The sequence below is a fragment of the Colletotrichum spaethianum genome (genome assembly GCF_022836535.1).
Source record: "Colletotrichum spaethianum MAFF 239500 DNA, contig01, whole genome shotgun sequence".
NCBI lineage: Eukaryota > Fungi > Ascomycota > Sordariomycetes > Glomerellales > Glomerellaceae > Colletotrichum > Colletotrichum spaethianum.
In genome coordinates this window covers 2,782,411-3,303,556 of record NW_026054771.1, presented here as the reverse complement: position 1 = coordinate 3,303,556, position 521,146 = coordinate 2,782,411, and the positions used below count along the sequence as shown (strand labels likewise).

Here is a 521,146-nt window from a genome sequence, read left to right as displayed (position 1 = left end):
AGAGAGATACCTAACCCTAACCCTAACCCTAACCCTAACCCTAACCCTAACCCTAACCCTAACCCTAACCCTAACCCTAACCCTAACCCTAACCCTAACCCTAACCCTAACCCTAACCCTAACCCTAACCCTAACCCTAACCCTGTAGGTCGGGTAAATCGGAGAACTCCATACGAACTGGGTCGTGACAGATCTTCAGTATGGTCAGCAGTGGCATCATGAATGGGGATAACTGTGGTTGTACTGCTTAGAGTGATCTGCTGGGCCTGCAGGAGATCTATATAAACGAGTGGCATCTATCCCTTGTAGGGCAATCCTGGTCCGACTATGCCTTTTGGCGAGTATTGAATGTACCGGGTCGGTTTTACTAAAGCGAGGGTACCATAAATACATTCCTGCACGAGGCCGGTTACGCGTCGGACGTCGTTACACGCAGAGTAACTTCTGTATGGCAACAGTGACGAAGACATAAGTATGAGCTCTGCAGGCTCTTCTTGTTGTTTGCGAAAGAACATGGCGAGAGCACGTAACAGATCAGGAGTCGCAGATATGAATGGCGTAGGGATTCGATTATCTTAAAAAAACGTGGTTCTTGATGAGTGCGCTTATTAAGGAGATTGAAAGATTCTCCAATGCTGGGGCTGGGTACATTCGCGAATGGTGGATGCTACCCAACTCTTTTGACGAATTTGACCAAGTTACTCTGTAAACAATCCGGTCTTTGAATGAGTTTGTCCTCGCTATCTGGTGGCTAGTGGGATATCTCAGTCAGATAGTCGGCTTATGCATGAATTTGAACTCACAGCGTTCTTATAATTGCCTCTAATGCCAGCAAAGTCGACTTGGCTATGTTGCGTCTCGTCATCTAAACACAGATCTCCGAACGCGTCGATAAGAAGTAAACTATCGCTTCTGCGTCTCTGTGGCAGATCTGGACAAGACATTGCGTTGAAACAAGCTCTGCCGCCAGAAGTTGACAGGATAACAGCAGTACCGAGCATGAGCAGAAGGGGTGGCCAATTTTGTAACAGCACAACTCCCTCAGCCAGATGGTTGTACGTCACAAGGGCATATAAGCAGTGTTGACAGCAGGGCTTGCACGCGTGCAAGCACTGACGGATCTTTTGGGTCAATTGGGTCAATTGGTTAGGCCGTAGAGTCAAAGGGTCCTTGCGACCGACGTCACTGTCAGCGTCTGTTACAAAAATACACCTTTTTAACAATATATAACTTACTATAACTTTAGCTTTAGCCTTCTAGATAGCTACTACCTTAGCTTATATAACAGTTATATACCTTTTTAGACTTAGCGTGTCCATTAATAATACAGAATAGGCTATTAATAACTGGAAGAATGACCTGTGTTTAAATGAAAAAGGGTTTTAGAATAGAGCTAAAGTCACTTACTACAGTTAACAAGTTGTATCGCTTTGTTATAGTAATCCTTATCTTATACCTTTTATAATAAGCCTTAGTAATAGTTATGTTATATGCTCTACGCTAGAAATGAAAGGCTAGTATGATTGCGATAAATGTAATTAAGGACTTTTGTTAGAATGTAGTGATTATTATATTAACGTACACGCATAGCGAGTCGCCCATCATAGCAAGTCACTTACCTTCCTCTACCCTTCTACCCTTTTTATAAGTTAATTAAACTACACTAAGAATTAAGAAGTAAAATTCTTATAATTCTTATATATAAATCTCTTTATAACTTTATAACTAAAAGTCCTATAAATATATAGTTATTTTTTCTAGATTCTTCTTGAAAAATAACCTATAAAAGTATATATTACTATATATAACTATACTAATACAAACTACTGTAAACTAATGCAGTCTACTGCATATAAACGCATATACTTCTAAGCATTACATATGTCGGCGCTTATGCTTATCTACAGGCATATACGGGCATATATATACATATACAAGAAACTATAAGTACCTCTCGGCGCTTAGATATACGCTTAGATATACACTTAGATACTATACGTATCTAAGGGACTTTCTATATAACTAAGAGATATCCCCTCTACTTAGACAGTTTTTAAGAACAATGAAGTATAACGATACCTTAACGTTTAATATATATATACCTTTTCTGTCTACCTTTATTCTTCTCTACTTTTCCTTGTAACTATTATAAATAACCCCTGTTATTCTTACTACTACAATATACAAAATCAATTAAAACTACTTATTACCCTTTTTTTTATTATTATCCTAAACTACTTTATAGGTTTATATATTATATCTAGACTTTCTATAATTACTATATTATTATACACATAGTTTAACACCTTTTATATAACCCTTCTTCTAAGGGTTATTCTCTCCTTTAGTATTAACACCACCTTTTTCTACTTATAGTACCTCTACTTCAGTAGTATTAAGTAACCCTCTAAGATATAGTTAGGTCTTGTTTGTTTTCTAGTACTTACTTAATACCTTTATTTTTATATAAAGCTTATAGTTCTTAGCCTTAATAATAATAAGCTTATAAGTTAACTTATTAATACTTTTAGCTTAAAAGTTAATTACTTTATATATTAGTATTAATAAGTTACTTTAATATACTTAGATCTTCTTTTTAAGGGAAATAGTACTTTATATACCTTTTAGTACTATAATTAGTGTTTTTATATCCTAGGAGCCTTAGCTATTTAGCTATAAGGTTAAAAGTATTAGTGTTTTTAGCTTAAAATTTAACTAAGAAATAACTACTTTAGGGTTAAAAGGTATAAGGCCTACTTATCTAAAACTAGCTTATATATTATTTTTATTTATTAAAGTAAAAAATATTACTTTAAAAGTAAAAAGAAAGTTATTTTTAGTAATATATAAAATCTATATTTATATTATTTTCTTAATTTTTTTATTATATAAGTACTTTAATAAGCTAAAGTACTTAATATTAAAAGGCTAAAGCTTATTTAATAAATAAGGAAATATATAAAAAGTAATAATACTTTATTTCTTATAGTATTTATTAAGGTTAATTAATTTATAGCTATTATAACTATTAAGGATTAAAAAGTAATAAGAGCCTTTTATATAAGTCCTTATATATTAATTAAAGTACTATAGCTAATCTAGGCTAATATTATTTATTATTGATTTATTTTTATTTAAATAAATACACTATATAACTAAGAATTAGCTATTAATATACTAAGAAAAAAGGTAATATTTGCTTTTTATAATAACGTATAAAGGTATTACTTAGCTATTTATATATATACTTTAAATAATAGAAACCTATTTTTAATTACTAGGCTACTTTATATAAGGCCTTTTTTTATAGTTAAATGTTATAATAATATTTATATATAATAGTATTTTTATTAAGAACTTAATCTTATTAAAATTATAAATATTATTATTAAATATTTTATACTTTATAATTATATTTTATATAAATATAAATTAGCTTTATATAATTATTAAATCTTTAGCTAAGGCCTTTTAATAGTTAATTTAATATTAAAATCATATTTTTAATTTAAAAACACGTTATATAAAGTTCTTTGCTTATTAAGGTCTTACATACGTCTTATTATATACGTTTAGGAGTTAGTTAGCTATTTCTTATATATCTTCTTATTATAAAAAAAACCTTTAATTAATTAGGTTAATAACTCATCTAAGAATCACCTCCTCTTTAATTATAGTTATCTTTATTAAACTTAGTTGTCTTTTGCCTTATATAACGCGTCTAGTGCGTTAGTTATATAGCGTTATTTAAGGGACCTTAAAGGTAAAAGTAGTTATTTATATAGACATTTTTAGGTCTTTTTTAAAAGCCTAAATATCAAGGGTAATACGACTTTTAATTAAGGTGGATTGTATGTTTATACGTAAAGGAAACTTAGTGTAAAGGTAAAAAAAATAGAAAGTAGAAATAGTAGGCGACTCACTATGATGGGCGACTCGCTATGCGTGTACGTTAGTGCCAACTACATAAAACGTATATATATAACGAGCGATACACCTAAATGTGATTTAGAATAACTATATATAAGCATTAAACTATTAGCTGACTTCCGTTTACATATAAATGCAAGTCCCTAGAATTTTCTAACTCCTAACCCAACATAATGTAGTTATATAATAGTATTAGGGGAGAGGATCGAGCGAATAACGTAGTGCCTAGACTAGACAGAGACCTTCTCATAATTAGTGCTTCAGAAATCAACTTTGTGTTCATCCCACTTTCAGCCTACTTAAGTGATTACCTAGTGGCTAATTAATTATCTAAGTCTTAACAGTACGACTAGTCATCATACATTTCAGCACTAGTATCACCTGCTCAGCGACCCTACTTATTATCCACAGCGTCAGACCTCAGCTACTATAAGTATAATCACCACTGTCAGGAAGTTGACCGTAACACGTAGTCTCATTAACATGCGGAGGCAGGTTGAGGAGCAGCCCAAGACTTTGCCGGGCATCCGAATAATTGACTTTTCCATTGAGCACAGCCACCTTGGCTCGGAGGCGTGATACCCATGGTGACTTGGATTGTACATTCAGCAGGCGTCCAATCCCAGGCTTGTCCGCTCATGAACTCAAGATACTGAGTATGCCATCCCTTCGAACTCCAGCTATAGAGACTTATCTTTTTAAGTATATTGGCTAAGATCACAAGGACTTACTCTCCGAAACAACAATACTCCTCAGCACGCTTCGTCCTGCCTTTATGCTCCCTGGTATGGTCCAAGCTGTCAGGCATTGGGGTTGCGTTGCGTATCTTAACAGCAAGTAGTAGAAAAGATGGGAGAAGAATGTATATCGCATTGTAACGGTTGTTTTGAAGAGAAATTTAAATTTGTAAATTTTGAATTCTCGATATTTATAGTTGATAGTGACAAATGATTGCTTTATAATAGCAGGAGAAATGTACATACTAAGAATATAGCAGAATATGTTACTTAGACAGATAAAAGCTTATAATATTAGTAGGTACTACCTTTCTAAGAGATAATCCGGCATTTCTTACCCGATTATATTAAAGTTATAGAGTATAAAGTATTAGGTGTAAATCTTAAATAATAAATCCATCGTATTCAATGACTTAATAGACACTCTTATGGAAAGGTCTTTGTGTAAAGCAATAGGCTAACGGGGTCGTTAAGGCGCAATCCGATGCCGCTAGGGCCATAGACGCCCGCTAATCTATTCAGAGTTTGATTGTAACATCGGGTGGAGCTATGTATGAAAGCATTCTGATTATTTGTGGCACAGCAATTTCCATCGGTCTCCGCGGAGTTTAAACTTTTGCAAAAACCCATCTCAAGCCAATAAATACACAAAAACATTTTCATATAAATATAGCACTTCTTCATCATCCTAAGTATCTTACAAACTAGCTAATTGTCTTTATCTAAGTTCACTTCTACGAAAAATAAGTAAAACTTCCTTGAGTAGACTAGCACAGCATGTTTTATGTCATCATTACTAATTTTGCGTTAGATATGCCGTTTAGAAACGTCTGGGTTCCCGTTATTATCACTGCTGTCTGCGGTATCACATGCGCTGCAGTCGACCCGGTCCCCTGCCCCGTACTTAGCGCTGGCCGTGGTAACAGCCCTTTGCCATGTGCATCCTATCAGGTTCCAACGCAACTTGGTCAAACCAAAGAGATTGAGAACATTATCCGCGTGACGATGGATAATATGGATTCGCCTACGTACCTTTTTCAAAACCTCGCGAACTATCCTATCAATTATGAAGTTCAATTCTGGAGCCCTATTGGAAGCAATTACTGGGCTGCAGTCAGGTTGCCAGCTGGAGAAACTTGTACTCAGGGATTTCCAGGACACCTGGAGAATATTAAGCTCACATGTTAAGACATAGGAGTATGTGTTCTATATATAGCTGACGTATTCCCGGGCAAACTGTAACAGAACGCTGCCAGTGACGCTCTGTGGCAAGGACTTTCAGACTCCGCGACCATGACCAATTGACCCAAAAGACCCAAAAGATCCGTCAGTTCTTGCACGCGTACAAGCCCTGCTGTCAACACTACTTATATGCCCTTGTGACGTACAACCATCTGGCTAAGGGAGTTGTGCTATTACACAAACAGTCCACGCAACCACAATTAACTTACATGATGAGGTTACGCAATGCACCTTTGAGACGTAGATTTGAAGATTAAAGAAACTATTATCCAAATCCTATATAGATAAACTCACAAGTTACGCCGAGATAATAGCTACAACCAAAAACTCAAGATTGAAGAAAATGTAAAGAATGTTATGTTTTACAGAGGCAGCCTAGGCGTTATCCCCTGACAATTGGGACCTAATTAAAGGCCGATTTGGCGGGGGGCGCTCGGACCAGGCAGGGATTTTTGGGACAGGATTGTCTAGGATAAGGCTGTTATAGCGATTAGTTAGTTTTGAAAAAATACCCCCAGGGTTCCTAACCTTATCCTTATAAGCACGATAAGCTATAGTTTTACTTGTTAAAAGACTCTATGCTTACAAACACGACAAGCTATAGTTGTTAGATAGAAGATATCGATTCGATGCAATACACCTGGGGTTCATTGATCAAAGAGTGGTTGTTGTGCTTGATCAAGGGATTCTCCCTATCCCGGTTGAAGCGGGGTTCTGTCTTGTATCTACCCGTTCTTCTCGGTTTTTGCATATTACATAAATGCAGATACGCAAGTTTCGACCGCATTTATCCGGACACAGGTGACAATCTAACAATAGTATTACTTATTAAAAGACCTTATAACTAAAAAAAGTAAAGATACTAAAGATAAGGGTAGTTAGTGCTGAACAGGAGATAATGATGCAGGTGCATCATTACCGAAGCTTTTGCTTTGTGCCCCAGTGGTTGCCCTGACTGCTCGTAACACTCGGTCTAAGTGCGTGTAAATGATGACTCAGGTTTCATTTCGGTGAAATCCCTGACATCATTGCTGTAAGCAGTACATCATTTGAGTTATGCAGGACTATGGCTGCAACCAGTGTAACCTGCTGGGTTAGGCCTGACAATATTTATTGGCTTTGGACAACCTCCTACGCTGGTCATATCCACCCATACGTGCTCTTTCGCGCAGGCCATCTACATGGCCCTATCATTTAATAACGTCCACCGATATTGATAAACCCCGACCCTTCCTACCAATGCTTATCTTGATCTTATTACACAAATAGCTGTTTTCCGCCCTCTAACCGTGCAACTCCAGCTGGGCACTGGAGAAACTTGATGCGACCTCGTAAGATTGTTTGGTTGTAGGCGCTGCCGGGTTTAGGAAGCCAATAGTGCTTACACGTTAGGCACAAGGCACAACAATGGTCGTCCAAGCCGGGATAGAGTCCTTGTTGTGGATTACGGTTGGGTTTAACGCGACCAGATGCTCAGAGGTAGTATGGAAGTCCGCTGCGATAGAGTCCAGTTCGTCACCCTCAATAATCCAGTACCAACCCATGCCCCGGTGCTTAGGGTCATGTCGGCAACCACGAGTGGCCTCAGAAACACCGACAAGGGCTACAAGAGCCAAGATAGCGAATGATTGCATTATAAAAGAATTTGTAATTGCTGAGGATATGGAATTGGCAACTCGGAAAGCAACAAATTGCAGTTGATGATTAAAACGATTGAATGTAACAGAGCAGTTACTCTACTCCAAGCGTGGGAGAACCAGGTATTTAAGCTATGTCGGTATTTGATCGTCACTCGTACTGCGTTCGTCTATACGAATACGACTGGATCAAATGTTGTGCTACTCATGTACTTGTATAATCCGATCACGATTTGCGCTGCAATACGAACATTTAATTAATTTAAGTTTACAGGAGATTTATACAGGATTGTTTTCGGCTGCTTCAGCATAGTAGAGGTGGATGTCTGATTGGATATTGAGCATGGACTCCCCGGGTGTAACGGCCCAAGGCGAATTTATTTGCAACTGGCTATGGTGACTACTACGAGTATCCCCAGACGATGACTGACTGAGTTTATTACGCCCTGGCTAAGCCATAAAGGGCTCTAACGTCTATATATCTTACATGCTTCCCTTGTTGAGTTTTTACCCTAGTCTCAAAATAAGCCCTGTGTATGAAATCCACTTCCGTCTGCGTCATCTTTGATTATGCCTTCTGATGATTGCACTTTCTTGTGAGGTTAGTAGCAGGCCATCTTGGAGCACTTCCTCCAAGTGTTCAGGTCCCTATCTTCGGCGGCTGAAGCAAGCCCTGCTGTCGGTAATACGAGGGTGTGTATAGGGTTAGTTAGTGGTTAGTGTTAGTGCTATGATATTGTGCTATTATTGTCTTATGTTTAGGTAATCTGTATATCGAGTCGTCCCGTTGCTATAGTAAACTTCACTGTTTCCCTTATGACGTCCACGCATAGCAACCAGTCGTCAGGGTCTAATGTGGCCTTTCCGCCTAAGTAAAATGACAGGTTACCTCTGTGCGTATCAGTCTGTTGGATTATTAGTGCGCGTTATGTCGTCTATTAGGTGCAACAGAAGAGAAAATGCTTAACCGTCTCTATTGCTTGTCTGCATACATATTGATCTGAGGCGGCTGCCCTGATCTGGTACAGGTACCAGTTAAGCCTTGCCATCCCTGTCCACAACTAGGCCAGCGTGCTGGCCTGCTTCCATGAAAATGAATCGCATAGTTGCTGTGTGTGTTTTCTTGGCAGAGCCGAGTCGACTCTCTTTGAGAACTTTCTGACCCACTCTGGTATTCCGGGGTTCGTCTCCTGTACCCTCTGTAACGCGTTCCTAAGCGTGGTTGAGAAAGCTCTGGCTGGCTTTGTCGGAACATTAGCTGTCCGGCCGCCGGCCAGATGACTCGTGTGCCCGGAAGGCTACATACCGGCCTCTGACGGCCGTGGCAATAGCCTCCCTTTTTATTCCACACACTAAGCAATATCATCAGTAGACCAATATAACGAGTCTTCGTTACTTCACACCGCCGTATATACGGATACCTGGTATAGTTACCAACAGGCTTCTTCCTAGGTGTTTTCCCTTGTTAGGTACTCTCTTTTGCCGCTACCTTGGCCTCCTTGACGAGCTTCGACTTTACCCCAGCTGGGAGCCAGAATAGTGACACTCTGTTGCCTCTGTTTTGTAGGACACTGATAGCCTCGTACATACGACGGATCTCTTGCTGGCCTGATTGCTGTCGGGGTCTGCTTACTGCTAGCACGGCGGCTTTGCTGCTAAGCTATCGCGACCTTTGCGGCCTAGCCTGTCTTAGTCGCTGCGCTTGCCTTGTCTCCATCGTCTTCAACCACCGTCTGCACTCGGTTTTCCCATGGTGACAGCGAAAACGCATTGATGGTCTCCAGTCTGTCCAGGGGTAAGTCACAGTAGGCTATAGCTATTATTTAGAAAGGCAAGATATGCCTCTTAAAGGTATTAACTCTAATATATCATAGTAAATAATTATTTAGTAATATCTAGAGATATACCTAGAATTTAATAGCTTTTCTTTTAAATTATTCTTAGGCTAATTATATATTTACTTTTATTTTAATAATTACTATAGCTACTAAGTTAAAAGTTCTTAGAACTACTTAAGCCCTAATCCTTTATACCTTATTAATAACCTTTATCTAAGCTATATTATATATATATATCTAAACAATTAATACATAGTCTATTATAAAGGCTACTATTACTATAAAAAGCTATTTTACTATTAATAGTAATAAGCCCTTAAGTTATTTAAGCTTTAATATAGCTTTAAGGCCCTTTAATACTACTTTTATTATATATTACTTAAAGTAAAGCTTAGTGTTTATAATTATACCTAAAATCTTTACTTAGTCTTTAGGCTAAATAATATTTCCCTTAATACTAAAAAAGAACTAGTCCTTTAGTTAACGCTAGTTTTATATAAAGTATATAATAGTTATCTTATTTATCTTAAAGGTTACTCTGCTTTATTATTCTTAGTTAAGGGCTTAGTTAATAATAGCCTAGACCCTTTGTTAGTTTACCTCTTATGACAGTCTAGTAACCTATACTATATAGTTATCTATAAATACTAGTACACCTCTATTTTTGTTAATTTGGTACTAGACCAAGTTGGCGTTAAAGAACAGAATCAGAATAGGGGACAGTAGTAAACCCTGAGGTAAGCCTGCTTAGGGCAGAGAGTAAACCTCTGAGTCCTAGCTGTTAACCTGAATGCTTACAGAACCAGCGCCTGCTCTGCCGATTACTGCTTCCAAGCCCTAAAGTAACTTGTGGGCAGGAGCCCGTATGTTTCGACAGCGTGTAATATCCTCTTAACTATTACCGATTCTAGTATTTTCTTTAGTATTAATAATAGCAAGATTAATTACTAGGCCTTTGTAATAATATAGTTGTCCTTATTTGGTTTCTTTAGCGGAATAATCTTTGTATGTCTCTACTGCTTAAGTAGTTCTCCCTTGTTCATTAAGGCTTAGAACAGAGTAAGAACCTAATGCTTTACTATAAGCTATGTCTACTTCTATATAGCTACTAGTAACCCGTCTTCTCTAAGTACCTTCCACGATTTTACTATAAATAGCGGTCTCTCTACTTCTTTTAATATAATCTTAGAAAAAAGCATAAGCAGTTATTATAAATACTGCCCTTTATTATTAATCTTATTTAGAAATAAAAAGAAAAACGTAGTTAATAGTTCTTTTATTTATTCCTTAGTCTCTTTTATCTTTAAACTATTTACTTTAATAAGTAAAGAGATCTTATTAAATAAAATATTTTTATTAGTACTTAGATACTTAGTTACCTTTTAAATATTTATATTATTAGCTAAAAACTTATATTAATAGTTCTTTTTCTATTATTAAATTACGTTATAGTACTACTTTGCTACTACTTATATTTACTCCTTAAGATCTGGTAGACAGTGGCTAGCCTGTCTCTCTGCCCTCACTCAGTTCCTCCAGAATATATAGATCTGGTGTAGCTGAGTAAGGTCCTTTGTTTATTACCTCTTTATATACCTAGACGGCTTAGCTATAAGCGTTAACGCCTCTACTACTTCTACTACTACTAACATAAGCCTGTCTATCTACTGCTATATAGTACCTCTTAAAAGAGTATATTATAGTGTAGTTTTAATCTTAGTATTAATTGCTTTTTATAAAGCGTTCTTAAATAAAAGTTAAGCCTTATTGTTAATTTTTAACGTTATAGTTTTAAATATTATTTTAATTACTTAATAGTTTAAGCTATAGTTCGTTTTATATACTGTGTGTTATATTATTATTTGTATTAACTCCTTTAACGCAATAGATAGATTAATAGTTATTACTGCATTATTTTTCTACCATGTCTTTATCCCTCTTAGTAAAAGGCTACTAAGAGAGAAGTCACTTATTAACACAACCACCCTGTTAACGAGCCACCCCCACATCCGAGCCACCATCGGCACCACCATCACTACCACTATCACCACTTATTTCACTCCCTCTTCCACCTACCCAGATACAACTTTCGGCTTCACTAGATAATTCAGATGCGCTAAATTTATCTAGACTATCTGTATCGCCGATATCCGTATTTTATGCCTGCTAGATATAGGCTATTGTTGCGAAGGTGCTATTAGGAGATATTAGGACCTTTTTCCTTTTGCCTTTGTGCTAGTTATCTAGACAGGCCTATAGATCGCTGGCTTGTTGCTTTATAATTACTAGTCTAGATACCTACTTATTATATCCCTTTTGTAGCTTTTTAGATAGGTAACAAATAGTATAGGTATCTAGGGTATTTTTACCTAGCTAGTTAAATAGATGTAACTAATGCTGTAGATTAGTAGAGTAATAAGAGGTTAACTATAGGATAGCAGATACTGCCTTATCCTATTGCTAGCTATTGCTTTGCTAGCTAGCTAGCTAGCTAGATAATGCTTTTGATACTAGGGAGTTAGATAAAGGACGCTACATAGATACTAGCTATAACTTAGCCTATTTTTAGCTAGACTTTACGTTCTGGGTTGTTATTGCTGCTTTATGTATATTAAAATAATAGTCTAGAAATGCCTTTTTACTAACAATAGTTAAGTTACTTATCTAGTTACCTAGACTTTTAACCCTTTTTTAATATATTTACTTTAATAGGCTAAAGACTAATATATCTAGAGGCTAGAGGATAATAGAGGAATATAGTAGTAAAAATAGTAGATAGATGTAATACTAGAAGTATTACTATATAAAGTCTATTATTATATAGCTGTAATAGCTATCTAGAATTAGTAGCTTAGCCTTGTTTAGCTAGCTAGGTATAGTCCCTAAGATAAAGACCTTCTTTAGCTACTTAAAGGTAGTCTAGTTATTCGTTTAGCTATTATTTGATACTATAAAATGCTAGCTAGTATATTTAAATAAGTTAAATAATAGGAACTACTAACGTATATACATAGTAAGTAGCTTATTATAGTAAGTAGCCTACTTTCTCCTTTCTCTTTAAACTTTAACTTTATATTAATATCCTTTTATATATAATAATAAGTTCTTCTTTAAATAAAAGTTATATTATCTTTGTAATTAAAGCTATTAAAAAAGACCTAAAACTATCTATATAAAAAGCAGCCTTTATCTATAACGTCCTAAGAACAATACTTTAATACTAACACACTAGATAATTACTACACTATAAGACTTATATGAAATTAATAAAGATAACTAAGCTAAAAGAAATAGTGATTCTTAAACAGGTTATTAACCTAATTGATTAAGGATTTCTACTACAACTTAATAATATATAAGATATAGCTAATTACCTCTTTAATAAACGTAATATAACGCATATTAGACCTTAATAAGTAGAGAACTTTGTATAACGCTAACTATAACTAAAGATATGTTTTTAACATAAGATTAATTATTAAAAGGTATTAGCTAAGGATTCTATAATTATATAGGCTTAGTTTACTTTTATATAAAATATAATTATAAAGTATAAAATTTATAATAATGATATCTATAATTTTAATAAGATAAGCTTTTTAATAGGAATACTGTTATATATAAAAGTTATTATAACCTTTAATTACTATAAAAAGCCTTATATAAAGTAGCTTAGTAATTATAAATAAGTTTCTATTATTTAAGGTATATATGTAGATAGCTAGGTGTTACCTCTGTACGTTATTATTAAGAGTAAATATTATCTTTTCTTATAGTATACTAATAGCTAATTTCTACTTTAATAGTATATTTACTTTAGTAAAAATAAATGAACTATAAACAAGATTAGCTTAGATTAGTTATAGTATTTTAAAAAGTATATAAAGTCTTATATAAAGGGTATTAAGCGGCTTTTAATCCTTAATAGCTATAATAGCTATAAGTTTACTAAGTTTAATAATTATTATAAGAAATATAATATTATTACTTTTTATATACTTTTTTCTTTATTATATAAGCTTTAGCTTTTTAATATTAGTTATTTTAGTTTATTAAAGGTATTATATAATAAAGAAATTAAGAAAATAATATAAATATAAATTATATATAACGTATATACATAGTAAGCTACGCATCATAGTGAGCTGCGCACATCCACTACCTTTCTATCTTTTATATAAGTTAATTCAACTACAATGTACAAAATCAATTAAAACTACTTATTACCCTCTTCTTTATCACTATCCTAAACTACTTCACAAGTTCATGCATTATGTCCAGGCTTTCCACAATTACTATATTGTTGTGCGCGTGGTTTAACATTTTCCGTATAACCCTCCTTCTAAGGGTTATTCTCTCCTCTAGCATTAACACCACCTTTTTCTACTTATAGTACCTCTACTTTAGCAGTATTAAGTGACCCTCTAAAACGTAGTCAGGTCTTTTTTACCCTCCAGCGCTTACTTAGTACCTTTATCCCCATACAAAACTTACAGTTCTTAGCCTTAATAATAGTAAGCCTATAGGCTAACTTACTAATACCTCTAGCCTAGAAGTCAATTACTTTATATATTGGTGTTAGTGAGCTACCTTGATGTGCTTAGATCTTCTTTTTAAGGGAGGAAGCACTTTATATGCCCTCTAGTGCTATAGTTAGTGTCTTTATGTCCTAGGAGCCTTAGCTGCTTAGCTATAAGGTTAAGGGTGTTAGCGTCTTTGGCTTAAAATCTAACCAAGAAATAACTACTTTAGGGTTAAAAGGTATAAGGCCTATTTATCTAAAACTAGATTATATGTTATTTTTGCTTATTAAGGTAAAGAATACTGCTTTAAAGGCAGGAAAGAAGTTATCCTTAGTAATATATAAAATCTATATTTATATTATCTTCTTAATTTCCTTGCTATATAAGTACTTTAATAGGCTAAAGTACCTAATATTAAGAGGCTAAAGCTTATGTAATAAGTAAGGAGGTATATAAAGAGTAATAATACTTTATTTTTTATAGTATTTATTAAACTTAGTTAATTTATAGCTATTATAACTATTAAGGATTAAAAGGTAATAAGAACTTTTTATATAGGACTTTATGTACTAATTAAAGTGCTTTAGCTAATCTAAGCTAATATTATTTATTGTTTATTTATTTTTACTTAAATAAATACGTTATATAGCTAAGAATTAGTTATTAGTGTACTAAGAGAAGAGGTAATATTTACCTTTTATGATAACGTATAGAGGTATTACTTAGCTATCTATATATACACCCTGAATAATAAAAACCTATTTCTGATTACTAAGCTGCTTATATAAGGCCTTCCCTTATAGTTAGACGTTATAATAACCTTTATGTATAACAATATTCTTATTAAGAACTTAGTCTTATTAAAATTATAAATATTATTAAGTATTTTATACTTTATAATTATGTTTTATATAAGTATAAACTAGCCTTATATAATCATAAGATCCTTAGCTAAGGCCCTCTAATAGTTAATTTAACATTAAAATCGCATTTTTAATTAAAGGACGCGTTATACAAAGTTCTCTGCCTATCAGGGTCCTGTACGCGTCCTGTTGCGCGCATTTAGGAGTTAGTTGGCCATTTCTTATACGTCTTCTTATTGCAGAGGGAACCCTTAATCAATTAGGTTAATAACTCGTTCAAGAATCACCTTCTCTTTAGTTATAGTTATCTTTATTAATTTTAGTTACGTCTTAGCTTATGAAAGTACACTAACGCGTTACGTACATGTTACGACCCAACAAGCATAACATAACCAGGGTCGCCCCACGGGCGCCTAGCGGTTATGAGACAAGGTTATATGCGGGATGGCATGGGAACACGTCAATCCCCTCTTGGAATGGAAGAACTAAGGAAGGTTACGTGAAGATAAGAAGGACTAACAACAGATAAGCAGTCCATGACCCAGGACTGACATACCAAGGATTAGTCCTTATCAAGGACCGACTTCAGGAGATTGGTCCTAATAGGGCAATAATAGGATATAAGGACAATTATTCCAACTAGACTAGATACCTTCTATAGCTCTTCAGCAAGCAACTTTGTGATTTACTCTCTTATAAGTAACTCTTAGATTATCCTTTTATTATGAAGCTATAAAGCTATCTATGCCTAGATGTGCTTGACTAATTACTAGACACTAATAGACCAGTAAGATTACTAATAAGACTTACTTTACTATTACTGAGTATTGACCTTAGCTGCTTATTAGCAGAAAACACTACTGTTAGATATCTGACTGTAATACTTTGCTTGTTCCTGTTTAGTAAGTTAACCTTGATACTTACTAAACAGTAACAATGTCCTTTAAAGCTACCCTGACTTTATCTTCCAGTAGATCCAAGGGAAAGGCGGTTGTATCCCTTAAACCTATGAGCTTAGACCAGGAAATGAAGGGCACTAAGTCCTCTAGCGACAAGGACAATAATGCTGAAATGGCTAAACAACTCAAAAAGGCCTACAAGGACATCACAGACATGCAACAAATATTTAACAATAATGTGGCACTTCTTAACTAACTTCAGGCTGAGGTCTAGTAAACCAATAACCTCAGGAAAGAAGTTTATACTTTTTAAGCTGCTACCAACATTATCTTAACCCTAGTGGATGGACAGGAGAAACTCAAGCTCAACTCCCTCACCACCTACAACGGGACCCCTAGAACGCTTAAAGGATTCTTGATACAAGTCAGGACCTACCAGACGTTTTACTCTGGTAACTTCTGTATAGAAACAGAGAAAATCATCTATATAGACACCTTCTTCAGAGGACAAGTCCTTTCTTGGTTCAAGCCCTACCTAGAAGACTACCTAGATAACAAGACGCTAGAACACTATAACCTAGAAACCTAGTAAATCTTCAGAAGCTTTGTAGGATTTAAGTATACTTTAAAATTATTGTTCTAGGACCTAGACGAGAAACAATAAGCTGAATGAGACTTAGCAAATCTTAAACAAACCAAGTTAGCTACCAACTATGCTGCAGAGTTCTAAAGAATCTGCGCACAACTTGATTACACCAACAACACCAAGATCTTCATATTCTACCAAGGACTTAAGGAAGAAGTAAAAGACAAGCTATCTAAGCTTGACCAACCAAACAACTTCCTGTAATACATGGAAATTGCAGTCAGAATCGATACTAGACTATATAAATAGCGAAAAGAAAAAGGAGAAATATGCTGCCCTTAGCTAAATACTAGCAGAAAGTATGTGCCATAGGGACCTAGGAACTCACAGCCTAACTTATACTGGCAAAACAACTAACAGCACAGTAAGCCAAGCACCTCTTATGGGTAACATAGTAGACCTATGGACGTTGGTGCTATAACTAGGAAGCCTTACTAGAATTACTAGGATCTAAAGGACTTTAAATGCTATAATTATAAGAAGCCTAGCCACATAGCCAGAGACTACAAGTAACCTAAATGACTTCAGAACTGACCTATACTTAAAGGTACTAAGAAAGCTAATGTAATAAAAAAGGAAATTCCCTACAAATAAAGAAACTAGACCGTCTACTTTAATAATAACTACTTGGTTTATTAAGAACGAAAAGAACAAGTGGGATGGTACTTATAATAGCCTAAACACAGAACTATGGTAATCTCTTGATAAACCTAGAAAGAAGGCTACCTAGAACAAACCACGGTTTAGTAACTGGAGCAACAAAACTAACAGCTGATTACCAAGCTTATTCAAGCCAAGGAAGCTACATAAAGCAAGGAAGACAACCCCTGTATACCTAACACATTGAAAGTTATTGAGGAATGACTTTAACTACATATATAAGCCTAAGGGAACTTCCAGAAACAATGGGTACTTAAGAAGGACTTTGAGAACGCTCTTAAGGAGGAAAGGAGCATCAAACCTAAGAAGCCTACTAAGATAGTAGCTATAGGACAGAAGCAACTATGATGACCTAGATTTCCTCCTCTAAGACTTAGGTTCAGGGAACCTACACCCTAGGAGTTAATTGAAGTACTTAGTGAGAAAATAAGCTCTGAAGAAGAACATAAGGAATTGCTTGATGAGTTTGAACTCTTAAGTAAGCTTGAGAGAAAGGCTGCTAAGTAACTTAAAGATCTCAGAAGATTAAGCTAAACTTCTACATAATCAACATCCTACTAGGATATTAAAAAAAAAACTAGAACAATTATATTTACATTATTTTTAGAAGAAGAAGAATCCTCTAACGAATTAGACCCTGGACAAGAAGCCTTCTATAAAAGGGAAGCACAGCTCTATAAGGCTAACCAAAGCCTAACTTATTATGACCCAGATAAACCAATAGCCACACAAGCAAGTGTCGACTTTAGTGACAACCTAATAGTTAAAAAGGCTTGGCCTACTAAGAATGACTACCCTGAGTACTGACTACAGTACAAAAAGGATAAGGATAATCAAGAAGTCTGGTTCTATGGAACAGACGATACCGGAATTAACGGAAAACCAGTAGTATCTGTCCTAGAGAAACCTGTATTCAGAGACCACAAGTACCTCGACTAAAAACACGCATACTACACTGAAGTATTCTGGGCCAATTGTATCTATGATGAATACTAGTTCTACCTCCAGGACAAGGAACTTAACGACTTCTTTCCCTGGCAAAGAAAGCAGTAACTGATCCCTATAATCTACCTCTATCACTAACTTGGCACATGGATAGTTAAGGAATTCAAAGCGAGCTGGTTATACATATAGCCTAGTCTGGAACACCCGGTTCTATACTATAACAAACTGACTAAATACTGGTCTAAATGCATGCATAACGAATGTATAATGTATTATGTGGGAAAGGCAAAGGCCTAGAGAACCTAAACTAGGGAATAAACCCCCCTGAAGTAAAACTGGTGGACACAAAGGGAAAATTAAACCATTAATACTACTCAAAAAACTAGGGACACTAACTATACTGGGATAGTAGGCAGTAATACTAAGGAAGTCCTTATATTTAGCCATAACAATAGACACCTTATACCTTATTCTGAGCGTTTATATTGAAGGATAGCCTACTCAAGTTGTGATTGACAGTGGAGCATAAGCAAACCTGATGTTACCACGACTGGTGAATTAACAAGGAATCACATAGAGATTCAAGGAGAATCTCTATACCTTATAAAACGTAAAAGGAGAAACAGTTGAGTACAGTGGAGACACTATTGACAGAGAAACTATGCAACTCTCTATAGTTACCCATAACTATCAAAAACATCTGATCTTTGATATAGCACAAATAGGAAACATAGATATTATCCTTGGAATCCTATAGTTATGACAACATAACTTAAGCATAAATTGGAAAACAGGCTAACTTTAATGGAGAGATTTGACTGTAAGGTAGTGTTATAAGCCATAACCCCTGAGTGAATCAAAGTGACATAGATATATTGTATACGTTAAAAGAATTGAGCCTACAAAGGATAAACAATTTGAATAATTTATTAATAATTAACAAGAAAAGGAACGCCTCTCTCTAATCCCAGAATAATACTGTAAGTACATTAAACTTTTTGCTAAAGAATTGGAGACTGGCTTGCCTGAACACAGCTTATATGATCACGAGATCCTGCTTAAAGAAGAAGTATACCTGAAGTTTCATAAAATCTATGGACTTAATAAAATAGAATATAAGGTATTTAATAAATACCTTGAAGAAAACCTATGCAAAGGTTATATCCAACCATTAATATCCTCTATAGAATATCTAATATTGTTTATACCAAAAAAGAATAACAAACTATGACTTTGTATAGATTACTGACAACTTAACGATATTATAATTAAGAACTATTACCTATTACCTCTTATCTTAGAATTATAAGACTAGCTGTACTATACAAAATGGTTCACAGCTATCAACCTTAAAGGAGCCTACAACCTGATCAGGATGAAGGAAGGCAAGGAATAAAAGACGTGTTTCTGCACCAGGAAAAGCAACTTTGAGTACCTAGTCATGCCTTTCAGACTCACCAATACACCCACCACCTTCCAGACAATAATCAACCATGTCCTGAGGGAGTTTCTAGATGTGTTTATTATTGTCTACCTAGACAATATACTCATCTATTCTTGTACCCTTAAGGAACATAAGGAACATGTTCACATTGTACTTTAATGACTATAAGAAGCTAAATTACTAGTTGAACCTGAAAAGAGCATATTCTATAGTTAATAAGTTAACTTCTTAGGATTTACTATTATACTAGGAGAAATCTGAATAGAAAATGGGAAAATCGTAGCTGTTAAGGACTAGCTTTGACCTTAAAATGTCAAGGATATCTAATCCTTTTTAAGATTCATTAACTTTTATTGACAATTCCTTAAAGGATATTCCAGCAAAATTAACCCCCTTATCAAGCTCACCAGAAAAGACATACCCTTTAAATGGACCAAAGAACAAGAAAAAGCCTTTAAAGAAGTCAAGTAACAAGTTTGTTCTGAACCAGTTCTGATCATTCTAGACCCAAGAAGACCTTTTGAACTAGAAACTGATGCTTTAGATTATGCTATCAGTGGACAACTCGGCTAATGTAACAACAAAAGAAAACTATACCCTTGCGCTTTCTTCTCTCAAAAGCTTAGCAGAGCCAAGCTTAATTACCAAATCTATAACAAGGAACTCATAGTAATTATTAAAGCTTTCTAAGAATAAAAACCTTAGTTATCCAGAACCAAACATGAAGTCAAGGTCTACACTGACTATAAGAACCTCACTTACTTTACTACCTCTAAAGTCCTTAACAAACAACAGATCAGATGGTCTGAATTCCTGTCAGAATTTAACTTTAGGATTATTTACGTTAAAGGATCCAAAAACGGGAGAGCTGATGCCTTAAGCTAAAGACCAGACCATAAAACCCTGGTACTAGAAGAAACTCAAGTCATCTTTAAAAAGGATGGTAATAGTGACCTTATTCTGGCACAAAAACTCATTATGATTAGCACCCATGTTAATACCAGCGTGACTAGTAAAATAACACCTGAACAGATCATAGAAATTCATAGTGCTAGGGCCCACAGACACTAAGGAGTTACTAAGACATTTAAACGAATTCGATAACATTATAACATACGAGTCACTTAAGTAGAAGTGGCTTTAGCAATCAAGGATTACAATATGTGCAAGAAAAGCAAGAACAGTCCACATAAACCATACAAATAATTACAACTACTGCCAATACCACCTAAAGCATAGCATTCAATCTCTCTAGACTTTATAGTCAAACTCCTGAAGTCAAGAGAACTACTTATGAAAACCTACTATGATAGCATATTGGTTATTGTTAATTGACTCACAAAATACATATACTTCATCTTATACTTAGAATCAAGCATGGTAGAAGACCTAGTGTACATGTTTTTAAAATATATCGTTAGTAACCACAGATTGCCCAAGGAAATCATATCCAATAAAGATAAACTGTTTATATCCAAGTTTTGGAAATCCTTGATTTCGTAACTAGGAGCTGATCACAAGCTATTGACCGCTTTTCACCCACAAACTAATGGACAAATTGAACAAATTAACCAGATATTGGAACAGTATCTATGATGTTATGTTAACTATAACTAAGATAATTGGGTACTACTACTACTAATGGCCTAATTTGCCTACAACAGTGCTATAGGAGAAAGCACCCTGAACTCTCTATTCTACCTGAATTACAGATTTAAGCCTATAGTATACAGAGAACCTTGACAAGGACCATGAGTACTGAAGGCTGTGGTAGATTACAACAAATTACGAGAAATCTAAGAAAACGCTACTAAAGACCTCGAATTTGTTAGGATATGAATAAAGAAATATGTTAACACATCAAGGGTTAAGGGACTAACCTTTGAAGAGGGAGATAGTGTGTATCTTCTATGATGTAATATTAAAATGAAATAACTAAGTGATAAATTGGACTATAAAAAACTTGGACCTTTTAAAATCATTCAGAAAATCTTAGACGTTAACTTTAAACTTAACTTACTAGACATAATGAAGATCTATCTAGTTTTTTATATTGCACTGCTTGAACTAGTACCACGAGGATCAAACATTAATGACTACATTATTGTAGAACTAAACGAACTAGAATATGAAGTTGAACGAATTATTGACGAATAAGAAGAAAATGGAGAAGTATAATATCTTATTAAATGGAAAGGGTATGGATATAAGGACAACTTATGAGAACCAATTAAGAACCTCCAGCACTCCTAACAGCTGCTTCAGGACTATTACAACTCATGGACACTTTGGAACCAGACGCCTGCACTAACGGCCCCAAGTCTAAGAACTTATTACTAAGCCTATACAAGAACCAGTCCACGTTATTAGGCACCTGCATGAACTATAACTCCTTTACCATTCCCTATTCATAAGCATCTAATGCCAACTCCAGGGCATCAAACTTATTGATTTCTTATATACTACAACAAAAAGTTTCGGCTTAACGCTTACAAACAAGTTTCCAAGTTTTCCAAATCCTAGACAAGCAGCCAGCTACAGTAGCTATCAAAGACTGTAATTGAGCGAGCTCCTCGTGAAGCCTCAAAAGCTCTTCACTTACCACCTCCTCTTTCTTATCCTACTCTTTTTGCTAAGTATTTAATTTTTGTACTATAAATAAAGGTTAGATAGAAAAGACTACACTTAATCAAGGGATACTCACGAGTAGAAGCCACTAAAACACTATCACAAGGCTTCTTAGCCTTGATACAGCTTTGACAGCAAGAAGAGCCTTTGCCGAAACGACAAGTGGTCTTTGCACGAAAACAACGAGTACAAGGCATATCAGCAACAATGGAATGAGCTTCAATAAACTCCAGAAGCGCAAAACGCTTACGATCTTTTATCTCTATCTTCTGAGATTTTGCCTTCAGTTTTGATTTTTTTATATGACTTAACATAGTGTCAGTATTATGAATAAATAAGGAAGCAAGTTTGATAACTCCTTAACCTGGGAGGGATGACCTACTTATGAGGTCTTGAGGGCAAGACCTTTGGAGAAGAGACCTGATGTTATGACTTAATAAGCATAACATAACCAGGGTTGCCCTATGGGCACCTAGCGGTTATAAGACAAGGTTATATACAGGATAGCACGGGAACACATTAATCCCCTCTCAGAACAGAAGAACTAAGGAAAGTTATGTAAAAATAAGAAGGACTAACAACAGATAAGCGGTCCATGACCCAGGACCAACATACCAAGGATCAGTCCTTATCAAGGACTGACTTCAGGAGATTAGTCCTAATAGGGTAATAATAGGATATAAGGACAATTATTCTAACTAGACTAGATACCTTCTATAGCTCTTCAGCAAGCAACTTTGTGATTCATTCTTTTATAAGTGACTCTTAGATTATCCTTCTGTTGTGAAGCTATAAAGCTATCTACGCCTAGACGTGCCTGACTGATCACCAGACACCAACAGACCAGCAAGATTACCAACAAGACTTACCTTACTGTTACCAAGTATCGACCTCAGCTGCCTATTAGCAGAAAACACCACTGTTAGATATCTGACCGTAACAGTACAAAGGGTTAATTTAGGAACCTTAAAGGTGAAGGCAGCTCTTTATATAGACATTTTTAGGTCTTTTTAGATAGCTTAGAGGGTAAAGATAATATGGTTTTCTTTAGAAGAAGAAGTTATGTTTATACGTAGAGGAAAGTAGGTGTAAAGGTTTAAGAGGTAAAAAGGCAGTGGACGTGTACAGCTCACTATGATGCGTAGCTCACTATGTATGTACGTTATAAAAGTTAACTTTTAACTAAATATAGTTAATTTTAATAGTATTTTTACCTTAACTAAATATTTCTAGCTACTATATTCTATATTATATCTTTAACCCTCTTAATAAAAAGTTAAACATTAAAGCTAATATACTTAATAAGTATCTTTATTTAGTTATAGTAAACTAATAATAAGACTTAGGTTTATCTTATTATATACTAGTAAAAAATACTTATTTTCTAGTTTCTTAGTAGCTTTAGTTAGCCGTTTAACTTAGGCTATAAAGTATTAAATATCTATATAATCTCTAATATCCTCTAAAATATAACAAAGCTTTCTAAGTTTCTATTTTACTATTTCCTATAAAATCTTAAATTATTTTATAAGTAAGTCTACTTATAAATCTAATCTATTATCTAAGTCCTATAATTCTTTCTAGTTATCTTTATCTAAATCTCTAATATACTATTTATTAGCTACTCCTTTTAAATAAATATATAAGTTTAAAGGTATAGTTCTTATATGAGTAGTAAATATATAAGTATATCTATAAAATAAATTAATAAATTCATAAACGTTAATCTATACTATTTTTATTTCTTTTAAATAGTTATTCTTATTATTCTTAAAAGATTTTAGTAAGTTAAATTATTTAATATCTTTTATTTTAAATTAAAAGCTTAATTAATGTTTATATATCCTAGAATTAATTAGCTCTTTTATTTTATTTAGTTTAGATAAGTAAATAAGGTTTTTATTTAATAGATTTAGTAGGTTTTTATTTTAGTTTTTATTATTATTTCTCTAAAAGGGTTAAAAAACTTTTTCTCTTTATCTATAATATAATTACTTTTTATATAAAAGTTATTAGTATATAGACCTTTCTTATTTTATTACCTTTAATAAGCTATTATTAAAAGGATTTATTTTAAGGTAAAGATTATAGCCTTTTATTAGTTTTTTTTATAAAAAAATAAATCTTTTAGTTTTATTTTTCTTTAACATAAACTTTACTAATAAGGTTTATAGAAGTAAAGTTAACTTATTTAATAATAATAAAACTATTTAAAAAAATAAGGTTTTTATTCTAAAGTCTTTATTTATTAATTTTTTTAGAAAATACTTTTTTAAAGAATATTAATAAAGGATTCTTAGTATACTAGAAGTAAAAACTAATATAACTTACTAAAAGATAAAAATAAAGCTAAAGTTATTTCTATAGTTAATAAATATTATAGTAGATTTTATAGATATATTTAAATTTTATTTAAGTATTTAAATTTAGTTATAAGCTAAGTCTAAATAGGTTTTTTAAATCTTTAAAAATAAGTTATTTAAGTTAATAGATATACTATTAATAAAAAAAGATATAAATACTAAGCTTATAGTAATTATTAAGTAATCTAAAAAAATATATATTTAGTTAATAAAAGTATTTATTTATATACTTTTAAATAATATAAATATATAATTATTAATTAAGCTATTTAATATAAATTTACTAGTAATAGAATTTAATCTAAAGTTAATAGTAATAATAATAATATAAATATATTTATTTATAATCTAATAATAATAAGTATTTTACTTAATTTAGTATAAGTACTAAAACTAATAAAATTTAAAAAAAAGCTTAAACCTTTATTCTATTATCTTTTTTTTATTTACTAAAACTCCTATAAAAACTTAAACTTTTATCTTTTCTTTTTATAATTATTATAAAACATTAAAAAAAGCTTAAACCTTTACTTTATTATCTTTTTTTATTAGCCTAAGTACTATAAAAATAGCTATCCTTGAATAAAAAATAGTTATACTACTATTTATTATACTTTAATATAATTAAAATAAGTATAAAAATTAATAATTTTTATTTTACTTAGCTAACTAAGAATTTAAAATAAAATACTAAGAGGTTCTTATTTAAAGCTATTTAAAGCATAAAGAAATCACTAGGAATTTACTAAGGATTTCCTAGTAGATTCCCTGTAGTTATAAAAGTAGGTCCTACTAGGAATTCATAGTAAATTCCTAGCAAATACACCGCCACTACGTAGGTAAACCCGCTGCCACAGCGTAGTAGATCCACCGTGATTTCCCAGGGATTTCCTAAGGCCATCTCTACCTGTACAAGGAAACCTTTCTCCGTGGATTCACCGCCTCCGCTCACAACTATTACGTAACACTTTTAATAGTTATTAAGCTATATAAACTTAAGTCTTTATAAAATATACTTTTTACTAGTATTAAGTTTAACGTAGCTAATCTAGCTAGGTTATCCTTTTTGCTTAAGGCGTTATTTATATAGTTAGTTATTAATCTTAATAGCTTTTTTAACGTATTTGTAAAATTTATTAAGTTTATTATCTCTAAATAGCTTATCTTTTACTTTATCCTTAAGTCCTTAGTAGAATTTATCTATAAGGGCTTTTTTGTTCTACTTTAGTTTAAACGTAATTTATTAGAATTTAGTTATATACTTATTAATAAACCTCTTTTAAGTTAAGGCTACAAGTTTTGTTTAGCTACTTATTCTTTATTTAGGTTTTTAAAAGTTTCCTTAAAACGTTTCTTAAAGTAATTAAAGTTTTTAAAGATTTTTTTAGTTTTATTATCTTAGCTATTCTTACTATTTTCTAAGTAATCTTATATAACAGGTTTAAACTATACTAAGGCATCTTTCTTTAAGAATAAGGCTATATAATAAACTTTATTAGCTTTTACAATAAAAAAGTTACTATAAAACCTAAAGTATACTTAGGTCTTAATAAAATATTCTTAAAAAGTTCTTAGTGTTCTATTAAATAGGTCTAGGTTAAAGTACTTAGCTTATTAGACCTAAACTAGTTATAAAGCTAAGAGTTAAGCGAAAAGCTGACCGTTCTTAGCCCTTAACTAAGCTAATATCTTAAATAACTGGTAGTTAGTTAGTAGTAATACCGTTATAGCGGCCCTAGGTATTAGAGTAGTAGGTATAGCTAAGGGTCACAGAGTTATAGTAGTGTTGTTAGTTAATATGTTGCTAGTGTTATACTATTAAGTAAGTATTAAGGTTAACTTACTAAACAAAAGTAATTAAAGTGTTATAGTTAAATATCTAATAATAGTATTATCTACTAATAGATAGCTAAGGTTAATACTTAATAACAGTAAGTAAAGTCTTGTTAGTAGTTTGTGGTTCTATAGTGAATAGTGATTAGTTATGTATATTAAGGTATAAGTAGCTTATATAGCTTTATAATAGAAGGATAATCTAAGAGTTACTTTGTAACAGCACAACTCCCTTAGCCAGATGGTTGTACGTCACAAGGGCATATAAGCAGTGTTAATAGCAGGCCTTGCACGCGTGCAAGCACTAACGGATCTTTTAGATCAGTTAGCCCAATTGGTCCTTGTCCAGAGCGTCACTGTCAGCGCTCTATTACATACTTATAGTAAAATAAATTACAAAGTTAATTACTAAAGAGCTATGGAAGTCTGTCTTGGAGCTAGTCTAAGCTATTCTATATATAAGTCAGTCTTATCCTTCTAATACGCCTATAATTAGTCTCTGTTAGTAGTGAGCGCTTATCATTGATCATAAGCGCTCATTACCAAGGATAAGCGCTTGCTACTAAGCAGTAGCGCTTATTACCTTATCTTATCTACACGTGACTTATCCTATAGTTCTTCCGTTCCGGGTAATCTGACGTGTTCCCCACGTGTTCTGCATATATCCTGTCTTGTAACCGCCGGGCGCTCAGTAGGTCAGCCCTGGTTATGTTATGCTTCTTGTTGGGTCGTAACACGAGGTAGGCTTATTCCGTATTATACGCCACAGTAAGCAAAGCCTGTTAAGCAGCGGCCGCGTCGTTAGCACTAGGTGTACTTGTCTTACAAGGCAGCAGCGACCCTGGCGTGGTAGACCAGACTACCCAGTAGTCCTGTGCACTATTCTATGACTAGCTCCTGAGTAAAACACTACTATAGATCTAGTCCTGTTACTAGCCGTCTACCTTCCGCAAGTCCTTAATGCTATATACCTTAAAGAAGTAGCAGTAAACTAGGTTATTACTTACTATCTAATAGCTACAAGCATAGTAAGCATAGCTACAAGTAACCGTTAATGCTTTATACAACAGGAGGCTATCAAGACAAAAAGCAATATCGTTTAGGTCCTTAAGCCGCAAAGACTTTACTAATACACTTAGCTTATAGTATTATAGCTTAAGCATATCATATTGCTTAGCTAAATAGCAGCTTATATACTCCCTAAATAGCTTTAATATATAACTATAAGGCTAGTAAATAAGAACTAGTTTAGGCTTATTTAAGTAAAGTTATAAGGCTTTAAGGCGTTAACGTTACTTATCTATTAAGCTATATAATATTATAGGCTAAAATAAAGAAAGAGATAAGAGAGCTATATAGTTATATAAAAGTAATATATAATTAATTTTTTTAGTTAAAAACATTAGACTAAAAACAGCTTGCTATAGCAAAAGTCACTAACCTACTTTCCTTTATAAGGTAATATATAGTTAAAAAAAGAAGGTTTTAGAACGCGTCAAGATTTCATTTAAAGATAAATAGAAACACTAAAGCAGTAAGTAGGGTATATCTAATATGATTGGCTAATTAAAGGCCTAAAGAGCACATCAAGATTTCCTAGTCAAGCAAAAGGGTATGAAGTAGGACAACGAATAGATTCGGCCAATAGTTGTACACGGACAGCCGTATCTTAACGTGTTCCCACGGAGAATGCTTGAGTAGTAGGGGGGAGAGGGGGGTTAGGCTTTCACGGCCGTGAAAGGCGGGTAGTAAGGCATCGTCGTGGGTCGTGGGCGTGGGCGCCTTTCATGGCCGTGAAAGGTGGGCCGGCCCTGCCCGCGTATGCGTCTGTGCGTGGGAGAGGGAAAAGTGGGCCTGGTCCGCGGGGTGGGCCCCAGTTGCGCGCGCGACTGTCCCTTCTAGCCTTTGAAGCTTTTAAGCTCAGGTTAACAGCAATGGCTTTAATTGCCTGTTAGATACGTAATTCTCTTTCCTTATCAAATTTAACCGTGGCTGTAGCCAAAGGTTATATGGAAGAAAATGGTGATGATTAGATTTACGTATAGGTGGCCAGTACCTGCTGGCGCAGGTAGAGGTATCCGAAACCCAAGTCAGGGGGTGTGGGGCACGGGTATCGATTTGTCGACCATCCATAAATTGGCAGAGCAGTTGCTAGCGGCAAAGAGCCTCGGCTCGCTTCGATTCATTAGGCATAAGAGACTTGAGTTCTCAAACCTTAACCCAGGTCCCATTTCTATTCCAGGCTTGAATCCCTGCCTCCTGTGACATATATCTTGCGGCCGCTTGCGCACACCCAGCGGGCCGTCGGCCCATCAGTGATCGGTACGGACGGACTTTTGAAACTCGGCCATGTGATCCCCCTCCAACTGATCATAAACTGACATGCATGGAGAACTAGTATATGAGGTAGTACGTTAGAGTCGCAAGGTCTAAAAACTACGATGCCGTGTTACAGATGGAGTCCGCGGGTTTTTGCATCGAACTTTGAGAATCGGCAATCCTGTTACACCGCATCCCCGTAGACAAGGACACCGGTCACGACAATGAGTTAGGCTTGGCTCACGAAAGAAAAAATCCGAGTGCGTTACGATGGAATAGGTCTGACCTGGAATGTGCGATGAAACGTGATTCTACTACCAAACCTACATGTCAGTGATCACGGTCATAACAGGGGAATCAGCTGACATCAATGACGACAACAAGACCTGTGCCAGACGGGATCGGTAGCATACACAGGGATTGTAATAGACGCGCCATTAGGTCCATTGGAGTCAGACAACGTTGGCTGGGGCGGTCGGCTTGCAACTTCTCACCGCACTAGACTGAATAGTAATCAACCGAGGCGTGCCGATACACAATAAAAGTTGCGTTACTGGGTTTCTAGAGAACATATAAGCCGTCTGATCTTGAGCCTCTGTAAGCCATTCAGACTCATCTCTACTTTCACTTTGATAAGAGGAATCCCGTCTTTCGATAGACAACTTTTGAAACAAAGATCTCAGAGCATACGCCAGAAACCCTCGCATTTTCCAAGGCAAAACCAAGAAGATGGAAGCTAAATCGGACCAATCTACATTCAAGGTCATCATAGCCGGCGGCAGCATAGCTGGTCTTACTCTGGCCCTTATGCTGGAGCGTATTGGCGTCGACTTTGTCGTTCTGGAGGCTTACAAGGAAATTGCCCCACAAGCTGGTGCCAGCATCGCCTTGCTTCCCAACGGCATTCGTGTTCTCGATCAGCTCGGATGTTGGGATGATATTTACGCAATCTCGGAAAAGGGAGTGAACAAACTCGCTGTCCGCCACAGCGATATGTCACCAATCCTAACCGTTGACCATCTGGAGCATAGATTAACCCAAAGGTTACCGCTGCAAGCTTTTGATTCCGAAATCTCTGCTGACATGTTTTGTTTTTGTTAGATACGGATATCCTTCAGTGTTTCTCGACAGGAAAATGGTCATTGAAGTGCTGTACAACCATATCGCAGACAAATCAAAGATTATGATCAGTCAAAAAGTGAACAGTATCGAGTCATCCTCGGAGGGCGTAAAAGTCATCACAAAACACGGCGACGAGTTCAACGGAGACATTGTTGTTGGCTGCGATGGTGTGCACAGTACTGTGAGAAAGGAAATCGCCCGGCTGGAGGGATCTTCTCAAGAGGACCGTAAGTCAAGCAGCCCAGCCTGGGTTGCAGTATTGCTCACGTAATAGCAGAGCTGGAAGCAACTTACTGCTGTGTCTGGGGCATCGCCACAGATGTCCCGCATGTTCCAAAGGGTCTTTTGGCCAATACATATGGTGATAACTATTCGTACCTCTGCGCCGATGGTCCTGCAAACCGCTTCTACTGTGCCCTCATCATGCGCATGAAGGAAAAGTGTATCGGCGATGCCATCCCCAATTTCACACCGGACGATTGTGCAACGATGGTCAAGCTGCACGAAAATGACACCGTTATCCCCGGAGTCAAGTTTGGTGACGTTTATAGCCGGATGGTTGCGACCATCTGTACGCCACTGGCTGAGACGGTCTTTAAGCGGTGGTATAGTGGAAGATTGATGCTAGTGGGGGATGCAGCACATAAGGTACGGCATAAAAAAACAGAATGCACTTCTCGATTGGTCTAACGAATGCTAGTTTGAACCTCTATCGGGTCAGGGCGGCAACAATGCCATAGAGACGGCGGCCGCCTTGACCAACGCGCTAAATAGAGCGCTTGGGAAAAGTCCCAACAGAAAGCTCAGCATTGAGCAGATCAGAGAGGTTTTCGAATCGACTCAACAAGTGAGAAAGCCACGAACCTCCCGTCTGATCAAGGCGTCCCACGACCAGCAAAACATCGAAGCAAATCAAGCGTCAATTAAGACAGCGATTACCGCCCAAGTCATGAAGTTGCTCGATATAGATGCAGTACTAGCACAAATCGACGGCGTGACCTTAGATGCTGTATCATTGAACATGCTGCCGATGCCTTGCCGGCCCCGACTAGTCCCTTTTCATGACGAGCGTCATCGCCAGCCAGTCAACCGTGGATGGCTGACGGTTGCCTTGGTGGCAATTTTCATCGGGATCGCATATGTCGGGGAAAGCTTGCTTTGGAGAGCAGGGATTGAGAACGGAACCTTCGCCCTGATGGAGAAGGCTTACCGTGACGGCCGTCATTACAACTGCGACCCAGCCTTACAGACCTTCACCGGCCTCAGAGCTTTTGACGAGTTCTTCGGACCGATCGTGGCCTTCTTCTACCCGGCAACGACTTCGCCTTCGACATCACCCGCATCTCTGACCATGTACTACCTCCTCATGATGCTCTTCGCATTGGAGCCACTGGTTCTCGTGGAGGGGTATCGCAGGCGCAACAGGCTGAGCTTGGTCGCCGGCGCTAGCTGTTTCATCTTGGCAGCCGTCATTTTGGGCGCCGGTATGGTCTTTCCTATATTCTTCGCGGTTCAGTGCCTATCAAGCCACTCCTGGTCGCATTTCATCCCGACGACGAGGGAAATCCCGAAGCATGTCGCGGATCACCTCTTTCTCGGTGTCTTATTAGGTTTCGCTGTCCAGCACTGGCAATATTTCTGGTTGATGACATAGAAGTGAAGCAAAAAGCTATCCTTGTTTTTCAATTCACGCCGTTGTGTATCATCGGAACCGTAAGACTGCGTGCCCAACTTGGCGGAACAGGAATTCGGAAGTCAGGTGGTGGCGAAGACGAATTGACGCCGAAGAACGAGGACAACGGCGATCTACCAGGCCTCAGGAGGCTATACACGCGAATGTTCGGCATATGTGCATCTCTTCACTTTGTGATAGTTGGGGCCATGCTAATGAGCGGCGACTCGCTCTCTTCATTCTTCTTTTTTAGGAATATCTACTACCCTGTCGAGGGCCTCACCAGAGGTGTCGAGCTCTTTATTCGGGCCGACATCGCCGTTCTCAGTCTTTCCATGGTCATCTGGGGCGCTGTATCAATTTTCGACCTCTACCGAACGGGTCTCAGCAATTTTGAGCCTGTCCAAGGAGTTGCATGGTTTTTGGTCGGCAGCGTTGTCGTTGGTCCTGGGGCTGCGTTGCATGGCTTGTGGACATGGCGGGAGCACCTGATGGCAAAGAAGACGTTCGGCCACGTCAGTAAGGCCTAAATACCGCCGGATTAATACGTTTGTTTAAGCTGTCATTTTAACGTATCCTTAGTCAGTAAAGTTCAACACTCTTTAACCTGTTTAAGTAACTAGTTATTTTGCTTAACTATTATGTCTAATAAGCAGCATTAGTGTTGTAACATCCCAGCGGCTGTTACTTCTACAACTCTTTGATAGTAAATAGAACTAACACTAGGCTATTTAACTTTTGTTTCCTATTCTATCTTAATAAGTATAAAAGAAATAACTACAGCAGGCATGTTTTATTTATCCATGGTCTCTCGTCTTTCCTATGTATTTTTCTGTTGTGCTTTCGTTACATTACTACGCTGCTATAAGACAAAATTATCGTATTTTTACTGTTAATAAGCAACCTTGTGTTAAGTTAAACGAATCGTATAACGTATATGCATAGTGTCACAGGGACAATTCTGCCGGGTCAGATGTGCCTAGGAAGGCGTAGACCTCCTGCCCATATAAGCAATGTTGACAGCAGCGCTTGCAAGCGTGCAAGCACTAGCAGACCTTTTGGGCATGTGGCTCAACGGGTTATTGTCAGGCGTAGTCACTGTAAGCCCGTCTGTTACACATAGCAAGCCGATCAACATAGCGAGCAGATCACTTTTCACTACCCTCCTTCTATTTTTATAAGTTAATTAAGCCATATCGTACAAAATCAAATAGTTAGTAATCTATAAGTAAATATAACTTATAAGATAAAGCTAATAATAAGCTAAGTTATATTTACCTAGGTCTAAGCTACCTTTACTTTAATATAACTAGTAAAGCTAGATTAGCTATAAAAAAAACCAGTAAGTATCTATATATCTACTAAACACCTAATCTTAACCTTAAAATCCTTTAATCTATATATAACCTTAAGTAACCTTATATAACTAATAATAAAGCTAAATAAGCTATAAAAAAGCCGCTGAGAACCTATATATTAGCTAGATAGCTAGTCCTAATCTTAAAGTCTATTTAATTAATAGATAATACTAGTAGTTAACTAAATAAGTATAGTAAAATAAAGAAATAACTAACTAGTAGTAATATATATATAAACAAAAAAACCTTTAACCTAGCTTCTGTTTATATAAAAACAGAAATTTAGTAATAAATACTTAGCCTAAATACTATAATAGTCTAAGCTTATAGGTTTACATATAAATAAAAGAAAAAAGGAAAAAGAAACGTCTAGATTAGATTAGACATATACAAAAGTAATCTAAGCTTACACGTTTACAAATAAACAGAAAAAAAAAAGAGGAAGAGGAACGCTAACTAAAAAAAACCTAAATACTTAACCTAACATAACCTATATAATAAGTAAGAGGTCTACGCTTTCCTAGGCACATTTAACCTAGTAGAATTATCCTTATAACATTTTACTTATAAAAATATCAACTAATTATACTCGAGCTAAAAAACAATTAGCTATACCTTTATCTTTAGCGTCTCTACTTCTTTTTCGCAGGCTCTTTTAACTAGCTATACTATAGCTTGTCGTGTTTATAAAGATAAGAAAAGAGAGAGAAGCAGGTATTCTAATAGACTATAGTAGTAAGCTATACATACTAAATTTGAGTCTATTCTCTTGCCTAGCTATCTAAATAAAGGCTTCCCTTTCCAGTACACTACATGTTATAAACCAGTACTTACGAATGTTAATTTACATAGAAGAGGTCTTTTTTGCCACAGCGTATAGACCTTCATCTCGTTCCAGTTCAAAGACTCGTCGCTTAGTTTGATATCGAAATGTAATAAGACAGTTGATAGTAGCTGTATAAAGTCAGTGTTTTTCGTTAAATGATATTACTTGACGCTTTTCAGAACAAAGCTAGCAAAATACTACAGTCTGGATGTCACTTACTAGCCGTATTTCATGCATCGCAAGATCCTGAAACATATGGAATTAGTAGTAGCGCTTATGTCAGGCATTTCGAGTACATACCTTGCCAATACAGTTCATTGGTCCCATGAGGAACGGCTTAGACATTTCCAAACGATCATTCTTGAATTCTTTGTCTCTTAGCCATCGTTCCGGATGAAACTCAAGAGCTTGCTTGAAGTACTGCTCTTGGGTGTGGAGAGATAGATAGTGAATCCCAACCGTTGTGCCTTCTGGAATCCACTGTCCGCAGATTTGTGCACCTCCTTTTGGTATTGTTCGAGGTAATGCAATTGGCAGCGGTGGGTGCAGGCGCAGCTTTCAAAGGGTCAATAACGTTATTGTCCAAATCAATGAGTAGCATGGTAAGAGATAGACTTACTCCTTCTTGGATCACAGCTTGCAAATACTTTAGGCTTGCCAAAGCCTCCAGTGACATAGCGTCAGATGTCGTAAATGTCGAACGGATCTCTTTCGTCAATTCTTTCAAGCATTGTGGGTTCCGTAGAAGGTAAAATGTGATTGCAGACAGTGCTGACGCGATAGTTTCTGTCCCTGCCGTCATGAACAGGAAAGCATTGGCGTATTGCTCTTCCATTGTCAAACTCTCAGGGTCCTCGTTCTTTTCGAGAATTCTAGACCACAAGTCGGGATGCTTAGGCGTGCGCTGGAGTCGTCGGTCGACACGCTCAGCGCAGTATGCCCAGTTCTCAAGCTGCTTTTTCTGTACCGTTGGGTTGTATCTGAGAAAAGTGTCGGCTAGCAGTCTTGTAACTCGGCTGTGAGTTTTGACCCCCAGCAAGAATGTGGAAGCTTTCACCGAGCCGAAGATCGACTCGACCCATGGAGAACATTCACCCTCTTCAAGCATCTTCAGATCTTCGTTGAAGGTCAAGTCACCCATAATATCGAAGGTTGTGCAGTTGTAAAACTTTGAAATATCGATCTGATCGACCACACTTGCCTTGTTGGCCAACTTGACTTTGAATTTCTTAGCCCATCCCAGAAAAATGGGTTGTTGATCCATGAGCGCCGTGTTGCTGAAAGAACGTGCAAGTACTTTCCGCTGCCGGGTATGATTCGCATGATCACGAGTTATTATGAGATTTCTTGCCTCAGCGAATCCGAATATCTTTGAATAGAATAGTGACTCTTTAACGATTCCACCTTCTTTTGTAGCGTTAAAGCCATGAATATCTTTCCAGACCCCGTCTCCTCCAGCAAATGAAAGTAAGTTTGGTCCAACTCTCACAATTGAACCATACTTTCTATGAAGGGCTGGACGATCAATGTTGTCGTTTCCGCTAATTATGGTATGGATTTCGAATATGTTGGAGAACGCGCGAAGCTTCGGTCCGGGAAACTTGCTCAATGGACCGAAATAGACGCTGTGGATTGTGGCAACAGCTTTGTATACAACATATAGAAACAAAAATACAAGTGCAGTGTCGGAAAGATGGCGACTGACAAGAATTTGTGCCAAGAAAGAGTCAGACATATTACCGTAACGAATAGTCGATGCAAAGATTGATCTTCTCTTTGTGATGTTGATATCTGTTTGTTTTGAGGTTATGTCATTTTAGTTGACCCCCAGGCAGTTCAAATAAATTCTTACTCTGAGGGCTAAAACATTTACAGACAGTTGTGCTGTTAAAACCTTTTCTAGAAAACTCCCGATAACCTTTCACATGTAGGAATGAATTACAAATCCATCTCAGGATAGCATTGAGCAAGGTTAGTTTGAGTAGAACCTTTGCCAGTTAGCATTTATCAGCTATCCAGCAACCGGGCCGCTCTTAAAGTTTTAGCCAGAAGATTTAGGTTGTAACTCTTCAACTCTATCACTAGTCTTCGTTCCATGCTGGATTTGCCACAAATTCCCAGTGATAAACTCTAACTTTGCTAAGTACCATTGTAAATAGTCGAGTCATCTTGGGTTCTTTTCCAGGTTTGATGGTCAGGCAGGGGGCCACGTAGGCGAAGTAGAGTTTAAACCAGCATCAACCCCAAGTCCTCGAAGAAGCAGTTCAGTTCCATGCAGCACTCTAGAGAGCCTCCTTGGAAACTCGAATCAAGATATCCATTCTACTCTTGGTTGATACATGTAAATAAAGAGTTTTTCGATTTTCCCGTTGTCTTCAGCTTGAGCTTGGTTTTAGTCGGACTGTCGTCATCTCAGTCGCCTACGTGAGTTTCAGCCAAATACCTGTGTACATAAGCTTCCGCATTCAAGCAGGTATACGTCAGCCGTTAAAAGGCTCGTGCTATAGAGATGTCTCAACAGAAAGGGTTAGGCCAAGTGTCATGGATTAAAAACGTGTTGGAACTTGTTGTAAAGGAAAAAGGCTTAGCATGACATGTAGTGCGATACTAGAGGGCTTCAAAGTCCTAAATACACATCAAGCCTCCTTCAAATATTGTGTAATTCAATGCTCTCTGATCGCCACAAAGCAATGAATACGCAAGTTTGCTTAGTTTTTCAACTACAATGAAGAAATGGATGCCGTCCGCATTATTCTTACAGCGGCAAAAGCTAGCTAAACGAAACTTGTGTGATCCTCAGCTTGAAGTCCAATGTACCTAGCTGCTACTACAGAATCATAAATAATGAAATATAGCAATCTCCAAAACTGAATCATTACATTTTTCACGAGCAATGTAAGATTCGTAACTTACAGCGTCGGTTTATTGGTGTCCTAAGTCAAGGGAGTCTTGCACTTGACCTATAGGTTAATATTTGATATAGAGTAATCGAAAGAGAATGAGATATAGTTAGTAAGTTAAGTCACCTCCTTCTAGGCACCCTACTCTTGTAGGCACCTGATTAACACTAAAACTGCTCTTTTTCACTATAGCTTTATCTTATTCAGCCTACTTATTAAAAATCTAAGAAAATCATAGCTTATGAAAAATAACTTATATTTATAACTATAGATAGTTACTGTACTTATTTCTTATATTATCTTAATCTAAAACCAAAGCTTAAACCTAAAAGCTTAGAACTGTTAATCTTTATATATATTTTACTAGTATTCACTAATAATTAAAAGCTTTAAATAAAACAATACTATAAGTATATATTTATTATAATAATAAACTTGTATAGCGAGTCGCCTATTATAGTAAGTTGCTTATTGCCTTATTATACCTTTAAGGGTACTCTTTTAAATATTTTTTAAAAATCTAATTTTTATATAAGATAAATACAACTTATAAAGGCCTACTAATAAGAGTTACAAGCTAATAAAAAGTCTGTTTGAAACTGTTGTTATACCTTAGCCCTTTGTTTTACTTAACCTTTCTTATTAAAGTAAACGATAAGGTTTCTAAGGGTTAAGGTATAACAATAATTTCTAATATACTTTCTATTACTTTATAAGTCTTATTTACACCTATGTATAGAGTTATATCTATTTTAGATAAGAATTGGATTTTTTAAAAATAGTTAAAAAAGTGTCCTTAAAGGTATAATAAGGTGGTAAGCAACTTACTATGATAGGTAACTAGCTATACAAGTACGTTATAAGTACTTTATATAAGCTATATCTTAGTGGTATGTTAACGTATATGTATAGTGAGTTATCTATTAGTTAGTATATTAATACTAAAGTGTTATTCTTAAAATAAAAGTAGCTTTTTATATAAATAGTTCTAGGTCTTTTTTAATAGCTTTAAGTGTAAAAAGGATATAACTTTTATTTAAAAAAGAACTTATAGTTATGTGTAACAGCACAACTCCCCTAGCCCGATGGTTGTACGTCACAAGGGCATATAAGCAGTGTTGACAGCAGGGCTTGCACGCGTGCAAGCACTGACGGATCTTTTGGGTCAATTGGGTCAATTGGTTAGGCCATAGAGTCAAAGGGTCCTTGCGACCGACGTCACTGTCAGCGTCTGTTACATTATGTATAAAGAAAAGTAGATATAAAGAGAAAAAGTATAAAAAAAGAAAGAAATAGGCTACTTGTTAAAGTAGGCCACTTAATATATATATAATATATAAACTTTTAGCTTTACAAGACCTATTCTTTTAAAGTTAACTATAGTAGTTTTAAAACTGTTAATAGAATACTAGTATACTAGTAATATACTTATCTTAATGCTATTACTAAGTACTAAAACTACTTAGGTTCCTAAAAACCTATACATAGTTTAATTCTAGTAATCTTATATAGTTAAGACATATTCTTATTAGATTTTTAATTAGTAAGCTGACTAAGATAACGCTATAGTGAAAAAGAGTAGTTTTAGTGTAAAAGAGGTGCTTACAAGGGTGGGGTGCCTAGAAGGGAGTGACTTGACTTACGTTGTGAATTAAAAAAATTCCCTACGAACTTCAAAGAATTTTAATAATTGAAAAATCTTCCCCAGAATCCTCATTTTCTTTCTAAGCATTAACAATCTTAAGCCTTTCATCCACCTTCTTAACTAGAATGTCCCACTGCGCAAGAATCCGCTCTCTAGGATTATGCATTATTAACAAGACAATATCAGCACGGTTAGTGAACCATTCGCTATCTTCGCCGTAAAAATCTAGGGCAATCATATCTTTGATCAGGATTCGAGAGTTTTGTCCATAACCCCAATTATCATCCTCAGAACATTGGCCGCCACAGAGTTTTAGAGGTCATGTAACACGCGCCGCACAAAATAAACATCAACTCCTTTCACGTGCTGTAGATGGAAGGCATTATGCACCTGCCACTTAATTAGTAATCTAGCCTCCTTCTAGTTTGATTTTTCAAGAGAGAGGCTCCTTATAGTCTTATACGACGGACTTACACAGTTTAGGTACTGTTAATTAGTGTACACTTATCTGGTTTTTCTATGCCCACGGGAGTATCCTTTTTGTTTTTTTGTGAGAACTAACACACTGATTATACCTATAAGAGGACCCTAAGAGCTTCTGATTTGCTTAACGCGCTACAACTAAGCCTACTTAGGCTAGATTTGACCTAAGTAGGACAAGCTGAATTGTAACTAGCTAAAGGCATCTTGCGTAGCTATAGGGGGGGTTGTGGTTGTTCACTGCACCGTATCGCTCTCTATAAACATCACAACGGTAAGATATGCTCCCGAAGCGGGGTTACCCTAGTATGTTCAAAAGTCTACGCTGGTGATGAGAAGTACCCTACAATAGGATGAGATAGAAGAGCGAGACGTTATGGTCTCGGTCGGATTCAAAGTATCTAGACTCCGAGCTAGTGGCATACTCTCGAGCAATGACTCCCAGTGATTAGAGCCTAGCAACTGCCGCTTAAGATAAGTTGCAGGGATGCGACTAACGGCTTTCAAAGCGAGAAAGTCCGTTTTGCAAGTTTTGTCAATCTTGTTAATAAGCTTGAAGAAGAATGATAGACAGAAAAACAGGCTATTTTGACTTCTTAGCTCAAAAAGTCTATTGGTTGACTATGCGATGCCCCTCACGTCTGTTTCAGTGTGGAAAGAAAAAACCTACTGACGAACTTAATAAGTGAACCATCCTTGGATACAAATCACCGGCTTGGGTAATAGAGTTTGAATCTGGTTTTATAGGGTGACACAGCGGAAATGTCGGCAGAGCCAATGGTCGTTGCGTTAGATAGCGAGCATGATTCTGCAGCTGCTGTGTGCGGTATATGACTTGAAAGTGTCCGATATTCTAATGCTGGAAGTTAACAAGTTTAATAAGAATACTTGATTAGTAACCTAGCTTTAAAGTAATAGAGATTCATAAGTACTCTTTCTATTGAACGTCGACTATAGGTAGTAGCAAAGGCTAGTCATTATTGGGGTTGCGTTTTAAAACCGTGAGCATTTATCAAGTGATATTAAAAACACCATCAACAGTTATTAGATTGTTCAGCAGTTGGAATAAGCAAACGATTTCCATTCTGCACACAGTCTCTAACTACTAATATTTGGGTCTTGGTTTATCAAATCCTTCACTCTGTCCATAAATTTTCCACAATAGCTCTTTTCGGCTTTCATATACTTCTTCCCGCCTCTTCCAAACCCCCAGCCAATGGTGATCCATTCTTCTGGATCATAATCGGGTGCATTCTGAAGAAATGTTTGCAGTCTATCATCCACTTTCGGAAGATTCTCTCGTGACAATTTGGTGGCATAGAATCCTGCTCTTCCAAACTCACCCGATTCAAAGCTTAGCGTAGCAGCGAAAGCAAAACTTCCGTCCTTTGCGCAAGAAAACTTAGCAATCTCTTCAACTTCTTCCTCTTCCAGTGGCAGACAACCAGTCAGCCCAAGCAGTCTATCGGCTTGCTTTTTGGAAAGTGGTCCTGGAGCACGCCAATAAATATTGACTGTTTTGGAATGCCAGTCAACAGCAAGAGTTCTCACTCTGTCCAATCCGTTTTCTTTGAATGTCCCCACGTGACGGCGAATCGAATTTGGAACAAAGTCAACATCAAGAACCTCTTCCATTTGCCGTGTTTGACCCAGGAATATCCACGTCTTTGTAAGTCCCTTTGCGGTGTCAAAATCACAGGCCAATTTTACTTCGCCGTTGAATAGTGCAGACCACGATTCCACCAAACCGGCCATGGGACTGGGCTTAATGAACTCTGCCTGAATGGCGATAGCGACGGGATCAGTTGGTGCGCCTCGAAGATAACGATAGTTAAGCGAGAAATCCTTGTTGGTAGCTCGCCATCCCACAGGAGCGTTCTTGAAATGGGTGTTATACGCTCCGAGTACAGTTTTTGTTGTTTCTGCAGAGAACGGGGCGTTAAGAACATTGCAAAACTCTTCGACATCTTTTAGAAATTGAGGCGGAGAAAAGATGGTCTGATCCATTGTAGTTGGCACATTGTTGTAACCAGTTTCTTTTAGAAATTGGGGCGCTGGGAAGTTGGTTTGGTTTATCATCGCCATGGCGAGTTCAAAAACTTGAAGATCACGTGTTGAGATTCGGAAACGAATAATCAGCTATAAACAGTTGATCAAAACATGATGATTGGAAGGGTTGCTGATGTGTGACTGAAGAGAAAATATAAAGACTCCTAGGTAATGTAGCCATCAAATGAAGCATTGGATTTTCTCCAAGAGATTTGAAAGTTCTGGTTGAAGGATGCTAAGTCACCTAAAGTTGGATCGCACATATAGATACCGCGCCCTCCGCATGTGTACGTGGTGAGTTTGTTAGAATCGAACTACCAAAGTAAAATGTGGGATTCCTCGAGTCAGTGAATGCTTTGTTTGATTCCTGGTTTCGGATTCGATGGCCTACGTCCCTGTTCATTCTAGGCCTCCCCGCCTATTGGAACGGGGTTAAGGCTTAGAGGTACAAAAGTAAAATGATCATGTTGACTGCGCCTGGAGGGTGACGTGACCTAGGCTGTCGATGATGGTGAGTTTCTGCTGACTAGGATAGTTGATCAGACTAACTCTCATACCAACCTGTTATATGAATGATAGTCATCTGATTGTTGTTTCTCTAGGCATGCCTAAGCGGCTAACCCTCTTCCACTATCGATACCTTTTCCTTGCAGCCTTTTTTTTTTCCGTGTTGGAGCTGAAAGTGGTAGTGGCGAACAGTGTTCTGTATCAACTTTAATCTTTGGCAATGCATGATAATCAAGTTTCAAAAGGAACAAGCCGCTTGCTGCCATACGCGCCATTTGGACTGAATCTAGAGCTCAGAAATGGAACTTTTATGCTTCACATAATTGCCAAGTGGGGACATAAGAGGGAGTACATTTGATTGCCACCCAGATCACAATATAACCCTACTGGTTGCACCCTCTAAAGGGGTTACATGTCGGTAGCTGGAGTAATAGCACAGCTAAATCCTGTATAAGGGTGATCAAAGCTAACACCGCGAGTCTATCGGTTAATGAGTTTCCTTAAAAGCTTTTATCTGTATCTATAGCTTATATCCTAAACCCACTCTTAGGCCTTAAGCAATCTTGAGAACAAAGCGCATTGCCCTATTAAAAATTGTATTGTAACGTAGCCAATGCAGGTAATTCTCTTACTAAAGCGCTGTCGGTCATCTTTATCCGCACCAACCGGCCCAAAACAAGGATGCAAACAAGACACTATGGATGATGAGATGTCCTGGTGGGCCACCTGCCATCCCCTCTTCTGGCCGGTAAGCACCTCTACGCTTTTTAACCCTCGTCCAAGCCCTTCTGATAGGGAAGAGGTGATAGACGGCCATAGAACAGGCTACCATAGCGCTGGTATCGTCGAATGTATCATAACCACTCCGAATGAGAGAAAGTAGGCACAGTACATCGGTGGCGAGGAGCATGCCTGCGTAGCTATGGCATATCAAAACCGCCTCATCAGTTGCTTCCGGATCTTGTAATTGCTTTCGTGGCTGGAGAAAGAAGGACAAGCATGCCATGGACTCAAAGAAAAGGTGTCCAAGGATTGCCAAGTTGCCTGCGCGCATTTTCTTCTCTTAGAGCAGGGGGGAGAAAGTTGTGTAAACCTTGGATTTTTCCGGGAGGATGAAGAAGCTTTGAGCCAGTCGTTCTTGTGGTCAGTACTCTACACTGTTTTGCTGATGTGAGCCTTGGCGAATTTATACCCTCATTTTCATTGCATTGCCTTGATGGAAGGTAGTCCAACAACTGTAGTTTCGAAGTGGGGTATGTTGACACATTTGACGGATTTCATCAAAACCCGTACACTTCTACCCAACGTCCCAGTTAGCTACGTGAATTGCAAACTATAAATATCTCTTCGAGAAGACTTAGGCTTTTTGATGTGTGTTACGCCAACCTTGAGAAGACAAAGAAGCTGCGTACTTGTTGCAGCATTTCGACCGTTAGTGCAGACACCAGCATAGATGAAGTAAGTTAATTGCTCGGAAGCTTGTTATTTTCAACTTTGCGTTAGCATTCAACATCAACGTGACTCGCGAATGGTTACTAAGCAAATGTACATGATTGCGTTTGTTTAGTTCGCCCATTTTACTTCTGCCCATCATAAAACTATCATGCGATCCGAATTCCATCAAAGCTTCAGCAACACCCCTTGTCTCGGTGGTTAATTATCAGGGCCATGGCACATGTTGGATAACTTGCTTTCATGAAACTTTGGTGTAAGCAATCAGCACATCCTTGTGGGTTGAAATCCTGGTTGTGAGGGAGTCATCCTGAATGAGTCGTAACGCCAAACTTTATGGTATTTGCTACCTGAATGATTATAAATATGCCGAGAAAAATCATACCTATCTTCGGTTCTGTTTGTAGCTGAGGCAGTGTCCACCGCCGAACGGCCTTTACGCTTTGCAGCATCAAGTTTGTATCTTGAGTAGAGTTGCCGGCATCACGCCTCGCACAACGTAAAATCCACAACGCAACGTCGTCCAAACTTTGAGCTTTGTATCCAGAACTTTACAGCTGTCCCCCCACGCAAACAAACAGGCCCGACACCTCGCCAGAGGAACTCTATATTGTGCTGCGCACTAAGAATTCCCACATCGTAACCAAAAACTCTACACAGATCACCTGAATTTGATATTGAGAAGTCCAAACATGGGGAGTCTTGCGGAAAACATCGGAAAATCCCTCAGCAAGCTCCAGGTTGTTGAATTGCATCCATACTTCGGCGCTGAGATCTCGGGAGTTGACGTGTCGAAACCTATACCAAACGATGTCTTCGAGGACATTCTTGCATTATCCGCGAAGGTGAGCCTGAAATTTCCACTTTGCCCTTTTTAAAGACAAACATGAAACAATGCCAGTCATTAGTTCATTTGCTATGGAGAACATGGCTCACCAAAAATAGTATGGCGTCCTTGTCTTCCGTGCTACCGATCTAGATGACTCCAGTCATATCAAGCTCGCTCGTCGCTTTGGGCCCATCTTAAACATGAGTCAGGTGCTTGCAGGTCAAAAAACACGGCTCGGTACTTATGAGCTTGCCGACCTGAGTAATGTCGACATAGAGACTGGAGAACCTGTGGCAGTCAAAGGACCCAATGACCGCATCGCTTCATTCTTACATGCTGATCTTGCCTACAGCCAGCAGCGTGCATCATGGAGCCTCCTAAGAGCCTATGAGATCCCGCCACTAGGTTACGGCGGCGACACAATTTTTGCCGACACTAGAAAAGCGTTTGAAGACTTGAACGAAATTGAGCTGGGCTTGAAAGAGAAGCTGCTGTCAAAAAACTATGTTGGTGCTCACTCCTGGCAGCATTCCCAGAAAACGAGCAACCCGGACATATTCAAAGACTTAGACCCCTCGGCCTACCCTATGGCTAAGCATCCTCTAGTTGAGCTCCATAAGCCGTCCAACAGAATGAACTTATACATAGGAGTGTATTTGCACCATATCGAGGGTGCGACCGATCAGGAGGACGAGATTGTGGGGCTCCAGCACACGCTCCTGCAGCACGCCACTAAATCGAAATATCAGCTCAACGTGGAATGGCGTAACCCAGGAGATTTGGTTATATGGGATAATAGGCACGTCAAAACTGTCGAAGGAGGGGTTCTTGATAATAATTACGTTACTGATTTCTTCGGCAGAACGGTCATGCACAAGGCCGGCCCTAGAATTCACGCTGGAAAGTTCAAGAGGGATTTAAGACGTGCAACTGTACTGGAAGTTTGAGTCCAATCATCAGGGCAGGTGATGCATTTAGGTTTTTGTATCAACGGTGGATGGGGATGATAAGCCTTTGACGGTGACATCTTCCGCATTCACCGAATGGGCAGGGTAACCTTTCTTGGGTGCGTTTACGCTCGCTACTTATGTCAAATGGTGAGAGAAGCATAAATTTCAATTGCCCACAAATGTCTCGGCAGTTCAAAAGTGAATTAACTTGTTGCATTATAAACTATGATAGTGTTTGAGATTACTGCAATGTTTAAGGTCAAAGAGGATCCCTAAAAATTGATTGAATGAGTATGGGGGTGTATCCGTCTATGTATATAGCGGGTGACTGGTACTTGGATACAAACATAAACCTAATATTGCTCAGGCTGAGGCTTATGACTTAGTCGCCTAGTGCGACGTTGTTGCAACGAACGTGGTACAGAGAAAAAGAGCCAGGAGAAACAGAAAGATCTTCATCAGCCTTTCCGGGCGGGATTCCTACGTTTGGTTTGATGCGATTGGGTACATAAAAGCTCCGCAGCTTTCATTAAGTAGGGCCCTTTTATGGGAAACTGTCTTCGGTCGGAGGGCTCAGGTCCGGAAGAAAGTAAAGCGTGTACGAATCCCAATGCGCACATCTTCGACGCTCTATTCTGAAGAAGGAAGGAGGGACCCGTTTGGTGACTTGATGACGCGTGCACTTTCGTCGTGTATAGTCAGTGGAGGCGACAACCAGACTGTTTTGTTTTTAGGGTTCGATATAAAAGAAAGCCTTTAACTATGGCAGCACCCCCCAAAGTACTGTTTCTGCAGCTGGAATGGAACTGGCAACCATAGAAGAAGCGCCTTGCTAAATGTAAATAACTACGTAATTCAGGCGGAGGCGGAAACTCTTCCTAGCTACATCCCACGACTCTGATACAAGCCATTCTTTTAACGATTATCTGAGGCCGCGTGGAATCAATCGTTTTACCTCTAACATTGTTAGCTTCCCCTAGCCATCTGAAAGCCAAACATTGTTTCTACGTCCGAGACTAAGGACTTTACAGCTCTGTGGTCAGCTATTCTTTGGGTAGTTAGTGAACGACGACTTGCTAGAAGGGTTGAAGAGCTATACTTAAGAACCACCTAATGTACTACTCAAGCCAGAAGAGGTGGTTATCTCCAAAGTTGGTAGAGCGCACAAACACACTATTGCCCGAACAGAAGAGATGATCATGCTTCTAGTCGTAAGGCCGATGGAGTAGGCAACAATCAACTGGTACATATGCGTTTCCAATCCTGCTTAATGCGACGCTTGCTATCACTTGCTACAAATTTAGCTGATGCATGTCATTTTACGAATTGCGTCCATTCAATCAACTGCTCTCAGAAGCCTTAATCGCCGAATGAGGTGTGGGTCAATCCGAGGGTTCTAAACGTTGACCCTCTTAGGGGTACTTTAAGTTATGGTAACATTCACTCATGCAACCCTAAGTACTTAAGCTGCTAGTAGTAAAGCAGGCATTTTCTCCGCACAAAGTAATTGGGAATGGCTACACTAGGCATAAGCTTCACGGCAGATCGGTATTCGAGTAGAAAACGCAACGTTTGTAGAAGATTCGTTTAGGCTCAACTATGTTAATTATTTGCTTGAAACCTCTTGTTCGTGCACTTTTCTTTCGATGACAGTTCTCTCTTGGTGTAATTGGAGAAGAAACAAACAGGTCACAGCATGTTGGGACCCCAAATCGCACGGGACGCAACTGTGCCCAAAATCGCAATTACCTGCAATCAGTATGGAATTACATAAGTAGCAAGTTAATCTTTGGCAATGTGCATGATTGTTTACGTTCAAGCGGTGATAAATTACTGGCTCTAAGTTCTCTGAAGGTCGCAATCTGGTTTTTTCATTTGTTTGAAAAAAAAACAATCAACTATCGTTTCACGTGGCATTCAAAACTGTTGGGCCTTTACTAGTCGGTTCGGCAGCGCCTCAGAAAAGCCATCTCACTGGCCAGACCTGGTCCAAAACTGGTTGCAACTACATGCTCACTTCCAGTCCCCATATTCCTTAGCAAGTCAAGCACACAGATCGCCGTGGGGCTTCCAGTATTTCCTCTGGTTCTGTAAATTTGTCGAGTAGCCCGAAGCTGTTTTTCTGTCAAAGCCATGCTGTCCTTGACGTTGTTGATGACCGCTTCTCCGCCAGGATGCAGAGCCCAGTCGAAGTCGGAGATCTCGAGTGTAGGAAGACCAACTTTTTCACGATATGAAGGTAACAGTCTATTCCACAGAGGCCGCACCGCCTTCTTGGCGAGGTCCGGTACTTGTTTAGAGATGATGCTCGTGAAGCCGGTTGTTTTCACCATTGCGCCCATGTGGTGTATGGTGTCTGGTACGGTCATGCGCTCCCATTCGAGTAGCTGAAACTTGGCCTGATCAGGATCATCCAACCCGTACTCGTTACATAAAACAAAGGCGGATGCCGCGTCGCCGAAGATGGCACCTGCGATGTCCATATTCTCGATGTCAGACGACGCCTCGGCTTCAGCGTATTGATGCCTCATATACATGGTGCAGATCTCGGATGCAAAACAGAGAACACGAGCGGGCCTCTTTCGGGCTGCCGCAGCCATGCTGATGTTAGCGGCCACACGCATCAAGGCTACACTACCTGCGCAGCCGACACCATTCAGGAACATATTCTCAACATGATAACCCAACCCGAGCCTGCGGGCCACTAGATAATCGTATCCAGGCAGGCTGAGGCAGCCGACTGTGACTCCTATAACGTGCGTGATGTCTTCTGCGTTGCCGCCCCAGTCACGCAAAGCTTTTCGGCAGGCCTGTACGGTCAAATCAACACCAACTTGGCGGAATCGCGCATCAAGCTGATCAATGGTTGGGACCTCGGCTTGGCAGCCGAACCCAGTCTCAAAATCCATTGAAGAGGCACGCGTCTCAATTCCACTGTTCATCGTGAGCTTGAGCAACCTTGCGAGTCTAGTTCGCCAGGCACCCAGTTAGCCTTGGCCATGTCTTAAAAGTAAGAGGGAGGATTCAATTACACTGGCTTTTCAACATCATGATATCTCTGGGCCCAGTCGACAAACTTTTGAGGCGGGATCAAGTATGGAGGATATTGCGAGCCAATGCCGGTGATCCAAAGATCAGGGACTGGTGAGACAGAGCACTCCGTATTAGAGTGTCCATGTTGCGTGTGACTGTTCACAGCGCAGCCGTTCTGAGCATGGCCGTTCAAAGTGTGAGTGTTCTCAATGTGGCCGCCATTCAGAATGCGGCCATTCAAGGCGTTCCTATTGAGCGCGTTTTTGTTCATGATGATAGAAAAATGTTATATGTTTGGTAAAGCGTAAGCCACAAGAAAAATGAATGCCAACTTCACAGAAGATACCGTGGTAGAAATAACACCAAAGTCGTTCCCGAATAACCTTTGATACCAATATAAATTGTGTAAATAAGTCCATCTCAGTTAAGGGTAAACTGACCAACAAACGCATAAGAGATAACACATATTCAGCAAGGATTATTATGTGATTAAGCAACAGAAAAATAAGGTTGTAAAACGTCCCACCCAAAAATTCCGATTTACCAAAGTTTTTTTTTTGAGTTCTTACGGAATTGAGGTGGTACTGGTTTTGCGCTTGAGCTCCCGGCCCGGTGCTAAGGTAGTTCGCCGGGGGATGTTATGATGTAAAGTATGATTAGAGAAAGTTTCCGGATGGAACAATAAATGATGTGTTTAAAGAATTTCTAGAAGTAAACTAATGAGTCATTGTAAAGTTGCAATGCAAGCTCTAGTCTTCACCGACTGAATACCGAAACACTAGTTCCAAACCATCTCCGAGCAAAGCTTGTCACTTCGAGCGTCGAGTTTATCTATGGATGTTGGTGCCCCACGAGTCGTGAGAGAGAAGTCGAGGAGGTAAATGGATTCCCTCATGGTAAAGCGGCACTCTTCACTCCACATTCAAAACTGCCTTCATATTTCAGGAATCATACAGACAGCAAAATTGAGCCGGTATCAGCAAGTCTTAGTCATAGACCCTGTTACCTCAAATTGCCAGCGAATTGCCAAAGCCAGCGAAGCCAATAGAAATGTTGTCAGAGTTGCCAAAGTATTATGGTGGAGAGTCGATTCCAAGTGCCACAGGCAACGATGACAGCGACGCCACTACCAACCACGTCAATGGCTATGGCATCGAAGGCAACGAGTTCAGTAGCCAGCTGGACACTCCGAGTGAACAAAACACGGCCTCTATCGAGCCGGTTGCCATCTGCGGGATGGGTATGCGTCTGCCTGGAGGCGTTACCGACCCTGACGCCTTCTGGGACATGCTTGTGAATAAACGCGACGGACGTTGTTCAGTACCCAAAGACCGCTACAATGTCCAGGCGTGGTACGCACCGGACAAAAAGAGACATGTGCCTAGCGAGTATGGCTATTTTCTCGACAGCAACATCAACCTCAAAAACGTGGACGCTTCCTTCTGGTCTATGACTAAGAAAGAATTGGAGAACTTGGACCCACAGCAACGGTTAGCCCTCGAGGTGGTGTATGAAACCTTCCAGAGCGCGGGCCAGAAGCCGTCGGAGCTCCGGGGAAGGAAGATTGGCGTCTGGGTTGGCAGCTTTGGTGGAGACCGGGCTGAGCTGGATGCCCGCGATCCACAAACCGTTCATCCCTACAATCTACTCAATGGCTTCGACTTCATGCCTGCAGATCGGATTCACTACGAATTTGGATTGATGGGGCCGAGTGTTACTGTTCGGACAGCGTGCAGCTCCTCGCTATTGGGACTACATCAAGCTTGCCATGCCCTGTTTCATGGCGACTGCGAAGCAGCTATAGTGGCGGGTACCAGTATTATATGCTCCCCCACTCTAACCGTTACAATGAACGAACACAACGTTCTATCACCATCGGGAACATGCAAAACATTTGATGCTGAGGCAGACGGTTTTGTGCGCGGAGAAGCCGTGGTAGCTGTATACGTCAAGAGACTCCGTGATGCGGTTCGCGACGGGGATCCAATCCGTTCGGTGGTCCTTTCCACAGCCAGTAACTCTAGCGGGAAGTCTTCCACCATGACGGCTCCGAATCCAGTAGCTCAGGAAGATTTGATCCGGAGAGCTCACGAGCTAGCTGGTATCAATGACTATTCCAAAACAGCAATGATGGAATGTCACGGTACAGGGACGCCTGTGGGCGACCCTATTGAGGCCAACGCGGTGGGCCGCGTCTTCGAAAACCACGGAGGCATCTATATTGGCTCTGTGAAGACCAATATTGGGCACGTTGAAGGCGCAGCTGGCCTTGCGAGTGTTTTAAAGATGACGCTTGCTCTCGAGAACGACACAATTCCTCCAAATGTCAACTTCCAATCCCCCAACCCCAAGATTCTATTTGATCGCTTCAAGCTCAAAGTTCCTACAGAGCCCACTCCTTGGCCCGAAGGGAGAGATAAAGTCATTGGCGTCGGCTCATATGGAGTAGGCGGATCTAATGCCTACGCACTTCTTTCCTCAGCTGGTCACCTTGGTATTCGAGGCAGAGACACGGGGAGAAATACAAATCTGCCTGTCGCGTCAATCTCTGGTGCAGAGTCTCCTAAGCTTCTTCTTTTCTCCGCCAAGCATCCCCAGGCGCTCGAGAAGATGGTAAACCGCCATCAGGCCTACTGCTTAGCCCACCCTGGCCGACTGGGCAGCATGGCGTATACACTAGCTATGAAACGGGAGACACTAGGCCACCGTGCTTGTTGCGTAGCCAATGGCATTGATGACTGGGAAACTCTCAAGTCGACTCGTCACGGTCTGGATGAGACGGCCCAGCTGGTCTTCATCTTCACTGGGCAGGGCGCACAGTGGGCTCAGATGGGGAAGTCTCTGATACAGGACATCTCCTCGTTCGAGAAGTCAATAGCGGTCATGGATAACATACTACAGGAGCTACCAGATGCTCCGGATTGGAAGTTGAAAGGTACGTCGAAGGGATCCATTGTCGGCTAGCCGTCGTTGGCCAAATCAACAACCAAACTGACATACCTAATTAAATAGACCAGATCCTAGCACCAAAGAAGGTTTCTATGATCAACGACGCACAAATCTCGCAGGCTTGCTGCACAGCTCTCCAAGTGGCTCTCGTCGATATTCTGGAAACATACAATATCAAGCCGAGGGCGGTGCTAGGTCATTCCTCAGGCGAAATCTCGGCGGCATACGCTAGCGGAGCAATCACCCAGCGCGAGGCTATCATCATCGCGTACTATCGTGGAAAGGTCTTGGGGGCTGTAGAAGGCTCTGTCGGCGGCATGGCCGCTATCGGTCTGGGAAAGGCGCAAGTCACACCATACCTTCGACCCGGCGTGCTTGTTGGATGCGAAAACAGTCCCAACAGCATTACACTCACCGGAGACAAGAACGCGCTCGACTTAGTCGTTCAGGATATAAAGAAAGCTTACCCAGAAGTGCTTGCCAGGGCCCTGCAGGTAGACAGGGCCTATCACTCCCATCACATGCAAAGCGTGGCTTTACGATACCTTGAGCTTCTCCGGCCATACGTGAAGCCCCGTGACCCAAGAACACTGTTCATATCAAGCGTTGGGAACAACGTTATCTCTAAGGGAGCTGATCTTGGTCCTGCTTACTGGGTTCAAAATTTGGTGTCGCCTGTCCTTTTCAGTGGAGCTGTAAGTACGACAATACAAGCACTGAAATCGGAAAAGGTCTTCCTTGAGATTGGCCCGCACTCTGCACTAGCGGGTCCCATTCGTCAGATCATGGGGGCTGAGAAAATCAACGCCGAGTACATCAATGTCCTCACCCGCGGCCGGGATTCGCACCAGGAGCTACTCCGTGCTGTTGGTGAGCTGTGGCTGCATGACCAGCCTGTGGCCTTGAACCGCGTCATCAAGAAGGGGGAAGTACTTACAGACCTCCCACTATATCCTTGGCACTACGAAGAACCGCTATGGCACGAGTCTAGACTCTCCGAAGAGTACCGTTTTCGTAGATTCCGGCACCATGAACTCCTTGGCAGTAGGATTTCGGAGAGTACAAGCGCTAATCCTGCTTGGCGAAACGTGTTACGTCTCGAGGATGTGCCTTGGATCGCAGAACACGAGATTGAGGGCAGCATCATTGTTCCAGGTGTCTCATACTTATTAATGGCTGGTGAGGCTGTTCGACAGCTCACGGACGAAGTCAGCTTCACCTGCAAGCAAGTAAATTTCAATGCTGCGATGCTCATGAACTATGAGAGCCAGACAGAAGTTATTACTCAGCTTACTAGGATTGGCCTAACCGACTCGGTAGACTCAGATTGGTACGATTTCACTATCTCGACCCACCGCGATGGGAGTTGGGTGAAGCATGCATCTGGAAAAGTCCGTGGCGGCGGCGAAGGGGTAGACAGCAGCGTGGAAATGCCCGGCGCTGGGGTCAGTCGCAGCAACTTTGCAAGGGTGTGCTCTTCCGTTTCCTGGTATCGCAAGTTTAGATCTCTCGGTCTAGAGTATGGTCCCCGCTTTAGTGGCATGGACGTCACTGCCGACCCCTTGACGCCGAAGGTCGAGGCGACCATGAAACTTGTCCTACTTTCGGGAGAGGAAAGGTACTACTCTATACACCCAGGAGTCTTGGATCGTCTCGTACAAAGCTTGTACATAGCCGCTGCACACGGCCTGACGAGAAATTGCAATACGCTAGCCCTCGTTGGTTATGTTGACGAGTTCACCTTGACCCCTCCCCCAGCGCGAGCCGAAGAGTTAAGCTTGCTGGCCGAGGTTACGGAACAGAGACCTGGGTCGTTTTTCGGCAGTGTTTCTGCATCCGTCGATGGTCGAAACGCAGTCGTGAGCTCCAAGGGCTGGCAACTGTCTAGGATCAGCGAGTTCAGTGAGAAAAATACGAATCTGAACCCCCACGGAGCTGCCCAGCTAGAGTGGCGCGAAGACATTGAATTCATCGATCCCGCATCTGTCATCTTCCCAGCCATAAACGCCGACAAAGCAGAGCTATATCGGCTTCTGGATCGGTATAATGTGCTGTCTATGGCGCGCACCCTCGACAACGTACGCTGTTCTCCTGAACCATGTCGACATCACCTTAGCAAATATCGAAAATGGCTTGAGCACGCGGTCAGTGGTTTCGCCTCTGGGTCACTCAAGTGCCCCGGCGTCCCGGACGCTGCCAAACTCGTCACCATGACCGCAGAGTCGCGGGATGAGCTGCTTTCATCCCTCTTCAATCAGCTACAAGGAACCAAGGTTCATGCCCCAGCAACCGCTATCAAGCGTGTTAGCTCCAGCTGCGAAGGTGTCTTTAATGGTGATACCAATGAGCTTGAGCTCCTCCTAGCGGATGGCGTCTTGCAACATGTATACGACTGCCTGCTTTTGGACACAGATTCATCGGCATTCTTGTCATTGATCGGACATAAGAAGCCGAATCTTCGAGTGCTAGAAATCGGGGCTGGAACTGGGGGCGCAACCGCCAGTACCCTTCGAAGCTTGACATCAGAACATGGGAAGAGATTCTACCAGTCTTACACATACACAGACATATCTCCTGGCTTCTTCGCTGATGCGAGGGAGAGATTCAAGGACTATTCAGGACTGCAGTTCGCTTTGCTTGACATCAGCAAAGATCCTCTAGAACAAGGTTTCAAGGCCGCATCCTATGACCTCGTCATTGCGTGGAACGTGATACACGCTACGCCTAAGCTGAGTGAGTCATTGAAAAACATAAGAAAGTTGATACACCCTCAGGGATGGCTCCTTCTGCAAGAGATCGCTCCCGTGACGCCGTGGATCAATCACTGTTTCGGAGTCATACCAGGCTGGTGGCTCGGTGAGGCAGATGGCCGCGTCTCCGCACCCCACGTCAGCTGGGAACGCTGGAAAAAGGAGCTTTCGGAGTCTGGATTTGTTGATACAACAAATTCTTTCGACAGCTACACAAACAACAATATCGTTTCTCGACCAGCGTCCAGCCTATACCGTCCAAAACGGGTAACGCTCCTGAAACACGCTGGTCAAGAAGTCCAATACATCCGTGCTAGTCTACAGGCGGCTGCATATAAGGTCGACGAATATGTCCTGGAGGACTTGACGGCAAGGCTAGCTCCAGGCCAAGACGTCATCTCAACTCTGGACATGTCATATCCCTTCCTTTCTAGTTTATCTGAGGAAAGTTACGTTCATCTTCAACGGTTTATCAAAGCCGCCTGCAATGAACAATGTGGTATCCTCTGGATCACAGGCCCATGCCAAGTCGGCGAAACAATCAAGCCAGAGTATGCGCCGATACTAGGCCTCGCCCGCGCCCTACGAACGGAGCTAGGGCTCGATCTTGCTACCTTCGAAATGGACAGCTTATCCATGACGAGAGCGGCCGAAATCATCCAGAAAGTGTACGGCGAGTTTGAGAAGCGTATCTCGGATGAGGCCGACGCAAATCCCGAGTTCGAGTGGGCGTATGTAGAAGGAAAGGTCTTTGTCGGTCGCTATCACTACATGAAAGTCGCGCAAGAATCTCAAGTGCTGCCGGAAAGCATGACTGTGCGCAAGTTGGAGCAGCGGAAGCCGGGCTTCACCGACACACTCTGCTGGAAGCCGCTCCCTGCTACAGCACTTCAGAAAGGAGAAGTTAGGGTCGATGTAAAGGCTATCGGAATGAACTACAAGGATGTACTCATTGCGCAAGGTGTCATAACTGACATGGCCGCCATCGACGCCGGATTCGGCCTGGAATGTTCTGGCGTGGTCTCAGAAGCAGGGCCGGGTGTCGATAAGGTGAAGGCGGGCGATCGAGTCGCCGTTATATCGAGCGGTTCTTTCACGAACAACAAAATTGTGTCGCAAGATTTGTGCTGCAAGATACCGAACAGGATGAGCTTTGAGGAGGCTGCTGGCATCCCCGTTGCTTACTGCACCGCGTTCCATTCGATATTCAACTTGGGCAAGGCCAGCAAAGGAATGGTAGGTGATATACCCCCAATCACTTTCGGTCGATGAACAACGAGAGAAGCCTCTTCTAGTCAATAGCTAAAATTTCCTTGTTTAAAGAGTATCCTCATACACTCAGCGACTGGAGGGTTGGGTATGGCGGCGCTCCAACTCGCCCAGACACTGGAAGCCGATGTGAGTTAATCACCTATTATCTTGGCTATGCCGTGAGTGAGAGACGTGGAAAACGGAGCTGATGGATTTGGAGCAGATCTATTGTACTGTCGGTAACCAAAGCAAGAGAGATTTCCTCGTCAAAGAATGCAAAATTCCTCCGGAGCATATCTTCAACTCCCGCGACTCATCCTTCTTAGCGAAGATCATGGCAGTTACACAAGGGCGTGGTGTTGACCTCGTTCTCAACCAGCTTTCGGGAGAGCTGCTCCATGCGTCTTGGCAGTGCGTAGCAGAATTCGGTACATTCGTCGAACTCGGCCGCAGGGACTTCCTTGGACATGCGAAGCTGGCAATGGAACGATTCGAATCGAATCGGACCTTTGTTGGTGTCGACTTGACGCACGTGTGGGTCCGGAAGCCGCGAATCATTGGGGCTATCCTGGAACGGGTGGTTCACTTATGGACTCAGGGTCATGTCAAGCCTTGGATAGCTTCCACCTTCTCAGCCGCTCAGATTTCTCAGCCTTTTCGACTAATGCAGAAGAGTCAACATATAGGCAAACTCGTTGTCACAATGCCGGAAGACGCTAGTCTACAAGCGCTCCCTTCTGAGCCCATCTACAAGACGCTTAAGCTGCGGCATGATCGGTCATATCTCTTTACTGGTGGTCTCGGCTCCCTGGGTATTGGTATAGCTACATGGCTTGTCGAAAAGGGGGCTAGTGAGATCATATTCTTGTCGCGCTCTGCAGGCTCTTTGCAAAAACATGACCGGTTCGCCAAGGAGCTTGCGGCATTGGGGTGCAAGGCGACGATTGTGTCCGGTGACGTTGCCAAGTACGACGATGTTGCGAGGGCTATTGATACAGCCATGATGCCAGTAGGAGGCGTGTTACACGCTGCCATGGTTCTTCGGGATAGCAGCTTCCTCACTATGAGTTGGGCCGATTGGCTCATGGCATCACAACCCAAGATCGACGGAACCAGGAACATCCATGAGGCGCTATTGAGGCAGCAGCCCGAAGTCAAGGTTGACTTCTTCTTCTTCTTCAGCTCTACTGCCACCACAGGTGGTTGGTGGGGACAGGCTAATTATCATGCCGGTAACGCGTACATGGAGTCTTTCGCTGCTTACAGGCGCCACCTAGGATTGGCTGCTAGTGTGCTAAACGTCGGTTTCATCAGCGATGTCGGTTACGTAGCTGATCGGCCTGGGGCGACCGACTCCGCTAAGGCGACAGGCCAATGGTTCAACACGGAAGTTGAGCTTCTAGATTGTATCGAACGCTTGTTGATGGAACTGTCAACTGGCACCGAAACCCCAACGCCTTCTTTCCGGGTACAAACGTGTCTACTGGCCATGGGAATGAGGTCTACTATACCGTTAACTTCGAAAAGCTGCCGTGTTCCCTGGAAGAAGGATCGCCGTATGCTGGCCTTGCGCAGCCTAGAGTCAGATGACTCTGAGGGACCCTCGGGCTCAGATTTGATGTCCAACGAGGAGCTCAACAGCGCGATTCGGGAGCTCAGGTCTAACATTGTCTCACTTCAGTCAGACGAGACGACGGCGTTCCTAGCTACGCATATCGGAAAAACGCTCTGTAGATTCCTGCTAAAACCAGACACAGACATCGACCTTCATGCTCGACTCGCAGATATTGGGATGGACTCGTTGGTAAGCATAGAGGTAAGGGCTTGGATTAGGCAGTGGATGGGTGTAGACTTGGCCACGCTTGAGATCACAAGTTCGGAAAATTTATGGAAGCTTGCTGTTGCAGTACAACAGAGAATGATTTTCAAGTACAACTCTAAGACATAAGTTTTGGAACTGTAGAGGCATATCTTACTAGGGTATCTGTTTTAAAGTCTTAGAGAACTCAATATCTTTTGTTTAGATGATGTAGGAGAGAGTTTTTATTTGGAGTTCTCTTCCGCAGAAACTACCGCACCCTTGCCGCTTCAATGAACTCTCAAGTGAGTCTGTTAGAGTTGCAACCTTTCTCATGTTCTCTTTTACATCTTCTGATCTCCATAGCAAGGTGTTTCATCTTCTAATAACGCTCAACCTGTATACTGGCATTCTCGCCTTCCTGAAAGCTCGATACACATCAAAAATGTTACTTGAGCAAGAAAATGTGACCGGGAACGTGTGGGTTGGCGACAGCATCAGAATCAAACGACCGTCTGGGGAGTAGACCAGTCACTGCGCCTGGCAGAATGGAAAACACGCCGTGGACCGAGATGAAGGCATTTTGCATCAGTCTAGGGTCGTTGAGGAATCAAATCGAAGGGTTGCTCTGTCTTCAGGTTCCAAAAATTGATAACATGCAAGCAAAAACATTCACATAACCCTTCGCTTTATTACAATAGAGTCCGAAAGGGATATTTATTATACAAACCGAGCAGTTGCATCTCAGCTAACTGGACTTCGGACCAATTCCCTACTCTAAGCACGACAATAGTAATTAATAACAATATTTCTGATGCAATTAATAGCCTTCATAAACCATAAATAGCAGGTGAAAGAGCACTAATTTCTGAAACAATAAGAAATCAAGATCTTGTCAGGGCTGATAAGCGCAAGGATGTGTAGTAGAATTCTGCGACTTGAGGTGCGGTCCATCAGCGGCCTTATCTACGCAAGCCAAGGTGTTAACCCTAACTCTTATTGTAGACATCACGTCTATTCCCTGCGAAGACAGCAAGATGAGCGTGCGGGAGTAGAGTCTCGATGTCCGTCGCTCTCTGTGCTGGGGAGGGGCAATGTGAGTTTTACGGATAGACTTGGCCCTGTAGTATTTCAACGACAAGCCAAACCTGAGTCTGTCGTTTGTTGCTTTCTCTGGCTCATCAGTGTCCTTAAAAAGCAAGCTTTCGGCCTTTGAATGCAGTGCTGGGGGGTTTGCATTGGGACACGCTCCCCCGTACGCAAAGAGACAATGGTTTTGCGACGCTAATTCTTACCTAAGGCGTGCCAGCGCCCCAGTTTCTTTTCTTTCGTTGCCACTGCTATGGTCAGCATTCTCCTCACGAACCGACATCGTCAATCGACATCAGGGAATTGAACGCTGTATATCGGCGTGTGTGATATCTGAACGCCACGCACGATACAGAGAGTATGCCTAGCCCTTTGAATTTTCAACGTGAAGGAAAGCCCCTCGAGCAAGAGCAGACAAGCTCAATAACCATGCTGTTAACTCCGATGTTTATGTGCCATATAGGTTACCTATGCTTCATATACAAGGGGAATTTATGCGTAACAGGGATAAAAATATTTCTAGCACAAACCTTGTTCATCTTCTATGCGTAAGCCATACTCTTGCATATTAATGTGAAATTAGCAGTTCAAGTTTGCTGAATGTTTCAGGCATCCGCAAAGGAAAAGCAAATAAAGACTAGGTCAATGAGCCATCCAGAGGCAGAGACCGCAGAGTTTTGACGCCGTAAGGTCAAGGCCGACCTCAATTGTTTCAGCATTCCATCATGATGGTCGAAGCAGCGCTACTGCCTGGCGCCACCCACGGCTGCCTAACACTTGATCCACTGATAACGGAAAGCATACTACTACAAGTCAACGATATCAAGCGCTCGCCTACCAGCTTTTATATAAAGGCAACAAGGATGCGACTTCTTATCGGGTTTTCCCCTACTCAAGCCAGGCCCGACCTCCCTCACCCATTATGCCGTCCGATACAGGGTTACAAACTGCTTCCGCATATTCTGATAATGCGAGTAGCAGTCATGAAAGCAATGCAGAACACTCCAAAAATAACGAGCTTCTTGACAGCCTCAGACGCATCCTAGCGGACCAAAGCCATCTCTTCGCGTGCGGGGGTGATATTCCCATTCGTGAGCTCAAGGTACCAGCTGAAGCTTCTGGTCACTTTGAGCTGCCGTTACTTGCCAGTGAGCGAAAAGAGTCGGATCCCATTACGATCCGGTGGGACCTGAATGGAACTGCAGACAGCTGTGCCAAAAGCAGTCTGCCACCAGCCCAAGGAGCGGAGACCGGGCTGGATCGGCTCCTTCAGCAGTGTCGGCCTGCCACCTTCGGTCGTGGTGGTCAAGACATCTATGACGAGATCTATCGCAAAGCTGTCCAAATAGACCCAGCTACATTTTGTACCACATTTGACCCCTACTCGGCGGGAATTATTGACGCCGTAAGTCAGGTACTACTGCCAACCGTCTCCGATTCAACTATGCAGCGAAGCGTACGTGCCGAGCTGTACAAACTCAATGTAAGTCGGAACTCCCTTAGCTTCAGTCCTATACAGGCTTATTGTTAACAGCTTGGATGAAGGTATATTCCGGACCTTCAGGAAGATTCAAGCCGCACGTTGACACGCCACGTTCCTCGTCTCACTTTTGGGTCCCTCGTGATTTGCCTCCCTATAAAGCACCAGGGCGGCCATCTAAAAGTCCGCCACAAGGGGCAGGAGATGACATTTGACTGGAGTGCCAACAGAGAAAACACGACTGATCACGCTAAAATTCGCTGGGCGGCTTTTTACAGCGATTGCGAGCATGAGGTCCTCGAGGTCATCAGCGGCCATCGGCTTACCTTAACATACAACCTATATGCCGTCCGCGGTGCCGGGCGCCTGACCGGTGTATCTCCGACTTTGAACCCAGCCTATCTGCCCCTGTGTCAGGCCCTGAAAGGGATACTGTCTCAAGATCCCTTCAATGGCCGAGGTAAGAACCGATCACCCAACTAGCAAGAATGCTCTTTACTAACCCAGACACCGTTAGGCGGTAAAATGGGCTTCTGGTGCTCGCATGCCTACGCCTACAATCACACTATGGAGACGCCCCTCCCAGCCACATTGAAGGGTGTTGATGCGGTACTTTGGGAAAGCTTTCAAACCCTGAACCTTGATCCTAAAATCGCACCGGTCATCAGAATGAGCGAAGACACCCGAGAGATGTTCTCCGAATGGTACGACGATCCTGAGCGCCATATATACCCTTGGTCCATACGTCTCCGGGACAAGCTACCGTCTACGATGCCATCCGAATTTATCATCGGATACAAGTTCGGCGTCCATATCGATCGGGAATACCAGACAGAATCAATCGAGGAGTATCACGACGCCTATCAGCGATGGGGTTCCTACAGTCGCGAACCAGTTCACTGGCTTACGAAACCGATAGAGTCTGAATTGCAATTAGTGTACACCGCAGTGAGCCAATGTACAGGCCCTCTCCCCCTAGGATATTCAGCTAAGTGATGCAACAGTATGGCAACCAAGCGATCGCGGAAGCCATGTACTCCTACTGTGCAATTCTCGTGGATGTTCCTCCGTATAAATAGGAGGGCAGAGTTACTGAAGATATTAGAGGCAACTTAGGTCTGCTTACACTATGAAAAGGGTATGGTTTAATACTAAAGGAAATAAGTAAATCTAAAAATTATAACGCGAAATAGTTTTAATGTGTTTCACGTTACTGAAGTTAATATAAAGATTAACAGCGTATATGAGTTTACTCGGGTAGTAGATTTAACATTAATAGGGGACTTGTAAGAAGTTATAACAGGTCTATATTTAAGCAAAGATGTAGAGAATTCTTATTATTTCCTTTTATATAGAAACATAGATAACCTTAAATAGGGTTATGTTTCTATGTAGATAGAAGATATATTATAGACTTTTATTTACATATTAACGTAAAAATAAGTAAATATATAGGTTCAAATTCTAAAGAAATATAATCCTAGTGTTGAATGGATTCTCTCTTCCTGAGAGAACCCGTTTGTACGATCGTACTCGGGTTAAAAGTTAGGGTGGACCAAAGATATATTTTCCGTGATTATCTTCCTAACTACAAGACTTGGCTTTCGTACACGAGATATATGATCTCGTACGTCCCTGAGTCAGTTCGGCATGAATATACTTTTGATCCCCTCAATGGATAACCGAGAGCCGAATATCCAGTCTGTGCCCTCTGCCATGATGTGTGTCCCTGAGTCATGCGTGTCGTACAACCAGCTGGTGCTGTTATTCCAACACCTAGAAGGTTTTTAGTTCTATATGTTATAGCTGTTTACCTTACCTACTAAGGTTACATAAATTTAAGCTGCAATGCCGCGCAGGTTACAAGCCCAGCTGCTGTTGTCAAAGACTGATAGACTGAGGATAAAAGGCAAGGGCCTGTTTTCGGTGGTGAAAGCTATGCCGATGGTGAATTGGATTTACCCTCCTAAGGCTGCATTGGCGGCAGAATAATGGAGAATACAGATGCCCCAGCTGCTCGCGACCGTCTGTTTGGGGGCCAGGCTGAAGAGTGCAAGACAGTAAGTCAAGTCAACCGAAGCGTGGGAATTCGGAGGAGACATAACAGAAACTCAAACGGGGCAAGCTACCTTATGCGCCGGGGGATCTATTGGGTGGGTTGATGCCGATGATCTCTCGTACAGCCAGATGCTTGAATCAGTCCCTGATGACCTCAGTAGATGCCCTATTATTAACACGTCTAGAATCAATAGGGCGACTTCTCTGGACCTTGACTGATGGATTTCTAAATCAAGGTCAACAATGATAAATCTATTAAAACTACTCAGAACCCTCTTCCTCAGACATCTCTTTGGTAAACTGACATGTTCGTGCATTGTGCCCAGTGTTTTCGCAGACACCACATCGCCGTTGACCCGTTTCGCTCCTTGATCTGCGACCACTACCCCGACGTGAATCCTCTTCAATCTGAGTTGTTGCCTATCACTGTGATTGAATGTCTTCTCCCTGAACTAAGTAAGACTTTCTCCTTGTCTGAGACGAGTTTTCTTAGCCATCCGACGTCGACTAAGTAGGCTGTTTTCTTCTCGAAGCATCTTGACCTCGGATCTCAAAAGAGCGATCAAATGCAAAACCCCTACTGTTGCTTTAGTAAACTGGTCGATAACATTATTTGTAGGTGTCAGCGAGCTATCCTGGTGACGGGAAATTTGATCTTTAATAAAGGTTGACTGCGAAGTTGCTTCTGTTGGGCTGTTTGGTGTCCTGGAAACCCAAGAGTGTGGTGTTATTGGAAGTGATCCTGAAGGTGTTGCATTGTGTAACTTGACTTCCAGCTTTGATAATACACTCCCTGGATTCAGAGGGACAAGCCGTGTCTCTTTAAAGCCTCCTTAGATGTTTCTTCTTAAGCTCTTGCGTGAAAGCTCTGTGAGATGCAGGGAGAAAGTCCGCCTTCGTAATATAGGTATCACCCTGTCGCATCTTATCCTCAATTTCTCGGCCATACACCGTTTTCAGAGGCCCAAAGAGGATTAAAATAACCTGCTTAGTCGACATTAGAGAGCTAAGAAAACACATCTGCAGCATCAAGGAAGTCTCACTGTAGCTAGTACGGAGGAAATGCAGTTACAGAGGGACGCAACTGCACAGATTCAGGAAGAACGCGTCACCGTAGAAGTATTTGCGAACTAAGGATTAAATCAGGTTAACGACGGTGTGGCATTTATTGGAACACTAGACATAATGCGTGACCGTGCCAGCTTGATAAAGAAACGACTGAGGAAGAGGATTCTAAGTAGTCTTAATTTATTTACTTTTACGAACGTTGAACCTACCCTGGGGTGTTAGCCAGAGCCGCGCAAAGCTAAAACCCCCCTCTTCACGGAGAGGGTAAAAAAAGGGGGTCGCATTTACATAAACTTCAATAACTTTTTAAATTTAAGCCTAAAAAACAATAAGAGATACTTAACTTAACGTACTTGCATAGCGAGTCGCCAGTCATAGCAAGTCGCCACTCTCCTTATCGCCAGAAAAAAGCCCCTTTTTAAACTGTTTATTAAAAATTGAATTTTAGCTTAAAAAGAGTCTAGCTTTATGCTTTAAGCTACGATAAGATTTAACTTAAGAAAGAATATTAAAGAAATTTTCATCTAGCCCTAACCCCTATATCTCTTATCTAGGCCTCTAGATAAGAGGATTACTAAAGATCAAAGTTTTTGTACGGAAATCCCTGTGGATCAAAGCAAAACAAACAGTAAGACTATCAGCGTCAACTAAGATCCCACAGTAACCACATAACTCCCTATGGTTACCTATAACCGTTAAGAACAACTGGTCTTCGATATAGCGCAACTAGGACACTTAGACGTGATCCTCGTAATCCAATGGTTACGAAAACACCACTGTCGGATATCTGACCGTAACAGTGTAATCGTCCTTTTTGGCCCGCCTCTAATCAGTCACATACATATCCACTTCTAAATAACTCTCTGGAAGCATATGGCGCATGATTCCCTATCGACTAATCTTTCTAAAAGGCGGGGATCTCCCAGCTGTCGACCCAGTACGAGAGATGCATCTCGCAAATCTTGTCATCTCTCAGCTTATACAAGCAAAAAAACCGCCATGCTCTAGCCTCTCCTTTTCTGAATTTATGAAAGAAGTTATCCGGGCTGTCATCATGGGCAATAAACGCCGCATCAAGTTCCGACATGATGATGTTGCCCTCTTGAAGTACATGCAAGGGCCGAAGCTCTTCTTTCACATTCTTATGGCCCCCCGCTAGAAGGGCCATCACCTTGTCTCGACCCTCCAGCGTAGCCAACGAGCTTTTGAGAATGAGATCTTCGGTAAAAAAGGCTGCTTTGGCTCCCTCGTCAGAGCTGTTATAGGCAGCGAGATAGTCGGAGTACTTCATCTTTCGTAAGAGTAATTAAAATGTCTAGACAAGTATGATTAGTTAGATACATTAACTGTGGGATCTTAGTTGACGCTGATAGTCTTACTGTTTGTTTTGCTTTGATCCACAGGGATTTCCGTACAAAAACTTTAAATGATATTAAACAACTATTTGATACGGAGTAAACTTCTTATATATGAAGTTGGGATGGATTATAGGCTTTACTTCGAATCAGGTAAGAGACCCCCTCTTGACATGACCCCTCCCCCACTTACTTCGTGGCCCCTCCCCCACTTCCTTCGTGGCCCCTCCTCCACTTACTTCGTGGCCCCTCCCCCACTTGCGTCATGGCCTTTTCCCCACTTGCATCATAGACCCCCAGACAGTCAGTATTGCCCCCGTTTGTGAAATTTTGTAGACACGAAGAGGGCACTGAGCTGACGAAGGTACGTTACTGAGCGATGATTAGCCTTAAATTCTCTAGTGAATTTTCATTCATCACAGCTGTCATTCTAATTGTTGCATTAGTTATCTCCTTGTGTCTAAGTGACTTTCCTCAGCTCTCCTATTCCAGGTCGGATATCATGTGGCCATAAGAGGTTCCATACGTCTGCCTTGTCATCCAAAACATCCTTTCCTGTACCTCATGTCCTAAACGCAGTGATTATGAAATAAATAGTACAGTGATGACGGAAAGCTATTTCTGCTGTGTTACGCTGGTTGTGGCTCAGCCATCAACTCCAGGTTTTGTTTCCGCGAGGCCTCTGGTAAGATGCTAAACACTGCAGTCTTAGCTAACGAAACAATTGTATATCTTGAACTCATATTGCCTGAAAATCATTCTTGAATAAATAGATGACTATTACCTGGTAGCGGTCAGCACTCGCTAGTACTAATGTACTTAGAGATTAACTATGGTAGGTTATGACATGTAGCCATGAGGGCCACAACAGCGATAAATGAGAAGGAACACGTCCTTGTTCCCAAACCACCTTTATGTCCGCAATATGAACTTCCATATATGTAAGCCCTTAGACATGGAATCAAGCTAGGTTCAATGCCAAGCCAAGCAGCAACCAACAAAACGACTTCAGTATGACTTGGTCTAATTCCTACACATTTATTGGAACTAGCGTTAATAACAAAACAAACATTTGTCCTGCAGAACCGTAAATATTGTTTACTTGAATCCCATCAAGTCCTTCACCGGAAGTTCACTCGCATCAACCCAGTTGCCATGTAAACCCTGACGCAACCTGAGAGGTAAATTCACTACGGCAACGGGTCCGTCAGAGAACTTGGCCGTGTCAACCACTACCAAATCACTGACCATCTTGTCCATCCTGTTGACCAGACCAACCAGATAACCGTCGCCCTCCTCTGCGTCTTTGCTTCTGGGAATAAACACAGGCTCCTGCACGAGACTGCTTGAGCCCACACTGCAAAGCTCTGCCTTCCCAGTCTTGGTATCAACCTTGGCCAGCCCGTTGAGACCGGCCATACCAACAAGCGACTTTGCATTCGCTTCCATCTCTAAGTCGGGGATCATGGTAGCGCAGTAGACCCACTTAACGTCTGTCGACACAAAGCGGTCGTCAATGCGAGGAAACTCGCAAAGCTGGTCAAAGATTACGGTAGGGTCGGCCAATTGGGGCAGCTCTGATGATTCGGGAGCAGATACCGCGATGGTAAAACGGGCGAGGCTGACCTTGATATTTTCCGGGTTGAAGTCAGTCGGTTGGTTCCGCGAAGGGAAGAAGCCCAAGGCATTTCCGTAGCAGAGAACTGTATCGAGCCTAATAGACACATCGCCATTGGGACCAGTAACCTGCGTGGCATTGGCAGTATGTGTGCCGAAAGCGTTTTTCCACTTGAACCAGTGGACCTTTTTAGGATCAGCGCCTCGACGGGGGATGACACCGAAGACCATGGGAAGGTTGTAGTCGTAGATCCAATGCGTCTCATGTGCTTCTAGTCTCTCCATCTCACACACCATGGGAATTTGCATGAGAATCAAGTAGTCGTCTGTAATGGCGGCGTCGTGGATAAAGCCGCAGTAGGGAGCATTGAACCAGCACTCCTCGGTCTTCTTGCCATCGGACCCAAGAGCAAAGTAGCAGCAATCAGTAGTAGCGTTGCCTTTCGCTTCATAACCCCAGCAGACTAATTCGCCGGTCTTCGGGTCCAGCTTGGGGTGTGCCGTGAAGCTTCTAGATTTGACTTGGCCCTCGAAATCATAATAGCCCTTCGTTGCTAAACTGTTCGGATCCATAGCGTATGGAAGAGAGCTCTCCTTCAGGGCAAGGAGCTGGCCGTTGAAGTAAACAACATTTGTGTTGGCCGTGCTCTCGATGGCTGCCTTGGCGCAAGGATGGTTGGTGAAAGGGTTGCGGTATACGCCCCATAAACATGTTCGAGCAGCACGTTCCATCTGGAGGCGTTCTGTCTGCACATATGACTGCTGATAATCAACGTGACCATTATGGATGCGGAAGGCTGACACGTTGCCATCCCCGTCAAAGGGGATGAAGTGTGAACCGTTTTTGTAGTATGCTGGAGATAGAAACGGGTCTGGCATGACGCGAAAGAAGGTCCCGCTGATTGACTTTGGAATTTCTCCATGGACCACGAGGTCGCGCACCTGTCCTTCGTAACGGCATGGTGCCTCGAAGCCGGACAGGAAGGGACTTTCAGGGAAAGGGACTGCCATATTGAGTTAAACGAGAAAATTGAACGAGGCGTAGTTTCAGTGTGAGGGTCAACAAACGTGTTAGGATGCTAGCAGCAAAGTAAGACTTGACTACGACAATTGGTTTGAGGAGAGCTGTCCATGGTCGGTTATTTCTGAATAAATATCATAGGTTGGTTGGGCTTAATTTTGAGAGAAGGGCACCACTGTTGATGCGAGTATCAGGGCACCCGTCGACCGAGGAATAGAGGGGAGGATGTGGGGGGTGGGGGGATCACCGTTTGTGTATGTGGAGCGCCACTTTGTAGTAAGGTGCCTGCTTAAACCAGCCCAAGTGGCCTCTGACCCTGTTGGGCCCCTCAATATCGCATGAAAGGTCACTCTATGAATACAGATTAGAGAGCTCTCATATCATCAGTAGTTTTCCTGTCGCCAGGGTATTTGATTGCTTGACGCAGATATTGAAGTACTTTGAAACAAATGCAATGGGCTATTCCCGCGACAACAAAAAAAATCACCGCTCCCACAAATCGAGCAACAATATGGACATCGAACGCGATACTGACCAGATGTACAATCTCCAACCAGTTAAGTAATCACACACATTAAAAGGCGAATGCAATCCGATATCTCATCAAGTTGACACAGGTGACCTTCATCTACCGCCAATACAATGAGACGAGCAAACTCCTCAGCCCCAACTACAAGCAGCACAGCTATGAGGCGTGGGACGGTCCGAAGTCGATTATTGAATTCGCCTGTTACTTTTATAGGAAGTTCGAAAAAACCAGGGAATTATATCAAGTTGGAACCACAAATGAAGCGAATCCTGGTTGACGGAGATTAACTCGTCATTCATGCCCATCTACTTCAATAGAGCCAAGACCGAGGTATGAACATATAGGTACAACGACGGGCAGTTCCTTGAACATTGGGATCTTTTGAATCAAGTCCCAGGGCACTTCCAGAACCCGAATGTGGTCTTCTAGGGTGCTTAATAAATCCTACTGGCATTGTGTTTCGCTACGACTTGGGCCGAAGCGCTTGGCTGAGCTTACTTGACAGACAGGAGAATATATTACTATACGGCTCAGTTACAAATAGCATCTCACAGATTGTGACGCTTCAAGAGATACCCTTGATTTGGCGCGATGCAATTGCGCCTGATATTTTCAACGTGTGGATGTGTTGCCGCTCTGAACAGGTACATGCCTCCTCGACGCAATGTGAGAACGCCTCACAGAGGCGCCCCAATCAGTGTAGCCCTCCATATCATAACAGCCAGTATTAGCAGTTTCAAAAGATAAAAAATATCAGGTTGAAACTATGCAGCCACTACTACGTTCACAATTCCATCGTTATTAGCAACCCAAGGTATAACACTAGAAATCTAGCGCACAAGACGCAAGGCCCAGCTTATAGGGTTGGCACGGTTGTAGGATGTTAGTAAGGTGCTAATGGAAAACGTATCAAGCTTAACAGCGAGAAGAGTGCTCTGATACTAGATACAAAACCACCCTAAGCATCGGCTGGACGCATGTCCCTCGAGAATAATACTTCCGGTCTTAAAATATGTCTTTTCTGCTCGTCAAAAGCCCAAGCTAACTTCTCGTGGCTCATCGCCTCACTCCATACTTGAAGACAAGATTCACTGAGCAACATATCAGCATTGTCTGAGACTGCAGTGTCTGATTCTTGCAAGACCTCCCTGACTGCATCAATAGCCTCCAGCTCATCCTTGCTTAATGTGGCTTGGGGCTCTGCAGATAAGACGACCTCCAAAGTACGAAGCCAATAAGCGAGAACAATAATGCAGTGGATTCCAAGCCGGCTCAAGCACGGATTCAGATTAAGGCATCCCGTTTGCGCTAGAAAAGTGACTCCATGAGAAATAGGCCCACGAAGAAAGTTGAGGGCATGTTGCATCGCCCCAGACATGCGAGCACTCCGCGGCACCTCCTTGGCCAGTCGGTCGACATATTCGTCACCTTGATCTGACACCATGGACTGCGAAATTTCTACAACATGTACATCGGCATACAGATGCACCATGGTAACATTCCACATGGCAATGGCAGCCTCAGCCATGGCGACATTGTCGATGCCACTAGTGCGCTGATTGTCGACAATCACCCGGGTCGCACTAAGCCATTTGTTCATCGCAGCCTCACACGAGGTAATAAGAGGCATAAAAACCTCTGATAAGGATCCGGCGGCGACCGAGGCAATTTGCTGGACATGCGCAAACAGTGCGCACATCAAGGTCGCTAGTCCAAAGAAACCGATAGTCGTTGGCATGGGCTGTGTGCCCCAGAGAGTCCGATACGCGTCCATAAAAACAGGTGGCGCTGGCGTTGACGTTATAAGAGCGCTCCACTTGCTTGAATCCTCGCATACCCAGAGAGACTCCTGATATGGGAGCTCCAAGGTACAGTCCTGGAACAATGGGGTCTTTGCTGTAATGGATGACGACGCATTCACCAGGGTTAAAAACCAGTATGAGAACCACGCCGTTCTAGCAATTATTAGTTACTCAACCACACAGGGATTCTAGCCTCCAGCAAGCAGAAATCAGACAAACCTCTTGAAACCCTCGATCTCCACCCAGCAATGCCAGTCTTTGCAACGGGAGGATTGCGTTTCGTGGGGAGCACAACTCAACGCCTTCAACAAGATCTCGTAAGCGATTCGCCTTGTCAAGTGTTATTTTTGGCATGGGGTTTCAGTAACTCACATTCAGGAGATTACGACGAATAGCAGAACATTGAGTATGCATCCCAGGTCGGTTAGACCAGCTGTCAAATATGGCCAGCAGCAAGTCGGCTTGCATCCTCTGAGTAGCTGGCATTACGGAAGAGTAAGTTGCCAGCGACTCAGACGCCGCTTCGTATAGTTTGATGGCGTGGTCTTGGTTGTATGAATAAATGGCACCGATGGCAGCCATGGACAGGAGAAGAACGTGGTGGCAATGGGAGATACGAAACGTGGCTGTGTGAAGGAGAGCTAAGTGAGGATGGAAGAGCATGAAGTAGGACTGAATCCATCTCCGAAAGGCATTCCTGGGGGGTGTCAGACCGGGCCTATTCAGGCATGACAGAATGATGCTGCCTTGGGTCGTCTGCATCCAGTCACCATCCAGCTCGAGAATTGGGACAATCCTCGACTGATTCCTGGTAAGCCACACTAATTTCTCGACAAGTCTGGAACTGCTCGTGTCGAGAGGTTGATGAAGCAGGCTCAAACTAAGGTTGGCTGAGTATTGTCCTCCATAGTTGGGGGATGGCGACGTCACTAGCTCGAAAGCATTCCGGTCCTGCCCCGAGCATTCTTGCATCAACGTGACGAACTGCTGTGTGGGGAGGTCGAGATCAGGTAGTGGTGTGGAAAATAGGAAAGAAAAAGGTCCCCGGCTCGACTCCGTACAGACGGACATTCCAGATTCTTGAACGAGTCCCGCGACGTCGAATTCGCCTGAGGTGGTTGGAAGGGGGTCAAAGAACACAATTGCATCATCGGGTAATGTCCATCCTTGATCATCGTCGCTATCTAAAGGGTACCCAGGCTGTTTGTTGCCGAAATCAGTGCAGGAGCTGCTGACCTGTTCGTTGGACTTCTGTTTCTGGTCATCCAGGAGCACTGGTCTGGCTCCACTGTCACGGCCACCTGCGGTACGGGTTGTAGAACTCGGCGGCGAGTTCGACTGCGCGTTGGTAGTGTGTAAGAGTCTCTCGTGTCGTACGAGAACATCCTTGCGTCGGAAGGATCTCTGGCAGTAGTTGCAATCGTATTCTCGAAGTGGACGGTGAGCCTGTTCGTGCCGGGTTTTGTGCTCTTTTCTGGTGAAACGGGCAGGGCAGGAATGACAGATGAACGGACGGTCGATATTGTCCATCATGGAAATTAGGACCTTTCTTCGAAAATACAAAACCAAACAACAAACAGCAGATTCAACGGCCGCGACGGCACGATAATTGAGCCAGAGAAATGAATACCCATTGATTGAAAAAGTATAGGTATGATGTTGTCTGGAAAGATGCTGTAGTAAGGGATAGAGAAGTAGTGCGGACTCGCGGCGAGGGGAAGGCTGACGAAACCGCACCCATGTCGTCAATGCGGCAATCCTAATCCCCGCCCACACCCACTAATGACATCGATTCTGACAAGGTACACCCGCAGACACAGCATTGGTAGGTCAGTGACTGGATTACCTTGTATGCTTTCGGCCAATCAGATACTAGATACCCTCAGAGATAGTCCTTCACTCGTTTGCCGTTCCCAACTACCACATTTTTTTTAACTTTACTGTGTACCGCGACCAGTGTCCCACCCATCTCGGCCGGGCCGGCCCCAGCACAATTATTGCGATCAACGTAGGACCGAAGCCCTTGTTCAGATTCCTCACTCGACCATGCAGCCATAACGGAAGTTTCGTGACCAATAATGTGCGTAATGTGTAAAAAAATATCGTGACAGGACAACGAGACAGGACAACTTAAACTCAAATGTTGCACAACAGTTGATAAAGATATCAAGTGGATGTCTCGAGTCCGCCAATAGGACAGTGGAGTCCTAGCCCGGATTGTGAAAGACACCGCAAGGATGCTTATTGACGCGAACGCTCTGCACGGGTGAGAAGCACCTCCTTTTCGAATACGGCACGGGCCAAAATTTAGGAACAAGTTTTTATACTTAGCAGTCATGGTTAGCTACGATGAGTGAAGAGGGGCGCCACATCGCGAACTCCGCTCCTTATTTATCTTTCCCCACATGATGAGCGCCAAAAGCAGTGCATAAATAGTGCAACAGCATGCATCAAAATGGCGCTAGTTACCACACCTCGCTCACAACTTTCCAAAGTTCATGCGTCTGAATGAACAAACCCCGAATACTATCATTGCCCACCACACCACCCACACAGTCCTTGACCAGTAAGGCATAAACGACTGACGCTTTCGAGGCTGGCCACCCTGCCACAACCGCCAAAATGCCACAATATCTCTGGATTGATACTCTCAAAAACGGCTGGACCGTACAAGATGTTGTGGTCCACAACCCTGGTTTTCCAAAACAGGAGTTTACTACCGTGGCGGCGCTGGATAAGGTCTTTTCTTCTATACAATTCCCTTACATCCGGCATGACGCTCCTCCAACTCATAGTCCTGATCATGATACTAGGGCAGAAGCCAGACTTGATACTTAACCTGCTCCTCCGTTCAGACCTGAGAGGAGCAATGCTCTTCTTTATTGCTCCCGACAACGCCGCAGCGAAGAGAACTGTAGAGGAGATTCCCGTGATCAAGGTAAGCCGCCCTTACACGATAGTCAATTCTGCCCTTTCCAATCTTCGCAGACAAATTGAACCACGCTGGAGCCGAAAATAACAAAGTGCCAGCTAGGATATGGTGAATACAAACTTATAAAATATAGGAATTTCGTTTCAGTCCAACAACTCTTCGGCCAGGGGGGTAAATACATTGGCAATCCCATTGTACACCGGAAGCCCCTTCACCTTGCCGCTGGGCCTTCGGTCTCATTTTGGCTCATTATTGAAACCTCTAGCCTGGAAGATATTGCCTACGTCTGGCGAATGAAGAAGGGTGGCGTTGCAAGGACGGTATATGACATGGTCGAACCTTCAAATGGCTTACTTCTCGATATCTTTGCTGAGGATGATGTCCACGCTCAAGACATCGTAAAGGAAATTCCAACCATAAGAAGAGGTGGAGCCGAAGGAAAGTGGTCGATTCTTAGCGGATTTCCAGCGGCTCTTTATGATGATCTTTTCTAGGCCGTTATTGACTGAGGAAGGATATACGGGACTTTGCTACTACTATAGAGCACTTTCTCAATTAATCATAACAAAAGAAAAGTATCCATATTGTAAATTACATTTCGATTCACTACTATACCTCTTTCACATGTTTTCTTTTGATCTAGTTTACAGCGCACTTACTCCTCTACGAGCCTTATTGTCATTTACGTTACAATTGCCACCCACTAGATCAAACAATAAATCGCGTCGTTGAATCTCTGAAGATGGCAAATTTGTAAACCTTATTTTCGCTCAATTAAAACCATTGAAGACTTAAAGACTAGGTCATCCCAAACACTATAGGACGTGTGAAACATCTATCTATACTCACAACACTGGCACATACGAAGCAATGGTATAAAGCTAAAAGTGCTAAGTCTAAGTCCGCGGTTATCTCTAGAGTATCAATTGGGCCATCGAGTTGACTCTAAGAAGAACCCTCCTGTTATGTCTATCTTTTCGGGTTGCAACGCCGTGAATACGTAGATGCCAAAGCGAAAGGCATTGCTCAAGCCCTCAGTCCGAAGTACATACAGTCGCCTGCAATGCTAGTCACTCAGCTGGGACGAATCTGGTCAACCAAATAGCTCACTTTCGATATCATGTAATACTTCCGACCTCTCATGGCGGGATAATGCCAGAAGCCAGGATCACAATAGCAGACAACAACAACAACAACAACAACAACAACAAAAACAACAACGACTACAACAAGGACAATTCAATCAATTAAACACATAAAGATATAAGCAATATCGGTACCTTGACATAAATTTGTGTTTAAGTCTAGGTGAGTAAATGTGTCGGCTTGTCGTTAAAGAATTCACCCAGATCAAGCTTCCTGTTGGATTTTCAGTAGATTTCCTACGGCCTCAACTAGGAAAGATAGATACATACACTTGAACACATCTGACTCCACATTAGCACTAGCAAGTCCCGGTTGTTCTCATTCCGAGACCCGTCGGTATCATCATGAAAGAGCAATATGAGAAAAGCCTATGAATGCAGCCGAACCAGCGGCACCATTCGGCACCGTTTAGCTTAATTTATACCCCACCGCTAGCATTATGCTGTCAGCAACTCTTCCCTTTGCAGAATAGGACGCTTACTCCATAAGTGCCATTCTGTGTCTTCACGGCTCATAGTGGATAGAGCACATGTGCATCGAACAGTTAGTAAAGGCTTCGGAGGCTTGACTTCGAGCACGATGATGGTAAGGCTGATTGATTGGGATCTTGGTCTATCCAATCATGTTTCCAATTAGCTATTCTGCACCTTGATATGTTGCAAGCTAGGAAGACGATCCATTGTCGTTGTATAATCTGCATCCCTGATGCCTGGTCAGCGATATATCAGGCTACTGGCTACACCACCCTTCAATATGACTGTAGGTCGTGTGTGCACAGCCCCTACCCGGCTGAGATTCCCTGGCTGCGCCGCAGGCAAGAATACAGTCAAGACCCCTCACGAGTGAATGCGCTAGTAAGGCCCTATGGTACTACTATTGTTATACTGGGGAAGGCAAGAAAGGAGAGAGACGCTATCGTTGTAACCATACTAGGTAACATGTCATATTGCCGCCAAGAACGCCGTGAGCCTCCTTGGGGATGATTTTCCGGGTTTACATCGATTGCGCCGCGGAACTGTCTTCACTGGGCCACTCAACCCGCGGCGTTCCGAGTCGGGGGAAGGGGGTTGCGGTCAATAGGAGAAGCCTAGGGAACGGGTTAAGATTTCGTAAACAAACGGAGTGGGGCGTTTAGGGATCTCAGCCAACGGAGCCCCGGAAACGCGTCGAGATTTCCCAGGCGGGCCGGGTAAGATGAGGTGGGGCGGGAGAGGGGTACACCCAATGGTTGTACACGGATGGGCGTATCTCGACGCATTCCGTGACGGTATAGTAGAGTAAGTCGTAGCTCGTTCTGAATACGTGTGTGAACGAAGACATTACAGTTGTATAACCAAAGAGGGTTAAAATCCGAAGTTATCCGATGATCTCACGAACATAGCCCCAGATTTACACAAGCTTGCCCAATCAAATGCCGTTTGTATACGACGGAACTCGTATAGAGCGTGTTGGCGAAGTCCACCTGGTATATCGCAGATCGATTACACTAACTGGTGTCGGCAATGTGTCCTGGGTTATGAGCCAATGGATAACGCCTGAATTATCATGCCCGATACTTGAGTCAATTTGACTTGATTTCCTACATCGTCTTCCAGCGATCTTCTTTAATGCCATCCGCCGGTGAGTGAAGACTGAAGGCAACATGCGACTTTATCAATGCCGTCATGGAGCGAATTAGATTTCCGCCGCCTGCCTGGCATCATACGAAATACCCACATCCGGCGCTCTACACTCCAGTAAAGTGAATATCCATTCAATTGTTGAGAAACAATGGAGGAGAGGAGGCGAAGATTATACTACGTATGTTAAGTATTTGATTTAGTTTTCGGAACGCGTATCCGGACTCTAGTTACTATGGTGTGATGGGTAAGTCTTTTACCCACAACAGGTAGTTCTTGGCTTTGACCCCACAGCCAGCGAGGAATCACAACCCAACTGGCTGGACAGTCACCTAAGTGTGCGAAGTACCAGTGCTTAGATCTGCCTGCTTACAAGCCACAAGATACCTGACAGGGGTAAAAAACTTTGGCCTGGAACCATAGTAGATCGATTCGTGCCCCTTAGCCTACAAAAAAGTGGGCTATCGGTCCTTGGCAAACCGAAGCCTCGAGACGCAGACTTCCTTCTCAATGGCCAGGGCCGTTTCCTTGTGGGCCTTGCAGCGGATGCTGTCCGTTAGGTACACTAGTTAACCCACCCACCCCACAAGAGAGCCACCCCCACATCCGAGCCATCCGAAATTGCTGCATCGTCAAGAACATCCCTTTTTTCAAACTATCGCAACAATTGCTATTTGTCGCCAAACAACGCCATCTTTTTGGGATACCTTCTCTATTACACCATGAAGCAATATACTGAGTTTGAGCTCCAACGAGCCCTTGTAGACGTAGCAGATGGCTGCCCTATCCGCCAGGCTGCTCGTAACTGGGGTATACTATACCAGACCCTTCAGTATCGGCTGCACGGCAGGCAAAGCAGAAATACTGCGTGGGTTGATTATCAGCGATTATCGCAGTCACAGGAGGCTAATCTGGCTACTTATATATCTACCCAAGCTGCCCTAGGCAGTGCCCTTACCTATCAGCAAGTGAAGGGCCTGGCAGAGCGTATGATAGGCGATACCTAGCGACCTCTGGGGAAGAGATGGATAGCTTGATTCCTGCGGCGATACCCATTAATCAGGACCCAAAGATGCCGATTGATCGATTCTAGGCGATATAGAGCCTATACTGTAGATGCTATCCAAGAATGGTTCAGTTATCTAGATCTGCTAGCAATCAAGGGTATTTATCCATCTAACCGATGGAATATGGATGAGACTGGCATCATGGAAGGCAAAGGAAGCAATGGGCTGGTGTTAGGCTCTGCGGCATCGCGATATATCTAGAAAAAACAGCCTGGATCTAGGGCATGGATATTACTGATTGAGTGTGTGTCTGCTGCTGGGACCTCTTTACTTCTCCTTGTTATATATAAGGGCAAGTCAGTCCAGGCTTAGTGGTTCTTATCATCTAACCTATCTAGATATGCTGGCTGGCACTTTATAGCATTAGATAATGGCTGGACGAATGACCAGACTACCCTTGAGTGGCTGAAGAAGGTCTTCATCCCAGGGACTATGCCTAGCTAGCCAGACGAGGCTAGGCTACTGATTCTAGACGGCTATCATAGCTATATAACAACAGACTTTATGTGGCAATGCTTCCAGCATCATATCTATCTACTGTTTTTACTGCCGCATTCCTCTGCTGTCCTCCAGCCTCTAGATGTATCAGTCTTTGGCCTATTAAAGCAGGTATATTGGAAAGGGGTTAGAAGTCTAGGTGACTGGATAAGTGACTTAACTGTTGTTGGCAAAAAGGCATTTCTAGACTGTTATTTTGATGCGCGTAAAGCAGCAATAACAACCCAGAATATAAAGTCTGGCTGGAAATGGGCTAGGTTATGGCTAGTATCTATATGGTGCCCTCTATCTAACTCCCTAGTATTAAAAGTATTATCTAGCCAGCTAGCCAGCTAGCAAAGCAGTAGCCAGTAATGGGATGAGGCAGTATCTGCTATCCCATGGTTAACCCCTCGTTACTCTGCTGATCTGCGGCATCAGTTACATCTATTCAACTAGCTGGGCAAGGATGCCCTAGATACCTATACTATCCGTCACCTATCTAGAAAGCTGCAAAAGGGATATGATGAGCAGGCATCTAGACTAGTAATTGTAGAGCAACAAGCCAGCGATCTGTAGGCCTGTCTAGATAACTAGCATAAGGGCAAGAGGAAAAAGGTCCCAACATCTCCTAACAGCACCTTTGCGACAATAGCCCATATCCAGCGGGCGCAAAATACGGATATCGGCGATACAGATATTCTAGATGAATCCAGCGCATCTGAATTATCTAGTGAAGCCGAAAGTTGCATCTGGGTGGGTGGAAGAGGGAGTGAAATAAGTGGTGATAGTGGTAGTGATGGTGGTGCCGATGGTGGCTCGGATGTGGGGGTGGCTCGTTAACAGGGTGGTTGTGTTAATGAAGGCCCGAAGCGAAGGGAGTGAAGGAACCCTAAACCAGGAATGACTCAGTATTGCGAAGCAGTTTCGTTCACCCAGGCGGGTCGGGTCGTGATTAATATATTGACCTGATGCTAGTGATGCAACCTGCCCAAGCGGCAGGAAGAAAGCGAAACATGCATTCTCAATACGAGGATCGCAATTCCTTGGTATTCCGAAAGCGATGGGGTGTTGAGGGAATCTTGAAAGGTATATAATCCATAACAATTCTCCTCTAATACAAATTATCAATTCTTCGAGACACTGCACCATGTCAGCCTAATCGCACATCTTGGTTTGCTATCTTTCAACTCGTTTCCCAGAAGTTCTATGCAATGAAAAGTCATTTTATTGGACCAGTCCAGCTTGCACTGGTCCATGTCGCGGCTGTTGCAAACGGCCTTTCCAGCCCAGCAGCATACTCGAGTACCTATAGTACATTTCTGAACCCTGCTGCTAGAGACCGCCCACGTTTCCGATATTGGCTACCCGATGCCAGTGTAGATACCGAGGTTCTTAAGCATGATATCAAGTCAGCTGGGTCAATTGGTGCTGGAGGCGTCGAGTTACTGCCATACTACAACTATGGCGGCGGACTGGGTGGCCCACCACCTGGGCTCTCATGGTCAGAGTACGGTTTTGGTACCCCGGCCTTCATCAAAGTCTTCAACGCAGCTCTCGATGCACACCAGGAGAATGGACTTGCGATGGACTTTTGTCTCGGGCCGAGTGAGGGTCAGGGGGTTCCCGCCTCCCCAGATAACAAAGGTCTCCAGTGGGACTTAGTAAGTATTGATGCCCTTTTACTGCAAGACACCCCCTCTATGACCACGTCTTTCATTACCATTTACCATGGAGCCAACATCTCTGCTCATAGATAACATCTACCTCGTTCGTTCCTACAGACGGACAGTTCAACCAGACGATTCCCGGCTGGAATACTGGACAGTTGGTAGCTGTAGTATCAGCTCTGATTGTATCGTCGAAAGACGCCACTCTTGTTGGAGAAGGCTTTAGCGGCCCCGTTAATGTCACATATGAACAGATTGTCCTAGACCATACCAGCTTGGAGGACGTTACAGGCCTGGTTTCCCCATCATCGGGAGCCCTTACCATCAAGTTGCCTCCTGCTGCCGGGGACACTCGATATACAATATTCGCATTCTATCAAAAGCTATCAGGACACAAAAACCTTAAGTTCGAGTCCAACGCTTCGTCTACGATCTGGGATAACGGATCTTACACAGTGGACCATTTTAGTGGCCATGGTGCTAAGGTGACAATAGACTTTTGGGAAAAACACATCTTAGACGACCAAACAACGGCCAAGCTCAAAGAAGTTGGAAACTATGGCAAGTGACCTGGATGACTATTGTCAAAGGTTTATGGCTAACGAGACAACAGGCTGGGAAGACAGTCTTGAGCTAACGTCCAATGTTTCCTGGTCACCTACCCTTCCAGCAAGATTCAGCAAGAAATTCGGCTATAGTTTGAAATCGTTTCTTCCCCTTATCATTTTTGGCAACAATAACTTGGTCCTTCAAGGTGACGCACCGGGGAGACTTCAAGTTTTGCTTGACCGGCAGGAAAAGGGCCAAGGATTTGTCAACGACTACCGAGCCGCGTTAGCGGATGGTTATCAGGAATACCTCAAAACCCTACAAGATTGGCTTAAGGGTGCTCTCGGCCTGCAACTCTCAACACAGACATCATACAACCTGCCGATGGATATGCTTGCTTCGGTTCCTTTCGTTGATGCTCCTGAATCTGAGAGCTTACAGGCTCGTAACAAGGTTGATTCGTACAGGAACTTTGCCGGACCCGCCTACTTGACCGGAAAGAAAATCATATCGAACGAATTAGGAGCAGTGTTTGCCAGAGGTTTCAACCTTGCCATTCCAGAGCTGCTGCAAATGGCTAACCGTGGCTTTTCCGGGGGCCTTAATCAGTTTGTGATCCACGGACAATCATATACTGGAAACTATCCTGCTACGACCTGGCCTGGGAATGCGCCTTTCAGATACGTGGTCTCGGATCTTTGGAACAGCAAGCGCCCCGACTGGGACAATGGGCTGTCTCATGCTCTTGATTACATGGCGAGACTTCAATATATCCAGCGTCAGGGAATTCCGCGTACCGATGTGGTCATTTACAACAAGCATTCCGCCACAGACGGGTACTTGCCGATCGTCTACGCTGCAGACGATCTGACAAAAGGAGGTGGGTGAAAGACAAACTTTCACTTTGTTTAACTGCTTTTTCGTTGCTATCATAAGAAGGTGTTCTCAGCTGATCTCCGGTATGATAGGCTGGTCTTACAATTACCTTTCGCCCGATAATTTCAACCAGCCAGAGGCTTTTGTCGACAACGGACTTCTTGCCCCCAATGGCCCTGCATACAAGGCTATGGTGCTCTTAGCAACGCAGAATGTGACCCTTCAAGGGGTCGAGAAGCTGCAGCATTTTGCCCAGCAGGGCTTGCCGATCATCATAGCCGGGGGTATACCAGGATACTATCCAACCAGCAACTCGTCCGCCAAAGCCGTTGTGGAGTCTCGTATCTCGAAACTCCTCTTGTCAAAAAATGTATACCAGGTGCCTGAAGGCGGCGTCGCCGATAAACTTATTTCTCTGGGGCTGCGGCCAAATGTTGGCACCAAGACGAATGAGACATGGCATGCAACTTGGCGAGAAGATCTCGATAACGGCATTGACTATCTCTACGTCTTCTGCGATGGCCCTTCGTCGTCTGGAGAGTTGACAGTCAAGTCAACCAAAACGATTTACGACTTCGACACTTGGACCGGAATGCGCTCACCGCTCCTGAATTACAGAGTAGACGGCGACTATAGTGTTATTCCCATCAGTCTCACAGCTAACCAGACACTGGTTCTCGCATTTACAAACAAGCAGTTTGAGGGGATCGACTTGCCAGGCATCCATGCCACAGAGCTACCGCGGAGTGTGCTTGGTTATGTCAATAACGGCTCTAGCATTTGTCTGCAAGTTATCGCAGGTTCCGGAAGTTGGGCTAAATTCTCATCTGGCAAAGAGATAATCCTCAACAGTACAGCACCCGAGGCATTTGAGTTGCAAAATTGGGACCTCGTTGCAGAGCATTGGGCGGCTCCTGAAGACATGCAACAGGCGCATGTGGTCGCTTTGAAGAGGAATACCACACAATCGGTCGATAAGCTGGTTTCATGGACCGAGATAGAAGGCTTACAGAACATGTCGGGAGTTGGATATTATGTGACGAGCTTCACATGGTCAAAGCCTCTACAAAGCTCCATAGGGGCGTATATCAAGTTCCCGGCAGCTTTGAACGCAATCATCTTACACGTCAACGGCCAGCGTACACCGCCCCTAGATTACACTAATCCCATTGCAGACATCTCAACTTATCTTGTTGAAGGGCGGAACGAAATCACAGCTTCGGTGCCTAGTACGATGTGGAACTACATACGAAGTATTTGGAATAATTTAGAAAACGGTGGCCTTCAGCCGCTGTTGCCAGTGTTGCTGCCTAGAACAGCGAACGGTCTTGTTGGAACAGTACAGGTCATTCCATTTGAAAAGATTTGTATTTCATAATGTTTTTGTTAGTCGAACGGCATAGATATTACCTGAACAACCAGCTTCATACGCAGCTCCACATCCCACGAAGCTATTCTCACTAAAAGTGCTCTTGTTTGTCACGCTATAACAGTAGAGGGACCTGACCCCCCAGGTAACATCAGGTTAAAGCTAGCAAGCCGTGGAAATCAAACGTTCAGGCAAAGGAAAGGGCAAGGCGTACACTAGCCATGTTAAGAGAGGAAAAGAATGTTACGACCCAACAAGTTACTAACGATAACGCCCCACCCAGACAGGGCAAAGCACAGGTGTCAAAGGACAATAGAACAGCCCACCTACAGGCACTATGGCGCAGTGCGGCACAGCCACGAGGGACAGCCACAGGGTTATAAATTTCAAGATACTATCTTGGGGTGCAAGGCCCTTTTAACCAGCAAAAAGCTAGAGATTAGCAGGCTGAGAATCAGCATTTGTTCAATATAAGACCTACGTTTTGCAATTATACTATTCCTGACTACAGTTCTTTTACAACAGGCAGCACGGTATTTGTATAGATAGCATATAAGGACAGACAGATAACTCCCTGGAAAAAGAAGAACTATAGTATAGGTCACGTACAGATAAAATAAGGTAAATACTATATAAGACCTACTAATTAATTAATAGATATAATGTATATACATAGCGAGCGGATTGACATAGTAAGCGGATCATTTTCTTATTGTATATAAAATTAGGGTTTGTCTTTTATTTTTTTAAAATCTAACTTAAGTCTAAAATATCTATAAATTTACATTTTATTACTAAAAAGAGTTATATACTTGTAAAAAGTTTCAAAATAGTTCTAACCTTAACCTTAACTTTTATACTTACTTAAGATCTTATTATAACCTACTAATAAGAGGTTTAGATTTAAGGTTAGAGTTATAATTATTCTGAGATTTTTTATTAGGTATATATAAAGTTATAGATATTTTAGATCCAAATTGGATCCTTTAAAAAAAAGCTTACTTTATATATAGTAAGGAAGTAATCTACTTACTATATTAATCTACTTACTTTATATATTAGAAAGGGGTAAGGTTTTACGTTTTGTTTTTCCTTTTATTAGCCTACAAATATATTCTTAGGCCTAATTAGACTTCTAAGTATAAAAAAGGACTCTAGTTATATATTATTATAAAAGTTAAGCAAATAAATAAATAAATAAGCTTAATATCTTTAAATAAGTACTTAAATAAATATAAATAAATTCTTTACTTTAATATTAAGATAAGATAACGTACACGTATAGCGAGTTACCTATCATAGCGAGTTACTTATCTTCTTCTACCCTTCTACCATTTTTATAAGTTAATTAAACTATAACATATAAAATCAATTAAAACTACTTATTACCTTTTTCTTTATTACTATTCTAAACTATTTTATAGGTTTATACGTTATATCTAGACTTTTTATAATTATTATATTATTATATATAGTTTAATACTTTTTGTATAACTCTCCTTTTAAGGGTTATTTTCTCTTTTAGTATTAATATTTTTGTATTTATTTATAGTACTTTTGCTTTAGTAGTATTAAGTAACCCTCTAAGACGTAGTTAGGTCTTTTTTGCTTTTTAGCATTTACTTAATACTTTTATTTTTATATAAAGCTTATAGTTCTTAGCTTTAATAATAATAAGCTTATAAGCTAATTTACTAATACCTTTAGCTTAGAAGTTAATTACTTTATATATTAGTATTAGTAAGTTATTTTGTTATACTTAGATCTTTTTTTTAAAGGAAGTAGTACTTTATATGCTTTTTAGTGTTATAGTTGGTGTTTTTATATCCTAGGAGCCTTAGCTGTTTAGTTATAAGGTTAAGAGTGTTAGTGTTTTTGACTTAAAATTTAACTAAGAAATAACTATTTTAGGGTTAAAAGGTATAAGGCTTATTTATCTAAAACTAGTTTATATATTATTTTTACTTATTAAAGTAAAAAATATTACTTTAAAAGGAAAAGAAAAATTATTTTTAGTAATATATAAAATTTATATTTATATTATTTTTTTTATTTTTTTATTATATAAGTATTTTAATAAGTTAAAATACTTAATATTAAAAAGCTAAAGCTTATATAATAAATAAGAAAATAGATAAAAAGTAATAATATTTTATTTTTATAATATTTATTAAAGTTAATTAATTTATAGCTATTATAACTATTAAGGATTAAGAGGTAATAAAAGCCTTTTATATAAGTCTTTATATACTAATTAAAGTATTATAGCTAATTTAAGCTAATATTATTTATTATTTATTTATTCTTATTTAAATAAATATATTATATAGCTGAGAATTAGCTATTAGTATACTAAAAGAAAAGATAATATTTTTTTTTTAATAATATATAAAGGTATTACGTAGCTATTTATACATATACCTTAAATAATAGAAACCTATTTCTAATTACTAGTCTACTTTATATAAGGCCTTTTTTTATAGTTAAATGTTATAATAACCTTTATATATAACTAATAGTATTTTTATTAAAAACCTAGTCTTATTAAAATTATAGATATTATTATAAAGTATTTTATATTTTATGATTATATTTTATATAAGTATAAATTAGCTTTATACAATTATTAGATTTTTAGTTAAGGCCTTTTAATTGTTAATTTAATATTAAGATTATATTTTTAATTTAAAAATATATTATATAAAGTTCTTTACTTATTAAGGTCTTATATACGTCTTATTATATATATTTAAGAGTTAATTAGTTATTTTGTTAAAATAATAGCACTAGCTAGTTATATAATATACACGACTCAGAGACACACATTATAGCAGAGGGTATAGACTGGATATTTGGCTCTTGGTTATCTATTAATGGAATTAAAAGTATATTTATACTAAATTAATTTAGGAATATATAAGATTATATATCTTGTATATGAAAGCTAAGTCTTATAGTTAAAAAGATAATTATAGAAAATATATTTTTAGTTTATTTTAACTTTTAATTTAAGTATAATTATATAAATAGGTTCTCTTAAGAAAAAAGAATTTATTTAATACTAATTAGTAGTTACTTAGTAATTTATATGATTGTTTTATGTAATTATAGATTAGTAAAAGTAAAAAGATAAGACTTAGGCTTTATAGCTAGGCTATTAGGTAGTCTTATACTTTATGTAAAGTAAGAAATCCTTAGGGATATTTAAAGGGTTATACTAAAAAGTCTTCTATGCTAAGAAGCCTTAATCTTACTTATTATTACTTATTAAGCTAAACTAGGTAAATAGGATAAAGATAACTTTTGCTTTATTATTATATAAGACAAATTTTTATTATTACTTATTAAGCTAAACTAAACAAGAATCTTTATTATACTATATATAGAGTATAAAGTATATACTATAGTACTAAATAAACTAATTTTAATATTATATAATATAAAACGACTACTAAATATAATATAGCTTCTTAAAAGGATCTAAAAGATAATTATTAAAGCTAATATAATAATATTAATAAATACTTATTAATATATAAAGAAATAAGTATAAGGAGTAAAGTCTTACTATATATATAAAAAAAGACTATGAATCCTAGACGCTAAGGAAATCTAATTAATATTATATAGGTACTATTTAAAGAAGAGATAACTATATATATTACATATATTAACATAGAAATGCTTTATTTTAAGTAATAAAAGGAAAACTTAATAATATTATTATATAAAGATTTTAATAAATAGTCTACCTTTTAATAAAAAAAGGTTTATTATGCGTTTAAGGTAAAGTTTATATAACTTATTAAGCTAAAGGGATTTTAATTACTGCTAATTAGAAATATAAATTAATTGCTAGTTAAATTTATTAAGGAGATTAAGAGGAAGTTTAATAAGTAAAAAGAATAGCTTTTTATTTATATAGTATTTATACTAAGTTATATAATTATAATAACTTAAATACTTATTTAAAACCTTAAATTAACTTTACCTTAGAATATAGCTAAACTAATAATAGAGCTAATTAAGCCCTTATATAATACATAAACAACTTAAACATTAATTGTATAAAAGTAATTATAATTAGCTTTAAGAAATATATCTCTAAGAACAAGATTTATATAAGAGGTTAAGAGTTTTTTATAAATCTAAGGTTATATAATACCTTTATATTAAAGAGATAACATTTATAATTTATTATTAAAACAAATAATTTAGAATAGATTATATAAGTTAACTATAATCTTAATATTCTAGAAGAAATAGAGAAAAGATAAGAATTATATAACGTATATATATAATAAGTTACTCATTATAGTAAGTTACCTACTTTCACTTACCCTCTAGCTATTTATATAAGTTAATTAAGTAGTATTATATAAAATTAATTAAAACTACTTATTATCCTCTTTTTTAAAGGTCTCTTATATTACCTAACATATTTATACATTATGTTTAGTCTTTCTATAATTACTATATCGCTAACTATGTAATTTACCCCTCTCTATATAAGCCCCCTCTTAACACATATTTTTACCTTTAGCATTAATAACCCTTTTTTTACCTAAATTGCCTTAGCTTTAGCTATATTAAGTAACCCTCTAAGATATAGTTAGGTTTTTTTAGCCCTTTAGCGTTTACTTAATACCTTATTTATTATATAAAGCCTATAGTTCTTAGCCTTAAGAAAAGCTAATTAATATATTAACTTAGTAATACTTTTAGTTTATAAGTTAATTACTTTATATAAATATATTAATAAACTATATTAATAACCATAAATCTTTTTCTTAAGTAATATAAAGCTTTATATAGTGTTAACGTACATGCATAGTGAGTCGGCCATCATAGTGAGTCGGCCACTTCCTTATCGTATATAAAACCCCTAGTTTTCAACTATTTTTTAAAAATCTATTTTAAGCTTAAAATAGACTAGGTTTTAACTATTAGTATTCGATAAGAGTTATATTATAAGAAATAATACTATAGAAATTCCTACCTTAGTTATTATACTACCTTATGTAAGCTAGCTTATCTAGCTTCTAGATAAGAGATCTAGGTATAAGGTATTATAAGGCTAGAGTAATAATTTCTATAGTATTATTTCTTATAATATAACTCTTATCGAATACTAATAGTTAAAACCTAGTCTATTTTAAGCTTAAAATAGATTTTTAAAAAATAGTTGAAAACTAGGGGTTTTATATACGATAAGGAAGTGGCCGACTCACTATGATGGCCGACTCACTATGCATGTACGTTATATGTTATAGTTAATGTCTTTAGGTCCTAGGAGCCTTAGCTGCTTAGGTATAAATTAGATAGTGTTAATGTCTTTAGCTTAAAATCTAGGCAAAAAATAACTACTTTTAAGTTAAAAGGTATAAAGCTAGCTTATTTAAAACTAGCTTATATATTTTCTTTACTTATTAAAGTAAAAAAGGCTACCTTAAAGGTAAAGAAAAAGTTATTTTTAGTAATATATATAATTTATATTTATATTATTTTCTTAATTTCTTTATTATATAACGCTTTTAATAGACTAAAATAGCTAATATTAAGAGGTTAAAGCTTATATAATAAATAAGAAGGTATATAAAAAGTAATAATATTATATTCTTTATAGTAATTATTAAACTTAGTAGACTTATAGCTATTATAGCTATTAAAGATTAAAAGCTACTTAATACCTTTTATATAAGACTTTATATACTTTTTAAAATACTATAGCTAATCTAAGATAATCTTATTTATAGTTTATTTATTTTTACTAAAGTAAATATACTATTAAAATAAAAATTAGCTATTAGTATACTAAAAAAAAAGGTAATATTTACTTTTAATAATAATATACAAAGATAATACCTAGCTATTTATATATACGCTTTTAATCTTAGAAACCTATTTATAATTACTAGGCTACTTTATATAAAACTTTCCTTTATAGTTAGAAGTTATAATAACTTTTATATATAATAATATTCTTATTAAGAAGCCTATTTTATTAAAATTATAAATATTATTATTATAGATTCTATACTTTATAATTATACTTTATATAAAAGTAAACTAGGCCTATATAATTATAAAATCCTTAGCTAATACCTTCTAATAATTAATTCTATATTAAAAACACGTCTTTAGTTATAGTTAGCGTTATACAAAGTTCTTTACCTATTAAGGTCTAATATACGTTATATTATATTTATTAAAAGAATAATTAGCTATATCTTATATATTATTAAGTTATAGTAGAAATCCTTAATTAATTAAATTAATAACTTATTTAAAAATCACTATTTCTTTTAGCTTAGTTATTTTTATTGATTTTAATTACGTTTCTTGTTATAGTAGTTATTTAATGTATTAGTTGTAAAATATTATTCTTAGAACGTTATAGATAAAAGTAGCCTTCTATATAAATAATTTTAGGTCTTTTTTAATAGCTTAGAGTATAAAAAGAATATAGCTTTTATTTAAAGTAAAACTTATTGTTATATATAGAGTAAAGCTAAGAGGAAAAAGAAAAGTATAAAAGAAAAAGAAAGTAGGTAACTTACTATAATAAGCAACTCACTATACATATATATTAGGTAAGCTATATAATATTTTGTATAATAAGGTAAAAGTCTTTATTAGTTTTTATTAACGCCTTAGGATTACTAAAGACTAATATTATATAGTATTTCTTAATATCTTAGCTAATTATATAAAAGAGTTTTATTTCTATTATATTAGACTAATAAAAAGATAAGATAAGATATATAATATATTAGAAATATACTTTAATATTAATCTTAATTATACTCTTTATTAGACAAATTAGATAAGTCTATTCTTTATATAAGTTAAACAAGATAATCTAGATAAGAATCTAATAGACGTATTAGAAATAACGTATATACATAGCAAGTAGCCTAACATAGCAAGTAGCTTATCTTTACCTACCCTCTAGCTATTTATATAAGTTAATTAAGTAGTATTATATAAAATTAATTAAAAACTACTTATTATCCTCTTCTTTAGAGGTCTTTTATACTACCTAATATATTCGTATATTATGTCTAGTCTTTCTGTAATTGCTATATCGCTAACCGCATAATTTACCCTCCTCTATATAAGCCCTCTCTTAACACGTATTTTTGCCTTTAGCATTAATAACCCTCTTCTCTACCTGGATTACCTCTGCTTTAGCTACATTAAAAGACCCTCTAAGACATAGTTAGGTTTTTTTAGCCCTTTAACGCTTACTTAATATCTTATTTATTATATAAAGTCTATAGTACTTAGCTTTAATAAGAGCTAATTTATATATTAATTTACTAATATTTTTGGTTTATAAGTTAATTACTTTATATAAATAGGTTAATAAGCTATATTAATAACTAGTAATCTTTTTTTTAAGTAATATAGAGCTTTATATAGCGTTATATACTATAGTTAATGTCTTTAGGTCCTAGGAGCCCTAGTTATTTAGGTATAAGTTAAATAGTGTTAATGTTTTTAGCTTAAAATCTAAGTAAGAAATAACTACTTTTAAGTTAAAAGGGATAAGGCTAGCTTATTTAAAGTTAGCTTATATGTTTTTTTTATTTATTAAAGTAAAAAAAGTTGCTTTAAAAATAAAAAAGAAGTTATTTTTAGTAATATATATAATCTATATTTGTTAAAATAACAGCACCAGCTGGTTATACAATACACACGACTTAGGGACACACATTATGGCAGAGGGCACAGACTAGATATTTAGCCCTCAGTTATCTATTAAGGGGATCAAAAGTATATTCATACTAAACTAACTTAGGGACATACAAGATTATATATCTTATATATAAAAGCTAAGTCTTATAGTTAAAAAGATAATTATAGAAAATATATCTTTAGTTTATTTTAACTTTAACTTAAGTATAATTATATAAATAGGTTTTTTTAAGAAAAGAGAATCTATTTAATATTAATTAGTAGTTACTTAGTAATCTGTGTAATTACTTTATGTAATTATAGATTAGTAAAAGTAAAGAAATAAGACTTAGGCTTTATGGCTAGGCTACTAGGTAGTCTTGTACTTTATATAAGACAAGAAATCTTTAGGGATATCTAAGAGGTTATACTAGAAAGTCTCTTGTACTAAGAAGCTTTAATTTTACTTATTGTTGCTTATTAAGCTAAACTGGGTAAATAGGATAAAGACGACTTTTGCTTTACTATTATATAAGATAGATTCTTGTTGTTATCTATTAAGCTAAACTAAACAAGAATCTTTATTATACTATATATAGAATATAAAGTGTATACTATAGTACTAAATAAAACTAATTTTAATATTATATAATATAAAATAACTATTAAATATAATATAGCTTTTTAAGAGGATCTAAAAGATAATTATTAAAGCTAATATAATAATATTAATAGATACCTACTAATATATAAAGAAATAAGTGTAAGAAGTAAAATCCTATTATATATATAGAAGAAGACTATGAATCCTAGACGCTAAGGAAATCCAGTTAATATTATATAGGTATTATCTAAAAAAGAGATAACTATATATATTACGTATATTAATATAGAAATACTTTATTTTAAGTAATTAAAGAAAAACTTAATAATATTATTATATAAAGATTTTAATAAATAGTTTACTTTCTAATAAAAAAAGGTCTATTATACGTTTAAGGTAGAGTTTATATAACTTATTAAGCTAAAGGGATTCTGATTACTATTAATAAGAAATATGAATTAATAGCTAGTTAAATTTATTAAGGATATTAGGAGGAAGTTTAATAAGTAAGAAAAATAGCTTTCTACTTATATAATACTTATACTAAGTTATATAATTATAATAACTTAAACACCTATTTAAAACCCTAAATTAACTTTACCTTAAAACATAGCTAAACTAATAATAGAGCTAATTAAGCCCTTGTATAATATATAGATAACTTAAATATTAATTATATAAGAGCAGTTATAATTAGCTTTAAGAAACATACCTCCTAGAACAAGATTTACACAAGAAGTTAAGAGTTTTCTATAAATCCAAGGTCATATAACACCTTTATATTAAAAAAACAACATCTATAACCTACTACTAAGACAAATAGTCTAAAATAGATTATATAAGCTAACTATAATCTTAATCTTCTAAAAGAGATAAAGAAAAGATAAGAATTATATAGGTAAGCTATATAATATCCTATATAACAAAGTAAAGGTCTTTATTAGTTTTTGTTAATACCTTAAGATTACTAAAGACTAATACTATATAGTATTTCCTAATATCTTAGCTAATTATATAAAAGAGTTTTATCTTTATCACATTAGACTAACAAAGAGATAAGACAAGATATATAATATATTAAAAATATACTTTAATATTAACATTAACTATACTCTCTATTAAACAAATTAAACAAGTCTATCCTTTACATAAGTTAAACAAGACAATCTAGATAAGAATCTAATAAACGTATTAGAGATACTCTTAGACAAGATACCTCTTATATAACAGGCACTTAGCCCAGGTTTTCAAGGGAAGATTATGCTTTATATATAAGTCACCTAAGCGTATAGAGGTATACTAGAGCTAAAAACTGCTCTAAGTAATCTTAAAGTATATTATATATATAAGTAATTCTTTTCTAGCCTAAGAGTATTACTATAAGTCGCTTTAAATAGAAAATCTATATTATATAATATTAACTTTATAGATAGAAGATACTCTAATAACAAGAGTTACCTATAACTATTATATAATAGACTATTAAATAACAAAGGATCTTTTTAATAACCTTAAAAAAGTCAACTTTTATTATAACCTAAGTTTAATTATATAATATCTAAGAAAAGATGTTTTATATATAAAAAGGAAAGTTATTAGTCTATAAATCATTTAGATAAAGAATATAATTATATAAAAGACTAATACCTTTAGGTATATAGTATACTTAAATAAGAACTATAAAAAGACTTTACCTTATACCTTCTTAACTTTAAAAAAGAAAACCTAGTAAATAAATTATATAATAAAAAGAGAGAATTTATAGGAAATAAAGAGATATTAGCTTTCTTAATATCTTCTTTATTCTTTTATTATATAACAGGAGAAAATATCTTTTTATTACTAAAGACGTTAAAGGCTTATTAATTCTTGTTATATAATCCTTATATCTTATTATACTAAGAGGAACTATAAGATATAAAAGCAGTAAAGTTCTTTACTGTAAAGAAACCTTAAGTCCTTATATACCTATAAGAGAACCCTTGTATAGTAATATTCTAAGGACCAGGATTAGTAAATATATAATTTAAGGCAAGTAACTTAATTATATTAGTTAACACTATAGAAATAGAGAATTAGCTTAGAAAGGTTATATATTATATCCTTAATACTTCTACTTTATTCCTGTTTTTATTATATAATATAAATAAGTTAAGTATATATTTTAATAACATTAATAATATAATTATATAGCAAGATAAAAAACCTATCCTAGTTATATAGAAATAGGGTTACTTATTCTTTAACCTTAGTTATATAGAGGCTAGTATATTCTTTATAGAAAAATAACTTTAAAGGCTTTATAGATAATTTAGATATCCTTATATAGACTATCTTTATTACCTTTTAAAGAAGGCTAGGTATTATAATATTAATATTAATATTCTAGAAAAAGTCTAGAAGTTTTGTTATTATTGTTAATTATATGACTTAGTACTAAAGAGGTTTAAGTTTATACTTAAAGATAAAAGCTACTTTAACTATAAGATAGTTATAGATGTTGTATAACTAAGAGACAAGAACGCTTTACACGTTATTAACATAGAGACAAGCTTCTAAGGAGTTACCTTTTTAAAGTCCTTATCTATATAAGATATATAGAATATACTTTGTAAGTGCTAGATTAGTATATACGTTAGTTTACCAGACTATATTATATATAACCTAGGTATAAACTTTATATTAGTAGAATTTAAGAACTATATTAATATTATAGGTATATTATATAAAGAAATGCTAGTAGAAGCTTACTAAGTAATAAGTAAAATAAAAAGAGTATATACTCTTTTGAGGTATATATATAATATCTTATATACTAAGCTTAGGTATAACATGGATAAGGAAACCATTTTCTAGATAGCTATAAAGGTATTAAATGACATAGCTAGTCTGTATAGTATTATACTTATACTACTTATTTTTAGGATATATCTAAGGATTAATAAAGATTTACCTTTATTACTTAAAATTACCTAAAAAGTAAAAGTAATCTAAAAAACAATAAAAATGCTTTAGAGTATTTATATAGAAATAGAGATTAATTATGTAATTAATACTAGAAATAGCCTTAACCTTTAGAATATACTATTACTACTAATCCAGAGTAAGGTTCTAGTATAGAGAAAAAACAAGGGATAGACTGGACTATATAAAGTCCAGGCTATAGAAGGTTATATAGTAATAGTTAAGATAGTTAATAGTCCTATATAGTTTTATGTAATATATATTAAACTATACTATTAAAATATAATATAATTAGATTTAGATATTGTATAACTTATTCCTTAAAAACAGTTAAATAAAAGAGGAAAACTAAAAAAAAGCTAGAAAAGGGCTATATAATAATCACTATATACTAATTAGGTATTTCTATCTTAAAAAGAAAAAGACTATAAGGAGTTAATAGAAAAGTTATAGCTTAATAATATAATTATAATACTAGGTGCTTTATATAAAGAGTTAAACTAAATAAAGATAAATAACCTTATTAACTAAAAAGTCTTTACTTTTATACTATATAATCTAAAAGAGTATAATTACTTTTATATTTATAAGATATAAATAATATAAGAAATTAAGAACTTATTATTTAAGCTATATAAGAAGTTAAGACTTATTATATAAAAGTATAAGAACTAAGAGAAAGAAGAACTCTTAACCTAGGTATTTATTATCTAATAAATAAGCTAAAGGCTTATATTTATAATTAGACCTACCCTTATACAAGACTATAAATACAAAAGGGAACTCAAAGACATAACCTAAGTATATATATAATTAGATAATTATCTAACCAAGACGATTATTATATAACTACCTAAGGAGTTAAAAGATAAATACCCTAAGAATACACTTCTTTATATCTTGAAATTATTATATAGCTTAGCAAAGTTAGGCCTATACTAGTACAAAACCTATTCTAAGTATTATAAAAAAAATCTAAAGATAATAAAGTTAATATATAATCTATGCTTACTATATATAATAAAAGAACCAGATACCTTTAGGATTATAACTATATAGATAAATAATACACTTAGCTTTATTATATTTGCTTTTTCTTAAAGAAAAGAAGAAGAGCTAAGAAGAAAAGGACTTTATATAAAACTAAAGACTACCTTATTGCCTAATAGTAAAATTAACTTTAATAAAGAAAAGATCTAATTACATAATAACTATATTACTTTTACTTAAAAAAGCTAAGTAAAATACCTAAAACTTATTAATCTTGATGCGTATAATACATATTAGTAGTATATTTCTTAAAAGGCAAAAGGAGTAAACCTTATATCTATCTATTAACCAGAGGCATTATATAACCTATTAACTACAGCCTAAACTAAAGAACCTAATAAAAAGGATATTAAAGCTTTAAATATATAACTTTAGTAGTAAATCAATAACTTTACATAAGGTCTTATATATATTCCTCTTAATCTTTATTATATAAAAATATATATCTTTATAAATAGATTATTTATAAATAACTTAGATCTATTATTATAACTTAGATTTGTTATTATACTAGCTAAAAAAATAGCTTATATAACAATAGACTTCTAGATTAAAGGAAATATTATATACTAGAGTTTAATAAAGTATAAAAGAGTTATATAAAGTATACTTATAAGTAAGTTATATAAGATAACTATAAGATTTAATAGTAAGATATCCCTTAGTATAATACTTACTAAGATCCTTTATATATTATAACTCCTAAGGATTCTAGTTATTATCTATTTAGACTTATAATCTCTATATAAGTACCTTATATAACTAAGTATAATAAATAAAAAGAGGCTTATAATTAATATTATAAGTCTATATAAGTTATATAAAAAGAAAAAGATCTTAGAAATAAGATAAATTAATAGAAAAAATAACTTTATTAACGCTTTTACTAAGAAATCACTAAACTTAGTACTTAGACAATTAATTATAATAAATATATTAAGGATTTAAATTAAGGTATATATTAAAAGATTAGAAAAAAACACTTAATAATTAATTTATATAACTTTACTGCTATATATTATTAATTATCTAAAAACAAAGTATAACCTTAAAAAGGTATCTAATATACTTAACTACTACTAATTCTAATTTTAATATTAGATTATACTTTTATTATATTTATAACCTTCTTAAATTACTATATTATATAATTTATTTAATTATTATATAAGATTTTAAGGAAGAAAAGTTATATAATTACTCCTTATTAATAACTATAAGGCTAGTAGAAGTACTAAGGAAGTAACTGCCCTTACTGATATTCTTACTAAGCTTATTGCTAGGCGTATAAGGCTCACAAGTATTAGTAACGTTAAGAGCCTTATAGTTATTAAGGTTACTATTATTATTATCGTTATTATTATTGCCTAGGTTATTAGACAAATTAACATCTTAACCGCAATAGATGCAGTAAGCACCATATAACTGCTAGACGCACTTAGCATAGGCGCTACCTTAAAAGGTGAGAATGTGGGTGTATTAGCGGAAGCGCAGAGAGTTAATAGTTACGCATTTATTACTACAAGTAATAGCTATATAACTATAAGACTAAACCAAGACTATAAGGAAGTAGTTTTAGTAGTAGATGATGCTAGTAATAAACTGCTGGATAGAAGTATTGCTAGTGATGTAGATCTTGATATTGCGCGATAGTATGTTAATGATGAGATGCTCCTTATCTTGTAGTTAAGGTTAATATATAAAGACAAGGTAAAAACAAAAGTAATATATGTTAATAGCTAGAGCTAATAAAAGAGCGTAATTGTTAGCGTTACTAGTTAGAAGACAAAGCTAATAACTACTAGACGTATTAGTATATATACTAATGTTACTAAAGATTAAATTACTAGAGGTAATAAGAAATATAATAGATTAATTATATAAAGTACTATTAATAAATTAATAAAAGGAAATATATAAAAAGAAATCTTATATATAAGTAGTTATTATTAAAGTTAATTAAGGAAAAAGGGGAAGATTATTGTTAATTAATTATATAGGAAAACGACGTATATAAAAAGTAAAAAAGAAAAAAAAAAAGGAAAAAAAAAATAAGTAAAAAAGGTTTTAAATACCTAAAGTTATTATATAAAGGAAGGAAGGTATGTTAATAGTAGGAGTAGAAGTAAAGTTAATGAGAAAAGAAAGAACTTTATTAATATATAACTTACTTACTTAACTAGGTAAAAAAGAAATAAATAGTTACTTAGAGTTTTAATATTAGTGATTTATTATATAACGTAAGTGGCTTAACCTATAGGGTTATATAATAAGGTTATTAATATTATAATTAGTATAACCTAATAGGACACTATAAGGAGTTATGTAGTTATAAAAGAAAAAGTTATAAGTGTTAGAATAATAGTATTAGCTGGTTATATAATATGTATGACTTAGGGACATAAATTATAGTAAAGGGTATAGACTAGATATTTGGCCCTTAGTTATCTATTAAGGGGATTAAAAGTATATTTATACTAAACTAACTTAAGGATATATAAGATTATATATCTTGTGTATAAAAGCTAAGTCTTGTAGTTAGGAAAATAATTACAGAAAATATATCTTTGGTTTATCTTAACTTTAACCTAAGTATGATTATATAAACGGGTTCTCTTAGGAAGAGAGAATCTATTTAATAATATTTATATTATTTTTCTAATTTCTTAATTATATAACGCTTTTAGTAAACTAAAATAGTTAATATTAAGAGGTTAAAGCTTATATAATAAATAAAGAGGTATATAAAGAGTAATAATATTATGTTCCTTATAATAATTATTAAACTTAGTAAACTTATAGCTATTATAGCTATTAAGGATTAAAAGCTATTTAATATCTTTTATATAAGACTTTATATACTTTTTAAAATACTATAACTAATCTAAGCTAATCTTATTTATAGTTTATTTATTTTTACTAAGGTAAATATATTATTAAAGTAAAAATTAGCTATTAATATACTATAAGAAGAGGTAATATTTGCCTTTAATAATGACGTATAAAGGTAGTACTTAGCTATCTGTATATATGCTTTAAATAATAGAAACCTATTTATAATTACTAAGCTACTTTATATAAGGTCTTCTTTTATAGTTAAAAGTTATAATAACTTTTATATATAATAGTATTCCTATTAAGAAGCTTATTTTATTAAAATTATAAATATTATTATTATAAATTCTATACTTTATAACTATATTTTATATAAAAGTAAACTAAGCCTATATAATTACAAGATCCTTAGCTAATACCCTTTAATAGTTAATTTTATATTAAAAACGCGTCTTTAGTTATAGTTAGCATTATATAAAGTTCTTTGCCTATTAGGGTCTAATACATATTATATTACGTTTATTAAGAAGGTAATTAGCTATATCTTATATATCGTTAAGTTATAATAGAAATCCTTAATTAATTAGGTTAATAACTTATTTAAGAATCACTATTTCTTTTAGCTTAGTTATCTTTATTGATTTTATATACGTCTTATAGTATAGTAATTATTTAGTATATTAGTATTAAAGTGTTATTCTTAAAACGTTATAAATAAAAGCTGTTTCTTATATAGATAGTTTTAGGTCTTTTTTAATAGCTTTAATTATAAAAATAATATAATTTCATTTAAAGAAGAACTTATTATTGTATATAGAGGAATATTAATATAAAGTTAAAGTTTAAGGAGAAAAGAGAAAGTAGGCTACTTACTATAATAAGCTACTTACTATATATATACGTTACTCTTAGACAAAATATTCTTTATATAATAAGTACTTAGCCTAGGTTTTTAAGAGAAGATTATGCTTTATATGTAAGTTACCTAAGCATATAGAGGTATACTAGAGCTAAAAACTGCTTTAAGTAATCTTAAAGCATATTATATATATAAGTAATTCTTTTCTAGCCTAAGAGTATTACTATAAGTTACTTTAGACAAGAAGTCTATATTATATAATATTAACTTTATAAATAAAAGATACTCTAATAACAAGAGTTACTTATAATTATTATATAATAGACTATTAAATAATAAAGGATCTTCTTAATAACCTTAGAAAAGTTAACCTTTATTATAACCTAGGTTTAATTATATAATATCTAAAAGAAAATGTTTTATATATAAAAAGGAAAGTTATTAGTTTATAAATTATTTAAATAAAGAACATAATTATATAAAAGACTAATACTTTTAGGTATATAATATACTTAAATAAGAACTATAAAGAAATTTTGCTTTATATCTTCTTAACTTTAAAAAAAAACCTAATAAACAGATTATATAATAAGGAAAAAGAATTTATAAGAAATGAAAAAACATTAGTTTTCTTAATACCTTTTTTATTTTTCTATTATATAATAAAATAAAATATCTTTTTATTACTAAAAACATTAAAGGCCTATTAATTCTTATTATATAACCCTTATATTTTATTATATTAAAAAGAACTATAAAATACAAGAGTAACAAAGTTCTTTACTATAAAAAAACCTTAAGTCCTTATATACCTATAAAAGAACCCTTATACAGCAGTATTATAAGAACCAGGATCAGTAAACATATAATTTAAAGCAAATAACTTAATTACATTAATTAATATTATAGAAACAAAGAATTAGCTTAGAAAGGTTATATATTATATCCTTAATACTTCTACTCTATTCCTGTTTTCATTATATAATATAGACAGGTTAAGTATATATTTTAACAACGTTAACAATATAATTATATAATAAAATAAAAAACTTATCCTAGTTATATAAAAATAAAGTTACTTATTCTTTAACTTTAGTTATATAAAGACTAGTATATTCTTTATAAAAGAATAACTTTAAAGGCTTTATAAACAATTTAAATATTTTTATATAAATTATTTTTATTACCTCTTAAAAAAAGCTAAGTATTATAATATTAATATTAATATTCTAAAAAAGGTTTAGAAGTTTATTATTATTATTAATTATATAACTTAACACTAAAAAAGTTTAAGTTTACACTTAAAAACAAAAGCTACTTTAACTATAAGATAATTATAAATATTATACAACTAAGAAATAAGAACACCTTATATGTTATTAATATAAAAATAAGCTTCTAAAGAGCTACTTTCCTAAAGTCCTTATCTATATAAGATATATAGAATACACTTTATAAGTACTAGATCAGTATATACGTTGGTTCACCAGACTATATTATACATAACCTAAGTATAAACTTTATATTAGTAGAATTTAAGAACTATATTAATATTATAAGTATATTATATAAAGAAATACTAGTAAAAGCCTACTAGGTAATAGATAAGATAAAAGAGCTTATATTCTTTTAAGGTATATATATAATATCTTATATACTAAGCTTAGACATAATATAAACAAAGAAACTATCCTTTAGATAACTATAAAGACATTAAACAACATAGCTAGTCTATATAACGTATATGCATAGCGAGTCGCCCATCATAGCGAGCCGCCCACCTTTCACTACCCTCCAGCCATTTGTGTAAGTCAATTAAGCCACATCGTACGAAATCAATTGAAACTACTCATCAGCCTCTTCTTCAGAGGTCTCCCAAACTACCTGACATGTTCGTACATTATGTCCAGTCTTTCCGCAGTTACCACATCGCCGCCCGCGCGATTCACCCCCCTCCGTACGAGCACCCTCTTGACGCATGTTTTCGCCTCCAGCATCAACAACCCCCTTTTCTACCCGTATTGCCTCAGCTTCAGCTGTATTAAGTGACCCTCCAAGACGTAGTTGGGTTTTCTTAGCTCTCCGGCGCTTACTTAGTATCTCATTTGCCGTACGAAGCCCGCGGCACTCGGCTTCAACAAGAGCTAGTTTGTGTGCTAACTTGCTAATACCTTTAGCTTGCAAATCAACAACCTCGTACAAATGAGTTGGTGAGCTATCTTGATGACTAGTGATTCTTTTCTTAAGTGAAGCAGAGCTTCGTACGGCGTCATGTGCTGTGGTTGGTGTCTTTGGGTCCCAGGAGCCCTGGCTGCTTGGGCATGAGTTGGATGGTGTTGGCGTCTTTGGCTTGAAATCCAGGCGGGAAAGAACTGCTTCTGGGTCGAATGGTACAAGGCCAGCCTGTCTAAAACCAGCTTGTACGTTTTCTTTGCTTATTGAAGTAAAAAAGGCTGCCTTGAAGGCAGGAAAGAAATCATCCTTAGTAATGTGCGTAATCTGCATCCGCATCATCTTCTCGATTTCCTTGCCATATGAAGCCTTCAGCGGACTAAAACAGCCAACATCAAGAGGCTGAAGCTCGTGCGATGAATGCGGAGGCATGCAAAGAGCAATAATGCCGTGTTCCTTGCAGTAATCGTCAAACTTGGTGGATTTGTGGCTGTTGTGGCCATCAAGGATTAGGAGCCGTTTAACACCCTTCGTGCGAGACTTTGTGCACTTTTCAAAATGTTTTAGCCAATCTAGGCCAATCTCATTTGTAGTCCATCCATTTTCGCTAGGGTGGACGCGCCATTCGGGTGGGAATTGGCCATTGGTATACCATGAGAGTAGGTGATATTTGCCCTTAACAATGACGTATGGAGGCAGCGCCCAGCCATCTGCACATACGCCCTGAATGACAGAAACCCATTCGCGATTGCCAGGCTGCTTCGTACGAGGCCTTCCACGGCGGTCAGAGGTTGTAATAACCTTTGCGTGCGACAGCATTCCCATCAAGAAGCCCGTCTCATCAAAATTGTAGACATCGTCATCGTGTATTCCGTACTTCGCGATTGTGTTTCGTACGAGGGCAAACCAGGCCTGCACAATTGCAGGATCTTCAGCCAATGCCCTCTGATAGTCGATTCTACGTCGAAAACGCGTCTTTAGTTGTGGTTGGCGTCGTACGAAGTTCTCTGCCCATCGCGGTCCGACACGCGTCGCGTCACGTTCGTCAAGGAGACAATCGGCCATATCTCGTACGTCGTCAAGTCGCGGTGGAAATCCTCGATCGATCAGGTCAATAACTCGTTCAAGAATCACAGTTTCTTCCACCTGAGTCATCTTCATTGAATTCGTACGAGTTTCGCGTCGTGGTAGAAGTCCAGCGCGTCGGTCGCGAAGTGTAGTTCTCGGGACCTTATAGATAGAAGCTGCTTTTCGAACGGATAGTTTTGGGTCCTTTTTAATAGCTTCAATTGCAAGGATAATGCGACTTTCATTTGAAGAGGAACTCATGGTCGTACGTAGAGGAAGGTTGTTGTGAAGGTGAAGAGTGTAGAATTAAGGAAAAGTGGGCGGCTCGCTATGATGGGCGACTCGCTATGCATATACGTTAGTATTATATTTATACTACTTATCTTTAAGATATATCTAAGGATTAATAAGGACTTACTTCTATTACCTAAAATTACTTAAAAAGTAAAAGTAATCTAAAAAGTAATAAAAATACTTTAAAGTATTTATATAAAAATAGAGATTAATTATATAATTAATACTAAAAATAGCTTTAACCTTTAAAATATATTATTACTATTAATCTAAAGTAACGTTCTAGTATAAAGGGAAAATAAGGGATAGACTAGACTATATAAAGTCTAGGCTATAAAAGGCTATATAGTAATAGTTAAAATAGTTAATAGTCTTATATAGTTTTATATAATATATATTAAATTATACTATTAAGACTTAATATAATTAAATTTAAATATTATATAACCTATTTCTTAGAAATAGCTAAATAAAAGAAAAAGACTAAAGAAAGGCTAGAGAAGAGCTATATAATAATTACTACATACTAATTAAATATTTCTATCTTAAAGAGAAAAAGACTATAAAAAGTTAATAGAAAAGTTATAGCTTAATAATATAATTATAACACTAAGTACTTTATATAAAGAGTTAAACTAAATAAAAATAAATAACCTTATTAATTAAAAGGTTTTTACTTTTATATTATATAATTTAAAAAGGTATAATTATGTTTATATTTATAAGATATAAATAATATAAAAGATTAAGAACTTATTATTTAAGCTGTATAAGAAGTTAAAACTTATTATATAAAGGTATAAAGACTAAGAAAAAAAGGAACTCTTAACCTAAGTACCTACTATTTAACAGATAAGCTAAAGGCTTATATTTATAATTAGACCTACCCTTATATAAGACTACAAATACAAAAAGGAACTTAGAGATATAACTTAGGTGTTAGAATAACAGCACTAGCTGGTTATATAACATGCACGACTTAAGGACACACATTATAGCAGAGGGTATAGACTAGATATTTAGCTCTTAGTTAACCATTAAGGGGATCAAAAGTATATTTATACTAAACTAACTTAGGGATATATAAGATTATATATTTTATATATAAAAGCTAAGTTTTATAGTTAAGAAGATAAGTATAGAAAATATATTTTTAGTTTACCTTAACTTTAACCTAAGTATAATTATATAAATAGGTTCTCTTAGGAAAAAAGAATCTATTTAATACTAATTAGTAGTTACTTAGTAATTTATGTAATTACTTTATGTAATTATAGATTAGTAAAAGTAAAGAAATAAGACTTAGGCTTTATGGTTAGGCTACTAGGTAGTCTTATACTTTATGTAAGGTAAGAAATCCTTAGGGATATTTAAGAGGTTATACTAGAAAGTCTTTTGTACTAAGAAGCCTTAATTCTACTTATTATTACTTATTAAGCTAAATTAGGTAAATAAAATAAAGATAACTTTTGCTTTATTATTATATAAGACAAATTCTTATTATTACTTATTAAGCTAAATTAAATAAAAATCTTTATTATACTATATATAAAGTATAAAGTATATACTATAGTACTAAATAAACTAATTTTAATGTTATATAATATAAAATAACTACTAAATATAATATAGCTTCCTAAAAGGATCTAAAAGATAATTATTAAAGCTAATATAATAATATTAATAAATACTTACTAATATATATAAAAATAAGTATAAGAAATAAAGTCTTACTATATATATAGAAAAAGACTATAAATCCTAGACGCTAAGAAAATCTAGTTAATATTATATAAGTATTATCTAAAGAAGAGATAACTATATATATTACATATATTAATATAGAAATACTTTATTTTAAGTAATTAAAAGAAAACCTAATAATATTATTATATAAAGATTTTAATAAATAGTTTATCTTTTAATAAAAAAAGGTCTATTATATATTTAAAGTAAAGTTTATATAACTTATTAAACTAAAAGAATTCTAATTACTATTAATAAGAAATATAAATTAATAGCTAGTTAAATTTATTAAAGAGATTAAAAAGAAGTTTAATAAGCAAAAAGAATAGCTTTCTACTTATATAATACTTACACTAAGTTATATAATTATAATAACTTAAATACTTATTTAAAACCTTAAATTAACTTTACCTTAGAATATAGCTAAACTAATAATAGAGCTAATTAAGCCCTTATATAATACATAAACAACTTAAACATTAATTGTATAAAAGTAATTATAATTAGCTTTAAGAAATATATCTCTAAGAACAAGATTTATATAAGAGGTTAAGAGTTTTCTATAAATCCAAGGTTATATAATACCTTTATATTAAAAAGATAACATCTATAACTTACTACTAAGACATATAATCTAGAATAGATTATATAAGCTAACTATAATTTTAATCTTCTAAAAAAGATAAAGAAAAAATAGGAATTATATAAGTAAACTATATAATATCTTATACAATAAGACAAAAATCTTTATTAGTTTTTATTAATGCCTTAAGATTACTAAAGACTAATACTATATAGTATTTCCTAATATCTTAGCTAATTATATAGAAAAGTTTTATCTTTATTACATTAGACTAATAAGGAGATAAGACAAGATATATAATATATTAGAAATATACTTTAACACTAATATTAACTATACTCTCTATTAAATAGATTAAATAAGTTTATCCTTTATATAAGTTAAATAAAATAATCTAAATAAGAATCTAATAAACGTATTAGAAATACTCTTAGATAAAATACCCCTTATATAGTAAGTACTTAGCCTAGGTTTTCAGGGAAAGATTATGCTTTATACATAAGTTACCTAAGTATATAAAGGTACACTAAAGCTAGAAACTGCTCTAAGTAATCTTAAAGCATATTATATATATAAACAATTCTTTTCTAGTCTAAGAGTATTACTATAAGTTACTTTAAACAAAAAGTCTATATTATATAATATTAACTTTATAAATAAAAAGTACTTTAATAATAAGAGTTACTTATAACTATTATATAATAGACTATTAGAAAATAGAGGATCTTCTTAATAACCTTAGAAAAAGTAACCTTTATTATAATCTAGGTTTAATTATATAATATCTAAGAAAAGATATTTTGTATATAAAAAGGAGAGTTATTAATCTATAAATTATTTAAATAAAAAACATAATTATATAAAAGACTAATACCTTTAAGCATATAGTATACTTAAATAAGAACTATAAAAAGATTTTACTTTATACTTTTTTAACTTTAAAAAAGAAAACCTAGTAAATAAATTATATAATAAAAAGAGAAAATTTATAAGAGATAAAGAGATATTAGCTTTCCTAGTGTTTTCTTTATTCTTTTATTATATAACAAAAAAGGATATCTTTTTATTACTAAAGACATTAAAGGCCTATTAATTCTTATTATATAATCCTTATATTTTATTATATTAAAGAGAACTATAAGATATAAGAGTAGTAAAGTTCTTTATTATAAGGAAACCTTAAGTCCTTATATACTTATAAGAGAACCCTTATATAGTTATATCCTAGGAACTAAGATTAGTAAACGTACAATTTAAGGCAAATAACTTAATTATATTAGTTAGTACTATAAAAATAAAGAATTAGCTTAGAAAGGTTATATATTATATCCTTAATGCTTTTACTTTATTCCTGTTTTTATTATATAATATAAATAGGTTAAGTATATATTTTAATAACGTTAATAACGTAATTATATAGTAAGATAAAAAACTTATCTTAGTTATACAAAAATAAGGTTACTTATTCTTTAACTTTAGTTATATAAAGGCTAGTATATTCTTTATAGAAAAACAACTCTAAAGGCTTTATAGATAATTTAGATATCCTTATATAAACCATCTTTACTACCTCTTAAAAAAAACTAAGTATTATAACATTAATATTAATATTCTAAAAAAAGTCTAGAAGTTTTATTACTATTATTAATTATATAACTTAGCACTAAAGAGGTTTAAGTTTATACTTAAAAATAAAAGCTACTTTAACTATAAAATAGTTATAAATATTATATAACTAAAAGATAAGAACACCTTATATGTTATTAACATAAAGATAAGCTTTTAAGGAGCTATCTTCTTAAAGTCCTTATTTACACAAAATATATAAAATATATTCTATAAGTACTAGATTAGCATATACATTAGTCTACTAAACTATATTATATATAACCTAGGTATAAACTTTATATTAATAGAATTTAAGAACTATACTAATATTATAAGTATATTATATAAGGAAATACTAGTAAAAGCCTACTAGGTAATAAGTAAAATAAAAAGAGTTTATACTCCTTTAAGGCATATATATAATATCTTGTATATTAAGCTTAAGTATAACATAAATAAAGAAACTATTCTTTAAATAACTATAAAGGCATTAAATAATATAGCTAGTCTATATAGTATTATATTTATATTACTTATCTTTAAGATATATTTAAGGATTAATAAGGACTTACCTCTACTACCAAAAATTACCTAAAAGGCAAAAGTAATCTAAAAAGCAATAAAAATACTTTAAAGTATTTTTATAAAAGTAAAGATTAATTATATAATTAACACTAGAAATAACTTTAACCTTTAAAGTATACTATTACTACTAATCTAAAGTAAAGTTCTAGTATAAAAAGAAAATAAAAGATAAACTAGACTATATAAAGTCTAGGCTATAAAAAGCTATATAGTAATAATTAAGATAACGTATATATATAGTAAGTAGCTTATTATAGTAAGTAGTTTACTTTCTTCTTTCTCCTTAAACTTTAACTTTATATTAATATTCTTATTAGAATAATAACACTAGCTAGTTATATAATATATATAACTTAAAGACACATATTATAGTAGAGGGTATAAACTAGATATTTAGCTCTTAGTTATTTATTAAAAGGATTAAAAGTATATTTATACTAAACTAACTTAGAGATATATAAGATTATGTATTTTATATATAAAAGCTAAGTTTTATAGTTAAGAAGATAATTACAGAAAATATATTTTTGGTTTACCTTAACTTTAACTTAAGTATAATTATATAAACGGGTTCTCTTAGAAAGAAAGAATTTATTTAATATTAATTAGTGGTTACTTAGTAATCTATATAATTACTTTATATAATTATAAACTAGTAAGAGTAAAGAAACAAGACTTAGGCTTTATAGTTAAGCTACTAGGTAGTCTTATACTTTATATAAAGCAAGAAATCCTTAGGGATACTTAAAAGGTTATACTAGAAAGTCGCTTATACTAAGAAGCTTTAATTCTACTTATTATTACTTATTAAGCTAAACTAGGTAAATAAAATAAAGATAACTTTTATATTATTATTATATAAGATAAATTCCTGTTATTACCTATTAAGCTAAACTAGACAAGAATCTTTATTATACTATATATAAAGTATAAAGTATATACTATAGTACTAAATAAACCAATTTTAACGTTATATAATACAAAATAACTACTAAATACAACATAGCTTTTTAAGAGGATCTAAAAGATAATTATTAAAGCTAATATAATAATATTAATAGATATTTATTAATATATAAAGAAATAAGTATAAAAAGTAAAGTCTTATTATATATATAAAAAGAAACTGTAAATCCTAGATGCTAAGGAAATCTAGTTAATATTTTATAAGTATTATCTAAAGAAGAAATAACTATATATATTACATATATTAACATAGAAATGCTTTATTTTAAATAATTAAAAAGAAACCTAATAATATTACTATATAAAGATTTTAATAAATAGTTTACTTTCTAATAAGAAAAGGTCTATTATACGTTTAAAGTAGAGTTTATATAACTTATTAAGCTAAAAGGATTTTAATTACTACTAATCAAAAATATAAATTAATAATTAGTTAAATTTATTAAAGAGATTAAGAGAAAGTTTAATAAGCAAAAAGAATAGCTTTCTACTTATATAATACTTACACTAAGTTATATAATTATAATAACTTAAACACCTATTTAAAACCCTGAATTAACTTTACTTTAAAACATAGCTAAACTAATAATAGAGCTAATTAAACCCTTATATAATACATAGATAACTTAAATATTAATTATATAAGAGTAGTTATAATTAGCTTTAAAAAATATACCTTTTAGAACAAGATTTACATAAGAGGTTAAGAGTTTCCTATAAATTTAAGGTTATATAATACCTTTATATTAAAGAGATAATATTTATAACCTATTACTAAGATAAATAGTTTAGAATAGATTATGTAAATTAACTATAATTTTAATCTTTTAAAAGAGATAAAAAAAGATAGGAATTATATAGGTAAGCTATATAATATTTTATATAATAAAGTAAAAGTCTTTATTAGTTTTTGTTAATACTTTAGGATTACTAAAGACTAATACTATATAGTATTTGTTAATATCTTAGCTAATTATATAGAAGAGTTTTATCTTTATTATATTAGACTAATGAGAAGATAAAATAAGATATATAATATTATTAGAATAACAGTACTAGCTGGTTGTATAACATGCATAACTTAGGGATACATATTATAGTAGAGGGCACAGACTAGATATTTGGCTCTTAGTTATCTATTAAGGGAATTAAAAGTATATTTATACTAAATTAACTTAAGGACATATAAGATTATATATCTTGTATATAAAAACTAAGTCTTATAGTTAAAAAGATAATTATAGAAAGATATATCTTTAGTTTACCTTAAATTTAACCTAAGTATAATTATATAAATAGGTTCTCTTAGGAAAAAAGAATTTATTTAATACTAATTAGTAGTTACTTAGTAATTTGTATAATTACTTTATATAATTATAAATTAGTAAAAGTAAAGAAATAAGATTTAGGCTTTATGGCTAGGCTACCAGGTAGTCTTGTACTTTGTACAAGGTAAGAAATCCTTAGGGATACTTAAAGGGTTATACTAGAAAGTCTTTTATATTAAGAAGCCTTAATTTTACTTATTATTATCTACTAAGCTAAACTAAGTAAATAAAATAAAGATAACTTTTACTTTACTATTATATAAGATAAATTCCTATTATTACCTACTAAGCTAAACCAGATAAGAATCTTTATTATACTATATATAGAGTATAAAGTATATACTATAACACTAAATAAACTAATTTTAATATTATATAATATAAAACAACTACTAAACATAATATAGCTTTCTAAGAGGATCTAAAAGATAATTATTAAAGCTAATATAATAATATTAATAGATACCTGCTAATATACAAAGAAATAAGTATAAAAAGTGAAGTCTTATTATATATATAGAAGAAGACTATAAATCTTAGATACTAGGAAAATCTAGTTAATATTACATAAGCACTATCTAAAGAAGAGATAACTATATATATTATGTATATTAATATAGAAATACTTTATCTTAAGTAATTAAAAAAAAACCTAATAATATTATTATATAAAGATTTTAATAAATAGTTTACTTTCTAATAAGAAAAGGTCTATTATACGTTTAAGGTAAAGTTTATATAACTTATTAAGCTAAAAGGATTCTAATTACTACTAATAAGAAATATAAATTAATAGTTACTTAAATTTATTAAGGAGATTAAGAAGAAGTTTAATAAGCAAAAAGAATAGCTTTTTACTTGTATAACACTTACACTAAGTTATACAATTATAATAACTTAAATACTTATTTAAAACCTTAAATTAACTTTACCTTAAAACATAGCTGAACTAACAATAGAGCTAATTAAACCTTTATATAATATATAGATAACTTAAATATTAATTATATAAGAGTAGTTATAATCAGCTTTAGGAAATATACCTCTTAGAACAAGATTTACATAAAAGGTTAAGAGTTTTCTATAAATCCAGGGTTATATAATACCTTTATATCAAAAAGACAACATTTATAACTTACTACTAAGACAAATAGTCTAGAATAGATTATATAAGTTAACTATAATTTTAATCTTTTAAAAAGAATAAAGAAAAGACAGGAATTATATAAGTAAGCTATATAATATCTTATATAACAAGGCAAAAGTCTTTATTAGTTTTTGTTAACGCCTTAAGATCACTAAAGACTAATATTATATAGTATTTCCTAATATCTTAGTTAATTATATAAAAAAGTTTTATTTTTATCATATTAAACTAATAAGAAGATAAGATAAAATATATAATATATTAGAAATATACTTTAATACTAATATTAACTATATTCTCTATTAGATAGATTAAATAAGTCTATTCTTTATATAAGTTAAACAAGATAATTTAGATAAGAATCTAATAGATATATTAGAGATACTCTTAGATAAAATACTCCTTATATAATAGGTACTTAGCCTAGGTTTTTAAAGGAAGATTATGCTTTATATACAAGTTACTTAAGCGTATAGAGGTATACTAAAGCTAAAAACTACTCTAAGTAATCTTAAAGCATATTATATATATAAGCAATTCTTTTTTAACTTAAGAGCATTACTATAAGTTACTTTAGACAAGAAATCTATATTATATAACATTAACCTTATAAATAAAAGATACTCTGATAATAAGAGTTACCTATAACTATTATATAATAAACTATTAAATAACAAAGGATCTTCTTAATAACCTTAGAAAAGTTAACCTTTATTATAACTTAGGTTTAATTATATAATATCTAAAAAGAGATATTTTATATATAAAAAAAAAAGTTATTAATTTATAAATTATTTAAATAAAAAATATAATTATATAAAAGACTAATACTTTTAGGTATATAGTATACTTAAATAAGATCTATAGAAAGATTTTACTTTATATTTTCTTGACTTTAAAAGAGTAAACCTAGTAGATAAATTATGTAATAAGGAGAGAGAATTTATAGGAGATAAAGAGATATTAGCTTTTCTAATATCTTCTTTATTCTTCTATTATATAACAAAAAAGGATATCTTTTTGTTACTAAAGACATTAAAGGCTTATTAATTCTTATTATATAATTCTTATATCTTATTATACTAAGGAGAACTATAGGATATAAGAGTAGCGAAGTTCTCTACTATAAGGAAACTTTAAGTCCTTATATATCTATAAGAGAACCCTTATATAGTAATATCCTAGGGACTAGGATTAGTAAACGTATAATTTAAGGTAAATAACTTAATTATATTAGTTAGTACTATAAAAATAAAGAATTAGCTTAGAAAGGTTATATATTATATCCTTAATGCTTCTACTCTGTTCCTGTTTTCATTATATAATATAAACAGGTTAGGTATATATTTTAATAACGTTAATAATATAATTATATAGTAAAATAAAAAACCTATTTTAGTTATATAGAAATAAAGTTACTTATTCTTTAACCTTAGTTATATAAAGGCTAGTATATTCTTTATAGAAGAATAACTTTAAAGGCTTTATAGATAATTTAGATATCCTTATATAAATTATTTTTATTACCTCTTAAAGAAGACTAGGTATTATAATATTAATATTAATATTCTAGAAAAAGTCTAGAAGTTTTATTATTATTATTAATTATATAACTTAGCACTAAAGAAATTTAAGTTTATACTTAAAGACAAAAACTACTTTAACTATAAAATAGTTATAGATATTATATAACTAAGAAACAAGAACGCCTTACACGTTATTAACACAGAAACAAGCTTCTAAGAAGCCACCTTCCTAAAGTCCTTATTTATACAAAATACATAGAATACACTTTATAAGTACTAGATCAGTATATACGTTAGTTTACTAGACTATATTATATATAACCTAAGTATAAACTTTATATTAATAGAATTTAAGAACTATACTAATATTATAAGCATATTATACAAAGAAATGCTAATAGAAGCCTACTAGGTAATAAACAAGATAAAAAGAGCTTACGCTCCTCTAAGGCATATATATAATATCTTATATACTAAGCTTAAGCATAACATAAACAAAGAAACCATTCTCTAGATAGCTATAAAGGTATTAAATAACATAGCTAGTCTATATAGCATTATACTTACACTACTTATCTTTAGGATACATCTAAGGATTAATAAAGACTTACCTCTATTACCTAAAATCACTTAAAAAGTAAAAGTAATTTAAAAAGCAATAAAAATACTTTAAAGTATTTATATAAAAGTAAAAATTAATTATATAATTAACACTAGAAATAGCCTTAACCTCTAAAGTATACTATTACTACTAATCTAAAGTAAGGTTCTAGTATAAAGAAAAAACAAGGGATAGACTAGACTATATAAAGTCTAGGCTATAAAAGGCTATACAGTAACAATTAAAATAATTAATAATCCTACACAGTTTTATATAATATATATTAAACTATACTATTAAAACATAATATAGTTAGATTTAGATATTATATAACTTATCCCTTAAAAACAGCTAAAAAAAAAAAAAAGACTAAAAAAAGGCTAAAAAAGGGCTATATAATAATTACTATATACTAATTAGGTATTTTTATCTTAGAAAAAAAAAACTATAAAGAGTTAATAGAAAAGCTATAGCTTAATAATGTAATTATAACACTAAATACTTTATATAAAGAGTTAAACTAAACAGAGATAAATAACCTTATTAACTAAAAAGTTTTTACTTTTATACTATATAACCTAAAAAAGCATAATTACCTCTATATTTATAAAACATAGATAATGTAAAAGATTAAGAACTTATTATCTAAGCTATATAAGAAGTCAAGACTTATTATATAAGGGTATAAAGACTAAGAGAAAAAAGAACTCTTAACCTAGGCATCTACTATCTAATAGATAAGCTAAAGGCTTATACTTATAATTGGACCTACTTTTGTGTAAGACTATAAATATAAAAGGGAACTTAGAGACATAACTTAGGCATATACATAGTCAGACAATTATCTAACTAGAACAATTATTACATAACTACCTAAGGAGTTAAAAGACAAATACTTTAAGAATACACTTCTTTATATCTTGAAACCACTATATAGCCTAGCAAAGTTAGGCCTATACTAGTACAAAACTTATTCTGAGTATTACAAGAAAGATCTGAAGATGACAGAGTTAATGTATAATCTATGCTTACTGTATATAATAGAAGGACCAGATACCTTTAGGATTACAGCTATACAGATAGATAATACACTTAGCTTTACTATATCTACTTTCTCTTAGAGAGAAAAAGAAGAGCTAAGAAGAAAAAGACTTTATATAAAACTAAAGACTACTTTATTACCTAATAATAAAATTAACTTTAATAAGGGAAAGATTTAATTATATAATAACTATATTACTTTTACTTAAAAAAGCTAAATAAAGTACTTGAAACTTGTTAATCTTAATATATATAATATATATTAATAGTATATTTCCTAAAGGGCAAAAGGAGTATATTTTATATCTATTTATTAACTAAAGGCATTATATAACCTATTAACTATAGCTTAAACTAAGGAACCTAATAAGAAGAATATTAAAGCTTTAAATATATAACTTTAGTAGTAAATTAATAACTTTATATAAGGTCTTATATATATTCCTCTTGATTTTTGTTATATAAAAATATATATTTTTATAGATAAATTATTTATAAATAACTTAAATTTATTATTATAACTTAGATTTATTATTATATTAACTAAAGAAATAGCTTATATAATAGTAGACTTTTAGATTAAAAGAAATATTATATACTAAAGTTTAATAAAGTATAAGAGAATTATATAAAGTATATTTATAAATAAATTATATAAGATAACTACAGGATTTGATAGTAAAATATCCCTTACTATAATACTTACTAAGATCCTTTATATATTATAACTCTTAAAGATTCTAGTTATTATCTATTTAGACTTATAATCTCTATATAAGTACCTTATATAATTAAGCATAATAGATAAAAAGAGGCTTATAATTAATATTATAAGTCTATATAAGTTATATAAAAAGAAAAAGATCTTAGAAGTAAGATAAATTAATAGCAAAAATAACCCTATTAATGCCTTTACTAAGAAATCGCTAAACTTAATACTTAGATAATTAATTATAATAAACATATTAAGGATTCAAATTAAGGTATATATTAAAAGATTAAGAGAAAACACTTAATAATTAATTTATATAACTTTACTACTATATATTACTAATTATCTAAAAATAAAGTATAACCTTAAAAAGGTATTTAATATACTTAACCACTACTAATACCAATCTTAATATTAAATTATACCTCTACTATATCTATAACCTTCCTAAATTATTATATTATATAATTTATCTAATTATTATATAAGATTTTAAAGAAAAGAAGTTGTGTAATTACTTTTTGTTAATAACTATAGGGCTAGTAGAAGTACTAAGAAAGCGACTACCTTTACTAATATTCTTACTAAGCTTATTGTTAGGCGTATAAGGCTTATAAGTATTAGTGACGTTAAAAGCCTTATAGTTACTAAGGCTACTATTATTATTATTATTATTATTGTCCAGGTTATTAAATAAATTAATATCTTAACTACAGTAAATGTAGTAAACGCTATGCAACTGCTAGATGTACTTAGCACAGGTGCTACCTTGAAAGGTGAGAATGTAGGTGTACTAGTAGAAGCGCAAGGAGTTAGTAGTTACGCATTTATTGCCATAAGCAATAGCTACATAACTATAAGACTAAACTAAGACTACAAGGAAGTAGCCTTAGTAACAGATAATACTAGTAATAAACTGCTAGATAGAAGTGTTACTAGTAATGTAGATCTTAATATTATATAATAGTATATTAATAATAAGATGCTCCTTATTCTATAGTTAAGGTTAATATATAAAGATAAGGTAAAGATAAAAGTAATATATATTAATAGCTAAAGCTAATAAAAAAGTATAATTATTAGCGTTACTAGTTAAAAAACAAAGCTAATAACTACTAAATATATTAGTATATATATTAATATTACTAAAGATTAAACTACTAAAAGTAATAAAAGATATAATAGATTAATTATATAAGGTATTATTAATAAATTAGTAAAAGAAAATATATAAAAAGAAATCTTATATATAAGTAGTTATTATTAGAATTAATTAAAAAAAAAAAGGAAAATTATTATTAATTAATTATATAAAAAAATAATATATATAAAGGGTAAAAAAAAAAAGAAAAGAGAAAAAAAGAATAAATAAAAAGGGTTTTAAATACCTAAAGTTACTATATAAAGGAAAGAAAGTATATTAATAGTAGAAGTAGAAGTGAAGTTAATAAGGAAAGAAGGAACTTTATTAATATATAACTTACCTATTTAACTAGATAAGAAGAGAATAGATAGTTATTTAGAGTTTTAATATTAGTAATTTATTATATAATATAAGTGGCTTAACTTATAGGATTATATAATAAGGTTATTAATATTATAATTAGTATAACTTAATTAGATATTATAAAAAGTTATATAGTTATAAAAGAAAAAGTTATAAGTATTAGAATAATAATACTAGCTAGTTATATAATATATATAACTTAGGGATATATATTATAGTAGAGGATATAGACTAGATATTTAGCTCTTAGTTATCTATTAAGGGAATTAAAAGTATATTTATATTAAACTAACTTAAGGATATATAAGATTATATATCTTATATATAAAAGTTAAGTCTTATAGTTAGAAGGATAATTATAGAAAATATATTTTTGGTTTACCTTAACTTTAACCTAAGTATAATTATACAAATAGGTTCTCTTAGGAAGAGAGAATGTATTTAATAATTCTTTTATATATAATAATAAGTTCTTCTTTAAACAAAAATCATATTATTCTTATAATTAAAGCTATTAAAAAAGACCTAAAACTATCTATATAAAAAGTAGCCTTTATTTATAATGTCCTAAGAACAACACTTTAACACTAATATACTTAAATAATTACTATACTATAAGACTTATATAAAATCAATAAAGATAACTAAGCTAAAAGAAACAGTAATTCTTAAATAAGTTATTAACCTAATTAATTAAAGATTTCTACTATAACTTAATAATATATAATATATAGCTAATTACCTCTTTAATAAACGTAACTCAATATATATTAGACCTTAATAAGTAAAGAACTTTGTATAACGTTAATTATAACTAAAGACGTATTTTTAATATAAAATTAACTATTAAAAGGTATTAGCTAAAAATCCTATAATTATATAGGCCTAGTTTACCCTTATATAGAATATAATTACAAAATATAAAATCTATAATAATAATATTTATAATTTTAATAAGATAAGCTTCTTAATAAGAATATTATTATACATAAAGATTATTATAACCTCTAATCGCTATAAAAGGCCTTATATAAAGTAGCCTAGTAATTATAAATAAGTTTTTATTATTTAAGGTATATATATAGATAGCTAAGTATTACCTTTATATATTATCATTAAAAGTAAATATTACTTCTTCTTATAATATACTAATAGCTAATTCTTACCTTAATAATATATCTACTTTAATAAAAATAAATAAACTATAAATAAGATTAGCCTAGATTAACTATAGTATTTTAAAAAATATATAAAGTCTTATATAAAAAGTATTAAGTAGCTCTTAATTCTTAATAGCTATAATAGTTATAAGTCTACTAAGTTTAATAATTATTATAAAAAATATAATATTATTACTCTTTATATATCTTTTTATTTATTATATAAGCTTTAACTTCTTAATATTAACTATTTTAGTCTATTAAAAGCATTATATAATAAAAAAATAAAAAAATAATATAAATATAAATTATATATATTACTAAGAACAACTTCTTTTTTACTTTTAAAGTAACTTTTTTTACTTTAATAAGTAAAAAGAATATATAAGTTAGCTTTAAATAAGCTAGCCTTATCTCTTTTAACCTAAAAGTAGTTATTTCTTACTTAGATTTTAAGCTAAAAACATTAACACTATCTAATTTATACCTAAATAACTAAGGCTTCTAGGACCTAAAGACACTAACTATAACATATAACGCTATATAAAGCTTTATATTACTTAAAAAAAAGATTACTAGTTATTAATATAATTTATTAACTTATTTATATAAAATAATTAACTTATAAGCTAAAAGTATTAGTAAATTAGTATATAAACTAGCTCTTATTAAAGCTAAATACTATAGGCTTTATATAACAAATAAGATACTAAGTAAACGTTAAAGGGCTAAAAAAACCTAACTATGTCTTAAAAGGTCCTTTAATATAGCTAAAGCAAAAACAATCCAGGTAAAGAAGAGGGTTATTAATACTAGAGGCAAAAATACGTATTAAGAGGGGGCTTATATAGAGAGAAGTAAATTATATAGTTAGTAATATAGTAATTATAGAAAGACTAGATATAATATATAAATATATTAGGTAGTATAAGAGACTTCTAAAAAAGAGGATAATAAGTAGTTTTAATTAATTTTATATAATACTACTTAATTAACTTATATAAATAGCTAAAGAGTAAGTAAAAGTAAGCTACTTACTATAATAAGCTACTTACTATATATATACGTTAGTTAATAGTCTTATATAGTTTTATATAATATATATTAAACTATACTATTAAGATATAATATAATTAGATTTAAATATTATATAACTTATTCCTTAAATATAGCTAAATAAGAGAAAGAGACTAAGGAAAAGCTAAAAAAGAGCTATATAATAATTACTATATACTAATTAAGTATTTCTGTCTTAAAAAAAAAAGACTATAAAAAGTTAATAGAAAAGTTATAGTTTAATAATATAATTATAATACTAGGTACTTTATATAAAGAGTTAAACTAAACAGAAATAAATAACCTTATTAACTAAAGAGTCTTTACCTTTATACTATATAATCTAAAAGAGTATAACTACTTTTATATTTATAAAATATAGATAGTATAAGAGATTAAGAACTTATTATTTAAGCTATATAAAAAGTTAAGACTTATTACATAAAGGTATAAAGATTAAAAGAAAAAAAAACTCTTAACCTAAGTACTTATTATATAACAGATAAGCTAAAGGCTTATACTTATAATTAGACCTACCCTTATACAAGACTATAAATACAAAAAAGAACTTAGAGACATAACCTAAGTATATATATAATTAAATAATTATTTAACTAAGATGATTATTATATAACTACCTAAGGAATTAAAAGGTAAATACCTTAAGAATATATTTCTTTATATCTTAAAACCACTATATAACCTAGTAAAGTTAGGCTTATACTAGTATAAAACCTATTCTAAGCATTATAAGAAAAATCTAAAGATAATAAAGTTAATATATAATCTATACTTATTATATATAATAAAAAGACTAGATACCTTTAAGATTATAGCTATATAAATAAATAATACATTTAGCTTTACTATACTTACTTTCTCCTAGAAAAAAAAAAGAACTAAGAAAAAAAAGACTTTATATAAAACTAAAGACCACCTTATTACCTAATAGTGAAATTAACTTTCATAAGAAAAAGATTTAATTATATAATAACTATATTACTTTTACTTAAAAAGGCTAAGTAAAATACCTAAAACTTATTAATCTTAATATGTATAATGTATATTAGCAGTATATTTCCTAAAGGGCAAAAGGAGTATACTATATATCTATTTATTAACTAAAGGCATTATATAATCTATTAACTATAGCTTAAACTAAAAAGCCTAATAAAAAGGATATTAAAGCTTTAAATATATAACTTTAGTAGTAAACTAATAACTCTGTATAAAGTCTTATATATATCCCTTTTAATCTCTATTATATAAAAATATATATTTTTATAGATAGATTATTTATAAATAACTTAGATCTATTATTATAACTTAAATTTATTATTATATTAGCTAAAAAAATAGCTTATATAATAATAGACTTCTAAATCAAAAAGAATATTATATACTAAAGTTTAATAAAGTATAAGAGAGTTATATAAAGCGTATTTATAAGCAAGTTATATAAAATAACTATAAGATTTGATAATAAAATATCCCTTAGTATAACACTTACTAAGATCCTTTATATATTATAACTTCTAAGGATTCTAGTTATTATCTATTTAGACTTATAATCTCTATATAAGTACTTTATATAACTAAGTATAATAAATAAAAAGAGACTTATAATTAATATTATAAGTTTATATAAGTTATATAAAAAAAAAGAGATTTTAAAAGTAAGATAAATTAATAGGAAAAATAACCTTACTAATGTCTTTACTAAGAAATCGCTAAACTTAGTACTTAGATAATTAATTATAATAAATATATTAAGGATTTAAATTAAGGTATATATTAAAAGATTAAAAGAAAACACTTAATAATTAATTTATATAACTTTACTACTATATATAACTAACTAACGTACATACATAGTGAGTCGGCTATCATAGTAAGTCGGCTACTTCCTTATCGTATATAAAACCCCTAGTTTTCAACTATTTTTTAAAAATCTATTTTAAGCTTAAAATAGACTAGGTTTTAACTATTAGTATTCGATAAGAGTTATATTATAAGAAATAATACTATAGAAATTATTACTCTAGCCTTATAATACCTTATACCTAGATCTCTTATCTAGAAGCTAGATAAGCTAGCTTACATAAGGTAGTATAATAACTAAGGTAGGAATTTCTATAGTATTATTTCTTATAATATAACTCTTATTAAATACTAATAGTTAAAACCTAGTCTATTTTAAGCTTAAAATAGATTTTTAAAAAATAGTTGAAAACTAGGGGTTTTATATACGATAAGGAAGTAGCCGACTCACTATAATAGCCGACTCACTATACATATACGTTATCTAAAAATAAAATATAACCTTAAAAAGGTATTTAATATACTTAACTACTACTAATACTAATTTTAATATTAAATTATACCTCTACTATATCTATAATCTTCTTAAATTACTATATTATATAATTTATTTAATTATTATATAAGATTTTAAGAAAAAGAAGTTATATAATTACTTCTTATTAATAACTATAAGGCTAGTAAAAGTACTAAGGAAAGAACTAGTACTTTATATATTATTTAATACTATAGTTAGTGTCTTAAGGTTCTAAGAGTCTTAGCTATTTAGCTATAAGCTAGATAGTATTAACGTTTTTAGCTTAAAGTCTAAGCAGAAAATAACTACTTTAAGGTTAAAAGGTATAAGGCCTACTTATTAAAAACTAGCTTATGTATTATTTTTACTTATTAAAGTAAAACATATTACTTTAAAGGTAACAAAAAAGTTATTTTTTATAATATATAAAATCTATAATATACATGTATAGCAAGTAGCCTATTATAGCAAGTAGCTTACCTCTACTTACCCTCTAGCTATTTATATAAGTTAATTAAGTAGTATTATATAAAATTAATTAAAACTACTTATTATCTTCTTTTTTAGAGGTCTTTTATACTACTTAATATATTTATACGTTATATCTAGTCTTTCTATAATTGCTATATTACTAACTATATAATTCATTTCCCTCTATATAAGCCCCCTCTTAAGGCGTATTTTTGCCTCTAGTATTAATAATCCCCTTCTCTACCTAGATTACCTTTGCTTTAGCTGTATTAAGGGACCTTCTAAGACGTAGTTAGGTTTTTTTAGCCCTTTAACGTTTACTTAGTATCTTATTTATTATATAAAGCCTATAGTATTTAGCTTTAATAAGAGCTAGTTTATATATTAATTTACTAATACTTTTAGCTTATAAGTTAATTATTTTATATAAATAGGTTAATAAGTTATATTAATAATTAGTAATTTTTTTTTAAGTAATATAGAGCTTTATATAGCGTTATATATTATAGTTAGTGTCTTTAGGTCTTAAGAGCCTTAGCTACTTAGGTGTGAGTTAGATAGTGTTAGCGTTTTTGGCTTAAAATCTAGGCAAGAAATAACTACTTTTAGGTTAAAAGGGATAAAGCTAGTTTATTTAAAACCAGCTTATATGTTTTTTTTTTTTATTAAAGTAAAAAAGGTTACTTTAAAAGTAAAAAAAAAGTTATTTTTAGTAATATATATAATTTATATTTATATTATTCTTTTAATTTTTTTGTTATATAACGCTTTTAGTAGATTAAAATAGCTAATATTAAGAGGCTAAAGCTTATATAATAAATAAGGAGATATATAAAGAGTAATAATATTATATTTCTTATAGTAATTATTAAACTTAGTAGACTTATAGCTATTATAGCTATTAAGGATTAAGAGCTGCTTAATATCTTTTATATAAGACTTTATATACTTTTTAAAATACTATAGCTAATCTAAGCTAATTTTATTTATAGTTTATTTATTTTTACTAAAGTAAATATATTATTAAGGTAAGAATTAGCTATTAGTATACTATGAGAAGAGGTAATATTTGCTTTTGACGATAATGTATAAAGGTAATGCCTAGCTATTTATATATATGCCTTAAATAATAGAAACCTATTTGTAATTACTAGGCTACTTTGTATAAGGCCTTTTATAGTAATTAAAGGTTATAATAACTTTTGTGTGTAATAGTATTCTTATTAAGAAGCTTATTTTATTAAAATTATAGATATTATTATTGTAGATTTTATATTTTGTGATTGTGTTTTATATAAGGGTAAACTAGGCCTATATAATTATAGGATCCTTAGCTAATACCTTTTAATAGTTAATTTTATGTTAAAAACACGTCTTTAGTTGTAGTTAATATTATATAAAGTTCTTTATTTATTAAGGTCTAATATACATTATATTATATTTATTAAAGAGGTAATTAGCTATATCTTATATATTATTAAGTTATAGTAGAAATCCTTGATTAATTAGGTTAATAACTCGTTTAAGAATTACTATTTCTTTTAGCTTAGTTATCTTTATTAATTTTAATTATGTTTCTTGTTATAGTAGTTATTTAATGTATTAATTATAAAGTATTATTCTTAGGACGTTATAGATAAAAGTAGCTTTTTATATAGATAATTTTAGGTCTTTTTTAACAGCTTAAAATATAAAGAGAAGATAGCTTTTATTTAAAGTAAAACTTATAATTATATATAGAGTAAAGCTAAGAGGAAAAGGGAAGGTATAGAAGAAAAAGGAAGTAGGTAACTTACTATAATAAGCGACTTACTATATATATACGTTAGTTAAGTACTATAGCTTTTATAGCTTTATTATCTAGCTTTTTTATCTTAGAATCCTTATTCTTATAGTAATATATAGATCTAAAAGTTACTATATTATTAATATTAGGCTTTATATTATTACTTATTTTATAAAGGGTCTTATAGTTAAGAGCTTTTATACAAGGTTATATTATATAGATCTACTACTATTAAAGCAGCTTCTCCTTATAAATATAAAAGCAAATTTACTTATAAAAGTATAGCTTTTATTTTAGTAGTTATAGTCCTTATCACTCTTTCTATTATACTATTAAACTTGTAAGTCTAAGGTACTTTTATATTATAATTTATCCCTTTAATTATATAAGTATAATTTATAATATTATTATTAAATTCTAAACCGCTATCTATATTAAAGTCTTTTATCTTATTCTTATTTATATTATTCTTATTTATATATTCTACAACAGTAGTATTAACTTCTTTTACTTTTTTAGTTCTAAGTAGTTTTATAGATATAAGTCTAGACTTTCTTTCTAAGAAGATAATAAACCATTAATATTTATTATAAGTAAAAGGTATTATAGGTCTATAATGATTAAAAAAGACTTTTTCTATATATTTGTAATTCTTATTATAGTTATTAGAATACTTATTAACTTTAGTAGTAAAGTTTACTTTTATATAAGTATTACAAGTATAGTCTTCTTCTATTATATTATTAGTTATATTTATATTATCTTTAAGTTATATTAAGACTTTTTTATTTATGTGTCTTAGTTTATTATACTACTTTTTATAGTTATTAATCTCTTTATTATATATAACCTTCTTATATTTATAAGGTTTTCTTCTTATATTTATAGTATTTATATATTCTTTATAGTTATTAAGATCTTTTTTATTTAAAACCTGTATATTTAAGTAGTATAAACTGTCTTTTATATTTCTTTTATAAAAGGTTTTTTTATTATTTATATTTATTAAAGATACCTTTGTATCCTAGAAAAAGGAAACTATCTTAAGTCTTCTTAGTCTATTTTAACTTAGAAGATTAATACCTTTTTTAAGTATATAATAAAAGTCTTTAAGGATATATATATTATTATTATTAGAAAAAGAAATTACTATATCTCTTTATAAAAAGATTTTCTTTCTTTCTATATTTCCCTAATTAATATACCTATTTATATAAGTAGTCTTTATAAATAAGGATTTATTACTTATAATATTAATAGTAACAGTAATATCTAAGTAGAACATAATATATTTATTTTTTCTAGTTATATATATAAGTTATTTATATTATTACCTATTTTATTATTAGTTATAGTTATTATAAAAAAGGTTATATAACTTATATCTTTAAAATCTAAGTCTATTTTACTCCCTTCCTCTTATTAAGGGTTATCTATAACTATATTATTTACAACTATAATATACGTATTTTCTGCGTCTAATTTATCTAATTCTTTAGAATCTTCTTCCTCTATTATAGCCTTTTTAGCTATTAAGGCCTTTTAGGCCTTATAAAGCTTATTTCTCTTTATATTAGTCCTTTATTACCTTTAAGACTTTTTCCTTAGTATTATCCTTATTTTTCTAGCCTTTAAAGGCCTTAATAGAATATAAGAAGTTATAGTCTTTAACTATATAGTTTTTTAACTTATAGTATATATAATAAACACCCTTCGTCTTTTTCTAAGGCTTTTTAATTCTTTTTTTAAAGGTAAAAATAGTATATAATACTATAAAAGAACCTTTTCTTTTTGCTTTATCTATAAGATTTACAAAAAAGGATTCTATAGTATAAGAATTTATATCCTTTCTAAAAGCTTAGGTTACATTAATTATAAAACCTTTATAACTATTATCTAGACTATTTAATACCTAAGCTATAATAACTTATTTTAGTAAAGCTATATCTTTAAAAGATAAGTTATTTATAAGCTCTTTTACCTTATTAAAATATTCTTCTATAAATCTAAAGGATTCTAAGGAGATATTAAAGAACTCTTTATAAGTAAAATATTTATCAATAAAACCAGTAGGTTTATATAGATCCTTTAGTTTCTTCTAGGCCTTATTTCTTGTTATAAAGTCTTTTATAACCCTTAAAAGAGAATCCTTATAAAATAGCTTTATAAAAGCTAATACTTTTATATTACTCTTTTATTAAAAAGGTATAGTTAAAGGGGTTATAAGACTAGAGTTAATATTTTTACTAATAAGTAAAGCCTTAAATCTAGTTACCTAAACATTATAGTTAAAGCTACTAAAAAAGCGTAATATATAGATTTTTTCTATTATAGGTTAATTCTAGCTAGTTAAAGGGAGATATTAGTATTCTAATAGTACTATTAAATTCGTCTTGAAAAATAGGCCTTAAAAGTAGTTAGGTTATTATAATGTTGTTATTAATAGTATAGTATTATATAGTTACCTTAGGTTAAAGATATATATAAGCCTTTATTTAAAGAAGCTTTTACTAAACAACAAAGTAGTTAGTCTAGTAGTTTAGCTATCCTCTAGATTAACTAATTAAATTAGTAACTTAATTAGAGCTCTTAGGTTTAATTCTAGCTTAAGGTATATAGTCTTTATTAGATATAGACTAGAAATAACCTTTAACTAGTAAGATAAGATTAAATTATGATTTACCTAGAGCTATAGTAGCATAAAATATAGCGATAAGTGTAGTACTTGCCTAGTAAGTCAGTCCTTCTATTCTGTTAAATATAGACTACTAGGCGTAAAGTATAGCTGCCTTAAAGCTATATTCCTTAAAATTCCCTTAGCTAATATAGTACGTCTTCTAGTAAGGTTGAATTTTTGTTATATAAAATAAAGGTATAAGTATAAAGAAAGATAAAAATTATAAGAGTTACCTTCTCTACTAAGCTAAGCTTATAACTATTAAGAATAACAAAAGGTTATTTAAAAATAGTTACAAGAAAAAATAAAGAAGAATAAAGGTAAACAGAAAAGGTATATATATATTAACTATTAAGGTATTATTATACTTTATTATCCTTAAAAACTATTTAAGTAAAAAGAATATCTCTTAGTTATAACCTATCTGTATAGCGAGTTACTACTTATAGCAAGTCGTTACCTTTCCCTTCTTTCTACCTCTTTAACCTTTACACTAACTTTCCTCTACATATAAATATACAATCCTCCTTAACTAAAAGTTATATTATCCTTGCTATTTAAGCTATTAAATAAGACCTAAAAATGTCTATAAAAAAGCAGTATTTATCTTTAAGGTCCCTTAAATAATACTACGCAACTAATATACTAGACGCGTTATATAAGCTAAAAGACAACCAAATTTAATAAAGATAACTATAATAAAAGAAAACGTAATTCTTAAATAAGTTATTAACTTAATTAATTAAAGGTTTCTTTTATAACAAGAAGACATATAAGATATAGCTAATTAACTTCTTTTTAAATATAATATAACATATATTAGACCCTGATAAGTAAAGAACTTTATATAACAATAACCCTAATTAAAAATACGATTTTAATGTTAAATTAACTATTAAAGTGTTTTAGCTAAGGATTTTATAATTATATAAGGCTAGTTTATATTTAACGTACTCGTATAGCGAGTAGGCTAACATAGCGAGTAGGCTACTTTTCTAACTTTCTACCTCTTTAACCTTTACACCAACTTTCCTCTACGTATAAACATGCTATTCTTCTTAATTAAAAGTTATATTATCCTTACTATTTAAGCTATTAAAAAAGACCTAAAGATATCTATATAAAAAATAGCCTGAACCTTTAAGGTCCCTTAAATATTAATCTAAAACTAATACACTAGACGCGTTATATAACCTAAAAGATAACTAAATTTAATAAAAATAACTATAATAAAAAAAAAAGTGATTCTTAAATAAGTTATTAACTTAATCGATTAAAGGTTCTTTTTATAATAAAAAGACATATAAGAAATAGCTAACTAACTCCTAAATATATATAACAAGACGTATATAAGACCCTAATAAGTAGAGAACTTTATATAATATATCCTTAAATTAAAAATGTAATTTTAATATTAAATTAACTATTAAAAGGCCTTAGCTAAAAATCTTATAATTATATAAGGCTAGTTTATACTTATATAAAACATAATTATAAAGTATAAAATACTTAATAATAATATCTATAATTTTAATAAGACTAGGTTCTTAATAAAAATACTATTACATATAAAAGTTATTATAACGTCTAACTGTAAAAGAAGGCCTTATATAAAGCAGCCTAGTAATTAGGAATAGGTTTTTGTTATTCAGGGTGTGTATATAGATAGCTAAGCGTTACCTCTATATATTATTATAAAAGGTAAATATTACCTCTTCTCTTAGTACACTAATAACTAATTCTTAGCTATATAGTATATCTATCTAAATAAAAATAAATAAATAATAAATAATATTAGCCTAAATTAGCTAAAACACTTTAATTAATATATATAAACTTATATAAAAAGCTTTTATTACCTCTTAATCCTTAATAGTTATAATAGTTATAAATTAATTAACTTTAATAAATACTATAAAAAATAAAGTATTATTACTTTTTATATATCTCCTTATTTATTATATAAGCTTTAGCCTCTTAATATTAAATACTTTAATATATTAAAATATTTATATAGTAAAAAAATTAAGAAGATAATATAAATATAAATTTTATATATTACTAAAGATAACTTCTTTCTTACCTTTAAAGCAATATTCTTTACCTTAATAAGAGAAGATAATATATAAGCTAGTTTTAAATAAGTAAACCTTATACCTTTTAACCTTAAAATAGTTATTTCTTAGTTAAACTTTAAGCTAAAGACACTAATACTCTTAACCTTATAGCTAAATAGCTAAGGCTCCTAGGACATAAAAACACTAACTATAACACTAAAAGGCATATAAAGTACTTCTTTCCTTAAAAAAAAGATCTAGGCATATTAAGGTAGCTTACTAACACTAATAAATAAAGTAATTAACTTCTAGGCTAAAGGTATTAGTAAGTTAGCCTATAAGCTTACTATTATTAAAGCTAAGAACTATAAGCTTTATATAAAAATAAAGATACTAAGTAAATGCTAGAGGGCAAAAAAGACTAGACTATATCTTAAAGGGTTACTTAATACTATTAAAGTAGAGGTACTATAAGTAGAAAAGGGTAGTATTAATACTAGAGGATAGAATAACCCTTAGAAAGAGGGTTGTACAGAAGGTGCTGAACCATGCGCGTAATGATGTAGTAATTGCAGAAAGCCTAGATATAATGTATGAACCTGTAAAGTAGTTTAGGACAGTAATAAGGAAGAGGATAAGGAGTAGTTTTAATTGATTTTGTATATTATAGTTTAATTAACTTATATAAAAGGTAAAAGGGTAAAGGAAGGTAGCTTACTTGTTATGTTGGTCTACTTGCTATACAAGTACGTTATATAAAATATAATTATAAAATATAAGATATAAGATTATAATATTTATAATTTTAATAAAACTAGCTTCTTAATAAGAATATTATTATATTTAAAGGTTATTATAACTTTTAACTATAAAGGAAGACCTTGTATAAAGTAGCCTAGTAATTAGAAATAGGTTTCTGTTATTTAAGGTATATATATAGATAACTAAACGCTACTTTTATATGTTATTATAAAAAGTAAATATTATCTTTTTTCTTAGTATACTAATAGCTAATTCTTAGTTATGTAGTATATTTATTTAAATAAAAATAAATAAATAATAAATAATATTAGCTTAAATTAATTAAAGTACTTTAATTAATATATAAGGACTTATATAAAAGGTTTTTATTAGCTCTTAATCCTTAATAACTATAATAGCTATAAATTAACTAACTTTAATAAATATTATAAAAAATAAAATATTATTACTTTTTATATATTTCTTTATTTATTATATAAGCTTTAGCCTCTTAATATTAAGTATTTTAGCTTATTAAAGTACTTATATAATAAAGAAATTAAGAAAATAATATAAATATAGATTTTATATATTATAAAAAATAACTCTTTTTTTACTTTTAAAGTAGTATTTTTTGTTTTAATAAAAAAAAATAATATATAAGCTAGTTTTTAATAAGTAAACCTTATACCTTTTAACCCTAAAGTAGTTATTTTTTACTTAGACTTTAAGCTAAAAACGTTAATACTATTTAGCTTATAGCTAAATAGCTAAGACTTTTAAGACCTTAAAATACTAACTATAATACTAAATAGTATATAAAGTACTAGTTCTTTTAAAAAAAGGATCTAGTAGTATTAAGGTAACTTATTAATAGTAATATATAAGATTATTAACTTTTAAGCTAAAGGTATTAGTAAGTTAATATCTAAGCTTACTTTTACTAAGGCTAAGAAGAAAAAGTATTATATAGTAGTAAAGATACTAAGTAAGTGCTAGAGAGCTAAAAAGACCTAACTACGTCTTAAAGGGTTACTTAATACTGTTAAAGTAGAGGTACTATAAGTAGAAAAGGGTAGTATTAATACTAAAGGAGAGAATAACCCCTAGAAGAAGGGTTGTATAGAAGGTGCTAAACTATGTACGCGATGATATGGCAATTGCAGAAAGCCTGGACATAATGTACGAACATATAAAGTAGTTTGGGATAATAATAAGAAAGAAGGCAATAAGTAGTTTTAATTAATTTTGTACGTTATAGCTAAATTAACTTATATAAAAGGTAGAAGAGTAAAGGAAAGGTGATAACTTGCTATAAGTAGCGACTTGCTATATAGATACATTATAAAAAGTCCCTTAGATACATATAGTATCTAAGCGTATATCTAAACGTATATCTAAACACTAAAAGATACTTATATGTTTCTTATATATATATATATATATATACTTATATATACCTATAGATAAGTATAAGCGCTAACATATATAATACTTAGAAGTATATACGTTTATATACAGTAAACTACATTAGTTTACAGTAATTTATATTAGTATAGTTATATATAGTAATATATACTTTTATAGGTTATTTTTCAAGAAGAATCTAGAAAAAATAACTATATATTTATAGGACTTTTAGTTATAGAGTTATAAAGAGATTTATATATAAGAAGAATAAGAATTTTACTTCTTAATTCTTAGTAAGTTAATTAAGAAAAAAGAAGAAGATTATTATTAATTAATTATATAAGAAAATAACGTATATAAAAGATAAAGAAGAAAAGAAAAAAAAACAAATAAAAAGGGTTTTAAATACTTAAGGTTATTATAAAAAAGAAAAAAAGTATATTAATAGTAAAAGCAAAAGTAAAGTTAACAAAGAAAAAAAAAACTTTACTAATATATGATTTATTTACTTAACTAAATAAAAAGGAAATAGATAATTACTTAGAGTTTTAATATTAGTAATTTATTATATAATATAAGTAGCTTAACCTATAAGGTTATATAATAAAGTTATTAATATTATAATTAGTGTAACTTAATTAGATACTATAAGGAGTTATATAGTTACAAAAGAAAAAGTTATAAGTATTAAAATAATAGTACTAACTAGTTATATAACACATATAACTTAGAAATATATATTATAGTAAAGGGCATAAACTAGATATTTAGCTCTTAATTATCTATTAAAAGGATTAAAAGTATATTTATACTGAACTAACTTAAGGATATATAAGATTATATGTTTTATATATAAAAGCTAAGTCTTATAGTTAAGAAAATAATCATAGAAAATATATCTTTAGTTTACCCTAACTTTTAACCTAAGTATAATCATACAAACAGGTTCTCTTAGAAAGAGAGAATCTATTTAACATATTTTTTATATATTTTTTTGTTATAAAAGGAACCTTTAATTAATTAAGTTAATAACTTATCTAAGAATTTTTTTTTTTAGTTATAGTTATCTTTATTAAATTTAGTTATTTTTTGTTTTATATAATATGTTTAGCGTATTAGTTATATAGCGTTATTTAAGGGACTTTAAAGGTAAAAGTAGTTGTTTATATAGACATTTTTAGGTCTTTTTTAAGAGCCTAGATAGTAAAAATAATACGACTTTTAATTAAGGTGGATTATATGTTTGTACGTAGAGGAAACTTAGTGTAAAGGTAAAAGAGGTAGAAAGTAGAAATAGTAGGCAACTTGCTATGATAAGCGACTTACTATGCGTGTATATTATATAATAAGTAACTATTACTCTATTTCCTTAGGCTTAACTAGACTTCTTAGGTCTAAGAGGGTATCCTTTTCCTCTAGAGATTATAATATATATATACATACTGCTTAGCAACAAGAGCAAATCTGAACAGACTATAAGACGTAAAGGATATACCTTTTCTAGTTCGCTCATAGCCATGGTCAGGCCAAGGAGGACCTAGAAAAAGTAGTATCTCACGGTCTAGGCGTTGGGGTAGTCACTTAGGGTAATCGGTCACTCCAGGTGCACTCGTGACGATACTAGGACCTCGGTGTTTAGTGCGGTTTGTGTGCTAACTACCCACTTGCTGGCTTCTTTTAATCCCACACAGTTTCACTATTACTAAGTATAAACCTTAGCTATCTATTAGCAGAAAACACTATTATCGGATATCTTATTGTAACAATATATTAAGTAGTTTAGGATAGCTAATACTAAAAATAGGATGATAAGTGGTTTTAATTAGTTTTATATAATATAGTTAGCTTAATTAACTTATAACTTATATAAATAGTAAAAGGGTAAAGAAAAGTGTCCAACTTACTATGTTGTCTGACTCACTATGCATGTACGTTAACATAGACAAGTCAATCGCCTACATCTTTAGACATTACGTCTTTCCTTATGTTACTTTACTTTTCAGGTAACCTAGACACTAGCATGAGGAAAACTTACTTATCATGAGTCTCGATCAATATGTATATAGACCTCTATTCAAGAAGATGAGTTTCTAATTTGCTCGGAAGGGTTGTTTTTCACAAAAGGATGCTGGAGACTCCTCTACGTTGGTCGAATAATCTTGGCTGCCAATGCTGCCTCTGTCTTTGGTCCTTGAACCCTCTTCGCCTTCGTCTAGCGCTTAGTTCTACAGGTTTTGAAGCTTACTCGCGTGTCCTGCTCTCCCATGATTGAGGGATGAAGTTTGAAACATTTATGCATTAACGATTGGCAATTCACAAAAGTCAAGAGTTATGCAGAAGTTTCATCGCTACAAAATCCCTAAGAGTTTAAAATGTTTTATCAATCAAGATAAAAGATGTCACATATGGACAGCCCAACGGAGTAAAGTCCCCAACAACCGTGTGGCTGGACAAACTCATTGGCTCCAGCCTCCTCCATAACCGTCCAGGTCTCAGCTCCAGTGCTAAACTAACATGACTAACCATCTTGACAAGGTTAGATTTGGAACTATCTATTTGACAAATCTATGCTTATATACGGACGCCATTGATAATCACGCCATCTTGCGACTTTCCAAACAGTTTTCAACCCGTAAATCTTTTAGACTTTGTAGTATAACCTGAAACTCTGAGTCGAAAGTCCGAGCCTGTTGTATTATACTTACCACGCGTCTACGACGACTCCAGAGAAAGTAACTGGTGAAGTTGCCGCTTGCACCATACAAGCGGTCGATAGGTAGCTCTCAGATATTAGAAAGCTTTTCGTCCCAGAAGATAACAAGTGTTACAAGATTGGTGAAATAAATTATCTATCGGCGCCCTACGTTATCCAGTCTTGATCAGCGAGAGACACCAAACTCTTTGTTCTCAGCCTAATTACTTTCATGCCTTGTTCTCAAAAGAGGGTATACTATCGTTACACTATGGGCTTGCCACCGCGTGTTGAGAACAAGCGACAGGTATCGGTGTGAACGAATGGGTAATCATGATTCAGGCTCTTACTGGTTATGACAGTACGCGAAGGACAATCCCAAAACGGTAGACAAATCTTAGTGTCGGCATTTCTGGTTAGGGAGAGACAACGGAAATGAACCACGCGATATCGAATCCACATGGGTATACAAGACTGCCCGAGTGTCCAAGTTCGACTGATAAATACATGCTAGGAGTAAACAATCTCGTTATTGAAACCTTTCCACTAGCTATCCATCTTCATCTGGATGAGCCTCGAAGTTGGTGGAGGAAATTTAGCAACGTATTCAGACCCCAAGTATTCCAAGTATTCCAAGGAAATAGGGTTAAAAATTCCCAACCCATGGGGGCCCATGGGGACCCAGATGAATGGGTTGGGTGAATGTGTCAACCCATGAAATGGGTTTTTTGGGTTTTGGGTATTCGGGTTTGTTAATTATTTGGGTATAGGTATAAAAAATCCCTATACCCAAATAATAAGATAAGAATAGGTTTATAGGTTAAGACTATTTGCTGTGTTTTTTGCCTATTACGTGACGGATACCCATAATACCCATATCCAGAAAACAGAAATCCCTATCTAGGTATAACCCAAAAACCCATACCCATAATCTTGAAAAAGACCCATAACCCATTTCAACCCATAACCCATATGGGCCCCAAAAGAATCCCCATGGGTCAAATGGGTTAGAACCCAAATGGGTACCCATGGGGATTTTTAACCCTACAAGTAAATCAAGTTATTATGTCATTCCTTATGATTTCCAGCTTAAGAAAATCCAAACTCGTTAAAAAAGAATTCCGTCATGCATTGATGTACAACATTCCCAAGCCTCCGTTCGCGGCCCTCCATTCCAATCACGGCCTCAGTAGCCCGATCCGACAATGCCCACAGCCTCCGGAGGCCCTACGGCGCCCTCCACACGTTGGTTTTTACCGACGCCAGGACGATCCTTTGCCCACTCCGCAAGGCCTTCCTTGGTCATGCCGGTATACTTCAGCAAATCTTCCTCCAAGATCTCAGCTCTCTTCTTGCTTTAAAGCCGCTAAAAGAGTAATTTCTTCTTCTCCTTCTGCTCGACTACAATTTGCGTTGAATCGGTTTTGTCGTGTCTAATGAGAGACGTTTGGCTTTCGTTCTTGAAAACTTGGTTGGACATGCTTATTGATCCGCTGCAAGGAACTGCCTCGGAGGTTTGATTGTAGTGGCGCGACGGACAGATTAGTGGAGGAGGCACAGTACTGAGCCAGGAAGAACACTCTCTGTCTTCACTCTCTGTCTTGGAAGGGTCGGCAGTTGAAATGGTCCAGTTGGTGAAGCGGCCAACTTGTGATGGACTGAGACTAAGAGTAGTACAGGATATTGTGTTTTCGTCTCGAGATGTTCACGACATGCCACACGAATCTCTTATAGAAAATTGGAAGCGCCGCCAGCCCGTATCAGGCATGAATGCAATGTTGTGGCTGTGCCGACCAACGTGAACACAGACTCCAGTTTATTACGGCACAGCAAGTATGAGGAGTCATTTGACTGGGGTTTCCAACCAAAGTCCTTCCTGTCTAGGAATCATTGGTGGCTGCGTCGGTTGGCTGCAACAAATGGGGCTCTTCTGATTGGTTCAATCCGGTTTAACATTCATTTGTGGAGCCACAGAGTGGGACAACTCTCACACGTGAGCGCCTCGGACAACGCAATGTCGTCCAAGCCTAATCGGCTCCGGCACGGCGACGCCGAGGAAGCTGGTCTGGGGACATCTCCCCGTAGACTATCATTCGAGTTTCTCAATGGCATTGTTGGCACGAACCAACTGGATATGCCAAGGTAACTGGCGAGATGTAAACGTCAAGTCAGCACAAACAGTATCATGCTTCGCATTGGCTATAGTACAGTAATGCTGTGGTCAAGACCAGAAGGCGCGGCCTCATCGGCCTTCGAAATGTCTACAGTAAAATGCGGTGCTCGAACTCCCGTCGCTCGCTCTCTAGTACTAGCGGGCCACCACTTGGACCGCTGGCGTCCAGGCTCAACGTTACTCGCTGCAAGTCAGCCACTACCCGTACCGTCTCGCCGATGTTTTGGTAGTCGATTTCGTGGTGCCCGGCCGTCTCCTCATTGTCTTCCTTTTTTACCTCACGAATTTCAACGTTGGGGTACGGCAGCCTCCCTTCGCGCAGGGGAACGATGAGGACGGGCACGTGCAGCTCGGACTCTCCAAACTTTGCATCCGACTTGCCGACGCCTAAACTCCTAAAGTTTCCACGCTTTCGGCCGCCAATGAGCCATGTATCGCCAGGGCCGGTGAGATCGTAACTGAATTCATAGTCCTTGTTGATGCCCTTGCCATCGCTCACAGCCGTGTCCCAGATCCTAGTCCATTGCAGCCGGAGATTGGCAGAAAGCAGTTGATTGACGGCAACTGTTGAGCCAGCAAGTTGCTCCTCGGGGGGTGGAAGCTGGATGTCGATTGAATGGAAGACAGGAATGGAGGGTACATCGACAGGGATGAGAATCGAGCGGCTCGCCGATACAATCTCCTTTGTGGCCAATCTAGGATGCGCCGACTGCCAGTCCCGGAGGAATTGCTCCAGCGCCGCGGAGGCATCCTCACCGCTTCCAGGGATTGTACCCAGGCCTTTAAAAAGAGAGCGGGAGAAGAGAGCCGAAATAAATGACGTCGGAACCTCTCCCAGCAGAGCGGCGCGTTCTAGATCATAAGCCGATAAACTGGACTGTACCTCGGTAACAACCCGGCTGATCAGCAGGCCTGAAAACGGTGCTATCGGCAATGGCTGGATAGCTTCTGAAAGGGATTTCTCAACAAGGGCAACGATTTCGTCTAGTAGGACACTGTAGTGAAGCTTGAGATAGAGCGTCCGCTGCGTCTTGGGCGTGGTGGGGCCTGAAGTTTTGCGGGTGATTTTGTAGAGCAAGCTAGCAGGCTGTCTCGGGAACACCATGACCGACTTGTTCGCTGGAGCCGCAAAATGGGCGGCAAAGACCTCTGAGTCGATGAGCTCTGTCTTGAACAATCTCAGTGGACTTAAGGAGGCGGTCGAGACGCTGAACCGGGAAAACAGTGCCTTGTGTTTGAAAACGTCCTGTACGTTGACACCCAAGGCGAGCGCAACAGGAACAGAGAAAACACTGGAGTAGTGATAAGTGCCGTCTTCTGTCGTGTATGTCATTTCAACTCTGGCCGATATGTAAGGGACGTCTTGCTCGATAGTATACGGAAAGCGCATTTTCATGATGGACGATGCATCGATGTTACCGAAGCGAAACAGACCTGCTTCCAAGGGCTTTGCATACTCGTATGCCTGTCCAAGAAATTCTGCTTTAGTGGAAATGATCCTCAGACCGCCAGTCAACGGCTTCACAGAGAGCTCGCAAGATTTGATGAGATTCCAGCCCGTGGAGAGCTCTAGGTCGACCGAGTTATTCTTGTCGAGCTGGATGTTTCTGGCTGCCGTGAGACGGCAGCTCAAACCACCTGCTGGGCGGTAGAGTTCTAGATCGGGCAAGCGGAAGATTTGCGCTGTCTTGCTTGGTGTCTGGTTGACATCTCGTTCCCAGTGCAGATCAACCTTGTTACATATCAGATCTGCGCGGTCGATTCTATAGTGCCCAGATACGTTTGTCTGTTGCTAGTCAGTCATATGTGCTTCACTTCGTTACGCAGAAGCCACCTACCGTGCTAGTGAGGCGTAATTTGTTGACACCGGGCTTCAGAATGTTTGATTCTAAGGTGTGCAGCCAAACCTCCTTTGCGCCTTCTGATGTGGCTCTAGACAGGCGAATGGCGGCTTTTTCCAAGCTCAAGTCGTCCATGAGCAGACTGCGCAGTTTAATGGTGAGAGAGAAGCAGTCCTTTCCATCGTGGTACTCGGGAGACCCAACCACTTCAACCTGGGTGAAGAGATGACCTAAAGGAACTCTCACTTCATTGGAAAGTGTTTTGGCCACACTCAGCACATCGTCGAGAAAACCAGCAATAGCGCTTTTCTCTGGATACTGAACCTCCAAACGAGCTCCCAACGACAGCGCCCTTTTGCGCTGCAGCTTTTCATTCTCTGCGGCGGCTGCTTTCGTCAAAAGCTTTAGTCCTACACGGACGAACTCATCCTTTCGTTGAAGCTCCTTGAGACAACGAGAATACATGACAAGCATTGATAGTTCCAGCAGACTCCAGCTGTTCTCTCCAAAAAACGGCGTGGTCATGTAGAAAAATGATGCCGCAGGCCCATACTCGCCCAGGTGGTATTTCAATACGGCCAGGTCGGCCATGCTGGTCTTGACAGCGTGAGTATGGTTTGCAACGGTGTAATGGCGCAAGGCCTTGTCGGTGAGAGTCTCATAAAGACGGTAGAAGTCGTCCCGATTGTCAAGGGCGGCGTGCAGTAGGCCGTTTTCGATGCCGGCCAATCCTATGCAGAGTGACCCTGAGTCGTCTGGATCCGGCTTCGTCTCATCATCGTCTTCAAGGTTGACGTCTTCGAAGTCATTGCCATCCATCTCCCCAAACACTGGCGCAGAGGTCCATCCAATGTCCCAGCCACGCTTCTTTCCGCTGCCCTGCAAAACGTTTCTGGAGAGGGCATATAGCTCGGCACGACGCGCAGCGAGTTCTTCTAAGCCAGCCTTAAGGAAGTGAGCGTTTGATGGTGCTGTCTCTTCACCACTGGATGCTGGTGCACCGGGGAAGATGCCAGGGCTGGGCGGCTGTCTCGTGTTTGAGTTTGTTCCCACACGCAACGAAGAGCTTCGAGCCGGATGCATCATCGTCTTGAGCTCCGGGATCGATGACTTTGGTTCATGACTGTCGGCAGGAGTGAGGGTGGATGGCGGAATAGGAAGTGCCTTTGTGGAAGTTTGGGCAAGGATCTGTTGGGCAACCGAGAATGCGAAGGATGCGACAAGGTTGTCAATAGCCTCGGCCAGAACGGGGTTGAGGATGGGAGAGTCCTCTTCTGTGAGCTTGTTCTTCAGTGCCGCCAAGATGTCTGCCCTCATTACTTGCGAAACAGCAGGGACGAATTCCAATGTCCTGCGGCAGATCTCGGCTAGCATTGAGAGGTTCTCAGCCTCTTCTGTCTGCTTAGGAGGCGGAGCTCGTGGAGCAACACCATGAAGCACTGACTCTTGTTGCTCCCTAAGCTTTGCCAGGAGCTCCTCTCTAGTGGACCAGGCGTTGCCCAGGCGAAGCAACAGAGATATCTGTCTTGCGAAGATGTAACAGCGGAAGTCATAGACCGAAACGTTGTTGGCAACGATCATCTCGCGATACGGCTTCTTCGTAGAACTGATGGGGATGTCGTCAAATTTATTGTTTTGAGGGGCTTCAGTCGCCTGAAGGTCAACAGGCTGCTCATCTTCCATAGATCCATCTTCGGCGCCCAATTCGGCGATGGCGGCTTCAGCACGCTTCACTAAGTCCTCGGTATGACTGAGTAGTGATCCACCGTGCGTCTGAGGGTCCCCTGATGTGGCTTGTTCCTGAATGACTGTGTCGAGACCAACGCTGAGCTCGTCATAGCCGACGAGAGCATCTTCGACCAAGCCTACGCTCTCAAAGCCACGCGCCAGCCCCTCCTTTAGAATGAAAAAGGTACAGAAGTTCCAGCCTGGGAGAACGCGCTGGGCGTCTTTCTCCTTGATGTCCTCTTCGTACTGAGACACCCTCATGTCAAAGGACGACAGAATCAGCTCCTTGAATTTGCCAATCAAATCCTCCCAGGCATTTTCGGCATCCTGCCGCGACTCGGTGTAGCCGGTGGGGGTGGCAGGCACCACCCGAGGAAGAACGTCATAAGGCACATCGTTGATGCCGATCCGGATCTGGGCAACACGGTCAATCGCGCCCTTGCTGGAACTGTTGAAGTCAGAGCGGAGCTTCTCCAGGAGCGTCGAGGAGCCAGAACCCCATCTTGATGTCCTCGATTTTTCGGCAGCATCGGGCCCCTTGCCACTGACTCTGGGCTGGTTTGCTGCAAAGGTATTAGGTATCACAACGTGAACGATGAGGAACTCAAAGGCGTCATGGTTTTCTTGCGTGTTCAGCTTCCGCGTCGACTGCGAGGGCGGTGTGTTCTTTTTGATCCACTCTCGAATTTCGGCTCTCGTCTGAGACTTGTACGTGTCACTATCGTCGCATCGAACCAGCAGGACCTTGAGGTAGGGTGTCCGTCTCAGGCCTGGAATCTGATGGCGTCGTTCCTTGCTGGGCTGTCGCGCCGCTACTGTCGGCGTGTCGGTAGTATCCGATGATGCGCTATTGCCTCCAATTGACTGTGTCTGAAAGCCATCGTCCCTGGTGCTAGCACTGACAGAGCGGCTTAGTGAGGGGGAAGCGGTTGGCGAGGCTGGGGCAGCGGGCTCTCCGCCAGCGGGTGTGAGCTCAACGTGGAGAGTATCGATGGATCGCAGAGGGCCGGCATGCGACTGCCAATGCAGGTTTCGAAGGGGTAGTCGGGGGACGAGGCCTGGGGCCACGAGCTTGTAGACGTCGTGGGGATCGAAGTACTCGACTGCGAAGCGCATGCTTTGGTTAGTTGACTCTACACGTGCAAACGGAAGACACGTTGCAGCTGGCGGTCAGAAGACAAACGTACCGGTGACTTTGGAGGTTGAAAAAGGCCGCTCCATCTTTGACCGGCTCCTCCAATTTGGGTGTTAGATTACATGGTCCTTCGCAGCGTCATTTCATAAATTGCAGAGGGTGGGTGCTCGCGGTGGCTGTTGCAAGGTGTCTAGGTGTACGATTCGGTGAGGTTCAAGCTTCGGGTGGAGCACGTCGGTGCCCGTCGCATTCCCAGCGCGAATGGAGACGGGTACCAAATGCGCCGGCCGGCGGCAGCCGGAACCACGATAACCCCTGTCACTTCCAGTGCTTCTGCTGAAGAGCTCTCTGTCCTCCGATGGTTCACCGAAGGCGGTGTATGTCCACCTGCCTGATTGATTGGCTCCAGATGACACCGACTTGCACCACTGTTGCTGCGCGCCAATGGAGGGGCACGGCAGAATTTTTTGGGTTCTCGGAATTAGTTGCCCCTCGTCTGCAACATTTCACGGTTTGTGTTGGATTTGCGCCTAATTCTCACTAGAATACTCTGTTCTCTGATACCCTCGTGCTCTCTACACTATCATTTTCTTTCACTCTCACTGTTCTTCTCTCTGAATATCGTACATAATGTCTGGACTTCAGGCTGTCAAGTACACTCGGGGCCGTCTCGAGGTCTTGGACCAACTCAGACTCCCCCACGAGTTTCACTATGATGAGGTTTCCACTAGCGAAGAGGCCTTCGACTGCATCAAGTCTATGAGGGTTCGTGGCGCACCTGCCATCGCCATCGTAGCTGCCCTCGCCCACGCTGTCGAACTGCACAACGGAAGTTGCACGGCCTCTTCTTCTCGGGACACTGTCTCTTACATCGACTCGCGCTTGGATTACTTGAAGGAGAGCAGACCGACCGCCGTCGACCTGACCAATGCCATCAACCAACTGAAAGCCTGCATCAGAGACGCCCCCAAGATGAACCCAAGTCCATCGTCACCGCCTACATCAAGGAGGCTGAGAACATCCTCCAAAAGGACCTCCAGACCAACCTGTCCATCGGCGACCACGGAGCTCAATGGCTGAAGGAGGTTGCTGGCGCATCACCTGACTCCAAGATTTCCGTCCTCACCCACTGCAACACCGGCTCGCTGGCGACATCTGGCCACGGAACCGCTCTCGGCATTATCAGAACCCTCTGGTCCAACAACCTCCTCCAGCACGCCTACTGCACCGAGACGCGGCCGTACAACCAGGGCAGCAGACTGACGGCTTTTGAACTCGTCTACGAGAAGATCCCCAGCACCCTTGTGACAGACTCCATGGCGGCCGCGCTCTTCAACCTGCAAAAGGAGAAGATGAACATTGCCGCCGTCATCGTCGGCGCCGACCGCGTCGTTCGCAACGGTGACACCGCCAACAAGATTGGAACGTACCAGCTGGCTGTTCTCGCCAAACATCACGGTGTCAAGTTTATTGTTGCGGCTCCCACCACCAGCATCGATCTTGAGACTGAAACTGGAGCTGGCATCAAGATCGAGGAGCGCAAGAGCGAGGAGCTGACGCAGATTTCCGGCGCTGTCGTTCAGCCCAATGGTACCGTCGACGTTGCGCAGACCGCTCGCGTTGCGACGGCCGACCAGCGCATCAATGTCTGGAACCCTGCTTTCGATGTGACGCCGCACAACCTGATCGATGCTGTTGTCACGGAGAAGGGCGCCGTCGTCAAGAACGCCGAGGGACACTTTGACTTCCGTCACATTATGCCTGAGAGGTGGGCCAAGGTAGTTGGGCAGTAGCAGATTATTCCCGTCATTCAGAACTGGACAGCCTTGTGTGCTTCAGTTGCGGCCTGAGAGTGGTATATGATTAGATGATCTATAGAGGATACGGCGTAATGACAACGGACTACCGAGACCACACTGGGTATCCAGCTCAAGCGGAGTCTTTAAGGGCATGCAAGATCAACTTTTGATAACCTCCCACGGCCTCCTCGAGGTCGGCGACCGTGATGTTCTCGTCGCGACCATGAGCAACTAAGATGGTGCCTGGCCCGTAGAGGTAGCGAGTGTGTGAGCCCTTGAGATTGGGGATGTCGGTGCCATAGTTGGCCACGATTGTCTCAAAGCCTACGTAGTCATGTCAGCTCAAACGCCTGCTTCGGGCAGACGAAATCTTGCTCACCATCAACATCACAGTTGGCTTCCACAACGCCGTATCCGTGGGTGCACGTCATCTCCAGGGACTCGGAATCAGTCTCATCGAGAATTTTCTGGATTCTGTCCTTGACGATGTTGCCGCCGTCCTTTTCGGGGCCGATGGCAACACGGACTGCAATCCTCGCCAAGGCGGCCGCAGGAATGACATTCTGAGCAACACCACCGTTGAACTGACCGACGTTCACGGTGGTGTTACCCCACTTGTCGGTGCTCCCAAGATCGGTTGTGATGATTTTGGCCAGAGCCTTGATCATGATCTCGTTGGCCGATTTGCCCAGCCAAGGGTACCCAGAGTGGCCAGCAACCCCCTTTGCCGTGATATCACAGAAGACGCCGCCCTTGTGACCACAAGCCAATTTGCCCTCAGTCGGTTCTCCGAAAATGACGGCATCGAAGTGCACAGGCGGGTCAGCTTCCTGCAGTGAATCGGAAAAGAAGCGCATTCCATCGCCCGTGTCCTCCTCGCCGATGACGAACAAGAGCATCACATCGTCAGGGTCGACCTTGTCGGCACTGAACAAGTCCTCGAGGGCGATGATTTGAGCAGCAACGCTGGCCTTTGCATCTACGCTTCCTCTGCCACTGATGCGGGTGTCGGGAGTAATGTTCTCGTCAGAGATGCCATACGGAATGTGCGGCGGCACAACATCATAATGGGATGAGATGACAACACGGGGCTCGGGCTGGCGTTGATTTGTCTTCCAGGCCAGCACGTTGAAGCGCGGAGTCTCGTTCGAGTTGTTGTTGCGTGGGGGCAGAAATTGAAGAGAGGAGACATAGCCGCGGCTGGTCAGGTAGTCGACCAAGAATTTTCCCGCAGCACTCTCATTGCCCGAGATGGAGGGGATCTCAATGAGCGAGCGGTGCAGTGACAGGAGGTCATCGCGCCAGGAAGGTGCGGAGGAGGAAGGGGACGAGGAGCCCGGGACGGCGGCCGAGCCGTGAGGGGTCAGCGGGGGGGAATCGGCGCCGAGGGGTTGCTGGATACGGGAGGTGGCTGCGAAGGGCAGCAAAGAGCCCAAGGCCAGAAACTGAGAGATGTGCATGGTGCGGGCGAATTCGAGCTCATGTGACCGCCGAGAGACGTCAATTGAAAAGCTTGAACACACTCAATTGGTGAGATGACACGCCTCGAGTGATGGCGGGAGGGTTAGCCGCAGCTTGGCTTTATTTGCAAACGGAGCGGTGTCGGAAGAAGAAAGTGGACTTGAGCGCCTTGCATGGAACGAGGATCTAGGTAGAGGACTGCCAGCCAGATAAGCACTGCGAATGAGGTCATTTCTTCCCAAGCTCCCGCCATTGGTGCCAGCCACGTGCACGGATGCAGCATCAGCCACCCCCATACTCCCGCATGTTCGTGAGGTGATCCAAGCTTCCTTTTCCTCATGGTGTACAGTAGCTGAGAGCTGCCGGTGGGGGGAAACCTTCACAAAGCGTTTCAGACAGATGAACTGTGGCTCGCTTCTTTTTGCTACCGAACGTTTGATAACCTTGGGTGCAGCTCTCGATTCTGGACGACCGCCGATAGGTCTAGAGTGCTAGGACGTTTTTCGAGAAAAACTTGAGCACACTGATGATGTCTGTGTTTTATGCTCACGACGAAATACCGACACCGATCTGGAGATCAACTCGGTCCGGCACACGTCCAAATGGTGGCATCTCACCAGGTAGACGAAAAAGCTATACGCTAACAGTATCACCTGGCATCGGCATCTTGGTTGTAACAAGGTGCAGGTCGGGTTTCTGACCTTCCCAAAATAACGACTAAAGGTCGCTCGTCCATCCCGTGTAACGAAGCCACCTCACGGAGACCTGATCTGTAACTCGATCGTCGTGATATTCCAGGTTCTGTCTGTGAACGGTCAACTGCTGTGCTTGCTCGTCTCGTACCACCCTAGGAACACACAGACAAAACATACCCGGGGAGATAGCTCGATAGTCAAAGGGCATTCAGCTCAGACGGCCCGAGGCACTGCGAGGTCCAGCTGGCACAGCGCCCAAAGTTTGTTCGACGTCGCGTTTGCTAGAAGCCTCAAGCAATGCAGCAAACATGCAACCGAAGAATTCCGGGCGGCTTCAGTGGGTTCACGGTGCTGCGCCCGCCCATTCTTTCTCCCCAGACCTGCTGATCTTGGGGCGAGACGTCAAGCTGGAGGGCTGGAATCCGTGGCGGGTCTAGGCTATTGCGCTCACTGAAATCCCACTGGCTCCACCCGACCGCTGCTTCTTGCCCGTCTGGGATTGGGGCGCTGCATTGAGGTACCTCCCGAGGTACCTGGCCCCTTCTCTCTCTTTTGGCGTGTCTGTCCCTCGCCTCGCCTCGCCTCGCTTGACCAGGACTGTTTGTGAATTCAGCAACATCCCCAGCCATCGCTCCCTACAACCCTGGGAGCTTTCTCGACTTGCATCAAACAACAGCTTCAATCGCGACACCGCAGCCTTCGTTACGACTCTCGACGACCTGCATCCGACCCTCGATCGAACATACTTACCGTTGACGACCTAGATGCAGCTGGTACCCCTTGCGCGCCGCTGTGGGCTTCCCAGACGTTTATCCTAAACCTCTTCACGCCTTCCCGCCCACTCCGGATCCGAACCCGTCTTCGAGTTGCCGTGTGTCTTGCTCGAGTTCACCCACACCGCCGGGCTTCGCTTCGGTCGGCCTTGACGTGCTAGTCATCGCCTTGCGAAGGGATGCAGGCGAATAGAGGGAATGCCGAGGCCCTGGGTCGCAAGGCCAAGGTGCGTCACCACAACCACCCCCTCGTGTACTTTTGCGACGCAGTGCTTGACTACCCGTTTGTCTGGGTAGCCAATTGTCCTGCGCCATGGTCCACCAGAACATCTCTCTGATTCTAACACTGTGGTAGCTTGCTCGCTCGTACCAGGAGCTTCTCGAGTAAGTCACACCATCTCCGTCTTCCCTCCGATCCTCGACTTGAGCTGATCCTTTCTTCCTATAGTGAGTTTTCCAACAAAGATCTCAGCTCTGTCGGCAACTACACCCTCGGCCGTCTCATTGGAAAAGGATCCTTCGGCAAAGTCTACCTTGCCACCCACAAGCTTACCAATGGTTCCAAGGTACGTAGGCCCGCTAGCATCGATCGATGTTGTGTCATCGACCGACTACTTACATGCACTGGCGCAGGTTGTCCTCAAGTCCGCGAACAAGGGCGATTCGAACCTCGCGCGCGAAATCCACCACCACCGACAATTTGTCCATCCCCACATCGCACGGTTGTACGAGGTCATAGTCACGGAGAACCTGGTGTGGCTGGTACTTGAATATTGCGCTGGTAAGCTATGCTCTACCTTCGTTGCATGAGCGCGGCTGATAATGGCTCCATAGGTGATGAGCTCTATAACTACCTCCTCGAACACGGCCCTCTGCCTGTGCACAAAGTCCAAAAGATCTTTGCCCAGCTCGTCGGCGCCGTCGCATACGTACATCAACAGTCATGTGTCCACCGCGACTTGAAACTCGAGAATATCCTCTTCGACAAGCACGAGAATGTCAAATTGGTGGATTTTGGCTTCACGAGAGAATACGAGGGCAAGTCCAACTATCTGCAGACGTTTTGTGGCACGATTTGCTACTCCGCACCTGAAATGCTCAAGGGTGAAAAATACGCTGGCGAAAAGGTCGACGTCTGGAGCTTGGGCGTCATTCTATACGCCTTGCTATGCGGAGAGCTGCCATTCGACGATGACGATGACAACGTCACGCGGACGAGGATTCTCAACGAAGAACCGAAATTTCCCGATCACCTTCCCCTCGCCGCCATTCCATTAATCAAATCTCTCCTCTCCAAACGGCCTCTGCTTCGACCCTCGTTGCCCGACATTCTCACAAATCCATTCCTCGCTGAACACGCACCGGCACAACAGGCGATCCTGAAACTGCAAAGACCAGCCCCGTTTTCGACGCATTTGGAAAAGGAGACACTTCAGCGAATGCGGAGCGCAGGTGTCGATATCGACTCAGTCATAGAAAGTGTTCTGGCTCAACGGTGCGATGCTTTGGCTGGCTGGTGGACGCTCCTCATCGAAAAGGAGCAACGAAAAGTGCGGAGGAGGGAGAGAAAGCGCCGCGAACGCGAGGCCGAGAATAGGAGCCTGCGTCGCCTGTCTGCCGCGTCCAGCAGACTCGAGCGGATTGCGCCAGTGTTGCAGGAGGTCGACGAGGACGGCGGACTGACAAATCGCTTCATCAGGCTCGAAGATGCTCCGATAACCCCGAGGGCAAGAGGACGGTCAGAGAGGAGGAGCGCTCACTACTCGGATTTTGGAGATTTGCCAGGGCTGCCAGAACACAGCAAGGAGAGTGGAAGCCCGAACGCGGAGGAACCGCCACCTCCAATCGACAAGGACTCTATCCGGTCTGCCAGTACGTCCAGACATCGTCGCCCGGTTCCGCCCCCTAAGGAGGGCGTAATCCGCAGCGCAAGATCGCGGGGTTCGACCCTTCACCTAGTGACCACCTCGGAAGCTTTGGCGGCTAACCGAACGCCAGAGCGACCCCCCGAACAGCAACAGAAAGTGCGAAAGAAGCCGTCCCAGGCTATCATTGCTCACTGGAAGCACTGGACGCACTGGTTCTTTGAGAACACTCGTAGGGGCAGACACGCAACTAAAAGAGGCAACCACTCAACACCCAACTTGGTCGAGAAGAACGGCAGCGTCGCGGGCAACAGTAGCAAGCACTCAAAGGACACTAGTCCTCGGCCGCAGACGAGCAAGTATCCAACGACGGACAACGCCGTACAGCAGGCCAAGGCCGGCTTACCTCGCGGAGTGGTCGCCAATGGCCACCTAAACAAAGCTCTGCCCGGTCATGGAGGCTCTGGCGGATTCAGCAGCCCTGCTTCAGGAGCAGGCTCAACGCCGTCGCACAGGCCGTCTCGGATAGCGACATCCTATAAGCGGCAGTCGCTGTCACCGTCTCCAATGACCCCTCGAACAACAATGCGGCGCTCCTCGGCAGGACTGAGGGGCCGCAAATCAACTTCTTCGTCAGTTTCTTCAATTCGCTCGATGCCCCATCATCATCACTCTCACTCCAAGGCTTCCTCGACAAGCTCGAACGGCTCGGTGTCGACATCAATGTCCAAAAACACTCTTCAGCGCGGACAGTCACCTCACCATTCCGTAAAGGTTCTCCCCGCCACCCCGACAGCTACGGCATTTCCGTCCAACATTCGCCTTGTTCGGGGACCCGGGCCCCCAGCCCCTCTTGCTTTGTTCAATGAGGGCATGCCCCCACCACCGGTATCAAGAGTGCAGGCTCCGGGCTCACCGAATCCTTTTGCACAAGGAGGGGGGATTCAATTCGCCAAGCGAAAGCGGAACATCTTCAAGGGGCCGATGCTAGCCTTTGCCAGCGGTGGCGGCGGTGGTGGAGGCAGCGTCGCACGAAGCACAGGGTCCGGCCATGCGCGGAGTGCAAGTGCTTCTGGTGTTGGGCGTCGGTCTGGCGAGGTGACCATACAAGAAGAGGAGGAAGGTGAAGAAGCAGAAGAAGAGATTGAGGAGGTCGATGCTTTCAGTCCTGTTATTGGAGGGCCGGGTGAGCGCATCGAAGAGCAGATTATTGAAGATGGCGAGACAGAGGCCGCGGGAGACCAAGCTAAAGCAGACGCGGACGCCGACAACGACGCTGCTCCCGTCACGCCCAAGGCCACGGCCCCACCAGCTCAAGCATGATTGCCAACCTGAGTCCAATACCGTTCTGACGGCATCGCGGAGGATTGCCAGTTTTATTTTTTTCTTTGGTTTCTTAAGATGAGCTGTACAACACCAGTTCCATCATCCACGTTCGATAAATCGAGCCGAGACACAAGCTCTCATAGTTATTTTTTTTTCTCTATATTCCACCTTCGGCGTCATCATGTACCATACTTAGAGGATACCTTGTACTAAAGGGAAGGCGCTGCTGCTTTTGCAATTGAAAGAGATATCCAGTCGATGCTGGCCACTGTTACCGCCGTTTGCAAACGTCGTGAAGTGGATTATCTGTCCACTCCCACTCCATGATCAAAAACTCAAGAATGCCGCTAGTAAGCGCATTCTGCCTAGTTCTACCTTCCCGTGTAAGTCGAGTTCGGTTATTGCTATCCTGCCTCGGTTGCATGCCTGAGCCCCTCTCGCGCGGCCACAATCTTATCGACGGTTTCCTGGGTCGCACACACGGACGCATCGAACGGCTTGAGGGCTGAGTCGCCCATGATGGCAAGCGCGGCCAAACCCAGAAAACCGTGGTAGATGTCCGGCGGGCCGCCGGGGTACTTGGAGAAGCCGCCGATGAGATGCTGCGTCTTGCTCATGATGAAACGGCGCGAGGGCTCGGCGTCGATGAGGTCGACATGACCCAGCATCTAAAGGCATTGTCAGTAAAACGGTGGTACTCCATAGCAACAGCTCGAGCCGCACCTGTAATGTCCCTCCCACCCACCAACAATAGCACGTATCCGCCACCTTATTACACCTCCCGTTGAATCCCACAAAACGCAGATTTGGGTCCAGAGAAAGCTCGTTAAGGGATTCGGGCAGCGCAAAGTTGGCGGTGTCGGGGTCGTCCGAGTCGTCCTCCTTGTCGAGATACTCGAACTGGCGGTAGACAAGGAACTTAACCAGTAACGAAACGTCGGGAACGCCCTGCCTAAGAATCTCGCTGCAGTGAGGTGTTGCATCCTGCTCGGATGGTCGATCAAGGAGGACGAGCGCGCTTACCGCGCACCACGCGTAGCCGGCTGGTGGCCCCTTTACTCAGGTTTCATTCTTCAGCATACGGTTTTGGAAGGCAAGGACATACCGTGGGATTCGTTCTGGTGGGAGCTCTGCGCGAGTCCGCCGTCGTAGGTCTGGCCCTGGCGGATGTGCCTGACCAGCGCATCGACGTCAATGTCCTCGACCCAATCCGCGTCCCCCTCTTTCGCATCGCCCCTCAGCGCCCACCGTATGGTGGCAGCCAGGAAGCACAGCCGCATGTCGTTGCCACCTTTTATGCTCCCGTCGTCCAGGACGAGCTCTCCGAAGCTCCCATCCGGCCGCTGTAATCGCTTCAACCACCGCAACGTCGCGATCCTGTCCACGCCCGCGAACGCATTCCTCGCCGCCTCCGGCCCGTCCGCAACGATGGCCAAGATCAACAGCGCAAAGTACGTCGACGCCAAGTTTGCCGAGCTCGAGTTCCTTGTCCGGGGCATGCCCTTTTCAAAGTCCCAATCTGCGTATAGCTCGGCCGGCAGAGCGTGGTTCGGCGAGCCGCAGAACCCGCCGCCGGGGTGGTAGAGTCCCAGGACGAAGTTGCGCGCGGCGGCCCGGTCGGCTGGCGTGAGGAGGTGCGGGTCCTCTTTGGAGGGCTCAGACGGGGAGAGAATGTCGAGGGCGGCGAGGATGAAGAAGCTCAGAGCGATGCGCGTGCTGTCGGAGGAAGTGTACTGGTGCGGGAGGAAAGTCTTGTGGCAGCGCTGCCAGTACTTTACGTGGCGCGCCTTCTCGAGCGGCATTGTGGTGTCGGCCGCCATCCTTGCCGCAATTCAGTTCGGTATTGCAGACCCGGGGAGAGTGGTGGGATCGACGGTGTCGAAGTGTGTAGGCTACAAGAGAGACCCTCCCAGCCGTTAGAAAGGCTTCATTCCAGGAAGGGATACGATCAGACAAAGGAACCCCACCCCCACTCAAGCTGTCCCTTGGCCGAACTCAGCTAAGGGAGCTACCATTGCGCTAGCAGGGAAGGGAACCACCGAAAGACCGCTGAAGCCTTGCATTGGTGAGCGAAACGAGACGAATGAGAAGCTCCGCTTCGATAAGGCTCGTAGCTGCAGGATTAGCTCACACCATCGGCTTCCCGATAAGACATGTGTCGGTTTTACTGTCCATTCCATTCTTTTCTGCGGAAACCGACTGCGACTTTCCCCCCCTGAGGACCAGATCACTACCGTCTTGCCGCAACTTCTTTTCTCGACTATCGCCGGACAGGCCCAGAAACCGGCATCATGGCGATCATCTCAGCGAAAACGATTATAACCTCGCTCTCCCTATTTCACATCACCCTCGCCTACTTCTTCATCACGAGCCCGGCCACCATCGCCGACCAGGCTCTGGTGTACGTCCTGGGCGAGTCCATGGGCATGGTAAGTCGCCGAGTTCTCGCCGCCGCGCATGGCATTTCCAGAGTCTAACATATGTGGTTTTCTTAGCCCTATGCGCGAAGCTTCGAGAACAAGTCACCCGCCCTCGCCTTCCTCGCCGCCGTCCTCGCCATGTTGGGCTTCAGCGACCTCGTCACCCTGAGCATGCCCGAGGAGGTATGGCTCATCTACCATTGGGGAACCCAGGGTAAGCTTTCCGTCTTTCTTGCCGCACCCCAAAAGACCCGGGCTCCAGCTAAAACCTCCAAACCTCAGCTCCCGTCCGCCTCTTCCTGTCCATGACCTTCCTCATCTACACGTTCCTCTTCGGCCCCTCATCGCCCCTCTATGGCAGCTCAACCCGCGGGGGCAACCGCTTTGCCCACCCCTCGGCACAGGTCAACAACCCGCGCTACACGCCCTCAACCTGGGGTGGCGATGGCCTCAAGAACCGCGTGTTTCTGACCTTTGCCTTCCTCGAGATGATCTGCTGGTTCTGGGTGTGGATGACGCTGCGCGAGGAGCAGGAGCAGTTCCAGAAGAAGCAGAGAAAGAGGAGGGATAGCCAGTAAAGGGGACGCACAACAGTGATGTGCAGGGGGTTTCAGTATTCTGCGTTGTCGGTCTGATGTCGCAGGTATGTCTTGTCCACTGATGGGATGACTTGCTGGAAAATAGGAAGGTTCGGGCCGCCTGTGTGGCCCGGCTTGCATCATGCGGAGTTGTCGGACGAATGGTATCATGGAAGGGATATACCCGGCGCATTCGTGATTCAATCAAAGTTGTATGGGTTACACGAGATTCTCTGTTTTGGGTTCCTTGGCATGGGGTGGAGGACTATCACGCTCAAGTTGCAACACCCGGGATATGGCAGCACTCATGAAATGAAATGAGACACATCTATTCCCATCGCACCAGCTCCCAACCCTTTACGTTTGTCCGCCAGCTGTCGGTGACCCTCTGCGACCAAACGCTCACATGGTTCCCTGCCACGTCGCGGATCTGCTCCGCCAGCTTGTCCTCTAAGTCCGCCTCGAATGTCCAGGAGCCCAGTTTGGCACTCAGACTGTCGCTTTCCTTCTTCAAGAGGAGAACCCGCGCCTTTCCTTCGGCCAGGGCGGTGCCCGCGGCAGCCTCGAGAGCCTTGACTTGCGTCATAAAGTCCTTGGGCACATTGCTCTGTCCAGAGCGGTCTCTCTCCTTCTCCCGCTCGTTGAACGCCACAATGTGGGATGCAGCCAGTTTCACAGCCGCGGCAGCATCACGAAGAACGGACAGACCGTGCAGCGAGCTCAGCATCAGCAGTGCCTTGGAACTCTCCGCATCAGCCGGCGTCGACAGGGACTGGGCTCGAAGAACTTCGAGGCCAGACTTGATGCCCGAAACGATGTTCGATAGGAGTTCCGGGGATGGCGGACTTCTACTGGCCGCGACGGCGAGGGGCACCAAATTGGTAAGTAAGGAGATAATGTCGTAATACATCTCCTCTTGTTGGGTAAGGTTATTTCCGCGAGTGTGCAGGTATTTGTTCAGGGAGTTACTGAGCCGCTGGAGGGACTCCAAGACAAAGACCTGCTCCGCTGCCGTCGTTTGAGCAACGTTGGTCACCTTGTAAGAAGATGCAGGCTTGAAAGAGAGGATGTCGAAGAATCTCTCTGCGGCGAGGGCTAAGTGAGAACGGAGGTTCTAGTTTCTTCAATTAGTCTGTGGCAAATTTTGTGTGAATGAACCACATACCGATGGATCAGGGCCAAGTCGCAGCACATCGTAAATGGGCCGGCTTGTCGCCGCCTCCAGGTTGGGAACAGATCCGTAATCGATAACCTCGTTCAGTACGGAGATGTCGGTGATTTCCTCTGGCAGTCCTCGTTAGGTGGTCCACGACATTGAAAGCCTCCAAGTAACTCACCAATCGCGGGCTCGTCGAAGATCGACTCGTTACGGATACCAAGAGCTCGGGCAGCTCTAGCTTCCTCGACGTAGCCCATGACCAACGTACAACTCGATCTCAGATGCTCGATATAACTCGGGATGTCGAGAATGGCAGTGTAGCTCTCGGCCTCGAAGGCATCGGCTAGCCTTCTAGGCATTCTCAGCTTGAGCGACGTATTGTAGTGTGCCTTCAGGCCTTGCATCAGGCCCTTCTCAGGTCTATTCGGCGGAAGGACAAGCGCAGGGGCGATGCTTGACAGACGATCGAAGAAATAGGGGCCTAGCGAATCAATGATGGTACGCTTCACGTCTGCTGTGTCCCACACCTCACGAGCTCTGGATGCGCAGCCAAGCACGAGATAGATGCGCACCAAAACTAGGGTCAATCTTGTGTGCTTCGGGGTTTTAGTGAGTTGGTTCTCAATGAGAAGGGCAGCCTGGAGTAGGCGATCAGTTCGGCTGCTCTTTATCGATGAGGTGGTAGGGTTGCCAGTGCCGCATTGGTGAACGCCGCTCAGCCTTATGCAGCACGTTGCTGCGAGAATTGCGAGTTCCGGTACACAGTCGAGGGAGGAGCTGGTTTTAGAAGAGTTAATAAGAGTAGAATAGAGAGTCAATGTGGACTCCAATAATTTCTGCAAGCAGGTCGTGCAGACAGGTGTCTTGTTGACAGCTGCACATATGATGCATTTCCAGTCGTTTGGCTTTTTGGGGTCTTCGTTTGAGACGCGTACGATAGTCTTCGACGTAGACAGACCAAGGTACTGCAGTTTGAAAGCTAACGCCTTCACAGACGATGACCTAGCAGCGTCCTTTGACTCTTCTGCCAGCCGGGTGACGTATTCATAAGCAAGTTCCTTGATTTCGTGTGGTGGAAGGCGCTCGACGAAGCCTTTGACATCATCGAAACAAGCGGGTGACTCGCACTCGATGTCGATGTATCCGCAAAGCTCCTCGAACGTGGTTGATTTGGCCTCGGATCCTGCGAGCTGCGAAAATTGGAAGGCAGCCTCAACCTTGGCCAGGCGGACGTTTCGCTTGTAAATCGAGCGGACGTTTTCTTGTGCAAAAAACCGGTTGATAAGTTCGAAAACCTCGGTTGAAGCCCTGCGACAAATCAGACATGATCAATTCAAACAGACACCTCTCCACTTACTCTTGGGCCTCTCCTGTTCGGCCAGCAGCATTGAGGAACTTCTTCCAAACAGCCCAGTCGCATGCGAGGAGACTCAGCTGGCCCTTCTCGTCCTTCGCCGAAAGGCATTCTCTGCAGAGTTCGTAAACCGTTTTCCAGTTTCCTTTTCTCTCAAGTACATCGATGGTTTGCAGGAAGAGATCCTTGCGGCCAGCCTTGAACTGATAGACGGGGTTGAGAGTTGGACCCTTGAGAGCAGCTTCCCACTCCGCGTCGGAGCCATGGGCTTCGAGAATGCGGTAGAAGAGAAGAATCTCTTCCTCCGTCTTGATCGCTCGATCGGCCACATCGCCATTTTTTTCGGTGCCGGTCTGAGACCAAGTCAGCCACCTAGCCATTCCGCTTTGTGGCACGTCTCTTACCTGCTCAGTCAACTGGGCAGCGCGCTGCATCTGCTTCAATGACAACATGCCGTAGAGCTGCTTCTTGCCAGCGGGACACTGGTCGCTGGTCTGCAACTAAATCAGCCACTTTCTTTCGTAAGTTGGCAGCTCAAGAGACTCACCGCAAGCAGATGCGTAATGGCGATGTTCCAGAACATGAAGCTTCTTTCTTGGGGAAACGACCTATCAAGTACAGCCGCAATCTATGTACACATATTAACAGCTGCGACCACCTCCCATGAGAGAGAGAGAGAGAGAGACTTACCTGCTGTGCGCTAATCAGGTCCCAGTGCAACAGACAAGACTCAAGACATCTTGTTCCGCCGTTCTTATCCTTGGGGTTCGCCTTCACATAGCGCAACTTCAGGGGTCCAAAGGTCTCAGCAAAGTCTTGGTCCTCCATGAAACCCTCAGACGCCCACTCTAGTAGTTCGAGAGTATCAGCATCTCTCACAGCGGACGGGTCCTTGGCCAGCTTCTGAATTGCAATAAGAGGCGATGCCTTCTCCAAGGGTGACTCCAGGTGGCTCTCTGCGCATATTTTCACGGCCTGGGTGGTGTTTAGTTTGACTGAGTGAACTTGAGCGGTGAGATGAAACAACAAACCTCAAAGTAGGGGTCATTGAAGGTCCGAAACCGCTTTTCGGCAAGACGGATAACGTTTGCCCATTGCCGGTCGTTAAAGGCCGACTGCAGCTGCAGATCGGTGCCGCTCCTCAGCTGAGGCCGGTTCCAGGACATGGTGATGCTTCTGATCGGATGGCGGGGCAGAATTAGCTTTGGAGGGGCACTGCGCTGTAAGGTACAGCAGCACCGAGAGCTGTCAGACGTCTAGGGATGGGCACTTGGGTGGCTGATTGGCCCACGGGTAAACCCCTTCTCCGAGGCCCGTGGGTCCACTTTCCTGTATTGAGGTCCGATGCCAACGGCTGTCCCTCCCGCCTTGGACCCCCCGCCGCCGATCCGACCTAATTGAACGTCGCCGAACGTAAAGATCACGGCCGTCGGGAAGGATGAGAAGCAAACCGGTAGCGCTCGAATTGCAGGATTGTGCTACCCTAGAATGCGATATTCCCAAGACCGAATGCTTACACATGGCCCAGCGGTGTCTTGGTAGCCTCTCAATGGGCTTCCAGTCAACCCTAGAGATCCAATAGAAGAGAGGTGGCCCTCTTTTGACATGACCGAAATTACTCATACAGATAATAACTCCTTCCCATTTATACAGCATATTACATAGTGTACACCGTCCCTACTTCTCGCTCCAAGTTTCCTGCAATGGCTTCAAATCGGTTCGGTCCGTGTCGGAATCGTCGCGATGGTCGCCTGCACAGGTACGGAGTTTGGTTTGTTACCACCACCCGCCATTTTTCTTTCTCTCTTCTTTTCTCTTGTCGAACTTTTGCAAGGTCAGCGTTTGGGATCGATGGACGACGGGGTGTATAGATACGAACCCAAGCTTTCTTGCAATCCCTATACGCTCTGAGAGGACATCAGTATCATAGGACTACCAGTTGTTTATCGTCCCAGGGGTTCGGCGCATGGACAGAACACGAAATGGTATCCTTACTGGAAATAGTCACCGCACATGGTTTTGTCGCCACCGTTTCGGTGCAGGCACTTGATGCTCTTCTGGGCGAGCTCTTGGCATGGATCGAAGTACTCGCTCTTCGCTTTGCTATTGCCCCGTTTCAATTGACTTTCCCCTTGTATATGTCGTACAGAGGCCCCCGCCTACCTTTCGAACTTAGCCTTGCTCTCGGCGTAGGAATCGTCGACCTTTTGCGGTGCGCCGGTTGTAGGCTCTGGCGGGTTGCCGGTGGACATTGCGGGGATCAGAGGGGGTTTGACGATGGACAGAGGTCGGTAATAAACTTGGGTTGGATCCGTCAAGTCAATTGCGGAGAGATTGCGACGGGCGCGCTTCGCTGCTGCTTGTTCAAAATGCAACAATCGACGCAGTGACGTGACGACGCGAAGATCGCTGTAACTGGACTTTGCGATAAGATAAGAGCTCAGTCTGCTTGCTGCCTTGACCTTCAGGTTGAACTCTTCAGGCGTCCAGTCCCCAAACATTTGGCCCCCTACCAGTTCTCCCCCGCACTCGCCAAGCCGAAAAATACAGATGCAGTGCAGCGTAAGCAGCAGAACTCGTTCGGCCAGCACAGGGCAATGCGCAGTGAGCAGTGGGTACGAAACACCCTTATGATCCGCTCCTATGATTGATGAATACCGGCTACACGGCCTGGAGTTATCGCGCAAAACAAACGCAAACCGAAACGGTGGGATTCCGGCAACTTGTGCCGTCCATAGCTGATTTTACCGCCGGAATCAGGTTTGTTCTCAATAAAGTTGTAAGGTTCTTGCAAACCTTATATCGAGGTTAACGGCGACATATTGGACAACTCTTGCCAATATGGGCGGTGTTTATTTCGACTTCGTCCATCTTCCATGTTTTGACTTCCATTGGTTGCTTGCTTCCTTGCTTGCTCACAATACTTCAGTTACATCTCTATTGCAATTTTTGCTCAAAGGCCGTCTCATGTTCATCTTTTAATCGCGTCTACATTGAGCGGGCCCCTTTTCTTCGCTGTTTTCAGATTGGAGACCCCTGGCTAAACATGCTCTCCCGCCGCAAACAGCAGGTGTGCCTGAACCTATTTACTTGGCACATCATGTCGATGCCAAGAACTGCCATGTGGAGGACAACTGTAGAAGAGACACACTGTTGTGTTTTGAGGACCCAGCGCTCGCGAATCTCGTACTCGCACCGACCCGACGACTTAGAAGTGCTGTCATCAACCCCTCGTGTCTCACACTGGCCACACATCAAACCTCAACCGCGGGTTCCTTGGTCACCTTATCGGCCACAGCGTGTCGACGAACGACCTGCCATCTCCTGTCAGAGAGTGCCCACAGACACGGGTGATGGGTCGCGCTTATATGAATTGCAGACGAAACACAATGGCAACCTATCGTGGTTTTTTTCGCTCTTCCGAGCGGCTCGCCGCTCTTCGGAGTCCGCGGATGAGACTCGGTCTGCAGTTATGCAGCCAGGTGCCTGCAGATCAACAATACAGGCACACGTCATGCAACCGCAATCACATCTCAATTCTTTTCAACTCTCACCGCGAAGAAAGAGAAGTGGATAAGAAGAAATTTACTGGCCAAATGCACCGAGTCCTGTCGCCCGCCATTTAATAAACCTGTGTCGCCGGAATCCTGCCTAGTAGGCATCGTCACCAACGCCTCTGCGGATCTGCCAGGTTCTGGTGAAATGAGTTTGCCATGCTGGCAGCCGACCCGTTAACCGATGCTAAAATGGGGGTTTTTTTTCCTCTCGCTCCACCACCCTAGCAAGGGCCGGTTGCACGAGCCTGAAGCCGGGCCCCTTTTGTTTTGCAGAGGTTGCTCATCAGTTCAAAAGGCACTTCCACAGTTCAGAGTTGCTCCCTACCAATGTAAATACTGAGCTTAGAATACGGGCGAGCAGCACTGGGATCGTAGGGACAAATCTGCCCCTAGGTCAATGGGGCGGTCAGACCTTTTCAACGGCCAGTCCACGTCACAGCCAGACAGGGTCGCAATGACCGGTAGTGCAGAATCCCAGAGTCACAGAGTCAGCCGCACCATTTATTTGGGTGGTATTGGCAGTCTTGGCCAGTTTTTGGCAAAGACCACAATATGAATGCAACCAAAACGAAGATCATGCAACACAAGATCGTTGGCCGATACCGTCACCATCTCCACGTACCCGCATCTTTCTCTCCTATGGACATCAACAAATCAGCCCACCCGGCTTCGTCGGACTCGATGTCTAGCTACCGAGAGAACGATTATGCAGAAGACATGGAAGAAAGGCGGGACCAAGGGGCTAAATTCCTCGTTCATCTCGTGTCAGCTCGGATCAATAGAGGCTCCCGCCCAACTTTCCAGGATCGATCTCTGATGATTGATTCGAATCCTCGGGTCCAACATACTTACCACGCACTCATTTCGATTGTCTCTCTCACCGTCTCTCATTTTCCTTATTTTCTATCGGGGCCCTGCACATAAAACGTCTCTTTGCGCCTGCGAAGTTTCCGATGCGGCCGCCACCGCTCAGGCTGCATGTCCCACATTGCATGTGTTTTGGGAGGCACAGTTGCAACTTGTGGGCAATATTTGCTCATTAACACTGTCTTCTCGAAGCATCAGCTCGCCAGTCACTGGGTTCGGTGATAGAAATTAGCCATCCTTGGGCCTAGGCCTGTCAGGCACTATTGATTTGGTTCGTGATCTGATTTGGGTCCTCAGGTGCAGGCCTGGCTGTCTTATGACGGCCGATGCTAGCGTTACCGTCTTGCATCAACGACCTGAAACTGTGCGATAAACCTCTTTTTCCTTCTTCGTCCTCTCCAGGATGCCGCCTCCTTGATTACAAAGTTGGCAAGTCTACTGGCCAGTAGCGAGCCACAAACGAGGCCTGCTCTAATTGTTCGACCATGTTTCTCAAGCAGATTCTTAATCAGCTTAGACTTGGCCTCGCTAACATTATCCCTGTTAGACTGGGAGGGGGGGTGTGGCCACCCGACATGGTCGTTAACTCGTCTCAACCCCAGGAACCAAGGTCCAAGAAGCATTGTTCTAGCTAACTACCCGCGCCGCTGCAGGGGGGCTCGCCGGGATCCACTATCACCCTGTTTGCATGTTTCACATCTCCATTCTCACTTTAATCGCAACGGCTTCATTAATTGCACCCATCCTCGGTTGCCGCCGAACGACAAGGATCTGACGTGAGCTAACTCGTTCCCACAAGTAGGCCACCTAACAGACCCATCAGCCTCATCTCTTCTTGCAGCGTTCCTGCAGTTCTTGGCAGGAGGGAAGGATGAGACGAAAGTCTCCATCGCAGACGACATTAAACTAGGGCGACCCCCTGTCCTCCACGGGTCCACATCAACAGTTTGTATTGCGGATTGCTGCGCAAGTATGAATAGAGTTACTGGATAAGATGCTTCTCAGGGGAGCCAGGGGCCCTGGCTTGCTGGGTAACTGACGGAATCGCCAGCTCTAGCCGCGCGATGAGGGACGAGATGCAGTCCGAGATTGGCTGCCTACCTCGACTTAGTGCGGTGAGAATGGGTCAGGCCCGGAGATGGGCATAGACGATTCGAGATGGAGGCGAGAGAGGGCCCCTCAGGCGGGTATGGTCTAGAAGGTATTGTGGGCGAGGAGAGCGGTCGACTAGGTACACATGCTATAAAGCCTCTTTATCCCACAAGTCAATACCTCTTTCTCTTCTCCCCCTTCCCCATCATCACATCGGTGTCATTCTTTCCCTGTACTCAAAGTCTCTCTCTTGTTGGCTGTGCCATACACTCCTTTACGAACTAGACGTTCGCCCACGCTCACTAAGCACAACCTTCATCGCTTCACTTCTGAACCAAACAACTCTCTTACCCGAACCCCATCACAACCGTCAAGATGCGTTTCGCTTTCACCGCCGCTGCTCTCTCCACTCTCGTCGGCTACTCTGCCGCCCACACTCTGGTTCTTAACCTCGCCCAGCCTGGCGACGCTCCCAAGAGCGATGGTCGTTCCACTGGCACCGGCGCCACGCAGTACATCCGCAGCCCCCCTTCCAACTCTCCCGTAAAGGACCTCAAGAGCGCCGACATCGTCTGCAACGTCAACGGTGGCAAGGCTGCGAAGGACTTCAAGCCTCTTGCCGCAGGTGACAGCTTCACTGTCGAATGGTACCACAACTCCCCTGGTGACGATATCATCGACCTTTCCCACAAGGGTCCCTTGATCACCTACATTGCCCCTTACACTGAGACCGACGGCACTGGCGCCATCTGGACCAAGATTGCCGAGAAAGGCTACGAGAACGGCAAGTGGGCTGTTGAGACTCTTGTTGCCAACAAGGGTGTGTCTGAGCCCATCACGCTTCCCGCGTCCCTGAAGGCGGGCAAGTACATCATCCGCCAGGAGATCATTGCTCTCCACGAGTCCGACACCACCTACGACGTCAACCCCGCCCGTGGCGCTCAGTTCTACCCCGAATGCATCCAGGTCGAGGTTACTGGTACCGGCTCCGATGTTCCTCCCCAGAACTTCGACTTCAACACCGGCTACACTTACGCCGACCCCGGTATCCACTACAACCTGTACAGCGCCGACGCCTCCACCTACAAGATTCCCGGCCCTGAGGTCTGGACTGGCGGTGCCGGCTCCGGCTCTGCCCCTGCCCCCACCACCACTGCTGCCCCTGTTGCTTCCACCGGAGCTGCTAAGCCTACTACCCTGGCCACCTCTGTCGCCTCTGCTGCCCCCGTTGCCAGCTCTAGCTCTGCTGCTGCCCCCGTTGCTACTCCCACCAAGGCTCCCAGCGCCGGCTGCAAGCGTCGCCGCTCCCACAAGGCTCGCCGCTCTGCTCACTAAGCGTTAAAGGCGCAGTTGCTGTGAGGAAGGAGGAGGGTTCTGAGGCTATGCGGTCATTGTTGGTCTATCAATTATGATGGTCTTACGAATCGAAGATGAGAGTTGTTTTCTTACCATAGACACCAGATGTGCATTCCAGGCTTACTGCGTCTTGCCCGGTGCACCGTTCTAGAGACTCGAGTTTCAACTTGAACTCGGTTTCGATTTCTGCATTCCTGTACATAGTACTTTGGTTAGCATTAAGCCTGCATATACCCTGCTTTCAGTTTCTTCCACTCTGTGACTTCAACCCCTCGCGCCCTATGAGTTCGACTGTGTTTGCGAGTGGTAACTTCAACGCTGCGTAGGTTCTCCGTATTTTCCGTAACCGGTTTGCTTCAATTTTTTTTTTTCAAGCCAGCGTCTGCTCTATTACCTGTTATACGCGGCACTGGGCATCGACCGATGTTTGCTGAAGCCATCGAATATACCATTGTATGTATTTCGGTTGTTTGCCTGCCATCTAATATTAGCAATCAATAGCTGTCACAGGTTGACATTCAAATTCTCATCGGAGCACAGGACGAAGCTGCAACAAGATGCAGGTTGTAATCTGGAATGAGACTGAGTCACAATTGCATTAAGGCGGTGTACTATCTAGTTCTTGCGCAGAACCCACATTGTTTGCTCTACTGTCGTGAGCATAGGTTATAGGACGAGATAGTGGCGCAGGTGGCCCGAGCCAGGCACTTCTCACACGATTCGTGCAACTCGGTAACCTGTATAAGAGATGACTTCTCGTCTCGTAGACAGTTTCTAAAATACCCACTTTTCTACCTCTAAAATACAGATCGAGTACTGTACCACATCTGCTTATCAACGATTCGATACGTTGTTGCGCTGATCCAGGTTCGTTCCACATGTCCGAATGTAACATAAAGCCCACTAAGACTCAGATCGTCCAATCAATGTTTGTGTGGGAAGCGGAAGTCCGATGTAAATTCTGAGTGATGTAGCTGAATTGTTGTTACCGAATATTGTTCGGCGGGAAGCTTGTACGAGAACACCAATTTTCATGCCTGTGGTTCTTAATTGATGTTATCCTGATAACGTGCAACTTCAGTGCCCAGCATTTCTAGATTCGACTTGAAAATGGCGTCGCGAATAGTTGAAACGTGTTCATGACTTGTCGGCTATGGTAACCGTATCTTCACTCCAGTAGGCCTTTCTAGCATCCGATTACACATGCAAGACTATCGTCCTCTCTCCGCCAATGCTGATCTAGCTCGCCAAGGAATTGACCAGACTGTTTACTTCTGGACTTTACGGTAAACTCCGGCGAATGGGTAAACAATTGGAACAAAACCACATCTACTACAAAGCCATTGCCAGGCCCTCCTTGGTTCCTTCCCTAGTTCGTACATCAACATATGGACTTACGTTGATTGTGGCTCTCCAGTGGCGTACTTCTGTTTACCGTTCTTTTTCGCCACATGCGTTGACATGCTCCATCAGGGCTGAATATGACGATCAAAGAAACGCCTCGTGGATATTTACTCAACCAACTTATTAGCCGCCGCCGCCGCCACCACCACCTTGTATTCTTGATCACACAAAGGCCACCAGTGAAAGTTCCTGACCTCGTCGAATGCCCCCGGCACCCAACCTCAAACGCAAAGTTTCATGTCCATCAATTCTTGTACGGATAACGGTCAGTCAATAATAAGCCTCGTCCACGTGTAGTCCGTGCCTGGCACCCGTGTGCTAACTAGATGAGCGCCTCATGTTTGGAGTTGGCGGTGGCTATCAGGGCTAGAAGGAGGCCAAACCGGTCGGCAGGTTCTAGACAAATATCCATTTGCAGCCTTATGAATCCTCCAGCGAGGACCATCGAGAGGGCTGAAGGTTTCTTCAAGGAATTCATTTGATCACCTCGGCGGCAGTACGTTGACATGCGTTGTCGAGGACTCAAGATCCAACCTGCACCGGGGCTAGTCTGTCATTCTTAACCCGTAGATACTCGACCGATAGAGAAGCTCGTTGTCTTACTACAATTCATTCCAGCTTATTAGTCGGAGGGTCAATCCTCAATTGGCCCTTACTAGCGTGTCAGAGACCACTTCCTCCCGCATGTTCCGCTCGTTCAGTGCAGGATTGCAGCTCGGCTGGAGTCTGACGCTCGAATCACGGTCCCATTGAAGACCGAAGCTTTCCGACCTTGCATGAAGAAACGTGCTTTTCCGGGCGCAGAAAAACGGACGAATGTACGTCAGAAATTCACATGCAAAGAGCTTTGGGCTAAACTTTGGACGAAAATACCTTGTTAAGGTCTAGCGTCATTCTGCTTTCTAGCTCGCCTGAGGCTCACCAGAACCCTGAATCCAAGCGGAGGAAGGACGAGCAAAGAATAGGACTGTCAGTGCGCTAATCTCTTTCAGGGCTGCAGAGCAAAGTTTGTTGCTCGGTGCATCGTTCGTCCCAAGATTCCAGCAAAATTCGTTTAGCCGCAGCGGGATCGACCCGGCTCTGGAACCCGGGCTGCCGGGGTGATCAATGCTTTTTGAGATCTGCCAGAATTCGAGGCGAGAATCGATGGGCCTGCTGCAACGTACACGGGGATTTTCTGATTGGGATTGTTGGGGAGCATTCGTACTATCAGTTTTCATGTGAGACATTGCCAATAAGCTTCCTAGGAAACGACGACTGATCAACCTCAAGCTTGCAATCCTTGTTGCCTCCTCGATGGCATCGAAGTAAACAAACCAAGCCGAAAGAACCCAAACAAACTTCCCAATCCAATTTCTTACTCTGGGCTTGAATGGTGCACAGTCTAGATGGTCAAGGCACGGGGCGAATTTAGTCGCGGAATGCGCCACCAAACAAGCGCTCTGCGCCGGTGTCTGCAACAAGATTGCCTGAGCGTCAAGAGGAATGATAAGGGAGGGTGAGAACCAGCTTATGCGACGAGACATCAATAACAACAACGCAACGAAGATTAAAAGATCTATGATTGCATGTGAATCGTCACAAGTTCGCCCCTCGTACTCTGATTGAACCCCCCGATTGTTCTTCGTTCCAAGCTTCAAGGCTCCATTTTCCCTCTTCGCACTTCTCTATATCCTCCCAACACCCACCTAGGTTTTGATTTCTTACGAAGGTCTGATCCCGATGCCGTTCATAGCACCGAAAAGATCTCCAACCTCCTCGCCCGTCATGCCTTGGCTTTCAAGGTCACCCTCGTACCAGTCGCCCATCAACTCTCCGCGCACATCACCAAGGTCGAGCACATGCGGGCCTATCAAGACATGTGGCCCCTCGGTGACATACATCCCGCCACTCATTGATGGTGCTTGCGGAACTGTCCCCCTCGCGCAGAAGCCGGCGTTGCCAATGCTCCACGAAGACCTGCAGGAAATGTGGCAGATGATGCCGGGCCTGATGTCATCACTGAGAACCCACGTCGCCAACCACCGCCAACACCTCTCTAAGAGTCACCTAAAGGATATCATTGTCCAGCTCAGCTTGGCCATTGTCGAAGTTGGAATCATCACACTTGCTATTCCACTATTCGCCGTGCTGCCGGGGATTTTGTTCGCCGCTTGGTTAGGAACCTCAATGAGCATGGTCCTCGGCCTGAGCTGGTTGATGAATGGGAATGAAATCATGATCAGCTGCGACGAGTTCGGCAACAGTACTACAGATATCGACGACGACAACGAGAGGTGGATCTTCATTGGTGGCATCGGCACAAGGTGAGTTCTCTTGTCTTCTCTGGGTTCAATGTCAGCCCAAAAATCAAATCACTTACATCCATCTAGTTCGCTCCACCTAACACAATGCACAATTCCTCGTCTCGCCCGCCTCTTTGGACGCTCTTTCAGCGGCATCCAGATGGCCACCTACGGCCTCCCCTTCGACATGCTCCTTCTCGCTATCCAACGTTGCTTTCCCTTCGAAACACAAGCCTCACGCGCCCTATACACTGAGCTTCGCTCAGCCCTCCTGGATGGCGCTGTGCACCGCGTCGCCGTTCTTGCCCACAACAATGGATCTCTGCCCGTTGCTCACGTACTTGCCCGCCTCTGCTCCGACATCCAGCCGGAAAGGCTCACCAAACTTGAGATTTACACGTTCGGCGCCACCGCTTCAGAGTTTGTTGTGCCTGTTGGTGAGAGTAGCCGCAAGCCGACCCGCTTTGACGACGGCTCTGCTGCCGTTGTCGAAGAGCGCGGTCCTCATATCGAACACTTCGCCTACGCAAACGACCCCTTCGCGCAGATGGGAGTCCTACGTTCCGTCCACAAAAAGCTTGAAGGCCGCTTCTGCGGCGGTGTCTTTGTCATCCACAACCAGGTTCCCCAACCCTCAGGTCAGTGGGTGCCCGATCAACGCCCGGTGATGCTCCTGACCGACTACCTCTCGGCACTGTTCCCGGACCCTACATCTCCGCATGCCCCCAGCAGCATCCTCGACTCCGTTATGATGATCGACCGAGACATCGCCGAGAAGCGCGAGCTGGCTGCCATGGCGAACTACGCGCAGACCCGGCGATCTCGCAAGGACAACCGTCGTCTCAGCTGGACCGGCCTGGGAGCAACGGTTGGCGGCAAGAGCGGCGTCATGGACGGCGTCATGGGACTCGAAATGGCGAGGCGCGGGTGCCGGGACTGCGATGGCCATCGTGGTCGTGAGGTCAGTTGGCTTACCAACTACGTGCAAACTGGTTGGGTTGTGGAGAAAGAGTCGCACATCGTCGACGCCATGGGCATCGGAGGCAAATTCTGGTGACTTCTTCCTCACACTGACTGATCCTGATTCGAAATGTTTACTACACTGTTGGATTATAGTTTTTACAAAAGGGGGTTGGGTGTGATCAAATCGGAGGACGACGGAAATGTACGGGATATAGAGGACTGTATTTTCTCATCAGCATTCGGCGCCGGGGTTCTTGGTTAGGACACTGAAAGAATCATGATGTAACGAATCGATGTGTTATGGGATAGATGGACAGGGATGCGATATCTCACCCTCTTCATGATCCGCTTGGGAAAATGCGGAAAAGGATTGGCGCTTATGAATAGGCATATAGATGAACTCAGTACTAGTTAGATTAATCAGACACGTATATCTCCCCAGTAATACGTCTTAATGTCCAAGCCGAGAAAGTCGTCATCGTATACGCCGGCAACCTCGTCCTCCGCCGCACCGGCACATACCAGCAAGGGCATGAAGTGCTCACCGCCATGAGGAGGGTGCATGTCGTAACTGTGGGAAAACTTTCGCCAACCAGACAGCGCCTTTACGCGATCATCGCGCTTCTCCTTCTTCACAGCATCCGTCAGGTCCTTATTCCACTCGCCGACCTGCTTGGCGAGCTTCTTGGCCGCTACGGGATCTCCCATGAATAGGGACCGCATCTTGCCCATATTGTGGAGCGAGGCGAAACCGGAGCCGAGAATGGCGACGTTGGAATCCCGCAGCGCCGAAAGGGCGCGTCCCATGCGGAAGTGTTCTTCAGGGTCCTCGGAGGCGAGGACGGAAAGCTGGATTACAGGAACGTTGGCGGCGGGATTAACAAGGAGAAGTGGAACAAAGACGCCATGGTCCCAGCCTAGCTTGCGCGTTAGCCTCGAAACGAAGTTTGCGTTTTCACTTGTTGCGGTTAAACGCTCGGCTGCTGTGTTTCATCAGACATACCACGTCTTGAGTCCAGCACTGGAGAAAGGCCCTCCTTCTCGAGAGCCTGCTTCAACTCTTGTGCGATGCTTGGTGAGCCGGGGGCGGGGTATTTAAGTGAGTACGCCTCCCGTGGGAATCCACCGTAGTCATAGTATAGGTCATGACGCTCCCCTGATGAAATGGTCGGTCTGCCTTCGGACCAATGTGCTGTTACAACCACAATCGCTCTGGGAGCTTCTGGTGTGTTAAGCTTGAGGATCTTGGGCACGCGGTTCTTCAGTGATGCGGTAATGGAAGCGTGGCCAGGATCTCCTAGGATGGGCATGGGCCTTGATGCTATAAGTCAACGCCCAAAGTCGTTGGAGCTGGGGTACTGCATACCTCCGCCGTGGGAAACACAGATAACTGCACCACGTGTCATGGTGGGCGCTGTTGTTCTCAGGTTTCGGGAACGTGCCAAGATAGATCTAGGAAAATTCAAGGTTCGAAGCAAGGTGAATGAGCCCAAGGTGGTTTTCGTTGCTGTCATTCGATGTTGTTCGGCTGCCTACCATTGAGCCTTCAGGGCTGGGCTTCGGTAGCGGGTGGCAGTGGGCCTCATATACAACAAACTAGCTGCACGGTTCAGTTCAGTTGGCTCCGCGTCGGTTCATTTTCATTGGTTGTCTGAAATGCACGGGATCTTCGCCGCCCAGGATCAGATTGGTAATACCCGCGCGGGATCACATCGTTAAGTCAGCCACTGTACAACCAGTAGCAAGTCGAGGTAATGGGGCTGAGTCAAACTTCCTCCATAATCATACGCAATAGACCGATCCCGTGGAGGATCAGTTGCAATACGGTCAGGCGTCAAAGCATCGATCATGTTTTTGGACCTGGAGCGTCTGCGCGCGCGCGGTTCGGAATCTAGCTCGTAATGGATTATGGGTCCTTCGGGTTACAGCCCAGACCGAGCGATGCCAGCCTCATCCCCGCCAACCAGCTACACAAATACAGAAACCGTTTCACGGCCGCTGCCAACTGCGCGGACTCTTCCTCCGATCTCAAGGGGGCTGCCCTCGTATACAACAAAGTGGCGAGCGTTCCTGGACTGCGACTCTTCAATGCCAAGGATCTTGTAAACGTTGGTCGAAACCAAGTCCAACGCCTTCTTCTCGCTTAGCCGACCATTTCCGTTCTTCTGTGCAATGCCAGCAAGAAGTCCCAGATCACGGATAAGCCAGTCCTCCTCCAATCCGATGGCTGTCACAACCCCAGCGTCGAGGAGAGTGTCAACGGCGGTGCCGTTCGTAAGAGGAGCGCCGGTCAACGAACGCCTCTGGTCCCAGGTGTTCGAGTACGACTGAAACGGTGCAAGGACCACACCGACACCAGCGGCAGCCAGCTCGGAAGCAACGAGATGAGACTCCGCGCCTCCAATGATGGCAACACGAAGCTTAGGAGATTCTGTAGAGTGGCTCTTCGCAGCAAGAGCCTCCTCTACAGTCGCCTTGACTCGCAGCGCAGCCACAATGGTATCAGCACTGTGAACCGTCAGGACTAAGGGAAGCTCCCCGTTGACAACCTTCTTGAGGTAGGCCGCTTCTGAGTACGGGTCCGAACCGGTGTCGTTGTTTGCAACTGCCTCCAAGAGGCTGTGTCGGAGTGCTCCAATAGCGCTAGAGATGGAGGGGTTATCGCCTCTTTTGGCAGCCAGGGTTAGCGTACGATGCACTGCAACATCTTCACTCCATACAGCCCCCTTTTCAAGAGCATGCAAAGCATCAGTGTTGAAACCAACACTAGTACCAGAGTGTGTCAAACCCCCAGTGAACTTAGGCGCCGAGATGCCCTTGGTGACACCGTACCGCTTGGCCACATGCAGCTTCTTGTTGTCCAGGACAAGCCCGTCAAGACCGCGGCTGAACCCAGTGGGATTGCGGCCGTTATCCGTGTCTGCCTCGTTATCAATCTCGTTGAGGCCAATAAGCGACCCGAAGGCAGTGAAAGACTCGGTAATGTGACCGTTCGTCAGGTTAATGACCTTCTTGGACGCAGACTTGGCGGCCGCGACTTCTTCAGCGCAGGCACCAATACACTTTATAGCACCGTTGTCGAAGACAACGTTGACAGTCTCATCACCCGCCAAGTGAACATCCTCGCCGGAAAGCCAGACGTTAGACACACCAGTAAAAACCACTTCCTCCAGATCTGTAGTCTCCTCTGTGGTATTTGCTAGCTTCGGGTCTGGAGAGATAGGACCGGTAAGGGGCTTCTTAAGCTCAACGGGGTCAGAGAACTGGGCAGTTCCGTCAATCCAGACTTGCACGGGCGCAGCACCGACGCTCAAAGGATCACTGTCCCAGACGGCAATGTCGGCATCGAACCCGGGCTTGATCTTGCCGATGCGCTGACCAAGACCCAGCAATTCAGCAGGCGCAGATGTCACACTAGACAGGGCAGCATGGTAAGGAAGACCATATCTATAAGCCTTGGCAGCCTCGAACAAGACATGTTGGGCGTTGAGAACTGGGTTGTCGCTGACATAGACAGGAGTGAGGCCGTTCTCCCAGAGGATCTTGCCAGCGTACTCAGAGCCGACATAGGATTCGGCCTTGTAGTACATGTTGTCAGCAAACAATGCAGAGGCAGGTGGACGGCCTCCCCAAACACGCTTCAGAATCTACATTTCACGTTAGTTGTCAATGCAGCAGAGTCGAGTAGCCTCGGAGCCTACCTCTGGAACCAAAAAGGTCTGGTGAGCGTGGTGGAACGCCCGCACAGAGAACTTGAACTCGTTGGTGTGGTCGACGAATGCCTCCAAATCTGGAATCGTGTAACAGTGGGTGTTGATGTGCACTTGACCGCGCAACGCAGCGCTGAGACTCTCCCACTTCAGATCCTGCGGCAAATACGAGGTCTGGCTTTCAATGCCAAACTTGTCCGCAGCGTCGCACCAGTCGTCCTGGTCTCGCACAAGCTTCGCTGCTTGCTCGAACGCATGGCGAAACTCCCAACTCTCGCCAAGACGAGAGTAAGGGCCGTGGCTGCCAACCTTTCCATAAATACGCTTTGGGTTCTCTCCACATGCCATCTTCATGTAGCGCCAGTTGCGGTCTGGGTCGGCCAACATGTCTTCCGCCGAGAATTCGGTGCGGCCGTCAGCCTTGCCAACGGCATGCTTGATAACAAAGGCTTCGCCTCCCATGTTGTTGCCTGAGCCCGGCAAGATCAGGGATGTAGTGACACCGCCGGACTTGATGACCTGAATCTGTGGGTCGAGCGGGTTGAGGCCGTCTATCGAGCGGACGTACGGGGTGATATCATCAGAAAGCTCGTTGACATCTTCGCTGCCGTTGAGCTCAGGCAGAGCACCAACGCCAGCGTGGGAGTGCATGTCGACGATGCCGCTGGTCAGCTGGCGGCCCTTAGCATCCCAGATTTGGGTGTTCTTAGGAAGAGAGTCGAGCGAGATGTCGGCCTCGACCTTTTGGATGAGGCCGTAGTCGACGAGAACGTCGGCGGTGATCCACGAGTATCCTTTGCCAGCACGCGCATCTTCCGGGGAAGTTCCCTCGGCAGCCTCGCCAACCCAGATCGTTGCGTTTCGAATGAGCGTCGGACGCTGGCCGTCAACATAGCGGGCGTTCTTTTCACGACCAAGACCAATTGGATCTTGCGGCTTGTGTCGCAGCTTGGAGCAAGTTGCCAGATCCTGTTGCAGGCGGTCCACGGATAAATCGCTAGACGGCTGGCGAGTGGGCAGAAGCGATAGCTGCTTCCATTGAGCGAAAGCGATGAATGCAAGACATCCGACGATCAGCTTCATGCTGCGGCTGGGGCGCAACCACCGCTTGTGATGGTGTGCCGAGCGGCGTGGGCCCGAAGGCGACGGCGACGCGACGGCTGCGGCGCTGTACGGCGGCAAAAGGCCGCTCTTCTCCGACTCCATCTTAACAACGGTTTGGTGCTGGTCGAATGGATTGGAGACGAGAAGCTAAGAATGAAGGTTTTAGGAAAATGGTTTTAAATCAAGGCATGGAACCCAAACCCCGAAGGATGAGGTCTCTTGGCCGAGCCCTTTGCCCAATGAAGAAGGTGGCAGATGGCCCGGATGGATTATTGGCCGACGTTTCAAAGCTAAAGTGCAACCATCGCCGTCCGATTGTGAGCTTTGGGCTATTTGGAGGGGCACACACGCTGTGATCGGTTCCCTTCGGTTGCGGTTTCGGCGTTGTAACTGGTCAATGACATGGATGATGGTGAGAGCGTGGAGTCGAATGAGGAGCTCACCCTTGCCAAAGCTTGCGTGATTACGTAGCTTTGATGATAAGCTCTTGCTTAGTCAACACCTTGAGCTCAAACCTGATGAGTCAGCTTCTCAAGAAATGCATCTTATCTGTGGTAGTCTTTGGTCTGGTCTGTCTCCGACTGCGGGGTATGTTGGTTTCGTGACCGGGAGACGTGACCTTCGCTTCTACATCGTGAAGTTCCAGATACTTCGTTCAGTTCTGCGAATTCGGCAGACGTCATCATCGACACCATAGACGGCTGGCTACGCGATGAAACATAGGCAGCACTGTATGCTTACAGCAGGTGCACTTTCACATAGCCAAACAGACCATCATATAACCTTTCTAGACCTGGCGTACCTACTTCTCTCGACAGGCATCACAATTAACTTATGTCTTTGTCTCGTCATCAATGTAGGGCATTTGTATCGTCTTGCGCAACTGGGCCAATGTCTAACGTCCAGTCTGAAGCAAGAAACACCCTGTACTAAAACTAAACAAGTGAATGAAGGTGGCACGACAAAGTCAAGGCCATACAATGAGCATTCACCATTACGTATGAACCGTTCAGAAATCTGACACTAGATCTTCACGTCGCCCCGTCACGAGACGAAGCTAAGGTCATCCCTGCTGTTGGCCAGCGCGGCGTGCGGGGAAAGCCTCTTCTTCGAGGACAATGTCTAGGCTTGCTCCGTGTGATAACCTACCGCGTGTATACATCTGCCGTATGGAACGCGGGATACGCTATTTACGCTGAACGTATTTCTATGCGGGTAGATCAGAACTGAACTTAATGCACTTCCGCGTGGGTCTCTGTTCAATGCCCGATTACAGTGTACCTTATCGGTTGATGGATCAATCGATAAAACCATTCGCTGGTGCTCTCATTCTATTGCCCAAAAGAGGAATCATCACTCATGGTGCATCCTCTAGGTTCTGATTGGGAACCAAATACCTGGCGGGAGCCCGACGTGGGAGCCGACCGGCTGGGCCGATAACGGTCAGGCTTGAGTGGCAGACTTATATCAGGGACCCTCGCTTTATTTGAGGTCAGAGATCAGCTTGACTCATGCTGTAGACTGACCTTCACCCAAAGCGTTTCACTTCATCTCATCTCTTGAATCTTTTCCGAGAACGCAAACCAATACTGCATTCAAGAAGATGTATCTTGTCGCGGCTTTAGCCGTAGCCCTTGTGCTATTTTCCGCATGGAGATGGAGGTGGCGATACGCCCTAACGGTTGGTTACTCACCTTACCAAGCTACATTATTCGTCTGATGCGTGTTACAGACACAGTCTGTACAGAAAACTGCCAGAGAGAAGTCAGAGATGGCTGTGATCGAGCCACGGACGGGGTTTGATTGGCGACAGAACGACCCGACCAAGCACCGGCCCTTCAAGCCGGTCTATCATATAACGATGGGTAGGTTTTGGAGGTCTAATGACTCTTCATACATTGAGACTTACAGAACCCATTGTAGCCATTCAATCCAGCCCACCTGAAGACCTTATCATTATCGACAACAATTACCTGGACCGGGTCACGAACCGCCGGCAGATTTTGAAGGAGAATACCTCAAAGGTTGCTGGCGCGGTACCGGAAGGCATTCCGGCTCTTCACGAAGCTTGGGCTTATCTGCTCACTGAGTATCTGCCAATGCGTTACCCGACCATGTTCTCTCTTTCCGAGGACCGAACCATCTTCCAGAACCACGTCACCAACATCTCCCTACCCACAACGCCACCGGAAGATCCCGTCACCGCGCTTCAGGCCCTCGGAGAGACTGTGGAGGACGATATTTTCCTGCTGGTTGAGACTCCTGAAGGCCATCGTGCGGTCGCATTCGTTTGCTGCCATCCGGCTGGATTCGATCCCTCTGATAAGCTAGGGAAGCTAATGAAGGAAATACACACACCAGTGCCCTCGTATGACAAGATAGGGGCAAGTATGGAACGATTCTTCAGTCGACTGCAGGTGGGGAAGAGCGTTAAAAGGATGAACGTGAGTTTACGTCGTGTTCCGATGTCCACATGGGCGAAAAAGATGTTGATAGGCGATGCAGTGGTCTATTTCAACCCATGATAAACTCTTCAGCCCGAGCGATTTGCACATCTACGACGGTGACAAGACGACAGAAGACGAGGATGTCGATATTAGCAAGGTAAGTGTCTGGACTGCGACTTGCTACTATGTCTTCGCGAACCATTACTTACATGTCGTAGGCTCGCTTGCGCCAAGAGCTACAGACCTTGACAAGACTTCCCAAGACTGACGCGATTCTGTTCTCCTTCAAGACATATCTTACACCGATAGAAGAAGTCAAGAAGGAAGGGCTCGGGCTGCAGCTGGCGGACGCCATAGATGGACTGAAGAATGGCAATGCGCCTGGCATGTGGGTTTACAAGGGAGCTTCGCGTTGGGGGAAGAGCGTTTGCAACTACCTTCGGTCATAACCAACAACGAAGGGGTGCTAGATGGGTAGCTGCACAGCAGATTGGCGCATTGCACTTAGAGAAGGCATCGACTGGCTGCTGCTGCTGGTTGTTAGTTGAAGATGCTACATTGCCTCCTCCTTTCATTGGCGTGACGTCTCTGCATCGGATCCGATCTGGGAGCTGCGGCGAATTTTAAAAACACCGGATTCTCGGGTCCGACTGTGCTTGTCTCGGCGGGCGATCTCCCGCCTCAGTCCTGGAGCGATAACCAAAGACATATCAGAATCTCGGCTATAGCAACTCACATCATATAGAACGATACCACGGCCGCCACGTCTTCGCCCGCACCACTCGGCATTGGCAGCCATTGACAACTTAACAGCGGGGTGGTTTCCCAATCGCTTATAGTTGTGATTTCGGGAACGAACGCGCGCCGTGACGGTCGACGCCCAGGAAGGGTGTTCCCGGCCGTGCCGAAAAGGGGCATTTGCATGGTTTGGGAGACAGACCCGATGGGGACTAGCGACCCCACCCCGAGCCCCGTGTGAATTTCCCAGCTGCTAAAAGCTTCGCCCGGGCACGTTGTCTCCTTCGGCTCTGTCAGATTTGATGGCCCCCCTGCATTTTCATCCATACAAGATACAAACGAGATGTGGACTCGCAGTTCATTAACATCAAGCGCCTACCAGGCGCCCTGTTCATCTCTCCTTTGCTCTGTTGGTCCGCTCTCGCGCCCCAGTTTTCCGTTATCCCACTTTCTCTGCCCTTCGACGAATCGAGTCCAGGCCCGAGTCTCGGTTCCTTCGACTTTACCCGGCGCTTCCCACTGCACTGTGCTTTTCCTTGCCGCTGCAATTTTGGATCCTACAGCCCGCATATGTACATAGTACCAATATGGCGTGGCCTCATCAGCCATGGTCTCACCTGAAGCCAGGGACGTCTCCGCAATATAACGCTCACGGCCCCGTCTCACGAAAAGAGACTCTGCAGATGGCAGGCCTCTGCTGAACCGCTGAACCGGGAAACCTTGCCGTGAAACAGAGTGTCTTGTGTAGGCCCATCTCCCCCAAAGCAGCCTTTTACTCTATCCCTCGCAGCTAGGCCTGCGGGGACATCTCCTTTTTTCCAGGAACCACGGATCGAGAATGAAATCCATGTGTCGTTCGTCCCACGTTCTCAAGGATTCTACATAAGGAGACCGAATCGCCAGGCGTGTGCCTACTGCTTCCCTCCTCTTGGTTTTGAGCTTAGTTACATTCCTTCATCGTACACTGAACTTCCTGAAGCAAGGCCAAGGCATCGATTGCTGCAACCTGCGTCCTCTCTTTCTCTTTTCAAGAACTTTCATTCGTTCCCACCCTTGAATTCAAGCTTTCTCCAAGCCGCCCGGTCGGTTTTAGGCACACGCTCACTTACACCAAAAAGTACACCACAAGTCTTACACACCACAACCAACCAAACCCCGGAAAAATGAAGTTCACCTGGAGCATCGCCAGCGCGGCTCTGCTGGCCACCCGCGCCCAGTGCGAGATCCTCTGGGACGGTCGTTTCAATGATATGACTTCGTCCACCGACCTGGACAAGTGGTCCTTCAGCAGCCCCGTCGGCTCCTACCAGTACTACATCCACGGCTCCGGCAAGACGACCGAGTACGTCAACCTGTCCGAGGATTTCAAGAACCCGGCCGATACGGCTTCCAAGCAGGGTGCCAAGATCTCTCTGACCAGCACCGCCTTCTGGAACGGCCAGAACATGCGCCGCACCGAGCTGATTCCCCAGACGTCGGCCGCCATCAACAAGGGCAAGGTTTACTACCACTTCTCCCTGAAGCGTAGCGACACCAACGCCCCCTCCCTCAACAAGGAGCACCAGATCGCCTTCTTTGAGAGCCACTTCGTCGAGATGAAGTCGGGCTGGCAGAGCGGCGCCACCGGCACCGAGGACCCCCTCCTCCGCTGGGTCGTTGGCGGCAAGACCGAGTGGAGCGTCAACTGGGACGCTGACGTCTGGCACAACGTTGCGTACGAGATTGACTTTGACGCCGGCTCTGTCGGTTTCTGGCACTCCACCGGCTCCGCGGCTCTGACCCAGGTCGTCGCCCCCGTCACCGCCTCCACCTCCAGCAACGGTGCCGACTGGCACGTCGGTGTTCTTGAGCTCCCTAGAGACGGCTACCCCGATGAGAACGAGGACTTCTACTTCTCTGGCGTCTACATCGAGAGCGGCGAGCTCACTACCTCCGTTGGCTCCGGCTCTGCCGACTCTGGCTCCTCCGCCCCCGTCTCCTCTGCTGCCCCCGCTGCCACCTCGGCCGCCGCCTCTTCTGCTCCCGCTGCCGCCGCCCCCACCTCCACCGCCGCCCCTACAACGACGGCCGCTCCCGCCACCAGCGCTGCCCCCACCTCTGCCGCCCCTGTCTCGTCCGCTGCCCCTGTTGTCTCCGAGGAGCCCTCCGCTCCCGCTGCCACCACCAGCTCTGCCCCTGCTGCCAGCGCCAGCGCCAAGCCCGCTTGCCGTCGCCGCCGCCGCCGCAACCACCAGAAGCGCAACTAAGCGACCTGGTCGGCAATGAACTGGATGTGAGCGCCGGGCTATTTTGAAGCCATATTGGAGCTCGGACCTCAATAGAAAGAGGACCATTTCTGTTGTACATATCTTTTTGGACATGACTAGTCACTGTGGTTGTCGGATTTAGCTTTGAGAATATATTCTTCAGTGTACGAACCAAGCGTCCCGTTTCCATCTAGTGAAGTTGATGAAGCCAGTGAACCATAAACCTATAGTCTTTGGCCTCGGCCAAAGTTGTCAGACAGTTCACGATGGGCTAGCCACGTGAATAGTTGTAAATATAGAAATAATGTTTGGTATCAAACAACGCTGTCTATGTAGTCCCAAAATGGCCCCCCTTCCGATCAAAGGTACTTATCCACCTGTTCTTCCGTCCACTTCCAAAAGTCTTCGCCAAGTCCAGTTCCGCCCTCTTCGCGGGACTTGGAGCCCTGTACAAGGTCTTCCCTGATGGCGTAAAAGCGACCCCAAGGAACGACTGTGGTGTGAGCAGTTAGCGACAATGGACTCCAGGCCGGTAGCAGAACTCAGCTCACCCCAGTCACCCGTCTTCTCGATTGTCACCTCGGGAGAGAGCGCTGCGAAGAGCTCGGTGTATGCGCCGTAAATGGCGGGGTAGGTGGTTGCTTTCCTGAACAATGTCGGGATCAGGGCCGTGATGTGACGGTCCAGCTCCGATGAGAGGTTTCCGGGGTTCAGAGCCTGGATATGTAAGTGTCATTCGGAGCAACCGGGGCTTCACGTTAGGCGTACCAAACTGATGACACCGTCGGCCTTGTGCCGCTTAGCAAATTCTGTGGAGTGGAAGTAGTTACCAGCCTTGCTGATTCCATACTTGAACTCCTTGATCCTGTCCCTCTTGGAGTAGTCAAGATTGTCAATTTCAATGGGAGGGTAAGGCGATAGAAGCTCAGCAGCAGAGCTCGAAACCCAGACAACGCGAACACTGTCCTTGGGTGCCGTCTTGGCCGTTTCCACCAACGTGGGCGTGAGCAACTTGGTGAAGAGGAAGGGGCCGACGCAATTCGTTCCCAGCTGCAGCTCGTAGCCCTGAGCGGTCTTGCTCCCCTGGGGTGGCATCATGACGCCGGCATTGTTGACAAGGAGGTGAAGTTGAGACTCTTTGGCCAGGAAAGCCTCGGCCGCAGGCTTGATGGTGGTGAGGTCAGCCAGGTCCAGAGTCAGGATGTCCAGCTTTCCAGTTGAGCTGGGCAGGGCTTCCTTGATGGCGGCGATGGCAGCGCGGCCCTTCTCTTCCGAGCGGGAGGTGATGTAGACACTGGCATTTTTCGAGTAGAGAATCTGCGCGACTTCTTTGCCAACCCCAGTGTTTGCTCCCGTCACGATGCAGACCTGTGAGGTGTGAGCAACGTGTAGTTGAGTCAAAGGGGCCAAGGTATGATCAACTGACCCTTCCGGAGAGATCGGGGATCTCCTTCTCGGTGAACTGCGGCCGCGGAGGAAAGGCCTGCGTGAAGATGCTGAAAGGGTTGAGCATCTTGATGTTATCCCTTGAAACCAAGGTTGGAGGTAGGTAGTTAAACGTAGGTTCAACGATATACTCGGATAGAGTGATGAGAGGTGGATGAGATGGAAGACGTAAAAGAAGCCGACGTCATTAATACACCAGCTAGAAGTATCTGCAGATAACAAACCGACAACCTGATGAAGATCACACTGTTGTGGCCAACGGGGACTTCATTGGCCCGAAGCTAACGAAAAAATAGTGGAGTGCCGTGGCGTTTTTGGCAGACAATGAGCAAACTTACCGGTTATGGATCGGGGTGCGAGCTCTTCACCGAGATCCGCGCCAAATGATTGGGTGAGTCCAGCGAAGACATGTTCCCAGACGAATGGTAAAGGTGCTGACAGCTGATGACACCCGAGTCGGCAACTCTTTTTTTGTTCAAAGTGGGCCACGCAACAATCACATCCTCTTTCTTCTTCACTACCGGTACCCTTCATCCCATCATAAGGTACCCTGTCAATATGACCATGATGCCTCCGTTTTCCCAGTTTACCAGTTCAATCTCATGCCTAACCGAATCGTATAGCATAGCCCCCTTCTCCAGGGACATCCCCCAGGTCGGGCTGGGGAGGTTTTGCAGAATGCATGCAGCCGCTGCATCTAGCTTAGTAATGTACGAAGGGCAAACATGTAGGCTGATGCCGGCCCCGTTGCACGTGCAAGCGCGATCAAAGAATCACGTTAGAAAACTGAGACCCAATGAGCCAAGATTGCGTGAAACCTCTCCAGACCTCGTCCCCAACTCCCCCAACCGACTGTGGCTTCCCCGGCCGTGCAAGTCGGGCCACGTGATGTTTGTCAGCCGACCGGTGTGGGGGCTGGTCCAAGGAACATCAGCCGGGAGTCAATTCGGTGTTCTGGTTGGCTCGGAGGCTTGGCCTGGACTGGAACGGAAGCACGAGCCAACGTCTAATGCAAGACCGATAATCCACTTCTTTTTCTGTCGGCCTTTCCCTTCCAGCCTCCAGCCACAAATACACACACTAGCCGCTCCTGGGCTCTCCATTCGTCAGTTTTGTTGCTAAGGCAAGGTAGAACGGACCGTCCGCTAGGTACCTCCAGACTGACAACAACCCAAACATCACAAAGTGTGAGCCTCACATTTGCCTGGACCACTCGATCGCACCACCCCCCTCTGACCTTGACCTCCAATCTGTCGTATCCGGCCGTGTCTGGAAACGAAGTCCGTCCTCGGTTCCGACATCACCTCGACCTCTACAGAATCCAGACCTGCGCAATTCAGCACCTTCAGGTCCCATCATCGCCCTCATCTCTGTGTCTCCCGCCTTGGCATCCGCGCCCCACCTGAGATCGTCCTTCGGTCCTCTTTCAGCCTTGCGTGGGTGCGTGTGCGTCGGCACGATTGATGCACTTCCGCCACAATACGACCAGAGGCGTGGATCGCGGTGTCGCAGCTCTACTCTGGACTTCTCTCCCGACTTTTACGCCCATCGCACTTTCGTTCTGATCGCTGCAAGAGACATGCTCTGATTCGAGGCCAAATAAACTCCACCCGACTCTTCTCGCCGTTCCCTCTTTCTCTCCACGTCGTGCCACCGACCTGCAAGCCCCGTCCACCTCAGCTTCGAACCCTCCGATCGACAACACCTCGACCGACCGTGCACTCGTGCTATCGGGCGAGCTGGAATAATCTCTGAGGCATCATCAACTCTTGGTCTATGAGTATACCATAACCACCGCCGTCATGTCTCTTCCTCGTACGCTCCTGCCTTCTGGGCTTGGCTGCCCGCATCTTCCACTGCTAACTCTGCCTGCGCAGTAAGCTCAGAGGAGGAAAACAACTACACCTCCATCATCGATGGCATCCTTGCGACTGCAGACTTGACCACCATCACCCGGAAGAAGATCCGTTTGGGACTAGAGAAGGCTCTTGGCGGCAAGGACTTGAGTGATCAAAAAGTACGATTCCCTCCTTCCCTTGCGGCGAATCGTCGGCACGCGGCTTCGTCCGCTGTCGTTTGATTGACAGCGACAAGAACGTAAGCCCATGCTGACTGAACTTGGTTTAGAATGCCATCAAGGCACTGATCGAGGAGCGTTTCGATGCCATCTCCGGATCGGGAGACGCCGCCCCCACTGCCGACTCGTATTCCGCAAGTCCCGCCCCGAAGAGAGAAGCGAACGGTCACGATGACGACGAGGCAGACGGCGAGATCGAGGTGTCAATTGCGCCTGTCAGAAAGAGGCAGAAGCGCGAGGACTCGTCGGAGGACGCGGATGCCAAACTCGCTGCCGAGCTGCAGGCGCAGGAGAACAGAATGGCCAGAGGACGGACAACGCGCGGCGGCAATGGCGCGACCAGCAAAGTAACCAAGAAGAAGAAGGCACCGCGGAAGAAGAGTGACAAGAAGATTGACGATAGCGACGTTGAGGACAGCGGGGAGCCGCCGAAGCGCAAGGCCGGCGGGGGTTTCCAGAAACCATTCAACTTGAGCGAGCCGCTGGCAGAGCTGCTCGGTGAGCCTCAGGTACGTCCTCGCCGCCGTCGAATTTCCCCCCCGCCTGCGGAGTTGAGGTTGTTTGCTAACCCCGCCAAGTTATCTCGCCCACAGGTCGTCAAGAAGCTCTGGCAGCACATCAAGGGGAACGACCTCCAGGACCCCGACAACAAACGGCAGATTCGTTGCGACGACAAAATGCACGCCATTTTCAAGCAATCTAAGGTGGATATGTTTCAGATGAACAAGATGATTGGCGCCCATCTCTACCCGGTCGAGGAGCAGTAGATGACATACTCAAGAAGGTCCAAGTTTGGCGCGGACAAACGGAGCGAATTAGGCAATGGCGTCTTTCTGGTTTGGGACGGGCAATCAGCAAACTTTCTGGGGATTTGTTTGGGCATCCAGGGACAGTACAGTAAATGGACGGGACGGATCGCGACATGGGGGCGGTTCGCGAGGACACCAGTAGACGTGGATGAGTTTGTGGTCAGCATGGCATCTTCACATATCCGGTCATGCTGGCCAGGGCATTGCCGCCATTGAGACTGCAGGCTTGGCCCAAAGGACGAAAGACCAGGCTAGCTTGGCCTTTGGAAGAGGCCGGCACTAGTCTTTATTTAAACGCACTCGATTAGCCATCATGTCGCTCCACGAATTCCCAATGTCGCGATTCCAGTGACATGTGTTTGTTGTTGTGCAAGCTGGGTTGAAGCCAGGAAGCGCAGCGCCGCCCGTTTTGAATCCTCCCATGTCGGGAGCTTCTAGAAACAATCTGAAGATGACAAAAAATGACCCACGTTGCATACATTTGATTTTCTACGGACGGCTTCCCGCCGTAAAAGCCGGGAATGTAGGTAGGAAAGTGTATTTGACTACACAGCCGCACTCAGCTCACTAGCAAAGCCATAGCGCAGGTACCGTACGCCTTGCGGCGTACCAAGCAACAGGGACTGTCCGGTGACTCTTCGAAGCTCTGCTCGCCACCATAGCCAACTCAATGGGCTATGTAAGCATGGGCCGCAACTGAAGCTTAGGTAGCACCTAGTGGTGGTGGTGGTGGTAGCAGGGGGGTAAATGACGCACACCGAGAGACGGAGAAACCCCGGCACCTGTCTGTTCCCCCGAACAGCGAGGAGCAGATACAGGTGCAGGGGACTTTTTTGCTGGACCCCGCCATGAATTCCTTCGCACCCACCAATGCCAGAGCCAGTCCAGCCCACCCGCGGTTCTCTAGGGAGCCACACATAACCATTAATTTCGACCTCTCTTGGTCTTGGCCGCGATCGATTAAAACCACCGGGCTGCCTTCCTGCACCTGGCTTTTCCATATCCCAAACCCACGTGCTGCTTCTGCAAAGACAAGACGAACGATCATTCGATTTACAGCTTCCAACTGCAGATATCCCCTGTACCAAAATCCCTGTCGTCAAGCTCAAGATCAATTTCACGCATCGAAGCATCGTCACAACGAGACGCCCAGCCCGCTTCGACCGAACTGTTCCGCCAACTGGACAAGCGCACCTCTCGACTCCTAGCCCCACCTTCTGAGCGAGAGACGACTGCCCCGATGGCTGACACACAGCCTGCGAGCGACTCGAACCCCAACAGGGGCAATCGCAACCGTGGTAGAGGTCGCGGAGGAGGAGGAGGTGGTGGAGGTGGTGGTGGTGGTGGTGGTGGAGGAGGCGGTAACTCTGGAACCCGCGGGAGAGGCAGAGGAGGACGTGGCAGAGGCGGTAGCACCGCTGGTGCCGCGCCTCAACCAAACGCCTCGAGCGCACCTCAACCGGCGCACATCAAGCCGGACAATAAGGTGCTCGCCCGTACCGCTGCCGAGGACGATGACACGGCTAGCAGCGACGGCGAGGTGTGCTTCATCTGCGCCGAGCCGATCAAGTTCCACTCCATTGCGCCTTGCAACCACAAGACCTGCCACATCTGCGGTTTGCGCATGAGGGCTTTGTACAAGACCAAGGACTGCCCCCATTGCCGAGTAAGTCATCGCCCCTCTCACGTATGGTTATGCGCATGAGCTGACACGGGCCAGACGCCTTCTCCCTTTGTTGTATTCACCGAAGATGCGAACAAGCGATATGAAGACTACACAGACGCCGACATTACGAGTTTCGACAACAATATTGGCATCCGATACACCAACGAAGAAATCGTCGGCGATACTGTTGTCCTGCTTCGCTACAACTGCCCGGCAGAAGATTGCGTCTTCGCGGGTCTGGGCTGGCCAGATCTCCACAGGCATGTCCGCTCAACGCACCACATGAAGATGTGCGATCTCTGCACGAGGAACAAGAAGGTGTTTACGCACGAGCATGAGCTCTTCGCCGACAAGGAGCTCGAGAAGCACATGAGACACGGCGACGACAGACCAGGTGCGATTGACCAGACCGGTTTCAGGGGTCACCCTCTGTGCGGTTTCTGCGGATCCCGCTTCTACGACGACGACAAGCTCTTCGACCATTGCCGCGAGAAGCACGAGAGGTGCTTTATCTGCGACCGGAGAGATTCGCGCCACCCCCACTACTTTGTCAACTACAATGCCTTGGAGAAGCACTTTGAGAAGGACCATTTCCCCTGTCTCGACAAGGAATGTCTGGAGAAGAAGTTTGTTGTGTTCGAGTCGGAGATGGACCTCAAGGCCCACCAGCTCGCAGAACATGCCAACTCCTTGTCCAAGGATGTACGGAGAGACGCGAGAGTGGTCAACATGTCCGGGTTCGACTACAGATCACCGTACGAGAACGAGAGACGAGGAGGCGGCGGAGGTGGTGGCGGTAGAGACGGCGGCGGCCCCTCTGGTGGACGTCAAGGGCGTGGACGTGGCCGCGACCCCAATGCCGAACCCATCCCGCAGAGCTCTGCGCAACCACTCCGTCGCGATGAGATTGCTTTCCAGAGACAGATGGCAATCCACTCGGCGCAATCTGTGTCCAACCGCACCTTTGGCGGTTCTCTTTCTACGCCCTCGGCGCCAACACCTTCCAGCTCATCACGTCGGGGTAATGCCACACCGTCAGGATCATCGCGCCAAGCGGCCGCAGCCGCACCAAGTGCCGCGCCTGCGCCTGCTCTGCCGACTGCTGAGCTTGAGCAGCTCAGCGTCACCGATATCGCATCGTTGCCCCCCCAGGAGCGGGCGATGATGCTGCGCCACCAAGGGGTTATCGAGCGCGCTTCGAACCTCCTTGGCCACGACCAGACCAAGATGACCGCGTTCCGCGAGTACATTTCAAATTTTAGAAAAGGAAAACTCACCGCTCCTCAGCTGGTAGACGCCTTCTTCTCGCTCTTCGCCGACACGTCGTCTAACGCCTTGGGCACGCTGGTCCGCGAAGTTGCCGACTTGTTCGAGGACAAGACCAAGGTCACAGCTCTGCACAAGGCCTGGCAGGACTGGAGAGCCATCAACGAGGACTACCCCTCTCTGCCTGGCTTGGGCGGCATGCACGGCGCCACCACCGCCTCGAGCGGCTGGGCCAGCGCAGCGTCTCCCTCCCCCACCGCTCCCGCCGCCGCGCCCAACCAGAAGCACTCGAACCGTGTTCTGCGCCTCAAGAACAGCACTCGCGCTGGCGCCGCTGGACCCAAGCCGGTGACGCCATCCGCTTCAAGCAACTGGGTTGCATCGTCGTCTGCCGGGCGACCCCCAGCATCATCAGCATTCCCAGCCCTCCCTGCCGCGTCCTCGTCATCATCATCTTCGAGCGCGGCCCGGCCGTCCTGGATTGGACCGAATAACCCCTCCTCCTCCAACAACATCAGGTCATCCGGCCCGGCGGGCCCGTCACGCACGGTTCCCGGCGGCCGCCCACCGCCGTCGTCTGCATTCCCCGCCCTGCCCCCTGCCCAGAAGCCTCTCACCACGATCTTCGGCTACGGGTCGGGCAGGGGGGTGCGGCGCGACCTCGGAGGCGCAGCCAGCAACTTCAGCTGGGGATCGGCGCCCGGGAGCGGCGCGGCGAGCGAGAACGCTTCGGAGAAGGAGGACGAAGAGGCTGGGCAGAGCACTGGCGGCAAGAAGAAGAAGGGCAAGAAGGTGCTTGTCCAGTGGGGTTAATGCAGCGGTGTCGGCGCCGACGGGCGTGGAGGATCGCGGCCTTTGCGAGGAAGAAGAGTCGCTTCAGGAGTTGGTAATACGTGGCCCCGGAGTTTTGGAGGAAAGGGGGGGCGGGGAGGAAAAAGAACAAAAAGACGGAAAAGGCAGCAACTGAGCACAAGAGTAGACCAGACAACAAGAAAAAAGCATAGGGTTGAGGGAATACAGCCAACGCGAGAGACGCGCATGGCCGGCCTCGAGGGGGCATGGCAAATTGTCTACCAGTAGAACGAGGACCCGGATGGGCTGACCCAAGCTGCTGCTGCTGCTGCTGCTGTGACATGTTTGCGTGAGCGGATGGGCCATGACCCCACATACGACCCGACGGGCTGGGCGCGTCGATCACGAACATGAAAGAATGGAGAATGCTAGTCCGAGGCGGGGAGGAGGGGGCAACACACGGTAAAGGCAGGCGCTGGTGGAGGCAGCAAAGACGGATGTACATTCATCACAATGCTAGCAGCGTCGTCCTCAAGGTACATAGTGCGCGCTGTAAAGAACAAGGCCCAACGCAAAATTTTCTACACAACTCGAGAGGCATATCAAGCGATGCCAGTCAAAACCCAAAGTCCGCTCAAATAATCATTTTTGTATGAACATTCAAAAAGAAAAAAAGAAAAAAAAAACCCCTACAGACCTGCCGGCTCATAGTACTCCCGGAAACGATCAGTGCTGTCCCATTCCACTGTCCAAACCACGTTCCAACAATCCAGCAACAGCCGAGGAAACCTCACTGTCCAGAACGCGAGGTAACCGTCGGGTAAGGGGCCTACTGTCCGCTTCAGCGTGTCGGGCATGTCCTCGTAATGGTTCTTCTTGTTCCGTAGCGCTCTCAATAAATCGAGAAGCTTCGAGCCCGTGTACTTACGCTGCTTGCCCAGAGAGTCCACAAACTCGCGGGGCAGCAGGCGAAGGAAGTCACCCTTGGTGATGGCCGGCGCGTGCTTCTCCAGGTACTGAAGATGGTCGCTAGGGGGGTCTCTCGGCTCCTTCTCGAAGTGGTCCGAGACGTCACACAGGAAGGCAAGGCGCTTCTTGGCAGGCCAGAAGAAGGGATGGGCCATGACATCGCGGGCCGAGGGACGCTCCTTGGGGTTCGCGTTCAACATGAGGCCGATGAGATGCTTGGCCTCGTAGGCGAAGTCGCCGAGCGCGTCCAACGGTGTCAAGTTATAGTTGCCCTTGCGGATGTTCACCTCTCTCATGTAGCGATCGCCACAGTCGAAGGGGTGCAAGCCATTGGTCAGAACATAGAAGAAGACCAATCCCAAACTGAAGATGTCGATGGAGCGAGTTGCACGACGGTTCGACATCATGTCAGAACCGACGAGAATGGAGCCAGAGCCGCTGTTGATGCTGACATCCATGGCGGAATCTCTGGCGTCATCGTCAAGCAGCAGCTCAGGGGCTCGCCAGCCAGACGTTCCGGCGGCACGCCCAGTGGTCGCGCCGAAGGACGACTGGCCACCCTCCAGCTTCTTGCAAAGGCCAAAATCGGAAACGAGAAGGCGTGGCCGACCATCTTTGCCCATATTGATCAAGATGTTCTGGGGCTTCAAGTCGCGGTGAACAATACGAAGGTTGTGCAAATGGTGGATACCGTTGGTGATCTGGTACAGGACACCAGGTAGATCCATCTTGCCTGCTTGGGCCAGTTTGGAGAAGTGGTGAGGCTTCTCGACAACATCGGCCAGAGAGGCTGCACACCGCTCAAGGGCAATGTACAAGAAGCCATCTCGGACTTGCTGAGCGTAGTAACGGATGACTGGGTGGTGTTAGCGGGCACATCAGCAGGTGCAGTGATTTTTTCGGCTTACCATTGGGATGGTCGTCGCTCTCCCGAAGCAACTTTGTCTCCTGAGACGCAATATCATAGAACTGAATAAGCATGCGCTTCACAGCGACCTCGCGCCCATCAAACTTGCCAGCGAAGACCAGAGTGCCGTTGCTGCCAGTGCCAAGTTGGTGTTCCGTGTCTACCTCAATGTTGCCCATTCTGATAATGGGTCCCGTCACAGCTTGCATGTCGTTCGCGACGGTCATAACATCAGGCTCCAGACGAGTCGCCTGGCCACCGAGCTTCTTGGCTTTGTTGACGGCATCTTCGACAGATGCGGGCGGCTCATCGTCTCGAGACTGAGACATTTCTTCCCTCTTCTTGCCCTTGCGATGCTTCGTGCCTCCGCGACGACCACGGTGCGCAGGCTTCTTCTTCTTGACCTCGGGTGTCCCAGGCTCCGGGGGGTCGCGGACGACTCCTTGTCGAGAGGAGCAGCGGGCTGGGCGACGGTGGGTGCCTTATCGCCATCCTTTTCCGAAGAGCTCGCTAGCGCCTCTGCAGTAGCATCGGGTACTGGCTTGCTGTCGGTCGCAGTCACCTCAGGGTTGGGCAAGGCATCAGGTTGAGCGGGTGCGGAAGAAGGAACATGATGATCATGGACTGTAGGCTCAGGAGTGGCATCAGCCGCCATGTCCTCCGTGTCCGAGACAGCTTCGTAGCGCATGTTCCACTTTGTTGTCTTCGCCTTGTACCATCGGCGCAGGTCCTTCTGATAGAAGAACAGAACAGAGACAATGAGAACAATCAGGACAGGGTTGGAGAAGAAGTCAATGACACTGTTGGAAACATGGTGTGGAATCGACTTGACTTTCTTCACGATCGTCGGCGTCTCGACAGCATCCTCCGGGACCGGAGTTGGCAGCACCGAGTCGTTCTCAGGGTCCAGGATAGCATCAGACGTCTCGGCCCGCCCAGGAAGACTGGGAGGCTGGTAGATCTTTTCCCTGGTGACGCCGTCCATGTAGTGGGTGCCGATCATGGCCCTGATTCTTTGCGTCTCGTTCATCTTCTCCCATGGGGGAGCCAGCTGAAGCCAGTCTGGTGAGGAAGTCTTGGCTATAGGCGCATCGAGAATGAGGGGGTAAGAACGCCCCGACAAGGCGTACCAATTGCCCGTCTCAGTCTGGTTGACAAAAATGCGTTGGCTTCTGATGCGAGCTGTGCCATCGTCTCTGGCAGGCGGAACGGGCTGTGGCAGTACAATCAGGTCCGGGTTGACCACGGGCTCCAGTCCAATGGGCCTGCAAACGTCGAAGACCTTGACCACAGGAGACGCAAATTGTGCCTTGCAGAAGACTGGGAGGTCCCCCTTCTTGGTCTTGCCGTAATCAAAGCCGTATATCCTGCCATCGTGGGTAGAGGTATGGTAGCGGGCGTCGATGGACTGATGATGTTGGTTGAGAAGGTCGTAGTCGTTGGTGTTGGGAGTCCAATCGAAAAACTTGAGCGTAGCTATGGGACGGCCATCTCTGCGAGCGATGCCGACCTCGTACTCGGTGCGACCCAGCGTGATTGTGCCAATGGAGCTGCACTCTTCATTGTTCTGGTCGTACAATGCGTTGGGGCGCAAACAGCTCTCGGCTTCGTTGACGTGGGAGCCACCCGATCCGAACCACTTGAGCACACGGCCAGTGGCAGCATCGAGCGTGATCATGGTTGTCTTCTTGGTGCCGGTGTACACAATGGGAGGGTTTTCGAGCGCCGAGGCGCCCTCGTCAACCATCTGTTTCATGGTCAGGCCGGTGGACAGGAGCCTGGGCTCGCTAGAGCCAGGGACCCAGTAGTAGATATCTCCGTCGCGGTTGGGCTCGATGGCCCAGACGTAGTGGTCGATGAAATTGTAGTCGTCGTCGAGGTCGGAAGCGTTGAGACGGTAGTGTTTCGTCTCCACCATTGACTGGTCAACCTCGAGATGCCAGCGTTCTGTGGCGGTGCCGCGGTCGCTGGCGTAGAGGTGCCCATCGACGGTCGCCATAAGAACGAAGTCTTCTACTTCCCAGTCCTTCAGACTCCGCGCATGGTGCTGCGTAGAGATCCCATCGCCTCCGACGCGGGAGGCGATGGGTCGATGTCCAGAAGGAGGTGCTCGCACGGACTGAGCCGGAGCCAAAGTTGCGACGGCGCTCGCATCGTTAGGAATAATGATATTGTCGGGGTTAGACCGACGATCGTGTTGTTGTTGTTTTTGTTGTTTGTTGGGTTGGGGTTGCTTCGAGGTTACGGAGCTTCGGCGCCTCGGAGACTCGACAGCATTGTCGGCCTTGATGTTGGTAGCAGCCCAGTTGCGGGCGGCAGCGTCCGGGTGGACATCACGGATAGCTTCGTGATGGCTGCTGCCGGCGGCGGGTTGCTGCTGGTGGACTCTGGGGATTTGAGCGATGGGCTCGAAGGGTTTTCGTTGTTGTTGGGCGTCGGCCAGGGGGAGGCATGAGATGACGAGGACGGCGAGGGCGAGGAGGTAGGTCCGCTGACGAGCGACGTGCCTCCCTTCGCCTGGAGGCCGTCGCAGCATGGTAGGTGTGTTATAATAGGGGAGGGATTTACATCAACGCTTCCCGGGGAGAATCGTGGAGCAGGCGAGACATGGAAGCAGTTGTGGACGTCGTCGTGGTCGCGATGCTGCAGGTCGTAGTTGTGGTCGTCGTCGTGATGGTGGTTGGACGGCGGGAATCGACCATGTGAATGTGGGTTGGGCTAGCGAACCAAATCGGAGCCCACAGATGCAACGGTGGTGTACCTGTACACAGCGTGGATGGACCAGCTGTGGAGGTGAACGGAGGAGGTGTGGTTGTGGATGAGCTGTGATGCACCGAAGAAAAGGCGGTGATGGCTGAAGGTCGGGGAGGATGGAAAAGATGGAGATGGAGAACGGGGAAGAGGTGGTTCGTCGGGAGGAGGGAGAGCAAAAAGGCAAGTGGTGGTTTTTTGGATGCTCTCCTCCTCGCTCTCTTATTTTGACCCTGTCAGCTTTTGGGTTTTTTTTCTTCTCGGCTGAAGCACAAGCCCAGTGGCAGCCAACGCAGTCAGCCAGTCAGCCAACCCAGTGCCAATGCCAGTGCCAGTGGTCAAATGTCAGTCGTGCCCAGTGCAATGCAACGCGCGCGACACACAAACACGCACACACAAACACACGCCCGCCACACACACACACACACACACACACACACATACGCAACAATGCCCGCCAGACGGCTTGTGGAAGGCAAGGGGAAGCAGGCTACGGGGATGGGGGGGTGGTTCGGGGTCGTACAGTGCAAGTGTGCAAAAGGGGTGATGGAGACAGAGAGCGCCCACGGCGTCGTCGTACGTGGTCGTGGTGGTGTACCTGGGGGCCTCGTACCACTGCGGCCGGCCGGCATCACCATTTTTACCTCAAAAGAGAGGCCACGCCATTGGGGGGCGTTTGGGAGGGCTGTTGAAGGGCCAGGAGGTACATAGTAACACAGCTGGGGCAGGCAGAAACCACCCGCAGTGAATGCAAAGTGCCTAGGTATACAGTGCCGCTCCCTAGACACTGAACCTCGATCACTGTGTCGCCCCACCATTCCCGTCAAGCGAGCCCCACCAGCTGTTGTCGGGTCGGCCACTCACAGCTCACGGCTGCTCCCCCAGTTTCGAAAGGGAGGAGAACAAACGGGACCACGACCTCTTGGATGTGATGTACATCCCATCCCGTCTTCCTGTCCACCGACACGTCGTCGTCCTTGTCCTCCGGTTGGGACAGGACCGCCCTTGGGAACCTCAAACTGTGGCAAACTAAAATCGCGGGGTTTGGCCAGAGCAGGCAGGCCGCACCAGCACCGGCACCACCAGCACCACCGCCGGCATGATCTCCCAAATTCCTTGGCCATGGGAAAAGCGGGATTATTGGAGCCCACGTCTCCGCGCGAGGAATGTTTGGTTTTGTGCCCGGAGCATCATCGTTCCAGCTTTCTTCGACGACGACGACGACGACGACGACGACGACGTCTCTCCCGTACCTACCATCTACCGGGGCACAAGCGAACAAGCGAAATATTCTCAGACGGATTCTCAGGGTCTTTGGGCACATTAGGGCTCCGCGTCCCGAACCCTTGAACCACTTCGAGCCAGCCCCCCTAGCCGCGCGCGCCGAGTCCGAATCGACATGCCCATTGCCCCGACTTGCCTAGTGGCCGGTGTCGTAATGTCGCAGTCGCACCGGTGCCTTCCCAAGGTTTGCCGGATAATAGTGCGAGTGCTATGAGGTCGGCACAGTGCAGTGGGGGGGGCCTTGAGCTTCTGCGACGGCGGCGGGTCACGCCCTGTGCGTGTGGCTGGGCTTGAGATTCTTGAAGACGACGATCCACAAGCCCCCGGCTAGACTGCAACCCCGACGACCTCGACCTCGATGTCGAAACCTCGTCCTCGTCCTCGCTCGAGCCTCGACCAGCCGCGGGAGCTAGCAGCCAGCAGCAGCAGCAAGCATCTGCTGCTCACAGCCCTCCTGCAGAACTTGGCTGCCCGAGGTGGGCTGTGGATTCCTCACCATTACCCGTGGTTGGCCCTCGAATCAGAGACCTCTCTCCACCTTCGTCCAAGGAGACCCTCGAGCAACGGATGTTTGGCCGAGTCTGTCGGTGCGGGCAGCCCGTCGTCGTCGACGGGATCGCTGATCAGGCAGATCTTGCGTCTCAGACACAGTGTCCTCAGCCGAGGGGGCCGCTCTCAGGCAACCTATTTGGCTACTGTCGCCATCTGACGATGCTGCCGGGTGTTCCTGCAGCTTAGTCGTCACTGGTCGGAAGAATGAGAGATTTGGGAGGTGCGGGAAGCAATAAGCAACCAGCAAGCAGGTTTGGTGCCGCGGGGAGGTTGCCCGATCGCCGTCTGTCACACTGTGTCATCTGTCTTAGTCATCGCATGGCGGGTACCTATTCGAGTGCACTGCCGCTTCTTTTCTCCTCCACTGTCCTGCGCGGGCACATGGCCAGATGCAGGACCAGAGCAAGCAAAGGTACCATGCCCCACTGGTTAACTCGCCACCCCTGGTACTTGTCCGTCACTCACTGGAGTCATCTCATCCCAGTCCGCCGCCATCGACCTCATCCTGACACTCAACCCGGCATGGCGGGACTCTTGACTTGATCCCCTCACACAACAATGGCCCGATCATCCTTTCCATCGGCATGCGATCTCTTGGGAATCGGTCGAACTGCTCAACTGGTCTCGTCGGTCAACACTTCTCAGCTCCGCGGTACGACTACACTATGCAGATCAACCAATTCAGCCTTTGCATCTTGCATTTCGTCTGGAACCTAACAAGTGACAGGCCGCGACATCCCAGACATCCCGCTATCCCTCACGTCTTGGCTTCCCTACCAACGTACGGCCCAGCGACCTGTCGGCTTCTCCCTTTTGTGACATGCTCGTCCCATATCCCTTACTTCGGAGCTTTTCCTGGCGAGCATTCCAATGCCGCCCGCAGCCTGAACGGCAAAGAGGGAAGGAAAAAAAAAAACTCTACTTTTCCCTCGCCGGTCTGCAAACTCTCACGGAACATTCCAGCAAACTTTGCTTCTTTCGAGGTTCAGGCGCCCGCGCGTCTGATGGGGGCACGGACGAGATGCAGCCCACGACTCGGCATACTTTTCGTCCTGCAGTACTAGCTCGTATCATGCCGTGTACGACCCCCACGGCGAGAGCCTCACCAGTTTGCTACAAATTGCGATGAGATGTAAACTAGATTCGACTTGGCGGGAACGAGCGTGATACCCGACGCCGGCCACCAGTCGTCTACGCATCTCGCAATGTCCACTCCAGAGCTCTCGTCTGCCGGTTCTCCGCCCATGGACCCGATTGCGAGGTTCGCGGAACGAACGGTCCACGACCCCCGGCGGGGCTCAACTGTCTGCGAAATCGATCTGGGGTTCAGGCCATCCTCTGGCTCCGGCGTCCCTCCCATGTCCAATGTCCAATGTCCCGCCGGAGCCAGCAAGCCCAGGATTGATACGATGTTATTTCTGAACCCTCGCACCAACGGCTCCCAACTCCCCTTCCAACCTCACATGAAAATTCGAACCTCCGCCCAGGCGGTCGGTAATTTGGCCCCTTCCGTGATATCAAATTAGTACGAGATTGTGACTCACTTTGTCTTCTCAAAGTAAGCATTGCTTCCCACGAGAGGGGCTTTTTCTCATGCTGCGCCATCTCGGCGGGCGGGCGTCGTCGACGTCTATCCCCCAGGCCGTTCGGTAGCAATATCCGAGTTGGACCACCCCCTTGGAGATTGCGGCTGATGACAGGCACGGGAGGAGCTTTCCCACGCGCATCAGTCGTCGGCCGCATATCTCATACTGCACATCACTTGTCTCTGTCGCTCTGCAGGTGCACCCCTTGCTCACAAACGGTCTCGGTTCCGCTCAGGATTGGCCATGTGTTGGACTTATCTACGCCTGTGACAGAATCTCAGTTCTTGCGTTCGGGCGGCGCGCCACTTCTGCACGGGTTCGTGTTCTGATTCCCATTTCGACTCTGACACTCGGCTTCATGTGACCCAATGTCCAGTAGACCCACCCAGACGTCAGGAACCCTTCGAAATCTCAGCAGCATAGTTGGACCAAGTATCCAAAACCTCTGGTAAATCGTTATATCGTTTCTATGGATGGATGCCATGAATGGCATATCTAAATGCGCCCCCGTGCCCCAAAAACTCCGGCGTCATTAAGTCTTAGTGGTTGTGATAGGCCGGCGCCTATACACGGAGCATCATAGACTCCTGGCGTAGTCGGCCCCCCTATTATTGAATATGAACAGTGTAACTCGTTGCTCTCGCTTTTGTGCCTTTCACAATTCCTTTCTCAGTCTGCGACAGTCACCGGGACTGTTCTCTAGCAGGTCTTGCCAACGTTGACGGCTGGAGACGAGTTAGCAACCGACACCTCAATGGAAGACGAGGACTGAGTAAGCTTACCATTGGCGAATAGGCAGTAAGTATCTGCGTGGTTCTGGTTCTGGGCTGCGACGAGCGTCTTCATCGCATCGTAGCCGTAGACTCCGTAGTCGAGAGTTCCCTTCATCTGGATCAGGTGGGTCATCTCGTGAAGGCTGTACGACTTGTTAGCTGGACTCTTGGAGCGGCATCTTGGTGTTCTGGGAGATCTTACGTTGTGCTGGCCTGATCCTGTGCGTGGCAGTTGGTGGAGAGAGGCGGTAGCGCGGTGAAGTAGAGAGGGCAGTTGACCATGTAGTTAAGCGCGGGGACCGTGTAGGCCAGGACGCCGGGCGAGCACGACTTGTACATGTCGCTGCAGTACTGCATGGAGACGCCCCGGCTGCGGCTGTTGCACTCTTTCGCGACCTTATTGAAGACGTCGGTGACGTTGGTCTTAACGGCCTGCGAGGCATCCTTGAAGTACTCCTTCATCCTCGCGTCGTCCTTGGTGGCGTTGGCCGCTTGGCGGGCGAGCCTCGCGCAGGTGATGAGCGCTGTGTTGACCGTCTTGTTCTGGTCACCCTTGCAGTCGGCCTGGACGAGGGTGCGCTTGATGGACTGGTGGAAGGCCATGCGGGTGAGGGCCGCCTTCTTGGCGTCAACGTCCTTGACCGTGAGCGTGTTGCTGTTGATGGGGATGGAGCCGATGATCTCGGTCGTGCCCTCCTTGGCGTAGGGGATGCCGCCGCTGACCGCGAGCTGCAGGACGCCAGCGTCGCCGAGGTCGTGCATCTCTCCAAAGTCGAACTTGATCTCAACGGTCTGGCCGCGCCGGATCGTCTGGAAGGAGGCATCCGTCTGGAGGTTCTGCGGGGCAATACGCAGCCGCACACCGTCAAAGGGCAGTTGGGTGTCTGTTTGTCGGGGGTCAGCACCGCTAGCACACGATTGGAAGGAAAGGGGGGAAACTCACTGTTGGCGTAAACGGACACCTTTTCAACGGCGGCCTTGTCCAAGATGGTACCGGGAACGAAGCACTTGATGGCCGATTTGCCCGAGTTGGTCAGGGCGATCTTGACCAGCGTGTTGCCGGCGCCGCGGATAAGCTTGGCCTGGAGCGGTTCGTCCTTCGTTTCGGCCCTGCTAAAGATGTCGAGAGGGCTAGCGCTCACGAGGGAGGCGAGGAGGGTGAGACCGGTGAAGAACTTCATCTTGACTTGCGGATCGGCGACTGTAGGGTTTGTCGAAGAAAAGGAAGCTGAGATGTTGCTGTTTGAGAGTGGTGATCCGAAACGAAAGCTATCGAGAGGGTGCGATTGGACTTGGCTTTATATCGGATGAGACTCCAACAGATGCTACCGTTCAGCGATTGATGCCAATTCCCTTGGCGTAGATCCTCGCACCCCGATCCGGTCGGAGAGAAGATGGAGGCATCGGGAACCAAGCCACGCAGAGAGGGTAGTCTGGAAGAGCGGCAGTAGCAAAGAACGTCCAGCGGCTAGATTGAATTCAAAGAAAATGTTTCGGCCAACCCCAAGGTCTGGGCTAATACCGGATGGCGAGAGGCGCTTGCCATTGTCGGGCCAAAGAATTCGACAGAAGGTGACCGCTGTGATCAACAGGGGAAAGTCTAGAGGGGCTGGGTGCAGGGTACATTCAAGACGACGGTAATGAAGAGCAACGATAGGTAGATCGTACGAGATACGAGGTACAAGGGCCGAATTCCTCGAATTCATATGGGCGTCCAGCCTTTGGCTGTTTGACGGAATAGCTACAACTCCAGGAAAAGGGAAGGCCCTCTCTGACCACAAGCCACGAACAACAGATGCGGACGATTGATTGACCGCGAAAAAAAATCGTCCGACGCCACAGGACCCAGACCCTACCTTATTCTCTGGCTGCGGCTGCCGTCGGCAGGATGCCATCCGTTGTGTACGTCAAGGACACGGCACCGTACACCGGACGCGTGGAGGCTCCAAGCCTAGCTGGTGGGAACAGCCACGTCGAGACCATGGAGTGCAAGTGCCGACGCCCGAGACGCAAGATGATCTGTGGGTCCAGCGCTGGTCCCGGAGCTGGCTCTGGGCGCCGAGCACTGCAAAAGAGCCATTCCAACGCAAACGGCTTCTGGAGTCGCGGGGATAAAGAGAGCGGAAGGGACGTCTGGGCCCGTAGCCTGTTCCGCTGCGCTAAGGATAGCAAGTCTTTGATGCAAATCACCTTGGGACAAGGATTTAGAGTGAGACAGGCGCAGTGAGAGCTTACCTTAAGCGGCTGCGAGACACGGGCTGGCTGTTGTAAGTAAGACAGAGAGCCTCCGTATCCATAGGGACAGCGCTGCGACGAACAGTACCGGCCTTCTCGTGGATCCCGGGTTGCTGGCGAAGCAGGTGAGACTAGCAGTGATTTATTGGGGGTCTAGAAACGTTATTCGCGCTTCGGGGTTCGATATGACGTCGGCAGCAGGACGGATGCAGCACGAAATGCGGTCTCGGCCCCCCGGGCGGGAAAACGCACGGAGCCTCCGCCGAGCGGAGTGGGCCCACCGAACCAGTGGGGATCTCGGCGCCGATCTTCCGGACCCTTTTCTCCCACCCACCACTCATAGCTCCCAGGTGCAATTGATTGGCGACCTTCCTTTTTGGTCCGTGGACTATGGTTCCTCAATGCACCACAGCTCGCCGTCGCATCAGCTACGTCTCCATAGTGGCCATTTAGCGGCGCCTCATTTCTGCCGTCGCGCAGCCAATTTCAAGCCAGCTTTGAGGAGGGGGCGGGGCGGGGCATGGTGCGTCTTTCTTCAATGCAAAGTGCGGGGACTCCCGTTGTTCGGCCGAGTTATTCAGAAGCTCATCATAAAGAGTTTAGCTGACGATAGGATCAGTGTTGTTGGGTAGGCTCACACCGCTCTGCCAAGCTTTGCCGATGGACTCTGATCTTTCGTGAATCGTGTCGCAGCTTTCCATCGGTGCGCCTCACGATTCGCCCTTGCGCCGCCGACAGCTTCAAGAGGATTCAACTCCGAAGCCTACACCCGTAGCTTTGATCCCAAAGGGACGGAACCATTCTCGCGTGGCTCGTGCCAAAAACCATTCCTAACCCACGGCTGTAATTGCTCGTTCCAGGACTAGTGCGCAATATCCCTTGACTCTTCGCTCCACCTACTTTCTACGTTGATACAGAATATCCTTACGAAACAGAAGCGACGAAAGGGACGCTTCCTTCCACAACGTGGGGAGACCGCATTCACTGGACTGACGTCATCCGGAATCTTCCATGCCACTTGCCGCCTTGGGAAGCTGTTCCGTCCGGCGCATTTACTGCCTGCTGCCAATTTGTCTGACTTGAGCTGCCCCTCAGCGCCGCCTCGTTTCCCCTCCACGCAAACGCTTCAGACCGACCTGAATAGTTCCTTGATCCGTTCTCTCACCGTCTCCCCAACACCATCTTCAACAAAAAGCCCCATGAGCAGCCTGCAAGCCCGCAACTTCTTCCGCCCCATCATCTTCGTCGTTGTCACCATCCTCGTCCTCGTATTTTGGAACCGCAACGGCGCTCCTCGAGACACCATGGCCGAACAAGAGAACCAGCCCACCGGCGCCGCCCTAGCCAACCTCGCCGTCCGCATCCGTCAAACGTCTACCTCCCCTCCTACCCTGGCACTCTCGGTCACGAACAATCACGACGCCCCGCTCACGATTCTCCGGTGGAAAACTCCCCTCGATCCGCTGGCCATCCAGGTCGGACTCGTCTCCATCACGCCTGGGGCAAGAGTGAGCCGCTCGAGCTACCCACCATCGAGCTGCGACGGGTTATGCCGCCGCCACCGGATGATCTCATCACCCTCCAGCCGGGCGAGCGCAGGGAGCAGCAGGTGGTCCTCAAGGAGCCCATCGTGCCGCTCGACCAGCTCGGCAAGACGGCGCGCGTGGCGGTCAAGGGCAAGTGGCAAACTGTGTGGCCCACGACGGCGGACAAGCTAAGCAAGGAGACTATTGAGAAGTTGCAGTTCGGCGATGGTGTTCTAACGGGTGAATTCGAGAGCGAGGCGGCTGATGTTGTTCTTCGGTGAACGGGGGAGATCAGCTAATCTTCATTTTGGTACCTCAATGCCTCGTTACACCAACATGCCTACACATGTTCCCAAGTTTGATGCTCGACTGTCTTTGCCAGTTGACCCGAAATAACTCACAGCGAATCACCTGCCTAGACCAGTCTGACACGCGTGAACTGCATGAAAAACGTGCTTTGGAAACGTGGCCACGGCGTGGTCGTCGCGGAAACTGACCATCCAGCAGGATGTGATGGTGCCCGAATCACATAGTTCTGGACCGGTCCTCAGACTGCGGGAAGCGTCAAAAATCGTATGTCATGGACGAATGCGCCGTCATCCAAAGTCGCCAGGCCATCGAGGCCTCTCTCTCGTCAGGGCCCTTTGTCCTCGACTAGGCTTCCACGGGTGTGCTGGAAAAGCTTCAGTGTCGAAATTAAATCCATTACCCTGGTTTCTGGGATACTTGGTCATGGTCTCTGGCCAACGCCAAAATGTCTTGCGTGCTGATTTCCGTGAATCATGGAGGTGAGCCAAGTGGAGGTATCAGATTGTTGGTTCTACCATCTCCAAGGTACTAACAACTACCAATATCAATCACGTCCGTGAGCACGTAACTTTCCTGGGTAGCCTATTTACACTAGCCCACAAACCGATCCCAATCACACGGAAGCCAATGTCAACACATCCGCCACTCACACGCCGTTCCCTCGCGCTGGTCCACGGCCTATCTCGGCGACTAACACCCAAAAGTGTATGGGGTCTCCTCGCCACAGTGCCACAAGCTCACGTCGGTCCAAATCTGGCCATTTCCTCGTGCGGGCCACGTTCTCGCCGCGTGAGGAGCGCGCTCCATTGAAAGGGACCCTCTTTATGATTTGCTGTGAGGTTGTAAGATACGAGAAATCCGCTTCCGCATGCAGAATCCCATCACACCTGCGTACTTGGGCTAGGAAAACTAGCTAGTCTGGCCCGGAGACTAAATTCCAGCCGGGCGGGCCCTTGGAAAGTGGCGAGCTCTCCCGAAGTGACATGGCTCACAGGCCTTTTTTCCCCCTTCCAATGCACGCCCATTCCTCGACTGGAATGCCAGAAAATTGTTGTCTCGAACCACCTTGTATTCCGCATCCATCTTTTTCAACCCACGGTTTCCACGTTCACAGTGCTACGAGGTCAAGCAAAAGATCCCGGAAGTCGGTGAAAACGGGGAGAGGCGCTCCTTGCGAGCCCACGCCTTCAACTGCCGCGCCTGAGACATCTCGGAGACCGCAGTCGAGAACCGCTGTGACGTATTTGCTGATGTTCGGACTCTCGCGTGGCTCACTTGAGAGCACCAAGTCCGCGATCGTTTCGGGACGCTGTAAGATGAACGGTGTGCCAATGTGCCGGACAAGTCCTCAGAAGGCGTTCGCTTCAGAATTGGGGAGACATGTCGGGCTCATGTGCCGACTACTGGAATTCACGTGGCACCGAGAGTCCTGTCGTTCTCCATTCTTCGAGGCAGCGAGGAGTTCCAGCCCTGAACGGACGACTCGGAGACTTCGCATCTGCCTGTTGTGTCCAGTAAGCCACAGAGCACCAGCACCTTATCTACCCTTGCTGCAATAGCTGCAAGTGTCTCTGACCGCGAATACTGACGGAAACCACCCTCTACCCTTTTGTAAAGGAGACAGCCGCTCTTGGTCGCCGATACTTCCACAGGACGAGAAAACAAGAACATGAAGCCGGTAACTGCTTGCATGGCTCAAACACGACTGTCGAAGGCTGCCTAGAGAACAACGCCCTCCTCCACCGGTTCCCTGCTTGGACAAGTTCGATCCCTACCTAACCAAGCTCTGTGTTGCTAACAGACATGTTTGGCCTAGGGCTCCAAATCGAGAGACTTGCAGCCTATTCCTAGATTCCTTCTAATCGCAAGGCGTAAGGGAGTCTCCTAGATGTGCCCAAACGACTCAGCTAGGGTTTGCCATGTGCGCTGTGTCGACTTCCAAACTCCGACAATCGTCGTTTGTGACTCTATCGAGTGAAGCAGCCCTCTTTGGCTTGTGTACGATTGTGGTACAGCAAACAGCATTGCTTGGGCAAACGATCAGAGAGCCCTTTTTCCTTCAAATATTTGCGGATCTGATCAACTTGAAGTATTAAAGGATTGCAACTTGAGTTACTTCTCGTGTATGCACTCACTAACCACTTTCCTCCGTCAAGAATCAAAGGCCGCCAGCCCTTCACAACGACATCAGCGACTATTCCAATGTTGCCATGGCCATCATCTTAGCTTGATACGCCGGTATTGGCGAAACGTCAAAGCCGTGCCGAACTGATTGGAGAGGCAGCCGCAGCAATGCCCACCGCAAACAAGTCCACAACCTGGTCTGGAATATGTGTCCCCAGCGAAGACTCATTTTCTAATAGCCCGTTGGTACAATCATTATTGTTGTGGCTAAAGGTCGCTCACTCCTTTACCTAGGTATCAACAAGCGCGTGATGAAGCCCATCTCGAGGCCACAGAGCTCCTCAGCTTAAGTGGAAACCACCGCATCGCGACGTCAAGAGGTAGACCGTCATTGACCTCTAGTTTTGGCATCAAAAACAGCACAAAACGCCGTGAATACTCGCACGCAGAACTTCGTAGGTGCAGCCACGGTCACAACAAGCACAAAGCACCGGCCGGCCCCGGAACCAACATCCGCAATCCGGAGCCCTCTTTTCGGACCCCAGGCGCCCCCCGGGACCGGGGGCCGGGGCCGGGGACCCACGAATGCTAGAAAGTCGTCTCGGTTAGCAAAAACCCACGGGCCAGGTTCACAACACTAACTCTCTGTACCGGCGCCCCTGACCTGCCCCGTTCCTCCCGTGCATTTTTACCATCAGATGGCTGCCGATTGGTCTGTCAAGGTCGCGTGGGCGCACCCCGCAATCGACCTTTCCTTCTCTCATTCTCCACGATCTAGATCATTTGGGCTGAACCTGCGATCCTTCAGCTCGCGTGCCGCCTTTCTACTGCTTGGTTTCTTTCCCAAATCCAGAGGGGCTCAAGTCTCATTGTAACAGTGGGAAGCAATTTCTTGCTTAATAGCTGCATTGGCCACATTGAGCACACATCCCGCCTTGGCAATTTGTCGCGTCGGCTTTTGGCAAATTGTATCTGAGGCCGGAATACCCGGAACGTACCGTTCTAAGCTTTCTCTTGTGTCTATGGATTTTCTATCCATTTGGTACTCGTATAAAAATGCTAACGCCTTGCCAGTGTTCAAACCAACGCTCCTAACCGTTTTCAGGCCATGTTGGACGACCAGATCCTGTACTTGCCTCGCCAGTACCACGGCGTCAACAAGGGGCCGCGCATTAACGATATAACCACCAGGTCCAGGGCCCGGAGGACTCGACAGTCGTGTGATTGTCTGAATCCTGCACCGATACATGCAAAGAGGGCCATCTCAGAGCACCGGCCTTGAAACTACGCGACCATTTTCCCCCTTCATCTTAGCACCACATTCTAGGACACCTCGCCCTTGATGGGAGGAGTGCCGAGACCGTTGTGGTTGCGGAAGAACAAAACACCCTTGCCCTCGCCCTGAGCCTCGGAGCTGGGCTCAACCCACTGGCACATACGCGCAGACTTGTACAGGGCCTTGATGAAGCCAACGGGGCCATCCTGAACGTCGGCGCGGTAGTGCTTGCCCATGACAGGCTTGATAGCCTCGGAAGCCTCGTCGGCGTTGTAAAAGGGGATGGTGCTGATGTAGTGGTGGAGGACGTGAGTCTCGATGATACCGTGCAAGAGGTGACGGCCAATGAAGCCCATTTCACGGTCGATTGTGGCGGCAGCTCCACGAACGAAGTTCCACTGGTCGGCAGTGTAGTGAGGCAGAGTAGGGTCGGTGTGCTGAAGGAAGGTAATGGCAACTACGAAAGGTCAGTACAAGTCTTGTTATAAGTTTCGTCTGATGGAACTTACCGAGCCAGTGGTTAACCCAGAGGTAGGGGATGAAGTACCAGACCAAAAGGTTGGACCAGCCGAACTTGTTTCCGAGGAGGGTCAGGATGCTCATGGTGATGCCAACGCCAATGTCGGACATGATAATGAGCTTGGCGTCCTTGGCCTCGAAGATGGGGCTGCTGGGGTCGAAGTGGTTGACACCGCCGCCAAAGCCGTTTTGCTTGCCCTTGCCACGGCCCTCGCGTTGGCGCTCGTGGAAGTTGTGACCGGTGACGTTGGTCATGAGGTAGTTGGGCCAGCCAACCAGCTGTTGGGCAATGAGCATCAACAAGGTGTAGATGGGCGTCTCCTCGGTCAGCTCGCCGACCTCGTGGGCCAAGCGGCCAGCGCGGGTGGCGTGCTGCTCGCGAGTGCGGGGGACGAAAACCATGTCACGCTCCATGTGACCAGTGGCCTTGTGGTGCTTGCTGTGGGAGATTTGCCAGCTGAAGTACGGGACCAAGAGAGCCGAGTGAAGGACCCAACCAACGGTGTGGTTCAGCGTCTTAGAGGGCGAGAAGGCTTGGTGACCGCACTCGTGGGCGATGACCCAAAGACCGGTGCCGAAAAGACCCTGAAGAACGGTGTAGACGGCCCAGAGACCAGCGCGGGCAGCCTTGGACGGCACATACTCGGGGGTAACAAAGTTGTACCAGATGGCGAAGGTGGTGGCAAGGCAGACAATGTCCCGAGCGATGTAGCCGAATCCCCTCAGAGCAGAACGCTCAAAGCAGTGCTTGGGGATGGCGTCGTGGATGTCCTTGATGGTGAAATCGGGAGGGGTGAACTCGTTGCCGTACGTGTCGTACAGCTTTCCGTAGTTGGCCTTCTTGGCAGCTACATCAGAGCCCATGGAGGACAACGAGGTTGACGAAGCCGAAGGACGAGGAGAGTCCATGGGCGAGGCGACGGCAGTCGAGGGCACCGAAGCGTCGGTCTCAGTGGTGGTGGAAGTTACGGTCCGGCGCAGGACGGGGTTCTGAGCCGCCGGCGTCGATGAGGTTGTGGAAGCCATGGCTGGTGTGTGTGTGTGTGTGTGTGTGGCTTTGGCTTAGAGAAGGAGAAGGACAAGTCGTTGTGGGTGGTGGTGGCCTCGGGGTTGGGAAACGACACTCAGAGGAACAACGGACAAGTTCCAATGATGGCCCTTGGAGGAAGACTGAAAGGGATACCAATTGGGTCGCGGGGAAGCAAGACGAAGACGTGAAGAAGAGGAAGGGAGGGGCTATTAAATGAAGCACAGGGGAAAAAGGGACGACGGTCGGTACCGGGTCGTGGCGGAGGCGAATAGACAAAATAGTTAGCAAGCGATGGGCCGGACGGGACCCGTTGTCAAATGTCTCTGCACGGGGCCTAGCTGGTGGTGGTGCTCGAGGGTATCCGTACAACTAGGTGGCCGGCCAGGTACCGTAACGGATGGTGAGTGGTGTGAGGCAAGCCCTGTGACAAGTGGTGTGTAGGTAAAGCCAGGTGTGGTGCCCGGTATCTTGTGAGGCGAATATGTGGTGCTGGTACTCGGTGGTCGGTCTTGGCTAGATGGTGGTGCTTCGTGCTCGGTGGTGGTTGATGGAAGTATGCTGTTGTTCGGTTCCCACGTCTCCGTTTTTGTTGGGGACGAACTGCAGAGAGGAACGATTGTTGCTTGTGCCTCTCTGGCCACGCGGGGGTTTTTTTGCAGGGCACGGTGCAAGGGGAGAGAGAAGAGGACAGGCAAGACCAGGGACGGGAGGGATGAAGTGCGTGGCAGGGGTGTGTGTAGGCAAAAAAAAAAAGAAAAAAAAAAGGGTTGCTTGCTTGCTGTTGGATTTTTCTGCTGGGCCTGCTGTTGATTGAGTTACCCACCGAGGAGAAGAGGATTGAGGAGGCGATAAATGGAGGTACAAGAATGCAACGTCCAATTCCTATGTGCACCGAAGGTATCTTTTTTCCCCCTACGGGATGATGCCCCCCCGGTGTTTTCTCGAGACTTGCGAGCCAGACGGAAGGGACTCCCGGAGCTGGAAGCTGGACGATGGATCACGTACTGGGGTCCTGTTCACACTTCAGGAGAAACCAGCAGACGGGGTTTGATAACGGCAAATGCCATTGAATACCCATCCACGACCACAGGCAGAGAGCATGAGCTGTCGCGCCTAGCAAATCTCCTGTTATCCTCGGCCCATGCTGATAACGTTTCGAATAGGCTTTCCTCGGGCGATTCCTATCCCAGCATAGCATATTGCGGCCAATGTTCCCACCTATCTTCACAAGCCAAAAGGATGCGGGTTTTACCGTTTTGATGGACAGCATGGAGATGCCGAAAATGGACGGGGTCTTGGACTAAGGATGTTTGGAGAAGGCGGCATTGCAGGAGAGGGTACATTTGAAAAAAGATCGGCTGAAAAAGAATTTTTGGGACGAGGTCGGCGGTCTGAAGGGTCTCGGAACGGTACGTATCGGGGCCTAGTCCGTAGAGAATGTACCATGTAAGGCGAGGAAGGAGGTCGCGACTGAAAGTCCATGTACGGATACATTGCCCAAGGTTCCTCCCGCTCGACTTCCACACCTGTCCCTGCCTCAACTGGATGTACCTGCACATGTACAAATTGCCCTACAACTGCAACTGCACCCGCAGCTGCACCTTCCATCTGGCTGCCCTTGGACTTGTTCTCGTCGGGGTTCCTGTCTCTGCATGACCGCACAGACACGGGCAAGGCGACCTGATTTCATTGTGCCAACTCTGAGGCCTGGCAGGCACCGGGGCGGGATCTTGGGATCTTCTATCCGCTCTGAGAGACGTCTTGGTCAGTCTAGATCCTCGCTAGATCTCCTCTGTGGCCAATGTTTGCATTCACGACCGAGTTCTAGGATAAGAAGCCCCTTGAGCCCCTACAGTAGTGGGAGGCAAATCAGCAGCGGCGTGGTAGGCTGGGAGGGCAACATCGACCACTGCAACGCGAGACAGGCACAGGCACAAGCACACCGCAGGGAAGGATCACCTGGGATGAGGGGGGTTTTTGTCCAGCGGGAAGGCAAAAACGGTCTCGCTTCCCTGGGTCGGATTCCTCTGCTCAAGTAGACATACCTCTGGACTGTGCTCGCCTTGACGGCATCCGAGGTATAGCTACCGAGGCTTCCGCGAATGATTCATTGTTGGGTCGCTGGCCCGTACGTACTCTTGCTGGATCAGCTTACCACAGCATCGTTTGCCTGCTCGCCAACGACACCCGGCTCATGCTCTAATGCACCCTTACCTGCGCAAAATGCGGGCCACTCTGGGCATGTCATGTTGCAACTCACCGCCTTTCGATTCCGGTCTGCTGCTGGGCTTAAACCTGTCAACAGCCTGTAACTTTGTTGGTCTGGCGGGTGGCATCATCTGATTTGCCCATCACCCAAACCATTCCGGATCTCCTCGTTGACAGCCTCCCGGGACCGGCCATTGGAGGCATTGGTGAACCTCCCGCTCTTGCAACGGAGGGCCGCCGATCCTGAGATAACCCGTCAGCCGCGGCCTGAATGGGGCATATCTTTACGCAAGACACCGCATGTGCACCAACACCAGCCCGTCAGAGTTGGAGCTGGGCAGCATCCAAGACATTTTCGTCCAAGTCCAAGTTGATTTGCCATCCCACCTGCACCAGGCGTCTTCCCGCTCCCGTGGTCGCTGCCGTGTCGCACCTGCGGCTGCTGACGTCTTGTCTTGAAGCAGCAACAAGAGCCTCTGGCTGCCGATTGGCTTTGTTTTGCGTAGTGGTACGGTACAGCCGCAGGTGGTCATCCGTCCCCCCCCCCCCAGACGTCGAAGGCTTGTCTGGCTGGCACAAACCGGCGTTCGTCTGTGCATGTGAAAATGGCGCTTGTTCGGGGCGAAATTCAGATCAGGCATGCTCTCCAGGCGCAGACGGCGGTGCGGCTGCGTGGTGGAAAACCGAGTCAGATCGACACTCAGACCACTGTACCACTACTATTGTCGGTCGATACCAGCTCGGGCTTCAATGGCGACAGCACAGCTCCGTCCTTGGACATCTTCGTCGTTCCGCCGACTTTCTCCGAAGGCCTCGCGATCAGGAGACATCGCTTCATTGTGGTATGCCTCTGGGGCGAGGATCGATATATGTACACGGCAGAGACTACGCCCATGCCGCAACCGACCAGGGCCAAAGTGTTGGGTTTTCCCATCGTGTTGACAGGATTCAGGATCTTTGAGGGACAGGATCGATACACCTCCGAGGTAGGTACGACGACAATACGTACCCATGTTCCCCACACTCGCCAGAGGGGCCTACAGGGGTGAAGAGGGAAATGCCATGGGACGTACCGATACACGTGAAGAGGTGGCTCTCGTCTGTTTGAACCCCACGAACGGAGCAACAGAAAGGGGACAAGGCACGGCAGAATGGAGCCTTGCAATTGGACGGCAGCTTACCCCAGCCAATCGGGAGCAGAGCATACCGCTGACATGGCTAGCCAATCACGGGCCCGCATCTGGGGAAGGGGGTTGAATCTTGAATTGACGCCCGTAGTCAACGACGTCGCCGCCAAACTGTCAAAAGGATGCTTTCTCCCGTCGGCAAACGCAACTCCTGAATCGCATTGCGTCCAAGTTTCCCATGCTGATGGCCGACAATGCCAATACACAGCACACTCAGCGCAAGAGGCGGCAAATGTTGGATCGACTCGGGCAAAACCGCGAGACACTGGATGAAACGGCTATGGCAAAGAGCCCGGGTCGAGTCGCGCGCAGAGACCCTGAAACAAGACGAGGTGGGAACGCTGTTTTCTGGAAGCATTGTGGCATTCCAGGGCCCCCGTTTTTGCTTGCCTCGCTTCTGCGAAGTGGTGATCGTTCACACGTTCACACTCCCTTTTCCCCTTCTTTCCTGCTGCCCTTGAAATTTTCTGTTGGGGGTGACAATTTTGTTGAGATGGTTGCTGGCCAGGGCCGGCCTTGTCGCGACGGCAGAGCTTCATTGGTACGTACTGCACCCCACCATCCCCCACTTGCCCACTCAGATGGATGCAAGGCCTGGTCTGTGCCATCGCGTCTTCATTGCGATTGTGGTGTTTGACTTGCTAGGGGTACGTACCTCGCGAAGCGCAGGAAAGGGGACGCTTCTTCACGACGGATATCTTGCCTAAAATAACCCGCCTCTCACTCATCAATGCTGGTCAGTGAATATTCTGTGGATTAGGAAACAATGCGCGCCCATTGACCTCCCACCTAGTCCAGCAATTTGTCTCCCCGTGGAGTCTTTGCACGATAGGACCTCAACGCTGAGCCCATCGAGATCCTCCAGGTCCAATCCCAACGCACTCAATCACTCCGTGGCAGGGGTTTGCTGAAAAGCTCACTGCTGTCAAAGTCACTTCTGCTGTTGCTTACACCTAATTTGCAATTGTCACATGATAATTGCTCAATACCGGTGGCTTCGTCCACAGCGGAGACATCGCCCATCATGTGGGAATCAAAACTCAGCGCGACAGACCTGGGACGACGACGTGTCCCTGAAATGCTGGATGCCCCACGACCAAAAGCCATGTTCATCATGATGGCAATCCTGCAAATTGTGTCAACCTCGCGTCATGGTGTCGTCTGGTCCGCTGTTCATCCTACTGCTCCCGAGGCTGGTCCCCCTTTCCACGGTCGAGAGGAACAGTCTCACATGTGATGAGGGTGCGTCGACGAGGGGGACGAGAGGCGGTCGTGACAGGCACGGCAATCTGCCTCAGGGTCGCAACGCCTCCGTCACGCCTTGCTAGCAGCGACTCTGGTTGGCTTCCCAAGAAATCAGGAGACAGGCAGCATTGGCAGCTTGCTGATACCTCCCCATCTCGGGCAAGTCTCCTGCGAGTCAAAGCACCAAACAGGACTCAGTTCGTTAATCACCAGACCGGCGGCTGAAGGCGGAACGCATTCGTTTGCCCCGCGTTGGTCTTGGGGAACTGGCTGGCGGCCAGGTCACCTGCCCTAACCTATTGCGAGGCGCCTCGAGTTCGTTATTCCTGGCCTAGTCCACCGACGTCTCCTGGACGAAAAGGGGGGATTGCAGCAGTACCAACCACGCGCTGCCAGCCCACGGTTGGCCTACGCCTTGCTGGGCTTGCGGCAGACGGCAACGATAAGTGACCGTCACTGATCCAGCAGTATCATATGTGAATGGGCTGGAATGGGAATAACTAGCATTTCCCAATTTGCATGACAAGGAACGGTGACGACGGTGACGGCCTCGGTGTGTCATTGGAAAAGAGAGAACTGTTGAGATCCAAACCAAAAGACGAGTCTCCCCAAGCCGTCACCCAGAACGCAAGAGGCGGAGTTCTCATCATCCGCATGGGGATCCAACAAACGTGTTGTGAGTTTTCTTACAAGACGCCACTGGTAGGATCGTGGTCTTGTCTCGACTCCAATACGCCCCCTTATTCACCGCCGGGAAAACAGCAACCCAGGGACAGATCCAGATTTCCTGATCGCCAACTGCGCATGGTCCCAGGTGTTTCCCATCAAATGCCACCTGGCTATGCCCACTGTATATGACCGCTAGTGTCCTGCAGCAACTGCATTCAAGCTTATGTTACGGTAGGTAATAATGTCATTGGATCTCCGAGGACCATCCTCTTGGTTATCTACATTAACGAGTGTGGGTTCCATGGCATGTGACATGGCATGTTCGAGTTTCCTGCTATCGTACCGATCAAGCTGGCATGTGTCTTCTGTCTTTTGCATGAGAGTCGACAATGTCCACAAGGCAGATATCGTTGTAATTGCGAGCGGGACGCACGTCTAGACTTCCTGCCATGCCACAACCGCGCATCCACGTCACAAACCTTCAATTCCATTGAGAACGGAATCAAGCCCTGCCCGAGGCAAGTGATTTTCGGACAAGCCTTTCCACCTCGTCCCTCCCAGCTTGCGCGGGGAAATAGGGTGAATCATTTCCCCTCCCGCCACAGTTGCCAACCAAACTCGGCCGCGTTTCGATAAATTGTCACTGGATTCCATACCCCCCACGACAACTGAGACACCCAACAACCCCGACCCCGCGTCTCATCAAGTTCCTTCGTCCTAACGCCTGGCGTGCCGAAAGGAGACCCGGGCTGGCTGATATTTTGCTCGGCCGGTCGGTCGGTGTTCGCGTTGGGCGGCGGGCCGAGGGAGCATCTGTTTGGACGAAACGGTGGAAACGCTCCCTGACGGACGGAGGAGGAGGGGAGGGAGCGGCGCCAGTCGGTCGGCATTCCTGGGTATCACCGTTTTGCTGCTGACTGGGCCGGAGTTCCCGTCTGTGTTTGCCGTGACCTCTTTCGAAGCTGGCGGTGCCCTTCGCCCCCTCCCAAATATGCTTTTGCTCGCACCAGCTGTGCTACGTGACTGCTTCACACCTCATGCTACTCTATCTCGGGGCTGAGAACAGAGCCAGAGGTGTAAGTGAGGATACGGCGGCGACTATTGTGAGCACGATGCCGTAGCAGAGCCCATCATAGACGCAGGTCGAGCCATAGCCCGTGTCTTCGGACACAATCCAGGAGCGAGACGTAAGCACAAGAGGCAAATGCCATTCATGTCGTGATCAATTCATACGGCAATAACCCAAGTTGCCACAGCGAGTCTATGGAGTCGTCACCGCCAACGCCGATACCATGCCATGCCAAAAACACACAAGATCATCCAAGATAAACATCCAATCTCCCACCTCCAGAGAAGCCCAGCAGGGGAAAAAAAGGGGGTATATCAAGCCACCGCGAACCCGAGCTCCTCCCTCGCATCGTCCACGACCCGCCCCCATTCCAGCAACAGCCTAAACATGTACACCCTCATGTCCTCCCTCCGCAGCGCCCTCGCCGCCCACGCGCGCCCCTCCTCGGCAATCTCCCGCGCCCTCCGCTTCCCCTCGTCCTCGGCGCCAAAGTACCGCAGCAAGCCCCTCAGCTCGTGCAGCCGCGCGTCGACGGGGACGTAGTGCCGCCACGCGTGCACCCGCTCGCCGAACCACGTCCGGAACAGCCCGGCGCGGTAGACGAGGCTGCGGCTTCGCAGGAAGGGGATGAAGCGCCCGCTGAACCCGGCGCCGTCAAGATCCATCAGGTGCGCGTATCTCCAGTGCTCACTAAAGGCGACGGCGTTCTTGGGGGACGAGTCCGCGCCGATGCCCCAGAACGTGTCTCTTTGGCTCTCGCAGTCCTCCTCGTGGCATTTCGAAAAGCTGCCCACGAAGCCCACGTCAAAGTCGGGCTCGTCTCTTGGCTTCGCAAAGGCCGACTGCTCGTCCTGTTGGATCCGGGAGACGGTCTGGATCGCGTTCGCAGCCTGGACGAACCGGGCCCTGAGGAACCCTTGCCACGACCCCCTTGCCGCGTAGCCGTCCGACGACGACCCCCTCCAGAACATGGTGTTCTTCTTCCTATCCCATTCGACGTCCTCGCCCTGGTGGTACGCCGCCTTATCGTCGTAGTTCCACGGCGACGGGACGAGGATGTCCGCGAACCCGGACGTCCTGCTCTGGCTGAACACGGGGAACGGCTCCTTGGTGAAGATGGCCGGCGCGGGGGACATGAGGAACCCGTGCAGGTATGCCAGATCCGGCTGGTGACAGAGGTCCGTGGCCGCGGTCCAGTTGGAGACGACGGGGTTCTCGAGGCTCTCGAAGACGCGGACGCCGTGCGGGATGAGACAGTCGCGGCAGGCTTCCCTGCGGCTCCACCACCGCGTGTTCCGGGCGGGGGAGTCGGGCGGGCAGGACGGGGCGATGAAGTCGTAGTAGATCTGGTCCCGGATGCGGTCTAGAAAGTATGGCGACCTCTCGAGAGGTTCAAAGGTATCGTCGTCGCTCCAGACCGGCGGCTTGGTGCCATCGAACGGCTTGAGGTCGTTGCTGCCCAGTGACCTCGTTCTTGACTTCGCGGCTGTACTCTGCAGCTGCCGCATCTCCTCGAACGGGATGGTGACGCGGGACTCGTCGTTTAGGTTGATGGCGAAATCCATGTCGGGCAAGTGCTCGGCAAACCCCTCAATCATGTCCTGCATCGAGTGCATCATCCACATGTGCGATCCCGGTGTCCCAGGCGCAACCTCAACCTTACCACGGCGGATCCGGAGTCCTCCCATCCCGAGCCACGGGACCTCCAGCACGTGTCTTGTCCGCTGCCGCAGCACTTCCGGCGCGACGCCCCAGAAAGGTAACAAGTCGTCGTTGATCTGCGTGAAATCGTCGATGATGGGCGAGCCGTTGGCCACGGCGTACTCAAACCACTTGTCAAAGTTGGGCGGCGGCGCAAGGCCATACCGGCGACGGTACTCACCTACGGCACCCTCGAGGGTTGTGCTCTGGTTCGCCCGGGCGACCCAGGCGTCGGATTCGGCGCTGGCGATGGACAGCAGGTCCGGGAAGGAGAGGGCGTTGGAGGAGTTGAAGTCTGGATAGAAGACGAGGTAGGTCCCGCAGAGGAAGCCGACAAGGATCACATACCATCCCGTGAGGAACCGCATCAGGCGTGGATCCCCTGCCGATGCGCCGGGTGCGCCGGTGAGGTCCTTTTCGTAGCGCAGTAAGAGACCGACGCCGGCTATCGTGAGGCCGCCGGCGATCATGTAGGGCAGGGAGTCGTCCACCGGCGTGGCGGTCTGCAACATGCGGAAGAGCTGATGGGCGTATACTCCCGAGGCCGTAACAATCATCGCCAGCGTGCTGGGGTGTATGTCGCTCATGACGTAGAACGCCGAGATGATGGCGAGCGCGGCCGCGGTGCTGTCCATCAAAAGATCCTTGGCGACAACGGTTTGTAGCTCAAAGGCCCATCGTACGTTCCGGGGGTGGTAGAATGAGAAAGTGGCAAGTACAGCCAGTACGCCAGCAGAGCCCAGGAACAGCCGTGACGCGAAAGCCCAAGCCTGCGGCGCATCATCCACCGCATCTTGACGCCGTCTTGAAAGACAGACGACCAGCAGCGCATCCAAAATGACGGTCAGCACCTGTGCGAGTGGGATCTGTCTTTCCCATCGGAGGAAACCCGACGGGCAGATTGCGCCGGCAGATTGTGTCGAGAGTGCGAGAGTGGCCCTTGCGGCGCAGGCCCAGAGGATTGCGAGGACGACGTAGCGCGCGGATCCTGCATTGCAGCAGCATCGGCGGGACCGTAGTTGTTCGTGGTTGTATTGCTGTAGTTGGATCGTGGTGGGAGATGCCGTCGTGTATAGAGTAACGAGAGCTGGTAAGAACGTCTGCATGCACCACGTTAGTCTTCCAAAGACCCGTGTACCTGGGCCATGCCGGATTCTCGTGTACGTACCATGAAACTCTCCCACGAACAGTGAATTGTGCGAATCGTGCGCCAGAAGAGAAGCGAGCGCAGCACAATGACGCATCCCAGAAGGAAGGAGGGCGAAGACAGGAGTTGGCGGACTCTCCCGACGTCGATGCCTGCTTGGAGGCGTCTTTGCCAGTCATGTTTTGAGGTTGAAAAGGTTGCGAGTTGGTATCCCTGGCCGCTGCTGGTTGAACCTTTCCATGGCGATAGCTGTCTGCAACCAATTGCGATGAGGATGCCGGACTCGAGGAGCGTTAGGATAGAGAAGTGTATCGGTCGTTCTGTTCAGTGTCAGTTATCTTCTCCAACACATGCAACTGAGAGTTGCACGTAATACGATAGTATATGGTGTCTTACCAAAGGCGGCGCTGTTGTTGAATCGCGAGGATACCCAGGCGGTGCAGGCAACCAGCAAGAAGCTGTGAGCGAGCCAATTGTTAGTAAAGGTTGTAGCATAGCAGCTGGGTCAGGTTCGGCATGATCAAGATGACTGGTTCGTAGGGTCTCATAATGGTTGGCCAAATGATAATCAGATGCAAAGGCGTAGGTCCCAAGACCTTCTTACAATGTGTCTAAGACCGCCTTGAAGAAGCCAGGACTGAGGGTGTTCACTCACCATGCCGCCAAGACGCCATGTCTCTTCAGCAGGGCCGCCATCGACCTCGACAACTCGCACCGGCTTGGCGCGCAAAGGGACGGAGGAACAGATGCGGAACGGTACGAAACGAAACCGCGAGCTGGCAACAGGAAGGTCGAAGGAAGAAAAAGAAGGAAGAAACCAATGTTGGAAAATCCAGGGCTTCACAAGACTATCGCACCCACACTAGACCATAGTTTGGAACTCTTCACCTTCCACTTGGAGAGCTGCACGAAAGCGGACGGCAGGGGAGTAACGCTAGCCAGAAGAGACTTGGAGGTACGAAAACAACAAGTCGAAGCTGACTAGACTAGGGAAAGACAAGGGGGAGGGGGCATAAAGAAGACGTGAAAGAAGGTCACCAACAGCTCGACAGTTGCTAGCGTACGACCGGCACACACATGGCGTTGGCTGTTGGTGCAGCGGACCTCTTCCTTGGTTCCAGTCAAAGCCCAGCAAACAAGCACACACGACTTGCAAGCCCCCCGGTGGCAGGTTTGGAGAAGAGAGCCAGCATTGCGGTTTGTGCCTCTCCCTACTTTACCTATGACTAAAGTGAGGGACAATGATGCACTGTCGGTGGTCGAGTAGCATTCTACCGTCATTGTGCCGTACTACCGGTCCACATATATTCGTACGCTGCCATGGTCCTTGCTTTGTTCGTGGGACGCATCTGCCTAGGCGTGGCTAGGCCAGGCCAATCCTCCCCCCCTTCCCCGGTTAACAAAAATCGCTGATATCCCCGTGCTCAACATTGGTGCTGGCAAACGGGGCCAATACGGTTCGCTACCCTCGGACAGCCGGGGGCTGTTTGCTGTTCCGGGAAGACAACACGAGAAAAAAGAGAGGTAGGGAAAGAGGTGGACTGTCGTCATAGGTCAGCTTTTGCGACGACGGCAGGACGAGCCTTTGTGGGCCATGGAATCCGGGGCCGCCCCTGATGGTGCTGCTCCAAGGGCGTACGGTTGGCACTGTGGCATTGTGGCACTCTTCCAAGGCAGCGGAGGTGTGGAAAGGGGAGGATGCTCTGAGCGTGTGGCTTTGCTGCTGCGACGTGTACCGGCCGGCGGACGTCTGTGTTTGTGCCTGGAATTAATTATGTAGATAGTAGTGTACCTAGCGGCGGCTGTGTTTGTGTGGAGAAGAAAGCGTCGATGCAATGCGAAAACCGACTCATGGACAATGCCTGCCGCCCGGGATCCAGTCCACCCAGACATTCCGATCTGCTGACCTCGGTGGACCCGACTTGTTTTGGGATTGGCACATCACCAAAGACGCGGACGAAGAAGATGGGACGAATGATGACGATGTGTTGAGACGAACGACGTTGATGTGAGTGTCGGCAGATGAGGTTTGCGCGCGTGTTGTGGCACAGACGAGGCGCCAAGCCAAATTCAAATTCGACTTTACCGTTGTCGCGCGGAGAAGGCACCCCCCAGCTGGGCGTCGCTGTGTCGCGTCGATCATCTCTACCGGGGAATAATAGTCTTGGCGGCAACCAGCCAGGCCCCTTTGTCTTTATTTTTGTACTACCTAACACCATCTTCCCTTGTGAGCCTCCTTTTTCTATTATTTATGCACAGCGGTTGGTAGGGCGGATAGCCTCATTTGGTCCCCGGCTGCAGCCTTCAATTTGGTAAATTGCCCGCCCGGTTCACACCAAACACCGTGAGCGACCAGAGCGTTGGGCGAGACATGTCAACATAGTCATCCAGCCAACACACAAGTCATGAGAAAATTTATCAAACTGTCAAGCTGTCCAACGCGTGCAGAGCGATGCGTTGTGAGACTCATTCATGACACTGCCATTGATTCATCCAGCCCAAGATTGATCCCCTTATCTATGGTATTGACTTTTGTCTTTCACTTTTGACCGTCAACGTAAGAACATGACTTTTCTTCTTCTTCTTGGCCTCCCAATCCTGCCGGGAACTCCTCCTGTGCTGCCGTCATTGCTGTGTCTCGAATCAAGCACGCTCCCGTCTTCTGGGGGCGGCACGAATGATGTCGTCTACACGGAGAAGGAGCTGCTCAAAGTTAGTCATCCGTCCCAGAAACCAAGACCAAGGATGTTGAAGCCTGAACGTACCTCTGCTGCCTCGCTGGCAGACGAAACAACCGCCCTCTTCAACTTATAGCTCTCCACGACGCCCAGATCCCGCATGTCCGTGATGCCACCGCCGGGCGTCAGGAGGTCCAAACCGTAGTTCGTCATGCCGTCGTAAATGGCCTTTCTCAGACGCGCGACGAGCTCGCCAGAATCGAGACCGGCGTTGTCGGCCAGGATCGTGGGCAGCTGGCGCAGCGCAATCGCAAAGCTGCTGACGGCCATCTGCTTCTTGCCCTCCACGCGGGTGGCGGCACCCTCAACGGCCTTAGCCATGACCATCTCGGCACATCCACCACCTAAAGTCGTCCAAGGCTCCTTCACCGTCTGTGAGAGAACGGCCAGGGCGTCATGCAGACTGCGCTCCGCCTCGTCCAAGAGCTGATCCGTGGCACCGCGCAGCACAATCGTGCAGGCCTCGCCAGCAGCAACACCAGAGAACTTGATCAGGGTGTCCTCGCCGATGATGACCTCCTCGATCACGTCGCACTGTCCCAGCTTGACCTGGTCGGGGTGGTCAAAGGTCGAGGCGATCTCGCCGCCCGTCACCAGAGCGAGTCTCTCGATGCCATCAAAGTCGGCGTGCTCGATGGACATGATGCCCGCGTCCGTGAAGAGCTGCTCGGGCCAGTTGTAGATGAGTTGTCTGTTGATGAAGCAGTTGATGCCGTGCGCCTTGATCTTCTCCACCTTGGCCTTCATCTTCTCCTTCTCCGCCTTCTCGAGGTCGGCCAGCTTGCTGGTCGTTCCCACCTTGACGCGGGCGCCAAAGATCTTGATCTTATCCGTGTCCATCGAGGTGTTGGCCACCAGGATCTTGGCCTTCTCCAGACGCTTGGGCTGGTTGACACCAATCTTCTTGTCCAGGATGAAACCCTCATCGAGGTACGAGTCGCTCAGCTTGCCACCGGCCTTCTTGATGATCTGGATATGGCTCAGGTCGGAGGAGTTCTTGAGACGCAGGACGGCATCGCAGGCGAGCTTGGAGAAGTGGTCACGGTCCTGGGCCAGGACCTTGGAGCTGAGGGTTGTGCGGGCGATGGCCTGCAGGTCTTTCCTGAAAGCCTCGGGGGTGTTGCTGCGGTCGACGGCGGACTCCTTGAGGGCCTTGAGCGCGGCCTGGCTCGCTATCCGGTAACCCTCGATGATGGTCTGGGGGTGGATCTTCTTGTCGACAAGCTTCTCAGCTTCACGGAGGAGCTCCGCCGCAAGGACAGCAACCGATGTGGTGCCGTCACCGACCTCGTCGTCCTGAACCTTGGAAATGTTGACCAGAACCTTGGCGGCCGCGTTGTCGAGGGCGATGGACTTCAGGATGGTGGCGCCGTCGTTCGTGACCATGATCTCGCCGGTTGACCTGGACGTTTGTCAGCTACAGCTATGACAGTGGATCGAAGTGGGATGAAGTATCGGGAGGCGGGGGGTTCAACATACGCAGACTGCAGAATCTTGTCCATACCCTTGGGACCGAGGGTGCTCTTGACGAGGTCGCCGACAGCAATGGCGCCGACGAAGGCGGAGAGACGGGCATTCTCTCCCTTCTCCTCCGTGGTTCCGTCCTCAAAGATTTGTGTCGGGCTGAAGGACGACTGGAGGGGCACACAGGGTTAGTGACAAACACCAAACAGACGGGGGGAGAGCATCTCTGTTCAAGACGAACCATGGTGAATGTGATGTTATTCAGACACTCTGTTTCGAGATCGAGACGGTGACTGAAATCGGGTGTGTGTGGGGGGAAAGCAAAGGTTGTCTGGGTTGTACGGATTCCTCAGCCTTGGGGAAGCTTCACCGAGAAAATCGTCGTCGAAAATTTGGGGGGGTTCAGCCTGGTGAAGTGGGGTGCTGCTGGGCAGGAGCTTCCAGGCAGTCTGATTAGCGAAGCAGAGCTGCTGTGGTGATTCCAGAGGCGTCCATCCTCCACTGTAGCGGTTGCATGTGGCCAGTGCACGCCGCCCGGGGCATCGAAGTGGCAGACAGAAGGCACTGAGGGAGCTTTCTAAGGCGGTGAATGAAGGCGCTCGAGCTTCCCCCCGCCGCCGCTAGACCGTCCCTGGCAGAATCCTGTGCCACGTGATCCGCGAGAGGTCAGGTAGCGAGGGGTTTTGTCGCGGCTCCGGAGGCGGAACAATGCAATGTTCCAGCCCACACGAATGTCAGTTCGACGACCGAAAACTTTCCAAATCGACGCCCAAATTGTGCGCGCGATAGTCGTTTGGTCCCCTCCCACCCCCGGTTATCTTTCCCCCCCTAACGAGGCGCATTTCCAGTTGTCGAGACAGTCACTGGCCACCTACATCTTCGGAGCTTTCGCGTATTTTTGCACCGATTCTGTCCTCTAAAAAGGTCCTGCATCCAGAGCCAGCCAAAGAGCCGCTCCGCAGCCCGGAAACCCTCATCAAAAACCGAAAAAATCGCGGGGCACTTTTCACCCAAAGAAAGCCACCCGGACCCCACACCTCGAGGCACCTCTTTTTTTTCCCACCACAGAAGGGCCATCGCAACGCAGTTCTCACCGAGAGACACGCACCCCCTCCCACCCCTACCCAAAAAAATCACGAAACAACCCGCCAACGCACTTCGACTGTTCACCTGACCAGCCGTCGCAATCATGGCGCCTTCTTTCGACCATCTGCGCGAGGCAGATCTCGACGATGAGGAGTACGACGAGGAGGAGATCGACATCTCCGACCTGCGCGAGAAGTACGAGGTTCAGCTGGAGCAAGGATACGATACCTTCGTGGTCATCGATGGCCTCCCCGAAGTCAACGAGGAGCAGAAGCCCAAGCTGGTCAAGTTCTTGCTGAAGAAGTTGAACTCGGTTGGAAAGACAAGGGAGGATCTGATTTACATGCCCATGGGCGAGAATGGGAAGTCGCTGAGGTACGTTTGGCTGAGTGGATCCAGCCCTGGACCCCGACCTTCACCCGGATCTTGATTGAGACCGGTTCATGGTCGCGCAAGAAAGGAGGAAGAAGAAAGAAAAATTGGTGATACTGACTGATGGCAGATTCGCCTTCGTCGAGTACTCGTCCCCCGCCGAGGCTGCCGCCGCTGTTCGCGGACTCGACCAGGTCCCTCTCGACAAGAAGCACACCCTCCGCGTCAACAAGCTCACCGATGTCGACCGCTACGGCCGCGAAGGCAAGGTCCAGGAGGAGTACACGCCGCCCTACATTGAGGAGTTCACCGAGAAGGAGCACCTGAGATCATTCATGAAGGACCCCAGCGGCCGTGGCAGAGACCAGTTCGCCATGTACCGTGGCGACACCGTCGGCGTTTTCTGGAACAACGAGAAGGACGTGCCCGAGAACATTGTCGACCGCCAAAATTGGACAGACAGCTTCATCCGGTGGTCGCCGCAAGGAACCTACCTCACCTCGGTCCACGCCCAGGGTGTTCAGATTTGGGGCGGTGCCTCGTGGTCACGGCAGAAGCGTTTCCCCCACCCCTTCGTCACCTTCTGCGACTGGTCTCCCTCCGAGAAGTACCTGGTGACATGGTCTGCCCGCCCCATCTCTATCCCCGACGAAGGCCACCCAGCCTTGTCCGTCGACGACGATGGCAAGAACTATGTCATCTGGAGCGTCGAGTCCGGCAAGCCCATCCGTTCCTTCGCCAACCTCGACATGGCTGGCATGGACGAGGTCAAGCAGCGCAAGCTTCTGTGGCCCGCCTTCAAGTGGTCCGCCGACGACAACTACGTTGCTCGCCTCAACTATCAGACCGGTATCTCCGTCTATGAGCTGCCCCGCATGAACCTCCTCGACAAGACCTCCATCAAGATTGAGGGCATCATGGAGTTCGACTGGGCCCCGCTACCCCGCAAAGAGACGGCATCAAGACGTACGAGCAGCTCCTCACCTACTGGACTCCTGAAATCGGCAGCAACCCCGCCAAGGTCGGTCTTATGAGCATCCCCAGCAAGGAGGTTGTCCGTCAACTGCCCCTGTTCAGCGTCTCCGACGCCAAGCTCCACTGGCAGTCCGATGCCTCGTACCTCTGCGTCAAGGTCGACCGTCACTCCAAGTCCAAGAAGTCCCAGGCCACGACGCTCGAGATCTTCCGCATCAAGGAGAAGGGCGTCCCCGTCGAGGTCGTCGACACCATCAAGGACACCGTCATCAACTTCGCTTGGGAGCCCAAGGGCGACCGTTTCGTCATCATCACGACGACCGAGCCCGCCGGCGCCGTCGCCGTCGCACCCAAGACCTCCGTCTCCTTCTTCTGCCCCGAGAAGGCCAAGGGCAACACCATCGGCAACTTCAAGCACCTCCGCACCCTGGAAAAGAAGAACAGTAACGCCATCTACTGGTCCCCACGCGGCCGCTTCGTCGTCATCGCCACCGTCCACAACCAGCAGAGCTCCGATCTCGACTTCTTCGATCTCGATTTTGAGGGCGAGAAGCCCGAGTCCGACAAGGACCTGACGGCCAACCTCCAGCTCATGAACACTGGCGACCACTACGGCGTCACCGACATCGAGTGGGACCCCTCAGGACGCTTCGTCGCCACCTGGGCCTCTGCCTGGAAGCACTCTGTACGTTGACCCTGGCACAAACAAATTTTATTGAACCGATGCTAACCCACACCTACAGATGGAGAACGGATACCACATCTACGACTTCAAGGGCGAGGCGCTGCGCGAGGAGCCCGTCGAAAAGTTTAAGCAGTGGGCCTGGCGCCCGCGCCCCCCTACGCTGCTTTCCAAGGAGGAGCAGAAGCAGATCCGCAAGAACCTGCGCGAGTACAGCCGCGTCTTCGAGCAGGAGGACATGGACCGCGGAGCGTCCGCCGACCGCGAGGTCGTCGAGGCCCGCCGCCGCCAGCTCGCCGAGTGGGTTGCGTGGCGCGAGGACATCGAGGCCGAGGTCGCCGAGGAGCGCAAGGAGCTCGGCCTGCCCCAGGACATTGTCGCCTACCTCCTCTCCAAGAAGACGACGACCAGCGACGGCGAGGAGCAGGTCATTGAGGAGATTGTCGAGGAGGTCCTCGAGGAGACGGAGGAGGTTGTCAACTAAAGGTAGACGGCAGTCATGTGTGTGTGTAGATGAAGATGAAGAAGAAGCAGCAGCAGCAGCAGCAGTATAAGCAGCCAAGGTTCCTGGAAAGAAAAACGTAGACGACGGGTGGGAGTGACAAAAAGTATCCAGGGGACCCGCTACAAGCCCTTTCCCAGTTCACATTGTTTGTTCATTGGGGGGCGATCGGGCGAGGTTGGGCATTTCGCAGGAGGGTTAATTCATGGATTTGAAGACACGATCTGCTTGTCCCATGTGCATCGACGTGTTGTGTCCAGCGAGTATCGCATATTGGCGGGTGTTCTCTTCTTCTTTTTCTCTTCGTCGCTACAGAGTCCTCCAAGGAAAACCTGCTTTTGATCAACTAGGCGCTGGAAAGTAACTAGTAACGGAGTATCTGATGGAACGCCACGTGAGCCACGGTTGGGTAGATGTTTGCACAAAGTGGATTCTTCTACAATACGACTATGCTACGAATGGGATATCGAATAAAAGTGATCAACACCTTTTGGGTGTGCGAACCCCGCCCGGTTCGTAAGGATAATAAGAATGGAAAGATGCGGGTCGCAAGCGACGGCAGAAATGTCGAGTCGGAAACGAACCCCTCTTTGTTTCGTCGACGATGACACAGGAGATCTATACAGGTATGTCCTTAATCCAGGACGTCTATCGTCCCGGAAAACAAAAATTTGGTTCATCCACGGGATGCCGGGCAGGCCATGTTCCGCATGGGCAAGATCCTCGGCGTCCAGCGTCTGCGTATCTACACTCCGACACACTTTTGTAGAGTGTCTCGCGTCCCTGAGATGCCCGCGCACTGCGAAACATCCAGGTGGACGGGGAAAAAAGAAAAGAAAAACGGTTTCAACCGTAACAATCAAGAGCCAACCAGAACAGGAAGAGAAAAAAAATGCTACAAAACCAGCTCCCGAAAATGTCCATCGCGCCACAGACGCCGGTGCTCTTTATACACGCCCATCGATCAATAGCTCGAAGCTGTCGACCAGGAATGGGCTTGGCTAAATTTTCCCCCGTGTATGTGTGATTCCCTCCGATGGAAGGGCCGGTATCACGCCGGCCCAAGGAGATTAGATATAAACAGTTAGGATCATGTCGTATGTTCCGAATGCCGAAGTATTCATCAAGCGTAAAAGGTGGTGTTGAGGTGAGGACCATTGGGGAAGAATTAGGCTTTACCCGCTTCCCGAACAGCTCGCATCCAGCGGTCTTCGGCGCCGTCATCTCCAACGACAGCCTTGCGGCCATCCTTATTGGTGCCGCCTTCAATCATCTTCTTGGCCTCTCCGGGGGACTTGACGCCCAAGAGCGCCATCTCATTTCGCATGAGCGTGGCGACGGCCGCTCGCACCATCACCGCATCGCCCTCAAAGACGTACACATCCCACAACCGGGCTGCTTCGTCCATGGCGAGGTGAGTTGTGCCAAGTCCCATGAAGAAGTTGCCTAAGTAGAAATCCGCATCGCCTTCGGAAATGTCCTTCGTGAGGTGCTCGTGGAGCCGAGGAGACTTTACGCTCAGAGTTTGCATGACAAGGTTGTAGGCCGAAGCTTTCGCGCCGGGGTCTTCGGAGTAGAAGCTCAGAGGCAATGGTCGATTGAGGACATTGGCGAGAGCAATAAAGGTTGCTGCTGACGAGGGAAGGTTGAGCAGCAACAGAGCGGCAAGGGTCTGCAAATTCGTCAGCATGTTTGGGTTCGAACTAGGGGTTCGTTTTACTTGGGAATTGACTTACGTTGCACCCCTTGACGTAGCCGATGTCGCTCCGGTACAGCGCATAGGCAAACAAGACGTCAACGAGAGTCTGATGCAGAGGCCCGCCAACCTGGAAGATCCGCAAATCCTGCCAGGTGTGTTCGGCTACGTCTTTGCGGATGGCTGAGAGCCAAGCTGCTCTCTGGATGTCCTCAGAATCGCCCTTGCCAGCATTGACTCTTTCCTCGAGCTGTTGAGCTCGGCCGAGGGCGGCATTGTATGACTTCTCAGATAGGCCCAATTCATTGCCGATGGCCCTCGCCCAGACCGTACCTCTGCTGCGGGGCGCAATTCCCTTCCACCACAGCTCGCGAGTGCGACGCTCTCGGACGGCATCAGTCCATCTGGGGATGATATCATCGTCCCAAATCCGCATGAGATTGTCGGCCGTAGTGTCGCGAGTTGACTTCTTGGCCTGGCGCGAATCCTCACGACGGCGGTCCGCCTCGGCGCTGCGAGCCATCATTTTCTTGTACTCTCGCAAATGGCGCTTCTCCTCTGCGGGATCCTTGGGCGGAAGCCATGAGGGTCGTGTGCGGCTAAGAACAGCCTCCTTTTCCTTGGAGATTGGAAGTGGGTCTATCATGATGTTGGTCTGGTGCCGAATCGGAGGGAGCTCAGGCAACGCAGACTTGACCCGAGGTTTCTGACTGTGTTGCTCAAGGGACTTCCCATTCCACGTGTGACGTCCTGTGGGATTGGCATTTTCTGCCGCCTTCTCACGAATATAATCCGAGTGTTCCTCAAGCTTTTCTGTCAACTCTTTGGCGTCTGCGTTGAGCTCGGCCAGTGCGAGGTTCCAACTTCTCGCGCGGTTCTTGAGCGGCTCAGGCGCACCATGCTCTCCAATGGATGATAGAGCAGTGTCCGACTTCCAGGACGGAGAACGTAGCCATCCCGAGTCAACAGGGACTGGGGGTGTCCCATTGCCAACGCTACGAACTCGTTCCTTTGGTGGTCTGTTGGGTGATGCCCCTGACGAAGTCGGCCGGCTAGGTGTGCGCTCCTGTCGAGGCCGGGGAGAGATGGGGACGTTGTCGAGAATGAGGCCATCCGGGATGTCGTCAGTGTCGTCCTCGTCACACTCCTTCTCCAGCTCCAAGGCCGTTTTCCTGTCTTGTGTTGACTGCCAGCTTCCCCGGCGGGGCTTCAGGGGTACGTTGGGATCTCTCGGGAGCAACGAAAAGTTCGGGCTGGGGCTGCGGTTCTTGCGGGGAAAGTGAAGAGAAGTCGCGGAGTGGCTCGCAAAGCCTCGAGGGTTCACCGGGTTTACTGGACTTCGACGGGGGTCGGGAAGGCGGCCAGCGCTTGGGCTTCGTCGATTAAGGACGTGGCCATCGGTCTTCAGGTTCAGGAAGGGAGGTCGCGAAGAGGATCGGGATTTCGAACGTGCGTTGGGAGTGAGAGTGAGGTCCGCGGAAACACTCGTGCTCCTAGGTTTGGCAAGGTCTCGTGCCATCGGCGGAGAGCGAGAGTGCGGCGGCTTCCATGATACGGGGCGAAAGTCATTGGAATACGATCTTGAGAAGGGCTGTGAAGGCTTGGCGGGGTGTGGTTCGCGGATGCGTTGTGTGTCGTAATGGGAGGCATCGTCTTCAAGACCGATCTCTTCAAAGTGACTAACGTCGTCCAGGACGCTATTGTCGTCGGAATGGAAGGATTTGAACGAAGAGGATTTTGACGACTTGGAAGATGTCATGCCTGGCGGCGAACCTGGACTGGGACCCGAGAGATCAACGTCTTGATGCCCGTATATCATCATTGCATCGTCGGGTGTTGAAGGAAACAAAAGGGAAGAACTAAGGAAGGGAGGGCGAGATAGAGGCAGAGAAAACAACAAAAAGCTTGTTTGACGGCAGCAAAGGTCGATATTGTCGTGGCCAGGCCTTGGGAGGACGGGGCAACAGTCCAGAATAGGGTGAAGGTGTGGAGAGTCGCGGTGGTTTGGCCGGGGCTTGGGTGCGTGGAGCAAGGAAAAGGATTAAGAACGGGGGCCTAGGCTATGCTGTAATGACTTGCTGGGTTGACGGTTGTTGCGGGCTGGTTTCCTAAGGCGCAGTTATGCGTAGCGGGCAGATCCCTGGCAAATTCTTGGTCGGTGCTTGGTCGTCTTGTCTTATTTTTCCCGGCGAGGGATGGATGATGAGACGAGACGAAAAGGCAGACCGAGAGACGTCTGTGGGTAGGAGGCCCCTTGATGCTCAGTGTGTGGGAAGCCTGGGTGAACTGTTTTGAAATAGCTGGGATGCGCGAACAGCGGGGTGGCCAGTCCTCAAGGTCACACGCTGTGGTCGGGTCGAACGGTGACAGAGGCAGACGTCAGGTTGTCGAAAAGATGGGACGAGAGAGGGTCGCAGATGGCGAGAGCATATAGCGAGCGACGATGTTGGCTTGGCTCTGTTGTAGATCCGTCTTGGACTTTGGATGGGTATGGGGGGGACAGCGACTTTGTCCGGAAGGAATGTGTTTGTTGCAGTTGCAAGCGAGAATGTACAGAAAACAGCGACTACGAATGTGTCCGTGAGCAGCGAGAGGCTAGGTTAGGTATGGATGGATACGGCGTAACGGATTGTTGGTGAGGTAGCGAGCGACGGTATGTAATAGTGCGTGATAGACCCGGTAACAATGCAGAAGCGTCGTCGATTGACAGAGCGAGTCTATCCTGTCCGAGACGGAACAGGGCTGGAGGGGTGGGTTAAACGAATGGACACCAAGGAGGCAAGATGAATAGCGAGCGATTAGGGGGGTCGAGGAGGACGACAACGACGTCGGCGACGGCGAGGCAGGAGAAGGATGCGGAAGATGACAGGAGATGAGAAGGGTGAAGATGCAAATGGCAATTGGTAGAGCCGAAATGATGGCAGATTGGGCAGAGCTAACCAAGCAACAGTAAATGAGGGACAAATCAGCGATGAGTTACAACAGGCAAGATCAACACACAGCAAGGACAGGGAAGGCAGAGGACGAGACAGGACGAACAACGTTCCGGCGGTGTCGTCGAAAAAACCAGGGCAAAAACGGGGCAAAGGGGGAGGGAAAACAGGATCCGATCGGGATGTGCCAGTGGATTGGAGAATGAAGGAGACGGACGGGAGGGGAGAGGAGAAGGAGGAGACTGGACTGGGAGGAGAGACGCGGACGACGTGGAGAAGAATTTTCCCTCTCTGATTGGGGGCGGAGATGTCGGCGGTACTTTAGAGCAGGTATCTTTTTTATTTCTCTTCCTATTTTGTCTGTAGTGCATTTTGCACCTTTGGTCTGTTGCGCTAGCAGGTGAGGAGGGGAAAGGGAAGGAGGAAAAAAGACGCAGAGCACAATCATAATTTGATATGGACCGTCGCACTGTTGACGACGACGCTGACGCTCAAGACCAAAATGACAGGTGCTTTCCTGATTATGATCGCAATTCCCTATGCAGGCGGCAGATTAGACGTATGCAGGCTGCGCGGCGGTGGGTGTGTTGGTCTGTTGGTGTGGTGTCGTGCGGCGTGGTGGATGGGTGGTGAGGCGTGATGGAGGTGGTCCCAGTGACAGCGACAGGCTCTCTGGCTGCAGAAACTCGAGCGAAACAAGGCACTAGCAGCACCGACAAACAGGCACACCCGCAGGAGCAGGATTCCGGGAAAGGGGAGGTTAATCCTAGACGGCCAGCCAGTCAGAGGCCGCTGCGGCAACGGGGTGGTAATGTGCCTGATCCACTCGGACATTGTCGAAAATCACCCCAGCACTTGCAGCTCTCGTGCTCAGGGTTGTTCTCCTCTTCCCGACTGAGACGCCGCTCCCACTGTCCGTCGGCAGGAGGAAGAGACAGACAGAGAAAGAGAGAGAGAAACGGATACATACATAGAACAGAGGTAGAGGGAGGGGAAATAAAGGAGTCGCGGCCAGCCGGGTCGAGACCGCCGAAACCGCCCACAGCCGCAGATGCAATCTTCGCTTAGGTACAAGATCGCAAGTACCGCCCACCCACGCCCCACCACGATAATCTGGCCCGGCTCCACCACTATCAATCCCGCCGGCGGTGCATTGATTGCCTCAGCGTCGTGAGCGGAGTGGTGGTTCCTGCCAGCTCAGCTGAGCTGAGATGAGCAGCCCCCCCCCGGCATCGAACCAGGCACGGATTTACTATCACCCGCTCGAATGACTGCCACACCCGGGCCCACCGGATGTCCGGTCCACAGTCCGCTCATCTCCCCGTCTCCAAATGTCATTTCCCCTTCAGCTGCGACTTCCTTGGGATGTTCATGCACTCTGCAACTTTACCTCACCTGTCTGCTTACATAAACACCCTCTGTCGCACATCCTCAGACGACGGTCGAGCACCCACGCGATGAATTGGAGACGCACATGGATTGAAACGCTCCGGCCGTTTCTGATTGTTTATCGCAATGGAAGCCTTTGCAAATCAGTGACTATCATAGCACATCATCAACTAACCTTAACAACCACATGATGCAACAAATGCTTAAACCTACATCCCCGTTGACGACACCGCCACATCCCGTCTCGTCTCGTCTCGTGTCGTCCCGTCGTAGCTTGCATGTGCTTTTGAGGTCATACCTACGATGCGTTGAGGTGGTGTGCCGTGTTGTTCCGCGGCTTTTGCGTCCCGGCTCATCGCGTGTGGTGCCAAGGTGTATTTTTGGCAGCCGCCATCGTGACCTCAACTCAGTAAGCGCCTGTCATGACAAGTCTTGTTCGTTCGAACAACCCCTCCCTCAGCATATGGTTCAGTCTCATAAACCAGTGTCAGTTTCTTCGTCGGCAGCAGTGACCAGCGATACTACTGGCTCAACGTCACCCACCTAATTGCAGCAGCTTCATCTCATCTCGAGCATTCGAGGTGTCGAGTCATCAATCGCACTTCCCATGTCGTCAACCCCGAACTCAAGCACGGTCCATCCACATGCTGCGAACCAACACAGCATGCGTCATCGCAATGGCTAAACTCGCTGCCGTTGCTTGCGTACTGACGCCCCTCATCTCAGGTTACAATGTCTTCAGAGGCCGTCATGCCGTCAGAGACGATTTGCTCGGCAGCTCCTTCGAGACGGCGTCGGTAAGCGCTAGCTCCCCGCTCGAACCGCCGGACAGACGCCGCCGTTGGAGGGCACTACTGACGCCAGCTCCGCTTAGTGCTTCGGCATCGCCGCTAAGCTAAATATACTGTTGTCAACCCTCCCCTATCTGGTCAAAGTGCACTGGGTTGTCAACTCCTTGGGCTGAGAGTGGCAGGGAGTGGCTCGAGACGCCTGTTGAAGCCGACGGCGCGGGTTGCGTCTTCAACAAGCCCGCCCGCCCGCTGCATATGCCAGCTGCACTGCATGATAGTGATGTGTCCAGCACGCTACAGCGAATGAGCAACATGGAGTGTCGGTCGGCCACCGAAACTCGCATTGGTCGGGGCTGCGCCTGTCCTTGGGGCCTTCGATTGGGCTCCTTCCTGCGCTTTGGACAATGCGCCAGAATTCTTCGTCTACGTCCTGGCTAACATCTTCGATGTCGTGGCGCCCACGCTCATCGGTCGCGTTGGCTTGTTTCGCGTCGGGGGTTCCAAGAGCCAATGGCCACATCTGAAGGCTGGTTTACTGACACTACCGGTCGTCTGCCACCTCATCGCAGCATCAGTCCTGGCGTCCAACGCAACTTCACTGGCCACGTGCCTTGACCAGTTTCCTGAATTGCCAGTGAAAGCAGTTATCGGACGCTCCTTTCTCGCCGTCGCGTGGCGTGGGCTTGCTGCCGAGATGATAGCATCAGTCGCCGGCATTGTGCGCGCACTTCGGATGCGGCTCCCCTCGCTCGGTGACAATGGCCCAGAGTCTAAGACAGTGAGACATGAAATTCCAGTCAAATTTCGGAAGCGAGCCGATCAAGATTGATTGACCCGTCAACTACGCAGATGGAGCCCCTATTCCGTGTAACGTTGTTTAATATCTGAATTCCACATATTTCACCAGGTCAACTTGCCCGCCAGTCGTACGAAAAGCGGCCCCGAGCTGGCTGTTGTCTCACTGCGCTCAAGAATTAGTCCAGGGGATCTGAGTCAAACTTCCAAGTTGAAGAATTCTGTTCCTGTCTGACTTACACCTAGTTCAGGGCACCAGAGACCCTTGACCATGATGACGATCTGCAGGACAATGGACGGGGCTTCAAATCAAGCTCCTCCGCCACTGAGCTTGATCAAACCAAAGTCTTACACAATTCGAACCCATGTCCAAGGTTCATGTTGCTAGCGACTCAAGGGGAGGAGGGGAATCTTTTCCTACTGTTTCGCACGCCGGCAAAACAGTTTCTCTGTCACGACGAGTGTGGCTGAGGCTTGGCGTCGCAGTCACGGGTTATGGCGTGCGCAGCCTCAATATCGACATGTGTTACCGGTGATGGAACCCCACGCCATTTTCAGACGACGTTCGAGATGGGATCACTGGGAGATCTGCGCACCCGGACCTTGTGCTGTAACTCAATCCCGCGGATTGAAGTGGTCAAGTTCCGTAGTATCACTGAAACTTGGTTGAAGGGAAGGTGCTAGATTGAATTCAACCGCGTCGTCGGGTTTCACGTTAGAGCCGCTCGAGATGCTCGCCACATCGTGGGAGCACAGCCTGCGCGCGAATGTGGCGCGTGCCGCGGACGTCTTGAGATACAACTGGCATCTGGGTGTCACAGCTTTTGGAGGCCCTCCGGTGCACTTCAAAATTGTATGAGCCATCTCTCCTGTGTCGTCGAAGTATTGGTTACTTACAAGTGGGCTATGTTAGTTTCACGACTGCTTCGTCAAACGGCTGCGATGGATTGATGAGGAGATGGTATGGATTCCTTCCAAACCCCTCCTAAAGTGAGGCTCTTCACAGCCATGAAGCTCACACTCTCGTCTAGTTCCAGGAGCTCTTCAGTATCTCTCAGGCCCTCTCGGGGCCTGCGAGCACGAAGATGCTGTACTGCATCAACCTCATCCAAAATGGCCTCCTCGGCGCCATCCTTGCCTTCTTTATCTGGAGGTGGGCAGCCCCTGAATGACCTTGTCCCCTTCCCCCCAGATCCAACATCCCTCCCTCTCGTCCCCCGCTAATGCCGCCTCCGCAGTCTCCCTGGCGCCCTGGGAATGTACGGCCTCTCGGTCGGTGTCTCGGCGATCGGCTCCTCCCTCCCGCGCGCCGTCTACGCCCTCCTTTCGGGTCTCAACGCTGCCACCGTCGGCATCATCGCCCTCGCAGCTGTGGAACTCTCAGACAAGGCCATCACCGACAAGCTCACCCGCACCGTCGTCTTCCTGTCCGCGGCCGCGGGCATGATGTACAACGCGCTGTGGTACTTCCCCGTGTTGATGTGCGCCGCGGGGTGCGCCGCCGTCGTGCACGACTACCGCTGGGTCCACAAGCCCGCGCGGAGGGCCGCGGGGATGGTGAGGGCTCTGCTGGGGAAGCGAAGGGAGAGGTCTTCCGGGGAGAACGATGACATTGATCGCGGGGTCGAGCTGCAGGCTACTACGACGACGGCCACGAACCAAGGTAAAGCTCTCGGGTCCGTGGGGGCCTCTTCTGCCGCCGCCTTGCGGCCTTCGTCGGCGGAACAGCGAGGTATCGCTTCAACCTACTCTGTACCGCGCTCAGAGGCCCCATCGCGGGAGGACGAAGTCCGCCATTCTTTGGCCGAATCCGAGCCCCGCGTCATCCCCAAGGGGTTCCGCCTCAACTTCTCCTGGAAAGCCGGCATGGCCGTGATTTTTACCTTCTTCGCCACCTTTGTCGGCGTGATGATCGCCCGCGGCGTGGTGAAAGACCTGCCCATCTTGTACAACCTATTCTCGAATCTCTACCTCGCCGGGACCATCATCTTCGGCGGCGGGCCGGTGGTGATCCCGCTGCTGCGGGAGTACATCGTCGCCGAAGGGTGGGTGTCCCCTAGAGATTTCCTCATTGGCCTGGCCATTGCGCAGTCATTCCCGGGTCCCAACTTCAACTTTGCTGTGTTCCTTGGTGGTCTGACGGCGATCAACGCAGGCCACTCGGCCGCAGTTGGCGCCCTCCTCGCTTACATTGGGATCTTCACCCCCGGCATCGTTCTTGTTCATGGCACGATGGGTGTATGGGGCGCACTGAGGAGCAGGCCGTGGGTGAAGGCTGCTGTTCGGGGAGTCAATGCGGCGGCCGTGGGACTGATTTACACTGCCGTGTATCGGATCTGGCAGGTCGGATATCTCGACGAGGGCTTCCAGTCTGGCAGGAGTCTGGGCGATGACCCGTGGTGGGTTGTTGCAACAGCCACCGCGTATGTAGGAGGCAGATACTACGGTGTCGCAGCGCCGTTTGCTATCCTTTTGGGCGCTGCGATGGGTCTGATTCGATATGGAGTTGTGTCCGGACGAGAGTGATTCCGGAATGTGCAGTGTCTCCCGTTTCCGGAAGACAGATGGCTTTCTGTTTCACAATGCTGATGATATTCAGTATGGCATAAAAAGCAGACTCCTACCACTATGTGAGGAACTTTCCCTTCGTCATATACGTATAGCAATTTACCAACGAAATGGAAGTGAGCAAACATCTGCAGCACTATCTGGCCACGTAATGTATTTCTCTTGGCATACACAATATCCTCGCCTTCTGTGAAGTTCACAAATCCATATAAGTGGACAGGCATATCCATTGTTGAACTTTCCATGCGTTGAAGAGTGAATGTATAAGACGTGAGACCGTTAAGAAGGTCCATTCAGGTCAACAAAGTAGCGTGATCGTTGATCCAGACATTTGAGTAAAGATAAAGGGTGTGTCTTTTTCAGTTTCACTACAAAGCCATATGGACTGTTTGTTTGCCTTGAAATAAATGTCTCAGGCTTCCTGCACATCTTGAAAGGGAGAAGTGGTGCGTTGGTGTGACATGGCAAGCTCAGCGACAACGTCTGACTATCTGCCTTCTTGGGCTGAGCGCTGTTCAACGTTTGGAGATCGTGCGCCTCAGTCTGATGGTCAACTTCTTTTTGTGTGGTTCCTCAAATGTACAAACAAAAGATCTCTGGTATTTTCCCCTGGCTTGAGCGTATCTCAGTACTACTGTCTGCTATTCCACACTGGTTGTGGATGGCTTGATTATATCACATGTTAACTTGGATCACTACAATATCAGCAGTTACCAAAGTGAGTGGGCGAGAGCAGTCTTGTAGGATATCAAAAAGTCTGAGTGACGTAGACACCTTCCAGACGAACAAGTGACGGGGATCATCAAACACGAGCTCGATCATAGTGATGCTATTTTGAAATCCTTTACTGTCAATCGCGTCGTCATCATAGAATACCTGACTGGAAAACATTGACCAAATGTCAGAAGCAACCAATAGAACTAGAGGCTAAACATATAGGCATATGAAAGCATATAATGTACCATCCATGGTAACTGCACAAGCATCAGAAAGGACCAAGACGGTTCAAGAACCATGGCACGAGAAATGACAAATTTCGCCAAATATCACGCCCTCGCCTCCCGCCAACGGCCGCTGATCGTTCGAGACAAGTAGCTCAGTTTGGGACAAACATCACTCATGTTCATCATGCACCTGTCAAGCATTGTATGATGACATACCAAGCCTGTCTTAGATAAGGATGTGGGGGTTTCGCCTCCTCGACGTTGGACGTAGACGTCGCCGTCCCAAGCTCGCGGGCCCCCGAGCGGGCGGGCTAACGCATATGCGCTGCCATCGACATGCGCCGTGTCGTTGATATCCTTGAACCACGGCTGCCACTGAGGCGAGGACGAAGATTGCAGATCGGGGTGACTGCATGCATACACGCACAGTAGGAGGCAACGAAGGAGCGGCGTCCATGGTCTCAACGGACGAATCGGGGAATCGTAGTCCTGGAAGCGAGGCCGCTAGCCGTGCGTCGATTTGCTGTCGGATGAACGCGGTTTGGACGGACCTGAATCGTAGTATCCGCCCCTGATCGAGCTCTTCTAGAAAGAGCTCTGGCGTGGGCATCAGACCATCTCAACTTCTCTTTCGGGGACCATGAAGCAGGCACTCTTATCACGGACACACCGAACCGAAATAATGGGCCTATCAAAGCTCGAAGAACGTAAGCGGGACAAGGACTTAGGGACACATAGCAGTCATATAGACTGACTTGAGCGGTACCACATGAGTACCGCCTGGACGGATTCCAACTCTCATTCCTCACGGTCTCCAGCCCTGGCCTACGTCCGCTAGTGACACGGGTTTAGCTGAGGTGTTGAGCAGGCGACACAGCCCCGCGAGGCACACACCTAGTTCAAAGGTGTCTGCGGGTGTGTAGATTCTCGTACCCCGCAAACTCGTTGCAGTGATACATGAACCTGGAGGTTCTTCGACGGCAGGTAATGGCTTTGCTTCCTGAACCGAGTCGAACCATCGACACCACAGACATGGTAGTTACCATATCTGAGTCCATCGAGATTTGGTCTGGGCGTGGTGCGAGAGAGCCAAGAAAGCTCGGGAGGGCACCGCAAGAAACCCGGGACGAACGAGCGTGCTGGCCAATGCTCACGATACCGCCAGAGTCCACGTCCAATCACGCCTCCGCTGTCTTCAGAGGCGACACTGAATGTCTGGCCCAATACAGATCTTCCAAAGTGCCACGCCACAGGTGCAGCTGGAGGCCTGTGCGATGCAGGCCCCGGGGTAGCCCGCCTTAGCTGCCGAAAAAAGTAGTATGCTCCGTCTGCTGAGCAGAATGGCGCGTGACTACTCCTAGAGAATCAGAATATTGGGATAAACAAACAAGCCTGGTCAGATACCGACCTTCTTTTCGAGATGCTCTGCCCAGCAGACGCACCTCGGCTCTGTAAAGGCGCTGAACGACCGGCAACAAGCAACGCCATCGTCTACCTGCAATGTCACATTGGATAATCTCTGTGGCAATGTGAATGCTAATCGCAAGAAGCAGCCAAGCAGAACCTTTAAAACTCCGTCTCGAGTGGCGAGGAATTGGTCCCTTCAAGCATCGTTGCCGGAGGGGACATGATCTTCGGAGGGGTCCTGATGACTGGGACCGAGCCCTCGAATTGAGGGGATCTGTGTGCACTTCACCACAGGTGGCCAAGCATCCTTCCGTCATCTTCAAGGTCCCCGTTCCAGACTCAGAAGGCTCATCGTCAACGGACCCATGCGAAGGGCTCGGTCTGTGGGGCGCGTGAATTACGTTGGTTGTCTGGCAGCATTAGTGATATGGCTGACAGGGTTGGACTGCGTGACCTATCTCAAGGGGGAAGCTCGAAGAACAGCATGCGTAGGATTAAGACCAGCGGAATCTACTGCGAGGTTGTCGTCGTCGCTGCCAGCGAGGGTTGGGTCGCAACCTGGCAATGTTGCGGACGCGGACTAGGATACGGTAACTTTGGCGAAGGGCAACTCGCTCACCCAGGCGTCTTGGTTGCTTGGCGTGATGTTGTGATAAGTCCAGGATGGTTGACGAATGATAAGGCACCCGCACCACACAGCCGGCTACCAGCTGAACTCTCCCCTCCTTGGTCATGTTCCAGAAGACCTTCCTCTTTCTGTGACAATGCTAAGGAACGCCACCTGCAGCTGGACAAGGCGGGACGTGTCAGCCACCCGGAGACATCGATCGATAGTATAATCATGAGGCGTTTCTTGTCGCACGTTGACACCAAGGCTTGGTGATGTTGGCGGCGGGCGTTGTGCTTGGTAGGTTGGGAAAGGCGGGAATGGCGCTTGAGAGGGTGCCGTGCGGAGGAAAGAGAGTTTTGGGCAAGGTGGACAGAGATAGCAGAAGCGCCAAGAAAGCAAGAGCGCGGAGAAAGATTGACTGCGTGGGCTGGGACAAGCTCAGTCGCAGACGTTGGCTGGGTCCCAAGAAAATTCCAAGAGAAAACCAAGAAAAGCCAAGAGAGTGGCCACGCCGACTTTATATAGCGCGGACGATATCCTCCTGCCTGAATGGGAGTTGGAGAGCAAGTTGGATATCTTGCAACGTACCGAGATGATTCGACTAGTGCTGGGCGGGATCCTGGCCACTGCCGACACCCGCCCATTATCAAGGTGCGAAGAGAGAGGAGGGGTTGAAGCAGGGGTTCGTCAACGGCTGCTAGATGAGAACCCACCGAGAGCGAGATAGATGTTCCATCTGAAGGGCGGCATAAGCCTGCCGCACAACTAAACCGGATGAGAGGGGATTCGGAAGAGCCTATCGCGTAATGGCAAATGAATCCAACAGTTCGTCCCCCGCTGCTGCATGTGTCCTGTTGTTGCCAGGATGACCCTCCTTGACGCCATACTCAGCTTGCAAAAGTTCCAGGCATAGCACCAGGCTGAAAATAAATGAATGGAAGATGGTGTGCTTGATGAAGTAGTTGAAGCTGATGAGAGAGCGTTGGTCCGCAGAGGTCAGTCGACAGTGGGAGGGACATGTACCTAGGTCTGTCAGTCGAGGAAGGAGAAAACTGGCTGGCAAAGAAGGCCTGCCAGCTGGTAGACGTGGCACATGTTAGGGGGGGTAGTTCTGTTCATATGCTAAATGGTCCGTGTTGGCGCCAATTTAACCTTAATCCCTCCATGCACAATGGCACGTGATTCATTCGCTTCATTGTTGGGTGCCTAGTTGATGTTTGGTTATCCTTTGTCCCCCTCTGCTCTCCTATGTACTATTGTGGTACCCTCATCACGATGATTTCCGTCCTCACAAGTTGTCTTTGCGACTTTTCCCCCCACATTGTTGCGACAACGAGGTTATCCCTATGGACCCCCCTTGTCCCACACAGCGCCAACTAGCTAGATACAATGCTCCAAATGCACATGCAAGGAGAACAAAGGCGTTTTGCGGGCCTTTTGTAAAGCTGGGCGCTTCCGCGTCTAACTTGGACTCGACGTCAACATATACACGCCAACCACTTGATTCCGCATCTGACGGCTTTATCCCTGCTCTGTTTCCGCATCGAGCTTTTGTGTTTGCTGCAGTCTTCGTACTCACAGATAAACGTGTACTGTGACGCTCCCATACATCTTGGTTCTCCATTCTTTAACGCAAGTGGCTCCTTAAGATAGAAGGCACGCAGTACGGCTACCTTGCCGAGCATGACACTGTCATAGTGCTTGCCTCGTTTTCGGAGACAAGGATGCGGGCCACCACCTGGCTTCTTTTATAAGTCCCCCAAGCGTGTGGAAACTTACGGGGATAGCTTACAATCACTCTCCAGTCGACGGTATATTAGCTTTCAGCGAGAAACCTAGCTCACAATGCAATTCCATGCTAAGGAATTCAACCTCGCTCCCAGCATCGAAGCCGATGACAACACCATAATCTTTCTTCATCTGCCCTGCTTGTTTCTAGCAGACCAACAAATCATGTCTCGGCCCAGTGGCTGTCAACTCGTATGGCGGATGCAGAGGGCGCGGGAGACTGGAGCCAGCCAGCATTGTACCCGCGATGTCTCTGGCTTACCAGCAATGTCCCTTCCCCACGTAATTCGATTGTGCATGGCAACATAGCAAGGATGTTATCGCGCTATCCTAGCTTGTGGTGCGTTTGGGGTCCTGACATGCCTGATTCCCCGCCTCTCTTCTTTGCTGTCGACGCTGCCTGATAGTTGGTCAATGTCTCGTCGTCCCAAGAGCCAGCCCCCCCCCCCCCCCCCCCCCCCCCCCCCCCCCCCCCCCCCCCCCCCCCCCCTGCATCCCCTGCATCCCGGGCATGGCCGCACGGCGCCGAGACCTCATGGTCGCCGTGTCTCGACTGGCGATGGATGCCCCGGTCGTACGGACCAATCCCCGCCCGCTTGCATATCTTCTGTCCACCCCTTGATATCGGCTGCATACCTGACCGAGAAGGTCGATCCTCTCGAGCAGAGAGCCAAGATGTCGCCCAGCCGACCTAGACTGGGAATGCGTCCGAACATCACTCATGAACACCTTGCCACTTGCCGACCAGTTCGCACCACCCAAAAGTGGCAGCCCATCGTGTGTGATGTGAGAGAGAGGTACCCGGCTGCCATCTGGGCGCCGGCAATGTGGCACCGCTGATAAGCGACCTTGCCGTCCTCCACGTTGTTTCCAAAAGGTTTAATTATCGCCTTGTCCCACAGGCCCAAATGGTTTCTCATTCCGTGGTCCTCAGCTCTCTACTCAAGTCCCATACGACGTCGTCGTCTAGAGCGTAATGGCGAACGAGAAGAACGATGCGCCAGTCACCCCCCTTGAGGTGGGGAGGACCCAAGGCGTCTTGACTGACGAGAAAGTCGCTCCTGTAAGTGCCTCGAGATTCTGCGGAAGAGCAGCGATGCTATTGGAGTGCAGTCTAACAGCCGTAAAGAACGCCCACGCACACGAGCTTCATCGTTTCGACTCAGAGGAACAGGTCTTCGAATCGTAAGTCAAGAACTGGATGTGGATAGTCACCATTCAAAAAGTCCTAACCAGGTTCCAAGGCATCTCAACGTTACCGAGGATGATCTTATTGAGGCCAAAGCCATCGCCGCTACCCTCTCGGTGGAGGGAGTGCGCAAGGTCAGACAGGCTGTCTCTGAAACCTTGCGATATGTGTTACTGACCTATGACATAGATGATGGAGAACGTTCTCAGAATCCACGACCGCGACCCCAACTTTCCTCACAGTGTTCTCATGAAGGTTCACGAGTTCCTTGGTGAGTAGTTACAAATGCATGGTGACGACCGATCCCAGACTAAGACGATTATGGCAGACAATGAAGACGTGTTTGAGAACCCTGAGAAGCACGAGCAACTCATCTGGGAGATGAAGCTGGAGGCTGCTCTGATCACAAACAACAGCCCGTATGCCGAAGTCCGAGCTGTTGTCGACAACAAGGATGACCCAAATCTCCCATGCGGAACTATCAGAGCGTGGACGATCGGTGTCTTCTTTTCGGTCTTCCTAGCCTTCATCAATCAAGTAAGTGGCTGAAACGCTGCCATAGATTCAGCGAAACGCCTTTGGCTGGCATAACCTTTACCTTGGTACTAATCTTGGGATTAGCTTTTCAGTATTCGTCAGCCACTCATCAGTATCGAGTCCAACGTTGCTCAGCTGCTGGCTTTCCCCATCGGTAAGGCCTGGGAGAAGGTGATGCCGAATGTGGTCTTCACCGTCTTTGGTTACAAGCTACCGCTCAACCCCGGACGTTTCAACAAGAAGGAGCACATGCTCATCGCCATCATGGCCAACACGGCCAAGAGTTTGCCGTACACTCAATACATCGTTTGGACACAGGTGCTTCCCCAGTACTTCAACCAGCCGTATGCAAAGAGCTTCGCCTACCAAATCCTTATCGCCCTGTCCACCAACTTCATCGGATACGGTCTAGCTGGTGCGTCATGGAAAAACACTATCTGAGTTCGAGTTTCCACGCTAACAATGGCAGGCTTGACCCGAAGGTTCATCGTGTATCCCTCCTACTGTGTCTGGCCGGCGTCGCTCGTTACCATCGCTCTCAACTCGGCCCTTCACAACGAGAGCAACATTGCAGTGCCTGGCCCCTTCAAGAAGCTTTACGCAATGACTCGCTACAAATTCTTCCTGTGGTCTTTCGGTGCCATGTTCATCTACTTCTGGTTCCCGAACTACATCTTCGAAGTTCTCACCTTTTTCAGTTGGATGACCTGGATTTCCCCCAACAATCATAACCTGGAGATTCTGACAGGATTCCGTAACGGCCTGGGCATGTTCAACTTCTGGCCCACTTTCGACTGGAATGTCATGTTGTTTGACAGCGTTGACCCCTTGGTAAGCTGAACCGACCCCTGATGTTTGGACATGATCAGAAACACCCGTGTATTTGCCAGGCAATGCTGACCGTTAGCTAGATGGTTCCGGCTTTCTCCACCTTCAACCGAACTCTCGGCATGTGGCTGCTCGGATTCATCATCATGGGCATCTACTACACGAATGCCTGGAACACTGCCTACCTCCCAATCAACTCTAACCGTGTTTATGACCACTTTGGCAAGCTCTACAACGTCTCGCGTGCCCTCGACGACCGCGGCATGTACGACCACGAGAAGTACATGGACTACTCGGCTGCCTACCTTGGTGCTGCCAACACTTTAGTATACGGTTCCTTCTTCGCCATGTACGCGGCTGCTGTCACCCACGTTGCCATCTTTCACCGCTACGAAATCATGATGGGTTTCAAGAACATGTGGGCCAGCATCCGCCGCAAGAAGACCGCCCCGGAGGAGGGAGACGATGGCGAGTACAAGGACGTCCACAACCGTCTCATGGCTGCCTACCCTGAAGGTGAGAACCGAATCCACACACTGGTTGATGGCAGCACACTGACTCTATGTAGTCTCTGAATGGTGGTACCTTGGCACTCTCATTGTTGCTGCCGGTTTCGGTTTCGCCGGTGTCGCCGCCTGGCCCACTTACACCACCCCTGGTGTCGTCCCGTACGGTGTCTTCTTGGCCGTCATCTTTGTCATTCCCATCGGAATTATCAAGGCTATGACTGGTGTCGAGGTTACGCTTAACGTTTTGGCCGAGTTCATTGGTGGTATGTGGGTGCAGGGTAACGCATTGGCCATGAACTTCTTCAAGTCCTTCGGGTGAGTCTACCGTATAATCGGCACACGCTTCTTTCGTACTGACCATATCAACACAGCTATGTTACTTGTGCCCACGCCGTTCACTTCGCAAATGATCTGAAGGTTGCCCACTACTTGAAGATTCCTCCCCGTCAGACCTTCGCTTGTCAAATGCTTGCCACCCTCATCTCAACCTTCGTCTGCACTGGTGTCATGAACTTTCAGATCAACATACCCGACGTTTGCACCACTAACGCACCCATGCGTTTCTTCTGCCCTGGACCCAACACCTTCTTCACCGCCGCCGTCCTCTGGGGTACCATCGGTCCCATCAAGGTCTTCGGCCACCAGGGCCAGTACAACTACCTCCTGCTTGGCTTCCCCATTGGCATCATTCTGCCTGTCGCCTTCTACTACCTCATCAAACAGTTCCCCAAGAACCGATACCTCCGCCAGTTCCACCCCGTCGCCCTGTTCTACGGAGGTGTCAACTGGGCTCCCTACAGCTTCTCGTACGCCTGGCCCGCCGTCCCCATTGCCTGGCTATCCTGGATCTACGTGCGCAACCGCTACTTGGCCTTCTGGTCCAAGTACAACTTTGTACTTTCCGCCTCCTTCTCCGCCGGTATTGCCATTGCTGGTATTCTGATGCTTTTCACCGTACAATGGCTCGGTGCCGAGGTCAATTGGTGGGGCACTAGTCAGATCTCCGCTGGCTGCGAGGGCAAAGCTTGTACTCTGAAGTCTCTGGCCGACGGCGAGCGGTTCTACCCCTGGTGGAACCCGTCTCAGGTCCCAGCCCCCTAAGCTGCTTCATCGCTGCTTGTCTCACTGGGCTCTCCTGCTTTGGTTGGACACAGAATGATGCGGACTGGACTTAGGGGTTGGTCTACGGCTTGCCTGTTGGTTTAACGCTATTATTCTTACACACTACTTTTATTTTTTGCGAATTTGGATAAATAGATGAGAGAGATGGAAAAGCCTATTGGCTGATCTGTAGTTCTGAGTTGTTGATATCCCCTCATGTTTGACGCGGAGGGTCACACCTTTGAGGACGACATAATTATACAATCATTATGCCTGACTTTGGACTTTTCTTTGTGTTCCGTCAGTGAAGCACTGGTCAACAATCCTCCCCAATTCTAGATGACTGCGTTGTAGTATCAACTTTCACACTTCAGAATAAGTCAGGCAGGTACTCGAACGTACAAACTTCTCATAGGACTATTGCTCTAATCCCAGTCTTGCACTATCTGAAGCGAAAACCCTCCTTCCCAATCAAATTCTTATGAAGGGGATCGGAAAGCCTGTACATGTAACAGGAGGTCACATAGGACCTGAGAGAGAAGTCACGTTTGCACTAGTTGAAAAAGCATTCATGGGATTGTTTCGTTGAATTGTGAGATGACGAGCCGCCTAGATGGCCGTCACGATCGGTGACGATTAATAATAATAAATCCCTCCAGAGTGGTTCGAGTGGAAGCATGCCATGTTACGTCCAATGTTTGCTTTGGGGTAATGATAGAAACCCATTGCGTGACACTTGCATCCACAAAAAGAAGACCAGTTAAGTCACATAAGAGGCAACAGGCCTCATCGCACTATGCACCGCAGAGTTTTAGCGCACCTTGTCATTGAACTCGAAATGACACCATCACCTTCCTACAGCAGATGGGCCTTAGTGCCGCCGCCGAATCGTCGAGTTGCGACCTTGCATCCGCAGCGCGTGCAAGTGTGACGAACATTCTTGAATGGTCGTGTAGCGTAAGGGATAATCACGCCAACACCAGTCGTGAAGAAGAACAAACCAGCCATCCAGCTGAAGTAAATAGTCAGCAGATTGCCAAATTGTAGCAAACATAGAGCATTGCTTACTGCGTTCCCTTTCCGACCATATGCTTAGTGTAGGTCGGGGAGACTCTCCTGCATGCCGGGCATTCAATCAAGGCCGGCCATCTATCCAAGAGGGGAATAGGAATGACGTTTGGATTGAGACCTCCTACAAGGACCTGTCCATGGTGGTTTGGCTGAGCCACATGACACTGGCTGGCATTGCAGCCACCAACACTCTGGCAGACGTAGAGGCAGGGGTATGCATAACTTGATATTGTGGAAGAGGAGATCGGATGGCTTGGTCTTCGTGGGTCTGGCTGTATTCCATTCTTCCTAAGGACTGTTAGAAGCATGAAATGGAGTTAAGGGATTCGAAGGTGCCTACCGAAGTAACTTTTGTTCATGCTTGAATCCCAATGAAATGAACGCAAAGTTGTCCAATGTCACAGAGGGATGTCTGCTTTCTTCTCTCTGGTAGAAGGTCAGGACAGCTATGGGAACAGTGAGCTCAAATAAAGGAAATCATCGTCCGACGTGACATAATAGCCAATCAGAAACCATAGTAATTATGCTGTGTTCTCGTCATAGAACATAGTGGCTTGCCCGATTCAAATACATAGCGGTGTTAAAGCACTGGTAACAAGGTTCTCGACCTTCTTCTTATCGACCAATCAAATTTCGAGGAGGATACCGCTCTCATGCATACTAGAAATCCCCTCGAAAAATGTTTTCCCTCTTGTGGTGTCTCGATTTCCCTTTCCGGTTGTGTAATCCTTTAAGAGAGGGGGGGTTAGTGCTCCAAATGCTGCTGCCTAGCCGGCTTAAAAATAGCAGCAGAACCTCGTGTTCCTTACGCGTTTTAGTCCTCGGCATGCAGGTGCAGGCGGATTGGGATCGGGTTATTGCACAAGCGTGCTGGGAGTACAGTTGAGAAACCAAGCTCCTCTGGGATACGAACATCTGTGCGCGATGGCTGATTAGCGGAGGCCTTCCGGATCTGACTAAAGGAGCCTTGTGACGGCATTAGTTTGGCATATGACACAAATGCCAGTTCGCTCTCGATGGATACTTTTTGAAGAAGGATAGCTCTGATCAGAGTGCAATAAGGACCAAAGATCGGCATGTGTATATTGGCGGTGTTGAGTGACGTTGTTTAAACCAGAGCTTTTTGCCATAGCTGCCTGAGCCATTAACATCGAGAGCTTACGATGAATGAAGGCCAGTGGAAGATTCAAACCCTTGATTATGTGCCATAGAGTCTCTTGAGAAGAAATCTACCATTAGATTAGGCCCCTTGACGATTTACTTCATCCTTTGAAAGCTAACGCGGCAACTGGTCGCAGCAGCTCACCCACTGCAGTAGGGCACAGACTTCAAGTTCGTACCATCCGTACCATCGAAGAGTACATGATAATATGCAGCCACGACATCGTGTCCAGTTGAGCTAGCCCAGAATAAATTTCACAATAATCATTGGCACTCAGCTTGCCACGCTATCTTGTAGTCAATCTTGCTATATTGCATCTAACACCCGTTCAAGTCATTCGATTTTGTAAACCATGCCCCGTGCTTGATTCTCACTTGGCCTGCTGGTGAGATCATTGGGGGATATCTTGAGGAGCAATGTGCAGTTGAAGATATTGGTTCTGGGTATGTCATAGTGGTGACACAGATGATCCGATTTGCAGTACTCACGTTGAAGGCGGTTGACACTCTCAGGTCACTTTACCATCTGGAACTGCATATCTGGTGGCAGAAAACGATGACGTCTGTTGTTCTTCGGTATATTCATAATCGTCAACCGTTGGCCCGGAGAACCGCTTATTTACCAACCTCTCTCAAAGCCTGGAAACCAACCTGCATTGTCAAGTTCAAGCCCTTTCCTTCACCCAGGATTTTGCACAAGGTAGGTAAGCTATGCAATAGTACCAGAAGTGAATCGAAAAGGTACGATCAATTCAACTTGATTTGTAAAGTGATAGTATCTCTGGGACAACATTTTTTCGAAAAAAAAACTTCCCCCAGAAGAACGCCGTTCGGCTTAGCATTGTTATCTTTGCCACCCGGGAAATTGTAGTGCCAGATTTAATAGAGCAACCAACTTCTACGTGGAATTCTTCCCGTAGAATGGATCGCTTCCGTCGTGGAAGATTCCTTCCACCATTATTCGTGCCCTTCTGATTTACATAAGTCATTCCAAATATCTTCTGTTAGGCTATTGTCCTTGAAGTTCTCTTTCTTGAGGAGGCGAGGTCTCCTCTTCGTCGTGTCCGCCTCCAGTGCGCCGTAGACAATGTCCTTGACGCCACCCCGGCCCGGAACCCTGACTAGTGGCTCCAGTGACTTCTTTGGTTGCGCTTGTAACTCCAGCAGCTGTTGAAGATAAGGGTAAATCAAACTGTGCTTCCATCAATCCTCTAGTCTCTCCTCCTTCAGGTCATTACGATGCGTATTATGGTGCACCATAACAGGCACCAAGGTACTTCTAAGGTCCGTGTACATCGTGAGCTCATTCCAGCCCAGGTGGGTGTTAATACTCATCAAACTCCACCAGATTAAGTGACAATGCCTCAACCTTCCCTCGAGGACTATCCCTAGGCTCAGTCCAGGTAGACCCAATGTCTCCTTATAACGATTATCCCATGGACTGCGGAAAAGAGCCCAAAGCCCATGCTTCAATTTCTCCATTTCTGCTCCACCCCTCAATTGATACAGATGTTGTGTCTGGAGAATAGCCTGTATGTGTGCTAGAGAGATTAATTATACCTCTGTTGCAGCTAAGTATAGGGAATAAAGGTACCAGAATTTCTAGAAAAGTTTTTGGATAGATGAATGACTTCATACGTTTTTATTGAATTAATTACCCGCAGCAGGGATGTCTGACGTTTTCCCGCAGGCGACGGGATAAGAATATTTGTTTGTGATGGAGCTGTTATCAAACACCGCAAAGCTCCAGATAGTTGCTGTCAGCCTCAAGACCAATTCGCTGTTGGGTCATTGCCAGCTTGGCCTTGACCAAAGCCAAAGCCGTAAGTCTCCGGTCGTAAAGGTTGGGATCCAAGAGGGCTGCCAGGTTTGCCACTTTCAAAAGGAGTGCCGAGAAGTTGAGCGAGTCTCAGTATGAGATGTTGGTCTCGGTTCGGCAAATTGCCCATCAGTCCTTGGACAAGATACATGGGATGAGTTGCGGCGCCAAGTAGCGACTGCAAGACCTAGGTATCAAACTGTTAGCGGTGACTATGGAATTGAATCACAACTGGTGCCTTACCTGCGCGTCTTTACTAAGACCGAAACTCGGAATCAGTGACATACTGCCGCCGCTGTTACCAACCAGGTTCTGGGCACGCATCACGTTTTGGGCATCGTCCACGGCATATTGCACTGTTCTTTGAAAAAATGCACATGCAGTCAAGACGCGCTTCAGATCGCAGCCTTCCGACTTTTCAAATTTCTGGAGGAAATGGGCAAAAGTTCTTGTCGTCGCCAGGTCGCCGCGGGCACCAGAAGAGCCTGGGTTCTCGAGTACACCTGTTAACAGAGTCATGATAGCGCACAGAGGGTAACACAGTATTCGCCTGTCAATATCAGTCAACTATCTGAAAGGGAAGGTTTCGCGCAAGACTAACCATAGATCTGCATATTGTGGCGTGGAAATAGTTCGAAACAATCCCATGGTTGCATGCGCCGCCACTCGACATCGCTTCTGCGAAAAGGAAAGTTGAATGTAGGGCAACTCGAATCCAGCTGGTGTTCCCATGAGGACGGCCACGGTTGCATATTGGCCATGACGTCTTGCAGCCCAGTGGACCATGATTGTGCATCTGTAAAATGCCAAGTGCAGATTTAGAATGTCTGGAGCCATATCCCGACTTGCTGTTGGTGACTCGTAAGATGGCTGGAGTTCTGTGGGCAGACTTGACTTCCACTCTTCAAGGAGAGCATCAAGGTCGATGATGGCTTTAACTAGATCGTCATCTGTAAGACGAAGACCTTTTGCTGTGTACAGTCGTCTCCGAACAGAAGACTCCACCATGGCGAGCTTCGCTCTCAGGTTGAGTACGTCGATGTCTTCTCCCCAACTGCTTGGCAACTCTGTCTCAATGTCGTCATCGTCTTGTATTGAGTCCAGTCCATGATTCAGACCAATCTCTTTGTCGAGGATATACGCAGCCCAAAAAACCCGACTTCGCGCTTCCACATCCTGTGCGCACATGGACGTCATGGTGCAAGGCTGTCTATGCAGCCCGATGTTCTGCGACAACCTCACCGCCGCGGATGACAGTAAAGCCGCCGTTCTCGTGCACGTGGTTCCCTGCATGAAGATTGCCATGGCGACTATAGCTTGCACTGATAATAAGTTGTTCCCCTTGACCATCAACTCCGTCAGAACAGAGAAAGCGTTTTTGAAGAAAGGCCACGCAAGTTGGCAGACCTCCTGAAATGCGCTGTTGATGGTCTTCCACCGGGTCCCAACAGAGATAACAGCGTTCATATACGCCCAGCCCGATGTGCTGTTGAAAGTGTCATCGGCCTCCGGCAATTTCTCAAAATGGCGGACAAAATAGTGAAAGTTGAGAAGGGGATAGTTGCTGATTACGTCGTCATATAGAGGCATCAGAATCGTGATAGCCTCTTCCCTTTCAAGACGAGGGGTGAACACTTGTCTATTGAATGTGGAACAGTAAGAAGCAGAGTTGACCTCTCTCATACGGCTTGAAATAACGGAAAATACGGGCATTTTGCCAGAGAACTGTTTTGGTGGTTCGGGGATATCTCGTGGCTGGGGTACAGGCGTCTGGCTACCCCGTTGATCTGACTGTTCGCTGCATTCATGGGGCAAACAAGGGGCTGATGACCCTGGCTCATCGATCATTGGATAGTCTGTTGGTTTGTGGGTGAAGGAGGCTTGTTGAGCGTTGGTCCTGGGTTTCAGTGCTACGCTTGTGGCAGGCTGCATAGAAGGCCCGGCGAACACAGACACGGACGCAGCATCAGTTTCTGAAGGAGATACTCGAGTTGGCGGTGCATCCGGCCTTGGAAGTCCGGCCTGGTTGAAAACTGCCTCCATCTTTGAAAGTCGTTCTTCAAGGGCTTGAATATACATTTTGCTGCGATGAAGTTAACCTGGGGGAACGAATAAATTGCACGTCATGCAGGACATGCAGTATAGAGAAAAGTGCATACCTTCGGCCTGGACCACGCCGCCTCTGCACCTGCTGGTACACGCACTCATTGCTGCGGTTGACACAAGGAGTACACGATGGAAGCTTTCCATCACACTTAATCTTTTTAGATTGACATCTCAAACAAGCCTACGGTGCGTTTGTATCAGTCTCTAAGCTGTTGTGTGATCTGTGGATATGGGGTTTGAACTCACCTTAGCAATGCGCGATGCTTTATCCCGGGTCTGTCCGCTTTGAACGGACTCTGTATCCATGGTGCTCATGATGCGTGTGCGTGTGTATGCGGAGAACCCGAAACGAGTGCTCCGGACCGGTCAGTCTATCTTTTCCAACTGTTTCGGAGAGGTAACCGGACAACGAGAGACCCACTCACGGCCGGCGTCCCGGGTTGCCAACAATGATTCGGCCCCGAATAGCAGCCGGAAGCCCACGTTTGGAAAGTGAGCTGAACAATGAACCAAAAAAAAAAAAACCTCTCGGAATCAAATGTGGTCACCAAGAAGACTCTCTCTAAGGGGATAGAAAGTGAAGAGGAAGTAGTTTCATGATTGGCCCAGTCACGTAATTTCCGGATACAAATTGCATCCGTGCCAAGCATTAGGTAAGTTTGGTGGCGTCCTCTGACCAGGAACTTCCCGTGTGCAATCTATCCCACGTGGGACAGTGCGCTTTTGGCCATAGCGTATTTTTACTTGTGGGTCGTCGCTAAGTAGGCGGATGTATTTTAAAGCCGAGAGGTCCTGTCTCTGATTCACTCAACTATTTCGTCGCGTGGACATGAAATTCAGAGAAACTGTCGAAGAATAACTCTATCTTCCTTGTTATCTCTGCCATTTCTGTTAGTGCCTTCATCATTCTTGTTTTCTCCAATAGTCCCTATGTCGTCTTTTCTAGTCTCTCTGGATAATTAGTGGGACGATGGGCGGCAACAAAAAAAGGTGAAATAACAACCTGTACCCGCCCTGCCTTGCCGGTAGCGTGCTTGTCAACAAACCGATTTGTTTCCGCCGTATGGTGTCTAAAGCTACAAAAGGAAGGGGAAACAATATCCGCCTCAATCGAGATTAGGTGACGAGAATCAAAGCCCGCTTGCGAACCACTCTGTCATCGGACTCTACTCACCCCGCAACACCGATTAGTTTGAATATATAAATGTAGTAATCGCGACGAGAAAGATAATGGACTTGCTTGTTTTATTTCCTTCCAGACCATGCACTTAGGTTTTCAGTCAATCGATCACATCACTTCAAACCTTAACTATCACTCACATATTACTCCATTGCTCTCCTGATAATTTTCCTCAAAATGGCTGTAATTGCAGTTGCAGGAGGTACAGGAAACGTGGGCCGGACTTTGGTTGAGGCCATCGTTGCCACTGGCAAACACAATGTCAAGATCCTCGCTAGAAAGGTGAGCCATGAGCAACACTGGAAAGACGGAACGATCCACGATGAACTAACTTGATGCAAGGCAAACCCAGACTTGGAGAAGAAACTTGGAGCTCCCATTATCGTTGTTGACTATGCCAATGTTGAGGCCACGACTAAGATTCTTGAAGACAACGACATACACACAGTCATCTCCGCCATTACCATGCTGCCCCCACCAGGTGAAGTTCCTCAAGAATTTGAACTGATCCGCGCCGCCGATGCATCAAAGACAACTAAGCGAATTATCTCGAGCGGCTGGGGTGTGCCCCACACTGAGCAGTGAGTCTCTAACCAACTGTTAAGGCAGCAAACCTGTATTGACAGCGACTTCAGACAAGTCAATCAACTAGGCTCTGTTCCTCATAAGCTTCGTGCCGAGGCCCTGTTGAAGCAAACCAAGAACCTTGAGTACACTGTTGTTCACAACGGCTTTTTCTTGGACTACTGGGGGCGCCGGCTGTCCCGTCCAACATGAGTCCTCTCACACTTGTCGTCGACATCCCTAACAATGCTGCGACCATCCCTGGCTCTGGCAACACCCCTATCGCTTTCACCCACACAGCGGACGTGGGCAGGTTTGTGGCGGCAGCTTTAGACCTTGAGAAATGGGAGACCGAGACATTTGTTGTTGGGGACAAGGTGACCTGGAATGAATTTCTACAACATGCGGAGGCTGCTAAAGGTACGTACACACCGTCTGGCAGGGTTGTTGTGTCTGCGGCTAATCATATCATATAATAGGCACGAAGTTTGATGTCACCTATGACAGCATCGACAAGTTGAAGACTGGCCAGGTGACGGAGCTCCCCGGCCATGTTCCTGTGTATCCATTTTTCCCCAAAGAAGCCTTGCAGGGAATGATTTCTATCTTCGGCCTATGGTTTAATGATGGAACCTTTGATATCCCTCCATCAGGCACAAAGACACTCAACGAAGTATTTCCGGAAATCAAGGCTTGGACTGTCAAGGATATCCTCAACGCCGCTTGGAAAAAGGGTTGATTATAAACATAGAAAGAGGTCACAACTATAGCTAGCATAGAGAATGGTCTCATATAGCAACATGACTTTGCGTACGGGCTGACAGAAACAGTGAAAGTGTAAGTTGCCTAAAGATAACAAGAGACAAGTTGAAGTTAGTGTGAGTATAAGAGAGCATGAGTTACATAATATATGCATTCTTCGGAATCAATGCAGCGGATTCTTCTCTCAGTACCGAATATAACAAATGCTAAAGGGTTGAGGACAGAGATCTGTATTAAGGCTCTCGTAGCGAAACCGTTTAGTGAGATCCCCCGTTCTTCGTCTTTTCAAGCTCCCTTCAGTGCTTGTGGAACATTCAACGATGTGCTTCACATCTTCACCCTTGGGATCCCGATCCACACAGAGTCACAAGTAGCCAGATTTACCCCACTTGAATCTTTGATTATCGCCCTGAGATGCAATCTCTTTCCACGAATCTCTTTGATTTGCCCGACTCCCAGCACGACCCCTGGCGTAGTAATCGGCTTGAGATATTTGATGTCCATCGACGAGGTCACCGTGTTCATCTTGAAGACTGGATCATCTCTGTCTGTGTCCATATTTATTTGAATCAGGACACCTAGTACCTCGTCGATGAGCACTGCAATCATGCCGCCGTGCGCGATGCCGGGATAGCCATCGGTTCCTTGTGAGAGCGCGAAAAGGGTTGAAAGTTCAGTGATGACAGCTTTTCCTGAGCTCTCGGGATAGAAGCTGATACATGCTGGTATACCCTCCGAATGGTTGAGTGTCTTGCCGAAGAATCTGTCGTGCGGATTGGTGTTCTCCGGGTCGCGCGATTGCGGAGTGAAGGTCGTGATCCTGGGCCTTGTGAGGAGAGCGCGACACCATGGAAGCGCCTCGAGTTCGCTCGCTGTCTGCGGCAAGCGGCCTGCACTTGACATGTCGCTTGTATCGATAGTCATCATTACACCTTAGTTTTGGCGCTCCATGTGATGAGCGGTCGTGGGTGCTATCGATGATGAGTTGATGGTTGCAGGTGTGGATTGCGACGTCGGGCAAGCGGGTTGAACCTCGGCACAAATGCCTAAGCGCTCTTCTTCATTGGACGGTCCACGTGAAAGCGGGAAAACTTGCGGTCTAGCTCTTAGGTCATCTGTCTACAATACTATTTTTCTGCGCGTGTAAAAACTTAGGAGCAACAATTTGTTGTAGGAAATGGACAATACCATTGCGATTATTTCACACGATAGTGTAAACACGCAACGTTTGGGTGTGTGTATGTTCCAGATTAGAAATGCTTCCCACTTGCTGCCGGTCGGCTAGCAGGGATGAGGCCCGTGCAAGCACTAGAACGCCTCCTTGGTCAATCCACTGAGTCAAACATCGTGTCACAGATAATCGCGTAGCCCATTTTACTTCGCGGTTCCATTCTTGCAAGAAACAATGTAATCTACGTCCCAGAATGGGGTCCTAGTACGCTAGCGTGATAGGTCAAGCAATATCATTTCAGACTGTCGGAGCGGAAACTATAGCCAAGGTAACCTCATAACATGGCCGGTCTGCTCTGAAGACTAGAAGCTGATACTTAGTTACGAATTTCATACGAAATTGCCAAGCGGGGGAAACAGGACAAAGTATTGATTTTGACCCATGGAATGCGAATGCATGGGGAATTGAAGAGAAAAAAAACCCCTACCACTGTTTCCAGGAGGGGAATACCTGGCCTCATGTCTCTCTCCAGATGCGCTTCTGAAGCAAATGAAACCGCCTGGAAGGGCGGCTCTGGACACAAAGTCTAATTCGACCTGAACAACGTTAGTCTCCGGGTTGCATCCGTAGACTGGTTGGAAAAAGGCTTTGGGGTCTCCGCGCTCTGTCATGAACATCTTGGTGGTGTTGTCGTCTGCAGTGTACTAAAGCCCTGTATTAGCGATTAAACATGTTTGAATTCGAAAACTATCTACCTCGCCATTGATGACTGCATGAATGATGCCCTGGGAGATGACACCATTCACAAGAGTCAAGTCGAACGCGGAGTCCCCAGCTGGGCTGAGATAGAGATGCTGGTCGCCACCGCCTGCCGACCAAAGGTTAATGTAGCGGTTATGGATGATGGGAATAGCAGCATTCTGTATTTTGATGCCAAATCCTTCGGGGATGTTGTTGGAAAGGGGTTCAATTGGGGGAATACACGCCGACACTGCGGCGGCCGTCGATAGAGCAGTACCAACAATCGAGGTGAGCATTGTATCGTATCTCTCTAATGTGGCTAAAACCTCCAGAACCAGAGACCCTACATCGCTGAACAGCTTTCAGCAATAAGCAATCTTATAATATATAGGCTTTGCAACTTGTCATGCCAGAAAGCTGCAGTCAGTGCCAAGACATAGACGAATACGAGATACTGCAATACTGTTGCATCGTGCCGCTGACAGGCTACCCGACGTATGTTCAATATGTTTCATGGCGAGAAATATTGCTGCAGCCAACAGGCGCACAAAAGGTCTGAATGGTTCCATCGCTGACGCAGGGTGGTGCTGACATCTGCACGGCGGTGCTGCCCTGGCTACTCAGCCCTGTTATTCCTACTTCCAAGACCCAGGGGCATATATGTCTTGCCAAGTCAGGTAGTAGTTCGCTGCGAGTAAGATCAGACCAGGTACATAACTGCAGGCACTATATCCGGCCCGGTCACGCAGGTGCAATTCTGGCCGTGTCAATATCCGTAAGTTCGTCCATTGAATAAACGCTGTCGAAAAAAATCAAGCATCCAGAGTCTGCTGTGCTGGCCGAGTCACAGTGGAATGAAACTGTGATGTCGAAATTGCTCTAGATAGTTCTTGTGAACTTTGTCTGCTTTTCGGGTCGATCTATCTTGTCAGTCATAATTATCGGCTTCATATAGAGCGTGCTTCATCGTCTATCGACCATGACCTGTCCTAGATAAAAATGGATGGAGCAGCGTGGTGATGTCAGTAGGCAATAGAACAATCAAAAACAGATCTTTGTATCTGCATCCAGAGATCTTTTATTTCGATTAACTTGATAACTTGCAATTGTGTGACAAATTAATGAAGGGCGAAGTATTGTGAGGATGAAAGAACGAGAAGTTTCATCAACTCCATGAGACCGCCTCGGAAAAGGACTAGGATTCTTCAAGCTGCTCTTGATTTGCCTCTACTACTTATGTAGCCACAACAAAGAAGACATGAGTTAAGCTGGGATGCAAGGTGGGCTCTGAGAATTGATCAAAAACTTGCCTTACATTTGTCAGGTCTCGAACAATGGCGAAAACCATCGGATTTGGACATTGAAGCAAATCCACCTCACCGTACATTTCCGGTGGCCAACTTCACACTTGATTTCTCAAGGACTGACACCACCTTCCAATGTCCAACAGGGTGGCAATCTTTGCGATAATTGATTAGCTGCCTGTGCCGAAATGCAATATGTAGCTGTACATCTTCTTGATCTGCTTCCCTTCCGCCTCAGGGGTTTTGCTCTCCTCCTGCAGTCACTGCTGGAGCCGGTGGATATGCATGCCCCCTTCTCTGAATCACCGGCTGGTGGTGGATGGCTTACGCGCTGCATCTGACAATTTTACCGACCTTCACAAACATGTCCGGGCCCTTACTTAGGCACGATGTGCTACAACATACGGAAGACCTTCCTCACGTAAGGGATAAAGGTGCACCAGCTTCCAGGTTCTCGGTCCAAGTCATCAGAATCATCCCGGAACTGCTGAAGCCGCTATTATTCGCAGGAGTAACCAGCTCTTCTCTGAACCGCACCAGTATTGTGAGAATCCTCGAAGAGTGACAAACACGAACAGCCAGGCTGACGGCCGTCGTCTCGACCCAGCGAACGTTATGCCCACGACCAAGTTTGCACGATGGCTTGGCCATGAACACGGGCGGGCCTCGCGCACCGAGAGTAGCTTTCCATAGATGACATTTGCATTATTTATATCCTTTGGTCGCTAGGCAATCTTGCATTGATGAGGTTCTTGAGGATGAGATCCCGCCTCTGTTCGCCCTCGTGTTACAAAACGGCATTCTACGTCGTTTGAGTCTGCTTGCTTCTTCGGCTGCACAAAGTCCGATCTCGCAGGAAAATCAAGGTGTGCCCTCCTGGCACCCATAGTCTGGAAAGAAAAAAAATCAAATTTTATTTTTTCATGTGGATCATTTAACAGGCTTAAGATGAACGGATAAGTTTTTCGGTATGTGCTGATACCAGATTCAATATTCTGTAATTTATTCTTTTCAGACGCTAAAAACGTCGCCGAAAATCATTTTCGCTCGCTAATTCTAGATATTTTCGGGGGTGGCCTGCAAAACCCCAACCGCACTCATTACTTCATAAAATACAATTAGGCAGAGTCGTCAGTGGCCTTCTCAACGTAGTCGGCCTTCTGGCTTGGCTTGTCGCTCTCGAACTCCTGGGGCATAGCGATGGGTCGGTTCTTTGCGAACTTGACCGTCGCGAACACGGAAGGGGACTCCTTGAAAAGCAGCTCGATTTCCTCCAAGTTGCGACCCATGGTCTCAGGGAAGAGGAAGTAGACGCTGACGGGAATGCAAGCCGAGATGACGGCGTAGACGATGTAGTATTGCCAGCCAATGGTGTTAAGGGCAACAGGGGTAACCATGACAACAATGAAGTTCCTGAAAGGCAAGTTAGATGATGGCCATTGAACTGAGATGATCCAGGAATGCGACTTACCAGAGCCAGTGGTTGGCGGTAGAGATGGAAGACATGGCCATGCGGAGGCGAATGGGTGCGATCTCAGTGCAGTACAAAAAGTTGGCGCCCAAGAAACCAATGGGGACAAAGGTGTTGAACAGGTAGATGAAGCAGCCGGCCGCGATCTGAGCCGCCTGGTTATCCTTGGGGAAAGACGTTGTGATGGCCAGGCAGGTCATGCAAGCACACATGCCGAAGCCACTGAAGATAAAGACGGCGCGGCGGCCGAATCGGTCAATGGCGAAGAAGGCCAAGAAGGACGAGAGGAACTTCCAGGTCAGGGCGCCACCCGCCAGGGCCTTGGACGCCTCAGGCTCCATGCCAAGGTTCTGCTGGAACAAGATGGGTGCGTAGACGGAAACAAGGTTGCTTCCAGACATCTGCTGGTAGAACTGGAGCAGGATGCAGAGTCCAAAGCGGTAGGCCAGCTTGTCATCGCCCATCTTGAGCATGTCGGTGAGCTTGGCAGCGTTCTGGGTGGTCTCCTCGAGTGAATGCTCAATGCCAGCAACTTCGGCCATGACCTCCATGGAATCCTCAGGCAGGCCTCTGAATGCGGAAATGATGCTGCGAGCCTGGTCCGTACGACCCTTCATGACGAGCCAGCGAGGCGACTCGGGGAGCAAGTAGATGCTGCCCATCATGATGAGAGAGAAAGCGATGGCAATGGCGATGGGAGGGCGCCATGTGACAGGACCAGTCTTGAACTCCCAGAAGCCCAAGTTAATCCAGCTCTCCAAGACGTAACCAACACAGGTGAAGAGACCAGTGAGGACGACCTGGCGACCACGGTTGCTAGCTCCGGATGTCTCACTCTGCCAGACGGGCACAATGGAGCTGAGTTGTCCAATACCAAAACCGACGATAACACGACCAACAATGAGCTGTGCCAGCTGGAAGGAAGCACACTCGAGGACCTCGCCAATGAGGGTGCAGACACCGGCGAAGAAGATAACATTACGACGACCAAAAGCGTTGCCGGCCCAGGAGCAGAAAAGGGAACCGAAAAGAGCACCAATGGTGAAGGTGGCGACAACGAAGCCCTGCAGCGTCGAGTTGGCGTTCTTAGTGGCGCCAGTGGTGTTGACCGTGTCGATCTCTGGGAAAGTCTTGACCCAATCCTCCGAGGTGAGCAGACCACCGAGGCCGGCCTGGTTGTATCCGAAGAGGATGAAGGCTGGGCAAACCACGAGGGCGATCTGAAGAATGCTCAGGGCATTGCCCGTAAGGCCAAAGTAGAGTTTCGAGCCCATGGTCGAAGACTGGTGTTTGCAAGCACAGAGGTTGCCCGAAGTCTTCCGGTGGAAAAGAAGTTCAACCTAGGTGTGTAAGGGAAGATAAACGGACAGTCGGCGAGGATGGAATACAGAGAGGTAGAAATAAGTGCTCGAGGAGAAGCGAGGCGACCTCGCTCTTAAGAGATTTCGTCGACCGCCCGCCTTCATCTTGTTATTATAACCCTTGTGGGGAGATGTGTGCGGAGACCCCGCGGGATTCTGGCCGCAAAGCCAGATTCATAATGCAGAGCTGCTTACATCCCCGTTCCGTCAGAGTCGCCTGTGTGGAGAAGGAAAAGATGGAGAAAAGTATGAAAGAAGAATCCCCTGGAGGGGCTCGACTGACCATCGGCGGGCCTGTGTCGTCAACGCCGAACGCGCGCCGTTGTGCGTGACCGGGAGAGTCGGCCAGGGCTCACGTCGGAAGTCGACCGAACCTGCCACACCTGTCCCGTTTTCTCAACAGCGATAACTTCATCAGGTCTACCCCGTGGAGCGCTCAGACTGTCTAGCGATCCACCCATTTGACGCCTTTCCTCAAGGCCACCCTCCGGGGTCCCGCCCTGCTGTTTAAATCCCTCTCGTTGTCATACAGAGCTGCGGAGCCCTCATACCCAGGCGGCCGAGGGAGGGGCGGAATGACCATCAAAGTTCATCGTACGAGGCTAGATGCAGGCCGTGAGACGGCCCGGATGCGATGGATGATTCGGTGAGAGAAAAATAGCCACCCAAGTCCCACTGAGATGCAACTCACACTGCTGTTGAAGTGTCGTTGAACGATTGCAGGTCGTCAACCATGCACAGAACCGACGCCATGCAATGCGGCGAAAAACAAGCACAATAGCCAAGCCGGCAGCATGCGATGCCAAGGCCCCAACATAGGTCAAGAGGTGACCGAGGAGTTCGCTAACAGTGGGTGTACGACCCGTGCAAACCCCCACGTCACGAATTCCCGCTGACTCGTGGCGATGGCCCTTCAGCCACGGGAATGACGGCGTAACATAGTGAGAGAGATGTTATTTCGTACAGCAATGCGCAACTAGCACCTGCATAATAGTTGGACCCTTCCTACCTTCGATTTCTTCTAGAAAAGGGGATGGCCGAAAGCATATAAGTCTCAGGTCGGCCCTGGGTTCTCCAGCTTGCTGGGCGACCCTGGCGGGATTCGCGACAAATACGAAGAGCCTACCGGCATCGGCTTGCCTTTCGCGGCTGGCATTCCCACCCTGCGGGCGGATGACCTTTAGTTGCGGCACTTGGGATTGGGTGTTGCCTGCATCCGCGAGTCGGTGATCCACCCGCGCCTCGGACGTTTGCCGAATCCACCTTTTGCACACAATCCATCGAGCAACCAGTTTATGCCCACGTTGCTCAACAGAAGCAAGTCAAGTGCACAAAAATTTGAAACGTTGAAACCTAAGGATCCTGAGCACATTGATGTGACTGTAAAGGGTGAGTCAACTGTCGGCAATGGCTCCACCCTTTTCGGCGACGTCTCTAGAGCAGTAGCCGGGGGGGGGAAACTGTCGGAAAATGCGCGGCGTGCCCAGAAAGTTTCATTCTCCCAGCTTCACCAAGGTCATGGCCATGACAGAACCTACTCCAGCTTTACCCCAGACGACGCCGTTTCGAGATGTTTCTTGTTCACGGTGACAAGCCTGCAGTGCGCCAGAACGCGGGGGACGAACCCTGGTCTGTGATGCCCAGATCAGCTTAAAACCACAATTTCGGACGGCGGTATTGGGCCATCCAGTCTTCTAGCGCGACTCACCTTCCGTCTAGTTTTCGTGATGTCCACTTGTCGACGGCGAGCAACAGCAAATTGATGGCCCCAAAGACAGGAATCCCCGCGGGGTAATCGCCCTCCCACAATGTAAGCGGGTGAGAGATCGGGTGAGAGATGACTCCGGAGGCCGTGAACGCGTCCCTGTACATCAAGAATCCCTGAAAACATGTTGCGTATGCCCATATCCACCGGGTCCAGGTGAAGTTGTTCAGGAGTTTGATGGAGGCCCGATGTCACTGCGCGTCACCATGCACGTACCCCAGCGTGGAGGCGAGCACCCGCTGCAGTGCAGTTCCCTGAAACGTGGTCCTGATAAACGGAATATTTCCTTCGTGAACGTAATCAGTCAGTTGGAAACTACCCGCTGCCATGGTGTTACAAAGGCAAAGGTCGATCATGTTGGGATTTGGAGACTCGCCGGTGAGAGTAAGGTGGTAGTAGTACCAAAATAGCTCGACCGTGCCAACGACGACATGGAATATGACAGGAACCCAATGTAGCTTTGCATACTTGGCATGTTTCGGAGTCGTTGTCTTGACCCAGCTTGGCGCGAGGAAGCGTAGGTACGTGCTCAAGATTCAAAATATCTCGAGAAGACGTGATGCTTTGCGTAAAACAGTTATAAGGTTTCTCAGTTGTCGTTGATGCTTGCCAAACTCATTGTGGATCGAGGTCCGAATCCCTGCAGGTTTGCTGTCATATAGTTGGACGCTGTGGAAGGTTTGAAGGCAGCACGAAAGAAACTCGGAATCTTGACCCGAGGGGTTGGCGTGGGGTTTCAGAAAGTTGCAGGGTCTGCACTGTGTATAGAGAAACCAGGGAAGAGAAAAATTGGGTGCTGCATAGACGGCACCTTTATATCTCTTGGGTTTCTATCCTTGTTTGTGTTGGGATGGTTTATATTCGGCACAAAGGGGTCGTTTGCTTCAAAGTCAAGCACCCATCAGCCGTCTTGCAAAACGCACGATTTGATTTATCCGCGAAGGATGGAGTGTAGTGCTGAATCAGCCTGTGCCACAGCCACAACACCCAGTGCGACAACAAATGCCTAATAGGGAAGATTCATGCTCATTCGGTCAAGAAACGTAGTTGCAATTTTCTTGAACTAGCATGCGTCATCTACTCATCCTGGTCACCTGGCGCGTGCACCTGGAACGGCCTATGTCAAGATTGGGGTCAATAGGGAAACGGGAGGGCAGTGTCGTCGAAGCGGCACAATCATGATTCCTTGGTTTTGACAGTTGCGCCCTGCAACGCGCTTGGCATCTACGGCCGCATTAAACGCGCCGCCATGCTGTCCTCCGTCTTATACAACTCGGGCCATAAGGAACATGGTCAACGTTGGTGAGAAAGTGATGTGTATCGTGGTATAGTAGTAAGACTTTTTGGGCGTGGAGTCGTGTCAATTTCACAGATCTGATGATTCCGATTCGAATAAATACATAACTCGATTGAAACACCATAGTCTGCCAGCGGCATACAGTATTTGCCATGGAAGAAACCCATAGGCTGCAGGAATCCATAGTTAAGTCTTCATTGGTACGAAAGTATTTGTGACGTGTTTGTTGAACCAAGAGTCGTTGGTACGCAAGTCACCGTCTCCATGACGCGTTAATAATTCTGAGAAGACACTATCAGGAGCGTGTTACTGTGCTCATTGCAATTGCCGTACGATCGGCGGGTACCAGTTCCCAGTCTTTCCAACATTTGATAGTAAGGTCTAAGGATGTGCCGAGACAATCCTTACCAGGCATCCACTTCACAGCACCTATAGCGCTGAGGTGGTAAACACCAATCAATGATGGGACCGAATATTATCTCTGTTTGCCCTTGCAGTGTGTGATGTTGAGATCCCAGTTGTCATTGGGCTGCAAATCCGAGCAAAATGCAGTCAGACTTTGGTAAAAACGTGATGATTTCTTGGACCGTAACCCGTAACGACACGACGTCGAAGGCTATACTCAAACTGTGATGATTTAGCGAGAGATAAGAACTAATGTTGTCACCTGCCAATTGGGGCGAGTCAAGATACGAAAACTGGATCGTAGTATCTCTCATCGTCGCTCATCAGGCTTTCATAAGCGTTCTTGGCTATTGTTCATATCACAGACGACCATACCCACTGGAACATTTGAGACCCCGGCTAACTCAGCAGACGAAACGGTGCCCGGCTGCGATTTCGCCTCTGCGCCGCCGTACGGTCCTCCGCCCGTAATAGCTTAAATCCGTCCACCCGCCTAGACGAAATCGGCCTTCTCTAACGCCCCCAGCATCTGCCTTCCTGGACTCTTCGACCTTGCCGTCGTTGACACGTTTTGGGCCGCCGTTCGTTCTCGTCATTATGCTTGATATCTTACGAGGTGTGATTGGGCGTGAAGGGGGACTCGCCTATTGGGCCGCCGGGCCTCCAAGTCCCTTCTTTTCTCGCTTTTCAAGTCTGCCGTATTCTACGTCCTCTGGCGCCCTTCTAAATACAATTAATCGCTTTTGAAATTCACCTCGCCCCTCTTACTTCTTCAAACTCACTTGTCTGGGGGCGCACGCGCAGCCCTTTCGCTCCTGCATCGTCTTCGCCATGGCGGATCTATCATCTGATTTTGACGAGGCCTTCGTCTAAAATTCTGTTTTGAAAACGAATAAGACGACTTATACAATATGTTCTGTGAGGAGTTCTATGTGCTCCATGAGGAAGTTGAGCTCTTCCCGGAGGACTTGGAGTCCAGATGACAGGCTTTTTGGGAGATACAGGCGGCCTGCCTGCAAAATCTACTTCCAGGTGGGAGGAAGCTAAGAAAGTACAATCTGCACAAGATGAAGCATGGCAAGCTTGGGCGAAGTGAGTGATCTCTAAACGGGCAGATTTAACCTTATTATGTGAGAACGAAGAGAAGCACTGACGCTTTATACCTGGTAGATATGTAAATAAGGACGTCGGACAGGACGCGGAGCAAGCCATCAATGACTTCTGTTACGGCCCCAAGCTTGCCGATAATAGCATCTGCCAGTCATTCATCAAAAGCCACGCCAGGAGATCTGCTAGGTCTTGTTGACTCTAGGAAAACAAAAAATCAATAGCGTTCGGCTTGTGAAATCGGCGAACAGTGTCCTGGATCTCTGGGATGATCTAGGCGGTGCAGCTGAACAGGGAGTTTTGCAGAGGAAATTCTGGGAAGATTTCACCAATACAGTACGGAAGGCTCATGTATCACAAGAAGGATAAGTCCGCAAATAAGCCAGCGAGCAAGCCTTGCTTGTAATCAACCAATAATACAATCACATACAACTTACTCCACTTCTGTCATTCCAGGCTTATGACCGCCATCGCCTCTAGCGCGTATATATCCTCTCGCCTCTTCCTCGCCATCTTCAAACGCTCCTTCCACTCCTCTTCCGTGTTTGGGCATCCATTCCCCGTCTCAGGGTCCCACGACATCTGTTCCCCAGACCCAAAGCCGCCCTGGCGAAAAACGTCTGTCCCCCAGAGACCAGAAACCCAAAATTTCGTATCCCTTAGTAGCAATGGCGTCTGGCAACCCCAGTTATCGCCTTCCCACAGCGCAGTCTCAGCAATAAGGATCTCCTCCTGTAAGGTAAGAAGCCACTCGTGAATAGCACACACAGCCTCGCCAAGGGTAATATAGGGCTTCTATTGCGCTCCAATAGACAGCTTCGGCTCCTTAGTCATAAACAAGTACGGCTGACGGTCGCAATTTGTATCGCAGCAGTAGAACTTAGTACTACCTGCGCGCTTAGCCTCCTCAACCTTAGCCCAATTAAAGTCGTGCAGCTCTGTCATCCTGTCGCTTACTACAAGGAAGTCGTCAAAGATGCCAACAGCTGCTGCAATGTGAAAAATGAGTGGGTAGGTGGCAGGCAGCGTGGCTACAGGGCGGAATGTCTTGAAGCCGTCCAGATTCTCGGTCACAAACGGTTGCCGGTTCTCGAACACCTCGCCCGGGGCAGCTGTGCTATCGAGAACGGTAATGTCGCTACGGGGTCCAAGATAGGCCAGACTAGAAGCAGGGCTTCGGGGAATTCGTAGATGGCGGAGAACTGGACTTTGTTCCAGAAGCCTTCGGATTGCTCGTCAGTCCGGGGCAGCACTGTGCGTTCGGTAATGTCTAGTGGCGAGTAGACGATGTCGAAACGGGCCTGTCTTGGTGGAAGACATGGTATGGTGCAAGTCCTGTCAACTGTAACGTCTCTGAAATACGGCCGATGGGGGTTGGGGGGGGGGGGGGGGGGGGGGGGGGGGGGGGGGGGGCGCAAAAAGGAGCTCATAAGGTGAATTCTCTAGAGGGAGGGCCGGCAACTGAGAAATCCTCATGCACCTTGCTACACCTCGGGTACCAACGAATCGTCCATAGCGGATGAGCAATCGCGGTTAATTAAATGGCAATGGCTCATACTGGATTTGGACGCATCCATGGGTGTCGACTTGCTATTAACCCCACTCTCAGATTTATGGATATTCTAATTACTGGACTTTCACAACCAACTGCTGCACCCAGATCCACACCACCGTATGCATGGTCCCGTTGAGGAACTGAAACTCAGTAGAATCGGTGTCGTCACCAGATAGTAGCTCCTCCACGGGGATGTTGTTAGCCCAGTTCATGAAATCGAAGATGCCGAAATCCATCTTCGCCGTGATCGTCTTGTCCACCCTTTCGACGCCGCCGTCGTTGATGAGTACGCGTGCAGCAGGCTCCGAGAAGCTGCCGTTAGACAGCCGCAGGAAGAACAGACCCGCCTTGCTCGCCCTGGCGAGCGGTGAGCCTGGAGCGCATATGAGTCGGCTGGTCTTTTTCCAGGGATGAGTGGAAGAACTCCCACTGCTCGGAGATGTCTTTAGAGAAGGACGTGCTGCTCTGGCAGGCATAGTGGGGCCGACCTTTGCCCGCTTCCTTTGAGCGTGTGGTTTCAAAGTCGGAACATGATGAGACCATGTCCAAGTAGACTTATTTAAGAGTCGCCAGGCCGAAGACGCATGAGAGGTGCTCCATGAGCCAAGCATGGCAAAAGAACTCATCCCCGTGCCAGCCTCCAAGTAGAACGGAAAGCTTTTCTTTAATGAACGAAAGCAAGGGTATATTAAATTGAAGATAGTCAAAGTGGCCTACGTTTTATATACTAATAGGCTAGTCTAAATGAATTGGTTTTGTTTGCTTCTGATTGTAACATCTCCCAGCCGGCTGCTGTTCTTAGCACCTAGTGCAACACCAGCAATGCCAAATATGTGATCGATGTAGACAATTACGTTGTATTTGCTTTTAGAGTTGACGATCGCTCGCTCGCTCGCTTTGAATGATGAACCAATGCAATGAAAGTATGCCCCCCCTTTCACCCCCGCCCCTGCCCTGCAACAACTAAGTCCATGATCCACGACGAGCCAACCTGTCTCAGGGTATCTCCGAAGGTATATACCATCCCCAACTAAGCCCTTATGACTTGTTACATTTACGCTCTCTGCTTACCAGGCCGCTTTGGCAATAATGCCAGTAGGCCATCTCCGCACCGCAAACTTTCTCGCCTCGTCGATTAGAAGAATGCCAAGGCCAAAGGTCATGGGCAAGAACCAGTACTCAACCGGCACCGGGGCCGTACCAAGCGTCGTCTGGAACTCGGGGACGTAAAGCCAGAAAATCGCCATTAGAAGAGCGAACACGATGGCGGGGAACAGGTACAGGTTCTGCGTCCGCTTGTTGCCGATGGGCGGGTGCTGGAAGAGCGACAGGCGACGGGTGCGAATGGCCATGAGGTTGAACCACTGCATGACGACGAGGTTGACAAAGTAGATGGAGCTCGCGATGTTGAGCTTCTGCTGGTAATACTCTTTATCGATGCTCGAGGGGAGGTTTCCAAAGGAGAACCATATGTCGGAGAACTTGATGCCGTTGCGCTCAAGGTACCAGTACGACATGGCGAACGAGGACAGAGTCTCGAGCACGCCAACGAGGCCGTAGGATTGGACAACGAGCTGCCAGTCGACGAGGCGGTCCTTGCCAGGCACGCGGGGCTTGCGGAGCAGGACGTCCGCCTCCGGGGCCTCGTAGGCCATGGCAATAGCGGCGGCAGCGTCGGTGAAGAGACAAATGATGATCATGAGGAAACTGCTCAGAATCTGAGGGATGCCAAACAGGACGTTTGTCATGACGGGCCAGAACTCGGAGAAACTTCCGGCGGGCAGAAGGTAAGCGACGGTCTTCTTCAGGTTGTCGAACATCATGCGTCCGTAGCGCAGCGCCTCGACGACACTGGAAAAGGAATCGAGGAGAACCATATCCGCAGCCTCGATGGCGATGTCACTTCCCGAGCCTAGGGCGATGCCGACATCCGCAGCGCGCAGAGAGGGAGCGTCGTTGACGCCGTCACCAGTCATTCCCACAATCTGGTGGCGCGCCTGTAGCTCGCGGACGATACGAAGCTTCTGCTCGGGCGTCGTGCGTGCGAAGACAATCTCTTGATACTGCGCCAGTTGATCCCATTGCTCTTCGTTGAGGGTCATCAGCTCAGGACCGGAGAGGACGAGGGCCTGGCGTGGGGAGGACTCGAGATCGTCCATGACGGGTTTTATTGATGGGTCGACATTTGTTATGCGTTGAAGGGCCGAGATATCGTCGATCTGAGAGCGGGGGACGCTGATTATGTTGCATTCAGCTGCGATGGCCTGAGCCGTGAGAGCAAAGTCGCCAGTGACCTGTGTTTCGTGAGTATTGAGGGACTTCGTTCTAAGGAGGAACACTGAACTCACCATGAAGATTCGAATGCCCGCACCACGGAGGGTGTTCATGACCTCAGGGATCTCGGGGCGGGGCGGATCGACAATACCAACAATACCGACGAGAGTGAGGCCGGCCTTGGCTTGGTTGTTGATTTCCATCTCGTAAGAGCTGTCGGACGGGGTTCCCTTAAGAGCGGATCTCGAAATGGCCTTGCGAGCGAGCAGCAGGACGCGACGGCCTTGAGCTGACCATTCATCCTTGATCTGCTCGATGGAAGCACGCGTCGAAGGGTCCAAGGCAGTGGTGTATCCGGAGGGGTTGACGTAGTTGCTGAGTCTGGGCATAAGAACGTCGGGGGCGCCCTTGATGGTCAGCAGACTGCAACCCGTGTTAGCCTCTCTCACTTTCCAAAAAAGACGGTTTCTTGAAGATTCACTTACACATCACCTGGTTGGAATACCGATGCAGTGTCAGAGGGCAGAGCGAACGACAAGCCATCGGGGTGGGACAGGCCAAGAACGCGGATCATGTACTTGTTCTTGCTGTTGAAGGCAAGCTCGTACTTTGTCTGCCAGCAGCGACGCAGCTCGGCAACCTGGCCCAGACTCTCAGAGAAACGCAGGATGGCCTGGTCTGTAGCATCACCGTGAATGACACGCTCGTGGAGGGGCAGGCGCATGGTGGCGGCATCAAACTGGCCGGCGTTGCAAAGACCTGCGATAGCACGGAGCTGCTCCAGGGAGTTGTTGTTCGGAGCGTTGTGTTTGTTCAGTGTAAGTGCATCCCGGGCACCCTCGGCCGTCATCGTCATGGTGCCGATGGCGCACTCAGTAACAACCATTTTGTTCTTGGTAACTGTTAGTATAGGCTCTTGATATTTGGGTAAGAGAGGCTGTGCTATTGCTTACTTGAGTCAAAGTTCCGGTCTTATCGGAACAAATGATGGACACGGACCCAAGAGTCTCAACGGTCTTGAGCGACTTGCACAGAATCTTGTTCTTCCGCATCATGTTTGCGCTGATGGTCATGCTGGCCGTCAAAGCAACAGGCAGACCCTCAGGGATGAAGGCTACGGCAACAGAGACACAGGAGATGATCAAGTTCGGAACGTTAATCCAGTCGGGGTACTGCTTCCTCAACCAGGTGCCCCTATGCAGCAGATACCGTTAGCCAAAGACTTTTCCTCAACCCAGAGTTGTGGAGACGGAAACGTACCAGACAATCAAAACGATGACAATCATAAGGAACATGATGGAGCAGATGATGAGCACAAAGTGCAGGACCTCACGCTCGAGAGTGGTCAGCCCCTTTTTGGGCTCATTGGTCAGCTTGGCGATGCGGCCAAAGATGGTGTTGTCGCCGGTGGCCACCACCAACCCCGTGCAAGTGCCAGAGACGCAGTGAGTGCCTTGGAGACCGATGCATCGGGTCTCGAGGTAGTTGTTATCAGTCGAGTCGACCGAAGCAGGCAGCGGAACCGACTCTCCTGTTTGTTTGTACTTTGTTAGCCACGTTTATATTCCCACGGACAAAAAGGTGCCCAAGGAATCAACACCGCAAAAACAAGAAGGAGGAGGGGAAAAAAGGGGGTCCAACTCACCTGTCAAAATGGACCTGTCAAATTTGGCGTCGGAAGAGACCTTGAGAAAACGCACATCAGCAGGCAACTTGTTCCCCGACTTGACAATGAGAATGTCTCCGGGGACAATCTGGTCAGCCGGGAGCTCGACCTGGTGGCCGTCACGGATGACCATGCAGTTCTCGGGAAGCATCGTCTTGATGGAGTTCATCACACGCGAAGAGGACCAGTCCTGCCACATGTTGAAGGCGGCCTGGATGAAGAAGACGGCCAGCAGCACAATGGCCAGCGCCAGGTTGGCCACGGCGGGCGGGCTGCCGAGGGGCTTCCACGCGATGAAGACGAGGATCGAGGCCACCAGCAGGACGGTTCCGAATCCCTTGAAGAAGTATCCGAGGATGCGCTTTGTGTGGTTTGTCGGCGCGGGCGAGGGCGCGTTCCTACCGTAGTGCGCCATGCGGCGCTGGACCTGGTCCGGGGAGAGGCCGTCGGCGAGGGAGGACGACTGGCGTCTGAGGATCTCATCGACGGAGAGGACATGCCATTCAAGTTCCGAAAGCTCTAGAAGCCACGAAGGCAGCGTTAGTTTGCAACTCACTTTTGTCGACGCGGCCTCTGCGGTTGGGGGAGTTTTGCGTCTTTTACGAACCTGTGGCGACATTCTTGGCCTTCTTGACGGCTTCTGTTTTTGTCTTGTACTCTTCTATCTCGATGGACCTGTTTGGAAGGAACCATCAGCACAAAGAAGCAGACGGCGATGTTTTGTCGGGCTAGGTAAGGGGCTGCACTTACACCGTGCGGTACTGGATGGGCAGCTCGGCAGCGGCATCAATGGAATTGCGCCTCGACCGGATCGAGTGAATGGACATGGACGTGTTGGACCGGGCATGATGCAGAGCAGGCCCCGTGCTGGACCGATGGGCTTTCCTGCCGGCCTCCTCGTCGGCGTCCCAGCGGATGCGTTCAGCGGCGGCCTGGCCGTGCTGCTTCTCAGAGTCGTCCATGACTGGTCTTTCTCAAGAATGTTTGGAGAGCAAATCCCGCAAAAGCAGTCAGGAACGAGGTGAAAGGATGGCTCGTCAGGACAATCAAGAGTGCCGTGCGTGCGAGTGAGGGCAGGAGGCCTCACGAGGAGGAGGGGAGCAGGCAGAGAAACCGGGAAGTGAGAAGTGAGAGAGTCTGAGAGTCAACCTGCACTACAACGTCGCGCAACGCATTCAGGGTCTTATATACAAAATGCGAGACAAGGCCACGAGACGTCAGATGAGATCTGGTTTCGGGAAGGCCAGAAAGGGTGAACCGTCTTAACGGGCCATCTATCACGGGTCTTGGCAAATTTCTCTCTGCCAATGTTTACGAGAGACATACAACAGACACGCAACACAGACACAGACACTGGTTACACACGCCCAGCCGTACGGGAACCATCATGCCGGAAATTGCGGCCTCCGCATAATCCCATCACATGGCATGGGATGGGAGTCGACGCTTTGCTTGACTTGGGGATGGTGTCAAGTAAGAGAAACTGAAGGAACCTGTTTTTTTTGGGGGGGGGGGGGGGGGGGGGGGGTGTGGTGCTCGGCAGGCGGCAAGGAGACAAAGCAGCGCGGCTTTTTTTGTGCTCCCTCACTTCTAAGTTTGAGGGGGAATGGATGAATTGGGAAGGGCGTAGAGGGAAGAAGATGGGGATGGGGGTGCAGGTTGAGCTTCAGGCGAGCATCATCGACAGGTCAGGCAGGCAACAAGGCATGAGACGGCGACGACGGCATCAGCAGCAACAATAGACGAAAGGCGACGACGACGTGCGAAGAAGGATGGAGGTCGGCTGGGCATTGTATCTACGGAGCCAAGAGGCGGTGAAATGGCACTGCGAGTCCAACGTGCCGAAATACTGTGGCAGACGAAACTCGCACCTCTGTTTTTTAGTCGAGGAGGCTAAGCCAGGCTGGGCAAAAGCAGATCGGACTGTTTTGAAATTGCAAGCAGGCCAAAGGGAAATTTCTGGCAAGGCCCAGGGCAAAGAGAGGAGGAGAGTGAGAGAGTCAGAGGGGGGGCGAAGAGAGCGTGTCGCAGAAAACAACGTTGGGTGCGGCCGCACGAAGGAGGCTGGCTGGCTCGGTTGCGCGCGATGGGGGGCGTTTGGGAAGAAAAAAGACGAGAGTAATGGACATGCTATTGCAAAGGGCAAGCAAAGGGCAAAGTATTGAGGGGGATAAATCGCTCATAGAAAGCGAGGGCGGCCTTGATGGGGAATTACACGCCGGTGAAGTCGAGAGAGTTGGATATCCAAGTATCTCTTGGCGGCGAGGAGGCTCTCCTGGTGACTTGGCCAGTGACAACCAATCAAGGTTTTGGCGCATCCTGCCCCGTGCTGCGGCCCCTAGGCTCGATACCCGTCCCTCGGCGGCCTAGGTACGGCGTGGCATGGCATGGGACGGGCATGGGGATGGGGGGGGGGTGATGTGAAATGTGAATGTGGAGATGGGTGGTGCAGAGCCACTTGCGGAAGTTCAGGTTGCCCAGTTGGTTGGTCCTTGTGAGAAGTATATGAGTGACGAAGATGAAAGTCTCCCATAAGCGTCCAAGTCGTGTTTCCTGCTGCTCCCCCCCATCCAACACGCACACAGAGTGAGTGAGTGAGTGAGTGAGTGAGTGAGTGAGAGAGAGCTCCCCTAACCCTCCCTCGTCCACGCCCCTCCCTTCCTTCGTTCCTCTCGCACCGCAGCCGTCTCCCATTACCACTCACACGTCTCCCTCCTATCCAGCCCTGCACCGGTCTCCTGCATCCCATGCGTCCGTCTACTGGCTGACCCATCGATCCATCGATCCATCCAAGGACCTTTTTTCAAACCCTAGCTCGGCCCCAGGATCAAGCTCTAAGCTCCCAAGCTTCAAGCTCCAGCCTGTAAGGAGCCTGGAGAAAACCAGACAAGATGACGGGTTGGGGATTTCTTGACTCTTCCCCCCTCCCCCTCCCCCTCCCCCTCCCCGTCCGTCTGCGCCGCCCGCCTGCCGCCGTCTTAGACGCACGAAGGGGGCGCTAGGTGGTGTGTTGACTCGCAGATTGTACGGCGGCACGACACTGCAGCCACGCGCCGTAGAGAAACAAAGATGCCCGAGGGCTCTCTGTCTGGCCTAACTGATGGCTGGCACTGCCACAACCCGGGTCTCTGTCGCTGGCTCCCAGTCAGTCCACCTCCCCTTCAATAACCATTTTCCTCTGCTGCCGCCGGAGACATTCACCGCTGCAATGTGGAGAGAGGAGCATATCTCGGTTTGCTACAAGCAGCTAGCGGGGGCCGTCCGGGATTCCCACATCAAGACCGCTGCGTGCCCTTCACAGCTGCCCTGGCTTCTTGCTTCACCACCACCATTCACTGCTGTAAGCGCTGCAGCATCTGCATCTGCATCTGCCGCAAGAGGAGCTGGGGGAGAAGAGCAGAGAGGCCGCGCGAGTCGCATACCGAATCCCACAGCCATGCCCATGTCCGCGTTCAGTCACTCTCTATCCTATCCTATCCTCTCTCTCTTTCTCCCCTTGCCTGGAACGGACTCAACCCGCTGCCTGCCCTTCTACAGAGTACCAATCGGAGAGATACTCGCTCTCGTCGTCGTTGCTGTTGCCATGCGCCTTTTTCTCGCGCAACTGTTGTTTACCGAGTATAGCCAATATGACCCTTGAACCCATCCGACCCCCGCCTCGAAACTACTAACTGTATTTCGCTCAGATTTTCCTTTGTGCGACTCCACAGCCACCGGCACCATATCTTCCCCCCCAAAAAACCTTCACCAGGCGGTCGGCGGTTCCCCCTCCAATGCATACTCACAGGCCGTTTCTCCAACCTCGAAGAAAACAGTCAGCCAGGTCCAGACGCGGCCTCCGCCAGTGTTGTCTCATGATGACTCCAAGACTCAAAAGTTGTCCTTTTGTTCGCCAGCGCCTCGTCAGCGAAAAAAAAAAGCCGTCCCGCTTTGTACAATAGTCGGCTCGCTCCTGCTCACACCTGGGCCCGTCTCGTGCTCCCCTTTTGGCATCGTGCTTGGCTCGATGTATACTACCTGTCTACCTAAGGGAAAGTATCGTGACGTGCATTCGACGCATCAGAATATCCCTCTCTCACTCTCTTACTCACTCTGCCCTCCCTCTACATAGGCCGCACCCCAAAACTTGTACGTACTTACACTGCCACCTGCCCCCTCTCTCTGCTCGGTGATGCTTTTAGTCATTCCGAAGAAAAATCAACATACAAACGGGCTCTGCGCATGTCTGGTCCAAAAGTGGTCTACTTCGCCTAGCGATCTGCGAATTCAATCCCAAATCACCGCAATCCAATGCCGGCCTAGGCTGGCTGTCCCCTTACCCGTCGGGGGCGTCAGGGCTGTGCCATACAACTGAACGGGCAGTCAGAGCCGAGTTGGGCCAGCGGATGAGTGAGTGAGCGAGTGAGTGAGCGAGTGAGTGAGAAAGAGAGTCAGGGCCGGCGCCGAACAAAGGAGAGAACGAAGTCCTCGCCTCCCCCACCCGGCTGCTCACTATGCGCTGTTAATCGACATGTCTGATGTTGGCAGCTCACTCCCTCCCTCATCCTCGAAAACGAGCGCAGAAAGGGGGGAAAAAAGGCTGGGCTAGTGCCGATCCCATCACGCGCCCAGAAGGCCCAGCAGGCGGCCTCCAGGCTCACCATGGCCCATCCTGGCTTCGCGCTCACCTTCACTGTTCATGTCCTCAAGTCCACCTCCCGTTGAACCTTCCCCCCCTTGCTCCCACTCTTCTCCACGATTGCCCTGGTCCCTTACGGCAAGCCGATGCACGCACGCACGCCTAGTATAAAAAATACCGCGGCACCTACCTGTTTTCTGAGCCCCCCGGCCAAGCTAAGAGGAATAAAGGCAGAGAGAGAGAGGCAGAGAGCTGCAGAGAAACCTGCTGGGTAGGGGTTCAATCCCCCTCCATATGGGAAACGCGCAATATGTGTCTTTCAAGGATATCGGTACCGTAAGATGACAGGACGTAGACGCAGACGACAGGCTGAAGCGAAGGGGAACACCCCCGCCGCATGCTCGCGTGAGTGAGGGGATGGACCCGACAGGCAGGACAGACAATGCCCAGAAGAAACCAGCCCCGAAAAGGGTACTACTACCATAGTTTTTACCCAGAAACCAGAACCCCAAGACGGACGAGAGACTCTTTGCTCTGCCACCACTGGATCCCCCCCCCCCGGGCGCACACTCTCGCACCACTCAGAGGAGGAGGATGTTGTTTTTGGCACTGCTGATTTGCACACGGCGCTGCATTGTACACTGGCAGCTGCACCACGCGCGGACGTGTGCAGTTACGACACCTCACTGCGTGCTTACATACATAAATACATACCATACACGACCCAAGCCAACCCCCCGGAGCGAGACCCGACGGAGGGCGCAGCCAGACGCAGCCAACGAGTGGCCAGCAAGACACCGCAGAAAATCGGCACCGTACTGGACTGGCCTGGACTGGCTTGTCATCCCCTCGGCCTAGTTGGTCTGTCCATTTTTGGTGTTTCTTTCTTCTCTTCTTACCTACTAGAAACGGCGGGGGCGCAAAGCACTCCAGTAAAGCACTGCGCTCGCCCACACCGCAGAAACGCCCGCACGCACAACCCGTAGTTTCTTTGATGACTTGATTCTGGTTGATGCTTTGATGACTGATATGGAGTAGCACTACTTTTTCTGGTCCCGAGGCCTGGAGAACATTGACAGGAGACATTGACGAAGCCTCTTGTTCCGCGCCACGGGCCACCGCTTCTAAATCTGTCCGTTGGTCAATGCTGCGTGTTATGCCGCGTGCTCGTCGTCGTCTTCGCATGGGCATGGAATCCATTGCAATTCGAGTTCCAGACCAGTCTCCAAGCAAACCAAGCATATAGCACCGGCATCCAGCACCCAGGCGCAGACACGCAGCCACATGCGCACACACGCACCACGCAACACTCGTGTGCATCCCCAATTCACCCCCAATCCCTAACCCATACTTACTCCCCATCCCATCCCGTGCTGTCCTCCTCGCCCTCGCCCTCGCCCTCGAATCGAGCCTAAAAAGTCAAAATCCTTCCCCTTGTGTTTCCTCGGTGGCGCATCTCGCGGTGCCATTTATCCGATGCGCCCCCCAGATGAATGGGATGGCAGCATCGTGCACCGGTCGAATCCCCCTCCATCTACCCATCTCCTCATTCCGTTTTCCCTCGTGCTTGTCTCCCCGGCTTACTGTTTGAGTTTTTTGTCGTAGAAACACTTACCCATTTTTATTTTATTATTTTATTTTCAGTTGCTTGCCGCTGCCGGACTCATCCCCCTCAAATGCGACTGCTGCAGCAGCTGCTACTGGCCCGCCTCCTCACCAGTTGAATGACGTCGTTGGTCAGAGGGCCGACTCCGCTGCCGCTGCGAGCTGCGTTGCTGCGCCTCACTCGAAGCTCGAATCGAAACCCCGACTTTCTGTGGTGCTTGGTCGCCATTTCGCTTTCCGGACTAAAATTTCGCCCTCCCACGACTCGACGGGCTCCCGCCTTTTCACTGCTGTAATAGTGCTGTCCGCCACTGCCACCCGTTGTCTGTCGTCCGTCCATCGATTTGTCGATTGTCGTCTGGCCGCCCACCCCAGCAGTCCCTCCACCCTCCCCCCCCCCCCCCCCCCCTCCCTCTCTGTGCGACACTCACCCGGCGTATTTTTCTGAGTGTATGTGCAGTGCACAACCTTTCCCGTCCTCTGCACACATTGCTCGCAATACCAACAATGGCTATCGGATTGCTCAGCATCCCGAGGGAGATTCGCGACCTGATACTCGACGAGGTCGTTTTCTTGCCCGATCGTCCACCACCTCTCAATCCCTCAGTCAGCCAGGACCGCAAGAGGCGCGAGTACAAGGGCAAAGGTTTTTTCGATGGGCACGACATTTGGGTCGAGAAACAGATCCGCGCTCCGCCTTCAGGCTCCCCCAACAACGCAATCCTCCTCGTCAATCACCAACTGCACTACGAGGCGAAGAAGCTGCTTGCGTCAAAAGGAACTCATTGCCGACTCGATGTCATGTATGTCAAAGAGTGTGGCTTGTGGCCGACTTGGCTCGCTGTGCCAAGATCGACCCGCCATGCAGACAGTGTCCACGTCCAATTCCGCATTTTCGATCCCCCCCCCGACGTCAATCCCGACTGGAAAAACGAGGAACAGTTCCGTGGCGGCGATGGCGGTCCGCCCTTCATCGTCTGGAACTTTTACGCCATGCTCTCCGGGTACCTGCGATACGGCCCGACCGCATTCAGCAGTGTCGTCGCCGACCCGTCAAACTTCACTATCAAGAAGTTGGTGCTGGACGTTCTCCCGCCGCCGCCTGAAGAGAAGCACGACCGTCTCGTGTCCGGCGGTGCGCGGCGGCCGCCGGCACATGACATGTTTGAAAGATTTACCACCATGGTTATGGACGCAGAGAAGCGCGAGCGCAGAGGGATCACTTGGCCCTGTCCGCCAGAAGGCAAGGAGAGCCTTATACCAGCCGAGAAGCTTGCTTTCTTCATGTGCTGCCAGATTGGCGGTCTCCTATCCATGTACAGGGACTGGGCCGACTTCGGCGCCGTCCTCTATGAAGGTATTGGGAGCATCGAGATCCGCGTCAACGGCGAGCCACGACGCTACTTCGACCTGGACGACATGCTCGACAGGTTACCCATACAGCCGATCGCGGCCTGGAACGAAAAAGAACAGCAAAAGAGACAGAAACGCTTCGACGACTGGAAAGCCCAGGCGACGGCAACAAGACGAGGCTGGAAAAAATGAACAAAAGGAAACTTGGATGATGACATGAATAAATTTTTGGCTTTGGCTTGGCCGTACTGGCCATGAGGGGGCAGACCTCTCTTTTGCATTGGGCAGCGATACCACCGGATAGATGGCTTTTCTTGGAACGGGGGGTTTCTTTCCAACGGAGCATGGTGCATGGTGCATGGTGCGGTACATCCAATTCGGAGGCGGTCGGTCTCGGGGCCGGATATGTTCGGTACGGTACCGGAGGCCGGAGCCGATCCAGAGATAATCGGGCTTTTTTTTTTCTCTTTCTTGAATTGTCTTTAGCGAGATAGGCCTTCCACCGCGGTCCGGAGCCGGGCAATATCAGAATGGCTTGCTTTGCAGCATCCACCCACGACTATCTGTTTCCACAGTCCTCGAGACTCAGCGTTAGCAACCACCTGGGAGAGCTGCGCTTCCCACGACGTAGCAGGGTGGTTTGATCCCTCGGGGAGTTCCCATTTCTGAGTCGTCGTGTTGTAAACTTCACCGTTGGTGCCATCCGGGTAGAGGACTAGGGCCGGGGCCTCGGCGATGGCGCCGACCTCGATGAGCTCCTGGACAGCCAACTCGTAGCTCTTGACCAGGGACTCCAATTTCCAAACCTTGGTGCAGTTGATGCCGATGCCCCATGGACGACTTGTGGCAATCTCGGGGCTGAGCATGGCCACCACAGCCTGCTTGATGGATGAACCGTCCGGCAGGCACTCGTCCTCGCGCGGGAAGAGGGAGGCGATCCAGAACGGGATGGGATCCTGGGTCGCAAGGACGCCACTCTTGTCGAGGGCTTGCCTCACAGCCTTGATCTCATCGGCACGGGGGATGGTCTCAACGGCGACATAGCTAATGGAAGGGGCGAAGGCACCAGCGTCCTTGAACAGCTGCAGGCGTTCCAGATGCCAGTCGCGCAGCTTCTCGAGCGAGTCGTGCTCGGCGTCATAGGCACCGCTGTACTCTTGTCCGGGAATCATGCAGGCGCCATAGGGACCGATGCTGAGAGCCGTCTTACTGCCTTGAGCGCGTCCGGCTTCATGAGAAATGCGGATGGCGTCCTGGATAAAGTTACCGATTGTGGCCCGGTCGATACCATTGGGATACTTGGCAGTGCGGGTGTTGGCGAAGCCATGTATGGACAGCTGGTAGGTGGCAGTGAGAATAATATCGACGGGCACGTGGCCGAAGTCTCTTTGACAGGCAAGCAAGGTATCCTGGCCGTCAACAAGAAGATGAGTAGACCAGAGAGGCGTGGTGGCAGACTCGAACTTGACACCGTACTTGTCCTCGAGCGAGGTGCCGAGGCCTCCATCGAGAATAAGGACGCCGGGGTGCTGCTCCTCGGTGGCGGCGCCCATTTTTGTTAATGTAGTAGCAATACGAAAACCCAGGTAAGAGGAAGGCCGAGTGAAATGCGCAAGAAAGGTTCGGACCGGTAAGGGATTTCTGATAAGGCCAGGCTTCCCAACCCAGAATAGAATTTGAGTTCTGGCAGGACGGGGAGATACGGCCAATATGAGATGAGTTGAGAGACGGACGCGCGGCGGGCGTTGGAAGTCTTGGGAGGGGGGAGAGGAAAGTCTTGGGTCTTTGTCGGGTCTTGGGAGGAGAATTGGTCTTGGGTCCTTTTTTTTGGGGGGGGGGGGGGATGGAGAGAGGGAGGGAGGGAGAGGGCGAGGAGCTCGGGAGCGGAGGAAGAAGCGAGGCCAGACAAAAGCAGCAGCGGCAGCGACGCAGCACAACCAGTTACCGGCGAGCCTTGGTCCGCTTGGAGGGAAGGGACGGGGAGGGGGTTCCACCCTGGTGGAAAAATTTGGGAAAGCATTACGACGACTTCCCTGATGACTAAGGAAACACGCCCGTTTTCCATCTGCCAAGAAACAAGCGGCATCAGCTTCCGTTTGTCTGCATCAATGCACCTTCCTCCTCCCCAAGCCCCCCTTCCTTCCCGTGTCTTCCAATCCAGCGTCCAACGAGCCAAAGAACCTGCGAGAAGGCGATGCCTACGTCACGGGGCGAGGAAACAGGCCACACCTCCGACGGGGAAGGAGGGACGCACCCGTTGATGGGAGTTTGTTTGGAAGGTGAGACCTGCCGCTGTATCGTGAGCATCGATCGCATGGGAGGAGAGAGCGAGTGCTTGCTCTGCCAGGCTGGGCTGATGGGTTCCCTCCCTCCCAACCGCGCCTGCCGGTGCCAAGACGGAATGCGACCTGCTCGGATGAGCATACCCGTATCCCCAATTTCACCTCTGACACAACAAGAACGGGTCAGTCAAGAACAGTGCAGTAGGTGCCCTTTAGAGAGAGGGAGATGGAGGAAGGTTTCATTCGCTTAGCTGTGAGTGAGTGCCTTCAGAGAGATGCTCAAAATGAGATGCTCAACATGAGATGCTCAACATGAGATGCTGTCTAATAGCACAGCGCGCCGAAGTTAAGCTTCCGTCATCCCATAATGATCTGGGGTAACATGATGTACGAGGTGCAGAACATGCATATTCCACATTCCAATTGCACTCGGGACGCATTCCTGCTGCCTCATGCTCGCTCGTAATCTCACCAAGGGATTTCTCCAACGTGGCAATCAATGTTCTTCGCGGGGTGCGCTTTCTCCTCTCGAGGATTCTCATGCCACTCCATCTCTGAGAAAGAATAGTGGACGAGATGCGTTATTTCAGCTAACCAAGCAGATACGAGGGGTCGGGGAGGCCCATTGGTGCTTCGAGAAGACCGGTGGCTCGCGCGGAGCAAGACCCAGTCTCCCTCTTCCCTCGAGCACGCAAGACTGAGTCATTCGAGCCCATTCTTTATGGGCCCCATTCGTGCAAAGTCCAAACAATGTCTCGACTGTCGTCGTCGTCGTCGAGTTCCGAACGAGAGCTTGTTGAACAGCTCACTTAGGTATGGTTGCTTTAGCTCCCGCTCCTGTCGTGGCAGGGGTCCTCCGTGCCCTCCCTCCCCCGGCCAGCTTCCGAGCGGAATGGGACGGGGCTGCGTTTTGGGCTGATGCAACGTCGTTTAACTCTAATTGGCGACGAACTCAAGGACCCCGCCGCCGTCCCGCCGTCGTCATCCCGCAAACGTCGGTCCGCCGTGTAAAGGATCGGCCGATGCCGAGCTCTTTACAGGCAACGCCCGTGGGATTGGCGAGGGACGAGGACACCCGTGAACGACAGAATGGCTGTTTTCAACTCGCAAAGTTTCTCAGCATAGAGAAAGCTGGTCGGAATTACCCGAACGCAACACCCTCGCTGCAAATCCTTGACTTTGGAACATCCACGGCGCTGAGCTGGAGTATGCCGCAGGAACATCACCGTCCCGGGAACAATCAGCCCGGCATCCCGGAATGCGGGTAATCCATCGGCACAAGGCGGGGCCATGCCAAGAACCCCGGGCCCCTCCACCGAGCCCGGCGCTAGTGTGTGAATGACGGAGCTTGCCTGAACTTGTCAACGGAAGGGCGCGATAGGCGTTTGTGGGTCCGATGGGAACCCGTTTTCTCCCTCCCATCGCTGTCGAGTCACTTGCCGTCGACACACATGACCAAAAAAGGGGAAAAAAGGAAAATAACTGTATTGAATTGCCTTGGGTCCTGAGACCGAATACCAGAAAGACGCAGCTGAACCAAACGACGATCACGACATGGCCACAACAACGACGACAATGGCCACCGCCTCGGCCTCGACGTCCGGCATCGAGCTCCATCCCCTCCCGGCCTCAGTCTCCCTCAAACAATACCCCATTCCACCAACCCAGCCCGCCGAAGACGGCGATCCGATCCTCCGCGCCTCGCGCGAGGCCGACTCAGCCATGCCCGAGGGTGGCTACGGCTGGGTTGTCGTCACGGGCTGCTTCATCGTCGCCTGGTGGATCATCGGCACCTCGTACTCGTGGGGCGTGATCCAGAGCGCTCTCATCGACGACGGCCTCGCGACTCCCGCCGTGCTCTCCTTTGTGGGCTCCCTCGCTGTTGCGCTGATTTCGGCGCTGGCCATCGTCAACTCGCGTGTTATGAGGCGCATTGGCCCGCGCAAAACAGGATTGCTGGGGATCGCGCTGCTGGGCTTGAGTGAGCTGCTCAGCAGCTTCGCGGTGAAGAACGTGGGTGCCATGTTTGCGACGAGCGGCGTCATCATGGGGCTGGGCATGAGGTGAGTCCAAGCCACAACCTTGTGATGCAAGATCTTTGCGCTGACAGCACTCATCTAGCTTGTGTTTCTCGGTGAGTCTCGACCGTTAATCCTATGCTGTCGTTTCCAGCGCACAACCAACTGACAAAGGTAGATCATCTCCGTGATTCCAGCACAGTACTTTAGCCGCAAGCGCGGCCTGGCCAACGGCATCGTATTCGCCGGTGGCGGTCTCGGCGGCGCAGTCAATAGCTTTGCCTTGGACGCCCTCCTCAACCGCCTGGGCTCAGCGTGGACGTACCGCGTCCTTGCCCTCGTCACCCTGGCCACCGGTCTCCCCGCCGCCTGGCTCATCAAAGAGCGTGTTCCCGTCCGAAGCTCAGGGTTTGTTGAATGGTACGTCACGCAGTCATACCAAGCTCTCGTCCCCAAGCGTACAGCAACTCACCAGCCAACAGGCGTCTCTTCAAATCCTTCACCTTCCTCGTCATCTTCCTCGCCGGCGCCGTCGGCACATTCCCCCTCTTCGTCCCGCCCTTCTTCCTGCCCCTCTATTCCAAGTCCATTGGCTTGTCGTCCTCGACGGGCGCCGGCCTGGTCGCGGGCTTCAACTTCTCCTCGGCCGTCGGCCGCATCTGCTGCGGTGCCCTCTGCGACACCTTCGGCGCGCTCAACGTGCTCTGCGTCTCACTGGCGCTGACGGCCGTCAGCATGCTGGCCATCTGGCCCGCGTCGACGACGCTGGCGCCCATGATTGTCTTCGTCATCGTCAACGGCATCTCCAACGGCGGCTTCTTCTCGACCATGCCCACAGTGGTAGGGAACGTGTTCGGGTCTGCGAGGGTGTCGGTCGCGATGAGCATGATTGTCACCGGCTGGGCTGGGGGTTATCTCATGGTGAGTTTTGTTCCGCCTCAAGACAGGCCTAGAGAAGCTAATGGGATGGCTAGGGCTCCCCGATTGCTGGCTACCTCCTCGAGGCATACGGAGGCGCGGAGAATGGCCTCCAGGCATACCGCCCTGCCATGTTCTACGCTGGGTCGTTGTCACTGGCGGCAGCAGGGCTGGTCGCACTGGTCAGGTTCCGGATAAACCACAGCATCCTGGCGAGGATTTGAGACAGCGGTTATACGCGGATTACCAAAGGCGAGGACTGGTCGATCATTAGAAGGCACGCCGGAGCACAAAAGGAGTTCATGTTCTCGAGTACTGCAAGCTGCATACCCGACAAGCAAGACAATCCCCCTTCGAAAGTACGAATCGGATGAATAGTGTTGTAAACACCGGAGACCGGCCGACGGGCTTGCGAGGCAAGGGACAATCCATGATATAGCACCGAGCCCGAGCCCGAGGGATTCCTTCCAGACTCACGGTGTCATACCACAATTCGGCAGGCAACAGTGAATTTTAATGGCGTCTCAACCTAAACTTTGTACCCTGCACTTATCCCCCGCATGATCCACTCTACCATGCAGAGACACATCAATCGGAGCGGCTGCTGCCTACTCGGTAGACTTGGCGTCCCGACCCCCGAGTGATTCAACCCACAGCCCCCCGGCCTTTCAACTCGGGGACGCAAAGCCGCAAGCTCATTCAAATGCCACTGCCTCCATGCTAAACCACCCGGAACACACAATCCCGCGCCTCAAGCCCCTTGTTGTCGATCAGGGTCCCATCTGAGTCACGCCGCAGCGTCATTCAGACCTAAAGCCAAACGGCCGCTTGCGGCGACCCCCTCGTTCCTCTTCCCCATGCACGTGCCGTCGCGCCTCCTTCGCGCCTCGTCTCCCTGACGGAACTTTCCTTTACTGCTGACCGACGCGCGACGACAATCTTGAGCTGGACGCCGTGTCGTGTACAAAATACCCCCGCTAGTCCCTCTCCCTTTGAACCCCTCATCACATCGAGCTCGCCAGAGAATCAGCTCAAACTCAGCAACTCGCCTGCCTACCTTGCCATATACCAAGAAAAAAAACCACCAACATGTCCATCGACCACGTCGGCCTCTTCGTCCCCGCCTCCATCTACAAGGAGACGGTCGACTGGTACCTCACCGCGCTGGCCCCCGTCGGCTTTAAAAAGTTTGTCGAGCCCAATGAGTACGCCTGCGGCCTCGGCGTCCAGCGCCCCGACTTCTGGATCGCCTGCCACAGCGTCGACAAGGCCAACATCCCGCTCCACTTGGGCTTCAAGGCCGAGAGTAAGTCCTGCGTCTCCAGGCCCCGGCCGGCGTTGACGGAGACGGGCACATGCTGACACGGGGGGGCGGCGTGACGCAGACCGCAAGGCAGTCGACGAGTTCCACAAGGCCGCCATCGCGGCCGGGGCCAAGGACAACGGCGCGCCGGGGCTGCGGCCGCAGTATCACCCCAACTACTACGGCGCCTTCGTCATTGACCCCTCGGGGAACAACGTCGAGGTGGTCTGCCACATGCCCGAGGTTACCGAGTAGGCGGGTGGGGAAGCGTTGCCGCCATCCATCTTTATGGGCGCCAAAATAGGCGCGCAAGTCCAATTCGGACAGGGTCAGGAGTTGTTGGGGTTGTAGAGAAGCAAAAGCTGATGGGGTCATCTTATGAGAGACTAGCCTTAGGGCTAACTTCTATATTAGCCTTATCTTATACCTATAAGCTTATTTCTTTCTCTAATAAACTAGATTTAGCTAAGAAACTAGCTGATTTTCCTTGACCTAGAAAGAGTGAAGCCTTCACGATACCTCGTTGTAATAACGTACCCCAGAAACATGGGCCCCTTTTGGCCTGGTTCGTGCGACGCTAAAAGTGGTGTGCTCGAGTTATAATACCGTAACTCGCCGCTTGTTGCATGAGCACTGCATTCTTAACCCACCCAAAGGCCCCCTTCTGGCAGCTCTGGCAACACGCCGGGTGGATGGACATTGGGCGAGACTCATTCGGGTCCGTCGATAACCATTCCATCCACCCATCACGTACGCACTCCAAGCTGGCATAGCTGACATGCAAACCAACAACGCCCTCGGCCGCTGGCTGTGCCTAACCGGGATCCGTAGATTTCAGCAACCCCCACCCAAAGCGTCCGAATACTTGTCAGCCGTACGTTACTACTGTCACTGGTCGCATCGCTCTCGTACAAACAAATCGTCCATAGAGTTGAAATCACGTATTCGGGACATATCATTATGCTCGCCATCTATGTCAATCTCGGAACACCATACGCCTCGTCCCAATCATGCATGCGCAAAAGTCTAGAACGTAACGCAACGTGTAACTTAATCCAGACCCAGCCCACCTCAAATATACCTGCGTTCCTTTCTCTTCTTGCTGATAGTCGTTCCGTAGATGCGCGCAAAAGGCCCTGAGTACAGCGTGCCCGACACATGGATGAGGTCGCCCTTCCCATGCGCCGAATCCGCCACATGCTGCACTGCTATATTCTCCCAGGCATCAAACCCCCCAGTGAACCCGACACATCTATCCGGGTATCAAGTCCTTGTAAAACCATACCAGCTCCTCGTGCGTCCCCGGTGCAATGCTCCTCTGGCGCTATACTGTATATCGATCGAAGACAGGCTCACGTCGTCCGCCGCATGAGTACGTACGTTACTTCGAGACTTCTTCGGTACCGCGCCGTTCGAAACTTGTCCAATATTCCTCTTACGGTCATGAACGCAAAGCGAGACCAACGTGTTCTAACCGATGCTGCTCGGATCCAATGCTAGTATCGATGGCTCCGGTAGACCGTCCCCCAAGCTTGATGTATATCAGGGTATCAATCTTGTAATATTGCAAAAAGAAAATGTGGTTTAGGAATCGCCGCCGACAGCAGGACGTGATCGCTGTGCCACCACTTCCCGTGCGTAAAACTCCACCAACATGGTGCCGTAAGCCTCTAGGTCCTCAACGGGGACTGCAAGCCGGAAGTCATTCAAAAGGAGAAACTGCAATTCGAGATGGTTCAGTTCCGCCAATGGAAGTCCGCCGACCTGAAGGTCTGGTTAGCGCCTGTTACTTCTGCCGAGGAGGGAGCAGCATCAACGTACCTTAGCGTATCTGGAATTAGTATAGAAGACATCTGAGAAGAATTTACTCGCGCAGGTCACTCCCGCGATAATCAGTCGGTGGATGTTGAAGCTGTCAACCACGAAGTACGTCGCGGGAGCGCCCGGAGGTGTGGGCTGAGGCACGATGCTCCCAGTGCTCTCGGTAGGCTTGGTACTCTTCTCGTCCATATCGTCGTCGTCCGCGAGGTCCGAGTCACTCTCGTCGTCGTCGTCTCGCATATCCACATCGGCCGACTGCGTTTTGGGTGTTGGCTGTGAAGTGGAAACTCTCCGTGCCTCCTCATGCTTGACAACCATTTCGTTGACACGTTCCGTCATGCGGTCAAAGTAGACCAACAAGCTCAGAAAGACTTCGTACGTGGTGGGACAGTACTTGTGGATTCGGGACAGGTAGCTGAGAATGGTGATGGCAGGGATGTTCTTGCCGTGGAACGCCAGCACCGACGTGCTCAAAGGGCTCATCTGCGAGCCGTTTCCTGACTCGTTGTTCTGGCTCGCCTGCTGCTGGTGCGCGACGTTGCGTTGCATAGCATCGTGCTGCAAATCGTTGGTGGTTGTGATCTTGGTGAGTAGAGCAGCGACCATCTCGATGATGTCGCCAATGGGCATGGCACTAATCTCGTACTTCATCGCCTGCAGAGGCGGGTCGTTGAGTATCCCAGGACCGTTGCCAGATAGAAGGTCTGCCTTGGCGAGGCTCTGGATATGGGCTAAATCGCGCACGTGAATCGTCTGGCCCTTAGGCTGCTGGCGTGGGGACAAGGTATCGGAGAGGGGGTATGAGATTGGGACGCCGGTCGCGCCGTTGCCGTCGGACGCAGGTGACGGTTGCTGCTGCTGCTGGCTCAACGCCGAAGGGGCCTCCGTGGCCAAAGCGGAAACAGCATGGCCGGTGTCACGAGAGTCAGTTGCCATGTATGCGGGGCTATCGGCATGCTGAGGCCTCGCTCGGGTAGGGGACGAAGATGAAGGAGGCGAGGGGAAGCGAGACGCTCCTCCGCTAGGCGACGCTTGCTTCTCGGTAGAGTCCCAGTCGGATCGCTTTTGGCGCGTAGGCGTAGTACTGGTAGGATGCTGGTATCTAGGGCTTGCAGAGGAGTGATGTGCGGGCACGTCTCTTGATCGACTGGCAGATCGATAACGGGAATCGTGCGAATGCTGGTGTGGAATGCCGGACGAGGCAATCATAGTGTGGAAATGGGAGGGATCAGAGACGAAGTCACCGATCACAGCTGCCATAGCATCGTATTATGCCCAAAGTAAAAGAATGACCGTATTACAATTATGAGGGTTGGAAGCGGCAACTGCGGGAAACAAAGGTTCAGTTAGCAAATGTCCAAGTCGAGTTTTGCAAGTCGTGGGCGAAAGGAAGCGGCGGGTCCAAGATGGGAAAACATGGGGGAAGACGACTGTGTGCCGCACGTTGATGTCGGCAAGCCAGGTTGTTACGTGACGACCCTGAGACCTAGAGGCTTTCGCAGCAGCGACGAAGCCTGCCACGATTGCGCGAGCGAGACTCGTCTGACTAGGTTGCTTGTCCAATGCCCATCTCCTGAGGCGAGGATGATGGCCTGGAGCAAAGCCTTATCCGCGTTGTAGCCAACTCGGACCTCGTTACTGAGGATTGCGCCGGCGCAGCAGCACCAGGTCCGGCAAAGCAGGCGAGCAATGGGAATGCACCAACGAGTGACGAGGCACACTAACAGGCAAAGCTGATGCCCGACGTTGTGGCTCAGCCTCGGAAAAAGGGCTGCTGTTGCCACTTTGACCACCAGGCGCAGGTACGAACGACGTCACAGATGCGTGTCTCGAGGCGACCAGGACAGATGGAGGGAATAGGCACGTGTTGGGAATGCTGATGGAGCCGACAAGAAGAAGAGAGAGGAATGCGCAAATGCACCAAGCAGTGCCAACAACTCACCTAAGTCGTCCAACAGATAGGTAGAGGGGCTATCGACACAGCGATAGATGTTTGTTGGTAGGCGAAGGAGTGGTAGTCGGAAGTTGCGACGCGATGGGCAGCAACAGTGTTTCGGGAAATGTGTAGTCGGAGGAATTACTCGGAGGTGATGCAAACAAGCAACGGGGTGTTAAGTGCGCTGGCGTAGGTTAGGTCGAATCGGGTCGAGAGGGGGGCGTTATTGGCAGTCGAGACCAATGCCGGAAGGGTGAGCAAGAGAGGCACAGGGACGCGCTGAGCCAAACAAGGACGGGAGGGAGGTCGAGAAGGCGGTGATGGGTGCGAGGAGAAGCAGGATAGAGGAGGAGGCGGACGGGGGGTTGAAAAGTACGGTGTCGGTCAGGTCTCGTCCGACTCGGCGACTCGAGAGGCTGTTTCTGTTCCGTTTCGCAGAGCGTCTGCGATATAGAGTACCGGAAAGTAAAGGTACCAAGTATCGGGAGAGAGGAAAGAGAGGGAAACGGGGAGCAGGACGACGAAGAAAGAAGCCCCCTTGTAGAAAGTCAAGTCTGGAGGAAGACGAGACAGGGCCAGAACAGAAAAAGCAGACTGGGGGAGGAAGAGTCGGTGGGGGGGAAGAAGAGGAGGAGGAGGAGGGCGGAAAGATGGATGAATACGTAGAGGAGGTCCAGGAGTGGATGGGGAAGATGGCAGGAGAGGAAAAGCCAGAAAGGCACCGATGGGCAGCAGCGTGAGAGGGACGTGGGCGTGGTGAATGGAGGGGAAGGCGCGGCGACGTGGGCGGGCCAAGCAGGAGCGGCGGACGGGGGGTGGGCAGTGAACAGGGCAGGTCGAGGTATGTACCTGGAGCCCCGAGAGACTGACAGAGGCACCACCGTTGGCCTGTGTCGAGTGGTGACCCAGTAGCACAGTGGAGAGAGCACCGAACGATGGACTGGGCTGGAACTCTGCGACCGCGAGAAAAGAGAGCAACAGCGTGCACAGGCGAGAGCAGGACCCCGCCAACCAAGTGGGCTGGCCGGGCGTGGTTTTCTACCTAGTACTTTTACCTATGCCTGCACTGCGTGACTGCTAAGCTCTAGGTGCACTGCTTGACTGCTAAGCGAGATCGCGTCTGGGCCGTCTGCCTGGTGTCTGTTGTTCTAGACTTTGAATCTGGCGTGGGCGGCGTGGAGTCGTCGTGGTTGGCGGCGGGAGAAGTGATGGTGAGTTAAGTGCACCCGGTAGAGAGAGGATGGTACATTCCGAGCAGACAGAGTTGCTCGAGCCTTGGAGCGAATGAGTGGGCGAACGAGCAAGTGAGCAAGGCGAGGAGTGACTGGCTTCAGGGGACCCTGCTTGAGATTGGCGGTCTGGTGGAGACGGATGAGGTAGATGGCGAAAAGATGTCCACGAAACGGCTCGTCTGGGTAAAGCACCTTGCTGTTGATGTGCAGCCGCACCGCCAGATGACGGCACAAACGCAAGTCAACACGACTGGTTTCCAAGGGACCGAGACGACCGTTTGTTTCCGTGGCCGCTGACGGGTTCGAGCTTCTGTGCTGTGCAGCGACTCTGATGCACGCGCAGGACACCCGCCGCGGTGCAAACTGCCCTGTCAACGTGTTCTCGTCGTCCAGCTGCTCTTCATTCACGTGTTCCAGATGTTGCTTTGGCCTTGCGGCCGTTCTGCTCTGCGTCGTCTGTGACTCTCTCGACCGGATGCTACTGGATACCTGGACTTTCATGCGTATCCCGGTGGGTTGAAACCAACGACCGTCAGTGACTGAATGGCATCTAGTCATGTTGATCGCCCTTTGCTGAGCTGTCTCTTTCTCTCTCCCTCTCCCCCATGTCTTGTGGCGGGATGGCGAAAAAGGTGAGGAGCCACCCGAAACATGTGATGACATAAACACGCGCTAGTCAACCGTCCCCGTCGAGCACACCAGCCACTCAGAGCTCCCGCAACAGCAACACCTTCCGCCCACGAAATTCAAGGGTCCTTTTTCCCTCCTCGTCCTCCCGAATCTGCTCGTGCCATCGTTGCAAGTCCAAAGTGGCTGCAGCCCGCTCCCGGTTCCCTGTCTCTGCCACGACCTACGTGCCTGCCTTCTTCCCATTCACGACGCCCGGTTCCCAGCAGGCGGGCCCAACCGAATCCAGCACAGCCTCGTTGCGTCCCCGACCGGTGCTCTATAGCACATATCATAATACACTGGCAGTTCCGTACTATGGCTTTCGCGCCGAGGTTCTTAACAACCCTCTTATCCTTATTGGGGCCAGAGCTCTCGAAAGGACATACTATGTATCAAGCTGCTTAGATTGCGCTCCTCCCAAGCCGCAACCCCGTCGACCCTGGACCTTGTTTCCCCGTTCTGTTGCCAACGCGGGACGTTCACGACGCTGCCCAAACGGAGGACATGCGGACTGACGCTGGTCGTGGGCTTTGCTTTCCCCAGGCCTACCTACACCCGTGCGGCGGCCTGCATCCTCCGCGTCCTCACTGAGGCTGACGGCGCGCTGAACGTCCAAGCGAAAGAGTCAGAACCTCTGCATAGAAAAACCATAACCCACACTACGGGGACTGAGGGGGGTCGACAAGGGACACCAAAGTGTAAAGTCCCGGAGATGCGCGAGCGGCCATCCCGACACATCGTAACGGGCTGCAGTCCAATTTCCAAGGCGGACGCGCGATTGCAACATACCGAATCCAAGGGTTCAGAGACCGAGAAATCTAGTTTATCTTGGTACGAAAAAGCAACCCGACCCAGCGCTTCGACGAAACACGGGAATAAAACAGGCCACTGGGTGGTGTAGGTAGTGGGCTGGCTGGCACGCCGCGGAAGCCATAGCCAGAGACGACCCATCCACGCCCGCCGGGAGGTGAGGGTGTGTTCATCTCGCCCTCTCACTGGCTGCGCCGATAAGCGATAAAGCTGATAAGACACGCTTGATGAGCAGGGGTCATCTTAGCGTGGCAGGGAAGCCTTGACTTTGGGGAGGTTATCGGATAAGGTACGTACCCTGGCGTTTCCAGCTTCTTCCCCGCCAGCAGGCGCCCTGCCACCTCCCTTTCTCACAGCGCCCAGCCCAGCAGAGCATCGTAAATCCATCCGCCAATTGCCTGCCGCCAATGCGGCTAGGTATTGGTATGGCCACAGGCCACAGGCCAAGTACTTGCAAGCCACCTTTGAATATCCGAGATACTCCACCGAAACACTGCGGCATGCAACATTCACGATGGCCGAGATGGATCTCGGAACAATTAACAAGCTTCTCCTATTTGCGTCCTCTGGTACGATGCGTTTACGTACAGCGAACACACGAGAACACACTGGCCACTTACTTGCATTGCCTTCTATGTACAGTACGACCTTCTACCCCAGTCACCCCTGCCGCACCGCCGCCCCTCGGCCGAATCTGGACCTCACTTCCGTCCAAATCAAGCAATATCGTCTTCTGACTTCGTATGCTGTATTCAGCCACGCTCTTTCCCCATCTTTCCCCCCTTTTACCGTCCTGCTTGATGTTGCAACTCGCCCAGCCTTCCCCATCAGCAAACAGGACACGGGTCAGATGGGAAAGCTTGCCAGCCGGTCTATTCGGGAGTTGGGAACTAGAGTCAGCCCGTCTCCCGGTCCCGGATGCGCGTCAGGTACCCGCGCAACCCTCGCCGCGCCCATCACAACCGTGTATCAGGACGCAAGTCGGACGTCTACTTTGGACGAACTAGACGGCCACCGGCTCGTGGCATCACCGGCAATGGGGGGGCAACCTTTCTGGTCTGTCGTCTGCCACAGCCCAAGAGGCACACACCGAACTGGCCTCGCGCTCGAATCATGCAGCTTGCGCTCCCGCTATCCTCCTCCGCGCTGACCTCATCACTGGCTACCAACGGGCCAAAAGGGGCAACAAAAAAAAAACAAGCTTTCATCATCGAGCCGTCCAACCCATCCCGCGCCCAGCTTTTAGCAAACCCCCAAGTCCCAACCACTACAATCGACCCCATGCTCTCTGCCCCCCTTTCTTTCCCCATCACCCCCGGCCGGCATGGATAGCACCCGGCCAATGCCCGGCTTCCCCTCCGGCACGAGGGCTTCGATCCTTGGGTGCAACTCTAGCAGTTTACATGTGGACCCCCAATCTAATCTTGCTAATCTGTATGTTGTGCGAGCTTACTCTGTACCTTCACCGCAATCCCTCCCACTCGAGAGAGAGAGAGAGTGAAGCCACTCATGCTATAGGGCAAGCCCTGCCGCGCAATCGATAGGTGCTAGAGGCATCGTGGCACGCCGCATCTCCAACAGCCCGTCCCACGTTTCGCTCCACCGCCGTTCCATGGCTTGTCCTAAATCGTTACCGACGGGCCCCAGTGGCATGCGATCGGCCGCGCCTTCGTTGGTTGCCCAACCCTCGCCGTAGTTTCGAGATGGTTGCTCCGAACCATGATGGACAACCAGCCCTGACTGAGAGTAGGTACCGGTAGATACCTGGCCCCCAGGAGCGGAGTGCCTCTTTGTCAACAGATGGCCAGAGACTGGTGAGATCTTGGTCCCGGATGGCGTGCGCTCCTGGCCGGCGTGCCACCTGGGACGTTACTTTTTTTCTTTCTTTTTTTTTTTCCCCTTCCACCCCCAGCGAACCGTGACCACGAGCAGACACTTTGCGTCAAAGGCCCGGAAAGATCACTTCCTCCTCCCCGCACCGCCCCTGATTCGCTCCCGCTCCTCGTCACTCGCAGAGCCGAGCCGCGCTAGATCCCCTCCCCCTTCACCGCCTCCGAATCCGAGGTTTGCCTCGCTCCCCAAGCCAGGCCATGGCATGTTTGGGGGACACGGCGGCGGCGGACGCTTATTTCACCTCCTCCCTGCATCGTGCATACGGGTGGCAGCGCTCGCGTGCCCGGCGGCTTGTCGTTCGGGACCGGGGACAGGGCTCCGGGCACATGGGCCTGGCGTCACGTCGCAGCGCAGCGCCTGTCGCATCTTGACCACGCGAGCCGTCGGTCCTTATCTCACCGTGGTACATCTCGCCGAGGGGAGGGCAGCAACGAGATCGTCTCCCACGCATGCTCTTTGTCAGGAATTTCTCGTCTTGCGGGTCATCTATTTTATTGTACATTGTACATTCACTGTTCGTTCGCCAAGTCCAAGGTGTGTCGTCGCCTCGGCATGAATGCCCTTCGAGGCTCGTCCGTAACTTATGGCGACCAGCCTGTGTGATGTGTCGCCCCCTTGACGGCGAGCCATCCGGGCGACTCATTGCTTCCCCTACGGGCCGTCTCCGACCCTCTCTTCTTCCCTTCACACACAAATTCTCTCTCTCTCTAGTGCTTCACCGTGTAGTCCTCGTCGGGGAGGTACAGATGCCTCTGGGCGCCCTTGGCGGTCAGGACGACCATGCGGATGACACCGCCGGAGCTGCCGTCCCACTTGATGGCCTCCTTGAGCGATCCCTTGACGAACTCGACTGCATCCTTCTCCTCCATACCCTCCTTCCAGTGCTCGTCGCAGTATCCGTAGATGTAGGTGGAGCCGGAACCGCCAATGGCGTATGACTGCTTGTGTAGGGAGCCGCCGAGGGGGATCGAGTAGACCTGGCCGCCGTGGCGCTCGTCCCAGCCGGCAATGATGAGGCCGGCGCTTGAGGAAGATGTTAGCAAACGTCGACAAGAGTCACGGGAACCGGAGAGCAAGGGGGAGAGGGGAGAGATGGCGGGGCAAACTCACGTCAGGCGGTCCTTGTTGGCGTAGCAGACCTCTTGGAAGATGGCGGCAGCGGTTTGCGTCATCGGGGGCTTGCCGTTGCGCATGGCATACAGGCCCAGCTGGTACTGGACAATGTCGGCGACGGCCTGGGTATCGGCGGCGGAGCCTGACCGGCAGCACCAGATGGTGTCGTGGACTTGTGTGAGCTTGTCGGTGACGCGGTTGGCAATGTAGGCGCCCGTCGTTGTCCGGGAGTCGGCACCTGGATGGTTGTCGAACGTCAGCAATTGTCCCCGGCATATGCGCACCCAACTTTTGGCTCGGCGGCCGCAGCCTATCGCATCGAGGGGGGTGAGCAAGACGTACCGAGAATAACTCCGTCCTTGAAGGTGACTGCCATACTGTCGTGGGTGTCAGTTGCGTCGAAGACGGGATTCGCAAGGCGGGTCACCGAGGGGTAGAGCTTACATCGAGGTTCCGAGGCTGCGAACGTCATTAGCTTCGGCTTTCAAGAGGACAAGACATGCCGGGCCATCACTCACTTGACCTCGCCCTTCTTTAATCTCTCCATGTCGACGTGAATGCCGTCTATCCGCCCGCAAAGGTTAGCTGACAATGCTCCCTGCTGTGTGCCCATGTGCCTCCGGTCCCGCTCAATGCATCATCGAGCTCTCCCGGCAAGACAGCAGTCGTACCTTCGTTCAGCATTCCGGTGGTGGTGAACTCCATGTTTGCTTGCGTGTGAGTTTTGTCTGTTGATTAATCGGGGTGTTTGTTCTTCGGGGTTGAGAGAATCAAAGGTGAAATTCGGCGGTCGAATGGTGGGGGGTTCGTTTGATGTGTCGTCGGTGGGAAGGCGGCGGCAGGCGGTCGGTTGCTGAGGGAAAGGCTGGAGCTCGACGAAGCTCAGGCAGCTCCAGAACGCGTTGGCCTTGCCCGCCCCGGAAACACTGACCACACTAGTCACGTGACTATGGATTACATAAGACAAGGAGGGAGCGTCGGGCCTTGATAGCTGCAGCATAGTGACACGCGAGTGCCAAATGAAATATTTGGATGAACACGGCAAGTCAAGTTCAAGAGTAATTGTGCCTCTACATTAGCCGGGGGGCCGGAATTACCAGCACGGCGTAGTGGCATGTCATCGTCAGTCAGGATTAGGAGGTGCCCTCCCCACATGTGAACAGATCCCCACGTGAGCTTTTAGATTAGAGATATCAAGCGTCAAATCGAGAGTATTGCATCGTAGGAAGGAACAATCCGGTCATGGGGGCCCTGGAGCTTCTGCCGGAGCCTCCCATACCCGGTGCAATGCCGTCGCGAATGCAGTCTATCCGGATATCAATGTTCCGCCATGTCCGGGTTGCCGGGCCCGGTCGTTATCCACAACGCCGGCCCAAAGATCAACGCCGCCTTTATACAAGTCTCAGAGATGTGTGGTATGTTACAACGCTGTTATGTCCAGAATGTCCGAATACGCTCATCATTTGGCCCGGCATGTCAGTAGCTCAACCCCCCTTGGACAGACTATCAAATGTCAGCGTCACAGCCCGTTCACTGCACACCGAGAGCATGGGCGACCTACCCGTCCTTCTCGAGCTCCAAGCTCGGCTTCTCCTCGCCCTCCTTCTTCTTCTTGTCCTCGTCGCCGCACCCGCAGTCGTAAAAGTCGCCAATCTTGTTGCAGTCAAACTGCTCCTTCTTCAGGCGCGTGTTGACCTCGTTGTGGACGAAGCAGGCCCATCCGGCGGCGGCGTTGCGGCTGCTCGTCTGGGGCGGGTACTTTGCCAGCAGGGTGCGGAAGTGCGAGGCGCAGTCGCCGCACGGGTAGAGGCGGGCAAAGAGCTGGATATACGTCTTGAGGGCGAGGCTGTCGTCGGGGGTGGGCTTCTCGGGGAAGCGGGCCATCATCGTGTGGAAGAGCTTCCACGAGGCACGGCCGAGCTCGGCTCTGCGGGAGGGGAGTGTGTGGTTAGTTGCAAGTGTTTAAAAGCAACCCTTGTGGCCTCGTCGTGTCCAGCACCGCGACCCAGGGATCTGGTCCGGAGGCGGGCTGTCGGTGCATGCGGACCACGGCCTTCGGGAGGAGTGGGGGTGGGGAGGAAAGCTTACTTAGCCGTCGCATTCTCGAGCTTCGGGGCGATGGATTCGCCGGAGAGAATGCTGCTGGAGATGTGGCCCAGGTCGGGCATGTCGGCGCTCGAGGAAGAGTCGCCCTTGGCCGGGGCGACGGCGGCGGGTGGCGCGGGCGACGAGAGTTCGCTGGTGCCGCTCGAGAAGAGGTACGAGATGCTAAAGAAGGCCACGACGGCCAGCAGCACCATTAACGTGAGGTGTTGTCTTCGCGCCATGGTTGGTGGGGAGTATGGCTGCTTTCTGTGCAAAGAATGCTGGAGGTAAGAAAGAAAGAAGGATGGGTTGGGTGTAAAGACACCCGAAGATGAAAAGGAGTGAGACGAACCTCCTTCAAGGAGGGATCGAATTTCGGACGAATTGTTCGCCTTATTCGCGACCAGCAGCTTTTTTTTTATTTAGTTTCCCGGGGACAGAAACCCCCCCAAGACCGAGCAGATGCGCGCCGATACACCACCCTCACACACTGTGACGCTGCACCAAGAGCGGAAGAAGGCGAGGGGCGCGGGCGGAGGAGGGACGGGGGGATAATTTGGCGTCGGCCCACGCTACAGGGGTCATCAGACGAGGCTATTTGGCTACGCCGCCAATCCCGTCGCCGCTGAATCCGCGCAGCGCCACTTGTTCGCATGTGTCCCGGCGCGCTGGTGAGATGCTGGCCGTGGTCCCTCACACTATTATGGGATTCCCACTTTGATGGGGGGAAATTCCCTTCAGTTCGTTCGGACGCTGCCATCGGCCGGTTCAGTGCAGCTAGCGGGCTTTCCCAGGCGACGCCCAGCCCTGTGGGATCCCTGGCCCGTGCATGGTGCTACCCCTTAACTTTGATTTCCTTCCCACTCCACCTCGGCCCCTGACCGGATACTAGAACCAACCTGAAGCTGACCACCGCACTCAGAGATCCTTGTGGTGTGGGTAGGACAGGTATCGAAGGAGTTATCAAGCACTGGTCCAGTTTCCTTATGCCTTGGGATCCTCAGATGTACCCTCTTGCATTCCCGTCATGTATATGCCTCTCTTTTGCCATATCCCGGCGCCAATGCACGACACAGTTTGCCCAGGTTCTTGAGTTTCACATCAACCCAATGCTGAAGACCTCACATATGATGGCCAAGTCATCGTGTTCGAATGCGACGTTGCTGCAGTCATTGGCTTGACTTTGTGAGTATTTGAAGCCACCGGCTTCCCAACTGTGACAACTCTTAAGATCAAACACTCATAGCCTGTCAAATCGTATTACACAAATGTCAATTTCGTGTTCTTGAACGGAATCAGAGCCAGGATGACGGCGTGGTGATAGTACGCGGTCCGGTCGATGACGTCGTCAGTCAACAGCCCGACCGACCCTCTGCTGCTCTTCGTGTTCGTCTGTCCGAAGACAAGGTTGTCCGCGTCCCCCAGCTCCATCCCCCGGCGCAGGTAAGCGGCCGTCTCCTCGGGGAGGTAATACGCCGCCGTGCGCGCTTTGCCCACGCGGCCCTGGCGGTCAAGAACCACGATCCAGGCAAAGTTCATGATCGGCCCGTCCTGCTTGTCCGACATGTCGATGCCGCCCTCGATCCCAACCCAGTACTCTGCGTCCTTCTCGCTCTCTCGCGCACCGCGCGCCCTGTTGAGAGCCCCGCGGAGCGTCTCTTCGTCTGTCAGGGGCTGGTCGGGGACGCCGGATGGAATGCTGACTCCGCGGACATCGTAGGAGCCCGGCATGGCTGAGTCGAAGCCGAGTTGTGCTGCCCGGATCTTGGTGGGGTTTTTGGACGCGACGACGATGGAGGTGGTTGTGGTTGCCATGTTGACGTTTGTGTTGCAAATGCTCTTGCTTACTTGGCTGCTAAATACACAGATGTGCTGAGTACAGGAGAGACGAAGAGTGATGCACGGCCGTTCCAAGTAAAGTATTGCGGCTTTTTGAAGGTCACAAGTTATCTTCAAGTCGGCTGGTTTTAGAGTCGAGATGACTCATTCGGTGGAGACATTTTCTAATGAGAAGTGGTGTGGCACCGTTAGGTTGTTGCGGCTGACCGCGGTTTGAACCCCAGCCTCTTTAAAGGGCCATTCAGGTTCACCAAATATCACCACTTGCAAGTTTCCGAATCAGGCTATAGGGATTGGTTGAGGTGTGCCTCACAACTATACTCCGATATCAGGACTGACGACCCTTCCGCTGGTTGATGTCCGTCTTTGCAAATGATGAATTTGCTTCTATATGTGTTTTTCATTCTTGACCATCACGAATGTGTCACATTTTGCTTTTCATTGCCGTTTGCACTCTCCTCATGTCTGGATTAATAGTAGAATCCATGCTGCTTCCTTACCACTATGTCTTCTTTTCTGTCTCGATCCCGTTTTCATCACCATCATTAACAGGCTTCTTAGCCGGTACTATGACCAGCTGGAGGTATAAGTGATTACAAACTCTTGATTTCTGGCTTCTGATGCCTCTGTGCGAACTTGTAGGATGCATTAGCTGTTTGAATAGAGACCGGATTTGCTGAAGTAGCAGTGTATACCGTTTCTTACTTACGCATTGTCGTCAACCTCGTGCTCTCAGCATAAGAAAGATGCTCCAGTACCGCTTGGATGACGTCAAATGAAGTAAGACGAGCCGTAGCGGCCCGTTAACACGCATCACAAGATGCAAAGGGGTCAAGAGCAAAAGCAAGACGGTATTTCCTATTCTCAAGAGTGAAGCGGAACCAAAACCACCGAGTAAAACCAAATCCTCCCGTCTTGGGGACACCGGACGCCGGCGGATTAAACCGAACCAAAGTCGACTGTTCAGGGCAGTCCATTCTGGCCTGCTCCAAGCCCTTCTCGTACACGAAGCCGTTGGGGTAGTGGACGGGGTAATGCTCCTTGCGCAGGTGGAGGCGCGTCTCGTCCTTTCGCGACCAGTGGCGGCCGCACTGGTTGCACGGCCAGCGGCTTTTGCCCTGGGCGTTGGTGAAAGGGAGGCCAGGATCAAGCTGAAGGGCGCGGACTCTGGGCAAGCCTGGGGTGTCCTCTTCATCATCAGCATCATCCTCCTCGTCCTCTTCCTCCTCCTGATACTCTTCGTCTCCCGCTTCTTCGTCATCGTCTTCCTCCTCGTCACCATCGACAACTTCGTTCGTGCCGGTGTTGACGTATTCCTCGTCGTCTTCGCCTTCAGCGTCGGCGTCACTGTCATAGTCGTTGACGATGTTCGGGGCAGCCACATTGGTGGCAGCGGCGGGAGCGGAGTACATAGGCGGAACGCTAGGCGAAGAGGGAACCATCCGGGCGAAGGGTGCGACCTGGTTCTTAGGCGCTGTATGGTAACGGAATGGGCTGTTGACACCGGCCGGGGGCGGATTGACAGGAAACGGAGCGAAGACAGAAGGTGCGGTGAAGCCAGGAGGCATACCCTGACCATACGAGTTGAAAGAGGGCATACGGTTGACAGGCGTAGGGTTATTGTATGCGGTGGAAGCAGCGAACGCATTCATCGGGGCCGAGAGCTGTTGAGGAATCGAAGCACTGTGGTCGTCCTGAGCAGGCAAAAACGAGTTGATTAGATTGTCTGGAATGCGAGTGCTGGGAGAACTCGAAGTCGGATCCGAGCCTTGAGTGGTAGAGTCATATCCATAGAAGTTGAACGGATTGTATCTCTCTGGCATGCCATGCTGGACAGACTGATTGCCACCGTTGGGAACGAAATAGTTGCTGGGATGGGAGTAGGCGCGGTTCATGTTTGTAAAGATAGCCTCCGGGCGCGGCTGGGTGGTGTTGTGAGGGTAATGAACCCTCTCACCATGCTGGAAGACATCACGGCCTTCCGAGGGGCCGATGAGAGAATAGCCTTCGTGTGAGCTATGTTCCTTGCATCAGTCTAGCTCATCATGAAAGATGTGGAAGGGATACGTACGAGATATACTGATCAGTGACTCTGATCTGCTGGGGATCTTGCTCATAGAGCTCTGAATGCTCTGTTAATATAGTCAGTACTTGATATTGCCATGGAGCCAACCTGTAGTCAAGATCCACCACCAATAGAGGTGGTGTATCCGAGTAAACCCGGATGACAAGAACAGTACTATAGTACTAAGGGGGTCGATGGTGGACAAATTGAGAAGACCTTGAGCCTTCTCGCGGTCCTCGAAGACGACGTCCTCCAAGACCGACATCCTCGAAAATATTTCATGAACGAGAAGAAACATCTCGAAGCAACAGGGGAAAGGTTGACAAACTTACCTGAGTTCTCCATCTTATTCACCTTTGTCGTCGATCTCTTCAGCCTGAAGACGACGACAAAGGAGGTGGGTTGGTTGAGTGAAGCTGATAGTGGTGAGAAGAAGAGAAAGAATAAGGAGAAGCAGATAGAGTAGGAGGTGAAGAGGCCCTGTCTTGTGGTCCCCGTCCGTGAAGCTGTCGTGGAGCACAAGCCGGCTTAGTCGCCCTCCAAGCGGGTCTATAAGCCACGGGTACATATTGTCAAGCAGAAGGAGTAGAAGGTGAAGAAGGCCTTCCTGGTAGTCCTCGTTTGTGAAGCTGTCGTGAAGCACAGGCCGGCTTAGTCGCTCTCCAGGTGGGCGCGTCCATAAGCCACGGGCATTGTCTAAGACGAGGCGGGAACTACTGATAGCCAACAGTTCTAGGTAGCAGTGACAGTTTAGGCGGGAACTACCAAGGGAAATCATTTATTGGGACTGGGACGGGCACTTCGAGAGAAAGCCTTTTAGGACAAGCAGTCATACAGACGAGAACGAGACGGTCGAGATGGGAACTACTGAGAACAAGCCGTCATGAAGTTTTGAACAAGACAGCTGGGACGAAAGCTCTTAAGAACCAACAACCATGAAGATCTGCATAGGAAAGCTGGGACGGAAGCTACCTAGAATCAGCAGTCATGAGGAATCAGACGGAAGGATTGAAGTTGATAGAATGGATATCTGACGGAATAATGCATGCTGCACAAACACTCCAAATCTATGTTATATCCAGACAGTGAGTCCACACCTGGACGATAAAGGCTAATCAAACCATTCGATGAGCAGACCCCATGTGCCTTGTTGGCCTGGGTATGTTTGTCCGTTCCCCTTGTCAGACAACGAAAGATTGTCCAAGTAGAATTTTCCAGTGGGACGAGCATATTGGCAAGGCAGGTCATAGGACGCAAATGGCATTATACCGTATTGTGCTCAGTGCATCTAAAACAGTATCGGTAACCACCTAGCCCTCGCTGAATTCTTGACCGAGGAGCTCGAGTAGATACCACTTTTTCACAGGCGAACTGATAAATATGGTTCGATAGAGGTGCACCTACATGATGGCTTGTCGTTGGCCGACCCAAGACAGCTTCCGGACCGGGTCGGATGGATGCGTCCGAATTTCAGTGGAGCCCCTCCGAGGCCAACGGAGCGGAGGGCGGATGCACTACCTAATGTCAGTGCGAAAATCAGCTACCCACTCAATGTGCCAGGCTTGGCAGGGCAGAGACAATGGCCGGGAACCCGGCATCCCTGTGAGAGTCTAGTCCTCAGCCTAAGGTACCTTAGGTTGACGCCATTGTCCCCCCCACATTAGGATTTTGACGCATCTTTACGTACTGAATATCGTTCTCGCATGTCTGCAACTGTGGAAAGTTGGAAAGGCTCGTGATGGTGAAACAGTGAGCTGCCGGGCGACACGGCAGCCGGCTATGACCTGTAAGATTCGGCCAAGCAAGGAGCTTTGCTCAGACCGTGTCGACCTCGGAGGGCCTGCCATGTCGCATTGGCTGATGCTGGCACCAGCTGGCAAGCCAACCCTGGCTTCTCGGCACCCATTAGCCGCACCTTGCGCCCAAGCTGGCCACAGGTTGATCGGGTTGTGACGTCAGGGGCCGGCACCAGCTCGTGGTTGCTTGCGACGCTTTGTTGATCGGAGCGTCGATTTTTTCTGCAGGGCCCTTTTTTTTTCTTCCAAACCTGGCCGAGCCTGTTGTGAGCCTGCAAGCCTGTGATCATCTCGCATCTCGGACCCCTCCCCCCCTCCCCTTCTCTCTTTCTTTCGTGACTCTCTAAGCCCCCCAGCCCCCCCCCGTCCCTCATCCGGCTACCTCCCCATTTCAACCTCTGAAGAGCCCTTCGCTCTCTCTTTTCTCCCATTATTCTACCATTTTTTTTCTAAAAACATACATGCTGTACCTTGCTCACCCCTCGAACACGATCCTGTTCCATCTATCCTACCTTAATACAGCAACTCATCCAGGCCGACGACGCCCGGTTCGCATGAGCATCAGCCACCCGCCCATCAATTCAGCCCGTCCGCTCATCAGCCAACACCCGAGCGATTCACCCGCCAAACAAAAGCTTCTTTTCTCTCCGGTGGCAGTCACGGACCAACTGCCAAGCTTTTTGTGACCCACCCGCAGACACCACTGCGCACTGCGCCCAAAACCTCGGCTCAGCCCAGCAAGGTGCCCCTCCAAAGTGATCGACAGCTTAGAGAGTCCAAAATCTGGGTCTTGGCAACGGCCACAACAGCGCTGCAGGGTTTCTGACAGGCCGCTATCTGCTTTACTCTATCTTTACCGGCCTACCTCGCCAATCCGGTCCATCTTAACGGGGCTTTCTTACACGCCTCTGGCCAATCGATCGGGCCCTTCCACCAACTTGCAAGCGACATCAGCCACCCTGCCGTAGAGTCCCGCTCATCGACACCACCCAAGCAAAGCATTTCTGCGTCACGACGCTGCAGTCTATTCCGCAGAGATGTCGACCGCAGATGACCCAAGACCCAACGGGCATCCACATTCCGCAGACGACTCCTCGAACGCTGCCGCCGCCGCCCCCATCTCCACGGCGACGGCGCCTCCAGCTCAACCTTCTGCCGCCCCGCCGACGACGACCGTTGAGTCCAGCGGAAGCGTCAATGGCCATGCAGCCAACGGGATCGCGAATGACGGCACATTGGCCAATTCCCATCTAACCAGCAGTCCCTCGGATTCGCCGGAAACCAACGACGATGCCGTAAATGGCTCTGCACTGAACGGCCACTCGCCTCATGGCGCAACAGCCGAGAGCCAGGTCACTGAGGGCGCCGTCCCATCATCAAATGGTGGGCCATCAACCAACGGGGATGACTCGCAGCAGAACAAGGAGGGGGCTCTCGAGAACAAGATCGAGGGCGTGCAGAACCCGGAAGCTAACGGTCACAAGCCACCCGACCAGAAGCCGCACCACCATTCCGGCGACATTAAGGGGTTGTATGTCGAGGGCAAGGAAAAGGTCAAGGACAAGACGTCGAAGCCTTCCGGCGGCTTCGACACGACGCCTCTGCCCGATGCGCCTCCGGGCTACACCGTGAGAATCATCTTCCATCGAGCAAGCAACCTTCCTGCGGCGGACATCGGCACCAGGTCATCTGATCCCTTCATCCACGCCACCCTCAGAGCGGCGGTGCCAAAGCGCCACAAGGAGGACCCCGATCTCGTTCATCGTACAGAGACCAAGAGGCGGACTACGGAGCCCGTGTGGAATGACGAGTGGGTTGTTGCCAACATCCCGGCGGGAGGCTTCATTCTCAAATGCCGCCTTTACGACGAGGACTGGCCCGACCACGATGACCGCCTCGGCAACGTCACCGTCAAAGTGCCCTACGTCGGCGAGGACTGGGAAGGGTACCCGCAGCCAGGTCACGAGTTCGTGGCCAAGAAGCGCATGGGTAGCAAGCGAGCGTACTTTGTCAAGGCCATCACCAGTCATTTCGACCCGCGGACGGACATGTCGCCCAGATTATGGATCAGCATGGAGGTCCTGGGGAAGTCGGACCCGCCATATGCGCAGATGTGCACCATCGGGCCTACCTCGTACTTTAAGCACTTCAGTCCCATGATTGGACGCCTTACTGGAATCAAGGTGAACATGGAAGAAGAGGCCGATGCCCGTTCAGACGCGGTCGATGAACCCCAGGACAAGGACAAGGACAAGGACAAGGACAACAAGAAGACGCAAAAATATGAGTAAGTACACCGCACTGGGCCCAGTACACCCTCCCACTAACACAACTCGCAGCTTCCAATCCAACGAAATGCAGCTTTCGGGACCAGTGCCTTCCGAGCTGTACCACCGCTACGTTGAGTTCAGGCCGATGATCGGACTGATGTTTGCGAAGAGCGGCTTGCGAGGCAAGATTCTCAACAAGGCGCTGCACAAGCAACACAGCAGGGTCTACAACTTTGACAGCTCGACCGAGTACGGCGTCTTCAAGGCCCGCTCAGAAGAGGCCTCCCTGCAATTCCTCAAGCTGGCGCACTTTGACGAGGGCGGCCGGATATTCACCTACGTACTGACGCTCGACGGCGTGTTCCGCTTCACCGAGACTGGAAAGGAGTTCAGCATCGACATGTTGAGCAAACACACCATGCACAGCGACGTCGAGACCTACATTGCCTGCTCGGGCGAGTTTTTCATCCGCCGCCTCGAGAAGCCCGACGCGTCAGATGACCCGGAGCCCAACGAGAAGACGCACCCGTCCGAGGAGCTCTCTGGTGGTCCGCCGAACGGCCACCCTCCCCACAACCCGTCGTACTACCAACTCTTTATCGACAATGACTCTGGCACGTACAGGCCGGACAAGTCCGTCCTCCCCAAGCTCAAAGAATTCCTGCAAGCAAACTTCCCCGGGCTGGGCATCGTGGCCATGCACTGCGAGGACGAGGAGCTGCAGAAGCTCAAGAAGGAGCAGGTGGAGGCCAAGAAGAAGGAGGGCAGGATGGTCAACATGGTGCTCGCCCGGAGCCCGAGCTCAAGCTCCCTGAGCTCGACCGAGAGCGCGCTGCAGCACATGGACGAGAGGGGCGAGGACGGCCCGCCGGTCAAAAGCACGACGCAGAAGGCGCTGGACGCATTGGAGGACCCGAGCAGCTTGAAGAAGATGCTGAAGCCGGGTCATCACGGGGGAGGCGAGAGTTCGACTGCACATTGATGAGCCATGCCGGCTGGGTTGCTGTTTCTTTCGTTTTCGGGTTTTTCTTTTTCGCGCACTTTGATACCTTTGCGTATGTTAACCTCTTCCGGAGGCACGGCCGGCTTTTTTTTGACGTGGTTATTCTCCATTAATTTGGCATCACTTTACTAGGATCAGCAAGCAGGATGAGGCTGCGGGATCGACTATAATTGATAGTTTTTAGCTCTACATTTCTTGTCGTTGACCCAGTCGTCCCATACCCCATGTCCTCCGAGTTCCTGTCTAAACAGGGACAAGCCGTGCTCGGTCAGATACCCTGCTCCAGGGCGCCAGCCTTAGACCCAGCGCTCCCTGCGCCCCCACGGCCAGCCCGGGTTGGGGTTGGGCCGGGGGAAGTTGGCCGCCATGTTGGTCTCCTTCTGCCGGTCACCGAAGTAGGTGTTGGCGGGGAACTTGTTCTGCGAGACGCAGTTGGGGTTGCACTTGTCGAGGGGCCCGGACTTGCCGCGGGTGAGGTCGAGGACGTAGGTGTCGTCCTTGCAGTCGGGTAGGACTAGGAGTATGACTTGTCAGTAAAGACCGAACACGAGGGCAGCGGAGCATCGCCGCCCATGTTGCTGTCCCGACTTACCCTTGAGGTCGTTGAAGGGTATGGTATTGAGGTAGCACTCTTTGAACTGCGTTGAGTACGGCGTGTACAGGCCGTTGTAGTTCCAGTACCAGTTCCTTGGATTTCTGTCAGCAGCAAAACCTACCATCGAGTGGCTAAACGGGGCTGGGACGTACTTGTTGGTGTTGTCGGCGGCGCAGCCCATCATGATGAGGGCGCCGGCGGGGCCCGTCTTGACGACCTCGGACTTCGTGTCGGGGCAGCAGTAGGTCTTGATCTCGGCCGTGGCCGTGCAGTTGAGGGAGGCCAGGGCGCCAGAGATGGCGGTTGCGACGACGAGAGACTTCATGGTGTCGGGCGTGTTTTACTCTCTTTGGCTTGGGTGGTTGTTGGAGGCTTTGATGTCGAGGTTAATGATATTGTCGCTTCAAAGGTTGATACCAGGGACTTATATACTCATACGAGCCCATTCCTAGACTTATGGAAAATCAACCATCGCATAAGGCCGATTCTCAACTTCTCCCAGAAACGTTGCTTTAGCCTACGTGGGCCAGGTAGTCAAACCGCCGTACGTGGGCAGCGACAACTACCGATTTGCGGGGTGGTTTAGCCTGTTTCCTAACTCATCGAGATGTGAAGCCCGGCTCTCGGTTCTGGTGAGGAGAAGGTCGTAATAGGCAATTGGTGGCAGCCCGATGCGGGTTTTGGGGAAGCTCGATATTGAGCAGAGTGCCAAGGCGGGCCCATTGGAGCCAACCGGGTGTTGTGATACAGGTATGTCACTGTGTGTTTATATTGCAGCATGGAATTTGAACCGGGGTTTCGTGAGGTGTGGAGTTCACATATGGCGCTTGCGAGTTCATAAGTTGGCTATTATTTGGCTCTTGAGAGACTGGACCACTAGGAGTTTTCCAAGTGTTTGTATTTTGGCTATTCTGCAAGCTCTGTGGAGGGGAGGTTGTATACGCAGAAAGCCAAGACAGTAATTGCCATCGAACTACGTGTAGGTCTACATTGATATTGCTTTAAGGAGTGCGTCATGGTACATAGATCCTATGGTGTTAGCTGTGCTAGCTCTAATTAACTTGGCTGGTCACTTATCCCTATCACCAGAGAGGGGTGAATGAGAAATGACGATGCATGATAATAGGGCACTGCCACTCTAGTATCTGCCCCCAGCTCGATTATCATCAAACCTATTCTTGTGAGGGGTAAATGTTCATCGTAACGCGGCCAAAGTTCAGTGTCCTCGAACGAGGTCATTGCCATAGATGTCGTCTCAGGAGCAATGCCAGGCTTGGATTTCTAGACGAAAACAACAACAGTGACAGGCATCTGATAGGTCACTGTATTTCGCTCTGAGCGACTACGCGCATCCACCCGAACGGCGCGATGAGATGCCAACACTGAACGACATGGTCGCTCCTAGCTATCGGGTGGATTAATGATCGCAGTTTAAGAAAGTAACACCTCATTGAAATTTCATTGACGGTAACTGCATCCTAATTACAGTATTCTGGAGGATGTAGTAGGCAAAAATATCGGCGTCTCTCTTGATTAGCTACTGTCCGACGGCCAGTCAGAGCGAGGGTACACTGAAAGCACCAACCTTTGGTAAAACAAAACCACTCTCAAGCCGGAGTCTTAAAATAGCGATGTTAGGGCGGGTCTCTGACTTTTTAGATACTTCTTAGAGGCCTGTATCCTTGGTAAGCTCATACCATACACAAGTAGGCAAAGTGGAAGGGCTAGCCTTTGTAACGACAAGGGTGTAGCCGCACATGTTATTTACTTTCGCAGTTATCGTAGTTTTGTACATGCTAGTCATTAATAAAACGCAACTCATATATTCAATTCGATTTTGTTTGTTTTGCGGGAGGGTGTGCTTGATGAAAAACCTTAAAAGCCTTAGTGCATCGTGGTTGAAAAGTAGAAATGATGATAAGCCAAACCTGAGCACACAAAAAGTCGGTGACGGCAAGACACTATTTTGTATTACAACTTATTTTTGGTGCTCTGAATATAGTGAGACGAGTCGAATCTGAACTCTCTGTCCAACTCCTTCGCTAACGCAATGGAATTTTCTAAAATCCACCGTTGTTCCTCCGGCAATTCCTTTCCTGTGTGGCCGACCATGCAACTCATCTCTTTCCTGTTTGAACCCTTCTCCCAGGTACCATCAACCATGGTATGAGTTGGAAGACCAAATCCATGCGGGTCAACCTTTTTGTTCTTCAATAACCCTCCGTTGTACCAAATAAGACCAACCCTCAAATCCACATGCCCAATCACAAAACTGCAGATTCTCTGCGTGTCCTGGTCCTGGTCCCGAAACCAACCTACCATGGCGCCGTAGTGGATTTCAAAAGCATATGGAGACCCGGAGAGCTCGAAGCCGAGCCACCGCGTCTCCTTATCGCCGTAGGCAACCTTGTATGTGATCTCTTCGCGCACGTCATAGGTGTTTTGCCACGCAACATGCAGCAAGCCCATCAGCACTTCTAACCGTAACTTATCGACAAGAACGACGACAGAATCGCCTTCTTCTGCGTAGTCCTCTGTCCAGACCAGGAATTTGTTGAGCGTTGCGTTAGGCTCGCGGATCTGCGACCTCCACCATTCGTGGCGATCTGGATAGGCGTGCTGCCATAGCAAGCGGTCGTGGAAAAGAAATGCCCCGGTTTGGAGATAGGAAGCGTCAATGAGTGTCTTCTCGGGGAGTTGCACGAAGACCGAGTCAGCGTCTAGCAGAATGACCTCCTAAAAGGGGGAATACAGAGCCGCAAACGCTTTGATTGCTCATCCTCCACTCGCGAGCTTCATAATTGAGTCGTCAGGCAAGGTCAAGATATCCAGAAACCCGACCTTGACAAATTGGGAGTGAAGCTTTTCATGATCCTCTACAGGGAGATCATCGTCTCCAGCATAGACGATTTGGATTGCGAGATCGGTTTTCAGCACCTCAAGGAGCGACCCTATCAGATGGGACGCATATCTCATTGTCTTCTTTCCCGTTGGAATAACAATGCCACGGGATCCTGGGACAAAGGAGGAACGTAGATCAGCCAGTGGCGTCTTGCTATCCAAATGTTTCGGTAGATGTTTGATGAACGGGAATAGTGACCCGATGGCTTCTTCGACGGTTTCGTGGACCGCGTGTTTTTCCACCGGCGTGGGGACGCTGTCAATGAGTTTTACCCATTCGCGAGCAACCCGAGTTCGTTGACCAAGCTTATAAAATTTGTCCTTGTACGGAGGTTGTATGGGGTCCCCTAAGACTTCTTTGGCCTCTTGTATGACGATGTCGATCTTAGATTGCCATTCCGCCACGTCTTGTTCGTTGAGTTTCGGTGTCGGCTGCGAATGAATCAGGGGAGGGCGCTCCGACAGCGGCGACGAGTGTGTAGGCCACGTCGAACGGAACAAGATATTGCGTAGACAACACCAAGTAACACGCATGCAGAAAGAAAGGTTGCTCGTATCCGTGCGGATGGCATGGGTAGTGTAATAGCCATCTCGAGAACTGGGCTTGGCCACAACCCGAGAGCGCGGGCTAGCGAAGATTGACACTATTTGCAGCACATAGGCTAATCATCCTGTTCGTCCCTTTGAACCTCTTGCAGACGATGGGGGTTTTCCCTTTCGCAAACTCAAAATGTCCTGATGTGTAGAAGTTCGTGATGGCAGCCTGTGCCACTATAGTCAGTCGTACCGTGGGTGTTTGTCGAAACCAAAAGCAGAGAAGGTTGTCCAAAGCGAAGATATGCTGCGGGAATCTTGGGGCCTGACCAGATACTGTTGGAAGTTTTGGACAACCCCTGGCCGTTCACTTACGCAATCTGTGCAGTACATCACTTTTTCATTCTGTGCCGCACTCCTGAACTCCAGAACAGCCGGGGTCCTGGCGGCTACACACCTTGGCTAGCGAAATTGGCTCACTATGTGACTGTTGGTTGTTTGTTCCGTTGATTTTAAAGCGATGCCGAGGACAGACAACCGCCTTTTTCACCCAGACTTTGGCACTTGTTGTTCGTTCTGTTTGCGTCTTCTTTTTTTATTATTTCTCCCTAGACTGCACAGTAAACTCGTTTGTTACAACAACATCCAGAATCTCCCCTCAAGGTTGAGAATCAGACTGTAACCCGAACGTGACTAAACAAGCCTTGTTCATAGTTACACCATCACAACGATTCTTTTATCTAGGAATTTAGAAAAGCTGGCAGCAGCTATGTTCCGATTGAAATTACGTGACTTCTCTTGCATAGGGTTTTTACGGTGTGCACAATAGGTTTGAGATGAGATGAACTTAAAACAAATGTCGAGTAGATCACAAACCCTTCACGTGGAATGACATTTGTTTATAGCGATGAGGTTTCTGATCGGAGTCAAGAACAGCGGGATCAGTGTGCTGTTTATCTTAAAAGCCTTTTTATTAAAACACACTGAAGGAGCAGTGATCGACATAGTTTGATGGAATTCGTGTCTTTGATAACTGTCCACGTGGCTTGTGGATCTCTCCCGAATGATCAGCCTAAGTTCTGTCTCAAGCACACCAAATCTATCCGACTACGCAACTGAGACATTTAAAGTTTGGCTGATCCCCATCATTCTGGAGAACCAAAATCAACGGCTTCGATTGATTGCACACTTGCGACGTCAAAGAACGCGCTTACGGCTTTGATAAGATGTGGTAGTAAAGCAGCGTAACAAATCTGAATGCCTGCAATACCCAGTGCTAGATAAGCAGTTGGGGCGAGGCGATGTTTACGTTTCTAGCGTTGAAACACAGGCTGATATTTAAGATGAATGATGGCAAAGAAGTAGTATGAGATTCAAGATGGGGTCACAATTTACACATTGATAAAAAAATAGCTCAGACCCGTTATATGCTCAAGAATAAGAGAGTAAAATGACTAACTGCAGGAAATACATATAGATAGGAACTCCCAAACTTTCAACAATGGTCGACCAATGAAGATTACACCTATGAATTTCAAAAAGAAGTGGCCGTGCCATTGATACGCGGTTAGGTGTTGAGCGTTTAAGCCAAAGCTTCACGGACCTTACTCTCGAAGCTGCCGTCCTTGAAGGGAACATTGGCCTTTCCAAAGTCGGCATCCTGAAGAGCAGTCTTGGCAGCGGCGGGCAGAGCATCCCAGTCAGAGACAGGGTAGGTTTTGCCCGTGGTCTGAGTGAACTGGAGTTCGTGGTTGGTAGGAAATGTGGTGAAGTATTCGACCTTGGGGCTGTTGCCCTCCATGGGAGGAACGCCGTTGGCTTTGCTGTAGCCGCTGTGACTGGACGCGGCGCCAGCAGTAACCTTGGGAGTGGCCGCGTTTGGGTCGTCGACCTGAATGACAATGTTCTCCCAGTCGTGACGGTGGCCTCCGGCGACGTCACCACTGGTGGTTTGATCCTTGGGGAAATACCAAGAGTACATGATAACCGTCTTGCCGTCGACGGTGCCGGCGCGAGCATAAGTTTGACCCTTGCTCTGGTCGCGGCAGCCGCCAGTCGCGCTGCCAGTGTCCTGGAGACCGCCGCTAATGTCACCATTGTCGGCAACGGCGGGGTATGGCTGGCAGCCATGAGCGATATGGAGGAGTGGGTTGAAGGTCTCGATGACCTTCCCGAGACCGCCAGTCTGAATCCTCTGGGCAACAGGACTGATGGAATCGTGAGCCACGGTGGCACGAGACTGAAGGAGCTCAGTGGGAGCGGCGGCCACAGCGGCGGCGAGGGCAAGGACGTTGGAAACCTTGAAAGAAACCATTGTGAAAGTAGGATTCAAATGAGTGAAAAGTGAATGTGGTTGAACTTGGAAGTGAATGAAAGTTGGATCTAAATAGCCGGAATGAAAGTGTTGTGATTGTGAATGAAAAGAAGCAGTAAGTCTCACACTTTATACTACATGTACGGCTTCTGATCGCAGCATTATTGCGAAGTGACTTGGAAGCTCATTCTGACGTTCACCAAAGATCTCTATATTATCGTCTCATGTTGAACAGAGTAACCGAATAGACTTCTAGAGGTCTATAGTCGGTCTGACGAATCCCATGACAGCAAGCAGTATCAAGGCCGATATAGGTCTCGAGATTTGTCGATGACCAAGTCTCTCGATATTGACACCCGTCTGATCTTGACGTCAAATTCTCCATACTTGGGGCTGTGAGTACTCAGGGGGAAAGTTTAGAGGCCAGAATGAGGGTCCTGCAAAGCGAAAATATCAGGGTTGTCTCCCAGACGGAATCTCGGCATGGTCTTAGATTGCGGACGATGTCTCAAAACTGTTCGTAGGAAGGCTCACTTCTCCACATGATCGAATACCAGAGTCAACCCTACGTCCGAGTATGTACTGTACTCCCTATGACATGATACGCACTTGCTGTACTTTGACTTTACTATGTGAACCAGGGTCTATCCGATGGGCCATTCAATGCGTCCTTGTCTTGGCAGGTCGTCACCCTGTACTACAGGTGTGAGGTCCCACACCCAGCCCTACCAACAATCTAGGTAGGTACTTTGGCCAAGAAAAGCACGGCTAAGTTGAGTGTCATATTTTGTGACCATGACACAGCACTGGCGATTCTTACATGTACTCATCATTATACCGTGGCCCTATGTCTAGCTATTTCTTGTTTTTGGCGTTGGTTCTGCGCAAAGATTGTGGTTCTTGAGAGGTGCACTAAGTTAAGTCTAAAACCCTGCATGTGTTCGAACACGTGTAATGAGCACTTGGTGCCATATTCCCGCAATCAAGTAACCATGCGGCCTGGTTACGATCTACGCCGCGATCAACTGTTCGTTTCTTGGATCTGACAAGAGAGGCCACCAAGGAGATGGAGAGTTGAGTGTTTCCGCGGAATTTGCGTCGGACTGAAACAGCCGAGACTTTCAGCCTTCCGTGGAGACTGCAGAGGCCTGGTACTGTAAAGTCGGCTGACTCGAGCAGCCAGTCTAGACCACGAGTGCGGGCCATCACTAGCACGATTAAAATAGACTATGCGGGAGATAGTCAGTGTGGATCACGGAACTTTAGCGATGAAGGTATGACAGCACCCAAAGTCCAGCAATGGTCCTTGCTCTTCATGTACGTGCAACTCATATCAACTAAGTATTAAGCCCGGTGTTCATGCACGAAACCAATGAAATCTTTCTAAAGCCCGACAGGAATATAAGCGGTTTGTCCATTGGTCATGAGATTCAGCGTCCCACAACACCTTGTCGGGGGGTTCACGGAGTCCGGTAACGGAGGACTCCACTGCAACTAACTTTTTGTGTTTCGAGTATGGCCGGGTTTACAAATAAAGATTGACTGTGTATCTCCAACCTCAAGTCGCCCACGGTGAATGACCAGCCATTGCTAATGCAGTTTTGAGACTTGGCCCCTTTTTTTTGTTAGTTTGCATGGCTTCCAACTTGTAGAGGGCTACGGGCCCCTGGCGGAGTACTCCGTTCCGCAGTTGGCAGTGCATTCAATGTTTACATCAAGTCGAGCCATCCCCATCCCGCACAACGTCAGAGGCTCCAAAAGTACAAATTCGACCGCCCAAAGGTAGAGGGTAAATAGCCGTGTGAAATTGCTATGAAATTTCACAATGATAGCTGTGCAGTATTCTGGAAATACGCTATGGCTTTGTGAAAGTCGAAGCTAGGTTGGTTCAATGGTTTGGGATTGTGACGCTGGCTTATGTGTGAAAACTGTATGATGTGTGTTAATCAGCGTAGGAAAGCAATTGGAGAGAAAGTGGTCTGGCCTACTCAGTGATTTGTGTTCTCATCTGCCCGCATCTCCGAGGATAGACAAACCCTGGCGATGCCTCTTTCTTCTCGATAATGCAAGCTCACAGTTAATGCGTTCGCGGTCAATTTGAATGTTAACGTGTTTAATGCCTGGTTCAGCTGGCCCCGCTTGTCTCAGAACGTAAACCATGAGGAGCTAGGAGCTAGCATTGACATTTGTCTTCGGGGTATTTTTGTCACCGTCCAGGATCCGGGCCTTCCGGTAAGGGACTCCGCCGAGAGCACGTGAGCAGGACATCACTAAGACAAATGCATGGGGTAATGCAATTTTCTCCAACTTTTGCTTGGTGAATTTGGGCAGTGATGACGAAGAATTTCAGTGATTAGCCAAACAAGTTTTTTGATTTCACCATCTTCGTCTGGATTGTCATGTCTTGAAATTTCGACCAACCCTCTAAATGCGGGCGTACATCTTGATCGGGCACTCCAACCAGTGTTGCGAGTCGTTTGCCTGATGCTTGAATTCAGGGATAAACCATTTCTCCCAAGATCCCCATACTTAATGACACAATGTTCTTTCCTTCTAACGGGTTGCGCTCTCACCATCGGCCCAGTGAGGGCACCGAACATGACCTTTTCAGCTTTGGTGATTATTATCGTATGTGTTCTTTTGTTCTTGGAATGAGTGGATTTTGAGAAGAATATATGGAAGCTATACAATGCAAAAGGGCTTACTCAAACATGCAATTGGAGTATTCGGTACTGACGTCACTTGTGTCATAATTACAAACATCTTATAACACCTCTCATGATTGATTCCATGACTTAAGATAGGTTTTCCAAAGCTATAGTGAGTTCGGAAGTATAACATCAACTGATACACGCAACCACAATGTAGCCCATACAATGACGTCAACAGCTCATGAAAGGTTATAGCGCAAAATCACCATGTGCAATATCCTTACTTTCCACAGAGGAGGAACGCGAGAACACTCGCCATAATATATACGCGTGGGTTCATTACCTCATTCTATGCAAGACACAATCTGAACAGGCAGATGTAATGAATCCGCAAATGGAAGACTTGGTTTGCGGTTGCGTTCTTTACACATGATTAGTCAAGTTAACTACCCCTTTAACATTGATAAAAACCTGAGTTCGTAACTTTATCCATTGTCGGCTCCCAGTCAATGAAATCAGCTTTTCGAGTCTCATCTAATCCATGCTCACTTTCCATAAGAGGACGCGCAGTGTCGGGGTTATCAACACACGGTTCGACATAACAAAACGAGGCCCCCTTCAGTAACAGAAGTAAGTTTGATAGGATCGAAGGAACTTGAAGAATTGGTGGGCCAGTACTCTCGCACAATCAAGACAACAAGTAACGAACAGTCCTTTACTGCGGACGTTTGTAGGCACGAGCACCTTGCTGAGGTACCAACGCTCGTAAGTACTATATATGAGGGGAACCTATTCACGATCTGGCATCTACACTACTTAAAGACTCAGACTGGTACAAAAGTTCTCAAGATGCCATCGTTCGTGGTATGAGCTATAACCATAACATTGTCTGCCTAGAAACCATGAAAAACGTCGCTTATATAATTTAGAGGAAGCCAGTCTCAACCATTAAGCTTTTAAAGTATTGATATTTTTGCTGATTTCCGGAATAGGGTCCATATTGGTAAAACTTAAGTTACGACAAATAGTGAGTAAGAGTAAATTGTCCGAGTTGTACGGCGAGTGTCCTTCGACATGACACCCAACACAACGCCAAACATTGGGACTATGGTAATGTGGCTAAGGTTTACTTGAAGAGGTAAGACTTAGGTTGTGAATACAATGTTTTCTCTCTACGTTGCTGCTGAATGTCCTGACAAACAGTTAAACACTAATAGGTATGGTCAGGATGAAGGGACACGTAAGGGTGGAAAAGGCACTCGTGAAGCAGGGATAATGGCTGGACAAACTAGGTCTGCTTTCTCACTATGCCCTATGGGCAAGCCAGTGAGGCGGCCAGAATCATCGCCTTCGTTACCACGTGTATACAATGACATACAATTGTGGCAGCCTTGAGGATGCGAGATAGGCAATGAACTGCGATAGTGGGCTAGTGAACAGCACGGCGACGTCGTGAGAGGACATAAGCAGACAGCGAAGTAGAGCACATAATGCAAAGGAAAGGTAAGACATAGGTAAACCCGTTCGTGTGCACTCATGATTGAGATTCCCGTGGTGAAGGTCGCTGTAGATAACGGCTATATACTCTATGGGAACGTGTAACGCAACGTTTCAGCAGTTAAGACTCCGGAACCCACAGTGGCGTATAACATATCTGGTGTGTTTAAATACACACACAGAGAGAGATACATATAATTGGGCAGTGTCAATATAACCCATTCAATATTTATCAACTATATTGCTTTAGATTCGTTGGTTCTATGTATATTCGACTTGCTGAGAACCGTAACAAAAGCCAGTAAACCATAGCGCCGATTCTTACATCAAACAACCGCTGAGACGAGATCACACAACTCCTTTTCCGACGAACGTTGTGAACATTTTGCAGTCCTTCCTGTCGTATATAACCGCGGCGGATTAGTGTTCGTCTTCGCCTTCCGAGTTAGGGTAGTAGAAGGCTGCCACTCCTATAGCGAGGTAGACAATAACGCAGAGAAAGCCCTCGAGGTAGTTGCTCTTCTGGTCGCGCAGGAAGTTTCCTACAGTCATGATTGCAAGAATGAGCATACAAACATCGAAAACCTCAAAGACGATGTCCATAGACTTCTCAAAGCCCCAAGCGACTATAAAGACAAGCGGGCCGTTGAGCAGAGCCGTCTGCAGCGTGGCGCCTAAGACATGAGAGAGGGCGAAGTTCATCTGGTTGCCCCACGCCTCATCAACTGCTGTCAAGTGTTCAGCAGCCTTCTCGACAAGAGGCACGAGGATGAGGCCCATGAAATGATCTGAAATGCCGTGCCTCATAACGATAGGATGGATTTGCTCGACGAGGTAGATTGCCATAAATGTTACAAGCATAATGGAGATAATAAGGGCAATAATGCACTCAGTTAGAGTCAGTCTAGGCTTGTTCACATCCTTATGCTTATTGTGCTCGCGCTGCTCGTCGTGCTCAAAGATAGCGTCGTAAATGCCGTGATGCGTGCGGGTCTGGTACCACACGAAAACGCAGTAGGCTATTACTAGCAGAACAGAAACGATCCGAGAGATGTGGAGGGTCTTGTCGTTCAGCTCCTCGACTGTAAGTGATGCAGCCATAGAATAACTGAAAATGGCGGGTATAGCCAAGGCAACGCCTCTGTCCATTGTCGATTAGTATTGCAAAAGTCTTATCAGGGGTGTCCGCTCACGCTGTAAGCAAAAGACCGGTGCCTGCTTCACTAACGGTCTCACTAAACTCGGCCTCGTCTCGTCGCATGCCGCCGGCGATAAAACACAGACCCAGACACAGAAGCATCGTTGCCAATATCGAGCCAAGAATGGCGGCTTTGATAACGGTAAACTGGTGGTTCTGTAACAACATCATAAAGAGGATGATTTCAACAATAGACCCAAAGCTAGGGCGACATATGTCATTAATAGGCGAAGCACGGATGCAGGCAAAAGGGGAGCTCACGTTGATTCGACCAGCACACCAAAGACGTGGTTGACCTTCCGGGAGAGCTCTTGGCCAGAGAAGCCGACCATGTTAGCACAAGGAATCATAGACATATAGGTAAGGATGAAAATTAAGACATGTTCGTCCGGGCAAGTGTCTATAGCCGTCTTGTGTAAGTCCCAGTTACTGGTATCGGGATTTACAATTAAGACCGATTACTTGCATCGAACGATAAAGGCAGCTGGAACCACTGGCCAGAAGATGTTGCAGAGAAGAGATGCTCGACTCGAAGATCTCCACGTAATCTCAAGAAATTTAAGTGGGTGGAAACCTGAGCGGCCACTTTCGCCAGAGGCCCTAACTCTGACCATTCTTCGTTGCCCAGCGGCCTTTTGATGATAGTCACTGGGGACTGGTAGCTCTTCGCCCGCTGAGTAACTTGAATCGAGTGTCTTCTCGAGCGGTATGAAGGGGTGGTCTGATTCTCGTAGCTGTGACCCAGTCGACTGGCGGCAGGCTTGGCGAAGAGGAATCATGGAGGCTGACATGATGACAGATTGGGGCATCCAAGTGGATAAGATGACACGTTCACTGAGTAAAGCACAAACATCACAAGACTCGTGTATGGAGGTCCAGTGATGTTATATATCCACGAAGAGGTGACCCAAGCGGATACACAAATTCGTATTGCCGGGACTGGGGGAAAGTGCACACGTGCGGAACAGCCCCAGTAGCAAGACTCATGCAATTGTGGTCGTTCTTATGAAAGACAGGGAGCGGCATACTCTGTAAAATGATCGTCAAGAACTGGGGAAGGGAGGATCCTTATTCTCAGTCCTTGACCACCGTGGTCGAGTCCGTCGGGTTAGAACACTATCAGCAGTAATTGTCATATCTAGTCCAGGGTTAGCTTAGTTGAGCCGTTGGCCTGGAATTGCGGGCAAGAGCGTTCCAACCCCAGCATCCTCGCTTCATTGCTGCTGCCAGACAGTCATTGAGAGAGATGACGATTTCTCGTGTTGTTTTTATTATGGAACGTGAGCTGGAACTAGTAAGTCGATCCGTCAATCCGAATTAAGGAAAGTTACAAAAGTAGTAATTAGGCATCGGAGCAAATTGGGTTAAGCGAGAGAGGGGGCATTGAAATCCTGGAACGCAGAAGGACATGGTGTATGAATCAGGCAAAGCCAGGCTCGCTATCATGCCAAGACCCTAATAGAACATCCCTATGCATTTCTAAAGGAGTCGACGGGTCGATGAGTTGGATGCTTGTACAACGTCTATGAGCACAACGGGCAATACCAAAAGGATGGCTTGAAAATTCCAAGACCTCGAGTGTGATGCTTTCCCTGATCGCATGCGAGATTGGCGTGTATATGCGCAGTAGACAGACACGCACCATGTGTCGCCCGCGTTAGTGTTCTGAGTTCGAGAGTAGGGCCTCGGGGTTCACACCGAAAGCGAGCCACCCGTAAAACGCCGTTGCGGATACTCACAGACGTTGTTTCTACACCGTAGCTGTGTTGTAGTGCACTGAAAGCTCGAAATTGGTATCCGGTTTTCAAACGTTTTCTAAACACAAGAACTCTTCGAAGACAACCTTTTGCGGGCCCTGTTGCTCAGGGAGGACTTTTTGTAGAATACGGTGAGTCGACAACCACCGTAATATTTATTACTTTGAGAGCCAAGTTAGGGTATCACGGAGTCAGATGATGCCTTACGGCAGAATCAGAGGGACAAATTGAGCCCCTTTCGTTGACTGTCTCCATGGGCCAACTACATACTCCATTTGGTCAAATGGCACGGCAATGTTCGCACAACGGTTGATTTCAGCTTTTTTATTCTATTTTTCATCTTAGCCTACTTTCTGCTTCACCTTGAATACGTCTTCTTTCGATATAGCCTATTCTTAGTGTCTTATTTTCGGCAACATGTCTGGTCGAGCTTTGAAGCAGCATTGGATGTAAATTCCATGTAATATACTGCCATGTGCTTTGTAAACTTATATACTGCTATGAACACTAGTCCTGATCTGAAAGGCTTTCAACAATGATATAAGAGCGGGTCTTGAGCCTAGATGGATGTACACAGTAAACTTTGGTTTGGATACGGTTTAGATTACTAAATTACGGTATTTCGTCGGCATCTTCTTTTCTAAAGCAAGGGAAGGATTCTGGTCTCCGTAAACGCCCACAGGAGTGGAGAGTAATCAGAGCACCAAGCATTACCAGTGTAGTGAGTGCTTCTTTTGCCCTGAAGTGCGTAAAGGTCGCGATAGAAGCCTGACTTAACTGCCTCTGTCGACACGTGAAGCTGAATGTTGGAGTGCTCCTCCCATGCGCTAAAATCACCGCCAGTCGTGAACGTGGCGTTGGTGGAGGCGGCGATCTTGCGAACGGCATCACTAACCAAGCCTTGGGCCTTCGAAGACTGAGGTTCGCCGATGACCTTTACAGTCTGATAACCCGGTACGCCGACTGTCTCAAGACGCCAGACAAAGGGTGTCTGGGGAAGGGCATCGGGCGCGGTGATGTCAACGTTGAGGAAATTGGTAAGGTCGGGCAGACCGCTCTTGGAAACAACTCCGACGTAGTAGGGAACGTTCTGCCATTGCTTGAACACGGACATTTCCGAGTCATCGAGGTCGAATGGAGCCAAGTTCTCAACCGTGGGAGGGATGGTGATTAGAAGCTTCTTGGCTTTGATGAGCTTGCGGCCATTGGCGGAAGCGACAACGGCCGTGACACCGTCATCAGTGCGATTGGAGGCAACCACAACGCTTGAGTACAGAACATCGCTTCCAAGGAAGGCACCGGCCTTGTCATAGACCACTTGGTTACCAGCAGGAGCATAGAGGTAGCCGGCAGAGAGACCCAACAGGTGGGCCTGTCCAAAGTTCTGCAGTACATAGAGGGTGGGCGTCTCTAGAAGATTGCCAACACCCTGAGCGAATATCCAGACAACCTGGACGACATCGGTCAAATTGTACTTGTCAACAAACTGACCGAAGGGCAAAAGCAGATCTTCGGGGACATTCTCCGGGATGTCATAAGCACCCTCGGCCAGGAAGTCGAATTGGAGGATGGAAAAGAGATAGTTCGCGAGAGGTCCGACCAGAGTATTAGGGTCGACGGCGGTGGCATTGGGGACGACGAAGCCAGTCTTGAAGTCGACAACCTTGCTCGGGAAGGGGGAGAGGGCCGAAGTGTTCAGTTGAACACCGAAGCGCTCAAAGAACTGGGTCGTCTGGTTGTTCTGGATGTATGCTTGCACGCCATAGTCGATGGGTGCACCGGTCGCGGGGTCTCGGAAAGTGTCGACATGGCCTCCGAGCTTGTCGGCGCGCTCGACAACGGCGATGGTCTTGTTTTGGTCCCGGAGACGAACGGCGGCGTAGGTTCCGGTGGCTCCACCTCCAACAATAAGGACGTCGCGCTGGATAATGTCCTCGGCCTTGAAAGCAGACTCCTCGTAGCATCCAAGGCCGACGGGGGACGCATTAATTAGGGATGCGCTGAGAGCGCAAAGCAACAATAATTGAGATCGCATGGTTACTAGAAGGAGCAGATAACGAATGGCTGATGGTCAAAAGAGTGACAGATGGTTTGCATCTATCCATAGGTAGAGTCTTAAGGAGTGGCGATTCATAAGCCTATATAGATGCTGCAAAGGATGTTATCGAGTGCCGACTTAGCCCGCCTGACTGGTAACGAGCCAAGGCCAATTATGAGGAAGAGTTTGACTCTAACAGGTCATGAAGTCAAATTAATTACAACGGTCATACCCTTTGATGTGACAGGCTCCACCCACAGTCGGAGAAGCGCATCTCCCGAGCAACATGTGAGACGAGACAAGCAGTCAAGTACACATCGTTGGTACGACTGCGCTTCTGCGTGCTTTCGGGAATGCAACTTTTGTCATATCAAACAAAAGACTGAATTTTCAAGCAGTAATATCATCATGCAGTCCTTTTCCAATCCGATAACCTGGGGAAGGGAGAGAAAGTCCGGGCAGTCCGGCGAATATGTTGCTCGCAAAACAGGGATGAGGTTGCGAACGTCTTTGTTAAGGTTTCCCAGAATTCCTCATTCGTAAGGAATCCAAGAGCCAAGCTGTTCGAACCAATTTATCAACTGGGATCTGAGGTGGGCTGAGTGAAATGAGCCTGAACCTAGATCGACAAATGCTCAAGTACGCCCGCTATCTCGGCAGCCTCGTGAAGCCCGGCCGTGGTAACACGTCGGCTTTGCCTTGCCGTATTTCCCTCGACACACACAAGTCCGGCCGTCCGACATCATTAGCCTAAGCAACTTTCGGGGCTAATAGTTGACACTGCGCCCAAGTCCCCTGTATAGCCCTGCAACTATTACCCGTCATTGCAATTGGTATTGAGAGCTCTCGCATCCAGGGCGAAAGCGCGCTAGACGGCTCCCACCTCCGACCGGAAGCTTGAACAATGGAGTCGACAGCACAACAAGACTGAGTCAGTTATTAATGTTGTAACAAAACTTACTTTCTCACGACATCGATCATGTTAACAATTTCTTGATCGCACTACTGAGATTTCTTTCGTTAAATTGCGAAGACCTCGATACTAGTATACTTCCATGTATTTTATTTGGATCTTCGCGTAACCGCCGAATGCAATACCCGAATGGCGACACGATGCTTTTGTTCTCTCCCTTATCGACAGCAACACGCGTTCAACCGACTAAAATTCTAAAAGTCATTTGGCCAAGCCACGACGGGCGACGGACCAACTATGCCGATTGTTTTCGCTGGGATTTCTTTTCTGGAGTCTTAATCTCTTTTCTTGCTACTACGTTCTTTACCAAAAAAGGGTCATCCAGTCTGAAAGCGTGCGTGGCTGAGGCAGGAAAAAGATGGCATGCGGGTTGTACCATCGTGTCACTAAGACGGTCGCAATATTTACAGAATTGAAGCCTGAGTGAGTCCGATAGAAGAGTTGTGGGCATACTGGACACCTGCGGAAGGCTCGATAACTGAAGACATCACAACTAACCTTTGGATCGATCTTGCGTGGCTTCTCGAAAATGTGGGTCCAAACCTATGTACATCATTTCCTTCCGTCAGGGCTGAACCCGGTACAGTAAAGAGTCCGATAACCTCGCGTTCATCGGTTCGGGTGGTGCCGCTAGCAAAGGGGTTGATGGGTTGATGTTGGGTGGAAATGTCGTAAGGCAGTGCGAAGATTTTTCGGGAGGCTGGAACAGTAATTGTACATCAGCGGGATAGACTTTGAAGTACGCCTACGCTATTCCAGAAGACCAGAACCCTATCCCTCTTTTGGCAGTGCGTCTCGTAGCTGATTGAAGCCGCGCCGAAGCGGGCTTTGGGCGGCACGATAGAGCAAACGCCAGCGCGGAGCGTAACGTCAGTTCGGCAAAAAGCTGCGATGGTTTTCAAAGCGCCTTTGGGTTTTCGGAAGATGGTCATACAGTCAGTTGATGGCTGTTTGCAAGGCCATCATGCGTGAGCCAGATAGAGTTCGTTATTGCTAAAGTGCCCTGCGAGCAAAGTTTCGCAGACACGTGAACTGGATCTAGTGTGCATTCAGAAATGCACAGAACCCCTTTTCTTTTTCTTTTTCTTCCACCACTTTAACATCTTAAAGGCGAGTTACCGAAGCAGAAGCAACAATGACCTTTGGCCATCTGCCTACAAGAAGGAAGGCTTCTTATCATTGTTATCATTGGACCACTGGGCTTTACAGACTTTCAACATAATTATACCTTAGCGTTGTTAAATCGGACTTCAAGAATGATAGCCTACTACATTAAGTTCATTCTCAATGCTTATAATAGAATCCAGAGGCAATGGAATGAACCGATGCAGTTCTAATGGTGGTGAAGTTCCTCCCAATGTCACTTTTAGATGAATGGAGAAGTCGGGTTTCGTACAATGAGAATGGTTAAAGGGTCCACAAAAGTACTTAGTGCACAATGCACCCCAAAAACGCTTGCGCATGAGCTGTATTTTGCAGGAAATTTTCGTTTAGCGGAAAAGGAGACCATGACTTGCAGTCATGTTCCCTATCGGCCATCAACCACCAACAAAAATACGTACGACTCTGAAACAGTTTGTTCAACCTGGGATTACGTCATTCCACAAACATCTTGTCTACCGAATATTATTGCTTGATTTGTTCCAGGGGTACAAACTTCAAGAGACTCTTCTGTCCGTACGGTCGGGCAGAAATTATCTGATCATGAGACCTCATGCTCTCTGAAGTCATACAAGGATCGGGAACAGTAGTATAGCGGCTGTAGATAATGCGGAGCAGAGACTTCATCTCTGCGAGTGCCAGACTGTATCAACATTGATACATTTCCGTCTCGTCAAAATGGGTTTGATGGCAATGACTCACTGCTTCCCGACACAGCCTCTTCCGCCATGAGAGAAGGCAAACATGTGGCGCTTCCTTTCAGCCTCTCCAAATGGTGACATCCAGCGCTCGGGATTGAACACATCAGGATTTGGATAGACTGCATCATTGTTGCGGTGGACTGAGTAGGCCTGACTACTGACAATAGTACCTTCGGGAACGGAATAGCCATCAATCTGCCTGCCGCCATCAGGAACAACCCTTGGTAGCGACATAGGAATTGCAGGATAATACCGCAATCCTTCCTGGACCACAGCATCGAGGTAAGAGAGCTTGTCAAATGAAATGTCTGGGTTTTCCCGGATCTCTTCTTGGAGCCTCTTTTGGAATTTTAGTGAAGCGGGTTGAGATAGCTCCCATATCAGAAAAGATAGCGAATCGCCTGTAGTATCGATTCCTGAGACCATATGGTCCATGCATTCAGCGGCAACATTGGTACTGTCTAGTTGATTGACACTGCTGGCTGTCTCGGTCTTTTCTTGAAGGCGATTGAGAAGAGTGAATAGTGCTGGGTCGGTCTTTGAAGTAGCACCAACTACGAAATTCTTAGCCAATGGTGTAGTGCGTGGATCCAAGCAGAGATCGAGAAATTTGGAAAAGTATTGGTAAAAGACAGGGTAATGATGCTGAATGAGGCGGCCTTGAGGATGTCAGCAGTGTGCCTCAGAACAAGAAAGCTGCCATATTTCCTCACTTCTCAGGCTATCGTCGGTTGTGACCTGTTCCATCATCTCCGTGTCTTCTGGCTTTTGAAGACTATTGGTTCCGTAAGGGTGGAATAAATGATGCGTGATGCAGTCACAAGCATGCGAATGAAGCTTGACCTAACCACCGAAAGGCATGGTTGTCAGTTGAACCGAAAGTTTAAGACAGCTAGTGACCTCGCAATGCGTATACATACATAAACATCAATGCTTCTCTTTGCAGCGTCTCCACATTGTCTCGCGAACTCTTCAGCTCTCTCCTCAATGCCTCCCAGTGTCATGGGTCTGATGACGTTACTGTTTGCATAACGATCCGCAATGATACGCTTGCGTTTTGCGTGCTGGGAATATGTCAGCTCTGGTTTCCTTAACCTGCCCACCTGAACGATGTACTAACATCCCCTTTTACAAGAGTGGAAAACATGGTTCCGTGAGCAGCTCACAGTTAGTTTTGAATTCAATAGGGGGATGCATATGCGGCTTGCCTGCGCTGAAAGACTTTGAATAGGTTGTAGAAGCAATATTCATCGTAGCCACTCCCGAGCGATCCATAGATCTCTTTCACAGACTCGTACGAAGTAAAAGAGACCTCGTTGGGTGCAATGCGTACAACTGGACCGTATCTCAAATGAAGGGAGTGTATATAAAGTGTTCGGTTGGCGTTGAACTCGTGCCATCTCAGAACAATGGAAGTGAACTTGGATGGGCCCGGACCCGGTAACTTCGACAGTGGAGATGATAGACGACGGGCCAAGTACAAGAGTACTGAGGCTGCAAAGACAGCTGCGCCAAAAAGCGGGTTCAGCAACATGGTTCGAACTGTTCCCAGCAATCGCTGAAGTAAGGAGAAGATATGGAAACGGCCACAGTAAACAAATGCGATTGAGCGGCGTTGAGTATTAATACCCCTCTGAAGTTTTCCACGGGGTTGTTGGTCTTGTCCCGAATGGTTGAAACAAGGCTGGTAAGGAGAGGGAAAGACGAGTTAAATCTTCTGCGATTCTTTTCATTGAGTCATGGGCAACTTACCCCGCCTATCTAGTCGAAAGCCGCTCCCTCATGTTGAGAATTGGCGAGTTCCGCTAGGCGGTCTTGTCTTGTCGGAGACAAGCTAAGTAGGTCCGGGAATCGGCCCCGCAGCTGACCGCTAATGTTAAGAAGACCCGAACCGACGGATTTGCCGACTTCCCCGGAATGTAGGTGTCAGTTTGGAGCGAAGCAGGCTTTTCGTGTAATTTTGTGCGTCGCCATGCGGCCGGGCCTCACCCGGGACCTCCTGCTCCGTCAGATAAGCCCCGAAGCCTATTCGAAGGTAGCGAACCTTCACCCGCCTGACCCTTCTGAGGTAATAGTGTACACCTCGTTGCAGTCGTGAAAGTGGTCGAGAAGTCGGCGTCTGAGACTATGTATGGGTGAGACTGGATTCAGAAGTATCGACGATAGGAAGGCCAGACTGATTGTTGACGACCTCACGGCAATCATCAGCCATTTGAAGGGCTGCACACCCAATGAGTAACAAACCCGGGATCTTAACTTCTCAGCCGCTTCTTAGGCCTCACCCCGTGGCTCCGTTCAGGCCCAACTTGAAGCCTCGAGAGCCAAAGACTGATATTATACTGCAACCATCTCCTTCCGCTCGAAAACAATCATCATTTACTCAGCTCTTTAAAAAACCAGATGTCACCGTCTTGTTAAATTCACATGCAAGAGGTCTATTGACAGGTAAAAGACTTTCAAGAGAGGTATGGTGTCAATTAAGTCCCTAATTGATGAACCCAATCTTGGTAGCCTTATCCTCAAAAGCCGTTTTAGCCACTGAATGTGAGTACAGCAAAGCTGTTGAGCTTTGATATGTGGGAAGACGACTGAGATAAGTAGACTATAGCCATATAGATGCGTATGCAAGCAGCAAAAGGGAACACGACTCGTGCTAGTGTCCAATACCGCAACGTGCAATATGTGGCAAATTCTTGAGCTTTTCAATCGTCAACCCTGTCTTTATCGGTGGAAGTAATCACTCCAATGCGAAGGAAATGACGGCCCCACTTGGTTCAATGCTGCTGCTGACCCTAAACCCACCACAAGATAGCAGAGCTTATCGCACCTTACGGCGTTCCAAAAAGCCGGCACCGAAGACACAGCGCCGCAATCCAGTAATTCATATTTCAGTGGACGCCGGAAGACACGGATCAAGGCTCTATTGTTTGTGTTCGTGCAGTCAAAACCTAAATATACCGAGCCGTCTCCCGAACGGGACTCGTGAAGGTAGAGTTCGCCTAAGGACTCCATCGGGCGCCATGAACGTACCACAGAACACTTTAACTTACAGACATGAACCTTGCCCTGCCAGGATCCCTGACCGACTCGCTGGTTGATAGGCGACCTGCGAAAGTCGTGCGCGTTTATAATTCAAGTACGCAGTCCGGTCTGGCACAAATTTGAGAAAAGCGGACTGGATGTCCTCGGCCCTTGCACACGATCTAGCCCGGCGAATTTGAGACTGGAGCGACCAACCCAGTGACAGCGAAAAGTGATGGCGACGCTGCCTTCCGAGCTCATCGAGCAGATATGTTCTCTTCTTTGCTTCCATTGTCAAAATCATGGGGCATTTCCCACTGTAAATTCGGGCGACGCCTCTGTATCAAAGAAGGCGTTGTCACACTTCTGTCGAGTATCTAAGCGTATCTACGCCGTCGCCCAGCCGTTTCTTTTTCATTACTACGCCACGGGGAATTTACCACGAGGGCTTCATTGCAGCATCCAAACCCACACCGGAGAGCCCCCTAAAGAGAATGACAAGCTTCCCGAATTTTTGCGCAGCATCATCGAGCGTCCAGATTTAGCATCCCAAGTGAGAGTGCTTCAGCTGGTGGAGACCGACGAAATCAGCAGTTGCACTCCGGACTTGGCTTTTATACTCAGCAAAGCCACTGAGCGCCTCGGCGCCTCAGAACATGCCCCAACACGAGAGTACTTACAGACTAAGATCTGGAGAGGCTTCATGGGTCAACCGGAGACCTTGATGCGCATTCAGCGACGCAAGGTTCACCACTGGCTCGAAGAGCTCGTGGTTCTCCTTTCGCCCAACGTAGAACGGTTGTTCATCGCGCGCGACAGCTTTGTTCACTATGAGCACATCAAAGACAGTGGTGCCTCCTTTCCCGCACTCAGAACCATTGCCATCGGAGGTGTCAGCAAGAATCAGCACGTGCACGAGGCTTCAGTCCTCTTCAACGCAGCACCGAATCTCGATAGCCTCTATGCATTGCAATGCAGTCTCTTCGACGGGATCAGCCCTTGGTCCATGGCCAAACCATGGACCCTCAAACTCCAAGGTGTCCGGAGGTTGGTCCTCAACGACATAGGGGTCGAAGATTTGGAGCTTTTGATCGGCTGTTGTCCCGAGTTGCAGGAGTTGGAGGTTTTTGCAACGAAGATTCATTTGAGGTCAGGCGTCAATTACTGGAACCTCGCAAAGCTCCTGCAGGCCCTCGAGCCCGCACAGCACCAACTACGGAAATTGCGGCTTTCCTGTTTGCCAAGTCGGAAGCATGCAGAGAGTTCGCGGCCGAATGCCGTAGAAATACCATGGTCCTTCAGACAATTTGATCAGTTGGAAGAGCTGGCATTTGATCAAGCTGCTATAGAGAGCCTCTCGCGGACTACAACCACCGAGGAGAGTATTACGTTTGATTGGAGCTTGATGGAGGCACTACCATCGTCAATCCGCAAAATTCAGCTTCTTCACGTAAGCAAGAGGTTCATGGGGAACTTAAAGCGTCTTGCTGAGAACGTCCACTTCGCATTGCCTGAATTGAGGGCAGTCCATGTCAGTTTGGTAGAGGGAATAGACAAAAGAGATGTCGGATCGAAGAGCATAGACTCCATAGAATCAGCTTTTGAGTCAGCAGGCATAGAGGTGCACTGGGCTATAAGCTGCACCGAAGGAAACACCTGGATATAGTCCCAGGCGTAACGATGGAATCGGAACCAGAATTATTGTTCCTGATAGGATCAGCTCTACCAGATACAAATAGATGCAAGGTACAATAAGGGGTATCATTTCACGGTAGACAGGAAGGGGCAGGCAGTCACTCGCTTAACTCCTGGGGAGAAAAAGATAGCGGGCTGTGTTATCCGCAATCCAGCATATCGCACCGTCGCCAGCACCATGCGTATGCGCAAAGATAATGTATAACCGTATTTTCGATTCGAAGCACTTGCTGCAGAAATCATAAAGTGCGATGTTAGCTGCATGCAGTCGATGTTCCACATTTAGAGCGCGTTGAAAGTTACCGGTAGCCTTGGTCCTGTTCGCAGTCTGCCTTCCAAAAATCCAAACACAATTCAAACGTAAGCGAATCTTTGTCAAACTATAGAAACACTTCAAAATGCGAGGAAGTAGACATTTTGGATGCATGTCCCAGAACCTCGACTTCGGTATACATCGTCTGCAGCTGATACAAAAACAGATCGGGCCGGTAAGGGCCTCAATAATATTGTTTTGAAGACGAATGAATGGAGGCACGAAACAGAACCCACGTAGCTTCTGCAACTCATGGATTGGCAAACTCGGCCGGGGAACCCACTGTGAGGCGTTGCAAACGACGACTGAGGGTTTCACATGCATAGATCAGTGCAACCGCCATTGCCAGATCGCGTCATTTGTTTGCTCGCCAGCCGAAGACATCATTGCACAATGTCGGCAACCGGGGCCGATGTCTTTCATTAGTTGCCGCTTATCGATTGCCCGTAAAAACCGAGTCCAGTTTTGGAACTGTCTTATCACAGGGTTAATTGGTTTGCATTGTCTTAGATCGGCTGCAGCGACTGGATGCTGCCTGGATCCGGCAGTCTTGACAGGGGTGCCGGGCAAAAACCGGTGCAGAGAATAATTCCATGCGTCTTGAAACGGTTGTGGCTTCTTCCTCTGCATGGTATCAACGGCTTCATAGATGGGACAAGAGCCGAAGCTAGTGCTAGATAGGGCCGAATGAGAGAGACACCAAGCTCGACTAAAAGAGAATTCGACGATTCTGGGGCATTCGGCAGGGCCAATGGTTTTTATTTCTGAGACATTCTCAATTTAGTACCAAGTAACTAGAGATAGCGGTATCAGATATCCGGTCTGAGGAGACGTCTGTCATCCAAAGCCGAGCCGGCTCAAAGTAGAAGCGTAATGGCGGCAACAAAATGAATTCGACGCAGTGAGACGGTGCAGAGCCTCGTGGCATACTGCAGGGGCGGGATAAAAGTTACATAGGCGAGGTTACGGCACAAACATGAAGGTATTGCGTATTGCAGTCTTCCCGCGAAGAGCTATTGTAAAAACTTGATACCTTATCATGGTGACAAGAAGCTGGATTTTGGTGGGTGTCCGTGGGTGACAGAGTTCCACCATGAGCTGCGCAATAAAGCGTTTGTGTCGAACAAATCGCAATGTTGATCACCAGTTCTTTGACAGGGACGTGTGGTCAGCGTAGGTGTTGATGTCGAGCCACGTGCCTACCGGCTAGGGCTTGAGTTGGTCGTCAGGGGCAGGAAGCCAAGGCACCGTTAGAGTTTGCCATCGATTCGTATTGATAGAGAAAATCATCATCTCAATCAGCATGAGATTCTCGTTTCCGGCACTGGAGACAACACTTTCTCGGCAAATAGATACAGGGTATGGTTTTGTCAGTGAGGAGGCGAGGGGCAAAGCACTGCTCGATGCTATGATATTGGTTCCACGGTATTGTAGTACAATGGAAAAGAGCGGGACTCGATCTAGGTCTCGAATCAATCCTATGCGGGTTGAGAGACATTGTGGACAGGAGAGTGCTGCGAAGACAGCGAGGGTTCCGCCGGTAGCGACCATAACCCTAGATTCTCCGTCGACAGTTGGACAATCTGGGGTATCAAGTCAAATGGTGCGACAAGATCTGAAATGACAAAAGTCAAGGGCGTGCATTCAATGATAAACCTCCACGAAGGGTTTGTTTGGCTATGAGCAAAAGCAAAGGGCGTTTAGCTAAGGTTCGCTAGGTCATTTCATTGGATTTGTTACAAGCTTACAACTAGTTGAAAGGCCTGGCTGTCGCTCTATTGTGGCATTTGCGAAGTCGGTGCTGGTGGGTAACTAATTATCTTGTGAAAAGTAAGAGACAGAGCTCGGATAACAATCAACATCTGGTTTGTCGACTCATCTCTCCCACCGTCTTGAATCTACTTGTCAACAAAGCTCGTCTCCGAGGACTAGTCAATAATGTCTTGTCCTCCTCTAAATGAGATCAAATGGCTGATTGCCGAAGTCAAAGTACATTTGAAGTCTCTTCCTGCTGATTGTGAGTGCCACGACAGCGACGGCATTTAGACCGCAGTCCGAGTACAACTCCCGTTCCTAGTCAACACTAGAAGAGCTAACGTTCGGCATCAATTACCGGCCCAAAAACCAGTCTCAGCAATACTTCTCTCCACTGCTTGAAGCGTGTCGTTGTGACACGGAAGGCCAGACAATTGTCTCGGGATTAGTACCTCGGGGAGCCGCTCTCTCTCAGCTCGCGTAGGGCAGCGAATGCTATCTGCTTTCGGTTTCATGACCCAGGTCCACGGCAAGGGAAGGTAATGCCAGAGCCGAATATTATGCATGACTGACACGTTTCGGAGGCTACATAAACTCCCCATAACCTCCTTCTTTTGATCTCTTGTCCTCTCCCCAGGACAGACTGGCTGTTTCAGGAATTAGCTGTCTTACTCTCTCCCTAACCAGCCCTCCCATTTTGTGTCACTTCTGATCCCAAGTACTGACCGCCAACTCAAGACCACTGCGACACCGGAAATCTACTCAACAGCATGTTCGACGCTCAGAATGCTTTAGCGGTGTCTTGTGTGGCAGCTCCACAACTCCTGCAATCAAGTGCCTCTACTCTAGCACCAAGCGACTCAAACTACGATAAAATGGAAAAGGAAGTAATCATCTCGAGTTCCGCGCCATCCCTTCAGAACATTGACATCCATATTACCTCGGCGAGGTCAGATTCATGCGCCGACTCTGCTCGAATACCCTCTGCAAAGCCGGAAACGATAGCAAAAGTGAACGACGAGAGGAACACAGAATATCCAGGAGGCATGAAGCTGGCATTGATCGTAGCCGCAGCTTGCTTCAGTGTCTTCCTAATGGCTCTTGGTAATTGAAGCCCTCGTGAAGCTACTCTAGTTTCGCTCACCAGCATCATCCAGATAACTGCATCATCGCAACAGCCATTCCTCGCATTACCGATGAGTTCGATAGTTTGAAGGATGTCGGTTGGTATGGCAGTGCCTATCTGCTTACCACAGCGTCGCTTCAACTGCTCTTTGGCAGACTATACAGTTTCTTCAGCATCAAGTGGATCTATCTCATCACCATCGGCATCTTTGAGCTAGGCAGCTTGATCTGTGGCGTCGCGCCGAACAGTATCACCCTGATCATCGGCCGTGCAACTGCGGGAGTTGGCTCAGCAGGCATCTTTTCTGGGGCTCTCATTGTTCTCGCCCATAGTATTCCTCTAAAGAAACGTCCTATTTACACTGGGATTGTCAGTAGCATGTGGGGCATCTCTTCCGTCGCTGGGCCTCTGCTCGGTGGCTTCTTTACTGACAATTTGACCTGGCGGTGGTGCTTCTACATAAACCTCCCAATTGTAAGTCAAAAAACCTCAGCTCCATCTTCGATACCATGTTTCTGACTTGGCCATAGGGAGCAGCGACAGTTTTCGTCATCATATTGTTCTTCCCGGACCCCATACGTTCCATCTCTCAAGAGACTTGGCGTACACGTCTAGTCCAAACGGATCCTCTCGGCAATATCCTCTTTATGCCATCGGTTGTTTGCCTTCTCCTAGCTCTTCATTGGGGTGGAGTTATGTACCCCTGGTCCTCGACTCGTATCATTGCTTTGTTCGTAGCCTTCGCTATAGGCATGCTGGGATTTATATATCTGCAATACCTCGGCCAGGAGAACGCCACGGTACCACCTCGTATCATTAAGAAGCGTACTGTCTGGTCTTGTTCATTCTTCTCCTTCGCCTTGGGCGCTGCATTTCTCCTGTCAGTCTATTACCTACCCATATGGTTCCAGTCTGTTCAGGGCGTCTCTGCCGTCAATTCGGGTGTCAGGAACCTACCGATGCTAGTCGGTAATCTTGTCTTCTCTCTTGTTGCTGGCGCTGCAGTTACAGTATGGGGGTACTACACGCCCTTCATGCTACTTAGTTCTGTCCTCATGAGTATCGGTTACGGGCTTTTATCCACCATCAGCCCTGAATCACCATGCGCGATGTGGTTCGGGTACCAGATCATTGCTGGCGCCGGTGTGGGAGTTGGGATGCAGCAACCCCTCATTGCGGTACAGGTTGTGCTCGACATGCCCGATGTGCCAACGGGGACCGCCATCGTTATCTTCGCTCAGCAAATCGGCGGTGCCATTTTCGTCGCCATTGGGCAGGCGGTGTTCACCAATGGGCTAATAGAGCGTCTGCTGCAGCACATTCCCAGCATCAACTCGCACTCCGTCATTGCCACTGGTGTCACAGCCATCCGCAAGACGATAGATTTGGGGCTTCTTCCGACCGTTGCACATGCCTACAGCGACTCTTTGGTACAAACACTCCTTATAAGTGCTGTGGCGGCCTCTTCTACTATCATAGGCGCGGTGTTTGTTGAGTGGGAGAGCGTCAAGGGCAAAGCTGTTCAGCCCAGCATGGTGTAAAAGTGGGGTTGGCCCAGCTCTGGCTTTTGAGATATTTGGTTATTCTGGCGGATGGCTGTTGTTCTGCTTGGACTTGTTATTGCACGGGAGACTATTCAAATGTCTTAGTATCGACCAGTGTGGCTTACAGTGGTTTACGGGTCGAGAGGCAGCTCACTATGTCGCTCAAGTGGATCTGACTCTCCCAGCTGCTTACCTTTCTCTGGCTACTTTATACCTCCTTGTGTGATACCTAAGGTAAGTTAAGTAAGCTAGGTAAGTAGTATAAGCCCGTATACTGTTTTAAGGCGGCAAATGTTATTAGCGTATGAATATAAGAATTACTAGCTAAGCACTAAACTTACCTGTAACAGACGGGCTGACAGTGACCACGTCTAACAATAACCCGTTGAGCTATATGCCCAAAAGGTCTGCCAGTGCTTGCACGCTTACAAGCGCTGCTGTCAACATTGCTTATATAGGCAGGAGGTCTACGCCTTCCTAGGCGCATCTGACCCGGCAGAATTGTCCCTGTGACATTACCTAAGACAGAGTTATATATAGTTAGTTACAAATAAAATAATTAACTTTTAAAATATATGTTAATAGCTAAGACCCTCTGGTGTTACCTTCTGGGTTATATGTAGAATGTGGCTCACTGTTTCTATAGATCCTAACTTACCTAGGTGATATAAACATTATCCACAGAACGGTTCTATAGAGTAGATGCGCCCAACGCTTTTTTGTACTAATTCTGTTAAGTAACTCTTTTGGTGTACTAAATCGAATCCAGAATCAAGGCTCCACATGAAATGGACAATATTGATGAGAGACCACCTACCTGGCTAAGGTTCTGAGCACAATTGTGTAACTTGATAGGTAATGAGTTCTTGTGATTCTCTGAATGAGTCACCTTCTTCATGGGTTGACTAGTTGAAGTAGAAATAGCGGTTTACACAAATTCATAACTTTATCTCAGTCAACAGCTACTTTCAACGTTAGTACCTCGCATATAACAAGTCTTGCGGGTTAAATGGAAAGCCACCTGTGACCATTTTATACCCACTCTGAAGCTGAGTCTAGTTAGCGATTAAGCCCTGTCATATCATATCTATACTGGATATGTGATAAAAGGAAAGTAAAAAAATACAAATCCAGACATTTATTTCCGTACTATTAAGTCTTGGTTGATTTACAACCGTACAAGTTCCCAAATATCGATAGGAAAACCCTGAACAAAAGGCAAACCCAAACATTGAGCATAAGCAATGCGATACTGAGCCCAAGCGCCACACCCACTTGTCTCTGGATTACCCCATCAAGTAACCAACCTAAGGAAGCCCAGAAATACGGATAGAGATGAAGTGGTCCTCAGGGGAAACCAATCCAGGTAGCTGGTTCTGAAGATCGGGTACCAGAGCTACCGGCACAGAAACCGTCAAAACACCTCGGCTTGGGGTGTATTCGAATGCCAAACCTGAATTAGTGATGGAACCTCCGTCTTGGTCTTGAAATGAGACACTGACGGCATCGGAAGTGCTTGGTGCTGTGCACTTCTCGGTCCAAATGGCGAGTTGGTACGTGTCACCAACAAGGGAAGACGCGTCGAATTGGTTCCAAGGATGAGAAAGCTTGACAATTCGTAACGCGCCGTCATACTCCTAAGGCCAGCATCAGCTATATACGCTAACAGTGGCATTTGATGGACTGGAAAAACCTGATGAATCTTGACTTCGCGAAAGCAGCTCTTGGCCTCATTCACTTTAGAAATGGTAGCATGAGGGTCGTTACTATACCTGTGTTGAGGTAGACAGGCCGGCGCACTGTCCCGGCTAACGCCATCATCCAAGTACATGGAGTAATGCTAAAATATCACACCTATCAGTCTAAGTTCGTTACCCAAGTTGCAGGAGGTTACTTGCCGTTGGTTTGCGCCCCAGCCTATTGGGATAGATGTGAATTGTAGGCTTGTTCTTGTCACCTTCATTGACGAACTGGCGAACGTGAAGCTGCGGAACTATGGCGCCTGTGATTTTCAGCTTCTCAGTCATGCGTGGTAGGAGTTTCAGTTACTTGCCGGCTCGAACATATACTGGTGTGACGAACGGTATTTGCTCAGGATGAATCCCGGCATTAGGTATGTAGCACCCATAACTGATCGTGGTACCACCAGGTACGGATTTCTCCAAATCAGCAGCGTGCTTGATTCGCTGGGGGTCCTTTCCTTGATTCTGGACGTCGATGCGAAGGTTCAATGGGTACCACTGATCAGAACCGGGCAGATAAACTGGCCTGTGGCTTACGCCTGGATTAAGCACAGGGCAAACCAAGATGTTGTGACCAAGAAGGTACTGATTGTCGATGAAATCATCATTCGCATTGAACAGTGTTGAGTCTTCCGGATCGGTAATAAGCTAATTGTTTTAGTGAACAATCTTGTTCAAAGGGCGTAGCAAGAACATGTGGCGTACCATGGCCCGGGCGATGGGCAAGCCGTCAATCAAGTTTGCAAACATAGTATCGTAAAGCACCTGCAAGAGCGAATATCGGAGTTGGACGTAGTAACGGCAAATCGGCTCGACTGACATGTAGAGGTTGTACACATCTTGACTGGACCCCTGAAGAGCTTGCGGGTAATTCTGAAAAGCGTATGTGTACTGCCACGGTTCCTGAACGATGATCGACGTAAGTAAAGTACGTGAAGCTTCGCAGTATCCATAATTACCTGGAAATCCTTGCCGCCGAAATGCTGAATGTAATGATTTCGGTACCAAGGCAGCAAAAATGCTCCCGTGTACCAGCGGATCAGCAGCTCTGGATCACACCACTGCGGGGGGTTGAGCTCCTTGTCTGGATCAGGGGTGAAGCCTCCCATGTCAACTCCTGCAATTGTTATGCCACTGTACCCCAGAGCAATGACTTGAGCAACTGATATTCTCCAGAAATCCCAAGAGCTGCCGTTGTCACCAGTCCAAAGGCCGGCGAATCTGTGCATGCCAGTAAGGCTACCACGGCCAATGATAAAGTTGCGCTTGTTCTCCCTCCCTTTAAGCTGATTCAGCCCTTTGTACGTTGCTTTGTGCAAGTTGTAAGAGTAAAGACCCCAAAGCTCAATAGCAGTCTTTGTCGGTGGCTTAACTTTCGGATCTTGGTTGGGAGTGTCATCAGACATGAGAAGACGGGATGGGAAGCTGTAACTTTGTGAGCGACTGTTAACTCTGGAACACACGGATATCTGACCCAAGCATGTCGCCGTAGACCTCTGCAACGGCAGGGGTTGTCATGTCTTGCCAGACAAACTCCAGACCGTTGTCGAACAGATACTGGTACTGCTCACCCCATTTTTCGCGTGCAACGGTACGGTTCAGGTCAGGATAATAGCCGGCCTGCCATAATCAGTCTTGAATCAAAGATCTGTAGAGATTTACTCACGGTGCCAAGGTTGGTGTTGGTTCCAGGAAGCGTGCCGTAGCTAACACCTCCATGAAATGGGTACCCGCTGTTGTAATTCTCGTTGAAGTTGTAATTGTCACGCAGTGCATTTTCGGGCTCATCCACAGAATCTGTGTAGATCTTCTGTATGTCGGGGTTGGCTGGATCCAGCTGTGTCGGCACTGCAAATCCACCGCCATCATATCGCCATCCACGCTGCTGGTTATCGGGCAGACCCTTCAGATACCTTTTGTCACTAACTAAAAGGCTGCGAATAGTCCGTCAGTCTAGTAAAACCAACAGAATTGGTTATTACTTACTTGGTGGCAGGATTCAGTTTATCACCTTCGTCCCAAAAGTTTCGTAGATTTATGTACGGGTCGGCGTCTGACTCTCGAAGACTGAGGATAGGCGTGATGTTCGTGCAGCACTTTACCCCCTTCTGCCTAAGGCCGTTCAAGAAGTTGCCAATGTTGCCGAACTTTGACTCACTCGCGGTGAAAGTGCGGTATCGATCCTAAGATTGTTAGTCATGATCAAGATTGGTCGTCAAGATCTTACCTGAAAATCAACGTCTAGGTGCATTCCGTCCAGGGGAATCCCCGAGGTGCGGTACCCGTCCACGATGCCCTCAACGGTTGCGCTCTTATTATATCCGTAACCTAAAATCATTAGCATGCTTCTGAGAAGGAGGAGTTCAGCTTCACAGCATACATCCTTGATGATGGCCTAAAATGAAGCGAGGCTTGAGCTTTGGTCGCCCGACGATCGAAGTGTATTGCCTATAGCTGTCAGCGACGACTCGGCAAAGTCGCAGATAATTCACCAACCAAATCATCTTCGGTACGTCGTCCGCCGTCATAACGTAAGCATCAAACGTCCCAAATCGTGTAGCAATGCCGATGGTGTTCGATTCGTTCGTACCAAGGTCAATAGCGACCTGTGAGTAGTTGTCAAGCATCAAGCCGGTAACATTCCGATGGGTCGGAATTCCATTCATTTCCAGGAAGAATGGAGATGAGTGGTATCTGTGGAATCAGCGTTGGCACGAGACATCTTATCAACGAACGCTTACAAGGGTTCTTTGTCATCTAGAGCCCCCTGGCCGTATACCTTCCTGTAATTGAAGTTGTCGTAGCCTGGGACCATTAGTAAACCGTAACGGTGACGACGCTGAGGTTAACGATGACTTACAGAAGTAATTCATGTACGTTGGCTTCTTCAAAACAGTCTTTCCGCCCTGTTCGCCGAACCCAAGATAGTGGGCTGGGGGCGGCTTATGCATTTTGAGGATGACATTGTTGATTGCATCAATCTCGCGATCGCCGTTGTAGGAAAAGGCCTGGTCAGCGGTTCGCCAAATCACTTCTTCCGAAATTGATGTTCCTTGAATGCCGGCCTCTGCTATGAATGAAGGAATCTTTTCCCTCGGCTCGAGACCCGGTCGTGTTGCCTAAGATACATTAGACTGTCATTTTCATGCGAGGGATCTGACGTACAATGATTCGGAATGGTGACGCGAAAAAGTGTAGGCGAGTCTTAACTGCCCCGTCCGGAATTTGAGCAGTGTGATCAACCGACTACGTGAGCTTCAGAATTATCTACTCGAAGTCGCCTAGCATGGGTCAAGAACACTCACACTGAGAACCCAGTGGTCATCTGACAGCTGTTCAAACGTTGTTTTCCAGTACCAGCCCTGCGGTGCACGGTAGCTGTTGCCCGCATCGCAATCTCGGTATTCTTGCTGGAGATCATCAACGAGGTCTACAAAACGGTTCCTCACAATTATACGTCTAGGTTGGTCATTAGTTAGAAAGTAATGTCGGCCTATCACGGAGTTCAAGCGAGGTTTGATACGTACGAGTTGGTATCCGGATAGTCCTCGACAGCAGTGAATTTTGGGTTGTATCTGATTCTCCAGATTTGAGGAGTTACAAACTGAACGAGACAGTGCGTTGAAGCATCGCCTTCAACTCCTTGAAGAGTGACATGAGCGGCGTATCGAAGAGGGTTGTTGGTTCTCTCCGTTAAAGCAGAGGATTCGACCTTAATGGCTTTGACAGGCGTCTTATAAGGTGGAACAGGTGCCTTTGCCGAGTTGAAGAAAACATCGGCAGGAATGAAATTTAACAAATCACCAGGAGCAGACATTGGAGCAATGTCGATTGCAAAGTTCATGCGTATGAACCTTTCGAGGCCCAATCAATGTAGGCCGAGTGGTTCGTCCTTATATCGGCCCCATCGCTAAGGTAGCTTAGTATAACCAAGGTAGCCATGGTACCTCAGTAATAGAGAAAAATGTCTTGGTAGTGGAATTATTAAACTGGGCCGAGATCACCAGCTTGGCATTCACCAATGAAGCCCTTTGACGCCATGAAATGATAGGAGCTGCTAGAAATCATGATCTTGATCCTCAGCTTACTTTTGGTCGGTCTAGATCTCGTTTGCGGTATTGAGAAATTCTTGGGCGGCAAATGGTACTTGCAGCTGAAATAAAGGTATCCTAGGTGTGCTGTCGAAGTTACTTTGGGGAGTTTGATACTCGTCATGCCACTCTAGCCGGCCGCTTGATGCCTGCCTCAACATCATTCCGCCACATGAGCCCCGAAAGAAGTGGTCGATGAATGAATCAAATGCCTCAAGATGAAAGCATCACTCTGTTTTCAGTTACCGCGTACTTTCGCGAATCGCATGGACGGTTTGACCATAAACTACTGAGATCCGAGGCTCAGAGTCAAAGTTTCCCCAAGCAAGCACAAGACTGTAAGACGGGGAAAACATGTCGAGCACAAGTTACCTACGGTATCTGGAATCACAGAATACTTGCTTTTAAACTTGACGCAGCGTGTCAATCAGTTCATTCCTGTCATGAGTCTCAACTAAACGGCTTGGGCTTCTCACCATAAATGGAGTGATATTAGGTAGAGACCCCCAATTCCCCAGCTTCCAAGACTGCTATCTGGCGTTAGCTAGCATACTTCGCAAGTTTTCATCGGCCGGCGATTGCCTGACGGTTGTCAAAACAGGAAACATAATTATCTCAACATCATGTGTTTTTGGTCCTGTTCGTTCCCAGAGAGGAAGGCTCGTGTCAAAGCTGGCGTGATCAGCCAGCCATGCTCAGTGCGGCTGAACATAGTGTGTTTTAGAATCTGACTAGCTAAGCCTGGTTCGGACCGTCCCGCTTCAGCTCCCCTCAACGCCATCACAAATGCATTCTAACGGAAGTCATATCGGCTGGACCCCGAAATGAAACTATGAGGCGAAGGCTTCTCCAATTCCGTTGACGGCTCGAAATTCACATTGGCCCATCACGCCGAGTCCGATGGCAACGTACAAGCTTAGCAAGCGTGATTGTGGCTTACAAGGGCCCAAACTAACCCTATGATAATTACCTTAGGTATTAGTACATCAACAAGCCATGGGGACTGTGTTTCCCCGGCGATTTCTGAAAGCGGTTATTGACTCTCATGAATGTGGGGATGAGCTGACTGCGGCAGAATGCGGTGGCTGCCGTCGCCATTTTCATGATAAGAGAGACTGGCCAAAACTTACGGTCCAGAGCGTGAGTCCTTCAACGAAGCAATGATCTACTAAGGCAGAGTCACTCGATCCGTCTCCACACTAAATTTGACATTGACAAACATGTCTGTTAGGACAGCAGCATGAATGCCGTGACAGCATGCATGCATACTTACTTACATACTGGCTATCCCAGGGGGCTTCACGAGTTGCCATCCATACTTAGGACAGTCGAACTTGGTTCCCAAGCTTTGCCTTTAAGTGAAGCACTTCCCCCACCTCTGATGCTGGTGCTTCAAACAAATCCTTCAAATACAGTACCTGATTTAGTCCGGCAGATAGGTCCACCTCTGATAATGACGTTTTTCAAAAGGCTCACAGAGTTCCTCTTCTTCACCCCTGAATTCTCCGCACAGGGCAGACTGGCAACACAGCTATTGGCCGAGGAACTCGGTGGCCTGTCTTTCACAGGGTCTTGCAACACCGCCAACAATCGCAAATGTTGGTCTGAGGGATTCAACATCACCACTGATTATGAAAAGCATGTTCCTGATGGAATAGAGCGAAAGGTCAGTGATATCTCACAGTGATGCCAAAATTAATCATTTGTCACTGATTATGAATGATCTAGTTCTACTTGGAGGTCGACAACCATGAGATTGCCCCTGACGGGTACCTTGTTCAACGCATGTTGTTCAACGGAACCTATCCTGGTCCTACGCTTGAGGGAAATTGGGGAGATACTTTTAGTAAGTCGGCTAGTGCCGCCCTCTGTCATCTTGGCTTGGACTCTGTCGAGTTTGATTTCAACACTCAGATCTCGGTGCTTTAGCTAACTTACCCAAACAGAAATTACAATCAAGAACAAGCTGAAGAATCACAATGGGACATCTGTCCATTGGCATGGCATCCATCAGCGTAACTCAAATTGGATGGATGGAGTGTCGGGCGTGACAGAATGCCCAATCCCCGTAAGCCTACATCTCCATAATTCCATCAATATGGAGCTAATACTCGAAGCCCGGGGAAGAGAAAACGTATACTTGGCGAGCCACTCAATACGGAACTTCATGGTATCACAGTGCGTACTGAACACAGTCAATTGCATAATAATCGCTGACTTTCTCAGGTCACTTCAGTCTTCAATGTTTGTCACCCCAACTCTTTATCGCCACCCTCTGCACGTGAAGTTAACACGACTGGTCAGACGCAGATGGGCTCGTGGGTGCATTGAAGATCAATGGGCCAACGAGCATGAATTACGATGAAGATCTCGGCCCTGTGCTAATCACTGACAATTTCCACAAGACTGCATTCTCTCAAGTTCAACTCGAGTACATGGGTAGGTCCGCACCACCACAAACTCGTCAAATCTAATCAAGTGGATCAGGTCGACCTCCTGCTCCCGACAGCATGTTGATGAACGGCAACGGAAGATACTACTGTTGCCCAGTTGGTGCGAGCTGCAACGCAGACCCGAAGTGTGTTGGCGGATCGAACATTACGACATTTAACTTCAAGCGGGGGAGGTCCTACAAGATGAGCCTTGTCAACACCGGCACCTCGACCCATACGACCTTCTGGATCGATCATCACAACTTCACGGTCGTGGGTACGGATTTTGTCCCGATCAAACCATACACAGCATCCATCATCAATATAGCCATCGGTCAGCGTTACGACATCATTATACACGCCGACGCAAGCAAGAATACCCGGACAGACTTCTGGATTCATGCTCGCGATTGTCAAATCGGAGGTGCCCGATCGAATCTTGGCATTATCCGCTATGATCCTACGTCAACAAGACTACCTTGGACACCCCCAGTAGACGACCGTCACGTTTGTTATGGCTGCCTCGATGAGTCTCCTAAAGACCTGAAACCGATAGTCCCACGGATGGTAAAGAACGCAGCTAATGAGGGCTTCGAAAAGGATTCGTTGAAGGTGCACCTGGTTGGATTCCCTAACGACTTTGATCCGGATGCAACGCTCCACAAGTGGGTTCTCAAAGACTCTTCGCTTTATTTAGACTGGTCGCAGCCCAGTCTGAGCCTGGTCAAAATTGCATCTGACCAAGGCTGGGAGAATCCCAAATTTCCCAAAGGTTATGAGCCAGTGGATCTTCAGTCCTACAAGGAGAACAGCTGGGTGTACTTCCTAATCGAGGGCAAATTCCAAGAGTCTGTCAACAACGCAACTCACAAAATCTACAAAACGCAAGCACCAGTGGCACATCCTATGCACATACATGGACACGACTTCGTTATTCTCGATTCTGGAACCGCCGAGTTCGATCCAAAGAACTATACCATCAACCGCGATAACCCGCCCCGCCGTGACGTGGCACTACTTCCAGTTAATGGGTATCTGATAATTGCTTTCCAAAGTAGGCATTCCAGACTTATTCTCTACCTGTATAGTAGTATCTAACCACCAGGAATCAGTCGATAACCCCGGTGTCTGGTTGATGCACTGCCACGTAAGTCATTTACCACAAGATGGCCATCCGATGCCCGACTAACAATCGCAGATTGCCTGGCATGCAAGCGGCGGTCTTGCTTTGCAATTCATTGAGCAACCAGAGAAGCTCAGCCGCCAATTTGGGGACTCCGGTAGAGTAGATGAGTTTTCAAAAACTTGCACTAACTGGGCTGCATACTACACTATGTTTAACAAGAACTACAATGCTACGCAGGATGATTCGGGTATTTGATATAGGCTGAGAAGACGGAGAGGATAGAAAGTTAGTATTCACATTGCTTCCCACTGGAAAAAGATGACTTTCGAAGCCGGTTAGCCTCGCGTTGAGATTGAACAGATTTTTCTCAACCCTGATTTTGTTAAGATGATGAAGTCGCCGCTATCAACGTTTCTCCAGCTTCGACATGATCCACTCGTAAGATATTGAGCGTCATTTGGCTCTCCAGCTGCGCCCCGAAGTTTAATAATATCATTGTCTCCCAGTGAAAATTGCGTGAAGCCTCATTCTTTTATGAAGATTAGACAAGGCGCAAGAGAGATGGCCTTCTTGCCCTGAAGATGACTATCGGTCTTAGGAATACCCTTTACCATGACGTTCGCATTGTAGTGGATGTCGCCAGCGGAAGACAGCAATGCACTAAGTGAGTATGCTCATTGGATAGATAGCAATATAGCTACAAGACAATTAGTACTTCCGTTGAATGACAGCGTAAGACCTAGAGAAGGGGATAATTGGCATCTGTTAGCCACCCTTGATAGCGGGAGTGTTGTTCACCTTAGGTAAGCTGTTCGCAGGTACTGCCGCCTCTTATTTCCTTCAAACCAGTAAGGAAACTTTAGTCAATTTCAGGTTTTCTAGCAAGGAAAGCATCGAGGGTCTCGGCATATTTGTTTGCGGCTCGAGACATCCTCTTACGAACCTTTAGTACGGACAAGAGGATTCATTTTGCATATGGTAAAATACTTATTATTTCTTAGTTCTGCTAAAGTTTTGAAACTGTGTGAATCTTTGTAGTGGCGGTTTGCTGAGCTGATGGCTACTCGCTTAGCGTCAGAGGGTGGGTGGTCTTGTTAGACACCTCGGGACGCCTTGTGCACCCCTCGGAGATCCTTTGATTGAATGCAGGGGTTAGAAACATGGTAAATTCACCTACGCCCACGTGGCAACGTCTTTTATGCATATCGTAAGCACTTTAATTGCCGGAGCCTCGCTCTTGGTCTGCAGGCTACAGACTTCGTCGCAGTCGTTAGTTTCCCTCCGCAACCCGAATGACCATCTTCTTTGCACGGACGGTTCCATTCTGCAACCCCTTCAGAGCACGCTCAACGCCCTGCAATCCCTCGATCACTTCGAATGGGTGCGCCTTCATCCATCCCGTCCTCAATCCTTCAGCAAATACTCTGGCCCAGATCAGTCCAAACAATCGACCCTCTCCCTCCTCCTCGTGTACGTGTCCAACACTCGTGGTGATAACCTCGACGCTCTTGTCAATCGCGCTAAAATCCCTACCCGGCAACACTGTTGTAACCCTGGGCTTAAAACCAGTGCCCTCTTCAGGCGGGCCCGCGATCGCCTTGCCAAGCATCTCAAACGACCCGTTCTCGCTGACCGTGTCGAAGACTCTGAAGCACGGCTGACCGGTCTCTTTGATAACCTCTCTCAGCTTCTCGGCTAGCTTGTCCTGGGACTCGAACTGCGTATAGTCCAAAAACACGTCACCCTGCTCCTTCTCCAACAGGGGGGTGACAAAAGCACTGTTTTTACTGCCCACGGCGATAAGTGGGTGCACGCCCGCCTTTTTCGCAAGCTTCACACCAAACGCTCCGATCGCCGTGCTCACACCGTAAATAATAACCGGCGTCTTCTTCGCCCTCGTCCGATCCCACGGCGAAGGCAGCTCAAGGGAATGGAAGAGCGCCGTAGCAGCCGTGTACGCCGCCAACGGCACGGTTGCCGCCTCCTCATAGCTTACGCTCTTGGGAATGTGAAATGCAGAGAAGGCCGGGACGATAGCGTACTCAGCGAAGCTGCCGTGCTCGGTGCGCATGACGTGGAAGCCAGCCACGCGGTCGCCTTTTGCGAACTCATAGACCTCAGAACCGACGGCCTCGATGGTTCCCGCAACGTCATCGCCAGAGTTGCTGGGCGTGTTCATCCAGTGAGGGAGCTTCCAGTCCTTCGGGTTCGTACCAGAGACGATGACCTTGATGAGGAGCTCGCCGGGCCCCGGAGTGGGGATGGGCGAGTCCTTAACCGTGACGGAGATGTCGGTGTTGACAATTGCTTCCTTCATTTTGGCGTACTGTTTTGTGTGTTGTCTGAATCAGATGACGAAGTATGGGTGTTCAATGGTTGTGTCAATGTGAAAATTTTTTTTGTTTGAACTTGGCTTTGATATATCAAACTCGAAGACTAGTCTCTGTGCCCAAAGTGACGTCAAAGACTTACCGAAGCCTACTGCTTAGGCCCTTTCTTCCTTATACTTCCATGCGTCGCACCCGACTTGCCGCACCCCGAAAGAGGGTTCCATTCTTCTCCACGGACAAGCGAAGACTCTAAAACCGTCTGGCCCGTCCCAAGATGCCATTCTCTGCCAATCAGCTCTACACTTGCCTCGGGATGGGAAGAAACGCAGGTCCGGGCGAACCGCTTCGAAATCCGCCCCGCCTTTTGCCTTCCGGGTCCCCGCCCCGATTGTAGTGATTGCACCATCACATCAGATGAGGGGCGACGGACTTGTTTGAAGCTGGAAGCTTACAAATCCAACTGGATGGTGTTGCACCGACCCGGACAATTTTAGAAAAGTCCGGTGCTCTAACTTCGCTGGCATTATCATTGACGATGTTTGAGCTAGAATTTGCTGGAAATGTGATAATTAGTGGTCGTGCGGTGTACCAATTAGAAATAGAGTATCAGTTCGGTCTCGGTTTCTAATGAACGAATAAACCTGGAAGAACAGCCTAATCGAGAATCTCTTATTTTCAGGTGAAACCTGTTGCCAAAGTGACCATTGAAGACTCCGCAACTCAATTACTCGAGTAGGACTGAACAACGTACTTGGCACCTATGTTCCATCTAGGTTACTTTTATCCGGTCTTTAACTCAATTTTGACTTCACTCGCCGCGTTAGGATTTGAAGACAAAGACTCTTGATTCGTAACATGCCAACAGAATGTTGTCCTGGTCTAGTAACCAAACCTCCTATTCCCTTGTCCGGAGACACAATAAGCGGCAGCTGCCTAGGACATCATCGCGACATACAAAATCTCTGTTAACAGTCTCATATGGGGCTTTAGAGTAGAACATTGACCTATTCTGGTTAAGCAAAGGTGCCTCATAACTGTCACATTGCGTTAGTTACTTTATTTGACTCAATAAATGTCTGCTTTTAGCTATTACTGGCAGCTATGTTAATTCATTGGATTAACCATCACCGACGAGAAGTCATCATCATCAATCAGATATGATCGTGGAAAAAGTCTATGTAGTCGAAGAAACTCCTCTTCACCCATCTCCCCAACTTTGGATCGGACCGGTTCACGCCCATCATTCCATACTGTTGATCAAAGCTCCCAAATTCATTATTGTCAATCCAACTCCAGGCCAGGGTGCCAATGATATTGACCCCATCCAAGTGAATTGCTCGTAACGTTTCGGTCAAGAAGCTCTGGTAGTACAAAGACCTATCGAGATCGTACCGTTGCGCATCGATTGGTGTATCCGTGTCGGCGTACTGCGGGAACCCAAACTCCGTTACCATGATGCCGGGTGGTCGGTATGTATTCCAGACGTAGCCAAACTGCTCTCTCACGTACGCCGGCGCAATCAGCGCCGCTCCCTCCGAGACTACGCCCATCTTCCACCCGTTGGCCTGTGTCGTGCTGAGCTTCACACATGATGGCCACAGCGGGTCTGAGGAGTTTGCGGCGCAGGCTTTATAGCCACCCGCTGGATCAGTGGCGTACTGCGCGCCGTATGGGTCAAAGGCCCAGTAGTCCATCGTGCCGTTGATGCGGGCAATTTGCTCGTCAGTGAGGGGGTTGAGCGTGGTACTGATCTTGGGCGTGCTGAGGACAACTTCGGGATACTGCTGGCCGAGAAAGAGAGGGTTGCTCATGATGCCGAGAATGAATTCCTGGTACCGGTATGAAGCGGCGACGTCGACGGGACTCTCTGGGTTTAAAGGTACAGCAAGATTGTTGGCGAACTTCATGGTAAGCTTGCCGGTTCCTCCTAGGACGTCTTTGTACCAGTGATACACATCCGCGTGTGCAAGGAGAAAAGCAGTCAGCCCGTTGTAGCTGGGTAAGGTAAATTGAACGGCAATGTTAGGCTCGTTGAAGGTGACCCAGTACGGTACCCTATCAGCGTACCGCGTCATGACCTGCTTGGCATAATACGCAAAATGGCGCGGGAAGTCGTCAAGCTCGTTAAATATGTCGATAGGGTTGTCAATGTGCATCAAAGTCGCAACCGGAGTAACGCCGTACTCAAGGCAAGTGTTGATGACGTCTTCATAGTGGTCTAGAGCCTGTTGGTTGATCGGAGAGTTCTCGACACCAAACGGAACGACGCGAGTCCAGGAGATGGAGAAGGAATAGTACGGTACCCCAAGGGCAGCAAGCCTCGCAATGTCCTGCTTGTACAGGAAGTAGTGCATGTCAGCGACGTTTGAATCATTGCTGCCCAGAAGTCCTTGAACATTCACACCAACCGTGTCGAGGACCGCGGGACCGCGGCCTTCGACCTGGAGACCACCCTCGATTTGCCATGCGCTTGCGGCCACACCCCATACGAAGTCAGGAGAGAACTTGAGTTTTGTGTTTTCATTCAGTGGTCTGGCGGGTAACTGAGGGGGGTAAACAATTTCGGTGGACATGATTGGTGTTGGGGAGACAGTCGTAGTAAAGGGTGGTTGATGCGTGTAAGTATAGTTGGCCCAGAGCGCGCCATAGGCGCTTTGCCCGTACTGGCCATCGGGAGTCGCTACAGCAGCAGAGTTGAGGGAGTATGTTGTCTAAATAATATTATCTAGCAGTAATGTAGATGCATGAGAAAACTTCGGTGCGTATGGAGTCGGAATAATGAGAGGTGATGGCAGTGACGTAGGATACCGGTTTGATGTTAACTGCTCGTAAGTAAAGGTGCTGTAAGACCATGTAGTCTCGGCTATGTCCGGTGGAGCGGTGACAGGCGTGGTGACAGACTTTTCGAGGGCCGCAGCAGACCAGCAAGTCACAATCGACATGCCTATGAGGCGTTTGCAGCATGTTACCATCATTGCTATTTGCAAGTGTCTGTACGGGCTGAAAATTCGAAGCAGACTCGTCAAAGCAAGACCATAGAGCTGGAAGCGGCATGGTGTCCCATTTATAGAGTTTCAACTCATAGCCCAGTTTTTGAGAGCCCAATGACATTGAGCAGTCGAAGACCGGATAACCCGAAACTGCACCGCATTTCTTGCTCCTTCATCACGCATCTCGAGCTACTCCCCCGAAACCCCGCATCACGAACGACGATGAGTTGCATTAGCCCCAACCCCACGAATCAGGTATCGCGCTACGCTATTTCTGGATTCCAAAGTCTGGGGTCCGTCCTAGGGTTTCTGAATCTGGCAAATCTGCAGTGGATTTGGCTCCGGTTCGGTTCGGCTCGGAGGACAATTACTATGCTGAAGGTGACATTTTGTGTATTCGCAGAAGCAGGAACACTGAAAGACTAGGCGCGCTAACTGTAGGCAACATAGGGCTAGGAACACCTATAAAAACAACAATTCTATAAACGTTTCTTGTACTCGTTTAAAAACAATGGTAAAGTCAAACAGCTGTACCATGCATGACGTTGTGCCTCTATCAACATCTGTTACTGAACTGATGACTTACGCACTAGGTGCCGGTGCCATATCACAATCAACAGTCCGTTCTACTCAGCTCTTGATCAACGTGACACAGCGCGCAAGGATGGGTACCCGTTTCTCTGTCAACTCAAGTATGTGATAAGTACTGCGGCACACAATCACAGCATTAGATCAGCGAACCGGGATTTATTTGTTAGAGCGGGCCTGGCCAAGTACTATCTGTCGGTGAGTGGCATTCAAAGAACAAGGATCTTAGCAAGATAGGTGCTGGGTTGTGCGGTTTAGCTGAAGGCGACCAATCATACAAAACGATCTTCATATTTTTCGGCTTGGTTGGCTGGCTTGGTCGATTTGATCGTTTTAGTTGAACTGGAATTAACGGGCCATAACACCCTGCTGCGTCAACCTACTCCGTCACCTCAGGCATGCTGGGCTAAGATTGACTCGGCATCAGCGCTACCTAGCTACTCGAGGGTTGGTAGTCCGAACCGGCTAAGGGAAGGCATGCTGTCAAGACAGGGCCAGCAACATCCAAGGCTTCGCGTCCTACGCCGACTAACCATGGTCGGGAACCACGTGGCATCCTGTTCTGAGCACCTTCAGCGGTATATCGTCGCTGCCATGGAACAGAAAGTTCCCATTCTTGTCGTACAAGTCAGCACTTGGCGTAGCGACCAGGCACGGCGTGGAGACGAACGCTAGGTGGCTAAGGATTTGTAAGTAGTCAGCATCAACTACGATGGATAATTCCTGAAGCCTAAGATGCGACTATGAGCCGCCAAACGAATCTTTTGTAATGTATGAACAATTCTTATGTTTAGGGGGTTAAGAGTTCCGTTAGCTGGACGCGCGGCCGTGAGCAGATTCTCTAAGACCACCAAACACATCAAGTAGGAAGCGATGTGCAGTCAAGGGCCGTCTTCCATCTGGGCAGTGTTGGGTCTATTGGTGGATAGAGTCAAAGCAAGGAGGCTGCAGTACCCATAGAACGACTATGAGAGGACTTGGGGCATGTGACGAGGCGTGTCAAATAATGGCTTGGCACAAGCATGACGTGCCGTTCCCTAGGATTCAACATCGTTGGCTTGGAAATGAGGAGGCAGAAGGGCGCTGCAGTCCACACCTTTACTCCTTGCGAATAGCTTCCTCTCATGAAAGGGACCAGCCTGTTTCCCTAGTCTAAAGGAGCAACAGCTACACATCAATAACGGACATCAAGCAGCAGTCAAGGGATCATTGTTGTAGGGAAAACCCCAGGACCAATGAATGGCATTGGCCTGCCGAAGAGATACTCTCGCCGTCCGCCTTCACTGCATGGAATATGGTGGTTTGGAGTTCATGGAGCAACACCTGACCGTGGAATCGAATTACAGGTTGAGACAAGGAGAACATACATGTGGCCTTACCCAGCAAGAGGGGAAATGTCTCTCAACGCGTGATTTCGAGACTGGTCAGACTCCATTTGCTGTTCGACAGTCTGGTCGGAACGGGACGACTTGACATATCAACCGTGCTTTAGGCGAGCGGCAAGCAGCTCGCTTAGCGGAATACACGCCTTTCCATATCAAGCGGTGGCACACATATTTCAAAGCTTGCACTCCAGTTCGGCATTCCGCTTTGTAACAAGATCATGGCTGGAAACATATGAACTTGTTGTTGGGGGTTACCCAGAGGATTGCATCTTTTGCTCTAAAATGTACACGTGCTCTCCCGGTCGTAAATCCTTCCTGCCTGGATATCCTTATGGGTCGGCGTCGCCAGCCTTTCTCGCCTGGATTCATGTCAGTCGTGTATACTCCTTCACTTTGAGATGAACGAAACCTACCCGCACAGCGCTAGCACCTCCCAACTCTCTCTCGAGTCCATCGGGAAATTCTCTGGGGTACGAGGGCTTGTCGGGGTAGTTGGCGGCAACGATGCCGCAGAGGCCAAGGAAGGTAGCGACGAAGGCTCCGATCTGGAGCAAACCCTTGCCGGTGGTGGTCCAGGTGTACTCGTAGGGCGAGAACATGCCGAGCAGGTCGTGGTCCTCGTGGACAGGCTCGCCAAAGTTGCGGCGCTCCTGCTTGTCCCACCAGTCGGCGTGAGGGTCGCGGAACTGTCTCTTGATGAAGGGAGGGTTGATGTAGCCGCCGTTCTGCGCGTCCGAGAGTTAGCCAAGGCATCCGGACCTCTGGTCACCAATTGGGGCGTCACTGACCATGCCGGGGTCCTCCGCGTCGGACAGGGTCGGGTAGTCGGGGTACTTCTCCTCAAGGACCTTGCGGTCGTTGAACTGAGGCGGGAAGAAGGTTCGCTGCTGGACAATGGGAGTTCGTCGGGCGGCCTGGGCGGCGCCGCGGATCGTCGAGACCCGCGCGAATCGTTGGGACAGCATCTACAAGAGCGAGTATGTCAGTGGGCGATTGTTCGGAAAGTCAATTGAGTGTGGGAGTGACGGTACCGTGGCCGAATTGGTGGGTTCCGATGCAGCCCAATTTGCTTAACCGTGAATGTGATGTCGTCGCAGGTCAGAGCAGAGCCGAAGCTGCACTTGGTTGATGATTGCTAGCCAAATCCCTCGACTCTGGTTGGTTGGTGCGAGCAGCTATTTGGCCTGAGGCAGCAAGGCTCAATACTTGTCTGAGGGACCGTCTGCCTGAGGGTGTACATTGTCCGTCGCGAACAACAAGTGGGGCCATACATCGATCCTTGAATCCTGATTTGGCCTACTTGACTGACTGATTCAAGGGACACTGCCAGCGCATTCCAGTTGGTAGCAGCACCGCTCCAATACCGTCACCACTTACCTATGTCCCTAACTCTGGCGTCCCGGGTCTGTTAAGCAGTCTGAGCACCTGGGCCACCACCGTCGACCGCTCAAGTTCTCTTTTCGGCTAGCCCAGGCAAGGCCGGAGCTGCGTCTTTGCAAAAAAATCTATCATCAAACTTTTTGCTGATGACGCTGGATTTGCACCCTTTTTCCTTCGCAGCAGGCCACCCAGACGTGTCATCATGGTCAAACTTCAAACTAGAATTCATTGAGCATTGACGATTCCGTAGACGTTAATTTGGATGCTTCAGATGCCTTGTTCGTCGAGATCACGGCCCCATCTCGCGCCCGCCCCCCGTTGCTATTATGAACAAGACCGCGTCGCCCGAGCCCGCGCATGCAACTCCCGAGGCCATCGACTCCCAACGCGAAGAACAAACCGCGCCGCCCGTTCAATATGACACCGATCCCCCTCATCACCGCTTGAATCCCTTGGATCCGACGATTTCAGGGATCAACTGACGCCCAACGGCAACGACTTCATCGGCTTGGGCCTGCGCTCTCCCACACCACCTCCACGATCATCATCCTCATCCCCATCTCCTCCACCTGCCGTCTCTGCCAACGAAGATGAAGACGAGCGCCCCTCCAAACGACGTCGCGTATCGACGCCACCTGCGCCTGGGTCTGGCCAGAAAAAGAAACACATCTCCCCGCCATGGAAGAAGGTCGCTGCGGACGGTCCGACGACCTTCATCGACAACGGTAGACGGAAGTCTGGTCGCATCAACACAATACCCCTCGAGCTTCATCCGCCATCTGCCAAGCGAATGACACGCGGCGCCCTGCAAAGCAGTCCTCCGTCCAAGAACAAGTATGCGTCAACGAACGGTCATGCGACGACACCTGTACAGAATGGAACATCAAAGACTCCCTCGCGGAAGCCGTCAGCACCGAAGCCCGCGCCGCCGCCCCAGCCAAACCCTCTAGTCGAAAGTCAGTCGCAAACGAGATCAAGTCGACGCGATCGACGCGCAAACGAAGCCCTTCCCCGCATACTCAGCCAACAAGGCAATCTACTCGAACAAGGAGGGGTCGTCGTAGTTCCATCGAAGATGCCACTGCGACAGCTTCCCTGGGCAGCCCGAACCGTTCTCGAATCAAGCTACGCGTACGCACGACTGAGCTTCCCGTCGTTCATCCGGAACAGGTTGGCAAACGCCAAAGGATTGGGCCTAGCTTCGAAGAATACTGGGAAAAGGCACAGACAATACCGGTTGAGGAAGGCGGTGTCTTTGTACCAGAAGATGGACCAAGCTATACAGATGAGATGGCCCGAAAAGACGCACAGGTCATATTACGCGTTGAGGAGGCAGTCGAACCCGGCGGCATTCTCTCACAAGAGCGTTGCTCCTTGTTTGTGCCCGAGGCCGAAGAGGAACCACCGCGACAATGGGCCCATGCAGATCATATGGCCAAGGCCATGGCTAACTTCCGGAAGCTGATGGTCGCAGAGCAGCAGAGGCATCGAGCCCAGGCAAAAAAGATTGCTGAAGCTTGTAGGGATGCCTGGCTTCGGCGCCAACCAAAGTCAGCAGAGGAGCTCGAAGCCGAGGCAAGGCTTATTTGGATTGGACGATACAGGGTAGTGGTCAAGAGCATGTTTGGCACATGGGAAAACGTCCGACACGAGATCAATCGCCGGAGAGTGCAGGAATGGGAAGCTGAGGAACAGCGTCGAGTCAAAGCCGCGCTCCAGCAAGCAGTCAACTTATCAGAGCAGAAGCTGCAGGCACGACGTGCGCAAGCTGACTCTGACCTGTCTGATGAGGACGACCTGGATGACGACGACGACCTTGACGACCTTGATAGTGACCTGGACAACAGTCAAGCCATGTCAGTAGATGCGGATGATGACGATTCGGGCAACGAGAATGATGATGACATGTCATCTTCAGAAGAAGAGGAAGCAGGCGAAGATCATACTGGCGACACCGGCGACGAAATGCTCACGCAAGAGCAACTGGTTGCAAAATACGCCAATCTGCCGGACCTGTCTCCTGATGAACAGGTCGACAGCAAGCTCGCCAATGGAGTAGAATCGACTGCAGACTCTACAGCAGCCGGTACCGGTGCTGGTGACGATGATACCAGCGATGAGTCTGTCGACATGGACGACGATATGGGATCCACTGATATGGACGACACCGACGAAGGTTCTGAAGTAGGCGAAGAGTCTGAAGAAGAAGAAGAAGACGAGGATGAAGAGCCTGCGGGACTTCTAGGGATGCTCTTTGGGAAGTCCGAGTTGAAGAAAATCAAGAATGAAGCGCAACCCGAAAACGGGCAGGTCAACGACAGCGATACCCCACTTCCAACCACTTCTGCGCCGTCTCCAAACGCCGAGGCCTCGTCTAATTTTAGAGAAGAAGTGGTCGAAGACGAAGACGAAGTATCGTTGATCCAGCACCCGGGTGTTTTTATGAACAGCGATGGAATGGAGATTGACGATTCAACACAAGCGAATGAGGTTGCACTTTCGACTGAGGCCATGAGCGATATGGTTAATGGAGGCGACGAAGTGATTCCCGAGAAGCAGACAGATGCACCGGCATCGCCACCCAGAGCAAATCAAGAATCTATCACTGGTGAAGAGAAGATGACGGAAGCAGCTGAGGCCGCGGAAACACCTGCTGCAACAGATGTATTGGACGCACCCGTCGTCTCGGAAGACGTGGAAATGGCAGATGCGCCGCCAAAGTCAGTGGATACTCAGGACCCCGCTCTGGTATCTGCTGCTTCTGCAGTTGCGGCAAAACATGTCAGCCCTGATACGGACATCGTTACCGTTCCTCCAAGCCCCGAGCAGAGCCACTCACCACCTACATCCGACACCAAACCCTCGGAGGTGGATACGATGTCTCTAGCGACACCAGGTGTTAAAGATCTTGTCAGTCGATCAGCCTCGCCACACCAACAACAAGATCAAAAGACCGAGATCCCTTTCCTTCTCCGCGGAACACTACGAGAATACCAACACGATGGTTTGGACTGGCTTGCTGGACTGTATGCGAACAACACCAACGGCATTCTCGCAGATGAGATGGGTCTTGGCAAGACAATCCAGACCATTTCGCTTCTCGCCCACCTCGCGTGCCATCACGAGGTCTGGGGCCCGCATCTTGTCATCGTACCAACGAGTGTGATGCTGAACTGGGAGATGGAGTTCAAAAAGTGGTGTCCTGGCTTCAAGATCCTGTCCTATTATGGAACACAAGAGGAGAGAAAACGTAAGCGACAAGGCTGGAACAATGACGACGTGTGGAATGTGTGCATCACATCGTACCAGCTTGTCATTCAAGATCAGCAGGTCTTCAAGCGCCGACGGTGGCACTACATGATCCTCGACGAAGCTCACAACATCAAGAATTTCAAGTCACAGCGCTGGCAAACCTTGCTTGGATTCAACACCCACTCCCGGCTTCTTCTGACTGGTACCCCACTTCAGAACAACCTCACTGAGCTATGGTCGCTTCTATTCTTCTTGATGCCCGCCGAAAACGGCGTCGGTGGCTTTGCAGATCTACAAGAATTTCATGACTGGTTCCACAAGCCTGAGTCCCAGATCCTAGAAAACGGCCGTGAGACTATGGACGAGGAAGCTCGTGCCATCATTTCCAAGCTGCACAAGGTTCTGAGGCCGTATCTCCTCCGGCGACTCAAGGCAGACGTTGAGAAGCAGATGCCAGCAAAGTACGAGCACGTGGAATTCTGTCGCCTGTCAAAACGCCAGCGCGAACTCTACGATGGCTTCTTGGCTCGCACCGACACCCGCGAGACGCTATCCTCGGGCAACTACCTTTCAATCATCAACTGTCTCATGCAGTTGCGGAAGGTCTGCAACCACCCTGACCTGTTTGTCGATCGCCCAATCATGACATCTTTCAGAATGCAGAAGTCCGTCCCAGCAGAGTATCAAGTCACGGACCAGTTCTTGCAGCGGTCTCTACTTGCAGTAGAGCCAATGTCCATGGTCAGTCTAGGGGTGCTCAACATGATTCCAACGCAGCATGAGAACATGTCCAACACGACAGCAGAGCGGATTTCGCAGCTCAGTTTGCATAGGGTACTCATGGAGTTGCGGGAAGCTCAGAACACCAGAGCACACCTTGCCCGCACAAACCTTGACCCATCGACAGTCCAATCAAACATCATGTACCTGGACAGCCTCGCTCGATGGCGTCGTTTCGAGGAGCTACAGCACAGTGTCTACCTGAACGCCCTTCGCGGCCAACGTCGGCCCATTTACGGCAAGCGCTTGATCGACTTTTTGACTCTTGGGCTGGACACTCGACCTCGAAAGCCCAAGCCAAGGGTCCCCAATCAAATTTTGAACTGGTTCGCAGAAGATTCCGACTTCCTTCGTGCTGTCATTCATAGTGCAGATGAACGAGCCGATTCGATGCAGACGACCATCCAGAAGTTCGCCTGCGTCACGCCAGCCGTGATTACTCGCGACATGAACGAGGTCGTCCTGGGTAGAAAGGCTGCACAGGCCTTCACGGACGAAGATCTCAAATTGTCTGCGCCAGTTCGATGGGCCCCCTTTATGCCGAAGCAGGCGCCTATCGACCCGTGGCATGAGTCCCGCATGCGTCTCAGCATCCAGTTCCCTGATAAGAGACTGTTGCAATACGACTGTGGAAAGCTTCAAGCTTTGGACAAGCTCCTTCGCAAGCTCCAGGCCGGCGGCCATCGTGCTTTGATCTTTACGCAGATGACCAAGGTACTCGACATTTTGGAACAGTTCCTCAACATCCACGGCCACAAGTACCTCCGCCTCGATGGTGCGACTAAGATTGAGCAGCGACAGATTCTCACCGACCGGTTCAACCACGACCCAAGGATTCTTTGTTTCATTTTGTCGACGCGTTCGGGTGGTTTGGGAATCAACCTAACTGGCGCGGACACAGTCATCTTCTACGATCAAGATTGGAACCCAGCCATGGATAAGCAATGCCAGGATCGATGCCATCGTATCGGCCAGACTAGAGACGTGCACATTTACAGGCTCGTCAGCGAGCACACAATCGAAGCCAACATATTGCGCAAGGCGTCCCAAAAGCAGATGCTCGACGACGTCGTCATCCAAGAGGGTAGCTTCACTACGGACTATTTCAACAAGCTATCCGTGCGCGATGTTCTCGGCACCGAAGGGAACGATTTGGTCGACGATGCTGCTAATGCCGCTATGGACCGTCTTCTGGGCGGAGTCGACAGCGGGCCTTCGAGAAGTGTGGGCGAGGACCTGAAGCAGGCCGAAGACCAGGAAGATGTGGAAGCCGCCAAGGCCGCGGAGAAGGAGCTCCAAGAAGATGACGCCGAGTTTCAGGAAAAGAGTGGGGCGCCCTCGGGGGCCTCCAGCACCCGGCAGGGCACGCCGCGTGACGACATGGCCGGCCAGGCGGCCGGCCCCGGCCCCTCGGGCTTGGGCCGATTCTCGGAGTCTGTTGCCCCGGACGAGGCCGCGGCGGAGACCGAGCACAACGCTTGGGGCGAGCGGATGCGCAACATTGACGAGTACATGCTGCGGACAATGGCGGAGCAACTCAAGGGCACAGCGCTGGATCTACCCAAGGACAAGAAGAAGAGCAAGAAGAAAGGTCGGGACACACGCAAGCGGTAGGCGGGCGTGTTGTTTCATTATTACCACCACAGTACCTAGTGTTTTTTTTTTCTTCTCTCCTTTTTTTGTGTATCATATGGTGGGGTACGCATCGGAACATAGGACGGTCTCGAGTATGATTAGACCTTGCATGTATAACGGAAAACGGCGCCTTGGGGGACAGCCGTGGCATGGAGTTTGAAAAGGGGGGGGTCGTCGGTTGGCGGCAGAGGCCCCTCTATGGAGCATAGACACGGACAAAGTAAAATAAGATAAATCTCCAAGCATTGGCATCTTCTCGAGCCCGAATTCGTGATTGAACTTTCCAATTTTCTCTTCATCATCATTACAGTACTGTCAGGGATTCACTGCTCAAACTGACGCCACAGAGTCCGCCGCCCCCTTTCTCGCAGCTTCCTCGCCCCACGCCCTGGCCTCCCTCTTCAGCTCATAGCTCACATACAAAAACGCCGCAACAGCCCACAAGCCCGCCCACACGAAGGGCAACGACCAGCCGATGACGTACGCGACGTCGCCGCTCATGGTGAAGATCAGGGCCGTGCACAGTACGGCGCACGCCTCGGCCCCGACGGCCCAGAAGATGCCGAGCCGGCGCAGCATAGCACGGAAGACGTGGCTCGCCTCGTAGCGCCTGTCGAGGGCGACGCGGAACTCGGTGCCTCCCGAGCCGTCGACGGCGCAGATGTCTTCGATGAGGGAGTAGATGCCCGGACGCAGCTGGGCGCCCTTGGGGATGGAGGAGATGCGGCAGGGGGCGGAAACGCGGAAGGCGCGGCTAACGTCGACGAGCAGGAGCTCGGTGCCGAAGACGAAGAGCATTGTGGTGACAGGCATGGAGAGGAGGCGGATGGGAGGATGTTCCGGCACGGTGCCGCTGGGGTATGGTGCATTAGCAGCCGTACGGGAGGGGGGAATGGGGAGCCGGGAGGGGACTTACACGATGAGCTCGATCATGATGATGATCCACGCAAAGGAAAAGTTCCAGTGAAACCAGTCGAGATACCACCGGTGCGCGCCAATGACACGGCACGTGCTGCCCTTGCGCCAAAGACGCCAGAAGCGGAGAAAGTACTCGACGATGCTGGCGCCGCCGACAGCGGCAGTGACGATGGAGAAGACGGCGTTGGGGCTGAGCTTCTCCTTCTTCTCGGTCGGGGTGTTTGTCCCGGGCCCCACGCCGTACCAGAGGCCGAAGTACAGGGCGATCGGCATGGCGATGGAGTCGAAGAGGATAAGGGCCCAGAAGAGGAAGATTGCCATCTTGCGGGTGCGGAGGGTGTAGTTGAGCGGCGGGGGAGTCGGCTGGAATGCCGGTCTGCCGGGGGTGCCGCCCGGGCCTCCCGCTGCGGCGTCAATGGCCTCATGAATTGCCTCATCGGCCGTGCCGGGATGGATGGAGGAACGGGTCGGCGATCGGGAGCTGCGACGGGTCATGGCCAGGCTGGGCCGGCCGAAGGGGCCGTCATAGCGGCGGTCAAAGTCATGGCTCTGGCGGGTGATTCGCTTCGATGTACGCGGGGGGGTCGCATCGTGGTGCGGTGCCGATTTAGGGCGTTGAGCTGCGTCGAGATGGTCTGGCATGCTCTGAGACTTCTCGTCCAGGGCGTGGTCTTCCCGCGCATCGAGGACATTGGGGGTACGCCCGCGCAGGTGTGGTTGTTGACCAGTGACATGAGGAGCAGATGCTGCGGGTCTTTGGGATTGGGTTATTTGCAAGCTGTGACGGCCGAACGTCGTGGGGTCTCTGTGTTGAGTGTTATGGTGTTCATCTTTGGACTCTCGAGGTCGCGGGAGGACCGGAGTCGCGGGGCTGTTGGCCCCGGTAGCATGTTTCTCGTCCATGGTGTTGGATGAGAGCTGAGGCGTCTTCAGGGCTCAAGATGAATATGGTATACTACGAGTGATCGAGGTCAATTGAATGGAAGATGAAAGAAGCACGAGGCCCATCTCATAGAAAGACGGATCATAGCTGGATCTCATAAGGAGGAGGAGGTTAGTTGAGTATTAAGTTGAGCAGGTGTAGCAAGTGTCGCGTCGCCAAGGCTCAGACTGGGAGACGATCATGACTTCCCGGGGCTTCCAGCGAACAGTCGCTAGTATTGGCACAGATCGATCAACAGAAGAGCAAATCGAAAGAGGCCAGACAAAGGGTCCAGAGCATCATTGTGGGCTGCGGGATGTGGTGACATGCGTGGCATGGGTGGTCCCAGAAGCACAGGCTCCGCCGGGCATGATGTCAGAATGAACCCTGTGGCGAACCCCCCAAACACTTCCGCTGTGTTTCCCTACGACGATAGCATCAGTAATTGGATTCCGAGTCTGGGTCCTTTCCAGGGGTCCATGTCCGATGCAATGCAGGGAGAATGTTTGTATGCGGGAGGAAACAGACGTCAATGCTTTTACTTACTCTTGCCCGCGCCCCAAAAAGCGTGAGGATGGAAGTCGCATTATATGATGATGCTAGGCAGTCGACGTTGCTTGGAGACTTTGCGTGTGCCGAGTCGGTGCGTGGCGTTGCGGGATGAACCCGACAGGGACATGGAGGGAAAGAGGAAAGAGATCACAGGCGGTGGATAAGATAAGCTCTGGCCAAGCGTCCCCCGCCACGGCCTGTCGCTTGTTCCTCAGTCTGCTGATGTTGCCCGAACCTTCTCCGCTTAGTCATGCACTGCTGCCCGCACAGTAACAAACACCGTGCTCCGGTTCCCAGTGTCCCAAGTCATCATCCGACGCCTGCGAGACCCCTCAGCGATGCTGAAGTCGGAGGGGCCTAGGGCGCCGCTCAGACAGAGTTTTCCAATGCCGGTGGCCTGATGCAAGGCGTTAACAAGGTCTCACTTGGCCCCCAACATGGTCCAGTCCACAGCATAGAACTTCATATTGGTTGGCGCAATCAGCTCCTGCAAGGTCCAACCGCGGGTGAACCAACGGCTTTTGCGAAAGTGGCTATCTGGGTCCCCGTAATTCACTTTGATGTCATGCGGAGAAACATCAGTCATGTAGACGTAGCATATATCAGCCCCTCGGTACCAATTGAACATGGAGTTGATGGACTCGGGCAGCTCTGCGGAGCTGGCCTTGTCGATGCAGTTGGTGTCAACCCACGCATAGCTGTATCCGTCCGAAAGTGCCTCTTGGCAAGTTGGTCGATTCTTGAAAAAGACCCCTCTTTTTAGTCCTGATTTCGTGGCTGTTCCAATCCTGCAATATTATTTCTCCATCCTTCCAAGTGTGGGATAAGATGGCGTATGGTGGAACGAGGGTATGATCAATAAAGTCTTTCAACTTCAAGGTCCTAGTGTTGATGAGACGCATGGCTAGATCAACTAGGCGGCCACAAGGGGCGCACGGACTCCACGCCAAAAGAGGAGAACCAAGCAATGTATCTGTGTGATGGTGGCTATCATGAGCTTTCAGGGCCTGAAGGAGGCCTATATGTCCGGGATGAGGTCATGTCGTGGGCGTCTCACTGTGTCACTACTCGACTCGAGGACCAGGCGTACTGTCTTCTTGAACTTTTCGGAGTCAATATGCCCCTTATCTATGGTGAAGGCCATAAAGCTTTCTTGAGACTGCAGGAAGAGATCATCAAGACTTCAGATGACCAAAGTATCTTCGTTTGCGATATAGAAACCTTGGTCATGACATCCCCTTTGTCCACGAAGCCTGCCCTCTTTTCTCGCTCCATAGGGATCGGGCGTTTTTCTCGGGTGGCGGCCCCCATGGCAACACTCCCGTCATCCTACTCCATCACCAATGCTGGACTTTCAATCACGCTACCGCTCATTGAGACGCTTTCGCCCAGGTTCGTTCTGGGTGTCCTGAACTGCCGCGATCTTTCAGGGTAGCCGAGCGGCCCCATATGCATTCCGTTGTCATCTCACGTGAGCGATTACCGACATCAGTACACACAAGTATCTCTGCCCGCTGCCTGGGTCTCACTGAGTTCGGCCTCAATCTGGCCCCTACTGCCTTTGTACGAAGAGAACGCCGCGCATGCTTAAAATTGGTCATCAGATTTTATCCCTGATGAGCCTACAAGCATCATAATCTCTGGGCCGCACAGAAATGTTGACAGTAGCATAACTCAACGTATACTTAGCCCCGTGCAGCGGATGGGTGCCAGGGCCTAAGTGCCATTTAATGAGCAATTTGCACGGGGCCGTTCAAGCTGGGTCGGGGATGTGATGGTAACTGTCAGGACGGCGACAGCGATAGAATCCTCACATCTACGAGGAACTTCCGTTGTATTTTTAGCAGAGATCATTTTTGACATGAGCCAGTACATAAACGCACGTGGCCGCAAAGGACCTATGAGTGGTTCTATTCTTTCTGCCCAGTACAGCTTGATGCTGAGGGATTCGGATGAATCAGGCAGAGCATAACAGACCGGGCAATAATTTACCCAAACACCACATTCTCAACATCAAGAATCAAAACGATGAGCATAGAAGCATATATCAAGTTTGAAGTTCAAATTCATTTCAAGAGATTCCGCAGCGCAGCTGCTCTGGCAGCTCAGCTGGCTCTCCATTTACCGGCTATCAATACACCTCAAAGAAACGAACACGCTAGTAATCTTCATATAATCGTCAGATGCCCCAGGATGAACCCTATCCTCTCGTACTAATGTCAGACGACATTTAGGCAATGACCTCAGCGTGGAACTGCTCTGCGGCACCAGCGGGCGCGGCGGGGGCAGCGGGAGCAGCGGGAGCAGCGGGCGCGGCAGGAGCGGCGGCGCCGGGGGTACCATCGGAGAGCTTCTGGATACCACCGTCCAGAGAGGTGGTGACCTGGTCAACCGATTGCTGGGCGATGCCCTGGCCGATGGCGGGGATCTTGGAGACGATAGCGGTGCTGAAGTCACCGGCAACGGCCTTCTGCTGCTTGAGCTGGTCAACGGCGACGGAGGTGACCTGGAGCTTGTCGAGCTCGGGCTTCTTGGCGACGAGGTCGTCGACAACAGTCTGAACGGCAGTGGTCAGGCCGCCGGCAGACTGCTGAAGGGTGAGGGCATCGCCGATGGAGAGCTCCTGAGCGCCCTGAATCTGAGTGGTACCCTGCTTGAGCTGGGCCTGGACCTTGTTGGAGGCCTCGAGAAGGTTGGCGGCGGTGTTGGTGTCGGAGGCGCTAAGAGCCTGTTTAAGATCGGGTTAGTCTGGAATAAATAAACAAAGGGACTGGTGTGCATTTGGTAGTTTACCTTGACAGTGGTGTCGAGCTGGCCGAGGGAGTCCTGGACGTTCTTGAGGGCACCCTGAATGGTATCGAGTTGACGCTTGCTGTTGAGAGAAGCGGGCATGGCAATGGCGGAGCCGGCAAGCAGGACGAGCACGTTGGTGAAATGCATCTTGATTGTTGGTTGATAAGCTGAAGCTTTAGATGGTGATATGCTGGTTAAATAGAAGTAAAGTTGTTTGATGTTTGTTTTTAAGCTGAGAGTGTTGGGTGCTGATGAGATCAAAGGAAAGAGTCACTGAGAGCAGGAAAGTCCACGGCTTAATATACCGACTTTGACGCATTGCGAACGAGGGAAATCAGTATTCCGCGACTGCACGAACTATTCATCCGAACCGCTTCAGTCCACGGCCATGAGGCGCCGGAAACCGTACGACTCGTCACCCTGCGTCCTCGGGATCCAGTCGCGATGCGCAAAACCGATGTCCTCGCAGCCGCCACTATGGAAAAGATGTCAACTACCGCCCATAGCTACCGCACTCGGAGCCTTGGGAGCCTAATCCGGCTTGTGTTGTAGTCATGGCGCGAGGACGTACCCTTGAAACACGCGCAGGTGGTTATCCCGTGCGAGGTGCGGTTCGGTCGACTCAAAAGGTGCCACGGCTTTCTCACCTTCAGACGAAACAAAACGCCAAGTCACGGACCCTATTCAGAGCCGTCCTTTTCTTCCAGTGTCGGCACAGGAGGATACGATGATGGGCTTTCACTACGAGCTTGCATGGGGACCCTTGGGATCAGAGAGGTGATCCCTTCTATTTTCGGCTCTCCGAATGGGTGGTGTTCGCCCACTGCGGTGTGTGCGTTCACTATTGCTTGTCCCGGGATATGGTCGGTTGTCGCGAATCACACCGACGCCGTTCGGATGGCACATGGTGTGATCGAGGTTTGACCCCCGTATTTGTCAATATCCAAAAAGTACTGTGTTCTTAACGCACCAATCGCAATGGGTGAAAGGGGGACTGAAAGCCTGGTGTTTTCTCGATGCAGATGGATACCACCTGCATTCCTTCCCACACTTGCAGGCATAATGCTGTCTGCAACCTGTCTGGCTAACGTCCAGGATCTCTCTTTCGAACCAACGCAATAAGCTTACCTGCGTTCTTTTGCAGATCTGGGGGCTAGCTCGTGGCGCAGGTTATGTTAACTTCACTCCTGCAGGACCTCGAGCACACTGGGTGCGGGAACGCTAATACCGAGCACTTCGGGGTGTTCCGCCTGCACATCTATGTATCATTAGCCTCTAGTTCTTAGCTAAACGGAATAGCGCCAGACAGAGCTGTCACGGGCAAAAGATCTGTTACCTGCAGGGCAACACTAGTGCGGCAATCAGTGTCATCATGCGTCGGCGTGCAGACGCCCCAGGCGCACACGAGCCCTCACAACGACATCAACACTAGCGATGACCGTGGCGACGACATTCGGGTGTTTGCCAACCACTCAAAAGTTTACGCACTCGGATTCGACTCAGCACGCCCCATTATTGGTTGCTCGTTGAGACGGTGACACTGTTGACAAATGGTGTACGCCAGATGTCAAATCACCGCAGATACCATCTATCGCCCAAAGGTCAGTGTCATTCGCGCCTGGGCTAGGACGTCCAGAACCGGAGACCTGTCACCAATCCGATGCTGCGTCTGGTGCAGGGGTGGCTGAGTCGGATGGGTGATTATCCTCACAGTGACACAAGGGTTCAATCTATCATCATCGTGACGGTGGCGCATTGTGGCCCTGCCAACGGCTCGGTTCGTCGGGCGCCTTCAGCTCAGCTGGTGCCATGTCAAAGAGCAGGCATCGAGGGCCAAGAAGTGGCCCTCGGAGCGGAAGGGATGCGGGTGAGGCAGCTGGCACCTCTCACTTCATGTCCTGGCCTCATACCGTGTCTGGTGTTGTCAAACAAAACGGAGCGCTGTGCTCCTCACGGTCACTCCATCACATCCTGGCGAATGACCGAGACCGAGCTGGCTCAGACATCAGGTTTGTTACATCCGATATCGACGTGTTTTCCTATTCTAAAGTCCCTGGGCTTGTTGGGGTTTTGCAGTCCGGACCCTGACGAGATCGGACCTCGCAGAGGGAGTCCTTGCACTTGACAGACAGTACCAGGGGCGCGAATCGTCCCACAATCGCTATACTCTAGTCCGGAGTTCTAAGCTTTGGGAAGATAATTTTTTCAAGCCGAGAATTTCCTAGAAGGGTCGTCTGGAACCCTCGTCGTCGGATGTCACCTAATCCGGGTACGTCTCTTTCGCATAGGCAAGAGACGTTTTGAGATCATGTCGTTCCCCATGGTGGGGCGGTGAGGTCTGGGGTATCTCGGGCATCGTCCACTTTTGGTGAAGCGGTGATCCGACTGGGTGGATCTGCTGTTGGCTTCCACTCTGAGAGGATGATTGAGGCGGTGATTTCAATGTATCCAAATAGGCTCATTCCGAAGATTAGTGGAGGAGATGATTTGAATTTACACCTGTTACCAGTGGCAAACCGCCTTTGGCTCTCTACTGGTAGAAAATGGTGTCGATCTTGACAGCATCCAAAAAAGTATATATCCAACATGAGAAGAACGGAGGATGATCCGTATTCATCAATGAAGTCAAATCTATAAGGTCTCTTCCAAGCCTTGTCTCGTAAAAAATGACCGTTGTGCTCTTAGTCATATCAACCGTCCGCCACACCCGCATTGAATATTTCACCATCACCCGCCCGACGTCCTTCGCAGGCATGCAGGACTCCAAAAGTCCCATCCACTGTTTTCGCAATTTTTACAACTTCCAGACGAACCCTCCGGCCCATCTTTACCTTTTTTCCGAAGAAGTCTGCATACGATGAACCCTGGTCATAGCCTTCGGCCCTTCAAAGGTAGGTTATCGCGAGAGTACGGATGGATAAAGGGCCCGAAAGCAAGTGACGGAGAGTCAAACTCAACCAAACAGGTACCACTGCGAGTGCGACTTCTTAGAGTTCACCCACTCGCATTCGCAGTCGGAATTCCTGGTGGGTCCGCCTCTGACGATGCCGATATCAAGTTGTTCTAACTCACTTGATGGTCCATAATGCGATGATTTTTATGCCAGGCCAAGTTTGCTGCCTCTACTTCCCTCTGGGGCTCTATCACACAGTAAACTATTTTACAATTTACATGAAGCTTGCCGATTGTAGTTGTACGCATACACCCTTGTTCCAGAGGTCGCACTCCGTCCGAAACGAGTCTCGCGATCCTATGCTTTGTTATGATGGATATTGTTCGAGTTAACCGCCTTGTTTCCTTAAAGTGATCTGCTTCAACATTTTCAAGATCTCAGCTGGTTGCCCATCGCCCCGTCTTAGTAACATGTTATAGTGTCAATTCAGTAGTCACATACCTGGTATATCCTTGGCTGAACAGTTTTCAAGCTAGAAGATGACCGGGTTATCTTTCCTTTGTTAGGTAAATCATATTATCATGAGGAATATTTTGTATCTTTTGGCCAGCAATTAAGCTTTAGTTTCTTCAATACGGTGCAGATAGAAGATAGCTCATGTAGCAACAATCTTCAACTTTATAAATACAACATTGGTGGAGAGTTTGAGTTAGTGTATAAGGAGGCTGAACAGCTAGTCGATAAGATTCGAAGACATGAAATCAAGGGTAGCAAGAACACACATGAAAATGAGCGAAGTTCATAAGCTATTGTCTAATCGTCTGGTTTCTACGTCTGATTTCCACTTTCCTCTGTTTATTCAAGTAGGTACAATTAGGGTTAAAAATCCCTAACCCATGGGGACCCATGGGTACCCAGATGAATGGGTTGGGTGAATGGGTCAACCCATGAAATGGGGGTTTTGGGTTTTGGGTATTTGGGTATTGTTTTTTTTGGGTATGGGTATGAAAAATCCCCATACCCAAATGACAAGATAAGAATGGGTTTATGGGTTGAGAATATTTGCTGTATTTTCTGCTTAGTACTTGACGGATACCCATAATACCCATATCCAGAAAACAGAAATCCCCATTTGGGTATAACCCAAAAACCTATACCCATAATCTTGAAAAAAACCCATAACCCATATGGGCCCCAAAAGAATCCCATGGGTCAAATGGGTACCCATGGGGATTTTTAACCCTAGGAACAATGGCATGTAACTGACGGAACTGTTGAAAACCAGAATATGCACAACGGAAAATGATGTGATATAACGCGAGTAAATAATACCTGCTCATTCATGTACAACTCTCATCGTGATAATCTCAGAGACATCTCAACATCTTGCGAACATAACATTCTCTGCCCTTTAGGATTGGGCCTGTGGAGCTGCCTGCTTTGTGATGTTCTATATTCAGGCTTTCAAAAGGAGTGGATCCCCAACCACTCCCATAATGCTAAGGGAATACGTGAAGGCAATGAAACTGGACTGCTACTAATCTGACTGGTTTTGAGGTCCATAACTCAGAATGACAACGTCACGGGATATAAGACGCCATTGCTGTCTGGCAATTGTGGTTCCAATTTTGTTGTCACAGATAACCTGGTTACGATATGCCATCATAGTGGTGAAGTGTGTCTGAAAGTATTGTACGATTGTGTATTGCAAATATATTGGCAAGACTCTCTCGTTAATCCCAAGGATGCCTTTTTTGAAAAAAGAGGGGAAAGTCCAAGTGCACCTCATCTAATAACGAATAAGCTGGACAGGGCAGGTTTGCAATTGTCTGAAGCCATCAAATCCCCCTTGTCTGGCTACATACGGCATAAGGGATAATCGCAATCGGGACGGCTAGTCTACAGCATACTGACTTGTTCGAGAAGCATGTCCCCTTTTGGATTACTTGGTTACTACCGAGATGAAGATATATCACACAGTTCAAGTATTCTCCGCGTGTTGGAAAATTTGTCCTTACATCTAGATTAATGTAACGAGAAAGGAACTCATAGGAATATTCCAATGCTCTAAACCAGTTTCTTTACAATAATGACGCAAGTGGCTTGTGTTAAATCCGTAAAGTAATGCCTGGATAGAGTTTTCGAGCCACAGTTATGAATGAGCTGAAAGATTCAATGTGGGCAATTATGTCAGAACTAATAAGAACAATTGCCATAATATTTGTAGATAGAAAATATACACAAGATACGAATAGCAACAAATGAGGGGACAAGAATTAAATTTTGTAGTCGAAACAGTTTCCTCGATACATATCAGCCAATTGGACCAGCTTGTTTTTTAAGTATTGAATTGATCCTAAAGAAACTCTCTTTCGTGAGTCTAATAACCACGTCTCGTGGATACCACGAATACCCACCCAATATTAGTTACAAAAAGAGACATTACATAACGCCGACATACCAGCGAAAATGCTACTAATTCACTCCCCGTCACCGTTCAAAGAAACATGAGCATAATAACAACTTTTGAGACACCCGAATCTGCCAGCCGCAGGCAATAGACTCATGCAAGTGTTCAAGCCGCAACATCTCATCTCGCTAATGAGACCTCGTCTCTAAGCGGTTCAGAGCCCGTTGCTGGGCCCAGCGGCACCGAGGTGCCCATGCTCGCCACCATGCTGGCCAGGATGGATCTTGTTCTGTCCTGGCTCGCGAATGTGCAGACCTAGAGCTGCGGGGTCGATGTTCCTGTGTCCCCAGAGGAGGAGTAGCCCAAATACAGGCTTAGCCATCACGTCCAGGATGCCGTAGAAAATGGCCTCCGAGTCCGGGTGGATGATGTTGCCGCCCTCGCTAACGCCCCAAGCGATCGGGTACAGGAACCACAGGAAGATAGTCAAGACACCGCAGTTGCGGTAGGTCGAGCTGACTTGCCCGCCGAGCGCCGCGGCATGCCGGCGCCCGTCAATGACGAGCGCATAGACGACGTAGAAGAAGGCGAACATGCCGAATACCCAGTAGCCCCACTTGTAGCTCGTGCTCGTGAGGGCGCCAACGAGGCCCGTGACGATCATGATCTCGTCCGCGAGCAGGGCGATGAGGATGCTGGGCCAAGGGAGCCCAGCGGTGAGGAGCAGGTCGAGCAGTAGCAGCGGCGTGGTGATGAACCAGTCAATGTACCGCACGTAGAAGATCTCGCGTGTGCCAACGCCTCCAGGGCCGAGAATGTCGTTGTTGCGCGGGAACTCAACCTGGATGGGCACGCGCCCAAGACCGGCGCCCATGGAGAAATACGCTATGCAGGCGACGAAGGTGATGGAGGCTGTGATGTAGTGGAAGAGACGGTGTGTCTCGCGCTTGGTGAAGCCCATGCCCAAAAAGACGAGGGTCGAGACGGCCATGATGGCGCAGACGGCAAAGTACCAGTCCGAGGCGCGCGTCGAGATGCCCAGGTCGGCCTGCTGGCCGACGCGGGCGTTGGTGTTCAGGGCTTGGTTGCCTGACATTTTGGCGGTTTTTTTTCTTTTGGCTCAGTCAAGTGCGTCGAAGCTGACGGGTATCAGAGTAACGATTGAAGCCGGGCACAGCTCTGATATCTACCAGATGTTGATGGCTAACTGTGACTGAGATGCCGAGATCAAACGAAACGGGAGAGGAAGGGGGGCTTGAAACTAGCATTATATCCCATCTCTTGTCTCTCGACAGCTTCAGTCTTAGCCCCAAGCTAACGCGATTTCAACAGCCCCTGCCGGTTGATCCGCATCTAGCCCTGTCGCATGACTTCATGGAACTTGTAAAAGGCGAGAAAAGGTAAGGTTGAGATGGCCATGAAATCCGGATGACGTTTAGACTCGAAACCACGACCGGCCGTGAGCCGCAGATGATAGGCGATAGGTCGGTCGACGATGGGCTAAGGGGTCGCCAACACCACCATCTCGTTGGCAGCCGTAGCTCGATGGTGGACCGAAACCAACCGCTGACACCCTCTCAGATGAGACTCGACCAAACGCCAGCCAAGACGGACACTACAGATGGGGTCGAAAGCTTAGCTGGCGCCGCATTCCCTGTCCATTGCCAGGCATCGCTAACGAAATTTTTGAATCACATTGCAACGCAAAGGGATTTTTCTGCTCCGCTTCAGCCTGGGAAGCGGGGTCCGGCGAATGGGATGGGTCGCGTCGACTCTCAGACCACGCAGCTCCGTGATGAATCCATGACGACGAGAGTTAATCCAGACCTCCCCCGGTATCTGGTCGCGAAGCGGAGGAAACAACAACTGTACCAGGCGGCGAACGCGAGAATGACCCGGTCTGGCTGGATTGTCCGGGCCATTTCCACTAGGGTATTGTTTGTAAGTGGCTAGCGACACAGGGTAATAATGACAAAGCCCCAAGCGTACGAAGAAATGCGCAAGAGGAGGAGGAAAAAAAAAGGACGTCATGTCGATGAAGTCACCACTTTCACCCAGCTTTGCGCCGGGAGCTAACGCGCAGTATTCCCGGCCCCACCTGCCCGGACCTAGCGCCGGCAAACGAACATCAAAGAGTGATGTCTGCAACAATTACAAATGCCGAACAACAACTTGGCACTGCTGCAGGCAAAACGACACTAGCCGTCCACTTTTCTTTGATCCAAACGGCCCAACGGCCGGCTAGATGAGTTTGGAAACTCCCTGAGAGCTGTCACGGACGCAGAAAAGCAAAACGGCCTCCCACAAGGCCCCTCGATCGCCAAGCCATGTGCCCGATCTGTACCGCATCCACGAAGTCTCTTACCCTTGTGTCAAAAAAGGTCTGGTGACCGCACGCTGAACAGTTGCGGTTCGCACTAGGTCGTTGATCTCCTCCAGCCGAACTTGCGCCTGAAAGTTCCTTTCCATTGAGCGGGGAGAGTTGGCCAAAGTGTTGCGGCCCATCCTTGCCATCGACTTCCAGATGGTCATGTCCATTGCGGTCCCCTTGGCCCAGGCTTTCCACTCTTCTCCACGCTGGCATGGCAGTCCAATCGTATCCAGACGGACCACGCGTGGGCGGGCCAGCACACTAGATTGACTGGGGAGAAAAAGTGCCTGAGCACCTCCGAACCTCCGAGCGCTGCTTCGTCCCATGTCGTCATACGGCCAACATCAACTGATGGGGAATTTGCCGCCAGTTCTGGTGTCGTTCTGGTTCGCGCTCAAGGTTTCTATGCAACCATGAAATCATCCTGACCAACCGCAGGCTAGGAACTACTCTTCACCATGGATACACACCTCGGCTTGCGGTGGCATGGTCCGACAGGTCCGCATTGCGCAGTTGCTCCGGAGGATAAACTAGGCATGACAGCCTTTAGCCTTCTGCTCTTGGTCTGCCCAAAATTCGACGCCGCCTCCTGATCGCCATGGATGAGAGCCGCATGCCTTGAGACAAAGTGTCGCGTTACCAAACATTACTTCTCTCAACATCAAACATGGCTGTTGATCCTCTCACCGAAGAGGCAACGGCAGTCGAGAGTCGTCATCCGTGAGTATCCATCTTTTCCCTCACTCTCATATTTCAAGTTGACTGACAATTGGGCAGCTACCTGTCCGGCAACTTTGCGCCAATACAGTCATGTCTGCCATTGACTCCATGTTCGTATGAGGGCACGATACCGCCCGATCTCGCGGGGGGACAGTACGTCCGCAACGGCGGCAATCCCGTGACGAACGACGACCAGAGTCGAGCGGCGCATTGGTTCGATGGTGATGGTATGCTGAGCGGCGTCCTCTTCCGCCGCATAGGCGAGAAGAACACTGAAATCCAGCCCGAGTTCGTCAACCAATACCTGTTGACCGACGTCTACTGCCATGCCAAGAGCAACAAGTACCTGCGACGGCCTGTGGTGCCGAGCATTGCGACACTGGTGAACCCCGCCGTGAGCATGCTTCGCATCATGTTCGAGGTCTTCCGCACCGTGTTCCTGGTCATGGTATCTCGCCTTCCGGGATTCGGCCGTCCGATCAAAAAGATCAGTGTCGCAAACACGAGCGTAATATTCCACAACGGACGTGCGCTCGCGACATGCGAAAGCGGTCCGCCGTTGAGGTTCGCGTTGCCGAGCCTGGAGACCATTGGCTGGTTTAATGGGAGGACCGCAGAAAACGAGCCGGTGAAGAGCACCGAGAGTGGCTTCGGCGGCTCAGGCGTCAAGTCTTTCATGAGGGAGTGGACGACCGCCCACCCCAGAGTCGACCCGGTGACCAAGGAGCTCATCACGTTCCACGCGACGTTTGTCAAGCCATTTGTTCGTTGCTCCGTCGTGCCGCCGACGTCAAAATCGTCCGCGGGTCGCCCGCCCATCTTCGACGCGCCAGTCCCGGGGGTCGAATCGCCAAAGATGATGCACGACTTTGGGGTGTCGAGGCATTACACCATCATTATGGACCTGCCGCTCTCTCTGGATACGATGAACCTGCTTCGCGGGGTTCCCAGCTTGTCGTACGATTCCGCAGGGAAGTCGCGCTTCGGCGTGTTCCCAAGACACCAACCTGATGCTGTCCAGTGGTTTGAGACAAACCCGTGCACCATCTTCCACACCGCAAACTGCTGGGATGCGCTGTCACCAGATACCGATATCAACGCCCCTCGAGTATCAGTAAACCTTGTTGCGTGCCGCCTAACGTCGGCAGCTATGGTATTCAGCGCTGGCAACCTACCGACGCCTGAAGTGAAGCCGGTGCCTCCCGAATATGCCGAAGAGGAGCAGTGCCGCTTGTACTATTACAACTTTCCTTTGTCAGACAATGCCAACATCCAATACAATATCAGACACCAATGGGCGCTGTCGGCCATTTCGCTCGAGTTCCCGTCCGTAGCTCCGGCACACTCGATGCAGGAAGCGCGGTATGTCTATGGATGCTCGACGGGCGAGGCATCTTACACCGTTGCCCTCGGCAAGGCAGCAAAGATCGACCACTTGGCTAAGTTCGACATCCGGACGCTCATTGCGCGAGGCGTAGCCAACCCCCCACAGCCTGTCAAGGGATGTGTAGACACGCGGAGTGTTGCTCAAGTCCTGGATAGCAAAGACCCGGAAGATCCTATCAAGCTCTTCCGGATGCCCGATGGATGGTATGCCCAGGAACCGCGTTTCGTTCCTCGCACAGAGCCACGGTCTGAAGATGACGGATGGTTGTTGACGTATGCCTTCAATGAGAATCAACTCGACAAGGAAGGGGAATGCCTCCCGAGTGCCGTGAGTGAGCTGTGGGTCATCGATGCAAAGGAGATGAAAGAAGTGGTCGCTCGGATCATACTGCCACAGCGGGTGCCATACGGACTGCACGGGAGCTGGTTCAGTGAGGACGAGATTAATGAACAGAGGCCATTCGAAGCAGTGAGGAGGATGGTGCAGTAAAATAATTGTGCATCTTGGCATAAAGCCTTGCAGTGCTTGGAGGTTGAAGTCGGCTGTCTGAACTTGCACATGATACCATAGTCTTTCTAGTAGTAGGCTGAACATAATCTTTGTCATTGGTCACTTATCTTCTGATACCACTAACGTGGTCAGCCTTCTTCCTTTGAGTTCGTATGTATTATTCTCGATGTCCATAAGAGCTGGGGAACTGGGAGTAAATTCGATCTGGCTTGTTCGGATCCAACTTTGCGAATGTATATGCCAAGCGCTATGCGGCGTCCATAGCGGTCCCTTGACAGGTTCATATGGTTGAGTCTAGTAGAACAGTTCTCCTGCCCAAGGGACGAAGTACATTGGGTGGCCAAAGCCTTCAACACGTGAGAGGAGAGGACCCGTCGACGCTCCCAGTTCTCAATCCATCACTGGTTGAGAAACGGAACTGGCAACGAAGACCGAGGAGCTCGGTCCTCCGACCTTTGATTTAAATCCGCTCCGACGTTGGTAGCTGGCTAATGCAACGGCTGTAACGGCTATCCGCGCTAGCTTCACTATAACACCACTGGATGAGGCGGAAACGTGACGTGTCTGTCAGCGGAGACAAGCCTAGTAGCCCGAATACCATAGTCGTTCAATTGGCATCAATCGCGAGACATACGGGGAAATGCTCGGTCTCATCCCGTCTTGGTTTGTTGCCATTGATCTGCCGTGGGGATGTGGGCTCGATTCCCTGGGAGCGTGAATCTTTACTTCGCGGAGACAAGTTAACGATGCGGAAATACACAAGGGTGCTAATGGATCCGTTGACGTCTCGCGCGCTGTCAACATCGGCTCATTTAGTCCCGGCGATGATGCGAGAACAAACACTGGCCTTGGCTCGCAACACGTCGCGGCTATGTCAGCTCAAGGTGTTCAGACGATACGCCGTCTTTTCTGTCGAGTCACTGACATCAGCACGGGATTGCACCTAATGGGATTGCGCCTAACATGTCCCGGTGCAGGAAGGGTCGTTGGTGGTTTGTGGTCTAGTAGTCAACCAAGGGACATAACTGATGAGGTTCGTGGTGTTTCCGCTTACCGCCGTCGGCGCCGACGGTAAACCAACGGATTTTCTGTGGCCTTTCTCCCAGGTGACTAGGTAGTCAGCAAGAACCATGTTGCCTTACCCATCCTCCCGCCTTCGCTAAAATGCTATGCCCACAGCGGTCCAAGGGGGCGACATTGTCGGCTCGAGTGCCCTGAACTGAGACTCCAATGGAGGGTCCATTGGAGGCTGGGCCATGCCCCTCACCGCTACTGCTTGCCGGCAATGGGACATGTCTCTTTGCCCAGAGCCCCGGAACCCGCCCGCCCCCCTCCCTTCTCCTCCCGCGGCGGCTTGTGCTGCGAACCCCCCCCTCATCAATAAGACGTTGAGGCTCACGGCCCGAAAATCGTCAATCTCAACGACGTCCGTTGTCGTAGCCGCCAGTCAACCTTCGCTACGACTTCTTCCGACGACTGGTTGCAGTATGGTGATGCCCAGACATTTGGTGAAGCGCCGAGAAGTAACCCCACAGGGCAGTGCTGGACGGCGGCGACTATCAGTGAATGGGTGGTGAGGTTTCGGCGTCCAGATCTCATCTTTTGGCTTCCGAGACCGTGAAGGTGTGCCCAGACCCATCACAGGCTATCATGTGTGATGTAGTGCGTGATAGACCGCTGTAAGATGCTCCCCCCGCGTCTTCGCTGACGAGACCCATTCCCCCCTTCTTTCCCCGGGTTCCCCAGCCTTGCACTGGGTCCATCGTTCGTGTTCGTGCAGTATCTCGAAATGTCCGTCGTCGCTTCTGGCCTTTTGTCATGGCTCAATTCCCGGCCATCCGAGACTTTTGGCGAGGGTTGGCAAAACGTTGGCAACATGGGGAACCCCCACAATTGTCATCTCGCGGCAGACAGATCTAAGGTCCGTGGATGGAGCCGTCGGATTGGCGCAAAACTTTGGGGCAATTAAGCTTAGCAAATGCCAAACGGGGCTGCTGCACGTGCGAATTGTCGATACGTGGCAGTAATTGCTGGGCGACGACTCTGGCAGTGGGTGCCAAACATGGTAGACACTCCGTTGAAAGCCTGCCAGCGGCATGTCCCTGTGGCTCCTTGGTCATGAAGTTCTGTCTGCGAGAGCAGCATATGTAACGACAACGGCTCGTCTCGACGTGGCTGGGTTTTAGGTCAAGGACCTGATTTGTGCATCGTTACCGGTACATGTTGATTTCGCTCACCAAGACGAATCGTTGTTGAGCTTGGGCGTTTCTTTGCTGTGCTGGTCATCGTCATGCAGCACAGCGCAGTGCCAAAGTACTAGCCTTTGGTCTCACAGGATTCCCGCAGGGCAAGTCGACGCGGAGCAAGGGTGGATCAAGCACGGCAGGTATCACAGGAAAGCCCTGTTTGACGCCGAGTTTAGGCCTTTCCCTGATCGACAGAGTTGTAGTGTCTTGGGTATATTATCACCGAATGGAAGACTGCCAAGATGGATTCCTCAGGCAACTCGTGCTTGCCGCTAGTTTCAGGGCATTTTGACCTTGCTGAGCAAGAGACGTTAGGCGGAAGCGCAGCGTCGATGATGCCTGTGGAAGCCCACAACTGGGTGTCTTGGCAGCGTTGCGCAACGCGATTCGATGAGAAGTAGTATCATTATCATAAGAAATAAAGAACCATGTGCCGTGATGCATTGCTGGGACGATGATATGCGACTTTTCCCGTTTGATATCTCGCCAAACTGACCAAAGGCCAAGACTGCAGGTTGGGTCTGATGGAGGAATGGAAACATTGGTTGCGGGGTGATTGCGCACTACCGTGGAACATGGCAGCACCAGATACGCTGTAAGCCAGATACCCGTTGGGCCCCGGGAAAGTACACACTGGGAAGGAAGAGGCAGATGGAGAAGACATACCAGTCAGCAATGCAATCAATCAGTCACACTGGCGTCGTATGCAATGGTGCGTTTGGGGATGCGCCGTGCTCACCTACCATTTCGGGAGGGCGAGTGGGTGCATGATTGCGCCATTGGCTGTTGGCAGCGATGGATTGGAGCTAATCTCTTAGACTTGAGGCATCCAGGCCACATCCCTTCGCCTCATGTCTGAATTCCGGTTTGCAGAAAGTATGGAATTTTGGGTTTCCTGGTGTTGCTTAACCATCGAAACATGTACAGTTTTGGCGTTCCGCGCGAGTGCTGCTGGTGACGACGACGACAATCAGATGCCGGACGAATGTTTGGCAATGATGACAGTCCCTCCCGTAATGCAGATGGGAACGAGGCGAAGGCGGCTGCTGACGATGGACGATGGAAATCAAGGCACGAGGCAGGTCTTGGTATGATGTAGACGTCGGTCTGTGTCCGTCTATCAGAGGAGACGGACGAGGGAAGGTGAGGGGGAGGTGAGCTTGGCGGGGCCGGCGAACTGGCTCGGGCAGTCGCCAGGTTCGCAAGGGTCTCTCTTCCGTCCACTGATGTCTGGGTGGGCTGTAGGGGAAGGAATGTCATCTGATGTGTTTTGACTAAGGGCGCAGCATTGGAAACTGCGCACCAGTCGCAGGCAAAGTAGCACTTAGTATAGCAGGGGTTAGAGGAAAAGGAATCTCGCAAACAAGCGACGACGTACTTTCCGACCTCAGACTGGACCTGCTGGACCTGATTGAATGAGGGAGGTGGGAAACATTACGTTAGAAACAGCAGGACCAACACGCAACGATGCAGTGAGCGAGCGCACTTACCCTCTCTCCTCTCTGCTTCCTTTTCTCTTCTGGAACAGAATCAAAGGTGGTGGGGCTGGGGGGCACGCTAGCGCCGCTCGCCAAGAGCCGCGTGGCACCCGGCCAATTGGATAAGCCATTATTTGAGGATCAATCTGGCGAATCATCAAACGGCCATGGTTGCAAGCAGTCCTCAGAATGATGCGTGGGTGCGGAGATGAGTAGATATGATACCTGCAGAGGGCAAGCAAGGGAAAGTACCGCTACCGCGATACCTTCCATTGACGTTCATGTCGACTTGGGGAGATGTTGATAGCTGGCTGACAGCTGGTGGTGGAAGGCTTCTTCTACGCTGTGGGTGGTTTGGACGGTTTGGATGGTTCGGAAGGCTGGGCTGGACGGTTTAGACGAAGCGTTTGCACAGCCACGATGGCCGCTCCCTATCAGCTGGCCAGAAGCGTCCCAACCCTAGCCGTTTCGCGGTCCAATGATTGGACGGTGGGTTCCCTCTATCCCTGGTGACGACGACCCGCCCGCTCTCGGCGGACATCGGTGCTTCCTTGGCGGCGCCGCTGGTCTGCATCTCCACCCCGGCCGCCATCCTCAGTGACTGCGTCCTCTCCAAGACATTGGGCAGTCCGGGTGGTGCAATACCTACAGTAGCAGCAGATGCTCGCGTCTGTGAGGTCCCGTTGTAGCGATTGCCACAGCGCTTGTGAGGGGGCTGTGGCAGCGATGCGTCACAGTATCGCCCTGCTACGTCCGCATTCCACAGCAGCATAAACCGTCACCATCAGTCATTCATCGTCGGTCGTTTCCCGTGGCTGCACTTGCACTGCTCCGTTTCCCCAGCTCCCGCGGGCACGAGACCGCCAGAGCGCAAGGGGGCGCTGGCGGCGACTGGAGGACGACGACTTCTTGGCAACAACTCGCTGTGTCAGTCTGTCAGTCACGCAGTTGGTCGGTCATTGTCACTCTGACAGGTTCCTTCTGGGCCGGTTCGAGGGTTAGTGCTCCGTCTTGTCAGTCGCTAGCTATTACACCCCTTCGGCTTTGTTTTTCGACGGGCGACAATGCCTGGCCGCTTGGTGGATGCCACTTGCCAAAACCCGCCACCTGTTCACTGTTGCGCCTCCGTATCCATCCCCGTCCCCGTTGCTGTACCTGCCTGGAGGGTAAAGCAGGAAACAGAAGGGAAGGTACACATTGCGGCGTAAGGCAGGAAGGCAGGTGAGAGTACCTTCCCTTTTGTTTTTCTTCCTTCCTTCCCTTTTCGATGCCAATACCAATACCAATACGGCTTGCCGCCTCAGTTATGTACCTTTTGGATCCCTACTTAGCCGTACCCCTTCCCGGTAAGAGTAAGAGTCCACTCCGTCCCGTTACGTCTTTCCCGGTTCCCTTCCCACTGGTCAAGCAGCACATCAGCAATCCAGACGTCGACGGTAGCCCAAGACACGCCTAGAACAGATCAAAACCTTGAAGCAATCAAGCCCGCCCCTGCTGATTGCCAAGCTTCCCGCCCACTTTAACATCCTCCATACCACATAGTGCACCTAGTGTACTCCATACGTACTCCCACTGCAAAGATACAAGGATACCTCGCATCGTCCCTCTCCCTTCCCCCCCCTCTCAATCACATCGAATCACCAAATCCCAATCGACATGCAAGTACATCCACTCATTTACTATCCATCGTTCCCTCACTAACATTTGCGGCCCCAGTCCGGTACGGAGAACGAGCCAAGATACGCATTCGCTCAACGGATGCCCTTCGGCCCTCACTTCTTCGGTTCATCCACTCCAGAAGCCGTTCGGTCGGAGCTATTTTCCCACCACCGTACCCGCGCCCGCGTCCCTGTATCCTCGCATCCCCCAGACCACACGCCCGTCGGCGCATACGCCCATATCCCATCCTCTCGGTCTCTTGTCGTCTGTCCCGGACACACACACACATACACACACACGCTTCCACACTCCCCCTCCCTTGGCACGCCCATTCCGCACGCCAAAAGTATAACTTGACGCCTTCTTCCTGCCACACCTACGTTCTCTTTCTCTTTTTCTTCTTCTTCTTTATCACCACCCCGATCACCCCAAGCTCTTAGCTTGCACGTTCTCTCCACCTTTCCAACTACAACAGACACTCAGCTGGGCTTTACCAAAAGCACCAACACCCCCTTCAGACCCCCGAGCGCATTCTAGCAGTAACCTACCGATATCCGATGGGAGAACCCGAAGCCGTCAGGCATGGTGAACACAACACAACTGCCGCGGAAGTCAACCCCGAGCAGGACGAGCCCCCGTCTATACCGCGGCCCCCGCCCATTCCTAACCCTGTCCCTCAGCGGCCTGCCCACACGGTTCCTGTCACGGACTTAGGTCTCCTTTGGCAGACCAACCTTGAAAATGGCCTCTCAAAGGCCGAAGCCTCTGCCCGTCTTGAACGGGACGGGCCTAATCGTATCGAGGGTGCAAAGGGCCTGTCGATTTGGGAGATTGTCATGAGACAGATCTCCAACAGTTTGACTGTCGTCCTCTTGATTGTCATGATCCTGTCCTTTGCCATCCAAGATTACATTGAAGGAGGTGTCATCACCGCCGTTATCCTTCTCAACATCGTCGTGGGGTGAGTTCTTCTGCCCCTTGCTCGTCCCATTGTTTTCCCACACCTTGCAAACTCCGGCCTCTTGCTTCCATTTTTTGCCTCTGCTTCTCCGCATCCAAGCTGCCCTCCCTCCCCGTGCCTCATCGACTTGCCTGTTTTGTTAAGCTGCTGCCATGTGTGGTTGGTCGGCGGAACGGTGTGGCCACTGCGCCGGCTACTGGGTTGGGTGACCATTGACCGCCCTCGTGGCACCTGCACCAAGATATCTGCAAGGATCTTGGCAAACGTGGCGCCCATATCCCCGACCCTTGCCATCCTATCATCCCGACTCGCCCACCGACTTTCCATACCCTGTCGTTCACTACAAACAACGGCTGGGAACTATGACTGACATTTTCACAGCTTTATCCAGGACTACAATGCCGAACAGACCATTCAGTCTCTGTACGCGCTGTCCGCCCCGACGTGCAAGGTCATCCGCGACGGTATCGCGGAGACCGTTCAGGCCCAGACCCTCGTCAAGGGCGATCTTGTCATGATCGCTGTTGGTGATGTTGTCCCCGCCGACCTCCGCCTTCTCGAGGGAATTAACCTCTCCATCGACGAGGCCCTCCTTACCGGCGAGTCGCTGCCCATCAGCAAGCACCCCGACGCCATATTCGAGGACGCCGACATCCCCCTCGGCGACCGCATCAACATGGTATACTCCGCCACCACCGTCACTCGAGGACGCGCTCGTGGTATTGTCACCACCACCGGCATGGAGACCGAGGTGGGCAAGATCGCAATGATGCTTCGCACCACCCGCAAGCGAGACGAAAACGCCTCTCTGCCCGTCCGCGCTCTCATGCGCGTCAAGGCTGCCGCCAAGAGCATCCTGGGTCTCGAGGGCACTCCTCTGCAGGTCAAGCTTAGCAAGTTCGCCCTCTTGCTGTTCGGTCTGGCTATCCTCCTTGCCATCATCGTCTTCTCCGTCAGCAAATTCGATATTGATGACCAGGTTCTTATCTACGGCATCTGCGTCGGTGTTGCCGTCATTCCTGAGTCCCTCATTGCGGTCCTAACCATTACCATGGCCGTGGGCACCAAGGCAATGGCGTCCGGTAACGTCATTGTTCGCAAACTGTCTTCCCTCGAAGCCGTTGGTGGTGTCACCAACATCTGCTCCGACAAGACCGGTACCCTTACTCAGGGACGAATGATCACCCGAAAGATCTGGCTGGCCGAAGACACGACCGCCATCATTGAGGGTACCACCGACCCTTATGACCCTACCAGCGGCAAAGTGCGTTGGCCGGGTTCGGCCGCGTCGAGCTCGGCCTCTAGTGGAGCGTCGACTCCGACGGTCGAGAAGACCGACGACACTATTCAGTCCTCGTCTTTTGGTGCCTTCCTCAAGGCCATCGCGCTTTGCAACAACTCTTCTGTTACCGATGGCAAGACGTCCACCGACACTGAGTCCATGACTACCGCTACCGAGGTGCCCGTTACGTGGTCCGCCATCGGCGAGCCCACCGAGATCGCCCTCCAGGTGTTCGCTATGCGTTACGGAAAGGGAAAGACCGACCTCGTCTCGTCTGAAAAGACCAAGATGTTGTACGAGTTCCCCTTTGATTCGTCTTGCAAGCTCATGAGTGTCGTCTACGAATTTCCCGGGGCTCCTCGTCAGGTCTTCACCAAGGGCGCTGTCGAGGTTATGGTTCACCGCTTGGCTGAATCCGAAGACACAAAGGCAAGGATCGTCGCCAAGGCCGACGAGCTCGCCTCCGAGGGCCTCAGAGTCCTCTGTGTCGCCCAAAGATTCCTCGAGGACACAGATAATGCCAGCGAGAGAAACGAGGCCGAATGCAAGCTCCGCTTCTTGGGTCTTGCAGGCTTGTACGATCCCCCTCGTGTCGAGACGCTTGGTGCCGTTCAAAAGTGCAACACCGCTGGAATCTCTGTTCACATGGTCACTGGTGATCACATCAAGACTGCGACTGCCATCGCTCACGAGGTTGGCATTCTTCGTGGCGGCGAGCAGCCCACCGCTGTGATGGCAGCCGGCGTTTTCGACGCTATGTCAGACGACGAAGTCGACGCGCTCGAGGCTCTTCCCCTGGTCATTGCGCGATGCAGCCCCATGACCAAAGTCAGGATGCTCGAGGCTATGCATCGTCGCAAGGCCTATTGTATTATGACTGGCGACGGTGTCAACGACTCGCCCGCCTTGAAGAAAGCTGATGTCGGTATTGCCATGGGCAAGAGGGGCAGTGACGTTTCCAAGGAGGCAGCGGACATGGTTCTCACTGATGACAACTTTTCGTCCATCGTTACCGCCATCAAAGAGGGTCGTCGTTTGTTTGACAACATCCAGAAGGTATGCCTTCATCGATTTATTTTATTCTAAGGATGATGCTAATCAATGTCTAGTTCCTGCTCCATCTCCTGATTTCCAACATCTCCCAGGTCATCCTTCTCCTTATTGGTCTCTCCTTCAAGGACAGAAGTGGCACCTCCATCTTCCCCCTGTCTCCTTTGGAGATTCTCTGGGTCAACCTCATCACCTCGTCGTTCCTGGCTATCGGTCTGGGTCTCGAGGAGGCGCAACCTGACATCCTCTTGCGTGCACCCCACAGTCTGCGGATCGGTGTCTTCACCTTTGACCTGATCCGGGACAAGATGATATACGGTTTTTTCATGGGCTCGCTGTGTTTGGCCGCGTTTACGTCCGTCGCGTACGGTCCTGGCGCTGGCGACCTCGGCAGCTTCTGCAACGACGGATGGAACGACACCTGTGGCGTCGTCTTCAGGGCTCGCTCCACCGTCTACGCCACCTTGAGCTTCTTGCTCTTGGTCACTGCCTGGGAGGTCAAGCACTTCCAGCGTAGTCTGTTCAATATGAACCCCGAGTTGTGGACCGGCCCCACCGCCGTGTTCAAGACCGTGTTCAAGAACCGCTTCCTCTTCTGGGCTGTCGCTGGTGGCTTCGTTATGACCTTCCCCGTCATCTACCTTCCTGTTGTCAACCGCGCCGTGTTCAAGCACGACATGATCACTTGGGAGTGGGGTATTGTCATCGCCTGCCTGGTTGTCTACATTGCCCTCATCGAGTCTTGGAAGGCCGTGAAGCGTCACCTGGGTCTCGGCGTGAATGTACGCGGTCCGGATCAACAGGTCTAGTTCTGCGCTTTAAACAGAAAACATAGTTCTGCTGCAAAGCAGATGCTTCTGTGTGGGCTTGAGGCAAAAACAGGATATGGCGTGGTTTCTCAATGGCGCTTTAGTGTCAATTACTTGAGGTTATGACCGGATCCAACATCGGCAAATGGAAATCAGATAGGATGGGGCTATTCAACATCAGCCTGACAGGCTTTCGGGCTTTGGTGGCATTCGCATTCTTCACACTCGTTTAGAATCTTTATCTATCAGACTTAGGCTGTTGAGTCGAGTATATACTCCAGCCATGGCAGCAATGAAACAAGCTCGCTTTGCCGAGCTCAGCCCACACTTCCGGCCTCCTTTCTCCCTCCGTGATCCTTCTTCCTCGCAATGGTCTTTCAATTGTTCCCGACAGCCTCTTGTGCCTTCTTCTCTTCGTTCCTTTCCTTCTCAACTTGTTTCTTGTAGCCGACCCAGTCATCACTCCTCGGGAACGGAACTTCCGGTACCACAACGCCAAGAAACTCGCACAGCGGCTCCCACCCGTCTCCAGGATGATACTCCAAAAACCTCCTCCCGCCCTTCTTCAAAGCGCGCACTTCTTCATGATGCCTCTCAAAGTACGCCCTCCCGCTCTTTTCAAAGTCGTCATCCCAGCACGCGGCGTGGTAGGCATTCGCCAGCCCCTCCATCGGCGACTTCCTCCCCGGGTCGCGGTGGAGGTGCGCGTGGATGAGGGTATCCCTCATCGACGCCTCCCAGGACTCGAGAGGACGGGTCGTGTGGATAATGAGGCTTTCGGGGTATGCCTCTGCCAGAGCTGTGGGGAAAAGGGAGGGGGGGAAGTCAGAGACCGCGGAGAAGCCAGACAAAAGGGCATCCCATTGCGATCGGGACCAGGGGGCAGGGGGGGAGGCAGGGGGAAGGTTATCGGCGATGGCGGAGATCCAAAGGTCTTGGTGGGCGTTCTTGGAGACTTCGCGCATGTGGTAGACGGGGGAGATGGAGAGGTGGGCCAGGGCGTCGGCGAGGGCTGGCGTGCGGGACGGGAGGATTAGTTCATGGAGAGAAGAGTGCGATGAAGGGGGGTTGTGGGATGCGTACACTGGGTTCCTGTTCGGGGAAGCCCAAGGACGAGGATCTTCATTTCGGGCATGATGGCTGAGCTGATTTGGCGTGCAAAGGTGCGATGGAAAGCGGATGGATTCTATCGGCGCAATTTGGGTTCGGGGCATGATATAAAACATTTTGGGAGGATCAGGAGCACAGCAGTATGCAGAGTATACGTATGCAAAAGTGTCGTAGGGCACAATCCCGGTTCCGATCGTCCGGCTTGTCCCTTAATTCAACGTCACGGGGCCTGCCATATTAGGAAGCTGGGGCCGGAGCGGGACGGGTTATAATGTTGAAGGATTCGGGAGCCGGGGCCGATCGGGATTCCATTGCCCGGGGCTGTGCCGGGTACACCCGGATCTCTTGCTCACGACATGTGAGGGAAGATCACATATCAACATAATGGGGGACGGTTAGGTCTCATCAAAGATTTTTCGGATCCAAAAGCCAGATTCTCAAGGTCTGAGAACAAGGTCGATCGATACGCGAATCCAGGTTTGAGTCTCGGTCGCAGTGTTTGTTGCATGCCTTATTTCATATGTGTTGGTGTGGGTCTCCGCTTGGTCCCAGCATCCAAGGCTCGCTTTCCAGAGCGCTCAACACAGAAGTGCAGCCGGCTGGTTTCAACTGGCCACTAGGTACTAGCGCATTTTCAATACGTTTCGCTTACTGCTCGCGAGAAGGACTGTGCAGAGTCGAGTTGGTTGATGTTAATTTTCTCCCCCTCGAGATACCGGGAAAGAACAAAAAGATTGACCCCTCCCAGCGGATAACGCAACATTCATGCCGGCGGCCTTTGGGCGATCCAAGATGTGGAATTGGCACACACGAGTCACCTTTTGTTAGGCTGAGCAGGTTTTTGGACTGTTTCATTGGCTGCGATGGTGCTCCGGCAACATATTCTCCTCCAGAATGGGGGATTATACGCGGGGAACAGCTCGTCAGGCTCTAAATACTGCGTAAGCCCCCAAGGTTCTGCAAACGCGTACAGGGACAACGGTGCAATTCTCTGTCGCGGCGCGCTGGAGGTTTTTGGTCTGCAAAATCGCCCTTATCACACCGAGTCGAGGGCCTGAGAACTCCACACGTCAAAAGCCAAGTTCCTGGGTCATGCGTGCCGCGTGGACAAGATCTAAGCCTCCATATCACAAATGGACACTAATGCATCCTGCGCTTAACTCTAACTCGTAGACTCTACGACACACACAGAGTGTGGTGTGGTGGGGCCATGTGTTTGTTTCCTGGTGTCTCGTTTTGGGCGACGCAGGGTCCAGTTTCTCTATACGCGTATACTTTCGACGTAATACGTGTATGTGCACGATACGACTGGCTGCCAAGTACGATGAATACATGTAAAGAAAAGAATGTCAGCCATGGAGATTGTGATAAAGTGAGATGTCTCTCGCCATCATGGATCAGAAAGGAGTTAAGATCCACTAATCACTCAAATATCCAGCCATCGACGACGAAACCTGTCGCCAAACGAGTTCTCCCATCTCGCTTAGCCGACATCAGTATCAGATATCGCGACAAACTACTTCACCTCGCGACTCTGAACACTATCAATCACAATGGGCATCCGCGAATTCTTCAACGGGCGGTTCTTCGATACTAGATACAGAACCAAGGTCCACATCCTCCAGCTCGTCCTCATGACTGTAGCAATCATCCTTACCATTGCGCGAATGTCCATGCCGGTCCCGACAACTCGCGCAAACATGATGGCGTTGACCATGGTACACCCCTTTTCTCCTGAGAGCACCCAAAAGCTTCTCCGGCACGAGCCGTTTATGGAACTAGAGCTAATGGAAGGGTAACACAGGGCCTCAAATCGCTCATCATCATCGGCTACCAACTCCTTACCACCCACAAGGAGCGCTTCAAGAAATGGGCCTCGCTGAAAGCGAACGCCATCCTAAACACCGTCGAGATCGTCTTCTGGTTCGTCGCATTTGGTCTGCTGTGCTCGGCCAATGGCAGCTTCTGCACGGGTGCCAGCTGTGCGCTGAGCTGGGTCGTGACGCTCATTGTCATGGTTCTGATGTAAGCCTATCCCTCGTTCGGGCTCGCCACTACCATTCAACAGATATTTCGCAGCTACGTGATTGTTACTGACGGCTTTTGAAACTCGCAGTGTGCTTGCATTTCAAACCTCCGTCGTCTCCATCAAAGACTACCGCTACTTCAAGAACTACGGCGTTAATCCCGAGATAGAAGCCCGAGCAGTCTACCCGAAACCTCAAGTTTGAAGGGCTTCGAACTTATAGAGTAATGAAGGGTACTGCTCGGGAGGCGGGTGACGAAGAGCTAGTTCAACGAAGTTACGGTCGGAAGTGGCGGCTGGGGGGTCGATCGCGAAGACGATTTTGGTAGACGACGTCAATGGAGTTCAAGGTGAATGGTGTTAGCTTTTTCTTTCTTGGCCGGCTTCGTAATGTGTTTGACTGCGAGCTTGAAGGAGAGAAGTTTTTGATGGAGAATATGTTGGAATATTGAGGGCCATCATGGCTGATATCTAGGAAATGACAGTGTCGTATGCATAGAAATTTCAGTAGATCACAGTCCAGCGCGTGGGTCTTCAGGTCGGATAGAGGCCAACACATCGATGACAGTCATACACTGACATGCAAAATCATCGTCACAACTGGGCCAGGCGAGACGCCCAAGACCAATACGATTGACAGGCCTTTATTGGTGGACCTTTCTGGAAAATCGAGCCGCCGGCATTGCCGCCGGAAAACTAGCTAATCAATTATGAGAGCTCAAGCCGACCGCCGTCAAATGGAAAGTCCGAGCACAGATCGCATAGCCAGGGACATAAGAAAAGACTCTGAATCCCCTCCGTGGTCCAACAACTAAGCCTGATCTCACCTGCATTCTAATCCATCACAATTTACTACAGCACCTGGCATGGCGAAGCTACCACACTACGATGTCGCCCTCTGGCAAGTACACGAAACTGAAGACGACTGCGACCTCATAATACGAACCAATGCCGGAGAAGCCTTTTATTGCACAATTTCCCCATCGCACTTTTGTCAATCACCCAAACTCACAGAGCAGTACTTCAAGTGTCTAGACCTGCTACGATCTGGAGAAGAAGAGCAGGATGATTTCTACATAGAAGATGCATGCGATAGACTATCAAAACTGTTCGAGGCTCTCATCGCCCAAATGGCGTCATCGCCCTCAGTGGTTCGCAAGGATAGACGGCCGACTCTCTCTCAGTATCTGTTCTCTCCGTATTTCATTTGCGGTCTAGATGCTACCGAGAAGTCCTACGACCGTATCAACTGGAGTCTCAGGAACATGGCTGGTCCAGCGCCGTTGTGGTTGTTGAGGACGACTTCCTTCAGGACCTTGACCAGTGGACTCAGTCTTACCTTCCACCTGATGTCAAGATAACTTACGATCGCGCTGAAGACGTCTTGATTAAACGACCAACCAAAGTCCTTGTTGCTGCGGGAAATAGCAACCTGGTCACATGTTGCTTTAAACCGTTTTGCCTCTCGTTTGCTCTAGCATATGCGAAGAAGGAGCTCACAACGTTGAAAGAAATCGTCATGGCGCAGATACCCCTTGCCCCAGAATCGTGGATTTGTTGCCTACACGGAGTTGTTTGAGACGGTAACAGATTGATGGGCATGCTTTTTACCTGGATAAACACTAAAGGAGTGCTGCTAAGAGCAAGACTTGAGCAGAGTTTACCCGAAGTAAGGAAACGTTAGGAGACTCAGATCAGCGCGTCTTGGAGAAGCTGCACCACAAAGGCATCATCTGGGGCGATGCCAAAGCCGAGAACGTTCTTATAGATAGGGACGACAATGCCTGGATCATTGACTTTGGGGGCAGTCACACTGATGGATGGGTTGACGAGGAGAAAGCCGTGACATGGGCAGGCGACGCGCAGAGTCTAGCAAAGATACTCGACATCCTACAATAACCATACATACTTCATTAACTTGTTAGTAGACGTTATCATATTTCTCGCTGCCGCTCCTTCTTCAGTCTGTTTCGAGTGCCTTCTTCAGGAATCTCGAGGCGATACTCAGAGAACTAGTGGTTAGAAACATCTATGATCAGGTCTAATATCTTTAGAGCGATGTAAGAATACACTGGTAATAGCTTCCTTAGCTTCAAGTGTTGGTCCCAAGCTTTTCACGTCTTCGGCATGTTTTGAATATGAATCTAGGTTTCATGGAGCAAGGAAGACAGCATTGACACTATCGTAGATATGTCTTTAGCCAGTATCTGACACTCGAGCATTCTTCAGAAGTAGATCAATACCTATGTCTGAGCCTCGTGGTTGAAGTCAAAGTTCACTCCTGCCCAGAAGGCATCATCCATGAAAGTGGTTTCATCTTGTCCCCCACTATCCATAATGGCATCCGCGAGAGCAAATTGCGTATTGAAGGCAGATTCTGAACCGCCGTTGAATCCCTGAAAGCCTTGACCTGCACCATCCCATATGAAGTCTTGAGTAATATTGCTCATCAGTGGACAGAGGTTCTGTTCAAGGGTCTGCTCTGGTTGCGCCGAGACATTCTCCATGTCCCTTCCGGATAACATTGCCAAGTTTTTCCGGTCGGTCTGGAGCAAGGAGTTCGGAATCCTCTCCGGGTACTTTTGGTACAGGTACTTGATGAGGTCGACTCTCATTCTGTAAGCCGGCTTCCATGATGTGGAGAGCTCCTTCAAGATCTCCAAGCACGCTTCAATGTATAAGGTGCAACAGGGTCTGCCGGTATTTGCGAAGTCTGGATCGGGACTCGCATACTGAATCAGAACCAATGTCGCAGTGAGTATGCAATGCGTGGCCGAAATTGGACTCTTGCGGAAGCTTCCAAAGACCTGCCGATACTTTTTGCCGGCGTGACATATCCGCTTGGCCGACTCGACGCAAAGTTCTTCTGCACGTTTGACAGTCTCAGTCTTCGGTACCGCATGCGCTTCCTTCGGCCTAATGAGGAAGGGCTTGAAGAGAAGTATGCAGCAGGTGTGATAGACCATGTGCAGGGTGTATACCTGCGGCAAATCGTTCGGTTTGTCGATCCTGAGGTCGGCTGGAAGCTCGTAGAACCATGTCTTGAGCTCTAGCGTACAAGATTGGAGGAACGATATTCTCTGCGGTCCTTTGTAGAGCGGTTTTGGGGCGTACCTGAAACGGATCATTAGTCTCGTTCTGAGTGAAGAACTGTCGATGACATGAACACAAGGTACTAACAGAGCGAGCAGAATATTCTCCAAAATGCGACAGAGTCCAATCAGCCCACGATGTACAAGGATCTTCTTGTTGCATCGTATCATATCACTCATGCCACTGGCCCCACTACTTATTTGTTCTGGTGTAAGTGGTGATGGAAGATTCACAGCACCCTGAACATCCTGTACAGTTGAGTCTGCATTAGTACCACCAACCTCGTCTCCTCATGAGGAACTTAGGAGTCAGGCTTACCAGCAGACTACAGACTCGCCCAGTATAGATAGCAGCAAGCTTGTCGTCACAGTATAGCGACCAGTATACCTGTCGTCGCAACTCTATCTCTTCACTCGACATGTGACACGAGCCACTCAAAGATGCGGCATCGAGATTGAGTCCCATGTCGAGGGCGAGTCGGTTTGCCATTCCCTGGTGTAGCCATCCGGCTGCATCACAACCATAAGCCTTGTTTTCATCAGCACATTGCGATCTACAACTCATTTGCAGTTGCCATCACCACGTACCACATAGACTCCAACCAGAATGGACATCGACTGAAGTGTTGTGATAGTCGGTCGTTTCATGTCATAATGCAAGAGTACTTCAGCTTTTTGCATAAACGATTTCCCGGCCGTATTCTGGTCAGTAGGATCCGAACGGATATCAATCCTGTCTGAGTAGCGAGACCCCAGAGCAAGAATGCAGTTAAGCAGCAGCGGGCTGTAGTAGCGGCCCTGCGTTTTCATGCTTTCTCTGAATAGCTTCTCGTTGACAACCTGACACCAAGGGCTCTGATACTCGAAAAACAGGTCGATCAGCTCGGTTTGAAGATCTTCCGGATAAACCTCAGCTTCTAATGGTAGGATGTAGCGATTTGTCTCGACAGGTTTCGTGGTTGCTGAGCTGCTTCCATGATCGTCGTTTTCGGGTGTGGATTCTTCAATGAAGTCATTAGTAAGCTCTCGCAATAACAGATGGACGGGGGGGGGGGGGGGGGGGGGGGGGGGGGGGGGGGGGGGGGTAGAAGACGTAGCCTACCGCTTTGGAACTCCAACCGACCACTTGAGGGCCCAAAGTAACGCATTTCGCCATCCTGGTCGTAGTTGACGGCCTCATCAAGGGAAAGTGCCCCTTCAAATGTCGCGCAGAGATCATCAAATGCCGAAGGGCTCAAGCCAGCATCACCGCTGCTTAGCAAGGGGTTGATGATGGAGGGCAGTTGAGGGGTTGCCCCTGTGGTTGAAAGCTGGGCAACGGATGCCTCGATATCGATAGCGCGTGACTGCAGTACTGCTTCCAGCAAGTCAATCCGGTTCCTCAGCAACTGAACATATGACTTTGAAGCTGGCTTGCGGCCATCCTCTTCACTTCTGTAAAGGCAATTGAGGGAGCGCTCAGAACACCGAGCGCAGGCAGGTCGCTGGCCGTCACACTAGTTTCATGCGACGTCAACATCAAAACAACATTTGAGTGGTGACAGGGCGGTCGACATTGGCGAAGGAAATTATATTCCACCCACCTTGGCTCTTCGGCGCCGACACTCCTCGCATGCTTTGGAGGTGTATCTGCGCTTCGGATGGCTCACGGCCCGCTCCGATGACAATTGGGGCATAGCGGCGGCAGACCAGATGCAAGGGGTTATCCACACGGCCAACAGGTATTTCTCTGGAGCCTCAGCGTACCGATTCTTGGGTTCAATAAGGGAAATCGAGGCACGACAAACTCATGCGGTCTCGTCTCGCAACCAAGACTGAGATGGCCTATGCTGTGGGGCCAATCACATGGAACAATGACTGCTGACTAATACGCGGGGGAGGAATTCATATTCCGCCCCCTGCGTCATTGGCCATAATTATCTTGTCGACAAAGAGTTAATCCTTTGTCAACCCTGTAAAGTGAAGCAAAATATTCAAAGTGACAGACCAGAGCGTACAACTCTTATCGCATTGCTAATTTCTCTTGAATTCCAAAGTAAGATAAATACAAGTGATGAGCAAAGAGAACGAAAAAGAAAAGGTAAGATGACAAGATGAGAAATAAAAAGAAATAATAAAACAAAATAGGCGGACCTTGCGGGTCAAATCTTTACGCCATGGCCATTAAACCAAGTTCTTTCTGACCTGTTTTCCAGGCAGCAGGGTGGAAGCTATCTCACAAAAGCGGAAGTTGCCTTGCTATTTGAGCCTTTGAGGCAGATTGAGCGTGGGCAAGAATGGAAGTCTGGGAGTGTACTCTCTGGCCGCCCTGGAAGTGAGACTACCTCAAGCCTTGGCCCGGAGATCGGACGGTTAATATTCCAAAATAGCAGCCGAAAGGGAATGTCCATGCGGATTGCTCCTTACTAGGTCATCATCTTGTGCCGGGTCATCGACTTTGGCCAAGCACATCGTGCACACTGAAGACACCGATACATATTCGGGCAATGGCCCATAGCACGTAATTTGCATGTTGCCGTCGTATTTCGGTGCGTGACTTTCACGCACTAACATATCAGGAACCTGGACCCTTGGGTCGGGGAAAGACGCATACGCGGGTCAGTTGTACACTTGGGCATGCAGTGTTGAATCCCCGAAATTGACATCCGCCATTAAGGCATGAAATGCCATGACCGAGAGACACGGACAGACAGCGGGTCCGCGTTCTAGCGTGGGGACAATGCACTGGCGGTGCCAAACGCCGTTCCGGCGCAGTCAGAAAGCCACAGTGTCGATCAGCACAGCCAAGTGGCCTCGCTCACTGCAGGTACTCAAACTGTTGTGTTGAGATACAGATGAATGGTACTATCGGCAGACTGTCTCTGACTTCTTCGGAGGCTATTCCAAGCTTAAGTGGAGGCGAAGCCAGTCATATTAGGCCGCGAGTATCAGATTTTGATGTCTGTCAGCCTCCCCGAGCCGCACCGGAATTAGGACAGTAGCAACAGTACAAGTGGACAACGCACCAGCGTCAATCTGGAAGGCCGCTTTTAAGGGACACTCTTAGGGCATCCTTGAGCCTCACCTGGAGACCAAAGTAGTTCGCAGTGGTCGGACCTTAGCCTGTCACGTCTTCCGCAGGGTGTGGTTGGGATGGTTGGGATGGTTGGGATGAAATTCAAGGGTTCTGTACTTGCTTGCCAAGTCCTTCGAAATTTGGGGCTTGTGTAGACGCTGAGCAGTTTCCCGCCTCAGGGTACAGGCTTTGTTATCAAATTTGCGGATGTCAACACTAAAGACACGCGTTCGTACGGCGCTCATGCGGCAAGCTGCATGTCTCGGACGAACACTGTCGAGTGGGTTTTCGCGTAATTGTTAGCGTGGCACGTCGCATCCAAGACTTTGGGACGCAAGCGATTCGGCTTTGACATAACATAACCAAGCAAAGGTCTTTGTTTGATGATTTGATTGAAACACTTCCAAGCATACATGTCTGCCCCCAAAAAGGATTGTTCTGTTTTGCTATTTTAGACAAACTCCATAAGCCGGCGCAATGTGTCTTTCCTGCCAACATGCAAATCTCCCCAAATCTCACTGGCGTGGACCTGTTCCTTCGGCGGACTTCTCCACGGACACCCGCCTCCCTCTCCCCTGAGGGACAAACAAAAGTGAGCCTCTTAGCGCGCAGCCTCAAGTCTCTTAGTTCGATGCTCCGACGTCCGGCTCGGCGGGAGCACGGTCGGGGCACGGCCGGCCCGATGCCACTTAACCTCCCTACCTGCGTCTCCTGCTACTCGTCCCCGCGAACCAGACCGTCCTGAACCGTCAGTGGCGCAACGGCCAGTCACCCATTTGGGGCTCCAGACTTTGGTAATCGCAGCTGATAGGGGGCAAAGGGGGCCGGGTGGGAGGGGAAAGACTCGAATCATCCGGTTTTAGCATGTCTATCGGTCTGAGCGAAGGGGAGAAAAGACATCTATAAGAAGGTCCCAGCTGGTCTTTGATCATCGTGCATCACCAGCTTCGTTCTTCATCGCACACTAAAATCAGTATTCCACACCACTTCTTCCAAATATCCAATCCCTTCAAACCGCAAAAATGACTGCGCCTGCCACCGTCGTCTCCACCCCCGTCCCCGCCGGCGTTGACAAGGCCGCCGTCCTCTCAGCCATCCACAACCACGACCTCATGGTTAAGACCCTCTGCCCGTCCCTTATCGAGTACAAGCTCGAGTCCGGCTCTGTCGGCCTCGGTCAATCCGCTACTTACTCCGTCACCGACAAGAAGCCTATCGGCCAGACCACCTACCAGCTGACCATCACCAACCTCGAGGAAGGTGTCGACACCCTCGTCAATGCCAAGCCCCCTGTCGGCACCCTTGTCATCGCCGGCAAGTGGCGCATTATCCAGGAGGGTACCGGCCTCGTTCTCCGTGAGGAGGTTGACATCGACGCCAACATGATCATGAAGAAGATGGCCAAGGGCAACGTCGAGAAGACCCACCCCGAGCAGCACGCCGCTCTCCTCGTCCAGGCCGGCAAGGCATAAATGATACAAGCGACTATACCCCACCGGTTGAGTCTTTCACCTTCAGAAAGCGAGCGGTGTGACTGGCGTTCAACGGAAATTGGATCTTGTGGATAAGATATATCATAATGGGAATTTGACAAATTTGGAAACCTCACACACATGATTGCGCCCCTTTTAGTGAATCGTCATTGTTCGCGTCTTGCCGAAAATCTACACGTGCATCCTAGTTGAACTAATTTATTGAATCATCGGATTCAAGCCTTTGCAGCACGTTCGGGATCGTGCGCAACAACCTCAATCTCCACGCGCATGTCGTCTTCACCTAGTCTCGTCACCCCCACACATGTCCAAATAGGCTTATGGTTCGGCATCCATTTGTTGAAGTTCCTAACCATGGCATCCAAAGCTTCGTTGTTGATTGGCACATGGTATGAGTTGACCCTGTACACTTGTTCCCAGCCCTTGCCGCCGGCGTCTTTCAAGTTGAGATCGACGTTGGCGAATGCTTGGTCGATCTGCGCGTTAATCTCCTTGTAAAATTCGCCCGTTTTGGGATCCCATCCACCTTGCTCCGCTTTCAGTATGTACTGCTACACAGATAAGAAACGAACATACCTTGGCCGGCGCACTCGATCTTGTCACCCACACGCACAGCTTGGTTATAGCTAAACCGCTTCAGGTTCTTTTGACCAAGTCCTTCGTATGAGTAGTAACGAAGATGAGACATGGTGTTGAGTCGTGAGATTGGCTTCAAGAAGTCTACCCGTCGACTGGTTTTAATCAGGCATTGAAATCTTCAAACGACGAAATGTGCTCAATGGGTTGATTCTGGACGATAGATGATAAATAGGCAACGCTTGTGAAAGATGTCAGATTGCTCTGGCCTTTATAGGTACTGGCAAGACTCATTGTACTTACCCAGTGTCGACGTCATGTTCCGGAAACTATATTCCTACATATGGGGGCCCACTCCACTATATTCCGTGCCTTTGACGATTTCGAACACCTGGAGTCACATAGAGAACAGGTTAGAGCACAAGAATGATGTATCATCCGATCTACTAGCTCAAGGTTCCAAGAAAAATGGGATTGGGAAGTTTAAACCTGAGTGCCAATATAAATTTTCCTTTCGTGAAGTTGAGATAAACATGACCGTTATGTGTTACTGTTCAAAGACAAGGGCCACAACTGCAGAACAAGCAGCATGGAAAGCAATATAAATCTCTTCAAACAATCTTGGTGTAATGTTGCTATGGCATGGAGGTTGAGCCCCACGCAAGTACAGAGCTGGTTGAATAGCGCGCAGTCCGGTCAAAAGCCGACCGCAAGATAGGAAAATAGCACGATAGAAAGCAAAAAACGAATACGAGTACCAAAGAAAACACGACCAGTCACGAAATACAAGAGACGAGGGGCTCTTTTCTTTTTCTTTCATCTCCATCTCTTTAGCATGAGTACTCCTCACCGAGCACCCTGCTGCTTTTCCCTTCACTCATTCATGCCTGACCCTTTCCCAGCAGAACCAAGTTGGCCACATTCATCGCCGCTATAAGGATCCAGATCAGAACAGCGAAAACAGCAGTGTACCACGAATTCGCCATCTTGACCATGCCACTCGTGTTTTCCGATGTCTCTTCATCCGATGGGGTCCGGAATCGGGCCGCGCCATCACGGACCGTCATGTACTTGTTACGGCACGTAAAGTAGATCAAGGGCGCAGTGATGAACGGCAAAACGACACTAAGCACGACCTGCGACGCATTCAGCGCGTCGCTCACGCCCTCCCGACCTATAGCACCGGCGATTACTATGCTCGGCGTGACGCTGATGCTGCGAGTCGCGAGGCGCCGCAGCCAGGGACGCATCCTCCAGTTCAGCGCTCCCTCGCTTACCATCTGCCCGGCAATCGTGCAAACGATTCCAGCGGAGATTCCGGAGAGGAGAAGGGCCAGGGCGAAGACTGTGCCCGCGGCCTTAGAGATGGAGTCCGTGAGAAGCTGGTGGATGCTAAAGATGTCCGCATCTGGGGCATCCTTATTCCCATAAAGTGAGGCACCCGCGACGATTAGAATAGCGGAGTTGACGAAGAGGGCGAACGTGAAGAGTGAGAATCCCAATTCGGCCGTCGAGGCCATGAGGGAGTGCTTTATGGCCTTTGCAGATGGGATGTAGTAGCCCTTGTCGATACTATCACCACTGAGGTCGAGCTCGTTCGTTTCAGGGGGTAGCAAGCCGTTCTTCGTGTCGTAGTCCCGTAGGCGGGCCTGGACGATCCCTGATCCGAGGTACAGACTATGCGGCATTACTGTTGCGCCAAGGATGCCACAGGCCTGGTATAAACTGCGCATTGTCAGAACAGTGCTAGAGAACAGGGAGTGAAAGACCAATACCCTTGCGACTCGACGACAGCATGTGAGGGTAGATAGCCTCGGAAGACCTCCCCCACCGGCGTGTCCTTGATCAGGGAGAGCTGGATACAGAAGCAGACCACCACGCCCAACACTAGGCCAATGACGAAAAACTCAAACATCCTCAGCCCTCTCATGGTTCCATGCGGCCTGTAGAAGATGAGGATGATCATCACGTCCAGGATGGAGATGGCACACCCTGCGACCAGGGGTATCGCGGGAATGAGGAGGTTCAGGCCGATTGCGAAGCCGATTACCTAAATCAAGAAGTCATTCTCAGCGTCCGTTGCGCTCTCAAGAGATTGGGTCGCAACCGGGTGTGAGAAAACGCACCTCTGCAATGTCGGTGGCAATAATGGCAACCTCCGCAAAGACATAGAGAACATAGTTCATCCACCGCGGCAGAAACGCCCGACAAGCCTCAGCCAGGTTCAGCCCGGTGACGGTGCCGAGCTTTGTGCAGAGACTCTGGAGGAAGATGGCGAACAGGTTGGCCAGAAGAACGACAAAGAGCAGGCTGAAGCGGTAGGACGCTCCCGCAGCAACGCCTGTTGCGTAGTTTCCAGGATCGACTATTCACGCGGACGGGTATGTCAGTCAACTTTGTTTGCTCACTAGACAGGTCATGCGGTCCTACTGTACGCGACGGAGATCATGAACCCAGGCCCGATGAAAGAACCGAACTTTATGATAGCACTCTTGACACGACCAAAGATGCTCCGCTGCGTTTGAGTGTCATCTCCTCCAGTGGGAGATGAGCAGCGTGAGTGAAGGGGAGGGAGAGGGGCCGAGAGGGCCTCCTCTCCCACGGGTTGACCAAGTCCAACTGACTTGGCCGACGCGGCGCCGCTCGGCGCCGGGCCAACGCCGTCTTTCCCCCAGTCGGTCTCGGAGCGTGATATACCAACGTCACCGGCCCCCGGGAGAGTTTTTCCGTCTTCTCCCGGCTCCAGTGCTCTCGCATTGACGGTCCCGTTGAGGTCCTCGTTGGTGGTCAAATCGTTAGACAGAGGGTTCGGGCTCTGATTGTAGCCCTCCTCCTCGTAAGGCTCATCTGTTCGAGACGGGCGGTTCATGACTTCGTTGTGACTTGTAAGCAGCCGATAATCATGCTTTGGTGAGGAAGTACGCTACGTAGTCTCTTGACCACTGCCGTGCACGTAAGGTTTCGGCTAAGCCGAAACCACGGGCACGGCATGACTAATCATACGATAATTTTGCGGGTCTATCGAACTTCAGCTATGCAATCGGGAAGACGACGGCTATTCGCAGCGTGAGTTGGCCAGCCATTTTGCTCCTGTAAGTCGGGGCGAGCTGTTCAAACTCTAGAAGAGTTGAATAACGAAGTTTGCCCATAACGGCAAGTAAGAAAGGCTGCATCCACTTTGCCAAGCTGCCAAGCATCGCTAAGAGCCGGTCAAGACAATGGAACACTGGTTTATTGTGCAACCTCGCAACCACATGTATTCAGACTCACTTTTAGTCGTCTCGATAATATGAGATTCAATAGTCGTAGGTCGTAGGTAGGCATCCTCTGTATAGGGGGCCAACGACGACTATCCAGGTAACCCAACAGGTACGGGTGGACCTTGAACACATCGACTGGCACGTGTAAAACAAAGCTAAAATAATAACAGAAGCTGGTATTTGCCCTAATGATAAGCACTGAGTCTGGAAGGAGTGGAAGATAGTGTGATTATTGTTGTTAACGTATGACGCTTGTAGAAACTCCGGCTTTAGGAGGTACTTGTAAACCAGGCTAATTCACACATGATTGGACACCATGATATTATGGGGAAGCTTATGCCTATCATAAGTGAAGCTGCAGTATGGAGGCAACTCGTTCGAGGCAGAAACTCACTTCATGTTTCCCAGTCAGCCTTCTTGCTTATTGTTCTGACACTGCTGGCTTTCCTTGATGTGTAACACTTATGCTGGAATACTGACTAAGACTAACCTGCATGAAAATGAAACTCATCAAATCTGATCAGTCTCTGAATATTATAAATAGGCATGGAAACCGGATCGAGGATCGGGATATATTTAAGTATAGTAAACTTTTCCGGCATCACGCTTCTTTGCTAAGGCTATTCAATCAAACAAGACAGGGGATGTCTTGGAATAGTTGGTCTCATTGGAATCTAAACACCAATCGATGTCTTGCGTCGCTTACCTCCCAGCCGTGCCGCCACAAAAGTCGCAGTCATCGTTGTACAACACACCCATGTAGACGACTCCAAGCGAATGTTGAAGGCTGAGAACAGCAAAGAGCATCAACTACGGCAAAGACCTCTAGGCATAGAAGTGAAGGAGTTACTCGGCCGTTGTATGACATCAAAATCGAATGTCGGGGGTTGATCCAACTTGCGACCTTCCCAAGATTAGGACGTAGTCAAGGTCTACGTAGCAGAGACATTGGGCAACAACCGTCAAATCCGCAGAACCAGTACAGTCAGCTTCAGAAGGGCGCAACCCACTCCGAGTCCGCAACGCACAGCTAGTGTAACCGGACCATAAACATGTAAGCTCGCCAAGCAGCCGCGCATGCAACACCTCTTCAGAGGCGCGGCGTCGCGGTAGCAAAAGGTACACGCGGGCGAACGAATCGGCTCAGGCGGGCTTGGAGGTGTATTGGCGCAGGAAAGGGAGCTTCAGATGCGGCATGTGAGTTGCGACGGAGTCTGCCCCATGTTATCGGCAGCCAGACCAATAACACTCAATCATCAGAATCCCCGGACCAACCGCCAGATACTTCAACTCCCCTCCCTATCGGAACCCTCCAGCGAGCGAGCCAGCTCTCGTACGCGTCGGGATCCTCTCCCGCCCATCAGTCAGCGTGTCCGGCAGCCACCCCCCCTCCCCTCCACCGCGCGCCTGGTCCGATCACCACGCGCGTCAGACCGATCATCGCCGACATGTCGTCACACCTCCCTTACACAAAGCAACAGCCCCCCTCCCTCAAAGGCAGAGGAGATCCTCGGGTTGCTAGACAGCTTCGCACACCAACGCGCGCTAAGCTTTTTGTAGCCAGCGAGTGGACGACAAATCGACAATGCCATCCATCAACCCAATGGACCTCACATGCCCGCCATCAATCACCTCCCAATCGTCCGCAAATAAGAGTCGATCGATCCGCAGTGGGGGAGGGGATTCGTGTTTGTAGCTATCGTTGCCCATCGACGTCGAAACTGTGTGGCACATGTTCGGCATTCGATGGATTCATTATCCGCAGGCCCTCTCATGCAAGCTTGCTGGTATTCCCGAGACAATGGTGCCCATGCCGACAGGCCGCTTTCTCCCACGTGTTGACCTTCGAGCAAAATAACAATCGGTAGTTGGGGCTTTGAATGAAATCGGTAATCGGTGGCAAATGACGTCGGCATACATGTAGACCGTAAGCTGCGGATCGTCGAGTGTGGCGCAACGCAAGTGGCCGTACGTACGCCGCACATCGTATTTCGGTCGAAAGAAGACCGTTAGGTAAATATCTTTATGCAAATTCAGCATGTCGAAGGATTCACCTCGTCAGAAGAGACTCCCTTCTGTAATCGCGCGGTGGCAACTCAGCCAAGGTGACTGCAATAATTTCGTGGTTCAATTGAAGGTCGATGCCTTTCCCCCGCCTAACACGAGGTATATACACAATATGTGAACGTAAGACCAAAGGCTAAATAAAGCCCTTACCAATAACCGAAACGCCCAATGCTGTCCAATGCCCAATGTGTGTCATTTGATGGTATGTCAAAACCCCCGAATGATGATGATGATCGTTAGTATACAAGTCGCGAACCGATGCAAGTTTCTTTTTCCACTCCGAATACCGTGTCCGTGCCGTAAGCCATAAACGAGTCAAGTATAATGCTGCTGGCCAGCTCGGCCACAAGGGGTATCATGCCCTGCGCGGGCGGTGTCCGATTATGCTGTGTAGAGAATGCCCTAGGATCGTATCCCAGGAAAAGGTTTGGCCCCGAAGGTCGTCAGGGTGCGCGTGTCCCGACGGCGGGGTTGAATGATGACCGTGATTTGGTGGTCATGCTGTCGCAAGCCAGATGCAGAGTGTCGAGTCTTTATCGACACGCGCGGGGGAGTGGTGCGATTTTCTTTGTTTAAATGATGTCCTCCTCTTCTGATTTGTTCACAGAGCCCCCAACTCTTCATTTCTTGCCCTTGCTGGGGGCCGCAGTGATTTTACTCGTGGTCATGAGGTCGCCAATGTACTTCTGAAGGAACTTGTTGTTGTTATCCAGCTTGTCGTGTTCTTCTCTGACGGCCTCGATGCGGTTGAAAATAGTCAGGAGAGAGTCCTGAAGGGCCTTCGCGTGTCTGAGACGGGGGTTCGTTAGCCAAAATCATTCCGTAACACTGGTGGAAGCGCTCACCTCTTCAATTCTTCCCGGGCTTCTCTGCCAAGTGCTTCAATGTCCTCGCTGGTCCTCCGCGGGCTCATCGCCCTCACATCGTCAGGTCCAAACTCGGCATCGATGGGGCCGACAGCCGAGCTGTCTCGGGGCACGACTAGAGGTCCACTGCTCTTCCGGCTGGGTAAACGAGGGCGGATGGGCGTCGGCTGGTGGATCTGGTGCTCGTCGTGCTCGTGGTCGACAGAAGACGAGGACGAACTCGACTGGGAGCGCTCGATGTGGGGAGGAAGGTGCGACTGTTCGCTGTGCTGCGCTTGATGTTCGTTGTCCATGTTTACGGCGCTAAAAAGTCGGTTGCTGTGAGAGAGATGTGGAATGTCGCGAGTGTCGATTGTCGGCGAGGGGTGTGCCGGTGAGAGCGCAGGTAGGGTTTTGTTGCTGGGTGAAGCAGTTCGTGGTGCCAAGGTGTGTAATAAAAACTGCCTGCTGAGGAGCGAAAGGGCGGCTCAAAAGGCAAATATGAATGGAACTGAATGGGACTCCGTCACCGGGTTGCAGGCTGAGAAACGGGGTCTTGCCACCATGTATTGTAAACAGGGTCAAGGCTCTCTTGGGAGCTGGCGAGCAGTGGCGGAGAGGAGTCGAGGAAGGCGGGAGAAAAGAGTCAGGTGGTTGCAAAGGCGGCAAGGCGGTACTGGTAGCGGTGATGTGCGGGTGGTGGTGGTGGTGTATATGGGGGGGCGTGGGCTATTATGGAATGTAGGGAATGTAGGGGTATTGGGTGGTTGTATTCCGGAAGCAAGTAGGGTCCTACCGGTCTCAAAAGGCAGGGTCAGAGCCGGCGAAGCGGGAAGAGGAGGGAAGAAGAGTCGTGGGAGAGCAGATGAAAAGGAACAGGCCGAGTCGAGCAAAAGAGTGAGAAAAAGGCGCGGTGGGCCGCAAAGAGCAGTGCGCACGACTATGAATGGGGGGGATTGGGGGGTAGCGGACGGGATCTCGTCGGTGTGAGTGGGTTTTGGGCAGCCTGCTATTTTTTTTTTCTCTTCCTATTCTTCCTCGCTCGGTTTTTTTTTCACCCTCGCCTTTACTCCGTTCCTTGTCACTTGGCCGCGTGATTTTCTTGGTCAGGTCGCCTGGCGCCAATTGCTGGGTTTTTGCTGCTCCTTCGAGGTGGGGTCGTATGGCAATCGGAATTTGACGAGGGAGAGAGAAAAGAGAAGAGACCCAGAGAATAGGTGACTGCGAGGGTGGGAATGCTGTGGGAGTAATACGGGATTGCGACGGTAGGGTAGGGAAACCGTGCGTGCAGGCGGTTGCGTCGACGGCCGTGGTCGTCGTCGTAATAGTGACTGTGCTGCGTACGGTGGAATGGGATGAATGGGATTGGGAAAGAGGGACCTGACGTGAGGGTGGTCGCAAATGGCTGGCTTGGCTGAGTGGGTTTGGGTCAACATTGACGTTCACAGACGGCCAACTTCGTCGCGATCTGCGGTACTCGGGACCAGTTGGCATTTGTAACTCGCAATGGCTGGGATTGCCCTCTTTGTGAATGGTCACGATGGACCTTTGGGTGTCGATCGGATTGTGGGCTCTCTCGCTCACACAGTCTCCTCTCTCGCCCACCGTTATGTGCAATGTGCAGTGTAGAGAGACGGCGGCAAGGATCGGACGAGGGTGTCGAGGGCTTGGGAGCCTTGAGTCCAAGGATGGTGGGGGGGCAATGATGGGCACAGCAGGGGTTAGGGAGAGGGACGCGGACAGCGAAGGAACCCGTAACAGGTTGCTGACTGGATAGCAAGCCCGGTCAGGCTGAAGCGGTGTGGAGAAGAATGATGTTATCGCAACCCTTTTTGTCGCTGGGCTTGTGTCGTCGGCTGTTTTGCCTCTGCAACTCTGTGCCTGTTGTGGTACTGGGTTAGGCCAAGTTGCGAGAGTTGTTGCGTAGTACCGTATATTGTGTACGCGTGCGGAGGACAGGCAGTAGGATACCTGGGCAGTCTATTCGCAGACCCCGTTGGTCGGTGCTCTGCAAAGACGTGTTGATCTTATTGGTCTGAGCAGTGCAGAGCCGAGCGAGGAACGACGTTGGAGGAGCCTGAGCTGAAGACGGTTTGCACCTTGTACGGTGTGCGGTGTGTCGCCTGCTGGCGTGGATCGAGCAGCGTGTGGAATTGCGGCAGCCATGTGGGAATGGAATGGGAGCGCGCTATTTGCGTAGCGCGTACGACATGAAAAGGCACTGGGCGCGTGGTGATTGGTTGGCTAGGTCGAATGTATTAGTTGACGAGTCGGGGTGAGATGGGAGAGGCGGACAGCTTCCCGGGCGGTACGGTGTAAAGAGCAAAGACGCGGTGCGATGCAGGCAGCAGATCGTCAAGTCTTGGACGAAGAAGATTGGTGGCTGGTGACCCAAGCATGAGAAGGCGTCCCCCATACATGCAGGAGATGAGCTGTTGGTGTCGGTGTCGAACCGACGGACGGGATGAGAGCAGGCCGATATGCACAGGAATGGGGGCCTCAGCAGCTGGGCTTCCTGTGTGCAGTGTCTCTGTGTGTCGTTGTTCGCAGCGGAGAGAAAACCGCCGATGCCATGTGCAGAGAAGAACCAAGACACGCCGGCAAAGGTACCGCGTAAAACACCCGGCATCAGCACGGCCTCGCTGGAATTGAAGTTGACGACAGCCTCATCTCAATCGCAACGCCATGTGCAATGGGCGCCAGAGCACAAAGGCGCCGACGGTATGGGTATGTGTGTGTAAATGTTTGCGCCTGAGACCGAGACGAACGGATGCCAGACGGGCAGCCTGGATCCGCATCCGTCGGTACGTATCTTTGCGGTCTCCTGCTTCGCTGGGAAGACCCGAGTGGGTGTGTGTCCCGCTGCTGCTAAAAGCGTTCAAGTGCCAGGTTAGAACGGAAGGTGCCCCCCTTGGACCACTTGGAACGAGGAGGGGAGAAAACGGCCGGAGGTGAGAGAGCAGGAGCGGACCCGCCAGAACTCGCACAGGCAGCCTGCTGTTTTGGTCAAGTGCAAATCCCAGCCGGGTTCTGCTGAACTGATTGGAAGCCCCGATACGTACCGCGCTGGCGGGTCCTGCAATTCCATGTCCCTGGAGCCAAGAGGTAATTCGGTGCTAGGACCTGAGGCATACTTTTCTGCCCACATGTCACTCTGCTTCTCCCCACAAATTGTGCCGCTGGGAGGGAGTCCGTTCTTGAATCGTACCTCATCTCACCTTCCATCCTTACCCCACATGTCCGGTACGTACTCTCTACCACAGTTTTTTCTCCTTTTTCCTGCTTTTAGGTTTTTTCCTTTTTTCCCCTTCTCTTTCCCTCGTGCTCCCATCTGCTGTGCCACCCGTCGGTCATCCTCCACGGCATCTTTGTCGTCCATCCTTGGGTATCTCACGATGTCGCCAACATCCTCCCCCTCCAGCTTAGCCTCGGAGGGTGGGAGAGCTACCACACACACTTTCACACTAAAGTAAAGGTGGGTGACACGAAGTCTTGCCGATAGTCTCCATGTGGCATGTGGCTCGCTAAAACACTAAAAACTCAGCATTTGCTTTTCTACCTTGACTTTCCCATCCTCTCTGCTTCTGGTCATGTCGGGGCTTATTTGCAAATCCCCCCCTTTCATCTCGATCATCATTTCCTTGATACTGACGTGACAACCGTTGATGCCGCCGATGCCCTGACTCCTATCCAGCCCCCATTCATGTTTCAATATGGATGCAGCAAACCGCATTGTGCATGAATGGGAAATTTGGATTTGACCTCTGCCAGGAGCGCAAAAAGAAAAGCCCCACGGCGGCACCAACGCAACCATTCCTGCGCTGACCTCACCATTCACGCGCTCAACTCTTCTCCACGTGTTGCACAGTTGGACAGATACCAGACGTCGTCCTGTCCCTCTCCTCGGCCTCTGGCATCCTCCTTCAAAGACCCCTGGGGAGTAACATCGTTGGCTCCAGCACCAAACAAGGGCACGAGGTATGCCTGCACTAGCACCAACGAAGAAAGCCGCAACAACCCTCGACATCCGCGTCTGCGCCTGCGCCTGCGTCTCTGTGCGGATGCCGCAGGATACTGTGCCGCAGGATGCATCCCATCCCACAGTACGTACACGATGTACTATTACCTAGTATCGCACATAAGCGTAGCACTGAACAGAGGATAGGTACGTATCCCCTCCTGCTGCAAAAGCTCGACCCTGTCGGGACAATCTTTTGCTGATCAACGCCTGTGACGCCATACCCTCCAAGGGCAAGGCTGGGATCCCGATCTCCACCATTCACATCGACGTCAACGGGAGCTTGACCTGAACTCTCGGGCTTAGAGGAACATCTTGTACTGCCAAGTGCAACGCTCGACTTCTGACTGGTGCGCGACGCTCCCGCCATCCACTTCCGGCAGACAGCAGCCGGTTTGGCGGCTTCGGCGGCCCCCCCTCTCCCTTCTCCGCTGCCAGCCAGGAGACTAGGGGGCTCAGTAGTGATATTGCGCCTACTACGAAGCGGGTACCAATTCCCTTGTTGTCTTCGACCTTGGTCCGCCAGTTGGTCCGTCGGCGTGTCGCCCCTCAGTTTATCGTGCGGGAGCAGCCCTCTCCTCGTCCGTCGGGCATCATAGGGGACCACGCTAATACCTAACGCTACGAAGGAATCAGTCTGACATTGGGGGGGGGGGGGGGGGGGGGGGGGGGGACGGGGGCGGCACGTCGAGGGAGGTGGGGGGGGCAGTCCCTTTTTTCTTCCACGATTGACTCGATCCGTCAACCGTTCCGCCCATCCGTTTCTTTCTTTTCACGCCTTTCCTCCTGTTATGCATCTGGTGTCTCCTAACCCTGATTGTAGGATGTAGGATTCGCCCAGTCAGCAGCTTGTCGTGAGCATGACAAAAGGTGCTGGCCTGCCTTCTCCATCAAACTGAGCATCTTGTTGCGATACTCCGGACTCAACAAGAGGAGCTGAGAGTGAGAGTATGGCTAAGTCAAGCGGCATTGGGCAGCGACGAGTGTGTTTCGATGGTACTTACCACCAACATCCATCCACCGCCAGCCGCCACGATCCTGTCCTGTCATAGGTATCTTGGGATACCGCTGTCCGCAAAAATGACAGGACCCCCCTCTTTCACACCGTGGCAGGCCCCCAATGCTCAACCGACCATCACTTGACATCCCACTCACCCAGGACCCTCTTCGGCCCCGTTCCTACATTAGAACAACTGCCCGACCCAAGTTCTATTCTACACTACTACGTATGCAGTCTTGTATCAGTGTACTTGGTGTCCCGTACTCTTCTGTACATTAGCTTGGCCAGTGCCACGGGTCCGTCTTGGAACGGGACAGGGACATGCCAGGCAGCACGAGGTAGCTTTGGCAAGGAAACGCTCTGCCAGTAACCCGAGGGCAAGGCAATTCAAGCCAGCCTTCACGCCGTACCGGTAAACCAGCAAGCGCAAGGACTAAAGAAGCATATGTATTGTGAGCCTCCGATGCAGGGACCCCGGATCACACGACCGCGATCTCAGGATTCTCTTCTCGCCTCGCTCCGCGCAAACTACTCCTTCCCTGCCCTCCCTGTCCCTCGGGCCTCATACATAGTATTCCAAAGTGCCACTTCGTGGATTCCGTCAAACACCAACGACCTGTGGCATCTTTGCCTTTTGTCTTGATACTCTCAACAAACCCCCATAGCCCTGCGCCCCGCCTTGAAAGCCTGAACCTGTCTCCTTCCCCTTTGGCCTATTGGTGACGGTTGGCGGTACAATCCGGCGGCCTTTACCCCATCATTTCTGCCTGCGCCTCCAAGTGTGATCCCAGCGCCACAGCCGTCGCACCTTGCGCGCTGTGAACTCTCTTTCTACGTAACAGGCAACCTGACACACCGAGAAGGGCGTTCGGGCAAGGTACCCCGGAGCCCCTGACATCAGCCGAATGATGTCATCGGATCGACGGCCGAAACCTGTCTCTTCATCCATCAACCTCTCAGATCCTTTGTTCCGTTCCCTCCCGTTTACCTCTCGCCATCGAGACAAACCGTCTGCCTGGCATCACCCTCAGGTCAGACTTTCACCAGGCCTTTCTCAGCCCCACGTCCCTCATCTCCTCCCCGGCTGGCTACGGAGTTTCTATCGTTCACGCTACCGTCAGACCGTGCATACCGAATGTCTGTGACTCTGTCACCGGCGCCGTTTCATCACTTCCACCAGAAGCCAACGTTCCTGGAGGAAAGACTTTGCAGACGGCTTAACGGTATTGTGGAAGTCAACAGGGAAGCATCACCAGCTCTCCGCATCCACGACAATGGGCGATCTCTTCTCAGTGCATAGCCTGCCCAACCTCCAACATCTTAGCCCCGTCTCCCACGGTTCGCCTTATCGTTTCAGGCTGGCTGAAAGCTCTGTAAGGCTTCAACTAGCGGTTCAGATAAAATTGGCTTGACTGTGTCACCAGAAACATACCTCCCCTCTGCCCTGCCGTTCTTCTCCCTTGTTCTTCCATGTCAGTAGTAGACCTTGTCCGCTCGCTCAGGCGACGCCAAGAGTGACGGGGAGATCGTGGGTCCTCAAAACCAACCATTTTTCGATGTCCCTGATACTGGCGTCCGGAACAGCCAAGTGAACCGGAGATGGTGAGTGGGCAGATCATCATCGTTGCGTCCCATGAATTTGTCGCAAGCGGTCTGACAGTCGCACTCTCCTGTGCTAGTGATGGATCGCCCAGGGACAAATGGTTGGACGAACAACCTCCCCACTGCGAAACCTCAACCCACTTCTCCATCACACAACCTCCGGGCGATCTCCATCCCGTTCCATTCTTGACCCTTTCCAACAAACAGCGGCCAAGCGTCCGGGTTTTGTCTTTGCTTGACCGCACGGCCTGCATGTGTTGTAACCCTCGCCCAGCATTCCCTGGCAGCATTCCCACACTCTCTTCCCTTCCATGTGCTCAGCTGTGCGAAATTAAGAACCCAGGAGAAACAAGGACGCATCGTTCCTCAACGTCCCGCAAGCCACCCGGGGTAACCTCCGAAACCCAAGAATGTGAGAATGGCATTTCCCAAATGCGCAACGGCCCCCAAAACTTTCCCCCATCCTTGGAATATTTCCCAAGGCCGCTGGCCTTTACAGTATTACCGTCTTTCTTGTCGTTTCGGGCAGGAACCCCTACCCCAATCTGTGTCTCTCCTCCCCCTCACGAGATTCCCAACAAGGCAATGCAATGACAACAAGCGATCGGCAGTACCCAGCACGAAGCGCAGCGCCCGGGACTCATAATAGCAGGACGACGATCCCACAATAAGCCCGACCGACTCAGCCGATCGGCCCCTCGACCAATAGCATTTCCAGCACGGGGATCGTCATCAAACGGGAAAATACAGGATTGTCAGTGCTATATGCTGCGGAGTTGGACTGGCGGACGGCTCAAGAGCCGATCGGACGCAGTTGCTGCTGCAACCTTGACTGACACGCTGGCCACACCCTACCACGAGACATTCACACATATCCCCAGCAGGTACATCAGGCACAGCGCGTCTCTACCTCTACGGACGCCGAGAGATGAACCTCCTTATTGCCCCGCTCCCAGGCCGGGGAGAAACTCGGGATATCCTGCGGACAACGTCAGTCTGGCGGTGGGATCATGGCCGTTGCTGTGGCCGCTCCGTGTCGGGCTTCTTCGTACTTCCCTGCATCGTGCCGTATGTGCCATGTCTCGTTCACTCACTCACCCCCCCGCCTGCCCGCGCGCGCGTAGGCCCCCTTATCACACGCTCATATTCACTCCCCATCCTTCTCCATTACCCTAAATAGACAGCCGTGATTCCTGGTCTTTTCCGTTTGTTCCGTGTGATCGTTGGATACAACAGACACACGGAGCACACATACACACATGGCAAGCGCCCTTTCCCAGACGGCATTGAACGCCGGGGCCACGGCAAGAGTCAGATGAGACCGGACGGTAGCTTTCTACGACCGCAGACGCGCAATCATTCCATGTTTCTTGCTCTCCACCCAGCAACGTCCAAACTTGCTGTCCAGCGACGGTGGTGGCTCGCGGATCCTACGCTGTTACGCCGCCGTCTTGACTATTCACGGCCCCCTCGCCATCCGGTGCCGTGGCGCCGTGTACGTTTTGCTTGGCTCTTTTGTCCTGCGCTCCTTTGCCACTGCATAATGATTTGATTTTGCAGTGGATCGATTTTTCCTTGCCGCCAAGGGACGTCCCCAGCCCCCGAATGACGCCGTGCGTCTGCCGCATGGCCCGCCCGTCGCCTCTTTCTCTGGCAGGAGTGGCGGTCATCGTCGGACCTTCTCTCGGCGGTCCGGGGTTGCGGTTCGTAGTCACGTTGGCGGTTTTTCAACCTCAGCCCACCACCGGACCCTCCCAGTCCCCGTCCGCGTCGCCCTCGGTGGTCGTCCGGGCTCCCAAAGCGTGTGAACAACAGAGGGCTGCATCACTAAAGATTAAGTTTCGAATTTCGATAGCGCGGCGGGATTTGGCGTGCTCGATCACCTTTGCGAGTTAGTGGTGGGCGCATGGGGAACAACGACTGAGAAACGGAGAGAAAACCCCAATTGCTGGCGTACACTGGCAACGACCCACGTGGGATTTTGGGAACAAGGTTTCCAACACAACCTAAGTCCCCGTTCGTGCTGCGGGCGATGAGAGTTTGTTGCTAGTCACGGTCTCACAGCGCGGAAGACCAGGACTATCGATGTACCTGACCACATCCCAAGTTGGGAGCAGCCTGGTTCGAGAAGAGAAACCTTGAACGGCGGCAGTACAAATGCTGCGTTGTGCCCGGTCGAAAGCCTGACTCAGCTTCCAAGCAAGCATACGAGCACCTCTTCTCCATTCTTTCCTGTCGTCCTATCCGTGTCGGAACGTAGGGCTATCATCAGAGGGTTTTCTCCCCAGCCGATTGTGGAACCAGCCGAAGCCATAATATGTTTTCCCGGTCGAACGAGCAACATTGTAGGATTGAAGAGCGGTAACGACGATGCAGGGGCAAGGCTTCCACGGCTCTGCAGCGACCATGGTCACGCCATTGGACAGCGTCGAGGAAGCATCGGACACGACAGCATGTGAACCCAACTGAGGCCTTTGTCTGCGCATAACTCGGCTGGCCACCGCATGGAAAGTTACTGCAAGTAAATGGAACAGGAGTGCCCCTCTTTTCTTGTGCCTCTTCATGGACAAAGGCATCACTACGCGGCCCTGGACTTTCTTCAAGTTTCATGATGAGGTGGTTGGTTGAGACGAGCTGAGACAAGCACGGCGCCGGGAAAGGCCTCTCAGCGAGCGAGACTTGAGGATAGTTTGCTAGTGGAGGCAGAATTTCTATGGGAACACTGGGATCGGGTCGTGTTTGATGAGGAATGAGAGGGACCAAAGGTAAATACGGGGTTGTTACGATGTAGGTATTAGTTCCATCCTATGACGACTAGACTTTTCCCGAGGTGGTGAAGTGGGTTGGTTGGATGGGGAAGCCCATTCTGCCGGGCCCTTTGACTTTCGAACTGCACCGCTGGTGGTGTGTCAGGAAAAAGTTCGAACGATGAAGAATCCGATAATCCCACCAAACTCAATCCTCCCCCGCGCCGGAGTCAACTCCTGAGTTCAAGAGCGAATGGGGTATTGACTCAAAGATGTATGGGGTTTATGAAATCCTAGAATACGAGCTGAACGGAAACGTCGTGAGGCGAGCCCAGAGGGGGGGGGCTATACTTGGTGATGCCCAAATGTAGGACGATCGGAACTGGCAAACCTCTTCAATTTCAATCGGCGATTCTATTCAAGATTGGCTGCATGACGGCGGGAGTCATAGAAGTGGAATGCGCCCAACGCCTCTGTTCCTTGGTTCTAGTTCTGATGATGGCGGCAACCGTACGTAGGACATTGACGCTGACACTGGCGCTTTGCTTGCCCAGCGGAGTACGTTCCGTTGATGGACATGAGCTTTGTTGAACTGAAGACGTCAAAGGCTTTGCATTGATACAATAGATTCGCTTGGATCTGTATGCGTAGTCATGAATCACCGAGTCGCACTTGAATATCATTAGTCCATCCCTGTCCGCGGCCGCGTCGTCGTGGTCGTCTGTTCTAATCCACCTTAATCCAATGCAAACGCAAAGGGTTTTAAAAATAGTCAAAGGCAGGGCGATGTTGCCTTCTAGCGAGTCAACTGAGTGTTTCCGAGTCCAGACGTTGGACTTAGACAGTTTGAACATAGAATTAGTTCAGTGGTAGTGTAGCTTGTAGGCTGAGATTGTATAGAAACAGAGACATCTGTGGAACTCACTACACATAGGTTATAAGGGCTTTTGTAACACATGTAACTACATTACAAATAAACCAAACTCAGTTTTCTGGTGCACGGAGATTATAGAACTACAGCAGGCTGAAAAGTCAGGTCTTTACATTCCTTAGACTAAATACTAGTAGTGAAACCCAAACAACTACGATGCAGGATATGGATGGGGAATTGTAGACTTTTAGATAGTAATGGGAATTCCACCGTTTCTCTCTCTCTATTCGGTTGTGTCTGGAATATCTTAGTGACTATGGTAGAGTGTTCACGCAAGTGTTCATCTTCTTTCTTGAAAACAAACTTACCTTCATCCATTGCAACTCTACTATCATAGCGAGCCTATGAAACTAGACTACAGAGATTTATACCAAAGGGACGTCATCGCTAGCAGCTGAGGGTTTCGTTCCTTACATAGAGCAGCCCAGGCCCGAGTGCATTCGAGCCTTCGAGTAGCCTTCCACATAGCAATAGGACGATACCACGTCTAGCAAGAGAGCTACATAAACAAAAAGCAATCTGATACAGATTGAATAACGAAAATGAAGCCTTCAGCATGAATTACAAGGTTTTATATGTATTCCTCTGGTGACACAGTAAAACATAGATGGTAGCCCGAGGTGATGAAGCACTATTTCATAGAGTTTAAGCCATAGCAGGACCTGAATACTACTAAAATCGTCTCTTTATCAATTTGATGGTCAGAACTAAGGACAACGAGATTGTTGACATGGACTTCGACAGAAGGACAGATAATATAAGGTGATCCATGCTGTCAAATCCCCTTTCAAGAACGCGTCAAGAGCCACATTAATAAGAGCGCTCGGCACTGGATCATGGTTGTAGTAAACACTGCTGGAAGAGTCTATCTGTGTGCAAACAGTTGGAATGGGAGATCTTGGGAAAGGAAAACACCACTATGCAGAACTTGGACACAGACGCAGCTTCTTGAACGAATCGCGAAGATTGAAGAAGAACGCCTTTCGTGAAGTCGAATCTGATGGTTATATCATTTTCTGATAACTAAACGAGACGGTCGAAAATCGTGGAATTCGTACTCTTGGATGGAGAACGCGTTGCCGTATGTTGTTGAGCGTCTCTGGCGTCAACTGACGTCAATGCCGGCTCCAGCTTGATACTTATCCTACAAAATCGGCATCATTAACTGATAGATTCGCTCGCATTTATTTTGCCACGGCGCCTGAAACATCTTACTGTGATTCTTCCAGATCCTTCGAAACTGTTCAATGGTCGGAGGCAGCCATCAACTGCCCGCTTCATTTCAGGGACATAATCGCTTGTCAAAAGTCACCAGTGTAATGCACTCCTTCTGACGCCGAACGGGCTGCGATTTTCACGACAAGGGGACCTTGAACCAGTCAGATTATAATGCAAGGGATTTGAACAAGAATCAATGAGAGCGGTAAGCAACACCTCTGCCGGCACGATTGCTGATTGCTACACGAAGAGATTGACCAGGCAGCAGCGCTCGTGAATAGCGACTCTTACCCTCAACCAACCCCACCAAAATCTCTCCTCTCTTTATATAAACTCCCTAACACAACCACACCAAACAACCACACATCTCGAATCTGTATTTCTCAACCGCTGCAAATAACGCATCCTACAACGTGCCAGCTTTGCCCCTGTCCAGCGTGTCCCTCCCGCTACAATGCCCAAGGAGAGGTGGAAGAGGCGCATTGCAGCAGCGAAGAAGAGGAAGAAGAGGGGGAATACTACCTACGATCAGTTCGAATACGAAAGACTATTGTCCAGCCTGCGCCCAGCCATGACGGCGCTCCAATCTTCGCCGCATACGAAGTCCCAGAGAATGCCACAGAAACAGAAGATAAACTCCAGCCTTTACGTCCCCCGTTCGCCCTCGTCATCTACGACGTAACACACACCGCCCGCCCTGCCAGCAGCGCCAGGCTCACGCGCGCTTTGTTTGACCGCACACTCCGTTATCGCAGGTTGGGAAACTGGCAACCGGACCGGATTGAGGTTGTCACGCTGCCCCTGAAGAAACTTTCTCAGACAATGAACGCGTGGAGGCTTGCATCCGCCACCATGATCAGGAGTTCCAGAGCCGCCTACTCATTACCGATAAGGCTGAGGCGGTCTCTTAGTTTCTGGCTGAGCGCATTATGGATAGGATGTTTGCACGGAGGATCCTTGCAGTCAACTGCTTTCATGACGATAGCGATAACGACGCCGAGGTGGCCTCTTGGGAGGAATCGTTCGGCAAGGAAAAGCTGCTCGACTCAGCTAAGAGGAACTCTGATGCTAATGAGAGCTGTTCAGGAGGCTATCTTGAAATCGACTGGCAACCTCGCAAGCAGCAGTTATTTGCCCTTGTCTATCATCCAGATTATGCCCCTCCTGAGAGACCTCGCATAAGTTTTGAAAGTCTTCCGTTTAAGGATTTCGGAGATAGCCTTTATCATATGGCGCGGCCAGCTATGCCTTTCTACATTCATTTTGTACCCGATGATGTACTTAATCGACAGCTAGAGGAGGCTAGAAAGGCTTGATTATGGTGCTCCTAATGTATGACTACTTTCGTATCCTACAAAAGGGAAGAAGACTAGTGTATGAAAAAACGCACAGTTGCATGCGATCCAGAACCATAAGACCCCATGCAAATTTCGCTTCCCACTAACGTGCTCAGATGGCATGTAGCGCCGTTAGTGCCAAAGTCGATATGACAGCATTGTCAACAGTTGTCCAGAGTCTCCTTTTAGTGCTTTGAGTATGGTGACTAACAGGCGTCAGGATATGTACCCCTGGGCGTCGCCATCAAGCGGAGCTTGCCACTGGCAGAAACGTTGTAGTAGAAGATCGATCTCATCAACGGCTAAACAGGATCTACCGACATCATTCTGGAAGATTCCAAACTAACATCTGTTGTAAGAAAGTTAGCCACCTAACCGTCTGCGTCGAGAATTTGTGGATGAAGCCCAATTTAGCAAGTGTGTAAGGTCGGCACAGGCTTAGCTGGGAATTGTGGCGGTGATCTAGAGCTTGTAAAAGAATTGCGGTCAGACATTGAGCAATCGCGAACTTAGGCCTCGTATTAAATAGACGCTGACCCTTGTCTCTTTGATTCTCACCGTGCCCTTAGTTGAAAGGGCCCCGCAAGTTGAAACAGCTATTTGCACTAAACTTTAAGACTCTGTGGCCGGCCGCTACGTTAGGTTGCCCCATGTTGTCTTTGACGAGACCGTATTTGGCTGATCATTTATGTATTATTCTTTTAATGTTAAAAATATTTCCCCTTGAATATAGGGGGCCATTAGCGTATGAAATGATACATACTCTAAGGCCGAGCTGGGCCTACACCCTGAATAAATAGCCAGATAGATACTTACTTGGAAACCTGGTAGTACATTTGAGATGCTCTTTTAGGAGCTGTCGGGCCGGTTGACCCAGACAAGCATCCATAGTAAGTGGCCTTAGCCGTATTGTTGAACAACATTGGTGCTCACATGGCCATATTTATGGGCCATGTTTCCAAGACTATTACTGATAGGTTATACAAATAGGTCACCGGGGTATACTCTGTCGTGCTGACATAGTGGGGAACCGAACTACACAGACGGTGAGAAGTCTGCACTAAAATATGACTGCAGCTCCGAAAACACCTCCCCCCATGACCAGGCGTTGACCTGGTCAAATGAAAAAAAGAAGAAAAAAAACGGCTAAAAGCTTGATTATTGAGATCATTGACTGGCAGGATGATGTTATGTATGACTAGAAGCACCCGCAAAGCTTCAAAAAACCACTGAACATGACTAGTAAGTATATTGCAATAGTGAGCTTCTATCGACATGAACGGATGCCTAGCCGGTATACGAAGTTGGAAACTATTCATTGCCTAGTCCGTCTGGAACTGAATCCCGGGACCAGCAAATGAAGCCCTGCATAGCCGTCAGTTGCAGGAATGAGGCTTTGAGTCTCGCTACATGTTCGTGCAGATCTTTGACGACCTTATTGGTCAATTCATCCCTGTTGCGCGATAAGTGACGGACTCTCCCGCAGTGGCGCTCTTGGCATACATACCAGACTTCCCTTCCCTTCCCTCGTACCTTGATAGTAAGCTATAAGAGGAAGAAAGTGCCTTCAGGTTACAGCTTCTGTCATTCCCTGGCAGAGTGGCCGCCGGAATCCTCACCACCGCTGGATCCGGAATCTTTGCCAGAGCCTTCACCGACGGAGCTTTTTCCAAAACACTTAAGCGAAGGTATTCACTACTGCATTCAATGGGGCTCAGTTAAGCCAGAGCGTTCACTTTTCGAGCTTAGCGAGGTTAGGACAGTCAGGTGTAAGCTGACATCCTCCACTTATTTGTGGCTACTCCCGATCATCCTGGAACTTTGGTTTAAATGCTCACTTTTACTCCACACTTTGGTCCGTACAGATGTTTTGCTTCGTCTGTGTTATAGGACTACAATTTGATATCCGTAGCTCTAGGCAGCTGCCGCTCCAAATTTCCTTACGCCTCTGATCCTTCTGACCCTTTTGCATCCTCCTGACCCCTCTTGCACTTTAGGATGTTTGGGTCTCTGTAGAGGAATATAAAATGACGGTCCGAGGACTCGAATTTTATCTCTCTCTCTCTCTCTTGGTTCCACATCAGAAAGCCTGAGACAATCGAAGTAACAGACTCCTCTGCTTTCATTCATAATGGTCAACTTTGCTCTTTCCGCTCTAGTTGCTGTGGCTCTGGCCCAGCTCACTGGAGCCACCCCAGTTTCCACCCAGTCCGACGCTATCGAGATATTCTCCTTCTCTAAATGGGTTGACGGCATTATCGCCAACCCTAGCGGAGACAATTTAACTCCCGAGGAGGCTGTTGAAGCCTGGCACGCGTCTCTTAACGAAACGAGCGCGGCACCAACCGGAGAAAACCTTCTTCAGAAACGCTACACTTGTAATACTATTCCCGATACTGAGGCTTACGTACGTTTACAACATTTTCCGAGCAAAATGCATCATTCTAAATCCGCTAAATAGGTCCCTGATGCTGTGGCCTGTATCAACGACCTCGCTCGTAAGGGTAGCCAGGAGTGCAGAGTCGACGCCGTCAGCATATTTTGCGTCATTGGTCGCGCCCAAATCACCGGAGTTAAGGGTGGCACCAACAACCAGTATACTTCTTCGACTTGGTAAGATACCCTCGTTGCGTTGGCCACAGACTGATTGCTAATACCATATGTCCAGCAACGACGTCGCACGGGGTGCTGGTTACGTGATGGACCATTGCACTCGCGCGGATAACACAGTTCAGGGTGCAGAATTCGCCTACGGTAACGGCAACCTGCTTGTCTGGATCCGCCGTCCCTAGCCTAGTTTGAGGGTTCATTCACTATAAGCTTTAGATATTTCAGTTTCTACAATGTCATAGTTTACGGGAGCTGACTGGTATTCGCAACGGACTGACACTCGTTCCACATTTGAGGTGAAAATATCATTCGTGTTACTTTTACCAGAGATTAGGCCTTAATCCTCTTTCTCTTATAGAAAAGCTTGCTGATATGTCCTAATTCGCTTTAAAACCTTGACACATGTAATCTAGAGACGTTGAGTCAAAACTTTCTTCACATTAATCCTCGTCGGCTTTGCGCAAAGGCTTGTATCATAATTCTTGAAAGCTTGTGTCAAGAAGCTTTCGAGTCACCGCTCACACTCGGCAAAGGCACATCGTGCAGTTACCGTCCTAACCACAACTTATCAGTTGACAAAAAGTGCTAACAAGTATCTATTGCAGTCTGTGATAGGTGTCCACGACCGGCGGAGCCGTCCATTATTTGGGTCAGTCAGCCATCCGAAGGCAGTATTCAGTCACGCGTTGAATAGCAAGGACCTCTGATGATGCGTTTAATGGAGGTGACATGCTATATTCGAAGACCAATTTCTCATCGCGTTTCAGCATCATCACAAATAGAAGAAGCTAGGAAATACAAGCATGCGTGGCTATGCCTGGGTCGCCAGCAGCTGCCTACTTCCTTTCTCGCTCCGCTCATGTCACATCTCATCTCAACCAGATGCCACCGACAGGTCGGATTCCACTCTACAAATGAAACCGATGAATGAAATATCTAGGCTGCATGGAAATCTACATATGATGTAGTACTTGCAAGGCTCACATCGAAGTCGGAGACTGCAGAGGCCCGATTCAGGTGTCAGTTGTCAGCTGTCAGCAACCGACAAACCTGACACGTCATGCGGACAGGCACCATCATCGGATGCAAAAGCTGAAATTTATGTGCAGCTGTTCGTACAAGGAAGCATAGAAACCTGTGAGAGCGCCATTTGTACCCATAACTGTTCGACTGTGCGTCTGGTCACTGACCGATCTTCTGCGTAATCTCTTCCACACTAGATGAATGGAAGTCCATTCTTAATTGCTCCGAGTCATGACATCCTAGCGCACTTAACAAATCTTTTACCCAGTCAGTAGTCTATCATCTTGATACCATGTGATAATAATAGCAAGCATGTTGATGTCACAAGCAATCCTTGGACACAAAGCTCGTATCATGTCCTATTGGCTATCACCCCGCTCCATGTAAGTCAGCTTGTTCTGCTTATGGCAAGGCATATTCCGGCTGATCGCGGCATATACGGTGTGAGACCTGAGTATACATAGCCCTTGACATATTTGTTGAGTTTGTGTACAAATGAACTAATTCTGGCTCTTTTTTGTGCACAGTCGAGGCTTCAATCATTGGTTGATTTTATCCAAATGGCTCATAAACTTGTAATAAATGTCAAGCAGCTCCTATGGTGTCAGGTAAGCAGATGCCGTTTGCCCATGTCTCGGCAAGTGCAGCCGAAAGAGCTACGGGGCGACTGCAAATGCGTATTTTTCTCAGGTCAGCCCCTGGAAGTTGACTTAGACACTGCGCTAGCCACGCTTTTAGGGTCGGCTCGACCCGCTGCCGAACTCGATCTAGTAAAGAGGTTCCCCTCTCCTTAGAAATCCTCCCTACACAATAAGGTACAAGAATTGAGGACTTTCATGATGACTGGGATTCAAGCGACAGCTTTCCATCCAGTCAACTTAAATGCGGGCGGAAAGTCAAATATTTTTCCTTTGAAAATTTGCAAATGACAAACAAACTGCGCCTGAACTATGCTTCTGCCATTTCGTCAAATTCCAAATGGCCGAGGTAGTGTAAAACGCTTACGCGTGTCTTGTCTTGTCTTGGCCGTTGGGGGCATGACAGGCAGCCGTTTGCGACAACGTATGTCCACGGCAGGGTTGTTGAGAGCAACGAACTAATCCGCATCCGTTAAATTCGATTATAATCCCAAAGTGCCTGAGCCATTTGCTGTCGTGTCTTCCCCTCAGACTTTTCAGCTTGGCTAATTTGTCTTACTGAAGCATCAGCTTCCAAGCCTCGGTGAGCAAAGTGTATGTCGATCCTGCAGCCTCGATGTTTTGAAGCATGTGATGGTTGAAAAGAGCGTAGCGACAAGTTGAAATGGTACGAGTAGCTGATGCGTTCAGCAGCACCTATCAGCATGCTGTGAGACACGAGGCTGACTTGAAATCCTCTGCTACGGAGAAGGGATGCTCACTATCACGCGCCTACCATCACATTTCCGACGGGGCCGATTAGTAGCACTCTTCAATACAGTAAGCTTTCAGCTTGTGGTGCCAAAAATCTGCTGGCTAAAAGTGTCCGAGACGGCTGGTACTGTCAACTTAAGTCATTGAGCGTAGACCGGTTGTGCTTAAAAGCCTAGGATCACCTACCTCAAGTTTTCATCTAGTCATCAATCAACCAGTTCATCATCTCGACTTATTTACTTAAAACATCTGCAATCATGGTTCGAATTCAGGGTTTCGAGGGCTTGCAATATTCTCGGGATGGTAATGAGTTTGAACAGCGAGACTACGCTTTCTTCAACCAGCAGTATGCCAGCTCAACTTACCAGAGTGAGCGAGGTATGAACCCGGATCTAATTGTCCGGCCCAAACATGACAACGATGTGATCAAGGCAGTCAACTTTGCCCGAACGAACAACATCTCTATCGCTGTCAAGAGCGGTGGTCACCAGTACAGTGGCGCATCGTCCACCACCGGCAAGAATATCCAGATCGACTTGTCCAATACTTACAAAGACCTCATGGTCATTCAACCAGCAAAACCAATTGCCGATGATAGAGCGCTGGTATACGTTGGTGTTAGCATCCGTAACATGGAGCTGAACGCTTATCTCAAACACAACAGGCTCTTCGTCCCCCACGGCCAATGTGCCTACGTGGGCATTGGAGGACATGGCCAAACGGGAGGTTACGGCCAGCTTGCCCGAAGCTTTGGACTCTTCGGCGATCACATCAGGACTATTACCATGGTCTGTCACGACGGTGACATCCGAGACATCAGCAAGGCAAGCGACCCGGAGCTCTTCTGGGCCATTCTTGGCGGCAGCCCTGGAAACTTTGGCATCATTACCCACTACATCATTGAGGTATACAAGTCTCAGAGCTACATAACCGACGTTCCCGGCATCAACAACTCCAAAAATCCACAGGGTATCAAAGCTCTGTGGCTGTACAACAAGGAGTTGCTCGACAAGCTGCTCACCGTTGTCGCTGAGATGGCCGACGACCGCACCGTCCCGCGCGGCTTTGATCTCTGTGTTAGTGTTCTCAGTCAAGACTTCCCCATTGCGACCATTTTCAAGGAGCTGCAGGACGGCAAAGAATGGAGCAAGATGCAAGAGGAAATCAACCGTCAGATTGGAGAGGACATCGCAAACTTTCTCGAGGGCAAATTCCCCGCTGCCATAATACTTTATGCGCAATGGTGTCCGACCAGCAAGACCGACAGATACGATGCCAGCGTTGACGCTTGGTTCGGCAAGTTCCGAAACCTCAAAGGTTTCGCCCTTCAATACAAGAAGCTTGACATGGAGATGGCCGACATGACTGGTCAGTGGATCTTCCCAAAGGAACGAGAGTTCGACCTCCCCTACGAGAAACGGGCGTACGCGACCAACTCGACAAGTCTTGTCAAAGACGGCTGGGTGGAGACCGTCGTTGATCGTATCGATCTCATCTACAACCCGAAGTCAGCCATGGAGGGCCAGGAAGGCGACAAGAAGTTTGAGCTCTACCAGAGATGCAAGCTTGCGGTGCAGATTCAGTGTTTCGGGGGAGACCATTCGCTCTTTAATCTCAACAAGGACAATGGCACGTCTTTCAGCTGGAGAGACAGTACTGTCGTCCAGGTCCTCGACTGTTTCCACAAGGAAGACGACGAATCCAGGCAGATCGCCCAGGCGTGGCAGGCCAAGAACGATTCCATTATGAATGGGCCTACCAGTTCTTTCAGCAAGAAGGACAAGCGACTTCTGTGGGGCTCTTACGGGGAATGGAACTTGGGTGACAAGAAGGTTTGGCAGTATTACTATGAGGACGAAGAGAAGTACAAGAGAATCGGCAGGGCGAGGGCCAAGGCTGATCCCAACGGCACATTCACGGCGAACCCGTTTGCTGTTACGGCGGCCAACTAGTTGTCGTTCGAGATTCCTTAGCTGGCTTCTTTATGAATAGCCTACTAAACCTTGATAATTGTTATAAAACAAAGCTGTTGTCGTATTTTGTACACCTCAGCTGTTACTCACAAAAGAATTGTTCTCCTTATGTTAGTAGCCTAAACAAGAGTGGCACTGACCCTCAATAACTCCTTGACGATCTCAAATTTCTTCGCGGTGGAGACCTCGATTAGCCCGAAGCCCGAAGCCTCCTGCTGAGAGCGAAACGATAGGCGTGACGCCACTTCGAATACTCGAGTATTATACCATGGTTTCACATCATGATGAATCTAATAAGCCGGTAACTGTAAAACACACAGCAATCTTCAAAAATAAGATTATCGGATGCAGACCATCCCAAAAAGATAACGATGACGCAGATCGATTGGCACTGTGAGATCTTGGTATGGGACACTTACCAATTGCTCTTATTTGACAGGGGCAAGAGCCGGTATGCATTTATTGTTCAATACAAGCAAGAGGGTGAAGCAGACTTCATTTTGTAGAGGAGAGTAGTTGGGTGTCCAGGCAAGGAGCTATAATGAGAATCAACCCAATAGGAGGGAACGGAAACCCATCTCTTAAGGTGTCATGGGAATCGGAGTCAAGCTTTTGGGACAAGGGCATACGTGACGACTTCGTAACTGGTATTCAGAATATGTAGACCGAGTGAAGTATGACATTTGGCAGATTCAACCACTAACATCCCCAATATACCTTGCCACCCTGCTTTTGCGAGTACATCTGCTGGTTCTCGTTCCACATCCATAACAAAGGTGGAATCTGAGACCCACGCAGCAACCCAAAGAAAAAGGACCCTCACTACCAACCAAGCTGCGTTGATGGAGTGTCCCGCCTGCCCACGGTCATGCTCCTTTACCCATGATTCATGACGCCTATGCATGATAAAGATGTCCGCGAGGGACAAGTAATGCCTGGACATACCACAGACACTAGCCGGTCTTGAGGGGACTCCTGATTGAAGCCTGGGACAAGGTCCCGGAGTTGGAAAGATAGATATATATGTCTCATGGGGAAATTGCCCGCCCGATGCACCTAATTAAACCCAGAAAATAATGGAAAAAAAGAAAAGACCTTGTGCCGTCGTCTCGTAAAACCCAAACGCTAATATCCACGCCAGTTGTTCCCCTTCTTTCTGCTTCTTGAGATGTCTCTCTCTGTCTCTGTCTCTGTCTCGTCTTTTTTTCTACAAGTCGTTTGACATGGGAACTCGTGCAGATGGCCCCTATTGCACTTCCTTCTCCTTGCCCTTCTCATTTGTCGCGGTGTCGTCTTCGTGATACAGACCGTGCTCGTCAATGTACTTGATGACCTCGGCAGGGATGAGCTGTGTCTTGTTAGCAATTGGCTCACCGAGAAGCAGCAGCGTGATGAAAACAATTGATAAAGAACCGCTAAAACAGCACACCAGAGGAAGTGTCGGGAAGGGGAAGAACGGTATGTATAAGCAGTGGAAGGGAAGACTCACGTAGTCAATGCTCATATTCCTCCTCAACAACAAGCGGATCTTGGTGCTCGACACATCGTTGGGGACGACTTGCGGGATGTAGTAAATCTGGTCCTCGTACTCCTTGAGATTGCCGAGGGCCTCGTCAATGTTGACGCCGGCCCTCTCCAGCACAAATGCACCAAAGTCGCCAAGGATGTGGCGCAAATCGGAAGGCGACCAGACGCCTGGCTGGCTCATGGTGTTGATCAGATCCGCACCGGCGAGCACGGCAATCTTGACGCGCTTGCCGTTACAGCCGCCGCGCTTGACGTTGATCTCGTACTCGAAATGGTCGAGCACGACGGCGGTGGGCACGTAGGCGGTCTGCTCCGCCTCCCAGGGGTCGACCATGAGGAAGCGCGAGGTCTGCTCGGCAGCGATCTCGCACATGCGTCGACGGTGGCAGGCGGGCGCCAGGCCACGCTTCTTGTAGGCATCAGAGACGGGGGACAGGTAGGAGCCAATGAGCTCAAAGTTTGTGTTGTAGCGGACGTAGTCGGCAGCCATGACGGCCATGCGCAGGTGAAGAAAGGTGATGGGGCTGTAGGAACCCGGGGCGACGAGGACGAGGGGCTCGCGGTCGGGTTCGGACTGCTGCAGGCGGAGGCGGTGGTCCGGGAAGTTGTAGCCAGGAGGCGTCATGGCCTCGATGGTCTCGGGGGTGGCCACCATCGTGATGTTGTTTCGGGGGGCGGGGGTGGTGGTGGTGAGGTTGCGCGGCGTGCTGAGACGCCGGAGGGGAGGGGTCGGGGAGCGGTACGCTTGCGACGACAGAAGCCGGAACGATCCAGCTCGCATCAACTGTCTGCCGCTGCTTCAGTACTATTGAGTATCCCTTGACAGAATACCGGCGAGAGCGAGAGGTGATCGATTGCGGAGCTAATGGGGTTTAGGTCGACGGTGGGAGGTGGTGGTGGATGCTCCGTCAAGTTTCCTTGGAGGGGAAGAGTAAGTGTGAGGTGGTTCGTCTCGGGGACACGGCTATCGGTCGGTCGGTGCCTAGGCACACAAGGCAGCGGGCGGCGGAGGGAACGGGGAAAGACGGGGACTACTGTCTGTATTGTGCTGCTCTGTGTGAAAGACGAGGTAAGATCCGTCAGCCTTGCGCCATGTACGTCATGTGAGAAGCATCCAAATGAAATAAATCAAAGCGAGGGACGACGGTTCTTGGTAAGATGTACCTTTTTTCCCCTTTGAGGTTTCGGGGACAGCTGCGATGGTGCGATGGTGCGTTGGTCGGCTATTTTTCTTCTTGGGACGACACGACAAAAAAAGTAGTGTTTCTGGTTGTTTGTTGGAGGGTGTGGTTACGGGAAAGTCTGGATCTCAGTTTGGCGGATTGCGTGACTAATGTTAGGGATGACACCGAGACTTTTTAGGGGGGTAAAATATCTCTTTTGGTCCAAGCTAGTTCCTGCCGGTCGACCAGTGGCCAGTGAATGGTTGAGTTGAGAGCAAGAGAGGGGAAGGGAGCATGTGTGTGAGGGGTGGATCTGACGGGCGGCGCTGCGTTGCGTTGCGTTGTTGCGGCGCTTTGTGCCGCACGTCGTTTTGGCGCGCAGGCTGCTGCTTCGCATCGAGGGGTCGGTGGGGTTGAGGGAGGGGTTTAGTCAGCGGGATCCCGCAGCAGTGCAGGACGTGATTGGACAACATGGAGTATCGGTGCATCGGAGAAAAACCGGGTCAATGGCGGAATTGCAGTTCCAGACACGGCGGCATCTCCGATCTCCGTCTTCGGTGCGCCATCTCAGGTATGTCTCTAATGCCTGGCCTGAGAAACTCGCTTAAGAATCTGCGCCGGCGCTGTCAATCCTCGCGAGCTTTTGATGCCCTCAATACTCGTCCCGTTGTCCAAAGTTGGGGGCTGGCAGTGCATATGATGTCGCAAGTGCCGAGGCGGGTGAGGGGGTTTGGACTGGTGGCCGGCAATCGCCGATGACACCGGATGACGCGTGCGGCATGTTGCGCCGATTTTCCCTTCCCTTAACACCGAGAGCCCCCAGAGCCTGGGTAGAGTTGCGCCCGTCGTGACGAGCAAAACCATCAAACGGCGGGATGCATCACCTAATTGCTCAGCTTGCGCTAACGCTGGACTTCACCAACACAACCAGGCTTAAGCGACAAGTTACACCGCATTGATCCTTCAGCGGCTACGAGTCACGTCGAACACCAGTTCTTCAACTGTAAATTTTAGCAGTCCTCTTCCCGCCGTTCGATTCAGTCTGGTCTCTTTGTGTTTCAAACCCCCCCAAAGTTTGCCGAAACCCTCAACGCATTGCTGCTGGGTTCGGCTCTGTTCCTGAGGAGGACGCGGCGCAATGGCATACCTACTGAGACCCTTGGAAATTGACTTAGCGAGTTCTCCGGTAAAAACGATTCGTCATGGCGCACGTTTGACTTTCTAGACCTGTCTCACTCTAAGTTCGGTTCGTTGGGTTGGGGGAGGTGTGACATTCAGCAAGAGGCCTCTCTGCTCGACCACGTGATTCACTCAACAGCCTGCGACCCTGTTGTCCCCGAAAGCTTTCCATTCTCCCTCTTTGAACCGCAACCGCAACGTCCCCCCCCCCAAATGGCTCCGACATCGCCTTTCCCCCTCAGCGTTCTCTTGCGGAAGGAGAGCTCGTTAACGCCCCAATGCCCTGTGGCTCACTACCTGCTGCACCCTCGCCTGGATCAGAGCGGTCCCCAAGCTTCTCCCCCGGCACGAAGTGTCCAGCCGAAACACTCGGCGAAAAGAACAATTGCCGGCTTTTCGCCCAGCGGATGGTGGATGACAAACACTTCACCAACTGTTGTGTGCCTAGTTAGGCACGTCTTTCCCAGATGGCTGGCTGTGCAAGAGTTCAGCCACATAGAGCCAATGCACACCACCGCACCACTGCACCACTACACCACTCGTCATTGGCCACAGCATCTCAACTGAGATCGGATGGCAGGTCGACTTCGCCTCAACTCCCACGAGCGTGGGTAAGGTCTCGAGTCGCAGCTTTTTGAGTCTGCGCTGTCGTACATAGATCCGGTCATAAGATAACGGCCACTGACCGACGAGATGCTTCTTTGTAGGTGCAATGAGAAATTGACACCACATGGCTTCCGTAAACTGGATCGATGGACAAGTACTGGACGCGAATGCTATGTGATGCTGTTCCAAGCCGCCCATGCACGTACAGAGTTTGCATTTGATGTCGCGTCACAGGAATATACAAGACATACGAACTATGTGCCCAATATCGACAATGACGTCCGACAGGTGGGAAAGTAGTCGGCCGAGGATCGCAGAGTAGCATCCGTCAACAACCTTAGCACAGCTTAACAACAGCACCTTAACTGTCCGGAGCACTCCGTCGAGGAGCATTCCCTATTCGACCCTCGTCTAGTCAATGTGACCCTCGCATTTCGCATTGCGCAAGACTTCCCTGTTCGCGGCGGCACTGCAAACAAGTCTCCGGCCGCCATCATCAACATGAAAACCACAAAAAACCTCCGCCGCCGTTGCCCCGGCCCCGCCGGGCGCCCCTTCAATATCGCCCAAACGCGCACAAACGCCAGGGATTCCCCACACATCATGCCCCTTTTGGACAGCTCCTGAGCACGTCTCATCCCGGTGTGCTTGAACCAAGTCTGCCCATTCCCACCAATCGCCCTAGCATCTTTCCGACCTAAATGAATATGCCTCCCAAATCGGGAAGCTTGAAATATACATGCGCTTCACGGGTTCTGTATAGGAATGAATGATGGCGATCCCATCAAGGAGACGGAGAAAATAGGCTGATGAAGCTCACTCAAGCTGGGTGACTCAACAAAGCACCCGGCCAAATATGCCCAAACGAGCATGTCCCCGATCCCAGCGGCGACAAACCTCCATCCCCATGTAGCTGTGCCGGGCTGACCCCTTCCAAATCCCCTTTCTGTAGGGGCTTGATGGAAAGCAGTCACGGTCCCCTGAACCACACACCACACCACCCATCCCGGTGGATCATCACCGCGAAAAGGCGGCCAGTGTAGAGCCCGTCGCATCAGCGACGTGAGCATGGGAAAACGAAACATACAAAACTGGACCTGGGACCCCGTCTCCCTCCTCGTCCCCCTTTTCCCGCGGTTCTGGGATCTTTGCCTTCTGTTACGCGTGCCGTTCCGTCCCCTTGCCTATTCGAGGTGATCTTCGTTACCTTGAGGCATCAAGCTTCTTTTCACACCTTACAACCCTTGGTTTCAAACTGTCTGGTACATTCGTTTCGTTTCCCATCATGAAGGCTTCCGCGACTCTCCTGGCCGCTGCCGCCCTCTTTTACCAGGGCGCTGCGGCTCTGCCCTGCAAGGACCCTTCGTACGTACTTCTCGTCTGATCCTTCTAAACACTCAACAGTTTGGGAAATCCATTGTTCCAAATCATTCCCTAGAAATGGACTGACAAAACAAACAAACAGGGCGTCCTGTGGTGCTGTCGGCTGGACCGGCGCCACCCCGGTTAAGCTCGCCGCCCGCGCCGACGCCGCCCCCTCCGCCTTCCCCGGTGCCGAGGGTTTCGGCCGCAACGCCGTTGGCGGCCGGACTGGTAAGGTCTACAAGGTTACCAACCTCAAGTCAGTACTCAAGCCGTCACCTACCGTTGCTGTGTCCTTGTACTAAGATTTTGTTCCAGCGACTCCGGCACAGGTTCCCTCCGTGACGCCGTCTCCCAGGCAAACCGCATCGTGGTTTTTGACGTCGGCGGCGTCATCAAGATCAGCTCTCGCATCGTAGTTTCCAAGAACATCTACATTGCCGGCCAGACCGCACCTGGAGGTGTAAGTCAACCCCCGTTCGCCCTGGAAAACACCAAACCCCATCCCACTCTTCCCCCTTCACGTCTAGTAACACTGACACCTACGACAGGGCATCACTGTCTATGGCAACGGCTTCTCCTGGTCCAATGCTAACGACGCCATCGTCCGTCATATCCGCATCCGCATGGGCAAGTCCGGTGACAGCGGCAAGGACGCCATCACCATCGCCGACGGCAAAAACCTCATCTTCGACCACGTCTCTGTCTCCTGGGGCCGCGACGAGACTTTTTCCATCTCGGGTGACGTTACCAACGTCACCATTGCCGATTCCATCATCGCCCAGGGCCTCGAGACCCACTCTTGCGGTGGCCTTATGCAAACCGACGGCGGCGTCTCCCTCTTCCGCAACCTCTACATTGACAATAAGACGCGCAACCCCAAGGTCAAGGGTGTCAACGACTTTCAGAATAACGTTGTCTATAATTGGGGTGGAGGAGGAGGCTATATCGCGGGCGATTCCGACGGCTCAAGCTACGCCAACATCATCAACAACTACTTCATTTCCGGGCCCTCCACCTCCGTTACGGCCTTCACGCGCGGCAACGCAAACTTCCGCGGCTACGTCAAGGACAACTTCTACGACTCGAATCGTGATGGATCCCTCAATGGCGCTGCTCTCTGCGTCTCCACCACGTGTTACTCCAACATGGCCATCCAGGCCACCGCCTTCGCCTACCCGGCGCCCGCGAAGCTCCTCACCCCAGCCGCCGCCGTGGCCCACGTCTCCTCCAAGGTCGGCGCCTCCATTGTCCGCGACGCTGTCGATACCGCCCTTGTCAAGGAGCTCGAGTCCTATGGCAAGTCCGGTAAGCTCATCTCCGACGAGGCTTCCATGGGCGGCGCCGGCACCATTGCGGCCGGCACGCCCAAGAAGGACACGGACGGCGACGGCATCCCTGATGACTGGGAGACGGCCAACGGCCTCAACCCCAACGACGCGTCGGACGGTATGAAGATTGGCGCTGGCGGGTACGCGAACCTCGAAATCTACGTAAACTCGCTGGCCCCGGCTGTCTACTAGACGTGGCTGGCGGTATTTTGTAGCGGTGTTGGAACCATGCATCGATTTGTAGTCCACCCAAAGGAGTGGAAGTTAAAAGGGCCGCATGTTGATGGCGGACCCCTGGCTTGACATGGCACGCACTCTCATTTTTTCTTGTGTATACTGCCCATCGTTGATCTTTCGACGAGGTACATATTATAGTCTTCTATCAAACGGAAATATAAGTTAATTGTTCTTTACACATGGTGCTCTCTGAAATTCTTAAGCACTTGCCTGCCAATCTCTCCAATGAATAGGGTGACAGTATCAATTCAACGACCTCATCTGGTCACGTATATTAACGCCGTCTATGCTTTGTTTACTCTCACTGATCGGTATAGGCACAAGCACCTTTTTTCGGACGTTAAGCGGAAGGCTTCTTATCGGGCAGCCCGCTTTCCAGAAGAATCTCCGGGCAGTCAGCGCCGGCTACACGTAAAATTGTTTTCCATAGTCATGTCACAGGCCAGAGTGCGCGGATATCTATAGAAACGTAGTTATCATGTTATGCCTCGTCATCCAATATAGTAAGACAGTAAAGAATACCCTAAGAGATCACCCGCTCTCAGCCTCCTTTTCGGCAACTCCTTCCGCAAGCCGCCAAAAGGTCCTACCTACTGTGAGACAAGCACAAAAGTCTCAACAGAGTCTCCAGTCTTCCTGTTTGGCGACTGAGATTGAACAGCAGGACAGGTTGACCGGAGTTTGGGACTTCGCAGGTGTGATCTACGAGGGTTGTTGTGGAGAATCCTCCTTGACGGGCTGACTGCCCCAGAGGAAGCAGAAAGCGGTAAGAATATTCTACGAAAAGATAAAGTGCCATGGCAATCGAAATTGTACAAACGATGGCGGCCAAAAAGTCTCAGAAATATTCCATATGAAAAGGGTGAGTGCTTGAAAGAAAAGTATAAACGTCAGAGCTTGGCCAACACGGCTTATAGCCAACTTTAGTAAAGGCTGCCAGCTGCAGTACGGCAAGGCCCATATATCCGCTCCGATAACCAAATTGGCGGCGTAATGAATTGCGGTTGACTTGTTATTGCCGAGGGGCCGTCTTGGTACTCTCGATGTTGGAAACCTGGTTACGCTACTACGCATTGGTCCGAGACTCCGGTTGAAAACTCTGGTTGAGAACCCCGGTTGGGAACGTCAGTTGAACATGCGGCCCGACGCTGTCGGCATATTCTGACCGACATTCCGTCTTCTCGCTCCACAACTTTTACCCAATGCTGCGCGTGAGTTGTAAATCCTTGTTGGAAACGTCAGTGGGCAGTGTAGCCCGATGCCGCCGGCCTAAGATGACCTGTGAGCCGTCCCGGTATCTTAGAGAGACGTAACCTCAACGTTACTGTAGTTGTACCGGGCATCCGCCCCGGTATCAAGTGAAGAGATAAGAGAATAAACTTATAATGAAGGAGATATCACATGCTCAAAGTAAGTCGTGAAAACTTACACATTGCATCGACCATTAAATATCACGAAGCTCACCTATTCCCTAATAATCCTCGCCTTAAACTCACAACTTTAAACATGTCTGCAGAAGAATTGTTCCAGAAGTATCAGCTAGAGCGTCAAAAGCGACTCCGGCCTGAAGGCGCAGGACAATATGCCGACTTTCGGGACCCTACTGTTGGCGACAAGCTAGGAAAAGACCCTTGGGTAAACAAAGAGGAGGTCCAGGCTCGCTACTCCCCTCTGAACGACAAGAGTTCGACAAAGTTTCTGATCATCGGCGCCGGCCACGCGGGACTTCTCCACGCTGTCCGCCTGATCGAGGCCGGCTTCAAAACCGAGGACATTGTTATTGTCGATACTGCTGGCTGCTTCGGCGGCACGTGGTACTGGAACCGCTACCCCGGTCTCATGTGCGATGTGGAAGGATACATCTACTTGCCGCTGCTAGAGGAGACCGGCTACGTCCCCAAGCACAAGTACTCGTACGGAGCCGAAATCCGCAGGCAATCCGAGCGGGTTGCTCAGCACTACGGGCTCCGGACCCAATTCTGCACCCGCGTCACCCACCATCAATGGAACGAAACAACGCGCCGGTGGACTATCAGCCTGGCCCAAGACCTGGGCCGGCCGAACGACCCTGTCCACTTCACAGTCGAAGCCCAATTCTTCATTACTGCTGCTGGTATCCTCAACATCCCGCATTATCCGAAACTCCCAGGCTTCGAGGATCTTGTGGCGAATAAGAAAGTGTTCCACTCCGCCCGTTGGGACTGGCAGTAAACCGGCGGTAGCCAGGCAGATCCAAATATGGTCAAACTCAGGGGGGAAATAGTCGGCATTATCGGCACAGGCGCAAATGCCATCCAGATTGTCCTGGACCTTGCAAAGTGGGCGGATCACCTCTACGTTTTCCAGCGTACCGCCACCTTTGCAGGACCGCGCAACCAGCGGGAAACGACGCCTGCGGAGTGGGAGAAGGTGGCCTACAAGAAAGGCTGGCAATACGAGAGACAGGACAACTTTCACCACTTCGTCACCAATGACCCGGTTTCCGAGAACATGGTGGACGATGGTTGGACCCACTCGGATTCCCATTCGATTGCCGGCTTCTTGGGAAGTGCTACGGCAACCATCACCCAAGACACAGTCCAGAGCCATATCAGCTCTCTGTATCATCTAGATGTTCCACGAGCCGAGCGTCTACGCGCCCATGTATCCAACGTCGTCAGTGACCCAGAAACTGCAAAGAAGTTACAGCCGTGGTATGGGGGCTGGTGCAAGAGGCCGGCCTTTAACGACGACTATTTGCCAGCCTTTAACCGATCAAACGTTACACTTGTCGATACTGACGGAAAAGGCGTCTAAAGTTTCGATGCATCAGGGGTGGTGGCAAACGGGACCTTGTACGAGCTGGATGTCCTGGTCCTGGCTACTGGCTTTTACACCCGTGTCAAGAACAGATCTCCCGATACCGGAACAGATGCTTCCATCGTCGGACGGGACGGGGTCCAGATTTCGGAAAAGTACTTTTCTCCAGACTATGGAACTCTGTATGGCGTCGCAACCAACGGATTTCCTAACCTCTTCTGGACTGGTGCTTCGGGCGGTGCTGGGATCTCATACAACTTGACCTCAGCATACGACGTATTCTCCAGACTGATTGCCTACGTGATCGCCGAAGCTTACAGGGGGACCGATAATGCCGAAACTATATCCATTGAGCCAACCAGAGACGCAGAGGCCCGCTACGGGGACGAAGTCCAGAAGCGTGCCTTGTGGTTCAGTGTCATGGCTACATGCACGCCCGGCTGGTTCAGCGGAGAAGGCGATGGGGCACTTGAGGTTAAGACTGCGGAGCAGAAGATTGCCCTCGCGCGTCGTGCACCATGGGGTGCAGGTCCACTTGATTACAAACGGAGGGTTTTAGAGTACATTTCCAAGGGCAGCCTGGATGGATTCGAGGTATGAAAGTGAAGGAGAAGCTCTAAGTTAGACCGAATTCAGTCAACATCTTGGTAAAGGACTTGACTAATAGAAATTCATTTGACAAACGTAAAGAGAATGGACATATTGTGAACGTTGCCAACGAAATCAGAATGCGGATGTCCGGATTCTCTTAGCAGTGTTTGCTGATGTCCTCGAACTAGGGCTGGCCGACCGTGAACTTTGCGAGTGTCTTCGCTCGGCAGTTTGATGTCCGGATGGCAGCGAGGTGTTTGTCGACCAGACGCACAGGGCACGTCCAAGAGATGCAATACGGGTTATGGTTCGCCAAGACAAGGGGGCTTGAGACTGGCAACAGGCAAACGATAGCGCCGCGCATCTTGTATGCTGGTTGGGTATCATGTGATAGAAAAGTTGTTTGCTTTGTCGCGCCGTTGGCCCCCATCTCATCTGCAGTCCAATGCATCCGAGTTGCAGTCCACTGTGGCAAGGTTGGGGAAAGGCAGGCAGCTTGCTCCCTTGTCTTAGCATGCCAGGTTACTGGCATCCGTATTGGCAATAAGAAGACTGTGATGGGCGTTCGATTACCATCGCCTAACATCATTACCGTGTGAAGGCTCTTGAGCTTCCCATGGCTAAAGCTGCAGCTGCGGCACAGGCGACTAGACAATGCAAGCCAGCCAAAAGAATGCATGCAGCCCTGCGTGCAACGCCATGGGCAAGGGTGTCCATATGCCATTCTGGGTGAATTGCCAACATTTCCGGTCGATTCTCATTTCAGACCGCAAGCAAAGGCAGGCCAAAATGATGAACGGCGTTCAGGACCCTGAGAGTTTGACATTGGGGATGGAAGATCGGGTCGTGGGCCGGATGTGATGCTCCAAAACCCAGCAATTTATCGCTGTCGTTCATCGATGGTACCCTGCATCCCGATAGCCTACAACGGGTCTAGTCGATCAAAATCTTTTTTTCTTCTTCTTTTTTTCTATCCTTTTTAACATAGTACACTGGCGTTCCCTCCACCGATGCGATGACAGCGAGGCATCCAAACACGTCGTGATTGTCTACGCCTCAGGGCCGCATTCCAGCAAGTCTCAGTCTGACCGAAAAGACGGCAGACTGCTTGGACGGATGCAAGATAGAAGTAAGCATGACGGATGACGGATGATGATTCGATGATGGGGAGGCCGGGCAGATAGAGAGTGTGGCTTCGGTGCGTCAGCCTCGAAAATGGCGGTCAGAGGAAGTCGTGCAGTTGAGACAACCATGTGCAGGTGGCCGATCACCACATTACCCTGCATTAGGTAAGGCAGAGCAATGGGCTCTACGCTCCTCGTGTCTTACTCTGCCTCGAAGTACCTATTCTTGGATGCCTAAGGTAAGGCAAGGCCAGACAGCTAGGGCAACCTGAGTGAGAGAAGAAGTGGGGAGATATGAAGGAGATCAGTCGGGTCAGAAGGCACGCGAGGTACAGGGAATTGATGCTTTCCAGATGTTCTACCTATGGGGAAGCGATGCAGCAGGAGGGGCGGCCAAGCAAACGCTCCTTGCCAGATCATCATGTCTGTACGACATTCTTTCCTCCTCTCATTTCCTTCGCGCCCTTTCCCTGTTTAGTCACTGCCCTCTTCTTTCTTCTCGACCTCACTATTACGTGGTACAGATACAGTGTGGAAGGTGCAGACTCGACAGGTATTCTCCAGCCCACGCCTGCCCATTTTCTTGACGGATGGACGGTTAGTGGGGACCGGGATCTTAGCTGGCACCTGCAGCCAATAACAGGTTTTGACAGCAACATCCAACGGTCAATTGAGTTGTCGCGTGGAGGCAAGACACCAACCCCCAAAGTCCCGGGCGAGCACCATTTGTCACTTCGGACAACGGGTCGATCGGATGAGTAAGACCTGCTATCTCACTGGCTTCGAGTACAGAGGCTTCGCTCTTACCTTCTTCGAGCTGCTAGCACATGACGATGCGTGTTCCTCTTCTTCAAACACGGTCCCGATTACAAGTGATTGGCAGTCTGCCTACCACCCGTCATCCTCTTTTCCCCAGGCAACCTATATCTCGTCGATGCTAGGCCAAAATTCCGTGACACGGATATCTGTCCATCTCTCTTGATCTGGGGTTTTTCGTTTGCCCCGACCATGTCCATCTGGATGCCACATCGCCCAGGCATGCCCAGGCCAGTCCAGAAGAGCGTTGCATCAATCTGCATCAAGTTGCGTGCCGCAAATAAGCAGAAACCCAACCATCGGGCCCGATTGGTGATCATGCCCTCCATCTCCGCGTCCTAAGCTACGGCGCGGCAATCATCATCGTGGGGAAGGTGGCTGTACATGGCGTGGCCTTTTCTTGCCTTACTGTGCTCGACATGTTTTTACCGTCGTACAGTCTTACGTGCCCACCATTACCCCATGTAACCCCCGACATTTCCATCCCATGTTCAGACTCCCGCATGTCTAATTACTTCACACCATCTTCTCCCAGATCTCATGTTTCCCTCTCGGTGGAGACGTCGCCGACTACCAACGCCTTCCCGTTGGGTTTGGAGACTCGACCGTTCGACCTACCTTACCGTACCGCAGTTTGGCTTGCCACACCATACTCGAGTTCTTCCGCGGGAAAGGTACATGCAAATCTCCTCTATCTACCCAGCGTGTTTGTTTGGATTGTGGGAGTTTCCTCCTTCGCTCCTTCTTCTCCACCTCCGCCTCCCCTCTCAACCCACCTTTCTTTCTCCCCTACTAACCTACCTAGGTCCCCGTGCCTTCTCCTCCACAGTGCTCTGTTTTGACTGCATCTCTTGGTACCTGCCTCCAGCTGCCCTCCTTCTCACTTAACCCTGGACGGACTTCTCATTCTAGAACCTCGACACACGCAACAAACTGTACATCTTAACCCTCGCGCCAACATCGCTGTTCAAGCCACACCGATCCCATATTGCCGCCAGATTTAACCGGGGAAAGGCGTTGGTTTGACATCGCCCATTGCCTGGCTAGAATGGGATAGGTACTACCACCTCTGGATGTCCTGTCTCCTCTCAGCCTGCAATATCACCTTTCAGTTTACCGTCCGCCATTTACTCTGTACTTTCCCAAGCCAGACTATCCCTCGCCGACTTGCAGGAGATCACTTGCAATCCGGATCCCAGTCGCCACCAACGCCTCGCACTTCCACCCATGCAATCTCTACTTCAACCGTTCTCGTCCGTGTAACCCCCTCCTTGCGTCGCCGTTCCTGCCCCCTATTCCAAGGCTCGTCTCGGTTCTCTGTCATGCAGTTTCTCAATGCTCTGCGGCTACCAGCCCGGGCTCCCTGAGATTAATACATGACCTCGCCTGCTGTTTGTTTTCCGCCTCTCATTCCTCACTTTCCCGCAGACGCCTCAGCCATCGAGACACGCTCCAACACTAGGCCTCTCCCGTACTGCAAAGGCCAGCGTCTCGTCGTACAAGCCTGCAGCCGAGCGACACAACCTTCTGCTCTGGCTTTCGAGCCTTCGAGGCCAGTTCCGACTTCTCGACAGCCACTCCTTTCGGCTCTTGCCCCTCCATGGTGCTTCCAACCGGGCCATCTGAACCTCTTTTATCCCGCCCTGGCCGCCTGTGCTACATTCACCGTCAGGTCCAACATACCCCTACGCCTCACCTTTCGGGCCTATCCGGTATACGCCAAGGCGGCCGAGTTTTGGTATTCTCTGGCCTGTATTCCAGCTTCAGGGACACAAAGGTGATTACTCTTACTACTATTACTCCTCCCTCATCCTGCTCCTTATTGCATAGAAATCAAGAATGAAGAGTCCTGACCTTCGTTCACAGCGCACTTTTGTCGACTTGTTACCTCCATCATCGGTTTGTCGCCAGGTCTCCCGAGGTGCCTTGCCTCGACCATTCTAGTTTCGAGCCACGACCATGTCTCTGACCCAGTACGAGATCGAGGTGGTGACCGGTCTTGAAAGAGCTGGATCTGCATTGTCACTCATTGCCGTGACATTGATCTTCATCACATACTGGAAGTTCAAGCGCATTCGAAGCGTGCCAAACCTATTCATTGTCTTCGCTTCAATCGCCAATATCGGCGCTTGCGTAGCCTGTGCCATCGGCTATGAAGGACTCCGTATGGGCGAGACCTCCGCTTTATGTCAGGCTCAAGCCTTCTTACTTGAAATGTGCGTTCTCTCGTCTCCCTCCCTTCGTCGTCTGTTACTGATACCTTTTCTCGGCAGGTTCATGCAATCCGATCCTTGGTGGTCTTTCGCCATGGCCGTCAACGTTTACCTCGTCTTCTTCGCCAGCGCCAGTCCCGCCTCCTTTCGTCGTTATCTTTGGGTCTACTGCGTTGTCTGCTTTGGCTTCCCTCTGATGCCTGCTCTTATCTGCCTCTTCCTCCGCCCCGACGGCCCCGACGACTATATTTACGGCAATGCGACAGTACGTACACGCTTGCGCCTCGATAAGGGCAGGTTGCAACAAGACTGATGCTGACATTGCGTAGTTGTGGTGCTGGATAAACACGAAATGGGGCGACCTTCGTATTTTCACCTATTACATACCCATTTGGTTTTGCGTTCTCGGGTCCTGTGTCATTTACTTCGCCGTCGGCTATCACGTTTTCCATCATCGTAACCAGCTTCACAATCTCACATTCAGCAACACCAGACGAGACGGCAAGGACGTAACCTGCTCAGACGAGCGTGAATCTGCTGAAAAGGTATCTTACCTGTCGCACGCAGGCACTCGAGATGACCGTCCCCTCGTTGACACCCGTCAGAACCTTACAGGTCGTACCGAGTTTTATGGCACTGCGGTAACGGAGGTGCAGATCACCACCATGACCCCGAGACCTTGGACACCCCAGTTGCCGCCCGCAGCCATCACCAAGGGAGCGGGTGAAGAGCAACCTCGACACCAGCGATCATGGCGTACGAGCGAAGAAGGCGGTTCGCCGAGTCCACGCTTCGAGACCACTTGTACATCCGAACCACCTCCACCGAAGCCCCGGCGTCATATCTTCCAACGGATCGGGGCTGTCGGGACCAAGTTTTCCAACAGGCTGCAGCGCCTGGATCCCGTAAAACTTGCATATCTTCGAACCAGTTTCATCTTCGCCATTTCCGTGCTGGTGACCTGGACACCAAGCTCAATAAATCGAGTATACAACATGATCAACCGCGACGAGTCTCACTTTGGCCTGAACGTCGCCAGCGCCACGGTTCTGCCACTGCAAGGGGTCTGGAACGCCGTCATTTTCTTCATGACCAGCTGGAAGGTTTTCAAAGAAGAGTGGAAAGACATGCGCGGTCGCCATCAGATTCGACTGGGCAGCTGCGACGAAGAGGGCCTACACGGGAGTGACAGGATCGAGGTGCTTCGAGGCGACCAGCAGGACCGCTTCAGGGGTGGCTGTTATAGGCACACAAAAGCACTCGGCAGCGACCAGACGAGTGAGCTTGAGCTGACCACTCCCTCGGGCGGCGGCGGTCATGTTCGGGCAATGCAAGGAACGTTTGATATCTGATCTATTAGCTGCCTGTCTAACCCATTGGGTGCCAGATTAGCTCATTTCTGCCAAGACCTGATATACCCATTTTAGGTAGTATCCACCTTAATTATTATTTCAATTGGTACATGACGAAACGTCACTGTGCCTTCTTTTTGCCTAAAAAAGCATCTCAGCCAATGTCGTGTTGTCTTTCGGTGTTTCAGATATCTCTGGTGCCTCCGTACAGAGCTGTCTAGTCGTTGAGATGCTTTACCGCCGCTTCTAATATCGGCCGTCCGTCGAAACAGTGCGATGACAGCACCGTCAGGCCCAACAAGCCTACGGCTGAGCCAGGACCTCCGGTCACCTCGATACATCTCATATGGTTGCAGCCTCGAGCCCTAACCCAAACCCAGCATTGGAACTCAACTCGAGCATTGTTTCAGCAACCCAACGCCCGCTCTGAGGCCCTGTAAAACAAGATGTTCGAACCATCACCACCGGCCAAAACATTGTCATGGTGCGGTAAGCGGTGCCCTCCGCCGTAACTTGTTCTTTACCCTCCAAACCAAAGACGGTTCGTATGTCTTCGATTATTTCTTCCACAACTATGACGCCGTCAGACCAAGTCGGTATCGGGCCGAGGTCTTCGGGGATATTTCCTCGGGCTTCTCTGATCCAATCGAGTAGTTCCATGGCTCGCTCGAGAAGATAGATTCTGAGAGCACGGTAGTGGCTCCTGGCTATCCCGGCCGAAGTTTTGTCCGATAAGATAAAAAGCCCGTTGAAGACTTTCTGCTCTTGTTCATAACAAGTCGAAACACTTGAGAAGCCAAGGAAGTCAATCGCCGCGACGAGATCTTCACTCAAATACATGCCTTCCCGCAGCAATTCTACCAGCTTTTCCGGTGGACCTTTGGTCAAGTTCGTTTCGCCCCCGCCATCTTGCGTCAAGAGGTCAAAGGCTCTCTTGAAATCGACAATCTGCCGAACAAGGGGCTCAAGGATCGGTCCCTTGCCCCACGGGGTTTCAACCGTTTCCAGAACCGGCCAGAGGGGTGTCAGGCGTTGTCGTTGGATAAACGTCTCCATCAGCTGGTCGTCAACCCGTTAGAGTCTGTAGCAGTATATCCGGTACCTTTTGAACGTAACTTACCGCTGCATGGCAAAAGTACATGAAGCAGCCTTTGTCCACTTCATTCGTCAAGCCATGCTCTGCACGATATTTGAAAAGCTCCAGACCTCCCGCGCCATGTGGGTAAACATTCTCCTGCAAATCGACAGCATTCCCGCCTCGCGGGCCATTAATAACCTAAGAGGTTGTGAGCAACCGTTCCAAAGTTTATAGATGTCGATTCCATGAATGGCTTACTTCGTATAATCCAAATAGAAACAGCGTTATAAGGTTGGCGTCATCCCGTACACCAACCGGATCTCGTAGAGACTGATTCAAGGTCGAAAGCGCTCTACAATAATGCCCCCTGGCCTGCAGCATAAGTCCAGACTGGCGCAACGACTTTGCCGCGCTTAGGAGCGACACTGCGTGAGTGGCATGTTGTACGTGGCTGGCGTTGGGAAGGTCGGTAGTGTAGTACTTTGGCAGTCGACTGAAGATAAACACACTTGTGTGCGTCGTGTAGCCCTTATAGAAGTGGTTCACTGACATCAGCTCGGGCCCAACTCGGACGGGTTTGTGGAGGATTAGTTTGGGTTCCTGTTCAGCCTCTTCCCCCTTCTCAGCCTGCCGAATTCGCTTTTGTGCGATTACCACGGGTCCGGGTACGCTGTTCCGTGTTTGATTCTCGGTCTGCGGCAGCACGATTTTCTGACGTATCTTCCATCTCGAGACCCACGAGGCGGGGTATGCGGTTGTTCGCCGCCGTTGAGGCAGTGCGAGGCTCGCCATGCACGTCTTGGGCTTGAACACGTCATGCTGGGTCTTTCGCGTTTAGCATCGACTCTACTAGTAATCATGGCAGCGCCAGTACCTTTGCGCGTTTCCCTTCCGCCCTCGAGTGGCCTTGGAGGGGCTCAGCCATGCTGGCCATGGCGAGTAGGTCCTGCCGACAATAGCCTATTGCAAGTTTTGCATTCCAAAGAAGTTGGTGTTGTTGAAATTTGATTCAAATCGAGCGTCAAATTCCGGGGGCTAAGGGAGTTATGTAAGACAAGCCTTTTGGGAAAGCTCAACGCCGTCGAGGAGGGTCTGTTTAGGCTAGTCTTGGTCTAAATCAATCAGGCCTGCAGCGGCAAGTTCCATACAAATTCTCGGGTTCAAATACATATGAAAGGCAGGAGAGGAACGCATTTGGGTATGTAGTCATTTGGGCATGTAGTGGCCCTCCCAGCAAACGGATGTGGCAAGCCTAGGTGGAAAGCTTAATCGCCGTCCGTCCGTCCGGTGATGGCGGCCGAGCTTGGAACGTCACCATGACCCCACTCAGGACCTTGAAAGTCTAATTTCTAAATGCGGGCAGGTCGCGGCGCGTCTGCTAAATTTGTAATGGGCCGCTAATCTGTCAAGTTGTCTAGTTGGGGATCCGGTCCTGAGTACTCTTTGTTGCCCGAGTCCTCCTTGTCGCCGTGATCTGATGGCGGACTGACGTTCTCCCAATTTAGCAGTCTTGATGTTTGGCTAGAGCCCGAGGCGCGAACATTCAAGATGCTGTGATCTATAGACTCATGTGCTTTTTATGCTGTGTGGAAAATAAACTTGATACTTTTTGCTCTTGATTTTAGAAACTTTGGGCTCAGATTTGGGGACAGAGGCTTAAACTGCACAGACAACATCTTTATTCTCACGGTCAGGGTTGGTACCTGCCACAGATCCACCCAAAAAAGCCCTCAGCCGCTGGCTTGTGCGTTTCCCTCCTCTTGTCCTTGAATAACACCTTGACAGAAACCAAAATGGCCAATGGGATGTTGGTAGTGGTGGCGGCGCCACGAGCCAAGACGAATGAGCTTCCCATATACAAGTTTGTAGTTCGGGGCAAAGCAGTTTCCCTAGTCGTATTCGATGAAAATTTTCAGCAGAGCTCATTTGAAAGACAGGATGACCAGTTCTTCCAAAGAATCACGCGAGACGCACGCGGCCTAAGCTTCCGCCGAGTCAACTCGATTGCGCAACGCCATGCATATTTAGCCCAAGACGTCGGATGCATCCGTGCATGCCTTTGGAAAACATCGAGATCTCGCCTTGCACTCTGTTGAACGGACGGATGATAGATAACTTTGATTTGCCCAAACAGAAGGCTATTGATCCCACACGACAGTTGTAGATCCTTGCATATACCTTTGCGGCGCTCTAGTACATGTTCGTGGACTATCGTCTATGGCGTCGAAGACTGTCCGGGCTAAGCTTTGGAGGAGTAAAGTGAGGGTGGGGAAGTATAGCCGTCAGACATGCGATGACGAGGGAAATGAGAGGGAGCTTGGACCCCTCGATGAACCCATCGTGCTTCTTTGTCCCAAATCCATAAGCATCACCTAATCTCAGACTGTCTCCTGATGATTTCTCCTTCCCCACCCCTAACAGGCCAACGGTGCCGGCAACTGCTTGCACGGGCTTGAAAAAGTCAGCTTGGTCGATAGCTACGCCGAGGTATGGTATTCATCCGGAATTCGCGGGATGCCATCCCCGACAATTTCCCGACATCGGCCTTGTTGTGCTTGCAAAGGTTCAAATCGGCAGCTATCCTACACCCACCCATCCATTGGGCCGCGGCATAATCGACCTTGACGGTGACTTGATACCGATTTTCAAACACCGTCCTGGACAATGAAACGAATCGCTTCTTGAAACCAAGGCACGTGGCTCAAGGCAGGATCAACGTTCAAAGTCATTGGCAGCCCGGGCCGGTGCATCCGACACCCACGAAGTCCATACTACGCCAGTGACGCTGTCGCTGTCGCTGTCGCTGTCTCTGTCGAATACGGTAGATGATCCATCCAAAAGACTCTGATCACACTCACGTATTTGCTTCTGCTTTAACTCGCCTTTTACCCAGTAACCATGACCCTATTCTGTGCTCTGGATTCCGATTGCGGCAGCCGCGCTGATGGGTTCAGATGCATACATTTCTATTCCACGAGGACCTTCAGCCTTGCCACTCCCCGTTTCGGTGGGTCAGATTCTGGGACCACAAGTTATAACCCGGGTGGATCTTGGTGGTGAGATATAAGCTGGCTGTAGAGAGGTGGCCATAGGGTTAAAAATCCCCATGGGTACCCATTTGGGTCCTAACCCATTTGACCCATGGGTATCTGTTGGGTACCCATATGGGTTGGTATGGGTTTTTGGGTTATACCCAAATGGGGATTTCTGTTCGCTGGATATGGGTATTATGGGTATCTATCACGTATTAAGCAGAAAACCCAGCAAATATTCTTAACCCATAAACCCATCCTTATCTTATCATTTGGGTATGGGGATTTTTATACCCATACCCAAATACCCAAAACTCAAAAAACCCATTTCATGGGTTGACCCGTTGACCCAACCCTAGGTGGCCAGAGAAAGTCATGTCCCTGACAGCATATTGTTAGTCTAACTAAACAGAGACTTGATAACCAGAAGACGGCATTCATTTCCCACTGCCACCAACACCTTCGGTCAGTCATAAGTATTGGGTAGCTATTCTATCTAGGGCTCTCAGCTAAGTGTTGTGTCTCGCACCCATAACGACCGTATACGCAGTTAACCGCCACCAAGAGATCTGGGTAATTTGCTGACCACCACCGTCAACTAAGACATGGACTAGAGTATGGAAAGTTCCTTCTCACTTCCATAAAGTTAAGAAACTCGGTATTATGTCCCAACCGCCTATTGCCTCAACGATTTGAGGTCACGTTCTTGTGAAGCCAAGTGCGTCATAAACCTTTAGAAGAGACACCAATAATATTTCTGTACCCACGGATACACTGCCCCTGCCATGACTCTAAAGCCCTTGGTGCCTTCATCATTTGTTGAATCGAGGAAGCTAAGTGTTGTACTATGTAATATGCCCTAAGCGGTAACCTGCTTCCCTGGCAGTACGCCAATCTTTGTAAACCATCTCTCCAAATGTCTGTTGCAATCCTCGCTCTCAAGCTATGGAACCAATGCCCTTTGCCTTCAATCACAACGATTTCGTCCAGTATCTCGTCGCCTTTGGGCAGGTGGTCGCGATCAGTAGCAACGTACCAATGGTTCGACCCAAACGTCATGCGGGGGCACTTCAGCTTCCCTGCAAAGGCCTTCACAGCGTTCTCGCGTCTCTCCAGACCATGTTCCCGGTCGCCCCATCAGCCCAAGCACTGTGCGAAAAGAACAGCCTTGTCATGTTAGGCCATGAGCCAGAGGTGCCGTCTTCTGCCAGGCTGGGCAGGCAGGTGTGTAGCCTTTGGCCTCTTTGAACTTCTATCCTGATCCTTTTCATGTATCACCTCCTTTTTCTTTTTCTTTCTTTTTTCTTTTTTGAGGAAAGACATGACCATCGCTCAGGCGGCTCCAGCAGCTGCGGCACCAGCGCTTGTAGAGAGGTTGGCCTTTTTGCCATTTTCGCCCTTCTTCTTCCCGTTTTTTGCACCTTTATCCTTGGACTTTCCGTCGTCCACCGCCGTACTATTGTTCTTCTTTCCAGCGTTAGATTTCCCATTATCCTTCCCTTTGTTGTCCTTTTTTCCCCCAGCATTCGCTTTGCCGTTTTCCTTCTCGGTGTTGTTCTTTTTTCTATTTCTCTTCTGATCGTTGCTGTTGCCAGAGGTTGCTTTCTCAATTGCCTTCCCGTTGTTCTTCTTCTTGCCCCCGCTGTTATTCTTGCCTCCTCCTATAGTTGAGTTAGCAAAATATTTCTTTAATGCACTGTAGCCCTGTGTATTTATGGCTTCATACCACCCGCATCGCTCTTTGCTTGACGCGCCACAATTTCTCCAAGTGACCCATCTATTCCGATGTCACGTCTACTTAGCTCATCTTCTTCATCTTTCTCGTCACTCTCATTGAGAGAAAAGGATTGGGGAAGAACATCGTCTTCATCTCTTTCAGCGAGCGTGGCGCTTTTCGCAATGCCTTCGACATCCCGAGCAATCTCGTCCTGGGAAGCAATGATCTCGGAGTCTCTGACAGCTGCAGCAGCAAGGTTAGCCAGGACAAGAACCGAAACAACCTTCATAGTGATTGAAAGAAAGGAGTCAGGCCGGAACTCTCAAAGATGGTGTTTAGTAAAGTGCGCTAAAGATGAAAAGTAGAATTGGGGAAAGTCAAACGAGCTTCTCGCGGCTCAAGTCAAATGCTGACAGTGAAAGTGTACGAAGAGAATGGAAAGTGCCTGGCGCAATGAAGGAATCTGGTTGTTGATACTGTGACTTCTGGTTTTGAGGCCCAAGCAACTCTTGGGATACTATTTGTTTTATAGGACGAATTCCCTCACACTGAAGGCGCAATTCAAGTTGCCAGAGTCAAGTGTATTACAAAAGAGGTGCGGGGGTCTCCAAAACCCCTGACCACTCAGTCATGTTGCTGGCGATACCGAAAGCAGCGAAAACAGGCAGGTCGGCATTTCTAGGCACCGTGGGAAAATAGAGAGGACATGTGTGCATTCCATCGCAGTGAGGGCTAGAAACGACTCAGGGGGAGACTTGTGTTCATCTGGTGTCAACTAAAGGCTGATATCCATTCGCTAGCGAGGTCTGCACGTCATCTCTGGGGCCGGAATCGGTACCGAGCGGCTGCACTGTAACAAATCAGATGAATACATTTGTTTGGGCACGCAAGCCACAAGGACATCATTCTTCACTTCGGTGCTATGGGCAACATCTGGGATCCATGATTAGCAGCCTGATCATTCGATTACCCGCCCTGCCACGGCAGCACTGTCCACAGTTCTCCAGCCGCCGCAATGGCTTGGTATATCCATGGAAAACTGGATCTTTGCGAAGCTTTTGCCGCTGACCATTGCGGCCGCGGAGAAATTGCGCGAACCCCGAGGCCTGCAGTCTGAGACCTCGAAAAGCCGGCATGCAACCCCAACCAACTGACTCGATGGGTGGCTCGTGCTATTCACCTTTGGCAACTCGTGACAGAAAGTTGTAAAAGAAGTCCTCGGTTTTCCGTGCGGGATTACCGATCGAGCATTCAGAGACCTCAACTCAACAGAGCGTCCAAGCACAGCAAGGTAGCCAGTTGTCGCAGCAATGACGGAATTCAGAGTTGAGCTTCAGCTCGTGTAGAATGGATTTCTAGAATATGAGTCTCGCAATCTGGCCTAGACAATAGGAAGGGGATTGAACGATCATATCTCAGCGTACAATTTCTAATTTTCTTCTGGTTACTGTTGGAAGTTTATTCAACGACTTCAGTCACGAAACTGTACATACGATTCTTGACTAATTGAATAGAGTGAATGGGACAGTACCAAATTCTTAAACTAAGTCTTTGACTGTAAACATTATGGGCTTTGATGGTCATGGGCTGCAATGGGCCTTTTAACCACGGAAACTGGAAGCCGTGTGTAGCCCATTTATTTCTCAGAAACACATGCGTCTCAAGGAGAATTGTCGTTTAGCAGGTTTTACCGGGTGAGTCGGGCTTTTTGGAGAATGCCTTTGCATGGAATTGTTCGGGTTCATCCTTGCTCAAGGGCTACTTCGTCGCCGGGGGCTTGGACAATTCTCTGCCGTAAGCCTGTCGACCCACAGAACAAAGAGCGACATGGGACACAGGTCCGCAAGTGGGATGGGCTCTGCCATTTAGGTAACGGGACGATGCACTCATGTCTGATTTTACACAAAACATGTCACATAGCGGCCAAGCTTCTCCATATGCCTCCTGAGTCAGGCATCAACACTTACAGTATTGCCTAAGTAGTTACTCGGGTCAAGTAGCCTCGAAAGTCCATTGGTCCGCGTTTGGCAATCCTTCGTGTGGAAAAAATTATCCTATCTTATGTGAATATGCATGACTTTGTCTTCACAAATCTTGTCGCTCATATTGCGTTGATTAACTTATTCCATTAATTCCCACCGATGACGCGGTAGCTCAGCAGCCGATTACCCTCCCCAGAAGATGTTTTATCGTCAATCTGTCTATAACAGTCGTTCTTATTGCCAGAAACCATGACCCTGAACAGACTTTGGTACCAGCATGGAACGTTATGCCTTTTGCCAATGCTCAACTGATAACGGTCTGTCATTTTTATTTGAATGAATCGGATTCAAAAAAGAATTTGGTTTCATTCGTCTCCCGATTTGTGGCTGCTTGTTCTCCCTAAATGTGTGTGTGTACATATTACAAACACACTTCCACGGTTTACTTCGCGTCACCAAAAAAGATTTGGGTGTTCTTGACTTCCCGACGGAAGATTTAGAACGCTTGCAGCTGGAATTATCATACTTCTACTTGACCATGCAAGGTTTTGGTTCTAGTACTTAATTCGGGTAATCCTTCAGGAGAATGCCGTATCCCTCGAATAAAGAGGGGCCTCCAGCAACCACGGTGATCTCGTCATTGCCACCAACTACGACGCCATACAAGTACCGGTCACCATTCTCGTAGAGCCAAAAAGGCCCACCAGATTGTCCTCCAGCGATATCGGCATCCACCACAACTGGAGATCCTCTGTCGCACCACGTGGCCGCCGAAGCCGTGATGGCTTCCTGGCGGTAGGGATGCCTTGCTCCCTTGTCTCCTGGGTATCCGTAATGAAAGAACATAGCCTGGTTGAGCTGGGTATCGGGATCTACTGTCTTCAGCCCAAGCCAGCCATTGGTCTGTCCCGCCTTCTCGCCAAGCACGAAAATGGCCCAGTCATAGGCGTTGGCGCACCAGCCTTCCTGGCCGTAGTTGGGACGGAATATAACGGTCACATCGTATCCTCCCAAAACCTCGCCGTCATAGAACGCTGGTTGGAAACGTGCACCGACGCCCTCACCTGGGATACAGTGACGGGCCGTAACAACGTGTCGTGAGCCGATCAGGGCGCCGCTGCAAACTGCACCGTTGGATAATTGGATTCTGCCCATGGCACTGTATGGATAATCTCGGTTTGGCCACAGGACTCGGTTATCGACGCCGCCAATGATGCCGCGCTTGATGGGCTCAGTAGGGCCCGTCTCTGAAGGGGGGAAGTCCGTGGAGTTTCCACCTTGTCCGGAGAGATCAAGAGTGATAATCTCTGGAATGACTTTGGCAACTTTCAGGCTTTTAGCAGAGGAGACAACAGTAGGGTCGAATCCGATGGGTTGCTCGAAGTTAATTGGGGCTGGAATGATGGGTTCCTCGGCAGTAGGGGCAGCGAAGACGACTGAGCCGAAGGAGAGGGCCGCAGACGCGGCGAAGACATTGAGACGGACCATAATCAGTATAGTGAGAGAGAAAGGAGCTCACTTGGCTGAGAACCCTATGAGAGTATGGCTTTAGGTTGTGTATGACTTCAAGTTATTCTTCAGTCCGGAACTCGTCGCTTCTTTATACTTCTGTGACTAAGTGCCCTGTCAAAAGGATAACTCCGGTCATCCCCCTCTGCTCAATATTCGGCTTCCTTTGTCCCGCATTCTACCCTGTCTAGATGAAAAATATTGTTGCCTAGGATGCATTTCCCGTCGTCTAGCCCTCAACGCACCTTCAAAGCGGCACAACAATTTCGATAATGGCGCCTAAATCTTACAAATCGGACAGCTTACTAGCCAAGACTTAATCGACAGGCAGACAATAAGCATAAGGGCTGACCACTGATCCCACAACATATGATTTTGGGCTAGATGCGGTAAGGAGTGCAAGCGAGTTCATGTCGCCAGTCTCCCCTATAATATAAACTAGAGGTTTGTAGTTAGCCTTCATCCCCTACTGGCTTAGCGACGGTTGCTTGGCGGATCTGAAGGATGAGGCGTAAGCTATGCATTTCAGGAGAAGTACTATGTGGGATCCTTGTAAACTAATTCGTGATAGGCGAGATCGGTTTTCTACCCCTGGTCTCCTGCAAAGAGTTTAAAGTAAGAGATGGGGTTGGTCCGTTCCGATACCACCTTCCGCGGAAGCAGTCAGATGAACCACTAAATCCTCCGGAGGTGATCAAAAGCTCGCGTTGACTTGGAATAAACCCCAACGCGCATTGGCAATGATTGCTGACTCAATTGCTTGAGTTATCGTCACATTCGTGCATCTTGAAGTTTCTCAATTTAACGTTAACAGCAAATGTATTCTGTTCTGGTTTAGCGCTTTGTACCGCTGATGCTATTGTTATCCTAGAAATAAGCGTAGCGTGACATTGTGTAGGACTTGAAATCCCGTTTTCAGCGTTGCGGTTTCTAATTTGGCTTCCGATGTAACATTATCAAAAGAGGACGAGTGGAGAGGATTCCAAGTCTGTTTATTTTCCTCATACACTCAACAAGGATATTCCTTTGCTGATAAAAGGCCGCAGCCCAGCGTCCATAGCCGGTAGCGGAGGATTCAATATGTATGCGTTCCTACAACACTTATCTTTTTGACATCCCAGAATTCCGAAGTCCATTGCGACATTTTTAGCCTATACCAGACTAAAACATCATTCGAATCACAAGGATACATGTAACATTGTATCAGACAAATGGACTTTTGCTTTAGTTCAGAGGCTTTACTTTTATTCTGCATGCCAGCTCTCTGGTCAAGAACTAATGCTGTTGAAGGCGCAATATTTCCCACGTCTAGATACCCTACTCCAACTTCATCTATGTCTAAGTGGACAACATTGGTATAGCTGGACTGCTTGTCATCGCTATCACATTCGTTGTCTATCAGAGAGCAATTTACGCAAAAGTGTAAAATTAATACCTCAACAGTACATTGCGACCAACTTGTGTCTTGTTTCAGATGGTGCTGAGAATTTCGAACACCTGCCGTTTGTTCGTGGACTGATTATTCCTATATCAAGAAAGTGGCTGCGGATGATGTAGGGCAAAAATCATGGTACTTGCAACTACCTTGATTTGAGGCGCCATAGACACACGTATTGAAGATGGAGACTTTCTCTAGGGACTTCAAATGAGGTAGGTCGTACAAGGTGTATTTCTGACTTTCTGGGGCAATCTGTCGCAAGTCGAATCCGTGACCGCTTTGGATGAATTACAGGCTCCGTTCCACCGCCCACCGGATAACGAGTTCAGCATTTGCATTTCTCCACAGGCAAAGATTGCTAGAAACCAACGCCTCGGCTCGCATGCATGCACGATAAGAACCCAAAGTTACACATCAATGAGTGCCACAGATGGCACGCTCAAACTTGGCTGTGGCTCTTACACAAGACTCGACCTCGGATCGCCATCCAGAGAAATTAGGCAAACTAGGTTCACAATGACCTTAGCATCCTTTCACAGGTCCTTGATCAAACCGCATCGTGCTTCCCTCCAGCTCCGCTTGCATCAAGGCACCGTTGGGGAAAACAAGATCCATGATGTAGCCATACATTCTCATGGTGGAGCCGAGTTCATCCCATGATGCGAGCTTGCTTGCACAAAAAGCAATTGTAAAAGGTATCGAGTACGTGTACGACTTGACAAGCCCTTTTCCATATTTATGACGGATGAGCGATCGTGAACGGGATGCATGAAGCTCAATGTCCTGCTGACTATATTGTACGGGGGCAATCGGTCGTCACAAACTGCGGCTTACAAAGTAAAATAATCTAGTACAGATAGTTGTTCGCATGGTTACTGCAAGGAGCAAATAGGCGCGCCTGAATGAACAACTCCGATGGCTTGTCAAAAAAGAGAAACAGGGAAGCAGATGGTCTGCAAAAGAGTTGGGCCCTAACCAGGGATCGAACCTGGGACCTCTCCCAGTTGTGGGGTTTAAGCCCTAAGGGAGAATCATACCGCTAGACCATCAGGGCGATGTACACAATTATATGGTGAATTGATGACTGCTCGACGAATCCGTAACCTGTCTAGGATCACCATCAATTTGCTACCTCATCTCATCAGTCTGCTCTATCGATGAGGCAAACATTTCCTTTATTCTAACCAAATTTTGTTTCTCATTGAGTCTCATATGTACGTACTCTTTAGGCCGCATTACACGTAGTTCTACTAGCAAGGTCTATAACAAACCTACAGACTCTTCGCTGCTCGCGGACCGATTCTATAGGGTGTACAAGAAATTAGGTCTCTTGTCCCCCAATGCCTCAATTTCCTTCTCCGATCTGTTTTCAGTCCAATGGTCTCTCTTACCCTGCCTCCTCTTTTGGTTCTCGATCCTCAGTAACGTTGTCATTAGCACGCTGCCGAGGCACAAAAAGATGGCCATGTAAGCGAGTACGACGCCGTGGCCCTCAAAGAAGCGGGGCTCGCGGAAGTAGATGTTTGAGCTGACGATGCCGTTGAGGTTGCCCCATCCGATAACGAAACCCAAAACCACACCTCGCTTGTAAACCCCCTCGACATTGTTCGCGACCCAGGTGATCGTGTTGCTGATGCATGGGTAGATGCCGAGGGCTCCCAGAAACGTACCGGCGTATTTGACTTGGGGATTCTCGGTGGCAATGAGCATGCTGAAGCCCACGATGCCAATCAAGCTGACAAAGATGTTGCAAAGGCCGCGCTGTTGAGTCTTGTCTGCCACCCAACCAATGAAGACAGTGAATATCGCGGCTGCAGCGTAGGGAGGCACAGTCATCAGCTGCGACCGGACAACGCTGGTATTCCATCCGAGCTCGTTGACAATGGTGGGCAGGAACAAGCTGAAAGCGTATAGCGGCATGTCACAGCCCATGTAGATGGCCATGCCTAGCCACATCTTCCAGTCCTTCGCGGCTTGCCAGAAGAATGTCATTTTGAACTCTTCGTGGTCGGCTGAGGCTTGTTGGTCCATCTTGAGGCGGCGTATGACGCGGGCACGATCGTCTTCGGAGAGGAACTTGGCCTCGTCAGGGAAGTCGTGGACCATCCAGAAAGACGCAATGCCGAATAATACTGTGAGGAGACCCTCAAGGATGAAGATCCACGCCCAGCCAGGGCGGCCGCCGACCCCAGCCATCTGCTCAATTGCTGCGGCTAGGGCGCCGCCAAAGGAACCTGAGATGGCTGCTGCAGAGAAGAAGATAGCCTAGACTTATGAGTCAGAAACTCAAAAATGCTTCATCTCCTCGAACTTACAGCACGGATGCCGAACTCCGATCGCTTATACCAGCATGACAGGTAGTAGTTGACGCCTGGGAACAGCCCTGCTTCCGTGAGTCCCAAAAACCATCGAGCAGCCATCAGGCCGCTCCAGTTGTACACAAATCCCATGCCGGTCATGGTCGCGCCCCAGAGAATCCTACATGATTAGCATTAAGGGGCTCGCAGATTCGGACTGTTTGGTGGCTTCAGCTTACATGATGATCGGGATGAAAATGGAAGGACGAAGCTTTTTGAGGAGGATGTTTGTTAAGGGCTCGAACACCGCGTATGAAACGAAGAATATCGTAAGCGACGAGTTGTACTGGGACCGACTTAACCCCAAGGCATTGTTCAAGCCAGCAATCTTTGCGTTTCCGATGTTCGTTCTGTCAAGGAACGCCAGTAGGTAGAGCACGCAGAGCTGCAACCGCGTCAGTCAGGCTTGTCCAGAGACTTGAATCTCAACTCACCCATGGGATAAGAATCCAGTCTAGGCGTCTAACCAACTTTCGTTCCTGTTGGTGACATATTAGTGCTCACAGAGCATTATAATGGAACTTATGATTTACTTACCACCTCTAGTCTTTCTTCTTCACTAAGGTGCGCATCCGGGTCATGTACAGCTACCTGTGTGCCTTGCCCCAACACGGAGGGGGCGTCCGCCTTTTCGTTGTCGCTCATTGTGACTTTCTGTCAATGTCCAGGACGAAAATGTGTTCAGCCTGGTTGAGGAATTCTAGGCTTGCCAAAGCGGTTGTGCCAGGGGTGGAAAGCGCCGATGCACTCGCTGGTAACGGGCCAGATGTGGTCGATAGTTCGGCTTGCCCTTGGGTTCGAGAGTAGATGGTGTGGCAGCGAGATCATGACGAAAGCCCGACCAGTTCGGCGGGAGACAGGTCATTATAAGGAACACCACACCTGCCCGCAACGGTGACAGGTGGGGGCGCAAAAAGGAACCCTCCATCGCGGCAGAGGACTTCGGGATACACTCGGCAATGAATGGGCCTGTGACCTGTAGGCAAACCGCTGCAATGGAACATACTGCCTTACTAAACGCATCGAGGTGAAGTCGCATGGAACGGTAAGTGGGACCCGTCTTCGACAGCCAGTTGGTTCATGCGGCGACGGCGACGGCTAATTACTGTGTGGAGGACCCATGCTCGGTTCAGATGCTTCGAAGGCGTTCTGTTGCTCTGAATGATGGGACCACCAAGTCCATGAGCTTGCTGCTCGCTTGCATTGGCTTATTTCTTTAGCCTATCTCGGAGTACCAAAAGCACCTTGAGCCCTGTAGCCGGCTTTTCGGGCATCAGGGTTACACCCGATACTGGTTGCGGATGTACGGTACTTCACAGAAGGACACAGATTGGACACTTGTATTAGGTCAGTTGTTTGGTTCAGACTGTTGATCTGTGTTCTATGTGGGTTGTCTTGGTTCGTCTGGTGGCTCAAAGGAACCCATTCTCATGAGGAGGCATTCCGGGGTGAAATCAACAAGTGAGGCAAGAATCACTGGGGAATCTAACGGTCATAGGCGCACGGAACACCCGCAGTGTAACTATCCCCAGCAACCCCGCGTCTGCTAGTCTGGTCATCCAGCTACCCCAAGAAGCATTGATCTGCAAACTAGGCGTCCTAGGATGCGGAGAATCGCCCGGGTGGTGCTTCGCCGCTGCTGTCATAGGGCAATTCCTCGACTGTGCTGATCTTCCCATAGAACAGCCTACCGGACTTCCAGCACGGATCGATCCCACGTGAGGAAAGGGATGGCGCCGTTGTTCGAGATCTGTGTTGCAGTGGTACAAGAGTGAAGGTAAGCCAGAGCAGCATCCAGCGAGGTTCATTGACCAATGGTGCAGCTTTTTCGGATGAAATCATACTACTGTGTGCAACTGAGATACAATGCAGTCTTCCGTCCGGCAAATGAGTGTTGATCACCAGGACGAATGACTCCTGCTAATAGGCATAGTATAGGCACTCGATTCGCTTTTGAATGAGACCGAACAAATCGCTATACTCCTCGCAGAGATGTCGAAGGAAGCTCGTAGATTCGTACTCTAACGGCCCATTGGCAGGATGGATCTGCAACGTCAAATGTCCGTCCGGCATAGCTGGACTTGTCCCGGCTTGGCAGACCTTTAGTAGGGGTTGCGACTAGCATAGCCAAGGGAACGGAAAGAAGGGCTACTTCGAGGTATATGGCCGACGTTCAGGCTCCAAAATCTGCTCAAACACCTACGGAGCCACTGCACGAAGCCGAACAGGGCCCGGGTTTGTCTGGTGCATCTGGGCCCGTACCGGCCGTAACGGGACCCGAAACCCTGGCTTGTCAACCCGCAGGAAAGCCAGATTGACGGTGGAACTTATCTGCGGCAACCCGGCTCATTAATGGTGGAGGCTACTAGTAATGGCTGGCTATTGTACTGCTGTGTCCCGATTTGCTACGCAGGTAATGACCTATTCTTCTTGGGTTTAATGGATCTGGCCTTGCTCTTGAGTACTCTCTTTATAAGAGCCAGAAGCCATATCAAACACATCTTAAATATACGATGCTGTGCATGTTCATCCTCGAGGCTTTGGGTTGATGCACAGCCATCCTCGCCTGCCGGTTCCATCCTCTTCGTTAGTGCTGGATCTTTGAGAACATGTGGGGCGCATGTCGCGACTGTACCACCTCTATCTAACAAGAATAATGAGAAGAAATTAAACTACAAACCTCGGGAGACAAACATCGATCCAGGGCTTATACTGAGCTCGAATATCGATGTTGGGGGGAGCGATGTTCCTCAGTGGGATACCATGTGTGAACAAGAACAGAGATGGAAGAGCTAATAGACCAGCTGGCGCCAGTCAGTAGACGCCTGCTGACAGGCCGATCAACTCACGGCGATGCGATGATGACTCAGCACGGAAAGCGCCGGTCTCAATCGGCGACAAGCCCCATAGCTACCGCTAATCCCCGACCACGACATGGCGCTTTCGGCGGCGGCGATCTGACGTGAGAACTTCCACTGCATCCGTGTGGATTGATGAGACTTTGGAGCGTGGTGAGATGGCCCTCTCCTGAAATTGTGGGTTCAGGGCAAAATACTGACTGGTTTGCAGCTCACATAACCTTCAATCTTCCCTAGCAGCTCATCCCTTAGGGACAATCTCACAGTGAGGGGTGCAGCTCTCATCCCACCTTTGTCCCGTTTCACTCCCTATCACCGCCTCATCATGGCCAAGCGTGTCTGCATCGTCGGTAAGGAGCCCTGACCTCATCCCTATCAAGCCTCCGGCCCGATCCGACTGACCCTCTTCGTTCAGGCGCCGGGCCCTCCGGCCTCGTCGCCGCAAAGACCCTCCTCCACAATGCCCCCGCCGGCGCCTTCACCGTAACCATCTATGATGCCCAGCGCCGCATCGGCGGCCTTTGGCCCACCCGTGCCACCGACACCGATGGCCTCGTCCACCCACTCATGGTTGCGAACCAGAGCCGTCACACGGTGCAGTTCAGCGACCTCGCCTGGTCGCCCGAGGACCCCGAGTTCCCGCGCGCCTGGATGATCGGGCAGTACCTCGAGCGGTACCTCGATCGCTACGGGCGCGGCATGGAGGTGAAGCTGGGCCACCGCGTCGTAAAGACGGACCTAAAAGACGACGAGACGTGGAGCATCACGGTTGAGTCGGAGGGCGGCGAGGAGACGAGCGTCTTCGACTATCTGCTCGTCTCGTCTGGCTTCTTTGGCAAGCCCATCATGCCGGATGTCGTATCCGGAGAGACGCCCGTCCCGGTGATTCACAGCAGCAAGTACCGCGATCTGAAGCGACTATTCCCCAATGGCGTGCAGGACGGCGGCAAGATCCTGGTCGTCGGGGGACAAATGTCGGGCGTCGAGATTTCAGGAACCATCGCGACGCACATCTCCGCCGCCGTCAACGCGCCGGACCCAAGCCCGTTCCCCGACGCGGCCAAACTCAACGTCGAGCATCTCACCCAGCGTCCTACATGGGTAATCCCTCTTCACACCTCACCAAAGGTAGCCTCCACCACTTGAACCAAACTCGCACTCTTCACTAACCAATTTTCAGCCCGGCTCAACCGCAGCCCCTTTCCTCCCCTTAGACTTCCCTTCATACAACCTCAACAACCGCCCCGCCCCCATCAGCAACAGCCAGGGTCACATCACCCCCGACGCCGCGAAGCTGACCCACGGGGTGTACACGACCGCCCTCGGCCAGGACCAATCCGAATTCTCCCCCGCTGTCGCCGTCACCCCGGACCACCACGCCGAACCAGCCTACCTCGCCGTCAGCGAGAACTACATGGAATTCGTCCGCGCTGGGCTCATTACCGTTTCCAAGGGCAAGCTCCACTCCATCACGGGCACCACGGCAACCCTCGCAGGCCCTTCCTCTTCCAAGATTGAAAACGTCGCCGCCATCGTCCTGGCCACCGGCTTCGACCCTTCCCCATGCATCTCCTTCCTCCCGCCCAAGGTCCTCGAGACCCTAAAGCACTCTCCACAACACTCCAACCTCCCTCTCGCCCTCGCCTTCCACGGGACCCACGTCAAGGACTTGCCTTCTCTCGGTTTCGTTGGCTTCTACAGGTCTCCCTATTGGGGTGTCATGGAGATGCAGGCCCGCTTCTTCGCCGCCCTCTGGACGCCGCCCTCCCTCGCCCCCCGGCCTCCGAAGCTCTCCGAAGCGCTCCTCGACGACGCGTCAGACTGGCGCACTGTATCCCTCCGTGATGACCCACGGACCTCGCAGTTCCCGATGGGCGATTACCCCTATCTCATGCAGGAGTTCTCTTCCGCCCTCAACATCCCCATCGCCGCGCCCCCCGAGCCCCCGACCCCCGTCCTTCCGCACAACGGCAAACCCATGGATATCCTCACGCCGGCGCGCTACATCTCCCCCTTGGCCGATGAGGCGGCCAAGGCAGAAGCTGCAAAGTCCCTCCAGCAAACCCAATCCACCGCCGTCGCAGGCCTGACGACGAGCCGCTTCGTCTCCAAGGCCGTCTTCCGCAGCCTCCTGGGCACCTGGAACCTCGAACGGGACCTGACCAGCAGACTCCCCAGCCACCCAAGCGGCCACTTCAGCGGCACGGCCCAGTTCCTCCTCCGCGACAAGACCGCCGACGGGCTCAAGTGCGCCTCGGGCCCCCTCGCAGCGGATGAGCCCTCGGACGACGACGACGGCCTGGCAGCGGAATACCTCTACGTCGAGGACGGCGAGTTCCGCGCCGACAACGGGCTGGTCTTCAGGGCCACGCGTCGCTACGTCTGGCGATACGACGAGAAAAAGGACATGGTAAGCGTCTGGTTCGCCAAGACGGACGATGCCAAGCGGGCGGACTACCTCTTCCACGAAATCGAGTTCCTCCCGCCCCCCGACGGGGACCAGAAGCCGTGGCAGGCAAAGGCCGGCCACCTCTGCATCGACGACTTCTACGACGTCAAGTACGATTTCGCTTTCAAAGCTGTCAATCTCAAAGAGTGGAATCTTCGATACACGGTGAATGGTCCAAAGAAGGATTACACGATACACGGGGTGTATAGACGTTAAAAGTCAGAGAAGATAGAGCTGTAGAACAACCAAAATGTTGATGTTCTTGAAAACCTATGGATGGAAGTTAACAAGAGTTGCGATTCTGTTCCTAGGGTGATGTGAACTATTGGTACGTTTAATCATTCTGGTAGGTTCTGCTTATCCATACTCTTCCAACAACCTCTTCCCTTTCGGAGACGTGTCCCCTTCAGCGAAGCTCAATGTCTAGTCTCGCCACACCCTCGGTGTTCCCAAGGAAATCCGCATTGATAAAATCTTCCTCTTTTCCACGGGTTGTCAAGCGATAGTACCTGTATGACAGAGGACGGTCTGGAGACGGACAGGCAGACTCAGTCGTGACCTTGCCATCTAACGTGAGCGGTCTTGTTGCATCCGACGGACAGCCTTCTGACTCAAAATCCACAGACACTTCACCCATTGCTACATCTCCATCGCAATCAACCTCTCGCAGACTCCCGTCTCTTATGACCGCACTTCGTAGCATTCTTTTTTGGTCTCCCGTATTGAGTGCCCAACAACGAACTGAGCCGTGCCCACTGAAAGCCCAGACCAACACATCGGGGCCTGGGTCTAACGCGAGGTCGACAATGCCGGAGCAAACAGCAACAACCTGTCCGTGAATGTCTATCGGATATGATGGTTCGCTTTGGACGAGAGAGGACTTGTACAGGCCGCTACCGTGGGCCGCAGCAAAGGGTCGAAGCAAAGACATCGGCCACCACGCAGTCCAGTCTGCCATGGGACGATCGACGATGCCAGCCAAGTTTTCGAAGCGGGAGATGTCTTTAAACATATCTGGAGGCAAGCTGTAAAAGACAAGTAGCTGCTTTTTCGACTGGAAGCCAAGCTGATCCACCCATTGTGCTGTTGGGAAGACGGCGGCAACCCTGACTCCATTGGTCAAATCATTTCCCACAGCGCAGAGGATCGGCGCGTTTGAGCAAGCTGTTGAAGGAGGACAGAATTGCACCTTTCTTTGAAGACGGGTCATTGATCCAACCGGCGAGTCGGCACCCAAACACAAGTATCCGGTTCTGGGGTCCGTGAAGAGGATATGAGAGCCGTCGCTCAGGGGTATAGCTCTGTAATTGTCCGCGGCGGCGGGCCTGGATTTGATGACCTTTCTTTCCCATCCCCTCCAAGTAGTCCTGCGAAAGGGAGGAGGGCTGATAGAAGCACTTAGTTGCTGTTCTGTGATTGTGTAGACATTGGACATGTCCGTTTCGGGTCCAGCAACGGATGTCTCAAGTCGCGAGATGACGGCCGGAATATCCGGAGGATAACCACCAAAGGTGCCGCCCAACGCACCCAGAATGATCTGCATCGAAGTTGAGCTGCAGTCCGTAGCTGCTGCTGAGCTAATGAGGCGAAGCTTCTTGGCTGAATCAACGGTCGGCCGAGGTGGGAGAAAGTAGACAAAGTCGCTCCGCGTAGACAAAGGGAAACGGCGAACAAGGTCTTTGTTAGTATGGCTGTCAACCCAATGCAGCTCAACAGCAGACGAGGAGCCAAAAGCGACGCAAACACGTTGGGGGCAAATGGCAACCGAGCGTGGCGGGTTGTCGGCCGTGCAAACGTTGCGATAGACGGACCTAGGTCCTGTCTCGACAGGAGGGGGAGCGAAGCTGACCGCGCGCGACACATGCACGATATGCCGTTTTTCTTCAAACGAACGTCAGTGTTTTGGCCGGAGGAGTTTAAGGATATCGCGGTCACCTCATGTTTTGAGACCAGTCCTGTGATGTCACAAACGATGCCATTCCGGCCGTCGAGGACAGCAGCGATGGAGTAGCGTCCCCGAGATGTATCCATGGCACAGCAGAGAACTTTATACGGGCATAGAATGGTTGAAACAGGCCGCAGGAGACCCTTTTGGCGTTGTGAGGTCTCCTCCTACGAAGACAACACCCACCTGGGCGAGTTGGCGTTCCTGCATCGATGGTTCAATTCGTAGACATAAATGGTTGCTCCGTAGGTGACCATTAGGAAGCGGCCACACATGCTTGCGGTGTATGTGGCGGTGTCTTCAGCGATGGCAGGTATCGAAGTGTCGGAATGCAGGTCCGCGAATTGCGTCTGACTGATTTCGACGAAGGCGGGCTCAGATCCGCGGTGATTTGGGCCCAGCGTGCACTCTCTGGCGAGCCACTTGGACATGATCCACTCTTGATTTAGACCCTGGCTTTGAATCTTGGGCATTTTATCTTTCTGTTCTAGGTTGAGGATGCCCTCGACGCTGGACCACCAGCCTCCCCGCTTGAGCATGCTGATGAGAACAGTCCGGCTGAAGCCAGCCAAGAACCAGGATCGACAGGTGTGTCGTGCGACGTTGAAGTCGTATGGGTCGAGCAGCTCGTAGATCTGGCAAAGGATCTCGACGGGGAGACGCATGGCGGCTGGAACGGGTTGTGGTACGTGGTGGCCATGACCGTGAAAATGCACCACATCGTCGGGCTGGGCGTTCATGGCGACGGCGAGCTGACTAGCGGGAGACAGCATGGGGAAACAATTCGTGAAGAGAATGATGTATCCAATGTCTAAATGTCAAAGAGAGTACTTTGGGATAAAAGTCTTCCTCAGCCTGGTGAGGGTGCTTTTTGGGAATGGTGCTGATGCAAACGTCGACGCCAGCTGGAGATGCGAAACGGACGAAGTAATGGAGAGACGAGATGTTTTAGGGGAAGAAAACAATGCCTGGGAGTTTGAGCGTCGTGGATGTTCAGGAAAGGGCAAACAATCCTAAGGCTGTTGCTCAATAACTTCTTCACCAAAACAGCAAGCACCTACATTTCAATGGCGGGAAGGATGATACAATGCAAACAGCGACGGATCCACTGAACAAGAAGGATCAAGCCTATACCAAGGCACAACTACAGCCTGTAACAACTCTCGCAATTGAAAAACAATTCCCAAGTCAAGAGCAGGATGTTCCCTCGTATTTCTCCCTTTTTCCTTTATGGTGCTATGCAGAACCCCTTAGGAGACGATGATACTGAGAGGGCGACTTGACCGAATCCCAGTGTGGAGCGGGCGGCTTGCTGACCAACATAGAACGCTAAACCGCCCTAGCTCCTAACCAAACAGGTCGGTTAGCTCAGTTGGTTAGAGCGTGGTACTAATATTTCACCAGAAATGTTGTGTAATGCCAAGGCCGGGAGTTCAAGCCTCCCACTGATCAATTCTTTTTCTTGTTGATCTTGTCGACAAAACGCTTTTACTTTTTGACATTTTTCGCTCTCAGTTGCTTGCAGCTTCTTGCCGTAGAGGACGACCCATTTATACCATGTTCTGGAAGCGACAGCCAGCCATTTGTATGCCTGCTCGTTTTTCCCTGCCCACTACCCTAACAGACTAAACTATGTGGCACTTTCTATCCTCAGCCGTTACTTATGCTATGTCCGAGTCGCTCATCATCTTGTTAGCATTGACCAAAGCGTCAGCCGGTAGGTAGGTAGGCCGTTCCCAATGCCGCGTACTGGAACCTTTCTCGCTTCGATTTCTGCATGAACAACGGCCATCACCCAACATCGCATGCTCCGGCCCCGTTGCGGCAGTAAAATCGCGACAAAGTGAGGGACCCACCACGGCCACCTTCCGGAATCCCCGCGCATACGCTCCGAGTCGCTTCTCGCATAGGGCCAAGCCTGGCAACACCGGACCAACGACCCGTCCCGCAACCATGCAAGCTACAATGACCTCGCTGCGCAAGAACTTGGGGTCCTCCGTGACGCAGCTGTCTCACATTCGTGAGACGTATAGCAGCAGCAAGCCTATCCTTCCTCGAGTATTTACGTCGCGCCGGGTGTCGGGGAGTCTGGGGATCGAAATCTGGGAATCGAGGTCGAGGGGATGGATACCTGGCCGTGACTGTATGTTAGTTGTGAACCGCGCATCAGCCTAGACGTTACTGGCGTCTGGCAACACTAATCATCAGTTGCGCCGACAGCTCCTCAAAATCCGAGTGTCCCGGTCACGATCCGAGAGCAAAAATGCCAAGATCCAAACCCGTCAACCCCCCGGACGATCTTGGCCGACATGTACGTTTCTTGAACCTCCTTGACACGCTCTTAAATCGGGGCTGGGCACGCCGACCACGAAGCAGCCCGGGAAGCGGAGACCCAAGTCGCGAGCTCCGACTTTTGAAAGCTTCCGGTCCACCCACTTTCCTCTTGGTCTGCCTGCAGTGATAGTCAGCCACACATGCCCAAAACCGTTCGTACCCCGTGGCCCAGTCTTGACGAGCTGCTATCGACTCTTCGGCCGGGAAGCCAATACCCGCGACACATGGTCTCCTTTTAGGCATCAACCAGAATCAACCAAAGCCCACGTAACCTCCCCCCCAAAGCGCTAAAAGCCTCCCACTGCATCCAACAGCACCCATGCGCGCTTCCAATCCCTCTACTTGTCACACCCACCTGTTAGACTCCCACGCCCATTATCTCGGCTCATCTCGCAGGGACGTCGAACCCCCCTGATTAGTCGTAAGATACTCTGTCATCGCTCCCCTTGACAGCCGCAATAGCCTCCGATCCACCTGTAATGCCTCTGCTACTGTAGCAATACCCGGACGCACGCCAGCGGATCCGGTCTCCAAGACGGCCAGAAGGTGTTTCCCTTACCGTCTTAATCCCCTCTTATTAAACTCTGCGTGTCCTGTGGACGCGATACCAAGTGGACCTCCGAGCACACACACGCACGAGGCTCGGATACCTAGGACGATGAATGGTGATACGCCCAAACACCGAGAGCTCGCTGATAACACGGCGCTGCAGTAAGCGTGCATCGTGCATGTGGTGACAAGCCCCCCACTTGGTCCGTCGGGAATAAGCGCTTTTTGCAAGCGTAATCAAAAGAATTTGCGTCCATCCTTGAAACCCTATTTTCTTTTCTTTCTTGCTGCTCCAACCCCACCTGTTAGGTCTTTCCGCGACGAAAATGCGGCGAGCGGTAGCTGCGTCCACGTCTGCCAGCGCTTGAATTGATTGCTCTTGCAACGCTCTAGCATGGAACTGCGGCGAAGAGGAGCAAGCCCAGCGTATCTCGCGTATCTGGCGTATCTCTCGGGGATTGAAAGGGAAGGAAACCGAAAGAAACCCACGAGAAAAAAGGTTGAGGACGATGCCCGTGTGCGACAGAAAGTTCCATGGCAACGAAATCTCTTCGACCGGTGCGCGGGACCCCTCCGGCCGGAGCCCCGCTACGAACCCACCCGTCTCCGCCGGCTTTTGCGGGCCCGTGCGTCCCGGACGAAAGGGGAGCTTCCTCGGCTCAAGAGAGAGCTTTGCTAAACACGCAGCCGACGCAGACAGCGGCATCCCTTCCGCCCACTCCAACCCCAGACATCGAAAAGGAAACAGACTTTCAGAGTTTGGACGAGTATGGAGAGGCGAGGGCCAGGCGTGATGCGATACGGAGGCAGGCCAGTTCATGCGACCCATGATGCGCCCTTTCTCAACAAATTTGGGGAATGTCAAGTCGTTTTGGATCTTCTCATAGTAGCAAACAGGAAAACTTGTCGACGAAGCAGAAAATGACGACACCCCGAAATCATTCCGAGATTTCTCCCCCTGTTGTTCAGCCCTGAGGGTCCAGTATAGACACGCCTGGGGTCCCCCCAGCAGGACGGGCCTCCCAAGAGACTAGTGCCGCCCAAAAGTCATTTCCTCTTATTCCCAGACCCGTACTTTTGCACCCGGCCGCACCCTTACGCTTTGTCGCCTCTCCTCCCCTGGCAACCCAAGGGTACCTAAACCTCCATCACCTACCCGGACAGAGCCGCAAACCTCGCGAAAACGAAAAAGGAACTGACGCCTCGAGCCATTCGACGCAACACGGGACACGCCTCCTCGTCTAGGCGCATGTGCGCTCGCCTTTGTATGTATGTACAATGGTAACGGTGAAAGCTGCCCCGGGAAACGACGCGATTGGGCTGCGGGCCGCCGACCTTCCAACCCTTGTCCGGGTCTTGGGTCACAAAGATTGAAGCTTTTCAGATTCGTTCTAGTCCAACCCAGGGATAGCTTCAGTCCGCCGCAGACCAGAACGCCAGGTCGCACTCGCGTCAAACATGCCCCCCGTGCAAACGCAACCTACAGGCAGAGAAGCCACAGAATCAGGGAGAAAAAAGTCGGCGTTCGTGTCAAACGCGCCCCGACATTTTCTGCAATCTCTCACCTCCCGACTTCTTAGCCCTCATCCTCCCCGTTCCACGTGCCCTGCCCAAGCAGCGGTGACATGACAGGTAAACGGTACTCGTTTCCTCGAACCCCCTCCCCCTTCCGCCACGTCTCATTCTTCTGGCCGGCCATTACTCAGTCGCCTAGGAGATCGCAGGCCTCACGTCCTCGAAACAGGCTCTGCATGCAACGGTCGCCTCCAGTGTCGTGGACCTCGTCATCAACATTCTGTGGGGACTCGAAATGTCATCAGGCAGAAGGGGGTAGAGAGAGAGAGAGAGAGAGAGAGAGGAACCTGGACATTGTGCAGTACGTATCGATTCCACATGAACTACTCACGGACCATGTCGCCAGGGCTCTGTATCACGAGAGAACGCAGCGTCTAGACCACAAAATCTTTGCTGCCCGGTACGGAGGTACCCTGTACAAATCGCTGTCACGAATCACAGGGTGCAGATTGGTCCAATTCGGACGGGAAAAGCGGGTCGTCCGCGATGGTGGGTACCCCGAATGCCGCGCCGATTTCCCACCCATAGCCCGAATTGCGACCGGATCCCAGGCCCTGCTTGTGTATTTACCAAGAGGCTCGAAAATTGACTCATGTTCCTTCGTCCAAGACGGGACAAGTATAAAGTCGGGGAGGCGCCCACCCTCCCAGATCGTAATGTCTAGAGAGTCCTGTCCCTTGATCTCATGTTCACCAGTCCCGGGTCATCCCCTAGCCCCTCGCTCTCTGTGATCTACTCCTTCGCAATCCTTGACCGCTAAGGGGATCCGTGCCACTAGAAATTCGCATCACACCTGTAATTCACATCCCAAGAAGCCCACAAACACACCGCCCAAGATGGATCAACCATCACGAACCTCCTCCTACACACTACCACCGGGCTCCTCCTCCGACTCGGACGACGCAGCGGCAGGACGTCAGTACGCCCCCGTCACAACCACCGCAAACACCCATTCGTCATCACATAACCGACGCTCCTCCGTCACGAGCGTCCTCCACCCCGTGGCGACCAAGGAGCGCCTGGACCCGGAGCTCGACGTCAACCTCCCCTACCGCACCCTCTCTCCAAATGCCAACCTCGACGAATACCGCGTCGAAGCCCGCGATGGTGAGATCCCCGCGACGGCCACATCGGCCACCGGCCCGGACGCCCCAGCCGGCAACTACAAGCTTGTTACCTTCGTCCCCAACGACCCCGAAAACCCCAAAAACTGGTCCAAAGCCTACAAGTGGTACTGCACAATGGTCGTCGCCATGACGTGCTTCGTCGTTGCCTTCTGCTCTTCCGTCATCACCGCCGACGTCGCCGGCGTCGCCGAGGAGTTCCACGTCTCCGAGGAGGCCGCTCTCGTCTCCATCTCCGTCTTTGTCATCGGCTTCGGCGTCGGGCCCATGGCCTTTGCGCCCCTGTCGGAGATCTACGGCCGCCAGATCATCTACGCCTCGACCTTGCTGCTGGCCGTCATCTTCATCATCCCCTGCGCCGTCGCCAAGAACCTCGGGACCCTCCTCGTCTGCCGCGCCATCGACGGCATCGCCTTCTCCGCGCCCATGACCCTCGTCGGCGGAACCCTCGCCGACCTCTGGCGCAACGAGGAGCGCGGCGTCCCCATGGCGGCCTTCTCCGCCGCCCCCTTCATCGGTCCCGCCATCGGTCCCCTCGTGGGTGGCTTTCTCTCCGACGCGGCCGGCTGGCGCTGGTTGTACTGGATCCAAGTACGTCTTGCTACAGAGAAGTATTACAAAAACTTAAAAGAAGTATGCTAATGTGGATCCAGCTGATCCTCGCCTTTATCGTCTGGGTCCTCATCTCCTTCACCGTTCCCGAGACCTACGCGCCCACGATCCTCGCCCGCCGCGCCAAGAAGATGCGCAAGGACACGGGCGACGCGTCCCACGTCACCGAGCAGGACATTGACATGCGGCCCCTGAGTGAGCGCCTCGGAATCTTCCTCATCCGCCCCTTCCAGCTCCTCTTCCGCGAGCTCATCGTCTTCCTCATCTCCATCTACATGTCCGTCCTCTACGGCCTGCTGTACATGTTCTTCGTCGCCTTCCCCATCATCTACCAGAAGCGCAAGGGCTACTCGGCATCCTCGACCGGTCTCATGTTCATCCCTCTCGCCGTCGGCGTCCTCTGCTCAGCCGCCTGCTCCCCATGGGTGAACAAGCACTACCTCAAGATGGTCGCGAAGCACAACGGCCACCCACCCGCCGAGACCCGCCTGATTCCCATGATGCTGAGCTGCTGGTTCATCCCCATCGGCCTCTTCATCTTCGCCTGGACCTCGTACCCTCGCCTGCACTGGGCCGGTCCCGCCCTCGGCGGTTTCCCCGTCGGCTTCGGCTTCATCTTTCTGTACAACTCGGCCAATAACTACCTCGTCGACTCGTACCAGCACCAGGCCGCCTCCGCACTCGCGGCCAAGACTTGCATCCGTTCCTTCTGGGGAGCGGGCGTCGTCCTCTTTACTGAGCAAATGTACGACCGCCTCGGCGATCAGTGGGCCTCGTCCCTCCTCGGCTTCCTCGGCCTCGCGTGCTGCGCTATCCCGTTCCTCTTCTGGGTCTACGGAGCCAGGATCCGTGCGAGAAGCAAGTACGCCTACTCCGCTGATGACGAGACCGCGTCCGGATCCGACATCGAGAAGGCCAAGCCGGAGAAGAACGCTCAGGATCCCACCCGTACCTTTGAGCCTGCGTAAGCGGCTGATGTGCTACCTCACACAACAAAACACCCTTTATAAAGCTGCTCTTCAGCAATCATAAATCGCATCCAAGCATTTAGGTCTGGAATTCGGTCACATTTGGTTCCTTCGGCCTAATCGATTGGCGTTAGATGGTAGAATTCGTGGGCTGGACGCGTTAGATCATAGACGAGTATAGATGTAGAACGGCTGGTGCCGTTGATAATTCTAAACCAAGTTCAAATCATCATCTAATCGTTTTCCTAAACAATGATTGCGTCTTGATACACACCTTGGCGATTGCAATAGCGGTCACGTGGCTATCTTCCGAGATCACACATGACGCAAGTTTGATGACGAACCGAGTGGGGATGCAAGGAATCATCTATTCGTGAGTCGTGATGCGTAACTACCTACAAAGTACTAGTGATGGTTCTAAGGAATAGTGGGGTATCCATCAACCCGCAGGTGTGCCGTTCATTTCCACCGATGGCCCGCCATGCGGGCTCAAACCCCTCAAACAATGCGCACTGGGAGTGAATCTCTTCGCGTCTTGGTGAACTCTTCTCTGACCAAAGAGTTCGAGCACTTGCGCCCAAGCATGAAGTCCTCAAGGTTGCGGAAAGTGCACTCGGAGATCTCCTGCAGCGCTTCCTCGGTGAAGAACCCTTGGTGGCCGCAGATGAGAACGTTGGGGAAGGTCATGAGCCGGGTAAGCAGGTCATCGTCGATGATGTGGCCCGAATGATCATTGTAGAAGAGATCACCCTCGCCTTCGTATACGTCAAGGGCCAGGCCGCCGAGATGCTTAGTCTTTAGGGCGTGGATGACGGCCTTTGTGTCAACCAGGCCGCCTCGGGACGTGTTGATCAGTATGGAGCCGGGCTTCATCTGCTTGAGCGTCTTGTCGTTGATGATGTGCTTCGTCTTGTCCATCAGAGGGCAGTGCAAGCTGATAAAGTCGCATTTGGGCAGAAGCTCCTCCAGAGGCAGGTACTCGCCAAACTCCTTGAAGGCGTCCGACTCGAAGGGGTCAAAGGCGTAGATAGTGCAGCCGAAACCCTTCATGATGCGTGCCATAGACACACCAATCCTTCCCGTACCGATGATGCCCACCGTCTTCCCATGTACAGTCTTGCCTAGTAGACCATCGAGGTTGAAGTTGCCTTCGCGGGTCCGGTTGTAGGCTCGGTGAGTGCGTCGGTTGAGGGATTGCAGCAGGGCGACAGCGAACTCTGCGACAGCCTCGGGCGAGTACGAGGGGACGTTGGCGACGAAGATGCCAAACTTCTCGGCTGTCTTAAGGTCGACATTGTTGAAACCCGCGCAGCGCAGCAGGATGGCCTTGCAGCCAGCCTTGTGCAGCTTCTCGACAACATCAGCGGTAAGAGAGTCATTCACGAAGACGCAGACGGCGTCGACGTCCTTGACAAGGGAGACGGTCTCGGACGACAGGGAGAAGTCGTGATAGATGATGCCGAAGTCAGTGTTGTCATCGGTGAGCTTTGCGTTGTGCTTTTTGAACTCTTCCTTCTTTGCCTCGTGTGCGGCGGAAATATACTTCCTGTCGTAGGCTTTGGTACTAAAGACGGCGAGCTTCATGGTGGGCGCTTGGGGGCGGTATCGAGGCGATCGAGGCAGAGATGCGGGACCAAACGCTGTCGTGCTGGGTGGTTGAGAATGAAGGATGTCAGCCCACAGAGAATGGCGGGACGTGGGACAGAGGGAGCCGAGGGGCTTTTGACGGGAAGAAGAGGAGAGCCAAGTGGGAAAAGAGCAAGAGGCTAAGCCAATGTTCGGCTTCCCCCTCCTTGGCTGCCTATCGCCGCATGGTTCTTTCCCTCTGCGATACCGACGCCAATAGGTACCCACGAATGTTTGCGGCAGCAACTGGTAGATGCCAAATCCGGCGACTTGTTTCTGAACCCTCTTCCTGCTGAATGACGTGGACGAGCCCAGCTGGGCCTGCCGCGCTTTTCAAGCTTGACTTGGGATGCAGAATGGCCTGGTCCAAGAGCTACCCCGCCATGCATTTCCCCTCGAGCTCTGGGCGCCCCACCGACTCGAGGGGGCTTCTACGTACCGGGGGCCTTTCAGGAAGAGCTGTCAGGCGAAAATGTGCTAGATTGTCAGGGGGAACCCAGTTAAGCCCATCTTGTCACATCCGATGAGAGCGACGCTGCAGGAGTTGCAGCTGATGCCGAGAGTATCAAATCCCGAAAAAACAAGCGCTTTTGGATCGATTCCTATTATTGTGATTGATCATCGATCAACCGTCCGAAACTCCATAGTGGTATAGTATAGTGCTGCTATCCCCGCTACCAAACCCCACCGCCTGATCATGTCATGTTCCCGTATGCACTTGAGGGTGATATTTACAGCCAGCACCATGCCCAACCAGCTTGGGCGTTTAAACGCTCTGTCGGTTGTTGCTGTCCGCCTGTTGCCGCCAAATGTGCGTGTCGCCGAGGCTCATCGAACTATCGGATGCAGCCGACGCCGTGTTTGCGGGCGCGTTGGGCGTCTCCGTATCGGGACCGCTCCCCTCTCCATTTTCCCCGTCCTCTTGGTACGAAGGGGGGTCCTGGTAAACCCATGGCTCTTCAAGACTGCGAACGTTTAGCAAGGATACTTTCTGATTCGCAAACAGAAGGGCAACATACCGAGAAGTCAGGCTGGGGTTCACGAACGTCATGCCCTTTTCTTTGTCCTCGTCAATCGTGCTACCTCGTCTTAACAAACCCTGCGACGGCCTAGGTCCCTCGAAATCTTCATCCAGCACCGCGGCGTCATCTGGATCGTTAACAGCCCGGATGCTCCGCAGCGAAATGTATCGTGTCAGGGGATCGAAACGGCGCTTGAAGTAGACGCTGTACCAGACAGTGAAGGCGATGAGCGGAAGAACGGTGACCGACTGCACGAAGCCCAACTCCAAAGCCATGATACTGGACATTACAACCTGTGTAACGAACAGACCGAGTATGACGCGGTAGCTGATGATCCGCCACGCACCACCAGTCGCGTGTTGCGGCTGGTCCATGGCATATAAGAGCTGGTACTTGTACGTAAAGTAGCCGAGAATGAAGTAGACGAGTCCAACCGTCAAGATCCACGAGCCATACTCCAGAGTGCTGTATACGAGACACAGAATAAAAATGAGCATGGCTGTGGGGAGATAGAAGCCGTAGCTGAAGACAGTCGGCTTCATGATCTCGGCAAAGTCCCTAGGCGTCTTGGCCCCCATACGATAGATTGGGTAGAGAACGATGCTACCAACTTGGAGAAGCCTGAAGGGAAACAGACCGATACCTTGAAGCATGATGAAGTTGGTGTAGAAAACGGCCAAATCCCGGAGCTGCCCGGCAATGGTATTTGTCAATGTCGCTGGGCTTTTCCAGACGTCTTGGATCTGCTTGAGCAAATTGCGGACGGTGAAGGCCGTGTTCGAAGTAGCCAAGACGATGAAAATGTTGAAAAAGGTGAAGAAGAAGTTTTTGGACACAATCGAGAGCTCCACGTCGCCCTTGGAAATCATGCCTTGCTCGTATGAGAGAAACTCGTACAGGTACGGCACAGCAACGTTGAGCAACGAGACGAGAAGGGTCGGCAAACCTGTCTCAATCAAGGCGCGCAATGTTGGCCACTCGTCCAGGAATGCAACCACTGACGGGAACCATGTCCTGAAGTTACAGATGCTCAGAAGAGTAGCAATGGAAGCGACAACGGCCAACCAAACAATCGTCAAGACGGCGACGAAAATAGTAACCGACCAAGACCGGAGACGACGTACCCCGCGGGGCGCGTATGTATTGGCCCACATCACATCCGACGGCGACGGCGCGGGCTTGGTCAGAAGTTGTCCGGGTCGAGGGTCGATGCGGGCCTGGATCGCCATTTGACATGCGGCAATCGAGTCCATCGTTACGAAAGCCAGATCGGTCGGTGCAAAGTCCTTATCTCTAGCCTCGCGAATCTTCTCATCAAGTCGACGTAGCTTCTCCTCGTAGTAATCAATAGCGTCCGTCTTGCGGTTTCGGAGCTTCAAAAACCCGTACCAGAGCCTTACCCTAGGCCGCGATCTCTCAACAAACTCAGGGTGGATGTGGTTGTGATCTAACAAGCGGCCGTTCTCCCCAGCCTCCTCGTCGACTTCAGCCTCTCTAGGCTCCAGGACCGACGGCTCGGCCAGCGGATCACGCAAGCGTTGCACGGATTTGGGGAGAGCAGCCTGCTTTCCAAGGTAGACGCTCCAAGTCTCTTCCAGCTTGGCCAGGACCTGCTCCCGTTGCGCGACCAAGGAATCGAGCTCCTTCCAGTTCCGACATAAGCTGACATTCTCCACCTGCCCAATCTCGAGCTTTTCGATAAGCCGCTTGATTTTGTCCTCGGAGCGCAGGTTTTGAGGAATGCCCGTCAAACGGAAAGTTCTGTCTGTAATGGTAGACTGGGTTCCCAGGTACTCTTGTCGGACATGGATAACTCTAAAAGTCGCCTTGTTCATAATGTAGAGGGTGACAACCGAGAAGAAGTAAAGAAACACCAGATATGCCCATAGATAACCGTTTTCGCTATCAAAACTCTTGTCGCCATCCTCTGTTTTGTTTTTGCGCTTTTTGCCACCGAATTTGAGGTTGATGGGTAGCAAAACGGCGTAAGCGAAAAAGGCCAAGATTGCAAGAATCCGGATCGCCATCTTGAAGAAGGAAAGAAACTATTCCAGTCAGAACAGCTCGCCCAGTCCACAGGGAAGCTTGCGACTTACGACAAAGGCATCGAGACCAGCAGAGGCGAGGACCTGTTCCTCGGTTACGCGGCACAGCGCCGGTATCCATCCAAAGAAGGTGTTCGGTAGGGCAGGCAAGCCAATGCTGGGATCAAGTCGGCGCTTGCGCGCGGCGTACAGGGTCGGCCATCGTGGGCGCAGTATGCAGAAGGCGATGAAGGCTGAGATGCCGATGAGCAGGGACAGGCCGAGCTGGACCCAGACGTCACGGCTGGTGGTCGGTTTGATGGCATTTTCGCCTTTGCAGACATCTGGGTTGGGTTCGAATATTAACGCGTCCATGTCGCGTGCAGCATCGTCTTCGGGCCGGGATTCGACGTGTGTAAAGCTACTGTTGAGTCGCACGTCGTCGGGTTCGATCTGAAGATGCGACGGGACAAGACTTGGACTCGGTTGAGACAGAAGCTGGAAGAGAGCTCTAGGCACATGGAAGGGAAGGTCCCCACTTTCATCTGAACCTGTGACGTGATGATGCGTCGGGTGACTCCTGCTTGGTGGATTGCTTAGCTTGGAGATTGCACCGCCACAAATGGGGATTGTGGCTAGACCGGTTCAGCCACGCAACGCCACAGTGTTGCTTGAAAACCACTGGAACGGCAGAGGGTTTTGATCTAAGGAACAGTATTGGTTTTCTTCCGGATTTAATCTCAGTGATATAGTGATATGGCATCTTTTTCGAAAGATTACTTGTTGTCTTGCGCTAACTTGCCTTCCACTCAAGGTAACATGGATTAAATATGGCACTCGGTGATCAGTCACGGTCCCAGTCTGTTGTCGCCCTTCCACCCTTGAGGCTGACATATAATATTAACGTAGGAAGCAATGAATATTCTTGATGAAGACAGTCTGGTTCCGCAGTAGTCGGATACCACCCCAATGATACACGAATCCCGGTACCATTCCAGCCGCTAACTGCCGGTAGCGACCCACTTCCCGGCGGTGTTGGCTCGGGCCGTCACGGAATCCCCGTATCGCTGTCACGAGCAGACAACTTGGAGTTCGGAGTGCGACCGAACGGCATCAAATGAGGTCACCATCCGGCAACGGTTATTGAAGGAGGGTCCTTAGTCAGTCCCGGGCTCGATCAAGTCTCGGACTCGTCGCACGTGAAATGGCCTTGCAGCAACATGGCTAACACAGCCACCCGGCGCTCTGGCTCACTGGTTTCGGCGGCCGGGCGTGCAGCTGAGATGCAGGCCAAGGAAGCATACCGAAAAGCTCCACCGTGAGACAGCACAGCCTCGGACAGGAACCGTTGATGGCTAGAGAGGATCGGCAAGATCGGAAATCCCATCCCCTTGGAGGCCATTCACAAGCAACAGTGGTAACTCGGACGGCGAAGTTGAGACGGATGGGAGATTCCGCCTCATAAACTCAGAGGTTTCGAGGCCTGTGTGGCCTGAATCAGTCGGTGCCCGCCGAAGACTTGCGCAATGACAAGGAATTTTTGGAATCGGGTGTTCCACAGTCGACCACATATCAGTCACTCTGGGAAAGGCGGCGGGAGCAGGCGCGTTAGATCACGAAGTGGCTCCAAGGGATTTAGGGGGTGAGAGACAAAGGTCAAAAGTAATCGCCCTCTGTGGCTGCATCTAATTGGCGTTGCTGAACGCCTCTGACTGTCCCCGTTTGCGGTTGAGCCTAGACAAACGTGACGCCCCCGAGCAGAGGCAAAAGAAAAGACGACGAACGTCTTTCACATGCATCGTCAGATCTAAAATTTGCAGAGAATAACGCTGTTCGAGTCTCGCTCGGGAACAATCGATCGTGGCAGGCAGGATCGTGCTCGTCCGCCGAAGCAAAGCAGAGCGCAGGCAGCAAGCGGACTAAAACGTCGTGCCAGCTGTTGAGACCGAGCCGAAACAACGTGCTTGCCCTCTTTCTAGTGCCTGGTGCCAAGGTGCGGCCCGGCTAGGGACGAGTAACGAGAAACGCGCGGGACTCTCAGACCGAAGACGGCGAGCGCGCCGTCCGTCGTCTCATGCTTGCCGGCACCAGAGAGATAGGGAGTGAGAGGGAGGCTTCGGGCCAAGTCGTTCTGGCCAACCTTGCGTCGATGAACTTTGCTAAAGTCCCGGTGGTGTTGCGGGGGAAGGATCGCTGCCCAGTGGCCACTGTCTTTGTTACGTACTGACGGGTCTAGATTGGCTTTCCTGGCGTCACTCCGGTGCCGAAGTAGAGCGTGTCCGTCCCTGCCTCCAGTGCCTCCGCAGCTCTCGTCTTCGTCGATGTGGAATTCAAAAGAGCAGCTGCGTCCGGTTGAAGGGCCATTCCTGAATATGCCCGGCCACATCCTCCTGCCTCGACTAGGTACTGTTAATGTCTTCCTCCCCTGCCACATTCCACATTCTCACTCGTCTAGCGCCTTCCCTTCCCGTCCGTGTCTTCCCTTCCTCCCCCCCCCCAATCCGCTCCCTGCCTCCCTTCATTCTCCCCGCCCTTACCGGCGCTCTGGACTCCATCGGTAGTACAAAGTACACGCATCCTTGCCTTCGCCAGTTCTAGGTCGCACTTCTTTTCTAGCATGCGCTACGGCTTTCGTCGGCCCACACAATCGATCAATCAATCGCTCAATCAAGCACAGCAGCCGGGAAGTGCCCACGACGACCGGGAAACAGAAAATTCTCCCCGGTTCCCGCCCCCAACTTTGCCAATTGAACCACGAAAATTCGGCAATTTCCAATCCGCTGCTCCATCGTCAAACCCCTCCATGCCCCTCACCTCCACAGACTGACTGACTGCTCGCCGACGACGACGACGACGACGACGACAATCGACAGCCATTGAGCGACAGAGACATGCTAGACACGAGCAAAATGGCCGACACAGCAGTGACCTTTGGTCGTACAGACGACTACATCATCATTTCGAAGCCCAAAAAGGGTATTGCCTACGTCGAGGCCCGCTTCAAGGACGGCAGAATTGTACGTTTGGCCCCCGCGAAGCTCCGGTCCACGAGCATCTTCCCCGACTTGTCAATCCCCCGCTCACATTTCAAATAGCCCTCCCACACCGACAGGGGCTGCCAACTGGTCAGTCTCTAAATGCCATCCCAATCGGCCTCATTTTTTCTAATTTTCAGTAGCTTCTCTCCAGGCTCGAACAAGAATGGAGTCCACCCAAGCTCAAGGACGACACCGTCATCTCCCTCGAAGCAGACCTCTTGAAAGAGCCAGTTTGTCAGTCTTGCCCTATTCTCATGTCGATGCAGCATGTTCACTGTTTCCTAGTCCACAAAGGCGTCCCCAGCGACATGTTCCACTCCCTCCGCGTGGTCGAGTTCCAGGGCCTTGATCCGGCCACCCGCGTCGTCTCCATCCGCGACGTTGCTATCAAAGTCAACTTGTACGGCTGCACTCCGGAGTCCCCATCTCTGTCCGACGATGAGATTGTGACCATGCTGCCCAACTCCACGCTCGACGGCCTATGGGAACTGTGAGAATGCCTGCCCCTTTCAACGTATAATTATGCATTACTAACGGCACAACTCCTCCTAGATGCTGATTCTGACCCCAACTCAGCTTGGTCGTCGACCATGCCGTTGAACCTCAAGTCTGGCGATGGGATGGCAACTACGGTAGGCCTCATCGTCTACTCTGGACCTCACACGATGACTGACTTCTCCCAGTAGTAGCTCTTATCTTGTCCATCAGCTCATTGCTTGAGCCACTGCAGGCTCTATCGTCATTTTGCTCGGCGTTGCTGGGACTGGCAAAACGAGAATGGCCAAAGCTCTGGCCCGAAATGAGGCTATCTGCCTATACGCAACATACCAGAGTATCCCGCCTCGTTGAAGCCGGCTCGCGGCAGCTGTACAATTCTGTCCTTCATGACAGGGCGGCTCTTGAGGAATCGTCTTAACTTGATGTTTTCCTCATCGCCGATGTCGAAACCAATGCTTGATCCCGCAAATGCGAAAGCACCGAGACGTAACAGTCCGGAATGTGCGCGTCACAGACATCAGCCTCGCCAGCCTCGATATCTTGAGAGCGGTAGTCAAACTATTGGTCATTGTTAAGTCAGGCATGCACAGCATCCTTGACGATGGGTTCCTCGAAAGATGCAGCATCACGGCAATCCCGATCTTACCGAAGATCCCCGAGCGCTACGAGATACTGTGACGTCAGTTTCTTCGCCAAGTTCATCTGCCGCGATGCAGATCTTCGTGTCTGGAGGAACAGGCGCCGACTCTCGACCCCCGCGCTCTTCATCCAACAATAGTTGTTGTAGATGACACCTCTTGATCGGTTTCTGGCCAAAATTGTCGCCATGCTCTGATGAGCTACACCCATGATTCGGGTTACGATATGGACGCAGCCGTTGATGCCTGTGCTCGGTTCTGCAAGAAGCGCACACGCGCTGAAATCAGAGATAGTGCTAGATAACGTTATTCTTGTCACTAATTGGTGTAATGAATTGTCTGTGAACTAAATATGGCAGTCTCCAAGATCAAGGAAGCTTTGATTCGGCTCGATGAACAAGAGATATCCGTCGAGGTCGAGAACAAAGATTCTCGTTTCAATGCCACAGAAGAGTAAACTTTCAAAATATGGTGAAAATGGTTGGACGAGAGCCCTCTTCAGGGCTGGTAGATTATTATGACGACCTAGCTAATGAATAATCTCTTGCAAAGCGCCGTCACTCAAAGGAGCCCAAGTACGATATTACCAGGTCACATTATGGATCATGCCAAAACAACCGCCTCACACGACGCTGCGGTGTTGTTGCTGTATCCCGTATTAGAACATCATTGTCCCCAATCACAAAGCTTTGAGACATGGCAGACAATCACAGCACAGCAAGTTCACCCCCAACAATAGAGAACCCTGTTATCAGTGGTAGATTGACGTTACATAATCCGTAACTCAGTTCAAAAATGGAATGCTTTACTTCATCTCGGATTCAAGCTCATTCTAGCGACATATCCGCAGTGCTCTCTCTACATTTGGCCCGCTCTGAGAGCACGAATGTAAAGCCACGCTTCTCATGTTTGCATACGGACTCTGTGAAAGAGTCATCAGCTTTTTCTTCAATGTTCTGATAGGAGCATTTAGCGGCTAGCAGCACCGCATTTGACCAGTCGGTTCCAATGACGAAAGTTCATAAGCACACTTTTCAATCAGGACAATCGTAACAACAGCTAACCAGTGAAACAACTTTATTGCTCTGACGAACGATTGGCCCTCCTATCAGAAATAGCTGTCCCTTTATTCCGGTGCATTGTTTCTGTTCAGATGTCTGACATCGTTATTTCTGCTCCGACTCTTCAACATCTTGCCGACCAACCAACATTCTCATAAGCCTACCCTGCGAGGATTGAATAGATATACGTAGCCAAACTTCATATTCGGGGTTATTTTAATCCATCTGAGAGTGACCAGCGAGAATACATGTCAGTTTGGGCAAATATCTAGCTCCTGGTTGCTTTCCGTCGAGAACGACCTAGGCCCCAAAGGCTTCCTGGGCTGATCTCAGGCTGTTTATCCCATTCCTTGGAGGATCAAAAGTGAAAAAGGACGAAAGAAACAGAAGAAAGAGTCATACAAAACATGACAAGGGTATCAAATGCGGTTCAATCAAGGGTTGGTATACCAGGACTTGAATTCTCACCCAGCACAAGCATTCAAAGTAACCCCCCTGCAGAGATAGCTTCCCTGAGAAGTATGTAAGGCAGACTGATCATAGCATTTGCCGGGTTGGGGTGTGATAACACTCTATCTGATGCTTTGCGTTATAGAGCTACAACACTCATTTTCCTGTATCAAGTTGTACATATCACGAATATCCGCAACTGGAAGAAATCCATCTGTCAATTTCTCCCTCGTGCGCAGCTTGAACAAGTTGTTCCTCTGGAGGGTGCTTTAACAGTGCGGATCACCACCAGGCTACATAAGTCAGTAAGACATCACGACACACAAGGTTTATAGCCCGGTTGTACTAACTCCACATGGGTCAGATGGGCCTTGTCTTGGCTTTCGCACCTCCAGGTTCATATGTGGCTGTGAAAGCTTTAACTGACTGGTCTCATGGTGAAGTTGAAGGGTGCGTCAAACCTCTTGAGCCGGCACGGCAAGAACAAGAGTCGCGAAAGCGGCCGTTAGAAGAACGTGGAATCGCATTTTCAAGAGTCCTCTGCAGAAGATGGAAGTAAAGTAAACTCAAAGAACCTGTTTGGGTAGCAGGATAAGTTGTTTGGGTAGCAGGATAGGCGGTCGGAGTGGATGCTTGACTGAGGACTGCTGGGGCGTTTGTAGGATTTTATATTTCTTGGCCCTCGAAATCTTTTGCTTGACTCATGCAATAGTTGCCCTTGCCAACATCGATGGGATCGCCTTGCTGGAACGTTAGTACCGTGCTATAGTGATGACGAATCCTAGAGCGATATTAGGGTTGGGAACTGGAGCTGTCTGGTCGTTAGACTCCGCTCGGGTATCGAATGCTATATTTGTGACAAGCCAAACTTCAATAATGTTTTTAGAAAAATAGAAGAGCGGCTACGGGCTCGGCATCTGACAGCATGCCGTTACTGTCGGAATTGCCGGAGTAGGCCTATCACACATGATTGTAGGTGATAAATGGCACTTTTAACTTTGGTAGCGGTTGGCTGGAGACTATTTGACTTTCCGTTAACCCCTCCCCAGAGTCAATTTGATTCTAGTATACCCATTTCTGAGTTCTCCCACTGGGAACTAGTGAGCCTTTTTGTTCCAAGTCAGAGAGTTTCCTCTTGAGTACCCATCTTACTCCACAATACTTGTTTCCTATGTTCCCTATTGGGTTGAAAGTGCTAGTCGATGGATCTGACTAGTCTACCCCCTTGGCAACAATGACGTCCACAAGCGCTCAATGGGGTGTTATTCTGTATCAGGATCCGAGTATACAAGACATGTCGTATGAACTCAATGATGCATAATGTTGCGAGTTGCAGGATGTGATACTATCCAGCATGAAACTCAAATCTGTGCTCTGCTTATATACAGAAGTTTTGCATGAATAGCAGGGCCTTTGTATATATTCTGGTAGTCACGCTAGCCCCCAAGGATGTCACCATTCCCTGGAACTGTCGAGAGCGCAATGACATCTACACAATATAACAAAAAGGCCACCCGGACGGGCCCACTCCGCTTTGGGCGCAGTGTCAATTGGGCGACCGCCGGCGTCGTCGCTACTCTTGCAACTGTGATCTGGGTTGCGTGTTCTGGTGTTACATTGAGTCATTGGCAGCCGCGAACTCAAACTATCATTGTCTCCTATGATCCTCTGATCATTTACCTGGAGAACTTTCTCAGCAAGGGCGAAACCAATCACCTGCGGCAGCTCGCGTAAGTAAAGAGCATGGTCGAAGACATTTTGTGCCAAACACAGCGTGATTCTAACAACAGTCCGTTGGCAGCAAATTGAAATATCATCGCTCTCAGGTTGTCAACGACAATGGAGTGAACACAGTATCAGATGAGCGCAGAAGCTCAACCGCAATCCTACCTCGCAATGATTCTGTGGTACAATCCGTTATATCTCGTGCAGCCAGATTTCAAGGATTCCTTCCCACGTCCAACTTCGAAAACCTTCAAGCTACCATGTACACATCCGGCGGCGAATATGAGCCTCATTACGACCTCTTGTCGACAAAAGCTGACCATACCGGCACCAAGAGTCTGGAACATGAAGATACAGAGCGGGTGACTACCATTTTTGCTATACTGGACGATAGCTGTGGAGAACAATGCGGTACCGAGTTTTCCCGGATCCGCATCGACTGGGGGGCAGAAGACAAGGAGTGGTGTAGTTATGTTGATTGCGACGCTGAGAGGCTTACTTTTCAGCCGAAAGCCGGTAACGCTGTCTTTTGGAAGAACCTGAGGGGGAATGGTTCAGTCGACGAGAACACTCTTCACGCCGGTTTACCATTACTAAGGGGAGTCAAGGTCGGCATAAATATTTGGGCCAGGACAGGACAGTATACAAATTCAAATACCTGAAGAGTAGGGTAGTCAACTCGGCATATTGATTTAGACGTTAATGTAATCAAAGCTACAATCAAGTAGGACAACCGACTTCTTTCCCCAAGCGAGACATACTTTGTCTACATCAAAGCTAGTAATACACTATTCTCAGGGTCTTCCTTTCTGTCCAAACACCTGCCATCGTGACACCTACTCCAACTCTTCGATAACATGGTGGTTGAACAATTTCGTTTGGGGTCCCCTCCTCAAGAAGAATCCAGTGATGTACAGCCGAAATGTATCCGGGGTCATTGTCAGACCCCTGAAGGTGGCCAACGAGAAGACATGACGGGACATTCGGGCGTTGTTGACTTAAGGTTTCACTCGCGACGTTGACTTTGAGCAATCTTGGCTTAATTTCGTGTAATTAACACCTCTTGCAAAGACACTCGCGACGCAACTGTCACGGGAGCATTATCCCACCCTCGACTTTGTCTGAAGGGACAGCCGCAAGGAAAGGGACAAAGGAAGACAACCGGACAATCAGTGTGTGCGGCTGTGCCAGCCAGCACTTTCGGAAAGCTAGGTCTAGTTAGATCAAGATGGCAGCTGTTCTTGACTAAGCCAGTGGGTAGCATACCTGCAGCCTTACATTGTCGATGGTTCCAGAGGCTTGTTTGGATGTCTTGTATATCCATCTCCCAGGCGTCAGCCCGAAGCTACAGGCGCAGAAGTCCCCAGCATTGTAGTAATGGGGAGATGTTCAAGCGAAACAGCCATTTAGAAAGCTAGGCCATCGATAGAGTCCATGGTTGGGCAGAAAGAGGTTGATTGTTAGAACATGTCTCGATGTCCATCACACAAAGCTAGCTTCCAACCCACAGCAACGCTCTAAATCTCTTTGACAAACCCGACTTCAACAACCCTCTCCATAGCCAACCTGAGATTCGCTATCTTGGCCCGGGTGTTATCCCGAATCCACAAAAACGTGCCCAAAGTAAACCTCCTCACAATACTCGTACCCGTGCGGATATGCATCTGCCCTTTACCGACAATGTACAGAACCTTGTGCGCATACGCCCGATCCAACTTGGCCAACTCCGCCGCCAGCCTCTCATCTCTCAACTCGGGCGGCCCATCTGCGTCGTTCAAGGTAGTAGAGGTTTCCTGTTCGCTCTCGGCTGCCGCCTTCGCAGTAGCCTGTCTGACCACGAACTTGCGCACCTGCTCGTACACCAACGCGCCTAGGTCTGGGCTGACCACCTCGTCCATGAAGCCATGACGCACGACGAGGCGGTAACACCCAGGGATGTTCGCAAAACGCGAGATGTGGTACCGCTCGGCGGCTGGGACGGTGGGTACTTCGACGGGGTGCAGATGGAAGAACACCGACACGTCCGGGAGGGCACCCAGCTTGGATGCGAAGTGTGTGAAGACGCTGGGTGTCTGGACACCCGTCTTGTCGAAAAAGATGCCAAACCCGCTGACAGAAGAGAGGATGTCGCCGCCCCAGCGTTGGGTGAGCGCCAGCACGCCCTCCTTGTTTTTGGTGACGAGGGAGCTGGGCTGGAAACGGTCCTCAGCCTCAGCACGCCATTGGTTCTCCTTGCCGAAGCGCCAGAGAAGGAACATGCCCGCCATGAGGGCTGATATCATTAGCGTGAACCAGGCGCCGTCAGGGACCTTATTCAGAGCCGAGGAGAGGTATAGGCCGTCGAGCGTGGCGAAGGCGAAGGCCGGAAGGGCGATGAGCCAGACCGGTAGGCGCCAGACGAGGATCGCAACCAATGTAACCATGAGGGTGTCGAAGAATGTGACGAAGATGACGCAAACGCCGTAGGCGTGACCGAGGCTGGTTGTGTTGTTGTAAACGACAGTGACGAGAATCGTGCCGAGCATAAGAAGCCAGTTGAGGAGGGGAACATAGACTTGGCCGTGGAAGGTCTCCGAAGTGTGGACGACTTTCATCTGTGGGCAGTAAGAAAGCTTCATGATTTGACTCGAAAGCTGCGAATTTGTTAGGTGGGGGCTGGCATTAGACTGGGATGGGTAGTTCGTAACTGACCTGGAACGTTGCTGTGATAATGGCTTGCGAGGCAACGATGGCAGCCAAAATAGCCAGAATCAAACTTGGGTACAGCATTCCCGGGGGAACGGTATTGAAGAAGGGGTTGGTGTACTTCTCCGGCATGATGGCGAGGTGTGCAGCCTGTCCGCTGTAGGCGAGTATGAGGCACGGATACGTCCACAGCAGCCAGCTCATCTGCACAGCGCGCATGCTGAAGGCGCCCAAATCCGCAAACAACGCTTCGACTCCAGTGAAGCAGAGCAACACGCCGCCGAGCATCTTCCATCCCTCCGTCTTCTTCTCCACGAAGAAGTGGATCGCGTAATAGGGACTAAACGCCTTGAGGACGGTGTAGTCATACTTGACAAGGTTGTAGATGCCGAAACCACCATTGAAGCCCAGCCAAACAATGACGATGGGCGCAAACGTGCTAGCGAGCTTGGTCGTTCCCAGGGGCTGAATGAGGAAGAGCAGGACGAGGATGCCGCACGTCGTGCCCACAATCGTGGAGTTGTTGATGTCAGGCTTGACAACCGAGAGACCCTGGATGGCGCCCAGAACGGACTGCGCGGGGTCAGGATACCGTCGGCGATGACCATGGATACTGCCAGGACTCCAATGGTTTTGAGGAGGCCTCTTGTTACTCTGCTCTTTTCGATGACGGTGCGGATGCCGCGGGTCACCGGGCGCACGTCTTGGGTGTTGTGGCGTTCCATGCGGACGGTAGCCTCCTCGCGGGGATCGAAGTTGGTAATCCTTGCCTTGCCGTTTGTCAGTTCAGCATGTTGTAGAGCGTTGGAGATTGGCAACTTACAAACCGAGTCAAGAGAGAGTAACAAGAGAAAGTGCCACCCTCACCCTCGTTGTCCGCATGCAAGACGATGAAAACATACTTCACCGTGACCATGAGGGTGAGGGACCAGATGATGAGGGACAGGACTTGGGTGAGATCGTTCTTCGTGGGGAGGTCTACGAAGGTTGACGAGAAGACGTAGAGGGGACTGTGTGTTCATCAGCGCCAGGCGTACAAGGCGGCTCGAACGAAAATCCGGAGCTCACCTGGTTCCAATGTCGCCATAGATAACACCAATCGACTGATATGCGAGCCTAAGGGATGTCAGCGAGGCAAACGTCAAAGGGAGCTACGTAACGTACCAAATCAGGGTTGTTCCAGTAAAGACCTGTTTTTTTCTCCCATCGTCGCGGCGCCAGTCGCCACCATTCTCATCAGCCTCTGCAGCGGACTCTCGAGTGATGGCGCGCGAAAGGCGGTTCGAAGCGACGCGGTTCAGGTCACGGCTCGAGTAAATACCGCCGGCGACACCAACACCGGAACTGGAGCCGACATCAGGGCGCTGCCATTGTGCCCACTCGTCAACGGTCGATCCCGACTTGTGTCTCTCGAGCTTTTCCTCGATTGTGATTTTGGGAGCAGTGGGGGCGCGGCAGGCGTTGAATCGTCCATACCAGGCGGGGGTTACAGAAGCTGAGGCGGCTGTTTGGGTGATGCGCCAGTGTAGAGCACAGCGTGTGGGAATATCGACGTGGCAAAATGGCGATATTTTGTTGCTGTGAGCAGACAAAGAACCAAAGGGAAGGAAATCAGCACGGTCAGAGGAATGAGAAGCTTCGGATTGCACTACAGAGGCTAAGAGGATGGACCAATTCTTTATGTTCCAAACATTTGGAATGGGACCGTCGGTCGGGTGGCCCTACCCTAATCTCACGATCGACCTGTCTCAAGAGAACGACCGAAAAGTAGAGCGACAGAGGGTGGGGGTCCAATGGGGATCTGGGTTCATCTTGCCCATCTTCGGGTCCTGGGGCCAGGCGGTCAGGACAGGCTTGACGAATTAGCGCAAAGGGCATTTCGCGCATCCTTGGGGCCAGACGGTCTCAGTCTCTCTGGTTTTAGTGCCGGAAGGCGGCGCCTTCTGGGACAAGGGAACGGTCATGCCCGGAACCCAGCCCCTCTCTCTTCACGTCGGGTCTATGGTACTAGAACGCCATGTGGTGGTGCAGCTTTTGCACATGTCATGCATGGTAATCTGGACGACTGGGGTCATGGGAGTTTATCATAGACTCTGACTCTGGTGACAGAAACTTGTCTGTCACAAGCTCTACATTGGCTCAGCCTGAAGGCGAGCGGCTACTGAGTCTATGGAGCGGTTCGCATTTCTTCGGGTTTGATGTGTGTGCGTGTGTGCCGAATGGGAGTTACGCCGAGGCGGGGGGAAGGATGCAGTGAGCAATGAGCGCCCGCTGCGTGCCGACATGCTGGCGATGATGGATGTTTGCTGCCGGCGATGGCAGGGGTAACTCGAGTAAAGTAAGGGTAAAGCGGCTCCTCCAGTATGAAGATGGTGGGAGGCAACGAGAAAACGGAGCGTGAGTTTGCTGGGTAGGTAGTATGAAGAAGGCGAGCTTGTCGAGACGCCGATCCCGTTGGCAAGGTTTAAAATAGTGACAGAAAACTTGTCGCAATAACTAGCACTGACGGGACATTTTGGCTTGCTGTCTCCCACTTGGATTCCTTGGTGCCGTCTTCTCTCGGATTGTGTACTCCCACTTCCCAGTCCACGCTGTCCTCTGCTCTAACCCGGCACGGTTCCACGTGCAGACTACTGCTGTCGTAGGCAGGTGGTGTCACCAACCAATGGCAGGATGTCCTCTGCTCTTGGCTACTCTCGCCTACGTTGTGTCAAGGGAGTCAAGTTGCGGGCGTTGGAGATGTGATGGTGATCGATGCGGAGATTTACGAAGAGGATGTTTGCCCGGTCTCTCTCCACTTGAAGGAGCAACATAATGCCTCATTGTGTGTCACTGGCCGTCTGCCGTTCGTTGCCGGAGATGGCCTGGGCTGTGCACAGCATGACTAGGTTCAGTGGGCAGAAAGATGGAGGTTGGTCGAAGGGAAGAGACGAGAGGGAAGACGGGCGAGAGAGAGAGAGAGAGAGAGAGAGAGAGAGAGAGAGAGAGAGAGAGAGAGAGAGAGGGAGAGAGAGAGGATGGAAGCTGGGAGGCAACCCAACGCAGGCAGCCTAGAATGGCAAGTCCAGTCCAGTGTGAGCCGGCCATCGAGTCAATAGAGTTGGAGACAAGACGAAGGAGACAAAGAGGACAGGGCGTCATGCAGGTGACACGCACATCCCCGTAGCTACCCCTGCCATCCCCGGAGCTCGACTGTGGACTGTGGAGAAAGGACGGGCGACAGTCCCACTTTCCGCCGTGTTTGGTTTGTTTAGAGCTGCTAAGCTTCTGCTAGCGGCCGCCAAGGTCGCCGCATCTATTTCCTTAACAATTATTCTGCGCCTGGCTATCCGCCCTAAGAAAACGCGACTTTCTCTCACCACTTTTTCCTTCAAAAAGCTTCTTTTTTTTTCTGCCTCAGACTCTGGTATGCGTGATTTTTCTGCGCAAATGGTCCCATTGGGCCGCCAAGACATTGCTCACTTTCTCGTGCCAAGCTTTTTTATGGGAGACGTTCATTTTGCATAGCCACACTGGATGCGGCAGCCCATTTCGCGATCCCATTCAAGTCGGACAACAACAATTGTGCTCATGTTCAAGGGGACCCGACGAACCAATGCGTCAGTGCTAGCTAGCCGCGCTTGTCGATGAGCCCATATTTTGTGCGTACCAGACAGCTGGAATTCTTCGAGGATTGTTGTTGTATGTACTGACTTGGCCCAATGCCTGTGAAATCTCGTCTCTTTGATACCTGCCCACTTGGACCCGGACTTGCAACTTCTCGAAGGCTGAACCAAACCATTCATATTACCACTTGGTCGGATCGTTGGATCACTGCGCCATAAGTCTTCGAGGCAGTTCAGAGCCTCTGCAACATGCAGACACTGCTCAGACACTGCTCGAACGCCGTGCAATGTCGCGCGACCCCCGCCAGGTGGATATAGGTCCCAGATAATAACTTTTTTTCACATTCCCATTTTTACTATTTTATTTTATTCAACCCATCCAGGACGTCGTACAACGGGACCAAGCCCTTCTCGGCGAATCCGGCCGACAGGCGGCCCCTCTGTGATGGGACAGGGTGCGGACTGCAAAAGTCTGCAGCCTCGGACGACACAAACGCTCAGTCCATCTGGTCAACCGTCTGCGCCGACCCGTTCGTCTTCTGCTCCCCGACGACGGCCTTGCCGTCCGCCTCGCTGACGGCAAAGTTCCACTTGAACTCGTCCTGGAGCTTGCCGAGCTGGATGCCCTTGAGCGTCGAGAGCAGCTTCAGGCAGATGTCGCCCGCGTCCTCCTGGCTCTCGGGGATGTACGTCACCGTCTCCTCGCCGGCCTTGGCGCTGCTGACGCGTTCCTGGGCGCCGGCCGCGGCGAGGGACTGCGGGGACGAGGCGTCGACGCGTCGCGTGATGGACCGGATGGGCACCAGCGCCGCCGCCGTGCCGGCCGCCATGACCTCGGAAAAGGTAGGGAGCTCGCTGTACTTGATCTACGTGGCAACCAGTCAGCGATGCGCACAAGGTTTGTGAGGGCCGCTTCTTCTTCTCTAGTAGACTTACCACTCGCTTCTCCACCTTCCAGCCGAAGCTGCGCGCAATCTGCTGGATGCTGTCGCTCGTCACGCTGTCAATGACGCACTTGGAGTCCGGCACCACAAGCGTGATGTCCTCGCCCTCCTTCTTGACACCGATGAATCCGCTCGTGCTGAACTCGTCAATCTCCTCGTGCTTGACGCTGTCCAGGTGCAGGGTGATGCCGTAGCCCTCGTTCCGCGCGCGGTCGCTGAAGCGCAGCACGGGCGCGTAGTTGCCGCCCACCTTGGCGTGGCCGGTGCCGTTGGGCGCCGAGCGGTCAAAGTCGTCCAGGATCAGAGCCTTGACGGGGTGCGTGCCGTGGTAGACGCCTGTGGGGATCACAAAGACGGCGAAGATGTACTCCTCGGGCGGGTTCAGGCCGAGCTGGGCGGAGGATCCGTACAGCTGGGGGCGGATGTAAATGGCGGCGCCGGTCTCGTGGGGCGGGACGTAGCCGGCGTTGAGGGAGACGGCGGCCTTGCAGGCGGCGAGGAAGAGGTCCTCGGGGACGCGGGGCATGGAGACGACGTCGGCCGAGTGCTGCAGGCGCAGCGCGTTCTTGTCCGGGCGGAAGATGTTGATGGCCTTGTCGCCGGGCGCGCGGAAGGCCTTGAGGCCCTCGTAGGCCTGCTGGCCGTAGTTGAGGGCCGGGGCCATACCGTGGATGCGCATGAAGGGGTCGGCGACGAACTTAAGGGGTGTCCATTTGCCGGTCGAGACGGAGTAGGTGGACTCGATGTGGCCGTTGACTGGAAAGGGAGGTCTTGTTAGCATGCAGTCTTGAGAGGCTTCTGTTGCCCGAGCCACCATGGGCATCTCTGTAGCTCACCTTCGCGGACCTTGAAGCCGACATTGGACCAGTCAATGGTGTTGACCGGAGGGGGCGGGAAGGCTGCCATTGTGACTATCGTGTGCGGGTTCGTCCGGTCGAAGAGTGGGTGGGTGTGTGTGTGTTTGAAGGTTTCGCGGGGTGGTCGTGCCGTGGCGGGGTATAAAGTTGAAGGTGTAGTTTGGGACTTTAACGTCAATTGACGTGAGCAGGCCTACGTTGGGAAGATGTTCCACTTGGATGACTCGGACGACAATGGAGCTCGCTGTCACGTAATAGCCCACGTTGTGCCCACACCGAGTTTTTCCTCTTTTTCCAACCTTGCTTGAGGAGTCATTCCCGCTTGCTGCCAAACTTTTGGAGAAGCGCCGATCTCGGGACTGCGGGGTGACCGACCCCGTCGTCCGACTGCCTCCTTCAACCTCGTGTCATTGGCCCATTGCTTACTGAGGCGGCGGGGCACCCCTGTCCGCCTCCGTCTCCCGGAGCTTGCAGATGCGACGGGCACTTTGGGAAAAGGGGTCCAGGGGCATGATTTCATGTGTAATTGGTCAGGTACATAGTATTTTATGCATGAAGATTCCCACGTCGTCGAGTCTCAATAGAGTACATATATATCTGATGAACACGGAAGACGTAGACACATAGTGGCACGTTGAAGGTTTCCTGGAATAGTCGCTTTGATGTGGACGAGGCCACTTTTCATCTATGGAACGAAACGACACGTCTACTAGGCCAGCGGAATTCCACAACCCCCTGGAACCATGCAATGAGAAATTTGTCCCGCAATCGTACAACCGTGGAAGCCGGCAGCGTGATTAAATTCATCCCGGTACCACACATGGACGACTCGGCGGGCTCAATTCGTAACGGCGCGGCCCGGCCGCTGGTACGACTGTGCCGGTGTGGGCCTGGAACCCGAGACTTGAACGGAGAGCGAAAGAGAATTGAACGACCTGTTTTCCAGCTTGTAGAAGTTCTTGCACTGTACTCAACATTCAAATTCCTCACAAGCACTATTTTTGTTTCTTGGACAGCCACAATGAAGAGAAATCTAGAAACCGCCTACTAGGGATTGATGGCGACGCAGCACTGGCCTCCCTATGTGTGGGTCCTCCCCGCGGCCAGGATGCGTCATCCGGGTCGCTCGTTTATCTTCCCTGTGCACTGCGGGGACTTTCATCTAGACTCTCAATGTTCCATTCTCGCAGCACCAATACAGCCGATACGGTGTGGTAGTCGGGCCAGTATTTGCTGCTGATATAAGAAAATCTGGGGCTTGGCATATCCGCAAAAGCCAGCTTTTTCGAGGGTTCGGGGGAAATTCTTTGCGATTGCAACCAAAAGGCAGTACGACTCCAATTTCACAGGGCAGACTAACACATCAGGAACGCCGGTGGATCTTCCTTCTAAATGTACCTGGATATTACTGCATCCCAGCAAATAGATCCATGAGACTCAACGAGATACCTGCGTCCTGACCATGGATGATGCCCGGTATGCCAAGAGAGCTCGTCAGGCGTGCGAGCCATGTCGGTAAGGACTGCCCAGCCCCCGGCTTCTGACTGCATTCGAAGAACCAACGGTCTTACAAAGCATAATGACAGCCGCAAAAAGTCGAGATGTCCGGGGGAGAGACCAATATGCTCCTTTTGCGAGCGTCTCGGTCAAAATTGCGTTTACAATACACCAGGCGAGACGTCCGACTCGCAGCAGACGCCACGCAACAGCGACACCGTACGTGACCTGCTGATTGCCGGTATGACATGCAGTCCAAGCTGACTGTTATTTACACCCAGCAGGAAAGCCGGTTAAGTAGCCTTGAAGACAAGATGGACCGTCTGATCCAGCATTTGATGTTTGCCACAGTCCACCGCGGGGGTCCCAATAGTCTCGCTGACTTTCTACTAGCCCCGAACCGCGTTCCCCTCAGCCATCATCGGTAACTCGCCACGTAATGTCGCCAAAAAGGACGGCACCTATGAAGCCTGACCCAGTCAGCGATGAATATGCTGTTCTTGAGAACCCTAGGTGAACAGGCAGCTCCGAGGTCCCAGCATACACATATGCGAGAGATTGGCTAACGCCAAGCTTCTGCAGCCCCTCGGATCCAGAAGAAGCCCAGTTGATGGAATTGGGCCGTCGGTATTTGCTTTGGTTCCATGGCCAACCCATCACGCTCTTTGACGAGGACACGTTCCTCCAGTCGCTCCCATCGCGGGACCCCGAGTTGATCCTTGCATTACAGGCGCTAGTCCTGAGGTTTCCGCCAGGGTCCCTCACAGACTCAGGTAAACAGCAGCTGGGCGACAAGGCGCGGACCTCACGCCGAATGGTCATGGGCCGGGTGACGGAAGGGCGAGTCGAGCTGTCGACTCTGCAGTCGTTGTGTCTGCTGAACATGTTTGATTTCGCGTGTAAGTAGGAAGCTTGTTGAAGAAAAAGGTGGCTTGCTTGTCACTAACACGTTGCCGCACGATAGCTGGCAACACCACGCAGTCCGGGCTGAACCTGGCCATCGCCGGCCATCTCGCGCACAGCATCCCGCCGTCCGCCAACCCATCCAACGCCAAGGAGAGGAACTACTGTCTACGGAGCATCTTCGTCCTCCAACACCTCCAAGGCTGCCTCATCCCAGCCTCGAACCCAACTCCCTCCGTCCTCCCAGGTTCATCCACCAGCCAAGCCTCCCTCGGCCCAATCTCCTACTGCCACCTCATGGAACCCTCCCCGGACGACCCCCCGGAGAAGAACATCTCAGCAGTCGCCGCAGACTTCTGCGTCGTCTGGCGCCTGGCGCGAGCCTACGCCGCGTCCCCCGTCTCCCCCGACGCACCGCCGCCCTGGGACTCGCGCTCCGACTACTCCCAGGTCCTCCAGTCGCACCACGACATCGACTGCCGCGCGCCACAAAAGTTCCGCTTCGCAACCAACCGGATCGACAGGCAGACGCCCGAGGCCCTGCAGGCGCAGCGGCGGTACTGGATGCCGTTCCTCTTCATCCAGTTCGTCCACGAGACGATCCCGTGCCTGCTGAACCACCCGTTCCTGCTGTCGATGCGGCTGCGGCACCTCCGGCACACGATGCCCGTGCACTTTATCCAGCAGTCGTTTGAGAGCATGAACCGGACGGCCGGGTGGGTGATTTTCTTCCTCGACGTGCTGGACAAGAAGTCGCTCACGGTGTCAGACCCCGTCGTGGCGCACTGCGTCGTCGTCGTCGCGACGATCCACCTGCAGCATAGCTTCGTGCATGACCCCGTCCTCCGCAGCAAGGCGAAAACGGGGTTCGACAAGTGCATGACCTTTTTGAAAAAGACGGGGGACATTTGGCCGTGTGTCGCCAACATGGTATGCGCCCGACGCCCATCTCACGTTCGACTGCTGCTTCGGCGAGACTAACGGGTGTTCTCGTCCAGGCAAACAACCTAAGAAAGCTCCAGGACAGCGTCGTCATAAAAGCACCACCATCGGATCGGGGCGACTCCGCCTCCCAGAACCGCTCGTTCTCCATCGACACCCAGCTCCTCTGGAACCTCCTCATCTACGACCGCGCAGGGCGGCCCGACGCCGGCTGGGACCAGTCCGTGTTCGGGCCGACCCTGCGATCCGACGCAAGAGACCTCTCCACGGGGGCCGACGCCGCGGACTTTGACCTCGTGGGCTCGGCGGGCCTCTCGGCCCACAAGGCGGTGCCGAACAAGGCGGCGGTCTACGCCCCGGACGAGGACATTGCTCCCGTGGCTGTTCCGGCGACCACGCCGCCTGCTGGACACGGCCTCGGGGACATGGGGCCGTCGTTCGAGGACATCTTCTTCGAGGGCGTGGGGCCGTTTGGGGACCAGGCCAACAGGTTCATCGAGGCCAACGACTATGGCAGGGCGATTGACGACTGGTTGAACCTGGATAACTGACGTCGTTGCCACGCCGTTTACAGAAAAGGAAAGCAGAAGTCATAGCCGGGACTTGCCTTAGATCCGTGAAGTCAGCGAGATGAAGCAGTTTGACACCGTCATCCTGCGGGTGGAAAGGCCAAGGCCATGGACGAGAACCCCGCGAGGAGGGTTCGCCTCAACATGGCCCTGTCACAACAAAAGTCACCAACGCCTCATGGAAGGACGGGACCCGTCGGTTTCAGACACAGGCATTTCACATGCCGTCGGTGCCAATGGAATGATGCCTCTTGGCTCTAAGCTACGCGTCATCTACTCCCGACCTCGTCTCCATCTCTTCCTACTCACGTACAAATACACAGGAGCCTTTCGGCATCCGGCTCGGCCCTCTTACATACGGCAAAATAAAAACAAAATGCAATCCAAAACTTGGTTGTTGGTACATGGAAGTGGGGGGGGGGGGGGGGGGGGGGGGGGTGGTTTGTGTAATGGCAATATTCAGCCTTTCAGGTGTCAGCATCATCACAAGCCTTCACGTTGAGTTCCGCAGCCGGCAGCAAGCGAACAAAACTAAAGCGTTTGAGACTCGTGAGGTGTTGCAGAGTACTGAGAAAGTTGCGCCAAAAACAGGTGCAAAAGGGACCAAATGGACATGATAAAGAAAAGAAAAAACACTAGGAGATATTCCTTTAAACGAGGGTCGCCCCTCAATGCATGATGCATGCCAATGCAAAGTCGTCATCGTTTCCTTAAAAAAGATACCCGCGCGTTCATGATCCTTCGCCGACAAGACAAAGACGATAAAAAAAAAGACCCAACGAAACGAAACCCTGGCTTCCTGTTTTATACGCCATCGCACTCCGTCTTTCCACCCTTGCTAACCCACTGTGGTATCATTTGCCTGGTGTTATGGCCAGGTCAACATCAATCAAATGCGTGGCGTCAAATGCTGACAACTCTCCGGCACAGCATAGCGCTGTTCGGTTGTCTCGAGAATTAAGCTTATTCGGTGGCGGCCAGTTTCTGAAGAGCCAACAAGACACCTGTGCCGTCATTAGCATCACGACATACCTCGGGACGAGGAGCTGACTTACCGCTCACACCCTGCGTCATGGTAAAGCCGGCCTCGGTGTTGCGGCTGTGCAAGCTGACAGTCACCACATCCTTAACCACCTTCTCGTTGCCAAGAGCGTTGGCCCACTTGAACACCTTCTCGTCCTCACGTCCGTCTCCCACAACCATGAGGAAATCAACAGGGTTCTGGTGTTCCGTATCGGGCTCCATGTGGATGCGAAGGTCATCAAAGATCTTCTCGGCTGCGGTGCTCTTGGTCCAGTCGATGGGCTCGACAACGATGGAGCCGTCGAGCGGGATGGCGTGGACACGCTGCTCCTCGCAAGCATCGTTGACGTGGCTGGCGCAGTCCGAGGCCTGGCGGGCCGCGGACTCGTAGTCTTCGGCGCTCTTGTAGTGGAAGATAAGGCTGCAGCGGCGCTCCTCGATCTCGGCACCAGGAGTACGCTCGAGGTAGTAGGTCATGATCGACTTGACCGACTCCTTCCAGCTAGAGATCTGTTCTCTGTCGGCCATCTCTTGCCATGTGTTCTTGCCGCAGTCCTTGAGGAAGCAGCCATTCTCGGCAATGAGGCCGAGGTTCGGGACGCGGCGGAATAGTCGATCAAGCTCTTCGGGGCGGCGGCCGGACATGATGTAGACGGTATTGCGCTCGTCCAGCAACAGTTCATTGAGCACGTCCAAGGTGCGCTGTTACAGTTAGCGCCATCCTACGTATTAGAATTCTTGGGGTTCTTACCTGAGGGCTGACGGGAATGATCTGGTTCATCGGACCCCAGCTGACCAAGGTGCCCTCGTAGTCAAGAATGAACAGCCGTCGGTTGCTGCGCTGGTATCTTGAAGCCAGGGTATTGATGTTGAGGCGCGGGACAGAGGTCTGGTCGTGCTTGTGCTGCTCGTCGTACACGCGATCCAGGCGGGACAAGAACTCACTGAACCAGTGCGAGCCGGTGTGGTGCATGACAGCCGAGTACAGGGCGCTCCATCGACGCTCCTTCTCCTCGTCTCCCATCTCGAGCGCCTTCTTGATGGCGTCGGCGCATTGCCGGTAGTCCCAGGGGTTGACTGCAAGCTCGTTGCCGCCGAAAAGCGACGATGTGCCGGTAAACTCGGACAGAATCAGGGAACCGTGCTTCTTCTCGGAGAAGACCTCGCCGTCCTGGCAGAAGAGGTATTCGTGCGAAGTCAAGTTCATGCCCTCACGCTGACTGGTGATCATCAGCGCATCAGCCATGGTCAGCAGAGCAAGGTACTGGGGGTAGTCAATATCCTGCTTGAGGTAGACAACAGGCTGGTAGGCCAGGTTCGCCCAGGAGGAGTTGACTCGGGTGACGATGTCGCTAACAGTCGCGTCCAGGTCAGACTTCTCGCTACTAGAAAGCGCCACCTGGATGAGGACAATCTTGTCCCGCCATTCGGGGTTCTTGTTGAGGAACAGCTCGTAAGACAGCAGTTTCTGGCGGACTCCGCGGACGTGGTCGAGCTTGTCACGAGCGACAATGAGCTTCTTGCCCTGGTAGCGCTCCTTCATGATCTCAACCCACTTCTTGACGTCACTGTCGCCCCGGTGCTCGCTAAGGTTGACAGGGTCGATGCCGATGGGCAGGTTGACGACGTCGACAAAGCGGTCCTCCAACTGGAGGCCGTCGGTGGTCGCCTCAACATTGAGCAGTCTGCTGCAGGTCTGGAGGAAGTGACGGGTGTACTCATGGATCTGGAAGCCAATCAGGTTGGCACCCAGCATTCCCTCGAGGAGCTGCTTGCGCACAGCCAAACATCTGAAAACCTCGGACGAGGGGAAAGCAACGTGCAGGAAGAAGCCGATCTTGGCTTCAGGCAGCTTCTTGCGGACCATGCCGGGGACGAGCAGCAGGTGGTAGTCGTGGACCCAGATGACGTCGCCACGCTTCCAATTCTTGACAATCTTGTCGGCGAAGGCCTGGTTGACGTTGACGTAGTACTTCCACGAGTGGTCCTCAAAGGCCTTGCTCTTGGGGTTGTCAGGGATCTGGTAGTGGAAAACGGGCCATAGGATCTGCTTGCAGAAGTGTGAGTAGTGGCCATCAAAGTCCTTGTCCGAGGTGAAGACGGTGAGCATGTCGTGCTCGGTGGCGAGCCGGTCCTCGATGTCCTGCTTTTGCTGGGAGCCCTCGAGGGCATCGGTGGGCATACCGAGGGTACCGACCCAGGTGTACTCTCCAAGCTTGCCGTCGCGAGCAGCGGCCTCGGCGGCGTTGCGCAGTCCGCCGTTGCCCTGGTCGGCGTTCATGATGCGCCAGTTGGCGTGGGCAAAGACACGATCGTGGCTGTCGCTTCTAACGAGCGGCCGAGGCTGGGTGACGCCCTGGCGACCCAGTTCCCTGGCCTTCTCGAGAGTGCGACTGTGCTCGGCGATGAAGGCAGGCGGGGGCGAGCTCGCGCGCGACTTGGGCTGGGTTGCTCGAGCACCCCACTTGGGAGAACCTTTGTCGACGGGCGCTCCAAGCTTGCGCTCCTCCTCGGGGAATATGCGGAAGCCATCCTCATTCGTAAAGGGGTCCTCGGCGACAGCTTCTTCGGTCGGGGTGATTGGGGGCGTAATGTCGCGGATCGGGTTAAAGAGACTCGGCTGGCGGTCGGCGGGTTCGGGCCGCTTGGGCTTGTCGGTTCTGGTGCGGCGCAAAGGGTCTCCTCGCTGAGGGGTGCCGGGCAGAGCGAAGTGGACGGTTTTGGGGAGAAACCTAGAGTCGCCAAAGTCAGGCTACTGTCTCGCAAGGGAATGCGACCAAGATTCGAAGGCGTATCGGGCGGTGGGAAACGCAGCTGCAGGCAAATTGTGCGCAGAGCGGGGTCATCCCGGAAGCAGCTGCGCGGTCGAGAAGGGTGGCGGAGGGGCAGGGCAAAAGGGTACACGTCCGTAGTGTAACAGGGGGCCACAACTCACAATGATGCAATAAAGACCGTCATCTTGGGCGATTCGGCTGACGTCTAGCCTTCTGGTTTGGTTTGTTGAGAAGAAGAAGAAGAAAAACTCGAAGGCAAAGCGCCAACGGTGGGTTGGTTCGTTGAAGTGGAAGACCGAAGAGGGAGGTTGCAAAACCGAACGAGGTTTGGTGATGGAACGTGGATGAGGCAGGAGCTATGAGCAGCTTTTCGTAGGGCAGAGCATGAGGGAAGAGTCGAGCGTCGAACGGGGGCGGTTGAGCTGTGGCCGTGTGCGGGTTTGGGAGGGATCGCCGGCGTCAAGACGAGGGAGAAGAAGTCGAGAGGGAGGAGGTGCGAAGTGAGGTAATGCTCGTTTGTGTAGCTGTACCGGAGAAAGTGGACAAGGTACAAAGCTGTCTCCGTCTAAAAAAATAAAAAAATGATAATAATGGAGTGGAAGGACGGGGAGGACGGACGACAGCGTGTGGCTGAGGGTGAGTGCGGGAGAGGCGAGATATGATTGGGTTTATGTTGGTCTCAGACACAGCCCGGAGTGTGAGGTGGTAAGGCAGTGAATGTGTGAGCGAGGTGAGAGAGGTGTGTCCGACAGTCGCCAAGCTTAGCTGCTGGAGCTGCGTCTGATGCTGTTGCTTTCTGTCTGCTGCTGGGAGCTGCGCAAAAATATTCCGTTAGCTTGAGCTTTTTTGTGAGCTCCTATTAGTCCCGGGACGAGACGAGCCAGAGTCTGAGCCTTGCGTAATGATTTGCAAAGAGGACGAGCGCAGGCACAGGCACATGCGTCAAGGAAAATCAAGCTAGCAAGGAGAAGGGGATAAAAAGTAAATAAAAACAAAAGATGGTTGGACCGCTGGGCGATGCAGCTGCGAGGGATCGATCGGGGGATAAAGGCAAAGGTAAAGAAAGGTAAAGGGGAGTGAATGTGTTAGTTGTCTCCCGTTCGTGATACAACTGCTTCCTTCTCTTCCTTTCTCGGGTCGTCTTTTTTTTCTGTACTGTGTTCTCGAGAATATTCCAAAGTGGATCTCGCTCTGTACTTTTTTCCATGCCCTCTTGAGTGACGATTGGGGGGGGTGGGATGGAGCGGGATGGGACGGGGATGATTGACTTTTTTTTAGTGAGATTTCGAGGTGAAGTGGGCGGTGGCTGCTGTGACGGGGACTGTCACTGCGCGAGAAAGGCAAGATTTACCTACGGGATGGGGGTGACTTAGAGGGTGAGGGGGGATTGGTTCGGAGACGATGGTACGGGCTTGGCCTGCTGGGCTGTCCAGAACGAGATGGAAATGGAATAGAATGCTCGAAATGCAACTGCAACGAGAGAGAGCAAGGGGAGACAGGCCGGTGAACAACACTGAAATAGAGAAGGAGAGAAGGAAAATCCACCTGGAGAAGTGGTGCTTTCACTGTGACGCCATTCGTGGGACAAACAAACCCACAGCGTTCTCTCTTGCTCTCTCTCATCACCTGTCACTCACTCACTCACTCACTCCCTCACTCAGGCTCGCCCTCGACTCACTCCCGGGGCTTCAAACAGCTGCCGTACGTAGCTGGGCCCCCCCCCCCCCCCCAGGAAAGGAAAGAACGAAACAAACGTACCCGAGCTTTTTTTCCCTTTTCCCCTGCGCAACGGCAAGGAACGTCACTGACGTAATGAGGAAACCAGTTACGTACCCCGAGGCGTCGGCTAGGGAGCTAACGCAGCGCAGGCGTGAGAGATGGCGGAATCGACGAGCTAATGCACGCCCGCTCAAGAGAACGGAACCGGAGAGGAGACGCCTGAGAGTCGATGGTAGGTAGGTACTGGACGCTGCCAGATGCAACGAGCTGGACGAGGCCTATGGGGGCGAGCAGGGAGGAGGCCGCTGCCGCTAATGCGATGAACTAGTCTGATTCGACCGTTTAAGTCGTTTTCCCTGCACCCGGTCGTGCAGCTTTGGTTGGATGGATTTTTGTTGGCCTTTTGAGGATTGTTTGTAGCTGTTGAGAGAGAGAAAGAGCCTGGTTGGACGTCCAACAGACGACGAGTACGTTCGATGCTCGATCAGAGGCGATATCCCTGATCTGCTCTCGATATGTTTCGGATCGAGTCACCGGCTCCTTCTCACTTTTTTTTGTGTTGATGTCGTTTGAAGTTGGCGCCCAAAGCAGGGTGCACCACGTTGTCGCACGCTCGACCGCTGTGGACCGGGTGAACGGCCAGACGGGGGGTGGTTGCGAGGACAGGGACAGCTTACAGCCCAGGCGGCCGACAGAAAGTGACGGAACCGACGGGGGGCAGTAACGGAGCAGACGTCCGGGGGGGAGTGCGCGACGACCAACGACGACGACGACGACGACGACAACGAGAAGGCTGGAGTATGACAACTGGGGACGCCCGTGCTGTTGGGCCGTGAGATCGACCAAGGCGGAGGTTGAACAGTGGATAGGCTCAGGAGGTTTTGGTCCGCGGAGGCCTTTCAACGGGCGTGATGGAACGACGATTTGACGTCGAGTGGGCGACGGCGACGGGTGGGAAAACACACCCAGGATAAATCAAGGAAGAGCCGAGGAGCCAAAAGAGCTGGTGTGGGGAACGAGAGGACGAGGGACGGGAGGGCAATCGAAGATCGGGGATGGCATGAGACTTTTAACTAGCCAGAGCCAACTGTGAGTCTGTGATACAGCTACCTGTACGGCGTACGTACCTATGGTACTGTACACACTGCGCAGAGCAGAGGAGAGCAACCCAAAGGGCGCCGCCAGCTGTCGAGGCCGGGATGGGATGAGATGGAGGCAGAGCCGGGATCACAAAGGGATGGATTTCCACGTCGACAACGACGACGACTACTACGACTTTGTGCCTCGCTGCGAGATGGGAACCGGGGGAAGGGGGGAGGGCCGTCATCAGGCGCAGACAACGGCGACGGCAAGTAATCGCTCACCCAAACCCAACCCAACGCCAACCCCAGATGGATGGCATGCGCACCACCGCCGATGCAACGAGCAGTTCTCTTGGACTCGGCGAAGGGTGAAGGGGAGTGAGCCGGGGCCCAGGGGTCGCCGCCGTCGTCTCGTCTTGGACAAGCTCAAAGTGAGAAATGCGACGTTTCTGCGTCACGGGCAAGAGGTAGGTAGGTCGGTACCTCGACCGCGTCAAACGAGTACACGGTGATCTGACGAGCGCCGCTGCCAGGACCGCGTATCGCATGTGTCCAGGTACATTGTGTCTTTCCCATCAAGGGACGGGAGTGGGAGTGTGAGTGTGGGAATGAGCGGGCGTGCATCATCCCGAGCAGCGCGCGGCGACTGAATCCCACCTCATGCGGGCATAAGTGGAAGAAGGCATCTCGGAATCGGTCTGCGCAAAGAGCAACACACACCTTCAGGTACGTAGCGTGGCATAGGTACTGTAGTGTGTACAGCGGCACGGAGGCCGCTGAGACTCTTGGGATCTTTGGCCGGCAGGGGTGCTGTGCTGGACCTGTCCATCATCCATCCGGCCAAGACCAAAAAGAACAAACGACTAGGATCTTTCGGGAACGACTGGACGGAGGGCTGCAGCGTGCGCAGTAGCCACGGCGGGACTGGTAAACGGGCTGGCTACATGGCTAGGATGGTCGGGAATTCAAATGTTTCCCGGCCAGACACGGACGGACACAGGTGCTGCCGGAGTCGAAAGGCTGGGCTGGTGAAGCCAAATGTGATTGATGATGGACTAATAATATCTCGTGTCTTGATGGCCGACACCAGCCGTCCCTTTTTTCTCATTTGTGACCAAATCTCACTGTGCATAAGCTTCTCGTTGCCACAGGTATTTATTTGTCCGACCAGGACCGGGCCAGGCCTTAATCCATCACGATCACCAGTACAGCACACGCGCGACTGGACGTCGCTGTTTGCAAACCTTGGTGGGATGCTAGCTCTCACCATGTACTGTATGAGAACGAGCCTCCTGTCCATCGTTATTTCGACTCGTCCGCCTCATTACCTAGCTCAAGGGCCAGGTGAGATCGGCCTCTGGCTGCTAGATGCATACTATGTATGTGCCCCTGTCTCGTCTGGCCAGTGACACGCGCCGCAAAAGTCACTGATGTCGGAGTTGGGCAGGCACACCCACGGGCCCAAGGAGGGAGTTGCCGTCTCAAAGTCTAACGGCCATGGGTAGCGCGAGAACGTGTACTCACTCTGTAATTAGGGAGGAGGCATCGTGTCTTTGCGCCTAGGGCCATCATGTGGCATCTCCCCTCTCTGTCTACAACACACCCTCTGTCGACGTCGTCCCGTCTCCCCTCGTCAACCCCTCTTCTTCGTCCTCGCTCCTCTTTTCTCCTCCTGGCGGAAATGAGGGGAAACGCAAACACTAACACTAAACAGCAACACCACCACCACCATCTCATCTCTCTTGTTGCTCAACACCAGCAAACCATGGCAGCCACCACCACATCCTCGCTTGTTTGCCCGACGAGATTCGGCAAGCCCATCGCCCGCCACCCAATGATTCTGTGATACCACCATGCCAGCACTATGCCTCGTCCTGTTAGATTGCCGCCGCCGCCTACGACGCAGAGACGCATGCATGGCGCCCGCCTGCACATATGGACATCGACGCTGGACATGCACCTCACCTCACCTCACCCTACCCTACCCTACCACCAGCACAGCCCAAACGCTGTAGCCCAGATGCGTCTGGCTTCGCCTTGCGATGAACGCCCTTCGAGCTGGTAGGTTACCAACAAAATCGTCCACTCGCAGCCCGTCGCGTGGCCCTCCTCCAGCCATACGTCCGGACACGCCTCGCTGACGAACCCCCGGGTGCCGACGACCACGATGCTCCGGTCGATTGTTTGCCGCTTGCCGCGTCTCTAGTTGACGACCCTGACATCCTGACCTGGCATCGTCTTGCGTATTACGTTTGACTTTCCATCGTCTCTGAACCCTCGTTGCATTGCTCCAAAGCTTCGACCAGCACAATCCCCCGTCGTCAGAACATCACCACATCATCGCCCACTAAGTGTACCCAAAACCGACTTAATTTGGCGACGCAACTCCGAGAGCTTGTTCTCGCGGACACACGTCGCATTGGGCCCGTGTTATGCCGATCCCAAAAGTCACAACGAGCAACCTTTTACGCCACGTCTGACGTTCTAGGCTTCGAGGCAACTAAGTAGCTTCTCGATAACCGTGACCGTTGGAGTGTTCGACAAACGGCTTGCCATAATGGACATGACGAGGCCTTTAACAAGGCTACAGAGCTTGCCCCAGCGGCCATAGCAACCTTCCAAACACCTTTTTTGCAGTACCCATGCCCATGTCCAGGCACCCCCCTGGCAGAAACGCCGGCTCTGGCCGGGCCCATGGCCCCATGCGGGTTCGGGCTCCTGTTCCACGTTTCTCCTTCTTCGCCTTCTTTGGTGTCATTGTCGTAGGCCAGAGCCCCTGTCGGCGCGATGGACGCCGCGGCCCTTGTAACAAGCGAGTTCCTCTGGAGACGTGAATGGGGAATAACCTCCATTCTGGTCTCCATCACGCAAGTCATTTAATCAATCAGCCGGCTGGTTCGGCCCAGTTTCCCACCCAGCTTCATCCACTTGCACGGAATGGGTGGCTCGGCAGCGCCCACCAACAGACAGACCTCAACATTCGGAGGACGGGACTTACGGAGCGGGGAATCTTCGCCCTTTGGGTTTCCGTCGGGGCGTGTTTGGTGAAGAATTTCGACAAGACTCCATGCCTCATCCGCTGGTCCTATCAACACCCCCAACTGCTCCCCGCCCGCAGTCCAAACCACCTCCACACACTAGAAGCTAGAAGCATGTGCTTCCTGCACGGGCCCCGAAGGAGACGCTCACCACCACCACCAGACGCGTCCTTGCAAGATACAGCTATTTTGCCCTCCACCAATCCAGCCGCCGAGGAGGTGAGGGGCTGACGATGACAAGAGGAGAATGAGGGGCCGCATCATAACCTGGACGCGTACTATGTATTGCCAAACTCTGGGCTGCTGGGCATGGAGATTGGAGCAGTGCATCGAAACACCACTTCGTTATCGGGCTTGGAGGCCTCGGTTGAAGTGAGGAGCCCGGTCTGGATGCCATCCTCGCCCCTCACAGGCGGTACCTCACGACGCAGTCATCCTTTGAGGCCTGCCCGGCGCAGTAGACAGCCAAATCGGTGACAATGTCACACGTCGGCCTTGAGGTTCGGCCCTCTCAGGTGTTGCATCGACGACCGATGCACTCGCTAAGGGCGATGACAGGATAATAGATCGGAAAGTGCGCCGGCAAAGCCGTTTTTTGGGTTATGGTCTGAACTATCATCAACTATTCTTCTTGGTGTTTGTCGGGCATCGCGACACCATAGCATTGCCCATCGGGAAATGCCTCATTCACAGAAGCTAATCCCAACGGCCGCAACTCTGATGGCCATGGCGGCCCAATCGACCCCGGAAGACGGATTTGGCCTCGCATCTGGAATCCTCCCTCCAGTCACAACTTTCACCTCTGCCCCGTGGCATCTGTGAAAGTGCTAAGAGTGCAGACCAGACGGAAAACCCCACAGTCGGATCCATTCGATGTTTGATGCCCCGTCCCATCTCTCCCCACACACAAACAGAACCCCGGGCCCTAGCCACCCTCTTCTCCAACTGATGACCCCAGCCGCGCCGCCATGTTGCATGCACTTGATGGCTCGCGTTTATCAACTCCAACCTCGATTCTCGACTCCCTCTGTGTACTATGTACTGTCGCCATTCCCTGTGTCAAGCGCGCGAACGGCAAGCGCCCGACATCTCCCGATGGTGCAGTGGGCTCTCAGACCTTGCAACCTCCTCCATAGGCTAAATGTCAAATGGCGAACGTCCATTCTTGAGATACGCAACGCGTCAGAGCTGGCAGATGCGATAGCGAATTAGCTCCGGCCTTATTTCCCCTGGGACGTTGATTGCGAACCAGCCGCTTTGCATGTGTCCGGCTGCTTGGATGCGGAAAAAGAACCATCATTTGTGACAGAATTTCCACGCCAATCTTGTTCGAAACGGGCATGTATTCCAAGCTTGGGACCTACGCCTCAACACACGATCCATCTCCCTCTGTCCGTAGCCACCCATTCGAACAAATGGCTTGTTCTTGAGCCCACAACCTGACACGGTGGCTCGGCGGCCATCACCCAACTATCCCCTAGAGGTACCAAAGTTAGCAACTTGACTAGCGCTCGGTTTTTCGGCCCAGGAGGCCATATGTTCGGCTTGGATCGGACATGGCCTCAGCATAATAGCTTACTAGGGGCGGCCCGGCCCTGTCATTCCGCCAAAGCGCTGGTGTCGCCCTCTGTGATATAACGCACTGGTGTGTCCACAGCAGTGCACATTCCCACTAGTAGGACGAACTTCTGTAGCCCAATCCAGACGGCCGCCCTTGATGCGGAGAGATGCTGGCCATGAGAGTTCGCTATTGGGGGAAAGGGGCAGATGGGGTGATCGGGTTTGACGGATTGACGCCAAGGATACGTTGCAGAAGGACATGCAGCATTTGACGTGCGGCGTCTGCGAGAGGAGGATCTCCATTCGACCACTGTTCCTTCAGCCTCTCTGGTCTGCCAGGCAGTTCGGAGCATGCTGATTCGTTGGATCTGCATCCGAGAAGCACGAAGGCTCTTTAATCCCGTGAACGCGTGACCTCGTGGCTATCATGACAGCGAGCATGGCCATTTGATTTGCTCTTGCTCTTGGGATCGGCAACTTCTGCACGGGATCGAAAGGTACAGGTGATGATCAGGATCGTGTATGGACACTTGTCGGTCACTGTATCTCTTCACGCCTTGTTAGCATGCTCTGACTGTGATTGCTTGTCGGTGTATGATGGCAAACCGCCTCACGATGTTCCGGCACGAGGAAGCATCATCACAGGTTTACCTCATGTAACATAGTCGAGGGGATGACCACATGATATTGCTAGATTTGGCTTTCTCGAGCTAGAGAGCTACCAACGGTTTCATGGTGTGACTTTACCTGCAGGACACCTGTTACAAACGCCAACGCTCCGTCACATCCTATCTAACTTGCCGCAGGGGACCTGATGCAACTCCGTTGGTCCGCGAGTGGGGCCGAAGTCGAAAGGTGGGCCGGCCCGGACGCCTGCCCGGCCGGGCAACGGTGGTCAACCATAATTAAGGCATACATGGGCTCCTGTGTGGCTTGGAGAAGTATCGGGGTCTTGGCTGATCAATTGGCAAAGGTTGAGCGTCTGGGCTGTTGAATATGCAATCGAGGCTTGGCCATTACGTATTTGTGATTGAACGGCCCGCCGTTGGACGATGAATCGCGGTGTCTTTGGCAACCTCAACGTCAGCTGTTGACGGCGTTCTTTCGGGTGTGCCTGTTGAGCGGTGCCCTTCACACGGAAGATCGGGTTATTTCAAAGAACAGTCTTTTTATCACCGTCACAAGTTAGGTTACATGTAGTCGTTGGGAAACGACGCTTCGCGGCGGTGCCGTAGCATCTATCAAGGCGATCTCAGGAATTTGTTGACCCAGTGTGCCCAGTATATATTCCACCTGCGTAGGTAACATATACAAGATTGACCGTCAGTTTCTAGGAGCAACAACTAGTGGAATCACCGCACCGAGCAGCCACTGGAAATTGACGTAGTCAAATCCGGAAATGCTTCACAGTCCCTGGAGATATCAGACGCACACAATATCAAATACGGCGGCCGAGCAATGTTGCTCGTCAAATGGTAAAAAAGGGGGTATATTCTCTTTTATGTATCCGTAGTCTAGATGCCGAAAACCCATCATCACCGCAACACACACACGCCTCTAGTGACACCACAGCCGGACAGCCTTGTCCTTGCCGCCGCTGCCCACGCGCATGCCGTCTCTCGGGCTCCAGTCGACGGCGTACACCTCGTCCTGGTGTCCCGGGAGGTCGACCTGCAACTTGCACGTGGCCATGGACCACACCTTTAGCGTGGTGTCCTTGGACGCGGTGACGAGCAGCCGCGAGTCGGCCGAGAAGGCGCACTGGTAGACGGGGGCGACGTGGCCGCGCAGCGTGTTGATGAACTTGCCGTCGCGGGCGCTCCAGATCTTGGTGTGGTTGTCCCAGCCCGCGCTGGCGATGAGCGTGCCGTCGGGCGAGAAGGTGACGTGGTTCACCTGCTTCTGGTGGCCCAGCATGCGCGCCACGGGCTTGGTGCCCTGCGACGGGTCCCAGAGGTACATTGTGAAGTCGTCGCTGGCCGACACGAGGCGCTCGGCGACCTTGCCCTGGATCTTGGCCGCCTTCTCGAAGCGCTCCTTGGCCTTGGCCCGGCGGGCCTCCTCCGTGTCCGGGGTCGGGGTGTGGTCGAAGAAGCCCGTCCGGAGGGCGAACTCGGTCGACAGGGCGAGGTGGTTGACCCAGTGGGCGTGCGACGAGAGCGTGTGCACGAGGGTGCCCTTTACGGCGTCCCAGACCTTGACCGTCTTGTCGTGGCTGCCCGTGTAGATGAGGCCGGTGCCGCCCCACTTGACGCAGCTGACGCTGCTCTTGTGGCCCGACAGGACGTGCTCCGTCCTGCCCGTGTTAACGACCCAGATGCGCACCGTCGCGTCCTTGCTGGCGCTGGCGAGGCGCGGGGTGTCGTCGCGCCAGAGGTGGTAGGGCTCCCAGGCAATGTTGGTGACCCATTTCGCGTGGCCCGTCAGCGGCTGGCCGACGGCGACGCCTTTGTCGGGGTCCCAGAGGCGGACCGTCTTGTCCATGCTGCCCGTGGCCAGGCGGCGGCCGTCGGCGGACCATGCGACGCAGAGGACCCAGCCGGCGTGGCCCGCGAGGGTGAACTTGGGGGTGCCCGTCTCCGTGTCCCATATCCTGGCCGTCTTGTCGCCGCCGCCCGTCGCTAACCGCTTGCTCGTCTCGGGAGAGAACTGGGCCGAGAGGATGGCCTCGCCGTGGCCGGGGATGCGGTGCGCCATGCGCGTTACGGCCTGCACCTTGAACACGGCCTGGGGCTCGGCGCTGAGCGTGACGGTCGTCTCGAACGGGTTGGCGACGCCATGGCTGCGGAGGAGCTCGAGGAGGTTCGTGGGGTATTGGTCGACGATGATGTCCGTGTCGGGGATGTGGATTCGGAACTTGTACGGGAGGAATTCTTCCCTGTCCTGTTTTTTTTTTCTTCAGTGTTAGACAATGAGCGAAACAGCGATTGGGAGGTTGCTTCGAAGGAGAGGGCGACTTGCCTTGCCTTGCAGGGTGTTGAGGAGGAGCGTGAGGTTCTTCTCCGAGGCGTCGGCGAGGGGCACCTCGATCACCTCGGCCAGCTGCTGTCCGTCGCCGTCGACGAAGCGGGCCTTGAACGAGCCCTCAAGCCCGGGGGCGACGGCCGTGACATCCTGCTGCGTCTGGGTCTTTGCGAGGGTCTCGCGCTTCTGGCGCTTCGAGGGCGGGGGTATCACCGTCGACATTTTGTTGCGATGCTTGTCTTTTTTTTGTTTTTGTGACCGCCTTGGGTCGTTGTTGGAAAGATTTCAAGCACGGCGATGCGGGATGGTGGGGCAGAAATTTTGAAAAAGGACGGGGACGCACCCGGTGGACCAGGGACCATCGGCCAAAACTCGCCCGTGGTTGCGACGGTTTTTTTTTTCCCCTTCGATTTTCCCCCACTGCAGGGGAAGGGGGGAAAAAATGTCATCGCTAGCAGGTGCGGGTGGGGATCCAAGGGAATCTCTGTTAGTGCGAGCATGCCAATAGATAAGATAAGAAACCCCATGGTTCAGACGGTGATGATAAACTCCGAGAGCCAGCCATCCTTGCAGCTCCTCCTCCCAGATGTGTGCTTTTCCAGCAAGAAGAAAGAAAAACAGCCTGCTGCGCTGATGTCCTTATAAACGCCATCCCCCGATTCCTCCGTCCGGTATAGTCCATAAGCACCCCCCCGTTCATATTACACCCCGAGTCTGTCTACCTCGGGCCCATTGCCCTCGTCCCAACCCATCACTACCAAGTACTACCTCGCCATGTGAAGACTGGCGTCGAGGCTTTGATCCATTGTAGTCTTCTTGGGCCGGCCGCGCCGCTTCGTTCCCGTAGCCGTCGATCCTCCGGCAGCTCCCTGCGGGACGGCATTGTTTGTGGGCGTCGCCGCGTAGTGACGGAACACAGCCGCGTTGGGCGGTGCCGACTGCATGCCGGACTGTATGCCGAACTGGGGCACAGGGATGGGCGTCTGCTGGACGGCATTCTGCTGGAACGCATTATTCATCTGCTGCCCATGCATCTGCATCGTCCTCTGGTTCCTTTCCTCCATCTCCGCTTGCCGGTCTCTGTACTGCGCATGCTCGTCGTGGGCAGTCTGCTCGAACGGGTGTTTCGGCATCCCCGCCATGCCGTCCCGAGACATCTGGCTCATCTGCTGCTGGACGTGGTTGTGGTTGTGGTTATGGTTATGGTTATGATTGTGATTCTGTACCTGTGGTTGTTGGTGCTGTTGACGCTGCTGGTGTTGTTGTTGGTGCTGCTGTTGTTGCACCTGTTGATGCTGGAGCTGGTGCTGCTGCTGAGGCATCGCTTGCTGTTGCTGCGGCTGCGGCTGCTGTGGTTGTTGTTGCTGCTGCTGCTGCTGCTGCTGCTGCTGTTGCTGTTGCTGTTGCTGTGGTTGTTGCGCGCTTTGCGACTTACGGCGGTTCTCTTCGATTTCTTGATGCTTCTTCTCTTGTCTGGCCTGCCTTTCTTGCCTCTGCATGTCTTCGTTCTCGACGGCGTAGATGGCCGCGATGCGTAGTTGCATCTGTGCGAGTATGCCAAGGCGCTCTGGCTTCGACATTTTCCGGTATTCTGTTTTGAAGTTGTGGAAGACGTCTCCGGTAAGCCGCATCGTGTTGGGCGTGACACCGACCACGGCGAGAAGGGCGGCTGTCGTAGGATCTGGCGCCGGACCAGAGCTCTGCACCTCAGGAACTACCCGTGTTAGTATATGGCGACAGCTCGACGGCCTCTAGGGGAAACATACCAGCTGGCGTATCCTGGACAATGTCGGCGTCTCCCTCTGCGTCGGCGTCTTCCTCGTCGGTCGGCGGATCAGGCGTTCGCGCCTCATGGTTGTGTTCGCTGCATATGATCGTCAAGATCCATTTGCCCAGGGTCTTACGATTCACGGCTTTGGCCTTCCACGGGCAGTTGGTTTTCTTCGTCGATGTCTTGAGCTGCGTCGCGGTGCACTTGTAAGGCTGCCCACCTCGGTCGCACACGAGGTCGCATCGGACGACCTCGCTGCCCTTCTCGTAGGTGCCACCGACCTTGTTGCGATGGGTCCGTGACTTGACGACCTTGTAGCCGTCCTTCTGCATGCGCGACTTGAGCGCGGCGAAGAGCTCGTCGAACGAGGCATATTCCTCGGTGCCGTCGCTGCGGTCGCGGGCGCCCAGGATGCCAAACATATTGGCGACGAGCGGCGACGGCTGGGAACCAGTGTCGCGATAGCTTCGCCTCGTGCTCCCAGACTCGATTCGGTCGAGATGGGGGTTTCGAGTCGTGGTGTCGCGGCGCGACGCGGTTCGGCTTCGCAGAGCTGTGCGGATTGCTAGAACAGCCTGTAGCAAACTCTTCCAAACGTGTTGGGGCCGTGGGGATGACGACTTGACTCCACCCCTCGACATCGCATTGGTGGCTGGAATGTTTCTTGTGGTCCGTGCCGTATGTGGCTTGTGTCTGTGGCTCCACCCCCAGACTTGGTCAGGACAACCCCGGTTCATCCGTGTAAGTCGGGCAGGAGCGTGCTGGTTCGTGACTGTCCATTCTGTAGTGATGTTCGATCTTCTCCCACCGACATCTGTTTATTCGATGAATTCGACGCGCTTCGAGAGACTCTGTACTAGAGACCAAGTTCCTGCTCCCAACTATTGGAGGTCTTCACCACATTCTGACAGCGTGGAGTCTTGGACTCTCTGAATCTGCCCAGCAACATGAACCCTCGACACACACGGGTCTCAAGGGCGTCCCAGGCTTCGCCGACGACATCTTTTACTACAGCACCACCACAGACGCCAGCACACGATGGAATAGCCTCTCCATACTTCTCCCAGGTCACTCCTAGAGAAGATGGTCTCTCAAGGACTCCGAATAGGGTCACTCCTTTTACGAGAACACTGGCGCCATCTTCTTCAAGGGCTACCATTTCTGACACAGCCTACACCACGAGCTATGACTATTATCACAACGAAAATAGCCAGGCAGGAAAGCAAACAGCCGTGACTAGGCCGAGCACTTCCTACACCAGTCGCACCTCGCAAACCCCTTTCCTCCCGTACAGCGAGAAACACACCATCGTGTGCGCACTAAACGAAGGTCGTGGGATCACCCCGGCGGTCGGTGTCTCTTTCTTCAATGTCGACACTGGTGAGGCTATTCTCAGTCAAATCTCCGATAACAGGTTCTTCGTTAGAACTCTACACAAACTCCAGATCATGGAGCCATCGCATCTTCTGATCGTCAGTTCCTGCTGTCCGCCGAACCCAAAATCTAGGCTCTACAGCCACATTGAAGAGCATGTGCCAGATATCAGAATCATTCCCTTCGACCGGAGGCATTGGTCAGAAGTGGAAGGACTCGAGCGTATCCAGACCCTTGCCTTTCGAGAAGATGCAGAAGCTATCAAAGTGGCTATTGGAGGCAGCTTCTTCGCAACCTGCTCTTTCTGTGCGGTGAGAAGCTCTCTACCCAATATTGCCACAATTGCTGACTATGATAAAGACTATCAAGTTTCTGGAAGTCGAGTTTTCCTTGTGCATCATCCCTCATTCTCTTCGCATACGATACCAGCCTTCGGAGGACACAATGATGATCGATGTGTCGACCATTATGTCACTCGAAATCCTTCAAAACCTTCGCAATTCGAAGTCGAAAGATACTCTGTTCGGCATCCTCAAACACACGCGGACGCCAATGGGCAGTAGAGTGCTTCGGAGCAACCTGCTCCAACCATCAACTCTAAAAGACTCGTACCTTGAGCCAAGATATGATGCCTTAGAGGAGCTTCTTGCTAATCATGAGATGTTTTTAGGAGTTCGAGAAGGTAGAAAATATGTATTTGATCCAATGTGCTCACTGCTAATATTTCAAAGCGCTGAAATCTGTTCTGGACATCGAAAGTGTGTTGACCCAGGTAACTGAAAGATCTTAACCCCCCAACAGGCTAGGCTAACAGCCTCAGCTCGTCATCATACCCAATAAGCCATCCGTAGAGGCATCTGAGAGAGCCATGAACCATGTCCTGATGGTCAAAACATTTCTGGACGCTATACCTGCGATATGCCAGGCACTGGAGCCCGCTACAAGCCCCTCCTCACCAAGATACGAGACCTCTGTCGACCTGAACTTACGGAAACAGTCAGAAACCTTGTCTATGAGGGCATCATCGAAGATGTCACATATGTGAATTCAGCTCTCGATCTTCGGAATCAGAGAACCTTTGCAGTGAAGGCAGGTGATAACTCGTTCTTGTGGTGGAGGCTAGACTGACTCAACACCAGTCCGGAGTCAATGGTCTTCTCGATGTCGCTCGACAGGCATATAAAGAAAATACGAATGACGTACATAGCCATGTGGAGGAGCTTAATAGTAAGAACCGCTCCTATTGGCTTCCTGCAATTCCTACCGAAGCTTATCAATTTGCAGAAGAATACAACATCGAGGCCGACCTCCGATATGACACGGGCCGCAAGTACTGGATTCGGCTACGGGCGGTTGACTTTGAGGACCGCCAAGTGCCCCTGGTGCTTGTTAACCAAACACGAAAGGGTCCCTACATCGAATGCTTGACTCTGCGACTCAAGAAACTCAACCAAAGAATTGCGGATTCCGTTGCTGAGGTCGTCATGCTTAGCGACAAAGTGATCCAAGACCTTATGGACAGCATCCGTACGCAGCTGCAACCCCTTTACCGCGTCTGCGACAGCATCGCTCTTCTTGACATGATCGCATCATTTGCGCAAGCAAGTTCTACACAAGACTGGAAGCGACCCGAGATAGCAGACACTCTGGCACTAAAGGCCGCCAGACATCCAATTCTGGACAAGGTTCGGCCATACATCAGCTTCCTCCATCCTAAGCTGACAAGGAGACAGATATTGAAGGCCCCTTTTGTTCCCAATGACTACTACGCTACAGATGATTATCGCTTCCAAATCGTCACCGGATGCAACATGAGTGGGAAAACTACGTACATCAGAAGCATTCCATTGCTTCAGATAATGGCACAAATTGGTTGCTTTGTGCCAGTCGAATATGCCAGCTTTCCTATTGTCCACAATATCTTTGCGCGGGTAACCACAGACGACAAAATTGAGTCCAACATGTCAACCTTTTCTTTGGAAATGCGAGAGATGGCGTTCATTCTCAGGTTCATCCCAATCCCGGCAAGTTTCTGGCTCGGTGCTAACAGCCACTAGCAATGTCACTGACAAAAGCATTGTCATCATCGATGAACTTGGCAGAGCCACAAGTACCAGGGATGGACTTGCTATTGCAATTGCCATGGCTGAAGCCCTTATCCAAAGTCATGCAACAGTGTGGTTTGCCACGCACTTTACAGAGCTTGGTAAGAGTTTCCGAAGCCCCCAATGTTGATTTGAACTTGGAGTTGACTTCGAGCAGCTGATGTCCTTGCTGATCGCCCCGGAGTGCTGAATCTCCACCTGACTACGCAGACGTCTACGACAACTGACGGCGTGCCCAAGATGACGATGCTTTATAAAGTGGAATCTGGGAAGAACGAGGAAATACTGTATGGGATCACGCTTGCGAAGGCCATGCCTTTTCCGAAACGGTTTCTCGAGGTAGCGGAACAAGTCGCCGTCTCATTACGCCAGCAGAGAGAGCGAAATAAGCAGGGGTCCGAGGCGAGGAAGATGCTCAACCGTCGTAAGCTTATCCTCAATTTGCATGAGCATCTGAGGCAGGTCAGTCATTCGGAAATGGACGAATCTTCCATGAGGAGCTACCTGACTCGTCTCCGGGAGGAATTCATATTGCGCATGGAAGCGATCGAGAATGGGGGCAGCGAAAGAACCGTCGATGACAGTGAGACGAGGCCAGGCGATGAAGACGGCGTATTCGATGACGATGATGTCTTTGATGCTGTCGATGTAGATTCTCTCTGGAGTATTTGAGCGTGTTTGCAACGTATGCTTATTGTTCCAGGGTTATTACTGGCCGGATGAGACGGTACCGCGGTTGAAAGCACCTAAGCAGTAATGAAAGTTTTGGGACCGCTTGTAGATTTAGCGCAATGCAAACTTCGAACCGCTCTACCTAGGTTGTTCTTGTCATGTGAGAGGTGACCTCAAGATCGTTGTTACACTGTGGTTTCCCTCCGGATTTGCACGGCATATTATCGAGGAAGGTGTTGACTAATGCAAGCGGCCCTACTTTGGAATGATCGCACCGGGACATACCAGCAGGAAGGGATCAACTGGCTCGGGTATTATTCTTCTTTGCGCCGCCGGCAACTTCTTTTGTTGACTCTTTAAAAAAGCTGCCCTCTCATCCTTGTGGAAAACGCTGTCCTTCGGCACCCGATCGTATACCGCTCGGCGCCTCAGTGGTGCCGTGCCCCTTATGAACAATCCGCATTCCTGGCCTCAGTGTCGATCTTCGGGTTCCTCCCGCTTTGCTCTTGACTTCAGACCAAGTGTGGCATATCTTGAACGCGGCGACTAATTGAGGATATGGCCTGTTATTGCAACTATGACAAGCTATTTCATCAACTTCGCACCCAGGCCCCCATACCGATTCGACTTGACTATGGGAGCATGCCAGTCCGCATCTTCTCCAACACCATGACGGCAGACAGCTCAACGAGCCTGAATCCCGAATTCAACCGCCTCGACTCTATTGACTGTCCCTCTGACCGGTTCGTCGACCTCAGGAGGCGTTTGACTTAGCCTCAATCTTGCTCGTCTACGTCACATCATGCACAAGCGGTAATCGGGATAAACACAGCGGCGGACAAAACTTTCCCTTGAGCAAAATTCCGTGTCCTAGGACATCATTTATATATAATGCAACTTGATCTCTTGGCGGGGTCATAAAAGTCCATCTCAAACCTTCGATGCCAGAATCCTTTGCCACCCTAAGGCAAGTTTCCTTCACAGCGTTTGTTTTGATTGGTGACAGCCAGTCACTAAACCGCCCCAATTTTTCTCTTCAGCTGAGTACAATAACTTCCTAGAAATACTTTTGATTAGCTCAATATTCAGGTCGAGGACAGGTCAGTTGTCAGTCTGATAGAGCGTGGGTCACCGGGCAACTTTGGCATCAGCGTTTTTTGCATTATTTCCCTGCGTGACTATTGCGGCATCCTTGACACGAAATCGAAAGCGCTGATGTTGCCGTTTAGATATGGCTGTTTAACCTGAATGCTTCATAGTGATCTCATTCCAAACGGAGATTTTTGTAAGTCTTCTCGGTTGTCGAGTCCGAGCCGTACTTTCGCTTTGCCGACTTTCCTGATCCTAGTGGTGCAAAAGCGCTCTGGGTGTTGGCCGGGTGTACTGTATTTTCATGGAGGGTTCCAGCCAAATCCCCTAACTTGGCGGTCTCCAGATCAACCTGAACAAGCCACGGCGGTCGAGCGAGTGTCCCGCCATCTTCGATTGCCGCGTTGACAAACAATGTGTAACCCGCCTTTAAGGGATGTTCATCGCCCATCCCGTGACTCGTCCCGCAGTATCCTTGTGACCGATATTGTTCAAATCTCTCTTTTCTGGCTCGCATAATGTCCTCTGGTTCATTATGCCGGCCGAGATTCTCTAGCACGACCGAGCTAGCATTGTCGATTGCCGACATGTGGGTAGGGGTTTCCGGGATCTGTTTCCTCCAGGCAACAAGCTTGGCTCCCCACCCTCCATGCACGTGGCCGAAGCAGTGAATCTTAGGCTGTGACTTCGCAACTGCGCGGAAAAGCTGAGGGCAGCCAATTCGTTTTTTGTCTCCTGATATGTCAAAAATGCCGTGCGGTGGGCCATGAGTAATAGCAATGTCTGTCCCTTTCTCAATGTTGAAATCGTGGGCACCTGCAAACTGGAAAGCCCATGCTTCAGTTCCTGGTATGTATGGGCTGGCATACACTTTCAAAACCCCCTCGTTCTGGAGGGTGAACTGGTATGTACCCTCGTCAAGGAAACGAACGCCACTGCTCCTCGCCTTCTGAAACATTTCTCTGATCTTTCCGTCGCCGCCGAATTCCTTATTAACCAAGGATGAGTCAAGTGGTTCCTCATATCTCTGATTGGCTTCCGCGATCATGTTATGGAGTGCCGAACTGTCAAGAGAAAAGTCGTGGTTACCGGCGATGACGAGCTTGAGTGGTGCGTTGATTTTATGCAGAAGCTTCAGTGTTTCCTCGTATTCATCCACTTTGGAATGATCTGTGAGGTCGCCGCAATGGATGGCTACATCGAATCGTTCTTTAGGCGTGGCATCCCGGGAGAAACTCAGGCCGTGGGTGTCTGAGATGATGAGGATCTTTGTTTCTACTGTAGTAGCCATTGAATCCAGGCGTATCTAAAGGTTGTTGATATTTGACTGCTTGTGCTGGGGAGTGAGGCTGTGTGGCGGGCGTTGATGTGAAGCTTGGGAAGGAAATTGACCCTCCTTACTTTTCTTATCATGTTTCCCGGACCTTTCTCCGGTAGCGCACGAAGAAGAACAGCCACTGTGAAGACTGCTGGCTCAGAATTACGGGCCAGGGAAACCTTAAACTGTATTGCGTAAGTGGAAAACACTGATCTAACCTTGACTGTCTGCTGGAAAGTGGTGCATAAGCATGGCACTTTATTCACGTACTTCGTCCAACGGCTTTTGGGATACCATTCCGAGCTTGACCACTACGGACCATTTCCAGGATCCGCCGGATTCTCAAGCTTTCTGGAAAGCTAGTGTATAGGCAGCCTAGCTCAAGCAAGAACACTCGAAACAAATCGCTGACCATTGTGAGACCAGAGGGTTGTACGAATGACTCCTTAGAAGCAGAAGAACCGAGAAGATTACACATAGATATGAACAGCCTATAATACAATATCAAGATTGTTAGCCCAAATCACCCCGAGCGCATGCAAGCTTTTCCTCCACTAGCGAAAAGGTGTCCAACTCGGATGTTTCGATCAAGTGCGACTTTGATGGACCTGGTATCGAAGGTAATCCTCTGGATGACAAGGAGCACCGCTATCTGGGGACTTTGTGAGGATGATCTCCTTCAACACAGGTCTTGGCTTAAAGCATGCCACTCGGGACGAAAGGTTGATGCCGTCGCCTCCTCAATTGGAATATACAGGAGAAACCGGTCTATTTCATCATGACCCTATCCGGATCTGTCACTGAGCCAGCAACGGCAATGGAGATCTAGGTCTCTGGTGGCCGAAATGGCTGCTTGTTGTGTTGTTTATGTGACTTGATTGACCTACGTTGCGGCGGAAATAAGTGATATGCGAGACATGAGCGATTACAAGAAAATATGATACACGAGGGAAATAGACAGAGCCTCAAAGCGGAAGTGTATAGTCCACGGTTAGTCAGCAGGCCCAGTTTCAGAGCATTTTTTGAAATACAGCAAGGACTTCATGAACGATTTGAGCTAGTTAGAGATTATAATTGAGCTCTCTCTGTACGATTCCCTTGCTCGTCAAACCATATCTTAGTGCCTTTGACCATGGACTCTTGGAGCGCAGCACCAATTTTAACTGCTGCAACCGCAGACGTCAACTTGACCGGCACCGGCTTATCCTCCAAAACGCTATCTGTGAACTCAATTGCCTCGGTCGTGAACGCAGCTTTGAAGCGGCCCCAGTACGTCTGTGGCAGCTCCTGGCGGATGCCTCCCGGCTGATAGATCCGTACGTGGTTCTCCGCCGGCACAATGTTCACCGATAACTTGCCCTTGGTCCCGATGATCTCTGTCGAGTCCTCCTGGCCCGCGGCCATCATACGTGACGCATACAAGTATGCGATCCTGCCATCGTAGAACTCGACCGTGCCCACGGCGTTATCACGGTCATTATGTTTTCGCAAATCGGGCTCGACGGCCGTGATGCCCACGGCGTGAACAGACTTGACTTTGCTCTTCTCCTCGTCAAAGAACCAGAGGGCGAGGTCAATGTCATGGATGCTGCAGTCAACAAAGATGCCGCCCGAAAACTCTGCATAGGCGACGAAGAAGCCAGAGGGATCGAGTACGTCGCAAGTCTGGCTGCGCAGCACGGCGGGGCGGCCGATGAGGCCTTGTTGCATCTTTGCGTGGGCGTCACGGTAGGAGGCGTCGAAGCGGCGAGAGAAGCCGCACATTACCTTGAGTTCGGGGCGTTTGGATGCTGCGTCGACTACGGTTTGTGACTGAGTCGTCTCGTGTCAGCTGCTGAACTCTGAAAGCTGGGAATATCCCAGGAATTGACCTGCCGGGTAGAGACTTACAATCTCGACCGTTGTGCCTAACGGCTTCTCGCAAAGCACATGCTTTCCCTTCTCAATGGCCTTGATCGCCTGCTCCGCGTGTACAGATGTCGCCGACGCGACGCAGACCGCCTCTAGTCCCTTATGGGAGAGCAAGTCGTCGTAGGATTCGTAGACTGTGACGCCGTGAGGGGCGAGGTTCTCGGCGGCCCATTGCCGCTCCGCAGCGTCCGGGGAGCTGACGGCTACGAGGGTCGCGCGGGGGACATTCTGGTGGAAGTTGAGGGCGTGTCGCTTGCCCATGCGACCGAGGCCGGCAACGCCGACTTGGAGCTTCTTTGCTGACATTGGGAATCTGATCTGGTTCTGGAAGAGGGGAAGCCCGACGTGGGAGATGATTGTGAGGGCTCGGCGGTGTGCGCCGGAGGTCGATTTCTATACGATCGAACGAGGACCAAACGGGTGGGGGGTATCACTACGAGTAGCTGATAAGACGAGAAACGACAGGAATCGCACCTCTACATGTACTGGCACGAGTGACGCAAATGATCGAGGCTGTTGACTTGCTCTAGGAGTAAGGACACCGGCGCCCCTTACCACCTTATGTATGAACTTTGAACATCTCCATAGCTCACCGGTCTCTTATCGGAAACCATTTCCCGACACGATGCATAATAGCTCGTCCGTGGGGCGCCACTGACGCGGTTGAGGGTATTCCTGACAGCAAATTCTCATCGATTGACCAGTGAAAGGCAGGACTGCAGCATCAATCCCACAAAATCGCGTTGTCGACGCGGAGAAGATCCCACTTGTGAGCTGTGTCTTTGCAGCACGTGGAGTTGCAGAGAGGCTTAAAACGTGTTGAGGCGAAACTTCGAAACTTGGACTGACGGTGTTGTAAGACACAATTCCGGGCCAACACTCCCAAAGTTGCGGAAGAGGTAAGTGGGGCACTGGAAATGTTGAATGAAGAGACTTGGATTGGTCAATGGCTTGATCGGGGCAACTTGCCCCGGTTCTCAATTCGGAGAGCCGGACAAGTCAGCCCGGCCTTGAGGCCTGTAGCGAGAAGTCATACAGGCACACCTTTACCCCAACAACTAGGGGCCAGAGGAAGCCTATTGAATTTGGGGTAGCTATTAGATTAGTAGATTAGTGATGCAGGTGTCAAAGATACCATGTAGCCTGCATAGAATAAAGTCTAGGCATCTGATCCTCCGCATCACTTCGATCCGCTCAGCTGGAACGCGCTCCCCGCCTTTAACCGGTTATCTGGGGTGCGGGGTACGGGGTCTGGGGCGGGGTGGGTGGCCTTAATGCTTCGACAATAGTGATTGTCCTCATAGACTGGCTGGACATGTACTCCTTACGAAACTACCATCGTGATTATTGGCGAGGGGCGCGTCAAATTTTCCTATTATGGCCAGGGAAAGGGTATGGCTAGAGCTCACTAGCCCTGTTTCGAGATGTTGGCAACCATCAAGCCATTGCATATATGCACGCGGAGTGCGTTGACAATTGAACTTTCGCAGAAGCTAGTCGCCAGTAAAGCCCCCAGCTGTTTACGAGTCGTCTTCCCACCCCCATGCCCGCTTGAGATGAGACTGCGCAGAAGCAGTCGGCCAACTGTGTTCGACATCCGTCTTTACCAGAATGTCTAGCAGAGCCCTTTGCTCCGCCTGGTCCGTAAACCTGTCACCGCATGCAGTGACACCCATGCACGCCGTAATCATAGCGGGTATGGTTGACTTGTTGGAAAGAGCTGCACCACACAATTCCCGTATCTGCATGCGGATGCCGTCCTGCGAGCTTTGGTCAGAGAGGTCCTGAGATAGCAGTTGGTAGAAGTAGTAGGCTTACATCCAATTTCTTTCTGGCCATTATTCGGCCAGGACCGATTTTGGGGATGCTCTCGTCGTGGCACATTAGTAAGGCTCGAGCTAGCGCTGCGTGCACGTTTCCGATAACTGTAAGGGGTTAGCGCATCGTGCTGCATTGTAACCATCTCTACTATGGCCAGGAGACACTAGTATACGAGATACTTACCTACGGCATGGTTGATATAGAATATCTGTGGAAACACCATGCTTGATGAGGGGTCCGGTTCCGAGTATGCAATAGGCAACCATGACAACGGCCTCGCTCTCAGCCAGTTGTAGTCGTATTCTACCAAACGTTTGTACTCGCTCTTTCTGTCCACAACCTCGCCGAAGCAGAACTGGACGACCTCGGCGCAGTGCACTACGATCCGATTCGCCCAGCAGTCATCGTCCGCTGGCGAGAAGGATCGGTCGATGAACAAGTGGTCGAGCTTGACCTTAATCGGCCGCTGGGTCGCGAATGCTAAGGTAATTTCCTGCCTGAGCCCGACCCAGAAAGATGCCTGTCGAAGCGGACTTGGAGGCGTCGACGAGGCATTTTGGGTGTTCATGAAGAGCTGGATGCCAAGCAGATGGCCTTCATGGTCTGTTCCGATCAAGGGCACGTCGAGCTCCTCGAGGGTGCGGAGGAGAATTGTGGCGGCGAGGAGGTCATCGTTGGTTAGGGCCGACGAGTCGTTGGAAATGGTCGTTAGATGCTTGAGACATTCTTGATGGTAGCGGTCTGAGGCGTAGGGATCGTACTGTCCGTTGAGACTGAGGTGACGGGAGGAGAGGGCGAAAATGGCGTTAAGCAGTGTTGGGCACGTTATTGCTCGTCGAGGCACAACGATGGCGAAGTGCCGTCTTGCATCACAGAGGTCAAACTAAAGGAAACGGTCAGAACAATGCAGGGTGGTAGTAACTCATGGCACAGTCAACAGTACGACTAACCCAGGTGCACATATACTCTAAGTAATACTTCATCAACCGAACCTCATGCGGTCGAGTGAAGGGGAAGACAACATCATTATGATGCTCGAAGTTGGCCAACCCGAGAGTTGATCCTGCTGGTATCGAGCTGTAGATGGAGCGTAGGGGAATTGGTGTCTGCCCCTCTTTCCAGCTTGCTGTGGGCGTGGACGTAGGATGGCTGAATGGACTCGGTATTGCAATCTGGGCCTCACGATAATCTCGGCTACTCTCATCGGTGATGGGAGCCAAGTCATCGGACTGTCGTTCCACAGCGGGTGGATCTACACGTCTCGTCTCCGCCGATGACAGCGGCGGGCTGCTGTGTTCAGACCAGTAAAGGGCCTTTAGTTCCTGAGTTTCATCGACAAAATGTACTATCAATCGAATTAGGCAATTTTCAAAGAAACAATATTCAGTAAGATCCGCCCAAGAGGAGTAAAAATCGCCGTTTCGAGCAGCGTTTGACCCTCTGTGTGATGTGCCAAGTTTGTTGGTTTGTGGAACTGCAACACTTACATCGCCGCGGATAGTGCACCCAGGTCTGCTCCGTAGCGCTCGGCGTCCTAAACCCGGCGAAACGAGCCCATAGTTAGTGATCAGCGTTCCCGCAGAGATGCATTACGGGGTACCGTCGCGCCCCGTGACGAGATTGAAGCGGTGGGTTTCGGTTTCGCTATGCGCTATAGGAACGTCGCAAATCGCAAATTGAGTCGGGCACATCCGGGCAGGAACCCCAGACGCATCCAAGAATTTCAGAATTCCAGAATGGCAGACGCAAAGAGAGTCAGATGGCCATGACTTACTCGGTGGAATGCTTGAACCGAACAGTGGGGGCCGGTACGCACTGCTTGCCAGTCGCTCTGCATCGGATACATGAGATATCGGACCGAGAGGATGACGGGCCTGAGGCAGAAGCGTCATCAGCGCTCCACGCGCATTTGAGGTGTTGCTTTTTGCAAGTCTAATATTGTGCTTGGAGTTGCGTGTATGCTGATGTGGGTTACAGTGGGAATGTAAAGCCCGAGGGCCTGTCATCTCGCACATCCCACATCCCACATCACCAACCCCAGAATAAGTCAGCGAACCATTTCCACAACTCCCGGTTACTCCAAGCAGAATCTGGGGTATCACACAGAGCACGGGGTGGCGGACAAATCTGGGGAAGAGGAGAAGCCAGGCAGGGTCAACTAACCAGACATGTCGTTGACATGATTTGACTTTCGCCTCCGTGTGTTGTTCTGCAGTCCTGCTTTCTTGGTGAGTTCAAGGCGATTGCAGCGAGGTCAGGGACGTTGGTGTGATTAAAGCATTTCCTGGTTGATGAGAACAGGAAATGTGTGCCTCGGGGCGAGTTCCTGTGAATTGTGAAAAGGGCAGAAAGTTCCTGATTCCCCTCACACTACGGTGAGGCTCCTTCGGCTCGAATTACCATATCAAGCCGCCTTGTGTTTTGGTTCCTAGAGTTATGACGAAAGGCGTTAATGCACGTTAGCGATGCCCCTGACTCAAGCCCAATAGGTAGGCCAGCCATTCAACCCCGCAGGTCTTGCCCAAATCCCCAAGTCTTTATGGAGCCTAGGAGCCTAAGCGCTGCCAATCCGCGGTCAGAGTATGGAGCATTTCGATGCCCCATCCATCCCCACGGGCAACTCATTGCGAGAATCTTCTAACAACCACGCCCCCGTTGTGCGTGGAATAGCTTCCCATCTGCTTCTATGGCCCAGAAGCAGATAGAAGACTCAAATTACACCATTCATAGCGATTTCCTTTCGAAGCTCCTCCGTAGTCCCACCCGGGTGCTCGATTATCGGCCGTCTTCCGAGACACTAGGGATCGTTCGCCGAACACTGTCATCGAAACTCGAACTTGTTCAAATCCGCTTCGAAGTGGCGTCACAACCACCAACTTGGAACTGCCAGGCTCATCAAGTGCCGCGGAGCAGGCATAACCCCGGTCCTACTTTTTCTACTGTCGATACCTAAACTCTCACCTGGAGCAATAGCCGAAGGGTGTCCCCGGCGATGGCCATGGCGTCTCCGACCAAGACACGCTAATACCCACGGCTTCCCCATCTTCCCCCAATATCCCCAGAAACCCATCTGTAAAGCGCCCCGCGATTTAGCGGCTTCTCGTCATATTGACCAACTAGCGCCCACCCATTGGCCGTTACGGCTATTGTACAAGCCGTGCCCTCCCTTCCCCATCATAGGCGTGAACACATAGTTCCTGTCTTTCCAAGGTGGACCCTATGTTGATTGTTGTGAATCTGAACAGGCATAGTCGGGGCGGCTTGGCCATGGGGTGGCTCCCCAATGTCAGAGTTTCTATAAAGACGTCGTCGCGTGCCATGTTTGACGTTGATCTACTATTCTTGCGACGCGGGCGGGTTCAACCAAAACTTCTTTTTTTTCTCTTCAGTGATACCCCGAAAGTTGTCTTTCCGGTCCGTCAGACTGGGCAAGTCTCTTGGAAACCCTGCAACGCAGATATTCTTTAGCACTCCCGAGCGTGTAGCCCATCCCATGTGAGTTCATCCCAAGCCACTTTCTTGCGTCTTCATATTAGTCATGAAGCCGTCTCATTTCAACATATACCTCACCTTCAAAGTTTGTATTCCTCGGGCTAACTGTTCGACCTCAGCATTTTGACACGATGGGTCATCGATCGACTGCCGCCTCCGAGGTGGAGAAACCCTCGGCCATCTACCCAGGCGTCTCAGCAGAGCAGCAAGAGACTGTTCTTTCGGATGCCTCTTTGGAGCCTTATGGGCCTTCGGGTATGCACGCACTCGTCCCCGACCATGCCTATGCCGAACACTGACTCTCATGGCAGGTTTCCGCGGCATCTTCGTCTCCCACTATGTTGCGATGTGTGCTGCCTTCTCCGCCATCGGTGGACTCCTTTTCGGTTATGATCAAGGTGTCATCTCTGTCACCCTGGTTATGGATCAGTTCCTCGAACGCTTCCCCGAAGTCTCGGATCACGCTTCTGGGTCTGGTTTCAAGAAAGGTCTCATGACTGCAATGATCACCTTGGGAGCCTTTATTGGTGCAATGAACCAGGGTTGGATCGCCGACATGATCTCTAGAAAGCGCTCCATTATGGTTGCCGTCGTCATCTTCTCCATTGGCTCATCGATCCAGACTGCGGCCCTCAACTACAACATGCTAGTTGGTGGCCGCTTTGTTGGAGGCCTGGGGATTGGCATGTAAGCTCAAGATTCTCGTCATACGTTCTTAACCCTCTTCAAATGCTGATGATTATAGGCTCTCCATGGTTGTTCCGCTGTATATCTCTGAAATCTCACCCCCAGAGATTCGCGGATCTCTTCTTGTGTTCGAGCAGCTTTCCATCGTTTTCGGAATCGTCGTTTCGTTCTGGATTACTTACGGTACAAAGGATATCCCCAACCACTGGTCGTGGCAACTGCCCTTCCTCATTCAGATCCTCCCGGGTCTTCTCCTTGGCTTCGGCGCCGTCTTCCTTCCTTACTCTCCTAGGTGGCTTGCCTCTAAGGGCCGTGAAGCAGAGGCCCTTGCCAACCTATGTAAGCTCCGCGTCCTCCCAGACACTGACCCACGAGTCCGTCGCGAATGGATGGAGATCATTGCCGAGGCCCGGTTCCAAATCTCAGTTCTAGCCGATCGCCATCCCACTCTCGTCGGCAAAGGAGATATAGCAAGTACCCTGAAGCTCGAAGCTGTGTCTTGGACCGACTGCTTCAAGAAAGGGTGCTTCAAACGCACGCAAGTTGGAGTTTTTCTAATGTTTTTTCAACAATTTGTTGGAATCAATGCGCTTATATACTATTCTCCTACTCTATTCGCGACGATGGGCCTCGATCATAACATGCAGCTGATCATGTCCGGTGTTTTGAACTGTGTTCAGCTGGTCGGCGTCATCCCCAGCTTGTGGACTATGGACCGCTTCGGGCGCCGATGGATTCTGCTTGTGGGGAGCTTGGGCATGACGATCTCACACACTGTCATTGCTATCCTGGTTGGCCTGTACTCAAATGACTGGCCAAACCATACCACTCAGGGTTGGATCAGCGTGGCCTTCTTGCTGCTTTGTAAGTTTTTTTTACTCCTTGCCTTACAGCATACGTTTCTTCAACATAAATGGAAGCTGACGACCATTTACCAATAGATATGCTTGTATTCGGAGCCACATGGGGTCCAGTGCCATGGGCCATGCCATCCGAGGTCTTTCCTTCTTCCCTGAGAGCCAAGGGCGTTGCTATTTCTACTTGTTCTAGTAGGTTTACCCACCACGAAGCCCGTTAAAAGACAGCATAGGTTGACTTTGAACAGATTGGATTAACAACTTCATCATCGGTCTTATAACCCCTCCAATGGTCCAAGGGACAGGATTTGGCGCCTACGTGTTTTTCGCCGCTTTCTGCTTGCTTTCTGGTGTCTGGACTTGGTTCTGCGTACCTGAGACCAACGGAAAGACACTTGAGCAGATGGATGAGGTGTTTGGTGACCGCACTGGACTCGATGATGTTGCAAAGAAGAACCAAATTTTCCGCGAGGTTGTGGATGAGCAGACTCACTCCATGGTGACTTTGTCGGCGTAGATAGTTTGAGCGAGTTGAGTTGTGCTTTAGATTGAGCTTGATGAGCCTCTTCCAGAATACAAAGTTCTGATACCCTTTCGTAAGCAACCTGAAATTATGCCAAGTTAACTGCAGAGCTGATGCGATGATGTGGCAACTTCTAGGTTTTGGTTGATCACTGGGGCTTAGTTGCTAGGAGGCAGTCTCAAACCTTACTGCCATGCCGCATGACTGTAGTAGCGATGAAGAGCAGTGAGTGTAGTTAATTCTCCCCTAACGAATCCACTCCAACCTCGCTTTCTTTTCATCGACTAGTTGATTTGAGAGTTAAAAATTTGTAAGCGGTTTGTCTACCTTCACGCCGTCTAGTGTTCTCTTGGCCCCATCTACTCCCTCCCCCTGTCGTCAGCCAAGTCTTTGGGTTCCAGGCGACAACAACAACAAGTTTGACGCAGACTTCAACAGAATTAGGCAAATCTATCTTTCTCTGCATCCTGTCTTTTTCTTCGTGCTATCAGCGTTCCGGAACACCGTGCGGCTATTACTAGTCATACAGCGACATTTAAGTAATTAAGAAGCATTACTGCAACCAAATGTAAATGGTCGTCCACATCGCCTTCGAATTTACCAAAGACTCGTCAGCATCTTTTTCTCAGCCTAAACCACTAGTAATTCAACTAGGAATCCATATCGCAATTCGTGATGCTTGTTTTTGGCTCTCGGTTTACCGTCCTCAACCTTACTCCAAACCCCCTAGCCCTCAAAAACCCGTTTCACTAACGACAGTCGTTTCTAATCAATCTTGATTGTTCATCTGGTGGCGTTCCTGACGGCTCTGTCTCTCTTCGCCAAATCTGCCTTTGCTAATTCGAGCTGGTTGCAGTAGTGTCACAATATCTTCGTGGTGTAAGTCGATTTTGCCTAGATAGATTGCCTTACTTTCCACGCGACCTCACCCGGATTTGTCAGTGACCCTGGCTTTATAAGCGTCCTCGCGTTGAATTCCACCTAGACAATACAAGTTACTTTCGTCCTTATAATCCAATTGTGTACGGCAGGCTCTTAGCGATAGGTGGTTATAGGGGTCTTATCGAGGAGCCTTCTTGGAGCTTTTGAACATTTATCGGTGCCCTTGAGCCTGTCGTTTTCCATTCCAGGTCCTAGCTCCTCTTTGTTATCGCCAACCCCAATCCAGGCTTACTTAGGGCTAGAAATAGGGTGCCCACGCAAATGGTTTACCCATACAGATTCCAGTTACCCAAAGAGCCTATGTCCAATAGCCCAAATCTATGGGCTGCCCAAAGGATCCATAAGTAGTTCTAAAAAAGTACTAGATATTATGGGTAAGCTAGACGACGACTTGGAGAGCAATGAGGAGGTGAGCAGATTAAGAGGACTAAGTTTAGGCATCAATCTGGATTTTGTGCTACTATCTTTTCATGAATATAGCAATCCTTATTCCAATACGCTTCTTCTATAAACAATTCATTTTAGCGAAGACTCTATGGGTAGTATGGGTCGATATAGGTTAGATCTTGATGTATTCTTGGGCAAAGCGGGTAAACCAATACTACCCATGGGCTGGCCGTATATTTAATACCCATGTCCAGAACTTACCCATCTACCTATGGACTACCCATGTTTGCCCATGTATCTAATAGGTATAAGCTTATCTGGGCACCCATGGATCCTTCGAAGCCTATTCTCGCTCAATCAATTTAGGGAGTTGTATGTATGAGGGCCTTGACCACCATCGATGCAAAGACATCAGGGCGATGGTACAAGGAATCAAAATCCTTGTCTGAAGTACTCAAGAAAGGCGTCGATTTTGGTCTTGTCCAGAGTTTACTGCGATGGAGTCAATTTGTCAGTTTGTTAGGTATCAGCAGCTCGTCCTGAGAAGCCTCAGGGAATCACACTTCTTTGGAGCGGCATTTATCATGGACGTCAAGGATAGAGTCACTAACATCGTTTCTCATTTCGTCTTATTCATATAGACGAAAGAAATTCATCAGTCTTCTCTTCGAGAAATCTTGGGCGGGTCGTGGAGCGAATGAAGTGAACTTGACTTGACACCTTCTAGATATCTTTTCTGAGAAACCCGAGTTTTTGGCTTTCTATGAGTGCTTTTAGTCCACTATCAAACATATAAAAGCACAGGATTAGCCTTCCCGAAGACCTCAGGGATGACAAAAATGGCCACCTCGATACTTGTGGACGTGGACGCGTTGACCTGGCCGAAAATAATATGGGAGATGATACTGATGTGGAGGTCTTCTTTCAATCTCCAAATGCGCTCAAGAATTATCTAGCCTTGAAATTATTGAGGTTTAAAACCGTCATGTCAAACTTATCATAAATCAAGATTTTGGTGACCTCTCACGAGTAGTAGCAATACTCGAGACTGGTGACATCGTCGCTCGTCTGACTTTCTGGTGGTTTATCGATGACGAGGTACTGAATTGGATGTCATGGACACCCTGGGGGTATACGGTCCGATGAAAGACGAGATGGGTAACGTCACAGTGTAGGCGATGCCATTGACCAAGATGGCGGCCGTCGCCTCCTCGCGGTAAAGCTACCCAATGGAGCCCACCTCCCGGTACCCCGGGCAGTCATACGCTGCCAGAACTTGAATAAAAGAGTTCAGAGAGCGAAACACCAGCAAATTATATGAATAGCAATTCTAATCACCATAATCTTGTCGTTTTCTTCTAGCGAATGTTCTCCGGCCTCGGAAAGACAGTATATTCCTGCGGCGTCTGCCAAACTTTTATGGTATTTGGTGTTAATGTTCTGGGCGGTTTTTTCGACCTTGAACTAAAAACAGCTTCGTTTGCCTGTAACCAATTCCGGATTGGAGAGATCTAAGAAATCGCCTTGAGCGGGGCCAAGATGGCCAATAATGCCTAAACTTCCTTCCATATCATTGAACCAGACTGAGAAGATAAACGCTCTACGAATCCGAGTTGGATCGGCGCCTTCCAGAAAAATCCCAAGTCAAGACGAATCCCATCAAAACGTGGCGTGTGACTTTTGAGACACTCCGTATGCGTGACGCGGTTGATGATGGATGGACGTTCCATCTGACGGTGGGTGATTATCGGCTGAACATAAGTTAAAAGACATTCGCCCGTTTTCTCTCTTCTGCCCAGCAGTGATGAAACACAGAACACCCTTGAACAGACTAACATAGCATGAAGGATAAATGTTATATTTGAATCTGTGGTGTAATGATCTCTGTGTGTGCATAAACGATGAAGATTCAATCTATATTTTAGAATCCTGGCTACCACACTCATCCAACTGCAGCTATAAGCTGAATGCACGGATGTCTTGTCTGCTGCGGATGTCATGCTGACCGGGATATTTCCAGAGCCACCTGAGGCCGGATGCAGGGCAGAGCACTGACGAGCCGTTCGTTTTCAAGGGGCTGAGGATGACGTGAAGAGAAGTTGTGAAGGCTCGTCAGACCTACGACGCTGTTGGGCACCCTGGCTTTCTAGGCTAACGGTGATACTCCGTCTTCGCTCATCACCTACCGTTTTCATTGCAATGTTTCGAGTAGCCTTACATTGCATCAATATGCACCCTTCCCCATGGGGTCTGTAAAGGTCGACGCTAGATCGATCTAGCCAGGTCCCGGTTTGGTTCCTCGTGTTCAAAAACGAGTTGTGCGGAAAAGCGGCTGTAAACTGGCGGCTGAAAAAGGGCTAGAACGGAAGTTTAGGGACGTGCCGCTAGGCCGACCGAAAGGCTTGAATGGGCGGGCGGCTGCACATTCCCATCCAGGTTTCCAAATGAGGTAACCCGGGGCCGAGACAAAGTGCAGATTCGCTTTGATGTCAGCTAATCTATTGTGAGATGGTTGGACCCAGTTGCACTGCAAAGGGCTCTTATGGCTTTAAGGGAAATCGACCTTGACCCGAGGGGAGGGTGGCACCCTGGGGATGCGGGGTAGAGTTTATGGGGAACCATGGGGTGATGTGAGGCTCACTCGCCCTGACTCCATTTGACTCTCGGTTGGAACATTCGGTTGGAACATTCGGTTGAAAAATGGTGCCGGTAGCCCAACCTGTTGAACGGTTAAAAGCTGTTCTTGGCGAACGCTCGGGAAAAAAGTGTCAAATTAAGCTTGCCTCCCGAGCCACCTCCGAGGCAGGAAAATTTAAGCGCCTATCGGAATCAAACTTTTAGAGGTCGGAAGGCGTCCCGTGTTGGGTCGAGAATCACTGCTCATGAAATCACTCGACAGTATTGAGTATGGTATTGGGTATGATATTGCAGTCATTCAACGTATTGTTGTGGTATCTAATGCTCAAAATCTAGATAATCTAGTGGTATCTCACAATGATCGAGGTCTACAGACCTCACAAGAGAATAGGATTTAATGGCACCGGAAGTCACTCCGTGCCCAAATGAGAAAGCCGGCAATGTGCGGCGAGGACATGATTCATAGCGACAGAAATCGCTTTCAGGCCCACTATGGCCAGTAAAATTCCCAACCAGAGGACCGCATCCATAAAGCTAGAGAACTACACGCTTTAGGACTTCTCAGACTTTTCGACATTCTGCGTCTCCTCGTCTTGGCGGGCCCACAGGCCATTGGGCTCGCTGCTGCTGGTGCTACCTTCACGGCGGTTCTCGCGGGTGGTGGCGTGACCAGTCTCCTTGACATCATCGTAATGAATGAGAAGCTCGCCATTCTTGCCGTAGCGGTGGGGCTCCTTGCGGGCAACGTCGACGACATCGAATGCACCCTTGATACCAGGAGCAGCCTTGGAAAAGATGGAATCCATCTCCTCCAAGGAGCGGTAGGCGGTCTCGGGGAAGAAGAAGTAGGTGACGGGAACGATGATGGCGTTGATAATGGCGAAGATGGTGTAGGTGTGGTGCTTGATGGAGTCGAAGGCGACAGGAGTGATCATGACGACCTAAGTGGCGTTAGTATTGAAACGATGCGGGTCTGTTATTCAGGTTACTTACCATGAAGTTGAAGATCCAGTTGGCAGATGTGGAGAGAGCGTTGGCAGGAGCGCGGATGCGCAGGGGCACGATCTCGGCGGGGTAGAGCCAAGTCATACCAAGCCAGCCAACAGCGAAGAACGTGTTGAAGACGAAGAGAAACACAATGCCAGTGATCTGGCACGCATAAGTCTTCTGAGAGTTGACACCCGCAAGGATAGCCATGGTGATGGCCTGGCCAACAGCACCGAAAAGCATAAGCTTGCGACGACCAACACGCTCAACCAAGAAGACAGCAGGCCAAGAAGCAATGAAGTACTCGGTACCGTTGAGAGCAGCCAACAAGTGGGACATGAAGCGAGACATTCCCAGGCCAGAGTAAATGACTGCAGCGTAATAGGTGATAAGGTTGATACCGCAGATCTGTTGGAACATTTGGTTGACGTAGGCGATGCAAGTGCGGTGGAAGTTGCGGTTCTTGTCCATAGTGAAAAGATCCTTGAAGGTGCCCTTAGACATCTCTTCGACAGTCTCCTTCATGACGACGTACTCGTTCTTGCAGTAATCATCATCCTCGGGCAAGTCGGCAATGGCAGCAATAACTTCCTTGGCCTCCTGGTCACGGCCCTTGAGAATAAGCCAGCGAGGAGACTCGGGCAGGTTCCAGACGAAAGCCAGAATGAAGATACAGAAGAGGATCTGCAGGGCTAGGGGGAAACGCCATGAGACAGAGCCTGGGGCGAAGGACATGCCAAGATCGATCCAGTAGGAGATCATGATACCACCACTAATGAGGGCACCCTCAATCATGACCAGCTTGCCGCGCTTGTGAGAGCTACACGTCTCGGACTGCCAGGTAGGGACTGTTGATGTGTTGCCGCCGTTTCCAAGACCAGTGATGATGCGTCCGATGATGAGGTGCTCAATAGAAAACGCAGAGGCCTGAAGAGCAGCTCCGATGACCATGATGGCAGTACCAAGGATAATCATGCGCTTGCGACCGAGAGGGTTTCCGATGAAGATGGTAATGATGGCGCCGAGGAAACAGCCCAAGTTGTATGAAGCGACCGCAATACCTTGGTTGGTGGAGCGCTGACTCTTGGTGAGCCCATGGAGTATACCCTCAGGCTCGGAGTCGATGGTAGGAAACTGAGATTGGAAGGCAGGGAGGGTGAGGATACCACCAGTGACACCCTGGTCTGAAGAGAGGAAGTCGGGTCAGTCAAGTTGTAGCCTAGCGATCAGGTTCGCGTCGCTTGTTTGAAACCTACCATATCCGAAAAGCAAGAAATCACATCCTGCAATGATACTGATGGCCCAGTTAAGACTCTTGCCTCGAAGGCCGAAGTAGTTGAGCTTGCCCATCTTGAAGACTCTTGCACAGCGGACAGTATCTGATCTGTATGTTCCAGACAATGTCGAAGCTGCAGGTCGTAGGTCGGTCGAAGGGAGGAGTGAAACAGTCGAGATGAATAGGTAACAGCAGGAAGATCAGATGCGAATTGAGACGGCGAGCGTCGGCCTTATAGATGAAATCCCAACCAGACAGCGACAGGGTAAAGATCGGCAACGTCAGCGCCAGAGGTTGAACTCTTTTTCTCCTCACCCTGTACTGACTCCTCACTTCCTCACTATTACCGCAGGTAACGCGCGGTAGTACATGGCTGAGCTACGCTGACATGGGAACATGCTACTCGTGCCAGCCTCGGACCCTGGCGTATGCTGTTTACACCCAACCCAGAAATCCCCAAATAGCCAATCCCCAGTCGTCCCCAAAAAGGCTGCCCCGATTTCCCCCAATCCCCGTACGATCCAAGATCCCTCTGGAGGGGGGTCCTCAGACCCGGAGGGGTGAAAACTCCCCACCAGGATCCATCCACGGGCATGGGGGACAAGACATACGGTGACATGTCGTCAGGCTGGCCAAGACGCCGTCATGGGACGCGCGGGAACCTCTTAGCCAATACGGCGCCTAGAAGTACAAGAGTTTTGCGGGTTCGCCATCGCGGGACATGTCAATACGGTGGCTTCACCGCTCAGAGACGCGGGCTCGTGGAGACTCCGTCCTTCGCGCGGCAGAATTCGGAGAGAAACCGACGCGAAAAGGTACCTTAGAGAAGATAAGGCAGCATTGTTTTGTGAAGGCGGAGTAAAAGTACTCAAAGGAGCCGCAATTGTGTCCATTGAGGCACATTATCGGTGGGGCTTGATGGAGACATGTCGGAGGCTACGACGTCATTTTTGAATTTTGATAGGGACCGATAAGTCGTGCAGCCGAAAAGTACGAAAAGTACCTGGCAGTGCCCTTTGTGCATACCACTCGACTCAATATCGTTGGTTCTGCAACACTTAGTTCGTCCAAGCGGCGCCATCTACGAGTCAGGGGGCCCTGCGCGAACCCTGCGGCAAGCCCTGAGCCAAACTTGCGCTCAAAGGCAGAGAAGCGCCGAGGAGAGCGAGGAGAGCGGGCTCTGGTCAACGGTGGGTGGCATCGTAGCCGCTTAGAGCGCTTGCAGCTGCGGATTCTGACTCTCGCTCTCGCCCGACCGTTTTGGTATCTGTTTGGCTCCCAGTTCAAGTTGGGCCCGCGTCGTGGGGACAACGGTGCCAGAACCAGGTTTCATGTTAAGAATACTCGCACGCGATTTGTCAACGTCGGCAGTTGTTGGTGACAGTGTGTCGAGGGCGGTGGACCACATGACGTATAGTTTTGCGTGATGTTGGTTTAAGGGAAGACTCTTTTTTTCGGTGTTTTTTTCCGACTCAAGTTTCCCGTGTCAGTTGGCAATTCAGTGTTAGCCGCCAGGCATGTCGTCCGGTGTCAAAAGCTTAACCACATGCTAAGATAAAAGTCCAAGAACGACAAGACACGACAAGACAAATTCACTGGAGCTGGCATTTCGCCAAATTTCTTGTCGATTGCTTGTTCACTGCCCATCTCTTGGTATCATGAATCCTCTTTTCTTGTCCTTCAAAGGTTTGACATTTGCTGCGGTTAACTGTGGAGTGTACCGGAGCCAAACTGGGATCAGTTACGATCTTCCTTGTGCACCAAGCACTGTCGGGATGACGTCGTTTGGGAAGAACTTTCGCTTGTTCGGCCCTACTGCATTAGGCAACCCGAAGAGGTTCGCCAGGCATTTCACGGGCGAGCCAAGCCAATGAGAAAGCGACTGAAGTCCCAGCCACTGGTAATGAGTGCGGAAAAACTGACGGGCCTTGGGGTGTTGCGTCCGTTTTCCACCCGCATACCCGCAACAACTGGGGAAGCACCAGTCAACTCTCCAGTTAATTTCCCCCCAAACCCAGGATGACCTGACTCGGGCCCGCAAAAATCTGTTGGTCGATGCTGCGCAGAATGGCAATGAAGCCGATGTTGGACCCTCTTGGCGTACAAAGTATTGCACGTTTCTCCAGCCATCAGATGTACGATGACGTACTGGGCAACTTGGCTAACCTCGTCCAGAGTCTCATCAACTTCTGCGTGTAGGTGCTTCGCAGTCGGCCTCCATGACTTGATTACACAACAAGATACATCCTCAATGATCGTTTCTCAGCGACTAGGTTAGCGACCTTTGTCAAGTGTCAAGCTCCATGACAAAACGTGGTTTATATGATGTACAACCGCCAATTTCCTTTTGTTGACACAAACATAGCGCCATTCACAGGATTTTCAAGAGATCCTCATAACATAGCATCTGCTCAAGGCACCAAAGCGTTTGACAAAGAAGGCAGGACCCTGCCTCTGCATGTCTTGGACGGTTCCTCTGATCTGGGTGCCCCCCACAACTCAGTCGAGAGATGCCTGGCGCAAGAAGAAAACTGGGGCCTGTCTGCCTTGTATTCCGGAAGAAGAGGTAATACCAAGACGAAAAAGTAAAAACTACACAGCAGTGGAAATCGATACCGGAGACACGGTCTCACATGTCGGGTAAACTCGTGTGTATCATGAAGGGGAGATTGCGTCTCATAATGGAAGCCCCACCACATGAAGGACTGTAAAAGTTTGGAGATTGCCGTATCCCGAGCCGAAAGTCAGATCGAGTTCCTCATCGAGCAATCCTCGATCCAATCGAGTCCAACTCTACCGTGTCCTTGGAAGAACCACGGGGCGGGCGCGCCAAGCTGACAATGTCCGCCGATTCGCCGTTCCGGAAAAATCTGCGTCCTCGGCCCCACACCGAGGAACCAAGTTCTTTTGGACTTGGTGTGGACCCGGACCCTGGCCGCAGAGACCTGAGGGCCTGCAAAGGTCAGAAGAAGTATCTGCAGACCCGGCTCAGAATCCAATTGAGGCAGCCCACGCTGGAACTTGGCCGTCAGCAAGAAAACTGGAGAAGAGGGGGGAGGGGAGACGAGGAGGGGAAAACCAGGGGTAGGAGAAGCAAGAGGAGGAGAGGCTCACTCCGGTTATGGAGAGGACCACACATAGCGTGACAAGTTGAAAAAACCTACACTATGTGTATGGCTTTGTGGCTCGACCCGAAACAATGGAGCTTGTCTTCAGCCTGGCGCCGCTTATGATGCCTACACTTAGGAACCATCATGTGACAGAGTGGCGAGCTGCCTAAATCGACCTCAGCGCATCGCGGCAGCCGCATCGCGAAAGTCTTAATCGGCCCTTTCATGCAGCTGCCCTGCGAACTTGATCTAGAAAATTTCCGTTATAGGGGTCCTGGAGACCTGGAGGACGCGAACCACAAGTGCCAAACGTACGGCATACGATCAGGGGTCTTGGATTGCGGTGAAGGACCTTGGTTTACTCCCAAGAATGACGTCTGTGATTGGTCCCCACCATGCCGTGTTGCTCCTTGTCTGGCCGCCTCATTTTCAATTTGCTTGTGACAACGTGATAGCGGCACCGGAGTCATTCCGAAGGTATCGCGAGGGTGTTATCTGTGCACTTTTCGTCATCAATGACAAGCTGTCAGGGACGAAATGCAAGCCCGTTGAGCATGTCATCAGAAATGATAGCAAGCGGCATGGGCAGTGACCGGCTAGACGGCAATCATCTTTACCACCATTAGTTCTTTCGAACGGGCTACAGCCCCATATATCGTGACGAGATCTGGGGCACAGAGAATGCAAAGCTGTGTTCCAATTTTACAAGTTTTGTTGGACAAAAGCCACTGCGTTGCAAGACTCGCGCTAAGTAGGAAGTATCCACGCTCCAGACATAGTGACTGGATTGTTGATGCAGCTAAATCTGATTCAACTAATCACTGAACGTTGCAATTCACACCAATATCCTGTGAAGTAAACCTGATCTACGTGTTCATCAACTGTCCCCTTTTAAACGATTAGGACGGATGGCCGAGCTCTTTCGCTTGGATTTGCACCTTAAGCCTCCCCGGAAGTAAGAACGGGCCATGACTCCGTTGAATAAGGTCATTGTGGACCTTTCATCCCGAGTCTCCCGGTGAGATGCGTATCATTCTCCGGAGAAGGTGGGTCCGATCTCGACCTTGACGTGGCGGGGCCGCCGTGCGACGTCACCACTACCTTGGCTGGAACCAACTCATATTAAAGGGGCTGAAAGCAGAACTATTATTATTAGGCTTCCCTACAAATTCAAGTCAAACTAGTGTATCAGTGCTGTTCAGCCGCTTTCTGTTTCATCGTTGCATCTCGCAGAAGACAGGCAGCTTCGCTATGAGCCATGCGCGGTCAAATAAGATATGCGCTTTCCAAGGTCCACCAGAGGGAATATGCAGCAAGCTGTCAGATCCACAGATTTAACTCGATTTTGGATTGCGAACAGAACTTGTTGCCAGCTTAAGCTAGACCTGAGTGGGCTGCGGTGGTAACAGAAAGCATGACAACGTTGAATATTGGGCACGTGTGTTTGTCAAGACAGGCTACAATGTGAATCTTCCGTGGTACTACGTAAAATAGCTATAGAGTATGTATTGTCAAGTTTCCAGGACATAACTTGATCTCCTTGAACAACTCTGTGTGTATGATGATTTACCTGGTGAGGACTTACCACATCTTCACCTGACATACTGACAGAAAACTGGTTAAATACACTAAGCGCAGTATCATTTATTGATATAGTAATTCCTCGCTCTAAAAGTCATGTACTCTCGCTAGAAGCGAACTGCGATATGTGAGTATACGAAGATAGTAGACCGCAAAGCTGTTCGCAGGATCCACATACGTTAGGGTTAGCAAATCACAATATAACAGTCATCGTTGTACTTCTAATATATTGAGGGGATAGTCTCCATTTCAAGCTCCAATAATCCTTCTCCTGAAGTCAGGACTCTGATATACGCCATTGTTAGCTTTAGAAATGAAGTTTGGGTGGGCCAGCGTCCTCTGCAGCAGATTATCACTCTGGTGGAGAGTTTTCTGTAATCTGATACCGGTTGGCCGGCTCTCTGATAGTCGAAATATCGAAAAAGAATCTGACGAGAGTTATTTTATAAACAGAACGGATTCAGCAAAGATGGGTATGATTTTAGGATTTGTCAGGGCTGTAGACAGAGTGAAGCGTTATATCTAGAAAAGTTTATATTTACTCCAGAATCCTTCATTTACATTGCTTTCAAGTAACCCAAAAGTTCCTTTCGTTTCAAACACCCTCATTTCTGTATATTTGGTAGTGAAAAGGTGGGATTGCAATGTTGCTGATTAGAATCATGCATTGTGCGCCATTAAGGCATCATCAATGCTTAACTTTTTCTGGTAGACTGTTTCCATTATGGATGAACCGAATTTTTGTTCGTCTATAAAGTCGTTCCTGGGCCAAGAGATGAATTATTCCACATACAAGTCATCCGAGGCTAAAAGAGTCTCACCATCGCCATGGCCAATAAGAAAAAAGGAAAACGTGAGTAATGTATCAAAATTCCTGAGCTTTTTTGGGGGTCTTGGGATAACCACTTATGCCTTTTCTCTTACTCCAGATGAAAAAGATGCGTATACCCTAAGCGATTATTTACATAGTCTAATAAGTAGTCGAGATCATCGTAAGTGTTTGCTAGAGGAGACACTGTCCAGAATATTAGAAATTGGTCGTGTTAATAAAGTTATTGTACCAATTTGGCGACCAGATAGTATCGCTTAGCTAGAAACTCAGGCTAGTAACAAAAATAATTCACTCATAATAAAAACGGATGTCTATTTGCTTGGTCAATGTTCATCTAGTGTTACTAATTCCCTATTTGTACAGCTGTCGACAGAATATGTACAGTTGTAGCGTTGAGTGAGATAACCTTGCGTTAACGCTAATATTCATTACATTCCACGACCGAGTCTTTGTGAGCCATGCCCTTACACTAAGTCAGGGGCAATTCAATGTTCTAGTTTTCCTAGATATATTGGGATACCTCTCCCAGTTTACGAGAGAGAGTAAAATTCTTACTTAACACTATCGCGCAGGTGCTACTTCATAGTTCAGTATTATCCAGGGTGTAACTGATATTCAACTTCACTGGCAGTCATGGTACTTGCTAGGCTCGTAGCAGTGTAAAAATGGTCTTATGGCTGATGTTCGTATCATCATCGTCATGGAACCCGCCTGAACCACAGCGGATGACCTCGCTGTGTTTCAAATCTCTGAGTGGTCCCCTCATATATGTAGACGTATGAGTTGGTTCTTCGGTCGGCTCGTTCAATTTGCCTGCAGTGCGGTTTGGAATTTCTGTCAGTACAAATGATAAGATTGAGCGATTGCGATATGATTCAGCTACCTAAGGAAAATAGGATGGCCGCGAGTTAACGCAAGAGATTGCAAGCTTGCACCAGTACCAGCCGCTCTCTTATCAGTCCCAATCTCCCATTAGAAGAAGATAACTTCTTAAGGGAATCGAGTCTGGAAGGCACATGGCTTCGGAACGCCATGCACAGATCTAGCAGGGAGCTTCAGGGTTATGGCGACCGTAGATAGTCTGAGCCTCGCCTTACTGGTCTATATTGCATGGCAAATTCCGAAATGCATGAATCGATGATTGGCCGTCAAGTAAACTTTTGACAAACCTCCAACACCAAACCCTTGTTTGGAATGATAGCGAAGTTTCATCTCTAAGTGGTGACACAAGGTAGAATGACAGTAGTGAAGCATCTGACTTTGTCTTGGACAGTCTGATATTCGTACAGTGATTGAGTTGAGTATGGAACGTACACCAAGGTGTTTTTAGCTGAGAAATTCACAAGGTGACTGTGACTAACCCGGCACAAGGTTTGCATGAATACTAGGAAATCGAAGACTTTGAATGCAAAGTTCATCTATCCTAGCTACAACATTAACTTTATCATGTGAAGACTCTGTCATATTAGGCATACACCAAGTACAAAAAGGATGCGAACACTTCTCTTCAAGTGACCTGTGTTTTTCATCAAGTCTGCCCTATTGAATTCGAATACTTGACACAAAGAGACGAAAATCCTAGGTACTTAGAACAGAATCGGCTGTAACGCCTTGAGACTTCTCAACCTCCATAACATGCGAATGTGTTGCCCACCGTCAAGTGTTGACCTGTTGGAGCCTAGAGACGAAAGGATATCCAAGATTCCAGGAGAATTTTCTAGAACGTTGAGGTTACTACATTTTGACGCTTTGATGCCATTTACCTGTATCGAAACTGCACTGTCTCTATCGATGAAATCCTCATCATTAACCGAGGAGCTGCTTTCATGTGATTTTTGCTTCCGAAAACTGCTGATCGTCTACTGGTAAGGTATATCGGGCATGCTAGATTGCCACGTGACTCTCGTAACAGGTCATCAAACGTCTACCTGAGTCACCAGTCACGAAGTCAAGCTGTGGTACTCGTAGGGCATGGGTCCATACTCCCAGTGTCTGAGGCTGCTGAGGGTCATCAAAGACAGCATGGGTTTTACTGAGGAGAACAAGGAGCAGTATTCGAATTTATCCTGCCGCATTCTTGACTAGGCCATGGTCGGGTTTTTAGGGGACCAGACGACAGATAAAATGCCATCTTTGCCGTCACTCAGTATGCTTAATCACAAAATAGCAAGCATCTGATTTGGGCTTGGGCCAGCGACCGGAAGACCAGGCAAAAGAGAGCAGCCCAAAGTCTTACAGGCTAATATCCTCTCCTTTAGCCAGAATGCGATTATCGCGTCCGAGACGTCTTGTCTGGAGAGGTCATCCCGAACGTTTAATTGAGCAAGTTTTACTCACTTGTTGAGACGACCACCCGCGGAGTGCGCGGCGCTGCGAGTGGGTATTCATCTACAGAAAACAGGACATGACCGGTATCATCTCCCAAACGCTAACAAAAATCCTGGCAACCATTCAGCTGGTTGGGAGTCCCCAGATAGAATTCAATGTTCCTGTCTCATATTCACTGAAGTGCCATGGGACGTCCCTGCTTGTCTCTGCAACAAGCTTATTTGGCTCTCGAGGATCAACAATTATTCCGCCGAGGTGTCTCGGAAAGTGTTACGCTGAACCTGCGATGAGTTTTGGATGACAGCTGACAGGAGGCCCTTTGCTTCTGTCAAGTCGGAAAGCGGAAACAACTGATCATTCTATTGGAGAGTAGCGGCTAGCGGAGAGTATCATGAGGTTCCATGTGATCATACTGGCGTCAGAACGCAATAACTGAAACCGTGCTTCTGCCGATTGGCGGTTGATGCTCTGATTTCAATAATGCAAGATCTAAGGCCTTCAATCGATTACCAATCCTCAACCCATAGATCTGGGTCGTGATCTACAGTGAATTAACCTTTCGAAACAATCCAAGAGTTGCCCAATGCTTGCTCGTCGAACCCATCCTGCACAGGGTCACGCCATCGTAACTGTCCTGGCACGTGTTGTCGAATAAGTAGCGACAGCAGATAGCCGCAATGTGACAATGACAATGGCCGGCAACAGCTTTCGTTTTCGTGTTCTTAGGGTTACGGCTAGACTCGCACACAATTTGCCCTATTGGCGGAGACATGACGCACTAACTGGATTTGGGGTGTGATGCGACGGGTGGTGGCATCATGCTTTCGGTGTGACGATAGTATGGATAGAAATCCACCTGATGAGCAGTTAATTTTGACTTCATATTGCTCTGTTGCTATGATCTACTGAGTTGCGGAAACCCCCGTTGGGTCCTGAGGAAGCAAAGACGTGCACAGT

The 521,146-nt window shown here is 48.7% G+C and overlaps 110 protein-coding genes and 2 non-coding genes across 112 annotated transcripts; 48 read left to right on the top strand and 64 right to left on the bottom strand.

Moving 5' to 3' along the window:
- Positions 1-29,236: 29,236 nt before the first annotated feature.
- Positions 29,237-31,283, top strand: ColSpa_00868 (FAD-dependent monooxygenase andE; the record flags this gene model as incomplete). Its single annotated transcript, XM_049267080.1, has 4 exons — positions 29,237-29,470; positions 29,565-29,856; positions 29,907-30,277; positions 30,330-31,283. 4 exons carry the CDS (start codon positions 29,237-29,239, stop codon positions 31,281-31,283), a joined length of 1,851 nt encoding a protein of 616 aa, XP_049123037.1.
- Positions 31,284-31,516: 233 nt separating this feature from the next.
- ColSpa_00867 (uncharacterized protein) lies at positions 31,517-31,831 on the top strand (the record flags this gene model as incomplete). The annotated part of the gene is made up of 1 exon (XM_049267079.1): positions 31,517-31,831. The coding sequence occupies one exon, from the start codon at positions 31,517-31,519 to the stop codon at positions 31,829-31,831; it is 315 nt and encodes a 104-aa protein (XP_049123036.1).
- An 11,379-nt stretch (positions 31,832-43,210) lies between these two features.
- ColSpa_00866 (alpha-ketoglutarate-dependent 2,4-dichlorophenoxyacetate dioxygenase) lies at positions 43,211-44,294 on the top strand (the record flags this gene model as incomplete). Its single annotated transcript, XM_049267078.1, has 2 exons — positions 43,211-43,363; positions 43,464-44,294. The coding sequence occupies 2 exons, from the start codon at positions 43,211-43,213 to the stop codon at positions 44,292-44,294; spliced, it is 984 nt and encodes a 327-aa protein (XP_049123035.1).
- Positions 44,295-46,234: 1,940 nt separating this feature from the next.
- Positions 46,235-47,239, bottom strand: ColSpa_00865 (putative polyol transporter 1; the record flags this gene model as incomplete). The annotated part of the gene is made up of 1 exon (XM_049267077.1): positions 46,235-47,239. One exon carries the CDS (start codon positions 47,237-47,239, stop codon positions 46,235-46,237), a length of 1,005 nt encoding a protein of 334 aa, XP_049123034.1.
- Positions 47,240-47,325: 86 nt separating this feature from the next.
- Positions 47,326-47,601, bottom strand: ColSpa_00864 (highly reducing polyketide synthase gloL; the record flags this gene model as incomplete). The annotated part of the gene is made up of 1 exon (XM_049267076.1): positions 47,326-47,601. One exon carries the CDS (start codon positions 47,599-47,601, stop codon positions 47,326-47,328), a length of 276 nt encoding a protein of 91 aa, XP_049123033.1.
- Positions 47,602-48,380: 779 nt separating this feature from the next.
- On the top strand, positions 48,381-56,228 carry ColSpa_00863 (highly reducing polyketide synthase gloL; the record flags this gene model as incomplete). Its single annotated transcript, XM_049267075.1, has 4 exons — positions 48,381-50,265; positions 50,343-54,265; positions 54,353-54,427; positions 54,504-56,228. 4 exons carry the CDS (start codon positions 48,381-48,383, stop codon positions 56,226-56,228), a joined length of 7,608 nt encoding a protein of 2,535 aa, XP_049123032.1.
- Positions 56,229-58,089: 1,861 nt separating this feature from the next.
- Positions 58,090-59,726, top strand: ColSpa_00862 (uncharacterized protein; the record flags this gene model as incomplete). Its single annotated transcript, XM_049267074.1, has 5 exons — positions 58,090-58,572; positions 58,618-58,650; positions 58,816-59,107; positions 59,165-59,595; positions 59,652-59,726. The coding sequence occupies 5 exons, from the start codon at positions 58,090-58,092 to the stop codon at positions 59,724-59,726; spliced, it is 1,314 nt and encodes a 437-aa protein (XP_049123031.1).
- A 4,500-nt stretch (positions 59,727-64,226) lies between these two features.
- ColSpa_00861 (lignostilbene-alpha,beta-dioxygenase isozyme III) lies at positions 64,227-65,756 on the bottom strand (the record flags this gene model as incomplete). The annotated part of the gene is made up of 1 exon (XM_049267073.1): positions 64,227-65,756. The coding sequence occupies one exon, from the start codon at positions 65,754-65,756 to the stop codon at positions 64,227-64,229; it is 1,530 nt and encodes a 509-aa protein (XP_049123030.1).
- A 12,185-nt stretch (positions 65,757-77,941) lies between these two features.
- Positions 77,942-79,811, top strand: ColSpa_00860 (uncharacterized protein; the record flags this gene model as incomplete). Its single annotated transcript, XM_049267072.1, has 2 exons — positions 77,942-78,437; positions 78,526-79,811. The coding sequence occupies 2 exons, from the start codon at positions 77,942-77,944 to the stop codon at positions 79,809-79,811; spliced, it is 1,782 nt and encodes a 593-aa protein (XP_049123029.1).
- A 51,516-nt stretch (positions 79,812-131,327) lies between these two features.
- Positions 131,328-136,029, bottom strand: ColSpa_00859 (trafficking protein particle complex subunit 11; the record flags this gene model as incomplete). The annotated part of the gene is made up of 3 exons (XM_049267071.1): positions 131,328-133,025; positions 133,078-135,911; positions 135,996-136,029. 3 exons carry the CDS (start codon positions 136,027-136,029, stop codon positions 131,328-131,330), a joined length of 4,566 nt encoding a protein of 1,521 aa, XP_049123028.1.
- An 801-nt stretch (positions 136,030-136,830) lies between these two features.
- Positions 136,831-139,202, bottom strand: ColSpa_00858 (peptidase M20 domain-containing protein; the record flags this gene model as incomplete). The annotated part of the gene is made up of 4 exons (XM_049267070.1): positions 136,831-137,019; positions 137,074-137,759; positions 137,917-138,066; positions 138,122-139,202. The coding sequence occupies 4 exons, from the start codon at positions 139,200-139,202 to the stop codon at positions 136,831-136,833; spliced, it is 2,106 nt and encodes a 701-aa protein (XP_049123027.1).
- Positions 139,203-144,266: 5,064 nt separating this feature from the next.
- Positions 144,267-145,664, bottom strand: ColSpa_00857 (geranylgeranyl transferase type-1 subunit beta; the record flags this gene model as incomplete). The annotated part of the gene is made up of 3 exons (XM_049267069.1): positions 144,267-144,530; positions 144,658-144,905; positions 144,968-145,664. The coding sequence occupies 3 exons, from the start codon at positions 145,662-145,664 to the stop codon at positions 144,267-144,269; spliced, it is 1,209 nt and encodes a 402-aa protein (XP_049123026.1).
- Positions 145,665-146,153: 489 nt separating this feature from the next.
- On the top strand, positions 146,154-146,860 carry ColSpa_00856 (uncharacterized protein; the record flags this gene model as incomplete). Its single annotated transcript, XM_049267068.1, has 3 exons — positions 146,154-146,291; positions 146,358-146,496; positions 146,565-146,860. The coding sequence occupies 3 exons, from the start codon at positions 146,154-146,156 to the stop codon at positions 146,858-146,860; spliced, it is 573 nt and encodes a 190-aa protein (XP_049123025.1).
- A 328-nt stretch (positions 146,861-147,188) lies between these two features.
- ColSpa_00855 (uncharacterized protein) lies at positions 147,189-150,539 on the bottom strand (the record flags this gene model as incomplete). The annotated part of the gene is made up of 8 exons (XM_049267067.1): positions 147,189-147,974; positions 148,026-148,144; positions 148,198-149,327; positions 149,377-149,726; positions 149,778-149,867; positions 149,921-150,001; positions 150,064-150,348; positions 150,405-150,539. The coding sequence occupies 8 exons, from the start codon at positions 150,537-150,539 to the stop codon at positions 147,189-147,191; spliced, it is 2,976 nt and encodes a 991-aa protein (XP_049123024.1).
- Positions 150,540-151,364: 825 nt separating this feature from the next.
- On the bottom strand, positions 151,365-151,625 carry ColSpa_00854 (cytochrome c oxidase-assembly factor cox-23, mitochondrial; the record flags this gene model as incomplete). Its single annotated transcript, XM_049267066.1, has 2 exons — positions 151,365-151,476; positions 151,537-151,625. The coding sequence occupies 2 exons, from the start codon at positions 151,623-151,625 to the stop codon at positions 151,365-151,367; spliced, it is 201 nt and encodes a 66-aa protein (XP_049123023.1).
- Positions 151,626-155,204: 3,579 nt separating this feature from the next.
- ColSpa_00852 (uncharacterized protein) lies at positions 155,205-156,447 on the bottom strand (the record flags this gene model as incomplete). The annotated part of the gene is made up of 2 exons (XM_049267064.1): positions 155,205-155,914; positions 156,339-156,447. The coding sequence occupies 2 exons, from the start codon at positions 156,445-156,447 to the stop codon at positions 155,205-155,207; spliced, it is 819 nt and encodes a 272-aa protein (XP_049123021.1).
- Positions 155,265-156,301, top strand: ColSpa_00853 (putative endo-beta-1,4-glucanase D; the record flags this gene model as incomplete). The annotated part of the gene is made up of 2 exons (XM_049267065.1): positions 155,265-155,934; positions 156,240-156,301. The coding sequence occupies 2 exons, from the start codon at positions 155,265-155,267 to the stop codon at positions 156,299-156,301; spliced, it is 732 nt and encodes a 243-aa protein (XP_049123022.1).
- Positions 156,448-159,416: 2,969 nt separating the features above from the next.
- Positions 159,417-160,991, top strand: ColSpa_00851 (uncharacterized protein; the record flags this gene model as incomplete). Its single annotated transcript, XM_049267063.1, has 2 exons — positions 159,417-159,955; positions 160,022-160,991. The coding sequence occupies 2 exons, from the start codon at positions 159,417-159,419 to the stop codon at positions 160,989-160,991; spliced, it is 1,509 nt and encodes a 502-aa protein (XP_049123020.1).
- Positions 160,992-161,317: 326 nt separating this feature from the next.
- Positions 161,318-162,207, bottom strand: ColSpa_00850 (extradiol ring-cleavage dioxygenase; the record flags this gene model as incomplete). Its single annotated transcript, XM_049267062.1, has 2 exons — positions 161,318-161,814; positions 161,901-162,207. The coding sequence occupies 2 exons, from the start codon at positions 162,205-162,207 to the stop codon at positions 161,318-161,320; spliced, it is 804 nt and encodes a 267-aa protein (XP_049123019.1).
- Positions 162,208-162,864: 657 nt separating this feature from the next.
- On the bottom strand, positions 162,865-164,487 carry ColSpa_00849 (uncharacterized protein; the record flags this gene model as incomplete). Its single annotated transcript, XM_049267061.1, has 1 exon — positions 162,865-164,487. One exon carries the CDS (start codon positions 164,485-164,487, stop codon positions 162,865-162,867), a length of 1,623 nt encoding a protein of 540 aa, XP_049123018.1.
- A 69-nt stretch (positions 164,488-164,556) lies between these two features.
- On the bottom strand, positions 164,557-165,813 carry ColSpa_00848 (uncharacterized protein; the record flags this gene model as incomplete). The annotated part of the gene is made up of 1 exon (XM_049267060.1): positions 164,557-165,813. The coding sequence occupies one exon, from the start codon at positions 165,811-165,813 to the stop codon at positions 164,557-164,559; it is 1,257 nt and encodes a 418-aa protein (XP_049123017.1).
- A 1,669-nt stretch (positions 165,814-167,482) lies between these two features.
- On the top strand, positions 167,483-168,607 carry ColSpa_00847 (uncharacterized protein; the record flags this gene model as incomplete). The annotated part of the gene is made up of 4 exons (XM_049267059.1): positions 167,483-167,576; positions 167,623-168,155; positions 168,208-168,315; positions 168,377-168,607. The coding sequence occupies 4 exons, from the start codon at positions 167,483-167,485 to the stop codon at positions 168,605-168,607; spliced, it is 966 nt and encodes a 321-aa protein (XP_049123016.1).
- Positions 168,608-170,059: 1,452 nt separating this feature from the next.
- On the top strand, positions 170,060-171,142 carry ColSpa_00846 (uncharacterized protein; the record flags this gene model as incomplete). The annotated part of the gene is made up of 1 exon (XM_049267058.1): positions 170,060-171,142. One exon carries the CDS (start codon positions 170,060-170,062, stop codon positions 171,140-171,142), a length of 1,083 nt encoding a protein of 360 aa, XP_049123015.1.
- Positions 171,143-171,501: 359 nt separating this feature from the next.
- ColSpa_00845 (putative oxidoreductase) lies at positions 171,502-172,655 on the bottom strand (the record flags this gene model as incomplete). Its single annotated transcript, XM_049267057.1, has 4 exons — positions 171,502-171,635; positions 171,694-171,859; positions 171,911-172,510; positions 172,569-172,655. 4 exons carry the CDS (start codon positions 172,653-172,655, stop codon positions 171,502-171,504), a joined length of 987 nt encoding a protein of 328 aa, XP_049123014.1.
- Positions 172,656-174,390: 1,735 nt separating this feature from the next.
- On the top strand, positions 174,391-175,432 carry ColSpa_00844 (uracil catabolism protein 4; the record flags this gene model as incomplete). Its single annotated transcript, XM_049267056.1, has 4 exons — positions 174,391-174,403; positions 174,466-174,605; positions 174,716-175,174; positions 175,259-175,432. The coding sequence occupies 4 exons, from the start codon at positions 174,391-174,393 to the stop codon at positions 175,430-175,432; spliced, it is 786 nt and encodes a 261-aa protein (XP_049123013.1).
- Positions 175,433-176,714: 1,282 nt separating this feature from the next.
- ColSpa_00843 (E3 ubiquitin-protein ligase hel2) lies at positions 176,715-179,219 on the top strand (the record flags this gene model as incomplete). The annotated part of the gene is made up of 2 exons (XM_049267055.1): positions 176,715-177,140; positions 177,195-179,219. 2 exons carry the CDS (start codon positions 176,715-176,717, stop codon positions 179,217-179,219), a joined length of 2,451 nt encoding a protein of 816 aa, XP_049123012.1.
- Positions 179,220-179,887: 668 nt separating this feature from the next.
- ColSpa_00842 (serine/threonine-protein phosphatase 2A activator 1) lies at positions 179,888-183,610 on the bottom strand (the record flags this gene model as incomplete). Its single annotated transcript, XM_049267054.1, has 3 exons — positions 179,888-181,023; positions 181,076-181,493; positions 181,547-183,610. 3 exons carry the CDS (start codon positions 183,608-183,610, stop codon positions 179,888-179,890), a joined length of 3,618 nt encoding a protein of 1,205 aa, XP_049123011.1.
- Positions 183,611-187,946: 4,336 nt separating this feature from the next.
- Positions 187,947-189,201, bottom strand: ColSpa_00841 (neutral protease 2; the record flags this gene model as incomplete). Its single annotated transcript, XM_049267053.1, has 4 exons — positions 187,947-187,972; positions 188,030-188,163; positions 188,223-188,904; positions 188,964-189,201. The coding sequence occupies 4 exons, from the start codon at positions 189,199-189,201 to the stop codon at positions 187,947-187,949; spliced, it is 1,080 nt and encodes a 359-aa protein (XP_049123010.1).
- Positions 189,202-189,908: 707 nt separating this feature from the next.
- On the top strand, positions 189,909-190,247 carry ColSpa_00840 (uncharacterized protein; the record flags this gene model as incomplete). Its single annotated transcript, XM_049267052.1, has 1 exon — positions 189,909-190,247. One exon carries the CDS (start codon positions 189,909-189,911, stop codon positions 190,245-190,247), a length of 339 nt encoding a protein of 112 aa, XP_049123009.1.
- A 1,207-nt stretch (positions 190,248-191,454) lies between these two features.
- Positions 191,455-192,062, top strand: ColSpa_00839 (uncharacterized protein; the record flags this gene model as incomplete). The annotated part of the gene is given in 2 exon segments (XM_049267051.1): positions 191,455-191,763; positions 191,778-192,062. 2 exon segments carry the CDS (start codon positions 191,455-191,457, stop codon positions 192,060-192,062), a joined length of 594 nt encoding a protein of 197 aa, XP_049123008.1.
- Positions 192,063-195,537: 3,475 nt separating this feature from the next.
- On the bottom strand, positions 195,538-197,035 carry ColSpa_00838 (oleate hydroxylase FAH12; the record flags this gene model as incomplete). The annotated part of the gene is made up of 2 exons (XM_049267050.1): positions 195,538-195,947; positions 196,000-197,035. The coding sequence occupies 2 exons, from the start codon at positions 197,033-197,035 to the stop codon at positions 195,538-195,540; spliced, it is 1,446 nt and encodes a 481-aa protein (XP_049123007.1).
- Positions 197,036-199,852: 2,817 nt separating this feature from the next.
- ColSpa_00837 (uncharacterized protein) lies at positions 199,853-200,296 on the top strand (the record flags this gene model as incomplete). The annotated part of the gene is made up of 2 exons (XM_049267049.1): positions 199,853-200,233; positions 200,279-200,296. The coding sequence occupies 2 exons, from the start codon at positions 199,853-199,855 to the stop codon at positions 200,294-200,296; spliced, it is 399 nt and encodes a 132-aa protein (XP_049123006.1).
- Positions 200,297-203,731: 3,435 nt separating this feature from the next.
- Positions 203,732-206,444, bottom strand: ColSpa_00836 (beta-1,2-xylosyltransferase 1; the record flags this gene model as incomplete). The annotated part of the gene is made up of 2 exons (XM_049267048.1): positions 203,732-206,155; positions 206,307-206,444. The coding sequence occupies 2 exons, from the start codon at positions 206,442-206,444 to the stop codon at positions 203,732-203,734; spliced, it is 2,562 nt and encodes an 853-aa protein (XP_049123005.1).
- Positions 206,445-211,656: 5,212 nt separating this feature from the next.
- ColSpa_00835 (eukaryotic translation initiation factor 3 subunit B) lies at positions 211,657-214,066 on the top strand (the record flags this gene model as incomplete). The annotated part of the gene is made up of 4 exons (XM_049267047.1): positions 211,657-211,928; positions 212,056-212,847; positions 212,877-213,585; positions 213,644-214,066. The coding sequence occupies 4 exons, from the start codon at positions 211,657-211,659 to the stop codon at positions 214,064-214,066; spliced, it is 2,196 nt and encodes a 731-aa protein (XP_049123004.1).
- A 1,186-nt stretch (positions 214,067-215,252) lies between these two features.
- Positions 215,253-217,539, bottom strand: ColSpa_00834 (TBC1 domain family member 5; the record flags this gene model as incomplete). The annotated part of the gene is made up of 2 exons (XM_049267046.1): positions 215,253-215,756; positions 215,821-217,539. 2 exons carry the CDS (start codon positions 217,537-217,539, stop codon positions 215,253-215,255), a joined length of 2,223 nt encoding a protein of 740 aa, XP_049123003.1.
- A 4,879-nt stretch (positions 217,540-222,418) lies between these two features.
- On the top strand, positions 222,419-224,214 carry ColSpa_00833 (uncharacterized protein; the record flags this gene model as incomplete). The annotated part of the gene is made up of 3 exons (XM_049267045.1): positions 222,419-222,541; positions 222,720-222,841; positions 222,927-224,214. 3 exons carry the CDS (start codon positions 222,419-222,421, stop codon positions 224,212-224,214), a joined length of 1,533 nt encoding a protein of 510 aa, XP_049123002.1.
- A 5,767-nt stretch (positions 224,215-229,981) lies between these two features.
- Positions 229,982-230,473, top strand: ColSpa_00832 (uncharacterized protein; the record flags this gene model as incomplete). Its single annotated transcript, XM_049267044.1, has 4 exons — positions 229,982-230,068; positions 230,135-230,190; positions 230,250-230,328; positions 230,384-230,473. The coding sequence occupies 4 exons, from the start codon at positions 229,982-229,984 to the stop codon at positions 230,471-230,473; spliced, it is 312 nt and encodes a 103-aa protein (XP_049123001.1).
- A 42-nt stretch (positions 230,474-230,515) lies between these two features.
- Positions 230,516-233,169, top strand: ColSpa_00831 (sexual differentiation process protein isp4; the record flags this gene model as incomplete). The annotated part of the gene is made up of 6 exons (XM_049267043.1): positions 230,516-230,731; positions 230,834-231,146; positions 231,201-231,562; positions 231,643-232,075; positions 232,128-232,383; positions 232,440-233,169. 6 exons carry the CDS (start codon positions 230,516-230,518, stop codon positions 233,167-233,169), a joined length of 2,310 nt encoding a protein of 769 aa, XP_049123000.1.
- A 3,961-nt stretch (positions 233,170-237,130) lies between these two features.
- Positions 237,131-237,834, bottom strand: ColSpa_00830 (uncharacterized protein; the record flags this gene model as incomplete). The annotated part of the gene is made up of 3 exons (XM_049267042.1): positions 237,131-237,309; positions 237,508-237,723; positions 237,822-237,834. 3 exons carry the CDS (start codon positions 237,832-237,834, stop codon positions 237,131-237,133), a joined length of 408 nt encoding a protein of 135 aa, XP_049122999.1.
- A 2,849-nt stretch (positions 237,835-240,683) lies between these two features.
- Positions 240,684-241,091, top strand: ColSpa_00829 (uncharacterized protein; the record flags this gene model as incomplete). The annotated part of the gene is made up of 2 exons (XM_049267041.1): positions 240,684-240,788; positions 240,849-241,091. 2 exons carry the CDS (start codon positions 240,684-240,686, stop codon positions 241,089-241,091), a joined length of 348 nt encoding a protein of 115 aa, XP_049122998.1.
- Positions 241,092-241,279: 188 nt separating this feature from the next.
- On the top strand, positions 241,280-241,809 carry ColSpa_00828 (oxidoreductase swnN; the record flags this gene model as incomplete). Its single annotated transcript, XM_049267040.1, has 2 exons — positions 241,280-241,490; positions 241,550-241,809. 2 exons carry the CDS (start codon positions 241,280-241,282, stop codon positions 241,807-241,809), a joined length of 471 nt encoding a protein of 156 aa, XP_049122997.1.
- A 350-nt stretch (positions 241,810-242,159) lies between these two features.
- Positions 242,160-242,735, bottom strand: ColSpa_00827 (versatile peroxidase VPL1; the record flags this gene model as incomplete). Its single annotated transcript, XM_049267039.1, has 1 exon — positions 242,160-242,735. The coding sequence occupies one exon, from the start codon at positions 242,733-242,735 to the stop codon at positions 242,160-242,162; it is 576 nt and encodes a 191-aa protein (XP_049122996.1).
- A 3,431-nt stretch (positions 242,736-246,166) lies between these two features.
- Positions 246,167-247,793, bottom strand: ColSpa_00826 (sugar transporter STL1; the record flags this gene model as incomplete). The annotated part of the gene is made up of 2 exons (XM_049267038.1): positions 246,167-246,461; positions 246,520-247,793. 2 exons carry the CDS (start codon positions 247,791-247,793, stop codon positions 246,167-246,169), a joined length of 1,569 nt encoding a protein of 522 aa, XP_049122995.1.
- A 6,287-nt stretch (positions 247,794-254,080) lies between these two features.
- ColSpa_00825 (uncharacterized protein) lies at positions 254,081-254,485 on the bottom strand (the record flags this gene model as incomplete). The annotated part of the gene is made up of 1 exon (XM_049267037.1): positions 254,081-254,485. The coding sequence occupies one exon, from the start codon at positions 254,483-254,485 to the stop codon at positions 254,081-254,083; it is 405 nt and encodes a 134-aa protein (XP_049122994.1).
- A 591-nt stretch (positions 254,486-255,076) lies between these two features.
- ColSpa_00824 (solute carrier family 25 member 39) lies at positions 255,077-258,911 on the bottom strand (the record flags this gene model as incomplete). Its single annotated transcript, XM_049267036.1, has 8 exons — positions 255,077-256,303; positions 256,358-256,706; positions 256,769-257,175; positions 257,237-257,477; positions 257,544-257,814; positions 257,929-258,468; positions 258,557-258,624; positions 258,700-258,911. 8 exons carry the CDS (start codon positions 258,909-258,911, stop codon positions 255,077-255,079), a joined length of 3,315 nt encoding a protein of 1,104 aa, XP_049122993.1.
- A 5,768-nt stretch (positions 258,912-264,679) lies between these two features.
- On the top strand, positions 264,680-265,717 carry ColSpa_00823 (uncharacterized protein; the record flags this gene model as incomplete). Its single annotated transcript, XM_049267035.1, has 1 exon — positions 264,680-265,717. One exon carries the CDS (start codon positions 264,680-264,682, stop codon positions 265,715-265,717), a length of 1,038 nt encoding a protein of 345 aa, XP_049122992.1.
- A 290-nt stretch (positions 265,718-266,007) lies between these two features.
- On the bottom strand, positions 266,008-267,078 carry ColSpa_00822 (homocysteine S-methyltransferase 1; the record flags this gene model as incomplete). The annotated part of the gene is made up of 1 exon (XM_049267034.1): positions 266,008-267,078. The coding sequence occupies one exon, from the start codon at positions 267,076-267,078 to the stop codon at positions 266,008-266,010; it is 1,071 nt and encodes a 356-aa protein (XP_049122991.1).
- A 2,304-nt stretch (positions 267,079-269,382) lies between these two features.
- On the top strand, positions 269,383-270,967 carry ColSpa_00821 (aspyridones efflux protein apdF; the record flags this gene model as incomplete). Its single annotated transcript, XM_049267033.1, has 4 exons — positions 269,383-269,870; positions 270,036-270,245; positions 270,308-270,746; positions 270,800-270,967. The coding sequence occupies 4 exons, from the start codon at positions 269,383-269,385 to the stop codon at positions 270,965-270,967; spliced, it is 1,305 nt and encodes a 434-aa protein (XP_049122990.1).
- An 865-nt stretch (positions 270,968-271,832) lies between these two features.
- ColSpa_00820 (uncharacterized protein) lies at positions 271,833-272,301 on the top strand (the record flags this gene model as incomplete). The annotated part of the gene is made up of 2 exons (XM_049267032.1): positions 271,833-272,049; positions 272,129-272,301. The coding sequence occupies 2 exons, from the start codon at positions 271,833-271,835 to the stop codon at positions 272,299-272,301; spliced, it is 390 nt and encodes a 129-aa protein (XP_049122989.1).
- Positions 272,302-273,630: 1,329 nt separating this feature from the next.
- Positions 273,631-274,803, bottom strand: ColSpa_00819 (PHO85 cyclin-6; the record flags this gene model as incomplete). Its single annotated transcript, XM_049267031.1, has 2 exons — positions 273,631-273,810; positions 273,868-274,803. The coding sequence occupies 2 exons, from the start codon at positions 274,801-274,803 to the stop codon at positions 273,631-273,633; spliced, it is 1,116 nt and encodes a 371-aa protein (XP_049122988.1).
- A 6,311-nt stretch (positions 274,804-281,114) lies between these two features.
- ColSpa_00818 (proteasome subunit beta type-1) lies at positions 281,115-282,067 on the bottom strand (the record flags this gene model as incomplete). Its single annotated transcript, XM_049267030.1, has 4 exons — positions 281,115-281,430; positions 281,518-281,758; positions 281,863-281,897; positions 282,039-282,067. 4 exons carry the CDS (start codon positions 282,065-282,067, stop codon positions 281,115-281,117), a joined length of 621 nt encoding a protein of 206 aa, XP_049122987.1.
- Positions 282,068-283,077: 1,010 nt separating this feature from the next.
- Positions 283,078-283,847, bottom strand: ColSpa_00817 (FAD-linked sulfhydryl oxidase ERV2; the record flags this gene model as incomplete). The annotated part of the gene is made up of 2 exons (XM_049267029.1): positions 283,078-283,447; positions 283,609-283,847. The coding sequence occupies 2 exons, from the start codon at positions 283,845-283,847 to the stop codon at positions 283,078-283,080; spliced, it is 609 nt and encodes a 202-aa protein (XP_049122986.1).
- A 1,018-nt stretch (positions 283,848-284,865) lies between these two features.
- On the bottom strand, positions 284,866-285,420 carry ColSpa_00816 (non-canonical purine NTP phosphatase; the record flags this gene model as incomplete). The annotated part of the gene is made up of 1 exon (XM_049267028.1): positions 284,866-285,420. The coding sequence occupies one exon, from the start codon at positions 285,418-285,420 to the stop codon at positions 284,866-284,868; it is 555 nt and encodes a 184-aa protein (XP_049122985.1).
- A 4,922-nt stretch (positions 285,421-290,342) lies between these two features.
- On the top strand, positions 290,343-292,557 carry ColSpa_00815 (uncharacterized protein; the record flags this gene model as incomplete). The annotated part of the gene is made up of 2 exons (XM_049267027.1): positions 290,343-291,592; positions 291,645-292,557. The coding sequence occupies 2 exons, from the start codon at positions 290,343-290,345 to the stop codon at positions 292,555-292,557; spliced, it is 2,163 nt and encodes a 720-aa protein (XP_049122984.1).
- Positions 292,558-292,874: 317 nt separating this feature from the next.
- ColSpa_00814 (uncharacterized protein) lies at positions 292,875-293,498 on the bottom strand (the record flags this gene model as incomplete). The annotated part of the gene is made up of 3 exons (XM_049267026.1): positions 292,875-293,092; positions 293,171-293,274; positions 293,326-293,498. The coding sequence occupies 3 exons, from the start codon at positions 293,496-293,498 to the stop codon at positions 292,875-292,877; spliced, it is 495 nt and encodes a 164-aa protein (XP_049122983.1).
- A 1,646-nt stretch (positions 293,499-295,144) lies between these two features.
- Positions 295,145-295,952, bottom strand: ColSpa_00813 (putative alpha-1,6-mannosyltransferase MNN10; the record flags this gene model as incomplete). Its single annotated transcript, XM_049267025.1, has 2 exons — positions 295,145-295,909; positions 295,938-295,952. 2 exons carry the CDS (start codon positions 295,950-295,952, stop codon positions 295,145-295,147), a joined length of 780 nt encoding a protein of 259 aa, XP_049122982.1.
- A 2,238-nt stretch (positions 295,953-298,190) lies between these two features.
- On the bottom strand, positions 298,191-298,922 carry ColSpa_00812 (uncharacterized protein; the record flags this gene model as incomplete). The annotated part of the gene is made up of 1 exon (XM_049267024.1): positions 298,191-298,922. The coding sequence occupies one exon, from the start codon at positions 298,920-298,922 to the stop codon at positions 298,191-298,193; it is 732 nt and encodes a 243-aa protein (XP_049122981.1).
- A 4,568-nt stretch (positions 298,923-303,490) lies between these two features.
- ColSpa_00811 (vacuolar calcium ion transporter) lies at positions 303,491-304,219 on the bottom strand (the record flags this gene model as incomplete). Its single annotated transcript, XM_049267023.1, has 1 exon — positions 303,491-304,219. One exon carries the CDS (start codon positions 304,217-304,219, stop codon positions 303,491-303,493), a length of 729 nt encoding a protein of 242 aa, XP_049122980.1.
- A 40-nt stretch (positions 304,220-304,259) lies between these two features.
- On the bottom strand, positions 304,260-304,600 carry ColSpa_00810 (vacuolar fusion protein CCZ1; the record flags this gene model as incomplete). The annotated part of the gene is made up of 2 exons (XM_049267022.1): positions 304,260-304,470; positions 304,530-304,600. The coding sequence occupies 2 exons, from the start codon at positions 304,598-304,600 to the stop codon at positions 304,260-304,262; spliced, it is 282 nt and encodes a 93-aa protein (XP_049122979.1).
- Positions 304,601-306,665: 2,065 nt separating this feature from the next.
- Positions 306,666-308,060, bottom strand: ColSpa_00809 (beta-cyclopiazonate dehydrogenase; the record flags this gene model as incomplete). Its single annotated transcript, XM_049267021.1, has 1 exon — positions 306,666-308,060. The coding sequence occupies one exon, from the start codon at positions 308,058-308,060 to the stop codon at positions 306,666-306,668; it is 1,395 nt and encodes a 464-aa protein (XP_049122978.1).
- A 10,497-nt stretch (positions 308,061-318,557) lies between these two features.
- On the top strand, positions 318,558-320,349 carry ColSpa_00808 (aspyridones efflux protein; the record flags this gene model as incomplete). The annotated part of the gene is made up of 4 exons (XM_049267020.1): positions 318,558-318,786; positions 318,840-318,905; positions 319,101-319,282; positions 319,339-320,349. 4 exons carry the CDS (start codon positions 318,558-318,560, stop codon positions 320,347-320,349), a joined length of 1,488 nt encoding a protein of 495 aa, XP_049122977.1.
- Positions 320,350-322,448: 2,099 nt separating this feature from the next.
- On the top strand, positions 322,449-322,721 carry ColSpa_00807 (uncharacterized protein; the record flags this gene model as incomplete). The annotated part of the gene is made up of 2 exons (XM_049267019.1): positions 322,449-322,465; positions 322,526-322,721. The coding sequence occupies 2 exons, from the start codon at positions 322,449-322,451 to the stop codon at positions 322,719-322,721; spliced, it is 213 nt and encodes a 70-aa protein (XP_049122976.1).
- Positions 322,722-322,751: 30 nt separating this feature from the next.
- On the bottom strand, positions 322,752-324,760 carry ColSpa_00806 (alpha-glucosidase 2; the record flags this gene model as incomplete). The annotated part of the gene is made up of 7 exons (XM_049267018.1): positions 322,752-322,967; positions 323,054-323,519; positions 323,569-323,714; positions 323,761-324,007; positions 324,081-324,277; positions 324,322-324,422; positions 324,475-324,760. 7 exons carry the CDS (start codon positions 324,758-324,760, stop codon positions 322,752-322,754), a joined length of 1,659 nt encoding a protein of 552 aa, XP_049122975.1.
- A 2,878-nt stretch (positions 324,761-327,638) lies between these two features.
- ColSpa_00805 (oxidoreductase ptaE) lies at positions 327,639-328,516 on the top strand (the record flags this gene model as incomplete). The annotated part of the gene is made up of 4 exons (XM_049267017.1): positions 327,639-327,851; positions 327,914-328,031; positions 328,132-328,379; positions 328,412-328,516. 4 exons carry the CDS (start codon positions 327,639-327,641, stop codon positions 328,514-328,516), a joined length of 684 nt encoding a protein of 227 aa, XP_049122974.1.
- Positions 328,517-328,536: 20 nt separating this feature from the next.
- Positions 328,537-329,998, top strand: ColSpa_00804 (oxidoreductase tpcJ; the record flags this gene model as incomplete). The annotated part of the gene is made up of 4 exons (XM_049267016.1): positions 328,537-328,624; positions 328,673-329,671; positions 329,730-329,764; positions 329,816-329,998. 4 exons carry the CDS (start codon positions 328,537-328,539, stop codon positions 329,996-329,998), a joined length of 1,305 nt encoding a protein of 434 aa, XP_049122973.1.
- Positions 329,999-331,013: 1,015 nt separating this feature from the next.
- On the bottom strand, positions 331,014-332,060 carry ColSpa_00803 (trans-enoyl reductase lepG; the record flags this gene model as incomplete). The annotated part of the gene is made up of 2 exons (XM_049267015.1): positions 331,014-331,400; positions 331,608-332,060. The coding sequence occupies 2 exons, from the start codon at positions 332,058-332,060 to the stop codon at positions 331,014-331,016; spliced, it is 840 nt and encodes a 279-aa protein (XP_049122972.1).
- A 1,164-nt stretch (positions 332,061-333,224) lies between these two features.
- ColSpa_00802 (beta-glucosidase 1A) lies at positions 333,225-334,646 on the bottom strand (the record flags this gene model as incomplete). The annotated part of the gene is made up of 1 exon (XM_049267014.1): positions 333,225-334,646. The coding sequence occupies one exon, from the start codon at positions 334,644-334,646 to the stop codon at positions 333,225-333,227; it is 1,422 nt and encodes a 473-aa protein (XP_049122971.1).
- A 2,719-nt stretch (positions 334,647-337,365) lies between these two features.
- ColSpa_00801 (uncharacterized protein) lies at positions 337,366-338,001 on the bottom strand (the record flags this gene model as incomplete). Its single annotated transcript, XM_049267013.1, has 3 exons — positions 337,366-337,395; positions 337,450-337,761; positions 337,825-338,001. The coding sequence occupies 3 exons, from the start codon at positions 337,999-338,001 to the stop codon at positions 337,366-337,368; spliced, it is 519 nt and encodes a 172-aa protein (XP_049122970.1).
- Positions 338,002-344,413: 6,412 nt separating this feature from the next.
- Positions 344,414-345,904, bottom strand: ColSpa_00800 (uncharacterized protein; the record flags this gene model as incomplete). Its single annotated transcript, XM_049267012.1, has 2 exons — positions 344,414-344,936; positions 345,000-345,904. 2 exons carry the CDS (start codon positions 345,902-345,904, stop codon positions 344,414-344,416), a joined length of 1,428 nt encoding a protein of 475 aa, XP_049122969.1.
- A 2,801-nt stretch (positions 345,905-348,705) lies between these two features.
- On the bottom strand, positions 348,706-349,415 carry ColSpa_00799 (cell wall mannoprotein 1; the record flags this gene model as incomplete). The annotated part of the gene is made up of 2 exons (XM_049267011.1): positions 348,706-349,203; positions 349,269-349,415. The coding sequence occupies 2 exons, from the start codon at positions 349,413-349,415 to the stop codon at positions 348,706-348,708; spliced, it is 645 nt and encodes a 214-aa protein (XP_049122968.1).
- A 5,370-nt stretch (positions 349,416-354,785) lies between these two features.
- On the bottom strand, positions 354,786-355,667 carry ColSpa_00798 (protein FDD123; the record flags this gene model as incomplete). The annotated part of the gene is made up of 1 exon (XM_049267010.1): positions 354,786-355,667. One exon carries the CDS (start codon positions 355,665-355,667, stop codon positions 354,786-354,788), a length of 882 nt encoding a protein of 293 aa, XP_049122967.1.
- Positions 355,668-357,609: 1,942 nt separating this feature from the next.
- Positions 357,610-359,538, top strand: ColSpa_00797 (carotenoid 9,10(9',10')-cleavage dioxygenase 1; the record flags this gene model as incomplete). Its single annotated transcript, XM_049267009.1, has 2 exons — positions 357,610-357,662; positions 357,720-359,538. The coding sequence occupies 2 exons, from the start codon at positions 357,610-357,612 to the stop codon at positions 359,536-359,538; spliced, it is 1,872 nt and encodes a 623-aa protein (XP_049122966.1).
- A 5,961-nt stretch (positions 359,539-365,499) lies between these two features.
- ColSpa_00796 (calcium-transporting ATPase 3) lies at positions 365,500-369,044 on the top strand (the record flags this gene model as incomplete). The annotated part of the gene is made up of 3 exons (XM_049267008.1): positions 365,500-365,903; positions 366,285-368,241; positions 368,295-369,044. The coding sequence occupies 3 exons, from the start codon at positions 365,500-365,502 to the stop codon at positions 369,042-369,044; spliced, it is 3,111 nt and encodes a 1,036-aa protein (XP_049122965.1).
- Positions 369,045-369,421: 377 nt separating this feature from the next.
- ColSpa_00795 (uncharacterized protein) lies at positions 369,422-370,179 on the bottom strand (the record flags this gene model as incomplete). Its single annotated transcript, XM_049267007.1, has 2 exons — positions 369,422-370,056; positions 370,128-370,179. The coding sequence occupies 2 exons, from the start codon at positions 370,177-370,179 to the stop codon at positions 369,422-369,424; spliced, it is 687 nt and encodes a 228-aa protein (XP_049122964.1).
- A 1,528-nt stretch (positions 370,180-371,707) lies between these two features.
- Positions 371,708-372,385, top strand: ColSpa_00794 (uncharacterized protein; the record flags this gene model as incomplete). Its single annotated transcript, XM_049267006.1, has 3 exons — positions 371,708-371,872; positions 371,959-372,179; positions 372,271-372,385. The coding sequence occupies 3 exons, from the start codon at positions 371,708-371,710 to the stop codon at positions 372,383-372,385; spliced, it is 501 nt and encodes a 166-aa protein (XP_049122963.1).
- Positions 372,386-374,423: 2,038 nt separating this feature from the next.
- Positions 374,424-375,146, bottom strand: ColSpa_00793 (uncharacterized protein; the record flags this gene model as incomplete). The annotated part of the gene is made up of 1 exon (XM_049267005.1): positions 374,424-375,146. The coding sequence occupies one exon, from the start codon at positions 375,144-375,146 to the stop codon at positions 374,424-374,426; it is 723 nt and encodes a 240-aa protein (XP_049122962.1).
- Positions 375,147-379,349: 4,203 nt separating this feature from the next.
- On the top strand, positions 379,350-379,799 carry ColSpa_00792 (uncharacterized protein; the record flags this gene model as incomplete). The annotated part of the gene is made up of 1 exon (XM_049267004.1): positions 379,350-379,799. The coding sequence occupies one exon, from the start codon at positions 379,350-379,352 to the stop codon at positions 379,797-379,799; it is 450 nt and encodes a 149-aa protein (XP_049122961.1).
- Positions 379,800-380,035: 236 nt separating this feature from the next.
- On the bottom strand, positions 380,036-380,508 carry ColSpa_00791 (RutC family protein; the record flags this gene model as incomplete). Its single annotated transcript, XM_049267003.1, has 2 exons — positions 380,036-380,355; positions 380,397-380,508. The coding sequence occupies 2 exons, from the start codon at positions 380,506-380,508 to the stop codon at positions 380,036-380,038; spliced, it is 432 nt and encodes a 143-aa protein (XP_049122960.1).
- A 769-nt stretch (positions 380,509-381,277) lies between these two features.
- ColSpa_00790 (manganese transporter SMF1) lies at positions 381,278-383,265 on the bottom strand (the record flags this gene model as incomplete). The annotated part of the gene is made up of 4 exons (XM_049267002.1): positions 381,278-382,121; positions 382,172-382,446; positions 382,523-382,761; positions 382,827-383,265. The coding sequence occupies 4 exons, from the start codon at positions 383,263-383,265 to the stop codon at positions 381,278-381,280; spliced, it is 1,797 nt and encodes a 598-aa protein (XP_049122959.1).
- A 3,078-nt stretch (positions 383,266-386,343) lies between these two features.
- On the bottom strand, positions 386,344-386,882 carry ColSpa_00789 (uncharacterized protein; the record flags this gene model as incomplete). Its single annotated transcript, XM_049267001.1, has 2 exons — positions 386,344-386,512; positions 386,569-386,882. 2 exons carry the CDS (start codon positions 386,880-386,882, stop codon positions 386,344-386,346), a joined length of 483 nt encoding a protein of 160 aa, XP_049122958.1.
- Positions 386,883-401,552: 14,670 nt separating this feature from the next.
- ColSpa_00788 (uncharacterized protein) lies at positions 401,553-402,213 on the top strand (the record flags this gene model as incomplete). Its single annotated transcript, XM_049267000.1, has 3 exons — positions 401,553-401,828; positions 401,883-402,034; positions 402,090-402,213. 3 exons carry the CDS (start codon positions 401,553-401,555, stop codon positions 402,211-402,213), a joined length of 552 nt encoding a protein of 183 aa, XP_049122957.1.
- A 2,489-nt stretch (positions 402,214-404,702) lies between these two features.
- ColSpa_00787 (berberine bridge enzyme-like 26) lies at positions 404,703-406,397 on the top strand (the record flags this gene model as incomplete). The annotated part of the gene is made up of 1 exon (XM_049266999.1): positions 404,703-406,397. The coding sequence occupies one exon, from the start codon at positions 404,703-404,705 to the stop codon at positions 406,395-406,397; it is 1,695 nt and encodes a 564-aa protein (XP_049122956.1).
- A 1,267-nt stretch (positions 406,398-407,664) lies between these two features.
- On the bottom strand, positions 407,665-408,600 carry ColSpa_00786 (nicotinamide/nicotinic acid mononucleotide adenylyltransferase 2; the record flags this gene model as incomplete). The annotated part of the gene is made up of 2 exons (XM_049266998.1): positions 407,665-407,766; positions 407,908-408,600. The coding sequence occupies 2 exons, from the start codon at positions 408,598-408,600 to the stop codon at positions 407,665-407,667; spliced, it is 795 nt and encodes a 264-aa protein (XP_049122955.1).
- Positions 408,601-412,178: 3,578 nt separating this feature from the next.
- ColSpa_00785 (putative pectate lyase C) lies at positions 412,179-413,778 on the top strand (the record flags this gene model as incomplete). The annotated part of the gene is made up of 4 exons (XM_049266997.1): positions 412,179-412,258; positions 412,359-412,553; positions 412,574-412,718; positions 412,807-413,778. The coding sequence occupies 4 exons, from the start codon at positions 412,179-412,181 to the stop codon at positions 413,776-413,778; spliced, it is 1,392 nt and encodes a 463-aa protein (XP_049122954.1).
- Positions 413,779-415,329: 1,551 nt separating this feature from the next.
- ColSpa_00784 (FAD-binding monooxygenase ausC) lies at positions 415,330-416,034 on the top strand (the record flags this gene model as incomplete). The annotated part of the gene is made up of 1 exon (XM_049266996.1): positions 415,330-416,034. The coding sequence occupies one exon, from the start codon at positions 415,330-415,332 to the stop codon at positions 416,032-416,034; it is 705 nt and encodes a 234-aa protein (XP_049122953.1).
- A 27-nt stretch (positions 416,035-416,061) lies between these two features.
- Positions 416,062-417,222, top strand: ColSpa_00783 (FAD-binding monooxygenase ausC; the record flags this gene model as incomplete). The annotated part of the gene is made up of 2 exons (XM_049266995.1): positions 416,062-416,516; positions 416,622-417,222. The coding sequence occupies 2 exons, from the start codon at positions 416,062-416,064 to the stop codon at positions 417,220-417,222; spliced, it is 1,056 nt and encodes a 351-aa protein (XP_049122952.1).
- Positions 417,223-421,112: 3,890 nt separating this feature from the next.
- On the top strand, positions 421,113-422,718 carry ColSpa_00782 (cyclic AMP receptor-like protein A; the record flags this gene model as incomplete). Its single annotated transcript, XM_049266994.1, has 3 exons — positions 421,113-421,369; positions 421,427-421,631; positions 421,696-422,718. The coding sequence occupies 3 exons, from the start codon at positions 421,113-421,115 to the stop codon at positions 422,716-422,718; spliced, it is 1,485 nt and encodes a 494-aa protein (XP_049122951.1).
- Positions 422,719-428,160: 5,442 nt separating this feature from the next.
- Positions 428,161-428,834, bottom strand: ColSpa_00781 (uncharacterized protein; the record flags this gene model as incomplete). The annotated part of the gene is made up of 2 exons (XM_049266993.1): positions 428,161-428,489; positions 428,555-428,834. 2 exons carry the CDS (start codon positions 428,832-428,834, stop codon positions 428,161-428,163), a joined length of 609 nt encoding a protein of 202 aa, XP_049122950.1.
- A 2,254-nt stretch (positions 428,835-431,088) lies between these two features.
- On the bottom strand, positions 431,089-432,015 carry ColSpa_00780 (uncharacterized protein; the record flags this gene model as incomplete). The annotated part of the gene is made up of 1 exon (XM_049266992.1): positions 431,089-432,015. One exon carries the CDS (start codon positions 432,013-432,015, stop codon positions 431,089-431,091), a length of 927 nt encoding a protein of 308 aa, XP_049122949.1.
- A 2,426-nt stretch (positions 432,016-434,441) lies between these two features.
- ColSpa_tRNA_010 lies at positions 434,442-434,528 on the bottom strand. Its single transcript is given in 2 exon segments — positions 434,442-434,477; positions 434,493-434,528. It is a non-coding gene; the product is annotated as a tRNA-Pro (tRNA).
- A 248-nt stretch (positions 434,529-434,776) lies between these two features.
- ColSpa_00779 (putative transporter) lies at positions 434,777-436,476 on the bottom strand (the record flags this gene model as incomplete). Its single annotated transcript, XM_049266991.1, has 4 exons — positions 434,777-435,739; positions 435,790-435,952; positions 436,011-436,216; positions 436,369-436,476. 4 exons carry the CDS (start codon positions 436,474-436,476, stop codon positions 434,777-434,779), a joined length of 1,440 nt encoding a protein of 479 aa, XP_049122948.1.
- Positions 436,477-439,014: 2,538 nt separating this feature from the next.
- On the top strand, positions 439,015-441,354 carry ColSpa_00778 (dimethylaniline monooxygenase [N-oxide-forming] 4; the record flags this gene model as incomplete). The annotated part of the gene is made up of 3 exons (XM_049266990.1): positions 439,015-439,039; positions 439,105-439,790; positions 439,870-441,354. The coding sequence occupies 3 exons, from the start codon at positions 439,015-439,017 to the stop codon at positions 441,352-441,354; spliced, it is 2,196 nt and encodes a 731-aa protein (XP_049122947.1).
- A 1,896-nt stretch (positions 441,355-443,250) lies between these two features.
- Positions 443,251-443,823, bottom strand: ColSpa_00777 (uncharacterized protein; the record flags this gene model as incomplete). The annotated part of the gene is made up of 1 exon (XM_049266989.1): positions 443,251-443,823. The coding sequence occupies one exon, from the start codon at positions 443,821-443,823 to the stop codon at positions 443,251-443,253; it is 573 nt and encodes a 190-aa protein (XP_049122946.1).
- A 617-nt stretch (positions 443,824-444,440) lies between these two features.
- Positions 444,441-444,535, top strand: ColSpa_tRNA_011. Its single transcript has 2 exons — positions 444,441-444,478; positions 444,500-444,535. It is a non-coding gene; the product is annotated as a tRNA-Ile (tRNA).
- Positions 444,536-448,377: 3,842 nt separating this feature from the next.
- On the top strand, positions 448,378-450,245 carry ColSpa_00776 (putative mitochondrial ATP-dependent helicase irc3; the record flags this gene model as incomplete). The annotated part of the gene is made up of 2 exons (XM_049266988.1): positions 448,378-449,256; positions 449,319-450,245. The coding sequence occupies 2 exons, from the start codon at positions 448,378-448,380 to the stop codon at positions 450,243-450,245; spliced, it is 1,806 nt and encodes a 601-aa protein (XP_049122945.1).
- Positions 450,246-450,743: 498 nt separating this feature from the next.
- On the bottom strand, positions 450,744-451,829 carry ColSpa_00775 (2-hydroxyacid dehydrogenase; the record flags this gene model as incomplete). Its single annotated transcript, XM_049266987.1, has 1 exon — positions 450,744-451,829. The coding sequence occupies one exon, from the start codon at positions 451,827-451,829 to the stop codon at positions 450,744-450,746; it is 1,086 nt and encodes a 361-aa protein (XP_049122944.1).
- Positions 451,830-452,637: 808 nt separating this feature from the next.
- On the bottom strand, positions 452,638-455,292 carry ColSpa_00774 (calcium permeable stress-gated cation channel 1; the record flags this gene model as incomplete). The annotated part of the gene is made up of 3 exons (XM_049266986.1): positions 452,638-452,836; positions 452,891-454,938; positions 454,990-455,292. The coding sequence occupies 3 exons, from the start codon at positions 455,290-455,292 to the stop codon at positions 452,638-452,640; spliced, it is 2,550 nt and encodes an 849-aa protein (XP_049122943.1).
- Positions 455,293-457,826: 2,534 nt separating this feature from the next.
- ColSpa_00773 (uncharacterized protein) lies at positions 457,827-458,449 on the top strand (the record flags this gene model as incomplete). The annotated part of the gene is made up of 2 exons (XM_049266985.1): positions 457,827-457,934; positions 458,096-458,449. 2 exons carry the CDS (start codon positions 457,827-457,829, stop codon positions 458,447-458,449), a joined length of 462 nt encoding a protein of 153 aa, XP_049122942.1.
- A 5,395-nt stretch (positions 458,450-463,844) lies between these two features.
- Positions 463,845-466,890, bottom strand: ColSpa_00772 (potassium transporter 5; the record flags this gene model as incomplete). Its single annotated transcript, XM_049266984.1, has 7 exons — positions 463,845-464,960; positions 465,019-465,585; positions 465,618-465,782; positions 465,836-466,022; positions 466,081-466,128; positions 466,177-466,507; positions 466,749-466,890. The coding sequence occupies 7 exons, from the start codon at positions 466,888-466,890 to the stop codon at positions 463,845-463,847; spliced, it is 2,556 nt and encodes an 851-aa protein (XP_049122941.1).
- A 2,224-nt stretch (positions 466,891-469,114) lies between these two features.
- Positions 469,115-470,467, bottom strand: ColSpa_00771 (transcription activator of gluconeogenesis CHGG_09150; the record flags this gene model as incomplete). The annotated part of the gene is made up of 3 exons (XM_049266983.1): positions 469,115-469,483; positions 469,554-470,317; positions 470,398-470,467. The coding sequence occupies 3 exons, from the start codon at positions 470,465-470,467 to the stop codon at positions 469,115-469,117; spliced, it is 1,203 nt and encodes a 400-aa protein (XP_049122940.1).
- A 1,887-nt stretch (positions 470,468-472,354) lies between these two features.
- On the top strand, positions 472,355-474,311 carry ColSpa_00770 (uncharacterized protein; the record flags this gene model as incomplete). Its single annotated transcript, XM_049266982.1, has 4 exons — positions 472,355-472,428; positions 472,498-472,814; positions 472,880-473,748; positions 473,817-474,311. The coding sequence occupies 4 exons, from the start codon at positions 472,355-472,357 to the stop codon at positions 474,309-474,311; spliced, it is 1,755 nt and encodes a 584-aa protein (XP_049122939.1).
- Positions 474,312-475,292: 981 nt separating this feature from the next.
- ColSpa_00769 (putative alpha/beta hydrolase R526) lies at positions 475,293-478,310 on the bottom strand (the record flags this gene model as incomplete). Its single annotated transcript, XM_049266981.1, has 4 exons — positions 475,293-475,333; positions 475,385-476,054; positions 476,104-478,084; positions 478,288-478,310. 4 exons carry the CDS (start codon positions 478,308-478,310, stop codon positions 475,293-475,295), a joined length of 2,715 nt encoding a protein of 904 aa, XP_049122938.1.
- An 8,772-nt stretch (positions 478,311-487,082) lies between these two features.
- ColSpa_00768 (ribosome assembly protein rrb1) lies at positions 487,083-488,711 on the bottom strand (the record flags this gene model as incomplete). The annotated part of the gene is made up of 2 exons (XM_049266980.1): positions 487,083-488,408; positions 488,436-488,711. 2 exons carry the CDS (start codon positions 488,709-488,711, stop codon positions 487,083-487,085), a joined length of 1,602 nt encoding a protein of 533 aa, XP_049122937.1.
- Positions 488,712-489,253: 542 nt separating this feature from the next.
- ColSpa_00767 (uncharacterized protein) lies at positions 489,254-489,553 on the bottom strand (the record flags this gene model as incomplete). Its single annotated transcript, XM_049266979.1, has 1 exon — positions 489,254-489,553. The coding sequence occupies one exon, from the start codon at positions 489,551-489,553 to the stop codon at positions 489,254-489,256; it is 300 nt and encodes a 99-aa protein (XP_049122936.1).
- A 643-nt stretch (positions 489,554-490,196) lies between these two features.
- ColSpa_00766 (uncharacterized protein) lies at positions 490,197-490,682 on the bottom strand (the record flags this gene model as incomplete). The annotated part of the gene is made up of 1 exon (XM_049266978.1): positions 490,197-490,682. One exon carries the CDS (start codon positions 490,680-490,682, stop codon positions 490,197-490,199), a length of 486 nt encoding a protein of 161 aa, XP_049122935.1.
- A 1,303-nt stretch (positions 490,683-491,985) lies between these two features.
- ColSpa_00765 (protein MutS 4) lies at positions 491,986-493,966 on the top strand (the record flags this gene model as incomplete). Its single annotated transcript, XM_049266977.1, has 5 exons — positions 491,986-492,316; positions 492,560-492,717; positions 492,774-493,642; positions 493,692-493,840; positions 493,950-493,966. The coding sequence occupies 5 exons, from the start codon at positions 491,986-491,988 to the stop codon at positions 493,964-493,966; spliced, it is 1,524 nt and encodes a 507-aa protein (XP_049122934.1).
- A 13-nt stretch (positions 493,967-493,979) lies between these two features.
- On the top strand, positions 493,980-494,411 carry ColSpa_00764 (uncharacterized protein; the record flags this gene model as incomplete). Its single annotated transcript, XM_049266976.1, has 1 exon — positions 493,980-494,411. The coding sequence occupies one exon, from the start codon at positions 493,980-493,982 to the stop codon at positions 494,409-494,411; it is 432 nt and encodes a 143-aa protein (XP_049122933.1).
- Positions 494,412-495,675: 1,264 nt separating this feature from the next.
- ColSpa_00763 (metallophosphoesterase domain-containing protein 1) lies at positions 495,676-496,791 on the bottom strand (the record flags this gene model as incomplete). The annotated part of the gene is made up of 1 exon (XM_049266975.1): positions 495,676-496,791. One exon carries the CDS (start codon positions 496,789-496,791, stop codon positions 495,676-495,678), a length of 1,116 nt encoding a protein of 371 aa, XP_049122932.1.
- Positions 496,792-497,886: 1,095 nt separating this feature from the next.
- ColSpa_00762 (scyllo-inositol 2-dehydrogenase (NAD(+))) lies at positions 497,887-499,035 on the bottom strand (the record flags this gene model as incomplete). The annotated part of the gene is made up of 2 exons (XM_049266974.1): positions 497,887-498,630; positions 498,709-499,035. The coding sequence occupies 2 exons, from the start codon at positions 499,033-499,035 to the stop codon at positions 497,887-497,889; spliced, it is 1,071 nt and encodes a 356-aa protein (XP_049122931.1).
- A 1,214-nt stretch (positions 499,036-500,249) lies between these two features.
- On the bottom strand, positions 500,250-501,512 carry ColSpa_00761 (uncharacterized protein; the record flags this gene model as incomplete). Its single annotated transcript, XM_049266973.1, has 4 exons — positions 500,250-500,489; positions 500,548-500,654; positions 500,734-501,433; positions 501,501-501,512. 4 exons carry the CDS (start codon positions 501,510-501,512, stop codon positions 500,250-500,252), a joined length of 1,059 nt encoding a protein of 352 aa, XP_049122930.1.
- Positions 501,513-504,173: 2,661 nt separating this feature from the next.
- On the top strand, positions 504,174-506,103 carry ColSpa_00760 (putative glucose transporter rco-3; the record flags this gene model as incomplete). Its single annotated transcript, XM_049266972.1, has 5 exons — positions 504,174-504,297; positions 504,354-504,729; positions 504,788-505,593; positions 505,671-505,778; positions 505,835-506,103. 5 exons carry the CDS (start codon positions 504,174-504,176, stop codon positions 506,101-506,103), a joined length of 1,683 nt encoding a protein of 560 aa, XP_049122929.1.
- Positions 506,104-510,626: 4,523 nt separating this feature from the next.
- On the bottom strand, positions 510,627-512,412 carry ColSpa_00759 (sugar transporter STL1; the record flags this gene model as incomplete). The annotated part of the gene is made up of 3 exons (XM_049266971.1): positions 510,627-511,016; positions 511,069-512,246; positions 512,319-512,412. The coding sequence occupies 3 exons, from the start codon at positions 512,410-512,412 to the stop codon at positions 510,627-510,629; spliced, it is 1,662 nt and encodes a 553-aa protein (XP_049122928.1).
- Positions 512,413-521,146: the final 8,734 nt, after the last annotated feature.